Here is a 576,716-nt window from a genome sequence, read left to right as displayed (position 1 = left end):
CCAATCCAAGCTACTGCAATTCCTGCAGAAACACTCGAGAAAGTAAAAGAAGCAGCTGAAAAAGAATTCTTTTCCCTACAACCTGAGGGGCCTTTTGAGCCCTATAGTAAAATTAAACAGCTACCATCAGAGCCTTTTGTGAAATTTGTAGAAAGGTTAACTAGAGCTATTGAAATACAAGTTAAAAAAGAGTATGCTAGAGAAGCGATTTTACAGGAAATGGCATTCACAAATGCAAATGAACAGTGTCAAGCGGCAATCCTGAGCCTTCCTATAGAACCGCCACCCTACGCTAAAATATATGCTTCTAGTCTGTAACAGGAAAGTGCCTCTGATGAGTGTGGCTGAAGACACCAGACCAAGGCTGCTGCCAAGACCACCCCAGCGTGTCGCCTGCGCCTTTCCCCTCAGCACAGCAGTACCCTGGGCAGCAGCGGAGACCAGCAATGGTTGAGCCCACAAAACCATGCCTGCTTTGTAACAACCTAGGACACTGGAGTAACCAGTGCCCCCTGAAAAGGGAATTTGATGAATTTAGACATGGCAGGGGAGGAGAATTACAAGCCCTCCCTGGGGGTCAACAACAACAAAAAAACTGAAAAGGGAGCGCCGGCCTGCTAGGCGTGCAGATACAAAAGAGCAGGCCATGGGAATAAGGGTAGCAAAACAAACCAAGCGTGCAATAATACTAATATTTGTGTAAGTGAAGCAGGTGCTTCAAAGACCAGGTCTGCTGGTACACTGTTGAAAGTGAAACAAAATAACCTTTGCTATGATTTAGGTGATCCTGTGTTAACCACGTCTTCTGTCAATGAGCCTTACAGGTTGCAGCTGACAGAGTCACTCCGCCTGGAGGACACTGACTGGCATTTTGTCTCTGTCAATCCTGAACAGAAGGGTACTTGGAACCGAATTAGTTGTAAGTACATCATCATTGGGGACACCAAACACACACCACAAGAGATCGAAATGGCTCCAGGAATGACAACATCAGATCCTGAGCAATTCGTTCTCAGCCTGCATTGTTTCCACCCACCCCTGTTTCTTCCCAAGGGACAAATTGTTGCACAAGCTATCCCTGTGCCATCTTTACCTGAAAATATGGAAAAACAAGGGCCCACAGTCGCCCGAGTACAAGTTATTGGGAAAGACAAACCCAAATTATGGTGTAATGTCAGTGGGGGTGGGGAGTCTAAACGCATTGAGATGCTTGTAGACACAGGTGCAGACTGCACAGTGATTCCAGTACAAGACTGGCCAGCACATTGGCCTTTGCAAAATGTTGCAGGTCATCTTCGAGGTGTAGGAGGTCTGCAATTGGCAAGACAATCCAAAAGCATTATTCAATTTGAGGGACCAAACAGACAATTGGCTAATATCCGTCCATTTGTGTTGGATTATTCGGAACCTTTGTTAGGGAGAGATGTAATGGCCCAGTGAGGTGTCGCAATTGATATTCCAGACTCTCCTCAGCATTTTTGTGCAGCAGTCATTGAACAACAGCGCCCCACCCAAAAACTGAAGTGGAAAACAGACAAACAAGTTGACGTAAAACAGTGGCCGCTCAGTAAACAAAAAATAAACGTGCTTGAGGAACTAGTGGAAGAGCAACTAAAAAAGGGCCACATTGTGGAGACCATGTCCCCATGGAACTCTCCAGTGTTTGTCATCCAAAAAGCTGACAAAAAGAGATGGCGACTTCTTCACGACTTCCGACAAATTAATAATGTAATTGAAGATATGGGTTCTCCCCAACCTGGTATGCCATCCCCAAGAATGCTTCCCCAAGATTGGAAATTAGCTGTTATTGATATTAAAGATTGTTTTTTCCAAATCCCCTTGCACCCTGACGATGCACCGTGTTTTGCATTCTCCGTCCCTTCCATTAATATAGAATCACCTATGAAAAGGTACCATTGGACCGTTCTTCCTCAGGGATTAAAGGTATCTCCAGCTATCTGCCAGTGGTATGTCTCTTCCCTGCTTTCCCCAGTATGTGCAGCTGCAGAGAAGGCCATCATCTATCATTATATGGATGATATCCTTGTGTGTGCCCCCAGTGATGATTTACTCACACATGCGCTTGACCTAATGATCGATGCATTGATTGTTGCAGGGTTTGAGCTCCAGGAAAAGAAAATTCAAAAGATGCCACCTTGGAAGTATTTGGGCTTAGAAATTGGAAATAGGACCATTGTTCCTCAAAAACTAGAAATCAATCCAAGGATCAAGACCATTGCGGATGTCCACAAGTTATGTGGGTCTTTGAATTGGGAAAGACCATGGCTCGGTCTGACTAATGAAGACCTTGTCCCTCTTTTCAATTTATTGAAAGGGGGAGAGGACCCAGGTGCTCCTAGGTCTGTTACCCCAGAGGCACGGAAAGCACTAGAAAAGGTTCAGCTTGCAATGTGAACAAGACAGGCCAACTGATGCCGGCCTGACCTGCCATTCACATTTATCATTCTAGGTAAGTTGCCACACCTCCATGGAATTATTTTCCAGTGGGAGGAAAAACAAACACCTAAGGCAAAGAACACACCAAAAAAGGACCGGGACCAGAGGGACCCTCTCTTGATCATAGAATGGGTTTTCCTCAGTCACAAAAGGTCCAAGAGACTGACAAAGCCTCAGGAGCTGATAGCGGAACTGACCCTGAAAGCAAGGACCCGGATCAGGGAGTTAGCAGGATGTGATTTTAAGTGCATTCACATTCCAGTTGAGTTAAAATCAGGTCAAAATACTATGAAAATACTGGAACAATTGTTTCAAGAAAATGAAGTGTTGCAGTTTGCTCTGGATTCCTACTCAGGACAAATTTCGGCAGCGCGGCCTGCTCACAAATTGTTCGAACAAGATGTTCAATTTACTTTAAAATTGAGAAGTGCTCTAAGTAGGAGACCTTTAAAAAAGGCTCTGACTGTCTTTACAGATGCATCTGGGAGGTCCCACAAGTCCGTTATGACTTGGAAGGATCCTCAAACCCAGCAGTGGGAGACAGACATTGCTGAGGTGGAAGGTTCACCTCAAGTTGCTGAATGGGCTGCGGTTGTTAGGGCTTTTGAAAGGTTCTCAGAACCATTTAATCTGATTACAGACTCTGCATATGTGGCAGAAGTAGTATCCAGGGCAGATCAAGCAATACTGCAAGATGTGTCTAACATCGCACTTTTCGAATTGCTCTCAAAACTGGTAAAGTTAGTCACTCACCGAGAGCAACCATTTTATGTGATGCATGTCAGGTCACACACTGACTTGCCAGGGTTTATCGCTGAAGGCAACAGAAGGGCAGATGCTCTTGCTGCACCTGCAGTGATGGCCACTCTCCCAAATGTTTTTGAACAGGCAAAAATCAGCCACCAGCTTTTCCACCAAAATGCACCTGGCCTGGTCCATCAGTTTAACATCACTCGAGAACAGGCCAAAGCGATTGTGGCCACATGCCCAAATTGCCAACAACATGCACTTCCTACAGTGACTATGGGAGCAAACCCAAGGGGGCTGAACAGTTGTGAACTGTGGCAAACAGATGTTACACACATATAGTCTTTTGGACGGCAGAAATATGTTCATGTTAGTGTAGATACCTTTTCTGGAGTGGTCTATGCTTCTGCCCACACAGGAGAATCATCTATCGATGCTATTAAGCACCTCTTACAGGCTTTTTCTTTCATGGGCATCCCCAAGGAGCTGAAAACTGATAATGGGCCTGCTTATAAATCCAAGGAATTCGGGAGCTTCCTGCAGCAATGGGGAGTAGAGTACAAAACTGGCATCCCCTACTCCCCTACAGGTCAAGCCATTGTAGAAAGAACTCACCATGATATTAAAAGGGTCCTGGACCAGCAACAACAGGTTCTGAAGGTGGAACCTCCCCACATCCGGTTATCCAGGGCGCTATTCACAATCAATTTTCTGAATTGTTCTTTTGACAGCCTGAACCCACCCATCCTACGCCACTTTGGGGGGAGCAATCATAGGTTAATGAAAGAAAAACCTCCGGTTTTAGTAAAGGACCCTGAGACTTGGAAAATGGTGGGACCTTACAAATTGGTTACTTGGGGACGTGGATATGTCCCTGTGTGTCCACCCCCTCTGGTTTAAGGTGGGTTCCTTCCAAATGGGTAAAGCCCTATGTTCCCAAAGTCTCAGAGAAATCTACAGAAGCACCCCAGGTTGCTCATGCTGCCTGAAGAACAAAACACTGCATGTGTTCTCTGGAGGAAATTCCATTTAAGCCTCCTATCTGGAATAGTTTGTAATATATGTTTGTTTCAAGTTTTTGTACCAGTTTAAATCCCACTGTTCGTGTGTAGCCTTGAGATGCCATGAGATCGAGCCTGCTTCTCGTCCTACTCGTGATCATCCCACCTGTGACCTCCTGCATAGTGCCTCAGCCCAAACCACATATGGACTACCTTGACAAAGGCTTTCGGACATCAACAGAGAAACTGACAACGGGCTGAATGGACTGTTCAAAGGCTGGGGACTCTCGGGCTGGTTGGGATCTATTCTGAAAACTGTGTTTTTAGTGCTGTTTATTTTTTCTATAGTTTTGTAGTTGTTAGTATTGTTTTTGGACTAATCAAACGCATGGTTCTCAAGTTAGTTTCAAGCTCATCTCCCCCTCCTGAGGTCTACCATTTGGAAGCCCTCAGTGCTCCAATGGATGACCTAGAAGCCTCAGTGGAAGACACTGACCCTCCTGTAGAGGAAGAACTGATTTACCAACCATGGTTTGGCAATCATTTTGCACCACAAACACAGTCCTCTTCTTTTTAAACAAAACTAGGGGGAGATGTTGCAGTGTGTTGTAAACTTCCTTCCCCAGGTGTGCCTATACCTCTCTCCCTTCCCCCTTGCCCCCATGCTGAGTGAGTCCTGTCAATCAGGCTTAACATTCCAGCAAGGCGTCGTGTGGTTGGTCAAGTTCAAGGGATGCCCCTCAGGCCCAGGGGTCATTGGCCTGTCTGGGTGTCATCTTCCCCTGAGACCCTGCCGCTCTCACCTGGTTGGTGGCTCACCTGTACCTCCCCTCCCCCTGTCCCTGAGCTTAAAAGGTGAATCAGACCATGCGGCCGGGGATTCTGTTGGAGCAGTTGCTCACTGCTCCAACAGAACAACCATTCAGACCTCTGTAACCATGGAATAAACCTCAGGATATAAACCCTCCAGCAGAATCCATCTCCTTTTTCTCTTCACCATCGCCTGAAGCTATCCTCCTGAGGTAAACGGAGTTCCTAACAAGCCTGGACTTGTTCAGTGCCCAGCTGCAATCTCCAGCAAGCCAAGGTATCTCTGGGGTGATTACGCCACAGTTGCTGCCTTTGGTCCAGCAGCAAGGGTCAGACTGGCCCAGGCACTATCTCACTGGTAATATTGGAATTCATATTCCAATAAAGGAGACCATTGCTGACAGTGTGGAAGCTCCTGGAGCCATGGGGTCATTGTGACAGTGTGGGGCTGCGTGGGATCAATGGTCCATTGGGACAGTGCAGAACCTTCTGGAATCAAGGGGATCATGTTATGCTATGGAACCTCATGGAACAAAGGATCCCTGGTGACTCTGCCATGCTCAGACCATTGTTGACAGTGCGAAAGCTCCTGGAACCAGAAGTCCATTGTGACACAGCAGGGCCTCATGGAACAAAGGGTCCATTGTGGCTCTGTGGGGCTTCCCAGAGCCAAGGAGACCATTTGGACACTGTGGGGCCTCATGGAACCACCTGGAACTGTGACACAGCGGGGCCACCTGGAGCCAAAGGGCCACAGAGACACTGAGGAACCTCATGGAACCAAAGGTCCATTGTTACACTGCGGGGCCCTGTGGAACCAATGGAACTGTGGTGAGACAGTGGTGCTCTATGGAACCAAGGGGCCATTCTGATTCTGCTTTCCCTCATGGAGCCAAGGGGACACCATGACTGCAGGGCCTCGTGGAACTAAGGCAGCCTTGTGACACTGCAGGGCCCTTGGAACCAAGGGTCCATTCCCATATTGCAGGGCCTCATGGAAGCAAGGGTCCAATATGACACCACCATTTTGAGCCTGTGGGGCCCTGTGGTTCCAAGGGAACAGGGAATAGGTCTGGTTGGCTTGGCCTGATGGGCTCAACTGACCTCAGCATGTGTGGGGTCTCTTCTCATGTGTCCCTGAAACCCTGGGGCTCAGTGCTTTCCATTCTATGGAAAAGAACCATCCCTCCTTCCCAGGCACCCACTGTAGGAAAACAGGACTCCCATACAACTAACCAATATGATTATGCAGAAGCCCTTTATTGTTTACATTATGCACCTATTTACACATTCTAACCCTACTGCACACGCTGATCACACTCTTCTTCATTGGATCCTCTCTCTTGTCCTTGTGTTCTGCACACACTTCTCAGAGTATGTGTCTGGTTACATAGTGGTGGTTCTCAGCCCTCTGTTATCGAGTTCTTGTGGTCTGTGGTCTTGGTATTCTGTTTCTCAGCCTCTTCTTTCTTCATTTAGCATAGTTTATGTCTTAGTAACCTTGGTGAATTCCAGAGGGCTCTGACAAGAACGACTACAAGCTACATGGCTGGTGCAGAGTGTGGCCTAAGTTGTTCAGATACATTGCTACAACTCCCCCTTCTTCTTCTTCTTCTTGCACCAGCCAAATCCTTTTCACTGTATTTTCTACCAAGTGGGTCACCAATTTCATTATGCGTGGAATAGCAAAAAGCAATATAATAATGACTACTAATAATAACAAAGCTCCCTTTAAGATATCTTTCAATCATCCAATTATTCCCCATCCCTCAAACTATTAATTATTAATCCAAGCCCCAATCATTCAGAGTCAATTTCTTCATGTTTTCTTGTAGTTGTTTCAGTTTCCTCTGAATGGATGCAGAATGGTCAGAGAGGTTCATACAATACATTCCTTCAAAATCCTCACACCTCTGCTCATGTGCTAACAGTAAAATATCTGTGGCACCTCTGTTTTGCAGTGTGCCATGTCTAATACTATCTACATCAGTGAGCATTTGATTTAAAATAGCTGAAGTTGTGTTCAGCTATCCAGCACCCCAACTCAGCAAAAGCTTGAGTAGCAGCAACACCTGGAGTAAGGAATGATGTTGTTATTCGTGCTGGAGCACCCCAAAACTCGACATGATTGTCACAATCAGGTCCTAAGCTTCTCATTTCCTAAGGCCAGGCCTCCTGTCAATACAGAGTGACTCCATATATGGAATGAAAGATTTAGCTGGGGGTGTGTATTCTATTTACCATTTGTTAGAGGTGGGGCAGTTATCTTCTGTTAATTGGGCACTTTTCTTTATCTCATCCAAAAACCAATCCTCCCTCTGGGAAATATCTTCTGTTAATGGGCCATTGAGTCTCACTGCATGACTGATAAAATTTCGTCATCCCATTGTGTGGTGCTTTGCTCAGGGGGAGGAGCCAAGCATTCCTACTTGGATATAAACCAAGATTTAGATCACCACAGTCAGCCTTCTCCCACTGGATTCCCAGAGGAACAGCCCTTTCCCACTGGATTCCAAGAGGAAGACCAGGCCCATCTACACCACCACCAGACCTTCAGAGGAAAACTCCACCCTTCTACAGGATCACTGCTCCAGCAGAACCACACCTGTCACTGCAGGAGGGCTACAGCAACCGTTTATTCAGACTGCTACCAACATCCTGAGCAACAGGATGTCAGATCATATTCCGACTCTGTCAGTGTTGTTTTGTATTACTGCATTCTTGGTTTTATCTTTTTTTTTAAGATTTTTTTTTAAGATTGGTTTTATCTTTTTTATTCCTAGTAAAGAACTGCTATTCCTACTCCCATATCTTTGCCTGAGAGCTCCCTTAATTTCAAAATTATAACAATTCAGGAGGGAGGGGGTTTCCATTTTCATTTCAAGGGAGGCTTCTGCCTGTCTTTTCAAACCGAGAAAGATTTTGGTGCCCATCATGAGGCTTGAGGGCATCAAGAAAAAAAGGAATAACAGTTCTTAAATAACCTAATTTTTTGTGTGCTGGACATAGAAACCTCATTCAGTGTCACCATGTGGTCCAGCTTACCCTGGTTTGGGTGGCACATAGTCATGGCTGTAATTCTGCCATTTGCAGGCCCTTATCTAAACATGGGTCCTATAACTAAGGCTAATGTGGCTGTTATCCAGTTTGCTTTATGACTTAATAAAGTGAGGAATTTAGGGATTTTTAACTTCCTCTGGAAGACAAGTACATGGATTCAGAGCTATCGCACACTAACTGTGTGGTTTTGGGCTTACTTTAATAATGGTACTTGCTGTGAGGAAATGACACTGGGGAACTTTTCTCCCAACCCTTCAGCCAGCTCTTTGGGTCTGCCCCACCAGTTTTCAAAGGGTTCAGATCCACTCTAAATGCCAATGATATCATACAATGGTTGGTGTTGCTGATAGGCCTGTTCTATTTAGCATTCAGAGATAAGGGAAGATTGACCTGGATAACCATGCTGACACCAGCCCCAGAGACCAGGGATGCTGCTGCCCCAGAGCCTGACCCTGCCCCACAGCCCACCTCAGAAATGAACCACCCAGACGGGGTGGGGGTTCTGGTGAAGGAGATGGGCCAGATGCTGAAGGAGCACATTTCCCCAGCTGGTGAGAAACCCTCCCCCTGCCCCAAAGAGGGAGAGTCTGATGGTGCAGCAGTGGAACCCACAGATGTTACAACCGTCCAGGTTCCAGCTGAACTGCAAAGGCAGTCACAGCCAGCAGCAGTCACCCCTGTGGAAACAAGGATGTCTAAGATGAAACCAGAGCACCCAGATAAGGATAAGAAAGGACGGCCCCATAACCCACAGGGGAGCCAATGGTTGAGATCATCACCGAGTCCCTGATGTACAAAAGTCTCTGTAATCTGCACAAAGACATTGTACGATGGGGACGTGAAGCTTATACAACCTGGTTACTCTGGGTCTGGGACCTCATGGGTACAGGCGTGCAACTGGATGGTGGTGAGGCAAGGAATTTGGGACCCTTGACCCAGGAGTCAGGTGGGAATCAGATTTTTGTAAGGGAGTCAGGGTCCCTTTCCCTCTGGGAGCAGCTTTTAATGAGTGTCAGAAAGAGGTTTGTCCACAGGGAGAGAATGCAGGAGCACCACCATAGAATGTGCTGGAAGGCCCTCGAGGAAGGGATCCAAGAGCTGAGAGAAGTGGCAGTATTGGAGGTACCCTTTGGGAGGGATGGACAGCATGATAATGACCCAGACAAGGTCAGGTGCACAGGGCAAATGCTGTGGAGTCTGGCAAATCGGGGGCACCCCAATACACCACCTTCATTGCAACGATTAATGCTGATAACAACCGAGAGACAGTGGGTTCTGTCACCAACAAGCTTAGAAATTGTGAGAGTGTGATCAATGGCCCCATGCAGGCTCGTGTCTCTGGTATGATCAAGGACCTCAAAGAGGAGATGAGGGAGATGGAGGAGGTGAAGAGAAACAGTTCCCATATGGCACCAGTGTGAGTCACAGGCCCCAAAGTCAAAGCCCAACATCCCCCAGCCAGAGAGAGAGGGTACGTACACCTCATGGGCTGACCTGTGGCTCTTCCTGTGTGACCATGGGGAAGACATGGGAAGGTGGGATGAGAAACCCACTTCTGTCCTAGCAGCCCGAGTGCATCAACTCAAGGAGGGAAACCAAAGAGTTCCACCAAAATGAAGATAGCCTCAGCCTCCCATGACCGAGCTACCAGGTGTGATCTGTCAGATTCCCTTGAAAGTACCTCTAGTATGTATGCCCAGGAAAGAAATGATAACTAGGGTTAGAGGGGCCCTGCCTCTAGCCAGGAAGGAAGAGGCATGGGGAAAACTGGATCTTCCTGATGGTGTGGATCCGATGACCTGGCACATCAGAGCCACAAAAACACAACACCTTTGTTGATACAGGTGTGCAGTGAACCCTGATACCATCAGGACATGTGGGGGCAGAACCTGTTTCCATTGCTGGGGTGATGGGGGATCACAGCAATTGACCCTGTTGGGAGCTGAGAGGAGCCTGACTGGGAAGGAGTGGCAGAAACATCCTATTGTGACTGGCCCAGAGGCCCCGTGGATTCTGGGCATAGACTTCCTCTGGAACAACTTTACAACGACCCAAACGGACTCAGGTGGGCATTTGGAATAGCTGCTGTAGAGGCAGAGAACATAAAGCAGTTGAACACCTTGCCTGGACTGTCAGAAAGCCCATCTGCAGTAGGACTTCTGAGGGTGGAAGAGCAATGAGTGCCAACTGCCACCCTGACCGTGCACCGCCAGCAGTATTGAACAAATTGAGATGCCATGATCCCCATCCACAGAATGATCCATGAGCTGGAGAGCCAAGGGATGGTCAGCAAAACCCACTCAACCTTCAACAGCCCCATCTGGCCTGTGCACAAATCTGACAGAGAATGGAGATTGACTGTGGGCTATCGTGCATTGAATGAAGTGACTCCACTGCTGAGCACTGCTGTGCTGGACATACTGGAACTCCAGTACGAGCTGCAGTCCAAGGCAGCAAAGTGATTTGCCACTGTTGACATTGTCAACGTGTTTTTTTCCATTCCTTTGGCAGCAGAATGCAGGCCTCAGTTTGCCTTCACCTGGAGGGGCGGGCAGTCCACCTGGAACCAACTGCCCCAGGGGGGGAATCACAGCCCCACCATCTGCCATGGGCTGACCCAGGCTGCACTGGAAAAGGGTGAGGCTCCAGAACACCTGCAGTGCATTGAGGACATCATTGTGTGAGGGAACACACACAGTAATGGAAGTGTTTGAGAAAGGAGAGAAGATCATCCAGATTCTGCTGGAAACCAGCTGCACCATCAAGAAGAGCAAAGTCAAAGGACCTGCCCGAGAGATCCAATTCCTGGGTGTAAAGTGGTAAGATGGACGGTGTCAGATTCCCATGGAGGTCATCAGTAAGATCACAACAACGTCTCCATCAACCAGCAAGAAGGAAACACAAGCTTTTTTGGGTGTCATAGGTTTTTGGAGGATGCACATTCCTGAACACAGTCAGATCATGAGCCCTCTTTACCTGGTCACCTGTAAGAAGAACACTTTCCATTGGGGCCCACGCAGCAACAAGCCTTTGTCCAGATTAAGCAGGAGATCGCTCATGCAGTAGCCCTTGGTCCAGTCAGAGGACCAAGAGGTGAAGAATGTGCTCTACTCTGCAGCTGGGAGCCATGGTCTGTCCTGGAGCCTTTGGCAGAAGGTGGCTGGGGATGCTCAAGGCCAACTACTGGGATTCTACAGAGGATCTGAAGCCAACTACACTCCCACAGAGAAGGAAGTCTTGGCTGCCTATGAAGGAGTCCAAGGGGCCTCAGAAGTGATGTTCACAGAAGCACAACTCCTCCTGGCACCGCGACTACTGGTGCTGGGGCAGATGTTTAAAGAAAAGGTTCCCACCACCCACCACGCCACTGACCCCACATGGAGCAAATGGATTGCTCTGATCACACAGCGCACCCGTATTGGAAAGCTGAATCACCCTGGAATTTTGGAGATAATTACAAACTGGCTGGAAGGTGAAAACTTTGCTCTCACTGATGAAGAGAACCAGGAGTAAGTGACAAGGCTAAAGAAGCTCCACCATACAATTAGCTATCAGCAGAGGAAGCACACTATGCTCTTTTCACTGATGGTTCCTGTCGCATCATAGGGATGAACTGGAGGTGGAAAGCAGCCATATGGGGCCCCAAATGACAGGTTGCACAAGCTACTGAAGGAGAAGGTGGATCAAGTCAACTTGAGGAACTCAAGGCTGTTCAGCTGTCCCTGGACATTGCTGAAAGAGAGAAGTGGCCAAAGCTCTACCTTTACACTGATTTCCGGATGGTTGTCAATGCTCTGTCAGGTTGGCTGGAAAGGTGGAAAGAGGCCAACTGGCAGCGCAGAGAAAAATCAATCTGGGCTGCTGGTGAGTGGAAAGACATTGCCTCTTGGGTAGAAAATCTATCTGTGAATGTCCGCTATGTAGATGCCCATGTCCCCAAGAGTCAGGTGTAGTAGATAGGGTCAGGCGCTCGGAAAATATCGCGATGTCACGGAAAGCAGCAGGATTCCTCTCCCCGTAACGCCTAGTGATAAAGGATCACCCAAAAATGTAGTCCCCCCTAACATTAGTAACTTTCGACTCCTTACTAACCAATTACAGTAAGGTAAGACCCCCCCCACGTAGAGAGAAACTTTCCCAGTATAAAACCCGACGAGACGGGACAATAAAGGTCTTGAACCATCCACCATACTGGTGTCTGTGTGTGTTCTTGGCCCGAGTGACCCTGGAGAGTTTGGGTCGCCGTGCCGTTTCCTCAGAACCAGGTCGCCTCGCCTTGCATCAGAAGGCAACAAGTGGTGCCAGAACCCAGGATTGAACCAGTGCCCAGGGAACGGGGATCGCCTGGACAGAGCACGGCAGCTGTAGCGGCAGGTCCGACTACAGCGGACGGGACGCCCTCGAATCATGGAAATTTTGGCAAAGGTCATAAGTCAGGCTCATGAGCAATGGGGAATTAAAGGTGAGCTCAGGAATTCTGATCTTGCTATTGCAAGGCTCCTAGAGCTCGGGACGATCGGACGTCCGGTAAATATATTATATTGGGAAGCACGGGAGAAGTGCACTGCCGCCTCAGCGGAGGACTCTAAGTCCTTAGGCAGTGGTAAAAACCTCAAAGCGTGGGGGAAAGTAGAAGAGGCCCTACGCAAGACGTTAGAAGAACAGGAGACGAGGAAAGCCGCATGTACACGTTTATTAGCTACACCAAAGCTGGGGGTGGGGGCCGCGACACAAACCGCCTCTGAGAGCGATCGGATTGAAGACGGGAACATGCGGGGGCCGGGCGCGTTCCACCCCTTCCTGAGCCCGAGCCCAGACGCCCAGGAGCCCCCAGGGGACCCCCCGGATCACCCAGGGGACCCCCCGACCCTCCCACGGAGCCCGCCTTGTCCCGGCCCCCCCGCGGAGCCGTCCAAAAAATCCGCGGTTTCTCTATCCATCCCTTCCCCGCCGGTCGCCGATCCAGCGCAGGAGGCAGAGCAGCATGTGCGATGCTTTTGGCAGGGACTCACGGAGAAGGCGCGGAACGCAACCGGATTGTTGGACCCCGCTGGGATCAGTAAAAATTCGCCCCGCCATGTGCGCTTAATGGCGCCTAACCGCATGCCGAGGGCGGAAGAGAAGAGGGGGAAAAGGGCGGAAATGAAGTCAGCCTGCTTATCATCACATGCGCGGGCGAGCGGGGAGGGGGGGCGGCACTTGCGGTGGAGCGTAAGACAAATCAGAGCACTCTATTCAAATTAGGTCCTTATAGGGCAAGCATCTCCCCCAGCAGGAGGCGGGGGGACCCCAGGGGGAGGGAGCCGCACCACCCCCGAAGGGAGGAGCGGGGTCGAAGCCGAACAAAACGGCACGGAGCGCCAGAAGTGTACCGGCAGTCAGCTTCCGCCTCAGAGCCAAGTAACAGCTGCTCAGACAGCTCGGAAGAGCCGACCGAGTCCGGCTGGGACTCGGAAACCGAGAGAGCAGAATTAATGCGGTTTCGAGCGAAACCGAATAAAGCTTTAAACAATATCAGGAAACAATCGCAAAAAAAACTCACCAATTAGGGAAAAATAAAAGCAGCTTGTGGGGACCGGGCACCGGCAGCCTCCATGCATGCTTTCCCGGTGGGGGTTGCCAGAGCGCGGGGGAACCAACAAAGGGCATATACCCCAGTTAACCCAAAAGAAGCCAAAGCGATTTCAGAAATAGGGATCAACTCAGCTGTAGTACCCACTCTTGAGGACGACCTTTCTAGCAATAACGATCTGCTCACTTTTGATATTACGCAAATAAGCCACATGCTTTTTGATGGGGCGGGGCGGATTGTATCTAAGCAGGAGTGGCAGGACGACCGTGTTAGCCTGGGCTTCTGGGGAAGGGCAGCAACTCAGCGAGCTGTCCCCAGCTGGCACAGCTTTCCCTGGCCGCACCCTCACTCCAAGCACGCCCGAGAGGGATCTGTAGGAGCTGCGGGAAGACACCTCGCTAGGGACTGTAGATCTCGGTCCCGGGGAAACGGGAGAGGGAGGGGGGCGCAGGCCACACTCAGCCTCTTCCCGCAGTGAATGCGAGATGGCCCATCTACGCCAACCCCCAGTTGGGCAGGGGACCCTCATACCCCATGCCCCCACAGGGAGCAGTCAATTTCGCATCCCCGCCAACAGCACAATGGCAGAGTTATGCAGCACCATCGGTACCCTCGCACCCCCCACCGCCACAAGCCACGCCGGTGTCAGAGGGCCAGCAGGAGGTGCCCCAGAGCAGGATCCCTGGGTGGCCTTGGCCATGAGAATAGGGAAGGAGCCCCTGATGGTGTGGGGGACATGCTGCCTTTAGGGCAGTCAGGATCCCCACGTCATAGGGCTCCAGTTTTGGGTGGACACGGGATCAGACTGCACGATTTTTCCCCAAGCACATTGGCCCGGACATTGGCAATTTAAAGAAGTCCCTCCAGTGAACGGAGTGGGAGGGCAGTCCCGGGCATGGAAAAGCACCCAGCTGGTGGCTTTAACGCTTCACACAAAAAAGGGACCAGGAGTGTCAACATCAGTAGCAGCCCTAATGGTGCAAGAAGCACTCTCCTCGCGACAGGGCACCATGTCAGTCAATCACATCAACAGCCACGACCCAGTCAAAGGCCACTACCAGATCGGCAACAACAAAGCGGACGCCGCAGCGAAAGGCGTCTGGACGTTGCAGGAAGCCCTGAAAAAGGCCCAGATTGAGGAGCAGAGAAAGGCAGAGCTGGAGGACGAGAGGGACCACGGGAGAGACGTGGATGAGGAGCTGCAGAAGGGGAAGCAGAAGCTGCTGCAGCGAGCGACAAGGATGAAGCTGGACAAGGAGGAAGATGTGGGGGAACTGAACGCGCTGTTCCTCAGTGCCAAGTGCAACATGATCTGGGACAAGCAAGTCCTGGAGAAGCAGATGATCCTTGAGGAACTGGCGGAGGAAGAGAAGCACCTGAACAAGATGATGGAAATGGAGCAGGAGAAGGGCATGGAGGTCCAGGAGGAGCTGGAGCGCCAGAGGAAGCAGGAGCTGATGAGAGCCCGGCAGGGCATTGTGAAACAGATGGAGCAGAATGCAGAGGAGCGGGCATTGAGGGCTGAGGAGCTGTACCAGGAGGGCCAGAGGCAGCTGGAGTGACCGGAGCAGATGAAAAAGGGAGGATCAGAAGGCCTGGGAGCAGAAACAGGAGCGGAGGGCCCACAGGTGGTAATTAGAAACAAGCTAGGCGAATGGGAACGGGGCTGGAGGTTGATGCTCACGGGGCGAGGGTACACAGCTGTCAAAAAGGACGGCAAATTAGGTGGTGTCCACTTAAGTCAATTAAGCCGGACCTCCATAGCAAGCAGAATGAGACTGATGAGAGTTGTGAGTTTCTGTTTACAGGACATGCTCGTGGGGCGTCCTCGTGATGCGTACATCCCCATCCAGAGGTAAACGACAGACCACCAAGCCTTCAGGCAGCGCCCGAGAGACCCGCACGGGTGGAACCCAAGCGTCAACGGTGTTTCTGTGTGATTTTGCTGTTGGGGCTTGTTGCCAGAGGGCAAGCCAGCCCAGATCACTACCCCCATCGGCCATTCAGGTGGGTCATGCAACAACTTAGTAGGTACAAGGTGCTCAAAGAAATCACCACACCGAACGCCCCATCTTTCATGCTCCGCATCACCGACCTGTTTCCAGGATGACCAAAGGTAGACCCCCATTCCCCACACCCCACACATGTACCTATCCTACTGGTGCCCAGCTTCAAACCCTGGGAAAATCTACTGCAATCACCCAGGGTGGGGACATTGTGGGCACTGGGGCTGCGAAACCATTCTCACAGATGCCAGACTGTCGGGGTCTGGGTGGGATCCACAAGAGCCTGACAAATTCTTACAGTTCACCTGGCACCCACCGGTTGCAAAACACCCCTCTTCCTCCACGGAAACTTTTATCAAAACCACCATAAAATCCCCAAATTTCGAAAATGTACAGGCTACAACATGACAGTTTTGCAGCCAGATCACCCTAGCTGGGCAATAGGCAGAGCGTGGACAGTAGTCCTTCAAGGGTCAAAAGAGAGAGTAAATATGCGAATTATTAGGCTCCAACCATCAGCACCCCGAGTGGTCAGACCCAACAAAGTGATTAAAAGCATGCCGAAAGGGAGAAACGCGACCCACCCCAAAGTCTTGCCCACAAGGGTCGCTGATATCCCGATCGGCCATGTAGAAGCCTTTCAGATAGACCGTTCAGCCAGGTCAGATTTAGATCCAATCCTTCGTATGTTAGAAGCTACCTTCCTATCCCTGAACAAAACTAACCCTAACCTAACCAAATCCTGTTGGCTTTGTTACGATGTCGAACCTCTCTTTTACGAAGGAGTCGCTTTAAACACTCCCTTCAGTTACTCCACAGCAGATGCACCCAACCAATGTAGATGGGACACCCCCCGCAAAGGAATCACCCTGAGTCAAGTCACAGGCCAGGGCAGATGCTTTGGCAATGCAACCCTAGCTAGGCAGAAAGGCAACGTCTGCACCAAAGTTGTCAAGCCCGACAGGAAAAACAATAAGCGGGTAGTCCCATCCACGTCTGGGATGTGGGTTTTCCAGCGATCTGGAGTGAGTCCCTGTGTGTTCCTTGCCAAATTTGATGACTCTAACGACTGTTGTGTCCAAGTTCTGATTGTTCCTAGGGTCCTGTACCACGCAGATGAAGAAGTGTATCGCCATTTCGAGGAACCCTGTCGGCTCCACAAAAGAGAAATAGTAACAGGTATAACTATCGCGATGCTGCTGGGCCTAGGAGCAGCCGGAATGGCTACAGGAGTCTCAGCCTTGGTGACCCAGCACCAAGGACTGTCACAGCTGCAGGCAACGATTGACGAGGAACTGCGGAAGATCGAGAAATCCATCTCCTTTCTAGAGAAGTCAGTGTCCTCACTCTCCGAAGTAGTCTTGCAGAACAGGCGAGGACTGGACCTCCTGTTCATGCAGCAAGGAGGCCTGTGTGCCGCCTTGAAAGAGGAGTGCTGCTTCTACGCAGACCACATGGGAGTCGTTAGAGACTCCATGGCAGAACTCCAAAACAGACTGGCTCAGAAAGACAGGGAAGCCCAACAGGGTTGGTTCGAGTCCTGGTTCAATCGACCACCATGGCTGACCACCCTAATTTCTACCCTAATAGGTCCATTGGCAATGCTTCTTTTAGCTGTCACCTTTGGACCATGCCTGCTGAACAAGCTAGTCTCATTCATTCAGACCCACCTAGAATGGGACAACATCCCGTTCATAGGCCGGCAATTTACTGCTGTGAATTTGACCAGGGAACACTGCCTGTCACAAGATTTTCTACCCAGGTTCACCAAACCCCTTTCTTTGTCAACAACCCCATGCCTCATCTCAGTGCCTATGTATATAACTACTTCGTTCATTTGTAAAAAAGGGGGGGGATGTGTAGTAGATAGGGTTAGGCGCTCGGAAAATCTCGCGATGTCATGGAAAGCAGCAGGATTCCTCTCCCCCTAACGCCTAGTGATAAAGGATCACCCAAGAATGTAGTCCCCCCTAACATTAGTAACTTTCGACTCCTTACTAACCAATTACAGTAAGGTAAGACCCCCCCACGTAGAGAAAAACTTTCCCAGTATAAAACCCGAAGAGACGGGACAATAAAGGTCTTGAACCGTCCACCATACTGGTGTCTGTGTGTGTTCTTGGCCCGAGTGACCCTGGAGAGTTTGGGTCGCCGTGCCGTTTCCTCAGAACCAGGTCGCCTCGCCTTGCATCAGAAGGCAACAGTCAGGCTAATGCAGAACACTGAAACAATGAGCAGGTAGGTCAGGCTGCAAAGACAGAGGTGCCAAAGATAAACCTAGACTGGGAACATAAAGGAGAGTTATTCCTAGCTCGATGGGCCCATGATGCCTCAGGCCACCAGGGCAGAGATGCCACCTATAAATGGGCAGGAGACCGAGGGGCGAGTCTAACCATGGACAGTATTTCTCAGGTTATCCATGACTGTGAGACGTGTGCTGCAATCAAGCAGGCCAAGCGAGTGAAGCCCCTCTGGTATGGTGGGCGGTGGTCCAAGTACCAGTATGGGGAGGCCTGGCAGATTGACTCCATCACACTGCCCCAGACACGCCAGAGCAAGCGCTATGTGCTGACCCTGGTGGAAGCCACCACTGGATGTTTGGAAACCTACCCTGTGTCTCATGCTACGGCCCGAAACACCATCCTGGGCCTTGAAAAGCAAGTCCTGTGGAGACATGGTGTGGGAGGATCTTTGTCCATTTGTCCAGGTGTCCATGGGGTTGGGTTTCTTACCTACGTACAGGCAGTCATTTGGTGACAGGGGGACTCCCACCTAGAATGTTAAGAGCGTATCGTCTATGCTTTCCATAGCCATGCAAAGATTGTCTGGTTTTAATGACTTTGCCAAAGTGACCCAGATGTTTTGTTTTGGCTGAGGGATGATCCAGCTGGTGGTCACTTGGATACAGATGAGGGTGCTGATAAAGATGATGGCAATGGTGGCACTGGTACTGCTGCGGGGTGCCCTGGAGGGTATCACAGGAAGAATCATACTTCTTCTTTCCCACTGGGTAGTTTTCACTTGTGGATGGTAAAACCACACATTAGTTGACTTATTTTAAGACATTCTTAAATATTCTTAAGTTCTCCCTATAGCTCTTACCAGCTCCTCCCAATCACTCCCTTCTCTTTTTAAAGGGAAGTTTGAGGCAGGAAAAAAGGAGTAGTTTCAAGAGGGGAAAGAGGGAGGGGTAGGGATAAAGGGTCACTGGTAGAGGGATGGAAAAGGGAGGGGTGTGTCTGCATTTGAGGTTGACATGGACATTATCAGTGGGATATATCTACGTTTGATGAGTGTCCTTGCCACAATGTTTGGATATGTGAATTTCTTTTTTCTTCATCTCCAAGAGAAAGCAGCTTGTGTGGCATGGTGGGAGAGGGAGCTGACTTTGTGTTCATTCAAGCGGTCGTCTTCAGATCTGTGGTCTACATAGGGACTGATAAATCTTCTGGGAATCCACCGGGGTCCTGTATCTGTAGAAACACAAGCATATTCTGTCACCCACATAATGAGAGGCTATGGCCCTTCAACAATTTCAGATTCATGATTCTGGTCAAGTACTGGAGGTCTTTCTTTGAGGTGTGTGTACATGTTGTTATGAAAGTGCCTTAAGACAGGGGGGTTTGGTTCTTTTTGAGAGCAATTCGTGAAAGTTATATCACATTAGAATTAAGGAAATTCAAATAACGTAAAGTACTTTGCACAGTCTCTCCTGTATAGAGAGAGCCAGGGGCTATGTACAAATCACAAACGGGAAAGGCACTGCTGTGGAACATGCCTTGAGCTGTTTCATTTTTCAGCATCAGTCTCATTACATGGTTGTGACAATGCGAAGATGCCAGCAGCTCACATCCCAAGCAGCTGACCAAGAACTTAATAGTACAACTTAATTTATAATTTTTTTAACCAATCCCACAAAGCAAAAGCATATTGACAGCAGTTCTATCCAACCACTATAAGCACATGTACCTTTGGTAAAACCAACGCTTGCTTATTTTGAATACAATACCTGCTTGTAAGCTTTAAAACACAATGCACAGAGCTCCATTATTAAGCTTCAAACTTCCTAATATCTTGCCAGAAAAACTTTTCTGTATCTTAGGGAGTTATTCTAGACAAGCGTTAAGACACAGACCATTGTTCTATTTCTCCTTGCTTTTCTACTTTTTAAATAATTTTTCTGCTGACCTATCTCATGGCTACTGCTTAGCTCTAATCACAGTTCTGCTGTCTCTGACGCCCGCCTTTTGCAGCTTCCCCAAAACCCTCTGATTTTGTGGATTCCCACACTGAACACAAGGTCAGCTATTTTAAATCAAATGCTCACTGATTTAGATAATATTAGACATGGCGCACTGCAAAATAGAGCTGCTATAGATTTTTTGCTGTTAGCACATGGGCACAGGTGTGAAAATTTTGAAGGAATGTGTTTTATGAACCTACTCTCTTCGATTCACAGGAAACTCAAACAACTGGAAGACAACATGAAGAAATTGACTGTGAATGAATTGGGCTTGGATGAATGGTCTGAAGGATGGGGAATAACTGGATGATAGAAAGATACCTTAAAGTGAGCTTTGTTATTACTAGTAGTTATTATTATATTGCTTTGTATTATTCCACACAAAGTGAAATTGGTGACCCAGTTGGTAGAAAATACTGTAAAAAGGGTTTGGCTGGTGCAAGAAGAAGAACAAGGGGGAATTGTAGCAATGTATCTGAACAACTTGGGCCACACTGTGCACCAGCCATACCGCTTGTAGTCATTCTTATCAGAGCCCTCTGGAATTCATCAAGGTTACTAAGACATAAACTGTGCTAAATGAAGAAAGAAAAGGCTGAGAAACAGAATACCAAGACGACAAGAACTCGATAAGAGAGGGCCGTGAACCACCTGAACTGAAACCAGTCACATACTCCGAGAAGTGCGTGAAGAACACAAGGACAAGAGAGAGGCTCCAATGAAGAAGAGAGTGATCAGTGTATGCAGTAGGGTTAGAATGTATAAATAGGTGCATAATGTAAAAAATAAATGGCTTCTGCCTGATCACACTGGTTAGTAGTATGGGAGCCTTGTTTGCCTGGGAAGGAGGGAGGATTCTTTTCCATAAAAAGGAAAGCACTGAGGCAGGAGCAGGAGACAAGTGACCCTTGCAGGCCTGGGGCCTCATTGCCTCCTTGTCCCTGCTCAGCAGCCTGGCAGGCACCACCCCATGCTCCTGCCCTTGCCATTGCACATCCCCACATGCCAGTGCCCATCCCGGCAAGAGCCCTGAGCAAGGAGGGAGGGACAGCATCTGCCTTGCCAGGGGCTGGGGCTCAGGCCTTGGCCCTTGGCATTCCTCAAACACATCCAGCTTTGCTCAGCACCAGAGACACCTTGGCCTTGTTTGTCCCCAGCTGTCATCACTGCCTCCAGTGTTCTGCTCTAACTGGAAACTGGGGACACATTCTCAGGGAGACTTATTAAACTTTTAGAAACTTTGGAGTTTCAATTTAACTTGGAGTTCTTGAGAAGTTTTTTGAACACTCTCTCAGGGACTGAGTCTGATGTAAACAACACCAAATCCCCAAGAGGCTCATTAAAGTCCTTGTGCTGGCTCTGTGCTGCTGAGCTTTAAAGGAACAGCTCTTGCCAGGACCAGCTCCTCTCCCAGCCCAGCAGGGCTGAGGGCTCTGCCTACAGGCACTGAGGGGACAGGAGCCAGGCAGAGACAGGCTGAAGGCAATCAGGATTGGGAAGACATTGAGCTGAGACTTCACTTGGGGGAAGATCTTCATAGCCCTGTGCATGGTGAGTGTGTGGGTGCAGGGCAATGTCCCCTGTGCTCCTGGAGGGATCTCCTGAAGCCAGCACACCCCACAGCCTGGGGGATGTGTCAGGAGGACTCTCCCAGTTTCTCTGGGGCACAGGAGCAGGAAGAGGAGGATGTGCTGCAGAGCAGGGCTGCCCTGGGCACCGTCAGATGGACAGGGCAGGACGGCTCCTGCTGCCAAGGACGGCTGCAGGGGCTGAAGCTGGGGCTGCAGCCAGGGCTGCCCAGGACTGTCCTGCAGAGCAGCTCCTGCAGCCCTCAGGGCTCTTGGCCAGCCCAGGGCATGGGCCACCTGCCAGGGGCAGCTCTCAGCCTGCCTGGCAGCTCCCATGGACGCTGCAAGGGAGAAGGTGGAGGTGGAAGGAGCCACCCCCATCAGGGCAGATTCCTCCTGCTCTGGAGATGGTGCTGCATGGCCAGGGCTGCTCTCAGCTTTCTCCTCAAGGGAAGGGAAAGGGGCTGTCAGCTGTGTCTGTGTCACTGAGACTCCTGCACTGTCACCCTGGGCATCAGCAGATGGGCCTCAGATCTCCCTCAGGCAGTGCCTCCTCAGCCTCCTCTCCCTACAGACAGCAGCAGCAGCACCTTGGCTTGCAGGATCTCTGTTTGTCTGGCCTGCCCTTAAGGCCCTGCTGCCAGGGAGATGCCCCTGGGCAGTGCCTTGTGCTGGGAGGGGTCTGCAGGGCTGAGCTGAGTCCCCAGGGCTGGGCTGGGCTCTGGCAGCAATGGCAGGGACAAGGCTTGGGTAAAGAAAAACAGCTCCCAATAGGCACAACTCCAGGCAGCAGAGAGCCAGACCAATCCTTTGCATCCCTCCATGTCCCGCTGCATAGGGAGAGAGAGTAGAGTTGGAGAGATTGATTTTGAAACTGGAGTCTTCAAAAAAACCATGTTATTTTTAAGTGCAGTTTTAAATTGGTACATCCTGTACTAGAGCGAGGGGAAATGAACAAAGGGCACCTGTGTTGGCCCAGCAGGTCTGAGTGCACTGGGGCACAGGGAGCCCTGTTTTCCATCTGGCCTCCCCAGTGTTCAGCCTGACAGCAATGCTAAGAACAGGACTTTTGTCCCTTCTAAAAAGCACACAGTTACTTTGTAGCCCAAAGCTACACTGAAAAGAAAAAGGTAAATGAAATTTCTCCAGAGAAAGAGAAGCAATTTTGAGTGCCTGTGCAAGAAAATAGCATAGGATGTACTCAAGGTACTTTGTCCAAATTGTCAATGTTGTCTTTGAACAGCTCAAAATGTCCAGAATGAAGGAATGTCCAACAGCAGCTCCATCAGGCACTTCCTCCTGCTGGCACTGGCAGACACGCGGCAGCTGCAGCTCCTGCACTTCTGCCTCTTGCTGGGCATCTCCCTGGCTGCCCTCCTGGGCAACGGCCTCATCATCAGCGCCGTAGCCTGCGGCCACCACCTGCACAAGCCCATGTTCTTCTTCCTGCTCAACCTGGCCCTCAGCGACCTGGGCTCCATCTGCACCACTGTCCCCAAAGCCATGCACAATTCCCTCTGGGACACCAGGGACATCTCCTACTCAGGATGTGCTGCTCAGGTGTTTTTCTTTGCCTTTTTCATGTCAGCAGAATTTTCCCTCCTGACCATCATGTGCTACGACCGCTACGTGTCCATCTGCAAACCCCTGCACTACGGGACCCTCCTGGGCAGCAGAGCTTGTGCCCACATGGCAGCAGCTGCCTGGGCCAGTGCCTTTCTCTATTCACTGCTGCACACAGCCAATACATTTTCCCTGCCCCTGTGCCATGGCAATGCCCTGGGCCAGTTCTTCTGTGAGGTGCCCCAAATCCTCAAGCTCTCCTGCTCCAAATCCTACCTCAGGGAACTTGGGCTCATTGTGCTAAGTGCTCTTCTATTTTTTGCTTGCTTTGTGTTCATGGTTTTCTCCTATGTGCAGATCTTCAGGGCTGTGCTGAGGATCCCCTCTGAGCAGGGACGGCACAAAGCCTTTTCCACCTGCCTCCCTCACCTGGCTGTGGTCTCCCTGTTTATCAGCACTGGCACATTTGCCTACCTGAAGCCGCCCTCCATCTCCTCCCCATCCCTGGATCTGGCCCTTTCAGTTCTGTACTCCGTGGTGCCTCCAGCCCTGAACCCCCTCATCTACAGCCTGAGGAACCAGGAGCTCAAGGATGCCTTGGGAAAACTGGTGACTGCAACTTCAGAAGCAATAAATTCTCTTTTCTGCTACAGAGCCTTCAGAATATAACTCTTTATCATATCAGCCTTTTTCCCCCTGTTTGTCTATTCTTTGCTATGTTATCTTTTTCTATTGTTGTAGTGTTTCTATCAAAATACTGTAGTATTACTCTTAGGTTTTTACATGAATATCTACATTTCTTTTGAAATAAAAATACTTGCAAGTGGTTTGTTCCCTTCGTGTTTAAATAAAAACAAGTGCCTGCCTGACTTGTCTGTCTAAGGCATTTCCTCAGCCCTTCTCTGTCTCTGCAGGGGCAGTGCCTGTGAGCAGAGGTGGCAGGAAGAGACTCCCAGCACAGCAGCACAGCCAGGGACAATGGCCCTGCCTCTTCCCCGATCTGCTCTGCCCAACTCCACCCTGTCCTTGCCAGCCCTGCTGTGGCTGTAAGGCCGGAGCGCTCTGGCAGCTTGGTCACTGTCCTGCTGCGTGTCCCTGCTGTGGCCAAAGGCAGGGCCAGGCCATGGGCACTGCTGGGACACAGCTGGGATCCCGCACAGCAGCTCCAGCAGCAAAGGGCATCTCCTGAGGACAGGGCAGGGAGGCTTCGCTCCCCTCCAGAGCTGCTGTCAGCAATGTGCTCCAGGAATGCCCTGGCACAGCAAAGCCCAGGGCCTGGGGCAGGGGGAGTGTGCAGGGGGGGCTCACAGCAGTGTCCTGGCACAGCCAGAGCTCCTGGCAAAACCTAAAAACCCCAAACCTAATCAAAAAACCCAAAGCAAGATCCACCCACAACAACACAAAAACCCCAGAAACAAACCAACCACAAAAAGAAAAAGGCAACAAAGAGAAAAAAAGCAAATTCACAGGAAATCTCCTATCAGCAGAAAATATTTAACCACCTTGTGGCAGGAGAGGATTCTGCATGTCTAGGTGCTGTTTTGAAAGAAATATGTCTGAAAAAAGAAATTTATCCCCTACCCCCCTTGGCCCCCCACTTCTCTCATTTGATTGCTGATCATGGTGTGACATGGAGTGGAACATCCCTTGGGTCAGTCCAGCCCAGCTGTCCCAGCCCTGTTCCCCAGGAACACTTGCCCACCCCAGGCCCATAGGCTGGGGGGTCGCAGACGCCTCATGCGGGGCGAGCACTGAGAAAGGGACAGGAGAACAGAACAACACAGCCTTGGAGAAACTGATTGAGGATGTACCTATCGCAAACAGAAGTCACACTAAATGCAAGCAGGATGCCAGCTCAGCTCTGCAAGGCTGACAAAGCAGAAGTTATGCAGAACAATAATATTGCCCTTTCTCAAAAGGAGGGTTCAAGGAACAGCCACCTAAAAAGGGCACTGGATGTTGAAGACAAAACCAAAGAACCATAAAAGGATTTGTGATAAGGTGTGCAACTGTGTCAAATAAACTCAAAGGAAGTGGGGATAGCTAATGGATACATAATCTGTGTGTGTGATAAAAACTCTGTTCATTCATAGCTTAATGCACTCCAATGGAGGGAGGATGGCCCAAGTGACCACCATGCTGTAATGAAGAATGCCTGCTTTCAAATACTCCAAACTCTTTTCAAAAGTTTCTATCCAGTGGGTTTCACTATCAGTGGTTTCCTTGACTCCCTTATGCCCCACAATTTCACAATGGCCCCTTGGCTCCATGAGGCCCTGCTGTAGAAAAATGGACCCTTGGTTCCATTGGGTTCCGTACTGCCAAAATGGCCTCCTTGGTTCTGCACTGCCACAATGCTCTCCTTGGTTCCACGAGGCCTTGGTGTGTCACAACAGCCCCTTGGTTCCATCAACTGCCAGTGTCACCCTGGTCTCTTGCATCTGCAGCGTCACAATGGACAATTGGTGACAAGCAGCCCCGCTGTGTCACCATGAATATTAGGCTCCATTGCCCCCCCACAGTGTCACAATGGCCCCTTGGCTCCACGAGGTTCCACAGCATCACCATGGTCTCCTTGGATCTGCAATATCTCCATGGACCATTGGTTCCATGTGGCCCTGCTGTGTCACAGTGGTTCCTTGGTTCCATGAAGCCCCACTGCATAAAAATGGAATCTTGGTCCTTTGAGGTTCTGTACTGTCACAATGGTCTCTGTGGTTCTGGACTCTAACAATGGACCCTTAGTTCCATGAGGTTCCATGATGTCACAATTGTCTCTTGCTTCTGGACCGTAACAATGGACCCATGTTTCCTTTAGCTTCCATGCTGTAACTATGGTCTCCTCAGATCCACATTGTCAAAATGGACAACTGGCTCCATGGCCCCTGCTGTGCCACAATAAACCCTCAGTGCGATGAGGTTCTGTGGTGTCACAGTGGTCTGCCTGGTTCAACAAGGCCTTGGAGTGTCACAATGGCTGCTTGGTTCCATGAGCTTCCACAGCATCAACAATGGTCTCCTTGTTTCTGCAGTGTCACAATGGACCCTGGTTCCATGAGGTCCTTAAATGTCACTGGTCTTCGGGGTTCCATGTGGCCCTGCTGTGTCACCACAGCCCCTTGGTTCCATGAGTTTCTGTACTCTCAGCAATGGTTCCTTTGTTCCAATGAGGCCCTGCTGTGTCACAATGGACCCTGGGTTCCATGAAGTTCTTCAGTGTCACAATGGTCCCTTCGACCCATGAGGTCCCACAGTGTCACCATGATGTCCTTGGATCCACGCTGCCATAATGAGCCATTGTTGCAGCTGCAATAGCTGCTAATAAAGCCCAGGATAGTGAAGGAAAAAGGGCCTTTGCATGGTACCCACAGATGTTTAATTCAGCCGTGCAGTGAGATGTTCAGGATCACAAAGCAGGACTCCTGGGGGGAGTCCAGGTTTCTGTATCTCCAGAGGAAGGGGCTGATGTGCAATGGGGGCAGTACAAAGATGGGGCCAATGGGGGAATAGGGAGGGAGTGGCTAAGTGACACAGAACATAGGGAAGGAGCTGATGGGGTTGAACAGCTTTTGAGGGAAGCTTCTTGTGTCTCCCTAACCCAGGTAATGCCTCTCAGGGTCTCCACAGCTGCAGAATGTCAAAACGGCCCCTTGGTTCTTTTGGGCTCCTCAGGATCCCAGTGGCCCCTTGGCTGCATGAGGCCCAGCTGTGTCACACTGGCCCCTTGCTTCCATTGGGCCCCAGAGCGTCACAATTGTCCCCCCTTAGTTCCAAGAGGCCCTGCAATGTTACAATGGACCTTTGGTTCAACAAGTCACACATTGTTCCAATAATCCTTAGTTCCATGGGGCCCTGTAGTGTCACAGTGGTCCCTTGGTTCCGTGGTGCCACGCAGTGCCACCATTGTCCTTTGGCCCAACAGGGCCTCATTGTGTCACAATGGATTTCTTGGTTCCATGGGGACACAAAGTGCCACAATGGACCTTTGGTTTCTCAAGGCCTCAAAGTGTGGAAATGGCCTCCATGGTTCCATGAGGCCCTTCTGTGTCAAAATTGACTTTTGGTTCCATGATGCCCCAGAGTGTCATAGTGGTCCTCATTGGTTCTGCGCTTTAAGTATCCCCCCCTTGTCCCTTGGAGCCCCACAGTGTCACTACTGTGCCCTTGGTTCCATGAGGCTTTGCTGTGTCACAATGGCCCCTTGGTTCCAACGGGTTACAAAGGGCCATAATGTTCTCCATGGTTCCATGAGGCCCTGCAATCTCCCAATGGACCCGCAGTGTCACAAGGCTGCCTTACTTCCACGAGGCCCTGAAGTGTTATGGTGGCCCCTTGGTTCCATGAGGCAAAGCAGAACTAGAATGGCCCCTTGGTTCCATAGAGCACCACGGCGTCACCAGGGTTTCATTGGTTCTCCAGGGCCCTGCAGTGTAACAATGGACCCTTGGTTCCATGGGATTCCTCAGTGTCTCAGTGGCCCCTTGGCTCCAGGTGGCCCTGCTGTGTCACTGTGCCAGATGGTTCCATGAGGCCCCACAGTGTCCAAATGGTCTCCTTGGCTCTGGGAAGCCCCACAGAGCCACAATGGACCCTTGGTTCCAGGAAGCCTTGCAGTGTCACAATGGACTTCTGGTTCCAGGAGCTTTCGCACTGTCAACAATGGTCTGAGCACCGCAGTGTCACCAGGGATCCTTTGTTCCATGAGGTTCCATAGCATAACATGATCCCCTTGATTCCAGAAGGTTCTGCAGTGTCACAATGGACCATTGGTAACATGCGGCCCCACACTGTCACAATGACCCCATGCCTCCAGGAGCTTCCACATTGTCAGCAATGCTCTCCTTGGTTCCATGAGGCCTTGCTCTGATACAATGGACTTTTGGTTCCATGGTGTTCCACTGCATCAAAATGGACCCTTTGTTCTATGGGGTTCCACAGTGTCACAGTTGAGTCCTTGGTTCTGTCAGACACTGTTGTCACCAAATGTCCAAAATATCAGAAAAAGGCTCCTTAACACTCATTTGGTGTTTATGAGAGCATCATTTCTTCAGGCCTGAGGTCCAACATGGGAAAGTTCAAAATGTTATGTGGACATGTAATTCTACGAGTGTCTTGCTTATCCACAGTCACTAAATGTGAATTACAATTTACCCATTTTCATAAAATCCACCCCAAATTCCCAGATTCAGTCCTTGTTTTCTCTATCCCTGCACCCTTGTGCCAGATGTCTTCTTCTTCTCTTCCAAGCATCCTTGCTGGGAAAGCAGCCCCTGCATGCCTTGTTCCTGTGCTGAAAGTCACAGGCAGGGTAAAAATCGAATGAACCCTTTTGGTATCAGCCCCAGGCTCTGTGTGGGCAGGCAGAGGCAGGCAGGAGGCAGAGCTGTCAGCAAAGGAAGGGGCCAGCCAGGTGGGGCAGCCGGGGGATACCGACAGCCTGCAGGGACAGAGGCGCAGGGCAGGGACACTGTGGGACAGCCTGGGCTGCACAGGGCACAGGCATGTGCAGCAGCTGCAAGACAGCCCTGCCAGAGCCAACTTGGGCAGCACTTTGGCCATGGCTGCTGGGCCTGGGCCTGAGGCAGGAGCAGGAGACAAGTGACCCTTGCAGGCCTGGGGCCTCATTGCCTCCTTGTCCCTGCTCAGCAGCCTGACAGGGGCCGCCCCATGCTCCTGCCCTTGCCATCGCACATCCCCACATGCCAGTGCCCATCCCGGCAAGAGCCCTGAGCAAGGAGGGAGGGACAGCATCTGCCTGGCCAGGGGCTGGGGCTCAAAGTCTTTGGTTAACTCAGGGCTCTTTTATAAGCTACAGCCGGAAGGGGAGCAGGATGGCAAATCGAGGGCACAGTAGAAAAAAAATCCATTGAGAGCAGGTACAGACAGTCCAGTTCTGAACATAGTTCTGCTGTGCTACGGTGTCCCTGCCCTGCGCCTCTGTCCCTGCAGGCTGTCGGCATCCCCCGGCTGCCCCACCTGGGTGGCCCCTTCTGTTGCTGACAGCTCTGCCTCCTTCCTGCCTCTGCCTGCCCATACAAAGCCTGGGGCTGATACCAAAAGGGTTAATTCCATTTTTATCCTGCCTGTTAACTTTGAGCACAGGAACAGGGCATGCAGGAGCTGCTTTCCCAGGAAGGATGGTTGGAAGAGAAGAAGAAGACATCTTGCTCAGGGGTGCAGGGAATAGGGAAAACAAGGACTGAATCTTTGAATTTCAGGTGGGTTTTATGGAAATGGGTAAAATGTAATTCCCATTTAGGGAGTGTATATAAGCAACACACTAGTAGAATTCCATGCCCACATTTTTAGGATTTATCCCATGTTGGACCTTAGGCCTGAATAAATGATACCCTCTGAAATAGCAAATGAGTCTTGAGGAGCCTTATCCTGATATTTCAGAGATTTAGTGACAGCAGGGCCTCACAGGGAGTCAGCTGTGACACTGTGCAAACTCATGGAACAACGGGTCCATTGTGACACAGCAGAACCCCATGGAACCAAAATCCGTTTTGGCACATTAGGGCCACAATGAACCAATGGTCCATTGTGATGGTGGGGATCCAAGGAGAGCATTGCGACCCTTAGAAACCTCTTGGAACCAAGGGGCCATTGTGACACAGCAAGGCCTGGTGGAATCATGGGTCCATTGTGACACTGCAGAACCTCACGGAACCAAGGTGACCGTGTTCTCCTGCGGAACCTCATGGAACAAAGGGTCGATGGTGACACTGCAGAACCAAGGAGACTGCTGCTGGCAGTGTGAGAGCTCATGGAACCAGAAGCACATTGTGACACAGGAAGGCCTGATGGAACCAAGGGTCCCTTGTTAAACTCTGTGGCCTCATGGAACCGTGAGCCATTGTGACACAGCGTGGCCACACGGAGCCAAGGGGCCACTGTGACACTGTGGATGGAGAAAGATTTCAAGGACCTTGTAAGAAATGCACATTCCTATTTTAAAGGATATATTTTATTTTATTTCTCTTTAGAGCAGAGTTGGTTGCATAGTTCTGTGATTGATATTGACCCAGGGTCTCTCCTCAGCAGCTCTATCCTGCTCACAGAAGCTGTGCCTGGAGCTCTGACCCAGTGTGGACAACTTTGCTCCACATTGCCCAGCCCCATCCTGTCTGTCCTCACTCCCCTGGGCACTGCTGTGCTTGCAGAGCTTGCTGCACTCAGCCTAAGAGGGGTTTTCACTTTTGGGGGCTTTTTGAAGCAATCTGAACCTCCTGAGTTTCCCCACTGCAAACAGACACACTGCTCAGGTGTGTGCCTGCCCCAGGTGCCACCAAAGCCACTGCAGAGCTGCCCTGGGCCAGCTCTGAGGGTGGATCATCAGCCCAAGCTGCACGGGGCCACTGCAAGGGGCTGTGGCCATGGGCACTGCACTGACCCCACTGCTGGGTTTGGCTGCCATGGCCACCGAGAGAAATTAAACTGTCCTTGGAAACACTGGGGAGGACTGGGACATGCTGGGGAACACTGGGAACAGTGTGGGAGACACTGGGACATACTGGGAGTGACACTGGGGGATACTGGGAGAAACTGGGGACACTGGGAATATTGCAGGGAAGACTGGGGGACACTGGGGCAACCTGTGGATGACATTGGGAGGAACTGGGAACAACTGGGAATGAACTCGGGTGTGTTGGGATAGATTGGGCTGCACTGGGAGGAACTGGAGGAGCACTGGGGTTGTACTGGGTTCTACTTGGGATGAAATGGACTTTACTGGGGTTATACTTGTCTTAACTGGGAAGGAACTGGGCTGTAGTGGAAAGGACTGGAGAAGGGTGATTTGGCTGTTCCCACCTACAACGCATCCCATTTGCCGAGGCTCCCGCCCATCAGCAGTTCCAGCTAATCAGCACCTGGGATCCGGGTCTTGGGGCGGTGCCTAGATGGGAACCATATTTCTTTTTGCCTGCATCTCCCATCCCACCCTGCGGCCGAAAGGAGCCCCATAGAAGCAGGGACTACAACTCCCGTTTTGGAGCCCTGCGCTCCAAAAAACACCGGGATCCGCCCCCATATGTCCCATAAGTGTCCCCCAGACCCTCCAGGATCCTTCAGTGCCCCCTCAGCGCCCATTCGGGACGCCCACAAAAGCGTCTCCAGATCCCCTGAGTGCTCCCAACCCCACAGATGCCCGGTACAGCCACTTCTGGGAATTCATCTCCTCTCATCCCCCGCGGCCCCAGAGCCCCTTCGAACACAGTCTCGCCCCTAAAACTTGTGCTGTGACCCGTGCCCTAAAGAGCCCGGTTAGAGATCCCAGACCTCCTCCCAAGGGCTCCGAAGACGTTTACGTTCCCCTCGAGGGCCTCAAGTCGCGGCTCGGACACAAAAGTTTCCCCCAAGAGCCTTCTCTGATCTCCAAATATTGTGTTCGAGCCACTTTCGGAACTACAGCGCCCATCATGCTCCGCGGCGAACGTCCGGTGCTATTCCAGCCGGGACTTTATCTCCCGTCATTCCCCGCGCCCCACCGAGAGCCATTGCAGCTGCGCCCAGAACTCCCGTGATGCTCCGCGGCCCCGTTAGACCGTATGATACCCGGGCCTACAACTCCCATCACCCCCCGCGCCCCAGACAGCCCCGTTCGAGTCACCCAAGGGCCCGCCCGGACCCCGAAGGGCCCCAAATTCCCCTCCCTGACCTCCAAGGGCCCCCCTGGACCCCCAAGTGCTGCCCCAGACCCCGAATTGTCCCTCAGAATCCCTGAGTGCCCCTCCGAGTGCCCACCTGGCTCCCCCAAGTGTCCTCCAGACCCTCAAGTTCTCTCTGAATTCCCTCCCCAGACCCAAAACTGCCCCAAATGTGCCCCAGAAATGTCTCCATGGACTCCACGGTGCCCTCACCCGCCCTCCCCCCTGGCACTGTATTGTAAAAAGAATTTTTAAAAGATGACAAAAGGAGTACTAATGTATCTAATTACCAGAAAGAGGAATAAAGAAATTACTGCTAGAAATTAATTAAATAATGAAGGTGTGAAAAACCCCAATCACTTGTTTTTAAAATTTTAAAAGTTTAATGCCCATAGAATGGTTATAAAAATAGTAATGCAATTTGAGGAATAATAATTTGGAGAATTTGAATTAGGATAATATGAGAGAATAAAGAGAAAGAGTTATGGACATCCAGGTACCTTTTTCTGGGCAGCACAAGCCCAGTAAAGGACACCCGTTATCAAAGGATTAGCCCTTAAACCAATAGCCTGTTGCATAGTCATAGACTTCATACATGATGCATAAATTCCAGTCAAAAACAGGATTCTGTCTGGTCATCATCAAATTCTTCCTTATAATCTGAACAGCGCCTTTGAGGCGGGAAGTAGTTTATTTCTTCTGATAAGAGGGCAATAAATTATTTTTCTCTTAAAGATTTAGGCGTCCTGGGGCTGCTATCTGCGGTGAGTGCCTCATTCCGTTCTTAAAAATCCCATTAACATAGTTCCTATTTTAACAACAAAAGCTACCTTTTAATTACAGGACTACATTTAGTATTAAAATGTTAATACAGAACTACTAATCAAGAAATCAAAATACATGTGGTAAATATCTGCAAAGAGCCATTAATATGCACTTTTAATAAAGGGAATTTTCTTACTTAGAAACATTGAGCATTAATTTTCTCGGCTACTAAAAATGCCTTGATTTTTTTCTATATAAATATGAAGACTAGGAAATAAAAAAGCAATAGTGTAGTTATAGATATTAATAAATATAATAAATATATAGATAATAAAATATTGACAATAAATAATGCATTACAGAATAAAAATTAATTAATTGCATTTTTGGATGTTTTGGGATCTCAGTGAGGTTGGGGGTGCAGGTCAGGTTGTCCAAACAGGCTCAGCCTGCAAGGGGCTTATTCTTCTCCATGCCCAGACCTCCTAAGGAGACATTCAGTATCAAGATCACTTGGGGAACGCTTCTGTCACCTCTTCAATGAACTGAAAAATAATAAAATGCACCCTTGATTAAAAACCAATCAGGAGGTGCATTTTGGAATCACCCTCCCAAAGACAACTCCAAACTGACTCCAATCCCTGCACAAGCCCTGGAGACTCAAAGACAATGGAAGGGAGACAAAGAGCTCCTGAGGGCTTTCTGTATTTTAATCAGCCCCACGCTGGATTTGGGGCTGGCTCCAGGAGCCTCAGGCACGCAGAGAAGGATGGAGAAGCTGCTCAAGGAGTCAGCAGCAAAACTCCAAGTGCCTTGGAGCATGGCTGGGCCCCAGGGAGGGCAGGGAGTGCCCAAGGCTGCCCAGGGCCTGGTGAGAGCAGATCCTTGAGGGCAGGATTGCAGGGAGCCCAAGGCTCTGAGCAGGGAACTGCAATGCTGAGCAAGGCCTGCCTTGGCTGCAGGAAGCAGAAAGGCCAAGCCCTGAGCCCAGCCTGGGCCAGCAGGGCCTGTCCCTCACAGCTGCCTCGGGGCTCTTGGTGGGCCAGGAGGATGTGAGGGGCAGCAAGGACAAACGGCATCAACCTGCAGCCCCTGCCAGCTGTGATAAATGGGGCCCGGAGACCAGCTCCTTTAAAATGCCTTTATTAAAGTCAGCTCTGGGTGGGGAACCCGAGGGGTTGCGCACACCACCACTGCTCCCACTGGACGACGCTGAGGAGGAGGAGTGCAGCTTTTTCTTTCGGCACAGCTGGGGCTTCTCTCCTCACGAGAGTCCTTGGGAAGGTGATGTTGGCTCCTACTCCAGGGGTATCTTTCAAGCTGGGTACTATCAAAGTTATGGTGACAGGACAGAATCCAGCTCTGGTCTAGAGTGGGTGACTTAGTGTGGTTCTGGTGGGTTAAAGTCAAAGTTTATGCGCTGGTTTGTTGTTTTGAGAGGGTTCATATAGTTCCCACAGCCTCTCATTTGAATTCAGTCCGGGTGCAAGTCCTCCGGGGAGCAGGGGAGCAGGGGAAGTGGTTCCCGATGGGAATGGATACAAATCCCGGGTGAGAGGGAAAGGGGTACAAATACAGAGTATGACGGGGAGAAATACAAATACAGGGTAAAATAGTAACATCTAACAGCGGCAACTAAAGGCAAGTCTTAGAATTCTAACATTCAATGTTTAGCAGCAGACTAACATGGGGTACAAATAGATTGTATGACGAGGAGAGATATAAATAGATGGTAATATATCAACATTTATAAAACAGCAACTAAAGGCAAGTCCTAGAACTGTAACATTCAATGTTTAACAACAGACCAACACTTCAAATTAAGACCTTATCAACTTCATAAACATCAACTACCAATTACTACTCTGAAAAAGAGCTGTCATCTCCAGGATTTTCATTCCTCACAGTATCCCCCCTCTTTCTTTTTGATCGAGTTTAAGCCCGCATCAATTTGTAATTTCTGTTTCGTGGACATAAAACTTCCGTAATTTCTGATACTGGTCATAAACTCTTTTAGCTGTTTTATGTTCTCCTTCTTGACTTTCAATCATCAATATTTTGATTTTGGCTTGAGCAGTTGTTTCTGAAACCTCTGTACTAGCTTGAATTGTAGATGATATAATCTTATTTAAACATGGGAGTAGGCAAGGTAAGACTATTAAACTTATTAATGCCGCCACTACTATAAAGATTACTTTCTTCCACCATTTCCCTTTAAAAGACCAAAAATCATCCCACCAACTGGTGCCTGTTAGGGGAGTCCACTCCTGATTTCCCACATATGCTATTTTTCGTATTTCTGTTGAGTTGTTTCTTATTACCTCACTTCTATCATCAATTTTCAGGCAGCACTCTGATGAATTAAATTTTACACATATCCCCCTTTCATCGGCTACTAAGTAATCAACTGCAAGTCGAATTTGGAAGATGACAGTTCTAGTTTGGGCCAATTGGTAATTAATATGGTCAAGGACAAGTGATGTTCTGTTGGGCACTACTTCTAGTACTGCCTGGAGGCGAATGATCCTACTGAGCATGTAAATTGGAGTACGATATCCCCAGGATCCATCCTGGGCCCAAGTTGCAGGTCCATATGTGTTAATTGTCTCTTCTGCTGTCCAGATTGTTCCCTTCCAGGTTTGTTTTCCCCCCAGGTCAATTATATTCCTCTTTTTCTGGTTAGTCTTTCTCAATTTGTCATACAATGGAACCCCTAAACTTGACCCTGATTCCTTTGGCAATAGAAAGAAAGCAGGCTTGATGACATCTATAGTGCAGCTTCCCATCCAGTCTCCTGGAAGAGTAGTATAGGCTGTGTTGCCACAAATCCAAAATAGATGATCAGGGGCTTTCCAAAAAATGTCTCGAACTTCCCAAGGGTATTCTCAATATTTACATATTTGTCTTATTTTCCAAAAGGGGTTTACCCCTTTTTCTGCACATTTGTGCAGCCTATAGCCTTCAGGATAAATGCACCCCTTTTCCTTTTTCCCAGTGGACCATTATTGATTTGGCTCTTGGGGAATCCATCTAGCATTTAAGTCTTCAATCTTGTAGTAGATAGGGTCAGGCGCTCGAAAAATCTCACGATGTCACAGAAAGTAGCAAAACTCCTCTCCCCCTAACTCCTAGTGATAAAAGATCACCCAAAAATATAGTACCCCCAACATTAGTAACTTTCTACTCCTTCTAACCAATTACAGTAAAGCAAAACCCCCTAACATAAAAAAAAAAACTTTCCCAATATAAAACCCAACGAGACGAGACAATAAAAGTCTTAAACAGTCCACCATACTAGTGTCTGCGTATATTCTTAACCCGAGTAACCCTGAGCAGTAAGTCACCGTGTCATTTCCTCAAAACAAAGTCACCTCGCCTTACATCAAAAAGCAACGCAATCTTTAGATACCTCTTGCATGCCGTCTTTCCCACTGGGGTATTATATCCCTGCCCTTCCCTGCCCTTATTATGCATTCTTCCCCAAATACTTTAGATTTTAAGTCCCATTGTTCTTTCCTTCTTTGTCCTAAAATGTGAGGTTTCTGTCCTGATTGTTCCCACCTTAGAATTTCTAATGGTCCTAAACTAATCCCCTCCCATGGCCAAATTTCTGTCATTTTAGTACTCCCACAGACCCAGCAGTTGGTTAGATTTAGTTCCTTACTAATTCTTTCAACTAGGTCTAGGAATAGGTTCTTCCCTAAGGGCATTTCTATTTCATCCTTTTTGGTGGTTACTGTTAATTGTCTTTCCTGTCTTAGATCTTTCAGTCCTTCCTGGTTACTTTCATGCTCAAAACAAAACCAAGTTTTTCCTACAGGGCATTCTCCAAGTAAGCGTTGCCTAAATGAGGCAGTGCTTCTGGCAATCCAATAGACTTTCCCGACCTCTTGACAGGTAAATAACTGGGAGTAGTTAAAAAATAAGGATTTACATTGGTGGGAAGCCTTATCAGTGACCTAAGGTTCTCCCCATCATGTAGGGGGTGATAGTACATGGATTTTCCTTACTCCCTATGCTTTCCATAAACAGGAATAACACCAGCCCTCCCAAGAGTCCAGTATGAACCATTGCAATGATCTCACCCGGCCTTGCCTCTTAGGATTGGGGAACTTTCTCCCTTCTCTTTCCTCCCACTTTCTATCATTTTAATAGCTCCTGAGGAATGTTCTGTAGGAGAGTAGGTTTGAAACCCCCAGGGTTTTACTTGGAGAAAAACAGATTATTAGAACTCTATTGAACCTTTTGAACTTACCTATCATACTAACATTTAATTCTTATAACTCTTCAGCTTGTAACCTTGAATAGTTTAAAAGAGATGGAGAAACCCTTTCTCTATATTGAAGATAATATATGAAATCTTTACACCAAACAGTTAACAAAATGTTCACTCTAATCTCTAATCCAATAATATCATAATATACTCCAAAACAAATGAAGGCTCCAACACAAACTAAAAATTCTAAATTCATAAGTCAACAACAAAAACAATAAATAATAATGACTTGAATAAAAAGTATAACAATTTTAATATATTAGTCTCTTTTGCTTTTATTGGTCTTTCTAAGCAACCTTTGGTCTCTTTCTAAAGGTAACTTTGAGTATGTCCGAGTTCGGGATTGCAACCCACGTGGAAGCGTCTGTCGCTGGTGCTGTTGGATCCAGTCTGCTGTTTGTTGGGGGTGGTACCGGTCCTTTCACTGGAGTGATGTGAGTCCAGCCTCTTTCTCGTGTCCTTCCTGCAGTGTGCGTCATGAGTAATACCTGGAAGGATCCTTCAAATTTTGGAGTTAATGGGGTATTGCTCCATGACTTCATTAGTACCCAATCTCCCAGACTTATTTGGTGCACATCTGTATCAAGGGGGGAAGTTTGGGGAAGATATCCTCTTTTTCTCAGACTCTCTAGGGTCTTTCCAGTGGTTTCTATTTACTTTCGGGTAGCTGTTTCCCCTTCTAAATGGTCCCCACTAGTGTATGGAGTCATTAAAAATGGGAGTGCAAACATCATTTCATAGGGCGGAACCCCTATATCTGATCAGGGTCCTGTCCTGATCCTTAAAAGGGCAAGGGGTAGACATTTGAGCCAGCTCATCTACATTTCTGCAATTAATTTTGTTAATATATTTGTGAGGGTTTTATTCACTCTTTCTACCCTCCCAGAGCTCTGGGGATGCCATGGGGTATGTAATCTCCGTTTTATTCCTAAAGCCTCAATTATTTTATGTAATACTTGTGCGATAAAGTGTGGTCCCCTATCTGAATCAATATTGTTCACCAACCCATATCGGGGATTGATGTTAGAATTCTAAGATAATCTTGGCTACTATTACCGCTTTCCCGGTCTCTTTTCTAGTTGGAAAGGCTTCTACCCAATGAGTGAGGTGGTCAACTATTACCAATAAGTGTTTGCAACTCTGTACAGGGGGCATTTCAGTAAAGTCTATTTGAATGTTTTGGAATGGTCTTTGGGCTAATTCTCTTCCCCCTCGCATGGTCTGCCTCATCACTTTTTGATTTAGTTTTTGGCAAATTAAGCACCACTGAGTTACTGCTTTTGCTAACTGATGTATTCCGATACATGAGTTTTCTCCTAAATAGTGATCACATAACCCTTGGACTCCCGCAATGGGTTAATTCCTGTATCTCTGTTAACATTTTCTGGGCTAGTGCTTTATTTAAAAATTTACGCCCATCTGGTGTCAACCACTCCCCTTGGTTCCCCCGATGCATTTTTAATTCTTTTATTGCTTTTAGTTCTTTCTCACTGAATACTAGTTTTCCTTTCCTTTCTGCGCCCAACACTTTGTTTAACCTGAGTAATTTCACTGGCTCCCCTGGGTTTAACGCTGCCTCCTTAGCCACTTGGTCAGCTAACTGATTCCCTTTTTCCTTGATGGTATCCCCTTTCTGATGTCCCTTAACATGCGATCTCTGAAGGTTTAGGTAGAGATTCTAATATTGATCTTATCAGTTCTGTGTGCACTAAGTTTTTTCCTTTGGAGTTCAGATACCCACGTTCCCTCCCAAATCTTTCCAAGTGTATGAACCATTCCAAAGGCGTTCCGTGAGTCAGTGTAAATTGTCCCTTGGTCCTCTTCCAATAAGTCAAGTCCCCTCTTTAAGGCATAGATTTCACAACACTGAGCTGACCAATTAGAAGGCAGTTTGCCCTTCTAGTAAATCTCATGTCTTCCGTTTCTGTAGTTTCAATTATTGCATATCCAGACATCCTTTTTCCCTCCACTACTCTCGAAGACCCATCAGTAAATAATTTTATTCCATAAGATAGAGGTATCTTTTCTAGATCTTCCCTAACTTTTGTCTGAAAGTCCACTGGTTCCAAGCAGTTATGCTCTAGTTCTAATAATGGCTCTCCAGAGAGAAACTGCACTGGATTTAGAGTTTTAGAGATTTCCAGCTCTAGGTTATCAGCATCTATTAAGATTATTTCATACTTTAATACTCTGGAGTCAGTAAGCCACTTCTGGGCTCTTTGGCCTTCAAATTGTTTTTAGCTCATGTGGTGTATGCATTCTTATTTTACATCGCAGGGTCAGTTTTTGAGTCTCTTCAATTAAGGTGGTTGCTGCAGCAACTGCTTGAATACAGGTGGGCCACCTCCTAGCTACCGGGTCTAGCAGTTTGGAGATGTAAGCTATTGGTTTCTTGCACCCTCCCCACTCTTGGGCTACCACCCCATATGCAATTCATTTTTCAGTATTTACAAATAGGTCAAATTCTTTTTCCAGATTGGGCAAACTTAGGACAGGTGCTGAGGTTTGTTTATCTTTCAAATTATTTAGTTTTTTGTCATCCTCATTTCTACATTCTATTGGGTCAGCGTTTACTAATTTGTCATATAAAAATTTTACACTTTGGGTATATTGGTCTAACCCTACCTTAGAGTACCCAAATAAATCTAATAGTTTTCTGACATCTCTCTTAGTTTTTGGTGCTGGTATGGATAGTATGCCTGAAATTCTTTCAGGACGTAATTTCTTATATCCTTTCCCAATTATGTGTCCCAGATAAGTAACTTCCGCTTCCACAAATTGCAATTTATTCTGAGATACTTTTAAACCCTTTGCTCTTAGGAAATTTCAAAGGCGTATACTTGTTGCCCTGACATTATTCCGTTCCTCTCCAGATATTAATAAGTCATCTGCATATTGTAGAATTTGTACTTCACTTTCAGGGTTGAATTGTTCTAAAAGCCCTTCTAAGGCCTGCCCGAAGAGATCTGAGGACTCGGTAAATCCTTGGGGTAGGCACATCCACCTTAATTGTTGTTTCCTCCTCTTCTCTGGATGTTCCCATTCAAACACTAAACAATCCCTACATTCCTCAGCAAGAGGACATGCCCAAAATGCATCTTTTAAATCTATAATAGTAAACGAGGCATGCTCCCTTGGTATCTGACTCAAGATGGTGTAGGGATTTGGGACCACTGGATGCCTGGTTATAGTTCTCTTATTTTTCTTCCTTAAGTCTTGGACCAATTGGTATTTTCCATCTGCCTTCTTGATTGCTAAAATAGGGGAGACATACACGGCTCCAGGATACCTTCCTCTAATAGCTGCTCAATCACAGAGGTCAGTCCCTTTTTTCCCTCAGTAGACATTGGGTATTGCTTTACTTGAACGGGAGGAATTCCTTTTTGCATTTCAATTCTTATTGGTGGGATGTCTAGATAGCCCCTCTTTCCTTCTCCTGCCCAAACCTCTGGGTTTGTCTGCTCTGTATCTCCTGATGTCAATTTCATGATCTGGACTATCATTCTCCCATTCTTTGGGATAATCCCCACTTTGAATTAGCCTTGTAGGTCCCTTCCTAGTAAATTACTTTCTAGATTAGGTAAATAGGTCAAGTCAGCCACACGCTGCCTTCCGTTTCCTTTAATTTCTATGTTTTCAGCTATGGAGGCTCTAAATGGTTTTCCCTCTGCTCCCATCACCTCACAGACCTTTCTCCCAGTCGTCACTCCTGTGGGGAATTCCTTTATACTTGATCTATCTGCTCTGGTATCAACTAAAAATTCAAATTCCTCACTTTGGGGACCAACTTCAAAGTTTACCAGAGGCTCTTCTTGATGGTACACTGGGTCCTGTAGCATGTAAAGCCCCTGACACCCCTTGTTGTCATCCCTCAGGAGTCTCTCAAGAGCCTCTTGTTCTTTTACCATTGCCTCATCCAAAGAGAGTTTATTGCAATCCCTTCTTATGTGTCCTATCTCTCCACAGTAATAACATTTCCTGTTGCTCAGTGGTGTCCCTGGTCTCTTTTTTGTATCCACCCATGGAGGTAGTATAGGTTTATCTTTGGGTGTTTCAAAGGAGGACTTTCGTCCATTTTCACTGATTCTCGATGGTTGTCCCTGCTGATCTCTTTACCCCTAGACTTTCCCTCTTTACAGCTACCATGATTCTAGCTTTAGCTTTAGTTTTCTCTTCTTCTCTCCCTAAATATATCTATAAAGCTTCCTTTACAGTTCATTTATTCCCTTCTCCTGCCAATCATCCATTTTCTCTAACTTTCTCCATATGTCCAGCCACGATTTTGTAACAAATTGCACTTTTAGCAGTACTTAGCCTTAAGAGCAATCACGATCTATATTGGAATATAATTGGAAGTTCCTCTTTAATCTGTTAAGCCAAGTAGCTGGAGTTTCATCCTTTTCTTGCATTCTTTAATCTGTTAAGCCAAGTAGCTGGAGTTTCATCCTTTTCTTGCATGTTCTCAAAAGCTAGTTTTTTGTTATTACTTCAGGGAACTGATTCCTTTATTCCTCTAACCATCAGGGACCTATACTCTTCCATGTTCCTTCTATCTTTCTCTTCATTAGGGTCCCACTCAGGGTCCTGTAAGGGTAATTTCTGGTCACTGGGATCTCCTGAACAATTTTCTCACTCCCAGATCCACATTCCTGCGGCTCCAATCATCCTTACTACTTCAGCACTGAACAAAATTTTAAAAATAGAGTTCAGCTCTCCCCAGGTGTAAATGCTGGGGCCTAGAAATTGGTCTACTTGGTTCGATATACCTACCACATCCTCCACTAAGTTCCCTAACTCTTTTCAAAGCCTTGAATTTCAGTGGCTGTTAATGGGGCATTCACAAACCCAAGTCCCCCACGTATCCCACCCATGGGGACTTCTCTAAGAGGAAAAAGCTTCTCCACTTTTGATGTTTTAGATCTTGTATTACAGTAAGGTCCCTCCGTGAGGTTACCCTTCTGGGAAGAAACAGGAGGAGTGGGGCTAGTTGACTTATACTAACTGGGTTAGAGATGGAGGTGCTCACCTCCCAGTTAGGAGGGAGCAATGGTACAGCAGTAGGTAAGGGGAAAGAGACTGAACCCGTAGGAAGGGACACTGGAGGTGGGGCTGGAGAGACAGTTGAAGAGGCTGAGGGGGAGACTGGAGAAATAACTGGATTAGAGGGAGGTGGGACAGTAGTGTTTGGAGCAGGTAAGGGAGTTGAGGTTAGAGTAGGAGTAATAACCATAGGAGTGTTAATCGGAGGTGGTAATGGGATCAGAGCAGCTGCTGATTCTGGGGATGGAGAGGCCAGAGGTAAAATCGGGGGATCTGGGAGAGGAGCGTGGGGCCTTGCTAGGTAAATAGGAGGGAATGGAGGAGGAGGTAAGTAATCAAGGGGGTCCCACTTTACACTAACCTCTTCTCTCCCCTCATTATTTTCCTTCCGTTTTTGTAGTTTACAGATTTTTATAACATTGCCTGTGGTATCCCACTGCAAACATGCAGCATATGTTAACTGCTCAAGATTGGGACTTTCTCGGGTTTTCAGGTGTTGGTTTAATTGGGAACACATCCATGGATCTCTTGTCCCATACCATGGCCACTCCCCCTGAAGGTTTAACTTAGGCCAGACTTCGATACAATAGTGAATCATTTTCATTTTGTCTAAGCCTTTTGTGGCCTCTTGAATTTTGGGAATTCTGTCCATCCCTGCCCCAAAGACCAAAAGAGATGTTAGAAAATTATTAGGTTTGTTTGAGTATTGCAGGTTATGGCTTGATCAGTATTAAATCACTAGAAGCGTTAAATTTCCATATGACAAATCGATAGACTCAGAGCCTGTAACCTGGACCTGAAATGACAAGGAACAGCTTTGGAATCTGAAAACTAAATTGTCCTCTGCCCCTGTACTGAGCCTACCAGACCTTTAAAAGGTCTTTGACCTATTTGTAAACGTGGAAGAGGGGATAGCTTGCAGAGTCCTTACACAGGATTGGGGAGGATGCAGGAAGCCGGTCACATCTCTCTCCAAGTTACCAGATCCAGTAGCCAGAGGGTGTCCAGCCTGTGTGCAAGTGATAGCAGCAACAGCCACCCCAATAGAAGACACACAGAAAGTAACCTGAAAGGGGAAGATCCAGGTTCTTACCCCACACAATGTGAAAGATGTTTTACGTCACAAGGCTCCTCAGTGGCTAACCGACTCCTAAATACAAAAGTATGAAGTCATCCTAATAAGTACCAACGGCCTCCAATTATTCACTTCAAATTGTTTAAATCCAGCCCAATTTCTCACAGGAGAGCCATCAACAGACCTGGAGCATGATTGTTTAGAAATTATTGACATGCAGACTAAAGTGAGAGAAGATTTAGAAGATGGGCCCCTCCCATGTGGGAGAATTTTATTTACAGTTGGATCATCATGAATGGTAGCCAGTAAACAGGTCTCAGGGTATGCAACCATAGATGGGCAGAATCTGCAAATTGAGGAAAGCTACCCTCAAATTGGTCTGCCCAGTGTTGTGAAATCTGTGCCCTGAAAAGAAGTCTAGATTTACTAGACAAAGATAAAGGAACAATCAATATCGACTCCTGGTGCGCATTTGGGATTGCCCATACATTCGAAAAAAATGGGAAGAACAGAGGTACCTTAACTCTTAAGGCAAATATATAATACATGAAGAGCTAAGAAAATTAGTACTAGAGTCACTAAGGAATCCAATAGAGATAGCCAAAGTTCACATAAAAGGACATCAAAAAGGGGACACCCTTGAAATAAAGGGAAACCAATTATCTGATCAAGTAGTGAAAGAAGTAGCTTTGCAACAGGAAAGTCCAGTTAAAATTCTTAAGACAGAGAGAACACCTAGTAGAGAAAGAAGAAAGACCCATCTTTGACGAGAAAGAATTAAGGGAGTTAGAAAAGATGAGAGGACAGCAAAAAGAAAATGGAGAATGGTGGACCCCTGATGGACAGCAAATTTTAAATAAAGCTCTCGTCCGAATGGTGATGGTGAAGTTACACGCGTTGACCCCTTGGGAAATACAAGGCTTATGTGACCCCTTTCCAAGGGATCATATGTGCATGGGAGTACATAACATAGCAAAGGCAGTTACCAAGGGATGTTTAACTTGCCAACCAATTAATCAGAAAGTAATGAGAAGAGTACTGTCTGATCTGGGGGAAGAGAGTTGGCCTTGCGGCCATTCCAAAGTGTGCAGGTAGACTTCACAGAAATGCCCCCTGTCCAGGGATACAGACATTTATTAGTGACCATGGATGACCTCATCCATTGGGTAGAGGCGTTCCCAACAAAAACAGAGACAGCCCAAGCAGCCACAAAAGCAATCCTAGAAAACATCATTCCCCAATATGGGTTAATAAATAATATAGATTCTGACCAAGGTCCACATTTTACAGCCCAAGTCTTACGACAAGTTGTTGAAGCCCTGGGAATGAAATGGAGGTTGCACAGCCCATTGGCATCCCCAGAGCTCCAGAAGAGTAGAATGAATAAAACCATCAAAAACACATTAACTACATTAGTTACACAAACTCAGATGAATTGGCTTAAATGTCTATCCTTAGCACTGTTACAAATTAGAACAAGGCCTCAATCAGGCATAAGAGTCTCACCTTATGAAATGATGTTTGGACTCTCCTTCTTGACAAGCCCGTATATCACGGGAATTTATCCAGAAGGAGAGACAGCCACCCAAAAATATCTAAAGGCCATAGGAAGGAGATTCAAAGATCTTAGGCAAAAGGGCTATCTCCCTCAAACCTCTCCCTTAGACACTAAGGAACATAACATCAATCCAGGAGACTGGGTGTTAGTTAAATCATGGAGTTCTGCACCTTTATCCTCTAAGTCTGAAGGCCCTTTTCAGGTCCTACTCACCACCAATACAGCCATACAGACCCAAGAGAGGGGGTGGACACATATAACCCAGATTAAAGGACCTGCACCACGTCCCACTGAAGAGTCAAAACCAACCACATCCCCTACTAAGTCTTCTAATAAATGGATTGTGACTAATCACTCAGATGATCTAAAGCTAACTCTCCAGAGGAGACCTAAAGATTACTAGAGTGTGTTTATAGTCAAAAACTTGTTAAGAACTGTTTAAATAATCAAAACTCGTTAAGAACTTTTAAAAATTGCAGTTAATGTTATTCATCTTTTACTTTTGAGTTTGAAAAGTAGATACTTTCCTGTTGCGTTCATTATTAGTTAGTGTTTATTAATGAATGAAGAATTTTTAGTTTGTGTTGGAGCCTTTGTCTGTGTTGGTGTATGGCTTTGTAGGATTAGGCATAAGGTGTACTATGATTTTGTAGGATTAGCATAAAATCATATTATGATTTTGTAGGATTAGGCATAAGAGTAAATACCTTGTTATTTCTTTGGTGTGAGTATTTTATCTATCATTTTGGATACTGAAAATTCTTAAAGCCATCTGACCATTGAGTTCAAGATTTTTAGGTAATGTTTTTGTGTTAAAAAGTAAAGCACCCCAGTTAACTCCAATCTTAGTGTGCAAAGCAATCTCCTATAAAACACCCCTCAGAGCAAAAATAAATTAGTAAAGAAAAGTCAAATGTGTTGACACTGAGAGAATAAAAATCTCTGTACTAAAACCAATGAGCTCTTCTGTAGGAGAAAAGCATAAGCAGGAGGCAAGGCTGGGTGAGTCTACAGTCTGCCTAAAAACAGCCCCTCCAATCACTGGGTGCAGCTCAGTAGTTGTAGAGTTTAGGGGAATGCCTCATACCAGACTCCTGGGAATGCTCTTACTGATCTTACGTGTTAACAACACGCTGGGAAGTCAGAAGAGCCCATGTGCTAAATGTTACTACCCCCTTTACAAAGGGGAAGAAACCAGATCTTTAATACGAGTACGTACAAATTTAAGCTTGAACTGTGTCAACCTCTCTCTGTTAGCAACCTGCCAAGGGCACAGAAGACTTACTGGATTTCATAAAATATAGAATGACTGCAATGACTGCTTGGGGAGAGTCCTATAGGAGATGTTTGGCTTTGCTTTGAACAAAAGTCCAATCAAAAAGGCACAGCAGACTTAATAAAAGAGAAAGAAGTAATGACATCAATAAATTCAGAAAGAAGACTTAGAAACATGTGGGAAAAACTTGTTGATAGATTTAGTGGAAAAGATCAGTAAAGAGTTAAATGTAACTAATTGCTGGATCTGATGAAGTACACAAATGGCCAAAGTTTGGCCTTGGAAAGGGATCAGCTTAAAACCATTGGAAATATTAAAATGGACATAAACAAGACCAAAAGTACCAATGATTGGACAAAGAGGAAAAGAATGGTGGGAATTAATGTCTAAAATAATTGGAGAAATGGAGTGACTATCTAGGAAAGGGAAAATTTATAAAATGTATAAATTTATAAAACCTCAGTAGGAGAAATGTCCTGTGAGAAATATTTAAAAATACAACATCCAGTAACTGGGTAGTTCCCTAGAGAACCCAAAAAATACTGGAAGTATTATTTATTATTTATTATTTATTATTTATTATTTATTATTTATTATTTATTATTTATTATTTATTATTTATTATTTATTATTTATTATTTATTATTTATTATTTATATACTGGAGGTAGTATTTATTAAATAAGAAATAATAATATTAATTTATTAAGATGTTATTTTTAGATAATAGATAATATTACTAATTTATTAGCATATTATTTATTAAATAATAATAAGCAATAATAATTTATTAAAATAGTATTAAAATAGTCGAAATAATGAATACATATTAATACTATATATTAATATTATATATTAATATATAGTATTGATTAATAAATAATATAATACATATAATATATTATATTATATATATTAATAACATAATACTATAACATATTTTATTATTATAATGTTATATTAATAATTAATATTTTATAATAATATAGAATTTCATTAATTAAAGTAATATATGATATATGATATATAATATTATATAATATTATATATAACGTATATATCATATACAATCTATAATCTATAATCTATAATCTATAATCTATAATCTAATCTATAATATAATATTACATATTATGTATTAGATAGTAGTAGTAGTAGTAGTATCATTATTATTATTATTACTAGTACTAGTACTAGTAATAGTACTACTAGTACTATTACTATTAATATTATTATATTGAAATAATAAATTAAACACTCAAAATCGATTGGGAAGAAAGAAATGGGTTGTACCTACCAAGGAGAATCTAAATTTCGTGAGTGTACTGGAAAAGGAATAAATCAAGGAATAAATCAAGGAATAAATCAAGGAATAAATCAAGGAATAAGTCAAGGAATAAATAAAGGAATAAACAAAGGAATAAAAGGAATAAACCCATTCTCTGGAGTGAGAGAAATATCCAAGTACTGAGAATTTCCAATGACTATTAATGATGCTTCTTGGAAAGCTCCAGAAAACCTGGTTTGGATATGTGGGAATGTGGCTTACACTGAATTACCCAGGGAGTGGAGCAGCAGTTGCACTATCGGAATTATTAAACCATCATTTTTCTTACTCCCAAAAGAGTCTGGATCGAACCTAGGGGTCCGAGTATATGATGATTTGAACAAATCAAGCTGATCAAAAAGAAACTTAATTGAAATTGGAGGAACCCAGACACGGAAAAACACAGTATGGACCCCCCAGGAAATAATTTGCACTTATGGACTGGCAACCTGGGCTCAAGATGGGTCCTGGAGACACCAGAGCCCAATTTATACGGGGTTAAATCAGATTCTGAGATTAAAGGCAGTACTCGAGATGGTATCGAACCGAACCTCTCTGGCTTTAGACCACATAAATGACCAACTATCCCAGACTAGAGCTGTGGTGTATCAAATCAGACTAGAGGTAGATTATTTATTAGCCCATGAAGGAAGCACATGTGGAAAATTTAACTCCTTGAGTGCTGCTTAGAAATGGGAGACCGCAGTGAAGACATTAGAAATATCTCAAAGGAAATCCGGAAGTTAGTTTATGTTGGAACACAAGAGTGGAGCCCTACATTCGATACCAGCTGGTGGGACAATTTCTGGTCATTAAAAGGAAACTGGTGGTAGAAAAGTCAGCCTTTTTCATCTTATGTGAAATTGCTACTTTAATCCTCCTACCTTGCATGCTCCCCTGTAAAATCCAAGTTGTAACATCTGCTGTACAAGCAAGTTTAATGATACCAAAAGAGCTTAATAAGAAAGAAGTAAAAGTAATCATGATAATGAACGATCAAGAATGTCCAGATGCCAAGCAAATTTACAACCAATATCAAAAATGTACTTTCAAGAAGAAGTAATTGCTAATTGATGCAGGCGTAATCCTAATGAAGAATTAGAGAGGGAAATTGTAGAGAATTGATTGTTAAAGGAGTTGATATAAAGTTCATTGTTAAAGGAGTTACTATAAAGTTCCAATGTTAGTCATAGATTCTTTGTTGAATGTTTAATAGTTATGTCCAGTTCCAATGCTGGTTAAAGGATTTATAATTATGTAAATCCCCTCACTGTCAGATGTTCCCCCCACTGCTCCTGTCAACGTTCAGAAGCACATAATCACGAGAATGATTCTATGCTGGTGCTGTTATTGAACAGCTCTGGGTGTCAGGGGTACAAACCCAAATCTGTCTCCAACCATACATTCGGAATGAACATGTTTTTATATTCTATTGTTATATAACTTTCATGTTAATTATTAAACTTTTATTGTTCTATTGTATACATAGATTTCATCCAAGCATGGGCTCCTCGTGGTCTCTCTCAAACTTCTAACATAGTTTCTCATTATTCTTCTCATTATTATACAATAATTATATTTAATTAATAAACACTCATCAAATCTAACAATTATATCATTTATCATATACTCCTTATGCAGGTGCAATTTCACATGATCTGGCAAAACACAAAGCCTAACATTTTCAGAGTCTATTTTTAACATTTTTCCAGGGCCCCACTAAGTCTAGCTTCTTTCTAATTCCCCGAATTTTATGATTTTAAAAACTTTTACTATCACTCCCACTCTCATCTAAGATAGTGAACCACCCGACACCATAAAGAAGAGGATTGTGTCACCCAGTAACCAGATATGAAAATCCCATAAGATAAGGAAGAAAAGAATGACCTAACAAAAATCCCTAGAACAACAAGCCACCATGTAAATGGAGAATTGAAATAACACTTCCAACCAGAGAAAACATCAGACAACATCAGGACCATGGTCAGAGATTTTGCCTTCCTCACCCTAACCAGAACAGGCCAAGAGCAGCACAGGGACCATGGACCTGAAACCAACAGTGTCTACCCAGAGACTCTTGACAGGAGAGAAAACCCAGCTCTGCCAGGCCTTGCTCAGCATTGTAGTTCCCTGCTCAGAGCCTTGGGCTCCCTGCAATCCTGCCCTCAAGGATCTGCTCTCACCAGGCCCTGGGCAGCCTTGGGCACTCCCTGCCCTCCCTGGGGCCCAGCCATGCTCCAAGGCACTTGGAGTTTTGCTGCTGACTCCTTGAGCAGCTTCTCCATCCTTCTCTGTGTGCCTGAGGCTCCTGGAGCCAGCCCCAAATCCAGCGTGGGGCTGATTAAAATACAGAAAGGCCTCAGGAGCTCTTTGTCTCCCTTCCATTGTCTTTGGGTCTCAAGGGCTTGTGCAGTGATTGGAGTCAGTTTGGAGTTGTCTTCAGGAGGGAGACTCCAAAATGCACCTCCTGATTGGTTTTTAATCAAGGGTGCATTTTATTATTTTTCAGTTCATTGAAGAGGTGACGGAAGCGTTCCCCAAGTGATCTTGATGCTGAATGTCTCCTTAGGAGGTCTGGGCATGGAGAAGAATGAGCCCCTTCATGCTGAGCCTGTTTGGACAACCTGCTCCGCACCCCCATCCTCACCATCGCCCCCTTGGACTGAGATCCCAAAACATCCAAAAAATGTTCATGAAATGTATTATTTTATTTTTACTCTGTAACATATTATTTAGTGTTACCATTTTATTATTTATATATTTATTATATGTATTTATATTTATAACAAGAGTATTGAATTTTATTACCTAGTTTTTATATTTATATAGAAAAAATCACTACATTTTTAGTAGAAAAGAAAAATAATGCTCGATGTTTCTAAGTAAGACAATTCCCTTTGTGAAAAGTGCATATTATATGGCTCCACGCAGATATTTACCATATGTATTTTAATGTATTGATTACTAGTGCTGTATTAACATTTTAATACTAAATGTAGTCCTGTAATTAAAAGATACCTTTTGTAGTTAAAATAGGAACTATGTTAGTAGGATTTTTTAAGAAAGGAATGAGGCACTCACAGCAGATAGCAGCCCAAGGACACCTAAATCTGTCAGAGAAAAATAATTTATTTCCCTCTTATCAGAAGAAACTAACATCTTCCTGTCTCACAGGCGCTCTAAGGATTAGAAGAAAGAAGTTGCTTATGACCAGACAGAATCCTGTATTTGAATGGAATTTCTGCATCATGTAGGAAGTGTATGACTATGGAACGGGCTATTGCTTTTAAGGGTTAATCCTTTGATAATGGGTGTCCTTTTTTGGGCTGGATGTCCGTAACTCTTTCTCTTTATTCTCTCATATAATCCCAATTCAAATTGTCCAAATTATTATTACTCAAATTCCATTATTATTTTTATACCCATTACATTAGTATTAAAAGTTTAACATTTTAAAAACAAGTGATTGGTTTTTTTTCAAACCTTCATTGATTAATTAAGCTCTAGCAGTTATTTATTTATTCCTCTTTCTAGTAATTAGATACATTTGTATTCGTTTTGTGGTATTTTTAATATTCTTTTTACAACACAAGAGTGGGGGGTGACGTCACTTTGGAGTCCATGGAGACATTTCTGGGGCACCTTTGGGGCAGTTTCGGGTCTGGGGAGGGAATTCAGAGAGAACTTGAGGGTCTGGAGGACACTTGGGGGAGCCAGGTGGGCACTCGGAGGGGCACTCAGGGATTCTGAGGGACAATTCGGGGTCCAGGGCAGCACTTGGGGGTCCAGGGGGGCCCTTGGAGGTCAGGGAGGGGAATTTGGGGCCCTTCGGGGTCCGGGCGGGCCCTTGGGTGACTCGAACGGGGCTGTCTGGGGCGCGGGGGGTGATGGGAGTTGTAGACGCGGGTATCATACGGTCTAACGGGGCCGCAGAGCATCACGGGAGTTCTGGGCGCAGCTGCAATGGCTCTCGGTGGGGCGCGGGACATGACGGGAGATGAAGTCCCGGCTGGAATAGCACTGTACAGGCGCCGCGGAGCATGCTGGGAGCTGTAGTCCCGGAAGTGTTTTGGAACACGATGTTTGAGGGTCCGGGAAGGCACTTGGGGGACACGTTTGTGTCCGAGCCGCTACTTGAGGCCCTCGGGGGAACTTAAACGGTTCGGGAGGCCATGTGGAGAGCTCGGGGAGCTCCAACCGGGCTCTTTAGGGCGCGGGGCATGGCAGGAATTCTAGGCGCGGGACTGTGTTCTGAGGGGCTCTGGGGCCGCGGGGGATGAGAGGAGATGAATTCCCAGAAGTGGCTGTACCGGGCATCTGTGGGGTTGGGAGCACTCAGGGGGTCCGGGGACACTTTGGGGGGTCCAGAATGGGGGCTGAGGGAGCACTGAGGAGTCATGGAGGATGTGGGGAACTCTTATGGGACAGATGTGGGCGGATGCCGGGGTTCTGTGGAGCGCAGGGCATGACGAGCGTTTTAGTCGCGGCTGCAATGGGGCTGTATCCGGCCGCAGGGCATAATGAGGGATGTAAGCAAAAAAAATATGGTGCCAATCTAGGCACCGCCCTCAGACCTGGATCCCTGGCGCTGATTGGTTGCAACTGGTGATGTGCGGGAGTCTCGGCAAATGGGATGCGGTAGAGGCGGGAACAGCAAAATCGGCCTCCTCCAGTCCCTTCCACTACAGCCCAGTTCATTCCCAATACAGACCAGTAAACCCTCACTAAAGCCCATTTCATCCCAAGTAGAATCCAGTACAACCCCAGTCCCCCTCCAGTTCCTCCCAGTACAGCCCAGTCCGTCCCAATACACCTGAATTCATTCCCAGTCGTTCCCGGTTCCTCCCAGTATCATCCAAAGGTACCCCAGTGCCCCCAATCTTCTCTGGGGACAATTGTCTCCAGTTTTTCCCAGTCCTCCCCAGTGTCACTCCCAGTATGTCCCAGTGTCTCCCACAGCGTTCCCAGTGTTCCCCAGTATGTCCCAGTCCTCCCCAGTGTTTCCAAGGACAGTTTAATTTCTCTCGGTTGCCGTGGCAGCCAAACCCAGCAGTGGGGTCAGTGCAGTGCCCTTGGCCACAGCCCCTTGCAGTGGCCCCGTGCAGCCTTGGCTGATGATCCACCCTCACAGCTGGCCCAGGGCAGCTCTGCAGTGCCTTTGGTGGCACCTGGGGCTGGCACACCCCTGAGCAGTGAGTCTGTTTGGAGTGGGGAAACTCAGGAGTTCCAGATTGCTTAAAAAAATCCCCAAAAAGGGAAAACCCCTCTTAGTCTGAGTGCAGCCAGCTCTGCTAGCATAGCAGGGTCCAGGGGAGTGAGGACAGACAGGATGGGGTTGGGCAATGTGGAGCAAGGTTGTCCACGCTGGGTCAGAGCTGCAGGCACACCTTCTGTGAGCAGGCCAGAGCAGCTGAGGAGAGACCCTGGGTCAATATCAATCACAGAATGCTGTAAACACCTCTGATGTAAAGAGAAATAAAATAAAATACATCCTTTAAAATTGGAAATTGTATTTCTTACAGGGTCTTTGAAATCTTTCTCCATAACTGCACTAGGAAAACTTTAATGACCTTCTCAGGGCTTTTGTGTTGTTTACATCAGACTCAGTCCCTGTGACTTTCTTCAAAACACTTCTCAACAACTCAAAATTAAATTTAGACTCCAAATTTTCTAAAAGTGTTAATGGGTCCCACTGAGGAACACGACTGAGGAAGTGTCCCCAGGTTGCAGTTAGAGCAGAACACTGGAGGCAGTGATGACAGCTGGGGACAAACAAGGCCAAGGTGTCTCTGGTGCTGAGCAAAGCTGGATGTGTTTGAGGAATGCAAAGGGCAAGGGCCTGAGCCCCAGCCCCTGGCCAGGCAGATGCTGTCCCTCCCTCCTTGCTCAGGGCTCTTGCCGGGATGGGCACTGGCATGTGGGGATGTGCAATGGCAAGGGCAGGAGCATGGGGCGGCCCCTGCCAGGCTGCTGAGCAGGGACAAGGAGGCAATGAGGCCCCAGGCCTGCAAGGGTCACTTGTCTCCTGCTCCTGCCTCAGGCCCAGGCCCAGCAGCCATGGCCAAAGTGCTGCCCAAGTTGGCTCTGACAGGGCTGTCTTGCAGCTGCTGCCCATGCCTGTGCCCTGTGCAGCCCAGGCTGTCCCACGGTGTCCCTGCCCTGCGCCTCTGTCCCTGCAGGCTGTCGGCATCCCCCAGATGCCCCACCGGGCTGGGCCCTTCCTTTGCTGACAGCTCTGCCTCCTGCCTGCCTCTGCCTGCCCACACAAAGCCTGGGGCTGATTCCAAAAGGGTTCATTCGATGTTCACCCTGCCTGTGAACTTTCAGCACAGGAACAAGGCATGCAGGGGCTGCTTTCCCAGCAAGGATGGTTGGAAGAGAAAACGAAGACCCCTGGCCTATGGGTGCAGGTATACAGAAAACAAGGAGTGAATCTGGGAACTTGGGGTGGGTTTTATGGAAATGGGTAAATTGTAATTCACATTCAGGGACTGTATATAAGCAACATCCTGGGAGAATCTCATGTCCATGTAAGTTTAGAAGTTATCCCATGTTGCACTTAAGACCTGAATAAATGATGCCCTAATAAAGACCAACTTAGTTTTAATGAGCCTTATTCTGATATTTTGGACGTTTGGTGACAGCAGAGGCTGACAGACCCAAGGAGCCTGCTGTGACACTGTGGAACCCCATGGAACAAAGGGTCCATTGTGATAGAGCAGAACCCCATGGAATCAAAATCCATTTTACCACACTGGGGCCACATTGAACCAATGGTCCATTTTGATACTGAGGATCCAAGGAGACCATTGTGACCCTGAGAAACCTCTTGGAACCAAGGGGCCATTGTGACACAGCAAGGCCTCGTGGAACCATGGGTCCATTTTGACACTGCAGAGCCTCACGGAACCAAGGTGATTGTGTTCTACTGTGGAACCTCATGGAACGAAGGGTCCATGGTGACACTGCAGCACCAAGGAGACTGCTGCTAGCAGTGTGAGAGCTCAAGTCCATTGTGACACAGCAAGGCCTGATGGAACAAAGGGTCCCTTGTTAAACTGTGTGGGCTCATGGAACCAAAGGTCCATTGTGACATAGCAAGGCCTCATGGAACCATGGAGGCCATTTTTACACTTGGAGGCCTTTTGGAACCAAAGGGCCATTGTGGCACTTGAGAGCCTTGTGGAGCCAAGGGGACCATAGTGACACTGTGGGGCTCCATGAAACCAATGGTCTGTTGTGACACTGCAAGGCCTTATGGGATCATGGAGACCATTGTGACACTACAAGGTCTCTTGCAAGCAAGGAACCATTGTGACACTATGGAGTCTTGGCAGGCCAAGGGGCTGTTGTCACGCCATGTGGCACCATGGAACCAAGGAGGCCATTGTGACACTCCACGGCCCCACGGAACTAAGGATTCATGGAACAGTGCAGGACCCCATGGAACCAATGTCCATTGGGACATTGTGGGGCCTCATGGAATCCTGGAGGCCATGATGACACTTGGAGGCCTCATTGAAACAAGGGGCTCTGCAGGGCCTCATGGAACCAAGGAGACCCCTCTGACATTGTGTGTCCCCATGGAACCAAGTGTCCATTGTGACACTGCAGCACCAAGGAGACCCCTGTGACACTGCAAAGCCTCATGGAAGCCAGGGACCATTGTGACACTGGAGCCTCATGGAAACAAGAGGCCAGTGTGACACATCTGTGCCTCATGGAAGCAAGGATCCAATATGAAACCACCACTGTGACACTGCAGGGCCCCATGGAAACAAGGGAACAGGGAACAGGTCTGGTTGGCTTGGTCTGACTGGTCCAACTGCCCTTGGCATGTTGAGACTCTACTCATGTACACCTGAAGCCCTGGGGCTCTGGGCTTTTCTTCAAATGGAAAAGAACTGCCCTTTTCCTTCAAGCTTCCATGACCAAAACATGATTCCTCCTCCAAGAGTCCAGTGTGACACAGGAATGCCTCATGGAACCATGGAGACCATGATGACGCATGGGGCCTCATGGAACCAAAGGAGCATTGTGAAACAGCAAAGCCTCATTGAACCAAGGGCACAATAGTGACACTGTGGGGCTCCATTGGACCAAGGGAGATTCTTAAAGTGCAGAATCAAGGAGACCATTGTGACACGCTGGGGCATCATGGAACCACTGGTCCATTGTGACACAGCATGGCTGCAGGAAACCATGGGGGCCATTTCTACACTTGAGGCCTTCTGAAACCAAAAGGCCATTTGGGCACTTTGTGTTTCCATGGAACCAAGGAGTCCATTGTAACAATAGGAGGCCCCGTTGGGCAATTGTGGCTCTGTGTGGCACCATGGAACCAAGGGCCCATTGTGACACTACAGGAACTAAGGATGGGACATCCCCATGGAACTAAGGATTCATGGAGCAATGTGAGACTCATGGAACCAGAGGTCCATTGTGTCTTTGCGAGGCCTCATGGAACTAAGGGGAGGGGGAATTGTGACACTGTGGGGCCCAATAGAAGCAAGGGGCCAGTGTGACACAGCTGGGCCTCATGCAGCCATGGTGTCACTGGGATTCTGAGGACCCCAAAAGAACCAAGGGGCCGTTTTGACATTCTGCAGCTGTGGAGACCCTGAGAGGCATTCCCTAGGTTAGGGAGACACAAGAAGCTTCCCTCAAAAGCTGTGCGACCCCATTGGCTCCTTCCCCTTGTTCTGTGTCCCTCAGTTACTCCCTCCCTATTCCCCCATTGGCCCCATCTTTGTACTGCCCCCATGGCACTGATCAACCCCTTCCTCTGGAGATACAGAAACCTGGACTCCTCTCAGGAATCCTGTCTTGTGACCCTGAACATCTCACCGCACGGCTGAATTAAACATCTGTGGGTACCATGCAAATGCCCTTTTTGCTTCCCTACCCTGGGCTTTATTAGCAGCTATTCCAGCTGCAACAATGGCCCATTTTGGCAGTATGGATCCAATGACATCATGGTGACACTCTGGGACCTCATGGATCCAAGGGACCATTGTGATACTGAAGAACTTCATGGAACCCAGGGTCCATTGTGACACAGCAGGGCCTCATTGGAACAAAGGAACCATTGCTGACAGTACAGAAACTCATGGAACCAAGGGGCTGTGTTGATACAGCAGGGCCACATGGAACCCAGGAGACCAGTGACATTTAGGGACCTCATGGAACCAGGATCCATTGTGACACTGTAGAAACAAGGAGACCATTGTTGATGCTGTGGAACTCATGGAACCAAGCAGCCATTGCGACAATCCAGGGCCACGCTGAACCAGGCAGACCATTGTGACACCACAGAACCTCATGGCACTGAGGGTTTTTTGTGACACAGGAGGGCCCATGGAGCCAATTGTCCATTGTGACAATCTGGATCTGAGGAGACCATGGTGACACCATGGAAGCTCATGGAACCATGAGTCCATTGTGACAAAGAAAGGCCTCGTGGAACCATGAGGAGACCATTGAGACATCATGGAACTTTGTGGAACCAAGGAGACCATTGTGATATCATGGAACCTCATGGAACCAAGGGTCAATTGTTACAGTCCAGAACCAAGGAGACCATGGTGACAGTACAGAACCTCACGGGAACAAGATTCAAATGTTATGCTGTGGGGCTTCATGGAACCAAGGAACCACTGTGACACAGCAGGGCCACATGGAAGCAATGGTCCATGGAGATACTGCAGATCCAAGGAGACCGTGGTGATGCTATGGAACCTCGTGGAACCAAGGGGCCATTTTGACACTGTGGGACCCCATGGAACTAAATATTCATGGTGACACAGCGGGGCTGCTTGTCACCAATTGTCCATTGTGACACTACAGATGCAAGAGACCAGGGTGACACTGTGGGAGTTGATGGAACCAAGGGGCTGTTGTGACACACCAAGGCCTCGTGGAACCAAGGAGAGCATTGTGGCAGTGCAGAACCAAGGAGGCCATTTTGGCAGTACAGAACCCAATGGAACCAAGGGTCCATTGTTCTACAGCAGGGCCTCATGGAGCCAAGGGGCCAGTCTGAAACTGTGGGGCATAATGGACTCAAGGACACCACTGATACTGAAATCCACTGGATAGAAACTTTTGAACAGAGTTTGCAGTATTTGAAAGCAGGTATTCTTTATTACCGCATGGTGGTGACTTGGGCCATCCTTCCTCTATTGGAGTGCCTTAAGCATTGAATGAACAGAGTTTTTATCACACACATTCATTGTGTATTGTTGAGCTATCCCCACTTCCTTTGAGTTTATTTGACATAGTTGCACCCCGTACCAGAAATCCTTTCATGGTTCTTTGGATTTTGTCTTCAACATCCAGTGTCCTTTTTAGGTGGCTGTTCCATGACCCCTCCTATTGAGAAAGGGCAATATTATTGTTCTTCATAACTTCTGTTTTGTCAGCCTTGCAGAGGTGGGCTGGCATCCGGCTTGCATTTTGTGTGACTTCTGTTTGCCATAGGTACATCCTCAATCAGTTTCTCCAAGGCTGAGCTGTTCTGTTCTACTGTCCTTGACAAGACTAAATCATGTTCTGATCTCCTGTCCTTGTCTCAGTGCTCGCCCCGCATGAGGCTTCTGCGACGCCCCCCAACCTGTGGGCATGGTGTGGGCAAGTGTTCCTGGGGAACAGGGATGGGACAGCTGGGCTGGACTGACCCAAGGGATGTTCCATTCTGTGTCACACCATGATCAGCAATCATCTGAGAGAAGCGGGGGGAGAAGGAGGGTAGGAGATTAATTTCTTTTTAAGACATTATTCTTTCAAAACAGCACCTACACATACAGAATTCTCTCCTGCCACAAGGTGGTCAAACATTTTCTTCTGGTAGGAGATTTCCTGAGGATTTGCTTTTCTTCTGTGGCTTTTTCTTTTTGTGGTTGATTTGTTTGAGGAGTTTTTTCTGTTGTTGTGGGTGGATCTTGCTTTGGTTTTTTTGATTTGGTTTGGGATTTTTTTGGTTGGATTTGGGTTTTTGCCTATTGAACTGCCTTTCTTCTGATGCATTAGTTTTTTCTGCCCTTTCTTGTGCCTTGCTTGGCGCCTGATGGCAAGATAAATTTACACAACTCAGTCATCTTGCCCAGATACATTTTGCAGTCACCATTAACTAGATGAGTTCAGTCACAGACTCCCTGCAATCTGGCAGCATCCATAAAGGAATTGAAAGTACATCTCATGCCATTTTAGAGACGATAGAAATGTTCCACAGTGGTGGCCAAGGGCTGGTCACTGAGGGGTGTCACCAGGGCGTGGCTGCCAAGAGGACTCTGTACCATGGATGACATTTGAGCCTCATTGTTCAGCCAAATTCCCACCCAGCCCATGTTCCACTCCTTCAGCCCAGCTCTCTCCAGTCTGGCTCTGAGGAGGCCACAGCAGACCCTGTCCCAGGCCTGGCTGAAGTCTGGGCACACAACATCCCCTTCTTTTCCCTCCCACGTGGGTTCTGCAGTCCCTGCCCTGTCCTGCCAGTGCCTGGAATGGCTGAAGGAGGATTTGCCACATCCCCTTCCCTGCTGAGCCTGAGCAGGCTGTGACTCTCCCACTGCCCCTCCCTGCCCTGTGTGCAGACTGGTTCCATGTCTGCCCTTCCCAAGTGCCCAGGACCCTCTGGGATGGCTCTGGCCTTTCCAAGGAGTTTGAGACAGGTCCCACAGTGACACTGCCCAGCCTTCTCAACAGCCCTGACACCAAAGGCCTTTTCGACATCCCTCAGTTCCAGGTCAGTGCCCAGAACACAGCACAGCCCTGTCCAGGTCCTCGGGCTGGTTCAGAAGGGAGGCAGCTCTGATTTCTCCCCACAGACCCTCACTCTATCCAATGTCTCTCTGTGCAGTCCATGGCTGCCCTCAGCATTTTTTCCTGGAGCCTCCCTGCCTGGGATATTTCTCTCTATGCTGTCATAACCACAACCCAGCAAAGAATTCAGGTGTTTTCCCAGAGGATGTTACTCTCAGAGTGAAGTGGCCTCAAGGCCCTGTTTGTGCCACTGGAATTGTGCCATCCCCGGGTGCTGCTGATGGTGTTTGTGCTCACTGGGGTTCATCTCCCCACACACACACATGATGCACCGCTGAGATCTCCTCAACACAGAGCAAACATGGCCTGCTGGCCTGGTCACTTGGTGTCCCTCCATGCAGGGACAAACAACCTCCTGCAGGTGGGGAGAGGCCAGTGCTGGCAATGGTGGTTGCAGGGGCTGGTGTGGGACAATTGCCCTGGGGCACCTTCCCAGGCTGTCCCAGAACAGAGACACAGCCCAGGCCCTGCTCTGCTGCTGCCTCAGGTCCATGCCAGGAGCTCTCTCTGTGCCAGGACACTGCTGTGAGCCCCCCCTGCACACTCCCCCCTGCCCCAGGCCCTGGGCTTTGCTGTGCCAGGGCATTCCTGGAGCACATTGCTGACAGCAGCTCTGGAGGGGAGCGAAGCCTCCCTGCCCTGCCCTCAGGAGATGCCCTTTGCTGCTGGAGCTGCTGTGCTGGAGCCCAGCTGTGTCCCAGCAGTGCCCATGGCCTGGCCCTGCCTGTGGCCACAGCAGGGACACGCAGCAGGACAGTGACCAAGATGCCAGAGCACTCCGGCCTTACAGCCACAGCAGGGCTGGCAAGGACAGGCTGGAGTTGGGCAGAGCAGATGGGGGAAGAGGTGGGGGCATTGTCCCTGGCTGTGCTGCTGTGCTGGGAGTCTCTTCCTGCCACCTTTGCTCACAGGCACTGCCCCTGCAGAGACAGAGAAGGGCTCAGGAAGAATCCTGGATAAACAGGTTGGGGTAGGCACTTGTTTTTATTTAAATGCCAAGGGAACAAGCCTCTTGCAAGTCTCCATGTTTTAAAAAGAAAATAGATATTATTGTAGGAATGCAAAAAGTAATACTACATTTTGTGAGAAATATTCTTTGTACATTATTTGTAATATGTACAAAATTTGTATTTTGTGAGAAATATTGCAACACTAGAAAAGGTATATTAGCAAATAAAAAGACAGCAGAAAAAAGACTGATATGGTAAAGAGTTATATTCTAAAGGCTCTGTAGCAGAAAAGAGAACTTATTGCTTCTGAAGTTGCAGTCACCAGTTTTCCCAAGGCATCCTTGAGCTCCTGGTTCCTCAGGCTGTAGATGAGGGGGTTCAGGGCTGGAGGCACCACTGAGTACAGAACTGACAAGGCCAGATCCAGGGATGGGGAGGAGATGGAAGGGGGCTTCAGGTAGGCAAAAAATGAGGTGCTGACAAACAGGGAGACCACAGCCAGGTGAGGGAGGCAGGTGGAAAAGGCTTTGTGCCTTCCCTGCTCAGAGGGGATCCTCAGCACAGCCCTGAAGATCTGCACATAGGAGAAAACAATGAACACAAAACAACCAAAACCTAAAGATGCACCAACCACAGTGAGCCAAAGTTCCCTGATTTTGGAGTGTGAGCAGGAGAGCTTCAGGAGCTGTGGGATTTCACAGAAGAACTGGCCCAGGGCATTGCCGTGGCACAGGGGCAGGGAAAATGTATTGGCTGTTTGCAGTAGAGCATTGAGAAAGGCAATGGCCCAGGCAGCTGCTGCCATGTGGGCACAAGCTCTGCTGCCCAGGAGGGTCCCGTAGTGCAGGGGTTTGCAGATGGACACGTAGCGGTCATAGCACATGACAGTCAGGAGGGAAAACTCTGCTGACATAAAAAAAAGAAAGAAGAAAACCTGTGCAGCACATCCAGCATAGGAGATGTCCCTGGTGTCCCAGAGGGAATTGTGCATGGCTTTGGGGACAGTGGCGCAGATCATGCCCAGGTCGCTGAGGGCCAGGTTGAGCAGGAAGAAGAACATGGGCGTGAGCAGGTGGTGGCCACAGGCTACGGTGCTGATGATGAGGCCGTTGCCCAGGAGGGCAGCCAGGGAGATGCCCAGCAAGAGGCAGAAGTGCAGGAGCTGCAGCTGCCGCGTGTCTGCCAATGCCAGCAGGAGGAAGTGCCTGGTGGAGCTGCTGTTGGACATTTGCTGTGGCTACACATTTCAACGTACAGAAGGAGGAAAGACAGGGCAATGGAGGGGAAATTTCTCACAGAAAAATCACAACTCTTTGTTGTAGCCTCTTTCTTTCCACTAAGCACCTCCCCCTTGTGTATGTCTAGGACATCTTCCTTCACCATTGTTGCTGGAGCCCTGATTGCTGCTGGCCAATGCTGTGTGAGGAGCTGGACCTTGGCCTGCAGGATACCTGGGAGTCAGCCCTGACCCCCAGTCAATGCAGGGGAACAGTGAGAGCAGGGCCCAGTCCTGGTGTTCAGGCTTGGATAAAGAATTTTCCTGTAAGGCTGCAGAACTGCCTGGGTGAAGTGATGGGGATAACAGAAGGCAAAACGAGGGATTCTGCTTGCACCTGGGGAGAACAGAGAGTCTGGTGAGACAGGAGGATTGTCTGAGGCTTAGTGCAGACTGAGGAGAGCTGCTCTGTCCCTCTCTCCTGTTCCAGCTGCCCTGCATTGCACCTTTCTAAAATCCACTCGTGTTACCCTGGACAGCCAGGAGACACAGCTGAGAGCAGAGGGATCCCTGACACACAAAGTGGCTCCTGCCTTTCCCAGAGTCAGGACAGTGGGCTCAATGCCAGCCTCCCAGGCTGCCCTGCCCAGAGCTGCCCGGGCACAGGGAGCTGGGACACCCCATTGCTGTGCTCAGCCTGCACAGGAGGAGCCCAAGGGGTGGGCCTGGCCCTGCAGCTGGAACTGCCATTGCAGAGAGACCCTCAGCAATGGCAGCAGCACCTGGGCAAGGCAAGGAGAGAGAGAGAGCCGGGCCTGAGGAAAAGCCTTTCCCTGGCCAGCCCTGACCAGCCCCTGCCGGGCAGCAGCAGGGCAGGACAGTGGCCCTAAGGCCCTGGTCAGCAGGGAATGGGCACATGGCCGAAGAAATGCCCTTCATCTCTGGGGCTGCTCTGCCAGCCCTGGAGGGACTGAGCCCCTGAGCCCCCCGGGCTGAGGGCTGTGCTGGCTGCGAGGGGACACAAGAGCTGTGCTGCTCAGGGCAGTGTGTGCCCTGCAGGGCAGGCCCAGCAGGTGCCACATCTGCCCTGCAGCAGGGCTTCCCTCAGCACTGCCTCCCTCCCTGCCTGCCCACGGCTCTGCTGCTGGAGCTGTCCCAGCCCCAGCTGCTCCTGTGGCCCCAGGCTCCTTCCCTGCCAGAGCTGCCAGAGCCCAGCCTAGCCCCTGGGCCAGCCCTGCCCTGCAGCTGCTGGGCCCTGCAGGCATTAAAGACCAGCTCCCCCAGCCTGGGCACCATGGAAAGGTGATGCTGCATGGATCTGGAGGCTTGGCAGGTGCAGGCACTTGCTGAGGTGCCCAGGAATCCTCAGTGTGATGGTTTAAGTGCCTCAGCCCCTGATCTACCCTGCACAGTTAATTTTCTATTGCCACCAAGTTGAGCCAGGGAAAAGTGGGACCACAGATTCAGGAAAGCAGAGACCCAAGCAGGAAACTCCTGTCCTGAATGAGCTCATGAAAAGTCACCCTGGGCATGAGCTGGATCTCTGAGCAGCCCTGGCTGCAGCCCCAGCTTCACCCCCTGCAGCTGTCCTTGGCAGCAGGAGCCGTCCTGCCCTGTCACTCTGACGGTGCCCAGGGCAGCCCTACTCTGCAGCACATCCTCCCCCAAAGCAGAAACAGCAACAGAGTCATCCTTACAGTCACATCAGACCCGTCCTGGGTCAGCTTCAGGAGATCCCTCCAGGAGCACTGGAGACATTGCTCTGCACCCACACACTCACCATGCCCAGGGCTGTGAAGATCTTTCCCCAAGTGAAGTCTCAGCTCAATGTCTTCCCAATCCTGATTGCCTTCAGCCTGTCTCTGCCTGGCTCCTGTCCCCTCAGTGCCTGCAGACAGAGCCCTCAGCCCGGCTGGGCTGGGAGAGGAGCTGGTCTTGGGAAGAGCTGTTCCTTTAAAGCTCAGCAGCACAGAAACAGCACAAGGAATTTAATGAGCCTCTAGGGGATTTGGTGTTGTTTACATCAGACTCAGTCCCTGAGAGAGTGCTCAAAAAACTTCTCAAGAACTCAAATTTAAAACGAAACTCTGAAGTTTCTTGAAGTTTTAATGAGTCCCACCGATGGACACAACTGAGAAAGTGTCTCCAGGTTCCAGTTAGAGCAGAACACTGGAGGCAGTGATGACAGCTGGGGACAAACAAGGCCAAGGTGTCTCTGGTGCTGAGCAAAGCTGGATGTGTTTGAGGAATGCCAAGGGCCAAGGCCTGAGCCCCAGCCCCTGGCCAGGCAGATGCTGTCCCTCCCTCCTTGCTCAGGGCTCTTGCCGGGATGGGCACTGGCATGTGGGGATGTGCAATGGCAAGGGCAGGAGCATGGGGCGGCCCCTGCCAGGCTGCTGAGCAGGGACAAGGAGGCAATGAGGCCCCAGGCCTGCAAGGGTCACTTGTCTCCTGCTCCTGCCTCAGGCCCAGGCCCAGAAGCCATGGCCAAAGTGCTGCCCAAGTTGGCTCTGGCAGGGCTGTCTTGCAGCTGCTGCCCATACCTGTGCCCTGTGCTGCCCAGGCTGTCCCACGGTGTCCCTGCCCTGCGCCCCTGTCCCTGCAGGCTGTCGGCATCCCCCGGCTGCCCCACCTGGCTGAGCCCTTCCTTTGCTGACAGCTCTGCCTCCTGCCTGCCTCTGCCTGCCCACACAAAGCCTGGGGCTGGCCCAGGCTCCTTCTGGGCGATGTGCTGCTCCACAGCCATGCCCTGGGAGAGAAACTCCATTGTCTTTGTTCTGAATCTGGGCCTCCCCAGGTGCCCTTGGCATTAATTTGGGCTTTTTCTGGCTTTTCTCTACTATGTCAAAAGGCTTCACTCTCTCTGACACCACCCTTCAGTCCCTCCCAGGATTCTCCTCTGCTGTCCTCAGTCCCCACCTGTTGGGAATTTCGCTGACTAGAGACTGGAAAAGCACAAGGCCGTGGCTAATTCCGAGTCCTGCACCTGCAAGACAGCGTGTCCTTGGGCCTAGCTGGGTATGATAACGAGTGGACAGAGAGACGTGGGAAATAGAGAACGTAGGCCCAGAGGAATGAGGGAGAATTGATGTTTAGTTTAACCAATAGATTGCTTCGCTCACAGAATATTCATGAGCTCATTACTTGCTGTATAAGTGTCTGATGCTCTCTTCAATAAACGGAACTGTTGCCTTCTGGATCAAGGCAGGCGACCTGGTTCTGAGTTACAGCTCGACAGCCCTCTCTCTAGGGCCGTTCGGGCCAATGACATACGCAGACACCAATGTGGTGGACGGTCAAAAGGCGTTTATTACTTCTTCTCATGGGGTCTTATAGTCTTAGGGATCTCTACGTCAAAAAGGGGTTTGTCCTTCTTACCTATGGTTAGTAGGGGATGGAAAAGTACTGGGTAAGGGATGGAAAGTTACTGGCTTCAGTGGGGCAACATTCCTATTGTTAGTGGGACCACATTCCTATGTTAATTTCTTATCTATGAGTACCTTAGGGTCTTATCTATGGGGAACCGAGGGTCCTGGCTTTCCGTGACATCGCGAAATCTTCCGCAGCGCCTCTTCCCTAGCTACCACATCTCCCCCTCCCTTTTCACAAATGAATGAGGTAGTCGTGTACATAGATACTGAATTGAGGTATAAGGTTGCAACTTGACAAGGGAAAGGGATTTTGGGAAACCTGAGTAAGCTTTTGCCAGACAAGTTTTGAAAATCTTGTGACTGGCAGTGTTTTTCGGTTGAATTCCCTGGTTGAATTCACAGCAGTTGTTGTCGCCCTATGAACAGGATGTTGGTCCGTTCCAGGCGGCTCTGAATGAATGAGTCCAGCTTGTTCAGCAGGCATGGTCCGAAGGTGACTGTTAGAAACAGCATCGCCAATGGACCTATCAGGACAGAAATCAGAGTGGTTAGCCAAGGTGATTGATTGAACCAGGACTCGTACCAGCTCTGTTGGGCCTCCCTGTCTTTCTGCCTCTCAGCCAGTCGGTTCCGGAGTTCTGCCATGGAGTCTCTCACGACTCCCGTGTGGTCTGCATAGAAACAGCACTCTTCTTTCAAGGCGGCACACAGGCCCCCTTGCTGCATGAACAGGAGGTCCAGGCCTCGCCTGTTCTGCAAGACCACTTCTGAGAGTGAGGAGACTGACTTCTCTAGATAGGAGATGGATTTCTCAGTCCTCTGCAGGTCCTCGTCAATCGTTGCCTGCAGTTGGGACAGTCCTTGGTGCTGTGTCGCTAGGGCTGAGACACCCATGGCCGTTCCTGCTGCTCCCAGGCCGAGCAGCATTGCAATAGTTATACCTGTCATTATTTCTCTTTTGTGGATCCGGCTGGGTCCCTCAAGAAGATGGTACATCTCTTTGTCTGAGTGGTACAAGACCCTAGGAACAATCAGAACTTGGACACAGAAGTCGTTAGAGTCATTGAATTTGGGAAGGAACACACAAGGACTCACTCCGGATCGCTGGCAAACCCACATCCCCGATGCGGATGGGACTGTCCACTTATTGTTTTTCCTGTTCAGCCTGCCAATTTTGGTGCAGATGTTACCTCCCCGCTTAGCTAGGGTTGAATTGCCAAAGCATCTGCCTCGGCCTGTGACTTGACTCAGGGTGATTCCTTTGCGAGGGGTATCCCATCTGCACTGGTGAGGGGCGTCGGCTGAGGAATAACTGAAGGGAGTGTCTAAAGCGACTCCTTCGTAAAAGGGGGGTTTGACATCGTAACAAAGCCAGCAGGATTCAGTTAGGTTAGGGTTGGATTCGTTCAGGGATACAAAGGTAGCCTCTAACATCCGAAGGATTGGGTCTGAGTCTGACTCGGTTAAGCGACTCATCTGAAAGGTTTCCGCATGACCGGTCGGGACATTGCTGACCCCTGTGGGTAAGGTCTTGGGGTAGGTTATGTTTGTCCCTTTTGGCACGCTTTTAATCACTTTGTTGGGTCCGACTGCTCGGGGTGCTGACGGCTGGAGCCTGATAATTTGCACGTTCACCCTCTCTTTTGACCCTTGAAGGACCACTGTCCACGTTCTGCCTGTGGCCCAGCTAGGGTGGTCTGGCTGCAAGACCGTCACGTTGTAATCAGTGCATGCCCGAAAGTTAGGGATTTTAATTTGGTTTCGATGGGGGTTTTCGCGAAAGAAGAAGGGTATTTTGCAGCCGATGGGTGCCCAGGTGAACTGTAAGAATTTGTCTGGCTCTTGTGGATCCCACCCAGGCCCCGACGGTCTGGCATCTGTGACTATGGTTTCGCAGCCCCAGTGCCCACAATATCCCCACCCTGGGTGATTGCAGTAGCTTTTCCCAGGGTTTGAAGCTGGGCACCAGTAGGATAGGTACGAGTGTTTGGCGTGCAGGGAATAGGGGTTTGCCCTTGGCTGTCCTGGAAACAGGTCGGTGATGCGGAGCACGAAGGATGGAGTGTTCAGTGTGGTGATTTCTCTGAGTGCTTTGCCACTACCAAGGTGTCGCATGACCCACCTGAATGGCCGATGGGGGTAGTGGTCTGGGCTGGCTTGCCCTCTAGCGACAAGCCCCAACAGCAAAATCACACAGAAACACCCTTGGTGCTTGGGTCTCACCCGTGCGGGTCTCTCGGGTGCTGCCTGACGGCTTGGTGGTTGGTCACTTTCGTCTGGAACCGGGATGTACGCGTCACGAGGGCGTCCCACGAGCAGGTCCTGTAAACAAAGACTCACAATTCTCGTCAGTCTCATTCTGCTCGCTATGAAGGTCCGGTTTAATCGACTTAAGTGGACACCACCTGATTTTGCCGTCCTTTTTGACAGCTGCGTACCCTCTCCCCGTGAGCATCAGCCTCCAACCCCGTTCCCACTTGCCTAGCTTGTTTCTGATTACCACCTGTGGGCCCTCTTCTAGCGCTTGAGTGGCCCAGTGTTTTTGGACGGGACTGTTTGTTTCGTCTCCCCTAGGGAATTGATTCAGTGCCAGCAAAGCAGTTGCCAGCATACGTGCCTGATCTCCTGGGGGAATGGCATTGGCAAAGCCCTCTGCTTTTGCCAATATTTCTATCTTGGTTTTCAGGGTCTGGTTTGCTCTCTCAACTATGGCCTGCCCGGTACTGTTGTGTGGGATGCCTTGCACTAACGTGATGCCCCATTTCGCAGCGAATTCCTGTACTTGTTTAGAGATGAAATTGGAGCCATTGTCCGTTTTGATCTGCTTGGGGATACCAAGCCAAGCCATGGCTGTCAGCCAGTGCTGAATTGTGTTTTTGGAGTTGGTTTTGGGGTGCTGTGTGGCTATGATCGTCCCGCTATAAGTGTCTACTGTCACTGCAAGCCATGCTCGGGGCTTCATCAGTTCGCACCAGGTGAAGTCCGACTGCCAGATTTCTGAGGGCTTGAGACCTCTCGGGTTGACTCCGTAGGTCCAAAGGGGTGACTTCTGGCAGTAAGGGCAAGTGGCTACCACATGTTTCGCGTCCGCCGTCGGGATTCCGCATCTCTTCGCCAGTGCTTTGGATCCGATGTGGAGCGACTCGTGCAGTTGACGAGCTCTTTGCAGGGTCCAAACGCCTTTCGCTGCGGAGTCCGCTTTATCGTTGCCGGTCTGGAAGTAGCCTTTGACTGGGTCATGGCTGTTGATGTGGATGACTGACACGGTGCCCTGTCGCGAGGAAAGTGCTTCTTCCAGCATTAGGGCTGCTGCTGATGTCGACAGTCCTAGTCCTGCCATGGACAGGCAGAGCCTTGCCACGAATATAGAGTCCGTTACGATGTTGAGGTGTTCGTCTTGGAAGAGTCCGCACGCCAAAACCACTGCTGCTGCCTCCAGCTGTTGCACCGACAGTGTGGGGTCACTCGCTTTGACGCAGTGCCATTGCTCTCCTGCCTGCCACACTGCTGCTGCGGTTGAAGTCGTGGAGGTAGCATCTGTGAAGACCGTTGGTCCTGGCTGCGGTCTGTCCTTCACCTTCGGTGGCACGTCCATGTCGACTACGGTCAGCAGCTTTGTCCAGGGTGGCTTGGAGGAGTAGGAGATTTCTCCTCCGAAACCGGAGAGAGCAAGGGCCAGGTACTCTGATATTGTGGCTGACTCCGAGGTCGGCTGCTTGCGAAACGGAAGGTGGATGCTTGTCGGCTCTGTCCCTAGGTGTTTCAAGGCGAGTCTCCTGCCTTTCATGATGAGACTGGCGATGCATTCGATTCCTGGGGAAAATGCACGAGCGGGTCTTCTGAGGACCACCCATTGGATCGGTCAGGCCTTTTCAGCAAGTCTTTGAGCCAGTGCTCCCACTCCCCCCTTCGGTGTAAAGTGGACGTACAAGTCCAGTGGCATGGCTGGGTTCCACCTGGCAAGCGTGCCAGTGGACATCTGGTTTTCGATGAAGTCGAGGGAGCTCATTGCTTGCGGCATCAGCTCCTTGGGATCCCAGGGGTTCTTCCCTTTCAGGAGTTCGTACAGAGGGTCCATGACCTCGGGAGGAATCAGGACGATGTTGCAAAGCCACTGCAGCGATCCCACCAGGCGTTGCACGTCGTGGAGCATCTTGACTTCTCGGTTGATCTTCATCTTGGGGGGTGTCACGTAGGAGCTTGTGATTCCTACTCCCAGGAAGGTCACGCAGGGTCCTCTCTTGATCTTTGCGCTCGCGATCTCGAAGCCGTTGGCCTGAAGGGTCTCTGTGATTGTGGTGACCAGGTCATCTACTTGGCTTGTTGATGGTGCTGCGACCAGGATGTCATCCATGTACTGGATGATGGTTGCGGTGGGATTGGAGTGTCTGACTGGCGTCAGTGCTTTGTCCACGGTGATCTGGCATATGGTCGGGCTGTCGACCAGGCCTTGTGGAAGCACTCTCCATTGGAAGCGAAGGTTGGGCCGCTCGCCGTTCCGAAACGCCACGGAAAAGGCGAATCGTTCTCTGTCCTCAGGGTGCAGGGGTATTGAAAAGAAACAGTCCTTGATGTCCAGTACTGCGCACGGCTGCCCTTCGGGGATGGCTGAATTCGCGGGTAGCAGTGTCTGGACTGGACCCAGGGGTCGGATCGTCTTGTTCACCTCTCTCAGGTCGTGGACGAGACGATAGCCTTGTCCGGACCTCTTGGGGATCACGAATACAGGGGTGTTCCATGGGCTGGTGGAGGGTTCTCTGTGACCCTTTTGCAGTTCGCGGTCGACCAGTTCCAGCAAGGCTGCCATTCGAGGCTCTGTCAGGGGCCACTGCTCAACCCACACAGGGTCTGATGATTTCCAAGTCAATTTGATTGGCAGCGGGGGGTGCACGGCAGTGGCTCTCAGGATAAATTTGTAATCCGAAATCCTAGCAAGGAAAGAACATCCCTTCCCAAAAGGGGTGGAGAATTTTTCAAAATGTAGGGGTAAATTGCTACTGTCTGTTCTGGTCCCTTTTTCGTGTGAAGTGTTATAGCCACCAGCTGGGTGCTTTTCCATGCCCGGGACTGCCCCCCCACTCCATTCACTGGAGGGACTTCTTTGATTTGCCAATGTCCGGGCCAGTGTGCTTGGGGAAAAATCGTGCAGTCTGATCCCGTGTCCGCCCAGAACTGGAACCCTGTAACGTGTGGATCTTGACTACCATAAAGGCGGCATGTCCCCCACACCATCAGGGATTCCTTCCCTATTTTCATGACCAAGGCCACCCAGGGATCCCGCTCTGGGACGTCCCCTGCTGTTCCTGTGACTCCGGCGCGGCTTGTGGCGGTGGGCGGTGCGAGGGTATTGAGGGCGGTGCTGCGCAACTCTGCCATTGTATTGCTGGAGGGGATGCAAAGTTGACTGCTCCCTGTGGGGCCATAGGGTATGAGGGTCCCCTGCCCCACTGGGGGTTGCTGTAGCTGGGCCGCTGCATATTCCAGGTGGGAGGGGTCTGGATACGGCCTGGCTGCCCCCTCCCTCTCCCGTTTCCCTGAAACCTGGATCTGCATTCCTTAGCTAAATGCCCCTTCCTTCTGCACACCCAGCACGGCCCCCTACCTCCCCCTTGGCGTGGTGGAGCATCTGCTGATAGGCGCCTTGGCTGGGGGCAGTTTACTGCCAAGTGGCCTGCCTGGCCGCACTTAAGGCACGCCATCACACTGGTTATTGCGGTGTGAACTGCTGCTTGAATGGGAACTAGATGTTCCTCCTTTGCAACGTGTCTGATCATGGCAGCTACATTGGACCCCTGCGGCAGTGACCTTAAAATGTCTTTGGTGGCTGAGTTACATTGCTGGCGTAGGCAGTCTGCCAGCACGGGACCCTTCGCCTCTGGGGGTAACGCAGAGGAATCTAATGCAGCCTGAAGTTTGTCCACAAACTGAGTGAAGCTTTCACTCTCACCCTGTTTTATGAGAGACCACGGGGATGGTTTAGCTACCACTTTCAAAGTGTCACGGATGGCTTCTCGGGCAGCACGGGTGGTTGTCATGACCTCATGGGCCTGCAAGCCCTCAGGCTGCGCCTGGGGGGTGATCATAGTGGGGTCTGTGCCCATGAGCCTCTGTATGCTGTAGCCGTGCAGTGGGTGGTCTGCCCCCGTTACCAAGGCTAGCTGTTTGAGGCAATTATCCTCCCATTCTTGTTTAAAAACGATCATTCCCGCACCATCAAATATCATTCTACACGTCTGCCTAATATCAAAGGGAAGCATATCGTCCCCACCAAAAAGGCCGTCAATGAGAGTGCGAACCATGGCAGAATTAATTCCCTTATCCGCAATCGCTTTAACAATTGCCTGCACATCTTTTGGATTAACCGGTGAATAAATCCTTTGGTTTCCGCCTGCCCCCCCCACACGAACCGGGAACACCAGAGTGGCAGACGGAGCCCATTCCGCGCAAGCCATTTTTATTTTCCGCCAGTTTGTAAGCGGGGTTCGGTTTTTCTCTGGTAACCCCTTCACCCATGCAGGAGCGCTGTGGCTAGTGACCTTACATGCCGCTGCTCTCTCTCTGTTAGAGCTAGAATCTGAGTCGGAATCTTCCGACCCTGTCTCGGGCTCCGAGCTCGAGTCCGAGTCCGAGCCGGAAGTCGAGTAAAGAAATGCTTCCGGGCTGCTCTGCCTTTTGCTCAGGCTCCGGTCCCGCCCCTTCCTGCGGGGGTCGGGCCGTTCCCTCCCCCTGGGGTCCCCCCGCCTCCTGCTGGGGGAGGTCCTTGCCCTACAAGGACTTAATTTGAATAAAGCGCTCTGATTGGTCTTACGCGCCTCCGCGAGGGCCGTCCCGTCTCCCCGCTCGCCCGCGCATGCGTTGTTCAGCGTGCTGACTGCGTTTCCGCCCCCCGCCTCCTCCTTTCTGCCCTGACCACGCGGTCCGGCGATGTTTTCAAACGCATATGGTGGGGGGGCGTTTCTATCGGTCCCTATGGGGTCCGACATTCTGGCCGCGTTCCGCGCCTCCTCCGCGAACCCCTGCCAGAACGCCCGCGTGTGTTCCCCCCCTCCGTTGGTGAGTCCGCTCCCTGAGGGGGATCCGGCGTTCGCGCCTCCGCGCGCCCGCCCGGGTCAGGCACCTCCGTGGTTTGTGTCGCCGCGCCCACCCCCAACTGCGGCACGGCTAATAAACAAGCTCGCGCGGCTTTCCAAATTTCTTGCTCTTGTCGAGCTTTTTTCAGAGCCTGGACAACTCTGCCCCACGATTTTAGGGCTTTCCCTGAGCCCAAGGACATAGCGTCCTCCGCCAGGGCTTTTGTACAGTTATCCCACACGTCCGAATGTAGGACGTCCACGGGGCTTTCAATAGCCCCAAAATTAATCAATCTCGTCAATGCGAGAGTTAAATCCTTACGTTTACATTCTATACCCCATTGCGCATGCATCTCTGTTACGACCTTCGCTATGGCTTCCATCGTCCAAGCTGGTCCGGGAGTGTCCTCCCCGCTGCGATCAGTCCCGCTGTCGCAGCCGCCGTCCTCGTTCCAGGAGTGTCCCCGTTGGTCGGGCGCAAGCCGCTGTCCCGGGTTTCCGGCACCAAATGTTGCCTTCTGGATCAAGGCAGGCGACCTGGTTCTGAGGTACAGCTCGACAGCCCTCTCTCTAGGGCCGTTCGGGCCAATGACATACGCAGACACCAATGTGGTGGACGGTCAAAAGGCGTTTATTACTTCTTCTCATGGGGTCTTATAGTCTTAGGGATCTCTACATCAAAAAGGGGTTTGTCCTTCTTACCTATGGTTAGTAGGGGATGGAAAAGTACTGGGTAAGGGATGGAAAGTTACTGGCTTCAGTGGGGCAACATTCCTATTGTTAGTGGGACCACATTCCTATGTTAATTTCTTATCTATGAGTACCTGAGGGTCTTATCTATGGGGAACCGAGGGTCCTAGCTTTCCGTGACATCGCGAAATCTTCCGCAGCGCCTCTTCCCTAGCTACCACACGGAACTTGCTGCTGACTCATATTGAGTGTCCGAGTTTTCCCTGCACCCGACAAATGGTTCAACCCCGACAAAGGCCTCATTCTGTGACAATTCTTCATTTATCAGCCCAATTTCCCCTTTTTTGCGTCCAAATTCCCTTTCTCCCACAAAAAATTTCCATTTTTTTTGGACCCAAATTTTCCTTCTTTTCAGCACAAATTCCATTTTTTTTTTTACGCTATTTACCTTTTTTGTTGCTCAAATTCCCCTTTTTGAGCCCAAACTTTCCAATTTTGGCCCCAAATTCCCCTTTTTTCTCCCCAAGTTTCCTTTTTTTGGTCCAAATTATTTTTGCCTGGACCCAAATTTCCCATTTGTGGGGCACAAATATCCCTTTTTGAGTCCCAAATTCTCATTTTTTGGACCGAAATTTTCCCTTTTTTCAGCCCAAATTCCCCTTTTTGTTGCTCAAATTCCCTTTTTTGGGCACAAATTTCAATTTTTTAGTCCCAAATTTCCATTTTTGGGTCCAAACTTCCCATCTGAGCACCCAAATTCCCATTTTTGGCCACAATTTTTCCTCTTTTCACCCAAATTCCCTTTTGAGGTCTAAATTTCTCCTTTTTGTTGCTCAAATTCCCTTTTTTGAATCAAATTCTCCTTTTTTCAACCAAAATTCTCCTTTTAGGACAAAAATTCCCATTTTTGGACCCAAATTTTCCCTTTTTGGGCACAATATTCCATTTTCTTCGTCCAAATTCCACTTTTTTGGTCGAAATTCTCCATTTTGGACACAAATTCTTCTTCTTGACCCAAACTTTCCCTTTCTGGACCCAAATTCCCTTTTTCAGTCCCAAATTCTCCTTTTGGACCCAAATTTTCCCTTTTTTCAGCACAAATTCCCATTTTTTGGCCGAATTTCCCCTTGTTATTGCACAAATTCCCCTTTTTGTACACAAATTTCCATTTTTTAGTCCAAAATTCTCCTCTTTGGACCCAAATGTCCTCTTTTTTTGTCCAAATTCTTTTTTCCTCGACCCAAATTCCCATTTTTGGGTCCAAACCTCTCCTGAGTGCCCAAATTTCCATTTTTGGGCACAAATTCCCATTTTAGACAAAAATTCTCCTTTTTTGACCCAAACTTTCCCTTTCTGGTCCCAAATTTATCTTTTTTTCCGCCCGGTAGTTCCACTGCCGTCCGGGACTGTATTTCCCATCATCCCCTTCGCTCACTTCCACTGAAAACCCCACCCACTTCCCTTCTGCACTCCCGCTCCTTTTCGGGACTACATTTCCCATCACCCCCTTCGCCAACTTTCGCTTTCAACCCCGCCCACTTCCTTTCTCTACTCCCGTGCCCTTTTGGGACTACATTTCCCATCACCCCCTCCTCTAACTTCTGCTACAAACCCCGCCCACATCTCCTTCAATCCTGAGGCGACTTCCGGTTCTGTTTCCCGCCACCGCCGCCATGTTCCTGCAGTGCTACGAGAACGAGCGCGGGGAGCGCGTTTAATACCCTCAAGGTACCGAGGGGATTTTGGGGCGATTTTTGCAAATTTTGGGCAATTTTGGGCGATTTGGGGGATTTTGGGGAGGGTTCTGGGGGGATCCGCGGGGTTTGGGTGCCTTGGGAGCGGTTTGGGAGCGATGAGGAAGAGGTTGGGTGGGCTGAGGGGGGAATTGGGACGGGAGTTGTGAGGCGAAAAGGGGAAATTTGTTAGAAAAAAGGGGAATTTGGGAATAAGAAATGGGAATTTGGGACTGGAAATGGGGAAATAGGGACTAAAAAGGGAGAATTTGGGACTAAAAAAGGGAAATTTGGGAATAAAATAAGGAAATTTGGGACAAAAAAAGCGGAATTTGGGACTAAACAGGGGGGATTTGGGTCCATAAAGAGGGAATTTGGGGCTAAAAATGGAGAATTTGAGTTTAAAATGGAGAATTTTGGGCAAAAATGAGAAATTTGTACCAGAAAAGGAATATTTGGAACTAAAAAAAGGGAAATTTGCAACTAAAAAAGGGGGAGTTTAGGACTAACAAAGGAGAATTTGGGTCCAAAAAAGGGAAATTTGTACCAGAAAAGGAGAATTTGGGTCCAAAAAGGGAGAATTTGGGTATAAAAAAAGGGAAATTTGGGTCCAAAAATGGCGAATTTGGGCTGAAAATGGGAGAATTTGGGTCCAAAAAAGGGAAAATTTTACCAAAAACGGGAGTTTGGGTGCTCAGATGAGAAGTATAGATCTAAAAAAGGGGAATTTTGGTCTACAAAAGGGGAAAATTGGACTAAAAAAGGGAAATCTGGGTCTAAAGGGGGATTTTGGGACCAAAAAGGGAGAATTTGGGTCCAAAAATGGGAATTTGAGTGCCCAGATGGGGAGATTGGACCCAAAAAATGAATTTTGGTTCTAAAAAGGGAAATTTGTGCCCCCAAAAAGGAGAATTTGGGTTCAAAAATTGGAATTTGGGACTGAAAATGGGAATTTGGGTACAGGAAGGGAAAGTTTGGGGTGAAAAAAGGGAAAATTTGGGACTAGAAATGGGGAATTTTGGTCTAAAAGGGAGAAATTTGGGCCAAAAATGAAAATTCTGGGGGCACAAATTTCCCTTTTTTAGTCCAAAATTCCTTTTTTGGCTCCAATCTCCCCATCGGGGCACCCAAATTCCCATTTTTGGACCCAAATTCTCCATTTTAGGACCCAAATTTCTCTTTTTTCGTCCCAAATTCCCCCCTTTTTTTTTATTTTGGGGTTGAAAAAAGGGAAATTTGGGACTAAAAAAGGGGAAATTTGGTCCAAAAAGGGAGAAATTGGAACTAAAAATGGGAATTTGGGCACTCAGGTGGGAAGATTGGAGCCAAAAATGGGAAATTTGTACCAAAAAAGGGAATTTGGGTGCTCATGTGGGAAGATAAAACTCCAAAAGGGGAATTTGGGCTGAAACAAGGGAAAATTTGGGCTCCAAAAGAGAAAATTGGGGACTAAAAAAGGAGAATTTGTATCAAGGAATGGAAAGTTTGGGTCCAAGAAAAGGAATTTTGGGGTGAAAAAGGGGAGAATTTGGGACTAAAATGGAGAATTTTGATCCCAGAAAGGAAAATTCGGGACTAAAAATGGGAATTTGGGGGATTTTGGTGTCCAAAGGGGGGAATTTGGGAGAGTTTTGGAGGAATTTGGGGGATTTTGAGGGAATTTGAGGATTTTAGGTGTCCTTAGAGGGAATTTTGTGGGAATTTGGGGGATTTTGTGCAGATTTTTGTGGATTTTGGGTATCCTGAGGGGGAATTTTTGGAGGAATTAGGGGAGAATCTGTGGAATTTTGGAGGATTTTTGATGTCCTGAGGGGGAATTTGAGGGAATTTGGAGGAAAGTTGGAAGGAATTTGGGGATTTTGAGGGATTTGGGGGGAATTTGGGGGATTTTGGGCGTCCTGAGGGGGAATTTGGGGGTAATTTGGGGGACCCTGAAGGGGGAATTTGGGAGATTTTGGGGAAATTGGGGCATTTGGGGGAAATTTGGGGATTTTGAGGGATTTTGGGTGTCCTGAGGGGGAATTTGGGGGATTTTGAAAGAATTTGAGGATTTTAGGTGACCTTAGAGGGGATTTTGGGGAATTTTTGTGGATTTTTGTGGATTTTGGGTGTCCTGAGGGGTAATTTGGGGAATTTCAGAGGAATTTGGGGGATTTTTGTTGTCTTGAGGAGGAATTTGGGGGATTTTGGAGAATTTTGGGGGATTTTGAGGGAATTTGAGGGATTTTAGGTGTCCTGAGAGGGAATTTTGGGGAAATTTCTTTTTTTTTTTTGAGAATTTTGGGAGAATTTGGGTGTCCTGAGGGGCAGTTTGTGGATTTTGGGGTAATTTGGGGGATCCTGAAGGGGGGAATTTGGGAGATTTTGGGGAAATTGGGGCATTTGGGGGGAATTGGGGATTTTGAGGGATTTGGGGTGTCCTGAGGGGGAAATTTGAGGGCATTTTGGGGCAATTTGGATGTTCTGACAGGGAATTTTTGGGGATTTTGGTGGAATTTGGGTGTCCTGAGGGGGGAATTTGGGGAATTTGAGACGAATTTGGGAGATTTTTGTTGTCTTGAGGGGGAATTTGGGGGATTTTGGAGAATTCTGGCATAATTTGGGCGTCCTGAGGGGGAATTTGAGGGAATTTGGGGGAATTTAAAGGATTTCAGGTGTCCTTAGAGGGGATTTTGGGGGAATTTGGAGGATTTTGGGTGTCCTGAGGGGGGGATTTGAGGGGATTTTGGAGAATTTGGGTGTCCTGAGAGGGGAAATTTGGGAGGAATTTGGGAGATTTTGAGGTGTCCTGAGGGGGAAATTTGGGAGATTTTGGGGTAATTTGTGGGATTTTAGGTCTCCTGAGGGGGCACTTTGGGCATTTTTGGTGAATTTGAGGTGTCCTGAGGAGGAATTTTGGGGGATCTGGATGGAAATTCAGAGGATTTTGGGAGGAAATTGGGGCATTTTGGGGGGATATTGAGGGATTTTAGGTGTCCTGAGGGGGGAATTTGAGGGGATTTGGGAGAATTTGAGGGTTCTGAGAGGGGAATTTGGGGACTTTGGGTGTCCTTGGGGGGAATTTGGAGGATTTTGTGGCAAATTTGAGAGGTTTGGGGGCCATTTGGGAGGAATTTGTGGGATTTTGAGTGTCTGGGGAATTTGGGGGGAAATTTTGAGGAATTTGGGGGAAATTTGAGGGGATTTTGGGGAGCTTGGGGGTCCTGATGGTGGATTTTGGGGAAATTTGGGGCATTTTGGGGGATTTGGGGTGTCCTGAGGGAGGAATTTGAGGGGATTTGGGGTGTCCTGAAGGGATAATTTAGGGGATTCCGGGGAATTTGAGGGAATTTGGGAGGGTTTTGGAGGATTTGGGGGGAATTTGGGGAATCTTGTGGGGATTTTTGTGGATTTTGGGTGTCCTCGGGGGGAATTTGGGGGATTTTTGGAGGAATTTGGGGAGAATCTGGGGAATTTTGGAGGATTTTTGATGTCCTGAGGGGCAATTTGAGGGAATTGAGAGAATTTTGGGACGAATTTGGGGATTTTGGGTGAATTTGGGGGATTTGGGGGATTTTGGGTGTCCTGAGGGGCAGTTTGTGGATTTTGGGGCAATTTGGGGGATCCTGAGAGGGAATTTGGAAGATTTTGGGGAATTTGGGGGGGATTTTGGAGGATCTTGGGGGATTTTGGTTGTCCTGAGGGGAAAATTTGGGGATTTTCGGGGAAACTGGGGGTTTGGGGTGTCCTGAGGGGGGAATTTGGGGCATTTGGGGGCAATTTGAGGCATTTTGGGTGTCCTGAGCAGGGATTTTTGAGGGAATTTGGGGGAATTCTGGGGAATTTTTGGTTTCCTGAGGGGGATTTTGGGGGAGTTTGAGTGTGGGCATTTTGGGGGAATTTTGGGTGTCCTAAGGTGGAATTTGGGGGACTTTGGAGGAATTTTGAGGATTTTCAATGTCCTGAGGGGGGAATTTGGGGGATTTTAGAGAAATTTGGGGGATTTTTGGTGTCCTGAGGGGGAGTTTATGGGAATTTGGGTGTCCTCAAGGGGGATTTGAGGGAATTTGGAGGATTTTGGGTGTCCTGAGGGGGAACTTTGGGGTATTTGGGGGGAATTTGGGTGTCCTGAGGGGGAATTTCAGAGATTTTGGGGAAATTGGAACATTTTTTGGGGAATTTGGGGAACTTGGAGTGTCCTGAGGGGAAATTTGGGGGGAATTTTGAGATTTTGGGGAAATTTGAGGGATTTGGGGTGTTCTGAGGGGGGGATTTGAGGGGATTTTGGAGAATTTGGGTGTCCTGAGAGGGGAAATTTGGGGATTTTGGGTGTCCTGAGAGGGGAAATTTGGGAGGAATTTGGGAGATTTTGAGGGATTTTGAGGTGTCCTGAGGGGGAAATTTGGGAGATTTTGGGGTAATTTGTGGGATTTTAGGTCTCCTGAGGGGGCACTTTGGGTGGGCATTTTTGGTGAATTTGAGGTGTCCTGAGGGGGAATTTTGGGGGATCTGGATGGAAATTCAGAGGATTTTGGGAGGAAATTGGGGCATTTTGGGGGGATATTGAGGGATTTTAGGTGTCCTGAGGGGGAATTTGGGGGGGTTTTTGGAGGAATTTGGGGCTTTTTTGGGGAATTTGGAGGATTTTGGGCATCCTGAGGGGGAAATTTGGGGCATTTTGGGGGATTTTGGGTGTTCTGAGTGGGAATTTGGGGGAATTTAAAGAATTTGAGGGGAATTTGGGCATTTTGGGGAAATTTGAGGGATTTTGGGTGTCCTGAGGGGGAATTTGGCGGGCATTTTGGGAGGAATTTGTGGGATTTTGGGGATCCTGAGGTGGCAGTTTTGGGATTTTGGAGGAATTTTGGGGTGTCCTGAGGGGGAAATTTGGCGGGAAATTTCGGGTGTCCTGAGGAGAGGAATCTGGGGGGAATTTTTGAGGATTTTAGGGGGATTTTGGGGGAGTTTGCTTGTCCTGATGGGGGATTTGGGGTGGATTTCGGGTAATTTGTAGGATTTTGCTGTATTTTACAGCATTTCGTGTAATTTTCCCCTCAGAAAGTGTCCCCGGCCGGGCTCCCCACACGCTCGGCCCACCCCGCCCGCTTCTCCCCCGATGACAAATTCTCGCGGCACCGCCTGGCCCTGAAATGGAGATTCGGGGTCCTGCTCACCCAGCGGGGCCGGGCCCTGCTCTGAGGGACCCCAAAAACCCAAAATCCCCCCAAAAACACCCATTGAGCAGATGGAGCTCAGTCAAACCCGCTGAGCTGAACGGTTTGGGAGGAAAGGGTAAACAGGAGGAAATTGTGAATATTAAAGGATTTGGGAGCTCGGAGGTGTCTGAGTGTTGGTGGTCAAATAAATTTGGGTTTTTTTCCTGGTTTTGGGGGGGTTTTGGGGTGTGGGAGGGAATTAATGGCGATCTGTGGGGCGCGGGGGATGATGGGAGTTGTATGCGCGGGTATAATGGGATCAATGGGCCGCAGGGGTGGATGGGAGTTGTATGCGCGGGTATAATAAGGATCTATGGGGTGCCGATGTAACGGGAGTCTATGGAGCGCAGGGGATGATGGGAGATATATGCGCTGGTATAACGGGGTTCTATGGAGAGCGGGGGAGGATGGGAGTTGGAGGTGCAAATATAATAGGGATCTATGGTGCGTGGGGGATACTGGGAGTCGTATGCACGGATATAATAGGGATCTATGGGGCGCGGATATAACGGGACTCAATGTGGCGCGGAGGATGATGGGCGATGTAGGCACCGATATAATAGGGACCTATAGGGCGTGAGAGATGATGGGAATTGGATGCGCGGGTATAACGGGGCTCTATGGGGCGCAGGGCATGATGGGAGGTGTAGGCGCGGATATAATGGGGCTCAACGGGGCGCGGGGGATGGTGGGAGTTGTATGCGCGCGTATAACAAGGGTCTATGGAGTGCCCGGGGTAGATGGGTGTTGCTTGCTGATGTAAGGCAAAGCGACCTGGTTTCGAGGAGCAGCACGGCGACCCAAACTCACCAGGGTCGCTCGAGCCAAAGAGCATGCAGATACCAATGTGGTAGATGGTCAAAGGCCTTTATTGTCCCATCTCACGGGGTTTTATAGTCTAAGGGGTCTCTCTACGTCAGAGGGGGTCTGCAGTACTATCTATGGTTAGTAAGGAGTGGAAAGTTACCAGCATTACTATCGTTAGGGGGAATACATTCCTAGTTACATTCCTAGGGTGATCTCTTATCTCAGGGGATTAGGGGAAATGGAATCCTGCCACTTTCCATCACATCGTGTGATCTTCCGATCGCCTGTCCCTATCTACCACATCTCCCCCCTCCTTTTTCACAAATGAATGAGGAAGTCATATACATAGGAAATGAAATGAGGTATAGGGTTGAATTTCGCCAAGGAAAAGGGGTTTGGTAAACCTGAGTAAGTTTTTGCCAGGAAGTTTAGAAAATCTTGCGACTGGCAGTGTTCCCTGGTTGAACTCACAGCATTTGTTGCCGGCCTATGAACAGGATGTTGGTTTGTTCTAGGCGGGTCTGAACGAATGAGACTAGCTTGTTCAGCAGGCATGGTCCGAAGGTGACAGCTAAAAGTAGCATTGCCAATGGACCTATTAGGGTAGAAATCAGGGTAGTTAGCCATGGTGATTGATTGAACCAGGACTCGAACCAACCCTGTTGGGCTTCCCTGTCTTTCTGTCTCTGAGCCAGTCTGTTTCGGAGTTCCGCCATGGAGTCTCTTACGACTCCCATGTGGTCCGCATAGAAGCAGCACTCCTCTTTCAAGGCGGCACACAGGCCTCCTTGCTGCATGAATAGGAGGTCCAGTCCTCGCCTGTTCTGCAAGACCACTTCTGAGAGTGAGGAGACTGACTTCTCTAGAAAGGAAATGGATTTCTCGATCCTTTGCAGGTCCTCATCGATGGTCATTTGCAGCTGGGACAGTCCTTGGTGTTGGGTCGCTAGGGCTGAGACACCCGTTGCCATTCCGGCTGCTCCTAGGCCGAACAGTATTGCGATAGTTATACCTGTCATTATTTCTCTTTTGTGGAGATGGATGGGTTCCTCAAAAAGGTGGTACACTTCTTCGTCTGAGTGGTACAGGACCCTAGGAACAATCAGAACTTGGACACAGAAGTCGTTAGAGTCATTGAATTTGGCAAGGAACACACAGGGACTCACTCCGGATCGCTGGCAAACCCACATCCCAGATGCGGATGGGACTACCCACTTATTGTTTTTCCTGTCGGGCTTGACAACTTTGGTGCAGATGTTGCCTTTCCGCCTAGCTAGGGTTGCATTGCCAAACCATCTGCCCTGGCCTGTGACTTGACTCAGGGTGATTCCTTTGCGGGGGGTATCCCATCTGCACTGGTGACGGGCATCGGCTGTATAGTAACTGAAGGGAGTGTTTAAAGCGACTCCTTCGTAAAAGGGGGGTTTAACATCGTAACTAAGCCAACAGGATTTGGTTAGGTTAGGGTTGGATTCGTTCAGGGATAGAAAGGTAGCTTCTAGCATGCGAAGGATTGGGTCTGAGTCCAACCCGGCTGAGCGGTCTATCTGAAAGATTTCCGCACGGCTGGTCGGGATATTGGTGACCCTTGTGGGCAAGGCTTTGGTGTAGGTCGTGTTTTTCCCTTTCTGCACACTTTTAATCACTTTGTTGGGTCTGACCACTCGGGGTGCCAACGGTTGGAGCCTGATAATTCGCACATTCACTCTCTCTTTCGACCCTTGAAGGACTACTGTCCACATTCTGCCTATGGCCCAACTAGGGTGATCTGGCTGCAAAACCATCATGTTGTAGTCAGTGCATTTCTGAAATTTAGGGATTTTATGACGGTTTCGATAAAAACTTCCCTGGAGGAAGATGGGTGTTTTGCAGCCGGTAGGTGCCCAGGTGAAATGTAAGAATTTTTCGGGCTCTTGTGGATCCCACACAGGCCCCGACGGTCTGGCATCTGTAACTCTGCTTTTGCAGCCCTAGTGCCCACAATATCCCCACCCTGGGTGATTGCAGTAGCTTTTCCCAGGGTTTGAAGCTGGGCACCAGTAGGATAGGTACATGTGTGTGGCGTGTGGGGAATAGGGGTCTTCCTTTGGTTTTCCTGGAAACAGGTCAGTAATGTGGAGAACGAAGGATGGGGCGTTCGGTGTGGTGATTTCTTTGAGCACCTTGTCACTACTAAGTTGTCGCATGACCCACCTGAATGGCCGATGGGGGTAGTGATCTGGGCTGGCTTGCCCTCTGACAACAAGCCCCAACAGCAAAATCACACAGAAACACCCTTGATGCTTGGGTCTCACCCGTGCGGGTCTCTCGGGCGCTGCCTGGTGGCTTGGTGGTCTGTCACTTTCCTCTGGAACGGGGATGTTCACGTCACGAGGACGCCCCATGAGCATATCCTGTAAACAGAAACTCGCAACTCTCATCAGTCTCATTCTGCTTGTTGTGAAGGTTGGGCTTGATTGACTTAAGTGGACACCACCTGATTTTGCCGTCCTTTTTGACAGCTGCGTACCCTCGCCCCGTGAGCATCAGCCTCCAGCCCCGTTCCCATTCGCCTAGCTCATTGCTAATTACAACCTGCGGGCCCTCCTCTAACACTCAGGTGGCCCAGTGTTTTTGAACAGGACTGTTTGTTTCATCTCCCCTAAGGAATTGGTTCAGTGCTAGGAAAGCGGTTGCCAGTATACGTGCCTGATCTCCTGGGGAATGGAACTGGCAAAGCCCTCTGCTTTTGCCAACACTTCTATCTTGGTTTTCAGGGTCTGATTTGCTCGCTCAACTATGGCCTGCCCGGTGCTGTTATACGGGATACCTCGCACTAATGTGATGCCCCATTTTGAGGTGAATTCTTGCACTGGTTTGGAGGTGAAATTGGAGCTGTTGTCAGTTTTGATCTGCTTGGGGATACCAAGCCAAGCAATGGCTGTCAGCCAGTGCTGATTGTGGCCTTGGAGTTAGTTTTGTGGTGCTGTGTGGCTTTGATCGTTCCGCTATAAGTGTCCACTGTTGCTGCAAGCCATGCTCGGGGCTTCAGCAGTTGACACAAAGTGAAGTCCGACTGCCAGATCTCTGAAGGCTTGAGACCTCTCGGGTTGACCCAACAGGTCCATTGGGGTGACTTCTGGCAATGAGGGCAGGTGGCTACCACATGTTTTACATCCGCTGTCGAGATTCTGCATCTCTTCGCCAGTGCTTTGGCTCCGATGTGGAGTGACTCGTGCAGTTGACGAGCTTCCTGCAACGTCCATACACCTTTTGCTGCAGTGTCCGCTTTGTCGTTGCTGATCTGGAAGTAACCTTTGACTGAGTCGTGGCGGTTGATGTGGATGACTGACACGGTGCGTTGTCGTGACGAGAGCGCTTCTTCCGGCATTAGGGCTGCTGCAGATGTTGACACTCCTGGTCCTGCCATGGCTAGGCAGAGCCTTGCCATGAATATAGAGTCCGTTATAATGTTGAGGTGTTCATCTTGGAAGAGTCCGCATGCCAAGACCACTGCTGCTGCCTCCAGTTGTTGCACTGACAGTGTGGGGTCACACGCTTTGACGCAATGCCATTGTTCTCCTGCCTGCCACACTGCTGTTGCGCTTGAAGTCGTGGAGGAAGCGTCTGTGAAGACCGTTGGTCCTGGCTTAGGTCGGTCCATGACCTTTGGCAGCATGTCCATGTCGACAATGGTCAGCAGCTGAGTCCAGGGACGTCTGGCAGAGTAGGAGATTTCTCCTCTTAAGCCGGTGAGAGCGAGGGGTAGGTGCTCTGATATTGTGGTTGACTCCGAGGTCGGCTGCTTGCGGAAAGGAATGTGGATGCTTGTCGGCTCGGTTCCTAGGTGTTTCAAGGCGATTTTCATGATGAGGTTAGCAATGCATTCGATTCCCAGGGAAAATGCATGAGCGGGTCTTCCGAGGACCACCCATTTGATTGGTCGGGACTTTTCGGAAGGTTCTTGGGCCAGTGCTCCCACTCCCCCCTTTGGTGTAAAGTGGACGTACAGGTCCAGTGACATGGCTGGGTTCCACTTGGCAAGTGTGCCAGTGGACATCTGGCTTTTGATGAAGTTGAGGGGGCTCGTTGCTTGCGGTGTCAGCTCCTTGGGATCCCAGGGGTGCTCTCCTTTCAGGAGGTCATGTAAAGGGTCCATGACCTCGGGGGGAATTAGGACGATGTTGCGAAGCCACTGCAGCGATCCCACCAGGCGTTGTATGTCGTGGAGCGTCTTGATGTCTCGACAGACCTTCACCTTGGGGGGGGTCACGTAGGAGCTTGTGATCCCCACTCCCAGGAAGGTCACGCAGGGTCCTCTCTTGATCTTTGCGCTCGCGATCTCAAAGCCGTTGGCCTGAAGGGTTTCCGTGATTGTGGACACCAGGTGATCTACTTGGCTTGCCGATGGCGCAGCGACTAGGATGTCGTCCATTAATTGAATGATGGTCGCGGTGGGGTAGGAGTGTCGGACTGGCGTCAGTGCTCTGTCCACGGTGATTTGGCATATGGTTGGGCTGTCTACCAAACTTTGTGGTAATACTCTCCATTGGAAGCAGAGGTTGGGCTGCTCGCTGTTTCAAAACGCGATGGAAAAGGCAAATCGTTCTCTGTCCTCAGGGTGCAGAGGTATTGAAAAAAAACAGCTCTTGATGTCCAGCACTGCGTACGGCTGCCCTGCGGGGATGGCTGAGTTGGTGGGTAGCAGTGTCTGGACTGGACCCATGGGTCGGATCTTCTTGTTCACTTCTCTCAGGTCGTGGATGAGACGATAACCTTCTCCAAACCTTTTGGGGATCACAAATAAAGGAGTGTTCCATGGGCTGATGGAGGGTTCTATGTGGCGCTTTTGCAGTTCGCGGTCGACCAGTTCCAGCAAGGCTGCCGCTCGAGGCTCTGACAGGGGCCACTGCTCGACCCATACGGGGTCTGATGATTTCCAAGTCACTTTGATTGGCAGCGGAGGGTGTACGGCAGTGGCCCTCAGGATAAATTTGTAATCCTGACTCCTAACATAGCAAGGACATCTTTTCCTATCAGGGGGGGAGAATTTTACAAAATGTAGGGGTAGATTGCCCCTGTCTGTTCTGGTCCCTTTTTCATGTGAAGTGTTGTAGCCACCAGCTGGGTGCTTTTCCACGCCCGGGACTGCCCTCCCACTCCGTTCACTGGAGGGACTTCTTTGAATTGCCAATGTCCGGGCCAATGCACTTGGGGAAAAATCGTGCAGTCTGATCCCGTGTCCGCCGAAAACTGAAACCCTATGACGTGGGGATCCTGACTGCCATAAAGGCGGCATGTCCCCCACACCATCAGGGGCTCCTTCCCTATTCTCATGGCCAGGGCCACCCAGGGATCCTGCTCTGGGGCGTCCCCTGCTGGCCCTGTGGCACCGGCGTGGCTTGTGGCGGTGGAGGATGCGAAAGTACTGCTGGCGGTGCTGCGCAACTCTGCCATTGTGCTGCTGGCAGGGGTGCGAAATTGACTGCTCCCTGTGGGGGCATGGGGTATGAGGGTCCCCTGCCCCACTGGGGGTTGCTGTAGCTGGGCCGCTGCATGTTCCAGGTGGGAGGAGGCTGGATACGGCCCGGGTGCCCCCTCCCTCTCTCATTTCCCTGAGGTCTGGATCTGCATTCCTTATTTAAATGCCCCTTCTTTTCACATGCCCAGAATGGTCCCCTTAGTCTCCCCTGGCGTGGTGGAGCGGCTGCTGGTGGGCGTCTTGGCTGGAGGCAGTTCACTGCCAAGTGGCCTGCCTGGCCGCACTTAAGGCATGCCATCACACTGGTTATTGCAGTGTGAACTGCTGCTTGGATGGGGGCTAGGTGTTCTTCCTTTGCAACATGTCTGATCATGGCAGCAACATTGGACCCAGATGGCAGTGATCTTAAAATGTCCTTGGTGGCTGAGTTGCATTGCTGGCATTGGCAGTCTGCCAGCACGGGACCCTTCGCCTCTGAGGGTAATGAGGAGGAATCTAATGCTGCCTGAAGGCGGTCCACAAACTGAGTGAAGCTCTCACTCTCACTCTGTTTTATAGTAGACCATGGGGAGGGTTTGGCTATTACTTTGGAAGCAACACAGATGGCTTCTCGGGCAGCACAGGTTGTTGTCATAACCTCATGGGCCTGCAAGCCCTCAGGCTGCGCCTGGGGGGTGATCATAGTGGGGTCTGTGCCCATTAGCCTCTGTATGCTGTAGCCGTGCAGTGGATGGTCAGCTCCCGTTACCAAAGCTAGCTGCTTTATACTGTTGTCCTCCCTGTTTAAAAACTATCATCCCTGCCCATCGAAAATCATCCTGCAAGTCTGCTTAATATCAAAAGGTAGGGTCACCCCTCCAGAAACACTGTCAGTGAGTGTGGAAACCATGGCAGAATTAATTCACTGTCTGCAATCGCTTTAATAATTGCCTTCACGTCTTTCGGGTTTACTGGGGAGTAGGTTCTTTGATTTCCGCCTGCTCCCCCCACCCGGACCGGAAACACCAGTGTTGCCGACGGAGCCCATTCTGCACACACTATTTTTATTTTCCACCAGTCTGTAAGCGGGGTTCAATCTTTCTCTGATAACCCCTTCACCCATGCGGGAGCGCTGTGACGAGTGACCTTACATGCCGCTGCTCTCTTTCTGTTAAAACTAGAATCAGAGTTGGAATCCCCCGGTCCCCTCTAGAGCTCAGAGCTCGAGTATGAGTCCGAGCCGGAAGTCGACTGGCCGGACGTTTCCGGGCTGCTCTGCTGTTTTTTCGGGCTCTGACCCCGCCCCTTCTTGTGGGGGTCGGGCCGTTCCCTCCCCCTGGGCTCCCCCCGCCTCCTGCTGGAGGAGGTCCTTGCCCTATAAGGACCTAATGTGAACTGAGTGCTCTGATTGGTTTTACGGTCCTCCGCGGGGGCCGCCCCTCCTCCCTGCTCGCCCACGCAGGCGTTGTTAAGCAGGCTGACTGCATTTCCGCCCCCCGTGTCTTCCTTTCCGCCCTGAGCACGCGGTTCGATGCCATTTTGAAATGCATAGGGTGGGGGGGAGTTTTTATCGATCCCTACAGGGTCCGACAATCCAGCCGCTTCCTGCGCCTCCTCTGCGAGCCCCTGCCAAAACGCCCACGCATGTTCCCCCCTCTCTGATGCTAAGTTGGTCTGCTCGGGGGAATCCAGCATTCGCGGTTCCGCGCCGCCGATCTGATCAAAATCCTCTGCGGTCTGCGTTGCCGCGCCCACCCCCAGCTGCGGCATGGCTAATAAACAAGTTCGCGCGGCTTTCCAGGTTTCTTGCTCTTGTCGAGCTTTTTGCAGAGCCTGGATAACTCTGCCCCATGATTTCAGGGCTTTCCCTGAGCCTGAGCACATGGTTTCCTCGGCCACAGCCTTTGTACAATATCCCAAACCCCTGAATGGAGGATTTCTATTGGGCTTTCTATGGCCCCAAGCTTAATCAGTCTCGGTAATGCAAGACATAGATCTTTAAGCTTACACTCAATGCCCCATTGCGCATGCATCTGAGTTACAATCTTCGCTATGGCTTCCATGGTCTACGTGGGTCCAGGGGCGTTCCCCCCCCTGCTGCACTAGGCCAGCTGTGCAGCTGCCGGTCCTCTGTCCAGGCAAATCCCATTACCGAGCTCCCTCACGGGTGTCGGCACCAGTTGTTGCCTTCTGATATAAGGCAAAGCGACCTGGTTTCGAGGAGCAGCACGGCGACCAAAACTCACCAGGGTCGCTTGGGCCAAAGAGCACACAGATACCAATGTGGTAGACGGTCAAAGGCCTTTATTGTCTCATCTCGTGGGGTTTTATAGTTTAAGGGGCTTCTCTACGTCAGAGGGGGTCTACAGTACTTTCTATGGTTAGTAAGGAGTGGAAAGTTACCAGCATTACTATCGTTAGGGGAGCTCCATTCCTAGTTACATTCCTAGGGTGATCTCTTATCTCAGGGGATTAGGGGAAAAGGAATCCTGCCCCTTTCCGTCACATCGCGTGATCTTCCGATCGCCTGTCCCTATCTACCACAGGAGGTACTCTTTGGGAGGGATGGACAGCATGATAATGACCCAGACAAGGACAGGTGCACAGGGCAAATGCTGCGGAGTCTGACAAATCTGGGGCCATCCCAATACACCACCTTCATTGCAATGATTACTGCTGATACCAACCAAGAGACAGTGGGTTCTGTCACCAACAGGCTTAGAAATTGTGAGAGTGTGATCAATGGCCCAATGCAGGCTCATGTCTCTGCTGTGATTAAGAGCCTACAAGAAGAGATGAGGGTGGAGGGAGGAAGAACAGTTCCCATATGGCACCAGTGCAAGTCACAGGCCCCAAAGTCAGAGCCCAATGTCCCCCAGCAAGAGAGAGAGAGGGTACGTACACCCCACGAGCTGACCTGTAGTTCTTCTTGCATGACCATGGGGAAGACATGGGAAGGTGGGGTGGGAAACCAACTTCTGTCCTGGCAGCATGGGTGCATCAACTCAAGGAGGCAAACACTAACTGAGGGAATTCCTCTAAAGTGAAAGTAGCCTCAACCTCCCGTGACCGAGCTGCCAGGTGTGATCTGTCAGATCCCCTTGAAGGAACCTCTACCATGTATGCCCAGGAAAGAAATAATAACAAGGGCTGGGGATGTCCTGCCTCTAGCTGTAGAATAGCCGGCCTGTTAGCTAAAGGAGCGAGAAAAAGCTGAGAAGCAAGAAGAAGCTGATAAGGAGCTCTCTCCAAGGCTGTAACCAAGGAGACTGAGAGAAGTGAGGAACTGAAGAAAGATAAGAGAACTTTGCAGCTGGACAAAGTATTTTTAGAAGGTTAGTTGAAATCACTGTAACTTTTCACCAATAGTGTTATGTTGACTTATTGTGGCCAATAGTTAGGATAGAAGAAGCATAAACATTTGGAAAATGTATAAAAGGTCAGCCCTGTTCAATAATGAAGAGTTGCCACCTGAGACTGCTTGTGGTCTCTGCTTTGTGTCATGACTGCCTCGGCAGCGACATCTAGTCAGGAAGAGGCACAGGAAAACCGGATTTTCTGGATGGTGTGGATCCAATGGCCTGGCACATCAGAGCCACAAAAACACAATGCCTTTGTTGATACAGGTGTGCAGTGTACCCTGATACCATCGGGACATGTGGGGGCAGAACCTGTTTCCGTTGCTGGGGTGATGGGGGATCACAGCAATTGACCCTGTTGGGAGCTGAGGGGAGCCTGACTGGGAAGGAGTGGCAGAAACATCCTATTGTGACTGGCCCAGAGGCCCCGTGGATTCTGGGCATAGACTTCCTCTGGAACAGCTTTACAAAGACCCAAAGGGACTCAGGTGGGCGTTTGGAATAGCTGTTGTAGAGGCAGAGAACATAAAGTGGTTGAACACCTTGCCTGGACTGTCAGAAAGCCCATCTGCAGTACGACTCTTGAGGGTGGAAGAGCAATGAGTGCCAATTGCCACCTTGACTGTGCACCACCAGTAGTATTGAACAAATTGAGATGCCATGATCCCCATCCACAGAATGATCCATGAGCTGGAGAGCCAAGGGATGGTCAGCAAAACCCACTCAACCTTCAACAGCCCCATCTGGCCTGTGCACAAATCTGACAGAGAATGGAGATTGACTGTGGGCTATCGTGCATTGAATGAAGTGACTCCACAGCTGAGTACTGCTGTGCTGGACATACTGGAACTCCAGTACAAGCTGGAGTCCAAGGCAGCAACATGATTTGCCACTGTTGACATAGCCAACGTGTTTTTCTCCATTCCTCTGGCAGCAGAATGCAGGCCTCAGTTTGCCTTCACCTGGAGGGCTGTGCAGTCCACCTGGAACCGACTGCCCCAGGGGTGGAAGCACAGCCCCACCATCTGCCATGGACTGACCCAGGCTGCACTGGAAAAGGGTGAGGCTCCAGAACACCTGCAGTGCATTGAGGACATCATTGTGTGAGGGAACACAGCAATGGAAGTGTTTGAGAAAGGAGAGAAAATCATCCAGATTCTACTGGAAACCAGCTTCACCATCAAGAAGAGCAAAATCAAACGACCTTCCTGAAAATCCAGTTCCTGGGTGTAAAGTGGCAAGACAGAGAGCATCATATTCCCACTGAGGTCATCAACATGAACACCGCAAAGTCTCCACCAACAAACAAGAAGGAAACACAAGTTTTCCTGCGTGCCATAGGTTTTTGGAGAATGCACATTCCTAAGCACAGCCAGATTGTGAGCCCTCTCCACCTGCAAGAAGAACAGTTTCCACTGTTGTTGGCGCCCTGAGCAGCAACAAGCCTTGGCCCAGATCAAGCAGGAGATCACTTATGCAGTAGCCCTTGGTCCAGTCAGAGGACCAAGAGGTGAAGAATGTGCTCTACTCTGCAGCCAGGAGCCATGGTCTGTCCTGGAGCCTTTGGCAGAAGGTGGCTGGGGATGCTCAAGGCCAACTACTGGGATTCTACAGAGGATCCAAAGCCAACTACACTCCCACAGAGAAGGAAGTCTTGGCTGCCTATGAAGGAGTCCAAGGGGCCTCAGAAGTGATGTGCACAGAAGCACAACTCCTCCTGGCACTGCAACTGCTGGTGCTGGGGCAGATGTTTGAAGGAAAGGTTCCCACCACCTACCACGCCACTGACCCCACATGGAGCAAATGGATTGCTCTGATCACACAGCGCACCCGTATTGGAAAGCTGAATCACCCTGGAATTTTGGAGATAATTACAAACTGGCTGGAAGGTGAAAACTTTGCTCTCACTGATGAAGAGAACCAGGACTAAGTGACAAGGCTAAAGAAGCTCCACCATACAATTAGCTATCAGCAGAGGAAGCACACCATGCTCTTTTCACTGATGGTTCCTGTCGCATCGTAGGGATGAACTGAAGGTGGAAAGCAGCCATATGGAGCCCCAAATGACAGGTTGCACAAGCTACTGAAGGAGAAGGTGGATCAAGTCAACTTGAGGAACTCAAGGCTGTTCAGCTGTCCCTGGACATTGCTGAAAGAGAGAAGTGGCCAAAGCTTTACCTTTACACTGATTTCCGGATGGTTGTCAATGCTCTGTCAGGTTGGCTGGAAAGGTGGAAAGAGGCCAACTGGCAGCGCAGAGAAAAATCAATCTGGGCTGCTGGTGAGTGGAAAGACATTGCCTCTTGGGTAGAAAATCTATCTGTGAATGTCTGCCATGTAGATGCCCATGTCCCCAAGAGTCAGGTGTAGTAGATAGGGTCAGGCGCTCGGAAAATCTCGCGATGTCACGGAAAGCAGCAGGATTCCTCTCCCCGTAACGCCTAGTGATAAAGGATCACCCAAAAATGTAGTCCCCCCTAACATTAGTAACTTTCGACTCCTTACGAACCAATTACAGTAAGGTAAGACCCCCTGACGTAGAGAAAAACTTTCCCAGTAAAAAACCCGACGAGATGGGACAATAAAGGTCTTGAACCGTCCACCATACTGGTGTCTGTGTGTGTTCTTGGCCCGAGTGACCCTGGAGAGTTTGGGTCGCCGTGCCGTTTCCTCAGAACCAGGTTTCCTCGCCTTGCATCAGAAGGCAACAAGTGGTGTCAGAACCCGGGATCGAACCAGTGCCCAGGGAACGGGGATCGCCTGGACAGAGGACGGCGGCTGTAGCGGCGGGTCCGACTACAGCGAACGGGACGCCCTCGAATCATGGAAATTATAGCAAAGGTCCTAAGTCAGGCTCATGAGCAATGGGGAATTAAAGGTGAGCTCAGGAATTCTGATCTTGCTATTGCAAGGCTCCTAGAGCTGGGGACGATCGAACGTCCGGTAAATATATTATATTGGGAAGCGCGGGAGAATAGCACTGCCGCCTCAGTGGAGGACTCTAAGTCCTCAGGCAGTGGTAAAAACCTCAAAGCGTGGGGGAAAGTAGAAGAGGCCCTACGCAAGACGTTAGAAGAACAGGAGACGCAGAAAGCCGCATGTACATGTTTATTAGCTACACCAAAGCTGGGGGTGGAGGCCACGACACAAACTGCCTCTGAGAGCGATCGGATTGAAGGCGGGAACATGCGGGGGCCGGGCGCATTCCACCCATCCCCGAGCCCGAGCCCAGACCCCCCAGAGCCCCCAGGGGACCCCCCGGATCACCCAGGGGAGCCCCCAACCCTCCCATGGAGCCCGCTGGGTCCTGGCCCCCCCGCGGAGCCATCCGAAAAAACCGCGGTTTCTCTATCCGTCCCTTCCCCGGCGGGCGCTGATCCGGCGCAGGAGGCAGAGCAGCGTGCGCGATGCTTCTGGCAGGGACTCACGGAGAAGGCGCGGAACGCGACCAGATTGTTGGACCCCGCCGGGATTGGTAAAAACTCGCCTCCGCCATGTGCGCTTAATGGCGCCTAACCGCATGGCGAGGGCGGAAGAGAAGAGGGGGAAAAGGGCGGAAATGCAGTCAGCCTGCTTATCATCACATGCGCGGGCGAGGGGGGAGGAGGGGTGGCACTTGCGGTGGAGCGTAAGACAAATCAGAGCACTCTATTCAAATTAGGTCCTTATAGGGCAAGGACCTCCCCCAGCAGGAGGTGGGGGGAGCCCAGGGGGAGGGAGCAGCACCACCCCTGAAGGGAGGAGTGGGGTTGAAGCCGAACAAAACGGCAGGGAGCTCCGGAAGTGTACCAGCAGTCAGCTTCCGCCTCAGAGCCAAGTAACAGCTGCTCAGACAGATCGGAAGAGCTGACCGAGTCCAGCTGGGACTCGGAAACCGAGAGAGCAGAATTAATGCGGTTTCGAGCGAAACTGAAGAAAGCTTTAAACAATATCGGGAAACAATCGCAACACAAACTCACCGATTAGGGAAAAATAAAAGCAGCTTGTGGGGACCGGGCACCGGCAGCCTCCATGCACGCTTTCCCGGTGGGGGTTGCGGGAGCGCGGGGGAACCAACAAAGGGCATATACCCCAGTTAACCCAAAAGAAGCCAAAGCAATTTCAGAAATAGGGATCAGCTGTAGTACCCACTCTTGAGGACGACCTTTCTAGCAATAACGATCTGCTCACTTTTGATATTACGCAAATAAGCCGCATGCTTTTTGATGGGGCGGGGCGGATTGTATCTAAGCAGGAGTGGCAGGATGACCGCGTTAGCTCGGGCTTCTGGGGAAGGGCAGCAACTCAGCGAGCTGTCCCCAGCCAGCACAGCTTTCCCTGGCAGCACCCTCACTCCAAGCACGCCCGAGAGGGATCTGTAGGAGCTGCGGGAAGACACCTCGCTAGGGACTGTAGATCCCGGTCCTGGGGAAACGGGAGAGGGAGGGGGCACCCGGGCCACACTCAGCCTCCTCCCGCTGTGAATGCGAGACGGCCCATCTACGCCAACCCCCAGTGGGGCAGGGGACCCTCATACCCCATGCCCCCACAGGGAGCAGTCAATTTTGCATCCCCGCCAGCAGCACAATGGCAGAGTTATGCAGCACCATCGGTACCCTCGCACCCCCCACCGCCACAAGCCACGCCCGTGTCACAGGGCCAGCAGGAGGCGCCCCAGAGCAGGATCCCTGGGTGGCCTTGGCCATGAGAATAGGGAAGGAGCCCCTGATGGTGTGGGGGACATGCCGCCTTTATGGCAGTCAGGATCCCCACGTCATAGGGCTCCAGTTTTGGGTGGACACGGGATCAGACTGCACGATTTTTCCCCAAGCACATTGGCCTGGACATTGGCAATTTAAAGAAGTCCCTCCAGTGAACGGAGTGGGAGGGCAGTCCCGGGCGTGGAAAAGCACCCAGCTGGTGGCTTTAACACTTCACACAAAAAAGGGACCAGGAGTGTCAACATCAGTAGCAGCCCTAATGCTGCAAGAAGCACTCTCCTCACGACAGGGCACCATGTCAGTCAATCACATCAACAGCCACGACCCAGTCAAAGGCCACTTCCAGATCGGCAACAACAAAGCGGACGCCGCAGCGAAAGGCGTCTGGACATTGCAGGAAGTCCTGAAAAAGGCCCAGATCGAGGAGCAGAGAAAGGCAGAGCTGGAGGATGAGAGGGACCACGGGAGAGACGTGGATGAGGAGCTGCAGAAGGGGAAGCAGAAGCTGCTGCAGCGAGCGACAAGGATGAAGCTGGACGAGGAGGAAGATGTGGGGGAACTGAACGCGCTGTTCCTCAGTGCCAAATGCAACATGATCTGGGACAAGCAAGTCCAGGAGAAGCAGATGATTCTCGAGGAACTGGCGGAGGAAGAGGAGCACTTGAACAAGATGATGGAAATGCAGCAGGAGAAGGGCATGGAGGTCCAGGAGGAGCTGGAGCGCCAGAGGAAGCAGGAGCTGATGAGAGCCCGACAGGGCATTGTGAAACAGATGGAGCAGAATGTAGAGGAGCGGGCATTGAGGGCTGAGGAGCTGTACCAGGAGGGCCAGAGGCAGCTGGAGCGACTGGAGCAGATGAAAAAGGGAGGATCAGAAGGCCTGGGAGCAGAAACAGGAGCGGAGGGCCCACAGGTGGTAATTAGAAACAAGCTAGGCGAATGGGAACGGGGCTGGAGGTTGATGCTCACGGGGCGAGGGTACACAGCTGTCAAAAAGGACGGCAAATTAGGTGGTGTCCACTTAAGTCAATTAAGTCGGACCTCCATAGCAAGCAGAATGAGACTGATGAGAGTTGTGAGTTTCTGTTTACAGGACATGCTCGTGGGGCGTCCTCGTGATGCGTACATCCCCATCCAGAGGTAAACGACAGACCACCAAGCCGTCAGGCAGCGCCCGAGAGACCCGCACGGGTGGAACCCAAGCGTCAACGGTGTTTCTGTGTGATTTTGCTGTTGGGGCTTGTTGCCAGAGGGCAAGCCAGCCCAGATCACTACCCCCATCGGCCATTCAGGTGGGTCATGCAACAACTTAGTAGTGACAAGGTGCTCAAAGAAATCACCACACCGAACGCCCCATCCTTCGTGCTCTGCATCACCGACCTGTTTCCAGGATGACCAAAGGTAGACCCCCATTCCCCACACGCCACACACATGTACCTATCCTACTGGTGCCCAGCTTCAAACCCTGGGAAAAGCTACTGCAATCACCCGGGGTGGGGACATTGTGGGCACTGGGGCTGCGAAACCATTCTCACAGATGTCAGACTGTCGGGGTCTGGGTGGGATCCACAAGAGCCCGACAAATTCTTAAAGTTCACTTGGGCACCCACCGGTTGCAAAACAGCCCTCTTCCTCCACGGAAACTTTTATCAAAACCACCATAAAATCCCCAAATTTCGAAAATGTACAGGCTACAACATGACAGTTTTGCAGCCAGATCACCCTAGCTGGGCAATAGGCAGAACGTGGACAGTAGTCCTTCAAGGGTCAAAAGAGAGAGTGAATGTGCGAATTATTAGGCTCCAACCATCAGCACCCCGAGTGGTCAGACCCAACAAAGTGATTAAAAGCGTGCCGAAAGGGAGAAACGCGACCCACCCCAAAGCCTTGCCCACAAGGTTCGCTGATATCCCGATCGGCCATGTAGAAGCCTTTCAGATAGACCGCTCAGCCAGGTCAGATTTAGATCCAATCCTTCGTATGTTAGAAGCTACCTTCCTATCCCTGAACGAAACTAACCCTAACCTAACCGAATCCTGTTGGCTTTGTTACGATGTCGAACCTCTCTTTTACAAAGGAGTCGCTTTAAACACTCCCTTCAGTTACTCCACAGCAGATGCACCCAACCAATGTAGATGGGACACCCCCCGCAAAGGAATCACCCTGAGTCAAGTCACAGGCCAGGGCAGATGCTTTGGCAATGCAACCCTAGCTAGGCGGAAAGGCAACGTCTGCACCAAAGTTGTCAAACCCGACGGGAAAAACAATAAGCGGGTAATCCCATCCACATCTGGGATGTGGGTTTTCCACCGATCTGGAGTGAGTCCGTGTGTGTTCCTTGCCAAATTCGATGACTCTAACGACTTTTGTGTCCAAGTTCTGATTGTTCCTAGGGTCCTGTACCACGCAGATGAAGAAGTGTATCGCCATTTTGAGGAACCCTGTCGGCTCCACAAAAGAGAAATATTAACAGGTATAACTATCGCGATGCTGCTGGGCCTAGGAGCAGCCGGAATGGCTACAGGAGTCTCAGCCTTGGCGACCCAGAACAAAGGACTGTCACAGCTGCAGGCAACGATTGACGAGGAACTGTGGAAGATCGAGAAATCCATCTCCTTTCTAGAGAAGTCAGTCTCCTCACTCTCCGAAGTAGTCTTGCAGAACAGGCGAGGACTGGACCTCCTGTTCATGCAGCAAGGAGGCCTGTGTGCCGCCTTGAAAGAGGAGTGCTGCTTCTACGCAGACCACATGGGAGTTGTTAGAGACTCCATGGCAGAACTCCAAAACAGACTGGCTCAGAAAGACAGGGAAGCCCAACAGGGTTGGTTCGAGTCCTGGTTCAATCGATCACCATGGCTAATCACCCTAATTTCTACCCTAATAGGTCCATTGGCATTGCTGCTTTTAGCTGTCACCTTTGGACCATGCCTGCTGAACAAGCTAGTCTCATTCGTTCAGACCCGCCTAGAACGGGCCAACATCCTGTTCATAGGCCGGCAATTTACTGCTGTGAATTCGACCAGGGAACACTGCCAGTCACAAGATTTTCTACCCAGGTTCACCAAACCCCTTTCTTTGTCAACAACCCCATGCCTCATCTCAGTACCTATGTATATGACTACTTCGTTCATTTGTAAAAACGGGGGGGGATGTGTAGTAGGGTTAGGCACTCGGAAAATCTCGCGATGTCACAGAAAGCAGCAGGATTCCATTCCCCCTAAAGCCTAGTGATAAAGGATCACCCAAAAATGTAGTCCCCCCTAACATTAGTAACTTTCAACTCCTTACTAACTAATTACAGTAAGGTAAGACCCCCTGACGTAGAGAAAAAACTTTCCCAGTATAAAACCCGAAGAGACGGGACAACAAAGGTCTTGAACCGTCCACCATACTGGTGTCTGTGTGTGTTCTTGGCCCAAGTGACCCTGGAGAGTTTGGGTCGCTGTGCCGTTTCCTCAGAACCAGGTCGCCTCGCCTTGCATCAGAAGGCAACAGTCAGGCTAATGCAGAACACTGAAACAATGAGCAGGTAGGTCAGGCTGCAAAGATAGAGGTGCCAAAGATAAACCTAGACTGGGAACATAAAGGAGTTATTCCTAGCTCGATGGGCCTGTGATGCCTCAGGCAACCAGGGCAGAGATGCCACCTATAAATGGGCACGAGACCGAGGGGTGAGTCTAACCATGGACAGTATTTCTCAGGTTATCCATGACTGTGAGACGTGTGCTGCAATCAAGCAGGCCAAGCGAGTAAAGCCCCTCTGGTATGGTGGGTGGTGGTCCAAGTACAAGTACACACTGGGGCAGTGTGATGGAGCCCTGGCAGATTGACTCCATCACACTGCCCCAGACACGCCAGAGCAAGCGCTATGTGCTGACCCTGGTGAAAGCCACCACTGGATGGTTGGAAACCTACCCTGTGTCTCATGCTACGGCCCGAAACACCATCCTGGGCCTTGAAAAGCAAGTCCTGTGGAGACATGGTGTGGGAGGATCTTTGTTCATTTGTCCAGGTGTCCATGGGGTTGGGTTTCTTACCTACGTACAGGCAGTCATTTGGTGACAGGGGGACTCCCACCTAGAATGTAAGAGCGTATCGTCTATGCTTTCCATAGCCATGCAAAGATTGTCTGGCTTTAATGACTTTGCCAAAGTGACCCAGATGTTTTGTTTTGGCTGAGGGATGATCCAGCTGGTGGTCACTTGGATACAGATGAGGGTGCTGATAAAGACGATGCCAATGATGGCACTGGTACTGCTGCGGGGTGCCCTGGAGAGTATCACAGGAAGAATCATACTTCTTCTTTCCAACTGTGTAGTTTTCACTTGTGGATGGTAAAACCACACATTAGTTGACTTATTTTAAGACATTCTTAAATATTCTTAAGTTCTCCCTATAGCTCTTACCAGCTCCTCCCAATCACTCCCTTCACTTTTTTAAGGGAAGTTTGAGGCAGGAAAAAAGGAGTAGTTTCAAGAGGGGAAAGAGGGAGGGGTAGGGATAAAGGGTCACTGGTAGAGGGATGGAAAAGGGATAGGTGTGTCTGCATTTGAGGTTGACATGGACATTATCAGTGGGATATATCTGTGTGTGATGAGTGTCCTTGCCACAATGTTTGGATATGTGAATTTCTTTTTTCTTCATCTCCAAGAGAAAGCTGCTTCTGTGGCATGGTGGGAGAGGGAGCTGACTTTGTGTTCATTCAAGGGGTCGTCTTCAGATCTGTGGTCTACATAGGGACTGATAAATCTTCTGGGAATCCACCGGGGTCCTGTATCTGTAGAAACACAAGCATATTCTGTCACCCACATAATGAGAGGCTATGGCTCTTCAATAATTTTAGATTCATGATTCTGGTCAAGTACTGGAGGTCTTTCTTTGAGGTGTGTGTACATGTTGTTATGAGAGTGCTTTAAGACAGGGGGGTTTGGTTCTTTTTGAGAGCAATTCATGAAAGGTATATGACATTAGAACTAATGAAATTCAAATAACGTAAAGTACTTTGCACAGTCTATCCTGTATAGAGAGAGCCAGGGGCTATGTACAAATCACAAACGGGAAAGGCACTGCTGTGGAACGTGCCTTGAGCTGTTTTATTTTTCAGCATCAGTCTCATTACACGGTTGTGACAATGCAAAGATGCCAGCAGCTCACATCCCAAGCAGCTGACCAAGAACTTAATAGTACAACTTAATTTATAAGTTTTTTTAACCAATCCCACAAAGCAAAAGCATATTGACAGCAGTTCTATCCAACCACTATAAGCACATGTACCTTTGGTAAAACCAACGCTTGCTTATTTTGAATACAATACCTGCTTGTAACCTTTAAAACACAATGCACATAGCTCCATTATTAAGCTTCAAACTTCCTAATATGTTGTCAGAAAAACTTTTCTGTATCTTAGGGAGTTATTCTAGAGAAGCGTTAAGACATAGACCGTTGTTCTATTTCTCCTTGCTTTTCTACTTTTTAAATAATTTTTCTGCTGACCTATCTCATGGCTACTGCTTAGCTCTAATCACAGTTCTGCTGCCTCTGAGGCCTGCCTTTTGCAGCTTCCCCAAAACCCTCTGATTTTGTGGATTCCCACACTGAACACAAGGTCAGCTATTTTAAATCAAATGCTCACTGATGTAGATAGCATTAGACATGGCACACTGCAAAATAGAGCTGCTATAGATTTTTTGCTGTTAGCACATGGGCACAGGTGTGAAAATTTTGAAGGAATGTGTTTTATGAACCTACTCTCTTCGATTCACAGGAAACTCAAACAACTGGAAGACAACATGGAGAAATTGACTGTGAATGATTGGGGCTTGGATGAATGCTTTGAGGGATGGGGAATAACTGGATGATTGAAAGATACCTTAAAGGGAGCTATGTTATTACTAGTAGTTATTATTATATTGCTTTGTATTATTCCACACATAGTGAAATTGGTGAGCTGCTTGGTAGAAAAAAAAGTGAAAAGGATTTGGCTGGTGCAAGAAGAATAAGAAGGGGGAATTGTAGCAATGTATCTGAACGACTTGGGCCACACTGTGCACCAGCCATACCACTTGTAGTCATTCTTATCAGAGCCCTCTGGAATTCATCAAGGTTACTAAGACATAAACTGTGCTAAATGAAGAAAGAAAAGGCTGAGAAACAGAATACCAAGACCACAAGAACTCGATAACAAAGGGCTGTGAACCACCTGAACTGAAACCAGTCACATACTCCGAGAAGTGCGTGCAGAACACAAGGACAAGAGAGAGGCTCCAATGAAGAAGAGTGTGATCAGTGTATGAAGTAGGGTTAGAATGTATAAATAGGTGCATAATGTAAACAATAAATGGCTTCTGCTTAATCATACTGGTTAGTAGCATGGGAGCCCTGTTTGCCTGGGTAGGAGGGAGGATTCTTTTCCATAAAAAGGAAAGCACTGAGGCAGGAGCAGGAGACAAGTGACCCTTGCAGGCCTGGGGCCTCATTGCCTCCTTGTCCCTGCTCAGCAGCCTGGCAGGGGCTGCCCCATGCTCCTGCCCTTGCCATTGCACATCCCCACATGCCAGTGCCCATACCGGCAAGAGCCCTGAGCAAGGAGGGAGGGACAGCATCTGCCTGGCCAGGGGCTGGGGCTCAGGCCTTGGCCCTTGGCATTCCTCAAACACACCCAGCTTTGCTCAGCACCAGAGACACCTTGGCCTTGTTTGTCCCCAGCTGTCATCACTGCCTCCAGTGTTCTGCTCTAACTGGAAACTGGGAACACATTCTCAGAGAGACTTATTAAACTTTTAGAAACTTTGGAGTTTCAATTTAACTTGGAGTTCTTGAGAAGTTTTTTGAACACTCTCTCAGAGACTGAGTCTGATGTAAACAACACCAATTCACTGAGGGGCTCATTAAAGTCCTTGTGCTGTGTCTGTGCTGCTGAGCTTTAAAGGAACAGCTCTTGCCAGCACCAGCTCCTCTCCCAGCCCAGCAGGGCTGAGGGCTCTGCCTGCAGGCACTGAGGGGACAGGAGCCAGGCAGAGACAGGCTGAAGGCAATCAGGATTGGGAAGACATTGAGCTGAGACTTCACTTGGGGAAAGATCTTCACAGCCCTGTGCATGGTGAGTGTGTGGATGCAGGGCAATGTCCCCTGTGCTCCTGGAGGGATCTCCTGAAGCCAGCACACCCCACAGCCTGGGGGATGTGTCAGGAGGACTCTCCCAGTTTCTCTGGGGCACAGGAGGAGGGGGAGGAGGATGTGCTGCAGAGCAGGGCTGCCCTGGGCACCGTCAGAGGGACAGGGCAGGACGGCTCCTGCTGCCAGGGACAGCTGCAGGGGCTGAAGCTGGGGCTGCAGCCAGGGCTGCCCAGGGCTGTCCTGCAGAGCAGCTCCTGCAGCCCTCAGGGCTCTTGGCCAGCCCAGGGCATGTGCCACCTGCCAGGGGCAGCTCTCAGCCTTCCTGGCAGCTTCCCATGGATGCTGCAGGGGAGAAGTTGGGGGTGGAAGGAGCCACCCCCATCAGGGCAGATTCCTCCTGCTCTGGAGATGGTGCTGCATGGCCAGGGCTGCTCTCAGCTTTCTCCTAAAGGGAAGGGAAAGGGGCTGTCAGCTTTGGCTGTGTCACTGAGACTCCTGCACTGTCAGCCTGGGCGTCAGCAGATGGGCCTCAGATCTCCCTCAGAAACGGCCTCCTCAGCCTCCTCTCCCTACAGACAGCAACAGCAGCACCTTAGCTTGCAGCATTTCTGTTTGTCTGGCCTGCCCTTAAGGCCCTGCTGCCAGGGAGATGCCTCTGGGAGATGCCCTGTGCTGGGTGGGGTCTGCAGGGCAGAGCTGAGTCCCCAGGGCTGGGCTGGGCTCTGGCAGCAATGGCAGGGACAAGGCTTGTGTAAAGAAAAACAGCTCTCAATAGGCACAACTCCAGGCAGCAGAGAGCCAGACCAATCCTTTACATCCCTCCATGTCCCGCTGCATAGGGAGAGAGAGAAGAGTTGGAGAGATTGATTTTGCAACTGGAGTCTTCAAAAAAAGCCAAATTATTGTTAAGTGCAGTTTTAAATTGGTACATCCTGTACTAGAGCGAGGGGAAATGAGCAAAGGGCCCAGCAGGTCTGAGTGCACTGGGGCACAGGGAGCCCTGTTTTCCATCTGGCCTCCCCAGTGTTCAGCCTGAGAGCAATGCTAAGAACAAGACTTCTGTCCCTTCTAAAAAGCACACAGTTACTTTGTAGCCCAAAGCAACACTGAAAAAAAAAAAGGTAAATGAAATTTCCCCAGAGAAAGAGAAGAAATTTTGAGTGCCTGTGAAAGAAAATAGCATAGGATGTACTCAAGGTACTTTGTCCAAATTGTCAATGTTGTCTTTGAACAGTTCAAAATGTCCAGAATGAAGGAATGTCCAACAGCAGCTCCATCAGGCACTTCCTCCTGCTGGCATTGGCAGACACGCGGCAGCTGCAGCTCCTGCACTTCTGCCTCTTGCTGGGCATCTCCCTGGCTGCCCTTCTGGGCAACGGCCTCATCATCAGCGCCGTAGCCTGCGGCCACCACCTGCACACGCCCATGTTCTTCTTCCTGCTCAACCTGGCCCTCAGCGACCTGGGCTCCATCTGCACCACTGTCCCCAAAGCCATGCACAATTCCCTCTGGGACACCAGAGACATCTCCTACTCAGGATGTGCTGCTCAGGTGTTTTTCTTTGCCTTCTTCATGTCAGCAGAGTTTTCTCTCCTGACCGTAATGTGCTACGACCGCTACATGTCCATCTGCAAACCCCTGCACTACAGGACCCTCCTGGGCAGCAGAGCTTGTGCCCACATGGCAGCAGCTGCCTGGGCCAGTGCCTTTCTCTATTCACTGCTGCACACAGCCAATACATTTTCCCTACCCCTGTGCCATGGCAATGCCCTGGACCAGTTCTTCTGTGAAATCCCACAGATCCTCAAACTCTCCTGCTCCAAATCCTATCTCAGGGAACTTGGGCTTCTTGTGCTAAGTGCTCTTCTATTTTTTGCTTGTTTTGTGTTCATTGTTTTCTCCTATGTGCAGATCTTCAGGGCTGTGCTGAGGATCCCCTCTGAGCAGGGACGGCACAAAGCCTTTTCCACCTGCCTCCCTCACCTGGCTGTACTCTCCCTCTTTGTCAGCACTAGCTTTTTTGCCTACCTGAAGCCCCCCTCCATCTCCTCCCCATCCCTGGATCTGGCCCTGTCAGTTCTGTACTCGGTGGTGCCTCCAGCCCTGAACCCCCTCATCTACAGCCTGAGGAACCAGGAGCTCAAGGATGCCTTGGGAAAACAGGTAACTGCAACTTTAGAAGCAATAAATTCTCTTTTCTGCTACAGAGCCTTCAGAATATAACTCTTTGCAATCTCAGCCTTTTTTTCCCCTGTTTGTCCATTCTTTGCTATGGTAACTTTTTCTTTTGTTGTAGTGTTTCTATCAAAATACTGTAGTATTACTCTTAGCTTTCTACATGAACATCTACATTTCTTTTGAAATAAAAATACTTGCAAGTAGTTTGTTCCCTTGGTGTTTAAACAAAAGCAAGTGCCTGCCTGACTTGTCTGTCCAAGGCATTTCCTCAGCCCTTCCCTGTCTCTGCAGGGGCAGTGCCTGTGAGCAAAGGTGGCAGGAAGAGACTCCCAGCACAGCAGCACAGCCAGGGACAATGGCCCTGCCTCTTCCCCGATCTGCTCTGCCCAACTCCACCCTGTCCTTGCCAGCCCTGCTGTGGCTGTAAGGCCGGAGTGCTCTGGCAGCTTGGTCACTGTCCTGCTGCGTGTCCCTGCTGTGGCCACAGGCAGGGCCAGGCCATGGGCACTGCTGGGACACAGCTGGGCTCCAGCACAGCAGCTCCAGCAGCAAAGGGCATCTCCTGAGGGCAGGGCAGGGAGGCTTTGCTCCCCTCCAGAGCTGCTGTCAGCAATGTGCTCCAGGAATGCCCTGGCACAGCAAAGCCCAGTACCTGGGGCAGGGGGGGAGTGTGCAGGGGGGGCTCACAGCAGTGTCCTGGCACAGCCAGAGCTCCTGGCATGGACCTGAGGCAGCAGCAGAGCAGGGCCTGGGCTGTGTCTCTGTTCTGGGAGAGTCTGGGAAGGTGCCCCAGGGCAATTGTCCCACACCAGCCCCTGCAACCACCATTGCCAGCACTGGCCTCTCCCCACCTGCAGGAGGTTGTTTGTCCCTGCACGGAGGGACACCAAGTGACCAGGGCCAGCAGGCCATGTTTGCTCTGTGCTGAGGAGATCTCAGCAGTGCATAGTGTGTGTGTGGGGAGATGAACCCCAGCGACAAAAAACACCATCAGCAGCACCCGGGGATGGCACAATTCCAGTGGCACAAACAGGGCCTTGAGGCCACTTCACTCTGAGAGTAATGTCCTCTGGGAAAACACCTGAATTCTTTGCTGGGTTGTGGTTAGGACTGCATAGAGAGAAATATCCCAGGCAGGGAGGCTCCAGGGAAAAATGCTCAGGGCAGCCATGGACTGCACAGAGAGACATTGGATAGAGTGAGGGTCTGTGGGGAGAAATCAGAGCTGCCTCCCTTCTGAACCAGCCCGAGGACCTGGACAGGGCTGTGCTGTGTTCTGGGCACTGACCTGGAACTGAGGGATGTGGAAAAGGCCTTTGGTGTCAGGGCTGTTGAGAAGGCTGGGCAGCGTCACTGTGGGACCTGTCTCAAACCCTTGGAAAGGCCAGAGCCATCCCAGAGGGTCCTGGGCACTTGGGAAGGGCAGACATGGAACCACTCTGCACACAGGGCAGGGAGGGGCACTGGGAGAGTCACAGCCTGCTCAGGCTCAGCAGGGAAGGGGATGTGGCAAATCTTCCTGCAGCCATTCCAGGCACTGGCAGGACAGGACAGGGACTGCAGAACCCACATGGGAGGGAACAGAAGAGAATGTTGTGTGCCAGACTTCAGCCAGACCTGGGACAGGGTCTGCTGTCGTCTCCTCAGAGCCAGACTGGAGAGAGCTGGGCTGAAGGAGTGGAACATGGGCTGGGTGGGAATTTGGCTGAACAATGAGGGTCAAATGTCATCCATGGTACAGAGTCCTCTTGGCAGCCATGCCCTGGTACCATCCCTCAGTGACCAGCCCTTGGCCGCCACTGTGGAATATTTCTATTGTCTCTACAATGCCAGTTAAATATACTTTCAATTCCTTTGTGGATGCTGCCAAATTGCAGCAGGGACTGAACTGATGTGTGACTGACACTCAACTCATCTAGTTAATGGTGACTGCAAAATGTATCTGGGCAAGTTGACTGAGTTGGGTAAATTTATCTTGCCATCAGGCGCCAAGCAAGCCACAAGAAAGGGCAGAAAAAACTCATGCATCAGAGCAAAGTCAGTTCAATAGGGAAAAACCCAAACACAACCAAAACCTAAAAACCCCAAACCTAATCAAAAAACCCAAAGCAAGATCCACCCACAACAACACAAAAACCCCAGAAATAAACCAGCCACAAAAAGAAAAAGGCCACAAAGAGAAGAAAAACAAATTCACAGGAAATCTCCTATCAGCAGAAAATATTTAACCGCCTTGTGGCAGGAGAGGATTCTGCATGTCTAGGTGCTGTTTTGAAAGAAATATGTCTGAAAAAAGAAATTTATCCCCTACCCCCCTTGGCCCCCCACTTTTCTCAGTTGATTGCTGATCATGGTGTGATATGGAGTGGAACATCCCTTGGGTCAGTCCAGCCCAGCTGTCCCATCCCTGTCCCCCAGGAACACTTGCCAACCCCAGGCCCATAGGTTGGGGGGTCGCAGACGCCTCATGCGAGGCAAGCACTGAGACAAGGACAGGAGTACAGAACAGCACAGCCTTGGAGAAACTGATTGAGGATGTACCTCTGGCAAACAGAAGTCACAAAAAATCAGGCAGGATGCCAGCTCAGCTCTGCAAGGCTGACAAAACAGAAGTTATGCAGAACAATAATATTGCCCTTACTCAAAAAGAGGGTTCAAGGAACAGCCACCTAAAAAGGGCACTGGATGTTGAAGACAAAACCCAAAGAACCATAAAAGGATTTGTGATAAGGTGTGCAACTATGTCAAATAAACTCAAAGGAAGTGGGGATAGCTAATGGATACATAATCAGTGTGTGTGATAAAAACTCTGTTCATTCAATGCTTAATGCACTCCAATGGAGGGAGGATGGCCCAAGTGACCACCATGCTGTAATGAAGAATGCCAGCTTTCAAATACTCCAAACTCTGTTCAGAAGTTTCTATCCAGTGGGTTTCAGTATCAGTGGTTTCCTTGACTCCCTTATGCCCCACAGTTTCACAATGGTCCCTTGGTTCCATGAGGGCCTGCTGTAGAAAAATGGATCCTTGGTTCCATTGGGTTCTGTATTCTCAAAATGCTCTCCTTGGTTCCATGAGGCCTTGGTGTGTCACAACAGCCCCTCTGTTCCATCAACTGCCAGAGTGTCACCCTGGTCTCTTGGATCTGCAGGGTTACAATGGACAATTGGTCACAAGCAGCCCTGCTGTGTCACCATGAATATTTGGTTCCATGGAGTCCCACAGTGTCACAATGGCCCCTTGGCTACATGAGGTTCCACAGCATCACCATGATCTCCTTGGATCTGCAGTATCTCCATGGATCATTGGTTCCATGTGGCCCTGCTGTGTCACAGTGGTTCCTTGGTTCCATGAAGTCCCACTGCATAACAATGGAATCTTGTTCCCGTCAGGTTCTGTACTGTCACCATGGTTTCCTTGGTTCTGAACTGTAACAATGGACCCTTGGTCCCATGAGGTTCCATGATGTCACAATGGTCTCCTTGGTTCCACAAGGACTTGCTTTGTCACAATGGACCCACCTTTCCAGGAGCTTCCATGGTGTCTCCGTGGTCTCCTCAGATCCAGATTGTCACAATGGACAACTGGCTCCATGGGCCCTCCTGTGTCACAATAAACCCTCAGTGCCATGAGGTTCTGTGGTGTCACAATGGTCTGCCTGGTTCAACAAGGCCCTGGAGTGTCACAATGGCTGCTTGGTTCTGTGAGCTTTCATAGCATCAACAATGGCCTCCTTGTTTCTGCAGTGTCACAATGGATCCTGGTTCCACGAGGTCCCTAAATGTCAGTGGTCTCCTGGGTTCCATGTGGCCCAGCTGTATCAACACAGCCCCTTGGTTCCATGAGTTTCTGTACTGTCAGAATTGGTTCCTTTGTTCCACTGAGGCCCTGCTGTGTCACAATGGACCCTGGGTTCCATGAAGTTCTTCAGTGTCACAATGGCCCCCTGGATCCTTGAGGTCCCACAGTGTCACAATGGTGTCCTTGGATCCACAGTGCCATAATGGGCCATTGCTGCAGCCGGAATAGCTACTAATAAAGCCCAGGGTAGGGAAGCAAAAAGGGCCTTTGCATGGTACCCACAGATGTTTAATTCAGCCGTGCAGTGAGATGTTCAGGGTCACAAGACAGGACTCCCGGGGGGAGTCCAGGTTTCTGTATCTCGAGAGGAAGGGGTTGATCAGTGCCATGGGGGCAGTACAAAGATGGGGCCAATGGGGGAATGGGGAGAGAGGGGCTGAGGGACAGAGAACAAGAGGAAGGAGCCAATGGGGTCGCACAGCTTTTGAGGGAAGTTTCTTGTGTCTCCCTAACCCAGGGAATGCCTCTCAGGGTCTCCACAGCAGCAGAATGTCAAAAAGGCCCCTTGGTTCTTGTGGGCTCCTCAGGATCCCAGTGGCCCCTTGGCTGCATGAGGCCCAGCTGTGTCACACTTGCCCCTTGCTTCCACTGGGTCCCACAGCATCACAATTGCCCCCCCTTAGATCCATGAGGCCCCGCAATGTCACAATGGACCTTTGGTTCCATGAGTCCCACACTGTTCCAAGAATTCTTAGTTCCATGGGGCCCTGTAGTGTCGCAATGGTCCCTTGGTTCCGTGGTGCCACACAGTGCCAAATTTTCCCTTTGGCCCAACACGGGCTCATAGTGTCACAATGGACTCCTTAGTTCTATAGGGACACAAAGTGCCACAATGACTCTTTGGTTTCACGAGGCTTCAAAGTGTAAAAATGGCCTCCATGGTTTCATGCAGCCATACTGGGTTAAAATGGACTTTTGTTTCCATGATGCACCACAGTGTCACAGTGGTCAGCTTGGTTGTGCACTGTAAGAATACCCCATTGGTCACTCAGAGCCCCACAGGGTCACTATTGTGCCCTTGGTTCCATGAGGGCTTGCTGTGTCACAATGCCCTTTGGTTCCATGAGGTCCCATGTGTCATAATGATCTCCATGGTTCCATGAGGCTTCGCTGTGGCTCAATGGCCCCCTTGGTTCCATGATGTCCCATAGCAGAGCAATGGTCACCTTGGTTCCATGGGGTCAAAATGGCCCCTTTGTCCCATGGAGCCCCACAGTGTCACTGTGATCCCCTTGATTCCATGAGGCCCTGCAGTGTCATGGTGGCTCCTTGGCTCCATGAGGCAAAGCAGAATCAGAATGGCCCCTTTGTCCCATGGAGCCCCACAGTGTCACTGTGATCCCCTTGATTCCATGAGGCACTGTAGTGTCGTGGAGGCCTCTTGGTTCCATGAGGCAAAGCAGAACTAGAATGGCCCCTTGGTTCCATGGAGCACCACAGTCCTGTTGGTTCCACAGGGCCCTGCAGTGTAACAAGGGACCTTTGGCTCCATGAGGTTCCTCAGTGTCTCAGTGGCCCCTTGCCTCCAGGTGGCCCTGCTGTGTCACAGTGCCAGGTGGTTCCATGAGGTCCCACAGTATCCAAGTGGTCTCCTTGGCTCTGGGAAGCCCCACAGAGCCACAATGGACCCTTGGTTCCAGGAGGTCTTGCTGTGTCACAATGGACTTTTGGTTCCATGGGGTTCCACTGCATAACATGATCCCCTTGATTCCAGAAGGTTCTGCAGTGTCACAATGGACCATTGGTAACATGCAGCCCCACACTGTCACAATGACCCCATGGCTCCATGAGCTTCCACACTGTCATCAATGGTCTCCTTGGTTCCACAAGACCTTGCTCTTATACAATGGACATTTGGTTCCATGGGGCTCCACTGCATCACAATGGACCCTTTGTTCCATGGGGTTCCACAGTGTCACAGCGAGGCCATTGGATCTGTCAGCCTCTGCTGTCACCAAGTGTCCAAAATATCAGAATAGGGCTCCTTAACACTAATTTGCTATTTCAGAGGGTATCATTTATTCAGGCCTGAGGTCCAGCACGGGATAACTCCTAACCTTACATGGATATGGAATTCTACCAGTGTGTTACCTATATAAAGTCCCTAAATGTGAATTACAATTTACCCACTTCCATAAAACCCACCCCAAGTTCCCCGATTCACTCCTTGATTTCTCCATTCCTGCCCTCTTGAGGCAGATGTCTTCTTGTTCTCTTCCACCATCCTTGCTGGGAAAGCAGCCCCTGCATGCCTTGTTCCTGTGCTGAAAGTTCACAGGCAGGGTGAGCATGGAATGAACCCTTTTGGTATCAGCCCCAGGCTTTGTGTGGGCAGGCAGAGGCAGGCAGGAGGCAGAGCCAAAGGAAGGGGCCAGCCAGGTGGAGCAGCCGGGGGATGACGACAGCCTGCAGGGACAGAGGCGCAGGGCAGGGACATCATGGGACAGCCTGGGCTGCACAGGGCACAGGCATGGGCAGCAGCTGTCAGACAGCCCTGCCAGAGCCAACTTGGGCAGCACTTTGGCCATGGCTGCTGGGCCTGGGCCTGAGGCAGGAGCAGGAGACAAGTGACCCTTGCAGGCCTGGGGCCTCATTTCCTCCTTGTCCCTGCTCAGCAGCCTGGCAGGGGCCGCCCCATGCTCCTGCCCTTGCCTTTGCACATCCCCACATGCCAGTGCCCATCCCAGGAAGAGCCCTGAGCAAGGAGGGAGAGACAGCATCTGCCTGGCCAGGGGCTGGGGCTCAGGCCTTGGCCCTTGGCATTCCTCAAACACATCCAGCTTTGCTCAGCACCAGAGACACCTTGGCCTTGTTTGTCCCCAGCTGTCATCACTGCCTCCAGTGTTCTGCTCTAACTGGAACCTGGGGACACTTTCTCAGTCCTGTCCCTCAGCGGGACCCATTAAAACTTTAAGAAAATTTGGAGTCTAAATTTTAATTTGAGTTGTTGAGACGTTTTTTGGAGACACTCTCAGGGACTGAGTCTGATATAAACAACACAAAAGCCCTGAGAGGGTTATTAAAGTTTTCCTAGTCCACTTATGGAGAAAGATTTCAAAGAACTTGTAAGAAATACACATTCCTATTTTAAAGGATGTATTTTATTTTATTTCTCTTTACATCAGAGGTGATTGCAGCATTCTGTGATTGATATTGGCCCAGGGTCTCTCCTCAGCAGCTCTGGCCTGCTCACAGAAGCTGTGCCTGGAGCTCTGACCCAGTGTGGACAACCTTACTCCACATTGCCCAGCCCCATCCTGTCTGTCCTCACTCCCCTGGGACCTGCTGTGCTTGCAGAGCTGGCTGCACTCAGCCTAAGAGGGGTTTTCACTTTTGGGGGCTTTTTGAAGCAATCTGAACCTCCTGAGTTTCCCCACTGCAAACAGACACACTGCTCAGGTGCGTGCCAGCCCCAGCTGCCACCAAAGCCACTGCAGAGCTGCCCTGGGCCAGCTGTGAGGGTGGATCATCAGCCCAAGCTGCACGGGGCCACTGCAAGGGGCTGTGGCCATGGGCACTGCACTGACCCCACTGCTGGGTTTGGCTGCGACGGCCACCGAGAGAAATTAAACTGTCCTTGGAAACACTGGGGAGGACTGGGACATACTGGGGAACACTGGGAACGCTGTGGGAGACACTGGAACATACTGGGAGTGACACTGGGGGATACTGGGAGAACCTGGGGACACTGGGGCAATTGCAGAGATGACTGGGGACACTGGGGTACCTGTGGATGTTACTGTGAGGAACTGTGAACGACTGGGAATGAACTCGGGTGTATTGGGACGAACTGGGCTGTACTGGGAGGGATTGGAGGGGTACTGGAATGTAATGGGTTCTACTGGGGACTAATTGGGCTTTACTGATGTTATACTGGTCTGTACTGGGGATGAACTGGGTTTTACTGGGAGGGACTGCAGGAGGGTGAATTGGCTGTTCCCACTTCCACTGCATCCCATTTGCCGAAGCTCCCGCCCATCTCCAGCCACAGCCAATCAGCACCAGGGATCTGGGCCTGGGGGCGGTGCTTACACAGGCAGCAAATTTTCTTTTTGCCTACAACTCCCATCATGCCCCACGGCCTGACTGAGCCTCATTGCAGCCGGGAGAATAACTGCCGTCATGCCCCGCGCTCCACAGAACTCCGGGATCCGTCCCCATCTGTCCCATAATTGTCCCCCAAACACTCCAGGGTCCCTCATTGTCCCCTCAGCGCACATTCGGGACTCCCGTAAACACCCCCGGACCCCTGAGTGCTCGCACCCCCACAGATGGCCGGTACAGCCACTTCTGGGAATTCATCTGCTCTCGTCCCCCGTGGCCCCAGAGCCCCTCAGAACACAGTCCTGCGCCTAAAACTCCGGCCGCGACCCGTGCCCTGAAGAGCCCGGCTGGAGATCTCCGAGCTCCTCCCAAGGGCTCCCGTGGCATTTACGTTTCACCAGAGGATCTCAAGTCGGGGCTCGGACGCAAAGGTGTCCCCCAAGAGCCATCCCGGACTCCCAAACATTTCATTCCAACCACTTTCGGGACTACAGCTCCCGTCATGCCCCGTGCCCCATCGAGAGCCATTGCAGCTGCGCCCAGAACTCCCGTGATGCTCCGCGGCCCCGTTAAACCGTATGATACCTGCGCCTACAACTCCCATCACCCCCCGCGCCCCAGAGAGCCTCGTTCGAGTCCCTCCAAGTGCCCGCCCGGACCCCGAAGGGCCCCAGATTCCTCTCGATCACCTCCAAGGGCCCTCTTGGATCCCCAAGTGCTGCCCCGAACCCTGAACTGTCCCTCAAAATCCCTGAGTGCCCCTCCAAGTGCCCACCCGGCTTCCCCAAGTGTCCTCCAGACCCTCAAGTTCCCTCTGAATTCCCTCCCCAGACTCAAAACTGCCCCAAATGTGCCCCAGAAATGTCTCCAGGGACCCCGAAGTGCACTCCCCCCCAACCCTGTCTGAGAAAAAGATGATAAAAAAGATGGCAAAAAGACTACAAATATAACTAATTAACATAAAGAGAAAGAAATAAATAGCCAATAGAAATTATTTAATTAATTCATGAAAGAATTTTGTTACTTAGAACCAATTATGAATAAATTTCTTGGTTGCTAGAAATGTATCCAATTTTAATATAAATATACAAATTAGGTAATAAAAATATTGTCTAAGACTATCCTAAATTAAAATAATACAATTATAATTTTGTTATTAATAAATTTTATTTATAAGGAAAAATGCTAAAATTTTTCTTCTTTTTTGGAATGTCAGTCCCAGGTGGGCATTGTCAGACATGGTGAGGCTGGGGGTGAGGAGCCGCTTGTCCAAACAGGCTCAGCCTGCAAAGGGCTGATTCTTATCCATGCCAAGACCTCCTAAGGAGACATTCAGCATCCAGATCACTTGGGGAATGCTTCTATCCCCTCTTCTCATAACTAAAAACTAGAAAGATACTGATGTAATTAAAAAAACAAAAATCATGAGGAGCATTTTGACATCTTCCTCCTGAAGACAACTCCAAACTGACTCCAATCACTGCACAAGCCCTGGAGACTCAAAGACAATGGAAGGGAGACAAAGAGCTCCTGAGGGCTTTCTGTATTTTAATCAGCCCCACGCTGGATTTGGGGCTGGGTCCAGGAGCCTCAGGCACGCAGAGAAGGATGAAGAAACTGCTCAAGGAGTCAGCAGCAAAACTCCAAGTGCCTTGGAGCATGGCTGGGCCCCAGTGAGGGCAGGGAGTGCCCAAGGCTGCCCAGGGCCTGGTGAGAGCAGATCCTTGAGGGCAGGATTGCAGGGAGCCCAAGGCTCTGAGCAGGGAACTGCAATGCTGAGCAAGGCCTGGCTTGGCTGCAGGAAGCAGAAAGGCCAAGCCCTGAGCCCAGCCTGGGCCAGCAGGGCCTGTCCCTCACGGCTGCCTCGGGGCTCTTGTTGGGCCAGGGCGATGTGAGGGGCAGCAAGGACAAATGGCATCAACCTGCAGCCTCTGCCAGCCTCGCCAGGGAGGCTGAGGGAGAAGCAAAGTGCAGCCCCTGCCAGGAAAGTTCCTCCTGTGGGGCCTCCAGAGACGTTGCCCGATCCCAGGGCACAAAGGCCTGAGTGCCTGTGGCCCTGCCAGCCCTGCCCAGCCCTTGGCCCTCTGTCCTGCAGGCTGTGCCCCCTGGGCGTGCTGCTCCTCTGCCCTGGCCGGCTGCACTCGCCCATCTCGCTGTGCCCCAGCATTTCTCACCCAGCGTTGCTGTGCCCTCCCTGGGCTCCCTGCACCCAGCGCTGCCGGCTCCTGGCACACAGAGCCTGGCCATGGCCCAGTCTCACGCTGCCACACCTCCAGCACCAACATTCTGCCCTGCGAGGGACATTGCCTTCTCTTCAGCTCCAGCCTGAACCTTCCAAGGTGCACCTGGGGGAGGTTTCCTGCAATTCCCACTGCCAAAGAAAGCTCTGTCTCCTGCTGGTCACAAACAGAGAAGGGCTGGTGGCAGATCAGAGGTGGTCAGAGGCTGTTTGGGGCACAGCGACCATTGTAGCCATGATATTTTCTGAAAAATCCCTTTGCTAGGATTTAGCTCCTGAGAAGCTGAGGCCTCAGTTACAAAGTATAAACAATAATTATCTGCTGCTGTGGAATGCAACAGGTGGATCTGTGATTGGCTTCATGTCGTTGTTTCTAATTAATGGCCAATCACAGTCCAGCTGTGTGTCTCTCTGGTCAGACACAGGATTTTGTTATCATTCCATTCTTTCACCTTTGCTTGCAAGCCTTCTGATGAAATCCCTTCTTCTATTCTTTTTGTATAATTTTATTATAATATCTATCATAAAATAATAAATTAGTCTTCTGAAACATGGAGTCAGATCCTTTTCTCTTCCCTCTTCTGGGACCTCTGTGAACACCACTACTGACCATGAAATTATTAAGTTTTTTAGTATTCTCTGAAAGAACAAGGGGCATCAACTAAACACCAACAACTGTCTGGAGGCCCAGTTGAGTGGCGGTGAATGTTACACCAGAGAGTGGTGGTGAATGCTGCTACATCCAGCTGGCAAGCAGCCACCTGTGGTGTCCCTCAGGGGTCTCTGCTGGAGCCAGTTCTGTTCAATATTGTTACTGACAACATGGACGACAGTGTTGAGACTTTCAGTAGTAAATCTGCAGACAAAACTAAGCTGGGAGCGTGTGTCCCTCTGCTGGAAGGTAGGAGGCCTCTGCAGAGAGACCGGGAACAGTTGGATGGATGGGCAGAGTCCAATAAGATGAAGTTTAATAAGTCGAAGTCCTGCACTTTGGCCACAACAACCCCTGCAGTGCTACAGGCTGGGGACAGAGTGGCTGGACAGCGGCCAGGCAGAAAGGGACCTGGGGAACTGATGGACAACAGGCTGGACATGAGCCAGCAGTGTGCCCAGGTGGGCAAGAAGGCCAATGGCTGCTGGCCTGGATCAGGAATGGTGTGGCCAGCAGGAGCAGGGCAGTGATTCTTCCCCTGCACTCGGCACTGGTGAGGCCACACCTCGAGTGCTGTGTCCACTTCTGGGCCCCCAATTTCGGAAGGCCATGGAGGGGCTGGAGTGTGTCCAGAGAAGGACAACAAGGCTGGTGAGGGGTCTGGAGCACAAGTTCTATCAGAGTGGCTGAGGGAGCTGGGGTGGTTCATCTTGGAGAAGAGGAGGCTCAGGGAGACAAGGCAGTGTCAGGGAAGAGGTTGGAATTGATGGTCTCCAAGGCCTTTTGCAACCTGGATGATTCTGTGACTCTCTGGAACCACCCTTGGAGCAGTTGCAGGAGGAGCCCTGGGCCTCCTCTTCAGCAGCTCCAGCAGCCCAGGTCCCTCAGCTTCTCCTGCCAGCCCCAAAGCCCATCCTGTCAGTCCTGCAGAGCCTCTGCAGCCCCTACTCAGTGCCCAGAATAGGGAGCCCCAGAGCCAGACACAGCAGCCCAGATGTGCCCCCCTGGCCTGGGGTGCCTCTGGCAAGGGAGCAGCACCAGGCACTGCAGGAGCCTGCAGAAAATTCCTGCAGCACTTGTAGGATGATCCTGCTGCCCAAGGGATGTTCCCATGGGTGCCAAGTAAGGAACTGCAATGGGGAGTGGGGCCAGAGTGGACACGGCAAACAGGGATGGGCTGTTTGAAGGGAGGGGACAGGGGTGGAAAAAGAAGTGATCTAGATCAGGAAAGGGGAAAGAAAGCACAGGTGAAGCCAAGGAAATGTTCAGGGCAGTTTGGGGGTGGCTGCCAGGCAGCCCTGGTTCATAGAAACAGCATCTGCAGTGAGACAGGAAACTCCCAGCTGATGGGAACAAACTTTCTGGCTGACTGCAGAGGCCACGACAAAGCTGAGTGGTTTCCCTGGTGTCCCCCAGCCCTTGCTGGCCCCAGGGGATGATGGCATTTGTGCTCCCTCAGGTTCATGTCCCCACACCAAGAGCATGGGGGTGCTCCCCCTGCTCTGTGCAATGCAAACAGCGGCTGCTGAGCCAGTGCTGCCGTGTCTGTGCCTGCAAGGATGGGGCACATGTGTGAGCTGGGGGAGAGGCCAGGGCTGCAGAGGAGGGATGTTGTTGGCAGCTCCATGAGGATGCTCTGGGACGCTGCCCTGGGCTGTGCAGCGCACTGGGGATGGATCAGCCCCTGCTCTGCTGCTCCTTCCCGTCTGCCCCAGGGCCCTTGCAGAGCCCCAGCCATGCTGTTTGCCCCCAGCCTGCCCACGGCCAGCCTGGGGCTGCTCACGGGGCTTTTCTGTGCTGGGCATTGGCCTGGGCGTGTTCTTGAGAGAGCCTGGGCAAGAAGCCTGGAGCCCCCAGGCCCTGGGCTGAGGCGTCAGCACTGCCCCAGCAGTGCCCATGGCCTGTCCCTGCTGCAGCCCCGGCACTGCCACCCCCAGGGCTGTGCCTGACCCCGAGAGCACTCACGCCCTGCAGCAACACCAGGGCCACCAGGGCAGCGGGGCAGGGCCACGGCAGCAGCACTGGCAACACCAAGTGCTGCTGCTGCTGCTGGGCACAGCTGCTGTGCCAGCCCTGATCTGCCCCAGCTCTGCACACAGACATTGCTGCTGCTGCTACAGAGAAGGCAACATAAGGGGAATCTCCTGTGAAAACTCTGCTGGGAGATCCTTTAATTCCGTTAAGACTACTACGAAACCTCCTCTTCACTGACACAGTGTGAGGCCACAGTGAAGTTTGGAGAAACAAAATAAGAAATTGCAGAAAAAATGGCCTTGTTTTATGGAGATTATTAAAAAAAAGAAAACAGAATAAAAAACATAACCAATCCAACAAGAAGTATCAAAGATTACTTTAATTTCAAGAGATATGCAGAAATTGGCAACCAGTTTAATGTTTCCTAAATGGTCCACTCATTAGTGTCCACACTGCAGCCTTGAGCTCCTGGTTCCTGAGGCTGTAGATGATGGGGTTCAGGGCTGGAGGCACCACCGAATACAGAACTGACAGGGCCAGATCTAGGGATGGGGAGGAGATGAAGGGGGGCTTCAGGTAGGCAACAAAGCCAGTGCTCACAAACAGAGAGAGCACGGCCAGGTGAGGGAGGCAGGTGGAAAAGGCTTTGTGCCGTCCCAGCTCAGAGGGGATCCTCAGCACAGCCCTGAAGATCTGCACATAGGAGAAAACAATGAACACAAAACAGCCAAAAGCTAAAGAGGCAACAAACAATGAAATCCAAATTTTTCTGAAGGTGGAGTGTGAGCAGGAGAGCTTGAGGATCTGGGGCACCTCACAGAAGAACTGGCCCAGGACATTGCCATGGCACAGGGGCAGGGAAAATGTATTGGCTGTTTGCAGCAGAGCATCGAGAAAGGCACTGGCCCAGGCAGCTGCTGCCATGTGGGCACAAGCTCTGCTGCCCAGGAGGGTCCCGTAGTGCAGGGGTTTGCAGATGGACACGTAGCGGTCGTAGCACATGACAGTCAGGAGGGAAAATTCTGCAGAAATGAAAAATACAAACAGAAATAGCTGAGCAGCACATCCTGAGTAGGAGATGTCTCTGGTGTCCCAGAGGGAATTGTGCATGGCTTTGGGGACAGTGGTGCAGATGGAGCCCAGGTCGCTGAGGGCCAGGTTGAGCAGGAAGAAGAACATGGGTGTGTGCAGGTGGTGGCCGCAGGCTACAGCGCTGATGACAAGGCCGTTGCCCAGGAGGGCAGCCAGGGAGATGCCCAGCAAGAGGCAGAAGTGCAGGAGCTGCAGCTGCCGCGTGTCTGCCAGTGCCAGCAGGAGGAAGTGCCTGATGGAGCTGCTGTTGGACATTGCTTGACTCTGGGCATAGTGGACTGTTGAAAGAAGACATTGACAAAGTGTGACTAATTCATTTGAGTCAATTCTATGTATTTTATTTGGAATCTCTCCAAAATCACCTCTCTTCCATTGAGGTAATTTTGCTAAATATTTTTTGATTTTGAGTTTGTGCTGCTGAGTACCTGCCTCATCTTTAGCACTGCTCTCAGCCTGAACACCTGGGAGACCCAAGGAAAACAGGAATCACTGTGCCCCACTGCAGTCAGTGCTAGTCCCCACACAGGAGTCCTTTGAATGTTACAATTTCTCTATTTCAGGGTGCCTGCACTTAAAAATGTTTTGAAAAAAAAACTGGACTTTGTGAACACTCCAATTTAAATATAATTTTCTCCAAACCCTTCTCTCTTTCCCAATGCAGCTGGACCGGATGGGATACGAAAGGCTGGCGTGGCTCACTGCTGCCTCAAGATGTGCCTACTGAGAGCTGTTTCTCTCTATCCAAGCCTTGTCCCTGCCTTTGCTGGAAAAGCCCAGCCCAGCCCTGGGGGCTCAGCTCTGCCTTGCAGACCCCCTCCAAACTCAGGGTACTGCCCAAGTGCATCTCCCTGGCACCACGGCCTTAAGAGCAGGCCAGAGAAACAGAGATGCTGCAAGCCAAGGTGCTGCTGTCTGAGGGGAGAGGAGGCTGAGGAGGCACTTTCGGAGGGAGATCTGAGGCCCATATGCTGATGTCCAGAGTGAAAGTGCAGGAGTGTCAGTGACACAGCCAAAGCGGAAAGCCCCTTTCCCTTCCCTTGAGGAGAAAGCTGAGAGCAGCCCTGGCCATGCTGCACCATCTCCACAGCAAGAGGAATCTGCCCTGATGGGGGTGACTCGTTCCACCTCCAACTTCTCCCCTGCAGCGTCCATGGGGGTCTGCCAGGCAGGTTGAGAGCTGCCCCTGGCAGGTGGCACATGCCCTGGGCTGGCCAAGAGCCCTGAGGGCTGCAGGAGCTGCTCTGCAGGACAGCCCTGGGCAGCCCTGGCTGCAGCCCCAGCTTCACCCCCTGCAGCTGTCTCTGGAAGCAGGAGCCGTCCTGCTCTGTCCCTTTGATGGTGCCCAGGGCAGCCCCGCTCTGCAGCACATCCTCCTCCCCCTCCTCCTGTGTCCCAGAGAAACTGGGAGAGTCCTCCTGACACATCCCCCAGACTGTGGGGTGTGCTGGCTTCAGGAGATCCCTCCAGGAGCACAGGGGACATTGCCCTGCACCCACACACTCACCATGCACAGGGCTGTGAAGATCTTTCCCCAAGTGAAGTCTCAGCTCAATGTCTTCCCAATCCTGATTGCCTTCAGCCTGTCTCTGCCTGGCTCCTGCCCCCTCAGTGCCTGCAGAAAGAGCCCTCAGCCCTGCTGGGCTGGGAGATGAGCTGGTCCTGGGAAGAGCTGTTCCTTTAAAGCTCAGCAGCACAGACACAGCACAAGGAATTTAATGAGCCTCTTGGGGATTTGGGGTTGTTTACATCAGACTCAGTCCCTGAGAGTGTCTTCAAAAAACTTCTCAAGAACTCAAACATAAATTCGAACTCTGAAGTTTCTTGAAGTTCTAATGGGTCCCACTGAGAAAGTGACCCCAGGTTCCAGTTAGAGCAGAACACTGGAGGCAGTGATGACAGCTGGCGACAAACAAGGCAAAGGTGTCTCTGGTGCTGAGCAAAGCTGGATGTGTTTGAGGAATGCCAAGGGCCAAGGCCTGAGCCCCAGCCCCTGGTCAGGCAGATCCTGTCCCTCCCTCCTTGCTCAGGGTTCTTCCCCAGATGGGCACTGGCATGTGGGGATGTGCAATGGCAAGGGCAGGAGCATGGGGCGGCCCCTGCCAGGCTGCTGAGCAGGGACAAGGAGGCAATGAGGCCCCAGGCCTGCAAGGGTCACTTGTCTCCTGCTCCTGCCTCAGGCCCAGGCCCAGCAGCCATGGCCAAAGTGCTGCCCAAGTTGGCTCTTGCAGGGCTGTCTTGCAGCTGCTGCACATGCCTGTGCCCTGCGCAGCCCAGGCTGTGCTACGCTGTCCCTGCCCTGCGCCTCTGTCTCTGCAGGCTGTCGGCATCCCCCGGCTGCCCCACCTGGCTGGCCCCTTCCTTTGCTGACAGATCTGCCTCCTGCCTGCCTCTGCCAGCCCACACAAAGCCTAGGGCTGATACCAGAAGGGTTCGTTTCATTTTTCCCTTGCCTGTGGACTTTCAGCACAGGAACAAGGCATGCGAGTGCTGCTTTCCCAGCAAGGATGGGTGGAAGAGAAGAAGAAGACATCTGGCTCAAGGCTACAGGGATAGAGAAAACAAGGAGTGAATCTGGGAACTTGTGGTGGGTTTTATGGAAATGGGTAAATTGTGATTCACATTTAATGACTGTGTATAAGTAACACACTGGTAGAACCACATGTCCATGTAGGTTTGGCAGTTATCCCATGTTGGACATTGGACATTAGGCCTCAGTAAATGATACCCTCTTAAATAGCAAATGAGAGTTAAAGAATCTGATTCTCATATTTCAGATATTTGGTGACAGCAGGGCCTCACAGAACCAAGGAGTCAGCTGTGACACTGCACAAACTCATGGAACAAAGGGTCCATTGTGACCCTGCAGAACCCCATGGAACCAAAATCCATTTTGGCACATTGGGGTCACATTGAACCAATGGTCCATTGGGATATTGCAGATCCAATGAGACCATTGTGACCCTGAGAATCCTTTTGGAACCAAGGGGCCATTGTGACACTGCAGAACCTCACGGAACCAAGGTGACTGTGTTCTACTGCAGAACCTCATGGAACAAAGGGTCCGTGGTGACACTGCAAAACCAAGGAGACTGCTCCTGGCAGTGTGAAAGCTCATGGAACCACAAGTCCATTGTGACACAGCAAGGCCTGATGGAACCAAGGGTCCCTTGTTAAACTGTGTGGCCTCATGGAACCATGAGCCATTGTGACACAGCGTGGCCACACGGAGCCAAAGCGCCACTGTGACACTGCAGGTCCAAGGAGACCATTGGGACTGAGGAACCTCATGGAATCAAGAGTCCATTTAGTTCCCCCCACTGGGGGGCCCTGTGGAAGCAAGTGGAGCACAGTGATACTGTGGGGTCTCATGGAACAATGGAGACTGTTCTGACACTTTGGGACCCACTGCAACCAAGGGCCCATTAGAGCATGGCAGGGCCTGGTGGCATCAAGAGGACTGCAGTGAACACTGTGGGTGTCCATGGGATGAAGGATCCATTCTGAAACTTTGGAACCAAGGATACCATTGTGACACTCTGGGACATCATGGAACCAAAGGTCCATTATGACAAAGCAGGGCCTCATGAACCATGGAGGCCATTTTTACACTTGGAGGCCTTGTGGAACCAAAGGGCCATTGTGGCACTTGAGAGCCTTGTGGAGCCAAGGGGACCATAGTGACACTGTGGGGCTCCATGAAACCAATGGTCTGTTGTGACACTGCAAGGCCCTTTGGGATCATGGAGACCATTGTGACACTGCAAGACCTTATGGAAACAAGGAACCATTGTGACACTGTGGCGTGTTAGCAGGCCAAGGGGCAGTTGTCACACTGTGTGGCACCATGGAACCAAGAAGGCCATTGTAACACTCCAGGGCCCCATGGAACTAAGGGTTCCTGGAAGAGTGCGGGACCCCATGGAACCAAAGGTCCATTGAGACATTGTAGGGTCTCATGGAATCCTGGAGGCCATGATGACACTTGGAGGCCTCATCGGATCAAGGGGCTCTGCAGGGCCTTGGAACCAAGGAGATCCTTCATACATTGTGAGTCCCCATGGAACCAAACGTCGATTGTGACACTGCAGCCCCAAGGAGACCCCTGTGACACTGCCAGGCCTCATGGAAGCAAGGGACCATTGTGACATTGTGGAGCCCCATGGAAACAAGAGGCCATTGTGACACATCTGGGCCTCATGGAACCAAGGATCCAATATGACACCACCACTGTGACACTGCAGGGCCCCATGGATCCAAGGGAACAGGGAACAGCTCTGGTTGGCTTGCCCTGACTGGTCCAACTGCTCTTGGCACGTCGAGGGTCTCTTATCATGTACCTCTGAAACCCTGGGGCTCTAGGCTTTCCTTCAAATGGAAAAGAACTGCCCCTCTCATTCAAGCATCCATGGCCAAAAGGGGATTATCCCCTCCAACCTACCCAATATGCAGGGATTGCTCCCAGGCAAAAGCTGCCATTACCAACAAATCTGGCTGCCTTTGGCTTCCTGAGAGCTGGGTCTCAATTGTCTTCAAACACTGGGGCTCAGTGTTTTCCTTTGTATGGAAAAGAAACATCCTTTTCAAGGCTTCTCAAGCCCATGGCTGAAATTGGGATTCCACCTCCAAAAGTCCTATATCCAATGATTGCTCCTACACAAAATCTGCCATTACAGACAAGTCTTGCTGGCCTTGGCCTCCTGAGGGCCTGCTCTCACCTGCCTTCCAAACACAAGGGCTCCATGCTTTCCTTTCTGTGGAGAACAACTGGCCTTCTCCTGCAGGGAGAAGTGGCTGAAATTGGGATTCCACATTCATAATTTCAAATAACCAAGGGTTGCTCCCAGACAAAGCTGCCAGGAGATACAGAGCTGTGTGTCCTTGGCCTCTGATCACTGCAGCTCATCAGCCCCTGAAACACTGGGGCTCCATGGTTTCCTTCCTGTGGGGACCACTGTGACACTGTGGGGCCCCGCGGAACCAAAGGGCCACTGTGACCCTGCAGGGCCTCATGGAAGCACGGGGCCATTGTGACACTGCAGAAGCAAGGAGAACATTGTGACACTGCAGGGCCTCCTGGAACCAAGGGAACATGGAAAAAGTCTGGCTGGTTTGGCCTCCCAGGGGCCACTGGACGGGTCCAGCTGATCTTGGCATGCTGAGGGCTGCCTCTCATCAGCCTCTGGAGAACTGGGGCTCGGTGCTTTGCTTCCTGTGGAAAAGAACCATCCCTCTGTCCAGGTGTCCACAGTCAGAATTAATACTCCCCCAAAAAATTCCGTATATGCACAGGGTGTCCCAGGCAAAAGCTGCCAGGACCGAGAGCTCTGGCTGTCCTTGGCCTCTGGTAGTCAGCTCTCATCTCAAGGAAGCCCTGAGGAAAGAATTTGAACAGGTTTGCCTACTGGAACATCAATGAGTCTCTCCTCCTCTGAAAAACTCAGATGCTCTTCTGATCATATATATGTCTTTTGTTTCTCATTGTATATTATGCATGAAATATTATTTTAAGTCAGGAAACATTATTATTCTTACTCTACCGGACTTATCTGACAGAAATCACCTCCTCTGCATATGGATCCTGGTCACCTGTACAAGCAAACACAAGAAAGAATCCAGTCAGAATGATTTCTCCCTGCTCCCATCTGTCCCATCTTCTCTGGAGCTGGAGGTGCAGCCCCAGCACTTGGCAGGGCTCAAGGGCTCCCAAGCTCAGCTCCCACCCAGAGAACTTGCAGACCCTGGGCTACTCTTCTTGGCCCCTGCACGCTCAGCCAGGCTGGGATGGACACTGATGGTTTCTGGGGCTCTCTGAGCCCAGCCCAGCTCCCTGCAAGCTCTGCCAGCTGCCCTGAGCTCTGGGCAGCACCAAGGGCCTCTCCCCAGCCCAGCCCAGCCGGCTCTGACCCCACAGCTCTGCTCAGGATAGGCTGCTCTGGGCACTGCCCCACGGCCTCAGCCCCTGGCAAGGGCACAGCAGCAGCTGCAGCTGCCACAGGACTCAGCCGCAGCATGGGGGAATGTTGCAGTGTGTTGTAAACTTCCTTCCCCAAGTGTGCCTATACCTCTCTCCCTTCCCCCTTGCCCCATGCTGAGTGAGTCCTGTCAATCAGGCTTAACATTCCAGCAAGGCGTGGTGTGGGTGGTCAAGTTCAAAGGATGCCACTCAGGCCCAGAGGTCATTGGCCTGTCTGGGTGTCATCTTCCCCTGAGACCCTGCCCCTCTCACCTGGTTGGTGCCTCACCTGTACCTCCCCTCCCCCTGTCCCTGAGCTTAATAAGGTGATCAGACCATGCGGCCGCAATTCTGTTGGAGCAGTTGCTCACGTTCAGACCTCTGTAACCATGCAATAAACCTCTGGACATTAAACCCTCCAGCAGAATCCTCTCCTTTTTCTCTTCACCATCGCCTGAAGCTACTCCTCCTGAGGTAAACGGGGTCCCTTACAAGCCTGGACTTGTTCAGTGCCCAGCTGCAACCACCAGCAAGCCAAGGTATCTCTGGGGTGATACACCGCAGTTGCTGCCTTTGGCCCAGCAGCGAGGGTCAGACTGGCCCAGGCACAATCTAACTGGTAATACTGGGAGCCGTATTCCAATATTTGGCGTCCCTGAGGAGGGCAAGCGACTCTGCAGCCCGAGACGGACCTGCAGTACCTCGGAGAAGCTTCTGGCAGCCGTGCACCCACCTGAAAGGGGCTTTGGTTGCAACGCCCTCAGCTAGACACTTTGGGAATATTCCCAGAAGAAGTTTCGTGGACTGTTCGGCACCTGTGGAAATCCCAGCTCCTTTCTGGTGAGCAGATTTTCCAGAGGGAGGATATTACTGTACCTGAGTGGGCGCGGCTGGTGAGAGAGAGATGGTGAATCTTGTATCTTGATCAGAAGGCTTAGTTTATTAAGATATTATATATAATACATTATGACTATACTAAATAGAATATAGATAGAGAGAGGTTTGCAGAGCTGCTAGCTAAGCTAAAAATAGATAGAAAAGAATCCACAACAAAGTTGTGTTCAAGGACTCAGTCCCCTAGCTTGCACTGGTGATTGGCCCTTAATTATAAACATAGGAAATGAGCCAATCAAGGTGTTCCTGTTGCATTCCCCAGCAGCTGATAATAATTGTTTACCTTCTCTTCGGGGGCCTCTGGCCTCCCGAAGACGCAGAAATCCGAAAGAAAGGATTTCTGTGGAGAAATGTCTGCGACATCTCACCTTTCTTAATTGTATAAAATAAAAGAAAAATGCTGATGTGGAATGAACAGGAAATTCCTTCACCTATAAAATATAGAATACTAACAATTCACTAAAACAATCCTACAATATAAGAAAATTGCAAGAAACAATGCAAAGAGAATTCAAGTCCATGCAGCTGAGTTTCAGGAACAGTCCAAGAGCCGAAGTTGTTTCCCTTGGAATATCTGAGAGTCCTTTTGGTCCTGAAACAGACTTCTGCAAAAGAGTTCCATCAATAGTTATCAAAAACCATTGACAGTCTTAATACAATTTAAAACAATTTAAAACAATTTGTACAATTTTCAAATTTCCTTTCTGGCCTTTCAGTGCTTCAGCGCTTCAGAGCTGCTGCCCGGTATTTTCAATCTTTTTTTTTTTTTTTTTTTTTTTTATCGAAAAGCAAAAGAGCAGCAGCCGAGCAGAGCAGTGCCAGAGAAGGAAAGGCCCTGGCCCATGCTGGACCAGGAACCCCAAAACTGGCTCACACAGGTGGACCAGGACTGGTAGGACAAACCAGAATCCCCAAAAACATAAGGAGGCCAAGTGATGGCCCTGGCCCAGGAACCTCCTGAGCCAACCGGCCCAGGCCAAACCCATGAGGAAGGCTCTGCATATCCACAGGCCTGAACCCTGCTGCCAGCACAATGGCAGCACGGGTAGTGAGACGCTTCCTTTCCCCTAAACCACTGAGGCATGCCAGCAGCAGGGAAATAGAAGCCTTCCCCAGCAATCCCATCTGGGGTCTGGAGATGTTTGTTTCCCACAGCAAACCAGCTATGGTCTCCTCCAGCTGTGCCCTCTCCCTCTGCAATGCATCGGGTTTGTCTCTCATCCGCCCCGTGGCATCATTCCCACCCCCTCCGGGCTGGGGATCAGAGGCAGAACTCTCTGGATGCACCTGCCCCCCCATGCCAATAGGGCACAAGAGAGGCGGCGGCCTCCATGGGACAATCCCCGAAAAACCACCCCCCAAACCGCCGAGAATGCTGATCTTAAAAACAGGCAGCTGGACTGCCGCAACAGTGAGCTGGCGGGCAGCCCCCGCTCCACGGAATGAGAGACCCCCCGCCGGGGCGACTGCTGGGACGTCCGGTGGAAGCAGCGGGGAGGGAGCCGGAACTGGGGAGGGAACCGCGCTGAGAGTGGGATCCGCCGCGGGCTGCTCCGAGGGTCCCGCGGGCTCAACTCCGTTTTCTGCCGCTGACTCCAGGGTCCGCTGCAGAGGCGCAGTCGCAGTCGCCGTCGCAGCGCAAACAGGCAGCAGCGGAGCTGGGAGAAGTGGCGAAGCGTCGCTGTTGCTTAGCAACAGGTCAATTGCCGAAGGTGCTGTCTCTTCTGCCTTCTCTGACACAGGCTCTTGCAGGGCCGGGGAGGCCGGTGAAACCGCGGGCGGGACCTCCTGGAGAGGCGGAGACAGGATCTCCTGGAGTGACGGCTCTAGCAGGGGCGTGGAGGAAACCTCAGAGACCGGTGCCGCCCCCATGTCTGAAGGCGGAGTCTGAGAGGCCGGCGCTGGCTTGAGCGGCCCCTCCCATCCCCCCGGAGAGAGAGAAGGGGGGAAGGAGAAGACTCCATCTGAGCATGCTCCGGAGCAAGAGTAAAAAAAACTTCTTTGCGCCACGAAGTTTCAGCCCCCCCCGCAGCGAAGCGGGGGGGGGAAAAAAGCCCAGAGTCATCACCCACGGGGTCTTCTGCCAAGGGTGGTGGAAACGGAGCCTGGCCATAACAGTTAGAGATCCATTGAAAACAAGCTGCTTTGCGCTTCAGGACTGGGAAAAGCTTTATAAATGCTGGGTAGATAGAAGGCAACATGCGTCCCTCAGTGTAGACGCACTGGATAATCGAGTCCATGCACTCCCAGACAAAAACATCTAAAGCATATAGAACATCAGCAAAGAACCCAAAAAGCTTTGCCCATCGAAAGAATTCATAGATATCTGCTTTTGACAAAAGGAAACTGTCTTCCCTGCACCAATGTTTCCAGAGGGCCATACCTTTCTACTCTGAAGGGGAGAATTGAATCTCTTCTGGCAAGGCATGGGTCTGCCATACGAACAGCCACAAGCTACAAAGGGCTGGTTCATCAGGGATAGAAAAGTGAACAGTACCTTTTGAAAGAGTCCAGCTTTCTCTGGCCAGCTCCACAGGTCTGCTGCTCTTTTCCATCATCTTTCCTGATGGTTTTCCAGAAGAATGTTCTGTTGTGGTCAGCCTTGGCTGTGAACTCTGTCCATATCAGGATCTTCAGTTCTTCAGCTCCTGGCTTGAATCCACTTTTGTGGTCACTTCAAAGCAACCATCAAATGCCACACATACAGGATTTTTACCCAGTGCAGCAATTTGCTCCTCTGGTCTTATCAGATTAATTTTTGCTCTGACACGAGGGGTCACCAGATATTACAGCGACCTGTGTGGGTCGCAGCTGGTGATAGAGAGATGGTGAATCTTGTATCTTGATCAGAAGGCTTGGTTTATTAAGATATTATATATAATACATTATGACTATACTAAATAGAATATAGAGAGAGATTTGCAGAGCTGCTAGCTAAGCTAAGAATAGATAGAAAGAATCCCAAACAAAGTTGTGTCCAGGGACTCAGTCCCCTAGCTTGCCCTGGTGATTGGCCCTTAATTATAAACATAGGAAATGAGCCAATCAAGGTGTCCCTGTTGCATTCCACAGCAGCTGATAACAATTCCTTACTCTCTCTTCGGATGCCTCTGGCCTCCCGAAGATACAGAAATCCGAAAAAAGGATTTCTGTGGAGAAATGTCTGCGACAGAGGTCCATCAAGGTTATGGAGTTATGGAGTTCCATCAAGGTCATAAAGTTAGGGATTCCATCATGGTCATGTGGTCATGGGGGTCCATCAGGGTCATGGGGGTCTGTCAAGGTCGTGGGGGTCCATCAAGGTCATGGTGGGTCAGCAGGATCATGGGGTTATGGAGGTCCATCAGGGTCATGGGTCCATAGGGTTCCATCAGGGTTATGGGGTCATGTGGTTATGGGGGTCCATCAAGATCATGGGGTGTCGACAGAAGGGAACCAGGACATCCATTTGATCATCACAGACTCAATTTTATTGATCAGTACGGTGGGTTAAATACAGTTAATAATGAGCTTCATACATATTGCAAAAGTTGAGCTCAGGATTGGTCAGCTTACATATCAGCACCTACGCCTACTTCTACATTCCTATGGTTCTACTTTTGATACTTTCTACATATTCTTAGGATATTTCAGGACTAATCTCTACTCCCTATCCTCATGTTGCAGCAAGGTCACTGCTGACTTTTCCTTTCAGCTTGCTGACTGCTGACTCTTCTCCTTCAGCTTAACCAGCGGCATTATATCAGTGTGGCCTTTCTCAGCTAACCAATTATTAATAATACTCTCCACATTTCCCCCGTTTTCTTCTTGTGCAAGGAGAATAGTTTGCCATGTTTTTGCTATTGTACAGCTGACCATGTTTTGAATACAGTTAAAGATACAAGGCAAAATGAGCAAAAACAGTAAAATTACACCCAGCAGTCCTATAGCATAGATCACAAGGTTCCTCAGCCACGGCCGAGTCCTAAGCCTTTAAGCCATTCATCAATTCCTAAACCATCTTCTTCCTTAAGTTTGTGAAGTCCCTGTTGTAATTCTTTTATCTTAGTGTGAATGGACACCGAATGATCAGACAGATTCATGCAACACATTCCCTCAAACTCTTCACATCCATGCCCTTGTGCTAAGAGCAAAAAATCTACAGCAGCTCTATTTTGCAAAACAGCATGGTTAACACTTTGCACATCTGCAGTTAACATGTCTAGAATTTGTGATGTCTTGTTCAGCTCATCCCTTGCCCAGCATCCTAATTGTTTTGCTAAATTCATGGCTTTATTGGCAGATCCTCCTGGTAAGATAGTTGAAACCACCACCTGTTTGAATGTGCCCCAAAACCGTGGATCTCCTATCTTGCTGCAGTCTAAGTCATGTATGCTACGTTTTCTCCTGTTTGAATTTTGACTCAGCTGCATTAGCAAGGACACATTAGGATGAAACAGTGACAATTTTCCCAAAAAACAGGGTTCACCCTGTGGTTTAGCTGGTATACCATTCCATGCCCTGTCTCCACAAATCAAAAATATTCCTGTGGGTAATTTCATTGGTGCTGTGATATTTGTGCCGTTACATTGACTGTAATACTGTGGAGAGAATTCACTCACATTCAGGGATGAATCTAGGGTGGCCCATCTTTCTTTAGGTTGGTTTAAATTCTGAGCACCCAAAAGTTTGAAGCTAAACCATCCATCAGCTGTAGTGTTAGATATGCTGGCATTTGTACTTCCAAAAAGATCCAACTCTTCAGGAGGAGAATGCAAAGAGGTGTTAAGTGATTGGATTAGTAAGCATTGACGATAGCCATCACTCTGACCTGCAGTATACCCTTGTTGCACCGGCAATGTGATGTTTGACATGTTAGACATGCATAAGGTTTGATTGTTTATCAAACTGCAAAATTCTCCAGGAGACCACACCGGAAGTCCCACCAGGCATGTTCGAAATGGGTTAGTGACTCCTCCAAGACTAAGACAAAGTGATGATTGGTTAGTTTGATTAGCAAGTGTCACCCATAAATTTTCCCTTGGTTGACTAAAGTGTGTTACTCCTGCTGCTTCACTTGCTACAGCATTGAGCAGTATAACAAAAACAAACCTCATTTTTCTTTCTGCCTGCTTTGCTTCTCCTTTTCTTCCTTCTGCTTACGTTGTTTTTCTTTTCTTCGCTGTCTTTTCCCTGGTTTGCTAGATTGTCTATTGCAAGGCTGAGTCAATTTTTGAATATACTGATCTAATTCTAAATCAGCATCCTTGCTCACAGGTATAGCATGAGGTAAGTTTGAAGGCAAATCAGCTTTGCAGTGAGCTGCTATGATCCGTGAGGCTTTAGTAATTTCAAATATTCTAAGGTTTTCCTGCAACTTCCACCTAAGATATGCTATAATCACTTGTTCTGCACTCTCAAAGAGCTGTAATCCTGTCCGTCCTGGCAGGCCAGTACTTTGTTCAAGAGCTCTAACCCAGATATGATTTCGAATCCACTTTCCAAAACAAGATGTACACCATAAATATCCCAATGACCTCTGTGGATACCAATAAACCTGACTACAATCTGCACAATGCAAAGCTACCCATGCATAGCATTTATCTTTATCCTTTTTGCAAACATAACAAGGAAGCAAATGTAAGTAAGGACCAGTAAAAAATTCTGGTTCTTCAATCCAAAGCAACCAATTCAATGGTGGTGATCGCAAAGCCTCTTCAGCCTTTTTACTATATGAGGCTAACAGCTCAAGGTCTTTCTTTAACACAAGGTGTATCTTATTTCGTAATCGTAGTTCTAGTTCATTATCCTCCTCAACAACTATATCCTCCTGAGGGTCCCACAACTGTAAAAGTGTTCTAATCATAGAAAATTAATTAGCAATCACTGATACCCCTATTCAAATGAGACCGTTCCCTTTTTTGCCTTCTTTTTCTTATCTGTCTTCAATCTTGCTGCTCCTAATTTCACTGGTCCTGCCACTTTCAAACTTAATTTTTGCAACTTATCAATGCAGCAATCTAATGCTCTATCAGGATCCCCTTGGAAGGGTCCTACAACTGAATGCTGTGTTAAAGGCACTAATTTCCTACACCTTATAGAAACTATACGTGATTTACTTTGAACCTTAACTCTATTTAGAATACATTGTATTTCCCATCGATAATAAGCAAGAACCTTTTGTTCAGGAGACTCATAAAGATTTAAAGCTATATATGCGTTTTGCCCTGTTTGTCTCCACAATTCATCTTGCCAGCTTTTTCCCCACGTATGCTCGTGTTCACAAGTATGACACCACAAATCCCGTAATAATGATTGTTCTATCCAAAAAGTTCTTTTACAACCCCCACAACGTAGAGCTATCCAGGCAGCACAATGTGGATTGTGACAGTCAAGGCAATGTAGTTTCGCTGGATCTGTTAAGTGAAAAGTTGATAATGAGTCAATGAAACGAATCAACTCCTGGGCCGTCCAGTAGTGACGTGTCAGTGCTCTGTCCACCGCTTCCGAGTACCCCTTCAATTGTAACAGTAGTGGTCGTAGGAGTAGAAGCAGTTTCTTCCCCAGTCACTCCCTGTCCTCCTCCGTAAGGCGACTCACCAGAGGCTGCATCAAAAACAGGTTTAGTCCACTTAGCAGGCACCCACAAAGGCCCTGTAGGTGAGGAAACACAAAGATACCCCCGACCCCAATATAATACTTTTGCAGGTTTTTCCCATAATCCTGTACTTGGGTTCTTATACTTAACCCAGACCTCTGTTTCCTTAGTATTTTCCTGACCTGACCTCAGATGATGTTTCATTGCAGGAGGGGTATCATCTTCCCCAAAAATGCATAAATGATTAATCACATACAAAACCTTAGCCAAACATGCTTGTGGATCTGTCAAATCTTGATGTTTTTCAATATACTGCTTAAGGGTACCGTTTGCTCTTTCCACTATTGCCTGTCCAGTAGAAGAGTGTGGAATACCTGTCACATGCTTAACAGACCACTGATTCAAAAATTTCCGGACCCTAGCACTTATATAACCTCGACCATTATCCGTTTTGATACTCTTTGGAACTCCCATAACAGCGAAACAACTTAACAGATGTCTGATAACCTGTATAGCTTTCTGTCCTGCCTGAGCCGTAGCCCATATGTAATGACTATATGTATCTATGGTGACGTGCACATGCTTGACTTTACCGAATCTAGCTATGTGTGTAACATCCATTTGCCATATCTCATTTATTTTTAAACATCGAGGATTAACCCCGATGCCTAGACCTATCCCACCATTATGATAACTACATGTTGGACATGCTCTGACAATGGCCTTGGCTTCTGACAAACTCAGCTCAAAGTGTTTTGCTAAACCTCTTGCATTTTGATGATATCTACTATGTGCTTCTCTGGCCAATGTGTGCTTGTCAATAGGACAAGAATTATCAATGGGTAGGGTAACCAATTTATCTGCACGTTCATTCTCTTCTCCTAAACCTTCAGACCATTTATGGCTCCTAATATGAATCACAGAATATGCTGCATTTCTCCCTCGTAAAGCCTTCCTTAACTGTATCAGTAACTCATACAATCGTTTATTATTCACTTCCTTAATTGCTGCTTCCTCTATTCGTTTGACTACTCCTGCAACATACATAGAGTCTGTGACCACATTTAAAGGCTCCTGTAAGTTGGACACCACCCATACTACTGCTAACAATTCCAAAGTTTATAGGTTATCTGCAGGGTCTGCTGTGAGGAGTTGATGCCTCCATTGTCCTTTTTCTTGCCAGGTAACAGCAGCACGCCTTGATTTCTTTCCTGCATCTGTAAAAACTGTAATAGCTCCTTCTATGGGGTTTTCTTCTCTCAAAGGTCGAGTAATCCAGTTCCATTCTGTCATCCATTGCAAAACTCTAGGCACTAATTTACTAGTCTCTACTTTAGCAGGTGACATCAATAATGCTTCTTGTAAATTCTTTGAATTTATCAAGTACCAGTCCAAGGTTTCTTTTTCCATAGGCAATCTAATAGTAGCAGGTTCTCTACCATCCACTTCAAGAATTCTGAGACGCCCCTTTTTGATTAATGCAGCCAATTGTTCAATTTTTGAAGATATTGTTTTCTTATGCTGTAGTGGTGGTGATAACCATTCCAACACCCGTATCTCCCCCGTTTTCTTTTGCAACTGAGAGAGAGCACCAAGCAAGTGGCAAGGGCTATTCCAAATAGTAAGGTCAATGGGGTGGTCAAGTTGTCGACGAGACACATACCCTTGCTGTACACAGTTACTAATTTGCTGCAAGGCAAGACGATGCTCCTTTGTCAGGTGTACAGGAGTAGTAAGGTCCACGCCTTTTAACAAAGGCCGTAGGGTTTCTAATAAATGATTTGGTATTCCCACAATAGGCTTCAGCCACTGCAAGTCTCCCAGCAACTTCTGTGCATCATGTAGAGTTTTAATGTCCAATTGTAATTCCAATTTTTGTGGTATCACTATTTGATCCGTTAAAGTCCATCCCAAATATTTCCAGGGCTTTGTAGTCTGAATTTTCTCTGCAGCAATAACAAGTGAATATGCAGCAAGAGTATTTTTAATGGTGTTAATCTGTAAAGAGGAGAATGGCTGTTGCTGTGCAAACAAAATATCGTCCATGTAATGATATATTATAGTTGCTGGCCATTTATGACATAGTGGCTGTAATGCAGCATCAACATAAAGCTGACATAAAGTGGGGGAATTGCGCATGCCCTGCGGAAGAGATGTCCATTCAAATCTTTTATCTGGTTCCCCACGATTTATTGCTGGTAAAGTAAAAGCAAATCTCTTCATGTCATCAGGATGCAGGCCAATAGTGAAAAAACAATCCTTTAGGTCAATAATTAAAAGTGGCCAGTGTTCTGGAATCATAGCTGGATTTGGAAGACCAGGCTGTAAGGCCCCCATTGGTTCCACTTGATCATTTACAGCCCTCAAATCATGTATCAAACCATATTTCCCTGATTTCTTTTTGATTACAAAAATAGGTGTATTCCAAGGGCTTGTGGACAGTCGTAGGTGCCCTTTTGTATATTGTTCCTGTACCAATTCATGGGCATGCATAAGACTCTCCCCTTTTAATGGCCATTGCTTAACCATCACCGGTGTATCCGTTTTCCAGGTGAGTGGAATGGGGAAAGTCCAAGCAATGGCAATTACCCCAAAGGGTGCTGATTAGTTAACACAACTCCCAATTGTGTTAAAATGTCCCTTCCAATTAAGCAGGAAACTGTAAGAGGCAGTTGAACAATTGAAAACACAGCAGATATTTGTTGATTCTCAATGCACACAGACAAAGACGGCGACCTGCTTGCCAATGTAAATCCTCCCACTCCTGTGAGCATGTTTGATGAGGGAAATAGAGGCCAATGTTGTGGCCATGCTTCTGGAGAAATGATGCTAGTATCTGCTCCTGTATCCAATAATCCATAAAGGGTTATGCTTTGATGCCCATAAGTAATTTCAACCTTTTGCTTTGGTCTATTTTGTAAATCCACAGTTAAAAGTGTAACACCAGTAGAGCCAAAACCTTTTTCATCCCGTGTTTGTCCAGTAAATGATTGTATTCCTGATGTCATTTGTGACAGTTGTACCAATAGTGCAATGCGTTGTCCTTTTGTAATTTTAATCGGAGGATAAAGGGTGTAAGCCATAATTTGTATTTCCCCTGTAAAGTCCGCATCGATAACACCAGGCAAAACAAATAATCCCAACATAGTTATAGAGGAATGTCCCAGCAATAATGCGCCACATGTTTGTCTATTTAATATAAGAGGACCCTTTACTCCAGTGGGTATCCTCTCAGGCCGGTTTGTCATTAGTGTGACGTCTACTGCTGCTGATAAGTCCAAGCTGAAGCTCCGTGTTGTTGCGGGTTGCAGGCAGGAGGTAGCAACGATGTCACGGCAGCAGCTGGTGTCTCTGATATCACGGCGGCAACTTGTGTCTGTCCCTCATTGCCGCATCGGTAACACTTGATGAATGGTCTCGAGCCTCTTTACGTGACTGCCAGTGAGCCGCTTTGGAGAGGAGCAAGAGCAACTAACACCTGATTTTGAGTGGACTCTGCTTGCTTTTGTAACCCTAATCCTAATTCCTTTAAGGCTTCTGCTATAAATGCCTGTGAAGCTGTTGGCATTAATGCCATTCACTCTAATGCTTCCTCAACACTCTAATTTGCCCCTAAAGTAGCTAACACTCTTTGGGTTGCTGGATTGCTATTTTGCAAGGCACACTGCTTCAATAGCGTCCTGCAACACCAGCCCGATCTATAGCAGTAGCTGTTCTATCGATAAAATTTCCAAATGATTCTTCTCTACCTTGTTTAATGCCCATATAAGCCAGTAACCCTCCTGGCTCTTTAACCATGTCTATTGCAGCACGCACTAACCACATAGACTCTCTAAGTTTATCTGCTCCCGATATCATCTGTGCCTCTGTACGTAAAAATGCCTCTAAGCCCATCAGCTCCTTTACTGTCACCCCATGTAATGGGTCTCCCTGGGCTCGTTGTACAGCAACCGATTCATTTACCACCGCGTGCCAATGGGCGTTAAATAATAACTGCTGATGCTGAGTGAATATCAACCGAACTATTCCTCTTAAATCATTAGGACATAAAACCTGAGTATTAAAAAGATAATCTAACATTTGCTTAACAGGTTCACTTTTTACTCCAAACTGACTAACCGTAGAACGTAGCTGAGTTAACAGCTTCCAATCTAAGGGAGTATATTCTGCTATATTATGCGTAAGGTTCCCCTGTGCATCATACTGTGGTGTGTATGTAACTGAACATGCAAGACTAGAAGCTATTTCCACTGCCTCACCATCCCCCATTTGCATTACTTCTTTCGCCAAAGCAGCCCAAGCTTCCCTCCTCTGTTTAGCCATCTCCCCCCATGGATCACGGTGTGCCCCTGGGATGGGATCTGGCCCTTTAAGGGTGCTATGCTGCTGGCGCTTCGGTGCAGACACCGAGGTTTCGCGCGGGGGGGGCAGTGAAGCAGAGGCTGGCTCGCGCGGGGGAAGCAGGGGCCCCCCCGCTGGAGCTGACAGTGAAACCGGAGCCGACTCAAGCTGAGCTGGCCTGCGGGGGGCAATCAGCCCCCCCGCTGGAGCCGGCTCGGGCGGAGGAATGGGCCCTTCCCCCACAGAAGCTGTAACCGGAGCCGGCTCACTGAGGGGAAGCGGCGGAGGCAAAGCTGTCGGCGGAGGGGAAGCTGGCTTGCTCCCACCCCCACCATCCGACCCGCCTGAAGCTGGTGGCGGAGGCAAAGCTGGTTTGCTCTTACCTCCACCATCCGACTCGCCCTCCCCCTCTGACAGGAAAGGTGCAGACGGTTCCACTGCGCCTATAGAAAAATCCTCCACACCACTTTGCTGGGGACTCTTAGGCATAAGTACCTTAGTTACAGAAGGTGCCAGGGGATCATCTTCACGACCATACCCTATATTCCTCTTATGAGCTTCTGTTGCCCTTTCTGCTGCCTTTCTCTCAGAGACCTGCTGAAGTAACGTGTTATACACCACCCGCCATAACTTCCCGAATTTCTTTGCTGACTTATCATCGTCTAACACTGTATCCCACAATATATCCCCAAACTTCTTCCACTCTGCTAGCTCATGAACTGTATGAGGATTAGAAAAGATACCCTTAGCATGGCCATAAGCTAATAACCCTGGTAACTCCTTTTCTCCTTTTTTAAATCTATCCCTTTTATCCCACGCTGCTCTAAATAGGCGGTAAATAAATCATATGCCGCTTGCCTATCCATACCTATTAATCAGCGCGCGCTGTTGCAGCTCTCCAGGCTCCTGCGACACGTAGTGGCTTAAGTCACCGTTGTGAACCTTAAGGGTGCTTCAAATTCCGGCACCGTCCCGGCTGCAAGGACCCAAACCCAACTTCCTCGACCATGGCGTAATCCCTTTTTCTTTTAATCCGAGAAAAAGGGCAGAGATTCGTTTATGCCCGCATTCTCCACCATTTGTCGACAGAAGGGAACCAGGACATCAATTTGATCATCACAGGCTCAATTTTATTGATCAGTACGGCGGGTTAAATACAGTTAATAATGAGCTTCATACATATTGCAAAAGTTGAGCTCAGGATTGGTCAGCTTACATATCAGCATCTACACCTACTTCTACATTCCTATGGTTCTACTTTTGATACTTTCTACATATTCTTAGGATATATTCAGGACTAATCTCTACTCCCTATCCTCATGTTGCAGCAAGGTCACTGCTGACTCTTCCTTTCAGCTTGCTGACTGCTGACTTTTCTCCTTCAGCTTAACCAGCGGCATTATGTCAGCGTGGCCTTTCTCAGCTAACCAATTATTAATAATACTCTCCACAGGGGGGTGTCAGTATTTACTGGTATTAATAGATATATTTTCAGGGTGGCCAGAAACATTCCCCACCAGAACTGTCAAAGCTCAAGAGGTGACCAGATTATTTTTACAAGAAATAATACCACGCTTCAGAGTTCCAGCCACGATATCCTCAGATAAAGAATCACATTTCATTTCCAAAATAGTGCAACAGATTAGTAGCCATCTGGGCATAGATTAGGAACTTCACACCCCATACCACCCCCAATCAAGCGGCCAGGTGGAGAGAATGTATCATTTGATTAAGCAGCAAATCATAAGACTGGGGCAAGAAGGTAATCTACCCTAGCCCAAGCTCTTCCACTAGCACTATTGCAAATTCAAACTAAACCTTGAGCTAAAGGAATGCTGAGTCCTTTTGGAATGCCTTATAGAAGACCATATAGAATACAAAGGGAATGTCCAGAATGTCCACCTACATGGTGGCATTAAGCAAACAGCTCAGAGTACATGTGGCTGGAACTCGGAGCAGGGAGTTAGATAGCATGGGGATGATGTATATGTTAAGTCTCTTGCAGAAAAGACCTTGGAACCACAGTGGGAGGGACCGTTCCAAGTGCTTCTCACCACCTTCACTGCAATCAGAATCAAGGAGCAGAATGCCTGGATTCATCACTCTCGGGTGAAGAAGGCCCAGAAACCCCTTGAGGAGTGACACCAGGAGACAATGAACTGAGATTAAAACTTACTCAGGCAAAATGAGTACCTTGCGGTCGGGAATAGCTCATATTTTAGTTTGTAGAATTGTTTTGTGTGTAATCATAACTAAAGTTTTAGAACTTGAGAGTACCTTTATTCAGAGCAATGCTGAATGGCCTTGGTCCCAGGCGTTTAATCAGTATACTGGATCCATGGGAAAACCTTCTCAGATAAAGGATTTAAATCTATCCACTGTGGTAATTCATGGAGATCAGGTATATGAGGAGCAGGAATGGAAGGAACAGAAGCTGTGGACACTTCAAGGGATTAGAGGGGAAGAACTCAAGGTAGGGTGCCAGATGATAAATGGGACGGCTTATGAGAGACCAAATGAAATTAGTGTCTCAACCTCTCCTGGTGCATATGAACACCAGGAAAGCTGTGAATGTGGGTGAGCAACAACTATTATTCAACCCAGAATGGTCTCTCAAACGTGTGGAGTTGATAATGCAAATTAACATCTCAAAAATCCAACCAGCCTGCTCCTCCTTCCTAAAAACTTCCTTTGAGGGCTGGACAACATGGTTGCAAAAACAGGCATACCTCAGGAGCAGAACAAGAAAGGACCTAACTGGCATATTAGGGACAGGATTCGGAGTTTTAAATGGAATTGATTCGGAAATATTGATGAATAAACTGGCCACCACAGCAGGTAGCCTAACAAAATTGAAGCAACCCTTACAGTGATCTCTATTGGCATTAGGAACTAGCCAGTGGCAGATTTCAAAGGTTCTGTCAAAGTGGGAAATGGCCGGGGACCAAGAGCACAAGCTGATAGTAGAAGCACTTAGTACAGTTCAAGATAATGTGTCTTTAGCTTTCAGTTGTATACAAGCACAGTTATGGGTGCAGGCAACAGCAGCTCTGATCATACGGGAAGGGAGTGAAGGTAATTTTGAAATTTGGAAGATTGTGTGGGATAATGCAATTGATTTTGGAAGGAAATTTCAATCCTGATGGACTAAGGTGAATTTCACCTATGATCCTGTTTCTAATGTAGCAACTGCCTTTGTGCTTACCATACGTAATGCCACTGTTTATGTTATCCATCCCATCATTGCCCTAGGATTAAACCATGAAAAAACAATACTCTATCCTTCAGAACATAGAGTGTGGGCACGAAAGATGAATGGAAATTGGCAGACAGTAAACTTAGTATCCTGCATTACTAGAGAACAGATGGGATTCATTTGTGAAGGCAATACTATTAATGCTCAGGATGTGTGTTTGGACACTGAACAGAGTATTTGTCACTTTGAAGTTCATCCAGTCACTGACCAGAAAACTGTGCTCGTATATACTGGAAAAGGGTGTGTGTGTCTGAGCGACTGCCTGTGCTGCAGTAAAAATTGATAGCAATGATGTTATTCTGTCTAGTAGAAATCATTCTAACTTCTGTATTTGTCATTTTGTTAAGATTATCGGGTGTGATTTTTCGTACTTGGCCCCAGTGACATCCCACCAGCTGATTAAAGCTAATTACATGATGTATCACAGACTACCACCTACCCCTATTGGGATGAACCTTACATTAGTGAAACAATTAATTGAGCACCAAGACCTATTGGAAATCCCGAAGGAAATCCAAGAAAGTGGAAAGAAAACCTTAATTACTGTCCAACACGATACAAAGGAGATAACCAGGGTTCTACAAAGAATAAAACAAAATATGGATCATCACTGGTGAGATGTGATCTTTGGGTGGTCACCAACTGCAAATGGAATCTTTAATAAGTTGTGCCACCCCATTGTAGTTTTACTAATATTAGTTGGGATAAGTTTAGGATTATCTATTACATTGTTAATTTGGAACTGTAGAATGCTACAACAAATAGCTGTACTAACCTCTTTGTCAAATGTACACGGTGAAGCGTTAAAAGACACTTATTGTCGTAGAGGTTTTTCCTAAGTAAAAGAATTTACTTATTTCCTAGGAAAGGGGGGAATGAGACAGAGTAAAGATCCATTCTGAATTAGGTGAAGTGTCTAAGAAAGGTGAAAAGTCTGTGAGGCCAAAGCTGAAGGAAAACTCGCATGCCGAGACAGCAAGGAGACAGAGAAAGAAAAACAGAAAAGACCACAAGGTCGATTTGCCCCCGACTTAGAAATTCCTTTGATAAAGAAGAACTGGTGCTAAATGTCATGCAGAATGAATATGTATGAACTTATTGTGAAACTGTATGCATATGCATTTGGAAGGGGGATAAAAGAAGACCCGAGGTCTTCAGAGGTACGCTTGTCTTTTTGGGGAGGCTTGCGTGCGGTGTGCGTCGTAATATAAAAGCATACCGGGCTTTACAACTTTTACAAAGTTGTGAGGTTTCTTCTTTTCTCCGCAAAACAGCTGAAAGAAAAGTGGAGTGGACCCCATCAGGTATTACTGACCACCTTTACAGCAGTCAAAAGTAGCCGGCGTGGACCCCTGGATTCACTCTACCCGAGTGAAGAAAGTTCATCCTGGATCACAGACTGTATAAACTCTGGAATGAACAAAGGCGACTCATAAGACGTGTTTAATTGCTTTCAGAATGCTATCAGTAATTGTGCTGACGTTATGGTTATTAATATCTTTGGGATGTGGAATGCATTCTTCTAGAATGAAGAGAGAGGTACAAATGGAAACACAGGTGATAAAGGTTTCTAATGCAGTTCGGGTTGAGAATGTAATGATTGGATTAGTCAAAGATTTTGCCAAAATGCAAAACACCAGTCGAATAACTGCCTGTCTGCCAATACCAAAGGGAGCAGGAGACCCAGTAAATTGGGGAATTATAACATCAAAACTACCTGAAATACAGAAGAACAAAACAATTACATGTAAACAGGTACCCGAATCGAGGCAAGTTACAGAAACCACTGTGGTATGGAAATGTGAGGCCACGGATAAGAAAGATCAGATAGAAGCTTGGGACAGTGCGTGGTCTGTGAGTATTCTTCAGATTCCAATATATGGCAAACACCCCTTGGTGTATTAAGTGGGAAGGCCCTGAGAATGAAACAGATCCAGCAATAACGAACACTGACACTAGCAGCAGAATGAGGGCAGACAAAGTAAGTTGGTGGGCATGTAATAAAACTTATGACTGCACTTCAGATGATGAAGAGATAAAAGAGATGCCACCCCTGGGCAATATCCCTACAAATTGGTTGTGCTTGCAGAGGGATTAAACATAAACAAGGCAGAGTGAATTATACAGTAATTATAGGGTGTACCAGGATTACAATCCGAGGTCCACGACAATTTGTATGGGCAGAAAGTGATGGTACCTTATTACCAGGTAGATTGTGCCTGGGCTAGTCTAACCCTTGCTGCTGGGCCAAAGGCAACAACTGTGGTGTATCACCCCAGTGACATCTTTAGCTTGCTGGAGGTTGCAGCTGGGCATCTGAACAAGTCCAGGCTTGAAGGAACTCCGTTTACCTCAGGAGAGAAGGCTTCAGGCTGTGATGAGGAGGAAGGAGACGGATTCTGCCGGAGGGTTAATATCCAGAGCTTTATTCCATGGTCACAGAGGTCTGAATCTTGGTTACAGCTCCAACAGAATCCCAGACCGCATGGCTTGATTACCTTTTAAGCTCCTGGGGGAGGGGGAGGGAAGGGGCAAGTGAGCCACCAACCAGGTGGGAGGGGCAGGGTCTCAGGGGACGAGGGACACCTAAACAGGCCAATGACCCCCAGGCCTGAAGGGCATCCTTTGAAAGTGAGGAACCACACGATGCCTTGCTGGAATGTTAAGCCCGATTGACAGAATTCACTCAGCAAGGGGGCGAGGGGGAAGGGAGAGGGGTATTGCCACACCTGGGGAAAAGACCCGGAAGTTAAAAACAGGATATTACAACACACCGCAACAGTACCTGGACAACACATCTGCCTGTAGACGGGAAAGTAAAGGAGATTACCTTAGGCCTCCCAACCTTATGTCCAAATTGGAAAAAGTCCCCATTTAATGGAAAACATGAACTTCTGCAGATAAGAGCAAGACGAGAAGTTCTAGACAATGAAAATCCAGATGACACTTGGCAAGAACCCACTAGTGGAGTGAAATTTGGATGGGCCCTAGAGTCATTGCTTGGTCCTATAGCAAACTATAAGAGTAGACAGATGGTATACAAACTTATAGGTCAGGTAGGTAGACTGGCAAGAGTCACCCGGGAAGGATTTAAAGAATTAAATATGCAGTTACAAGCCACCACAAAAACGACTTTACAAAATCGATTAGCCCTAGATATGTTACTCCTGAAAGAGCATGGAGTATGTGGATTTTTAAAGGGACAAGTTGATCATTGCTGCATTCATATCCAAAATGTTACTGCAGATGTAGAATATGACATCAATCAGTAGAAACAAATAGATCATGAAGCACAAGAAGAGCAAAAGGATTTGGCTACAAGCTGATTAGGGAAAATCTTTAAAGGATTAGGGTGGAATGTGAGTTCATGGATTAAATCTATCATTGAGAGTGTGATAATCTTACTAATTGTATTGTTAGCAATTTGGTTAGTTTACAGCATCTTAAAGGGAGAGATACAGAAGAAAATATCCTGGAACCAGAGGATAATAAAGGCACTAACACGAGATCCACGCCCACCATCTTCTGGTTCTCCAGTTCGTAACAGCATCCACGACAATGGTTACATCAACCCTGGATTTGAAGAACCAAGTACGAACTGAGGAATAAAGGACTGTATCAAGTGAAAACATTTACACCTATAGTGAAGTGAAAATGCTTACAAAGGAGGGAGACTGATAGTGGAGCCCTAGAAAAAGTTAAAGATAGAATCTAAAATCTTAGGCTTTGTGCTTTCCCGGATCAACTGCACCTGCGTAAGCAGTATGACAAATTATAGAATTGTTAGATATGATGATTGTTTAGTAATTAAATGTAATAATTATATAACCATAAGAAGAATAGTGAGAAACTATGCTGGAAATTCAGAGAGGGGCTAAATTTATGTATACAATAGAACAATATAAGTTTAATTATTAACGTGAAAGTTATGTAGCGATAGAGTATAAAACATGATCATTTCGGATGTATGGTCGGAGTCAGATTTGGGTTAAATGTACCCCAATTCCCAGAGCTCTTAATAAAAAGCACCGCATATAATCCCCCGTGATTATGTGTTTTTGAACGCTAAAACTGTCAATATGCTTCTGCTTTTTGGGATTGGTCAAACAACTTACAAAGTAAGTTGTACTATTCAGTTCTTGGTCTGCTGCTTGGGATGTGGGCTGCTGTCATCTTCGCAATGTCACAACCACGTAATGAAACTGATGCTGAAAAATAAAACAGCTCAAGGCACGTTCCACAGCAGTGCCTTTCCTGTTTGTGATTTGTACATAGCCCCTGGCTCTCTCTATACAAGAGAGACTGTGCAAAGTATTTTTACATTATTCGAATTTCATTAATTCTAATGCCATATATATTTCACTAATTGCTCTCAAAAAGAACCAAACTCCCCTGTCTTAAGGCACTCTCATAACAACATGTACACACACCTCAAATAAAGACCTCCAGTACTTGACCAGAATCATGAATCTAAAATTACTGAAGGGCCATACCCTCTCATTCTGTGGGTGACAGAATATGCTTGTGTTTCTACAGATACAGGACCCTGGTGGATTCCCAGAAGATTTATCAGTCCCTACGTAGAACACAGATCTGAAGACGACCCCTTGAATGAACACAAAGTCAGCTCCCTCTCCCACCATGCCACAGAAGCAGCTTTCTCTTGGAGATGAAGAAAAAAGCAATTCACATATTCAAACATTGTGGCAAGGACACTCATCACACGTAGATATATCCTACTGATAATGTCCATGTCAATCTCAAATGCAGACACACCCCTCCCTTTTCCATCCCTCTACCAGTGACCCTTTCTCCCTACCCTTCCCTCTTTCCCCTCTTGAAACTACTCCTTTTTCCCTGCCTCAAACTTCCCTTAAAAAAGTGAAGGGAGTGATTGGCAGGAGTTGGTAAGAACTATAGGGGGAACAAGAATATTTAAGGATGTCTTAAAATAAGTCAACTAATGTGTGCTTTTACCATCCACAAGTGAAAACTACCCAGTGGGAAAGAAGAAGTATGATTCTTTCTGCCATACCCTCCAGGGCACCCACAGCAGTACCAGTGCCACCATTGCCATCGTCTTTATCAGCGTCCTCATCCGTATCCAAATGACCACTGGGTGGATCATCCCTCAGCCAAAACAAAACATCTGGGTCACTCTGGCAAAGTCATTAAAGCAAGACAATCTTTGCATGGCCATGGGAAGCATGGATGGTCTGGTCTCAACATGCCTGGTGGAAGTGCCCCTATTACCAAATGAGTACCCATACCTAGGTAAGAAACCCAACCCCGTGGACACGTGGGACAAATGGATGATGATCCTTCCACACCACGTCTCCAGATGATTTGCTTTTCCAGGCCCTCGATGGTGTTAGGGGCAGTGGTGTGAGGCACAGGGTAGGTCTCCAGCCATCCAGTGGTGGCTTCCACCATGGTCAGCACATAGCGCTTGACTTGGAGTGTCTGGGGCAGTGTGATGGAGTCAATCTGCCAGGCCTCCCCATACTTGTACTTGGACCACCGCCCACCATACCAGAGGGGCTTCACTCGCTTGGCCTGCTTGATGGCAGCACACGTCTCACAGTCATGGATAACCTGAGAAATACTGTCCATGGTTAAATCCACCCCTCGGTCTTGTGCCCATTTATGGGTGGCATCTCTGCCCTGATGGCCTGAGGCATCATGGGCCCATCGAGCTAGGAACAACTCTCCTTTATGTTGCCAATCTAAGTCTGTCTTTGACATCTCTATCTTTGCAGCCTGACCTACCTGCTCATTGTTTCAGTGTTCTGCATTAGCCTGACTCTTGGGGACATGGGCATCCACATGGTGGACATTCACAGATTTTCTGCCCAAGAGGCAATGTCTTTCCACTCACCAGCAGCCCAGATTAATTTTTCTCTACACTGCCAGTTGGCTTCTTTCCACCTTTCCAGCCAACCTGACAGAGCATTTGCAACCATCCACAAATCAGTATAAAGGTAAAGCTTTGGCCACTTCTCTCTTTCAGCAATGTCCAGGGACAGCTGAACAGCCTTGAGTTCCTCAAGTTGACTTGATCCACCTTCTCCTTCAGTAGCTTGTGCAACCTGTCATTTGGGGCTCCATATGGCTGCTTTCCACCTCCAGTTCATCCCTACGATGCGACAGGAACCATCAGTGAAAAGAGCATGGTGTGCTTCCTCTGCTGATAGCTAATTGTATGGTGGAGCTTCTTTAGCCTTGTCACTTACTCCTGGTTCTCTTCATCAGTGAGACCAAAGTTTTCACCTTCCAGCCAGTTTGTAATTATCTCCAAAATTCCAGGGTGATTCAGCTTTCCAATACGGGTGCGCTGTGTGATCAGAGCAATCCATTTGCTCCATGTGGGGTCAGTGGCATGGTGGGTGGTGGGAACCTTTCCTTCAAACATCTGCCCCAGCACCAGCAGTTGCAGTGCCAGGAGGAGTTGTGCTTCTGTGCACATCACCTCTGAGGCCCCTTGGACTCTTTCATAGGCAGCCAAGACTTCCTTCTCTGTGGGAGTGTAGTTGGCTTCGGATCCTCTGTAGAATCCCAGTAGTTGGCCTTGAGCATCCCCAGCCACCTTCTGCCAAAGGCTTCAGGACAGACCATGGCTCCCGGCTGCAGAGTAGAGCACGTTCTTCACCTCTGGTCCTGTCCTGACTGGGCCAAGGGCTACTGCATGAGCGATCTCCTGCTTGATCTGGGCCAAGGCTTGTTGCTGCTCAGGGCCCCAGTAGAAACTGTTCTTCTTGCAGGTGACCAGGTGGAGAGGGCTCACAATCTGGCTGTGCTTGGGAATGTGCATTCTCCAAAAACCTATGGCACGCAGGAAAACTTGTGTTTCCTTCTTGTTTGTTGGTGGAGACTTTGCGGTGTTCCTGTTGATGACCTCTGTGGGAATCTGATGCTATCTGTCTTGCCACTTTACACCCAGGAACTGGATCTTTCAGGAAGGTCCTTTGATTTTGCTCTTCTTGATGGTGAAGCTGGTTTCCAGTAGAATCTGGATGATTTTCTCTCCTTTCTCAAAGACTTCCATTGCTGTGTTCCCTCACACAATGATGTCCTCAATGCACTGCAGGTGTTCTGGAGCCTCACCCTTTTCCAGTGCAGCCTGGATCAGTCCATGGCAGATGGTGGGGCTGTGCTTCCACCCCTGGGGCAGTCGGTTCCAGGTGGACTGCACACCCCTCCAGGTGAAAGCAAACTGAGGCCTGCATTCTGCTGCCAAAGGAATGGAGAAAAACACGTTGGCAATGTCAACAGTGGAAAATCACTTTGCTGCCTTGGACTCCAGCTCGCACTGGAGTTCCAGTATGTCCAGCGCAGCAGTGCTCAGCAGTGGAGTCACTTCATTTAATGCACGATAGTCCACTGTCAATCTCCATTCTCTGTCAGACTTGAGCACAGGCCAGATGGGGCTGTTGAAGGGTGAGTGGGTTTTGCTGACCATCCCTTGGCTCTCTAGCTCATGGATCATTCTGTGGATGGGGATCATGGCATCTCAATTTGTTCAATACTGCTGGCGGTGCACGGTCAGGGTGGCAATTGGCTCATTGCTCTTCCACCCTCAGGAGTCGTACTGCAGATGGGCTTTCTGATAGTCCAGGCAAGGTGTTCAACTGCTTGTTGTTCTCTGCCTCTACAGCAGCTATTCCAAACGCCCACCTGAGTCCCTTTGGGTCTTTGTAAAGCTGTTCCAGAGGAAGTCTATGCCCGGAATCCATGGGGCCTCTGGGCCAGTCACAATAGGATGTTTCTGCCACTCCTTCCCAGTCAGGCTCCCCTCAGGTCCCAACAGGGTCAATTGCTGTGATCCCCCATCACCCCAGCAACAGAAACAGGTTCTGCCCCCACATGTCCCAATGGTATCAGGTTTCACTGCACACCAGTATCAACAAAGGCGTTGTGTTTTTGTGGTTCTGACGTGCCAGGTCATCGGATCCACACCATCCAGAAAATCCAGTTTTCCCCATGCCTCTTCCTTCCTGGCTAGAGGCAGGGCCCCTCTAACCCTAGTTATCATTTCTTTCCTGGGTATACATACTAGAGGTACTTTCAAGGGAATCTGACAGATCACACCTGGTAGCTCGGTCATGGGAGGCTGAGGCTATCTTCATTTTGGTGGAACTCTTTGGTTTCCCTCCTTGAGTTGACGCACCCGTGCTGCCAGGACAGAAGTGGGTTTCTCATCCCACCTTCCCATGTTTTCTCCATGGTCATACAGGAAGAGCCACAGGTCAGCCCATGGGGTGTACCCTCTCTCTCTGGCTGGGGGATGTTGGGCTCTGACTTTGGGGCCTGTGACTCACACTGGTGCCATATGGGAACTGTTTCTCTTCACCTCCTCCTTCATCTCCCTCTTTTCCTCTTTGAGGTCCTTGATCATACCAGAGACATGAGCCTGCATTGGGACATTGATCACACTCTCACAATATCTAAGCTTGTTGGTGACAGAACCCACTGTCTCTCGGTTGTTATCAGCATTAATCGTTGCAATGAAGGTGGTGTATTGGGATGGCCCCAGATTTGGCAGACTCCGCAGCATTTGCCCTGTGCACCTGATCTTGTCTGGGTAATTATCATGCTGTCCATCCCTCCCAAAGAGTGCCTCCAATATTGCCACTTCTCTCAGCTCTTGGATCCCTTCCTTGAGGGTCTTCCAGCACATTCTATGGTGGTGCTCCTGCATTCTCTCCCTGTGGACAAACCTCTCTCTGACACTCATTAAAAGCCGCTCCCAGAGGGAAAGGTACCCTGATTCTGTTACAAAAATCTGATTCCCACCTGACTCCTGGGTCAAGGACCCCAAATTCCTTGCCTCACCATCATCCAGTTGCACACCTGTACCCATAAGATCCCAGACCCAGAGTAACCAGGTTGTATAAGCCTCACGTCCCTGTCATACAGTGTCTTTGTGCAGATTACAGAGACTTTTGTACATCAGGGACTCGGTGATGATCTCAACCATTGGCTCCCCTGTGGGTTATGGGGCCCTCCTTTCTTATCCGTACCTGGGTGCTCTGGTTTCATCTTAGACCTCCTTATTTCCACAGGGGTGACTGCTGCTGGCTGTGACTGCCCTTGCAGTTCAGCTGGAACCTGGACAGTTGTTACATCTGTGGGTTCCACTGCTGCACCATCAGACTCTCCCTCTTTGGGGCAGGGGGAGGGTTTCTCACCAGCTGGGGAAATGTGCTCCTTCAGCATCTGGCCCATCTCCTTCACCAGAACCCCCACCCAGTCTGGGTGGTTCATTTCTGAGGTGGGCTGTGGGGCAGGGTCAGGCTCTGGGGCAGCAGCATCCCTTGTCTCTGGGGTTGGTGTCAGCATGGTTATCCAGGTCAATCTTCCCTTATCTCTGAATGCTAAATAGAACAGGCCTATCAGCAACACCAACCATTGTATGATATCATTGGCATTTAGAGTGGATCTGAACCCTTTGAAAACTGGTGGGGCAGACCCAAAGAGCTGGGTGAAGGGTTGGGAGAAAAGTGCCCCAGTGTCATTTCCTCACAGCAAGTACCATTAGCAAAGTAAGCCCAAAACCACACAGGTAGTGTGTGATAGCTCTGAATCCATGTGCCTGCCTTCCAGCAGAAGTTAAAGATCCATTAATTCCTCACCTTATTGTGATATATGTTATGGAATAATTCATGCCTGTGTAAAATATATGTGAAATAAATTGTGCTCGTACAAAAAAAATCTTAAAGATTTAAAACCACAAGCTGCAGCCGGGGACAAGATTGCTTCACAAATTGAGAAATCACAGATGGCAGTGGAGAGAAAAACCTAATTAGCAAACAAAAAGACGTGGCTCTGTGCAGAGATGGGCCCTTTCCCAGGACAGTCCAGAGACACCCAAGCGATGAATACTCAGTAAGTGTCTATGATCAAGATAGTCAGAGTCTTCAAGGGTATGTATCCCAATGCTCGGTTCCCGTATCTCGACGATCAGCATTCATCACTTCCCAGAAACATTTCTGTCCAGCCCAGCACACAGAAAAGGAAACTGCATAAATATGGGAAGCGACAAGAAGAACAGGAGAAACTCTGCCCCAGGTGGAAAAAGCTGTATAAAACCAACCCAAATGAGACAACATTTGTGAGCAGAGGGGATCCAAAGTGATAGAGTTTAGATCAGTGTTCACCCAGCCCTTTGATTGTGGCTATCGGAGACTGAATCTTCGTGGCGAAATTAAAAAAAAAATAAAATTATTGATTATTGATTGGCTTTATCATTTATTACTTATAACATTATTAAGCCATAAAACAAACTGGATTGCTGGGGAAGATGAAACAGGAAAGCCTTATAAATATGATTGCCTGGCAGAAGATTTTGAGGATATAGAAACTATAAGCAAGATTGAAATGAAAGCAAGCTTTGAGATACCTCAGTTACTGAACAACTGGAAAACAATGGTATGGCCAACTGAAGGTAATCCCCTTTTGATAAAACAATTCCCCTTGCTTGCAGACAGCTCCAAGGGTCAGAGCAGACCCCACTAGCTTGGCAGAAGGGGTCCAAAGAGGAGATTTTAGGGTTTAAAATGTAACACTGTATGGTGATGTAATGATTCTTATAGGCTGTATGTAAATGCTATAGGATTTGTATCTTGTATTAGATTGGTTAGTGAGAATTAGAATATTCAATACAGAAGATGATTTATTATATTGTAATGAGAACCTCGCTCTCTCATCCTCTGTCTCTCTCTCATCTTTTTACCACTCTCTTGCCTTCTCTCTCTTTACCACTCTTGTTACTTCTCTCAGGCCTGCTCCAGCTGTGTCTGGCAGCTCCGAGCAGGGCCCGGCACCCACAGCCTTTGCAATAAACTGCAAGTTCCACAGCCTGGCTTCAGAGATCTCTCCAGATCTCTTGGAAGATGAGACCACCTGGAGACCAGAGGACACCAGCTGAAGCTCCAGGCACAGCTGATGATTGGCACAGCTGAATCTGTGGGAAGCTCCCATAGCTCCTGCCTTCTCCCTCCTGTTGACAGCTCCCTCCCTCCAGCCCTCAGACCCTACCTGTGGTAGTTGGTGTTCTACAGGTATTTTAACATAAAAGTTAGATTTCCTATGTTAGTCAGTGATAATGGTTTCTCCCATGTACCCCAATGGTTTCTCCCATGTACCCCATTTTGTTCCACCTAATGGTTCAGTCCTAAGTTGTTTACCACAGTTTTCCCACCACTTGTCTGCCCATCAGTGTGTCTGTCTCCCTGCTCCTCCCCTCATTCCCTTATAAGCCTTGTCAATCTCAATTGTACTACCCCTTACTCTTGTCAGTCTCTGTAGTCACTCCCCTTGTATTCTCGAATGTTCTGTGTCAGTTAGATATATCTCGATGGTGGATTGGTTTGTGAGGCTTCTTCCCTCCCCTGAATGATCCTTATTGGAGTTGCTAAGTGATGTGTTCATCCCCTAAGATCCCCTCAAGATACTTGCAAGAGCATCCTGTGAGGACTGGGCTCTGGGCTCTGGCTGGGAACAGCCTGGTTTTGCTGCTGTGAGCGCAGGCAGGAGTTGAGGCAGGTGAAGAGGCAGCAGGCAGCTTGTGTTTGTAGAGGGCCTGGGGCTGCACCTCTGAACCTCCACCTGGAAACACACTTGGGGGAATATGAGCTGGAGCTGGAGTGCCTGTCCTGAAAGGAACTGGAGTCATTCATCCTTGCCAGGTTTTCTTAAGAGTGTGTTGGTGTTTCCCAGGAAAGCTGCACATTTGGGGAAATGCCTTTGTAGGAAAGGGGATTGCTTCTCAAGGGAAGTGCTTTCCAGGGAACTCCAGTGAGGTAGGTGCAAGTGTCCCCCTTTGGCTCTCTGTGTTCGTTTCAGTCCTTGAGGCCCGTTGCACTTGGCAGAGGGGCAGGGCAAGGGAGAAGGCTGTGAAGAGGAGGTTTGGCATGCGCCTGGACCTGCAGAGACCAACCCAAGCACCTGCAGTAGGGTCTGTTCCCCCCTTTGGACAGAGGTGTGAGCAGGAGCATCTCTGTCCAGCCACGAGCCCCAAAGCTCTCTTTGAGAGCTGTGAATTAAAAGGCCTTTACACGCACACTTTTCTCATCTTCCCTGCCTGCTGTGCTTCAACTCTTGGCAATATGCATTTGCCTCCTGCCTGGTGGAAGCTGCTGTGGCCCAGGGCCAGCACAGAGCTGGGCTGTGTGGGCCAGGCAGCGTGGAGAGCCTTGGCTGATCTTGGTGTGTCCCTAGCCTCAGAAAAGGCTTGGAAGGTTTGCCTCTCAAGGCGTCCTGCTCATTGATTCTCCCTGTGCATCTTGGAGACAACAAGGTGGGCATTTCTGGCAGCTGGGCATCAGCAGGCCTTAAAATGGGGGCGTGTTGTGGAGCAAGCCCAGCTGAGATATCCTGACAGGAACCCAGTGCTCCTTGCTCCCCTCTGCTGACACGTGAGTGTTTGTCTGGTTTTGGGATGGCCCTGGCTGTGTCAGGGGTGCTACGTGGACACGAGATAGCCGGTCCTGTCCCGCTGGGTCCCAGCAGTGCCTCGCAGCAGCCCTGCACCCATGTCAGGATGCTGGCCAAGAGAGGTCCTGGAAGCTGAGGCAGCTGATTTTGAGCTTGTGCAGGTGCCTACAGGTCAAGGCCAAGGGTGTTCCCTCAGGATACAGCAGTCCTGAGGGGTGTCCCTCATTCAAAGAAATCAGCAGACAAATGCATTGTCTGCCAGAAGCCCTTTTATTGACCTGGCAGGATGGCAGGAGTCTGTACCCCACTAAAATGTTTTTCCACCATGTATAAATTTCAGTGGGTTGATGCAGGAATTGTATCAAAAATACCATCCATCTTTACACTGCTGAGGTGATTCGATAGGCAGGGGGTTAGAAATACATTGTGTCAGATTCCTAGACTTGAAGCTGAAATCCAGGTGCTGGCCAGGAGTGGTCTCGATGCCCTAAAGCAGCACAAAGTCTTCCTCAGGGTTTCCCTGCACTGAGATCATTTCCTGCTTGCCCTTAGTTCTTCTGGCAGACTATATCTAAAGCTTTTTGTCAAGTCACTCTCATGTCAAGTTAGGCCACCCAGGTTTTTCTTATGCTAACTGGTGCTAAGCACTTATGTCTGTCTGCACTAAGCACTTGTTTACTATTGTGAATTGCTTGTGCTTACTTATGTCAAACAAAGGCCTTGTTCCATTGCCAAAGGTGCCTGAGGCCCCCTGCTCCTTGTGGCACCAGTTGCTTTCCTGTGGGATGTTCTACCTGCCTGGAGAGTAAAGAGGGAGCTGGAGAAAGAGCTGGCCAGGCTGCTCTGGATCCTTTTCCAGCAGCCCTGGCTGAGTGGAGCAGTCCGAGCTGAGCGCAGAGGTGCACATGGAGCAGCCGTGCCCAGGAAGGCTCGGTGGGAAGGGTGATCCAGGAACCACAGGCCTGGCAGCCTGAGCTGCCCCCGGGGAAGGCCTTGGAGCAGATCCTCCTGAGTGCCATCCCACGGCACGTGCAGGGAACCAGGGCGTCTGCTGGAGGGGGGGAAAGCTCTGCGGAGGGACAGGGACAGCTGGGGGTCCTGGTGGGGTGTTGAGGGCTTCTGTGGGGGAGTTTGGGGAGGTTGGTGTTGGTGGGCTGTTGGAGGAGGAGTTATCTGGAAGGTGAGAGGTCTCAGCTGGAATTTGAGTCAGTTTGAAGGCAGCATCTGTGGTTTGGCACAGCTTTGATTACGGAGGGCAGAAAGAATATCTGTGATTTTTCCTGTTCATGGTCCTGATTCTCCTAAAGGGAACAAGAGAGGAGAGCTGTACTTTACTGGCCACTTGGATATCTGTACCAGGGGGAGGATTAGCCCCTTTGCCATCTACTCATTTGTTTGGGCTACTTTTGTAACACTGAGTGGACTTTAATTTCTTGAGAGCTTTTATTCCTTAAGAGAATTAGGATATTATCATCCCTTCACAGAAAACCATTTGCAAACCAAAGAATAGCCTTTTCTTGCCTCTGTGCAGTGTTATGTTCTGTAAAGTGACTCTCAGTGGATGACACTAAGGCAAATGAGTTGCTGCTTTGAGAAGGGAAGCAAAATTCCAACTCTTCACCTTCACCATGCCAATGAATTTGGTAAGTTTGCAACTTTTTGGAACTATGTGAGTTGACCAATGGGAAGTAAAACTTTCCTGAATTGAGGAGTGTTAAATGACAGGTCCTTCTGTGCCTTTGCAACTAAGGTGTTTTTGTGCTGAAGGAAATTACTTCAACGAGAAAATAATTTCAGCATGGAGTAAGAGCTTCTGACAGAAACCAAGTGTTGCCAGCAGTTGCTCCAGGTGCTGCTGCCAACAGCCCCTGCAGGAAGGAGCACAGCCCCCAATGCACGTGGGCTTTGGCTCCCTGTGGCACAGAAGCCCCCCGGGGGCACAGGTCTCTGGGGCAGGAGATGGGCACCAGCGCTGCCAGGGCTCGGGGGTGGCAGCTCTGCTTGGGCAGGGACTCTGCCACACCTGCTGATGTCAGCGCTCCCCAGGCCCCAAAGGGTCAGAGCAGCATTCGTGCCCTGGCCCACACGTTCCTTGTCTGTGTCACACCCATGGGTTTAGGATGTTCACCAGCTGGGATGTGTCCCAAGGAGGCCGTGCCAGCTTCTGTGGAAGGTCCTGTGCCCTTCCCAGCGCGGCTGCGTCGGCAGCCCTGGGTCTCCTCTGCTGCACTGAGCCCACAGAGCAGGGCAGCATTTGCTGATGGACTGAGCCATTCCTAAAGACTCTGTCAGGCTGTCTTAGACACTTGGGGTGAGAGACTCCTTCCAAGCTGGGCCAATTTGGGTTGGCTGGGGGCAGCCCCAGGGCAAGGGGGGATGTGTGCAAGGGCCCTTTGTGACATGGTGCAGCATGGTCACTGTGGCATGGAACGGGTGTCCAAGGGCCCTTTGTGACAGGTGGGGACATAGGAGCTGGTGGTGACAAGACCACGCCACAGCGCTTGGATCACGCAACGGGGCAGAACGGGACAGAGCGGTGCCGTGAGGAGCCCCTGCACAGCGCACTTGTTCCTGTCTGACCCGGAGCATTTCCGAGGCCTTATTCCTGCAGCTGAGCTCGAGGCCAGACCACAGGACATGGTGCCCCAGAGGCATCTCCCATCCCTGCCACCGGTGCCCTCGAGGCCAGACCACAATCCTTGACAGGAGTTTCCTGTCCTTGTGGCAGCAGCCCTCGAGACCACAGTGCAGGACTTTCAGTGTAGCCTTTCCAAGGCTTCTGTCTTGAAGGTGCCTTCCAGGCAGGACTGCAGGACTTGCTAACTCAGAGCTTTTCTGAAGCATCTCTCCTGCAAGTAGCCACAAATCCAGTCACTGACATGGAGCAAAGACCCCCAAGAGTGCCCAAGCTGGCCTGGCTGGAAGAGGAGGAGGAAGGCCCTGGAGTTGCCCCAGCACATCAAACCATAGAGGTTGTGCCACTTGAGCTGCCGCAGGAGGGTGAGTGTCAGAGCTGGGCCACAGGGTTGGTGCCTGCACCAGCTTGGTGCCTTTGCATCGCATCCCATCGCATCCCATCGCATCCCATCGCATCCCATCGCATCCCATTGCATCCCATCCCATCCCATCCCATCCCATCCCATCCCATCCCATCCCATCCCATCCCATCCCATCCCATCCCATCCCATCCCATCCCATCCCATCCCATCCCATCCCATTCCCTGGGGACATGCCCATGGACAGGACAGAAGAGGGGCTGGGCAGACACCTTGCAGGGGCCGTGCTCCATCCTCTGAGCCATCCCGGGACTGTCCCTGCCTGGGGAGCGCAGGGCTGGGCTGTGTTCTCCGGCCTCTCCGGCAGCCCCTCAGCTCTGGCTGCGCTCGCTCTTTGCCAGGTGCAGCACTGCAGCGCACACTGGAGCAGGACCCCGCCCGCGGCCTCTTCCGCAGAACAGCCCAGGTACCCGCAGCCATCCCCACCTGGGCTGGGCCTGATGGCACCATGCTTGGAGCATTCCCTGCAACATCCCTGGCTTCTTGCCCTTCTCCTATAGCTGGTTTGCCAATTCATGAGGAGAATTCGGGAGGAAGAGGCCAGCCCCATGGGCACTGGGCTCAGAGCATATTCGCACATCTTCAAAACCAAGACCAGTGCTGCCCTGCTGGATATGCTCGTAGAGGAGGGCTTTACCAATCCAAAGCAAGTAAGCAGCCTGTGGCCAGGGTTTGATCCTCCCAGGAATTGCTTGACCACACCTGCTGGTTACTGGAAGCCTTTGAGGCCATGGCAGTGTGGTAGGAAGGGAAGCATTTCACTGGGGACATTCCTCCCTCTGGCAGCTTTCCAAGTCTCCCCGTGCCTTCTCCAGGTTCCTGCCCTGATCAGGTACATCCACCAGTGGCTCCTGGCCAATCAGTTTGCTGAGCATAGGCTGAACAGGACCCTGCTGGATCTCACCGAAGCACAGCCCGCTGATGTGGTCATGACGCTCCTGCGTGTGGCCCCGTCCTGTGACAGGTATGGGCCCCACCAGCCCAGAGGGCTCAGGGCTCCCCAGCCCATCAGCCTGTACAGCCTGGCCCAGGTATCTGACCAACAGAGAGTTCCAGGGCCTTGTGGCTGCTCCCTTAGCCAGCCCTAGCACGTCAGCCCCTGAGCATGCTGACGTGCTCCCTTGCTGCCCCTCAGGGGCCTGTCCCCACAGGGCTGGGCTGCCTGGGTGCTGCTGGCGAGTGGCAATGGGCAAAGGCAGAGCTGGCAGCCAGCTCAGGTCCCCATTGCTGTCCAGGCCACAGTGCTGTGTCTGAGACCCCTCTGAGACACAGCTCTAACCCCACAGAGCTGCTTTGACCATGTGGAAGAGCATCATGTGCTCGCCCAGGACTGCAGAGCCGGCGCTGCTGACACTCCTGGATGTGCTGGGAAGCTGGCCAGAGCACAGCACGTGCACCTCCGATGGGGACAAAACGGGTGTCTTTGTCCTGGCTGTGAGTTTCTGTAACTGGCCTTTGCTGGCCCCAAGGCTGCCTCTCCAGCAGCTCTCCATCCTCCTTCCCCCACTGCATCTCCCTGCCTCAGGCACTGGGTTGAAATCTGGCACAGGGGCAGCTTCAGGCCCACCAGGCCCCGTGCTCCTGCTGCGTGTCTCTGAGCCTCTCCCTCCCCTGCTCAGGCCCTGCCACACGGACACCTCAGCCCTGAGCCCTGTCTCGGGGTCTTTGTCCTTTGCAGGCAACTGTGGTGATGTGGAAGATCCTCCAGGTGCCCTGTGTCCCACATATGGTGACGGTGTATTTCCCTCGCTTCTTTGTACATCTGCTCTCCCAAGTGTTCTTGAGCACTCTGGATATGCCAGAGGAGGTCGATGCATTCTGGAAGGAATGCCAGGAGGAATACGGCCTTCCCACCAGCCCCAACAGGTGCTCCATCCCACTCCTCCTGTCTCTGCCATGTCCCTGGCCAGGAGCCAGTGTTCCCAGCGTTACCTTGGCTTTGCTGTTCACGCAGATTTGCAGTCAGGACCCTGAAGTCCCTGCTCTGCAGAATGCAGCACGAGGATGTGGTGGTGGCAATGGAACGCAATTGTGGCTGGGACACGCTGCTGTGTGCTGACACCCACCACTATGCTGTGGGTCTGCTGGCCAGGTGAGACCCCGTTCTCCCCACTGCCTCTGACATTTGTGCTCCGTGCCCAGGGAGCTCCACACAGTCCCCGAGGTTGTGGGCCAGAGGGCCTTATCACCGAGGGATGGCCAAGCAGACTGGAAAAGGCTGGGAGAGGAGGGTGCCCACCAGGAGCTGCCTCCCAAATAGCCCAAGGCCCCTTGCAGGATGCTGGGGAAAGACCAGACCTCTGGGAGTCACTCCTGGCAGAGGTTTGTCCCTCTGGTCCACAGCCTTGGTTCCTTTTCCTCCTGCCAGGGAGATGTGCTGTGTCTCCATCCCCTTGTGTTCCCGGATCGCTCACTACCTGCTCCGGCTGCTCAGCACACAGGAGCCACGCTGGGAGCTGCCCGCCCTGGCGTTCCTTGTGGAGGTGAGCCTGATGGCCAGCGCTGCCTGGCTGAGCTGTCTCCCAGCTCTCTGCCCTCTCGGAGCCGCAGCTGCCTGGCACGGTGCCCGCGCCCTGTGCTGCTGCCTGGGCCCGGCCCCGTGTGGCTCCTGGCTCCTGCCGGCCGGGTCCGTATCACTGCCATGTGCCTTTCAGGTCCTCGAGTTCCTGGACTTGAGTGAACATGGTGCTAACAAAGTCCTGCAAATTTTGTCAAGGCAGCTGCAGAGCGAGTGCAGGGAGAGGCGTCGCCTGGCGGTCAGGGCCCTTCTCGAGCTCATTGAGGAGCCCTCAATGGTGAGAAGGGGGCAGCGGCTGAGGCTGAGCTGGGGAATGCAGTTGTTTGGGCTTGGCAGGGCTTTGAGTGCTGGGGCACCTGGTCCCAGCTCTCCTGGCTTCCAGTTCAGCTGCCCGAGTGCTTTGGGACAGGCCTTTGGCCTCTGGGCCCTGCGGCAGCAGGATGGCGTTTCTCAAACTTGTGTTCTACACAGATCGAAAAAATGTGGAGCCTGACTGAAAGTCTTGTGGAGTTCCTGTGGGATGCAGATGGAGAGATAGTTTTCATGACACTCATGCTACTCAGCTTTATCATCTTGGACAATGACATGCTGATGCCCAGCCCCATCACACTGCAGCTGCTTGAGGCCCTCCTGCCACTCTTTGACCATGTAAGGCTCACTGCTCCCAGGCATGGCCCCTGGGTGCCGTCCGGACACTTGGTGCCCTGTGGATTTGCAGGCCTGCCCCGTGCAGCCTCAATGCTGAGGTCTTTTTTTCTTCCTTCCATACAGAACAATAGCCAGGTACAGCTGCTCTCCATACTGCTCTTCCGAACACTGGTGACTCTTCCGGAAAGGGAAAAGGGAAAAAAGGCCCTGATGACGCTCCTGCATGAGAGCCTGCTGCCCCTCTTCTTCCACTGCCATGATGAGAATCGGCTTGTGGCACAGGTGAGGACTCGTGGGCTGCTGCTGTCCCCATGGCAGGAGGCTCGGCTGCCTCCTGCCCTGGCACCTGCCGGGCTGCAGCCTCCTCCAGGCCTTGGCACAGGGACGCGGGTCCTGCGCCCTGGGCTGTGGGGCCATCTCTGCCTTTCTGCTCTTCTCCAGGCTTCTCAGGAAACGCTGCTAAGTGTGGCGGAGTTCCTGAAGAGGAGGGATCTTGAAAGACTGGTGAAGAACCAGAATCTGTGGAAGTTCAGCGAGTGCCTGGTAAGGACGGCCTGCAAGCCCCAGCCTCAGCCCGGAGAACACCCCTCAGCACGGTGCTCAGTATGCGGGCCGGGCAGCTGTGCCTCTGCACCCAGAGGCCACGCGGGCTCTTCTCCAGGCTCCCGATGGAGCCCTGGCCCGGCGGGGCTGCGGGGCGGGCCGGCACCGCGGCTCCCTGGGCAGCAGCCGGCCCTCTGCCCCTCCCCTCGGGAGCCCGGCGCCGGCGGCTGCTGGCCGCGCCTCAGGGCTCTGCGGGCAAAGGAGGCCGGGGCTGGGCGCAGGCAGCGCCCGGCCCAGGGGCTGAGCCCGCGCCAACCCTTCCCTCCTGCCGCTCTCTGCAGCTGGCAGAGGACAGGAGCAGAGCGGCCGAGCACCTGCGCCGGGCCCTGCCCTACCTGCAGAGCCCACAGGAGTCCCTGCGAGCGGCGGCCATCAGGTTCATGGGTGAGCCACGAGCCCGGGCTCCCTCCCCGGCCCTCCGCAGCTCGGCCCCAGCCCCGCCTGCTGCCCCAGCAGCGCCAGCCGGGCCCGGCCTGGACCGGGCAGTACTGCTACCGCCCTCTGGCAGCCGTGCCCTGGGGCGGCAGCGTGCGGCAAGGGCCGGGCTGAGCCCTACCGGGCCAGCAGCCCGTGTGGCCACAGCGCCGGCAGCGCCGCTGGCAGGGAGCTGTGCCGCTGGCGCCGTGACAGGCTCTGTGTTCACAGGGATGGCCGCGCAGCACCTGAGGGGGAAGAAGGAAGAGCTCTGGCTCATCTGCAACGGTGAGTGAGGGCAGCGGGCTGGCAGCGGGGGCTGCCGGGGGAGCTGCGAGCTCTGCCCCGGCTGCGGAGGGCTCTGCTCCCTGTGCGGAGCAGGGGCGGCGTGGGCAGAGCACACAGAGATTTCAGGGCCACCTGGGCGATTCGTGGCCAGCAGCTTCGGGCTGCTCCCATTGGTCCCTGCTCCCTACTGGCCATGGCTAGAGCCGGCTGGGATGGCCCTGGCAGGGGGCTCTCCTCGGCTCCCTGCAGATCCGGGATCTGACCATGGCTCTGCTCCTTTCTCTTTCAGCCCTTGAACACCTGACAGAGGACACCAGCTGTGCCATGTCAGATCTGGCACTTGAAACGTTGTATGTCCTCCAGGCACTGCAGTATGAGCGATATTCCGTCTTCCAGAGGGTGCAAGATCAGCTCTGCTGGGCATGGAGGACACGGCCTCGTGTGTCTGGGCTCAGCTGGCTGCGCTGCTGGAGCTCTGCAGAGGGCTGATGCCAGAGGCTCTGTCTGCTGAGGCCACCTGAGCCAGCGGGAATTTTCCTATTCTTAAAGATTTTTCTTTTTGTTTTTTTCTATTTGTTTTTTCTTTAGTATATAAATATAGAGTGTGTTATAATACACAGACTCCCAAGAGCTTTCTTTTGCTGCCCAGAGTCTGCAGGGCATAGGGGAAGAGAGGGAAAAGGGTGCTTGTGCTCAGCAAGCTGCCCAGGCGTGCAGTGTTGCAGGGAAAATGGCCAGAAGCCCCTTGGCCTGTGGTGGTTCTGCTGAAGCCTTTGTGCTGGTGACAGAGCGGCTGGGCAGGGGCCGGGGCTGCGGGGATCCCTGTCAGAGCGGTGCCTGGAGATGGCCACAAGCCCTGTGCCAGGCAGGAAGCACCATCCGTGTCCTCCTGCCCATGTGCTGCTGGCTGGATTGCTGAGGGCTCCCAGGTGCCTCTGGATGGGGCTGCTCTGGAGCTGATGTGGGGCTGCGGCGCTGCTGCCAGGCACCTTGGCCAGGCTGGGGCAGAGCCTGAGGGGACGGGGCCAGGAAGGGACAAGGGGCTGGGAAGCCCTGACAGGACACGGCAGTGGGAAGGCACGAGGGGGATGTGTGAGGGAGTGGCTGTAACGTTGGCTGGGGGGGAGTGGGTTGGAGACAGAGAGAGCACTCACCCCGATGTTCATGTGGCAAACAGAGAGCTTTTATTCTCAAGCCCATCCTTCTAAAGGGCTTTTGAAAAACCCAGTCTGGATAATTTCATTGCTCTGATCTCTATGCCTTGTCAGATTCTGGCCAGTAAAATGCTGCAGCCCTGGGAGAGATGTGACTGGGCGAGGCCCCTGGCAGTCAAAACAGGGCTGGTACATTCACACAGCCTGAGCCAGCCTGCACTGTGACACACGGCCACAGAGTGCAAGGCACAGCTCCGGGTGCTGCCCAGGAACCTCAGCTCTGGAAGCGTTGTCTGCCCCAAGCTCCAGGGGCTGCAGTGGGAGCCCCTGAGGCCATCCTGCAGGGACAGCTGGGAACAGGGAGCATTGCCTTGCCACAAACAGCCAAGCCAGGGCTGCAGAGCAGCTGCTCCAGCCCTGGCTGCACTGTTGTGTGCTGTGCTCTGGGGCTGGGGCTCCCTGCACAGGGCACTGGACTGGTGTGCCACAGGAGACAGAGAAGCTTCAGCTTCACCCTAACGGAGGGGGATGCATGGGCTGGGAAGGGTGGGGAGGCTCAAGGGAATTAACAAAGCTCATCCTGCTGCAAGGATGAGGAAAAGGGAGTGGGAGCTCAGCAGCGAGGAGAGCTGAGGGCTGGAGAGTGGCTCTGAATGACACTAAAATCCCACTGGACCTCTGAGACATTGCTGCTCCTCAGCCAGTGATAGGATGAGTCCCTAAGCCTGGGGCTCAACCTTCCTTGTGGAGAGGGGCACCGAGGAAGGCAACAGTGTGATGGAGACTGCAATGGGCTGGGAACTCACTGCGGGAAAAGAGGGAGCAGTTAGGAAATAAAAGGCAGGTGGCGGGGGAGAGGACTGTTCAGAGAAGGGCTGAGCTACAGCTTGAGCAAACTGAGAAATGTCATTTGGGGTCATGCCAGATTGATTTCATTTCAGAAGTTATTGAACAAGTTTATTTTTTGAGGGGTGTCATGTTTTCCCTTGGAGGTGTACACTCTGCAAACTTGAGCTCTGCTGCCAAAATGCTCAAGCAAGTCTGTGCTGCAGGTCACACCATTTCTTCTTTGGCTGATTCCGGCCCGGTGCTGAGCTCCAGCAGTGCCCTGGCAGAGCCCAGAGCAGCCTCAGCACCCGCAGAGCCCGGCTGCAAGGAGAGAAAGCAGAAACCACCCATCAGCTGAGGGCCCCTGTGCCCTTGTCCCAGCTGCCCACGGTGCCCAGGCCATGCTGTCCGTGCTCAGAGCGGTGCCCAGAGCTGCCCATCCCTGCTGCCTTTGGCACAAAGCAGGAGGGCAGGACATGTGCCCAGCCTGCAGCCAGCCAGGGCACATGTGACGGTGGTCAAAGGGGTCTTTGCATGCGGGAAGAGATGAGGATTTGACTCCATATTTCAGAAGGCTTGATTTATTATTTTATTATATTTATATGTCATGGTTTGACGTTGGCACAAAGCCAGTGCCCCCATGAAAATACACCCTCCCTGGTTTCTGCTGTGAGATGTGACCAGGAATAAGCAAAGCAGGCCCCCACTTAGAAATAAAGAAAAGAAAACTTTATTAACGACACTACAAGTAAAAAGAAACAAACAGGGAAAATGAAAACCTTCCAAAAGCATTTCCTCCTTCCCGCACCAAATTTCCAATACATCCATCCCTCAGATCACCAACTCTCGGTCCATCACCACCCTTTAGATAATCAATTTTCTGTTCAGCAAGAGGAGAGGAGTCCTTCTTCTGCCATAGGCTTTCCCAGGAAACACCGTCAAAACCTCATGTTTTGTACGCTGGCAGTTTATATACAGACGCGAACAGGATGGGGCTGCTTTGATCAGCATCTAGAGCTTTTTATGTTTTCAGCATCAGTCTCATTTCATGGTTATGACAATGGAAAGATGCGTACAGCTTGCTGACCAGGCAGCTGGCCAAAGAAACTTAATGTTACAACATACCATAAATGCATCTCAGCCAATTACATAGAGCAAAAGCATACCGACAGTAGTTCTATCCAATCATCTTAAACACACGTAGCTTTGCTTAAAACAATAGCGGCCGATTCTCCAACACAATGGCTCCTTTGTAAGAGACAACGAATAAAGCTGTATTCATAAGCATAACCTTCTAGATATATACTAAATAAACTTATTGCAACTTAACAGGCCCATTACACAGCTCTGTTGTCTTTGCTACAGCTTATATATCTTTTTCTGCTGCTTTAGCACTTCACAATTCTTGCTGTTTCTGCAGCCTGTCCTTTTTACAACCTTCCTAAAACTCTTTGATTTTTATAGATTCCCACATATGTGTTTCCATGTCACTCGTGGCACCGCCTGGAGAACATCTGCCATCGTGACCTCTTCCTTACATGTCAAGAGCTCTCACCACTGCACATGGATCAGAGCTGCTTCTAGGATTTTCCTTTTAAGGATGCTTTGTCCCATTCCAAAAAGAGCACAGTCTCTCACTTTCGGGACACCTGTCTGCCCCAAATTTCACCCCCTGGGACCGAGGTGTCTCAACACTTAACCCTCTTGGCTTTGAGCCATTGCCTCCCCCTGGATGCAGTCTCTGTGCCACAGGAAACATGTTTCTGTCCAGGGCTATACAAGAAAAATCCAGCTAAGGCCACTCCATCATCTCTTCTCACCTAAGATTCTTCCCCACTCTTCTGACATCTTTCACTTGCAGGAACTTTCATCACACTTGCCCATTTCTTCCTCTGTTTCATCTCTATCTCTCTTCTAGGAAGGATAATTTGCTGCAAAGTTTTCATTGTCCAAAATAAGGGTTAAAATCTCAGGCTCTGCCTGCCCAGAAGTCCCACGGCGGCCGGACACCTTCTTGCTGCACCCCCCGCTCCCTCCCTTCTCCATCTCATCCCTGCTGCGGGCACACGTTATCAAGTTTAAAGGTAGCACAGTCACAGACAGAGGCTGGCTCTCTCTCTCTCTCTCTCTCCTGGGGGTGGGGGCCTGTCCGATTCCTCTCGGTGCTCTTCCACTCTTCCACCCTTCCATCCGCGGGGCCAGACCTTCATCACCTGGCTGCATGGCTTCCCCTCCCCCGCCCAGCTGGCAGCTGGGCATGGGAGCTCTGACCTGCTTCCCTCGCCAGAACCCAAGAGAGCTTCCCCTGGGAGTTCTCTGCTTTTAACTCCTGTGTTCTCAGAGGCATATCCATGTCCCCAGTGGCCACACCAGGTTCCAATATTCAAATGTGAGCACCCATTGGTTTGACCACAGCATCCCAAAAACCTCACTTCCTCTCAAACCACGACCACAATGTATGACTAAAAGTTTGTAAAAATCATATTTTAGCATTGATCTATGATCCTTCTAATAAGCTGTGTTCACACCCTTGGCATACAGAAGAGAAGGTTTAGTGGGACCAGAACTTACGTTTCACCTTCTACTCTCCTTATCTGTTTACTTTTAGGCCACCCAAGCCTCCAGATACTCTACATGAGCTAAAGTCAGAGGATGCTACCGTTAGTTGGCACTGCAGCAGGAATCTGGATGATTCTCCCTGAGCGGCATGCCTTCAGCTGGGTGTTTCCACAGTCAAGCCCTAATTTCATGCCCATGGCCATGGATGACAGGCATTTGAAGGCATGTGTTTTTTCAACCTGCTGTCACAGAGGGAGTCAATACACCAGAGCATCCAGCTGCTAAACGATCAAGGAAACAAGATCCAGATGGAAAGCAACAATGACTGATTCAGTGGACTTTTCAAACACTGGGGGATCAAAAGCTGGCTCTCATCTCTAGTTAAGACGATTTTGTGGGCTTTGTTTATTGTATTCATTGTGCTGGTTATTGTACCCATTTTTGCTAAATGCCTGAAAAACTATTTGGCAGAAGCCTCCTTTATAGAAAACAAAAAGGAGGGAGAGGTGAGGGCCCAGGGGCCTACCATTGGAACTGTAATACCTCAGGACAAAGTGACCGGGGTAAAAGAGAGACACTGCTCTAAATGCAATGGTGACACCCATGGGCGTTTGCAGGCTCATGCTGATGCCGCACGTTTTGCTGGCATCACCCAGTTCCACTGCTGTATTTTCCTTATATGTACTCCCTCTGGAATGTTCCCCACTCCCTTATACCCTATTGGTCCTGGCTTACTGTAATGCTCCGCTGCCGTTCCCCCCCCATATAAAACACTTTGTCCCCAGCCCCATTTTGTCTCCCTCCCTGGACCCTCTTCATCGCAATACACAATGTTTGGAGTTCCACACAAAGATCCCTTTAGAGCCTCATTCACCAGCAGTTTAGGGAAGCGTGCTCCCAGCTCTGGGAGTGCAGGTCACTCACAGGGGCTGGCTGTGGACAGGCCACCACACAGGAACTGAGTGCACCAGGGAACCTGGCCTCCAATAAAAGGCATGAATCCCACAGCCCACCCAAAACAATGCCTTGCATGTCTCTACTTTTTCCTCCTACTCTCATCTCTCATGTCACTTTCCCCATTTCCTCTGAGTGGGAGATTGGCTTCTCTCTCTCGTCTGCAGGTTCAGCTACACGTGTGACCCTGCAGGAACAGCCTGACCCACAGGGAAGTGCAAGAGGACTCTTTGTCAGGAACTGTAGTTACAGGACACGGGGGAATGGGATCAAAGTGCAAGAGTTGGAAGAGATTTGATGATGGGAAGAAGTTCTTTACTCTCAGGGTGCTTGTCCCTTACACAGGGAATAGTGCAGAGAAGCTGTGGATGCCCCATCCCCAGCAACATCCAAGGCAAGGTGGGACAGTGGCCACAGCAACCTGGTGTGCTGGGAGGTTGCTCAGCTTGGAACCCAATGATCTTTAGGGTCCCTTCCAAGCCAAACCATTCAAGGATTTGATCATTCTGCCATCCCCATCTCCCACCGCGCAGCAGCCTTGAAACTTCAGTGACATCACAGCTCCGAGAGGGTTCCAGGTGGAACGTCCAGGACCTGGAAACGAGCAGAGCAGGCACTTCACTGGCTGCCCAGGGTCAGTTGTCACTCGCTGTGTGCTCTGCCTCTCACTGCTGAGCTGCTGCTGCTGCTGCCTGGGCTTTTCCTGCTGCTGCTCTGGAACACCGATCCCAGCAGGATGTGCACTGCTGTGCCAGTGGAGGTACAGTGCCATCCCGAGCAGGGGGGCACCTGGCTTGGGCAGGCTGCAGCCATGTGGGAATGGATGGTGCGGGACAGGAAGCCCACTGGGAGTTTGGCTGCCCCTTGCAGTGTGCCAGAGACACTGAGGAGGAGATGGAAGTAGACATGGTGCTGGAGATGGAGGAGAAGATGGAGGTGGACGAGGAAGACCCTGTTGAGGACATGGAAGTAGAGGAGGAGGACAATATCGAAGACATGGAGGTTGATGAGGAGGATAACACCGAGGACATGGAGGTCGATGAGTATGATGAGGAGGAGCCCATGGTCCTTGGATGAAGATGGAGCCCCACAGGTAAGACAGGCAGCTGCTTCCCACGCCCTGCCCACAGACACACTGGGTCCCCTGATGCCAGGCTGGGGCTGGGCTGGATGGCCCCACTCAGGGACACGGTGCCCACAGGGGGCCTGGATTGTGGTGGCACAAGCACAGCCCTGCCCTGCGCTTGCCTGGGGCCACGCCAGCCCTGCCAGCCCTGGCCCAGCCCCTGGGGCCCAGCTCCCAGCCCTGCTGGGCCCAGTGCTGCCAGCTGAGTCCAGCCCTGCTGCTTCCTTTCTTCCAGGACGGATGCAGAAGATGGCACAGATGCCACACCTTTGTAAATACGTTTCAGAGTTTGGAAGTTTCTTGTAAATATGTTCACTGCGTTAGAAGATTTCTGTAAATATGTTTTGAAGATTGTTAGTCCATCGGATCCCATGTAAATATCTTCTGTACATTGTTGTTTTTATAAGGATTTTTAAAATGAAACATGTTCTGTAAATCTGAGCTTTTGCCAATCTTCAGCAAATAAATACTGTTTCTTTTTAAAACCTCACTTCTCTTTGCCATTCCTTTGGGCACAGGCAGTGTTTGCACACTTGTGGGTTCCTCTTCATCTGAGTTTGCAGGGCTGGAGGTCCCTGAGGGTGGTGGCACAGCCACCCTGGGGCTGGGAGTCCTTGGCACAGGGGCTCCCGCTGACACCACTCCTGGCACTGGGCTCTGCTGCTCTTCCAGGCCTGGGGCACAGCGCTGTCCCCAAAGCTCAGCTGTCACCAGCTCTCACCCAGGGGGCTCTCACAGCACTGGCCCCTGCAGCCATGCCACCAAAGCAGGCAGCAAACCTTCAGCCACCCTCCCTGCTGGAGCCACAGGGACTCCTGGGCCCAGAGCAGGCAGGAGGCCACAGGCATGCAAAATCCACCTGCACGCTCTCAAGGCCACCACAGCCTTGGCAACTGGGGCACCTGCATCTGGGCTTCTGCAGGGGCTGATCTTTAAGGCTTGCAGCCTCCAAAGGCTCCGGCCTATGCTTCTCAGCCCGCTCTGCACTGCCCTGAGCCTGCATTGTTCCAGAGACATAAGCCAAGCCAGGGCATCTTCACCCTGCCCGCATTCCTGCTGCTGGCAGCGGCCACTGGCCCTGGGCCCCACTCGGGTGACAGCTGCAGGGACAGGGCAGGCTGTGCTGGGCAGGGGGCACGGGGCTTTGGGCCCTGTGGCTGCTGCTGCTGCTGCTGGGGGCCATGGGCCCAACAGGGCCCCGAGCTCAGCCCCTGCCTGCGCAGCTGCCCCCAAAGCCCCACACTCCCTGAGCATCCCCATCACAGCTGCCAGGGGGAAATCCCACGGGCTTCAGGAAAGAAATTCCCCATAGTGACAAAACCAAGGGGTCCAAGGGGAAAGTCAGCACCAGCTGATGTTTACAGCACCTTTAAAAAGGTTGGCTGCAAAGCAGGTGAGATCTCCAGGATCACTGGCAGTGCCTGCTCTGCAGGTGAGGCTGTGGGGCTGCTCCCAGTGGGACACAGCACCGTGCTCAGGCCAGCCCTCCGCCCCTCACAGCTGATCCCAAGGGGCAGGCTCAGAAAGCAGTTTCAGACCACTTGCTGCAGATATTTCAAAGCACTAAATATCATTCAAAGAAGCCACCTTGCACATTTAGTTTGGGCACTTCCACTGCCATCCCAAATGGAACACAAAGGACAGGCCTCTGCTTTCAGCACTACTGAGCTCCTCACCCAGCAATGGAGTCTCAGGAAGAGGCAGGAATTGAGTGCACCAGGGAACCTGGCCTCTAATAAAGGGCATAAATCCCACAGGCCATTAAACCCAAAGCCTTGCATGTCAATATGTTTTTGTCCTTCTCTCATCCCTCATGCCACTTTCCCCAAAACCTACCATTGCACAAATGGTCGAGGCATGCACCCTGTGGGCATCCTAACACCTTTATGCCAGCCTAGATAAGGCTACCAGTCAGGGTGTATTCATGGTGCTAGTAGTCTCCCAAGTTATTTCCTGACATATACATGAAAAATGACCTTGCATTAAATGTGTGGAATTGAGGCATTTTCAACAGAATTGTAAAAATACAGGCTATTACCAGGGACCTTCTAGGTGTCACAACCACTGTCCTCACTGCCCCCCTCATCCACATGCTTTCCAAAACCAGCAAAACCGGTGGTCTGCAGGAAACCCCACACAGACGCGGGAAGGCCCCACACGATGATACCAAATGCGAGGCCGTCCCGCCCGACTCACCCGTACATCCTTGAGAACCAGCACAGAGACCTTCTCAGATCCATCGGGACAGCTCGGTGGCTGCAGAAACTCGACAGAAGACAGCTCTGCCCTGGAACCCTAAGGCAGCTGGTAAGAGCCTTTTCAATTCCAATCCACGATATTTATGTTCACCATATTCCAACAGGCAAATACGGGCCTGAAGAACGGCACAGAGACATTTTCATTTTAACCAACACCAGGGAAGAGATGGAGACACTCACTATACTATCTGATGTAGTTGCCTTGACATCTTTGCAGGAGATAACTGTCCAGGCTCTATGCTCAGATCCTCCCCTTTTCATTCAAAAAGGAACAGTTATAGCCAGAGCCTACCTCCTACGGGACATGATCACCACACCAGCTGATCCAATGGTGATGTGGGCACAGATTACGGGCCGAAATAGATCCGTTCTAAACTGTGCTTTGTCATGGAAAGGGAGAAAGAGATGTCTTTCAGGATTATTAGATACAGGACCTGACATCACGATAATTTCCTGCTCTGTTTGGCTAAAGGATGGCCCCTGGTTCCAAATGCTGGGGAAATTTTAGCCATCAGGAGAGCCACTACCCACTTCTGGAGTCAAGACACCATCTGCATGGAAGGTCCTGAGGGCACAGTTGCTACAGTAAGATCATTCATCACCTGGGCACCAATAACACTTTGGGGAAGAGACCTCTTGTCCCAGTGGGGGACAAGGCTAGAGATCCTATCAACACCTCAAGGTTTCTAGACGGGGCCACAGAGCAGCGCGCCACCCTACAGGTAACCAGGAAGACCAACGACCCCACATGGGTGGATCAGTGGCCCCTCCCAGGCAGAAAGTTAAAGGCCCTGCAGTCCCTCATGCAGGAGCAGCTTTCTGTGGGCCACATTGTACCATCTACTAGCCCCTGGAATGCGCCTGTCCTTGTCATACAAAAGCCTGGCACAGACAAGAAGCGGCTCCTGCAGGACCTTAGGAAAATCAATGAGGTTATTGAGGACATGGGTCCCCTCCTGCCCAGCCTGCCCTCAGCCTCCATGATACCCCAAGATTGTTAGACAGTTGTTATAGAACTAAATGACTGATTTTTTGACTCCCCCTTGCACCCTAATGACAAATCTGGTTTGCCTTTTCCATCCCTAAACCGACAAGCACCTTTACAGAGGTACCAGTGGACCGGGTTTCCTCAAGGAATGAAGCAGAGCCCTGCTATTTGTCAATGGCTTGGAGCCCAAATTCCCTTACTCATCCGGAAAAGACATCCTCACACTATCATTTTTCATTATATGGACAATACACTCATTTGAGCAGAAGCTCAAATCATTTTGGACGTTGCAGTAGAAGACGTCATCACTGCAGTACAGGAGAAAGGTTTTGAGATTGCAGCAGATAAAGTCCAAAAGAGAGAACCATCACACCCCAAACACTGCAATCAAAGACTCTGCGAGGACTCCACAGGCTCTGTGGAAGCATCAGTTGGGTACGTTCACTGCTGGGAATCACCACAGAAGATCTCGCGCCACTGTTCCTGCTGCTCCCTAAACACAGTGAAGAACTCAATTCCCCGTGATCACTGACACCGGCAGAGGAAGCAGCTGTACAAAAGGTACCCCAGGCGATTCAAACTAAACAGGCACACAGATACCACCCTGATTTTCCTTTCTCCCTGGCAATCCTTGGTGCAAGTCCAAAATTCCATGCATTTATGTTTCAGTGGGACTCAACTACCTCAGATCCCCTGACAGAAATTGAATGTGTTTTCAGAGCACACCAACCTACTAAAACTATTACAACCCCACAGAAAGTTACTGCAGAACTGATCAGAAAAGCTAGAGAGCGTCAGTGCTCCCTTGCAGGAACAGACCTTGTGAATATGTACATACTTCTCACTCAAAACCACCTCAATTGTCTACTTCAAACATCTGAACCACTGCAACACGCCTTAGATAGCTTTTGAAGAGGCTAGGATCAGCCATCACTTCCATCATCAAAATATTCCTGTGCTGCTTAGGATCTTTAAAAATACCTGAGACCAGGCAAGATCCACTGTAGCCACCTGCCCAAATTGTCAGGAATATGGCCTTGCTTCTGTCAGAGCTGGAGTCAATCCAAGTGGACGAGAGAGTCTCCACATCTGGCCATCAGACATCACACACTAAGCCGCTTTGGCAGACTAAAATACATCCACGTCTCAATGGATGCCTTTTCCAGTGTGGTTTTTGCCTCTGCCCATGTTGGTGAAAAAATCAAAAGATGCTATAAAACATTACTTTTTAATTTTTTGCACCTTAGCAGTTCCACAGGAAATTAAAACTGATAATGCTCCTGCTTATACCTTGTACTGATTCCAACACGTTTCTGACCACTGGGGTATAAAATATGTGACAGGCATACCACACTCCGCCACAGGACAGTCCCGAGTGAAGAGGGCTCACTGATCCATCAAAAGGATCCTTGATCACCTGGGTGGGGAGTCCAGATATTATCTCCCTTTGAGAGACTGGCCAAGGCTCTTTAGGTATTCAACATTTGGAACAATTCATTTATGGAGAAAACTCCCCCAATCATCAGGCATTTTACTAATTCAACTGAAGCCCAATTAAAAGAAAAGCCACCTGCATTGATCAAAGAACCTAAAGAATCTAAAGAAATTATGGGCCCGTTCCCATTAATTACATGGGGAAGAAAATACACTTGTGTCTCTCCAGCAGCAAACCCAAGACGGACCCCAGAAAAATCATAAAACCATTTCTGGAAACGGCGAGGCAAACACCAGAGCCACCATCAGAAGAACCGAATGAAAGCCAAAGAGTGAGAGCAACAGCCTGGGAAAGAGAAAGGATAAAAGGACAGATGAAGATCTCCTAAGCAGCGTTGACCACCCACACCAAGACCAAGATAGCACACACACCACTAACCAGGATATATGACTTAACATTTGTACAAACTATATTTTAGCATTGACATATGATCCTTCTAATAAGCTGTGTTCACACCCTTGGCATACAGAAGAGAATGTTTAGTGGGACCAGAACTTACGTTTCACCTTCTACTCTCTTTATCTGTTCACTTTTAGGCCACCCAAGCCTCCAGATACTACATGAGCTAAAGTCAGAGGTTGCTGCCGTTTGTTGCCACTGCAGCAGGAATCTGGATGCTTCTCCCTGAGCCGCGTGCCTTCAGCTGGGTGCTTCCACAGTCAAGCCCTAATTTCATGCCCATGGCCATGGCTGACAGGCATTTGAAGGCATGTGCTTTTTCAACCTGTGTCACAGAGGGAGTCAATACACCAGAGCATCCAGCTGCTAAAAGATCAAGGAAACAAGATCCAGATGGAAAGCAACAACGACTGGTTCAGTGGACTTTTCAGACACTTTGGGATCAAAAGCTGGCTCTCATCTCTAGTTAAGACGATTTTGTGGGCTTTGTTTATTGTATTCATTGTGCTGGTTATTGTATCCATTTTTGCTAAATGCCTTCAAAACTATGTGGCAGAAGCCTTCTTTATAGAAAACAAAAAGGAGGGAGAGGTGAGGGCCCAGGGGCCTACCATTGGAACTGTAATACCTGAGGGCAAAGTGACCAAGGTAAAAGAGAGACACCGCTCTGAATGCAATGGTGACACCCATGGGCATTTGCAGGCTCATGCTGATGCCGCACGTTTTGCTGGTGTCACCCAGTTCAACTGCTGCATTTTCCTTATATGTACTCCCTCTAGAATGTTCCCCACTCTCTTGTACCCATTGGTCCTGGCTTACTGTAATGCTCTGCTGCCGTTCCCCCCCATATAAAACGCAGTGTCCCCAGCCCCATTTTGTCTCCCTCCCTGGACCCTCTTCAGGGAAAACCACAGTGTTTGCAGTTCCACACAAAGATCCCTTTAGAGCCTCATTCACCAGCAGTTTAAGCAAGCGTGCTCCCAGCTCTGGGAGTGCAGGTCACTCACAGGGGCTGACTGTGGACAGGCCACCACACAGGAACCGAGTGCACCAGGGAACCTGGACTCCAATAAAAGGCATGAATCCCACAGCCCACCCAAACCAATGCCTTGCATGTCTCTACCTTTTCCTCCTACTCTCATCTCTCTTGTCACTTTCCCCATTTTCTCTAAGTGGGTACATGGCTTCTCTCTCCTGTCTGCAGGTTCAGCCACACCAGTGACCCTGCAGGAACAGCCTGACCCACAGGGAAGTGCGAGAGGACTCTTTGTCAGGAACTGTAGTGACAGGACACGGGGGAATGGGATCAAACTGCAAGAGCTGGAAGAGATTTGATGATGGGAAGAAGTTCTTTATTGTCAGGGTGCTTGTCCCTGACACAGGGACCAGTGCAGAGAGGCTGTGGATGCCCCAACCCCAGCAACAATCAAGGCCAGGTGGGACAGGGGCCACAGCAACCTGGTGTGCTGGGAGGTTGCTCAGCTTGGAACCCAATGATCTTTAGGGTCCCTTCCAAGCCAAACCATTCAAGGATTTGATCATTCTGCCATCCCCATCTCCCACTGCGCAGCAGCCCTGAAATTTCAGTGACATCACAGCTCCCAGAGGGTTCCAGGTGGAACGTCCAGGACCTGGAAACAAGCAGAGCAGGCACTTCACTGGCTGCCCAGGGTCAGTTGCTGCTCGATCTGCACTCTGCCCCTCACTGCTGAGCTATCGCTCCTGCCTGGGCTTTTCCTGCTGCTGCTCTGGACCACAAATCCCAGCAGGATGTGCACTGCTGTGCCCGTGGAGGTACAGTGCCATTCCAGGCAGGGGGGCACCCGGCTTGGGCGGGCTGCAGCCATGTGGGAATGGATGGTGTGGGACAGGAAGCCCACTGGGAGATTGTGCTGCCCCTTGCAGAGTGCCAGAGACACTGAGGAGGAGATGGAAGTGGACATGGTGCTGGAGAGGGAGGAGAAGATGGAGGTGGATGAGGAAGATCCTGTTGAGGACATGGAAGTAGAGGAGGAGGACAACATCGAAGACATGGAGGTTGATGAGGAGGATAACACCGAGGACATGGAGGTCGATGAGGATGATGAGGAGGAGCCCATGGTCCTTGGATGAAGATGGAGCCCCACAGGTAAGACAGGCAGCTGCTTCCCACGCCCTGCCCACAGACACACTGGGTCCCCTGACGCCAGGCTGGGGCTGGGCTGGATGGCCCTGCTCAGGGACACGGTGCCCGCAGGGGGCCTGGATTGTGGTGGCACAAGCACAGCCCTGCCCTGCGCTTGCCTGGGGCCACGCCAGCCCTGCCAGCCCCGGCCCAGCCCCTGGGGCCCAGCTCCCAGCCCTGGTGGGCCCAGTGCTGGCAGCTGAGTCCAGCCCTGCTGCTTCCTATCTTCCAGGACTGATGCAGATGATGGCACAGATGCCACGCCTTTGTAAATATGATTGAAAGCTTCAAGTTTCTTGTAAATATGTTCACTGCGTTAGAAGATTTCTGTAAATATGTTTAGAAGATTGTTAGTCCATCGGATGTATGTAAATGGATGTCCATGTAAATATCTTCTGTACATTGTTGTTTTTATAAGGATTTTTAAAATGAAACATGTTCTGAAAAATCCGAGCTTTTGCCAATCATCGGCAAATAAATACTGTTTCTTTTTAAAACCTCACTTCTCTTTGCCATTCCTTTGGGCACAGGCAGTGTTTGCACACTTGTGGGTTCCTCTTGATCCGAGTTCGCAGGACTGGAGGTCCCTGGGGGTGCTGGCTCAGCCACCCTGGGTCTGGGGGTCCTTTGCACAGGGGCTCCCACTGACACCACTCCTGGCACTGGGCACTGCTGCTTTTCCTGCCCTGGGGCACAGCGCTGTCCCCAAAGCTCAGCTGTCACCAGCTCTCACCCAGGGGGCTCTCACAGCACTGGCCCCTGCAGCCATGCCACCAAAGCAGGCAGCAAACCTTCAGCCACCCTTCCTGCTGCAGCCACAGGGAATCCTCAGCCCAGAGCAGGCAGCAGGCCACAGGCATGCAAAATCCACCTGCACGCTCTCAAGGCCACCACAGCCTTGGCAACAGGGGCACCTGCATCTGGGCTGCTGCAGGGGCCGATCTTTAAGGCTTGCAGCCTCCAAAGGCTCTGGCCTCTGCTTCCCAGTGTTATGTTTGCTCAATTATCTCATTATTAAAAAAACTCATACAATATTTAAGGTAGCAGCAATTTTAATTAAATAGTTTAGAAAATATATAAATAAGGGATAATTTGGTTCAAATAATAGCGCATAAGCACAAACAACTCCAGGGTATGGAGGGCAGGGTTCTTGACTCTTGCCACTTCATTTACAAGCTTGCCAAGTGAAAGTCACTTCTTATATGCCATGTGTCAATACTATCTCTTCCTATTTTCGGTTTGTGACTTTTTTGTCTCTGCTCTCATTACCACCCTTATCTCGCATGTGCCACTACTCGGTTTGGTGGTCACACAAAATCTTTGGGGGTCGTCACTGATGAAGGCTCTGTAGTCTTCTTCGTTGTGTTTTAATTCACTTTTGGGTTACACATGCGCACCAAGCCAGTGCAATGTAAGCCAAGACTAACGTATCACTGCATCTGCATATCAAGGCAATAAATCTCTTATAATTAGCATTTTCTGGGACCTAAGCAGGTTCTTTAGTCATTTTTAGTAACTGTATCTTCAGCCTCTTTCCTGTGGTCCTTGAAAACATCTGCTGGGAAGGGGGGGTGGGTGGAGCCCCTCCTTTCCCTCTCTTCTTTGGCATTACAACTTTTAGCTATTAACTATTTTATTATTCTCAAATATTAATTACTGTATCAATATTTATTACTGTTTCAATTTTTATCAGCACGAATCATACCTATTTATCAGAAATCCCCCATTTCTCTTTTTGATCATTATGATTCGTGCTGTATTTAAAAAGCTGTACCTTGATATCTTTTATATTTTTCAGAATTTTGGTTTTCTTGTTGTCTCTTTTCAGCTTCAAACTTTTCTAGCATTTCTATTACTACTTCTAGTCTTTCACACTCTCTTTCAAGTTTAGTTAGCATTTCTTGGTTTATTTCAATCTTTTTAGGTCTTTGTTCTTTAACAGGGGTCGATTTAGCTTTTAATACTATTAAAGATCTTGGTTTTCTTTTTTCTGCTGATTCTGAATCTAGAGACGTTATAATCTGCATCTTTTGAATCACTGAGTGAATTAACTTAATAAAACACAGAAGTCTCAGAATTGAGCATAACAACATGAACTTTAACTTTTTCCTCAAAACACTTTCAAAGAGGTTACCCCACTAATCTGCTTTCAAAATTGAATTCTACTTTTGTACTGGTACATGAGCCACTCTTTTTATTTCTTCCGCAAGTTCTGTGATAGCTTCTCCATAATCATCAATTTCTACCCAGCACTCACATTCATTAAGTTCCTCTTCTTTCTTTTGCTAACAGATAGTTTAGGGCGATCTTGTTTTGATACACAAACGCCCACATTTGTGTATATAGCTTGGCCAATATTTTTAAGGCACCAGAGGTGTGATTTTACACTACCTCCACTACTGCTTGGAGCTTTATTAATCGATTCAACAGGTAAATTGGGGTCTTATATCTCCATGACCCATCCTAAGCCCATGTTGCTGGGTCATAATTTGCTATAATTTGTTCTGTAGGCCATTCGTCTTTTTCTTATTTTTGATTTTCTCTTGCTGTTGGAAAATTTAAATTCAATTCTCTTTTATTCTACTGTGGGGTTTCATACAGTGGAGTTCTTAGCACATTGCTCTTAGACCTCAGTAAAACAAAGAAGGAGGGTTGTATTATTCTTAAAGTACAGGTTCTTCTCCATTTTTGAGGCTCACAAATCTAATCTGTTTTATCTGGGGCTTTCTATTTCTTATCAGTGTTTTCTGGTTGCTCCCAATAAGACCTCAGGTCGTTGATGGATTGGTAGGAGTTAGCTCTAGGACTTCTGTACCAGCATAAATTAATCTGTTCGTCTCATTCACAATTTATTTCTTTTATTGGTCCCTAATATTTAACGGGGTTTTCAGGTCACTGAATTTTTGAATGATCATTTATATTAACCACCAATGTGTGTTTACAAGAAGTATGCCCTACTATTTTATTAAATTTCTTTTCTTCTTGAGTTATACAAATGATTCTAATTACTTGATGGCTTAAAATCTATCTTTCAGGTCTCTTTAATGTTCTAGAAATTTGGGTGTGGTTCTACTTTAAAAATTGCTCTGCAGCTAAGCTCTCACCTTTCTACGGCTATCTTTTAGCTATTTTTAGACTTCTACAAATGTCACATTTGGATAATTCTAATTCTGTAGCAATCTTTTGCATCAATCTCACAAACAGATTCTTATTGGAGGCTGGCAAATCTCAATCTTTGTAATACTGTTTTAGCTGTTCATACAATTCAGCTAATTCTGTTCACTCTTTCCTCTTGTTCTTTCTTCTATTTTCTTTTGTTTCTTTTTCTTCTTTTATTTTCTCTTTCTATTTTTCTTTTAGTGCTCGATTTCTCATGCTAATACTTGGATCTTTTCTATTATCATCTCTTTCAAAACAAAGAAATCTTTCATATTGAGGGCAAATTTGATCACCATGGGGATAAGGAGCTCGCCCATTATATCTCACATTTTTTCTTACTTAATATATCTTTCCTTCTTTAATACAAACATCTATACACTGCTGCGATTGTAGCAGACAGAACTAACATACAGGTGTGTTGCAAACACAGATTCTATCTTGTCTTTAATCTACACAGGGTGATTGTAATAATCACAAAGGTTGAAGTTGCTGGGACTTGGGTTTTGCTTTGTTTGCTTTTTCATTGCCGAAACTCTGTCCAGTGTGGCCTTCTGGCTTTGGCCAACTGCCCAGGGTACCATAATGATCACAGTGAAAATAATCTTCAGGAAATCTCCCTTTCTACCTTTTTCAAGGCCCCTTGGGTTGCAACCAAGGGCCGAGATGCCAGTCTTCTTGGAAGCAAAGGTAATATCTCGGGATCTAGTCACTGGTGCTTTTAGTTTCTTTGGTACTCATAGCCCCACAGAGTTTGCTTGTCCCTTTTTAAATGCCATTTCTCAGTTCTAGCTGGTTAAGAAGCAATAATTAAAACAAAAAGAACAGGAAAAAGATTAGGCTGGAATACCATAAACCTGTATTTTCCAAAATTTTAGGGATGTGCCAACAACAATAAGATTTTTCTAATTATTTTCTGCTTCAAGGGCAGGGAGTTTATTAAATCACCGCCTCCAATAGGCAAACTTGCAGCACCAATATGCCCCTGCAACGTGCCTATTATGTGGTATATAAACTTCTTCTCCACAACAACTATCAATTTTGAGACACTGGTCTATAATATTATGAGTTGCTATTTCTCTTATTTATGCTATAGCAAATATAGCAAGAACTAATTGATTTAAGTTTCTTATTAATCTAATTGCTGCTGGAAGGGTCCCATCTCCCAGTCTCAAAGGTATCTAAAAAAAATCACTAGCAATGCATTCTATAATTAACTGGCTAAATACATAACCATAGCAAAACAAGCAAATAAATTGTCTCTCCTTCTCTTCGCTCTTAGTTACTTTCTACTATAAGTTAAAGCAAAGTATGCAAACAATACATATCCATGGATGACACTTTAAACCATGTTTACCGCACTCCTAACGTTTTTGTCTCTGAGCTCTTTTAACAACAGGTGTTATCAATCTCAGTTTCTGGAATTGAAGTTCTGTAATCAATTCTAATAATGTTGCTAGTGGGTGATCCTGGAGGAGATCTTCAATCTTTTTAGGCCATTCCCACTGATTCAGAAAGTCTTTTATTCTTTTTCCACCGGCGTTCTTCTGCCTCTGAGCTCAAGGGAATTGCAGTCGGCAGGCATCCAGGATGCTTCGTTCCTTCTTAATAAATCAGGGTTAATATAAATCAACTTAAATCTCACTATATTATCACATTCTTGGAATTACATGTTCTAACAATATTTTAGCTACTGTTTGAACTGTAGCCCGAGCTGCTGGAAATGCTTTAACTCACTGAGTTATTTGATCTATTATAACTAACAAATATTTCTACTGACTTACTTTAAGCAATTCTATAAAATCAACTTGGATCTTTTGAAACAGCCTGTACGCTGTTTTGCATCTTTTAGAGGGAGGGCTCTTTAATACTTTCTTAATTACTTTTTGACAGGTAAGACACTTCTGGGAAATTTGTTTTCTAATTTCAGATATCTTCATACACTCATAAAATTTTAAAAAGTGATCACAAAAGGCTCTTGTTCTCCAGTGTGTCCGTCTATACAAGTTATCTAAGATTTAATGTGCCACTGGTTTTGGCATCATAATCTTGCCATCAGGAAAAACTCATTTTCTCGCTTTAAATGTTGCTCTTAATTTTCTTATAGCTGCCAATTTTGCTAGCGGAAGGGAAAGTGTCTCCTGCTGAATTTCTATTTCTTTATAAGGTCATGATTTCAGTATGTCTCTTTCTTAAGGTCACTCTTTTTGCTTCTCTATCAGCCAAATTATTTCTCTGACTCTAATATCCCTCCCTCTCTGGTGTTCTTTTACATAAACTACTGCTGTTTTCTTTGAGCCTTTTAAAACTTCAAGTATCTGAATTATCAATCTCCCGTGTATTAACCTTTTCCCTTGAGTGTTTATAAGTCTCCTTTCTTTCCAAATTTTTCTAAAAGTATTTACTACACTAAAAGTATATTTGGAGTCTGTATAAATAGCCCCTTCTTGCCTTTTTAGTAATAATAATGTACCGAATACTGCATAAAATTCACAGGCTTGTGCTGACCAGGAGGGACGAAGGGGACCAAACTCCTTCATCCTAAACTTTTCCCACTTCACCTGAATGCCAACCCGTGTCATTAATTTCCAGATTATCTTCTTCAGTTAAAGAATAAATTTTAAGTTTTCTTTGACAGGGTTTTATCTGTAAATTTAAGGCTATTTTTAGATCTCTGCCTAACAAATTATTCTCGGCCTCTGGTATCAAAAATAAATCATTTACTCCAAATTTGTCATCTGTTTCAATTGGCACTCCTTTTATTACAGGAACAGGGAAAGCCTCTCCCATAATTCCGATTACTGAAACTCGCTCACGATTTATCTCACATCCCTGGGGTAATTTTGTCACTGTCAACCAAGAAACTCTTGTATTTGCTAAAAATACAACTTCTTCACTCTGAGGACCTACTCTTAGCTTTATTATCAAGGCCTCTTCTGGATGTAATTCAGTCCTCTTCGTTAAACAAAACTCTTGCCCGCCCTGATTCTCCTGAGAAGTTTTCTCATCTTGCTCTTTCTTTCTGCAATTTTTTTGCAGGTGCCCCTTTTTATGGCAATAAAAACAGGTGGGTCCCGCACCCTTCAAAATGGGGCAAGAATTTTTTAAATGTTTTTTCTTGGGGCGGGAAAAATGCACAGGTCTTGTGTTCCTAAAAATAGATCCTGACATCCGCTGCTTGTTTTTCCTTGCAGATTTTTCTGTATTCAAAGCTGCCTGCATTTCTTGAACTGCTGCCACTAAAATTCTGGCATCTGCTTTCTGCTTTTTCTCATTTCTCTTTAAAAACACTCTTTGTGTTTCTCTCAGCAACTCTTGAAGTCCCCTGTCCTGCCAATCTTCTAATTTTTCCAGCTTTTTCTTGATGTCACTGCAAGACTCAGTCACAAACTGAATTTTTAACAGAACCTGCCCTACTGCAGTATCAATATCTATACTTGAATATAATTGCAAGTCTCTTTTTAATCTTTTTAACCATTCTGCCGGTGACTCATATTTTTTCTGGTGCTCACTCAAAGCTTTTCCTATCCTATATTATGTCTTTTAGGCACTGCCCTCTGAGTTTCTTGATTTTCTTTCCTTCAGGATTCCCATTCATCCCAAAAACCGTATTAACATCCCCAATGGGCTGTCCTGAGGAATGCTCCACCCCTGAGAACCCCCCTCACAGTTCCCAGATACCTCAAACCACTGCGAATTTCTCCTACAATCCGTAGCCCCTGGGTCAAGGAACTTATTCTTTCCCTGACCCATTTCTGGCGGCAACAAACTAAGAAATCCCCGGTACCAGGAGAGTCTTTGTTTCCCCCACTCACCTTGTGGCTCAACTCTCTCACTTATTACTCTGTCACACTGCTTTTTCAATCTACCTGTTCCACTCTTATCTCTCCTGTTGTGGTATGCTGTAATGTCCCATTTTGGCCTTCCAGGTCATTCCCCCAGGTGTGTCTATGCTTCTCTCCCTTCCCCCTTGCCCCCATGCTGAGTGAGTCCTGTCAATCAGACTTAACATTCCAGCAAGGCGCCGTGTGATTGGTCAAGTTCAAAGGATGCCCCTATGCCCAGAGGTCATTGGCCTTTCTGGGTGTCATCTTCCCCTGAGACCCTGCCCCTCTCACCTGGTTGGTGCTCACCTGTACCTCCCCTCCCCCTGTCCCTGAGCTTAAAAAGGTGATCAGACCATGCGGCCGTGTTCTGTTGGAGCAGTTGCTCACGTTCAGACCTCTGTAACCATGGAATAAACCTCTGGACATTAAACCCTCCAGCAGAATCCTCTCCTTTTTCTCTTCACCATCGCCTGAAGCTATTCCTCCTGAGGTAAATGGGGTTCCTAACAAGCCTGGACTTGTTCAGTGCCCAGCTGCAACCACCAGCAAGCCAAGGTATCTCTGGGGTGATACACCGCAGTTGCTGCCTTTGGCCCAGCAGCGAGGGTCAGACTGGCCCAGGCACAATCTAACTGGTAATATTGGGAGCCTTTTTCCAATACTCTCCCTCTGCAATCTACTTGTTCTACTCCTATCTCTCCCTCTTTCTCAATCTATTAGCCCCATCCTCTCACCATCTAATCACATACTAAATTGCCTGATACCAACCCCTCCAAGGAAATTGAACCTATTCATTCACTCTCTCAGTCTCCCTACTGAGTCAATCCCTCCTGCCCAAGGACCTTCCCACAGGTGCCTGGACCAGGGATCCCCTCCTTCCCCCTGGGTCAAACCCTCCCGGGATCCCCACTCATTCACTTTTCTTTTGCTTCCCTCCTTTCCCGGCCAGTCTCCTCGTGGAGAACTCGAAAACACAGTACTGGGAGGTCCCACACACTTCGGGGATCCGGGACTGCCCAGCCCCCGTCTCAGACACTCCACACACACTCACACATGCATACAGCCGCCCCCCGACCCAAAACCCCGTGATACTCACAGCCTCCTTTTCTCGCGAGGGTCTTTGTGCACAAAGCAGTTTTCTATGGGTACTCTCTCTCCTACAAGCTGGCACTCTGATGGGAGCCTCTCCTCCGCGCTTCCAATAACTAATTTGCTTATGCGTTATTGTAAAAAGAACTCTCTTTTCCCAAGGGAGAGGGGTCTAGCCTTGGGACCACTTAAAAGTCTGGTGGGGAGCTCCTTCCCAGAAGCTATCCACCTCCCCGGAGTTAAGAGAGTCTCCCAGGTATCGGCACCAAAATTGTTATGTTTGCCCAATTATCCCATCAAAAAAACCCCAAACAATATTTAAGGTAGCAGCACTTTTAATTAAATAGTTTAGAAAATATATAAATAAGTGATAATTTGGTTCAAATAATAGCGCATAAGCACAAACAACCGCGGGGTACGGAGGGCAGAGTTCAATGACCCTTGCAACTTCACTGATGCCGAATTTTGCCCCAAAAGGTGAGAATAACTGCTTAAGAGACTCAGCCTAAGTCAGATAAGCAGGAGGTATTTCATTTCGACGCGTCGGAGAAATCACAAAATGGATTTCTAAATTATGTACAGCAAAAGCGGGTTTTTATACAATTTTAAACAGGGATTACATCATTTATTACATGCATATTCATAGGCAGGCGGAGTCTTCCGGGAATTCTTGGTCTTCCTTAGTTAAATTTTAAGCTTTTCCTAATTTGGACTTCTTCCTGTTATCTTTGGCATGTTTTTCCATGGCTTGGCTGAAGTTACTGTTGTACTTGGCTTGATTCTAATGGCTTGGCAGGTCACTTTTACTTATTGGCTTGATTCTAACAGCTTGGCAGGTCACTTTAACTTATTGGCTTCCACTTCTGCTTCTTCAAATATTCTAATTCCAAAGTTTCTTCTGTGAGTGTATTTTAGATTATTTATTAACGTATCTAGATATCTGATCAAAGTTCTTCCTAATAGTGTATTTTAGGTTTTTTATTAACTTCTGCGATTCCCTTGATATACTTTTGAGTGTCTTTTAATTCTTTTATTTCTCAGAAACTATTGTTCATTATAATAAATGGCTTCATTCCCCCCCTTTTCTTATAATTTACGAATTCTTTCATCAAATTCTAACCCTGTAGGGCGCTGATACACTCGTACCATAGCCCAAGTTTTAAACTCTTTAGCCATTCATCGATTCTTAGCTCTTCGTCCTTTAACTTGTGGACTCCTTCTCGAATATCCCTAATCTTGCTGTGAACCAAAACAAAATGATCAGAGACATTCATGCAACACATTCCCATGCAACACATTTTTCAAACTCCAACTGCAGCAATGAAATGCATCTCGTGTAGCTTTCACTTCTTTTCTCCCTTCCTTTTTGAGTTTTGCTGTTCCCCACTTTCCTACCCTCAATCTCTGAAGGTTCTCAATGCACTGATCTAATGCTTGGTCAGGATCCCCCTCAAAGGGCCCTACCACAGATGTTTGGGTCAGTGGGACTTGTTGTCTACACCGGGCAGCTACAATGTGAGAATTTCTCTTTATTTCTAGTCCCTTTAGTTCGTGATTCAAACGCCACCTCACAAAAGCAGTAATTATCTGTTCTGCACTTTCATACAACTTAAGTCCCTCCCTTCCTGGCAAACCTGTAAATTTACTTAACGCTCTAATCCAATTACGTTCTCTTACCCATTGGCCACGACACCTCCAACACCAAATTTGCCACACAAGTGCTTGACCATACCAGTAAGTATACCCGCACCCAGCACACTTTAGAGCAACCCAAGCACAGCAAAACATATTACTACAAGCACAACAGGTTGTACTACTCAGTGGTATGGATTCATCAAATTGCGTGGTAAGAACCCAGTTTATCCAATCCTGTGGTGGGTTCGTTAGGGCTCTGGCAGCTGGTTCACTATATTGTGCGAGACGCTGGAGGTCCTGCTGTACATTAAAGAAAAGCTTTCTCAGCAGTCGTCGTTCTTCATCTCCTGCTGTTATTCTACCCCACCACCCGACATCCCAGATACGTAAGGCTTCACCCATTTAGCAGGTACCCAGAGAGTCCCTCAAGAACTCAATGATCAGAGTTATAAAGGTTTGAGGTGGAGTCAGAATTATAATGTCTGCTCCTCTTGTTTGTTCTCCGGAGCTTTCTTGACTCATGAGAGTGGGTCCACGTGGGTCGCTCCTTGATCCGAACCGCAGTGAAGATAGTCAGCAGCACTTGGAAAGGTCTCACTTTTCTTATAGGGGTTTTCCTAGAAGATTCTTAACATACACCCAATCACCGGGATTAAACGGATGCAATTTGCAATCAGGTTGTTTAGGTTGGTGCTCTATCACCACAATAGCATTCTTATCGAACTGTTTCCCCACCGTCATTACATAATCATAAATGTACTGATTACCGATTTGGTCTATAGCGTCCCCATTTACAACTTGCACAGCATAAGGTCTACCATACAAAATTTCAAATGGACTTAACTTTTCTTTTGATCTTGGTTTGACTCTCAGCCTAAGCAGAGCAATAGGCAAAGCTTGATACCACTGCAAATTAGTCTCCTGGCATATTTTGGCAATTTGTTGTTTGATGAGATGATTCATCTTTTCCACTTGCCCACTGGCCTGTGGACGGTAAGGCGTGTGTAATTGCCATTTGATTTGTAATGCTTTGCTTATTGCTCTCACCACTTTTGCACAGAAATGTGTACCCCTATCCGAAGAAATGCTCTTCGGTACCCCAAACCGTGGAATAATTTCATTCAACAGTACTTCAGTCACTTCTCTTTCCTTATTTGTCCTACAAGGGAATGCTTCAGGCCACCCAGAAAATGTATCAGTTAACACCAACAAATACCGAAACCCCCCTTTTCTTGGGAGTTCAGAAAATCAATTTGCCATACTTCACCTGGGAATTTACCTCAATTTATGGCTCCTTGGCGTACCTTGGTTCTCGTATTCGGGTTGTTTTTCAGACACCGCTCGCACTGGGACGTAACGTGTTTTACAGCAGTAAATAATTTCGGTCCTGCGGATCTAGACCCCAATGGGCCTTCTCATGTTCTGCTTTTACAAACTGCCACATCACGTTCCTGGTACTACTAACTGTCCTGTTTCCAATGGACCCCAACCATTCTCCAATATTTTGCCCTTATTTCTTTGAATCCTTATTTCTTTGAATTCTATGATCTGATTCTTGGTAATCTGGCTGGATATTGGTATCCAACTCTCCTGGTATTAGGGCCACTATTTCCACTTCCCTAGTTCTTGTGGCAGCCAATTTAGCTTCTGTATCTGCCTTCCTGTTCTCTATTTCCGGAATAGTGTTATCTTTCAGATGTCCTTTACAATGCATTATGGTCATTTGTGCTGGGAGTTGGACCGCCTCTAGCAATCGCAGAACCTCCTCTGCATGTTTGACTGTTTTCCTTGTGTAGTCAACAGTCCTCTTTCTTTCCAGATGGTCCCATGAGCATGTACAACGGAAAAGGCATATTTAGAGTCTGTCCATATATTTATTTGCATGTTTTCCGCCAATTCCAGGGCTCGAGTCAGAGCTATCAGCTCTGCCTTTTGGGCTGAAATCCCTGCAGGCAAGGGGTTCGACTCAATTACCCTTTCTGTAATAGTGACTGCATAGCCGGCCATCCTCGCTTCACGAAGCTGCTGCCATCTGAGAACCAGTTGTCCGCATCTTCGAGCGGCTCTTCTTTGAAATCTGGGCGACTGGAGTAGACGGCTTCAATTGTTTCCAGGCAGTTCGTGTTCGATGGGTTCTGCCGGGGCTCTCCCTTCTAGAAATGAAGCTGGGTTCACAATGTTAGTTACCTGAATGGTTACGTCATCTGATTCAGCCAGGATGGCCTGGTATTTTAGGAATCTGGAAGGCGACAACCAATGGTTGCCTTTCTGTTCCAGCACCGCCGACACAGTGTGAGATACTAACACAGTCACCTTTTGGCCCAACGTGAGCTTCCTGGCCTCCTCTATGTTGATTATCACTGCGGCCACTGCCCTCAGGCAGCCTGGTCATCCTTTACTTACTTCATCCAATCGCTTGGAGAAGTAGGCCACAGCTCTCTTGTGTGGTCCCAACTGCTGTGCTAGGACTCCTAGGGCCATCCCTTGTCATTCATGGGAGAACAGCCAGAATGGTTTTGATACATGTGGGAGACGTAAGGCCGGTGCTCTCATTAGTTCTAGCTTTAACTTCCTGAAGGCCTCTTCTGCCTCGGGAGTCCAAACTAGAACTTCCTTAGTTTCCTTCAACAAATCATACAATGGTTTAGCGAGTATCCCGTACTGGTAGATCCATAGCCAACACCAATCTGTCATCCCCAGAAAGGCACGCAAATCTCTCACTGTCTCTGGTTTAGGCATCTGACAGATGGCCTCTTTTCTAGCTGCTCCCAGGGATTGCTGTCCTTTGGAGACTTCGTATCCCAGGTACACCACTTTTTGCACCAGCTGTGCTTTCTGTTGAGAGACTCGATATCCACTTAAACCCAGGAAATTTAACAAGGAAATAGTCCATTCAATGCATTCTTCTTCTGTCACTGTTGCTATTAGGAGGTCGTCTACGTACTGCAGAAGGGTGCCATCTCTCAGCGGCCTTTCTCACTGTTCTAAAGTAAAAATCTTTTGACTCTCGGGAGCTAAAGGAAAGCAGAAGAATGCGTCTTTTAAATTTAATACGGTGAACCAGGCCAAGTTGTCCTTCAGTCTGGTTAAAAGCGTGTATGGATTAGCAACTACCGATGCCTGAACTAGTCTATAAGCTCTATTAGGTTTCTTTACCAGCAGGATTGGTGCATTAAAATCCGATTCTCATTCTATCAATAACCCCAGTTCCAAAAACCTTTTGGTTATGGACTCAATCTTCTTTCTTCCTTCTTTCCTCAGTGGGTATTGCTTTCTTACCACCGGTCTTGCCTCAATCGGTGCTACTTGTTTTGATTTCAGGGGGAATTGTGGAAGGGGCTAGCAGCGGGCCTGTTAGCTAAAGGAGCGAGAAGTAAGAAGAAGCTGATAAGGAGCTTTCTCCAAGGCCTTGGCAGCTCTCCCAGAAGCCTTGGCAGCTTTTCTGGAGGTTTTGGCAGCTTTCCTAGAAGTTCTGGTAGCAGGCCAGGTAACTCCCATGGCATCTGAACTTTCTTCACTAAGTTCCCCATCAGAGCCCCCTTCTACCTCAGCCCCGACTCTTCGTTTGCATCTTGCCTCGTTTCTCTCTCTATTCTCCATTCTTTAAAGAGCGAGTTCCAGGTTACTGCTAAATAACAGCTATTTTATCTCCCACTCGAGCAGTTGCCCAGGCTCATGGGTGAGTCTCGTTCAGGATTCACTCGAAATTGTGATTCTCAGGTTAAGGTTCCACACAACTGATTGTTAGGCTTAGACCTGTAATCAGTTGTTCTTCATTTAAGTTCTCCAATAGGTCTCTTCTCAATAAGGGCTTTGATGAATTTGGTAAATATAAGAACTGATGAATTCCCATCTGTTTCCTAATACTGTATTTAATGGGTTTCAGAAAGTAAGGCTTTTCTGGTTGGCCTGTTGCTCCCACAAATTGTATAAATTCATCACTTTTAGGTACCAATTCCTGATTTAAAACTGAAAAAGTTGCTCCCGTATTAATCAAAAGTACTGTTTGAACTGTGCTTTAACCCACTGAGTTAATTGATCTACTATAATTAACAAATATTTCCACCGACCTACTTTAAAAAAATCTACAAAATCAACCTGGATCTTTTGAAATAGCTGCTAGGCTGTTTTGTATTCTCCAGAGGGAGGGCTTTTAAGCACTTTCTTATTTACCTTTTAACAGGTGAGACACCCCTGGGTAATTTGCTTTTTTTTTTTTTTTTTTTAATTTCAAATATCTTCATACATCCAAAAAAAAATTTTAAAAAGTGGTCACAAAAGGCTCTTGCTTCCCAGTATGTCCGTCTATACAAGTTATCTAAGATCTAATGTGCCACTGGTTTTGGCATCATAATTCTATCATCAGGAAAAACTCACTTCTCCTCCTTAAATGTTGCTCCTAATATCCTTATAGCTGCCAATTCTACTAGCGGAAGGGAAAGAGTCTCTTGCTGAATTTCTATTTTTTTGTGAGGTCATGATTTCAGTATCTCTCTTTCTTAAGGTTGCTCTTTTGCTTCTTTATCAGCCAAATTATTTCTCTGACTTTAATATCCCTCCCCCCTCTGGTGTTCCTTTATATGAACTATCCCCCCCATATATTAACCCCTTCTTTTGAGTGTTTATAAGTCCCCTTTCCTTCCAAATTTCTCTAAAAGTATGTACGACACTAAAAACATACTTGGAGTCTGTATAAATAGTCCCTTCTTGCCCTTTTAAAATCCACAAGCTTGCGCTGACCAGGAGGGACTAAAGGGACTAGACTCCTTCACTCTAAACTTTTCCACTTCACCTGAATGCCAACCCATGTCATTAATTTCTAGATCATCTTCTTTAGGTAAAGAATAAATTTCAAGTTTTCCTTCACAGGGTTTTATCTGTAAATTTAGAGCTATTATTAGATCTCTGCCTAACATATTCTCCTCGGCCTCTGGTATCAACAATAAATTATTTACTCCAAATTTGTCATTTGTTTCAATTTTCACCCCTTTTATTATAGGAACAGGGAAAGCTTCTCCTGTAATTCCGATTACTGAAACTTGCTCACAACTTACTTCACATCCCTGGGGTAATTTTGTCACTGTTGACCGAGAAACTCCTGTATTTACTAAAAATACAAATTCTTCACTCTGAGGACCTACACTTAGTTTACACTTAGCTTTATTATCAAGGGCTCTTCTAGGTGTAATTCGATCCTCTTTGTTAGACAAAACTCTTGCCCTCTCTGACTCTCCTGAGAAATTTTCTCATCTTGCTGTTTCTTTTTGCAATTTTTTTGCAGGTGCCCCTTTTTATGACAATAAAAACAGGTAGGTCCCACACCCTTCTTTTTCTTATTTCTACTACATGCATCACAGCAATGTTCCTTAGGCTTTGGACCCTTCTTATCTTTTTCCAGGGCTAGTACTAGGGGATCCTGAGGGACTACATTAATTTCGCATTCTTTTTGCCACTCAGGTTTATTCCTTAGGGTGAAAAACATGTCTGCGTACATTATCTCATCCCATTTATTGAGCCGGTGGAGGAAGAGCATTAGTTGTAAAATGCTGTTATAATTAGTTGTTCCCTCCGGCGGCCATCTCTCATTGTCATCTAACTTGTACAGTGGCCACCACTGTGTACAATATTTAAGGAGTGTCTTTTTACTTATGTTTCCCCCTGGAATCCTTCCCAAGTCCTTCCAGTGCTTTAAGATACATCCTAAGGGGGTTTTCATATTTACGTCCTTACTCTGTTGACCTCCCATGGCTATTCCCTGTGCCTGTTTAACTAGATCAGTCTCCCTCTCGCTTCGCAGCGATACTACCTGCGTCTCATTCACTCTCAGCCATACCCACACACCTTTATGAAATAATTCCTACCTTATGGTCTATATCAGAACAGACTGTTTTACCAGGCTTGGTCACAGAAGGTCGCTTACAGACCGTGAGATACCGGTTTGCCAGATTCATGCAATCGCAACCGTAGACAGTATAACAATTGCAGGGGGTGACAATTTTCTTCCAGATGTTTATCAACTTATTCTCTTCTAAAAAAGTACAGAGAGAGCGGCAAGGTGTTTCCTGTAAAATTTTGCAACAGACACATAGAACAGACACAAAAGGATCACCGGCTGACAGACCACTCAGAAAGCAATCTTAGTTTTTAACCCTTAATCCACAGTATTATAACATTAAATACAATATTGAAAACAGTTGCCCACACAGTAAAAACAGACCAAAGATACCAAGATAAACAAATACTCCTTCCAGCAGGACTTTAACCTGCGTTTTCTCTTTTCCTTCCTTTTTTTTTTTTTCTTTTTTTTTTTTTTTTTCTCTACGTTCACAAAACCAAATGCTGGGACTCTAACCCAGTAGCTGGGACTCTAACCCAGTAGCAGGACTTTAACCTGCATTTCTATTTCTGGGACTCTAACCCAGTAGCAGGACTTTAACCTGCATCTCTATTTCTGGGACTCTAACCCAGTAGGGATTCTTTACCGGGGCGTCCCCCAGCTTTCCCTTCGGGCAGTCACGTCTGACCCCCGTTTCCCAACAAAGCGCTTTATTCCAAAACCAATAAACAATTGAAATACCTCTTAATTGGAGCAGGAGATGCAGGGTACTCTTCGTCCACCAGGAGCACTGGTCCGGGGGGGAGTCTCTTCTGACAAAAATTCGTCAGGGCGCCCAGAGAGTCCCGACCCCGGACTCGGCCCGGGAGGACTTCTCAAGGCCCGGATCTCCTGTCTGGCCCCATCTGGGTCGCCAGAAATGATGCCGAATTTTGCCCCAAAAGGCGAGAATAACTGCTTATGAGACTCAGCTTAAGTCAGATAAGCAGGAGGTATTTTATTGCGACGCGTCGGAGAAATCACAAAGTGGATTTCTGATTTCCCGTAACAAAACAAGCCTTTTATACATTTTTGAATATAGGATTACATCAGATCATATACATCATCATTTCTTTGCATGCATATTCATAGGGGCTGTGGCGTAGGCAGAGTGTGGGCGGGGACACTTCTTTTGAGGATCATCTTGGCGGTCGTTCCGGTTGCCTTCATCATGGGCTGGGGTCTCCTGATAAGTCTTCCTCCTTAAACTTTTGAACTCTTCTCCTAATTTGGTCAATTCCCGGTGTACTTGGCTTGGTCTCTATAGCTTGGCAAAGTTCTTAGGGTCAGTTTGACATTGTTGGCTCTGAACATGCTTAGCCCATCGCTTCTCCTCTCGCTATCTCTTTCCTGTCATTGTGTTCCATGCTTTAGCTGATTAATTGCTCTATGTGTTTCCTAATACTATACCTTCTTCAAATGCCTCATATTCTATGTTTTAACTCATTATTTCTTGAAGGCTATCTGTTTTGGGGCTTCATGACCCTCATGCCATTCTTCCAACAGTACCTGCCAGGTTCCCTGAGACAATCTACCAGGGCTTGGTATGCTGAGGGTTTCTTGTTCCCTTTACAGCTGGGACAACCTGAGTGCAATTTCCACACTCATCTGTGGAGCTCTCGTTTCTGCCTCTCATCGGGACCTCAGTGTGCAGACTCTGCGTCCTGCACATGGCTAGGCTCAGGACAATCAGAATTCCCACCAGGCGTACTCCTCTGCCTTTGCCTCCGCCCCCTGAGGTACCACCAGCGGCAAGGAAGACCATCTTCGTGGCAGCAGGAGTTTTCTTCAGGGAATACATTCTCTGACCTAGCCACTTACCTCCTTTTAAAGGTTCCCCACCTTGAAATTCTGATAGCATCTGAGCTGCACGGTACCTTGATTGACTTTCGGCACTCCACATCCAATATTTCTGCCTTAGATTTGAGTTTTCCACGCACCCTGTTCTGGAAAATGTGGAACCACTCTTGTGAATCTAATTCGATAATTCCTAAATCTGTGGCTAGGGTTAGAATGCAGTCAGTCAGCTCAAGCTCCTCTTCCAGACACTGGGTGCACAATCCCTTTGGCCTCTGCCCCCTTCTGCAGCGTACAATAAAAGCTCCCTGACAATATTCACACTTAAAAAGTACAAACGGATAGCATACAGAGTCAGTATACAACCTATCTACTCACTGTCGGTCATTTACAAGGACATTGGAGTTTGAGTTTCAAGTCACATGGGGAAGAAGTGACTCTCCACTTGGGCGCTTCCTCCCGATGTTCGACTTTCTTCACCCTAGACTTGTGTGTCCAGCCTCCGCCATCCAAATGGCCGTGTCTGTTGTCAGGAGTACAAGAAAAGTACCTCCCCAGTGAGGAGAGAGGTGTACAGCTTTCCACACTTTCACAAGCACTCTGTCATCCAGTTGAATTTTGTGGATAGCAAATCCCAGAGGAGCACTCTGAGATACTATCCCTTGTTTTCTTAGTTCCTGTAAGTTTCTTTTATCCCAACCAAATACAGTTGAATCTGGCTGTCCTCAAGTCTGGGGTGTCCCATTGGCATCCCATGCTTATATGACATTTCATGTAACATCTCGAAGGGTGAGAGCCCCATCTCTGAATGAGGCATTTTGTGATATTAAGCAAGGCTAAAGGTAGGCATTTTGGCCAGGACATCTGAGTTTTTAAAGCTTATTTAGACAACTGCGCTTTCAAGATCTGATTCATCCTTTTCATCTGTCCTGAGCTCTGGGGATGCCACGGAGTGTGGTATTCCCACCGAATGCCTAGCGCCTCTGCCATCTGCTTAATAATTTTTGATGTAAAATGAGTTCCTTGGTCCTAATCAATGTAGTTCACCACCTCATATCAGGGCACAATTTCCTCCAGCAATTTCCTGGATACTGTCTGAACCATTGCCCGTGGACTTGGGAAAGCTTCCACCCAATGGGTCAATTTGTCCACGATCACAAGCAGAAATTTGAGCCTCCTCACTTTGGGCAATTCATGGAAATCGACTTGAATCCTTTCAAATTGTCGATACGCGATGGGGCGACTCCCCAGGATGGCCTTAGTCTTGTTAATTTCTGGTAAATCAGGCATCCTTGTACCTCTTGTTTGGCCAATTCGTAAATTCCCCTGCACCGGAAAAATTTCAAAAATTGTTCTGCCAGGGTCTCTGCCCCCCCGTGTGTTCACTGGTGCAGTTTCCTCAAAATCTTCCTGGTAAAACCTTTAGAGACTAGTTCTCTCCCATCTGGCAATTTCCACTTACCTTCCTCCAATTTTCCCCCAACCTTCTCATAGCTTTCAATCTCCTTTTGGGAGGGTTCAGGAGGGTCATCTGGGACCTCGATCGCTTCAATTTCCAGGGTACTTACCATCATCAGTGCTGCGGTTTTGGCTTCCTGGTCTGCCAAATTGTTGCCCCATGTTTGGAACTGAATTCCTGCCTGGTGTTCCTTCACATGGACCACTGAAATTTCCTCAGTCCCCATTAGTGCTTCCAAGATTTGCCAGATCAATTCTCCGTGCATCAGTTCCTTTCCCCGGGTGTTGATCAATCCCCTTACTTCCCAGATTTTCCCAAAGGTGTAAACCACCCCAAAGGCATACCTAGAGTGTGTAAAAATTGTTCCCTTCTTCCCCTTCAGTCCTTTCAAGGCTCTCAGAACTGCGTACAGTTCGCAAGTCTGGGCTGACCAACTTGCACTCAGGGGACCCGCTTCAATCACTTTCCCCATTCGTTCATCCACGACTGCACACCCTGACTGTCTTTTCCCATCAATCACCCTGCTTGACCCATCTACAAACCATTTTCCCCTTCATCTAATTCCTCCTCCTCCAAATCCTCTCTGATTCTTGTCTGCAACTCTACCACTTCCACACAATCGTGAACAATTTCCTCCAAAGCTTCCCCAAAAAAGAACTGCGCAGGGTTTTATGCAGTTGTTGTCTGCAATTCCAAATACTGTGAATGAATCAAAATGGCCTCATACTTAAGCAATCTAGCATCAGTGAGCCATTTATCTGCTTTCTGTTGTAGTATTCCCCACACGTTGTGCGGTGCAAATACTACCAATGGTGCACCGAAGGTTACCTTCTTGGCCTCCTCCACCAGCAATGCCACAGCCACAATTGCCTGCGAGCAGGTGGGCCAGCCCCTGCTGACTGGGTCCAAAAGCCAGGACAAGTAAGCCACAGGTTTTCTGACTCCCGCCCAGTCCCATGTCAGCACCGTGTGTGCCGTGTGATTACTCACATCCACAAACAACTGAAAGGGTCTCTTCACATCAGGGAGGCTCAGCACCGGTGCCACTGTGAGTGCTTCCTTGACTCCCCTGAGATCTTCTTCATCCTTTTCCATCCATTTGACTCGGTCTGTGGTGAGTTTCCTGAATAGAAACTTCACCTTTTCACTGTACCCTTTAATCCACTGCTGGCAATATCCCAACAGCCCCAAAAGCTGTCTGACCTCCCTTATCGTTTGCAGGGGTGGTAAGGCAACAATCCCTGCCACCCACTCTGGATGCAGGTGCCATCACTCTGGATGCAAGGGAAAAATTTCTTTTTTCCCTTGGTTAACCAATGTTCCAAGTACCTGACCTCGGGCTCTGTGAATTGCAACTTAGACTTTGACACCTTCAACCCCTTTTCCCCTAAAAACTTCAATGCTTCAATGGTGCTCACTCTTACAGCCTCCTCCCTTGGACCTGCAACCAGCAAATCGTCTACATATTGTAACAATTTTGTTCCCTCCGTTGGTACAAAATGGCTCAATACCTGCTCAAGTGCTTGCCCGAATAAATTTGGGGAATCCATGAAGTCTTGAGGCAACAACGTCCATCTGAGCTGCCGCTCTCTCTTCGCCTTTAGATCTTCCCACTGAAACGCAAAACAATCTCTGCTGCCCTCTGCTAAAGGACAGGTCAAGAAAGCATCTTTCAAATCAATCACGCTGTACCATGTGTCCTCAGGAGAAATGTTATTCAACAAGGTGTAAGGATTTGAGACCATGGGGAACAAGGTCTTAGTTCTCTGAATCACAGCCCTTAAATCTTGCACTAGCCTAAAGCTGCCGTCCATCTTTTCACAGCCAAAATTGGGGTGTTGTGCCGAGACATGCACGGCTCCAACATTCCTTTATTTATTAATTCATCAATCACCAGTTCCAATCCCTTCCTTCCCTCCATGGAGATGGGATATTTCTTAACCCAAATAGGGTCCTCTGGTCTCTCAATTTTGACACGAATCAGCTATGTCCAGACTCCCAGCTTCCCCTTTGACATACCACACCTTCGGATCTATTTTCTCCTTGTCCTGGATGTTGAGTTTATACATTCTCACCCTGAGCCTTGAATTTTCTACTGCCAAGGTGATTTCCAGGGCTACCATCATGTCCCGCCCCAGTAAATTTAAATACGCATCCTGTATCAGTAAGATATTTCCTGTACGTCTTTTGTTTTTTGTTTCTATTTCTACATCTTTTATGATCAGAACCTCAAAGGGTTCCCCTTTTGCCCCGATTACCATCATGGAATCAGTGCTTAGAGAGCACCCTTGCGGCAGCTGCTGCACCGCTGTCCATTCCGCCCCTGAGTCTACCATAAACCACATCTCCTGCCTGTGGGGTCCTACTTTAAATTTTATCAAGGGCTCCCTCAATGTTCTGGACTCCAAACTGAAAAGTCCCTGACACCTCTCATCTTCTTGCAACATTGCTTGGTGCTTGGCTTTGTTGGGACAATTCCTTCAGATGTGTCCCTTTTGTTTGCAGTAATAGCACTCAAAATCTCTCTTCTGATTGTTTGATCCTTTTCCTTGGGAAGAGTTCTGCCGAGACCTGAGCCAGCGGGATCGCAACCTCGGGAGGCAACACGGGCACCGGTGGTGCCTGAGCTGGTCTGGGCTGGGGCGGAGGAACAAGGTAGGGAGGTGGAAGATTGTCCAAGGGTTCCCATTCCTTTCCCATGTTTGCTGCATGTCGGAGGGGTCATAGTGGGTATAAACTCATCCAAGCACACCTCCACATCTCGGCATACTCGATTTCCTCAAAATCCTACAGGCAGCAATCAAATACGTAATCGTACAAAGAGTTGCAAGTCCATGCTTTAAACATGCCGAACACCAGCCAAACCACGTATTTTCCGATCTCCTTCCCTCCCCATTTTTCCATACAAAAATGTATCATTTTCTCCTTGGACCTGCCAGCTCTCCTTGGGCTCTCATACCAGTGTGCTAGCATCCACCCCAATGGACTATCTCTTGGGATTTCTGGCAGAACTTTCCCGGGACCCTGGGGAGATTTTTCCTTGGGTTTTCTCCAGAACCTGCTTTTTCCCAACCTCATTTTTCCAAAAATCCCTCCTGCGAATTTTCTCACCTTGTCTCCTCCAGCTGGGATGCTCATGGCAAGTCCTGACTCTGTCTGATGTTGATCTCCTGAGTCTGCAAAATGTCACCAGTCTTACTCAGTCAAACGGAGAACCGTTCCACTGACTTTTTGACTGATCTCCGGTTTTCTTTCCTGTTTTCTCTGGATCAGAAGGACTCCTGAAATTTTCCAGGACTGTCGTTTCCCCTTTCTGACCGAACCATGACCAATTTCCCCCCTCGAACTTTCTACGAGTCCCAGGTCCCACGTGTGTTAAGGAAAAGCGTCTGCTTCCCCCTTGACGACCATGTGCCTCACGGTATGGTGGAACTGCGACTGTGGGGTCCACACTTGCTTTGTGACAGAGTCACATCTCACAATAACTCAGTCACACCCCACTCAACCACGCGATACTCACGGTTCCTTTTCCCACGTGGATTCTTCATGCACGTTGATTTCCGAGGGGAAAAAAAAGCACCTCGGTCTTGGAGATCCCCTGGATCTTGCCGAGTTCCTGAGAGCGGGGCCCATTTTATCCCTCTTTAGCTGTGGCTCCAGTTTTGGTTCGGTGATTTTTAATTGGTCTTGTGGACTCCAATCCCACTCAGACTGCAGAAATCACCAAGATGCCTTCAGGGCAGGAAGGGGTCCCGAACCCCAAATTCAAATCACTTCGGGTTTCACCAGATTGTTATAAATGATCAAATCGTGACCCAAAATTTATCAAAAATTTAGTAAAGATTTCTTAATTTGTCTGCGTGAACAAATTTCGGTCTTCAAAACCACCACAGCCAAAGAGACAGCGTTGAGCCTGTGTTCGGCGCTGGGTGAACCTGGATCTGACCTCTCGAGTGTCAGAGTCTCCCCCATTCATGCATGCTGCTTCCTGCAGTGAGGTTTTATACAGTTTATTCTGCCCGAGGTAAAGATGACCAAATTTTCTTTGTATCTCTTCACATGCATTGCTGTTTCTTTCCATGTGCAGAGGTGGACAAAAGCTGGGTCCAGGTGTGCCACTGGTGTCAATCAGCTCCCGCAAGCCGTGTATTCAGATGTATCAGTTTGGCGCCCCTGACTATCTTGATAGATGCAATTGGCAAGGCAATAATCGCTCTTGGGTGGCTCCCGATGACTCGGGATACCAGTTATCATCGCCCTGGAAGCTTCTATTCCTACGTTAAAGCATCAGTCGTTATCTTAACTTGTGTCAGGGAACTTGTTGAACCTAAATAGACAGATGCTCCCGGCCGGGGTGGTCAGACACATACATTTGGAGCATGAATTATCCCTACCATATATTACAACTGCATTTACCTCTCCAGCATTGCTTTCCAAAAGAAAAGAAAAAGCTGGGGAAGGCAAACTGTATAGCTCATGGTATTTTACAGTGTCTAAAACATGCCAAGTCATGTAGAAGTGAGATCCTTAGAAGTGAGATCCTTAGAAGTGAGATCCTTTTGGAATTAATGGGACAGAGAAGTAGTGCAAAGGGGAGCATAAAAATAAATAGAGTAATACATCTTGGTATGGTTTTTCCTGTTTTCATTTCATTTCCTAAAAACTGCTTCAATTCTTCCAGAATCTTCTCCACAGTCCTGTTTGCTCTTTCCAAGAACCTTTCCTGGAGAACAAGGTGCAGCTTCTGTCACAAGATGTGCCACCAGCTGCAGCTTCTCTTGGCTTTCCACACCGTGCCTGCAGCACAACTCTTGCAGCAAAGCAGGACAAATATTTGAAGAAATTTACAGCCTGTTCTTTTCCTTGTGGTCTGGGCACTTGTGCCATTGGTGAGGTTTTCATTGTTACTGTTCTACACTAAGAAAACATGATGGGCTACCAGGAATTGTTAGGGAATGCAAGCCTGACTGAATGCAGAGAAAGAATCTCCAGAGCCTGCAGCCAGAAATGGAGAGCTGTGTGATAATCATTCCATCAACCACATGGACATCTTGAAAGCAATATAGAAGATGAAAATGGGCTGACAGAGGGAATTTGTTTCATTGTTCAGTTCAGATGCTGCTACATCTCATGCATTGATATAAATCAAGAGTTACTGTCAGTTCATGAAGGGCACCAAAACAAGCTGGATTTCTCAGGAGATGACTGAAAGAATCTGAAAAGGAGAAATGCAGGGAATGACTTAGTGAGCTTTGCCTGTACAAAGGATCATTTTTCCTATTAATTTCCAGTCCATTCCCTCCGCTTTTGTCCTTACTAGCAAGGCCATTTTCATCCCAGATTCCCAATGAAATGGCAACCCTGAGCTTGGAAGTGCCTGAAAGATGCCCTGTTCCTCTGCAGGAACACTGAGGCTGAAGCAGGAGCCTGAGCCCTCTCTGGGGCAACCTCCTCCGAGCTGGAATTTGTGCCGTGCTGGGAGAGGAGGAGGAGGGGGAGAGCGCTGGTGCTGTGTGGCAGGAGCAGGAGGTTTGGGCCGCAGGACATTCCGTCTGCGCCGCTGCCCCGCAATGGGCGGTCCTGCCTGGGGCTCTGGGCCTGGCCCTGCGTGCGCTGAGTTCCAGACATTGCGGGAGCTCCCCAGGCTGGGCTCAGCTTCCCACTGGGACTGGGCAGCAGGCTGAGCTCCAGCTGGTATCAGCAGCAGCTGGAAATACCTCTGCGCATCTCCATTTGCTGCTGCTGCTGCTTGGGAGAACAGAGAATTAAGTAAGTCAAGACACTCTGGTTTCTCTTCCTCCTGGTGGATGTTTTCATTTGATTTGATATTCCAGAGGCAATTTCTGTGATGGCCTCTGTCAGTTGATTCTATTTCAGCAGAAGCAGCAACAGGGCTATGTTTGAGCACTGCAAATGTGGCCGGTATGGCTGCTTTAATTCTCCTTGACTTAGTGCTCAGGGACTTGAGAGCATTTCAAGATCTGCTGATCATGATGCCTGTGACCAAAAGCCTGAGTTCACCTATTGCCAGCTGGGGGCTATGTACAAATTACCAACAGGACGGGACTGCTGAGGAACGTGTGTCGAGCTGTTTATTTTCTAGCGTCAGTCTCATTACATGGTTATGAGAATGGGAAGATGCCAGCAGCTTGTGTCCTCAGCAGCAGACAACTCAATGTTACAACTTACTTTAAAAGTTTTTTACTAATCACACAAAGCAAAAGCATATTGATGGTAGTTCTATCCAACCACTATAAGCACAGGTACCTTTGGTTAAAACAATGCTTGCTTGTTTTGAATAGAATACCTTTATACACAATGAACAGAGCTCCATTATTAAGCTTAGAACTTCCCAATATCTCTGCGGCTTAGGGATTTGTTCTAGACAAGCGTTAATACACCAACCATTTTTCTATTTGTCCTTACTTTCTACTTCTTATTGAACTTTTCTGCTGACAAATCTCATGGCTACTGCTTAGCTCTAATCGTAGTTCTGCTGTCTTTGAGGCCTGCATTTTGCAGCTTTCCCAAAACCCTCTGATTTTAAGGATTCCCACATTCACCATCACAAAAGCACTATGGGTAGCACTGATCAAAAAAGGCAGTTGCAGATAAATTTCAAGTGGCAAGCAGAAGAGGGCCAAGAGTAGCCATGATCTCCAATTCCCAAGGCAAAGGCAGCAGCAGCCTCCTGCTGTCACCTCAGGGTGAATAAAACAGCGATGAAAGCAGCGCTGGAACCCGATCCTTTCTTTCTCTGAGGGCTGGCTCAGGGCAGCACAGGCAGGCCCTGAGGAGTCAGGGCTGTGTGTGGGTGATTGCTGCTCTAGTCCAGAATTGAGCTGGAAAAAGCCCTTGGGAGCCGAGGCAGGAGCAGGCGGGAAGGGGCCGGCGCTGCTGCTGCTGCTCCTGGCCGGGAGCCCCAATAGAACCAAAGGGCCATTGTCAGACACTGCAAGGCCTCATGGAAGCAAGGGGCCATTGTGCCACTGCAGAGCCAAGAAGACCATTGTGGTATTGCTGGGCCTTGTGAAAAAAAAAAAGATCTGTTGTGATACTACAAGGCCTCATGGAACTAAGGCGCAGTTGCAATGCTGCAAGGCCCCAAGGATCCAAGAACATGGAAAAGTTCTGTTTGGCTTGGCTTGACTGGTCTAGCTTACTTTGGCATATTGAGGGTTGCTTCTCCACTGCCCGTGAAGCCCTGGAGTTCTGTGCTTTCCTTCCTGTGGGAAAGAACTCTCCTCCTTTAGGGGTTCATGGCTGAAATTGGGATTCTACGTCCAAATTCACTTATATCAAAGGATGATTCCTGTATGAAATCTGCCAGAACAGACAGCTCTGGGTGGCCTTGACATCTTGGGGGCCACCTCTCATCTGCCTTCAAATACTGTGGGGGTGTGCTTTACTTTCCATGGAAAAATCATCTTTCAAGTGCAAGTGTCCATAGCCAAAATTGGGAATCTGCCTCCAAAATTCCTTATATCCAAGGATAGCTCCCAGGACTGTCCAAGTTCCCTTGGCTTCCTGAGGGCCAGCTCTCATCTGCCTGTGAAACACCTGGGCTCTGTACTTTCCTTCCTATGCAAAAGAACTGTCCTTGTCCAGATGCCCATGGACAAAACTGGGATTTGGCATCCAAAATTTCATTTATAAAAGGATTCCTCCCAGACAAAAGATGCCAAGACAAACTGGTCTGGCTGGCCTTGGCCTCCTTGGAGCTGCCTCTAATCAGCCTTTAAAACACTGGGGCTCTGCCCTTTCCTTCCTGTGGAGAAGAACTGTCATTCTGGTCCAGGTACCCATGGCTGAAATGGAATTCCACTTTAAAAACTCCACAAATATCCAAAAGTTGCTTTCAGACAAAAGCCGCAAGGACAGACAGGTCTGGCTGGCCTTGGCGTCTGGTGACTGCCTCTGATCTGCCTTCAAACCCCTGGGGCTCTGTGATTTCCTTCCTGTAGAAAAGAACCATCCTTCTTGTCCAGGCACCCATGGCCTCAGGCACATGAGCACTGTACAGGGACAGAGGAGCTCTGTGCTCAGTGGGGTGGGGACTGAGGAGAGCAGAGGAGAGCCCTGGGAGGGATTGAAGGGTGGTTTAAGTGATAGTAGATCCTTTTGACATAAAAGGCAGAAAAAAGAAAAAATTAATAAAAATGGCAGCGGGGCAGGTCCAGACTGGACAGCAGGAGAAAGAAATTTCCCTCCAGGGCAGAGCTCTGGTCCAACACCAGAAGGAGCCTGGGTCATCACCAGGCTTTGTGTGTGCAGTCAGAGGCAGGCAGGAGGCAGAGCTGTCAGCAAAGGAAGGGGTCAGCCAGGTGGGGCAGCCAGGGGATGAGTTTTACAACATGGCTTATGTGGTCCAAGACCTGTTCCACATTGACAAATGATGGCTGCAGCCTTGGGCGATATTTGGCCAACATCCATGTCAATCATCGTAACAAGGTGACCAGGAGAGATTCACATAAGAGTCTGTCAGTAGTTGGGTTCCACTGAAGGACAGAATTATATTCAGTATTATCTTCATTTTGAAAGTAAGAGCAGTGATACTGGAGTCTTCTGTAGCAGGAAACATGGTATACCATATAGAACATGTGGACCATAGTAAAAGATGTTAAATAAATAAATAAAATACATTAATTAAAATATACATTTATAAATAAATAAATAAAAACATTCTCAGCCGTTCCAGGAGAGCCTCAGCCTCATGATCTGGCAAGAAAACTTATCACCATGAGTCAGCAGAGTGGCTCTCCAGATGGCTTTGCAGAATGGCTGGTATTACTGCCTAGTGTTACAGGGTTAATATTGGGGTGCAAGGAAGCAGCATTTTTGAATTTCACTAGACTTAATATGGAATGTTAGGGGAAGAACAAAAGAAGGAAAAGGGAGGAATCAAGGTGGTTTGGAGAGAAATAGACATAGGAAAATAGAGGAATAGTACAATAAGTGGGGTCAGTCATGCTGACAGATGCTGACAAATGCTGATCAGTGTGCTTGTAAGACCCTGCCTTGCACCTGGTGCCTGCACTGGTCCACAGTACCCTGTTTCCTCATTAGACTCAATGTGTATTTTCTGACTGCGCTGCAGAGCCAGTGGGATCTGGTGGAGTCAGATGAGAAAGCTTTTTGCACACTTGTCTGTGTGTATGAACATGTCTGTATGAGGCAGTTGAAAAGTTGAGTGTCCAAAGGCAAGCTAGAGGGTGGTCCTTATGGTGTTGATAAAGGTACCCTTTATCATGGTATACCATGATAACTTATCCTTTGGGGCTCAGTAATCTAAAGATCTAGAGAATGTCTTATGGATAGGCCTTAGTTACCCTTAATCATCCCTTTTTTCCTCTAAAAATACAAATGACATCAGGTTAGTTACAATTTCACACATGATTTTCTTAAAAATAGAGAACCATAAGGCTGCAGGACAAAGTCACTTCGCAGTTGTCCTCTTCAGTGATGTTTCAAGCTTCCAGAACAATAGTTGTATTGAAAAACACATGGATTCTAAATTGGCCCCTTCCTGGAGTGCTATGGTCATGAATGCCAATGCCTGAAATGGTTCCTAATTACTTTTACCTTTGTATTAGATATTACACACAAAGGACACTCTTCTATTCAGAAAGGTAAGTTTTATTATAATAAAAACCACCAAAGGATAGTATAGGGACTTATGATCCTATATTTTCAGAAAAAAAGAGATGAGAATTTATGTTTTTGGTGCTCTGTAGCCGTCCATATGGACAACATTCCAATATGCCAAGGTATCTGTCCAAAAGGTACGGGGGGACCTTTTCCCAGAGCAGCAGGGACAGAGGCGCAGGGCAGGGACACCGTGGGACAGCCTGGGCTGCACAGGGCACAGGGATGGGCAGCAGCTGCAGGACAGCCCTGCCAGAGCCAACTTGGGCAGCACTTTGGCCATGGCTGCTGGGCCTGGGCCTGAGGCAGGAGAAGAGACAAGTGACCCTTGCAGGCCTGGGGCCTCATTGCCTCCTTGTCCCTGCTCAGCAGCCTGGCAGGGGCCGCCCCATGCTCCTGCCCTTGCCATTGCACATCCCCGCATGCCAGTGCCCATCCCGGCAAGAGCCCTGAGCAAGGAGGGAGGGACAGCATCTGCCTGGCCAGGGGCTGGGGCTCAGGCCTTGGCCCTTGGCATTCCTCAAACACATCCAGCTTTGCTCAGCCCCAGAGACACCTTGGCCTTGTTTGTCCCCAGCTGTCATCACTGCCTCAAGTGTTCTGCTCTAACTGGAACCTGGGGACACTTTCTCAGTCGTGTTCCTCAGTGAAACCCATTAAAACTTCAAGAAAATTCAGAGTTTCAATTTAATTTTGAGTTCTTGTGAAGTTTATTGAAGACACTCTCAGGGACTGAGTCTGATGTAAACAACACAAAAGCCATGAGAGGGTCATTAAAGTTTTCCTAGTCCACTTATGGAGAAAGATTTCAAAGAACTTGTAAAAAATACACATTTCTATTTTAAAGGATGTATTTTATTTTATTTCTCTTTACATGAGAGGTGATTGCAGCATTCTGTGATTGATATTGACCCAGGGTCTCTCCTCAGCAGCTCCGGCCTGCTCACAGAAGCTGTGCCTAGAATTCTGACCCAGTGTGGACAACCTTGCTCCACATTGCCCAGCCCCATCCTGTCTGTCCTCACTCCCCTGGGCCCTGCTGTGCTTGCAGAGCTGGCTGCACTCAGCCTAAGAGGGGTTTTCACTTTTTGGGGATTTTTTGAAGCAATCTGAAACTCCTGAATTTCCCCACTGCAAACAGACACACTGCTCAGGTGTGTGCCAGCCGCAGGTGCCACCAAAGCCACTGCAGAGCTGCCCTGGGCCAGCTGTGAGGGTGGATCATCAGCCCAAGCTGCACTGGGCCCCTGCAAGGGGCTGTGGCCATGGGCACTGCACTGACCCCCCTGCTGGGTTTGGCTGCCACGGCCACTGAGAGAAATTAAACTGTCCTTGGAAACACTGTGGAGGACTGGGACATACTGGGGAAGACTGGGAAGGCTGTGGGAGACACTGGGACATACTGGGAGCGACACTGGGGGATACTGGGAGAAACTGGGGACACTGGGGCAATTGCAGAGAAGACTGGGGACACTGGGGTACCTGTGGATGACACTGGGAGGAACTGTGAACGACTGGGAATGAACTCGGGTGTATTGGGACAGACTGGGCATTACTGGGAGGGATTGGAGGGTTACTGGATTGTACTGGGTTCTACTGGGGAAGATTTGGGCTTCACTGATGTTACACTCGTCTGTACTGCGAATGAACTGGGCTTTACTGGGAGGGACTGGAGGAGGGTGCATGGGCTGTTCGACCTCCACTGCATCCCATTTGCTAAAGCCCCAGCCAATCACCAGCAGCAGCCAATCAGCGGCAGGAATACGGGCCTGGGGGCCGTGCTTACACGGGCAGCAAATTTTCTTTTTGCCTACAACTCCCGTCATGCCCCGCGGCCAAACTGAGCCCCATTGCAGCCGGGAGAACAACTCCCTTCATGCCCCGCGCTCCACTGAATTCCGAGATCCGACCCTGTCCCATAACTGTCCCACAAACACTCCAGGATCCCTCAGTGTCCCCTCAGCGCCCATTCGGGACTCACATAAGCACCCCCAAAACCCTGAGTGCTCCCACCCCCACAGATGCCCGGTACAGCCACTTCTGGGAATTCATCTCCTCTCGTCCCCCGTGGCCCCAGAGCCCCTCAGAACACAGTCCCGCGCCTAAAACTCAGGCCGCGACCCGTGCCCTAAAGAGCCCGGTTGGAGCTCTCCGAGCTCCTCCCAAGGGCTCCCGTGCCGTTTACGTTCCCCCAGAGGATCTCAAGTCGGGGCTCGGACGCAAAGGTGTCCCCCAAGAGCCGTCCCGGACTCCGAAACACTTCGTTCCAACCACTTTTGGGACTACAGCTCCCGTCATGCTCCGCGGCGCACGACCAGCGCCATTTCAAGCGGGACTTTATCTCCCGTCATGCCCGGCGCCCCACCGAGAGCCATTGCAGCTGCGCCCAGAACTCCCGTGTTGCTCCGCGGCCCCGTTAAACCGTATGATACCCGCTCCTACAACTCCCATCACCCCCCGCGCTCCAGAGAGTCCCTTTCGAGTCCCTCCAAGGGCCCGCCCGGACCCCGAACGGCCCAAATTCCCCTCCCTTACCTCCAAGGGCCCCCCTGGACCCCCAAGTGCTGCCCTGGACCCTGAACTGTCCCTCAGAATCCCTGCGTGCCCCTCCAAGTGCCCACCCGGCTCCCCAAAGTGTGCCCCAGACCCTCAAGTTCCCTCTGAATTCCCTCCCCAGACCCAAACCTGCCCCAAATGTGCCCCAGAAATGTCTCCAGGGTCCCCAAAGTGCACGCCCCCCCAACTCTGTCTGAGAAAAAGATGATAAAAAAGATGACAAAAAGACTACTAATATAACTAATTAACATAAAGAGAAAGAAATAAATAGCCAATAGAAATTATTTAATTAATTCATGAAGGAATTGTGTTACTTAAAACCAATGATGAATAATTTTCTTGGTTGCTAGAAATGTATCCAATTTTAATATAAATATACAAATTAGGTAATAAAAATATTTTTTAAGACTATCCTGAATTAAAAAATTACAATTATCATTTTGTTATTAATAATTTTATTTATAAGGAAAAATGCTAAAATTTTGCTTTTTTTGCGGGATATTAGTTCCAGGTGGGTGTTGTCAGACATGGTTAGGCTGGGGGTGAGGAGCCGATTGTCCAAACAGGCTCAGCCTGCAAGGGGCTCATTCTTATCCATGCCACGACTTCCTAAGGAGACATTCAGCATCCAGATCACTTGGGGAATGCTTCTATCCCCTCTTCTCATAACAAAAAAAGAAAAAAATACTGATGTGATTAAAGATCCAAAAATCATGAGGTGCATTTTGACATCTTCCTCCTGAAGACAACTCCAAACTGACTCCAATTGCTGCACAAGCCCTGGAGACTCAAAGACAATGGAAGGGAGACAAAGAGCTCCTGAGGCCTTTCTGTATTTTAATCAGCCCCACGCTGGATTTGGGGCTGGCTCCAGGAGCCTCAGGCACACAGAGAAGGATGAAGAAGCTGCTCAAGGAGTCAGCAGCAAAACTCCAAGTGCCTTGGAGCATGGCTGGGCCCCAGTGAGGGCAGGGAGTGCCCAAGGCTGCCCAGGGCCTGGTGAGAGCAGATCCTTGAGGGCAGGATTGCAGGGAGCCCAAGGCTCTGAGCAGGGAACTGCAATGCTGAGCAAGGCCTGGCTTGGCTGCAGGAAGCAGAAAGGCCAAGCCCTGAGCCCAGCCTGGGCCAGCAGGGCCTGTCCCTCACGGCTGCCTCGGGGCTCTTGGTGGGCCAGGGGGATGTGAGGGGCAGCAAGGACAAATGGCATCAACCTGCAGCCCCTGCCAGCCTCCCCAGGGAGGCCGAGGGAGAAGCAAAGTGCAGCCCCTGCCAGGAAAGTTCCTCCTGTGGGGCCTCCAGAGGCGCTGCCCGAGCCCAGGGCACAAAGGCCTGGGTGCCTGTGGCCCTGCCAGCCCTGCCCAGCCCTTGGCCATCTGTCCTGCAGGCTGTGCCCCCTGGGCGTGCTGCTCCTCTGCCCTGGCCGGCTGCACTCGCCCATCTCGCTGTGCCCCAGCATTTCTCACCCAGCATTGCTATGCCCTCCCTGGGCTCCCTGCACCCAGCGCTGCCGGCTCCTGGCACACAGAGCCCGGCCATGGCCCAGCCTCACGCTGCCACACCTCCAGCACCAACATTCTGCCCTGCGAGGGACTTTGCCTTCTCCTCAGCTCCAGCCTGAACCTTCCAAGGTGCACTTGGGGGAGGTTTCCTGCAATTCCCACTGCCAAAGAAAGCTCTGTCTCCTGCTGGTCACAAACAGAGAAGGGCTGGTGGCAGATCAGAGGTGGTCAGAGGCTGTTTGGGGCACAGCGACCATTGTAGCCATGATATTTTCTGAAAAATCCCTTTGCCAGGATTTAGCTCCTGAGAAGCTGAGGCCTCAGGTACAAAATATAAACAATCATTATCTGCTGCTGTGGAATGCAACAGGTGGATCTGTGATTAGCTTCATGTCATTGCTTCTAATTAATGGCCAATCACAGTCCAGCTGTGGCTCTCTCTGGTCAGACACAGGATTTTGTTATCATTCCATTCTTTCTCCTTTGCTTGCAAGCCTTCTGATGATATCCTTTCTTCTCTTCTTTTTGTATAGTTTTAATATAATATCTATCATAAAATAATAAATTAGTCTTCTGAAACATGGAGTCAGATCCTTTTCTCTTCCCTCTTCTGGGACCTCTGTGAACACCACTACTGACCATGAAATTATTAAGTTTTTTAATATTCTCTGAAAGAACAAGGGGCATCAACTAAACACCTACAACTGTCTGGAGGGCCAGTTGAGTGGCGGTGAATGTTACACCAGAGAGTGGTGGTGAATGCTGCTGCATCCAGCTGGCAGCCAGTCACCTGAGGTGTCCCTCAGGAGTCTCTGCTGGAGCCAGTTCTGTTCAATATTGTTACTGACAATATGAATGATAGTGTTGAGACTTTCAGCAGTAAATCTGCAGACAAAACTAAGCTGGGAGCGTGTGTCCATCTGCTGGAAGGTAGGAGGCCTCTGCAGAGAGACGGGGAACAGTTGGATGGATGGGCAGAGTCCAATAAGATGAAGTTTAATAAGTCCAAGTGCCGGGTCCTGCACTTTGGCCACAACAACCCCGGCAGTGCTACAGGCTGGGGACAGAGTGGCTGGACAGCGGCCAGGCAGAAAGGGACCTGGGGCACTGATGGATAGCAGGCTGGACATGAGGCAGCAGTGTGCCCAGGTGGGCAAGAAGGCCAATGGCTGCTGGCCTGGATCAGGAATGGTGTGGCCAGCAGGAGCAGGGCAGTGATTCTTCCCCTGCACTCGGCACTGGTGAGGCCACACCTCGAGTGCTGTGTCCAGTTCTGAGCCCCCAATTTCAGAAGGCCTGGAGGGCCTGGAGGGGCTGGAGCGTGTCCAGAGAAGGGCAACAAGGCTGGGGAGGGGTCCGGAACACAAGTCCTATTCAGAGTGGCTGAGGGAGCTGGGGTGGTTTATCCTGGAGAAGAGGAGGCTCAGGGAGACAAGGCAGTGTCAGGGCAGAGGTTAGACTTGATGATCTCAAAGGTCTTTTCCAACCTTGCTGATTCTGTGACTCTCTGGAACCACCCTTGGAGCAGTTGCAGGAGGAGCCCTGGGCCTCCTCTTCAGCAGCTCCACCAGCCCAGGTCCCTCAGCTTCTCCTGCCCGCCCTAAAGCCCATCCTGTCAGTCCTGCAGAGCCTCTGCAGCTCCTCCTCACTGCCCAGAACAGGGAGCCCCAGAGCCAGACACAGCAGCCCAGATGTCCCCCCTGGCCTGGGGTGCCTCTGGCAAGGGAGCAGCGCCAGGAACTGCAGGAGCCTGCAGAAAATTCCTGCAGCACTTGTAGGATGATCCTGCTGCCCATGGGACATTCCCATCGTGCCAAGTCAGGAACTACAATGGGGAGTGGGGCCAGAGTGGACAGGGCAAACAGGGATGGGCTGTTTGAAGGGAGGGGACAGGGGTGGAAGAAGAAGTAATCTAGATCAGGAAAGGGGAAAGAAAGCACAGGTGAAGCCAAGGAAATGCTCAGGGCAGTTTGGGGGTGGCTGCCAGGCAGCCCTGGCTCTGAGCAACAGCGTCTGCAGTGGCACAGGAAACTCCCAGCTGATGGGAACAAACTTTCTGGCTGACTGCAGAGGCCACGACAAACCTGAGTGGTTTCCCTGGTGTCCCCCAGATCTTGCTGGCCCCAGGGGCTGATGGCATTTGTGCTCCCTCAGGTTCATGTCCCCACACCAACAGCATGGGGGTGCTCCCCCTGCTCTGTGCAATGCAAACAGGGGCTGCTGAGCCAGTGCTGCCGTGCCTGTGCCTGCAAGGATGGGGCACCTGTGTGAGCTGGGGGAGAGGCCAGGGCTGCAGAGGGGGGATGTTGTTGGCAGCTCCATGAGGACGCTCTGGGACGCTGCCCTGGTCTGTGCAGCGCACTGGGGATGGATCAGCCCCTGCTCTGCTGCTCCTTCCCGTCTGCCCCAGGGCCCTTGCAGAGCCCCAGCCATGCTGTTTGCCCCCAGCCTGCCCATGGCTAGCCTGGGGCTGCTCACGGGGCTTTTCTGTGCTCAGCATTGGCCTGGGCGTGTTCTTGAGAGAGCCTGGGCAAGGAGCCTGGAGCCCCCAGGCCCTGGGCTGAGGCGTCAGCGCTGCCCCAGCAGTGCCCATGGCCTGTCCCTGCTGCAGCCCCGGCACTGCCACCCCCAGGGCTGTGCCCGGCCCTGAGAGCACTCAGGCCCTGCAGCAACACCAGGGCCACCAGGGCAGCGGGGCAGGGCCATGGCAGCAGCACAGGCAACACCAAGTGCTGCTGCTGCTGGGCACAGCTGCTGTGCCAGCCCTGATCTGCCCCAGCTCTGCACACAGACATTGCTGCTGCAGCTCCAGAGAAGGGAACAGAAGGGGGAACTCTGGTGAAAACTCTGCTCGGAGAGCATTTATTCTGTCTGAAGCCACTTAGAGTGCAGCACCTCATTGACACAGTCTGAGGCCACCGTGAACGTTGAGAGAAACAAAATGAGAAATGGCACAAACACTGACCTTCCTTTGTTGTAAATAATAAAACGCTAAACCGAAAGACAGGAACATATCAACAAACAAACCCCAGTGGTATCAAAGATGACTTTTATTTCATGAGATTTGCAGAAACTGGTCAGAAGCTTAACGTTTCTGTAACCGTCTATTCATCAGTGTCCACACCGCAGCCTTGAGCTCCTGGTTCCTCAGGCTGTAGATGAGGGGGTTCAGGGCTGGAGGCACCACCGAGTACAGAACTGACAGGGCCAGATCCAGGGATGGGGAGGAGAAGGAGGGGGGCTTCAGGTAGGCAAATGTGGCAGTGCTGAGGAACAGGGAGACCACGGCCAGGTGAGGGAGGCAGGTGGAAAAGGCTTTGTGCCGTCCCTGCTCAGAGGGGATCCTCAGCACAGCCCTGAAGATCTGCACATAGGAGAAAACCATGAACACAAAACAGCCAAAAGCTAAACAGGCACCAACCAATGAAATCCAAATTTTTCTGAAGGTGGAGTGGGAGCAGGAGAGTTTGAGAATCTGGGGAACCTTACAGAAGAATTGGCCCAGGGCATTGCCATGGCACAGGGGCAGGGAAAATGTATTGGCTGTTTGCAGTAGAGCAGTGAGAAAGGCACTGGCCCAGGCAGCTGCTGCCATGTGGGCACAAGCTCTGCTGCCCAGGAGGGTCCCGTAGTGCAGGGGTTTGCAGATGGACACATAGCGGTCGTAGCACATGACGGTCAGGAGGGAAAATTCTGCAGAAATGAAAAATACAAACAGAAATAGCTGAGCAGCACATCCTGAGTAGGAGATGTCCCTGGTGTCCCAGAGGGAATTGTGCATGGCTTTGGGGACAGTGGTGCAGATGGAGCCCAGGTCGCTGAGGGCCAGGTTGAGCAGGAAGAAGAACATGGGCGTGTGCAGGTGGTGGCCGCAGGCTACGGCGCTGATGATGAGGCCGTTGCCCAGGAGGGCAGCCAGGGAGATGCCCAGCAAGAGGCAGAAGTGCAGGAGTTGCAGCTGCCGCGTGTCTGCCAATGCCAGCAGGAGGAAGTGCCTGATGGAGCTGCAGTTGGGCATTTGCTGTGTCTGCATATTTCAACGTACAGCAGGAAGAAAGACAGGGCAATGGAGGGGAAATTGTTCACAGAAAAATCACAACTCTTTTTTGTAGTCTCTTTCTTTCCACTAAGCACCTCCCCCTTGTGTATGTCTAGGAGATCTTTCTTCACTATTGTTGCTGGAGCCCTGATTTCTGCTGGCCAATGCTGTGTGAGGAGCTGGACCTTGGCCTGCAGGACACCTGGGAGTCAGCCCTGACCGCCAGTCAGTGCAGGGGAACTCTGAGAGCAGGGCCCAGTCCTGGTGTTCAGGCTTGGATAAAGAATCTTCCTGTAAGGCTGCAGAACTGCCTGGGTGAAGGGATGGGGATAACAGAAGGCAGAGCGAGGGATTCTGCTGCACCTGGGGAGAACAGAGAGTCCAGTGAGGCAGGAGCGTTGTCTGAGGCTTAGTGCAGACTGAGGGGAGCTGCTCTGCCCTCTCTCCTGTTCCAGCTGCCCTGCACTTGCACCTTTCTGAAATCCACTCCCGTGTTACCCTGGACAGCCACGAGACACTGCTGAGAGCAGAGGAATCCCTGGCACACAGAGTGGCTCCTGCCTTTCCCACAGTCAGGACAGTGGGCTCAGTGCCAGCCCCCCAGGCTGCCCTGCCCAGAGCTGCCTGGGCACAGGGAGCTGGGACACCCCATTGCTGTGCTCAGCCTGCACAGGAGGTGCCTAAGGGCTGGGCCTGGCCCTGCAGCTGGAACTGCCATTGTAGAGAGCCCCTCAGCAATGCCAGCAGCACCTGGGCAAGGCAAGGAGAGAGAGAGAGAGACGGGCCTGAGGAAAAGCCTTTCCCTGCCCAGCCCCTGCCAGGCAGCAGCAGGGCAGGACAGTGGCCCTCAGGCCCTGGTCAGCAGGGAATGGGCACATGGCTGCAGAGATGCCCTTCATCTCTGGGGCTGCTCTGCCAGCCCAGGAGGGACTGAGGGCCCCGAGCCCCCGGGCTGAGGGCTGTGCTGGCTGCGAGGGGACACAAGAGCTGTGCTGCTCAGGGCAGTGTGTGCCCTGCAGGACAGGCCCGGCAGGTGCCACATCTGCCCTGCAGCAGGGCTTCCCTCAGCACTGCCTCCCTCCCTGCCTGCCCACGGCTCTGCTGCTGGAGCTGTCCCAGCCCCAGCTGCTCCTGTGGCCCCAGGCTCCTTCCCTGCCAGAGCTGCCAGAGCCCAGCCCAGCCCCTGGGCCAGCCCTGCCCTGCAGCTGCTGGGCCCTGAAGAGATTAAAGAACAGCTCCCCCAGCCTGGGCACCATGGAAAGGTGATGCTGCATGGATCTGGAGGCTGGGCAGGTGCAGACACTTGCTGAGGTGCCCAGGAATCCTCAGGGTGATGGTTTAAGTGTCTCAGGCCCTGATCTACCCTGCACAGGTAATTTTCTATTGCCACCAAGCTGAGCCAGGGAAAAGTGGTAGCACAGATTCAGGAAAGCAGAGACCCAAGCAGGAAACTCCTGTCCTGAACGAGCTCATGAAAAGTCACCCTGGGCATGAGCTGGAGCTCTGAGCAGCCCTGGCTGCAGCCCCAGCTTCACCAGCTGCAGCCGTCCCTGGCAGCAGGAGCCATCCTGCCCTGTCCCTCTGACAATGCCCAGGGAAGCCCTACTCTGCAGCACAGCCTCCCCCAAAGCAGAAAGAGCAGCAGAGCATCCTTACAGTCACATCAGTCCTGTCCTGGGTCAGCTTCGGGAGATCCCTCCAGGAGCACAGGGGACGTTGCCCTGCACCCACACACTCACCATGCACAGGGCTGTGAAGATCTTTCCCCAAGTGAAGTCTCAGCTCAATGTCTTCCCAATCCTGATTGCCTTCAGCCTGTCTCTGCCTGGCTCCTGTCCCCTCAGTGTCTGCAGGCAGAGCCCTCAGCCCTGCTGGGCTGGGAGAGGAGCTGGGCCTGGGAAGAGCTGTTCCTTTAAGCTCAGCAGCACAGAGACAGCACAACGAGTTTAATGAGCCTCTTGGGGCTTTGCTGTTGTTTACATCAGACTCAGTCCCTGAGAGGGTCTTCAAAAAACTTCTCAAGAACTCAAAATTAAATATAAACTCTGAAGTTTCTTGAAGTTTAAATGGGTCCCACTGAGAAAGTGTTCCCAGGTTCCAGTTAGAGCAGAACACTGGAGGCAATGATGACAGCTGGGGACAAACAAGGCAAAGGTGTCTCTGGTGCTGAGCAAAACTGGATGTGTTTGAGGAATGCAAAGGGCCAAGGCCTGAGCCCCAGCCCCTGGCCAGGCAGATGCTGTCCCTCCCTCCTTGCTCAGGGCTCTTGCTGGGATGGGCACTGGCATGTGGGGATGTGCAATGGCAAGGGCAGGAGAATGGGGCGGCCCCTGCCAGGCTGCTGAGCAGGGACAAGGAGGCAATGAAGCCCGAGGCTTGCAAGGGTCACTTGTCTCCTGCTCCTGCCTCAGGCCCAGGCCCAGCAGCCATGGCCAAAGTGCTGCCCAAGTTGGCTCTGGCAGGGCTGTCTTGCAGCTGCTGCCCATGCCTGTGCCCAGGCTGTTCTGCATTGTCCCTGCCCTGTTCCTGTTATGCATGAGAAGCTTGACTAGGCCAATATTCAAGCAGCAATCAATTCATTTTTTAATATGGTAAATATGAGCAATGCAGTACTGGGTACAATGGGGGAAGTTTTCCCTCTAACTGCACACAAATAGTTGAGGCTTACAGGTATTTATAGGGGTACTCATCAGCTTTCTCAGCAGTTTCTATTCCAATTTTTACTCAGCAGCGGTTTTTATTCTCAAATTTTTTGTCGCAATTCTATACACTATTGTGATTTTGTTTTTCTCGGGATATATGCCACAAAGGAGTATCCCCATATGGTGGTGGTCCAATTTCCAAAAGAAGAAAGACAGATCCCATCTAGTGGAGTCCAGCTACCCAGATGTGGGTCCACCTTTTGATTGCAGAGAGTATAAATCTCATAACAATGATGTCCAGCTTCCCTTGGTCAAAAATGTAAATCCTTGAGTTTATGTTCGCCTTCCTTTCTTAAGCTGCTTTTCTCTATTTTGTTAAGGTGTGAGATAAGCATGTTTCCTTTATATATATTCCAAAACTATGGTTTCAAGTATACAAGCAACATTCTAAAATTACACTTCAAAAGGTTATTATTGCAGAACTCTTTAAGGATTAACTACAAGCAAAGAGCAACATCCTTAACACTTTAATTCAAATGCTCCTCAATCAACCAAGGTTAATTGCAAACAAAAGATAGGTTCAAAGGCCTTCTTCCATGCTTTACTTTCCTCAGTTATTATTAGAATTCGCAACTGTCCCATTGTTGGTCTCCATATTGCAATCACAAATACACACATTGCCTGTATGTACCTGACACGATACAAAGCATTGTATTTCACAGTCCCCTCTCGCTTGTATAAATTTTCATTTATCTTACTCATTCGTGTCTGGGCTTCAAGTCTGGCCAAACTTTGGAAGCTTTTCCCTTTTTGTCTTCTGTCTTTAATCTCATTATTTTGGATATCTTAGCTGTTTTCTCAAATTGTCCAGCCTCTCCTGTAGCCAATTCCAGGTCTACTACAGCAATCGGCATGCTTTGAATGACTGAGTGGATTAGTCGGATAAAATATTGAATAAGGCAAGGTAGAAACAATAACCCAGCTAATGAACACAATATCATGAACCCTATTTTCTTCCACCAAGCTCCTCCTCCAAGCATCTGGTCCCACCATGAGGCTTGCAGGATGGAATTCCATTTTTGGACTGGGACATGAGCCAGCCTTTTGATCTCTGCTGCTAAACCTCTGATGATTTCTCCATAATCATTAATCTCAATGCAGCACTCGGACTCATTGAATTTTCCACACACTCCTCCTTCTTCAGCCAGCAAATAGTCCAATGCTATTCTGTTCTGATACACAAAAGCCTGCACCTGAGTGTGCTGCCAGCTTAACAAGTCCAGGGCCTCCGAGGAGTTATTTGAGACTATTTCTACCACTGTCTGTAGTCTAATCAATTGGTTCAATAGGTAAATCAAGGTCATATATTGCCAGCTTCCATCTTGAGCCCAAGTGGCTGGCCCATAATAATCTATTATTCTTTCTGCTAGCCACTCTTCTTCTCCCCGCTTTTGGTCCCCTCCTGCCCTTGGAAACTCAAGTTTCAATTCTCATTTTTCCCTGTTAAGGTTTTCATATAAGGGTGCTCCTAACAGATTACTCTTGGACATTGGTAGTACAAAGAAGGAGGGTTGTATAAGCTTTTTGCCCACAAATCCAATATATACCATTTGGGGCTTTCTATGGTCATTTACAGCCTCAGGTTTTTCCCAGTAAATTCTTAGGGTCTCCAGGGATTGGTAAGGGTTAGCTCCAGGACTTTTATGCCAGCACAACTTTATCTGGTTGTTCCATTTGCAATTTTTCTCCTTAATTAGGCTCCACTATGCAGCAGGAGGTGTTGGCTGCCAAGTTCTAGTGTTATTGGTTGAATTTACTGCTAAAGTAGATGTGCAGGGAGTATACCCTACCACTTCAGTATATTTTCTCCCCTCTCTGCTGATGCAAACTGTTCCAATTATTTGATGATTTAAAATGCATCCTTCAGGATGTTTCAATCTTTTGGAAATTTGAGTATGGTTCTATTTTAGAAATTGCTCTGGAGCTAGACTCTCACCTCTCCATGGCCATTTTTCAGCTGATTTCTATCCCCCACAAATCCAACAATTGGCTAACTCTAATTATGTGGCAATTTCTTGCATTAGATCTACAAAAAGGTTCCTATTTGAAGTCAGAAAACCCCAATCACTATACTGCTGTTCTAACTGTTTGTATTGTTCACTAAATTTTTTTAGCTTTTCTTGTTCTACTCTTTACATTTTTGCTTCTGATTCTTGCTTTTGTAGTTTTTGAGTAATTTGTTTCATTCTACTCTCTGGGTCTCTTCCTTCTCTGTCCTTTGCTAAACAAAAGAATTTGGCGTATCGCAGACAAATTTGTTCATCATCATCTTTAAGAAGGTTGATAAACACAGGCCAATCCTTGGGAGAAACCTTCAGTCCGTGTTTTAAATTTTCTCCAACCCAGTATATTTTGCCACCCATAGTGCACATCATTAATTAGTTATGGTCATAGCACACTTCATTAACATGGGAATGTGCCATGAACATTGATTCCATTTTTCCCCTGATCCAGACAGTATGATTGCATTTGTCACAGACAGCCGGAGCAATAGGCTCTGATCCTGCAGCTCATGGATTATGTGGAGTTCAGGAGTGAGGCTCTTAAGGCCCATTGCCTGGGATGCAATGATCAATGCAGTGAAAATAATCCTCAGAGGGTCTAACTCTCTACCTCTCTCAAGGCCCCTTGGGTTGCATCCAAGGGCCGAGATGTAGATCTTCTCTGTAGCAGAGTTTATACCTTGGGATTTAGTCACTGATATCTTTTGTTTCATTTTTGCCTTTTGCCTCATGAGCCTTCAGATCTCTATTTATTGTGGTTGTGGTCTGATTCTTTTTAATTTAGGCCAATTGCCCCCTAAGTTCGGGGGATGTGTGACTACAATAGGGTTGGTGTATGTGCCTCCCTTTCTTCCAGCAATACTTGGCTTTCTGTCACTCTTTTGCTTTAATTTGATATTCATCATGTATCCAATTGCCCTTGTCACACTCTGTTTATTCTTATTTGGCCTTTGGTACTTCCTGCAAATCAATTCCTTCTCTTGTTCCATGTACCCAAGTTCTCCACCAATCTTTATCACCTGTTTTAATATATCCTTTCCTTACTACAGCCCACAACGTTCTATCAGTTTCTTTTTCTATTTCTTTCGTACAATTAAAGCAGAGAGCATTAGGGATCTGTCCCCTTGGTAGGTTTGTATACCAATATTCTTCACACCCTATACACTTAAAACAACCTCATGGATAACACAGTCTGGAGTAATACATTCTACCTCTCGTGAGTACAACTGGTTTTGCAGCTTAAGGTAGGAGCATTTTCCTGACATACATCAGTCCCTTTTTAACTTCATTTTCAGTTCTCCGGGGGTAGATGCAATTCTCCACTGGGATTCCGTCTCTGTCAGTGGTTCTGCTGGTCATTTGACCCACGACGTGTGGGTCCAGCCTTTTTCTGCAGTTCGGACAGCTGTATCAGTGGTCGGCAGAGTTAAATAGGGACCTTCCCACCTAGGAGACAAACTTTCTTCTTTCCAGCTTTTAATCAGCACCCAGTCACCCAATTTTATTTGATGCATGCTAAATCTGAGAGGGGCTGATTGAGCAATTACCCCTTTCTCCCTTAGTTCTGGACATGTTGTCCCATCTTCTGGATGTATTTTTGAATAGTCATATTGGCTATGACTACTGATGTTTGGGGTACTTCCTGGGAATAGGGCATTCCATAAAGCATCTCATATGCAGAAAGTCCCATATATGCATTTGGAAGCGTCCTTATATTAAGTAATCCTAAAGGTAAACATTTTGCCCATGACATTTGGGTCTCAATCATCAATTTTTTTAATTGCTGTTTTATAGTTTGGTTCATTCTTTCCACCCTCCCAGAGCTATGGGGGTGCCAAGGGGTGTGATATTCCCAGGAAATACCCATGGCTTGTGTTACTCCTTTTATGATGCTGGAAGTAAAGTGGGAGCCCTGATCAGAATCAATGGCCCTGATAACCCCAAATCGGGGAATAATTTGTTCCAACAAATTTTAACTATAAACTTCGCCGTGGGTCGGGCAGCTGAGTAGGCCTCCACCCAATGAGTTAGTTGATCTACTAATACTAAAAAGCATTTCCATCTGCCCACCCTTGGTAATTCAGTATAATCCACCTGAACCCTTTCCAATGGTCGGTAGGCTATTTTTCTACCGCCAGTTGAAGCTTGTCTCAGTACCCTTTTGTTAACTTTTTGACAAGTCAAACACCCCTGTGTTGTTTTGCTATCTCAAAAATTCCAATACATCCATAATATTTTAAAAAATGATCACATAAGGGTCTTGTTCCCCAATGAGTACATTGGTGTAACTGGCTTAGAATCCTTCTAGCGTAAGCTTTAGGTAAAATCTCTCTCCCATCTGGTAGTACTCATTTTCCCAGCTCTTTCTTAGCTTTTAATCTTTTTAGAGATTCCTCCTCTTGAGTACTATAGCCTTTTGGCAGCTCCTCTTGAATTTCCACTATAGTGTTCAGCTGGATAGTTTATTTTAATTTACAAGCTGCCTCCTTTGCAGCTTGGTCAGCTGTGTTGTTTCCTCTCACTAAGCAGCTTGACCCTCGTTGATGACCTCTTACATGTACTACAGCTCTTCTGTTAGGTCTTTTCAGGGCTTCAAGCACTCTGATTATTAACTCCTGATGAATCAGTTTCTTCCCTTGAGTGTTTATCAAACCTCTTTCCATTCAGATTTTTCCAAATGTGTGTACAATTCCAAAAGCATATGTTCAGTCTGTGTAAATAGTCCCCACCTCATCTTTTAGAAGTTCTAAAGCTCAGTATAAAGCAAACAATTCACAAGCTTGAGCTGACCAGCTAGAACTTATTTTTCCTCTTTCTTTGCAGACATATTTTCTCCTTCTACAATAGTGTATCCTGAATTTCTTTTCCCTTCTATCACACATGACGAGCTATCAATAAAATACTTTTCCTCACTAGATAGCTCCATCTCACTTAAATCTGGTCTCACTTTTGTTTGTAATTCCACACAAGCTCTTCAGCTGGCTCCCCATAGAGAAACTGAGCAGGGTTCTGAGCAGGAGTGACTTTAAGTTCCAGTTCAGGGGAATGTATCGAGATAGCTTCATACTTTAAAACCCGGCTATCAGTGAGCCACTTCTCTGCTTTTTGATGCAATATGCTTCTAACATTGTGGGGGTATATATATTACTAAAGGAGCTCCAAATGTAACTTTCTTTGCTTCTTCTACCAGAAGAGCTGTTGCTACTATAGCTTGTAAACATATTGGCCATCCTCAACTAACAGGGTCCAGTAACTTGAATAATACCCCACCGGCTTTTTGTCCCCTCCCCAGTCCTGGGTGAGCACTCCATAGGCAGTTTGCTCAGCAGTATTTACAAATAATTGAAAAGGTTTCTCAAAGTTCGGTCGGCTGAGTACTGGGGCTTGAATTAGAGCATCTTTCAAACTCTTACATTGTTTTTCATCCTCCTGGTTCCATTTCACTGTATTGACTTGTTAGTTTTTCATACAAAAATTTCACCTTTTGACTTTATCTATCTATCCATTGTCTGCAATATTCCAATAACCCTAAGAGGTGTGGTACTTCCCTTTTGGTATTAGGGGAAGGCAGACTCAGGATTCCTGATATTCTCTCAGGATCTAATTTCTTTGTTCTTTTACTCAGCCAGTGACCTAGATATTTCACTTCCTCTTCAGCAAATTGTAACTTTGCCCTTGAAACCTTTAGGCCTTTCTTTCCCAAGAAATTCAACAGACTGATTGTTGCTTCTCTCACTTGCTCCTGATTCTCTCCTGCAATTAACAGATCATCTACATATTCTACTAGTTTAGTTCCTTCTGGTCTTTCAAAATCTTGTAAAATTCTTTCTAAAGCCTGGCCGAAAAGATTGTGGGATTCTGTAAAACCCTGTGGAAGTACCGCCCACTTCAATTGTTATTTTCTCCCTGTATCTGGATCTTGCCGCTCAAAGGCAAAATAGTCCCTGCATCCCTCCTCTAAAGGACAGGACCAAAAGGCATCTTTCAAATCCACTACACTATACCAAGTATAGTCAGAGGAAATCTTACTTAGTAATGTATACAGGTTAGCTACTACAGGAAACCTTGTGGCTGTTCGTTGACTGACAGCCCTTCGGTCTTGGACTAGACAGTAGCTGCCGTCACTTTTCTTCACAGGGATTATGGGGGTATTGTGGGGTGACATACATCCTTCTGACTTGCCCTGCCCTAAGAGTTCTTCAATTACTGGCTTCAGCCCTCGCCTGCCATCTAGTGGAATAGGGTATTGTGTCACCCTTACAGGAAACTCAGGATTTACAATGGTGATTTTAAAGGGTTCTATATTCAATTTACCGATCTCCCCAGGAGTGGACCAGACATCAGGACATATTTTACTCTCGTCCTGGTCCGTCAGTTTGTACAGCTGTACCATTAGTTCATCATTTTGGGGTTGAATACAAATTTTTAATGAAAGGATCAGGTCTCTTCGCAAAAGATTGCGTTCTGCTTCTGAGACTAGTAATAGATCACTAATATCCACTTTCCCCTTTGATTCAATTAGTACTTCTTCAATAATGGGAACCTTAAAGGCCTCCCCTTTTGCTCCAATTACTTGATCTGTTTTCCCGCTGATTTTGCATCCTTTTTGTAATCTTTGCACTGTTGATCTTTCAGCACCCGTATCTACTAAAAAGGTGTATTCTTCACCTTGGGGACCTACTTTTAATTTTATTAAGGGCTCTTGTGATGGCCTGGTCCCTAATAAATAGAGCCCCTGATACCACTAATCTTCTACAAACAGTTTTTGATCTGCCTCCCGCTTCTTGCAAACCCTTTTAACACCTCCTTTCATACCACAGTAAAAGCAGGTAGATCTTTTAGAACCCTCACCTGTTATTTTTCTTGTGGTTTTAGCATTCCCTGAAGATGCACCACTGTTCTGAACCTCTTTTACTGCAGCCACAAAAACATTAGCTTTAGCTTTTGCCTTTTCTTCATCTCTGTGGACATAAACTCTCTGTGCTTCCCTTAACAATTCTTGCAAACCTCTCTCCTGCCAGCTGTCTGACTTTTCAAGTTTCCTTCTAATATCCTCCCATGATTTTGCCACAAACTGAGTTTTGATTAATGCTTCCCCCACTGCTGTATCAGGATCTAATCCCAAATACATTTGTATACTCTTCCTTATTCTTTCTAACCAATCTATGCGTGACTGATCTTTCCCCTGACATTCATCCAGGGCCTTGCTAATATTTTGCCCTCTGGGGACTGCTTCTCGAATCTCCTGAATATTCCTGAGATCCACCATATTCTGCCTATCCTGATCATTGTTATGGTCCCATTTAGGGGCTGCCAGGGGCCATTTCATTTCTCCTAAAGGTCCCTGCTGGTGGTCCCTATCCCAAATTCTCATGCCAGCCTGTCTTATCAGCTGTCTCTCCTCTGCTGTAAATAAAATACTTAAAATTGACTGAATCTCTGTCCAGGTGTAAATACTGGGTCCTAGAAACTGATCTAACCTTTCAGACACCCCCAGAGGATCTTCAAGTAACCTTCCCATTTCTTTTATAAAAGCCCTTACATCCCTGGTGTTCAGGGGTGCTGACACATACCCAATGACTGGTCTCCCTTGAGTTCCTACTAATGGTACTTCCTTCAATGGGTACAGCTGCCCCTCCCTTCCCTTCTTTATTGCTATCCCCACTGTTTTCTGCTCGTGCCCTTTCCTGGCTTCACTTTCTGTGTGCTGGTGGTGAATCATGTACCAGGAGCGGAGCCACCGGGGCTTGTGGTGCAAGGGGTCCTGGTTTAGGTGCGGGGGTGCTGGATTGGGTGAGAGGGGTGCTGGACTGGGTTCAAAGGGTGCTGGAATGGGTGCAAAGGGTGCCCGGTTAGGTGCTGGATGAGGCACCTCTGGTAGATAAGGGGTGGAGGAAGGTTGTTTAAGGGGTCCCACTGATTCTTTTCCTTTTTGGTTTTTAATTCATACAGAGGAGCAGGTCAGGACCCATGCCATAAAGCAGCATAATCGCTTTCTTCTTGGTTAATAGGGTCCTTTTTATTTACATAGGCATTCAAGGCCTTACAGATCCACCCTTCAGATAACCCACGCATTGGCCAGCACAAATTATCAGGTCGTATCATTTCCTTAGTACATTCTACCATACAATATTGTATCATTTTCTCTTTACTTTTTCCTCTCCTGGATTCACATTTGTCCCACAATTTTAACATTACCCCAAGGGGGCTGTCCTGGGGTATATCTGGCAAAATGCTCCCTCTTTTTCCAGTACCTTCAGTACCTCTATTTTCCTGCTCGTTTATACCAGCTCCTGGGTATTTGCTCTGGCATTGACCCATTTTTCCACTGAAGGGGTGTACCCTCACTCACTCTGATCTCACTGGTTCAGACCTTAGTCCTTTCTTGTCAGGAATTTCCTTAATAACAAGTCCCTTCTAACGCCTCTCGCCTCTGTTTCTCTACCCGGAAAAGAAAACAAATTCCTCTCCGTAATTATTATCTTATCTCACCACCCCCGACCTTTTACATACAGAGAATCCTTTTCCCCATGCTTCATTCCTTAACCTGCCGCCCCCCTTGTGGGGTAGCGAAACCGAGGTTAGAAGAACTCCTCACTCGTGTCGTGACTAGGTCACGTCTCATACACACACCATTCACACTCTTACACACCTACACCCATTCTTACCCCACCTACCCAAGTGACACTTACAGCCTCCTTTTCTAGCCTGGGTCTTCGTGCATGAGTTTTTACAGGTGAATTTACTGCAGTCAACTCCGGGAGCTCAAAATTCTTTGCTCATAATTTACCTTATGGATTTCCTCTTCCCTGAGAGATTCCCCCGTCACTCAGGGCCACTGGAGGCAGAAGCCTCCAAGGTGGGGCGCCTCCCTGAGATCAGGAGTCTCCCTCAATGGATTTGGAAATTCCCGGCCAATGCACCAAATCTGTTATGAATAAGAAGCTTGACTAGGCCAATATTCAAGCAGCAATCAATTTATTTTTTAATATGGTTAAGTATGAGCAATACAGTGCTGGGTACAGTGGGGGAAGTTTTCCCTCCAACTGCACACTGATAATTGAGTGTTACAGGTATATATAGGGGTACCTATCAGGGTTTTTCCAACAGTTTCTATTTCCAATCTTATACTCATCAGCAATTTTTATTCCAAATTTTTACGTCACAATTCTATACACTATTGTGATTTTAATTTCTCAGGATGTATTTTCAAAGGAGTGTCCCCAGATGGTGACGGTCCAGTTTCCAAATGACAAAAGACGACTCCCATCTGGTGGGGTCGAGCTCCCCAGATGTGTGTCCACCTTTTAGTTGCAGAGACTATAAATCTCATAACAGTGATGTCCAGCTTCCCTTTGTTAGAAACCATAAATCCTTGAGTTGATGTTCATCTTCCTTTCTCAAGCTGTTTTTCTCTGCTTCAATAAGGCCTGACATAAGCATATTTCCTTTATATATATTCCAAAGCTACAGTTTCAAGGTTAGCAGTAATATTCTAAAATAAGACTTCAAAAGGTTATTATTGCAGAGCTTTTTATGGATCAAATGCAAGCAAGAAGCAACATCTTTAACACCTTAATTCCAATGCTCCTAAATCAACCAGGGTAATAGAAAACAAAAGATAGGTTAAAAGGCCTTTTTCTATGCTTATTTTCCTTAGTTATTATTAGAATTCACAACTCTCTCATTGTCGGGGTCCACATGTTTCACATTCACAAATATACACATTGTCTGTTTGTACCTGACACGAAATACAACTTTGCATCTCACAAAGGTTGTCCACACTGGGTCAGAGCTTAAGACACAGCTTCTGTGAGCAGGCCAGAGCTGCTGAGGAGAGACCGTGGGTCAATATCAACCACAGAGTGCTGCAGTCATCTCTGATCTAAAGAGAAATAAAATAAAATACATCCTTTAAAATAGGAATGTGTATTACTGACAAGTTCTTTGAAATCTTTCTCCATAACTGGACTAGGAAAATTTCATTGACCCTCTCATGGCTTTGATGTTGTTTACATCAGACTCAGTCCCTGAGAGGGTCTTCAAAAAACTTCTCAAGAACTCAAAATTAAATTAAAAATGCAAAGTTTCTTGAAGTTTTAATGGGTCCCACTGAGGAATACAACTGAGAAAGTGTCCCTAGGTTCCAGCTAGAGCAGAAAACTGGAGGCAGTGATGACAGCGGGGGACAAACAAGGCCAAGGTGACTCTGGTGGTGAGCAAAGCTGGATGTGTTTGAGGAATGCCAAGGGCCAAGGCCTGAGCCCCAGCCCCTGGCCAGGCAGATGCTGTCCCTCCCTCCTTGCTCAGGGCTCTTGCCGGGATGGGCACTGGCATGTGGGGATGTGCAATGGCAAGGGCAGGAGCATGGGGCGGCCCCTGCCAGGCTGCTGAGCAGGGACAAGGAGGCAATGAGGCCCCAGGCCTGCAAGGCTCACTTGTCTCCTGCTCCTGCCTCAGGCCCAGGCCCAGCAGCCATGGCCAAAGTGCTGCCCAAGTTGGCTCTGGCAGGGCTGTCTTGCACTGCTGCCTTTGCCTGTGCCCTGTGCAGCCCAGGCTGTGCTACGGTGTCCCTGCCCTGCGCCCCTGTCCCTGCAGGCTGTCGGCATCCCCCGGCTGCCCCCCCTGGCTGGCCCCTTCCTTTGCTGACAGCTCTGCCTCCTGCCTGCCTCTGCCTGCCCACACAGAGCCTTGGGCTGACCCAGGCTCCTTCTAAGAGATGTTCTGCATCATAGCTCAGCCCTGGGAGGGAAATTCCTTTCTCTTTGTGTCCTGTCAGGGCCTCCCCAGCTGCATTTGTGGTATAATTTCTCTATCTGGCTGTTTCCCACTATGGAGAAAAAGCTTCACCATTTCTGAATCCACCTTTAAACCCTGCCTGTCCACTCCTTTTCTGTCTGCAGTCTCCTCACAACTCAGACCAAGCACATCAGCCTCCATATATTGGTTATGTTCTTTAGGCCTGCAAACACCAGTCTGGGAGATCTTTGAGCCCTCTCCATGGTGTTTTCAGATGAAAACATTCTGCTCATAGTCTAACAATATATCACAAGTGCCCAAGGCCAGGCTGAGGTGTCTGTCAATGGCAGCTTTTGTCTGGGAGCAATCCTGGGATAGATGGAATTTTGTCAGCCAAATTCCAGTTTGTGCCATGGTCCCTGGAGAAGGCCAGGTTTTTTCCGTAGGAAGGAAGGAACAGAGCCCTGGTGCTTCTGAGGTAAATGAGATGTGATCACTAGAGGCCAAGGCCAGGCAGAGCTGGCAGGTTTTTTTCTGGGTATCTTTTCCTTGCATACAGGAAATCTTTCAGGGGGGAGTACCAATGTTGTCCATGGGTGTCTGAAAAGAGAGACAGTTCATTCCACAGGAAGGAAAGCATGGAGCCTCAGTGATCCAGGAGCTGATAAGAGGCAGCCCTCAACATTCCCAGATCAGCTGGACCTTTCAGGTGGCCCCTGGGAGGCCAAACCAGCCAGATCTGTTCCATATCCCCTTGGTTCCATGAGGCCCTGCAGTGTCACCATGCTCTCCTTGCTTCTGCAATGTCACAATGGCCCTGTGCTTCATGAGGCCCTGCAGGGTCACAGTGGCCCTTTGGTTCCCTGAGGCCCCACAGTTTCACAGTGGTCTCCATGATTCCATGGGGCCTTGCAATTCCACAATGCTCTCCATGGATCCACAGTGCCCCACAGGATCACAACGGCCCTTTGGTTCCGTGAATTCCCACAGTGGCACAATGGTCTCCACAGGAAGGAAGCAACTGAGTCCAAGAGTTGCAGGGGCAGATGAGAGGCAGTCACCAAAGGCCAGCCAGACTTGATTGTGTTGGCACATTTTTTTTCTGGGAGCAATCCCCGGATATACAGAATTTTAGAAGTAGGATCTCATCTTTGGACATGGACAACTGGACAAGAAGGATGATTCTTTTCCATAGCAAGGAAATAATGGAACGCCATTGTTTCAGGGGCAGAAGCAGAGGCTGTCTGAGCCACAGGCCAGACACACCTGTTTGTCCTGGCAGCTTTTGTCACAGAGGAATCCTTGTATATACAGAATTTTGTGGGGCTGAATCTCAATTTGGACCATGGACACCATGACAAGAATGACAGTTCCTTTCCATTGGAAGGAAAACACCAAGCCCCAGTGTTTCAAAAGCATGTGAGAGGCCACTCCCAAGAGGCCAAGGGCATCCAGACCTGTCTGTCCTGGCAGCTTTCACCTGGGAGCAATCCTTGGATGGACAGAGTTTTGGAGGTGGAGTCCCAGTTTTGGCTGTGGGCACCTGGTTGAAATGGACGTTTTTTCCATAGGAAAAAAAAGCACAAACTCCAAGTATTTTGGAAGAAGATGAAAGGTGGCCACCATAGGCCAAGCCAGCCAGACCTTTCTCTCCTGGCACCTTTCATTTCTGGGAAAGCCTTGGATGTAGGGAATTTTGGAGGTGGAATCTCAGTTTTGGCTGTGGGCACCTGGACAGGAAGAAGAGTTCTTTTCATTAGGATGGAAAGCACAGAGCCCCAGTGCTTCAAAGGCAGGTGAGAACCAGCTCTTCAGAAACCAAGGCCAGCCAGACCTGTCTCTCCTGGAAGCTTTTGTCTGGGAGAAATCCTTGGATATAGGGAATTCTGGAGGTAGATTCCCAACTTTGGCCATGGGTTCCTGGATGTGAAAGGTGCTTTTTTCCAATAAGAAAGAAAAGCACATGGTCCCAGTGTTTCAAAGGCAGATGAGAGGTGGCCCCTGGGTGGCCAAGCCAGCCAGATCTGTCAGTCCCGGCAGATTTCATCTGGGAACAATCCTTGCATATATGGAAATCTGGAGGAGGAATCCTGATTTTGGCCACGGACACCTGAAGGAGAAAGACAGTTCTTTCCACAGGAAGGAGCGCCCAGAGCCCCAGTGCTCCAGGGGCTGATGAGCAGCAGCCCTCGGCATGCCAGAGTCAGCTGGAGCTGTCAGGTGGCCCTCAGGTGTCCCAGCCAGCCAGGCCTTGATGCCTTGAGGCTGCCTAGAACAGAAGCTGGACAGAGTTACAGGAATAAAGTAGGGATTTATTAAAAGGCCTTCAAAGACACACCTGGGGCAGTACAAGAGCCCAGCTGAGGGTACACCCAAGATGGACAATGGGTCACACATTTTCACACTTTTATAAGTTTTGGTCCATTTCTATATTGGGGTTAATTGTCTAATTACAGCTTCAGGTTATGAAGTCCCATCCTCCCAGTCTGCTCTCCTCAATTCACTGTTTGCACTTTTTGGGCCTGAAGCAGCAACAGTGTCCTTGCCTCTCCTAGGTTTCTAGGTCTCCTCCTCCAGTTATGGAGAAATATTTCAAAGAGCTTCTAAACAATATGCACTCCTATTTTAATGGATGTATTTTATTAATGCTGTCTTTGGAGCAGAGACAATTGCAGCATTCTGGGATTGAGATTGACCCAGGGTCTCTCGCTAGCAGCTCTGGCCTGCTCACAGAAGCTGTGCCTGGAGCTCTGACCCAGTGTGAACAACCTTGCTCCACATTGCCCAGCCCCATCCTGTCTGTCCTCACTCCCCTGGGACCTGCTGTGCTTGGAGAGCTGGCTGCACTCAGCCTAAGAGGGGTTTTCACTTTTTCTAGTTTTTGAAGCAATCTGAAACTCCTGAATTTCCCCAATGAAAAGAGACACACTACTCAGGTGTGTGCCAAGACCAAGCTGCCACCAACAACGTTCCCCTCACCCAAGGCAGAACTGTGCAGGAAATGTTTTAGACCTTTGCACTCCATGGTTCCATGAGGCCTTGCTCTGTGGCAATGGACTTTTGGTTCCACGAGGTTCTGTACTCAACAGTGGTATCCTTAGTTCCAAGTGTCACCATGGCCCCTTGGTTCCACGGGGCCCCACTGTGTCACAATGGGCTCCATGATTCCATAATTAATGCAAAAGCTTTGCATAAACAATGAGCAACACCATGGTCTCCTTGGATCTGCATTGTCATAACCAACAATGGGTTCCATGAGATCCCAAACTGTCACAATGGATATTTGTCTCCATGTGGCCCCTCTGTGTCACAAAGGACCCTTGGTTCCATCAGGCCCCAAAATGTCACATGGTTTTCCCTTTTCCTGCAGCAACCAGCAGCAAACCCCAGTGCCAGGGTCAAACGTCTGGCAAGAAGGAGCAACGGGGGACATTTGGAGTGATGGATTTTTCCTTTCCAGGTCTCAGTGACGTGGGATGGGTCCCTGCTGTCCTGTAGATGGATGAATACCAGCCTGCCCATGGCAGGGGGTAAGAGACAACAGCCTCTGTCCATGGAACTGCAACAGCAGAGATGTCAGGAGACCTGGGTTTAAAAGACTCTTACCAGCACAGGAAACATCAACCTAAGACATTTTCTTGAAAGCTGACATTTTAGAGCATTTTTTTATACAGACTTGGACTACCAAATACCAAGTTAAACAGTTTTGGCTTTCTCTGGGCCCTGAGACCAGTTGGAATCTTTTCAGCAGTCTGTGCTGTTACATCCTGTTTTAAATGATCAAATTGAGAGCCAAACTTATAAGAAAATTTAGCAAAGATTTATTAATTTGTCTGTGAGACCGAAGTTTGGTCGTCAAAACCACCTCAGCCAAGGGTCAGCGTTGAGCCCAGGATCGGTGCTGGGTGAACCCAGATCTGACCTCCGAATGTCAGAGTCTCTCCCTGTTCATGAATGATGCATCGCGCAGCAAGTTCTTATACAATTTATTCTTCCCGAGGCAGAAAGGACCGAATGTTCTTTGTGTCTCTTCACATGCAGAACCATGGCTTTACATGTGCAGAGGTAGACAAAGACTCAGTCCAGGTGTCTCGATGTTGTCAGTCAACTCCGGGGAAGTCAGCATTCACATGCATCAGGGTGGCACCGTTGATCATCGTGGTAGATGTAATCATCAAGATGATAATCACTCTTAGGTGGACCCGGTGACCCAGGGAAGCCAGCGATTATTGGCCTGGAAACTTCTATTCTTACATTAAAACCCCAATGTTTATCTCAACGAACGTCCAGGAACTAGATATGAATAAGACACTGCTCCTGGCCAGGATGGTCAAAAGACATAGTGTGGATTTTAGAATATTTTATACATTAATAGCATGAATTATCTCTATCATATACTACAATCCCTCCCCATTTATATCACCAATTCAATTCATGTTCTCAAATTGCTAAATTTTTCATTTTCTACTTCTACCCACCACCACTGAGGGTCTTTCACAAACAGAGTGCTCCCTTACACTATTCTGTACTCCCCTTGTGGAACACCCTGTTATCCCATATTATTCACATTCGCTTTTGCTTGTTTGTCGAACTTTGCCAATACTTCAGCACCATTGCTGGCACACTTCCTTTCTTCCAATCACATGATTTTAGATGTGTTGCCTCTGGAAGCTCCTTCCGGATCCACGGGAATTATCGCTATCTGCATTCCCTGGACCACGGAGTGGATCAGTCTAAAAAAGCATGGAATTAGACAAGGCAGGAATAGGATGCCAGCTACTGAACAGAGCACAAAAAACATCACTTTGTTCCACCAGGCCCCATCAAACAATTTGTCCCACCATGAAGATTTTAAAGTCCAGTTCCATTTTTGAACAGGGACATGGGCCACCTTTTTGATCTCGGCCCCCAAAGCTCTTATGGTTTCCCCATAATCATCGATTTCAATACAACATTCTGATTCGTTGAACTTTCCACACATTCCCCCTTCTTTGGCCAGCAAATAGTCTAAAGCTATTCAATTTTGGTACACAAATGCCTGTACCTGGGTGTGCTGCCGACTAGAGTAAATCCAGGGCCTCAGAGGTGTGATTCGAAACAATTTCCACCACTGCCTGCAGCCGAATCAGCTGGTTCAGTAGGTAAATTGGAGTCCTATATTTGTAGCTTTTCTGCATTTTGTTTTTGTATCTGGTGCTTGTGCTTATCTGACTGCCCGTTCCTTAGCCCTGCCTCATGATTAATACACCAAATCCCTGTTACCAATTCACACAATTTGACCCTCATGCCATTCTTCCAACAGTACCTGCCAGGTTCCCTGAGACAATCTACCAGGGCTTGGTATGCTGAGGGTTTCTTGTTCCCTTTACAGCTGGGACCACCTGAGTGCAATTTCCACACTCATCTGTGGAGCTCTCGTTTCCGCCTCTCATTGGGACCTCAGTGTGCAGACTCTGCGTCCCGCACATGACTAGGCCCAGGACAATCAGGATTCCCACCAGGCGTACTCCTCTGCCTTTGCCTCCACTCCCTGGGGTGCCACCAGCAGCGAGGAAGACCATCTTCGCAGCAGCAGGATTATTCTTCAGGGAACATGATCTCGGACCTAGCCGCATACCTCCTCTTAAAGGTGCCCCACCGTGACACTATGATTGCATCGGAACTGCACGGTACTCTGATGGATTTCCGGCACTCCACATCCAAAATTTCTGCTTGTGATCTAAGCTTCCCATGCACCCCGTTTTGAAAAATGTGGAACCACTCCTGTGAGTCCAGTTCAATGATTCCCAAATTTGTGGCTAAGGTTAGGATATGGTCAGTCAGCTCAAGCTCTTCCTCCAAATGTTGAGTACACAGTCCTTTTGGCCTCTGTCCCCTTCTACAACGAATAACAAAAACCCCTTGACAATATTCACACTTAAAGTGTACAAACGGATAGCATACACAATCTGGCAGTATACAACTTATCTGCTTGCCGTTGGTCATTTACAAGGATGTTGGAGTCTGATCTTCAAGTCGCCTGGGGGAGAAGTGACCCTCCACTCGGGTGCTTCCTCCTGATGTTCGACTTTCTTCACCCTAGACGCGTTTGTCCAGCCTTTCTCCGCTGTCCAAATGGCCGTATCTGTGGTCAGGAGCACAAGAAAGGGACCTTCCAAGTGAGGAGAGAGCAGCATCTCCTCCCACACTTTCACAAGCACTCTGTCACCCAGCTGGATTTTGTGGATAGCGAATCCCAGAGGAGCACTCTGGGCCACTATTCCTTGTTTTCTGAGTTCCTGCAAATTTTGTTGATCGCAACCAGATATGGTTGAATCTGACCATCCTCAAACCTGGGGTGTCCCACTGGCATCCCATGTCTATATGGCATCCCATAGGGAATTTCAAACGGTGAGAGCCCCATCTCTGAGTGAGGCATGCTTCGGATATTAAGCAGTGCCAAAGGCAGGCATTTCAGCCAGGACATCTGTGTTTCTAAAATTAATTTAGATAACTGTGCTTTCAAGGTCTGATTCATTCTTTCCACTTGTCCTGAGCTCTAGGGTTGCCACGGAGTGTGGTATTCCCATCGAATGCCTAGTGCATCTGCCATCTGCTTAATAATCTTTGATGTAAAATGTGCTCCTTGGTCCGAATCAATGCAATTCATCACCCCATATTGGGGTACAGTTTCCTCCAGTAATTTTCTGGACACCGTATGAGTCGTTGTCCATGGGCTAGGAAAAGCCTCCACCCAATGGGTCAATTTGTCCATGATCACAAGCACAAATTTCAATCTCTCCACTTTGGGCAACTCCGTGAAATCAACTTGAATTCTTTCAAATGGTCAGTATGCAATGGGGTGACTCCCAGGATGGTCTGTCTTGCCCTTGTTTTGTTAAATTTCTGACAAATCAGGCATCCTTGTACCTCTTGTTTCGCCAATTCGTAAGTCCCCTTGCATCCGAAAGATTTCAAAAATTGTTCTGCCAGGGCCTGTGCCCTCCAATGTGTTCGCTGGTGCAAAATCCTCCTGGTAAAACCTTTAGAAACTAGTTCTCTCCCATCAGGTAATTTCCACTTACCTTCCTCCAATTTCCCCCCAGTCTTCTAACAGCATTCAATCTCCTTTTGAGAGGGCTGAGGAAGGTTATCTGGGACCTTGATCCCTTCAATCTCCGGGGTACTTACCGTCATCACTGCCGCGGTCTTGGCTTCCTGGTCTGCCAAATTGTTGCCCCTGGTTCGGAACTGAATCCCTGCCTGGCATCCCTTCATGTGGACCACCGCAGTTTCCTCCGGCCCCCTTAGGGCTTCTAAGATTTGCCGAATCAGTTCTCCATGAATCAGTCGCTTGCCCTGTGTGTTGATCAACCCCCTTTCTTCCCAGATTTTCCCAAAGGTGTGAACCACTCCCAAGGCATACCTAGAATCTGTAAAAATTGTTCCCTTTCTCCCTTTCAGTCCTTTCAAGGCTCTCAGAACTGTGTACAGTTTGCAAGCCTGCACCGACCAACTCGCGACCAACTCTGCTTCAATCACTTTTCCCGTTTGTCCATCCACAACTGAGTATCCTGATTTCCTCTTCCCATCAATCACCCTGCTTGACACATCTACAAACCATTTTTCTCCTTCATATACCTCTTCTTCTTCTAAATACTCTCTGATCTTTGTTTGTAATTCAACCACCTCCATGCAGTCGAGAACAAGCTCCTCTGAAGCTTCCCCAAACAAAAACTGTGCAGGGTTCTGTGCGGTCATTGTCCACAATTCCAAATCCTGTGAGTGAATCAAAATGGCCTCATACTTTACCAACCTTGCATCAGTGAGCCATTGTCTGCCTTCTGCTGTAGTATGCCCCGTACATTGTGCGCTGCAAATACCACCAACGGTGCACCGAAGGTTACCTTCTTGGCCTCCTCTACCAGCAATGCTATGGCGACAATCGCCTGCAAGCAGGTGGGCCAGCCCCTGCTGACTGGGTCCAAAAGCCTCGACAAGTAACCTACCGGTTTCCTGACCCCAACCCAGTGTCAGCACCCTGTGTGCCGTGTGATTGTTCACGTCCACGAACAACTGAAAGGGTCTCTTCACATCAGGGAGGCTCAGCACTGGTGCCACTGTGAGTGCTTCCTTGACTCCCCTGAATTCTTCTTCATCCTTTTCCATCCATTTGACTCGGTCTGTGGTGAGTTTCTTGAATAGAAACTTCCCCTTTTCACTGTACCCTTCAATCCACTGCTGGCAATATCCCAACAGCCCCAAAAGCTGTCTTGTGGAGAGTATTATTAATAATTGGTTAGCTGAGAAAGGCCATACTGACAAAATGCCGCTGGTTAAGCTGAAGGAGAAAAGTCAGCAGTCAGCAAGCTGAAAGGAAAAGTCAGCAGTGACCTTGCTGCAACATGAGGATAGGGAGTAGAGATTAGTCCTGAATATATCCTAAGAATATGTAGAAAGTATCAAAAGTAGAACCATAGGAATGCAGAAGTAGGCGTAGGTGCTGATATGTAAGCTGACCAATCTTGAGCTCAACTTTTGCAATATGTATGAAGCTCATTATTAACTGTATTTGACCCGCCGTACTGATCAATAAAATTGGGCCTGTGATGATCAAATTGATGTCCTGGTTCCCTTCCGTCGACAAATGGTGGAGAATGCGGGCATAACCGAATCTCTGCCCCTTTTTCTCGGATTAAAAGAAAAAGGGATTACGCCACGATAGAGGAAGTTGGGTTTGGGTCCTTGCAGCCGGGACGGTGCTGGAATTTGAAGCACCCTTGATGGTCAAAACTGTGAATCAAGCCAATACGTGTCGCAGGAGCCTGGAGAGCTGCAACAGCGCGCGCTGATTAATAGGTATGGATAGGCAAGCGGCATATGATTTATTTACCGCCTATTTAGAGCGGCGTGGGATAAAAGGGATAGATTTAAAAAAGGAGTTACCAGGGTTATTAGCTTATGGCCATGCTAAGGGTATCTTTTCTAATCCTCATACAGTTCATGAGCTAGCAGAGTGGAAGAACTTTGGGGAAATATTGTGGGATACAGTGCTAGACGATGATAAGTCAGCAAAGAAATTCGGGAAGTTATGGCGGGTGGTGTAGAACACGTTACTTCAGCAGGTCTCTGAGAGAAAGGCAGCAGAAAGGGCAACAGAAGCTCATAAGAGGAATATAGGGTATGGTCGTGAAGATGATCCCCTGGCACCTTCTGTAACTAAGGTACTTATGCCTAAGAGTCCCCAGCAAAGTGGTGTGGAGGATTTCTCTATAGGCGCAGTGGAACCGTCTGCACCTTTCCTGTCAGAGGGGAGGGCGAGTCGGATGGTGGGGGTAAGAGCAAGCCAGCTTTGCCTCCGCCACCAGCTTCAGGCGGGTCGAATGGTGGGGGTGGGAGCAAGCCAGCTTCGCCTCCGCCGCCAGCCTTGCCTCCGCCGCTACCCCTCAGTGAGCCGGCTCCGGTTACAGCTTCAGCGGGGGGGTCGCTTCCCCCGCACGAGCCGGCTCCGGCGGGGGGGTTGCTTCCCCCGCGTGAGCTGGCTCCGCTCGAGTCGGCTCCGGTTTCACTGTCAGCTCCAGCGGGGGGGGCAGCTTCCCCTGCTTCCCCCGCGCGAGCCAGCCTCTGCTTCACTGCCCCCCCCGCGCGAAAACTCGATGTCTGCACTGAAGCGCCAGCAGCATAGCACCCTTAAAGAGCCAGATCCCATCCCAGGGGCGCACCGTGATCCATGGGGGGAGATGGCTAAACAGAGGAGGGAAGCTTGGGCTGCTTTGGCGAAAGAAGTAATGCAAATGGGGGATGGTGAGGCGGTGGAAATAGCTTCTAGTCTTGCATGTCAAGTTACATACACACCACAGTATGATGCACAGGGGAACCTTACGCATAATATAGCAGAATATACTCCCTTAGATTGGAAGCTGTTAACTCAGCTACGTTCTACGGTGAGTCAGTTTGGAGTAAAAAGTGAACCTGTTAGGCAAATGCTAGATTATCTTTTTAATACTCAGGTTTTATGCCCTAATGATTTAAGAGGTATAGTTCGGTTGATATTTACTCAGCATCAGCAGTTATTGTTTAATGCACATGACCCATTACATGGAGTAATAGTAGAGGAGCTGATGGGCTTAGGGGCATATTTGCGTACAGAGGCACAGATGATCTCGGGAGCAGATAAACTTAGAGAGTCTATGTGGTTAGTGCGTGCTGCAATAGATATGGTTAAAGAGCCAGGAGGTTTACCGGCTTATATGGGTATTAAGCAAGGAAGGGAAGAATCATTTGGAAATTTTATCGATAGAACAGCTACTGCTATAGATCGGGCTGGTGTTGCAGGGCACTATTGAAGCAGGTGTGCCTTGCAAAATAGCAATCCAGCAACCCAAAGAGTGTTAGCTACTTTAGAGGCAAATTAGACTATTGAGGAAGCATTAGAGCGAATGGCATTAATGCCAACAGCTTCACAGGCATTTATAGCAGAAGCCTTAGAGGAATTAGGATTAGGATTACAAAAACAAGCAGAGTCTACTCAGAATCAGGTGTTAGCTGCTCTTGCTCCTCTCCGAAGTGGCTCACTGGCATTCACGCAAGGAGGTTCGAAGCCATTCATCAAGTGTTACCGATGCGGCAATGAGGGAAAGACACAAGTTGCCGCCATGACATCGGAGACACCAGCTGCTACCGTAACATCGCTGCCACCTCCTGTCTGCAACCCGCAACAACAGGGAGCCTCGGTTTGGACTTATCAGCAGCAGTAGACGTCACGCTAATGACGAACCGGCCTGAGAGGATACCCACTGGAATAAAGGGCCCTCTTATATTAAATGGACAAACATGTGGAGCATTATTGCTGGGACGTTCCTCTATAACTATGTTGGGATTATTTGTTTTGCCTGGTGTTATCGATGCGGACTTTACAGGGGAAATACAAATTATGGCTTACACCCTTTATCCTCCGATTAAAATTACAAAAGGACAACGCATTGCACAATTGGTACCACTGTCACAAATGACATCAGGAATACAATCATTTACTGGGCAAGCACGGGATGAAAAACGTTTTGGCTCTACTGGTGTTACACTTTTAACTGTGGATTTACAAAATAGACCAAAACAAAAGGTTGAAATTACCTATGGGCATCAAAGCATAACCCTTTATGGATTATTGGATACAGGAGCAGATACCAGCATCATTTCTCCAGAAGCATGGCCACAACATTGGCCTCTATTTCCTTCATCAAACATGCTCACAGGAGTGGGAGGATTTACATTGGCAAGCAGGTCGCCGTCTTTGTCTGTGTGCATTGAGAATCAACAAATATCTGCTGTGTTTTCAATTGTTCAACTGCCTCCTACAGTTTCCTGCTTAATTGGAAGGGACATTTTAACACAATTGGGAGTGGTGTTAACTAATCAGCACCCTTTGGGGTAATTGCCATTGCTTGGACTTTCCCCATTCCACTCACCTGGAAAACGGATACACCGGTGATGGTTAAGCAATGGCCATTAAAAGGGGAGAGTCTTATGCATGCCCATGAATTGGTACAGGAACAATATACAAAAGGGCACCTACGACTGTCCACAAGCCCTTGGAATACACCTATTTTTGTAATCAAAAAGAAATCAGGGAAATATCGTTCGATACATGATTTGAGGGCTGTAAATGACCAAATGGAGCCAATGGGGGCCTTACAGCCTGGTCTTCCAAATCCAGCTATGATTCCAGAACACTGGCCACTTTTAATTATTGACCTAAAGGATTGTTTTTTCACTATTGGCCTGCATCCTGATGACATGAAGAGATTTGCTTTTACTTTACCAGCAATAAATCGTGGGGAACCAGATAAAAGATTTGAATGGACATCTCTTCCGCAGGGCATGCGCAACTCCCCCACTTTATGTCAGCTTTATGTTGATGCTGCATTACAGCCACTACGTCGTAAATGGCCAGCAACTATAATATATCATTACATGGACGATATTTTGTTTGCACAGCAACAGCCATTCTCCTCTTTACAGATTAACACCATTAAAAATACTCTTGCTGCATATTCACTTGTTATTGCTGCAGAGAAAATTCAGACTACAAAGCCCTGGAAATATTTGGGATGGACTCTGACGGATCAAATAGTGATACCACAAAAATTGGAATTACAATTGGACATTAAAACTCTACATGATGCACAGAAGTTGCTGGGAGACTTACAGTGGCTAAAGCCTATTGTGGTAATACCAAATCATTTATTAGAAGCCCTACGGCCTTTGTTAAAAGGCGTGGACCCTACTACTCCTGTACACCTGACAAAGGAGCATCGTCTTGCTTTGCAGCAAATTAGTAATTGTGTACAGCAAGGGTATGTGTCTCGTCGACAACTCGACCACCCCATTGACCTTACTATCTGGAATAGCCATTGCCACTTGCTTGGTGCTCTCTCTCAGTTGCAAAAGAAAACGGGGGAGATACGGGTGTCTGAATGGTTGTCACCACCACTACAGCATAAGAAAACAATATCTTCAAAAATTGAACAATTGGCTGCATTAATCAAAAAGGGGTGTCTCAGAATTCTTGAAGTGGATGGTAGAGAACCTGCTACTATTAGATTGCCTATGGAAAAAGAAACCTTGGACTGGTACTTGATAAATTCAAAGAATTTACAAGAAGCATTATTGATGTCACCTGCTAAAGTAGAGACTAGTAAATTAGTGCCTAGAGTTTTGCAATGGATGACAGAATGGAACTGGATTACTCGACCTTTGAGAGAAGAAAACCCCATAGAAGGAGCTATTACAGTTTTTACAGATGCAGGAAAGAAATCAAGGCGTGCTGCTGTTACCTGGCAAGAAAAAGGACAATTGAAGCATCAACTCCTCACAGCAGACCCTGCAGATAGCTTACAAACTTTGGAATTGTTAGCAGTAGTATGGGCGGTGTCCAACTTACAGAAGCCTTTAAATGTGGTCACAGACTCTATGTATGTTGCAGGAGTAGTCAAACGAATAGAGGAAGCAGCAATTAAGGAAGTGAACAATAAACGATTGTATGAGTTACTGATACAGTTAAAGAAAGCTTTACGGGAAAGAGCAAACGGTACCCTTAAGCAGTAGACTGAAAAACATCAAGATTTGACAGATCCACAAGCATGTTTGGCTAAGGTTTTGTATGTGATTAATCATTTATGCATTTTTGGGGAAGATGATACCCCCCTGCAATGAAACATCATCCGAGGTCAGGTCAGGAAAATACTAAGGAAACAGAGGTCTGGGTTGAGTATAAGAACCCACGTACAGGATTATGGGAAAAAACTGCAAAAGTATTATATTGGGGTCAGGGGTATCTTTGTGTTTCCTCACCTACAGGGCCTTTGTGGGTGCCTGCTAAGTGGACTAAACCTGTTTTTGATGCAGCCTCTGGTGGATCGCCTTACGGAGGAGGACAAGGAGCGACTGGGGAAGAAACTGCTTCTAGTCCTACAACCACTACTGTTTCAATTGAAGGGGTACTCGGAAGCGGTGGACAGAGCACTGACACGTCACTACCGGACGGCCCAGGAGTTGATTCGTTTCATTGACTCATTATCAACTTTTCACTTAACAGATCCAGCGAAACTACATTGCCTTGACTGTCACAATCCACATTGTGCTGCCTGGATAGCTCTACGTTGTGGGGGTTGTAAAAGAACTTTTTGGATAGAACAATCATTATTACGGGATTTGTGGTGTCATACTTGTGAACACGAGCATACGTGGGGAAAAAGCTGACAAGATGAATTGTGGAGACAAACGGGCAAAACTCATATATAGCTTTAAATCTTTATGAGTCTCCTGAACAGAAGGTTCTTGCTTATTATTGATGGGAAATACAATGTATTGTGAATAGAATTAAGGTTCAAAGTAAATCACGTATAGTTTCTATAAGGTGTAGGAAATTAGTGCCTTTAACACAGCATTCAGTTGTAGGACCCTTCCAAGGGGATCCTGATAGAGCATTAGATTGCTGCACTGATAAGTTGCAAAAATTAAGTTTGCAAGTGGCAGGACCAATGAAATTAGGAGCAGCAAGATTGAAGACAGATAAGAAAAAGAAGGCAAAAAAGGGAACGGTCTCATTTGAATAGGGGTATCAGTGATTGCTAATTAATTTTCTATGATTAGAACACTTTTACAGTTGTGGGACCCTCAGGAGGATATAGTTGTTGAGGAGGATAACGAACAAGAACTACGATTACGAAATAAGATACGTCTTGTGTTAAAGAAAGACCTTGAGCTGTTAGCCTCATATAGTAAAAAAGCTGAAGATGCTTTGCGATCACCACCATTGAATTGGTTGCTTTGGATTGAAGAACCAGAATTTTATACTGGTCCTTACTTACATTCGCTTCCTTGTTATGTTTGCAAAAAGGATAAAGATAAGTGCTATGCATGGGTAGCTTTGCATTGTGCAGATTGTAATCAGGTTTATTGGTATTCACAGAGGTCATTGGGATATTTATGGTGTACATCTTGTTTTGGAAAGTGCATTCAAAATCATATCTGGGTTAGAGCTCTTGAGCAAAGTACTGGCCTGCCAGGACGGACAGGATTACAGCTTTTTGAGAGTGCAGATAAAGTAGTTATAGCATATCTTAGGTGGAAGTTGCAGGAAAATCTTAGAATATTTGAAATTAATAGAGCCTCATGCATCATAGCAGCTCGCTGTAAAGCTGATTTGCCTTCAAACTTATCTCATGCTATACCTGTGAGCAAAGATGCTGATTTAGAATTAGATCAGTATATTCAAGAATTGACTCAGCCTTACAATAGACAATCTAGCAAACCAGGGAAAAGACAGCGAAGAAAGGAAAAACAACGTAAGCAGAAGGAAGAAAAGGAGAAGCAAAGTAAGCAGAAAGAAAAATGAGGTTTGTTTTTGTTATACTGCTCAATGCTGTAGCAAGTGAAGCAGTAGGAGTAACACACTTTAGTCAACCAAGGGAAAATTTATGGGTAACACTTGCTAATCAAACTAACCAATCATCACTTTGTCTTAGTCTTGGAGGAGTCACTAACCCATTTCGAACATGCCTGGTGGGACTTCCGGTGTGGTCTCCTGGAGAATTTTGCAGTTTGATAAACAATCAAACCTTATGTATGTCTAACATGTCAAACATCACATTGCCGGTGCAACAAGGGTATACTGCAGATCAGAGTGATGGCTATCGTCAATGCTTACTAATCCAATCACTTAACACCTCTTTGCATTCTCCTCCTGAAGAATTGGATCTTTTTGGAAGTACAAACGCCAGCATATCTAAAACTACAGCTGGTGGATGGTTTAGCTTCAAATTTTCGGGTGCTCAGAATATAAACCAACCTAAAGAAACATGGGCCACCCTAGATTCATCCCTGAATGTGAGTGAATTCTCTCCACAGCATTACAGTCAATGTAACGGCACAAATATCACAGCACCAATGAAATTACCCACAGGAATATTTTTGATTTGTGGAGACAGGGCATGGAATGGTATACCAGCTAAACCACAGGGTGGACCCTGTTTTTTGGGAAAATTGTCACTGTTTCATCCTAATGTGTCCTTGCTAATGCAGCTGAGTCAAAATTCAAACAGGAGAAAACGTAGCATACATGACTTAGACTGCAGCAAGATAGGAGATCCACGGTTTTGGGGCACATTCAAACAGGTGGTGGTTTCAACTATCTTACCAGGAGGATCTGCCAATAAAGCCATGAATTTAGCAAAACAATTAGGATGGTGGGCAAGGGATGAGCTGAACAAGACATCACAAATTCTAGACATGCTAACTGCAGATGTGCAAAGTGTTAACCATGCTGTTTTGCAAAATAGATGCTGTAGATTTTTTGCTCTTAGCACAAGGGCATGGATGTGAAGAGTTTGAGGGAATGTGTTGCATGAATCTGTCTGATCATTCGGTGTCCATTCACACTAAGATAAAAGAACTGCAACAGGGACTTCACAAACTTAAAGAAGAAGACGGTTTAGGAATTGACGAATGGCTTAAAGGCTTAGGACTTGGACCGTGGCTGAGGAACCTTATGATCTATGCTATAGGCCTGCTGGGTGTAATTTTACTGTTTTTGCTTATTTTGCCTTGTATCTTTAACTGTATTCAAAACATGGTCAGCCGTACAATAGCAAAAACATGGCAAACTAATCTCCTTGCACAAGAAGAAAACGGGGGAAATGTGGAGAGTATTATTAATAATTGGTTAGCTGAGAAATGCCATACTGACATAATGCCGCTGGTTAAGCTGAAGGAGAAAAGTCAGCAGTCAGCAAGCTGAAAGGAAAAGTCAGCAGTGACCTTGCTGCAACATGAGGATAGGGAGTAGAGATTAGTCCTGAATATATCCTAAGAATATGTAGAAAGTATCAAAAGTAGAACCATAGGAATGCAGAAGTAGGCGTAGGTGCTGATATGTAAGCTGGCCAATCCTGAGCTCAACTTTTACAATATGTATGAAGCTTATTATTAACTGTATTTAACCCGCTGTACTGATCAATAAAATTGGGCCTGTGATGATCAAATTGATGTCCTGGTTCCCTTCCATCGACACTGTCTGACCTCCCTTTTCGTTTGCAGGGGTGGTAAGGCAACAATCCCTGCCACTCACTCTGTGTCGGTTTCTGTTTCTCCTCCCGGCTGATTTATGACCGGAGAAAGCTCAGGGACGCCACTTGTCGATTTCTCGGCTGTTTAGGTGGCCTGGAAAGGCCCAGGGTGGCCTTGGACAGCCCAGCGCTTCAAAGGACGAGGAGAGACTTCTGATCTTTTCCCGGTCTCGGTGTTTATTAATTGTTTATCTAAAAGATTTTCTTTCAGCCCAACAGAGGTCTGCACAGCAAGCCAGCCATGAGCACACTGAGAGCCCCCGGGGCGGTCACTTATCTTTATACCCAAAGTTACGTATACAATATTTATAATTTTTCCCCAATACCTTCTACCCTTATTAACCGGTGGACTTCTAGTAATGACCAATCCCAAAGTGCCACCATCACCACAGAAGATGGAGGCCAAGAAGAAGAAGAAGAAGAAGGACAGGACACGCCCCAATTCCTCCATCTTACTTCTTTAGACCCCCCTGTACAGAAATCCTAAATCCTGTGTTTTACACTCTAATTAACTTATCCCTTCACCATTCACCCCAGTGAAATCCTCCCAGTCCTCATACAGGTGTCATCTCCTGTGTAGGATCAAAGTCCTGCCACCAGACACTTCTGGCAACATTCCAGGACTCCCGAGCCCCCCAAGGGTGTTCTCGGCCACTCTGCACCTCCATCCTGAGGTGCTGAGATCCCACAGCTCTGGATCCAATTTCTTTTTTCCCTTGGTTAACCAATGTTCCAAGTACCTGCCCTCGGGCTCTGTGAATTGCAACTTAGACTTCGACACCTTCAACCCCTTTTCCCCTAAAAAGTTCAATACTTCAATGGTGCTCACTCTTACAACCTCCTCCCTTGGACCTGCAACCAGCAAATCGTCTACATATTGTAACAATTTTGTTCCCTCCATTGGTACAAAATGGCTCAATACCTGCTCAAGTGCTTGCCCGAATAAATTTGGGGAATCCATGAAGTCTTGAGGCAACGACGTCCATCTGAGCTGCCGCTTTCTCTTCGCCTTTAGATCTTCCCACTGAAACGCAAAACAATCTCTGCTGCCCTCTGCTAAAGGACAGGTCAAGAAAGCATCTTTCAAATCAGTCACGCTGTACCATGTGTCCTCAGGAGAAATGTTATTCAACAAGGTGTAAGGATTTGAGACCATGGGGAACAAGGTCTTAGTTCTCTGAATCACAGCCCTTAAATCTTGCACTAGCCTAAAGCTGCCGTCCATCTTTTTCACAGCCAGAACTGGGGTGTTGTGCCGAGACAGGCACGGCTCCACCATTCCTTTCTTTATTACTTCATCAATCACCGGTTTCAATCCCTTCCTCCCCTCCATGGAGATGGGATATTTCTTAACCCAAATAGGGTCCTCTGGTCTCTCAATTTCAACACGAATCAGCTCTATGTCCAGCCTCCCAGCTTCCCCTTTGACATACCATACCTTCGGATCCATTTTCTCCTTGTCCTGGACGGTGAGTTTATACATTCTCACCCTGAGCCTTGAATTTTCCACTGCCAAGGTGATTTTCAGGGCTACCATCATGTCCCGCCCCAGTAAATTTAAATACGCATCCTGTATCAGTAAGATATTTCCTGTACGTCTTTTGTTTTTTGTTTCTATTTCTACATCTTTTATGATCAGAACCTCAAAGGGTTCCCCTTTTTCCCCGATTACCATCATGGAATCATTGCTCAGAGAGCACCCTTGCGGCAGCTGCTGCACCGCTGTCCGTTCCGCCCCTGAGTCTACCATAAACCACATCTCCTGCCTGTGGGGTCCTACTTTTAATTTTATCAAGGGCTCCCTCAATGTTCTGGACTCCAAACTGAAAAGTCCCTGACACCCCTCATCTTCTTGCAACATTGCCTGGTCCTTGGCTTTGTTGGGACAATTCCTTCAGATGTGTCCCTTTTGTTTGCAGTAATAGCACTCAAAATCTCTCTTCTGATTGTTTGATCCTTTTCCTTGGGAAGAGTTCTGCTTCTTTGCCGGCTCCTTCTTTGCTCTGTCTCTGCCCTGCTCCTGTTTGTGTGCTTCCCTTACTGCAGCTACCAATACCTTAGCTTGGATCTTCTGTTTCTCTTTGTCTCATCTCATGTAGACTTTCTGAGCTTCCCGAAGCAGCTCTTGCAACCCTTTTTCCTGCCACCCATCTATCTTTTCTAACTTTTTCCAACTGTCTTCCCAGGATTTTGCCACAGACTGAGTTTTTAGCAAAACCATCCCCAAATGCATTCTCAAACCCTTGCAGAGCCTCTGCAACCATTCCATGTGAGTTTCATCTTTCCCCTGGCACTCCCTGAGTACCTTGCTCATGTTCTGTCCCTTGGGTACTGCTTCCCTGCTACCCTGAATTATCATATTTCCTAAATTTATCCTTTTCTGCCTCCCCTCCTCCATCTGGGCATTCCAGGACGGTTTCTGGTTTGGCCAACTCTGGGCCCCGCTTTCCCCATTGGGGTTTCTCTTTTCCCAATCTTTGATCGCAGCTTGTCTGATCATGTCCCTCTCCTCATTGTTGAACAGCGATCTCAGGATCGCGTTGAGATCCTCATAGGTGTAGGTGTTGGTCCCTAGAAATTCATCTACCTTTTCTGCCACCCCTCAAAGGATCATCTATCAATTTTCCCATCTCTTTCTTGAACGCTCTCATGTCACTGGTGTCGATTGGCGCGTGTACAAATGCAATAACTCCAGGAGCCGTCAGCACCTCCACCAGTAAAGGGAAGAAGCCGAGCTTCTCTTCCTCGTCCCCACTGTCTCCCATAGTCTCCCTCCTCATTTGCCGCTCCTTCAATGGGCCAGGGGAGAGCTGGTTTTGGGGATGGTTACCTGTTTTTCTTTGGTTTTGGGAAGGGTCAGTGGCAGCGGCTGCTCACATGGGAGCGGAGTCGCCGCCGCCGCTTGGTCACGTGGAGGGGGAGGTACCGCAGCTGGCTCCGGTGGGAGCGGCAGTGCCGAGACCTGACCCAGTGGGATCGCCACCTCAGGAGGCAACGTGGGCACCGGTGGTGCCTGAGCTGGTCCGGGCTGGGGCGGAGGAACAAGGTAGGGAAGTGGAAGATTGTCCAAGGGCTCCCATTCCTTTCCCATGTTTGCTGAGTTTCAGAGGGGTCATACTGGGTATAAACTCATACAAGCGTACCTCCACATCTCGGCATACTCAATTTCCTCAAAATCCTACAGGCAGCAATCAAATACGTAATCGTACAAAGACTTGCAAGTCCATGCTTTAAATGTGCCGAACACCAGCCAAACCATGTATTTTCTGATCTCCTTCCCTCCCCATTTTTCCATACAAAAATGTATCATTTTCTCCTTGGACTTGCCCGCTCTCCTTGGGCTCTCATCCCAGTGTTCTAGCATGCACCCCAACAGATTATCTCTTGGGATTTCTGGCAGAACTTTCCCAGGACCCTAGGGAGATTTTTCCTCGGGTTTTCTCCAGAACCTGCTTTTTCCCAACTTCATTTTTCCAAAAATCCCTCCTGCGAATTTTCTCACCTTGTCTCCTCCAGCTGGGATGCTCGTCACGAGTCCTGACTCTTTGTCTGATGTTGATTTCCTGATTCTGCAAAATGTCACCAGTCTTACTCAGTCAAACGGAGAACCGTTCCGCTGACTTTTTGACTGATCTCCGGTTTTCTTTCCTGTTTTCTCTGGATCAGAAGGTAGATGGACTCCTGAAATTTTCCAGGACTGTCGTTTCCCCTTTCTGACCAAACCATGACCAATTTCCCCCCTTGAATTTTCTACGAGTCCCAGGTCCCACGTGTGTTAAGGAAAAGCGTCTGCTTCCCCCTTGACGACCATGTGCCTCACAGTATGGTGGAACTGCGGCTGTGGGGTCCACACTTGCTTTGTGACAGAGTCACATCTCACAATAACTCGGTCACACCCCACTCAACCACGCGATACTCACGGTTCCTTTTCCCACGTGGATTCTTCATGCACGTTGATTTCCAAGGGGAAAAAAAAGCACCTCGGGCTTGGAGATCCCCTGGATCTTGCCGAGTTCCTGAGAGCGGGGCCCATTTTATCCCTCTTTAGCTGTGGCTCCAGTTTTGGTTCGGTGATTTTTAATTGGTCTCGTGGACTCCAATCCCACTCAGACTGCTGAAATCACTAAGATGCCTTCAGGGCAGGAAGGGGTCCCGAACCCCAAATTCAAATCGCTTTGGGTTTCACCAGATTGTTATAAATGATCAAATCGTAACCCAAAATTTATCAAAAATTTAGTAAAGATTTCTTAATTTGTCTGTGCGACCAAATTTAAGTCTTCAAAACCACCACAGCCAAAGAGACAGCGTTGAGCCTGTGTTCGGCGCTGGGTGAACCTGGATCTGACCTCTCGAGTGTCAGAGTCTCCCCCGTTCATGCACGCTGCTTCTTGCAGTGAGGTTTTATACAGTTTATTCTGCCCGAGGCAAAGATGACCAAATTTTCTTTGTATCTCTTCACATGCATTGCTGTTTCCTTCCATGTGCAGAGGTGGACAAAAGCTGGGTCCTGGTGTGCCACTGGTGTCAATCGGCTCCGGCAAGCCGTGTATTCAGATGTATCAGTTTGGCGCCCCTGACTATCTTGATAGATGCAATTGGCAAGGCAATAATCGCTCTTGGGTGGCTCCCGATGACTTGGGATACCAGTTATCATCGCCCTGGAAGCTTCTATTCCTACGTTAAAGCATCAGTCGTTATCTTAACTTGTGTCAGGGAACTTGTTGAACCTAAATAGACAGCTGCTCCCGGCCGGGTGGTCAGACACATACATTTGGAGCATGAATTATCCCTTCCATATATTACATCTGCATTTACCTCTCCAGCATTGCTTTCCAAAAGAAAAGAAAAAGCTGGGGAAGGCAAACTTGGTATAGCTCACGGTATTTTACAGTGTCTAAAACATGCCAAGTCATGTATCTTAGAAGTAAGATCCTTTTGGAATTAATGGGACAGAGAAGTAGTGCAAAGGGGAGCATAAAAATAAATAGAGTAATACATCTTAGTATGGTTTTTTCTGTTTTCATTTCATTTCCTAAAAACTGCTTGAGTTCTTCCAGAATCTTCTCCACAGTCGTGTTCGCTCTTTCCAAGAACCTTTCCTGGAGAACAAGGTGCAGCTTCTGTCACAAGATGTGCCACCAGCTGCAGCTTCTCTTGGCTTTCCACACCGTGCGCGCAGCACGACTCTTGCAGCAAAGCAGGACAAATGTTTGAAGAAATTTACAGCCTGTTCTTTTCCTTGTGGTCTGGGCACTTGTGCCATTGGTGAGGTTTTCATTGTTACTGTTCTACACTAAGGAAACATGACGGGCTATCAGGAATTGTTAGGGAATGCAAGCCTGACTGAATGCAGAGAAAGAATCTCCAGAGCCTGCAGCCAGAAGTGGAGAGCTCTGGGATAATCATTCCATCATCCACATGGACATCTTGAAAGCAATGTAGAAGATGAAAATGGGCTGACAGAGGGAATTTGTTTCATTGTTCAGTTCAGATGCTGCTACATCTCATGCATTGATATAAATCAAGAGTTACTGTCAGTTCATGAAGGGCACCAAAACAAGCCGGATTTCTCAGATGACTGAAAGAATCTGAAAAGGAGAAATGCAGGGAATGACTTAGTGAGCTTTGCCTGTACAAAGGATCATTTTTCCTATTAATTTCTAGTCCATTCCCTCTGCTTTTGTCCTTACTAACAATGCCATTTTCATCCCAGATTCCCAATGAAATGGCAACCCTGAGCTTGGAAGTGCCTGAAAGATGCCCTGTTCCTCTGCAGGGACCCTGAGGCTGAAGTGGGAGCCTGAGCCCTCTCTGGGGCAGCCTCCACCGAGCTGGAATTTGTGCCATGCTGGGAGAGGAGGAGGAGGGGGAGAGCGTTGGCACTGTGTGGCAGGAGCAGGAGATTTGGGCCTGACCCCACATGCGCTGAGCTCTCAACACTGCGGGAGCTCCCCGGGCTGGGCTCAGGTTCCTGTTGGGCCTGGGCAGCAGGCTGGGCTCCAGCTGGGAACAGCAGCAGCTGGAAATACCTCTGCGCATCTCCATTTGCTGCTGCTGCTGCTCAGAAGAAACAATGCAGGGAGTCAAGAAGTTCTGGTTTCTCTTTCTCCTGGTAGATTTTTTCATTTGATTTGACTCTCAAGAGGCAATTTCTGTGATGGCCTCTGTCAGTTGATTCTATTTCAGCAGCAGCAGCAGCAACAGGACTGTGTTTGAGCACTGCAAATGTGGCCTGTGCGGCTGCTTTAATTCTCCTTGACTTACTGCTCAGGTACTTTAGAGCATTTCAAGATCTGCTGATCATGATGCCTGGGATCAAACGCCTGAGTTCACCTATTGCCAGCTGGGGGCTATGTACAAATCACCAACAGGACGGGACTGCTGAGGAACGTGTGTCGAGCTGTTTATTTTCCAGCATCAGTATCATTACATAGTTATGAGAATGAAAAGATGCCAGCAGCTTGTGTCCTCAGCAGCAGACAACTCAATGTTACAATTTACTTTAAAAATTTTTTACCAATCACACAAAGCAAAAGCATATTGATGGTAGTTCTATCCAACCACTATAAGCACAGGTACCTTTGGTTAAAACAATGATTGCTTGTTTTGAATAGAATACCTGCTTGTGAGCCTTTATACACAATGAACAGAGCTCAATTATTAAGCTTAGAACTTCCTAATATCTCTGCGGCTTAGGGATTTGTTCTAGACAAGCGTTAATACACCAACCATTTTTCTATTTGTCCTTACTTTCTACTTCTTATAGAACTTTTATGCTGACAAATCTCATGGCCTCTGCTTAGCTCAAATTTTAGTTCTGCTGTCTTTGAGGCCTGCATTTTGCAGCTTTCCCAAAACCCTCTGATTTTAAGGATTCCCACATTCACCATCACGAAAGCACTATGGGTAGCACTGATCAAAAAAGGCAGTTGCAGATAAATTTCAAGTGGCAAGCAGAAGAGGGCCAAGAGTAGCCATGATCTCCAATTCCCAAGGCAAAGGCAGCAGCAGCCTTCTGTCACCTCAGGGCGAGTAAAACAGCGATGAAAGCAGCGCTGGAACCTGATCCTTTCTTTCTCTGAGGGCTGGCTCAGGGCAGCACAGGCAGGCCCTGAGGAGTCAGGGCTGTGTGTGGGTGATTGCTGCTCTAGTCCAGAATTGAGCTGGAAAAAGCCCTTGGGAGCCGAGGCAGGAGCAGGCGGGAAGGGGCCGGCGCTGCTGCTGCTCCTGGCCGGGAGCCCCAATAGAACCAAAGGGCCATTGTCAGACACTGCAAGGCCTCATGGAAGAAAGGGGCCATTGTGCCACTGCAGAGCCAAGAAGACCATTGTGGTATTGCTGGGCCTTGTGAAAAAAAAAGATCTCTTGTGATACTACAAGGCCTCATGGAACCAAGGCACAGTTGTAATGCTGCGAGGCCCCAAGGATCCAAGAACATGGAAAAGTTCTGTTTCGCTCGGCTTGACTGGTCCAGCTTACCTTGGCATATTGAGGGTTGCTTCTCCGCTGCCCGTGAAGCCGTGGAGTTCTGTGCTTTCCTTCCTGTGGGAAAGAACTCTCCTCCTTTAGGGGTTCATGGCTGAAATTGGGATTCTACGTCCAAATTCACTTATATCAAAGGATGATTCCTGTATGAAACCTGCCAGAACAGACAGCTCTGGGTGGCCTTGACATCTTGGGGGCCACCTCTCATCTGTCTTCAAACACTGTGGGGATGTGCTTTTCTTTCCATGGAAAAATCATCTTTCAAGTGCAGATGTCCATAGCGAAAATTGGGAATCTGCCTCCAAAATTCCTTATATCCAAGGATAGCTCCCAGGACTGTCCAAGTTCCCTTGGCTTCGTGAGGGCCAGCTCTCATCTGCCCGTGAAACACCTGGGCTCTGTACTTTCCTTCCTATGGAAAAGAACTGTCCTTGTCCAGATGCCCATGGACAAAACTGGGATTTGGCATCCAAAATTTCATTTATAAAAGGATTCCTCCTAGACAAAAGCTGCCAAGACAAACTGGTCTGGCTGGCCTTGGCCTCCTTGGAGCTGCCTCTAATCAGCCTTTAAAACACTGGGGCTCTGCCGTTTCCATCCTGTGGAGAAGAACTGTCATTCTGGTCCAGGTACCCATGGCTGAAACGGAATTCCACTTTCAAAACTCCACAAATATCCAAGGGTTGCTTTCAGACAAAAGCAGCAAGAACGGTCAGGTTTAGCTGGCCTTGGTGTCCGGTGAGTGCCTCTGATCTGCCTTCAAACCCCTCGGGCTCTGTGATTTCCTTCCTGTAGAAAAGAACCCTCTTTCTTGTCCAGGCACCCATGGCCTCAGGCACATGAGCACTGTACAGGGACAGAGGAGCTCTGTGCTCCGTGGAGTGGAGACTGAGGACAGCAGAGGAGAGCCCTGGGAGGGACTGAAGGGTGGTTTAAGTGATAGTGGATCCTTTTGACATAAAAGAAAAAGGCAGAAAAAAGAAAAATTAATAAAAATGGCAGCTGGGGAGGTCCAGACTGGCATGCAGGAGAAAGAAATTTCCCTCCAGGGCAGAGCTCTGGTCCAACACCAGAATGAGTCTGGGTCATCACCAGGCTTTGTGTGTGCAGTCAGAGGCAGGCAGGAGGCAGAGCTGTCAGCAAAGGAAGGGGCCAGCCAGGTGGGGCAGCCGGGGGATGAGTTTTACAACATGGCTTATGTGGTCCAAGACCTGTTCCACATTGACAAATGATGGCTGCAGCCTTGGGAGATATTTAGATGGCCAACACCCCTGTCAATCACTGTAACAAGGTGACCAGGAGAGATTCACATAAGACTCTGTCAGTAGTTGGGTTCCACTGAAGGATAGAAGTTTTTTCAGTATTGTTTTCATTTTGAAAGTAAGAGCTGCGATACTGGAGTCTTTTGTAGCAGGGGACATGGTATGCCATATGGAACATGTGGACCATGATAAAAGATGTTAAATAAATAAATAAAATACATTAATTTTAAAAATACATTTACAAATAAATAAATAAAAACATTCTCAGCTGTTCCAGGAGAGCCTCAGCCTCATGATCAGGGAAGAAAACTTATCACCACGAGTCAGCAGAGTGGCTCTCCAGATGGCTTTGCAGAATGGCTGGTATTACTGCCTAGTGTTACAGGGTTAATACTGAGGTGCAAGGAAGCAGCATTTTTGAATTTCACTAGACTTAATATGGAATGTTAGGGGAAGAACCAAAGAAGGAAAAGGGAGGGATTAAGGTGGTTTGGAGAGAAATAGACATAGGAAAATAGAGGAATAATAAAATAAGTGGTGTCAGTCATGCTGACAGATGCTGACAAATGCTGATCAGTGTGCTTGTAACGCCCTGCCTTGCACCTGGTCCCTGCACTGTTCCACAGTACCCTGTATCTTAATTAGACTCAATGTGTATTTTCTGACTGCGCTGCAGAGCCAGTGGGATCTGGTGGAGTCAGATGAGAAAGCTTTTTGCACACTTGTCTGTGTGTATGAACATGTCTGTATGAGGTAGCTGAAAAGTTGAGTGTCCAAAGGCCCTCTACAGGGTGGTCCATATGGTGTTGATAAAGGTACCCTTTATCATGGTATACCATGATAACTTATCCTTTGGGGCTGAATAATCTAAAGATCTAGAGAATGTCTTATGGATAGGCCTTAGTTACTCTTAATGACCCCTTCTTTCCTCTAAAAATACAAATGACATCAGGTTAGTTATAATTTTACACATGAATTTCTTAAAAAAGGAGAGCCATCAGGCTGCAGGACAAAGTCACTTCCCAGTTGTCCTCTTCAGTTATGTTACTAGCTTCCAGAACAATAGTTGTATTGAAAAACACATGGATTCTAACTTGGCCCCTTCCTGGAGTGCTATGGTCATGAATGCCAATGCCTGAAATGGTTCCTAATTATTTTTTACCTTTCTGTTAGATATTACACACAAAGAAGGACACCCTTGTATTCAGAAAGGTAAGTTTTATTATAATGAAAACCACCAAAGGAGAGTATAAGGACTTATGATCCTATATTTTCAGAAAAAAGAGATGAGAATTTATATTTTGGTGCTCTGTAGCCATCCATATGGACAACATTCCAAAACGCCACGGCATGTGTCCAAAAGGTACAGGGGGACCTTTTCCCAGAGCCTGCAGGGACAGAGGCGCAGGGCAGGGACACCGTGGGACAGCCTGGGCTGCACAGGGCACAGGGATGGGCAGCAGCTGCAAGACAGCCCTGCCAGAGCCAACTTGGGCAGCACTTTGGCCATGGCTTCTGGGCCTGGGCCTGAGGCAGGAGCAGGAGACAAGTGACCCTTGCAGGCCTGGGGCCTCATTGCCTCCTTGTCCCTGCTCAGCAGCCTGGCAGGGGCCGCCCCATGCTCCTGCCCTTGCCATTGCACATCCCCACATGCCAGTGCCCATCCCGGCAAGAGCCCTGAGCAAGGAGGGAGGGACAGCATCTGCCTGGCCAGGGGCTGGGGCTCAGGCCTTGGCCCTTGGCATTCCTCAAACACACCCAGCTTTGCTCAGCCCCAGAGACACCTTGGCCTTGTTCGTCCCCAGCTGTCATCACTGCCTCCAGTGTTCTGCTCTAACTGGAACCTGGGGACACATTCTCAGTCGTGTTCCTCAGTGGGACCCATTAAAACTTCAAGAAAGTTCAGAGTTTTAATTTAATTTTGAGTTCTTGAGAAGTTTATTGAAGACACTCTCAGGGACTGAGTCTGATGTAAACAACACAAAAGCCCTGAGAGGGTCATTGAAATTTTCCTAGTCCACTTATGGAGAAAGATTTCAAAGAACTTGTAAAAAATACAAATTCCTATTTTAAAGGATGTATATTATTTTATTTCTCTTTACATCAGATTTTGTTGCAGCATTCTGTGATTGATATTGACCCAGGGTCTCTCCTCAGCAGCTCTGGCCTGCTCACAGAAGCTGTGCCTTGAGCTCTGACCCAGTGTGGACAACCTTGCTCCACATTGCCCAGCCCCATCCTGTCTGTCCTCACTCCCCTGGGACCTGCTGTGCTTGCAGAGCTGGCTGCACTCAGCCTAACAGGGGTTTTCACTTTTGGGGGTTTTTTCCAGCAGTCTCAAACTTCTGAGTTTCCCCACTGCAAACAGACACACTGCTCAGGTGTGTGCCAGCCCCAGGTGCCACCAAAGCCACTGCAGAGCTGCCCTGGGCCAGCTCTGAGGGTGGATCATCAGCCCAAGCTGCACGGGGCCCCTGCAAGGGGCTGTGGCCATGGGCACTGCACTGACCCCACTGCTGGGTTTGGCTGCCACGGCCACCGAGAGAAATTAAACTGTCCTTGGAAACACTGGGGAGGACTGGGACATACTGGGGAACACTGGGAACACTGTGGGAGACACTGGGACATACTGGGAGTGACACTGGGGGATACTGGGAGAAACTGGGGACACTGGGGCAATTGCAGAGATGACTGGGGACACTGGGACATCCTGTGGATGACACTGGGAGGAACTGGGAATGACTGGGAATAAACTCGGGTGTATTGGGACGGACTGGGCTGTACTGGGAGGGATTGGAGGGGTACTGGATTGTACTGGGTTACTGGGGATTAATTGGGCTTTACAGGGGTTATACTGGTCTGTACTAGGGATGAACTGGGCTTTACTGGGAAAGACTGGAGGAGGGTGAATGGGCTGTTCCCACCTCCACTGCATCGCATTTGCCGAATCTCCCGCCCATCTCCAGCGGCAGCCAATCAGCGCCAGGGATCCGGGCCTGGGGGCGGTGCTTACACAGGCAGCAAATTTTCTTTTTGCCTACAACTCCCGTCATGCCCTGCGGCAAAACTGAGCCCATTGCAGCGGGGATAACAACTCCCGTCATGCCCCGCGCTCCACAGGACTCCAGGATCCGCCCCCATCTGTCCCATAAGTGTCCCCCAAACACTCCAGGGTCCCTCAGTGCCCCCTGAGCGCTCATTCGGGACCCCCATAAGCACCACTGAACCCCTGAGTGCTCCCACCCCCACAGCTGCCCGGTATAGCCACTTCTGAGAATTCATCTCCTCTCGTCCCCCGTGGCCCCAGAGCCCCCCAGAACACAGTCCCGCCCTTAAAACTCCGGCCGCGACCCGCGCCCTAAAGAGCCCGGTTGGAGCTCTCCGAGCTCCTCCCAAGGACTCCTGTGCCGTTTATGTTCCCTCAGAGGATCTCTAGTCGGGGCTCGGACGCAAAGGTGTCCCCCAAGAGCCGTCCCGGACTCCGAAACATTTCGTTCCAACCACTTTTGGGACTACAGCTCCCAGCATGCTCCGCAGCGCACGACCAGCGCCATTTCAGGCGGGACTTTATCTCCCGTCATGCCCCGCGCCCCACCGAGAGCCATTGCAGCTGCGCCCAGAACTCCCGTGATGCTCCGCGGCCCTGTTAAACCGTATGATACCCACGCCTACAACTCCCATCACCCCCCGCGCCCCAGAGAGCCCCGTTCGAGTCCCTCCAAGTGCCCGCCCGGACCCCGAAGGGCCCCAAATTCCCCTCCCTGACCTCCAAGGGCCCCCCCTGGACCCCCAAGTTCTGCCCCGGACCCTGAACTGTCCCTCAGAATCCCTGAGTGCCCCTCCAAGTGCCCACCTGGCTCCCCAAAGTGTGCTCCAGACCCTCAAGTTCCCTCTGAATTCCCTCCCCAGACCCGTAACTGCCCCAAATGTGCCCCAGAAATGTCTCCAGGGACCCCGAAGTGCACGCCCCCCCAATCCTGTCTGAGAAACAGATGATAAAAAAGATGACAAAAAGAGTACAAATATAACTAATTAACATAAAGAGAAAGAAATAAATAGCCAATAGAAATTATTTAATTAATTCATGAAGGAATTGTGTTACTTAGAACCAATGATGAATAATTTTCTTGGTTGCTAGAAATGTATCCAATTTTAATATAAATATACAAATTAAGTAATAAAAATATTGTATGAGACTACCCTAAATTAAAATAATACAATTATAATTTTGTTATTAATCAATTTTCTTTAACAGGAAAAATGCTAAAATTTTTCTTTTTTTTGGGGATGTCAGTCCCAGGTGGGTGTTGCCAGACATGGTGAGGCTGGGGGTGAGGAGCAGCTTGTCCAAACAGGCTCAGCCTGCAAGGGGCTCATTCTTATCCATGCCCAGACCTCCTAAGGAGACATTCATCATCCAGATCACTTGGGGAATGCTTCTATCCCCTCTTCTCATAACTAACAACTAGAAAGATACTGATGTGATTAAAAAAACAAAAATCATGAGGAGCATTTTGACATCATCCTCCTGAAGACAACTCCAAACTGACTCCAGTCACTGCACAAGCCCTAGAGACCCAAAGGCAATGGAAGGGAGACAAAGAGCTCCTGAGGCCTTTCTGTATTTTAATCAGCCCCACGCTGGATTTGGGGCTGGCTCCAGGAGCCTCAGGAACGCAGAGAAGGATGGAGACGCTGCTCAAAGAGTCAGCAGCAAAACTCCATGTTCCTTGGAGCATGGCTGGGCCCCAGGGAGGGCAGGGAGTGCCCAAGGCTGCCCAGGGCCGGGTGAGAGCAGATCCTTGAGGGAAGGATTGCAGGGAGCCCAAGGCTCTGAGCAGGGAACTGCAATGCTGAGCAAGACCTGGCTTGGCTGCAGGAAGCAGAAAGGCCAAGCCCTGAGCCCAGCCTGGGCCAGCAGGGCCTGTCCCTCACGGCTGCCTCGGGGCTCTTGGTGGGCCAGGGGGATGTGAGGGGCAGCAAGGACAAATGGCATCACCCTGCAGCCCCTGCCAGCCTCCCCAGGGAGGCCGAGGGAGAAGCATGGTGCAGCCCCTGCCAGGAAAGTTCCTCCCGTGGGGCCTCCAGAGGCGCTGCCTGAGCCCAGGGCACAAAGGCCTGGGTGCCTGTGGCCCTGCCAGCCCTGCCCGGCCCTTGGCCATCTGTCCTGCAGGCTGTGCCCCCTGGGCGTGCTGCTCCTCTGCCCTGGCCGGCTGCACTCGCCCATCTCGCTGTGCCCCAGCATTTCTCACCCAGCGTTGCTGTGCCCTCCCTGGGCTCCCTGCACCCAGCGCTGCCAGCTCCTGGCACACAGAGCCCGGCCATGGCCCAGCCTCACGCTGCCACACCTCCAGCACCAACATTCTGCCCTGCAAGGGACTTTGCCTTCTCCTCAGCTCCAGCCTGAACCTTCCAAGGTGCACTTGGGGGAGGTTTCCTGCAATTCCCACTGCCAAAGAAAGCTCTGTCTCCTGCTGGTCACAAACAGAGAAGGGCTGGTGGCAGATCAGAGGTGGTCAGAGGCTGTTTGGGGCACAGCGACCATTGTAGCCATGATATTTTCTGAAAAATCCCTTTGCTAGGATTTAGCTCCTGAGAAGCTGAGGCCTCAGGTACAAAATATAAACAATCATGATCTGCTGCTGTGGAATGCAACAGGTGGATCTGTGATTGGCTTCATGTCATTGTTTCTAATTAATGGCCAATCACAGTCCAGCTGTGTCTCTCTCTGGTCAGACACAGGATTTTGTTATCATTCCATTCTTTCTCCTTTGCTTGCAAGCCTTCTGATGAAATCCTTTCTTCTATTCTTTTTGTATAGTTTTAATAGAATATCTATCATAAAATAATAAATTAGTCTTCTGAAACATGGAGTCAGATCCTTTTCTCTTCCCTCTTCTAGGACCTCTGTGAACACCACCACTGACCATGAAATTATTAAGTTTTCTAATATTCTCTGAAAGAACAAGGGGCATCAACTAAACACCTACAACTGGCTGGAGAGCCAATTGAGTGGCGGTGAATGTTACACCAGAGAGTGGTGGTGAATGCTGCTGCATCCAGCTGGCAGCCAGTCACCTGTGGTGTCCCTCAGGGGTCTCTGCTGGAGCCAGTTCTGTTCAATATTGTTACTGACAACATGGATGAGAGTGTTGAGACTTTCAGTAGCAAATCTGCAGACAAAACTAAGCTGGGAGCGTGTGTCCATCTGCTGGAAGGTAGGAGGCTTCTGCAGAGAGAGCGGGAACAGTTGGATGGATGGGCAGAGTCCAATAAGATGAAGTTTAATAAGTCCAAGTGCCGGGTCCTGCACTTTGGCCACAACAACCCCTGCAGTGCTACAGGCTGGGGACAGAGTGGCTGGACAGCGGCCAGGCAGATAGGGACCTGGGGGCACTGATGGACAGCAGGCTGGACATGAGGCAGCAGTGTGCCCAGGTGGGCAAGAAGGCTAATGGCTGCTGGCCTGGATCAGGAATGGTGTGGCCAGCAGGAGCAGGGCAGCGATTCTTCCCCTGCACTCGGCACTGGTGAGGCCACACCTCGAGTGCTGTGTCCACTTCTGGGCCCCCAATTTCGGAAGGCCATGGAGGGGCTGGAGCGTGTCCAGAGAAGGGCAACAAGGCTGGGGAGGGGTCTGGAACACAAGTCCTGTGAGGAGAGGCTGAGGGAGCTGGGGTGGTTTATCTTGGAGAAGAGGAGGCCCAGGGAGACAAGGCAGTGTCAGGGCAGAGGTTGGACTTGATGATCTCCAAAGTCTTTTCCACCCTTGCTGTATCTGTGACTCTCTGGAACCACCCTTGGAGCAGTTGCAGGAGGAGCCCTGGGCCTCCTCTTCAGAAGCTCCAGCAGCCCAGGTCCCTCAGCTTCTCCTGCCAGCCCCAAAGCCCATCCTGTCAGTCCTGCAGAGCCTCTGCAGCCCCTCCTCAGTGCTCAGAACAGGGAGCCCCAGAGCCAGACACAGCAGCCCAGATGTGCTCCCTTGGCCTGGGTTGCGTCTGGCAAGGGAGCAGCACCAGGCACTGCAGGAGCCTGCAGACAAGTCCTGCAGCACTTGTAGGATGATCCTGCTGCCCAAGGGACATTCCCATGGTGCCAAGTCAGGAACTGCATTGGGGAGTGGGACCAGAGTGGACAGGGCAAACAGGGATGGGCTGGTTGAAGGGAGGGTACAGGGGTGGAAGAAGAAGTAATCTAGATCAGGAAAGGGGAAAGAAAGCACAGGTGAAGCCAAGGAAATGCTCAGGGCAGTATGGGGGTGGCTGCCAGGCAGCCCTGGCTCTGAGCAACAGCGTCTGCAGTGGGACAGGAAACTCCCAGCCGATGGGAACAAACTTTCTGGGTGACTGCAGAGGCCAGGGCAAAGCTGAGTGGTTTCCCTGGTGTCCCCCAGCCCTCGCGGGCCCCTGGGACTGATGGCATTTGTGCTCCCTCAGGTTCATGTCCCCACACAAACAGCATGGAGGTGCTCCCCCTGCTCTGTGCAATGCAAACAGGGGCTGCTGAGCCAGTGCTGCCGTGTCTGTGCCTGCAAGGATGGGGCACCTGTGTGAGCTGGGGGAGAGGCCAGGGCTGCAGAGGGGGGATGTTGTTGGCAGCTCCATCAGGATGCTCTGGGACGCTGCCCTGGGCTGTGCAGCGCACTGGGGATGGATCAGCCCCTGCTCTGCTGCTCCTTCCCGTCTGCCCCAGGGCCCTTGCAGAGCCCCAGCCATGCTGTTTGCCCCCAGCCTGCCCACGGCCAGCCTGGGGCTGCTCACGGGGCTTTTCTGTGCTGAGCATTGGCCTGGGCGTGTTCTTGAGAGAGCCTGGGCAAGGAGCCTGGAGCCCCCAGGCCCTGGCCTGAGGCGTCAGCGCTGCCCCAGCAGTGCCCATGGCCTGTCCCTGCTGCAGCCCCGGCACTGCCACCCCCAGGGCTGTGCCCGGCCCTGAGAGCACTCGGGCCCTGCAGCAACACCAGGGCCACCAGGGCAGCGGGGCAGGGCCACGGCAGCAGCACTGACAACACCAAGTGCTGCTGCTGCTGGGCACAGCTGCTGGGCCAGCCCTGATCTGCCCCCTGCACTGCACACAGACATTGCTGCTGCAGAGAGAAGGGAACAGAAGGGGGAACTCTGGTGAAAACTCTGCTCGGAGAGCCTTTATTCTGTCTGAAGCCATTGAGAGTGCAGCACCTCATTGACACAGTCTGAGGCCACCGTGAACGTTGAGAGAAACAAAATGAGAAATGGCACAAACACCGACATTCCTTTGTTGTAAATAATAAAATGCTAAACCGAAAGACAAGGACATATCAACAAACAAACCCAAGTGGTATCAAAGATGACTTTTATTACATGAGATTTGCAGAAACTGGTCAGAAGCTTAACGTTTCTGCAACCGTCTGTTCATCAGTGTCCACACCGCAGCCTTGAGCTCCTGGTTCCTCAGGCTGTAGATGAGGGGGTTCAGGGCTGGAGGCACCACCGAGTACAGAACTGACAGGGCCAGATCCAGGGATGGGGAGGACATGGAGGGGGGCTTCAGGTAGGCAAATGTGGCAGTGCTGACAAAGAGGGAGAGCACGGCCAGGTGAGGGAGGCAGGTGGAAAAGGCTTTGTGCCGTCCCTGCTCAGAGGGGATCCTCAGCACAGCCCTGAAGATCTGCACATAGGAGAAAACCATGAACACAAAACAGCCAAAAGCTAAAGAGGCAGCAACCAATGAAATCCAGATTTTTCTGAAGGTGGAGTGTGAGCAGGAGAGTTTGAGGATCTGGGGCACCTCACAGAAGAACTGGCCCAGGGCACTGCCATGGCACAGGGGCAGGGAAAATGTATTGGCTGTGTGCAGCAGAGCAGTGAGAAAGGCACTGGCCCAGGCAGCTGCTGCCATGTGGGCACAAGCTCTGCTGCCCAGGAGGGTCCTGTAGTGCAGGGGTTTGCAGATGGACACGTAGCGGTCGTAGCACATGACGGTCAGGAGGGAAAACTCTGCTGAGATGAAAAATACAAACAGAAATAGCTGAGCAGCACATCCTGAGTAGGAGATGTCCCTGGTGTCCCAGAGGGAATTGTGCATGGCTTTGGGGACAGTGGTGCAGATCATGCCCAGGTCACTGAGGGCCAGGTTGAGCAGGAAGAAGAACATGGGCGTGTGCAGGTGGTGGCCGCAGGCTATGGCGCTGATGATGAGGCCGTTGCCCAGGAGGGCAGCCAGGGAGATGGCCAGCAAGAGGCAGAAGTGCAGGAGCTGCAGCTGCCGCGTGTCTTCCAGTGCCAGCAGGAGGAAGTTCCTGATGGAGCTGCTGTTGGACATTTGCTGTGTCTGCACATTTCAACGTACAGAAGGAGGAAAGACAGGGCAATGGAGGGGAAATTTCTCACAGAAAAATCACAACTCTTTGTCGTAGCCTCTTTCTTTCCACTAAGCACCTCCCCCTTGTGTATGTCTAGGAATCTTCCTTCACTATTGTTGCTGGAGCCCTGATTGCTGCTGGCCAATGCTGTGTGAGGAGCTGGACCTTGGCCTACAGGACACCTGGGCGTCAGCCCTGACCCCCAGTCAATGCAGGGGAACAGTGAGGGCAGGGCCCAGTCCTGGTGTTCAGGCTTGGATAAAGAATCTTCCTGTAAGGCTGCAGAACTGCCTGGGTGAAGGGATGGGGATAACAGAAGGCAGAGCGAGGGATTCTGCTGCACCTGGGGAGAACAAAGAGTCGAGGGAGGCAGGAGGGTTGTCTGAAGCTTAGTGCAGACTGAGGGGAGCTGCTCTGCCCTCTCTCCTGTTCCAGCTGCCCTGCACTTGCACCTTTCTGAAATCCACTCCTGTGTTACCCTGGGCAGCCAGGAGAGACTGCTGAGAGCAGAGGGATCACGAGCAGGAAAATCCAGCCATGAATGAGCTCATGAAAATCACCCTGGGCATGAGCTGGAGCTCTGAGCAGCCCTGGCTGCAGCCCCAGCTTCACCCCCTGCAGCCGTCCCTGGCAGCAGGAGCCGTCCTGTCCTGTCCCTCTGACGTTGCCCAGGACAGCCCTGCTCTGCAGCACAGCCTCCCCCAAAGCAGAAAGAGCAGCAGAGCATCCTTACAGTCACATCAGTCCTGTCCTGGGTCATCTGCAGGAGATCCCTCCAGGAGCACAGGGGACGTTGCCCTGCAGCCACACACTTACCATGCACAGGGCTGTGAAGATCTTCCCCCAAGTGAAGTCTCAGCTCAATGTCTTCCCAATCCTGATTGCCTTCAGCCTGTCTCGGCCTGGCTCCTGTCCCCTCAGTGCCTGCAGGCAGAGCCCTCAGCCCTGCTGGGCTGGGAGAGGAGCTGGCCCTGGGAAGAGCTGTTCCTTTAAAGCTCAGCAGCACAGAAACAGCACAAGGAATTTAATGAGCCTCTAGGGGATCTGGTGTTGTTTACATCAGACTCAGTCCCTGAGAGAGTGCTCAAAAAACTTCTCAAGAACTCAAATTTAAAATGAAGCTCTGAAGTTTCTTGAAGTTTAAATGAGTCCCACCGATGGACACAACTGAGAAAGTGTCCCCAGGTTCCAGTTAGAGCAGAACACTGGAGGCAGTGATGACAGCTGGGGACAAACAAGGCCAAGGTGTCTCTGGGGCTGAGCAAAGCTGGATGTGTTTGAGGAATGCCAAGGGCCAAGGCCTGAGCCCCAGCCCCTGGCCAGGCAGATGCTGTCCCTCCCTCCTTGCTCAGGGCTCTTGCCGGGATGGGCACTGGCATGTGGGGATGTGCAATGGCAAGGGCAGGAGCATGGGACGGCCCCTGCAGGGCTGCTGAGCAGGGACAAGGAGGCAATGAGGCCCCAGGCCTGCAAGGGTCACTTGTCTCCTGCTCCTGCCTCAGGCCCAGGCCCAGCAGCCATGGCCAAAGTGCTGCCCAAGTTGGCTCTGGCAGGGCTGTCTTGCAGCTGCTGCCCATGCCTGTGCCCTGTGCAGCCCAGGCTGTCCCACGGTGTCCCTGCCCTGCGCCTCTGTCCCTGCAGGCTGTCGGCATCCCCCGTCTGCCCCACCTGGCTGGCCCCTTCCTTTGCTGACAGCTCTGCCTCCTGCCTGCCTCTGCCTGCCCACACAAAGCCTGGGGCTGGCCCAGGCTCCTTCTGGGTGATGTGCTGCACCACAGCCCTGCCCTGGGAGAGAAACTCCATTGTCTTTGTGAGACAGAGTAAAGATTTATTCTTAATTAGGTGAAGTGTCTGGAAGAGGTGAGGGGTCTGTGGAGCCAAAGCTGAAGGAAAAGCCGCCTTTTAGAGACAACAAGGAGGCAGAGAAAGAAAGACAGAAATGACCACAAGGTCAATCTGCCCCAGACATAGAAATTCTTTTGATAAAGAAGAACTGGTGCTAAATGTCACAAGGAATGAATATGTATGAACTTATTGTGAAACTGTATGCATATGCATTTGGAAGGGGGATAAAAGAAGACCCGAGGTCTTCAGAGGCACGCTTGCCTTTTTGGGAGCTTGCGTCTGGCGCGCGTCGTAATAAAAGCATACCGGGCTTTACAACTTTTACAAAGTTGTGAGGTTTCTACTTTTCTCCGCAAAACATTTGTTCTGAATCTGGGCCTCCCCAGGTGCCCTTGGCATTAATTTGGGCTTTTTCTTGCTTTTCTCTACTATGTCAAAAGGCTTCACCCTCTCTTACACCACCCTTCAGTCCCTCCCAGGGTTCTCCTCTGCTGTCCTCCGTCCCCACCTGTTGGGAATTTCGCTGACTAGAGACTGGAAAAGCACAAGGCTGTTGCTAATTCCGAGTCCTGAACCTGCAAGACAGCGCGTCCTTGGGCCTAGCTGGGTATGATAACGAGGGGACAGAGAGACGTGGGAAATAGAGAACGTAGGCCCAAAGGAATGAGGGAGAATTGATGTTTAGTTTAACCAATAGATCGCTTGGCTCACAGAATATTCATGAGCTCATTACTTGCTGGATAAGTGTCTGATGCTCTCTTCAATAAACGGAACTTGCTGCTGACTCATATTGAGTGTCCAAGTTTTCCCTGCACCCGACAAATGGCTCATCCCCGACAAAGGCCTCATTCTGCGACAATTCTTCATTTATCAGCCCAATTTCCCCTTTTTTGCGTCGAAATTCCCTTTTTTTCCCACAAAAAATTTACAATTTTTGGACCCAAATTTTCCTTTTTTTCAGCACAAATTCCCTTTTTTTTTACCCACTTTACGGTTTTTGTTGCTCAAATTCCCCTTTTTGAGCCCAAACGTTCCCTTTTTGGCCCCAAATTCCCCTTTTTTCTCCCCAAATTTCCTTTTTTTGTCCAAATTCTTTTTTCCTGGACCCAAATTTCCCATTTGTGGGGCACAAATATCCCTTTTTGAGTCCCAAATTCTCATTTTTTGGACCCAAATTTTCCCTTTTTTCAGCCCAAATTCCCCTTTTTGTTGCTCAAATTCCCTTTTTTGGGCACAAATTTCAATTTTTTAGTCCCAAATTTCCATTTTTTGGGTCCAAACTTCCCATCTGAGCACCCAAATTCCCATTTTTGGCCACAATTTTTCCTCTTTTCACCCAAATTCCCTTTTTTAGGTCCAAATTTCTCCTTTTTGTTGCCCAAATTCCTTTTTTTGACACAAATTCTCCTTTTTTCAACCAAAATTCTCCTTTTAGGACCCAAATTTCTCTTTTAGGACAAAATTTCCCATTTTTGGACCCAAATTTTCCCTTTTTGGGCACAAATTTCCATTTTCTTCATCCAAATTCCACTTTTTTGGTCGAAATTCTCCATTTTTGGACACAAATTCTTCTTCTTGACCCAAACTTTCCCTTCCTGGACCCAAATTCCCTTTTTTAGTCCCAAATTCTCCATTTTTGACCCAAATGTTCCCTTTTTTCAGCCCAAATTCCCATTTTTTTGACCCAATTTCCCCTTGTTGTTGCGTAAGTTCCCTTTTTTGTGCACAAATTTCCATTTTTTAGTCCCAAATTCTCCTCTTTGGACCTAAATTTCCTCTTTTTTGGTCCAAATTCTTTTTTCCTCAACCCTAATTCCCATTTTTGGCTCCAAACCTCCCCTGAGTGCCCAAATTCCCATTTTTGGGCACAAATTCCCATTTTGGACCAAAATTCTCCTTTTTTGACCCAAACTTTCCCTTTCTGGTCCCAAATTCGTCTTTTTTTCCGCCCGGTTCTTCCGATCCCGTCTGGGACTATATTTCCCATCATCCCTTTCGCTCACTTCCGCTGCAAACCCCGCCCACTTCCTTTCTGTTTTCCCGCTCCCTTTCAGGACTACATTTCCCATCATCCCCTTCGCTCACTTCTGCTACAAACCCCGCCCACTTCCCTTCTGTAGTTTTGCTCCATTTAAAGACTACATTTCCCATTACCCCCTTCGCAACTTCCGCTTTAAACCCCGCCCACTTCCCCTCTTTACTCCAGCTCCCTTTTGGGACTACATTTCCCATCACCCCCTCCTCTAACTTCTCCTACAAACCCCGCCCACATCTCCTTCAATCCTGAGGTGACTTCCGGTTCTGTTTCCCGCCACCACCGCCATGTTCCTGCAGTGCTACGAGAACGAGCGCGGGGAGCGCGTTTATACCCTCAAGGTACCGAGGGGATTTTGGGGCGATTTTTGCAAATTTTGGGCAATTTTGGGCGGTTTTGGGGATTTTGGGGAGGGTTCTGGGGGGATCCGCGGGGTTTGGGTGCCTTGGGAGCGGTTTGGGAGCGATGAGGGAGAGGTTGGGTGGGCTGAGGGGGGAATTGGGACGGGAGTTGTGAGGCGAAAAGGGGAAATTTGTTAGAAAAAAGGGGAATTTGGGAATAAGAAATGGGAATTTGGGACTGGAAATGGGGAAATAGGGACTAAAAAGGGAGAATTTGGGACTAAAAAAGGGAAATTTGGGAATAAAATAAGGAAATTTGGGACAAAAAAAGCGGAATTTGGGACTAAACAGGGGGGATTTGGGTCCATAAAGAGGGAATTTGGGGCTAAAAATGGAGAATTTGAGTTTAAAATGGAGAATTTTGGGCAAAAATGAGAAATTTGTACCAGAAAAGGAATATTTGGAACTAAAAAAAGGGAAATTTGCAACTAAAAAAGGGGGAGTTTAGGACTAACAAAGGAGAATTTGGGTCCAAAAAAGGGAAATTTGTACCAGAAAAGGAGAATTTGGGTCCAAAAAGGGAGAATTTGGGTATAAAAAAAGGGAAATTTGGGTCCAAAAATGGCGAATTTGGGCTGAAAATGGGAGAATTTGGGTCCAAAAAAGGGAAAATTTTACCAAAAACGGGAGTTTGGGTGCTCAGATGAGAAGTATAGATCTAAAAAAGGGGAATTTTGGTCTACAAAAGGGGAAAATTGGACTAAAAAAGGGAAATCTGGGTCTAAAGGGGGATTTTGGGACCAAAAAGGGAGAATTTGGGTCCAAAAATGGGAATTTGAGTGCCCAGATGGGGAGATTGGACCCAAAAAATGAATTTTGGTTCTAAAAAGGGAAATTTGTGCCCCCAAAAAGGAGAATTTGGGTTCAAAAATTGGAATTTGGGACTGAAAATGGGAATTTGGGTACAGGAAGGGAAAGTTTGGGGTGAAAAAAGGGAAAATTTGGGACTAGAAATGGGGAATTTTGGTCTAAAAGGGAGAAATTTGGGCCAAAAATGAAAATTCTGGGGGCACAAATTTCCCTTTTTTAGTCCAAAATTCCTTTTTTGGCTCCAATCTCCCCATCGGGGCACCCAAATTCCCATTTTTGGACCCAAATTCTCCATTTTAGGACCCAAATTTCTCTTTTTTCGTCCCAAATTCCCCCCTTTTTTTTTATTTTGGGGTTGAAAAAAGGGAAATTTGGGACTAAAAAAGGGGAAATTTGGTCCAAAAAGGGAGAAATTGGAACTAAAAATGGGAATTTGGGCACTCAGGTGGGAAGATTGGAGCCAAAAATGGGAAATTTGTACCAAAAAAGGGAATTTGGGTGCTCATGTGGGAAGATAAAACTCCAAAAGGGGAATTTGGGCTGAAACAAGGGAAAATTTGGGCTCCAAAAGAGAAAATTGGGGACTAAAAAAGGAGAATTTGTATCAAGGAATGGAAAGTTTGGGTCCAAGAAAAGGAATTTTGGGGTGAAAAAGGGGAGAATTTGGGACTAAAATGGAGAATTTTGATCCCAGAAAGGAAAATTCGGGACTAAAAATGGGAATTTGGGGGATTTTGGTGTCCAAAGGGGGGAATTTGGGAGAGTTTTGGAGGAATTTGGGGGATTTTGAGGGAATTTGAGGATTTTAGGTGTCCTTAGAGGGAATTTTGTGGGAATTTGGGGGATTTTGTGCAGATTTTTGTGGATTTTGGGTATCCTGAGGGGGAATTTTTGGAGGAATTAGGGGAGAATCTGTGGAATTTTGGAGGATTTTTGATGTCCTGAGGGGGAATTTGAGGGAATTTGGAGGAAAGTTGGAAGGAATTTGGGGATTTTGAGGGATTTGGGGGGAATTTGGGGGATTTTGGGCGTCCTGAGGGGGAATTTGGGGGTAATTTGGGGGACCCTGAAGGGGGAATTTGGGAGATTTTGGGGAAATTGGGGCATTTGGGGGAAATTTGGGGATTTTGAGGGATTTTGGGTGTCCTGAGGGGGAATTTGGGGGATTTTGAAAGAATTTGAGGATTTTAGGTGACCTTAGAGGGGATTTTGGGGAATTTTTGTGGATTTTTGTGGATTTTGGGTGTCCTGAGGGGTAATTTGGGGAATTTCAGAGGAATTTGGGGGATTTTTGTTGTCTTGAGGAGGAATTTGGGGGATTTTGGAGAATTTTGGGGGATTTTGAGGGAATTTGAGGGATTTTAGGTGTCCTGAGAGGGAATTTTGGGGAAATTTCTTTTTTTTTTTTGAGAATTTTGGGAGAATTTGGGTGTCCTGAGGGGCAGTTTGTGGATTTTGGGGTAATTTGGGGGATCCTGAAGGGGGGAATTTGGGAGATTTTGGGGAAATTGGGGCATTTGGGGGGAATTGGGGATTTTGAGGGATTTGGGGTGTCCTGAGGGGGAAATTTGAGGGCATTTTGGGGCAATTTGGATGTTCTGACAGGGAATTTTTGGGGATTTTGGTGGAATTTGGGTGTCCTGAGGGGGGAATTTGGGGAATTTGAGACGAATTTGGGAGATTTTTGTTGTCTTGAGGGGGAATTTGGGGGATTTTGGAGAATTCTGGCATAATTTGGGCGTCCTGAGGGGGAATTTGAGGGAATTTGGGGGAATTTAAAGGATTTCAGGTGTCCTTAGAGGGGATTTTGGGGGAATTTGGAGGATTTTGGGTGTCCTGAGGGGGGGATTTGAGGGGATTTTGGAGAATTTGGGTGTCCTGAGAGGGGAAATTTGGGAGGAATTTGGGAGATTTTGAGGTGTCCTGAGGGGGAAATTTGGGAGATTTTGGGGTAATTTGTGGGATTTTAGGTCTCCTGAGGGGGCACTTTGGGCATTTTTGGTGAATTTGAGGTGTCCTGAGGGGGAATTTTGGGGGATCTGGATGGAAATTCAGAGGATTTTGGGAGGAAATTGGGGCATTTTGGGGGGATATTGAGGGATTTTAGGTGTCCTGAGGGGGGAATTTGAGGGGATTTGGGAGAATTTGAGGGTTCTGAGAGGGGAATTTGGGGACTTTGGGTGTCCTTGGGGGGAATTTGGAGGATTTTGTGGCAAATTTGAGAGGTTTGGGGGCCATTTGGGAGGAATTTGTGGGATTTTGAGTGTCTGGGGAATTTGGGGGGAAATTTTGAGGAATTTGGGGGAAATTTGAGGGGATTTTGGGGAGCTTGGGGGTCCTGATGGTGGATTTTGGGGAAATTTGGGGCATTTGGGGGGATTTGGGGTGTCCTGAGGGAGGAATTTGAGGGGATTTGGGGTGTCCTGAAGGGATAATTTAGGGGATTCCGGGGAATTTGAGGGAATTTGGGAGGGTTTTGGAGGATTTTGGGGGAATTTGGGGAATCTTGTGGGGATTTTTGTGGATTTTGGGTGTCCTCGGGGGGAATTTGGGGGATTTTTGGAGGAATTTGGGGAGAATCTGGGGAATTTTGGAGGATTTTTGATGTCCTGAGGGGCAATTTGAGGGAATTGAGAGAATTTTGGGACGAATTTGGGGATTTTGGGTGAATTTGGGGGATTTGGGGGATTTTGGGTGTCCTGAGGGGCAGTTTGTGGATTTTGGGGCAATTTGGGGGATCCTGAGAGGGAATTTGGAAGATTTTGGGGAATTTGGGGGGGATTTTGGAGGATCTTGGGGGATTTTGGTTGTCCTGAGGGGAAAATTTGGGGATTTTCGGGGAAACTGGGGGGTTTGGGGTGTCCTGAGGGGGGAATTTGGGGCATTTGGGGGCAATTTGAGGCATTTTGGGTGTCCTGAGCAGGGATTTTTGAGGGAATTTGGGGGAATTCTGGGGAATTTTTGGTTTCCTGAGGGGGATTTTGGGGGAGTTTGAGTGTGGGCATTTTGGGGGAATTTTGGGTGTCCTAAGGTGGAATTTGGGGGACTTTGGAGGAATTTTGAGGATTTTCAATGTCCTGAGGGGGGAATTTGGGGGATTTTAGAGAAATTTGGGGGATTTTTGGTGTCCTGAGGGGGAGTTTATGGGAATTTGGGTGTCCTCAAGGGGGATTTGAGGGAATTTGGAGGATTTTGGGTGTCCTGAGGGGGAACTTTGGGGTATTTGGGGGGAATTTGGGTGTCCTGAGGGGGAATTTCAGAGATTTTGGGGAAATTGGAACATTTTTTGGGGAATTTGGGGAACTTGGGGTGTCCTGAGGGGAAATTTGGGGGGAATTTTGAGATTTTGGGGAAATTTGAGGGATTTGGGGTGTTCTGAGGGGGGGATTTGAGGGGATTTTGGAGAATTTGGGTGTCCTGAGAGGGGAAATTTGGGGATTTTGGGTGTCCTGAGAGGGGAAATTTGGGAGGAATTTGGGAGATTTTGAGGGATTTTGAGGTGTCCTGAGGGGGAAATTTGGGAGATTTTGGGGTAATTTGTGGGATTTTTTTTTTTTTTTTTTTTTTTTTTTTTTTTTTTTTTTTTTTTTTTTTTAATGGCGGACAAGACAGTGTCCCTGCGCTGAGTTGTGCCGCGGAACTGTGCCGCGGAGCTGTGTCGCCGAGCCGGGCCTTGTAGCTGGGCCTCGGAGCTGGGCCGCGGAGTTGTGCTGCGGAGCTGAGCTGCGAAGCCGAGCCGCGGAGCCGGGTCTCGGAGCTAGGCCGCGGAGTTGTGCTGCGGAGCCGAGCCGCGGAGCCGGGTCTCGGAGCTAGGCCGCGGAGTTGTGCTGCGGAGCCGAGCCGCGGAGCCGGGCCTCGGAGCTAGGCCGCGGAGTTGTGCTGCGGAGCTGAGCCGCGAAGCCGAGCCGCGGAGCCGGGCCTCGGAGCTAAGCCGCGGAGCCGCGGAGCCGGGCCTCGGAGCTGGGCCGCGGAGTTGTGCTGCGGAGCTGAGCCGCGGAGCCGGGCCTCGGAGCTAAGCCGCGGAGTTGTGCTGCGGAGCTGAGCCGCGGAGCCGGGCCTCGGAGCTGGGCCGCGGAGTTGTGCTGCGGAACTGTGCCGCGGAGCCGGGCCTCGGAGCTGGGCCGCGGAGCTGTGCCGCAGAACTAGGCCGCGGAGCTAGGCCGTGTAGCTGTGCCGTGGGGGTGTGCCGCGGAGTTGTGCTGCGGAGGTGAGCTTCGGAGCTGTACCGCGGAGTTGTGTCGTGGAGCTGTTCTGTGGAGCTGTGCCTTGCTCCCTTCCCTGCATTCTGCATCCCTTGAAGAGTCTCTGTTACTACCTTAGCAGCTTTGTGGTGCCAACTTGCTGCTGGAGAATTCCTGGAACTCTGGAACATCGGATTTTTAAATCCTTAATTTCCAAATCTCTGTATTTTTAAACCCCTAGACTCCTGTAACCTCGGATTTTAGAATCCTTGGATTCCTAAACTCTCGGATATCCTGAATCCCCGGATTCCTGAACCTCCGGATTTTGAATCCCCTGCCGTCTGGTTGTTTCTGGGGTGTTTGTTAATAATGGTTTCTACAAGATCAAAAGCTGTGGCTGGTGTAAGTGATCAAGTTGGGCCCTCCAAAAAGGACGTGAGTGTACAGACGCACCCCTGCTCAGAATGTTTGAGTTTATTGGTGGCATCAGGGAGTGCTGTGGAGGAGAACTGTTTACGCTGCGAACAAGTGAATGACCTCCTTTTAATGGTGGCTGAGCTTAGGGAGGAAGTAGAAAGATTAAGGAGTATTAGGGAAAGTGAAAAGGAAATAGATTGGTGGAGTTCAGCCCTATCATCTTTAAGGGAGGTTACTAACCAAGAGACTGAGGATTTATATACCTCCCACACTCAGACGCTAGAAGGGCACTTGGTGGATGAAGAGGAATGGGAATGGGTCCCTGTGAGGGGTAAAAATGGAAAAATCTGTCCCCCTCCATCATCCAGCCAAGTACCACTACAGAACAGGTATGAGATATTGGATCCAGAGATACAACTAGATGGTTTAGGAGAGAATTGTCTGCCTAGTGAACCTCCTAATTATGTTTCACCTGCAACACGAGTTATTACCTCTAGTACCAAGAAGAAAAGAAGGGTAATCGTCGTAGGTGATTCCCTCCTGAAAGGAACTGAAGGTCCTATATGCCGACCAGACCCATCCCACAGGGAAGTCTGTTGCCTCCCTGGGGCCCGGGTACAAAATATTACTGAGAGACTTCCTGGACTGATTCAGCCCTCTGATTATTATCCACTGCTGATAATTCAGGCTGGCAGTGATGAGATCGAGAAGAGGAGCATTAAGGTAATCAGGAAGGACTTCAGGGTACTAGGTCAGGTAATTGACAAGGCAGGAGCACAGGTAGTGATGTGCTCAGTCCCTTTGGTGGCGGAGGATAAAGATGGAAGAAATAGGAAAATTCGTATCATTAACAAGTGGCTTAAGGGTTGGTGTCATCGACATAATTTTGGATTTTATGACCATGGCGAAACTTTTACAGCATCTTCTTTGCTGGAATCAGATGGGGTACACCTCTCCGTTAAGGGCAAAAGGATTTTAGCTCATGAACTGGCAGACCTCATTGAGCGAGCTTTAAACTAAGCTCGAAGGGGGAATGGGAACCAGCTGAGCTAATTGGAAGCAGGCCCAAGAATTGCAAACGTAAGATAGGGGTGAACTCAGTTGCCCAGATGAAGTGCATGTATACAAATGCACGAAGTTTGGGCAACAAACAAGAAGAGCTGGAGGCCATGGTACAACTGCAAAGCTATGATGTAGTTGCCATCACGGAAACGTGGTGGGATGACTCATATAACTGGAGTACTACATTGGCTGGATACAGACTCTTCAGGAGAGATAGAAAAGGAAGAAGAGGAGGTGGCGTAGCTCTTTATATTAAGCAAACCTTCGATGCCATTGAAATTGAAACAAAGGAAGAAGGTGTCGAATGTTTATGGATAAGAATTAAGGGGAAGGCTAACTACGCCGACATCACATTGGGAGTCTGTTATCGTCGACCTGATCAAGAAGAAGAAGTCGACGATCTATTCTATAAGCAGTTGTGCAACGTTTCAAGAGCATCAACCCTTGTTCTTGTTGGTGACTTTAATCTACCAGATATCTGCTGGGAATTTAACACAGCAGTCAAGAGGCAATCAAGAAAATTCTTAGAAACTATGGAAGATAACTTTTTGTTACAACTGGTAGATGAACCCACCAGGGAAGGGACTACATTAGATTTGTTATTTACAAACAGGGATGGGCTGGTGGGGGACGTGATGGTTGGAGGTCGTTTAGGGCAGAGCGATCATGAAATAATAGAGTTTTCAATACTTGGCGATGTTAGGAGGAGCACGAGTAAAACTCGTACATTGGATTTCCGGAGGGCGGACTTTGGCCTGTTTAAGAGATTAATTCAGAGTGTCCCTTGGGAAGCCGCCCTTAAAAATAAAGGAGTTCAGGAAGGGTGGGCTTACTTCAAGGCAGAGATCTTGAAGGCGCAGGAACAAACCATTCCTGTATCCCGAAAGATCAGTCAACGGGCCAAACGTCCAGCCTGGCTGGGTAAGGAGATCTTGGAAGAGCTTAGGAATAAAAAGAGGACGTATCAGAGTTGGAAAAAGGGTCAGGTCTCCAAGGATGTATTCAAGAGGGCTGCTAGAGTATGCAGGAAAAAAATTAGGGAGGCCAAAGCCCAGTTTGAACTCAGGATAGCGACCGCTGTTAAGGATAACAAAAAATGTTTTTATAAATATATTAATAGTAGGAAAAAAGGTAGGACCAGCCTTTGTTCCTTAATGGACACAGGTGGGAATTTAGTATTTACAGATGAGGAGAAGGCAGAAGTGTTCAATGCCTATTTTACCTCGGTTTTTAAAGTGAAGATGACTTGCCCTCAAGACTCCCGTCCGTCTGGACTGGTAGATGGTTTTAGGGAACAGAATGGTCCCCACATTATCCAAGAAGAGGCAGTTATAGAACTATTGAAATGTTTGGACATTCACAAATCTATGGGACCAGACGGGATCCACCCCAGGGTGATGAGAGAGTTGGCAAATGAGATTGCAAAGCCACTCTCTATCATTTACCAACAGTCGTGGATTACTGGTGAGGTTCCGGATGACTGGAAGCTGGCCAATGTGATACCCATTCACAAAAAGGGCGCAAAGGATGATCCTGGCAATTATAGACCAGTCAGTCTAACATCTATACCTGGCAAAATAATGGAACAGTTCATATTACGTGCCATCATGCAAAATTTGCAGGATGGCCAGGGTATCAGACCCAGCCAGCACGGATTTAGGAGGGGTAAATCATGTCTAACTAACCTGATCACTTTTTATGATCAGGTAACCCGGCTAGTGGATGCAGGGAAGGCTGTAGATGTTGTTTTTCTGGATTTCAGCAAGGCCTTCGACACTGTATCCCATAGCATACTCCTACACAAGCTAGCTGGCCGTGGTCTGGATAGGAATACCCTTTGCTGGGTTCAGAACTGGCTGGATGGCCGGGCCCAGAGAGTGCTGGTGAATGGTGTCACATCTAGCTGGCGACCAGTCACCAGTGGTGTCCCTCAGGGGTCTGTGTTGGGACCAGTTTTGTTCAATATTTTTATTGATGATATGGATGAGGGCTTAGAGTCTTTTATTAGTAGTTTTGCTGACGATACCAAATTGGGAATGAGTGTAGATCAATTAGAGGGGTGTAGCATTCTTCAGAGAGACTTGGAAAGGCTGGACATATGGACAGAATCAAACGGGATGAGCTTCAATAAGTCCAAGTGCCGAGTATTGCACTTCGGCCATAATAATCCCCTGTACCGATACAAGCTGGGGATGGAGTGGCTGGATAGTGCCCAGGTGGAAAGGGACCTGGGGGTGCTGGTTGACAGTCGATTGAATATGAGCCAGCAGTGTGCCCAGGTAGCCAAGAGGGCCAATGCCATCCTGGCCAGTATCAGAAATGGTGTGGCCAGTAGGAGCAGGGAGGTCATTCTTCCCCTGTACTCGGCACTGGTGAGGCCTCACTTAGAGTATTGCATCCAGTTCTGGGCCCCTCACTTCAGGAGGGACGTCGAGTTCCTTGAGCGTGTCCAGAGGAGAGCAACGAAACTAATAAAGGGCTTGGAACACAAGCCTTATGAAGAGCGACTGAGGGAGCTGGGGTTGTTCAGCCTGGAGAAAAGGAGACTAAGGGGTGACCTCATCACTCTCTACAACTTCCTGAAGGGTGGCTGTAGTGAGCTGGGGGTCGGCCTCTTTCTCCGGGTGACAACGGATAGAACAAGAGGACACAGTCTCAAGTTGCGTCAAGGTAGATGTAAGTTAGAAGTAAGAAGAAAATACTTCACAGAAAGAGTGGTCAGAAACTGGAATCATTTACCCAGTGAGGTGGTGGAGGCATCATCCCTTGAAGAATTTAAAAAAAGACTAGATGTGGCACTTGCTGCCATGATCTAGTTGAACAGTTAGAACATCGGCTGGACTAGATGATCTTATAGGTCTCTTCCAGTCTTGAAATTCTGTGATTCTGTGATTCTGTGATTTTAGGTCTCCTGAGGGGGCACTTTGGGTGGGCATTTTTGGTGAATTTGAGGTGTCCTGAGGGGGAATTTTGGGGGATCTGGATGGAAATTCAGAGGATTTTGGGAGGAAATTGGGGCATTTTGGGGGGATATTGAGGGATTTTAGGTGTCCTGAGGGGGAATTTGGGGGGATTTTTGGAGGAATTTGGGGCTTTTTTGGGGAATTTGGAGGATTTTGGGCATCCTGAGGGGGAAATTTGGGGCATTTTGGGGGATTTTGGGTGTTCTGAGTGGGAATTTGGGGGAATTTAAAGAATTTGAGGGGAATTTGGGCATTTTGGGGAAATTTGAGGGATTTTGGGTGTCCTGAGGGGGAATTTGGCGGGCATTTTGGGAGGAATTTGTGGGATTTTGGGGATCCTGAGGTGGCAGTTTTGGGATTTTGGAGGAATTTTGGGGTGTCCTGAGGGGGAAATTTGGCGGGAAATTTCGGGTGTCCTGAGGAGAGGAATCTGGGGGGAATTTTTGAGGATTTTAGGGGGATTTTGGGGGAGTTTGCTTGTCCTGATGGGGGATTTGGGGTGGATTTCGGGTAATTTGTAGGATTTTGCTGTATTTTACAGCATTTCGTGTAATTTTCCCCTCAGAAAGTGTCCCCGGCCGGGCTCCCCACACGCTCGGCCCACCCCGCCCGCTTCTCCCCCGATGACAAATTCTCGCGGCACCGCCTGGCCCTGAAACGGAGATTCGGGGTCCTGCTCACCCAGCGGGGCCGGGCCCTGCTCTGAGGGACCCCAAAAACCCAAAATCCCCCCAAAAACACCCATTGAGCAGATGGAGCTCAGTCAAACCCGCTGAGCTGAACGGTGTGGGAGGAAAGGGTAAACAGGAGGAAATTGTGAATATTAAAGGATTTGGGAGCTCGGAGGTGTCTGAGTGTTGGTGGTCAAATAAATTTGGGTTTTTTTCCTGGTTTTGGGGGGGTTTTGGGGTGTGGGAGGGAATTAATGGCGATCTGTGGGGCGCGGGGGATGATGGGAGTTGTATGCGCGGGTATAATGGGATCAATGGGCCGCAGGGGTGGATGGGAGTTGTATGCACGGGTATAATAAGGATCTATGGGGTGCCGATGTAACGGGAGTCTATGGAGCACAGGGGATGATGGGAGATATATGCGCTGGTATAACGGGGTTCTATGGAGAGCGGGGGAGGATGGGAGTTGGAGGTGCAAATATAATAGGGATCTATGGTGCGTGGGGGATACTGGGAGTCGTATGCACGGATATAATAGGGATCTATGGGGCGCGGATATAACGGGACTCAATGTGGCGCGGAGGATGATGGGCGATGTAGGCACCGATATAATAGGGACCTATAGGGCGTGAGAGATGATGGGAATTGGATGCGCGGGTATAACGGGGCTCTATGGGGCGCAGGGCATGATGGGAGGTGTAGGCGCGGATATAATGGGGCTCAACGGGGCGCGGGGGATGGTGGGAGTTGTATGCGCGCGTATAACAAGGGTCTATGGAGTGCCCGGGGTAGATGGGTGTTGCCTGCTGATGTAAGGCAAAGCGACCTGGTTTCGAGGAGCAGCACGGCGACCCAAACTCACCAGGGTCGCTCGAGCCAAAGAGCATGCAGATACCAATGTGGTAGATGGTCAAAGGCCTTTATTGTCCCATCTCACGGGGTTTTATAGTCTAAGGGGTCTCTCTACGTCAGAGGGGGTCTGCAGTACTATCTATGATTAGTAAGAAGTGGAAAGTTACCAGCATTACTATCGTTAGGGGGAATACATTCCTAGTTACATTCCTAGGGTGATCTCTTATCTCAGGGGATTAGGGGAAATGGAATCCTGCAACTTTCCATCACATCGTGTGATCTTCCGATCGCCTGTCCCTATCTACCACATCTCCCCCCTCCTTTTTCACAAATGAATGAGGAAGTCATATACATAGGAAATGAAATGAGGTATAGGGTTGAATTTCGCCAAGGAAAAGGGGTTTGGTAAACCTGAGTAAGTTTTTGCCAGGAAGTTTAGAAAATCTTGCGACTGGCAGTGTTCCCTGGTTGAACTCACAGCATTTGTTGCCGGCCTATGAACAGGATGTTGGTTTGTTCTAGGCGGGTCTGAACGAATGAGACTAGCTTGTTCAGCAGGCATGGTCCGAAGGTGACAGCTAAAAGTAGCATTGCCAATGGACCTATTAGGGTAGAAATCAGGGTAGTTAGCCATGGTGATTGATTGAACCAGGACTCGAACCAACCCTGTTGGGCTTCCCTGTCTTTCTGTCTCTGAGCCAGTCTGTTTCGGAGTTCCGCCATGGAGTCTCTTACGACTCCCATGTGGTCCGCATAGAAGCAGCACTCCTCTTTCAAGGCGGCACACAGGCCTCCTTGCTGCATGAATAGGAGGTCCAGTCCTCGCCTGTTCTGCAAGACCACTTCTGAGAGTGAGGAGACTGACTTCTCTAGAAAGGAAATGGATTTCTCGATCCTTTGCAGGTCCTCATCGATGGTCATTTGCAGCTGGGACAGTCCTTGGTGTTGGGTCGCTAGGGCTGAGACACCCGTTGCCATTCCGGCTGCTCCTAGGCCGAACAGTATTGCGATAGTTATACCTGTCATTATTTCTCTTTTGTGGAGATGGCTGGGTTCCTCAAAAAGGTGGTACACTTCTTCGTCTGAGTGGTACAGGACCCTAGGAACAATCAGAACTTGGACACAAAAGTCGTTAGAGTCATTGAATTTGGCAAGGAACACACAGGGACTCACTCCGGATCGCTGGCAAACCCACATCCCAGATGCGGATGGGACTACCCACTTATTGTTTTTCCTGTCGGGCTTGACAACTTTGGTGCAGATGTTGCCTTTCCGCCTAGCTAGGGTTGCATTGCCAAACCATCTGCCCTGGCCTGTGACTTGACTCAGGGTGATTCCTTTGCGGGGGGTATCCCATCTGCACTGGTGACGGGCATCGGCTGTATAGTAACTGAAGGGAGTGTTTAAAGCGACTCCTTCGTAAAAGGGGGGTTTAACATCGTAACTAAGCCAACAGGATTTGGTTAGGTTAGGGTTGGATTCGTTCAGGGATAGAAAGGTAGCTTCTAGCATGCGAAGGATTGGGTCTGAGTCCAACCCGGCTGAGCGGTCTATCTGAAAGATTTCCGCACGGCTGGTCGGGATATTGGTGACCCTTGTGGGCAAGGCTTTGGTGTAGGTCGTGTTTTTCCCTTTCTGCACACATTTAATCACTTTGTTGGGTCTGACCACTCGGGGTGCCAACGGTTGGAGCCTGATAATTCGCACATTCACTCTCTCTTTCGACCCTTGAAGGACTACTGTCCACATTCTGCCTATGGCCCAACTAGGGTGATCTGGCTGCAAAACTGCCATGTTGTAGTCAGTGCATTTCTGAAATTTAGGGATTTTATGACGGTTTCGATAAAAACTTCCCTGGAGGAAGATGGGTGTTTTGCAGCCGGTAGGTGCCCAGGTGAAATGTAAGAATTTTTCGGGCTCTTGTGGATCCCACACAGGCCCCGACGGTCTGGCTTCTGTAACTCTGCTTTTGCAGCCCTAGTGCCCACAATATCCCCACCCTGGGTGATTGCAGTAGCTTTTCCCAGGGTTTGAAGCTGGGCACCAGTAGGATAGGTACATGTGTGTGGCGTGTGGGGAATAGGGGTCTTCCTTTGGTTTTCCTGGAAACAAGTCAGTAATGTGGAGAACGAAGGATGGGGCGTTCGGTGTGGTGATTTCTTTGAGCACCTTTTCACTACTAAGTTGTCGCATGACCCACCTGAATGGCCGATGGGGGTAGTGATCTGGGCTGGCTTGCCCTCTGACAACAAGCCCCAACAGCAAAATCACACAGAAACACCCTTGATGCTTGGGTCTCACCCGTGCGGGTCTCTCGGGCGCTGCCTGGTGGCTTGGTGGTCTGTCACTTTCCTCTGGAACGGGGATGTTCACGTCACGAGGACGCCCCATGAGCATATCCTGTAAACAGAAACTCGCAACTCTCATCAGTCTCATTCTGCTTGTTGTGAAGGTTGGGCTTGATTGACTTAAGTGGACACCACCTGATTTTGCCGTCCTTTTTGACAGCTGCGTACCCTCGCCCCGTGAGCATCAGCCTCCAGCCCCGTTCCCATTCGCCTAGCTCATTGCTAATTACAACCTGCGGGCCCTCCTCTAACACTCAGGTGGCCCAGTGTTTTTGAACAGGACTGTTTGTTTCATCTCCCCTAAGGAATTGGTTCAGTGCTAGGAAAGCGGTTGCCAGTATACGTGCCTGATCTCCTGGGGAATGGAACTGGCAAAGCCCTCTGCTTTTGCCAACACTTCTATCTTGGTTTTCAGGGTCTGATTTGCTCGCTCAACTATGGCCTGCCCGGTGCTGTTATACGGGATACCTCGCACTAATGTGATGCCCCATTTTGAGGTGAATTCTTGCACTGGTTTGGAGGTGAAATTGGAGCTGTTGTCAGTTTTGATCTGCTTGGGGATACCAAGCCAAGCAATGGCTGTCAGCCAGTGCTGATTGTGGCCTTGGAGTTAGTTTTGTGGTGCTGTGTGGCTTTGATCGTTCCGCTATAAGTGTCCACTGTTGCTGCAAGCCATGCTCGGGGCTTCAGCAGTTGACACAAAGTAAAGTCCGACTGCCAGATCTCTGAAGGCTTGAGACCTCTCGGGTTGACCCAACAGGTCCATTGGGGTGACTTCTGGCAATGAGGGCAGGTGGCTACCACATGTTTTACATCCGCTGTCGAGATTCCGCATCTCTTCGCCAGTGCTTTGGCTCCGATGTGGAGTGACTCGTGCAGTTGACGAGCTTCCTGCAACGTCCATACACCTTTTGCTGCAGTGTCCGCTTTGTCGTTGCTGATCTGGAAGTAACCTTTGACTGAGTCGTGGCGGTTGATGTGGATGACTGACACGGTGCGTTGTCGTGACGAGAGCGCTTCTTCCGGCATTAGGGCTGCTGCAGATGTTGACACTCCTGGTCCTGTCATGGCTAGGCAGAGCCTTGCCATGAATATAGAGTCCGTTATAATGTTGAGGTGTTCATCTTGGAAGAGTCCGCATGCCAAGACCACTGCTGCTGCCTCCAGTTGTTGCACTGACAGTGTGGGGTCACACGCTTTGACGCAATGCCATTGTTCTCCTGCCTGCCACACTGCTGTTGCGCTTGAAGTCGTGGAGGAAGCGTCTGTGAAGACCGTTGGTCCTGGCTTAGGTCGGTCCATGACCTTTGGCAGCATGTCCATGTCGACAATGGTCAGCAGCTGAGTCCAGGGACGTCTGGCAGAGTAGGAGATTTCTCCTCTTAAGCCGGTGAGAGCGAGGGGTAGGTGCTCTGATATTGTGGTTGACTCCGAGGTCGGCTGCTTGCGGAAAGGAATGTGGATGCTTGTCGGCTCGGTTCCTAGGTGTTTCAAGGCGATTTTCATGATGAGGTTAGCAATGCATTCGATTCCCAGGGAAAATGCATGAGCGGGTCTTCCGAGGACCACCCATTTGATTGGTCGGGACTTTTCGGAAGGTCCTTGGGCCAGTGCTCCCACTCCCCCCTTTGGTGTAAAGTGGACGTACAGGTCCAGTGACATGGCTGGGTTCCACTTGGCAAGTGTGCCAGTGGACATCTGGCTTTTGATGAAGTTGAGGGGGCTCGTTGCTTGCGGTGTCAGCTCCTTGGGATCCCAGGGGTGCTCTCCTTTCAGGAGGTCATGTAAAGGGTCCATGACCTCGGGGGGAATTAGGACGATGTTGCGAAGCCACTGCAGCGATCCCACCAGGCGTTGTATGTCGTGGAGCGTCTTGATGTCTCGACAGACCTTCACCTTGGGGGGGGTCACGTAGGAGCTTGTGATCCCCACTCCCAGGAAGGTCACGCAGGGTCCTCTCTTGATCTTTGCGCTCGCGATCTCAAAGCCGTTGGCCTGAAGGGTTTCCGTGATTGTGGACACCAGGTGATCTACTTGGCTTGCCGATGGCGCAGCGACTAGGATGTCGTCCATTAATTGAATGATGGTCGCGGTGGGGTAGGAGTGTCGGACTGGCGTCAGTGCTCTGTCCACGGTGATTTGGCATATGGTTGGGCTGTCTACCAAACCTTGTGGTAATACTCTCCATTGGAAGCAGAGGTTGGGCTGCTCGCTGTTTCAAAACGCGATGGAAAAGGCAAATCGTTCTCTGTCCTCAGGGTGCAGAGGTATTGAAAAAAAACAGCTCTTGATGTCCAGCACTGCGTACGGCTGCCCTGCGGGGATGGCTGAGTTGGTGGGTAGCAGTGTCTGGACTGGACCCATGGGTCGGATCTTCTTGTTCACTTCTCTCAGGTCGTGGATGAGACGATAACCTTCTCCAAACCTTTTGGGGATCACAAATAAAGGAGTGTTCCATGGGCTGATGGAGGGTTCTATGTGGCGCTTTTGCAGTTCGCGGTCGACCAGTTCCAGCAAGGCTGCCGCTCGAGGCTCTGACAGGGGCCACTGCTCGACCCATACGGGGTCTGATGATTTCCAAGTCACTTTGATTGGCAGCGGAGGGTGTACGGCAGTGGCCCTCAGGATAAATTTGTAATCCTGACTCCTAACATAGCAAGGACATCTTTTCCTATCAGGGGGGGAGAATTTTACAAAATGTAGGGGTAGATTGCCCCTGTCTGTTCTGGTCCCTTTTTCATGTGAAGTGTTGTAGCCACCAGCTGGGTGCTTTTCCACGCCCGGGACTGCCCTCCCACTCCGTTCACTGGAGGGACTTCTTTGAATTGCCAATGTCCGGGCCAATGCACTTGGGGAAAAATCGTGCAGTCTGATCCCGTGTCCGCCGAAAACTGAAACCCTATGACGTGGGGATCCTGACTGCCATAAAGGCGGCATGTCCCCCACACCATCAGGGGCTCCTTCCCTATTCTCATGGCCAGGGCCACCCAGGGATCCTGCTCTGGGGCGTCCCCTGCTGGCCCTGTGGCACCGGCGTGGCTTGTGGCGGTGGAGGATGCGAAAGTACTGCTGGCGGTGCTGCGCAACTCTGCCATTGTGCTGCTGGCAGGGGTGCGAAATTGACTGCTCCCTGTGGGGGCATGGGGTATGAGGGTCCCCTGCCCCACTGGGGGTTGCTGTAGCTGGGCCGCTGCATGTTCCAGGTGGGAGGAGGCTGGATACGGCCCGGGTGCCCCCTCCCTCTCTCATTTCCCTGAGGTCTGGATCTGCATTCCTTATTTAAATGCCCCTTCTTTTCACATGCCCAGAATGGTCCCCTTAGTCTCCCCTGGCGTGGTGGAGCAGCTGCTGGTGGGCGTCTTGGCTGGAGGCAGTTCACTGCCAAGTGGCCTGCCTGGCCGCACTTAAGGCATGCCATCACACTGGTTATTGCAGTGTGAACTGCTGCTTGGATGGGGGCTAGGTGTTCTTCCTTTGCAACATGTCTGATCATGGCAGCAACATTGGACCCAGATGGCAGTGATCTTAAAATGTCCTTGGTGGCTGAGTTGCATTGCTGGCGTAGGCAGTCTGCCAGCACGGGACCCTTCGCCTCTGAGGGTAATGAGGAGGAATCTAATGCTGCCTGAAGGCGGTCCACAAACTGAGTGAAGCTCTCACTCTCACTCTGTTTTATAGTAGACCATGGGGAGGGTTTGGCTATTACTTTGGAAGCAACACAGATGGCTTCTCGGGCAGCACAGGTTGTTGTCATAACCTCATGGGCCTGCAAGCCCTCAGGCTGCGCCTGGGGGGTGATCATAGTGGGGTCTGTGCCCATTAGCCTCTGTATGCTGGAGCCGTGCAGTGGATGGTCAGCTCCCGTTACCAAAGCTAGCTGCTTTATACTGTTGTCCTCCCTGTTTAAAAACTATCATCCCTGCCCATCGAAAATCATCCTGCAAGTCTGCTTAATATCAAAAGGTAGGGTCACCCCTCCAGAAACACTGTCAGTGAGTGTGGAAACCATGGCAGAATTAATTCACTGTCTGCAATCGCTTTAATAATTGCCTTCACGTCTTTCGGGTTTACTGGGGAGTAGGTTCTTTGATTTCCGCCTGCTCCCCCCACCCGGACCGGAAACCCCAGTGTTGCCGACGGAGCCCATTCTGCACACACTATTTTTATTTTCCACCAGTCTGTAAGCGGGGTTCAATCTTTCTCTGATAACCCCTTCACCCATGCGGGAGCGCTGTGACGAGTGACCTTACATGCCGCTGCTCTCTTTCTGTTAAAACTAGAATCAGAGTTGGAATCCCCCGGTCCCCTCTAGAGCTCAGAGCTCGAGTATGAGTCCGAGCCGGAAGTCGACTGGCCGGACGTTTCCGGGCTGCTCTGCTGTTTTTTCGGGCTCTGACCCCGCCCCTTCTTGTGGGGGTCGGGCCGTTCCCTCCCCCTGGGCTCCCCCCGCCTCCTGCTGGAGGAGGTCCTTGCCCTATAAGGACCTAATGTGAACTGAGTGCTCTGATTGGTTTTACGGTCCTCCGCGGGGGCCGCCCCTCCTCCCTGCTCGCCCGCGCAGGCGTTGTTAAGCAGGCTGACTGCATTTCCGCCCCCCGTGTCTTCCTTTCCGCCCTGAGCACGCGGTTCGATGCCATTTTGAAATGCATAGGGTGGGGGGGAGTTTTTATCGATCCCTACAGGGTCCGACAATCCAGCCGCTTCCTGCGCCTCCTCTGCGAGCCCCTGCCAAAACGCCCACGCATGTTCCCCCCTCTCTGATGCTAAGTTGGTCTGCTCGGGGGAATCCAGCATTCGCGGTTCCGCGCCGCCGATCTGATCAAAATCCTCTGCGGTCTGCGTTGCCGCGCCCACCCCCAGCTGCGGCATGGCTAATAAACAAGTTCGCGCGGCTTTCCAGGTTTCTTGCTCTTGTCGAGCTTTTTGCAGAGCCTGGATAACTCTGCCCCATGATTTCAGGGCATTCCCTGAGCCTGAGCACATGGTTTCCTCGGCCACAGCCTTTGTACAATATCCCAAACCCCTGAATGGAGGATTTCTATTGGGCTTTCTATGGCCCCAAGCTTAATCAGTCTCGGTAATGCAAGACATAGATCTTTAAGCTTACACTCAATGCCCCATTGCGCATGCATCTGAGTTACAATCTTCGCTATGGCTTCCATGGTCTACGTGGGTCCAGGGGCGTTCCCCCCCCTGCTGCACTGGGCCAGCTGTGCAGCTGCCGGTCCTCTGTCCAGGCAAATCCCATTACCGAGCTCCCTCACGGGTGTCGGCACCAGTTGTTGCCTTCTGATATAAGGCAAAGCGACCTGGTTTCGAGGAGCAGCACGGCGACCAAAACTCACCAGGGTCGCTTGGGCCAAAGAGCACACAGATACCAATGTGGTAGACGGTCAAAGGCCTTTATTGTCTCATCTCGTGGGGTTTTATAGTTTAAGGGGCTTCTCTACGTCAGAGGGGGTCTACAGTACTTTCTATGGTTAGTAAGGAGTGGAAAGTTACCAGCATTACTATCGTTAGGGGAGCTCCATTCCTAGTTACATTCCTAGGGTGATCTCTTATCTCAGGGGATTAGGGGAAAAGGAATCCTGCCCCTTTCCGTCACATCGCGTGATCTTCCGATCGCCTGTCCCTATCTACCACAGGAGGTACTCTTTGGGAGGGATGGACAGCATGATAATGACCCAGACAAGGACAGGTGCACAGGGCAAATGCTGCGGAGTCTGACAAATCTGGGGCCATCCCAATACACCACCTTCATTGCAATGATTACTGCTGATACCAACCAAGAGACAGTGGGTTCTGTCACCAACAGGCTTAGAAATTGTGAGAGTGTGATCAATGGCCCAATGCAGGCTCATGTCTCTGCTGTGATTAAGAGCCTACAAGAAGAGATGAGGGTGGAGGGAGGAAGAACAGTTCCCATATGGCACCAGTGCAAGTCACAGGCCCCAAAGTCAGAGCCCAATGTCCCCCAGCAAGAGAGAGAGAGGGTACGTACACCCCACGAGCTGACCTGTAGTTCTTCTTGCATGACCATGGGGAAGACATGGGAAGGTGGGGTGGGAAACCAACTTCTGTCCTGGCAGCATGGGTGCATCAACTCAAGGAGGCAAACACTAACTGAGGGAATTCCTCTAAAGTGAAAGTAGCCTCAACCTCCCGTGACCGAGCTGCCAGGTGTGATCTGTCAGATCCCCTTGAAGGAACCTCTACCATGTATGCCCAGGAAAGAAATAATAACAAGGGCTGGGGATGTCCTGCCTCTAGCTGTAGAATAGCCGGCCTGTTAGCTAAAGGAGCGAGAAAAAGCTGAGAAGCAAGAAGAAGCTGATAAGGAGCTCTCTCCAAGGCTGTAACCAAGGAGACTGAGAGAAGTGAGGAACTGAAGAAAGATAAGAGAACTTTGCAGCTGGACAAAGTATTTTTAGAAGGTTAGTTGAAATCACTGTAACTTTTCACCAATAGTGTTATGTTGACTTATTGTGGCCAATAGTTAGGATAGAAGAAGCATAAACATTTGGAAAATGTATAAAAGGTCAGCCCTGTTCAATAATGAAGAGTTGCCACCTGAGACTGCTTGTGGTCTCTGCTTTGTGTCATGACTGCCTCGGCAGCGACATCTAGTCAGGAAGAGGCACAGGAAAACCGGATTTTCTGGATGGTGTGGATCCAATGGCCTGGCACATCAGAGCCACAAAAACACAATGCCTTTGTTGATACAGGTGTGCAGTGTACCCTGATACCATCGGGACATGTGGGGGCAGAACCTGTTTCCGTTGCTGGGGTGATGGGGGATCACAGCAATTGACCCTGTTGGGAGCTGAGGGGAGCCTGACTGGGAAGGAGTGGCAGAAACATCCTATTGTGACTGGCCCAGAGGCCCCGTGGATTCTGGGCATAGACTTCCTCTGGAACAGCTTTACAAAGACCCAAAGGGACTCAGGTGGGCGTTTGGAATAGCTGTTGTAGAGGCAGAGAACATAAAGTGGTTGAACACCTTGCCTGGACTGTCAGAAAGCCCATCTGCAGTACGACTCTTGAGGGTGGAAGAGCAATGAGTGCCAATTGCCACCTTGACTGTGCACCACCAGTAGTATTGAACAAATTGAGATGCCATGATCCCCATCCACAGAATGATCCATGAGCTGGAGAGCCAAGGGATGGTCAGCAAAACCCACTCAACCTTCAACAGCCCCATCTGGCCTGTGCACAAATCTGACAGAGAATGGAGATTGACTGTGGGCTATCGTGCATTGAATGAAGTGACTCCACAGCTGAGTACTGCTGTGCTGGACATACTGGAACTCCAGTACAAGCTGGAGTCCAAGGCAGCAACATGATTTGCCACTGTTGACATAGCCAACGTGTTTTTCTCCATTCCTCTGGCAGCAGAATGCAGGCCTCAGTTTGCCTTCACCTGGAGGGCTGTGCAGTCCACCTGGAACCGACTGCCCCAGGGGTGGAAGCACAGCCCCACCATCTGCCATGGACTGACCCAGGCTGCACTGGAAAAGGGTGAGGCTCCAGAACACCTGCAGTGCATTGAGGACATCATTGTGTGAGGGAACACAGCAATGGAAGTGTTTGAGAAAGGAGAGAAAATCATCCAGATTCTACTGGAAACCAGCTTCACCATCAAGAAGAGCAAAATCAAACGACCTTCCTGAAAATCCAGTTCCTGGGTGTAAAGTGGCAAGACAGATAGCATCAGATTCCCACTGAGGTCATCAACATGAACACCGCAAAGTCTCCACCAACAAACAAGAAGGAAACACAAGTTTTCCTGCGTGCCATAGGTTTTTGGAGAATGCACATTCCCAAGCACAGCCAGATTGTGAGCCCTCTCCACCTGCAAGAAGAACAGTTTCCACTGTTGTTGGCGCCCTGAGCAGCAACAAGCCTTGGCCCAGATCAAGCAGGAGATCACTTATGCAGTAGCCCTTGGTCCAGTCAGAGGACCAAGAGGTGAAGAATGTGCTCTACTCTGCAGCCAGGAGCCATGGTCTGTCCTGGAGCCTTTGGCAGAAGGTGGCTGGGGATGCTCAAGGCCAACTACTGGGATTCTACAGAGGATCCAAAGCCAACTACACTCCCACAGAGAAGGAAGTCTTGGCTGCCTATGAAGGAGTCCAAGGGGCCTCAGAAGTGATGTGCACAGAAGCACAACTCCTCCTGGCACTGCAACTGCTGGTGCTGGGGCAGATGTTTGAAGGAAAGGTTCCCACCACCTACCACGCCACTGACCCCACATGGAGCAAATGGATTGCTCTGATCACACAGCGCACCCGTATTGGAAAGCTGAATCACCCTGGAATTTTGGAGATAATTACAAACTGGCTGGAAGGTGAAAACTTTGCTCTCACTGATGAAGAGAACCAGGACTAAGTGACAAGGCTAAAGAAGCTCCACCATACAATTAGCTATCAGCAGAGGAAGCACACCATGCTCTTTTCACTGATGGTTCCTGTCGCATCGTAGGGATGAACTGAAGGTGGAAAGCAGCCATATGGAGCCCCAAATGACAGGTTGCACAAGCTACTGAAGGAGAAGGTGGATCAAGTCAACTTGAGGAACTCAAGGCTGTTCAGCTGTCCCTGGACATTGCTGAAAGAGAGAAGTGGCCAAAGCTCTACCTTTACACTGATTTCCGGATGGTTGTCAATGCTCTGTCAGGTTGGCTGGAAAGGTGGAAAGAGGCCAACTGGCAGCGCAGAGAAAAATCAATCTGGGCTGCTGGTGAGTGGAAAGACATTGCCTCTTGGGTAGAAAATCTATCTGTGAATGTCTGCCATGTAGATGCCCATGTCCCCAAGAGTCAGGTGTAGTAGATAGGGTCAGGCGCTCGGAAAATCTCGCGATGTCACGGAAAGCAGCAGGATTCCTCTCCCCGTAACGCCTAGTGATAAAGGATCACCCAAAAATGTAGTCCCCCCTAACATTAGTAACTTTCGACTCCTTACGAACCAATTACAGTAAGGTAAGACCCCCTGACGTAGAGAAAAACTTTCCCAGTAAAAAACCCGACGAGATGGGACAATAAAGGTCTTGAACCGTCCACCATACTGGTGTCTGTGTGTGTTCTTGGCCCGAGTGACCCTGGAGAGTTTGGGTCGCTGTGCCGTTTCCTCAGAACCAGGTTTCCTCGCCTTGCATCAGAAGGCAACAAGTGGTGTCAGAACCCGGGATCGAACCAGTGCCCGGGGAACGGGGATCGCCTGGACAGAGGACGGCGGCTGTAGTGGCGGGTCCGACTACAGCGGAGGGGACGCCCTCGAATCATGGAAATTATAGCAAAGGTCCTAAGTCAGGCTCATGAGCAATGGGGAATTAAAGGTGAGCTCAGGAATTCTGATCTTGCTATTGCAAGGCTCCTAGAGCTGGGGACGATCGAACGTCCGGTAAATATATTATATTGGGAAGCGCGGGAGAATAGCACTGCCGCCTCAGTGGAGGACTCTAAGTCCTCAGGCAGTGGTAAAAACCTCAAAGCGTGGGGGAAAGTAGAAGAGGCCCTACGCAAGACGTTAGAAGAACAGGAGACGCAGAAAGCCGCATGTACATGTTTATTAGCTACACCAAAGCTGGGGGTGGAGGCCACGACACAAACTGCCTCTGAGAGCGATCGGATTGAAGGCGGGAACATGCGGGGGCCGGGCGCATTCCACCCATCCCCGAGCCCGAGCCCAGACCCCCCAGAGCCCCCAGGGGACCCCCCGGATCACCCAGGGGAGCCCCCAACCCTCCCATGGAGCCCGCTGGGTCCTGGCCCCCCCGCGGAGCCATCCGAAAAAACCGCGGTTTCTCTATCCGTCCCTTCCCCGGCGGGCGCTGATCCGGCGCAGGAGGCAGAGCAGCGTGCGCAATGCTTCTGGCAGGGACTCACGGAGAAGGCGCGGAACGCGACCAGATTGTTGGACCCCGCCGGGATCGGTAAAAACTCGCCTCCGCCATGTGCGCTTAATGGCGCCTAACCGCATGGCGAGGGCGGAAGAGAAGAGGGGGAAAAGGGCGGAAATGCAGTCAGCCTGATAACATCGCATGCGTGGGTGAGCGGGGAGGGGGGGCGGCCCTCGCGGTGGAGCGTAAGACAAATCAGAGCACTCTATTCAAATTAGGTCCTTATAGGGCAAGGACCTCCCCCAGCAGGAGGTGGGGGGAGCCCAGGGGGAGGGAGCAGCACCACCCCTGAAGGGAGGAGTGGGGTTGAAGCCGAACAAAACGGCAGGGAGCTCCGGAAGTGTACCAGCAGTCAGCTTCCGCCTCAGAGCCAAGTAACAGCTGCTCAGACAGATCGGAAGAGCTGACCGAGTCCGGCTGGGACTCGGAAACCGAGAGAGCAGAATTAATGCGGTTTCGAGCGAAACTGAAGAAAGCTTTAAACAATATCGGGAAACAATCGCAACACAAACTCACCGATTAGGGAAAAATAAAAGCAGCTTGTGGGGACCGGGCACCGGCAGCCTCCATGCACGCTTTCCCGGTGGGGGTTGCGGGAGCGCGGGGGAACCAACAAAGGGCATATACCCCAGTTAACCCAAAAGAATCCAAAGCAATTTCAGAAATAGGGATCAGCTGTAGTACCCACTCTTGAGGACGACCTTTCTAGCAATAACGATCTGCTCACTTTTGATATTACGCAAATAAGCCGCATGCTTTTTGATGGGGCGGGGCGGATTGTATCTAAGCAGGAGTGGCAGGATGACCGCGTTAGCTCGGGCTTCTGGGGAAGGGCAGCAACTCAGCGAGCTGTCCCCAGCCAGCACAGCTTTCCCTGGCAGCACCCTCACTCCAAGCACGCCCGAGAGGGATCTGTAGGAGCTGCGGGAAGACACCTCGCTAGGGACTGTAGATCCCGGTCCTGGGGAAACGGGAGAGGGAGGGGGCACCCGGGCCACACTCAGCCTCCTCCCGCTGTGAATGCGAGACGGCCCATCTACGCCAACCCCCAGTGGGGCAGGGGACCCTCATACCCCATGCCCCCACAGGGAGCAGTCAATTTCGCATCCCCGCCAGCAGCACAATGGCAGAGTTATGCAGCACCATCGGTACCCTCGCACCCCCCACCGCCACAAGCCACGCCCGTGTCACAGGGCCAGCAGGAGGCGCCCCAGAGCAGGATCCCTGGGTGGCCTTGGCCATGAGAATAGGGAAGGAGCCCCTGATGGTGTGGGGGACATGCCGCCTTTATGGCATTCAGGATCCCCACGTCATAGGGCTCCAGTTTTGGGTGGACACGGGATCAGACTGCACGATTTTTCCCCAAGCACATTGGCCTGGACATTGGCAATTTAAAGAAGTCCCTCCAGTGAACGGAGTGGGAGGGCAGTCCCGGGCGTGGAAAAGCACCCAGCTGGTGGCTTTAACACTTCACACAAAAAAGGGACCAGGAGTGTCAACATCAGTAGCAGCCCTAATGCTGCAAGAAGCACTCTCCTCACGACAGGGCACCATGTCAGTCAATCACATCAACAGCCACGACCCAGTCAAAGGCCACTTCCAGATCGGCAACAACAAAGCGGACGCCGCAGCGAAAGGCGTCTGGACATTGCAGGAAGTCCTGAAAAAGGCCCAGATCGAGGAGCAGAGAAAGGCAGAGCTGGAGGATGAGAGGGACCACGGGAGAGACGTGGATGAGGAGCTGCAGAAGGGGAAGCAGAAGCTGCTGCAGCGAGCGACAAGGATGAAGCTGGACGAGGAGGAAGATGTGGGGGAACTGAACGCGCTGTTCCTCAGTGCCAAATGCAACATGATCTGGGACAAGCAAGTCCAGGAGAAGCAGATGATTCTCGAAGAACTGGCGGAGGAAGAAGAGCACTTGAACAAGATGATGGAAATGCAGCGGGAGAAGGGCATGGAGGTCCAGGAGGAGCTGGAGCGCCAGAGGAAGCAGGAGCTGATGAGAGCCCGACAGGGCATTGTGAAACAGATGGAGCAGAATGTAGAGGAGCGGGCATTGAGGGCTGAGGAGCTGTACCAGGAGGGCCAGAGGCAGCTGGAGCGACTGGAGCAGATGAAAAAGGGAGGATCAGAAGGCCTGGGAGCAGAAACAGGAGCGGAGGGCCCACAGGTGGTAATTAGAAACAAGCTAGGCGAATGGGAACGGGGCTGGAGGTTGATGCTTACGGGGCGAGGGTACGCAGCTGTCAAAAAGGACGGCAAATTAGGTGGTGTCCACTTAAGTCAATTAAGTCGGACCTCCATAGCAAGCAGAATGAGACTGATGAGAGTTGTGAGTTTCTGTTTACAGGACATGCTCGTGGGGCGTCCTCGTGATGCGTACATCCCCATCCAGAGGTAAACGACAGACCACCAAGCCGTCAGGCAGCGCCCGAGAGACCCGCACGGGTGGAACCCAAGCGTCAACGGTGTTTCTGTGTGATTTTGCTGTTGGGGCTTGTTGCCAGAGGGCAAGCCAGCCCAGGTCACTACCCCCATCGGCCATTCAGGTGGGTCATGCAACAACTTAGTAGTGACAAGGTGCTCAAAGAAATCACCACACCGAACGCCCCATCCTTCGTGCTCTGCATCACCGACCTGTTTCCAGGATGACCAAAGGTAGACCCCCATTCCCCACACCCCACACACATGTACCTATCCTACTGGTGCCCAGCTTCAAACCCTGGGAAAAGCTACTGCAATCACCCGGGGTGGGGACATTGTGGGCACTGGGGCTGCGAAACCATTCTCACAGATGCCAGACTGTCGGGGTCTGGGTGGGATCCACAAGAGCCCGATAAATTCTTAAAGTTCACTTGGGCACCCACCGGTTGCAAAACAGCCCTCTTCCTCCACGGAAACTTTTATCAAAACCACCATAAAATCCCCAAATTTCGAAAATGTACAGGCTACAACATGACAGTTTTGCAGCCAGATCACCCTAGCTGGGCAATAGGCAGAACGTGGACAGTAGTCCTTCAAGGGTCAAAAGAGAGAGTGAATGTGCGAATTATTAGGCTCCAACCATCAGCACCCCGAGTGGTCAGACCCAACAAAGTGATTAAAAGCGTGCCGAAAGGGAGAAACGCGACCCACCCCAAAGCCTTGCCCACAAGGTTCGCTGATATCCCGATCGGCCATGTAGAAGCCTTTCAGATAGACCGTTCAGCCAGGTCACATTTAGATCCAATCCTTCGTATGTTAGAAGCTACCTTCCTATCCCTGAACGAAACTAACCCTAACCTAACCGAATCCTGTTGGCTTTGTTACGATGTCGAACCTCTCTTTTACAAAGGAGTCGCTTTAAACACTCCCTTCAGTTACTCCACAGCAGATGCACCCAACCAATGTAGATGGGACACCCCCCGCAAAGGAATCACCCTGAGTCAAGTCACAGGCCAGGGCAGATGCTTTGGCAATGCAACCCTAGCTAGGCGGAAAGGCAACGTCTGCACCAAAGTTGTCAAACCCGACGGGAAAAACAATAAGCGGGTAATCCCATCCACATCTGGGATGTGGGTTTTCCACCGATCTGGAGTGAGTCCGTGTGTGTTCCTTGCCAAATTCGATGAGTCTAACGACTTTTGTGTCCAAGTTCTGATTGTTCCTAGGGTCCTGTACCACGCAGATGAAGAAGTGTATCGCCATTTTGAGGAACCCTGTTGGCTCCACAAAAGAGAAATATTAACAGGTATAACTATCGCGATGCTGCTGGGCCTAGGAGCAGCCGGAATGGCTACAGGAGTCTCAGCCTTGGCGACCCAGAACAAAGGACTGTCACAGCTGCAGGCAACGATTGACGAGGAACTGTGGAAGATCGAGAAATCCATCTCCTTTCTAGAGAAGTCAGTCTCCTCACTCTCCGAAGTAGTCTTGCAGAACAGGCGAGGACTGGACCTCCTGTTCATGCAGCAAGGAGGCCTGTGTGCCGCCTTGAAAGAGGAGTGCTGCTTCTACGCAGACCACATGGGAGTCGTTAGAGACTCCATGGCAGAACTCCAAAACAGACTGGCTCAGAAAGACAGGGAAGCCCAACAGGGTTGGTTCGAGTCCTGGTTCAATCGATCACCATGGCTAATCACCCTAATTTCTACCCTAATAGGTCCATTGGCATTGCTGCTTTTAGCTGTCACCTCTGGACCATGCCTGCTGAACAAGCTAGTCTCATTCGTTCAGACCCGCCTAGAACGGGCCAACATCCTGTTCATAGGCCGGCAATTTACTGCTGTGAATTCGACCAGGGAACACTGCCAGTCACAAGATTTTCTACCCAGGTTCACCAAACCCCTTTCTTTGTCAACAACCCCATGCCTCATCTCAGTACCTATGTATATGACTACTTCGTTCATTTGTAAAAACGGGGGGGGATGTGTAGTAGGGTTAGGCACTCGGAAAATCTCGCGATGTCACAGAAAGCAGCAGGATTCCATTCCCCCTAAAGCCTAGTGATAAAGGATCACCCAAAAATGTAGTCCCCCCTAACATTAGTAACTTTCAACTCCTTACTAACCAATTACAGTAAGGTAAGACCCCCTGACGTAGAGAAAAAACTTTCCCAGTATAAAACCCGAAGAGACGGGACAACAAAGGTCTTGAACCGTCCACCATACTGGTGTCTGTGTGTGTTCTTGGCCCAAGTGACCCTGGAGAGTTTGGGTCGCTGTGCCGTTTCCTCAGAACCAGGTCGCCTCGCCTTGCATCAGAAGGCAACAGTCAGGCTAATGCAGAACACTGAAACAATGAGCAGGTAGGTCAGGCTGCAAAGATAGAGGTGCCAAAGATAAACCTAGACTGGGAACATAAAGGAGTTATTCCTAGCTCGATGGGCCTGTGATGCCTCAGGCAACCAGGGCAGAGATGCCACCTATAAATGGGCACGAGACCGAGGGGTGAGTCTAACCATGGACAGTATTTCTCAGGTTATCCATGACTGTGAGACGTGTGCTGCAATCAAGCAGGCCAAGCGAGTAAAGCCCCTCTGGTATGGTGGGTGGTGGTCCAAGTACAAGTACACACTGGGGCAGTGTGATGGAGCCCTGGCAGATTGACTCCATCACACTGCCCCAGACACGCCAGGGCAAGCGCTATGTGCTGACCCTGGTGAAAGCCACCACTGGATGGTTGGAAACCTACCCTGTGTCTCATGCTACGGCCCGAAACACCATCCTGGGCCTTGAAAAGCAAGTCCTGTGGAGACATGGTGTGGGAGGATCTTTGTTCATTTGTCCAGGTGTCCATGGGGTTGGGTTTCTTACCTACGTACAGGCAGTCATTTGGTGACAGGGGGACTCCCACCTAGAATGTAAGAGCGTATCGTCTATGCTTTCCATAGCCATGCAAAGATTGTCTGGCTTTAATGACTTTGCCAAAGTGACCCAGATGTTTTGTTTTGGCTGAGGGATGATCCAGCTGGTGGTCACTTGGATACAGATGAGGGTGCTGATAAAGACGATGCCAATGATGGCACTGGTACTGCTGCGGGGTGCCCTGGAGAGTATCACAGGAAGAATCATACTTCTTCTTTCCAACTGTGTAGTTTTCACTTGTGGATGGTAAAAGCACACATTAGTTGACTTATTTTAAGACATTCTTAAATATTCTTAAGTTCTCCCTATAGCTCTTACCAACTCCTCCCAATCACTCCCTTTTTTTTTTTAAGGGAAATTTGAGGCAGGGAAAAAGGAGTAGTTTCAAGAGGGGAAAGAGGGAGGGGTAGGGATAAAGGGTCACTGGTAGAGGGATGGAAAAGGGATAGGTGTGTCTGCATTTGAGGTTGACATGGACATTATCAGTGGGATATATCTGTGTGTGATGAGTGTCCTTGCCACAATGTTTGGATATGTGAATTTCTTTTTTCTTCATCTCCAAGAGAAAGCTGCTTCTGTGGCATGGTGGGAGAGGGAGCTGACTTTGTGTTCATTCAAGGGGTCGTCTTCAGATCTGTGGTCTACATAGGGACTGATAAATCTTCTGGGAATCCACCGGGGTCCTGTATCTGTAGAAACACAAGCATATTCTGTCACCCACATAATGAGAGGCTATGGCTCTTCAATAATTTTAGATTCATGATTCTGGTCAAGTACTGGAGGTCTTTCTTTGAGGTGTGTGTACATGTTGTTATGAGAGTGCTTTAAGACAGGGGGGTTTGGTTCTTTTTGAGAGCAATTCATGAAAGGTATATGACATTAGAACTAATGAAATTCAAATAACGTAAAGTACTTTGCACAGTCTATCCTGTATAGAGAGAGCCAGGGGCTATGTACAAATCACAAACGGGAAAGGCACTGCTGTGGAACGTGCCTTGAGCTGTTTTATTTTTCAGCATCAGTCTCATTACACGGTTGTGACAATGCAAAGATGCCAGCAGCTCACATCCCAAGCAGCTGACCAAGAACTTAATAGTACAACTTAATTTATAAGTTTTTTTAACCAATCCCACAAAGCAAAAGCATATTGACAGCAGTTCTATCCAACCACTATAAGCACATGTACCTTTGGTAAAACCAACGCTTGCTTATTTTGAATACAATACCTGCTTGTAAGCTTTAAAACACAATGCACATAGCTCCATTATTAAGCTTCAAACTTCCTAATATGTTGTCAGAAAAACTTTTCTGTATCTTAGGGAGTTATTCTAGAGAAGCGTTAAGACATAGACCGTTGTTCTATTTCTCCTTGCTTTTCTACTTTTTAAATAATTTTTCTGCTGACCTATCTCATGGCTACTGCTTAGCTCTAATCACAGTTCTGCTGCCTCTGAGGCCTGCCTTTTGCAGCTTCCCCGAAACCCTCTGATTTTGTGGATTCCCACACTGAACACAAGTTCAGCTATTTTAAATCAAATGCTCACTGATGTAGATAGCATTAGACATGGCACACTGCAAAATAGAGCTGCTATAGATTTTTTGCTGTTAGCACATGGGCACAGGTGTGAAAATTTTGAAGGAATGTGTTTTATGAACCTACTCTCTTCGATTCACAGGAAACTCAAACAACTGGAAGACAACATGGAGAAATTGACTGTGAATGATTGGGGCTTGGATGAATGCTTTGAGGGATGGGGAATAACTGGATGATTGAAAGATACCTTAAAGGGAGCTATGTTATTACTAGTAGTTATTATTATATTGCTTAGTATTATTCCACACATAGTGAAATTGGTGAGCTGCTTGGTAGAAAAAACAGTGAAAAGGATTTGGCTGGTGCAAGAAGAATAAGAAGGGGGAATTGTAGCAATGTATCTGAACGACTTGGGCCACACTGTGCACCAGCCATACCACTTGTAGTCATTCTTATCAGAGCCCTCTGGAATTCATCAAGGTTACTAAGACATAAACTGTGCTAAATGAAGAAAGAAAAGGCTGAGAAACAGAATACCAAGACCACAAGAACTCGATAACAAAGGGCTGTGAACCACCTGAACTGAAACCAGTCACATACTCCGAGAAGTGCGTGCAGAACACAAGGACAAGAGAGAGGCTCCAATGAAGAAGAGTGTGATCAGTGTATGCAGTAGGGTTAGAATGTATAAATAGGTGCATAATGTAAACAATAAATGGCTTCTGCTTAATCATACTGGTTAGTAGCATGGGAGCCCTGTTTGCCTGGGTAGGAGGGAGGATTCTTTTCCATAAAAAGGAAAGCACTGAGGCAGGAGCAGGAGACAAGTGACCCTTGCAGGCCTGGGGCCTCATTGCCTCCTTGTCCCTGCTCAGCAGCCTGGCAGGGGCTGCCCCATGCTCCTGCCCTTGCCATTGCACATCCCCACATGCCAGTGCCCATCCCGGCAAGAGCCCTGAGCAAGGAGGGAGGGACAGCATCTGCCTGGCCAGGGGCTGGGGCTCAGGCCTTGGCCCTTGGCATTCCTCAAACACACCCAGCTTTGCTCAGCACCAGAGACACCTTGGCCTTGTTTGTCCCCAGCTGTCATCACTGCCTCCAGTGTTCTGCTCTAACTGGAAACTGGGAACACATTCTCAGAGAGACTTATTAAACTTTTAGAAACTTTGGAGTTTCAATTTAACTTGGAGTTCTTGAGAAGTTTTTTGAACACTCTCTCAGAGACTGAGTCTGATGTAAACAACACCAATTCACTGAGGGGCTCATTAAAGTCCTTGTGCTGTGTCTGTGCTGCTGAGCTTTAAAGGAACAGCTCTTGCCAGCACCAGCTCCTCTCCCAGCCCAGCAGGGCTGAGGGCTCTGCCTGCAGGCACTGAGGGGACAGGAGCCAGGCAGAGACAGGCTGAAGGCAATCAGGATTGGGAAGACATTGAGCTGAGACTTCACTTGGGGAAAGATCTTCACAGCCCTGTGCATGGTGAGTGTGTGGATGCAGGGCAATGTCCCCTGTGCTCCTGGAGGGATCTCCTGAAGCCAGCACACCCCACAGCCTGGGGGATGTGTCAGGAGGACTCTCCCAGTTTCTCTGGGGCACAGGAGGAGGGGGAGGAGGATGTGCTGCAGAGCAGGGCTGCCCTGGGCACCGTCAGAGGGACAGGGCAGGACGGCTCCTGCTGCCAGGGACAGCTGCAGGGGCTGAAGCTGGGGCTGCAGCCAGGGCTGCCCAGGGCTGTCCTGCAGAGCAGCTCCTGCAGCCCTCAGGGCTCTTGGCCAGCCCAGGGCATGTGCCACCTGCCAGGGGCAGCTCTCAGCCTTCCTGGCAGCTTCCCATGGATGCTGCAGGGGAGAAGTTGGGGGTGGAAGGAGCCACCCCCATCAGGGCAGATTCCTCCTGCTCTGGAGATGGTGCTGCATGGCCAGGGCTGCTCTCAGCTTTCTCCTAAAGGGAAGGGAAAGGGGCTGTCAGCTTTGGCTGTGTCACTGAGACTCCTGCACTGTCAGCCTGGGCATCAGCAGATGGGCCTCAGATCTCCCTCAGAAACGGCCTCCTCAGCCTCCTCTCCCTACAGACAGCAACAGCAGCACCTTGGCTTGCAGCATTTCTGTTTGTCTGGCCTGCCCTTAAGGCCCTGCTGCCAGGGAGATGCCTCTGAGAGATGCCCTGTGCTGGGTGGGGTCTGCAGGGCAGAGCTGAGTCCCCAGGGCTGGGCTGGGCTCTGGCAGCAATGGCAGGGACAAGGCTTGTGTAAAGAAAAACAGCTCTCAATAGGCACAACTCCAGGCAGCAGAGAGCCAGACCAATCCTTTACATCCCTCCATGTCCTGCTGCATAGGGAGAGAGAGAAGAGTTGGAGAGATTGATTTTGAAACTGGAGTCTTCAAAAAAAGCCAAATTATTGTTTAGTGCAGTTTTAAATTGGTACATCCTGTACTAGAGCGAGGGGAAATGAGCAAATGGCCCAGCAGGTCTGAGTGCACTGGGGCACAGGGAGCCCTGTTTTCCATCTGGCCTCCCCAGGGTTCAGCCTGAGAGCAATGCTAAGAACAAGACTTCTGTCCCTTCTAAAAAGCACACAGTTACTTTGTAGCCCAAAGCAACACTGAAAAAAAAAAAGGTAAATGAAATTTCCCCAGAGAAAGAGAAGAAATTTTGAGTGCCTGTGAAAGAAAATAGCATAGGATGTACTCAAGGTACTTTGTCCAAATTGTCAATGTTGTCTTTGAACAGTTCAAAATGTCCAGAATGAAGGAATGTCCAACAGCAGCTCCATCAGGCACTTCCTCCTGCTGGCATTGGCAGACAGGCGGCAGCTGCAGCTCCTGCACTTCTGCCTCTTGCTGGGCATCTCCCTGGCTGCCCTCCTGGGCAACGGCCTCATCATCAGCGCCGTAGCCTGCGGCCACCACCTGCACACGCCCATGTTCTTCTTCCTGCTCAACCTGGCCCTCAGCGACCTGGGCTCCATCTGCACCACTGTCCCCAAAGCCATGCACAATTCCCTCTGGGACACCAGAGACATCTCCTACTCAGGATGTGCTGCTCAGGTGTTTTTCTTTGCCTTCTTCATGTCAGCAGAGTTTTCTCTCCTGACCGTAATGTGCTACGACCGCTACGTGTCCATCTGCAAACCCCTGCACTACAGGACCCTCCTGGGCAGCAGAGCTTGTGCCCACATGGCAGCAGCTGCCTGGGCCAGTGCCTTTCTCTATTCACTGCTGCACACAGCCAATACATTTTCCCTACCCCTGTGCCATGGCAATGCCCTGGACCAGTTCTTCTGTGAAATCCCACAGATCCTCAAACTCTCCTGCTCCAAATCCTATCTCAGGGAACTTGGGCTTCTTGTGCTAAGTGCTCTTCTATTTTTTGCTTGTTTTGTGTTCATTGTTTTCTCCTATGTGCAGATCTTCAGGGCTGTGCTGAGGATCCCCTCTGAGCAGGGACGGCACAAAGCCTTTTCCACCTGCCTCCCTCACCTGGCTGTACTCTCCCTCTTTGTCAGCACTAGCTTTTTTGCCTACCTGAAGCCACCCTCCATCTCCTCCCCATCCCTGGATCTGTCCCTGTCAGTTCTGTACTCGGTGGTGCCTCCAGCCCTGAACCCCCTCATCTACAGCCTGAGGAACCAGGAGCTCAAGGATGCCTTGGGAAAACTGGTAACTGCAACTTTAGAAGCAATAAATTCTCTTTTCTGCTACAGAGCCTTCAGAATATAACTCTTTGCAATCTCAGCCTTTTTTTCCCCTGTTTGTCCATTCTTTGCTATGGTAACTTTTTCTTTTGTTGTAGTGTTTCTATCAAAATACTGTAGTATTACTCTTAGCTTTCTACATGAACATCTACATTTCTTTTGAAATAAAAATACTTGCAAGTAGTTTGTTCCCTTGGTGTTTAAACAAAAGCAAGTGCCTGCCTGACTTGTCTGTCCAAGGCATTTCCTCAGCCCTTCCCTGTCTCTGCAGGGGCAGTGCCTGTGAGCAAAGGTGGCAGGAAGAGACTCCCAGCACAGCAGCACAGCCAGGGACAATGGCCCTGCCTCTTCCCCGATCTGCTCTGCCCAACTCCAGCCTGTCCTTGCCAGCCCTGCTGTGGCTGTAAGGCCGGAGTGCTCTGGCAGCTTGGTCACTGTCCTGCTGCGTGTCCCTGCTGTGGCCACAGGCAGGGCCAGGCCATGGGCACTGCTGGGACACAGCTGGGCTCCAGCACAGCAGCTCCAGCAGCAAAGGGCATCTCCTGAGGGCAGGGCAGGGAGGCTTTGCTCCCCTCCAGAGCTGCTGTCAGCAATGTGCTCCAGGAATGCCCTGGCACAGCAAAGCCCAGTACCTGGGGCAGGGGGGGAGTGTGCAGGGGGGGCTCACAGCAGTGTCCTGGCACAGCCAGAGCTCCTGGCATGGACCTGAGGCAGCAGCAGAGCAGGGCCTGGGCTGTGTCTCTGTTCTGGGAGAGTCTGGGAAGGTGCCCCAGGGCAATTGCCCCACACCAGCCCCTGCAACCACCATTGCCAGCACTGGCCTCTCCCCACCTGCAGGAGGTTGTTTGTCCCTGCACGGAGGGACACCAAGTGACCAGGGCCAGCAGGCCATGTTTGCTCTGTGCTGAGGAGATCTCAGCAGTGCATAGTGTGTGTGTGGGGAGATGAACCCCAGCGAAAAAAAACACCATCAGCAGCACCCGGGGATGGCACAATTCCAGTGGCACAAACAGGGCCTTGAGGCCACTTCACTCTGAGAGTAATGTCCTCTGGGAAAACACCTGAATTCTTTGCTGGGTTGTGGTTAGGACTGCATAGAGAGAAATATCCCAGGCAGGGAGGCTCCAGGGAAAAATGCTCAGGGCAGCCATGGACTGCACAGAGAGACATTGGATAGAGTGAGGGTCTGTGGGGAGAAATCAGAGCTGCCTCCCTTCTGAACCAGCCCGAGGACCTGGACAGGGCTGTGCTGTGTTCTGGGCACTGACCTGGAACTGAGGGATGTGGAAAAGGCCTTTGGTGTCAGGGCTGTTGAGAAGGCTGGGCAGCGTCACTGTGGGACCTGTCTCAAACCCTTGGAAAGGCCAGAGCCATCCCAGAGGGTCCTGGGCACTTGGGAAGGGCAGACATGGAACCACTCTGCAAACAGGGCAGGGAGGGGCACTGGGAGAGTCACAGCCTGCTCAGGCTCAGCAGGGAAGGGGATGTGGCAAATCTTCCTGCAGCCATTCCAGGCACTGGCAGGACAGGACAGGGACTGCAGAACCCACATGGGAGGGAACAGAAGAGAATGTTGTGTGCCAGACTTCAGCCAGACCTGGGACAGGGTCTGCTGTCGTCTCCTCAGAGCCAGACTGGAGAGAGCTGGGCTGAAGGAGTGGAACATGGGCTGGGTGGGAATTTGGCTGAACAATGAGGGTCAAATGTCATCCATGGTACAGAGTCCTCTTGGCAGCCATGCCCTGGTACCATCCCTCAGTGACCAGCCCTTGGCCGCCACTGTGGAATATTTCTATTGTCTCTACAATGCCAGTTAAATATACTTTCAATTCCTTTGTGGATGCTGCCAAATTGCAGCAGGGACTGAACTGATGTGTGACTGACACTCAACTCATCTAGTTAATGGTGACTGCAAAATGTATCTGGGCAAGATGACTGAGTTGGGTAAATTTATCTTGCCATCAGGCGCCAAGCAAGCCACAAGAAAGGGCAGAAAAAACTCATGCATCAGAGCAAAGTCAGTTCAATAGGGAAAAACCCAAACCCAACCAAAACCTAAAAACCCCAAACCTAATCAAAAAACCCAAAGCAAGATCCACCCACAACAACACAAAAACCCCAGAAATAAACCAGCCACAAAAAGAAAAAGGCCACAAAGAGAAGAAAAACAAATTCACAGGAAATCTCCTATCAGCAGAAAATATTTAACCGCCTTGTGGCAGGAGAGGATTCTGCATGTCTAGGTGCTGTTTTGAAAGAAATATGTCTGAAAAAAGAAATTTATCCCCTACCCCCCTTGGCCCCCCACTTTTCTCAGTTGATTGCTGATCATGGTGTGATATGGAGTGGAACATCCCTTGGGTCAGTCCAGCCCAGCTGTCCCATCCCTGTCCCCCAGGAACACTTGCCAACCCCAGGCCCATAGGTTGGGGGGTCGCAGACGCCTCATGCGAGGCAAGCACTGAGACAAGGACAGGAGTACAGAACAGCACAGCCTTGGAGAAACTGATTGAGGATGTACCTCTGGCAAACAGAAGTCACAAAAAATCAGGCAGGATGCCAGCTCAGCTCTGCAAGGCTGACAAAACAGAAGTTATGCAGAACAATAATATTGCCCTTACTCAAAAAGAGGGTTCAAGGAACAGCCACCTAAAAAGGGCACTGGATGTTGAAGACAAAACCCAAAGAACCATAAAAGGATTTGTGATAAGGTGTGCAACTATGTCAAATAAACTCAAAGGAAGTGGGGATAGCTAATGGATACATAATCAGTGTGTGTGATAAAAACTCTGTTCATTCAATGCTTAATGCACTCCAATGGAGGGAGGATGGCCCAAGTGACCACCATGCTGTAATGAAGAATGCCAGCTTTCAAATACTCCAAACTCTGTTCAGAAGTTTCTATCCAGTGGGTTTCAGTATCAGTGGTTTCCTTGACTCCCTTATGCCCCACAGTTTCACAATGGTCCCTTGGTTCCATGAGGGCCTGCTGTAGAAAAATGGATCCTTGGTTCCATTGGGTTCTGTATTCTCAAAATGCTCTCCTTGGTTCCATGAGGCCTTGGTGTGTCACAACAGCCCCTCTGTTCCATCAACTGCCAGAGTGTCACCCTGGTCTCTTGGATCTGCAGGGTTACAATGGACAATTGGTCACAAGCAGCCCTGCTGTGTCACCATGAATATTTGGTTCCATGGAGTCCCACAGTGTCACAATGGCCCCTTGGCTACATGAGGTTCCACAGCATCACCATGATCTCCTTGGATCTGCAGTATCTCCATGGATCATTGGTTCCATGTGGCCCTGCTGTGTCACAGTGGTTCCTTGGTTCCATGAAGTCCCACTGCATAACAATGGAATCTTGTTCCCGTCAGGTTCTGTACTGTCACCATGGTTTCCTTGGTTCTGAACTGTAACAATGGACCCTTGGTCCCATGAGGTTCCATGATGTCACAATGGTCTCCTTGGTTCCACAAGGACTTGCTTTGTCACAATGGACCCACCTTTCCAGGAGCTTCCATGGTGTCTCCGTGGTCTCCTCAGATCCAGATTGTCACAATGGACAACTGGCTCCATGGGCCCTCCTGTGTCACAATAAACCCTCAGTGCCATGAGGTTCTGTGGTGTCACAATGGTCTGCCTGGTTCAACAAGGCCCTGGAGTGTCACAATGGCTGCTTGGTTCTGTGAGCTTTCATAGCATCAACAATGGCCTCCTTGTTTCTGCAGTGTCACAATGGATCCTGGTTCCACGAGGTCCCTAAATGTCAGTGGTCTCCTGGGTTCCATGTGGCCCAGCTGTATCAACACAGCCCCTTGGTTCCATGAGTTTCTGTACTGTCAGAATTGGTTCCTTTGTTCCACTGAGGCCCTGCTGTGTCACAATGGACCCTGGGTTCCATGAAGTTCTTCAGTGTCACAATGGCCCCCTGGATCCTTGAGGTCCCACAGTGTCACCATGGTGTCCTTGGATCCACAGTGCCATAATGGGCCATTGCTGCAGCCGGAATAGCTACTAATAAAGCCCAGGGTAGGGAAGCAAAAAGGGCCTTTGCATGGTACCCACAGATGTTTAATTCAGCCGTGCAGTGAGATGTTCAGGGTCACAAGACAGGACTCCCGGGGGGAGTCCAGGTTTCTGTATCTCGAGAGGAAGGGGTTGATCAGTGCCATGGGGGCAGTACAAAGATGGGGCCAATGGGGGAATGGGGAGGGAGGGGCTGAGGGACAGAGAACAAGAGGAAGGAGCCAATGGGGTCGCACAGCTTTTGAGGGAAGTTTCTTGTGTCTCCCTAACCCAGGGAATGCCTCTCAGGGTCTCCACAGCAGCAGAATGTCAAAAAGGCCCCTTGGTTCTTGTGGGCTCCTCAGGATCCCAGTGGCCCCTTGGCTGCATGAGGCCCAGCTGTGTCACACTTGCCCCTTGCTTCCACTGGGTCCCACAGCATCACAATTGCCCCCCCTTAGATCCATGAGGCCCCGCAATGTCACAATGGACCTTTGGTTCCATGAGTCCCACACTGTTCCAAGAATTCTTAGTTCCATGGGGCCCTGTAGTGTCGCAATGGTCCCTTGGTTCCGTGGTGCCACACAGTGCCAAATTTTCCCTTTGGCCCAACACGGGCTCATAGTGTCACAATGGACTCCTTGGTTCTATAGGGACACAAAGTGCCACAATGACTCTTTGGTTTCACAAGGCTTCAAAGTGTAAAAATGGCCTCCATGGTTTCATGCAGCCATACTGGGTTAAAATGGACTTTTGTTTCCATGATGCACCACAGTGTCACAGTGGTCAGCTTGGTTGTGCACTGTAAGAATGCCCCATTGGTCACTCAGAGCCCCACAGGGTCACTATTGTGCCCTTGGTTCCATGAGGGCTTGCTGTGTCACAATGCCCTTTGGTTCCATGAGGTCCCATGTGTCATAATGATCTCCATGGTTCCATGAGGCTTCGCTGTGGCTCAATGGCCCCCTTGGTTCCATGATGTCCCATAGCAGAGCAATGGTCACCTTGGTTCCATGGGGTCAAAATGGCCCCTTTGTCCCATGGAGCCCCACAGTGTCACTGTGATCCCCTTGATTCCATGAGGCCCTGCAGTGTCATGGTGGCTCCTTGGCTCCATGAGGCAAAGGAGAATCAGAATGGCCCCTTTGTCCCATGGAGCCCCACAGTGTCACTGTGATCCCCTTGATTCCATGAGGCACTGTAGTGTCGTGGAGGCCTCTTGGCTCCATGAGGCAAAGCAGAATCAGAATGGCCCCTTGGTTCCATGGAGCACCACAGTCCTGTTGGTTCCACAGGGCCCTGCAGTGTAACAAGGGACCTTTGGTTCCATGAGGTTCCTCAGTGTCTCAGTGGCCCCTTGGCTCCAGGTGGCCCTGCTGTGTCACAGTGCCAGGTGGTTCCATGAAGTCCCACAGTGTCCAAGTGGTCTCCTTGGCTCTGGGAAGCCCCACAGAGCCACAATGGACCCTTGGTTCCAGGAGGCCTTGCTGTGTCCCAATGGACTTTTGGTTCCATGGGGTTCCACTGCATAACATGATCCCCTTGATTCCAGAAGGTTCTGCAGTGTCACAATGGACCATTGGTAACATGCAGCCCCACACTGTCACAATGACCCCATGGCTCCATGAACTTCCACACTGTCATCAATGGTCTCCTTGGTTCCACAAGACCTTGCTCTTATACAATGGACATTTGGTTCCATGGGGCTCCACTGCATCACAATGGACCCTTTGTTCCATGGGGTTCCACAGTGTCACAGCGAGGCCCTTGGATCTGTCAGCCTCTGCTGTCACCAAGTGTCCAAAATATCAGAATAGGGCTCCTTAACACTAATTTGCTATTTCAGAGGGTATCATTTATTCAGGCCTGAGGTCCAGCACGGGATAACTCCTAACCTTACATGGATATGGAATTCTACCAGTGTGTTACCTATATAAAGTCCCTAAATGTGAATTACAATTTACCCACTTCCATAAAACCCACCCCAAGTTCCCCGATTCACTCCTTGATTTCTCCATTCCTGCCCTCTTGAGGCAGATGTCTTCTTGTTCTCTTCCACCATCCTTGCTGGGAAAGCAGCCCCTGCATGCCTTGTTCCTGTGCTGAAAGTTCACAGGAAGGGTGAGCATGGAATGAACCCTTTTGGTATCAGCCCCAGGCTTTGTGTGGGCAGGCAGAGGCAGGCAGGAGGCAGAGCCAAAGGAAGGGGCCAGCCAGGTGGAGCAGCCGGGGGATGCCGACAGCCTGCAGGGACAGAGGCGCAGGGCAGGGACATCATGGGACAGCCTGGGCTGCACAGGGCACAGGCATGGGCAGCAGCTGTCAGACAGCCCTGCCAGAGCCAACTTGGGCAGCACTTTGGCCATGGCTGCTGGGCCTGGGCCTGAGGCAGGAGCAGGAGACAAGTGACCCTTGCAGGCCTGGGGCCTCATTGCCTCCTTGTCCCTGCTCAGCAGCCTGGCAGGGGCCGCCCCATGCTCCTGCCCTTGCCATTGCACATCCCCACATGCCAGTGCCCATCCCGGCAAGAGCCCTGAGCAAGGAGGGAGGGACAGCATCTGCCTGGCCAGGGCCTGGGGCTCAGGCCTTGGCCCTTGGCATTCCTCAAACACATCCAGCTTTGCTCAGCACCAGAGACACCTTGGCCTTGTTTGTCCCCAGCTGTCATCACTGCCTCCAGTGTTCTGCTCTAACTGGAACCTGGGGACACTTTCTCAGTCCTGTCCCTCAGCGGGACCCATTAAAACTTTAAGAAAATTTGGAGTATAAATTTTAATTTGAGTTGTTGAGACGTTTTTTGGAGACACTCTCAGGGACTGAGTCTGATATAAACAACACAAAAGCCCTGAGAGGGTCATTGAAATTTTCCTAGTCCACTTATGGAGAAAGATTTCAAAGAACTTGTAAGAAATACACATTCCTATTTTAAAGGATGTATTTTATTTTATTTCTCTTTACATCAGAGGTGATTGCAGCATTCTGTGATTGATATTGGCCCAGGGTCTCTCCTCAGCAGCTCTGGCCTGCTCACAGAAGCTGTGCCTGGAGCTCTGACCCAGTGTGGACAACCTTACTCCACATTGCCCAGCCCCATCCTGTCTGTCCTCACTCCCCTGGGACCTGCTGTGCTTGCAGAGCTGGCTGCACTCAGCCTAAGAGGGGTTTTCACTTTTGGGGGCTTTTTGAAGCAATCTGAACCTCCTGAGTTTCCCCACTGCAAACAGACACACTGCTCAGGTGCGTGCCAGCCCCAGCTGCCACCAAAGCCACTGCAGAGCTGCCCTGGGCCAGCTGTGAGGGTGGATCATCAGCCCAAGCTGCACGGGGCCACTGCAAGGGGCTGTGGCCATGGGCACTGCACTGACCCCACTGCTGGGTTTGGCTGCGACGGCCACCGAGAGAAATTAAACTGTCCTTGGAAACACTGGAGAGGACTGGGACATACTGGGGAACACTGGGAACGCTGTGGGAGACACTGGAACATACTGGGAGTGACACTGGGGGATACTGGGAGAACCTGGGGACACTGGGGCAATTGCAGAGATGACTGGGGACACTGGGGTACCTGTGGATGTTACTGTGAGGAACTGTGAACGACTGGGAATGAACTCGGGTGTATTGGGACGAACTGGGCTGTACTGGGAGGGATTGGAGGGGTACTGGAATGTAATGGGTTCTACTGGGGACTAATTGGGCTTTACTGATGTTATACTGGTCTGTACTGGGGATGAACTGGGTTTTACTGGGAGGGACTGCAGGAGGGTGAATTGGCTGTTCCCACTTCCACTGCATCCCATTTGCCGAAGCTCCCGCCCATCTCCAGCCACAGCCAATCAGCACCAGGGATCTGGGCCTGGGGGCGGTGCTTACACAGGCAGCAAATTTTCTTTTTGCCTACAACTCCCATCATGCCCCACGGCCTGACTGAGCCTCATTGCAGCCGGGAGAATAACTGCCGTCATGCCCCGCGCTCCACAGAACTCCGGGATCCGTCCCCATCTGTCCCATAATTGTCCCCCAAACACTCCAGGGTCCCTCATTGTCCCCTCAGCGCACATTCGGGACTCCCGTAAACACCCCCGGACCCCTGAGTGCTCGCACCCCCACAGATGGCCGGTACAGCCACTTCTGGGAATTCATCTGCTCTCGTCCCCTGTGGCCCCAGAGCCCCTCAGAACACAGTCCTGCGCCTAAAACTCCGGCCGCGACCCGTGCCCTGAAGAGCCCGGCTGGAGATCTCCGAGCTCCTCCCAAGGGCTCCCGTGGCATTTACGTTTCACCAGAGGATCTCAAGTCGGGGCTCGGACGCAAAGGTGTCCCCCAAGAGCCATCCCGGACTCCCAAACATTTCATTCCAACCACTTTCGGGACTACAGCTCCCGTCATGCCCCGTGCCCCATCGAGAGCCATTGCAGCTGCGCCCAGAACTCCCGTGATGCTCCGCGGCCCCGTTAAACCGTATGATACCTGCGCCTACAACTCCCATCACCCCCCGCGCCCCAGAGAGCCTCGTTCGAGTCCCTCCAAGTGCCCGCCCGGACCCCGAAGGGCCCCAGATTCCTCTCGATCACCTCCAAGGGCCCTCTTGGATCCCCAAGTGCTGCCCCGAACCCTGAACTGTCCCTCAAAATCCCTGAGTGCCCCTCCAAGTGCCCACCCGGCTTCCCCAAGTGTCCTCCAGACCCTCAAGTTCCCTCTGAATTCCCTCCCCAGACTCAAAACTGCCCCAAATGTGCCCCAGAAATGTCTCCAGGGACCCCGAAGTGCACTCCCCCCCAACCCTGTCTGAGAAAAAGATGATAAAAAAGATGGCAAAAAGACTACAAATATAACTAATTAACATAAAGAGAAAGAAATAAATAGCCAATAGAAATTATTTAATTAATTCATGAAAGAATTTTGTTACTTAGAACCAATTATGAATAAATTTCTTGGTTGCTAGAAATGTATCCAATTTTAATATAAATATACAAATTAGGTAATAAAAATATTGTCTAAGACTATCCTAAATTAAAATAATACAATTATAATTTTGTTATTAATAAATTTTATTTATAAGGAAAAATGCTAAAATTTTTCTTCTTTTTTGGAATGTCAGTCCCAGGTGGGCATTGTCAGACATGGTGAGGCTGGGGGTGAGGAGCCGCTTGTCCAAACAGGCTCAGCCTGCAAGGGGCTGATTCTTATCCATGCCAAGACCTCCTAAGGAGACATTCAGCATCCAGATCACTTGGGGAATGCTTCTATCCCCTCTTCTCATAACTAAAAACTAGAAAGATACTGATGTAATTAAAAAAACAAAAATCATGAGGAGCATTTTGACATCTTCCTCCTGAAGACAACTCCAAACTGACTCCAATCACTGCACAAGCCCTGGAGACTCAAAGACAATGGAAGGGAGACAAAGAGCTCCTGAGGGCTTTCTGTATTTTAATCAGCCCCACGCTGGATTTGGGGCTGGGTCCAGGAGCCTCAGGCACGCAGAGAAGGATGAAGAAACTGCTCAAGGAGTCAGCAGCAAAACTCCAAGTGCCTTGGAGCATGGCTGGGCCCCAGGGAGGGCAGGGAGTGCCCAAGGCTGCCCAGGGCCTGGTGAGAGCAGATCCTTGAGGGCAGGATTGCAGGGAGCCAAGGCTCTGAGCAGGGAACTGCAATGCTGAGCAAGGCCTGGCTTGGCTGCAGGAAGCAGAAAGGCCAAGCCCTGAGCCCAGCCTGGGCCAGCAGGGCCTGTCCCTCATGGCTGCCTCGGGGCTCTTGTTGGGCCAGGGCGATGTGAGGGGCAGCAAGGACAAATGGCATCAACCTGCAGCCTCTGCCAGCCTCGCCAGGGAGGCTGAGGGAGAAGCAAAGTGCAGCCCCTGCCAGGAAAGTTCCTCCTGTGGGGCCTCCAGAGACGTTGCCCGAGCCCAGGGCACAAAGGCCTGAGTGCCTGTGGCCCTGCCAGCCCTGCCCAGCCCTTGGCCATCTGTCCTGCAGGCTGTGCCCCCTGGGCGTGCTGCTCCTCTGCCCTGGCCGGCTGCACTCGCCCATCTCGCTGTGCCCCAGCATTTCTCACCCAGCGTTGCTGTGCCCTCCCTGGGCTCCCTGCACCCAGCGCTGCCGGCTCCTGGCACACAGAGCCTGGCCATGGCCCAGTCTCACGCTGCCACACCTCCAGCACCAACATTCTGCCCTGCGAGGGACATTGCCTTCTCTTCAGCTCCAGCCTGAACCTTCCAAGGTGCACCTGGGGGAGGTTTCCTGCAATTCCCACTGCCAAAGAAAGCTCTGTCTCCTGCTGGTCACAAACAGAGAAGGGCTGGTGGCAGATCAGAGGTGGTCAGAGGCTGTTTGGGGCACAGCGACCATTGTAGCCATGATATTTTCTGAAAAATCCCTTTGCTAGGATTTAGCTCCTGAGAAGCTGAGGCCTCAGTTACAAAGTATAAACAATAATTATCTGCTGCTGTGGAATGCAACAGGTGGATCTGTGATTGGCTTCATGTCATTGTTTCTAATTAATGGCCAATCACAGTCCAGCTGTGTCTCTCTCTGGTCAGACACAGGATTTTGTTATCATTCCATTCTTTCTCCTTTGCTTGCAAGCCTTCTGATGAAATCCCTTCTTCTATTCTTTTTGTATAATTTTATTATAATATCTATCATAAAATAATAAATTAGTCTTCTGAAACATGGAGTCAGATCCTTTTCTCTTCCCTCTTCTGGGACCTCTGTGAACACCACTACTGACCATGAAATTATTAAGTTTTTTAGTATTCTCTGAAAGAACAAGGGGCATCAACTAAACACCAACAACTGTCTGGAGGCCCAGTTGAGTGGCGGTGAATGTTACACCGGAGAGTGGTGGTGAATGCTGCTGCATCCAGCTGGCAAGCAGTCACCTGTGGTGTCCCTCAGGGGTCTCTGCTGGAGCCAGTTCTGTTCAATATTGTTACTGACAACATGGACGACAGTGTTGAGACTTTCAGTAGTAAATCTGCAGACAAAACTAAGCTGGGAGCGTGTGTCCCTCTGCTGGAAGGTAGGAGGCCTCTGCAGAGAGACCGGGAACAGTTGGATGGATGGGCAGAGTCCAATAAGATGAAGTTTAATAAGTCGAAGTCCTGCACTTTGGCCACAACAACCCCTGCAGTGCTACAGGCTGGGGACAGAGTGGCTGGACAGCGGCCAGGCAGAAAGGGACCTGGGGCACTGATGGACAACAGGCTGGACATGAGGCAGCAGTGTGCCCAGGTGGGCAAGAAGGCCAATGGCTGCTGGCCTGGATCAGGAATGGTGTGGCCAGCAGGAGCAGGGCAGTGATTCTTCCCCTGCACTCGGCACTGGTGAGGCCACACCTCGAGTGCTGTGTCCACTTCTGGGCCCCCAATTTCGGAAGGCCATGGAGGGGCTGGAGTGTGTCCAGAGAAGGACAACAAGGCTGGTGAGGGGTCTGGAGCACAAGTTCTATCAGAGTGGCTGAGGGAGCTGGGGTGGTTCATCTTGGAGAAGAGGAGGCTCAGGGAGACAAGGCAGTGTCAGGGAAGAGGTTGGAATTGATGGTCTCCAAGGCCTTTTGCAACCTGGATGATTCTGTGACTCTCTGGAACCACCCTTGCAGCAGTTGCAGGAGGAGCCCTGGGCCTCCTCTTCAGCAGCTCCAGCAGCCCAGGTCCCTCAGCTTCTCCTGCCAGCCCCAAAGCCCATCCTGTCAGTCCTGCAGAGCCTCTGCAGCCCCTACTCAGTGCCCAGAATAGGGAGCCCCAGAGCCAGACACAGCAGCCCAGATGTGCCCCCCTGGCCTGGGGTGCCTCTGGCAAGGGAGCAGCACCAGGCACTGCAGGAGCCTGCAGACAATTCCTGCACCACTTGTAGGATGATCCTGCTGCCCAAGGGATGTTCCCATGGGTGCCAAGTAAGGAACTGCAATGGGGAGTGGGGCCAGAGTGGACACGGCAAACAGGGATGGGCTGTTTGAAGGGAGGGGACAGGGGTGGAAAAAGAAGTGATCTAGATCAGGAAAGGGGAAAGAAAGCACAGGTGAAGCCAAGGAAATGCTCAGGGCAGTTTGGGGGTGGCTGCCAGGCAGCCCTGGTTCAGAGAAACAGCATCTGCAGTGAGACAGGAAACTCCCAGCTGATGGGAACAAACTTTCTGGCTGACTGCAGAGGCCACGACAAAGCTGAGTGGTTTCCCTGGTGTCCCCCAGCCCTTGCTGGCCCCAGGGGATGATGGCATTTGTGCTCCCTCAGGTTCATGTCCCCACACCAACAGCATGGGGGTGCTCCCCCTGCTCTGTGCAATGCAAACAGGGGCTGCTGAGCCAGTGCTGCCGTGTCTGTGCCTGCAAGGATGGGGCACATGTGTGAGCTGGGGCAGAGGCCAGGGCTGCAGAGGAGGGATGTTGTTGGCAGCTCCATCAGGACGCTCTGGGACGCTGCCCTGGGCTGTGCAGCGCACTGGGGATGGATCAGCCCCTGCTCTGCTGCTCCTTCCCGTCTGCCCCAGGGCCCTTGCAGAGCCCCAGCCATGCTGTTTGCCCCCAGCCTGCCCACGGCCAGCCTGGGGCTGCTCACAGGGCTTTTCTGTGCTGAGCATTGGCTTGGTCGTGTTCTTGAGAGAGCCTGGGCAAGGAGCCTGGAGCCCCCAGGCCCTGGGCTGAGGCGTCAGCGCTGCCCCAGCAGTGCCCATGGCCTGTCCCTGCTGCAGCCCCGGCACTGCCACCCCCAGGGCTGTGCCCGGCCCCGAGAGCACTCAGGCCCTGCAGCAACACCAGGGCCACCAGGGCAGCGGGGCAGGGCCACGGCAGCAGCACTGGCAACACCAAGTGCTGCTGCTGCTGCTGGGCACAGCTGCTGTGCCAGCCCTGATCTGCCCCAGCTCTGCACACAGACATTGCTGCTGCAGTTCCAGAGAAGGCAACGAAAGGGGCATCTCTGGTGAAAATTCTGCTGAGAGATCCTTTATTTCATTTAAAGCCACTGAGAGCACAGCTCAAGTTGACACAGTCTGGGGGCACAGGGAAGGTGGAGAGAAAGAAAATTAGAAATGGTAGAAACAATGGCCTTGGTTTAGCAAGAATATTAAAAAATTTAAAAAGAAGGGGAAAATAACCAATCCAACAAAAAGTACCAAATCTCACTTTTATTACAAGAGATATGCAGAAATTGGCAATCAGTTTAATGTTTTCTAAATTTTCCAGTCATCAGTCTCCAAACCGCAGCCTTGAGCTCCTGGCTCCTCCGGCTGTAGATGAGGGGGTTCAGAGCTGGTGGCACCACCGAGTACAGAACTGACAAGGCCAGATCCAGGGATGGGGAGGAGATGGAGGGTGGCTTCAGTAGGCAAATGTGCCAGTGCTGAGGAACAGGGAGACCACGGCCAGGTGAGGCAGGCAGGTGGAAAAGGCTTTGTGCCGTCCCTGCTCAGAGGGGATCCTGAGCACAGCCCTGAAGATCTGCACATAGGAGAAAACCATGAACACAAAACAGCCAAAAGCTAAAGAGGCAGCAACCAATGAAATTCAAATTTTTCTGAAGGTGGAGTGTGAGCAGGAGAGCTTGAGGATCTGGGGAACCTCACAGAAGAACTGGCCCAGGGCATTGCCATGGCACAGGGGCAGGGAAAATGTATTGGCTGTATACAGCAGAGCATCGAGAAAGCCACTGGCCCAGGCAGCTGCTGCCATGTGGGCACAAGCTCTGCTGCCCAGGAGGGTCCCGTAGTGCAGGGGCTTGCAGATGGACACGTAGCGGTCGTAGCACATGACGGTCAGGAGGGAAAGCTCTGCTGAGATGAAGAACAGAAAGAAAAAGAGCTGTGCAGCACATCCTTTGTAGGAGATGCCCCTGGTGTCCCAGAGGGAATTGTGCATGGCTTTGGGGACAGTGGTGCAGATGGAGCCCATGTCGCTGAGGGCCAGGTTGAGCAGGAAGAAGAACATGGGCGTGTGCAGGTGGTGGCCGCAGACTATGGCGCTGATGATGAGGCCGTTGCCCAGGAGGGCAGCCAGGGAGATGCCCAGCAAGAGGCAGAAGTGCAGGAGCTGCCGCATGTCTGCCAGTGCCAGCAGGAGGAAGTGCCTGATGGAGCTGCAGTTGGACATTTGCTGTGTCTGCACATTTCAACGTACAGAAGGAGGAAAGACAGGGCAATGGAGGGGAAAGTTCTCACAGAGTAATCAAAACTCTTTGTCGTAGCCTCTTTCTTTCCACTAAGCACCTCCCCCCTGTGTATGTCTAGGAGATCTTCCTTCACCATTGTTGCTGGAGCCCTGATTGCTGCTGGCCAATGCTGTGTGAGGAGCTGGACCTTGGCCTGCAGGACACCTGGATGTCAGCCCTGACCCCCAGTCAGTTCAGGGGAACAGAGAGAGTAGGGCCCAGTCCTGGTGTTCAGGCTTGGATAAAGGATCTTCCTGTAAGGCTGCAGAACTGCCTGGGTGAAGGGATGGGGATAACAGAAGGCAGAGCAAGGGATTCTGCTGCACCTGGGGAGAACAGAGAGTCCAGGGAGGCAGGAGGGTTGTCTGAGGCTTAGTGCAGACTGAAGGGAGCTGCTCTGTCCCTCTCTCCTGTCCCAGCTGCCCTGCACTTGCACCTTTCTGAAAACCACTCCCGTGTTACCCTGGACAGCCAGGAGACACAGCTGAGAGCAGAGGATCCCTGGCACACAAAGTGGCTCCTGCCTTTCCCAGAGTCAGCAGCGTGGGCTCAATGCCAGCCTCCCAGGCTGCCCTTCCCAGAGCTGCCCGGGCACAGGGAGCTGGGACACCCCATTGCTGTGCTCAGCCTGCACAGGAGGAGCCCAAGGGCTGGGCCTGGCCCTGCAGCTGGAACTGCCAATGCAGAGAGCCCCTCAGCAATGCCAGCAGCACCTGGGCAAGGCAAGGAGAGAGAGAGAGAGCCGGGCCTGAGGAAAAGCCTTTCCCTGGCCAGCCCTGCCCAGCCCCTGCCAGGCAGCAGCAGGGCAGGACAGTGGCCCTCAGGCCCTGGTCAGCAGGGAATGGGCACATGGCCGCAGAGATGCCCTTCATCTCTGGGGCTGCTCTGCCAGCCCTGGAGGGACTGAGGGCCCCGAGCCCCCGGGCTGAGGGCTGTGCTTGCTATGAGGGCACACAAGAGCTGTGCTGCTCAGGGCAGTGTGTGCCCTGCAGGGCAGGCCCGGCAGGTGCCACATCTGCCCTGCAGCAGGGCTTCCCTCAGCACTGCCGCCCTCCCTGCCTGCCCACGGCTCTGCTGCTGGAGCTGTCCCAGCCACAGCTGCTCCTGTGGCCCCAGGATCCTTCCCTGCCAGAGCTGCCCGAGCCCAGCCCAGCCCCTGGGCCAGCCCTGCCCTGCAGCTGCTGGGCCCTGCAGGGATTAAAGAACAGCTCCCCCAGCCTGGGCTCCATGGAAAGTTGATGCTGCATGGATCTGGGGGCTGGGCAGGTGCAGGCACTTGCTGAGGTTCCCAGGAATCCTCAGGGTGATGGTTTACAAGACTCAGCCCCTGCTCTGCCCTGCGCAGTTAATTTTCTATTGCCACCAAGCTGAGACAGCCTCAGATTCAGGAAAGCAGAGACCCGAGCAAGAAACTCCTGCCCTGAATGAGCTCATGAAAAGTTACCTTGGGTATGAGCTGGAGCTCTGGGCAGCCCTGGCTGCAGCCCCAGCTTCACCCCCTGCAGCCATCCCTGGCAGCCGGAGCCATCCTGCCCTGTCCCTCTGACCGTGCCCAGGGCAGCCCCGCTCTGCAGCACATCCTCCCCCAAAGCAGAAAGAGCAGCAGAGCATCCTTACAGTCACATCAGACCTGTCCTGGGTCAGCTTCTGGAGATCCCTCCAGGAGCACAGGGAACATTGCCCTGCACCCACACACTCACCATGCACAGGGCTGTGAAGATCTTTCCCCAAGTGAAGTCTCGGCTCAATGTCTTCGCAATCCTGATTGCCTTCAGCCTGTCTCTGCCTGGCTCCTGTCCGCTCAGTGCCTGCAGGCAGAGCCCTCAGCCCTGCTGGGCTGGGACAGGAGCTGGGCCTGGGAAGAGCTGTTCCTTTAAAGCTCAGCAGCACAGAAACAGCACAAGGAATTTAATGAGCCTCTAGGGGATTTGGTGTTGTTTACATCAGACTCAGTCCCTGAGAGAGTGTTCAAAAAACTTCTCAAGAACTCAAATTTAAAACGAAACTCTGAACTTTCTTGAAGTTTAAATGAGTCCCACAGATGGACACAACTAAGAAAGTGTCCCCAGGTTCCAGTTAGAGCAGAACACTGGAGGCAGTGATGACAGCTGGGGACAAACAAGGCCAAGGTGTCTCTGGGGCTGAGCAAAGCTGGATGTGTTTGAGGAATGCCAAGGGCCAAGGCCTGAGCTCCAGCCCCTGGCCAGGCAGATGCTGTCCCTCCCTCCTTGCTCAGGGCTCTTGCCGGGATGGGCACTGGCATGTGGGGATGTGCAATGCCCAGGGCAGGAGCATGGGGCGGCCCCTGCCAGGCTGCTGAGCAGGGACAAGGAGGCAATGAGGCCCCAGGCCTGCAAGGGTCACTTGTCTCCTGCTCCTGCCTCAGGCCCAGGCCCAGCAGCCATGGCCAAAGTGCTGCCCAAGTTGGCTCTGGCAGGGCTGTCTTGCAGCTGCTGCCCATCCCTGTGCCCTGTGCAGCCCAGGCTGTCCCACGGTGTCCCTGCCCTGTGCCTCTGTCCCTGCAGGCTGTCGGCATCCCCGGCTGCCCCACCTGGCTGGGCCCTTCCTTTGCTGACAGCTCTGCCTCCTGCCTGCCTCTGCCTGCCCACACAAATCCTGGGGCTGGCCCAGGCTCCTTCTGGGGGATGCGTTGCACCACAGCCCTTCCCTGGGAGAGAAACTCCATTGTCTTTGTGAGACAGAGTAAAGATTTATTCTGAATTAGGTGAAGTGTCTGGAAGAGGTGAGGTGTCTGTGGAGCCAAAGCTGAAGGAAATGCCGCATTTTAGAGACAACAAGGACACAGAGAAAGAAAAACAGAAATGACCACAAGATCAATCTGCCCCAGACATAGAAATTCTTTTGATAAAGAAGAACTGGTGCTAAATATCACACGGAATGAATATGTATGAACTTATTGTGAAACTGTATGCATATGCATTTGGAAGGGGGATAAAAGAAGACCCGAGGTCTTCAGAGGCACGCTTGCCTTTTTGGGGGCTTGCGTCCGGCGCGCGTCGTAACAAAAGCATACCGGGCTTTACAACTTTTACCAAGTTTTGAGGTTTCTTCTTTTCTCCACAAAACATTTGTTCTGAATCTGGGCCTCCCCAGGTGCCCTTGGCAATAATTTGGGCTTTTTCTGGCTTTTCTCTACTATGTCAAAAGGCCTCTCTGACACCACACTTCAGTCCCTCCCAGGATTCTCCTCTGCTGTCTTCAGTCCCCACCTGTTGGGAATTTCGCTGACTAGAGACTGGAAAAGCACAAGGCCGTGGCTAATTCCGAGTCCTGCACCTGCAAGGCAGCGTGTCCTTGGGCCTAGCTGGGTATGATAACGAGTGGACAGAGAGATGTGGGAAATAGAGAACGTAGGCCCAAAGGAATGAGGGAGAGTTGATGTTTAGTTTAACCAATAGATCACTTGGCTCTGTGGTTGATGGGGAAAAGGCGCTGCGGAAGATCACGTGATGTCACGGAAAGCCAGGACCCTTTGTTCCTCTAAGATAAGAGATTACCCTAGGAATGTGGCCCCACTAACAGTAGGAATGTTGCCCCACTAACAGTAATGCCAGTAACTTTCCATCCTTTACTCAGTACTTTTCCATTCCCTACTAACCATAGATAAGAAAGACAAACCCCTTTTGACGTAGAGACCCCTAAGACTATAAGACTCCATGAGAAGAAGTAATAAAGGCCATTTGACTGTCCACCACATTGGTGTCTGCGTATGTCATTGGCCCGAACGGCCCTGGAGAGTGGGCTGTTGAGCTGTACCTCAGAACCAGGTCGCCTGCCTTGATCTAGAATGCAACATTTTGGTGCCGGAAACCCGGGAAAGCGGCTTGCGCCCGGCGAAGGGGGATGCTCCTGGAAAGAGGACGGCGACTACGGCAGCAGGTCTGACCGCAGTGGGAGGGACACCTCCGGACCAGCTTGGACCATGGAAGCCATAGCGAAGGTCATAACAGAGATGCATGCACAATGGGGTATAGAATGTAAACTTAGGGATTTAACTCTTGCATTGTTGAGATTGCTTAAGCTTGGGGCTATTGAAAGCCCTGTGGACGTCCTACATTCGGACGTGTGGTATTATTGTACAAAAGCCCTGGCGGAGGACACTATGTCCTTGGGCTCAGGGAAAGCCCTAAAATCATGGGGCAGAGTTGTCCAGGCTCTGCAAAAAGCTCGACAAGAGCAAGAAACCTGGAAAGCCGCTCGAACTTGTTTATTAGCCGTGCCGCAGTTGGGGGTGGGCGCGGCGACACAAACCGCGGAGGTGCCTGACCCGGGCGGGGCGCGCAGAGGCGCGAACGCCGGATCCCCCTCAGAGACCGGACTCACCATCCGAGGGGGGGGAGCACATGCGGGCGTTCTGGCAGGGGCTTGCAGAGGAGGCGCGGAACGCAGCCAGAATGTCGGACCTCATAGGGACCGATAGGAACGCCCCCCCACCATATGCGTTTGAAAATGGCGCCGGACCACATGGTCAGGGCGGAAAGGAGGAGGCGGGGGGTGGAAACGCAGTCAGCACGCTGAACAACGCATGCGTAGGCGAGCGGGGAGACGGGGCTGCCCCCGTGGAGGCGCATAAGACCAATCAGAGCGCTTTATTCAAATTAAGTCCTTGTAGGGCAAGGACCTCCCCCAGCAGGAGGCGGGGGGACCCCAGGGGGAGGGAACGGCCCGACCCCCGCAAGAAGGGGCGTGGTCAGAGCCCAAGCAAAAGGCAGAGCAGCCCGGAAGCGTTTCTTTACTCGACTTCCGGCTCGGACTCAGATTCGAGCTTGGAGCCCGAGACAGGGTCGGAGGATTCCGACTCAGATTTTAGCTCTAACAGAGAGAGAGCAGCGGCAAGTAAGGTCACTAGCCACAGCGCTCCTGCATGGGTGAAGGGGTTACCAGAGAAAAACCGAACCCCGCTTACAAACTGGCGGAAAATAAAAATGGCTTGCGCGGAATGGGCTCCGTCTGCCACTCTGGTGTTCCCGGTTCGTGTGGGGGGGGCAGGCGGAAACCAAAGGATTTATTCACCGGTTAATCCAAAAGATGTGCAGGCAATTGTTAAAGCGATTGCGGATAAGGGAATTAATTCTGCCATAGTTTGCACACTCATTGACAGCCTTTTTGGTGGGGACGATATGCTTCCCCTTGATATTAAGCAGACATGTAGAATGATATTTGATGGTGCGGGAATGATCGTTTTTAAACAAGAATGGGAGGATAATTGCCTCAAACAGCTAGCCTTGGTAACGGGGGCAGACCACCCACTGCACGGCTCCAGCATACAGAGGCTAATGGGCACAGACCCCACTATGATCACCCCCCAGCAACAGGCTGAGGGTTTGCGTGCCCATGAGGTCATGACAACAACCTGTGCTGCCCGAGAAGCCATCCGTGACGCTTTGAAAGTGGTAGCTAAACCATCCCCGTGGTCTCTCATAAAACAGGGTGAGAGGGAGAGTTTCACTCAGTTTGTGGACAAACTTCAGGCCGCATTAGATTCCTCTGCGTTACCCTCAGAGGCGAAGGGTCCCGTGCTGGCAGACTGCCTACGCCAGCAATGTAACTCAGCCACCAAAGACATTTTAAGTTTACTGCCGCAGGGGTCCAATATAGCTGCCATGATCAGACACGATGCAAAGGAGGAACATCTAGTTCCCATCCAAGCAGCAGTTCACACCGCAATAACCAGTGCGATGACATGCCTTAAGTGCGGCCAGGCAGGCCACTTGGCAGTAAACTGCCCCCAGCCAAGGCGCCTATCAGCAGATGCTCCACCACGCCAAAGGGGAGGTAGGGGGCCGTGCTGGGTGTGCGGAAGGAAGGGGCATTTAGCTAAGGAATGCAGATCCAGGCCTCAGGGAAACGGGAGAGGGAGGGGGCAGCCGGGCCGTATCCAGCCCCCTCCCACCTGGAACATGCAGTGGCCCAGCTACAGCAACCCCCAGTGGGGCAGGGGATCCTCATACCCTATGGCCCCACAGGGAACAGTCAACTTTGCATCCCCTCCAGCAATACAATGGCAGAGTTGCGCAGCACCGCCCTCAATACCCTCGCACCCCCCACCGCCACAAGCAACGCCGGAGTCACAGGAACAGCAGGGGACACCCCAGAGCAGGATCCCTGGGGAGCCTTGGTCATGAAAATAGGGAAGGAACCCCTGATGGTGTGGGGGCCATGCCGCCTTTACGGCAGTCAGGATCCCCACGTCATAGGGCTCCAGTTTTGGGTGGACACGGGATCAGACTGCACGATTTTTCCCGAAGCACATTGGCCTGGACATTGGCAATTTAAAGAAGTCCCTCCAGTGAATGGAGTGGGGGGGCAGTCCCGGGCATGGAAAAGCACCCAGCTGGTGGCTATAACACTTTACACGAAAAAGGGACCAGAACAGACAGTAGCAATCTACCCCTACATTTTGAAAAATTCTCCACCCCTGTTGGGAAGGGATGTTCTCTCCTTGCTAGGATTTCGGATTACAAATTTATCCTGAGGGCCACTGCTGTGCACCCCCTGCTGCCAGTCAAACTGACTTGGAAATCATCAGACCCTGTATGGGTTGAGCAGTGGCCCCTGACAGAGCCTCGAATGGCAGCCTTGCTGGAACTGGTCGACCGCGAACTGCAAAAGGGTCATATAGAACCCTCCACCAGCCCATGGAACACCCCTGTATTTGTGATCCCCAAGAGGTCCGGACAAGGCTGTTGTCTCGTCCACGACCTGAGAGAGGTGAACAAGACGATCTGACCCCTGGGTCCGGTCCAGACGCTGCTACCCGCGAATTCAGCCATCCCCGAAGGGCAGCCGTGCGCACTACTGGACATCAAGGACTGTTTCTTTTCAATACCCCTGCACCCTGAGGACAGAGAACGATTCGCCTTTTCCGTGGCGTTTCGGAACGGCGAGCGGCCCAACCTTCGCTTCCAATGGAGAGTGCTTCCACAAGGCCTGGTCGACAGCCCGACCATATGCCAGATCAACGTGGACAAAGCACTGACGCCAGTCAGACACTCCAATCCCACCGCAACCATCATCCAGTACATGGACGACATCCTGGTCGCAGCACCATCGACAAGCCAAGTAGATCACCTGGTGACCACAATCACAGAGTCCCTTCAGGCCAACGGCTTCGAGATCGCGAGCGCAAAGATCAAGAGAGGACCCTGCGTGACCTTCCTGGGAGTAGGAATCACAAGCTCCTACGTGACACCCCCCAAGATGAAGATCAACCGAGAAGTCAAGACGCTCCACGACGTGCAACGCCTGGTGGTATCGCTGCAGTGGCTTCGCAACATTGTCCTGATTCCTCCCGAGGTCATGGACCCTCTGTACGACCTCCAGAAAGGAGAGCACCCCTGGGATCCCACGGAGCTGACGCCGCAGGCAATGACCTCCCTCGACTTCATCGAAAACCAAATGTCCACTGGCACGCTTGCCAGGTGGAACCCAGCCATGCCACTGGACCTGTACGTCCACTTTACACCGAAGGGGGGAGTGGGAGCACTGGCTCAAGGACTTGCTGAAAAGGCCCGACCGATCCAATGGGTGGTCCTTGGAAGACCCGCTCGTGCATTTTCCCCAGGAATCGAATGCATCGCCAGCCTCATCATGAAAGGCAGGAGACTCGCCTTGAAACACCTAGGGACAGAGCCGACAAGCATCCACCTTTCGTTTCGCAAGCAGCCGACCTCGGAGTCAGCCACAATATCAGAGTACCTGGCCCTTGCTCTCTCCGGCTTCGGAGGAGAAATTTCCTACTCCTCCAAGCAACCCTGGACAAAGCTGCTGACCGTAGTCGACATGGACGTGCCACCGAAGGTGAAGGACAGACCGCAGCCAGGACCAACGGTCTTCACAGATGCTTCCTCCACGACTTCAACCACAGCAGCAGTGTGGCAGGCAGGAGAACAATGGCATTGCGTCAAAGCGTGTAACCCCACACTGTCAGTGCAACAACTGGAGGCAGCAGCAGTGGTCTTGGCGTGCGGACTCTTCCAAGACGAACACCTCAACATCGTAACGGACTCTATATTCGTGGCAAGGCTCTGCCTAGCCATGGCTGGACCAGGTGTGTCAACATCAGCAGCAGCCCTAATGCTGGAAGAAGCCTCTCCTCGCGACAAGGCACAGTGTCAGTCATCCACATCAACAGCCATGACCCAGTCAAAGGCTACTTCCAGAGCAGCAACGACAAAGCGGACGCCGCAGTGAAAGGCATTTGGACCTTGCAAAGAGCTCGTCAACTGCACGAGTCGCTCCACATCGGAGTCAAAGCACTGGCAAAGAGATGCGGAATCCCGACGGCGGACGCGAAACATGTGGTAGCCACTTGCCCTTACTGCCAGAAGTCACCCCTTTGGACCTGCGGGGTCAACCCGAGAGGTCCCAAGCCCTCAGAAATCTGGCAGTCGGACTTCACCTGGTGCGAACTGATGAAGCCCCGAGCATGGCTTGCAGTGACAGTAGACACTTATAGCGGGACGATCATAGCCACACAGCACCCCAAAGCTAACTCCAAAAACACAATTCAGCACTGGCTGACAGCCATGGCTTGGCTTGGTATCCCCAAGCAGATCAAAACGGACAATGGCTCCAATTTCATCTCTAAACAAGTACAGGAATTCGCTGTGAAATGGGGCATCACGTTAGTGCAAGGCATCCCATACAACAGTACCGGGCAGGCCATAGTTGAGAGAGCAAACCAAACCCTGAAAACCAAGCTAGAAGTGTTGGCAAAAGCAGAGGGCTTTGCCAATGCCATTCCCCCAGGAGATCAGGCATGTATGCTGGCAACTGCTTTGCTTGCATTGAACCAATTCCCTAGGGGAGATGAAACAAACAGTCCCGTCCGAAAATACTGGGCCACTTGAGCGCTAGAAGAGGGCCCACAGGTGGTAATTAGAAACGAGCTAGGCGAGTGGGAACGGGGTTGGAGGCTGATGCTCACGGGACGAGGGTACGCGGCTGTCAAAAAGGACGGCAAAATCAGGTGGTGTCCACTTAAGTCGATTAAACCGGACCTTCATAGCGAGCAGAATGAGACTGACGAGAATTGCGAGTCTCTGTTTACAGGACCTGCTCGTGGGACGTCCTTGTGATGCGTACATCCCGGTTCCAGATGAAAGTGACAGACCACCAAGCCGTCAGGCAGCACCCGAGAGACCCGCACGAGTGAGACCCAAGCACCAAGGGTGTTTCTGTGTGATTTTGCTGTTGGGGCTTGTCGCCAGAGGGCAAGCCAGCCCAGACCACTACCCCCATTGGCCATTCAGGTGGGTCATGCGACACCTTAGTAGTGGCAAAGCACTCAGAAAAATCACCACACCAAACACCCCATCCTTCGTGCTCCGCATCACCAACCTGTTTCCAGGACAGCCAAGGGCAAACCCCTATTCCCTACACGTCAAACACTCGTACCTATCCTACTGGTGCCCAGCTTCAAACCCTGGGAAAAGCTACTGCAGTCACCCAGGGTGGGGCTGCGAAACCATAATTACAGATGCCAGACTGTTGGGGCCTGGGTGGGACCCACAAGAGCCAGACAAATTCTTACAGTTCACCTGGGCACCCATCCGCTGCAGAGTACCCTTCTTCTTTCGCGAAAACCCCCATTGAAACCAAATTAAAATCCCTAACTTTCGGGCATGCACTGATTACAACATGACGGTCTTGCAGCCAGATCACCCTAGCTGGGCCACAGGCAGAACGTGGACAGTGGTCCTTCAAGGGTCAAAAGAGAGGGTGAACGTGCAAATTATCAGGCTCCAGCCGTCAGCACCCCGAGCAGTCGGACCCAACAAAGTGATTAAAAGCGTGCCGAAAGGGAGAAACATAACCTACCCCAAAACCTTACCCACAGGGGTCAGCAATGTCCCGACCGGTCAAGCGGAAACCTTTCAGATGAGCCGCTTAACCGAGTCAGACTCAGACCCAATCCTTCGTATGTTAGAGGCTACCTTTGTATCCCTGAACGAATCCAACCCTAACCTAACCGAATCCTGCTGGCTTTGTTACGATGTCAAACTCCCCTTTTATGAAGGAGTCGCTTTAAACACTCCCTTCAGTTATTCCTCAGCCGACGCCCCTCACCAGTGCAGATGGGACATCCCTCGCAAAGGAATCACCCTGAGTCAAGTCAAAGGCCGAGGCAGATGCTTTGGCAATGCAACCCTAGCTAAGCGGAAAGGCAACGTCTGCACCAAAATTGTCCAGCCTAACAGGAAAAACAATAAGTGGGCAGTCCCATCCGCATCTGGGATGTGGGTTTGCCAGCGATCCGGAGTGAGTCCTTGTTTGTTCCTTCCCAAATTCAATGACTCTAACGACTTCTGTGTCCAAGTTCTGATTGTTCCTAGGGTCTTGTACCACTCAGACGAGGAAATGTACCATCTTCTTGAGGGACCCAGCCGGATCCACAAAAGAGAAATAATAACAGGTATAACTATCGCATGCTGCTCGGCCTGGGAGCCGCAGGAACGGCCACGGGTGTCTCACCCCGAGCGACACAGCACCAAGGACTGTCCCAACTGCAGGCAACGATTGACGAGGACCTGCAGAGGATCGAGAAATCCATCTCCTATCTAGAGAAGTCGGTCTCCTCACTCTCAGAAGTGGTCTTGCAGAAGAGGCAAGGCCTGGACCTCCTGTTCATGCAGCAAGGGGGCCTGTGTGCTGCCTTGAAAGAAGAGTGCTGTTTCTATGCAGACCACACGGGAGTCGTGAGAGACTCCATGACGGAACTCCGGAACAGACTGGCTCAGAGGCAGCAAGACAGGGAGGCCCAACAGAGCTGGTACGAGTCCTGGTTCAATCAGTCACCTTGGCTAACCACTCTGATTTCTGCCCCAATAGGTCCATTGGCGATGCTGTTTCTAACAGTCACCTTCGGACCATGCCTGCTGAACAAGCTGATCTCGTTCGTCCAGAGCCGTCTGGAACAGACCAACATCCTGTTCATAGGGCGACGACAGTTGCTGTGAATTCAACCAGGGAATTCAACCAAAGAACACTGCCAGTCACGAGATTTTCTAAACTTGTCTGGCAAAAGCTTACTCAGGTTTCCCAAAACCCCTTTCCCTTGTCAAGCTGCAACCTTATACCTCAATTCAGTACCTATGTACACGACTACCTCATTCATTTGTGAAAAGGCGGGGGGAGATGTGGTAGCTAGGGAAGAGGCGCTGCGGAAGATTTCGCGATGTCACGGAAAGCCAGGACCCTCTGTTTCCCGTAGATAAGACCCTCAGTTACTCATAGATAAGAAACTAACAATAGGAACGTGGCCCCACTAACAATAGGAGTGCTGCCCCACTAACTGTAAAGTCAGCAACTCTCTACTCCTTACTCAGTACTTTTCCATTCCCTACTAACCATAGATAAGGAAGACAAACCCCTTTTGACGTAGAGACCCCTAAGACTATAAGACCCCATGAGAAGAAGTAATAAACGCCTTTCGACCGTCCAACACATTGGTGTCTGCGTATGTCATTGGCCCGAACGGCCCTAGAGAGGGGGCTGTCGAGCTGTACCTCCGAACCAGGTCGCCTGCCTTGGCATAGAAGGCAACAAGAGTTTAGGAGGAATTTGGGAGATTTTTGGTGTCCTGAGGGAGAATTTGGGAGACTTTGAGGGGATCTGGGTGTCTGAGGTGGGGGAAATATGGGGCATTTTAGGGGAAATTGGGGGGTTTGGGGAGGGTTTTGGAGGATTTTGAGGGGATTTGGGGTGTCTTGAGGGGAGAATTTTGGGGATTTGGGGATTTTTGGAGGAATTTAGGGAATTTTGGGGGGGTTTGGGGTGTCCTGAGGGGGATTTTAAGACACTTTGAGGGGATTTTGGTGAATTTGGGTGTCTGGGGTGGGGGAAATTTGCAGCATTTTAGGGGAATCTGGGGGAGTTTGGGAGGAATTTTGGGGAGTTTGTGTGTTCTGAGGGGGAATTTGAGGGGATTTGGGAGAATTTGGGTGTCCTGAGAGGGATTTTGGGGATTTGAGAGGAATATGGGGGATTTTGGGTGTCCTGAGGGGAATTTTGTTCATTTTGGGGCAATCTGGGGGACCCTGAGGGGGGAATTTGGGAGATTTTGGAGAATTTTGGGGGGAATTTGGGGGATTTTGAGTGTCCTGAGGGAGAATTTGAGGAATTTTGGGGGCAATTAGGGGATTTTGTTTTCCTAAGGGGAAATTTGGGGAATTTGAGAGGACTTTGGGGGATTTTTGTTGTCCTGAGAGGGAATTTGGGTTATTTTGCAGAATTTTGGGGCAATTTCAGTGTCCTGAGGGGGGAATCGGGGAAATTTTGAGGAATTTTGGGGGAATTTGGAAGATTTTGGGTGTCCTGAGGGGGAATTTGGGGGATTTTGAGGGAATTTGAGTGATTTTAGGTGTTCTAAAAGGGGATTTTGGGGGAATTTGGGGAATTTTGTGGAGATTTTTGTGGATTTTGGGTGTCCTGAGGGGGAATTTGGGGGATTTTTTGTGAATTTGGGGAGAATCTGGTGAATTTTGGAGGATTTTTAATGTCCTGAGGGGGAATTTGGAGGAAATTTGGGGCATTTTTAGGGATTTTGGGGGAATTTGGATGATTTTGGGCATCCTGAGGGGTAAATTTGGGGCATTTTTGGGGATTTTGGGTGTTCTGAGTGGGAATTTGGAGAATTTGGGGAAATTTGGAGGATTTAGGGGAAATCTGGGGCATTTTGGGAGGAATTTGTGGGATTTTGGGGATCCTGAGGTGGCAGTTTTGGGATTTTGGAGGAATTTTGGGGTGTCCTGAGGGGGAAATTTGGCGGGAAATTTCGGTGTCCCGAGGAGAGGAATCTGGGGGGAATTCTAATGATATTGGGGGGATTTTGGGGGAGTTTGCTTGTCCTGATGGGGGATTTGGGGTGGATTTCGGGTAATTTGTAGGATTTTGCTGTATTTTAGAGCATTTTGTGTAATTTTCCCCTCAGAAAGTGTCCCCGGCCGGGCTCCCCACACGCTCGGCCCTCCCCGCCCATTTCTCCCCCGATGACAAATTCTCGCGGCACCGCCTGGCCCTGAAACGGAGATTCGGGGTCCTGCTCACCCAGCGGGGCCAGGCCCTGCTCTGAGGGACCCCAAAAACCCAAAATGCCCCCAAAAACCCCCATGGAGCAGATTGATCTCAGTCAAACCTGCTGAGCTGTACGGCGTGGGAGGAAGGGGTTAAACAGGAGGAAATTGTGAATATTAAAGAATTTGGGAGCTCGGAGGTGTCTGAGTGTTGATGGTCAAATAAATTTGGGGTTTTTTCCTGCTTTTGGGGGGTTTTTGGGGTGTGGGAGGGAATTAATGGCGATCTGTGGGGCGCGGGGGGTGATGGGAGTTGCAGGCGTGGGTATAACAGGAGTCTATGGAGAGCGGGGGATGATGGGAGTTGTATGCGCGGGTATAATAGGGATCTATGGAGTGCCGATGTAACGGGAGTCTATGGAGCGCAGGGGATGATGGGAGATATATGCCCTGGTATAACGGGGTTCTATGGAGAGCGGGGGAGGATGGGAGTTGGAGGCGCAAATATAATAGGGATCTATGGTGCGTGGGGGATGATGGGAGTCGTATGCACGGATGTAATAGGGATCTATGGGGCCCGGATATAACGGGACTCAATGTGGCACGAGGTATGATGGGAGTTGTATGCATGGATATAACGGGACTCAATGTGGCGCGGAGGATGATGGGCGATGTAGGCGTGGATATAATAGGGATCTATAGGGCGTGAGAGATGATGGGAGTTGGATGCGCGGGTATATTGGGGCTCTGTGGGGCGCAGGGCATGATGGGAGGTGTAGGCGCGGATATAATGGGGCTCAACGGGGCACGGGGGATGGTGGGAGTTGTATGCGTGCGTATAACAAGGGTCTATGGAGTGCCCGGGGTAGATGGGTGTTGCCTTCTGATATAAGGCAAAGCGACCTGGTTTCGAGGAGCAGCACGGCGACCCAAACTCACCAGGGCCGCTCGGGCTAAAGAGCACGCAGATACCAATGTGGTAGATGCTCAAAGGCATTTATTGTCTCATCTCGTGGGGTTTTATAGTCTAAGGGGTCTCTCTTCGTCAGAGGGGGTCTGCAGTACCATCTATGGTTAGTAAGGAGTGGAAAGTTACCAGCATTACTATCGTTAGGGGGAATACATTCCTAGTCACATTCCTAGGGTGATCTCTTATCTCAGGGGATTAGGGGAAATGGAATCCTGCCGCTTTGCATCACATCGTGTTATCTTCCAATCGCCTGTCCCTATCCACCACATCTCCCCCCACCTTTTCCACAAATGAATGAGGAAGTCATATACATAAGAAAAGGAAATGAGGTATAGGGTTGTAATTCGACAAGGGAAAGGGGTTTGGTAAACCTGAGTAAGTTTTTGCCAGGCAAGTTTAGGAAATCTTGTGACTGACAGTGTTCCCTGGTTGAACACACAGCATTTGTTGCTGGCCTATGAACAGGATGTTGTTCCGTTCTAGACGGGTTTGAATGAATGAGACTAGCTTGTTCAGCAGGCATGGTCTGAAGGTAACAGCTAAAAGTAGCATTGCCAATGGACCTATTAGGGTAGAAATCAGGGTGGTCAGCCATGGTGATTGATTGAACCAGGACTCGAACCAACCCTGTTGGGCCTCCCTGTCTTTCTGTCTCTGAGCCTGTCTGTTTCGGAGTTCCGCCATGGAGTCTCTAATGACTCCCGTGTGGTCCGCATAGAAGCAGCACTCCTCTTTCAAGGCGGCACACAGGCCCCCTTGCTGCATGAACAGGAGGTCTAGACCTCGTCTGTTCTGCAAGACCACTTCTGAGAGTGAGGAGACTGACTTCTCTAGAAAGGAAATTGATTTCTCGATCCTTTGCAGGTCCTCATCAATGGTCATTTGCACCTGGGACACTCCTTGGTGTTGGGTCGCTAGGGCTGAGACACCCGTTGCAGTTCCTGCTGCTCCTAGGCCCAGCAGCATTGCGATAGTTATACCTGTTACTATTTCTCTTTTGGGGAGCCGGCTGGGTTCCTCAAAAAAGTGGTACACTTCTTCGTCTGAGTGGTACAGGACCCTAGGAACAATCAGAACTTGGACACAAAAGTCGTTAGACTCATCGAATTTGGCAAGGAACACACAGGGACTCACTCCAGATCACTGGCAAACCCACATCCCAGACGTGGATGGGACTACCCACTAATTGTTTTTCCTGTCGGGCTTGACAACTTTGGTGCAGACTTTGCCTTTCCGCCTAGCTAGGGTTGCATTGCCAAAGCATCTGCCCTGGCCTGTGACTTGACTCAGGGTGATTCCTTTGTGGGGGGTATCCCATCTGCACTGGTGAGGGGCATCGGCTGTGGAGTAACTGAAGGGAGTGTTTAAAGCGACTCCTTCGTAAAAGGGGGGTTTGACATCGTAACAAAGCCAACAGGATTTGGTTAGGTTAGGGTTGGATTCGTTCAGGGATAGGAAGGTAGCTTCTAGCATGCGAAGGATTGGGTCTGAGTCCAACCCGGCTGAATGGCCTGTCTGAAAGGCTTCCGCATGGCCGGTCGGGATACTGGTGACCTTTGTGGGCAAGGCTTTGGGGTGGGTCGTGTTTCTCCCTTTCTGCGCGCTTTTAATCACTTTGTTGGGTCCGACCACTCGGGGTGCCGACGGTTGGAGCCTGATAATTCGCACATTCACTCTCTCTTTCGACCCTTGAAGAACTACTGTCCACGTTCTGCCTATGGCCCAACTAGGGTGATCTGGCTGCAAAACCATCATGTTGTAGACAGTGCATTTCTGAAATTTTAGGGACTTTATGGCGGTTTCAATAGCAACTTCCCTGGAGGAAGACGGGCGTTTTGCAGCCTGTGGGTGCCCAGGTGAACTGTAAGAATTTGTCGGGCTCTTGTGGATCCCACCCAGGCCCCAACAGTCTGGCATCTGTAACTATGGTTTTGCAGCCCCAGTGCCCACAATATCCCCACCCTGGGTGATTGCAGTAACTTTTTCCTGGGTTTGAAGCTGGGCACCAGTAGGATAGGTACATGTGTGTGGCATGTGGGGAATAGGGGTCCACCTTTGATTGTCCTGGAAACAGGTCGGTAATGTGGAGCACGAAGGATTGGGTGTTCGGTGTGGTGATTTCTTTGAGCACCTTGTCACTACTAAGGTGTCGCATGACCCACCTGAATGGCCGATGGGGGCAGTGATCTGGGCTGGCTTGCCCTCTGGCAACAAGCCCCAACAGCAAAATCACACAGAAACACCCTTGGTGCTTGGGTCTCACACGTGCGGGTCACTCAGGCGCTGCCTGGCGGCTTGGTGGTCTGTCACTTTCCTCTGGAATGGGGATGTACGCGTCACGAGGCCATCCCACGAGCATGTCCTGTAAACAGAAACTCGCAATTCTCGTCAGACTCATTCTGCTCATTGTGAAGGTCGGGCTTGATTGACTTAAGTGGACACCACCTGATTTTGCCGTCCTTTTTGACAGCTGCGTACCCTCGCCCCATGAGCATCAGCCTCCAGCCCTGTTCCCATTCGCCTAGCTCATTTCTGATTACCACCTGCGGGCCCTCCTCTAGCACTCAGGTGGCCCAGTGTTTTTGAACGGGACTGTTTGTTTCATCTCCCCTAGGGAATTGGTTCAGTGTTAGCAAAGCGGTTGCCAGTATACGCGCCTGATCTCCTGGGGGAATGGAATTGGCAAAGCCCTCTGCTTTCGCCAATACTTCTGTCTTGGATTTCAGGATCTGATTTGCTCTCTCAACTATGGCCTGCCCGGTACTGTTGTATGGGATGCCTTGCACTAATGTGATGCCCCATTTTGAGGCGAATTCTTGCACTGGTTTGGAGGTGAAATTGGAACTGTTGTACGTTTTAATCTGCTTGGGGATACCAAGCCAAGCAATGGCTGTCAGCCAGTGCTGAATTGTGGCCTTGGAGTTAGTTTTGTGGTGCTGTGTGGCTATGATCGTTCTGCTATAAGTGTCTACTGACACTGCAAGCCATGCTCGGGGCTTCAGCAGTTGACACAAGGTGAAGTCCAACTGCCAGATTTCTGAAGGCTTGAGACCTCTCGGGCTGACCCTACAGGCCCATTGGGGTGACTTCTGGCAGTGTGGGCAGGTGGCTACCACGTGTTTTGTGTCCGCTGTCGGGATTTCGCATCTCTTCGCCAGTGCTTTGGCTCCGATGTGGAGTGACTCGTGCAGTTGATGAGCTTCCTGCAATGTCCATACGCCTTTTGCTGCGGCGTCCGCTTTGTCGTTGCCGATCTGGAAGTAACCTTTGACTGGGTTGTGGCTGTTGATGTGGATGACTGACACGGTGCCTTGTTGCGAGGAGAGTGTTTCTTCCAGCATTAGGGCTGCTGCAGATGTTGACACACTGGGTCCTGCCATGTCTAGGCAGAGCCTTGCCACGAATATATAGTCTGTTACAATGTTGAGGTGTTCATCTTGGAAGAGTCCAGACGCCAAGACCACTGCTGCTGCCTCCAGTTGTTGCACTGACAGTGTGGGGTTACACGCTTTGACGCAATGCCATTGTTCTCCTGCCTGCCACGCTGCTGCTGCGGTTGAAGTCGTGGAGGAAGCATCTGTGAAGACCGTTGGTCCTGGCTGCGGTCAGTCCTTGACCTTTGGCGGCATGTCCATGTCGACTACGGTCAGCAGCTGAGTCCAAGGTGGTCTGGAGGAGTAGGAGATTTCTCCTCCGAAGCCGGTGAGAGCAAGGGCTAGGTGCTCTGATATTGGGGCTGGCTCCGTGGTCAGCTGCTTGCGAAACGGAAGGTGGATGCTTGTCGGCTCGGTTCCTAGGTGTTTCAAGGCGAGTTTCCTGCCTTTCATGATGAGGTTCGTGATGCATTCGATTCCCGGGGAAAATGCACTAGCCGGTCTTCCAAGGACCACCCATTGGATTGGTCGGGACTTTTCGGAAGGTCCTTGGGCCAGTGCTCCCACTCCCCCCTTCGGTGTAAAGTGGACCTATAGGTCCAGTGGCACGGCTGGGTTCCACTTGGCAAATGTGCCTGTGGACATCTGGCTTTCGATGAAGTCGAGGGGGCTCATTGCTTACGGAGTCAGCTCCTTGGGTGCCCACGGGTATTTTCCTTTCAGGAGGTCATATAGAGGGTCCATGACCTCGGGAGGAATTAGGACGATGTTGCAAAGCCACTGCAGCGATCCCACCAGGCGTTGCACGTCGTGGAGTGTTTTGATGTCTCAATGGACCTTCACCTTGGGGGGGGTCATGTAGGAGCTTGTGATTCCTACTCCCAGGAAGGTCACGCAGGGTCCTTTCTTGATCTTTGCGCTCGCGATCTCAAAGCCGTTGGCCTGAAGGGTTTCCGTGATTGTGGACACCAGGTGATCTACTTGGCTTGCCGATGGCGCAGCGACTAGGATGTCGTCCATGTACTGAATGATGGTCGCGGTGGGGTTGGAGTGTCAGACTGGCATCAGTGCTTTGTCCACGGTGATTTGGCATATGACAGGGCTGTCCACTAGGCTCTGTGGCAATACTCACCATTGGAAGCAGAGGTTGGGCTGCTCGCCGTTTAAGAATGCCACCGAAAAGGCGAATCGTTCTCTGTCCTCAGGGTGCAGGGGTATTGAAAAGAAACAGTCCTTGATGTCCAGCACTGCGCATGGCTGCCCTGCGGAGATGGCTGAGTTCATGGGTAGCAGTGTCTGGACTGGACCCATGGGTCGGATTGTTTTGTTCACTTCTCTCAGGTTGTGGACGAGGAGATAAACTTCTCCAGACCTTTTGGGGATCACGAATACAGGGGTGTTATATAGGCTGATGGAGGGTTCTATGTGACCGTTTCGCAGTTCGCGGTCGACCAGTTCCAGCAAGGCTGCCATTCGAGGCTCTGTCAGGGGCCGCTGCTCGACCCATACGGGGTCTGATGATTTCCAAGTCAATTTTATTGGCAGCAGAGGGTGTACGGCAGTGGCCCTCAGGATAAATTTGTAATCCTGAATCCTAGCATGGAAAGAACGTCCCTTCCTAACAGGGGTGGAGAATTTTGCAGAATGTAGGGATAAATCGCGACTGTCTGTTCTTTTTCGTGTGAAGTGTTATAGCCACCAGCTGGGTGCTTTTCCATGCCCGGGACTGCCCTCCCTCTCCGTTTACTGGAGGGACTTCTTTGAATTGCCAATGTCCGGGCCAATGCGCTTCGGGAAAAATCGTGCAGTCTGATCCCGTGTCCGCCCAGAACTGAAACCCTATGACGTGGGGATCCTGACTGCCGTAAAGGCAGCATGTCCCCCACACCATCAGGGATTCCTTCCCTATTTTCATGGCCAAGGCCACCCAGTGGTCCCGCTCTGGGGCATCCCCTGCTGGTCCTGTGGCACCAGCGCAACTTGTGGCGGTGGGGGTTGAGAAAGTATTACTGGCGGTGTTGCACAGCTCTACCATTGTGCTGTTGGCGGGAATGCAAAACTGACTGATCCCTTTGGGGGCATGGGGTATGAGGGTCCTCTGCCCCACTGGGGGTTGCTGTAGCTGGGCCTCTGCATGTTCCAGGTGGGAGGAGGCTGGACACAGCCCGGCTGCCCCCTCCCTCTCCCGTTTACCTGAGGCCTGGATCTGCATTCCTTAGCTAAATGCCCCTTCCTTCCACATGCCCAGCACGGTCCCCTAAGTCCACCTTGGCGTGGTGGAGCAGCTGCTGGTGAGCGTCTTGGCTGGGGGCAGTTTACTGACAAGTGGCCTGCCTGGCCACACTTAAGGCATGCCATCACACTGGTTATTTAGTGTGAACTGCTACTTGAATGGGAGCTAGATGCTCCTCCTTTGCAATGTGTCTGATCATGGCAGCTGCATTAGACCCCTGTGGCAGTGATCTTAAGATGTCCTTGGTGGCTGAGTTGCATTGCTGGCGTAGGCACTCTGCCAGCACAGGACCCTCCGCCTCTGAGGGTAATGAAGAGGAATCTAATCCTGGGGGCTCCGGGGGGTCTGGGCTCAGGCTTGGGGAGGGGTGGAATGCGCCTGGCCCCCGCCTTCCATCAGATCGCTCTCAGAGGCGGTTTGCGTCGCAGCTCCTCCCCCCAGCTTTGGTGTAGCTAATAAACATGTACGCGAGGCTTTCCACGTCTCCTGTTCTTCTAACGCCTTGCGTAGGGCCTCTTCTACTTTCCCCCACGCTTTGAGGCTTTCACCACTTCCTGAAGACATAGTGTCCTCCGGTAAGGCGGCAGTGCACTTCTTGCACACTTCCGAATATAATATATTTACCGGACGTTCAATCGTCCCCAGCTCTAGGAGCCTTGCAATAGCAAGATTAAAATTCCTGAGCTCACATTTAATTCCCCATTGCTCATGAGTCTGAATTACGACCATCGCTTTGGATTCCATGGTCCACGCTGGTCTGGGGGCGTCCCCCCCGCTGCACTAGGCCAGCTGGGCAGCCGCCATCCTCTGTCCAGGCGAATCCCTATTCCCTGGGTGCTGATCGGCTCCCGGGGGTCGGCACCAGTTGTTGCCTTCTGATATAAGGCAAGGCGACCTGGTTCTGAGAAACAGCATGGCGACTCACTCTCCAGGGTCGCTCGGGCCAATGAGCACGCAAATACCAATGTGGTGGACGGTCCAAAGGCGTTTATTAACTCTTCTCGTGGGGTTTTATAGTCTAAGGGATTCTCTACGTCACTGGGGGGTCTGCCTCTACTAACTATGGTTAGTAAGGAGTGGAAAGTTACCAGGGGTGGAAAGTTACTGGGTGTGGAATGGAAAGTTACTGACCTACTGTTAGGAGGCTACTTTCTAGGGTTATCTCTTATCTTAGGGGAACAGGGGGTCCTGCCTTTCCGTTACATCGCGTAATCTTCCAAACGCCTGTCCCTATCTACCACAGTGGAGAAGCTTTTTCTTCTTAGAGAAGTCCCCATGGGTGGGATACGTGGGGGACTTGGGTTTGTGAATGCCCCATTAACAGCCACTGAAATTTGAGGCTTTGAAAAGGAGTTAGGGAACTTAGTGGAGGATGCGGTAGGTATATCGAACCAAGTAGACCAATTTCTAGGCCCCAACATTTACACCTGGGGAGAGCTGAACTCTATTTTTAAAATTTTGTTCAGCACTCACTGAAGAAGTAAGGATGATCAGGGCCGCAGGAATGCGGATCTGGGAGTGAGAAAATCGTTCAGGAGATCCCAGTGACCAGAAATTACCCTTACAGGACCCTGAGTGGGACCCTAATGAAGAGAAAGATAGAAGGAACATGGAAGAGTATAGGTCCCTGATGGTTAGAGGAATAAAGGAATCAGTTCCCTGAAGTTATAACACAAAACTAGCTTTTGATAACATGCAAGAAATGGATGAAACCCCAGCTACCTGGCTTAATAGATTAAAGACGAACTTCTAATTATATTCCAATAGAGATCCTGATAGCTCTTAAGGCCAAGTACTTCTAAAAGTGCAATTTCTTACAAAATTGTGGCTGGACATACGGGGAAAGTTAGAGAAAATGGATGACTGGCAGGAGAAGGGAATAAATGAACTGTTAAAGGAAGCTTTAAAGATATATTTAAGGAGAGAAGAAGAGAAAACTAAACCTAAAGCTAGAATCATGGTAGCTGTAGCCAGGGAAAGTCTAGGGGTAAAGAGATCAGCAGGGACAACCATCGAGAATCAGTGAAAATGGACGAAAGTCCTCCTTTGAAACACCCAAAGATAAACCTATACTACCTCCATGGGTGGATACAAACAAGAGACCAGGGGCACCACTGAGCGACAGGAAATGTTATTGTTGTGGAGAGATAGGACACATAAGAAGGGATTGCAATAAACTCTCTTTGGATGAAGCAATGGTAAAAGAACAAGAGGCTCTTGAGAGACTCCTGAGGGATGACAACAAGGGGTGTCAGGGGCTGTACATGCTAGGGGACCCAATGTACCATCAAGAAGAGCCTCTGGTAAACTTTGAAGTCGGTCCCCAAAGTGAGGAATTTGAATTTTTAGTTGTTACCGGAGCAGATAGATCAAGTATAAAGGAATTACCCGCAGGAGTGACGACTGGGAGAAAGGTCTGTGAGGTGATGGGAGCAGAGGGAAAACCATTTAGAGCCTCCATAGCTGAAAACATAGAAATTAAAGGAAACGGAAGGCAGTGTGTGGCTGACTTGATCTATTTACCTGATCTAGAAAGTAATTTACTAGGAAGGGACCTACAAGTCTCATTAGGAGTGGAGATTATCCCAACGGATGGGAGAATGATAGTCCAGATCATGAAACTGACATCAGGAGATACAGAGCAGATAAACCCAGAGGTCTGGGCAGGAGAAGGAAAGAGGGGCTATCTAGACATCCCACCAATAAGAATTGAAATGCAAAAAGGAATTCCTCCCGTTCAAGTAAAGCAATACCCAATGTCTATTGAGGGAAAAAAGGGACTGACCCCTGTGATTGAGCAGCTATTAGAGGAAGGTATCCTGGAGCCGTGTATGTCTCCCAACAACACCCCTATTTTAGCAATCAAGAAGGCAGATGGAAAATACCAATTGGTCCAAGACTTAAGGAAGAAAAATAAGGGAACTATAACCAGGCATCCAGTAGTCCCAAATCCCTACACCATCTTGAGTCAGATCCCAAGGGAGCATGCCTCGTTTACTATTATCGATTTAAAAGATGCGTTTTGGGCATGTCCTCTCGCTCAGGAATGTAGGGATTGTTTCGTGTTTGAGTGGGAACATCCAGAGAAGAGGAGGAAACAACAATTAAGGTGGACGCGCCTACCCCAAGAATTTACCGAGTCCCCAGAACTCTTTGGGCAAGCCTTAGAAGGGCTTTTAGAACATTTCAACCCTGAGAGCCAAGTACAAATTCTACAATATGTAGATGACTTATTAATATCTGGAGAGGAACAGATTAATGTCAGGGTAACAAGTATACGCCCTTTAAATTTCATAAGAGCAAAGGGTTTAAAAGTATCTCAGAATAAATTGCAATTTGTGGAAGTGGAAGTTACTTATCTGGGACACATAATTGGGAAAGGATATAAGAAATTAAGTCCTGAAAGAATTTCAGGCATACTATCCATACCAGCACCAAAAACTAAGAGAGATGTCAGAAAACTATTAGGCTTATTTGGGTACTGTAAGGTAGGGTTAGACCAATATACCCAAAGTGTAAAATTTTTAAATGACAAATTAGTAAACGCTGACCCAATAGAATGGAGAAATGAGGATGACAAAAAATGAAATAATTTGAAAGATAAACAAACCTCAGCACCTGTCCTAAGTTTGCCCAATCTGGAAAAAGAATATGACCTATTTGTAAATACTGAAAAAGGAATTGCATATGGGGTGGTAGCCCAAGAGTGGGGAGGGTGTAAGAAACCAATAGCTGACATCTCCAAACTGCTAGACCCTGTAGCTAGGAGGTGGCCCACCTGTATTCAAGCAGTTGCTGCAGCAACCACCTTAATTGAAGAGACTCAAAAACTGACCCTGCAATGTAAAATAGGAATCCATACACCACATGACCTAAAAACAATATTAAGGCCAAAGAGCCCAGAAGTGGCTTACTGACTCCAGAGTATTAAAGTATGAAATAATAATAATAGATGCTGATAACCTAGAGCTGATAACCTCTAAAACTCTAAATCCAGTACAGTTTCTCTCTGGAGAGCCATTATTACAACTAGAGCATAACTGCTTGGAACAAGTGGACTTTCAGACAAAAGTTAGGGAAGATCTAGAAAAGATAACTCTACCTTATGGAATAAAATTATTTACTGATGGATCTTGGAGAGTAGTTGAGGGAAAAAGGATGTGTGGATATGCAATAATTGAAACTACAGAAACGGAAGACATGAGATTTACTGAGAAGGGCAAATGGCCTTCTAATTGGTCAGCTCAGTGTTGTGAAATCTATGCCTTAAAGAAGGGACTTGACTTATTGGAAGAGGACCAAGGGACAATTTACATTGACTCACGGTATGCCTTTGGAATCGTTCATACACTTGGAAAGATTTGGGAGGAACGTGGGTATCTGAACTCCAAAGGAAAAAACTTAGTGCACACAGAACTGATAAGATCAATATTAGAATCTCTACCTAAACCTGCAGAGATCACAGTGGTACATGTTAAGGGACATCAGAAAGGGGATACCATCGAGGACAAAAGGGAATCAGTTAGCTGACCAAGTGGCTAAGGAGGCAGCATTAAACCCACGGGAGCCAGTGAAATTACTCAGGTTAAACAAAGTGTTAGGCAAAGAAAGGAAAGGAAAACTAGTATTCAGTGAGAAAGAACTAAAAGCAATAAAAGAATTAAAAATGCATCGGGGGAACCAAGGGGAGTGGTTGACACCAGATGGGCGTAAATTTTTAAATAAAGCCTTAGCCCAGAAAATGTTAACAGAGATACAGGAATTAACCCTTTGGGGGAGTCCAAGGGTTATGTGATCACTATTTAAGAGAAAACTTATGTATCGGAATACATCAGTTAGCAAAAGCAGTAACTGAGGGGTGCATAATTTGCCAAAAACTAAATCAAAAAGTGATGAGGCAGACCATACGAGGGGGAAGAGAATTAGCCCAAAGACCATTCCAAAACATTCAAATAGACTTTACTGAAATTACCCCCGTACAGAGTTGCAACAACTTATTGGTAATAGTTGACTACCTTACTCATTGGGTAGAAGCCTTTCCAACTAGAAAAGAGACTGGAGAAGCAGTAATAGTAGCCAAGATTATCTTAGAATTCTAACATCAATCCCCAATACGGGTTGGTGAACAATATTGATTCAGATAGGGGACCACACTTCATCGCACAAGCATTACATAAAATAATTGAGGCTTTAGGAATAAAACGGAGATTACATACCCCATGGCATCCCCAGAGCTCTGGGAGGGTAGAAAGAATGAATAAAACCCTCACAAATATATTAACAAAATTAATTGCAGAAATGTAGATGAACTGGCTCAAATGTCTACCCCTTGCCCTTTTAAGGATCAGGACAGAACCCTGATCAGATATAGGGGTTCCGCCCTATGAAATGATGTTTGCACTCCCATTTTTAATGACTCCATATAGTAGTGGGGACTATTTAGAAGGGGAAACAGCTAACCGAAAGTAAATAGAAACCATTGCAAAGACCCTAGAGAGTCTGAGAAAAAGAGGATATCTTCCCCTAACTTCCCCCCTTGATACAGATGTGCACCAAATAAGTCCGGGAGACTGGGTACTAATGAAGTCATGGAGCAATACCCCAATAACTCCAAAATTTGAAGGATCCTTCCAGGTATTACTCATGACACACACTGCAGGAAGGACACGAGAAAGAGGCTGGACTCACATCACTCCAGTCAAAGGACCGGTACCACCCCCCCAAACAGCAGACTGGATCCAACAACACCAGCTACAGACGCTTCCACGTGGGTTTCAAACCCAAACTCGGACAATCTCAAAGTTACCTTTAGAAAGAGACCAAAGGTTGCTTAGAAAGACTGATAAAAGTACAAGAGATTAATATATAAAATTGTTACACTTTTTACTCAAGTCATTATTATTTATTGTTATTGTTGTTGACTTATGAATGTAGAATTTTTAGTTTGTGTTGGAGCCTTCATTTGTTTTGGAGTATATTATGCTAATATTGGGTTAGAGATTAGAGTGAACATTTTGTTAACTGTTTGGTGTAAAGATTTCATATATTGTCTTGAATATAGAGAATGGGTTCCTCCATCTCTTTTAAACTGTTCAAGGTTACAAGTTGAAGAGTTATAAGAATTAAATGTTAGTATGATAGTTAAGTTCAAAAGGTTCAATAGAGTTCTAATAATCTGTTTTTCTCCAAGGAAAACCCTGGGGGTTTCAAACCTACTCTCCTACAGAACATTCCTCAGGAGCTATTAAATTGATAGAAAGTGGGAGGAAAGAGAAGGGAGAAAGTTCCCCAATCCTAAGAGGCACGGCCAGTTGAGATCATGGCAATGGTTCATACTGGACTCTTGGGAGGACTGGTGTTATTCCTGTTTATGGAAAGTATAGGGAGTAAGGAAAATCCATGTACTACCACCCCCTACACGATGGGGAGAACCTTGGGTCACTGATAAGGGTTCACACCAATGTAAATCCTTATTTTTTAACTACTCCCAGTTATTTACCTGTCAAGAGGACGGGAAAGTCTATTGGATTGCGAGAAGCACTGCCTCATTTAGGCAACGCTTACTTGGAGAATGCCCTGTAGGAAAAACTTGGTTTTGTTTTGAGCATGAAAGTAATCAGGAAGGACTGAAAGATCTAATACAGGAAAGACAATTAACAGTAACCACCAAAAAGGATGAAATAGAAATGCCCTTAGGGAAGAACCTATTCCTAGACCTAGTTGAAAGAATTAGTAAGGAACTAAATCTAACCAACTGCTGGGTCTGTGGGAGTACTAAAATGACAGAAATTTGGCCATGGGAGGGAATTAGTTTAGGACCATTAGAAATTCTAAGGTGGGAACAATCAGGACAGAAACCTCACATTTTAGGACAAAGAAGGAAAGAATAATGGGACTTAAAATCTAAAGTAATTGGGGAAGAATGCATAATAAGGACAGGGAAGAGATATAATACCCCAGTGGGAAAGATGGCATGCAAGAGGTATCTAAAGATTGAAGACTTAAATGCTAGATGGATTCCCCAAGAGCCAAATCAATAATGGTCCACTGGGAAAAAGGAAAAGGGGTGCATTTATCCTGAAGGCTATAGGCTGCACAAATGTGCAGAAAAAGGGGTAAACCCCTTTTGGGGAATAAGACAAATATGTAAATATTGAGAATACCCTTGGGAAGTCCGAGACATCTTTTGGAAAGCCCCCGATCATCTATTTTGGATTTGTGGCAACACAGCCTATACTACTCCTCCAGGAGACTGGATGGGAAGCTGCACTATAGGTGTCATCAAACCTGCTTTCTTTCTATTGCCAAAGGAATCAGGGTCAAGTTTAGGGGTTCCATTGTATAACAATTTGAGAAAGACTAACCAGAAAAAGAAGAATATAATTGACCTGGGGAGAAAACAAACCTGGAAGGGAACAATCTGGACAGCAGAAGAGATAATTAACACATATGGACTGGCAACTTGGGCCCAGGATAGATTCTGGGGATATCGTACTCCAATTTACATGCTCAGTAGGATCATTCGACTCCAGGCAGTACTAGAAGTAGTGTCCAACAGAACATCACTTGTCCTTAACCATATTAATTACCAACTGGCCCAAACTAGAACTGTCATCTACCAAATTCGACTTGCAGTTGATTACTTAGGAGCCGATGAAAGAGAGATATGTGTAAAATTTAATTCATCAGAGTGCTGCCTGAAAATCGATGATAGAAGTGAGGTTATAAGAAACATCTCAACAGAAATACAAAAAATAGCATATGTGGGAAATCAGGAGTGGACTCCCCTAATAGGCACCAGTTGGTGGGATGATTTTTGGTCTTTTAAAGGGAAACGGTGGAAGAAAGTAATCTTTATAGTAGTGGAAGTATTAATAAGTTTAATAATCTTACCTTGCCTACTCCCATGTTTAAATAAGATTATATCATGTACAATTCAGGCTAGTACACAGTTTTCAGAAACAACTGCTCAAGCCAAAACCAAAATAATGATGATTGAAAGTCAAGAAGGAGAACATAAAACAGCTAAAAGTGTTTATGACCAGTATCAGAAATTAAGGAAGTTTTATGTCCACAAAACAGAAATTACATATTGATGTGCGCTTAAACTCAATTAAAAAGAAAGAGGGGGGATACTGTGAGGAATGAAAATCCTGGAGATGACAGCTCTTTTTCAGAGTAGTAATTGGTAGTTCATGTTTATGAAGTTGATAAGGTCTTAATTTGAAGTGTTGGTCTGTTGTTAAACATTGAATGTTAGAGTTCTAGGACTTGCCTTTAGTTGCCGTTGTTAAATGTTGCTATATTACCCTCTATTTGTATCTCTCCTCGTCATGCTCTCTATTTGTACCCCATGTTAGTGTGCTGCTAAACACTGAATGTTAGAATTCTAAGACTTGCCTTTAGTTGTTGCTGTTAGATGTTAATATTTTACCCTGTATTTGTATCTCTCCCCATCATACTCTGTATTTGTACCCCTTTCCCTCTCACCCGGGATTTGTATCCATTCCTGTGGGGAACCACTTCCCCTGCTCCCCTGCTCCCAGGAGGACGTGCACCCGGACTGAATTCAAATGAGAGGCTGTGGGAACTATATGAACCCTCTCAAAACAACAAACCAGCGCATAAACTTTGACTTTAACCCACCAGAACCACACTAAGTCACCCACATTAGACCAGAGCTGGATTCCGTCCTGTCACCATAATTTTGATAGTACCCAGCTTGAAATATACCCCTGGAGTAGGAGCCAACATCAACTTCCTAAGGACTCTCGTGAGGACGGAAGCCCCAGCTGTGCCGAAAGACAAAGCTGCACTCCTCCTCCTCAGCGTCGTCCAGTGGGAGCAATGGCGGTGTGCGCAACCCCTCGGGTTCCCCAAACAGAGCTGACTTTAATAAAGGCCTTTCAAAGGAGCTGGTCTCCTGGCCCCATTTATCACAGCTGGCAGGGGCTGCAGGTTGATGCCATTTGTCCTTGCTGCCCCTCACATCCCCCTGGCCCACCAAGAGCCCCGAGGCAGCCGTGAGGGACAGGCCCTGCTGGCCCAGGCTGGGCTCAGGGCTTGGCCTTTCTGCTTCCTGCAGCCAAGCCAGGCCTTGCTCAGCATTGCAGTTCCCTGCTCAGAGCCTTGGGCTCCCTGCAATCCTGCCCTCAAGGATCTGCTCTCACCAGGCCCTGGGCAGCCTTGGGCACTCCCTGCCCTCCCTGGGGCCCAGCCATGCTCCAAGGCACTTGGAGTTTTGCTGCTGACTCCTTGAGCAGCTTCTCCATCCTTCTCTGCGTGCCTGAGGCTCCTGGAGCCAGCCCCAAATCCAGCGTGGGGCTGATTAAAATACAGAAAGGCCTCAGGAGCTCTTTGACTCCCTTCCATTGTCTTTGAGTCTCCAGGGCTTGTGCAGGGATTGGAGTCAGTTTGGAGTTGTCTTCAGGAGGGAGATTCCAAAATGCACCTCCTGATTGGTTTTTAATCAAGTGTGCATTTTATTATTTTTCAGTTCATTGAAGAGGTGACAGAAGCGTTCCCCAAGTGATCTTGATGCGGAATGTCTCCTTAGGAGGTCTGGGTATGGATAAGAATGAGCCCCTTGCAGGCTGAGCCTGTTTGGACAACCTGACCCGCACCCCCAACCTCACTGAGATCCCAAAACATCCAAAAATGTTCATGCAATTTTTTAATTTTTATTCTGTAATGCATTATTTAGTGTTAATATTTTATCATTTATATATTTATTATATGTATTTATAACTACACTATTGGTTTTTATTGCCTAGTCTTTATATTTATATAGAAAAAATCAAGGCATTTTTAGTAGCCGAGAAAATTAATGCTCAATGTTTCTAAGTAAGACAACTCCCTTTATTAAAAGTGCATATTAAATGGCTCTATGCAGATTTTTAGCACATGTATTTTGATTTCTTGATTAGTAGTTCTGTATTAACATTTTAATTCTAAATATCGTCTTGTAATTAAAAGGTAGCTTTTGTAGTTAAAATAGGAACTATGTTAGTGGGATTTTTAAGAACGGAATGAGGCACTCACAGCAGATAGCAGCCCCAGGACACCTAAATCTTTAATAGAAAAATAATTTATTGCCCTCTTATCAGAAGAAACAAACTTCTTCCCTTCTCAAAGGCGCTGTTCAGATTAGAAGCAAGAATTTGATGATGACCAGACAGAATCCTGTATTTGACAGGAATTTATGCATCATGTATGAAGTCTATGACTATGCAACGGGCTATTGGTTTAAGGGTTAATCCTTTGATAACGGGTGTCCTTTACTGGGCTGGTGCCGCCCAGAAAAAGGTACCTGGATGTCCATAACTCTTTCTCTTTATTGTCTCATATTATCCCAATTCAAATTGTCCAAATTATTATTACTCAAATTGTATTAGTATTTTGATAACCATTATATTAGTATTAAACTTTTAAAATTTTAAAAACAAGTAATTGTGGTTTTTCCCACCTTCATTAATTAATTAGGTTCTAGCAGTAATTTTTTTATTCCTCTTTCTGATAATTAGATACATTTGTGCTCTTTTTGCCATCTGCTTAAAATTCTTTTTACAACACGGGGCCGGGGGGGAGGGAGGGTGAGTGCACCTTGGAGTCCATGGAGACGTTTCGGGAACACATTTGGGCCAGTTTTGGGTCTGGGGAGTGAATTCAGAGAGAACTTGAGAGTCTGGAGCACACTAGGGGGAGCCGGGTGGGCACTTGGAGGGGCACTCAGGGATTCTGAGGGACAGTTCAGGGTCCGGGGCAGCACTTGGGGGTCCAGGGGGGCCCTTGGAGGTCAGAGAGGGGAATTTGGGGCCTTTCGGGGTCTGGGCGGGCACTTGGAGGGACTCGAACGGGGCTCTCTGGGGCGCGGGGGGTGATGGGAGTTGAAGGCGCGGGTATCACACGGTCGAACGGGGCCGCAGAGCATCACGGGAGTTCGAAGCGCAGCTGCAATGGCTCTGGGTGAGGCGCGGGGCACGACGGGAGAAGAAGTCCCTGCTGGAATAGCGCCGGACGTTCGCCGCAGAGCATGATGGGAGCTGTAGTCCCGAAAGTGGCTCGAACACGATATTTGGAGGTCAGAGAAGGCTCTTGCGGGACACTTTTGCGTCCGAGACGCGACTTGAGGCCCTCGAGGGGAACGTAACGCCCTTGGGAGGAGGTCTGGGATCTCTAAGCGGGCTCTTTAGGGCATGGGTCACAGCAGGAATTTTAGGAGTGGGACTGTGTTCTGAGGGGCTCTGGGGCCGCGGGGAATGAGAGGAGATGAATTCCCAGAAGTGGCTGTACCGGGCATCTGTGGGGTTGGGAGCACTCAGGGGATCCGCGGACACTTTTGGGGGAGTCCAGAATGGGCGCTGAGGGGGCACTGAAGGATCCTGGAGGGTCAGGGGGACACTTATGGGGCAGATAAGGGCGGATCCCGATGTTTATTTGGAGCGCAGTGCATTACGGGAGTTGTAGTCCCTGCTTCTATGGGGCTCCTTTCAGCCGCGGGGCATGATGGGAGATGTAGGCAAAAAGAAATATGGTGCACATCTAGGCACCGCCCCAAGACCCGGATCCCAGGTGCTGATTAGCTGGAACTGCTGATGGGCGGGAGCCTCGGCAAATGGGATGCATTGTACGTGGGAACAGCCAAATCACCCTCCTCCAGTCCCTTCCACTACAGCCTAGTTCATTCCCAGTACAGACCAGTATAACCCCAGTAAAGTCCATTTCATCCCAAGTAGAACCAAGTTCATCCCCAGTGCCCCTCCAGTTCATCCCAGTGCAGCCCAATCTATCCCAACACACCCAAGTTCATTCCCAGTCGTTCCCAGTTCCTCCCAATGTCATCCACAGGATGCCCCAGTGTCCCCCAGTCTTCCCTGCCATATCCCCAGTGTCCCCAGTTTCTCCCAGTGTCATTCCCAGTATGTACCAGTGTCTCCCACAGCGTTCCCAGTGTTCCCCAGTATGTCCCAGTCCTCCCCAGTGTTTCCAAGGACAGTTTCATTTCTCTCGGTGGCTGTGGCAGCCAAACCCAGCAGTGGGGTCAGTGCAGTGCCCATGGCCACAGCCCCTTGCAGTGGCCCCGTGCAGCTTGGGCTGATGATCCACCCTCACAGCTGGCCCAGGGCAGCTCTGCAGTGGCTTTGGTGGCACCTGGGGCTGGCACACACCTGAGCAGTGTGTCTGTTTGCAGTGGGGAAACTCAGGAGGTTCAGATTGCTTCAAAAAGCCCCCAAAAGTGAAAACCCCTCTTAGGCTGAGTGCAGCCAGCTTTCCAAGCACAGCAGGGCCCAGGGGAGTGAGGACAGACAGGATGGGGCTGGGCAATGTGGAGCAAGGTTGTCCACACTGGGTCAGAGCTCAAGGCACAGCTTCTGTGAGCAGGCCAGAGCTGCTGAGGAGAGACCCTGGGTCAATATCAATCACAGAATTATGCAAACAACGCTGTTTTAAAGAGAAATAAAATAAAATATATCCTTTAAAATAGGAATGTGTATTTCTTACAAGGTCCTTGAAATCTTTCTCCATAATTGGACTAGGAAAATTTAAATGACCCTCTCAGGGCTTTGATGTTGTTTACATCAGACTCAGTCCCTGAGAGTGTCTTCAAAAAACTTCTAAAGAACTCAAACTTAAATTTAGACTCCAAAGTACCTTGGAGTTTTAATGGGTTCCACTGAGGGACATGACTGAGAAAGTGTCCCCAGGTTCCAGTTAGAGCAGAAGACTGGAGGCAGTGATAACAGCTGGGGATAAACAAGGCCAAGGTGTCTCTGGTGCTGAGCAAAGCTGGATGTGTTTGAGGAATGCAAAGGGCCAAGGCCTGAGCCCCAGCCCCTGGCCAGGCAGATGCTGTCCCTCCCTCCTTGCTCAGGGCTCTTGCCGGGATGGGCACTGGCATGTGGGGATGTGCAATGGCAAGGGGAGAAGCATGGGGTGGCCCCTGCCAGGCTGCTGAGCAGGGACAAGGAGGCAATGAGGCCCCAGGCCTGCAAGGGTCACTTGTCTCCTGCTCCTGCCTCAGGCCCAGGCCCAGCAGCCATGGCCAAAGTGCTGCCCAAGTTGGCTCTGGCAGGGCTGTCTTGCAGCTGCTGCCCATCCCTGTGCCCTGTGCAGCCCAGGCTGTGCTACGGTGTCCCTGCCCTGCGCCTCTGTCCCTGCAGGCTGTCGGCATCCCCCGTCTGCCCCACCTGACTGGCCCCTTCCTTTGCTGACAGCTCTGCCTCCTGCCTGCCTCTGACTGCCCACACAAAGCCTGGGGCTGATACCAAAAGGGTTCATTCGATTTTTACCCTGCCTGTGAACTTTCAGCACAGGAACAAGGCATGCAGGGGCTGCTTTCCCAGCAAGGATTGTTAGAAGAGAAGAAGAAGACATCTGGCTCAAGGGTGCAGGGATAGAGAAAACAAGGAGTGAATCTGGGAACTTGGGGTGGGTTTTATGGATGTGGGGAAGTTGTAATTCCCATTTTGCATCTGTGTATATGCAACAAACTAGTAGAATTACATGTCCACATAAGGTTAGGAGTTATCCCATGTTGGACCTTAGGCCTGGATAAATGACACCCTCTGAAATACCAAATTAGATTTCAGGAGCCTTATTCTGATATTGCAGTGATTTGGTGACAGTGGTTCCTACCAGAACCAAGGAGTCAGCTGTGACACTGTGCAAACTTATGGAACCAAGGGTCCCTGGTGACACTGCAGAACCAAGGAGACTGCTGCTGGCAGTGTGAGAACTCATGGAATCACAAGTCCATTGTGACACAGCAAGGCCTGATGGAACCAAGGGTCCCTTTTTAAACTTTTTGGCCTCATGGAACCATGAGCGATTGTGATACAGCAGAGTCTCATGGAACCATGGAGGCCATTTTTACACTTGGTGGCCTTGAGAAACCAAAGGGCCGTTGTGGCACTTGAGAGCCTTGTGGAACCAAGGGGACCAAAGTGACACTGTGGGGCTCCATGAAACCAATGGTCTGTTGTGACACTGCAAGGCCTTGTGGGATCATGGAGACCATTGTGACACTACAAGGCCTCATGCAAGCAAGGAACCATTGTGACACTCTGCAGTCCTGGCAGGCCAAGGGGTAGTTGTAACACTGTGTGGCACCATGGAACCAAGGGGTCCATTGTGACACTCCAGGGCCCCATGGAACTAAGGATCCATGGAACATTTCAAGACCCCATGGAACCAAAGGTCCATTGTGACATTGTGGGGCCTCATGGAATCCTGGAGGCCATGATGACACTTGGAGGCCTCGTTGAGTCAAGGGGCTCTGCAGGGCCTGATGGAACCAAGGAGACCCTTTTGACATTGTGAGTCCCCATGGAACCAAGGTTCCATTGTGACACTGCAGCACCAAGGAGACCCCTGTGACACTGCAAGGCTTCATGGAAGCCAGGGACCATTGTGACACTGGAGCCCCATGGAAATAAGAAGCCAGTGTGACACATCTGCGCCTCATGGAACCAAGGATCCAATGTGACACCACCACTGTAACCCTGCAAGGTCCCATGAATCCAAGGGAACAGGGAAGAGGTTTTGCTTGGCCTGACTGGTCCAAGTGCCCTTGGCATGTCGAGGGTCTCTTCTCATGTACCCCTGTAACACTGGGGCTCTAGGCTTTCCTTCAAATGGAAAAGAACTACTCTTCTCATTCAAGCATCCATGGCCAAAATGGGATTCCCCCTCCAAAATTCCCAATATCCAGGGATTTCTCCCACGTAAAGGCTGCCATTACAACACGTCTGGCTGACCTTCTCTTCTTGAGAGCTGGGTCTCACCTGCCTTCAGACACTGTGGCTCTGTGCTTTCCTTCCTGTGGAAGAAAAGAAACATCCCTCCTGCACAAGAAGCCATGACCCAAACTGGTACTTGTCCTCCAAAATTCCTGCATTCAAGGGTTTTTTCTCCCAGACAAGGTCTCCCAGTACAGACAGGTCTGGCTGGCCTTGGCTTCTGGTGGTTGCCTGAATTCTGCCCTGAAACACTGGGGCCCTGCTCTTTCCATCCTAAGGGAAAAGAACCATCCTTCACCAGGTGTCCATGGTTGAAATTGGGTTTCTACCACCAAAAGTCCTATATCCAATTATTGCCCCTACACAAAAGCTGCCATTACAGACAGGTCTGGCTGGCCTTGGTCTCTGCTGCCTGCAGTTCATCAGCCCCTGAAGCACTGGGGTTCTGTGCTTTCCTTCCTTTGGAAAAGAATATTCTTATTCCTCCATGGCCAAAATTGCTACTCCTCCTAAAATATTCACTATATGAAGGGTTTCTCCCAGACAAAACCTGCCAGCTCTTGCTGGCGCTGTAGGCTCTGATGGCCACCTGTCATCTACCCCTGAAACACTGGGGCTGTCTGCCTTCCTTCCCATGGAAATAGAACAGTCTCCTCGTCCAGGGGCCGTGGCCAAATTTGAGATCTGACCCCTAAATTTCATATGTCCAAGGATAGGTCCCAATCAAAAGCTGCCAGGAGAGACAAGTTTGGCTGGCTTGGCCTCCCTGGGGCTGCTTCTCATCTACCATCAAACCCTCGGGCTCTCTGCTTTCCTTCCGGTGGAAAAGAAACGGCCTTTTCATCAAGGGACCAGTGGCCAAAACTTGTATTCTACCTCCCAAATTATGTGTATCCAAGGATTTCTCTCAGGCACAAGCTGCAATTGCAGAAAGGTCTGGCTTGCCTTGGTCCTTGGTGGCTGCTGCTCATCTGCCCCTGAAACACCAGGCCTCTGCTTTCCTTCCAATGGAAGAGAATCATTGTTCACATCAAAGTGCCCATGGGCAAAACTGAAATTCGGCCTAAAATATTCCATCTGTCCAAGGATTGCTCCAAGGCAAAAGTAGCCAGGAGACACAGGTCTGACTGGTCTTGTCCTGAAGTGATTTTCTTAGACTCTGAGCAGAATGTTTTCATTAGCCAATACCTTGGAGAGGGCTGAGAGATCTCCCAAGATGGGGTTTGGAGGCCTCAAGCACATGAGCACAATATAGGGACAGTGGAGCTCTGCGCTCAGTGGGGTGGAGACTGAGGATAGCAGAGAAGAATCCTTGGAGGGACTGAACGGTGGTTTCAGAGATGGTGGCTCCTTTTGACATAGTAGAGAGCACACAGAGAAAGAATTAATGCAAAGGGCAGGTATGTAGGGCCAGACAGGACCCAAAGAGAAAGGAATTTCCCTCCCAGGGCAGGGCTGGGGTGCAACATGGCCCCCAGAAGGAGCCTGGGTCAGCCCAATGCTTTGTGTGGGCAGGCAGAGGCAGGCAGGAGGCAGAGCTGTCAGCAAAGGAAGGGGCCAGCCAGGGGGGGCAGCCGGGGGATGCCGACAGCCTGCAGAGACAGAGACGCAGGGCAGGGACACCGTAGCACAGCCTGGGCTGCACAGGGCACAGGCATGGGCAGCAGCTGCAAGACAGCCCTGCCAGAGACAACTTGGGCAGCACTTTGGCCATGGCTGCTGGGCCTGGGCCTGAGGCAGGAGCAGGAGACAAGTGACCCTTGCAGGCCTGGGGCCTCATTGCCTCCTTGTCTCTGCTCAGCAGCCTGGCAGGGGCTGCCCCATGCTCCTGCCCTTGCCATTGCACATCCCCACATGCCAGTGCCCATCCCGGCAAGAGCCCTGAGCAAGGAGGGAGGGACAGCATCTGCCTGGCCAGGGGCTGGGGCTCAGGCCTTGGCCCTTGGCATTCCTCAAACACATCCAGCTTTGCTCAGCACCAGAGACACCTTTGCCTTTTTTGTCGCCAGCTGTCATCACTGCCTCCAGTGTTCAGCTCTAACTGGCACCTGGGAACACTTTCTGAGTTGAGTTCCTCAGTGGGACCCATAAAAAATTCAAGAAACTTCAGAGTTTCCATTTAATTTTAAGTTCTTGAGAAGTTTTTTGAAGACACTCTCAGGGACTGGTTCTGATGTAAACAACACCAAAGCCCCGAGAGGGTCATTAAAGTCCTTGTGCTGTGTCTGTGCTGCTGAGTTGGGTGGGCTCCTGGCCCAGAGGCAGCTCCTGGCAAACCAAGAAGAGCTTCATAAAGACATTTCTCCTGAGGAGCAATTGCTCTAGCAGCCCAGCCGGGCTGGGGCACTGCCTGCAGCCACCCTGGGCACAGCACAGATGCACAGAGAGGTTCAATTAGTCAGGGCTGGGAAGGTGCTGAGAAGTGCCTGGGGCACAATCACTGCCAGCCCCTGGCACAGGAACCTCTGGCTGCAGGACAAGGCAGCTGCAGCTCCTGGAGCCATCTCCTAAAGCTGGAACATCCCAATGCCTCCAGACTCTGTGAGTAAATCTCTGAATATTTTTGGTGCTGGGGAGGTGAAATGCTCATGAAGCTTTGACATGCTGAGGAATGCTGTTCAGTCATAAAATATTTCCAATATAAGGATTTCCTTTAAATGTAGGACATTTCCAAAGACTTTGTATTCAGTTTCCTAATATTGGAGAATGGCAGGCAGCGCGGGGGATTAACATTAAAGATTGATTATGAATTATTAATTATGAAATTTTAAAAGTTCCTGAGACATTGGAACTGTTATTTCAGTGTTCTGTCGATTCACAGGAGTTCCCTAATGTACTTTCAGGCACTCTGCCCATGGACAGCACCAGCATTCCCTTTGCTGGACCCATCAGGCTCAGTCTGAGCTGTCCTTTGTCCCACCTGCAAGCAGAACCTGCCCCAGCCAGTGCCCTGCAAACAGCCAGGGTTCTGTAGGGCCAAGGAGACGGCACAGAGATTTGTGGTCTGTGAGTGCTGGCACAGAGAGATCAGGCACAGGGAAACACCTGCAGGAGGGAAATCTCCAGGAAGCAGAGAGAAGACCGGGCAATGAGAGAAAACAAAACCCAGCAATGCTGTGGCAGGGAGAGTTTAGAGATGCCCACAGGATCCCCTCCAGTGCAGCCCCTCCTTCTGAACAAGCCCCCTCCCTCCTGTGCCCCAGCCCAGCCTCTGCCCTCAGGGCCGGGGCTCCAAGGCGTGCAGCCCCTCCTGTGCAGGCAGAGCTGCAGGAGAGCCGTGGGGCAGCTCTGCAGCCCCGGGCCCAGTTCCCTCTGCAGAGCACAGGGCGGAGAGCAGCTGCCCGGCCCTGGGGGCTCTGGAGGGGGCACAGCTGGCTCAGGGTGACGCTGTCCCCAGTGCCTGGCTCTGGGCAATGCTGTCAGGGCAGCCAGGGAAGGAGCTGCATCTCCCGCAATCCAATGCCATCATAAGGACACTTGGAAGTCTCTGAGATTTCAGTCCAAGCTGGAAGCTCCAATCCAGGATGCAAACCTGTCCTAAAGCATCTCTGAGTTATAAGATTGATGGGGAGAGGCAGAGATGTTGTGACGCTGAAAATGCTGCTGAGTTGGTGAAATGAGCAATGTGAGTCCTTGGCTACAAATGTGGAGCTGGGCTGTGGTGGATCCATCTCTTCTCAGCAGTACCTGGTGACATTTTAGGGAAAAAATGGGAAGATGATCACTGTCCACCTGAGAAAGGTTAAAGCCCAGAGAAACTGAATAGGTCAGAATGAGAGACAATCTGCCCTCCATCTCCTCTCATTATTTTGTCTCACAGAACTTTCTCTGGTCTCCCTGAGTGCAGAAACAATGTAGAGGGCTTCTGATATCCAAGAATACCAGGACACAAATGGGAAGAGCTCAATCAGAAAACCTCAGAACTCTTAAACACAAAATAAATTGACAATTAAAATAATCCATGTGTGTTACAGAAGAGGGTGTACTGGAAATGGCTTTGATTTTGGTTACAAATATCTCCGCTAACACTTCACTGTCCTTTTTTCCATGAACAGGTCCTCATGGCCAGCCACAGCAAATGTCCAACAGCAGCTCCACCAGGCACTTCCTCCTGCTGGCATTGGCAGACACGCGGCAGCTGCAGCTCCTGCACTTCTGCCTCTTGCTGGGCATATCCCTGGCTGCCCTCCTGGGCAACGGCCTCATCATCAGCGCTGTAGCCTGCGGCCACCACCTGCACACGCCCATGTTCTTCTTCCTGCTCAACCTGGCCCTCAGCAACCTGGGCTCCATCTGCACCACGGTCCCCAAAGCCATGCACAATTCCCTCTGGGACACCAGCACCATCTCCTACTCAGGATGTGCTGCTCAGGTTTTCGTCTTTCTTTTCTTTATCACAGCAGAAGCTTCTCTCCTGACTGTCATGTTCTATGACCGCTACGTGTCCATCTGCAAGCCCCTGCACTACGGGACCTCCTGGGAAGCAGAGCTTGTACCCACATGGCAGCAGCTGCCTGGGCCAGTGCCTTTCTCACTGCTCTGCTGAACACAGCCAATACATTTTCCCTGCCCCTGTGCCACGGCAATGCCCTGGGCCAGTTCTTCTGTGAAATCCCACAGATCCTCAAGCTCTCCTGCTCCAAATCCTACCTCAGGGAAATTGGCTTCATTGTGGTTGGTGCATCTTTAGGTTTTGGTTGTTTTTTGTTCATGGTTTTCTCCTATGTGCAGATCTTCAGGGCTGTGCTGAGGATCCCCTCTGAGCAGGGGCGGCACAAAGCCTTTTCCACCTGCCTCCCTCACCTGGCCGTGATATCCCTCTTTGTCACCACTGGCACATTTTCCTACCGGAAGCCCCCCTCCATCTCCTCCCCATCCCTTGATCTGGCCCTGTCAGTTCTGTACTCAGTGGTGCCTCCAGCCCTGAACCCCCTATTCTACAGCCTGAGGAACCAGGAGCTCAAGGCTGCAGTGGTGAGACTAATGACTGGAAAATTTAGAAAACATTAAACTGGTTGCCAATTTCTGCATATCTCTTGTAATAAAAGTGAGATTTGGTAGTTTTTGTTGGATTGGTTATTTTCCCCCTCTGTTTTCTTTTCTAATATTCTCGCTAAACCAAGGCCATCGTTTCTACCATTTCTAATTTTCTTTCTCTCCACCTTTCCTGTGCCCCCTGGCTGTGTCAACATGAGCTGTGTTCTCAGTGGCTTTAAATGAAATAAAGCATCTCTCGGCAGAATTTTCACCAGAGATGCCCCTTTTGTTGCCTTCTCTGGAGCTGCAGCAGCAATGTCTGTGTGCAGAGCTGGGGCAGATCAGGGCTGGCACAGCAGCTGTGCCCAGCAGCAGCAGCAGCACTTGGTGTTGCCAGTGCTGCTGCCGTGGCCCTGCCCCGCTGCCCTGGTGGCCCTGGTGTTGCTGCAGGGCCCGAGTGCTCTCGGGGCCGGGCACAGCCCTGGGGGTGGCAGTGCCGGGGCTGCAGCAGGGACAGGCCATGGGCACTGCCGGGTCAGCGCTGACGCCTCAGCCCAGGGCCTGGGGGCTCCAGGCTCCTTGCCCAGGCTCTCTCAAGAACACGCCCAGGCCAATGCTCAGCACAGAAAAGCCCCGTGAGCAGCCCCAGGCTGGCCGTGGGCAGGCTGGGGGCAAACAGCATGGCTGGGGCTCTGCAAGGGCCGTGCGGCAGACAGGAAGGAGCAGCAGAGCAGGGGCTGATCCATCCCCAGTGCGCTGCACAGCCCAGGGCAGCATCCCAGAGCGTCCTCATGGAGCTGCCAACAACATTCCCCCTCTGCAGCCCTGGCCTCTCCCACAGCTCACACAGGTGCCCCATCCTTGCAGGCACCGACACGGCAGCACTGGCTCAGCAGCCGCTGTTTGCATTGCACAGAGCAGGGGGAGCACCTCCATGCTGTTGGTGTGGGGACATGAACCTGAGGGAGCACAAATGCCATCAGCCCCTGGGGCCAGCAAGGGCTGGGGGACACCAGGGAAACCACTCAGCTTTGTCGTGGCCTCTGCAGTCAGCCAGAAAGTTTGTTCCCATCAGCTGGGAGTTTCCTGTTCTTCTGCAGACGCTGTTGCTCAGAGCCAGGGCTGGTATTTGGCAGCCATCCCCAAACAGCCCCAAGCATTTCCTTGGCTTCAACTTGCTTTCTGTCCTCTTTCCTTATCTAGACTTCTTCCTATCTCCCATCCCTGTTCCCTCCCCTGCAAACAGCCCATCCCTGTTTGCCCTGTCCACTCTGGCCCCATTCCCCATTGCAGTTTCAGACCTGGCACCATGGGAACGTCCCTTGGGCAGCAGGATCATCCTACAAATGCTGCAGGAATTGTCTGTAGGTGTGGAGAGATTTATTCATAATTGGTTAGCTGAGAAAGGCCATGCTGACATAATGCCGCTGGTTAAGCTGAAGGAGAAAAGTCAGCAGTCAGCAAGCTGAAAGGAAAGGTCAGCAGTGACCTTGCTGCAACATGAGGATAGGGAGTAGAGATTATTCCTGAATATATCCTGAGAATATGTAGAAAGTATCAAAAGTAGAACCATAGGAATGTAGAAGTAGGCGTAGGTGCTGATATGTAACTGACCAATCCTGAGCTCAACTTTTGCAATATGTATGAAGCTCATTATTAACTGTATTTAACCTGCCGTACTGATCAATAAAATTGAGCCTGTGATGATCAAATTGATGTCCTGGCTCCCTTCCGTTGACAAATGGTGGAGAATGCGGGCATAACCGAATCTCTGCCCTTTTATCTCGGATTAAAAGAAAAAGGGATTACACCACGGTCTAGGAAGTTGGGTTTGGGTCCTTGCAGCCGGGACGGTGCCGGAATTTGAAGCACCCTTAAGGTTCACAACGGTGACTCAAGCCAATACGTGTCCGCCGGAGCCTGGAGAGCTGCAACAGCGCGCGCTGATTAATAGGTATGGATAGGCAAGCGGCATATGATTTATTCGCCACGTATTTAGAATGGCGAGAAATAAAAGGGATAGATTTAAAAAAGGAGTTACCAGGGTTATTAGCTTATGGCCATGCTAAGGGTATCTTTTCTAATCCTCATACAGTTCATGAGTTATCAGAGTGGAGGAAGTTTGGGGAAATATTGTGGGATACAGTGCTAGATGATGATAAGTCAGCAAAGATATTCGGGAAGTTATGGCGGGTGGTGTATAACACGTTACTTCAGCAGGTCTCTGAGAGAAAGGCAGCCGAAAGGGCGACAGAAGCTCATAAGAGGAATATAGGGTATGGTCATGAGGATGATCCCCTGGCACCTTCTGTAACTAAGAAACTAATGCCTAAGGGTCCCCAGCAAAGTGGTGTGGAGGATTTTTCTATAAGCGCAGTGGAACCGTCTGCACCTTTGCTATCAGAGGGGGAGGGCGAGTCGGATGGTGGGGGTGGGAGCAAACCAGCTTTGCCTCCGCCACCAGCTTCAGGCGGGTCGGATGGTGGGGGTGGGAGCAAGCCAGCTTCGCCTCCGCCGCCAGCTATGCCTCCGCCGCTGCCCCTCAATGAGCCGGCTCCGGTTACAGCTTTGGTGGGGGGGCCACTTCCCCCGGTTCCCCCCCGCAGGCCGGCTCTGCTTGAATCGGCTCCGGTTTCACTGTGAGCCCCAGCGCGGGAGGGGGGGCTGCTTCCCCTGCTTCCCCCGCGCGAGCCAGCCCCTGCTCCACTGCCCCCCCTGCGCGAAAACTCGGTATCTGCACCGAAGCGCCAGCAGCATAGCACCCTTAAAGGGCCAGATCCCATCCCAGGGGCACACCGTGATCCATGGGGGGAGATGGCTAAACAGAGGAGGGAAGATTGGGCTGCTTTGGCGAGGGAAGTAATGCAAATGGGGAATGGTGAGGCGGTGGAAATAGCTTCTAGTCTTGCATGTCCAGTTACATACACACCACAATATGATGCACAAGGGAACCTTACGCATAATATAGCAGAATATACTCCCTTAGATTGGAAGCTGTTAACTCAGCTACGTTCTACGGTTAGTCAGTTTGGAGTAAAAAGTGAACCTGTTAAGCAAATGTTAGATTATCTTTTTAATACTCAGGTTTTATGTCCTAATGATTTAAGAGGAATAGTTCGGTTGATATTCACTCAGCATCAGCAGTTATTGTTTAACGCCCATTGGCAAGCGTTGGTAAATGAATCGGTTGCTGTACAACGAGCCCAGGGAGACCCATTACATGGGGTGACAGTAGAGGAGCTGATGGGCTTAGGGGCATATTTGCGTACAGAGGCACAAATGATATCGGGAGCAGATAAACTTAGAGAGGCTATGAGGTTAGTGCGTGCTGCAATAGACATGGTTAAAGAGCCAGGAGGGTTACCGGCTTATATGGATATTAAGCAAGGAAGGGAAGAATCATTTGGAAATTTTATTGATAGAGCAGCTACTGCTATAGATCGGGCTGGCGTGGCAGACTACCTGAAGGGGGCGCTATTGAAGCAGTGTGCCTTGCAAAATAGCAATCCAGCAACCCAAAGAGTGTTAGCTACTTTAGGGGCAAATTGGACTATTGAGGAAGCATTAGAGCGAATGGCATTAATGCCAACAGCTTCACAGGCATTTATAGTAGAAGCCTTAAAGGAATTAGGATTGGGGTTGCAAAAGCAAGCAGAGTCCACTCAAAATCAGGTGCTAGCTGCTCTTGCTCCTCTCCGAAGCGGCTCACTGGCATTCACGCAAGGAGGTTCGAAGCCATTCCTCAAGTGTTACCGATGCGGCAACGAAGGACACACACGCCGAACGTGCCGAGCAACTGGCGTATGGTGTCAACACTGCCGATCCAGCTCCCACAACACTACGGCTTGTAGGCACCGGTCGGGAAACCATTTGCGGAGTGCGAATCTCGGGGGCCGCGCCCAGACACAAGTTGCCGCCGTGACATCGGAGACACCAGCAACTGCCGTGACATCGCTGCCACCTCCTGTCTGCAACCCGCAACAACCGGGAGCCTCGGCTTGGACTTATCAGCAGCAGTAGACGTCACACTAATGACGAACCGGCCTGAGAAGATACCCACTGGAGTAAAGGGTCCTCTTATATTAAATGGACAAACATGTGGAGCATTATTGCTGGGACGTTCCTCTATAACTATGTTGGGATTATTTGTTTTGCCTGGTGTTATCGATGCGGTCTTTACAGGGGAAATACAAATTATGGCTTACACCCTTTATCCTCCGATTAAAATTACAAAAGGACAACGCATTGCACAATTGGTACCACTGTCACAAATGACATCAGGAATACAATCATTTACTGGACAAACACGGGATGAAAAAGGTTTTGGCTCTACTGGTGTTACACTTTTAACTGTGGATTTACAAAATAGACCAAAGCAAAAGGTTGAAATTACCTATGGGCATCAAAGCATAACCCTTTATGGATTATTGGATACAGGAGCAGATACTAGCATCATTTCTCCAGAAGCATGGCCACAACATTGGCCTCTATATCCATCATCAAACATGCTCACAGGAGTGGGAGGATTTACATTGGCAAGCAGGTCGCCGTCTTTGTCTGTGTGCATTGAGAATCAACAAATATCTGCTGTGTTTTCAATTGTTCAATTGCCTCCTACAGTTTCCTGCTTAATTGGAAGGGACATTTTAACACAATTGGGAGTTGTGTTAACTAATCAGCTCCCTTTGGGGTAATTGCCATTGCTTGGACTTTCCCCCACTCACCTGGAAAACGGATACACCGGTGATGGTTAAGCAATGGCCATTAAAAGGGGAGAGTCTTATGCATGCCCATGAATTGGTACAGGAACAATATACAAAGGGGCACCTACGACTCTCCACAAGCCCTTGGAATACACCTATTTTTGTAATCAAAAAGAAATCAGGGAAATATCGTTTGATACATGATTTGAGGGCTGTAAATGATCAAATGGAACCAATGGGGGCCTTACAGCCTGGTCTTCCAAATCCAGCTATGATTCCAGAACACTGGCCACTTTTAATTATTGACCTAAAGGATTGTTTTTTCACTATTGGCCTGCATCCTAATGACATGAAGAGATTTGCTTTTACTTTACCAGCAATACATCGTGGGGAACCAGATAAAGGATTTGAATGGACGTCTCTTCTGCAGGGCATGCGCAACTTCCCCACTTTATGTCAGCTTTATGTTGATTCTGCATTACAGCCACTACGTCGCAAATGGCCAGTAACTATAATATATCATTACATGGACGATATTTTGTTTGCACAGCAACAGCCATTCTCCTCTTTGCAGATTAACACCATTATAAATACTCTTGCTGCATATTCACTTGTTATTGCTGCAGAGAAAATTCAGACTACAAAGCCCTGGAAATATTTGGGATGGACTTTAACGGATCAAATAGTGATACCACAAAAATTGGAATTACAATTGGACATTAAAACTCTACATGATGCACAGAAGTTGCTGGGAGACTTACAGTGGCTGAAGCCTATTGTGGGAATACCAAATCATTTATTAGAAACCCTACGGCCTTTGTTAAAAGGCGTGGACCCTACTACTCCTGTACACCTGACAAAGGAGCATCGTCTTGCCTTGCAGCAAATTAGTAACTGTGTACAGCAAGGGTATGTGTCTCGTCGACAACTCGAGCACCCCATTGATCTTACTATTTGGAATAGCCCTTGCCACTTGCTTGGTGCTCTCTCTCAGTTGCAAAAGAAAACAGGGGAGATACGGGTGTTGGAATGGTTTTCACCACCACTACAGCACAAGAAAATAATATCTTCAAAAATTGAACAATTGGCTGCATTAATCAAAAAGGGGCGTCTCAGAATTCTTGAAGTGGATGGTAGAGAACCTGCTACTATTAGATTGCCTATGGAAAAAGAAACCTTGGACTGGTACTTGATAAATTCAAAGAATTTACAAGAAGCATTATTGATGTCACCTGCTAAAGTAGAGACTAGTAAATTAGTGCCTAGAGTTTTGCAATGGATGACAGAATGGAACTGGATAACTCGACCTTTGAGAGAAGAAAACCCCATAGAAGGAGCTATTACAGTTTTTACAGATGCAGGAAAGAAATCAAGGCGTGCTGCTGTTACCTGGCAAGAAAAATGACAATGGAAGCATCAACTCCTCACAGCAGACCCTGCAGATAGCTTACAAACTTTGGAATTGTTAGCAGTAGTATGGGCGGTGTCCAACTTACAGGAGCCTTTAAATGCGGTCACAGACTCTATGTATGTTGCAGGAGTAGTCAAATGAATAGAGGAAGCAGCAATTAAGGAAGTGAATAATAAACGATTGTATGAGTTACTGATACAGTTGAGGAAAGCTTTACGAGAAAGAAATGCAGCATATTCTGTGATTCATATTAGGAGCCGTAAGTGGTCTGAAGGTTTAGGAGAAGGGAATGAACGTGCAGATAAATTGGTTACCCTACCCATTGATAATTCTTGTCCTATTGACAAGCACACATTGGCCAGAGAAGCACATAGTAGATATCATCAAAATGCAAGAGGTTTAGCAAAACACTTTGAGCTGAGTTTGTCACAAGCCAAGGCCATTGTCAGAGCATGTCCAACATGTAGTTATCATAATGGTGGGATAGGTCTAGGCATCGGGGTTAATCCTCGAGGTTTAAAAATAAATGAGATATGGCAAATGGATGTTACACACATAGCTAGATTTGGTAAAGTCAAGCATGTGCACGTCACCATAGATACATATAGTCATTACATATGGGCTACGGCTCAGGCAGGACAGAAAGCTATACAGGTTATCAGACATCTGTTAAGTTATTTCGCTGTTATGGGAGTTCCAAAGAGTATCAAAACGGATAATGGTCGAGGTTATATAAGTGCTAGGGTCCGGAAATTTTTGAATCAGTGGTCTGTTAAGCATGTGACAGGTATTTCACACTCTTCTACTGGACAGGCAATAGTGGAAAGAGCAAACGGTACCCTTAAGCAGTATATTGAAAAACATCAAGATTTGACAGATCCACAAGCATGTTTGGCTAAGGTTTTGTATGTGATTAATCATTTATGCATTTTTGGGGAAGATGATACCCCTCCTGCAATGAAACATCATCTGAGGTCAGGTCAGGAAAATACTAAGGAAACAGAGGTCTGGGTTAAGTATAAGAACCCAAGTACAGGATTATGGGAAAAACCTGCAAAAGTATTATATTGGGGTCGGGGGTATCTTTGTGTTTCCTCACCTACAGGGCCTTTGTGGGTGCCTGCTATGTGGACTAAACCTGTTTTTGATGCAGCCTCTGGTGAGTCGCCTTACGGAGGAGGACAGGGAGTGACTGGGGAAGAAACTGCTTCTAGTCCTACAACCACTACTGTTACAATTGAAGGGGTACTCGGAAGCGGTGGACAGAGCACTGACACGTCACTACCGGACAGCCCAGGAGTTGATTGGTTTTATTGACTCATTATCAACTTTTCACTTAACAGATCCAGCGAAACTACATTGCCTTGACTGTCACAATCCACATTGTGCTGCCTGGATAGCTCTACGTTGTGGGGGTTGTAAAAGAACTTTTTGGATAGAACAATCATTATTACGGGATTTGTGGTGTCATACTTGTGAACACGAGCATACGCGGGGAAAAAGCTGGCAAGATGAATTAAGGAGACAAACGGGGAAAAACGCATATATAGCTTTAAATCTTTATGAGTCTCCTGAACAAAAGGTTCTTGCTTATTATTGATGGGAAATACAATGTATTGTAAATAGAGTTAAGGTTCAAAGTAAATCACATATAGTTTCTATAAGGTGTAGGAAATTAGTGCCTTTAACACAGCATTCAGTTGTAGGACCCTTCCAAGGGGATCCTGATAGAGCATTAGATTGCTGCATTGATAAGTTGCAAAAATTAAGTTTGAAAGTGGCAGGACCAGTGAAAATCAGGAGCAGCAAGATTGAAGACAGATAAGAAAAAGAAGCCAAAAAAGGGAACGGTCTCATTTGAATAGGGGTATCAGTGATTGCTAATTAATTTTCTATGGTTAGAACACTTTTACAGTTGTGGGACCCTCAGGAGGGTATAGTTGTTGAGGAGGATAATGAACAAGAACTACGATTACGGAATAAGATACACCTTGTGTTAAAGAAAGACCTTGAGCCGTTAGCCTCATATAGTAAAAAGGCTGAAGAGGCTTTGCGATCACCACCATTGAATTGGTTGCTTTGGATTGAAGAACCAGAATTTTATACTGGTCCTTACTTACATTCGCTTCCTTGTTATGTTTGCAAAAAGGATAAAGATAAATGCTATGCATGGGTAGCTTTGCATTGTGCAGATTGTAATCAGGTTTATTGGTATTCACAGAAGTCATTGGGATATTTATGGTGTACATCTTGTTTTGGAAAGTGGATTCGAAATCATATCTGGGTTAGAGCTCTTGAACAAAGTACTGGCCTGCCAGGACGGACAGGATTACAGCTCTTTGAGAGTGCAGAACAAGTGGTTATAGCATATCTTAGGTGGAAGTTACAGGAAAACTTTAGAATATTTGAAATTACTAAAGCCTCACGCATCATAGCAGCTCGCTGCAAAGCTGATTTGCCTTCAAACTTACCTCATGCTATACCTGTGAGCAAGGATGCTGATTTAGAATTAGATCAGTATATTCAAAAATTGACTCAGCCTTACAATAGACAATCTAGCAAACCAGGGAAAAGACAGTGAAGAAAGGAAAAACAACGTAAGCAGAAGGAAGAAAAGGAGAAGCAAAGCAAGCAGAAAGAAAAATGAGGTTTGTTTTTGTTATACTGCTCAATGCTGTAGCAAGTGAAGCAGTAGGAGTAACACACTTTAGTCAACCAAGGGAAAATTTATGGGTGACACTTGCTAATCAAACTAACCAATCATCACTTTGTCTTAGTCTTGGAGGAGTCACTAACCCATTTCGAACATGCCTGGTTGGACTTCTGGTGTGGTCTCCTGGAGAATTTTGCAGTTTGATAAACAATCAAACCTTATGTATGTCTAACATGTCAAACATCACATTGCCGGTGCAACAAGGGTATACTGCAGGTCAGAGTGATGGCTATCATCAATGCTTACTAATCCAATCACTTAACACCTCTTTGCATTCTCCTCCTGAAGAATTGGATCTTTTTGGAAGTACAAATGCCAGCATATCTAACACTACAGCTGGTGGATGGTTTAGCTTCAAACTTTTGGGTGCTCAGAATTTAAACCAACCTAAAGAAACATGGGCCACCCTAGATTAATCCCTGAATGTGAGTGAATTCTCTCCACAGCATTACAGTCAATGTAACGGCACAAATATCACAGCACCAATGAAATTACCCACAGGAATATTTTTGATTTGTGGAGACAGGGCATGGAATGGTATACCAGCTAAACCACAGGGTGGACCCTGTTTTTTGGGAAAATTGTCACTGTTTCATCCTAATGTGTCCTTGCTAATGCAGCTGAGTCAAAATTCAAACGGGAGAAAATGTAGCATACATGACTTAGACTGCAGCAAGATAGGAGATCCACGGTTTTGGGGCACATTCAAACAGGTGGTGGTTCCAACTATCTTACCAGGAGGATCTGCCAATAAAGCCATGAATTTAGCAAAACAATTAGGATGCTGGGCAAGGGATGAGCTGAACAAGACATCGCAAATTCTAGACATGTTAACTGCAGATGTGCAAAGTGTTAACCATGCTGTTTTGCAGAATAGAGCTGCTGTAGATTTTTTGCTCTTAGCACAAGGGCATGGATGTGAAGAGTTTGAGGGAATGTGTTGCATGAATCTGTCTGATCATTCGGTGTCCATTCACACTAAGATAAAAGAATTACAACAGGGACTTCACAAACTCAAGGAAGAAGACGGTTTAGGAATTGACGAATGGCTTAAAGGCCTGGGACTCGGACCGTGGCTGAGGAACCTTGTGACCTATGCTATAGGACTGCTGGGTGTAATTTTACTGTTTTTGCTCATTTTGACTTGTATCTTTAACTGTATTCAAAACATGGTCAGCCGTACAATAGCAAAAATATGGCAAACTAATCTCCTTGCACAAGAAGAAAACGGGGGAAATGTGGAGAGTATTATTAATAATTGGTTAGCTGAGAAAGGCCACACTGATATAATGCCACTGGTTAAGCTGAAGGAGAAAAGTCAGCAGTCAGCAAGCTGAAAGGAAGAGTCAGCAGCGACCTTGCTGCAACATGAGGATAGGGAGTAGAGATTAGTCCTGAATATATCCTAAGAATATGTAGAAAGTATCAAAAGTAGAACCATAGGAATGTAGAAGTAGGTGTAGGTGCTGATATGTAAGCTGACCAATCCTGAGCTCAACTTTTGCAATATGTATGAAGCTCATTATTAACTGTATTTAACCCGCCGTACTGATCAATAAAATTGGGCCTGTGATGATCAAAATGATGTCCTGGTTCCCTTCTGTCGACAGGTCCCACAGTGTCACAATGGCCCCTTGGTTCCACGAGGTTCCACAGAATCACTGTGGTCTACTTGGATCCGCAGTATCTCTATGGACCATTGGTTCCATGTGGCCCTGCTGTGTCTCACTGGTTCCTTGGTTCCATGAAGCCCCACAGCATAACATTTGAATCTTGTTCCCGTGAGGTTCTGTACTGTCACCATGGTCTCCTTGGTTCTGGACTGTAACAATGGACCCTTGGTTCCATGAGGTTCCATGATATCACAATGGCCTCCTTGGTTCCACAAGGTTCCATGATATCACAATGGTCTCCTTGGTTCCACAAGGTTCCATGATGTCTCAATGGTCTCCTCATGGTTCCACGAGGCCTTTCTTTGTCACAATGGACCCATGGTTCCATGAGCTTCCATGCTGTCACCATGGTCTCCTCAGATCCAGATTGTCACAATGGACAATTGGCTCCATGGGCCCTCCTGTGTCACAATAAACCCTCAGTGCCATGAGGTTCTATGGTGTCACAATGGTCTGCCTGGTTCAATGAGGCCCTGGAGTGTCACAATGGCTGCTTGGTTTCATGAGTTCCACAGCATAAACAATGGTCTCCTTGTTTCTACAGTGTCACAATGGATCCTGGTTCCATGAGGTCCCTAAACGTCACTGGTCTCCGGGGTTCCATGTGGCTCTGCTGTATCAACACAGCCCCTTGGTTCCATGAGCTTCTGTACTGTCAGCAATGGTTCCTTGGTTCCAATGAGGCCCTGCTGTGTCACAATGGACCCTGGGTTCCATGAAGTTCTTCAGTATCACAATGGTCCCTTGGATCCATGAGGTCCCAGAGTGTCACCATGATGTCATTGGATCACACTGCCATAATGGGCCATTATTGTAGCCGGAATAGCTGCTAATAAAGCCCAGGGTAGGGAAGCAAAAAGGGCCTTTGCATGGTACCCACAGATGTTTAATTCAACCGTGCAGTGAGATGTTCAGGGTCACAAGGCAGGATTCCTGAGAGGAGTCCAGGTTTCTGTATCTCCAGAGGAAGGGGTTGATCAGTGCCATGGGGGCAGTACAAAGATGGGGCCAATGGGGGAATAGGGAGGGAGTGGCTGAGGGACACAGAACAAGGGGAAGGAGCCAATGGGGTCGCACAGCTTTTGAGGGAAGCTTCTTGTGTCTCCCTAACCCAGGGAATGCCTCTCAGGGCCTCCACAGCTGCAGAGTGTCAAAATGGCCCCTTGGTTCTTTTGGGGTCCTCAGGATCCCAGTGACACCATGGCTGCATGAGGCCCAGCTGTGTCACACTGGCCCCTTGCTTCCACTGGGTTCCACAGCATCACAATTGTTCTCCTTTAGTTCCATGAGGCCCCTCAATGTCACAATGGACGTCTGGTTCCATGAGTCCCACATTGTTCCATGAATCCTTAGTTCCATGGGGATGTCACATCCTTATTTCCTGTTGTGTCACAATGGTCCCTTGGTTCCATGGTGCCACACAGTGCCACAATTGCCCAACGGGGCCTCACAGTGTTACAATGGACTCCTTGGTTCCATGGAGACACAAAGTGCCCAAATGGCCCTTTGGTTTCAGAAGGCCTCAAGGTGTAGAAATGGCCCCCATGGTATCCTGCAGCCATGCTGTGTCACAACGGAGCAGTAGTTCCATGATGCCCCAGAGTGTCACAATGGTCTCCTTGATTCTGCACTTTAAGAATCTCCCCTTGGTCCCATGGAGCCCCAGTGTCACTATTGTGCCCTTAATTCAATGAGGCTTTGCTGTTTCACAATGCTCCTTTGGATCCATGAGGCCCCATTCGTCATAATGGTCTCCATGGTTCCATGAGGCATTCCTGTGTCACACTGGACTCTTGGAGGAGGAATCATGTTTTGGTCATGGATGCTTGAATAAGAAGGGCAGTTCTTTTCCATTTGAAGAAAAGCCCAGAGCCCCAGGGTTTCAGGTGTACATGAGCAGAGTCTCAACATGCCAAGGGCAGTTAGACCAGTCAGACCAAGCCAACCAGACCTGTTCCCTTTTACCTTGTTTCCATGGAGCCCTGCAGTGTCACAGTGGTGGTGTCATATTAGATCCTTGCTTCCATGAGGCCCAGATGTGTCACACTGGCCTCTTGTTTCCATGAGGCTCCAGTGTCACAATGGTCCCTGGATTCCATGAGGTCTTGCAGTGTCACAGGGGTCTCCTTGGTGCTGCAGTATCACAATGGACCCTTGGTTCCATGGGGACTCACAATGTCAGAGGGGTCTCTTTGGTTCCATGAGGCCCTGCAGGGCCCCTTGATTCAACGAGGCCTCCAAGTGTCATCATGGCCTCCAGGATTCCATGAGGCCCCACAATGTCAGAATGGAATTTGGTTCCATGGGGTCCTGCACTGTTCCATGGATCCTTAGTTCCATGGGGCCGTGGAGTGTCACAATGGACCCCTTGGTTCCATGGTGCCACATGGCATGACAACGGCCCCTTCGCCTACCAGGACTGCAGAGTGTCACAATGGTCCCATGGTTTCATGAGGCCTTGTAGCGTCACAATGGTCTCCATGATCTCATAATGCCTTGCAGTGTCACAACAGACCATTGGTTTCATGGAGCCCCACAGTGTCACTATGGTCCCCTTGGCTCCACAAGGCTCTTAAGTGCCACACTGGCCCTTTGGTTCCACAAGGCCTCCAAGTGATAAAATGGCCTCCATGGTTCCATGAGGCCTTGCTATGTCACAATGGACCTTTGGTTCCATGAGCCCACACAGTTTAACAAGGGACCCTTTGTTCGATCAGGCCTTGCTGTGTCACAAAGGACTTGAGCTCTCATACTGCTAGCAGCAGTCTCCTTGTGTCGGTTTCATGTGTTTTTCTTTCCTGATTTATGCTGATTTATGTTTGATTTATGCTTGTCGGTTTTCTGGTTCTCTCGGCTGTTTTATGTCCGGTGATAGCTCAGGGATGCCACTTGCTTGGTTGTTTAGGTGTTCTGGAAAGGCCCAGAGTGGCCTTGGGCAGCCCGACGCTTCAAAGGATGAGGAGAGACTTCTGATCTTGTCTCGGTCTCAGTGTTTATTAATTGTTTATCTAAAAGATTTTCTTTCAGCCCGACAGAGGTCTGCACAGCAAGTCAGCCATGGGCACACTCCACAGCCCCTGGGGCGGTCACTTATCTTTATACCCGAAGTTACATGTACAATATTCATAATTTTTCCCCAATACCTACTACTCTTATTAACCGGTGCACTTCTAGTAAAGACCAATCCCGAAGTGCCACCATCACCACAGAAGATGGAGGCTAAGAAGAAGAAGAAGAAGGACAGGACATGCCCCAATTCCTCCATCTTACTTCTTTAGACCCCCTTGTCCAGAAATCCTAAACCCTGTGTTTTATACTCTAATTAACTTATCCCTTCACCATTCACCCAGTAAAATCCTCCCAGTCCTCATACAGGTGTCATCTCCTGTGTAGGATAAGAGTCCAGCCACCAGACACTTCTGGCAACATTCCAGGACTCCCGAGCTCCCCAAGGGTGGTCTCGGTCACTCTGCACCCTCATCCTGAGGTGCTGAGATCCCACATCCTTGATGATGCAGTGCCACCACGGACCCTTTGTTCCATGAGGTTCCAGAGTAGAACACGCTCACCTTGGTTCCGTGAGGTTCTGCAGTGTCACAATGGACCCATGGTTCCACCAGGCCTTGCTGTGTCACAATGTCCCCTTGGTTCCAAGAGGTTTCTCAGGGTCACAATGGTCTCCTTGGATCCTCAGTATCACAATGGACCATTGGTTCAATGTGGCCCCAGTGTGCCAAAATGGATTTTGATTCCATGGGGTTCTGCAGGGTCACAATGGACCCTTTGTTCCATGGGGTTCCACAGTGTCACAGCAGACTCCTTGGGTCTGTCAGCCTTGCTGTCACCAAATGTCCAAAATATCAGAATAAGGCTCCTTAACACTAAGTTGGTCTTTATTAGGGCATCATTTATTCAGGTCTTAGGTGCAACATGGGATAACTTCTAAAGTTACATGGACATGAGATTCTCCCAAGATGTTGCTTATATACAGTCCCTGAATGTGAATTACAATTTACCCATTTCCATAAAACCCACCGCAAGTTCCCAGATTCACTCCTTGTTTTCTCTATCCCTGCACCCATAGGCCAGGGGTCTTCGTTTTCTCTTCCAACCATCCTTGCTGGGAAAGCAGGCCCTGCATGCCTTGTTCCTGTGCTGAAATTCACAGGCAGGGTAAAAATGAAATGAAATGAACCCTTTTGGAATCAGCCCCAGGCTTTGTGTGGGCAGGCAGAGGCAGGCAGGAGGCAGAGCTGTCAGCAAAGGAAGGGCCCATACAGGCGGGGCAGCCGGGGGATGCCGACAGCCTGCAAGAACAGAGGCGCAGGGCAGGGACACCGTGGGACAGCCTGGGCTGCACAGGGCACAGGCATGGGCAGCAGCTGCAAGACAGCCCTGCCAGAGACAACTTGGGCAGCACTTTGGCCATGGCTGCTGGGCCTGAGCCTGAGGCAGGAGCAGGAGACAAGTGACCCTTGCAGGCCTGGGGCTTCATTGCCTCCTTGTCCCTGCTCAGCAGCCTGGCAGGGGCCGCCCCATGCTCCTGCCCTTGCCATTGCACATCCCCACATGCCAGTGCCCATCCTGGCAAGAGCCCTGAGCAAGGAGGGAGGGACAGCATCTGCCTGACAAGGGGCTGGGGCTCAGGCCTTGGCCCTTGGCATTCCTCAAAATCACCCAGCTTTGCTCAGCACCAGAGACAACTTGGCCTTGTTGGTCCCCAGCTGTCATCCCTGCCTCCAGTGCTCTGCTCTAACTGCAACCTGGGGACACTTCCTCAGTCGTGTTCCTCAGTGGTACCCATTAAAATTTTAAGAAAATTTGGAGTCTAAATTTAACTTTGAGTTGTTGAGAAGTTATTTGAAGACCCTCTCAGGGACTGAGTCTGATGTAAACAACACAAAAGCCCTTAGAGGGTCATTAAAGTTTTCCTAGTCCAGTTATGGAGAAAGATTTCAAGGACCTTGTAAGAAATACACATTCCTATTTTAAATGATGTATTTTATTTATTTCTCTTTACATCAAAGGGCATTGCAGCATTCTGTTATTGATATTGACCCAGGGTCTCTCCTCAGCAGCTCTGGCCTGCTCACAGAAGCTGTGCCTGGAGCTCTGACCCAGTTTGGACAACCTTGCTCCACATTGCCCAGCCCCATCCTCTCTGTCTTCACTCCCCTGGGCCCCGCTGTGCTTGCAGAGCTGGCTGCACTCAGCCTAAGAGGGGTTTTCCCTTTTGGGGGTTTTTTGAAGCAATCTCAAACTCTTGAGTTTCCCCACTGCAAACAGACACACTGCTCAGGTATGTGCCAGCCCCAGGTGCCACCAAAGGCACTGCAGAGCTGCCCTGGGCCAGCTGTGAGGGTGGATCATCAGCCCAAGCTGCACTGGGCCACTGCAAGGGGCTGTGGCCATGGGCACTGCACTGACCCCACTGCTGGGTTTGGCTGCCACGGCCACCGAGAGAAATTAAACTGTCCTTGGAAACACTCGGGAGGACTGGGACATACTGGGGAACACTGGGAACGCTGTGGGAGACACTGGGACATACTGGGAGTGACACTGGGGCATACTAGGAGAAACTGGGGACACTGGGGATATTGCAGGGAAGACTGGGGGACACTGGGCCATCCTGTGGATGACATTGGGAGGAACTGGGAACAACTGGGAATGAACTCGGGTGTGTTGGGATAGATTGGGCTGCACTGGGATGAACTGGAGGGGCACTGGGGTTGAACTGGGTTCTAGTTGGGATGAAATGGACTTTGCAGGGGTTATACTGGTCTGTATTGGGAATGAAGTAGGCTGTAGTGGAAAGGACTGGAGGAGGGTAATTTGGCTGTTCCCACCTACAACTCATCCCATTTGCCGAGGCTACCGCACATCACCAGTTGCAGCCAATCAGCACCTGGGATCTGGGTCTGGGGGCGGTGCCTCAATGGGCAACATATTTCTTTTTGCCTACATCTCCCATCATGCCCCGCGCTCCAAAGAACCCAGGGAACGCCCCCATCTGTCCCATAAGTGTCCTGCAGACCCTCCAAGAACCCTCAGTGCCCCCATCAGCGCCCATTTGGGACCCGCCAAAAGTGTCCCCAAGCTCCTGAGTGTTCCCAGCCCCACAGATGCCCGGTGCAGCCACTTCTGAAAATTCATCTGCTCTCATCCCCCGTGGCCCCAGAGCCCCTCAGAACACAGTCCTGCGGCTAAAACTCCTGCCATGCCCCGCATCACAAGGGGCCCTGTTAGAGCTCCCTGAGCTCCCACCAAGGGCTCCCCAGCTGTTTAAGTTCCCCCGAGGACGTCAAGTCACGGCTCAGACGCAAAAGTGTCCCCCAAGAGCTTCCCTGAAATCGCGTTCGAACCACTTCCGGGACTACAGCTCCCATGATGCTCCACAGCGCACCTCAAATGCTATTCTAGCCGGGACTTTTTCTACCGTCATGCCCCACGCCCCACTGAGAGCCATTGCAGCTGTGCCCAGAATTCCCGTGATGCACCGCGGCCTTGTTGAACTGTATGATACCCGCGCCTTCAACTCCCGTCACCCCCCGCGACCCAGGGACCGTTGGTCCCCAAGGACCCGCCTGGACCCCGAACTGTTCCTCAGAATCCCTGAGTGCCCCTCCAAGTGCCCACGTGGCTCCCCCAAGTGTCCTCCAGACCCTCAAGTTCTCTCTGAATTCCCTCCCCAGACCCAAAACTGCCCCAAATTTGCCCCAGAAATGTCTCCAGGCACCCCAAAGTGGCCCCTTTTACCATGTCTGTGAAAATTATTAAAAAGATAACAAAAAGATTTTAAATAGGACTAATTATCATAAAGAAGGAGTAATCAATAGCCAACACTGGTCAATGCATTAATGAAGGCAACTGTGTTACTTAGAACAAATGACCAATAAATTTTTTGCTTGCCAAATGTATATGGATTTTTAAATATATATATTAAAATTTAATAATGCATATATATAATAGCACTATTATAAATAAATTAGAAAAAATAATTATCATTTATTAATTCTTTTTTTTTTTTTCAGGAAAACGCATAAATTTTTTATGCTTTGGGACATCATTCTTAAAGAGATGGTCCAAAGATCCCTCATCTGCCTCACAATAAGGATGGGGATTGAACCCCTCCCCAAGGACTGAGATGAGACCCTTCAAATTCTAACCCAGGGGTGCTGGCCTGACTGGAGGGGGATGTCTGCCATAGGAAGAGGGAGGTTTCCCAAAGGAACCAGTCCTGAAACAACGGGCCCTGCTCACTGCTGGCACCGGTTTGTGATGTTCAGAACTGGACTGTCTGTACCTGTTCCCAATGGATTTATTCTCCACCGTGCCCTTCATGTGCCGTCCTGCTCCCCTCCCGGTGGTAGATTATAAAAGACCTCTGAGTTAACCAAAGACTTTGACATTCTCCCCGACGTGACCAGACAGATCTATCGGCCTGACCATGAGGATTTCATATCTCTGTTGGTAGCTATTCCCTCCGTCCTGTCTCTCTCTCTCTGTCCTTTATCTCCTTTCTAATCCTTCTGTTACATCTGCTGTGTGCACTCAATAGCGGGTGCATTTGTTTTGATTAATACTGAAAGGAGTAATACCCCTGCTGTGTGTCTTTTAGGTATTGGAAAATCATGATAAATAAAGTACACATATTTCCTAGTATAAAACATAGACACCGGCCAAGGAGCAGGGACTGTGCCTCTGTCTGATTTCTGGCAGGCCAGAGAAAAAATGTTATAGATAAGAAACAATAAACAACCTTGGAAACCACAGCCGAAGAATTCAGACTCCTTCTTTGAAACACCAGGCTGGGAATAAAGGATTCTCGGGGTCATCCCTGATCACAGGGAACCCGAGATTGGCCTTCTGGGCTGTCTGGGCCAACATCAGAGTAAATCTGGGAGTTTTGCTTTAGCCTATTAAGCCATGTTGCTGTAGTCTTGTCTTTTTCCTGGGTGCCGTCAAACACTAACCTGGTATTACTCCCTCTAGGGACTGATTCTTTTATCCCTCTGATCATCAGGGACCTGTAATCTATCATATTCCTTCTGCCCTCTTCTTGATTAGAGTCCCAGTCAGGCTCCACTAAAGGCATTTTTTGGTCACCTGGGGGCCCGAATTGGTTTTCTCACTCCCAAATTTTCATTCCTGCAGTTCTTATTAATTGAGTCTCTTCTGGGGAAAATAGGATGTTAAAGATGGAGTTCAATTCTCACCATGTATAAATATTAGCGCCTAAAAATGGATCAATTTGATTTGCTATTCCTACTGGGTCTTCCACTAAATTTCAAAATTCTTTCTTAAAGTTTCTAACTTGGGACGCAGTCAAAGGAGCGTTTACAAATCCAATCTCACTGGCCACCCTGCACATGGGAACTGCTCTGAGAGGGAACAATTTTCCCGCTTCAGCCACTTTGAACCGGGTGTTGCAACATCAGCTGTGGAGGCTGACTGGGTAACTTCACTCTTGGACATGAGATTCTGAGATGTTGTTTGGCTTCTCATTTGTGGTGGGGGAGGCAGAGCAGGAACTTGTTGGTGAATAAGGGGTGCATGAGATGGTAGAGGTAAGGGGACGGTAGTGAAGGGTAAAGAGAGTAAGGAGAGGGTGGAGGGGAAGGTGGTGGAGTTATAACTAGGTTAGGAGGTGGTAAAAGAATGACACCTGGGAGAGGAGGAGGAATTGGGTCCACAGCAAGAGGAATTGGAGGAAGGATTTGAGGTACTGCAAGGGTAGGAAGAGGTAAGTGGTCAAGAATGTCCCAGTTTTTGTTAGCCTTCCCAGCCTATTCTTCTTTTACTTTACTAGCTTGCTTTCCCTCTTTTAATTTATGGACACTTGTATTTTCTTCCTCTGAGGTGTACTTTAGCCAACAGGTAATGTTCTGAATGTGATGGGCCTTTTGCAGGAACTTGAGGCCAAAAAGAAAGTGCATCACCTTTGGACAGAGAGGCAGGCAAATCAGGAAATGTTTAAGGATGTTGTTAGGTCATGCAGAAAGAAAATTAGAGAGGTGAAAGCTTAAGACTTAAACAGGCCACTTCTGTGAAGGATATTAAAAATGTTTCTATAAGTACATTAATGTCAAAAGGAGGTACAAGGACAATCTCCATTCATTATTAGGGGAGATGTGGTTACCAATTATGAGGGAAAGGCTGAGGTACCTAACAACTTCTTTGCCTCAGTTTTCAAGAATAAGTCAAGTTGTCCTCAGGACAAGTGTTCTCCTGAGCTGGTGGGTGGGTAGAGGGAGCAGAACAGCCCCCTGTAAGCCAGGAGGAAGCAGCTGGGGACCAGATGAACCACTCAGATGCTCACAGGTGTCTCTGGGAGCAGATGGAATCCATCCCAGGGGGATGAGGGAGCTTTGGAAGAGCTCCCCAAGCTGCTCTCCATCATTTACCATCAGTGCTGGCTCAGCAGGGAGGTCCCCGAGGACTGGAGGTGCCAATGTGAGCCCATCCCCAAGAAGGGCTGGAAGGAGGAGCTGGGGAACTCCAGGTCTGTCAGCCTGACCTGGGTGCCCGGCAAGGTTATGGAACAGATCACCTTGAGTGCCATCACAGGTCACCCACAGGATGGCCGAGGGCTGGACAGCGGCCAGGCAGAAAGGCACCTGGGGCACTGATGGACAGCAGGCTGGACATGAGCCAGCAGTGTGCCCAGGTGGCCAAGAAGGCCAATGGCTGCCGGCCTGGATCAGGAATGGTGTGGCCAGCAGGAGCAGGAAAGTGATTCTTGCTCTGCACTCGGCACTGGTGAGGCCACACCTCGAGTGCTGTGTCCAGTTCTGGGCCCCCAATTTAGGAAGGCCATGGAGGGGCTGGAGCATGTCCAGAGAAGGGCAGCAAGGCTGGGGAGGGGTCTGGAACACAAGTGCTGTGAGGAGCAGCTGAGGGAACTGGGGTTGTTTATCCTGGAGAAGAGGAGGCTCAGGGAGATGGAGAGGTGTCAGGGCACAGGTTGGATTTCATGATCTCCAAGGTCTTTCCCAACCTTGCTGATTCTGGCACACTGCGAAACCACCCATGGAGAAGCTGCAACAGCGTCTGCAGCCGGACAGGATACTCCCAGCCCATGGGTACAAACTTTCTGGCTGACTGCAGAGGCCACGACAAACCTAAGTGGTTTCCCTGGTGTCCCCCAGCCCTTGCTGGCCCCAGGGGATGATGGCATTTGGGCTCCCTCAAGTTCATGTCCCCACAACAACAGCATGGGGGTGCTCCCCCTGCTCTGTGCAATGCAAACAGGGGCTCCTGAGCCAGTGCTGCCGTGTCTGTGCCTGCAAGGATGGGGCACCTGTGTGAGCTGGGGGAGAGGCCAGGGCTGCAGAGGGGGGATGTTGTTGGCAGCTCCATCAGGACGCTCTGGGACGCTGCCCTGGGCTGTGCAGTGCACTGGGGATGGATCAGCCCCTGCTCTGCTGCTCCTTCCCGTCTGCCCCAGGGCCCTTGCAGAGCCCCAGCCATGCTGTTTGCCCCCAGCCTGCCCACGGCCAGCCTGGGGCTGCTCACGGGGCTTTTCTGTGCTGGGCATTGGCCTGGGCGTGTTCTTGAGAGAGCCTGGGCAAGAAGCCTGGAGCCCCCAGGCCCTGGGCTGAGGCGTCAGCACTGCCCCAGCAGTGCCCATGGCCTGTCCCTGCTGCAGCCCCGGCACTGCCACCCCCAGGGCTGTGCCTGACCCCGAGAGCACTCACGCCCTGCAGCAACACCAGGGCCACCAGGGCAGCGGGGCAGGGCCACGGCAGCAGCACTGGCAACACCAAGTGCTGCTGCTGCTGCTGGGCACAGCTGCTGTGCCAGCCCTGATCTGCCCCAGCTCTGCACACAGACATTGCTGCTGCTGCTACAGAGAAGGCAACATAAGGGGAATCTCCTGTGAAAACTCTGCTGGGAGATCCTTTAATTCCGTTAAGACCACTACGAAACCTCCTCTTCACTGACACAGTGTGAGGCCACAGTGAAGTTTGGAGAAACAAAATAAGAAATTGCAGAAAAAATGGCCTTGTTTTATGGAGATTATTAAAAAAAGAAAACAGAATAAAAAACATAACCAATCCAACAAGAAGTATCAAAGATTACTTTAATTTCAAGAGATATGCAGAAATTGGCAACCAGTTTAATGTTTCCTAAATGGTCCACTCATTAGTGTCCACACTGCAGCCTTGAGCTCCTGGTTCCTGAGGCTGTAGATGATGGGGTTCAGGGCTGGAGGCACCACCGAATACAGAACTTACAGGGCCAGATCTAGGGATGGGGAGGAGATGAAGGGGGGCTTCAGGTAGGCAACAAAGCCAGTGCTCACAAACAGGGAGAGCACGGCCAGGTGAGGGAGGCAGGTGGAAAAGGCTTTGTGCCGTCCCAGCTCAGAGGGGATCCTCAGCACAGCCCTGAAGATCTGCACATAGGAGAAAACAATGAACACAAAACAGCCAAAAGCTAAAGAGGCAACAAACAATGAAATCCAAATTTTTCTGAAGGTGGAGTGTGAGCAGGAGAGCTTGAGGATCTGGGGCACCTCACAGAAGAACTGGCCCAGGACATTGCCATGGCACAGGGGCAGGGAAAATGTATTGGCTGTTTGCAGCAGAGCATCGAGAAAGGCACTGGCCCAGGCAGCTGCTGCCATGTGGGCACAAGCTCTGCTGCCCAGGAGGGTCCCGTAGTGCAGGGGTTTGCAGATGGACACGTAGCGGTCGTAGCACATGACAGTCAGGAGGGAAAATTCTGCAGAAATGAAAAATACAAACAGAAATAGCTGAGCAGCACATCCTGAGTAGGAGATGTCCCAGGTGTCCCAGAGGGAATTGTGCATGGCTTTGGGGACAGTGGTGCAGATGGAGCCCAGGTCGCTGAGGGCCAGGTTGAGCAGGAAGAAGAACATGGGTGTGTGCAGGTGGTGGCCGCAGGCTTCAGCGCTGATGACAAGGCCGTTGCCCAGGAGGGCAGCCAGGGAGATGCCCAGCAAGAGGCAGAAGTGCAGGAGCTGCAGCTGCCGCGTGTCTGCCAGTGCCAGCAGGAGGAAGTGCCTGATGGAGCTGCTGTTGGACATTGCTTGACTCTGGGCATAGTGGACTGTTGAAAGAAGACATTGACAAAGTGTGACTAATTCATTTGAGTCAATTCTATGTATTTTATTTGGAATCTCTCCAAAATCACCTCTCTTCCATTGAGGTAATTTTGCTAAATATTTTTTGATTTTGAGTTTGTGCTGCTGAGTACCTGCCTCATCTTTAGCACTGCTCTCAGCCTGAACACCTGGGAGACCCAAGGAAAACAGGAATCACTGTGCCCCACTGCAGTCAGTGCTAGTCCCCACACAGGAGTCCTTTGAATGTTACAATTTCTCTATTTCAGGGTGCCTGCACTTAAAAATGTTTTGAAAAATAAACTGGACTTTGTGAACACTCCAATTTAAATATAATTTTCTCCAAACCCTTCTCTCTTTCCCAATGCAGCTGGACCGGATGGGATACGAAAGGCTGGCGTGGCTCACTGCTGCCTCAAGATGTGCCTACTGAGAGCTGTTTCTCTCTATCCAAGCCTTGTCCCTGCCTTTGCTGGAAAAGCCCAGCCCAGCCCTGGGGACTCAGCTCTGCCTTGCAGACCCCCTCCAAACTCAGGGTACTGCCCAAGTGCATCTCCCTGGCACCAGGGCCTTAAGAGCAGGCCAGAGAAACAGAGATGCTGCAAGCCAAGGTGCTGCTGTCTGAGGGGAGAGGAGGCTGAGGAGGCACTTTCGGAGGGAGATCTGAGGCCCATATGCTGATGTCCAGAGTGAAAGTGCAGGAGTGTCAGTGACACAGCCAAAGCGGAAAGCCCCTTTCCCTTCCCTTGAGGAGAAAGCTGAGAGCAGCCCTGGCCATGCTGCACCATCTCCACAGCAGGAGGAATCTGCCCTGATGGGGGTGACTCCTTCCACCTCCAACTTCTCCCCTGCAGCGTCCATGGGGGTCTGCCAGGCAGGTTGAGAGCTGCCCCTGGCAGGTGGCACATGCCCTGGGCTGGCCAAGAGCCCTGAGGGCTGCAGGAGCTGCTCTGCAGGACAGCCCTGGGCAGCCCTGGCTGCAGCCCCAGCTTCACCCCCTGCAGCTGTCTCTGGAAGCAGGAGCCGTCCTGCTCTGTCCCTTTGATGGTGCCCAGGGCAGCCCCGCTCTGCAGCACATCCTCCTCCTGCTCCTGTGTCCCAGAGAAACTGGGAGAGTCCTCCTGACACATCCCCCAGACTGTGGGGTGTGCTGGCTTCAGGAGATCCCTCCAGGAGCACAGGGGACATTGCCCTGCACCCACACACTCACCATGCACAGGGCTGTGAAGATCTTTCCCCAAGTGAAGTCTCAGCTCAATGTCTTCCCAATCCTGATTGCCTTCAGCCTGTCTCTGCCTGGCTCCTGCCCCCTCAGTGCCTGCAGAAAGAGCCCTCAGCCCTGCTGGGCTGGGAGATGAGCTGGTCCTGGGAAGAGCTGTTCCTTTAAAGCTCAGCAGCACAGACACAGCACAAGGAATTTAATGAGCCTCTTGGGGATTTGGGGTTGTTTACATCAGACTCAGTCCCTGAGAGTGTCTTCAAAAAACTTCTCAAGAACTCAAACATAAATTCGAACTCTGAAGTTTCTTGAAGTTCTAATGGGTCCCACTGAGAAAGTGACCCCAGGTTCCAGTTAGAGCAGAACACTGGAGGCAGTGATGACAGCTGGCGACAAACAAGGCAAAGGTGTCTCTGGTGCTGAGCAAAGCTGGATGTGTTTGAGGAATGCCAAGGGCCAAGGCCTGAGCCCCAGCCCCTGGTCAGGCAGATCCTGTCCCTCCCTCCTTGCTCAGGGTTCTTCCCCAGATGGGCACTGGCATGTGGGGATGTGCAATGGCAAGGGCAGGAGCATGGGGCGGCCCCTGCCAGGCTGCTGAGCAGGGACAAGGAGGCAATGAGGCCCCAGGCCTGCAAGGGTCACTTGTCTCCTGCTCCTGCCTCAGGCCCAGGCCCAGCAGCCATGGCCAAAGTGCTGCCCAAGTTGGCTCTTGCAGGGCTGTCTTGCAGCTGCTGCACATGCCTGTGCCCTGCGCAGCCCAGGCTGTGCTACGCTGTCCCTGCCCTGCGCCTCTGTCTCTGCAGGCTGTCGGCATCCCCCGGCTGCCCCACCTGGCTGGCCCCTTCCTTTGCTGACAGATCTGCCTCCTGCCTGCCTCTGCCAGCCCACACAAAGCCTAGGGCTGATACCAGAAGGGTTCGTTTCATTTTTCCCTTGCCTGTGGACTTTCAGCACAGGAACAAGGCATGCGAGTGCTGCTTTCCCAGCAAGGATGGGTGGAAGAGAAGAAGAAGACATCTGGCTCAAGGCTACAGGGATAGAGAAAACAAGGAGTGAATCTGGGAACTTGTGGTGGGTTTTATGGAAATGGGTAAATTGTGATTCACATTTAATGACTGTGTATAAGTAACACACTGGTAGAACCACATGTCCATGTAGGTTTGGCAGTTATCCCATGTTGGACATTGGACATTAGGCCTCAGTAAATGATACCCTCTTAAATAGCAAATGAGAGTTAAAGAATCTGATTCTCATATTTCAGATATTTGGTGACAGCAGGGCCTCACAGAACCAAGGAGTCAGCTGTGACACTGCACAAACTCATGGAAAAAAGGGTCCATTGTGACCCTGCAGAACCCCATGGAACCAAAATCCATTTTGGCACATTGGGGTCACATTGAACCAATGGTCCATTGGGATATTGCAGATCCAATGAGACCATTGTGACCCTGAGAATCCTTTTGGAACCAAGGGGCCATTGTGACACTGCAGAACCTCACGGAACCAAGGTGACTGTGTTCTACTGCAGAACCTCATGGAACAAAGGGTCCGTGGTGACACTGCAAAACCAAGGAGACTGCTCCTGGCAGTGTGAAAGCTCATGGAACCACAAGTCCATTGTGACACAGCAAGGCCTGATGGAACCAAGGGTCCCTTGTTAAACTGTGTGGCCTCATGGAACGATGAGCCATTGTGACACAGCGTGGCCACACGGAGCCAAAGCGCCACTGTGACACTGCAGGTCCAAGGAGACCATTGGGACTGAGGAACCTCATGGAATCAAGAGTCCATTTAGTTCCCCCCACTGGGGGGCCCTGTGGAAGCAAGTGGAGCACAGTGATACTGTGGGGTCTCATGGAACAATGGAGACTGTTCTGACACTTTGGGACCCACTGCAACCAAGGGGCCATTAGAGCATGGCAGGGCCTGGTGGCATCAAGAGGACTGCAGTGAACACTGTGGGTGTCCATGGGATGAAGGATCCATTCTGAAACTTTGGAACCAAGGATACCATTGTGACACTCTGGGACATCATGGAACCAAAGGTCCATTATGACAAAGCAGGGCCTCATGAACCATGGAGGCCATTTTTACACTTGGAGGCCTTGTGGAACCAAAGGGCCATTGTGGCACTTGAGAGCCTTGTGGAGCCAAGGGGACCATAGTGACACTGTGGGGCTCCATGAAACCAATGGTCTGTTGTGACACTGCAAGGCCCTTTGGGATCATGGAGACCATTGTGACACTGCAAGACCTTATGGAAACAAGGAACCATTGTGACACTGTGGCGTGTTAGCAGGCCAAGGGGCAGTTGTCACACTGTGTGGCACCATGGAACCAAGAAGGCCATTGTAACACTCCAGGGCCCCATGGAACTAAGGGTTCCTGGAAGAGTGCGGGACCCCATGGAACCAAAGGTCCATTGAGACATTGTAGGGTCTCATGGAATCCTGGAGGCCATGATGACACTTGGAGGCCTCATCGGATCAAGGGGCTCTGCAGGGCCTTGGAACCAAGGAGATCCTTCATACATTGTGAGTTCCCATGGAACCAAACGTCGATTGTGACACTGCAGCCCCAAGGAGACCCCTGTGACACTGCCAGGCCTCATGGAAGCAAGGGACCATTGTGACATTGTGGAGCCCCATGGAAACAAGAGGCCATTGTGACACATCTGGGCCTCATGGAACCAAGGATCCAATATGACACCACCACTGTGACACTGCAGGGCCCCATGGATCCAAGGGAACAGGGAACAGCTCTGGTTGGCTTGGCCTGACTGGTCCAACTGCTCTTGGCACGTCGAGGGTCTCTTATCATGTACCTCTGAAACCCTGGGGCTCTAGGCTTTCCTTCAAATGGAAAAGAACTGCCCCTCTCATTCAAGCATCCATGGCCAAAAGGGGATTATCCCCTCCAACCTACCCAATATGCAGGGATTGCTCCTAGGCAAAAGCTGCCATTACCAACAAATCTGGCTGCCTTTGGCTTCCTGAGAGCTGGGTCTCAATTGTCTTCAAACACTGGGGCTCAGTGTTTTCCTTTGTATGGAAAAGAAACATCCTTTTCAAGGCTTCTCAAGCCCATGGCTGAAATTGGGATTCCACCTCCAAAAGTCCTATATCCAATGATTGCTCCTACACAAAATCTGCCATTACAGACAAGTCTTGCTGGCCTTGGCCTCCTGAGGGCCTGCTCTCACCTGCCTTCCAAACACAAGGGCTCCATGCTTTCCTTTCTGTGGAGAACAACTGGCCTTCTCCTGCAGGGAGAAGTGGCTGAAATTGGGATTCCACATTCATAATTTCAAATAACCAAGGGTTGCTCCCAGACAAAGCTGCCAGGAGATACAGAGCTGTGTGTCCTTGGCCTCTGATCACTGCAGCTCATCAGCCCCTGAAACACTGGGGCTCCATGGTTTCCTTCCTGTGGGGACCACTGTGACACTGTGGGGCCCCGCGGAACCAAAGGGCCACTGTGACCCTGCAGGGCCTCATGGAAGCACGGGGCCATTGTGACACTGCAGAAGCAAGGAGAACATTGTGACACTGCAGGGCCTCCTGGAACCAAGGGAACATGGAAAAAGTCTGGCTGGTTTGGCCTCCCAGGGGCCACTGGACGGGTCCAGCTGATCTTGGCATGCTGAGGGCTGCCTCTCATCAGCCTCTGGAGAACTGGGGCTCGGTGCTTTCCTTCCTGTGGAAAAGAACCATCCCTCTGTCCAGGTGTCCACAGTCAGAATTAATACTCCCCCAAAAAATTCCGCATATGCACAGGGTGTCCCAGGCAAAAGCTGCCAGGACCGAGAGCTCTGGCTGTCCTTGGCCTCTGGTAGTCAGCTCTCATCTCAAGGAAGCCCTGAGGAAAGAATTTGAACAGGTTTGCCTACTGGAACATCAATGAGTCTCTCCTCCTCTGAAAAACTCAGATGCTCTTCTGATCATATATATGTCTTTTGTTTCTCATTGTATATTATGCATGAAATATTATTTTAAGTCAGGAAACATTATTATTCTTACTCTACCGGACTTATCTGACAGAAATCACCTCCTCTGCATATGGATCCTGGTCACCTGTACAAGCAAACACAAGAAAGAATCCAGTCAGAATGATTTCTCCCTGCTCCCATCTGTCCCATCTTCTCTGGAGCTGGAGGTGCAGCCCCAGCACTTGGCAGGGCTCAAGGGCTCCCAAGCTCAGCTCCCACCCAGAGAACTTGCAGACCCTGGGCTACTCTTCTTGGCCCCTGCACGCTCAGCCAGGCTGGGATGGACACTGATGGTTTCTGGGGCTCTCTGAGCCCAGCCCAGCTCCCTGCAAGCTCTGCCAGCTGCCCTGAGCTGTGGGCAGCACCAAGGGCCTCTCCCCAGCCCAGCCCAGCCGGCTCTGACCCCACAGCTCTGCTCAGGATAGGCTGCTCTGGGCACTGCCCCACGGCCTCAGCCCCTGGCAAGGGCACAGCAGCAGCTGCAGCTGCCACAGGACTCAGCCGCAGCATGGGGGAATGTTGCAGTGTGTTGTAAACTTCCTTCCCCAAGTGTGCCTATACCTCTCTCCCTTCCCCCTTGCCCCATGCTGAGTGAGTCCTGTCAATCAGGCTTAACATTCCAGCAAGGCGTGGTGTGGGTGGTCAAGTTCAAAGGATGCCACTCAGGCCCAGAGGTCATTGGCCTGTCTGGGTGTCATCTTCCCCTGAGACCCTGCCCCTCTCACCTGGTTGGTGCCTCACCTGTACCTCCCCTCCCCCTGTCCCTGAGCTTAAAAAGGTGATCAGACCATGCGGCCGCAATTCTGTTGGAGCAGTTGCTCACGTTCAGACCTCTGTAACCATGCAATAAACCTCTGGACATTAAACCCTCCAGCAGAATCCTCTCCTTTTTCTCTTCACCATCGCCTGAAGCTACTCCTCCTGAGGTAAACGGGGTCCCTTACAAGCCTGGACTTGTTCAGTGCCCAGCTGCAACCACCAGCAAGCCAAGGTATCTCTGGGGTGATACACCGCAGTTGCTGCCTTTGGCCCAGCAGCGAGGGTCAGACTGGCCCAGGCACAATCTAACTGGTAATACTGGGAGCCGTATTCCAATATTTGGCGTCCCTGAGGAGGGCAAGCGACTCTGCAGCCCGAGACGGACCTGCAGTACCTCGGAGAAGCTTCTGGCAGCCGTGCACCCACCTGAAAGGGGCTTTGGTTGCAACGCCCTCAGCTAGACACTTTGGGAATATTCCCAGAAGAAGTTTCGTGGACTGTTCGGCACCTGTGGAAATCCCAGCTCCTTTCTGGTGAGCAGATTTTCCAGAGGGAGGATATTACTGTACCTGAGTGGGCGCGGCTGGTGAGAGAGAGATGGTGAATCTTGTATCTTGATCAGAAGGCTTAGTTTATTAAGATATTATATATAATACATTATGACTATACTAAATAGAATATAGATAGAGAGAGGTTTGCAGAGCTGCTAGCTAAGCTAAAAATAGATAGAAAAGAATCCACAACAAAGTTGTGTTCAAGGACTCAGTCCCCTAGCTTGCACTGGTGATTGGCCCTTAATTATAAACATAGGAAATGAGCCAATCAAGGTGTTCCTGTTGCATTCCCCAGCAGCTGATAATAATTGTTTACCTTCTCTTCGGGGGCCTCTGGCCTCCCGAAGACGCAGAAATCCGAAAGAAAGGATTTCTGTGGAGAAATGTCTGCGACATCTCACCTTTCTTAATTGTATAAAATAAAAGAAAAATGCTGATGTGGAATGAACAGGAAATTCCTTCACCTATAAAATATAGAATACTAACAATTCACTAAAACAATCCTACAATATAAGAAAATTGCAAGAAACAATGCAAAGAGAATTCAAGTCCATGCAGCTGAGTTTCAGGAACAGTCCAAGAGCCGAAGTTGTTTCCCTTGGAATATCTGAGAGTCCTTTTGGTCCTGAAACAGACTTCTGCAAAAGAGTTCCATCAATAGTTATCAAAAACCATTGACAGTCTTAATACAATTTAAAACAATTTAAAACAATTTGTACAATTTTCAAATTTCCTTTCTGGCCTTTCAGTGCTTCAGCGCTTCAGAGCTGCTGCCCGGTATTTTCAATCTTTTTTTTTTTTTTTTTTTTTTTTTTATCGAAAAGCAAAAGAGCAGCAGCCGAGCAGAGCAGTGCCAGAGAAGGAAAGGCCCTGGCCCATGCTGGACCAGGAACCCCAAAACTGGCTCACACAGGTGGACCAGGACTGGTAGGACAAACCAGAATCCCCAAAAACATAAGGAGGCCAAGTGATGGCCCTGGCCCAGGAACCTCCTGAGCCAACCGGCCCAGGCCAAACCCATGAGGAAGGCTCTGCATATCCACAGGCCTGAACCCTGCTGCCAGCACAATGGCAGCACGGGTAGTGAGACGCTTCCTTTCCCCTAAACCACTGAGGCATGCCAGCAGCAGGGAAATAGAAGCCTTCCCCAGCAATCCCATCTGGGGTCTGGAGATGTTTGTTTCCCACAGCAAACCAGCTATGGTCTCCTCCAGCTGTGCCCTCTCCCTCTGCAATGCATCGGGTTTGTCTCTCATCCGCCCCGTGGCATCATCCCCACCCCCTCCGGGCTGGGGATCAGAGGCAGAACTCTCTGGATGCACCTGCCCCCCCATGCCAATAGGGCACAAGAGAGGCGGCGGCCTCCATGGGACAATCCCCGAAAAACCACCCCCCAAACCGCCGAGAATGCTGATCTTAAAAACAGGCAGCTGGACTGCCGCAACAGTGAGCTGGCGGGCAGCCCCCGCTCCACGGAATGAGAGACCCCCCGCCGGGGCGACTGCTGGGACGTCCGGTGGAAGCAGCGGGGAGGGAGCCGGAACTGGGGAGGGAACCGCGCTGAGAGTGGGATCCGCCGCGGGCTGCTCCGAGGGTCCCGCGGGCTCAACTCCGTTTTCTGCCGCTGACTCCAGGGTCCGCTGCAGAGGCGCAGTCGCAGTCGCCGTCGCAGCGCAAACAGGCAGCAGCGGACCTGGGAGAAGTGGCGAAGCGTCGCTGTTGCTTAGCAACAGGTCAATTGCCGAAGGTGCTGTCTCTTCTGCCTTCTCTGACACAGGCTCTTGCAGGGCCGGGGAGGCCGGTGAAACCGCGGGCGGGACCTCCTGGAGAGGCGGAGACAGGATCTCCTGGAGTGACGGCTCTAGCAGGGGCGTGGAGGAAACCTCAGAGACCGGTGCCGCCCCCATGTCTGAAGGCGGAGTCTGAGAGGCCGGCGCTGGCTTGAGCGGCCCCTCCCATCCCCCCGGAGAGAGAGAAGGGGGGAAGGAGAAGACTCCATCTGAGCATGCTCCGGAGCAAGAGTAAAAAAAACTTCTTTGCGCCACGAAGTTTCAGCCCCCCCCGCAGCGAAGCGGGGGGGGGAAAAAAGCCCAGAGTCATCACCCACGGGGTCTTCTGCCAAGGGTGGTGGAAACGGAGCCTGGCCATAACAGTTAGAGATCCATTGAAAACAAGCTGCTTTGCACTTCAGGACTGGGAAAAGCTTTATAAATGCTGGGTAGATAGAAGGCAACATGCGTCCCTCAGTGTAGACGCACTGGATAATCGAGTCCATGCACTCCCAGACAAAAACATCTAAAGCATATAGAACATCAGCAAAGAACCCAAAAAGCTTTGCCCATCGAAAGAATTCATAGATATCTGCTTTTGACAAAAGGAAACTGTCTTCCCTGCACCAATGTTTCCAGAGGGCCATACCTTTCTACTCTGAAGGGGAGAATTGAATCTCTTCTGGCAAGGCATGGGTCTGCCATACGAACAGCCACAAGCTACAAAGGGCTGGTTCATCAGGGATAGAAAAGTGAACAGTACCTTTTGAAAGAGTCCAGCTTTCTCTGGCCAGCTCCACAGGTCTGCTGCTCTTTTCCATCATCTTTCCTGATGGTTTTCCAGAAGAATGTTCTGTTGTGGTCAGCCTTGGCTGTGAACTCTGTCCATATCAGGATCTTCAGTTCTTCAGCTCCTGGCTTGAATCCACTTTTGTGGTCACTTCAAAGCAACCATCAAATGCCACACATACAGGATTTTTACCCAGTGCAGCAATTTGCTCCTCTGGTCTTATCAGATTAATTTTTGCTCTGACACGAGGGGTCACCAGATATTACAGCGACCTGTGTGGGTCGCAGCTGGTGATAGAGAGATGGTGAATCTTGTATCTTGATCAGAAGGCTTGGTTTATTAAGATATTATATATAATACATTATGACTATACTAAATAGAATATAGAGAGAGATTTGCAGAGCTGCTAGCTAAGCTAAGAATAGATAGAAAGAATCCCAAACAAAGTTGTGTCCAGGGACTCAGTCCCCTAGCTTGCCCTGGTGATTGGCCCTTAATTATAAACATAGGAAATGAGCCAATCAAGGTGTCCCTGTTGCATTCCACAGCAGCTGATAACAATTCCTTACTCTCTCTTCGGATGCCTCTGGCCTCCCGAAGATACAGAAATCCGAAAAAAGGATTTCTGTGGAGAAATGTCTGCGACAGAGGTCCATCAAGGTTATGGAGTTATGGAGTTCCATCAAGGTCATAAAGTTAGGGATTCCATCATGGTCATGTGGTCATGGGGGTCCATCAGGGTCATGGGGGTCTGTCAAGGTCATGGGGGTCCATCAAGGTCATGGTGGGTCAGCAGGATCATGGGGTTATGGAGGTCCATCAGGGTCATGGGTCCATAGGGTTCCATCAGGGTTATGGGGTCATGTGGTTATGGGGGTCCATCAAGATCATGGGGTGTCGACAGAAGGGAACCAGGACATCCATTTGATCATCACAGACTCAATTTTATTGATCAGTACGGTGGGTTAAATACAGTTAATAATGAGCTTCATACATATTGCAAAAGTTGAGCTCAGGATTGGTCAGCTTACATATCAGCACCTACGCCTACTTCTACATTCCTATGGTTCTACTTTTGATACTTTCTACATATTCTTAGGATATTTCAGGACTAATCTCTACTCCCTATCCTCATGTTGCAGCAAGGTCACTGCTGACTTTTCCTTTCAGCTTGCTGACTGCTGACTCTTCTCCTTCAGCTTAACCAGCGGCATTATATCAGTGTGGCCTTTCTCAGCTAACCAATTATTAATAATACTCTCCACATTTCCCCCGTTTTCTTCTTGTGCAAGGAGAATAGTTTGCCATGTTTTTGCTATTGTACGGCTGACCATGTTTTGAATACAGTTAAAGATACAAGGCAAAATGAGCAAAAACAGTAAAATTACACCCAGCAGTCCTATAGCATAGATCACAAGGTTCCTCAGCCACGGTCCGAGTCCTAAGCCTTTAAGCCATTCATCAATTCCTAAACCATCTTCTTCCTTAAGTTTGTGAAGTCCCTGTTGTAATTCTTTTATCTTAGTGTGAATGGACACCGAATGATCAGACAGATTCATGCAACACATTCCCTCAAACTCTTCACATCCATGCCCTTGTGCTAAGAGCAAAAAATCTACAGCAGCTCTATTTTGCAAAACAGCATGGTTAACACTTTGCACATCTGCAGTTAACATGTCTAGAATTTGTGATGTCTTGTTCAGCTCATCCCTTGCCCAGCATCCTAATTGTTTTGCTAAATTCATGGCTTTATTGGCAGATCCTCCTGGTAAGATAGTTGAAACCACCACCTGTTTGAATGTGCCCCAAAACCGTGGATCTCCTATCTTGCTGCAGTCTAAGTCATGTATGCTACGTTTTCTCCTGTTTGAATTTTGACTCAGCTGCATTAGCAAGGACACATTAGGATGAAACAGTGACAATTTTCCCAAAAAACAGGGTTCACCCTGTGGTTTAGCTGGTATACCATTCCATGCCCTGTCTCCACAAATCAAAAATATTCCTGTGGGTAATTTCATTGGTGCTGTGATATTTGTGCCGTTACATTGACTGTAATACTGTGGAGAGAATTCACTCACATTCAGGGATGAATCTAGGGTGGGCCATATTTCTTTAGGTTGGTTTAAATTCTGAGCACCCAAAAGTTTGAAGCTAAACCATCCATCAGCTGTAGTGTTAGATATGCTGGCATTTGTACTTCCAAAAAGATCCAACTCTTCCGGAGGAGAATGCAAAGAGGTGTTAAGTGATTGGATTAGTAAGCATTGACGATAGCCATCACTCTGACCTGCAGTATACCCTTGTTGCACCGGCAATGTGATGTTTGACATGTTAGACATGCATAAGGTTTGATTGTTTATCAAACTGCAAAATTCTCCAGGAGACCACACCGGAAGTCCCACCAGGCATGTTCGAAATGGGTTAGTGACTCCTCCAAGACTAAGACAAAGTGATGATTGGTTAGTTTGATTAGCAAGTGTCACCCATAAATTTTCCCTTGGTTGACTAAAGTGTGTTACTCCTGCTGCTTCACTTGCTACAGCATTGAGCAGTATAACAAAAACAAACCTCATTTTTCTTTCTGCCTGCTTTGCTTCTCCTTTTCTTCCTTCTGCTTACGTTGTTTTTCTTTTCTTCGCTGTCTTTTCCCTGGTTTGCTAGATTGTCTATTGCAAGGCTGAGTCAATTTTTGAATATACTGATCTAATTCTAAATCAGCATCCTTGCTCACAGGTATAGCATGAGGTAAGTTTGAAGGCAAATCAGCTTTGCAGTGAGCTGCTATGATCCGTGAGGCTTTAGTAATTTCAAATATTCTAAGGTTTTCCTGCAACTTCCACCTAAGATATGCTATAATCACTTGTTCTGCACTCTCAAAGAGCTGTAATCCTGTCCGTCCTGGCAGGCCAGTACTTTGTTCAAGAGCTCTAACCCAGATATGATTTCGAATCCACTTTCCAAAACAAGATGTACACCATAAATATCCCAATGACCTCTGTGGATACCAATAAACCTGACTACAATCTGCACAATGCAAAGCTACCCATGCATAGCATTTATCTTTATCCTTTTTGCAAACATAACAAGGAAGCAAATGTAAGTAAGGACCAGTAAAAAATTCTGGTTCTTCAACCCAAAGCAACCAATTCAATGGTGGTGATCGCAAAGCCTCTTCAGCCTTTTTACTATATGAGGCTAACAGCTCAAGGTCTTTCTTTAACACAAGGCGTATCTTATTTCGTAATCGTAGTTCTAGTTCATTATCCTCCTCAACAACTATATCCTCCTGAGGGTCCCACAACTGTAAAAGTGTTCTAATCATAGAAAATTAATTAGCAATCACTGATACCCCTATTCAAATGAGACCGTTCCCTTTTTTGCCTTCTTTTTCTTATCTGTCTTCAATCTTGCTGCTCCTAATTTCACTGGTCCTGCCACTTTCAAACTTAATTTTTGCAACTTATCAATGCAGCAATCTAATGCTCTATCAGGATCCCCTTGGAAGGGTCCTACAACTGAATGCTGTGTTAAAGGCACTAATTTCCTACACCTTATAGAAACTATACGTGATTTACTTTGAACCTTAACTCTATTTAGAATACATTGTATTTCCCATCGATAATAAGCAAGAACCTTTTGTTCAGGAGACTCATAAAGATTTAAAGCTATATATGCGTTTTGCCCTGTTTGTCTCCACAATTCATCTTGCCAGCTTTTTCCCCACGTATGCTCGTGTTCACAAGTATGACACCACAAATCCCGTAATAATGATTGTTCTATCCAAAAATTTCTTTTACAACCCCCACAACGTAGAGCTATCCAGGCAGCACAATGTGGACTGTGACAGTCAAGGCAATGTAGTTTCGCTGGATCTGTTAAGTGAAAAGTTGATAATGAGTCAATGAAACGAATCAACTCCTGGGCCGTCCAGTAGTGACGTGTCAGTGCTCTGTCCACCGCTTCCGAGTACCCCTTCAATTGTAACAGTAGTGGTCGTAGGAGTAGAAGCAGTTTCTTCCCCAGTCACTCCCTGTCCTCCTCCGTAAGGCGACTCACCAGAGGCTGCATCAAAAACAGGTTTAGTCCACTTAGCAGGCACCCACAAAGGCCCTGTAGGTGAGGAAACACAAAGATACCCCCGACCCCAATATAATACTTTTGCAGGTTTTTCCCATAATCCTGTACTTGGGTTCTTATACTTAACCCAGACCTCTGTTTCCTTAGTATTTTCCTGACCTGACCTCAGATGATGTTTCATTGCAGGAGGGGTATCATCTTCCCCAAAAATGCATAAATGATTAATCACATACAAAACCTTAGCCAAACATGCTTGTGGATCTGTCAAATCTTGATGTTTTTCAATATACTGCTTAAGGGTACCGTTTGCTCTTTCCACTATTGCCTGTCCAGTAGAAGAGTGTGGAATACCTGTCACATGCTTAACAGACCACTGATTCAAAAATTTCCGGACCCTAGCACTTATATAACCTCGACCATTATCCGTTTTGATACTCTTTGGAACTCCCATAACAGCGAAACAACTTAACAGATGTCTGATAACCTGTATAGCTTTCTGTCCTGCCTGAGCCGTAGCCCATATGTAATGACTATATGTATCTATGGTGACGTGCACATGCTTGACTTTACCGAATCTAGCTATGTGTGTAACATCCATTTGCCATATCTCATTTATTTTTAAACATCAAGGATTAACCCCGATGCCTAGACCTATCCCACCATTATGATAACTACATGTTGGACATGCTCTGACAATGGCCTTGGCTTCTGACAAACTCAGCTCAAAGTGTTTTGCTAAACCTCTTGCATTTTGATGATATCTACTATGTGCTTCTCTGGCCAATGTGTGCTTGTCAATAGGACAAGAATTATCAATGGGTAGGGTAACCAATTTATCTGCACGTTCATTCCCTTCTCCCAAACCTTCAGACCATTTATGGCTCCTAATATGAATCACAGAATATGCTGCATTTCTCCCTCGTAAAGCCTTCCTTAACTGTATCAGTAACTCATACAATCGTTTATTATTCACTTCCTTAATTGCTGCTTCCTCTATTCGTTTGACTACTCCTGCAACATACATAGAGTCTGTGACCACATTTAAAGGCTCCTGTAAGTTGGACACCACCCATACTACTGCTAACAATTCCAAAGTTTATAGGTTATCTGCAGGGTCTGCTGTGAGGAGTTGATGCCTCCATTGTCCTTTTTCTTGCCAGGTAACAGCAGCACGCCTTGATTTCTTTCCTGCATCTGTAAAAACTGTAATAGCTCCTTCTATGGGGTTTTCTTCTCTCAAAGGTCGAGTAATCCAGTTCCATTCTGTCATCCATTGCAAAACTCTAGGCACTAATTTACTAGTGTCTACTTTAGCAGGTGACATCAATAATGCTTCTTGTAAATTCTTTGAATTTATCAAGTACCAGTCCAAGGTTTCTTTTTCCATAGGCAATCTAATAGTAGCAGGTTCTCTACCATCCACTTCAAGAATTCTGAGACGCCCCTTTTTGATTAATGCAGCCAATTGTTCAATTTTTGAAGATATTATTTTCTTGTGCTGTAGTGGTGGTGATAACCATTCCAACACCCGTATCTCCCCCGTTTTCTTTTGCAACTGAGAGAGAGCACCAAGCAAGTGGCAAGGGCTATTCCAGATAGTAAGGTCAATGGGGTGGTCGAGTTGTCGACGAGACACATACCCTTGCTGTACACAGTTACTAATTTGCTGCAAGGCAAGACGATGCTCCTTTGTCAGGTGTACAGGAGTAGTAAGGTCCACGCCTTTTAACAAAGGCCGTAGGGTTTCTAATAAATGATTTGGTATTCCCACAATAGGCTTCAGCCACTGCAAGTCTCCCAGCAACTTCTGTGCATCATGTAGAGTTTTAATGTCCAATTGTAATTCCAATTTTTGTGGTATCACTATTTGATCCGTTAAAGTCCATCCCAAATATTTCCAGGGCTTTGTAGTCTGAATTTTCTTTGCAGCAATAACAAGTGAATATGCAGCAAGAGTATTTTTAATGGTGTTAATCTGTAAAGAGGAGAATGGCTGTTGCTGTGCAAACAAAATATCGTCCATGTAATGATATATTATAGTTGCTGGCCATTTATGACATAGTGGCTGTAATGCAGCATCAACATAAAGCTGACATAAAGTGGGGGAATTGCGCATGCCCTGCGGAAGAGATGTCCATTCAAATCTTTTATCTGGTTCCCCACGATTTATTGCTGGTAAAGTAAAAGCAAATCTCTTCATGTCATCAGGATGCAGGCCAATAGTGAAAAAACAATCCTTTAGGTCAATAATTAAAAGTGGCCAGTGTTCTGGAATCATAGCTGGATTTGGAAGACCAGGCTGTAAGGCCCCCATTGGTTCCATTTGATCATTTACAGCCCTCAAATCATGTATCAAACGATATTTCCCTGATTTCTTTTTGATTACAAAAATAGGTGTATTCCAAGGGCTTGTGGACAGTCGTAGGTGCCCTTTTGTATATTGTTCCTGTACCAATTCATGGGCATGCATAAGACTCTCCCCTTTTAATGGCCATTGCTTAACCATCACTGGTGTATCCGTTTTCCAGGTGAGTGGAATGGGGAAAGTCCAAGCAATAGCAATTACCCCAAAGGGTGCTGATTAGTTAACACAACTCCCAATTGTGTTAAAATGTCCCTTCCAATTAAGCAGGAAACTGTAGGAGGCAGTTGAACAATTGAAAACACAGCAGATATTTGTTGATTCTCAATGCACACAGACAAAGACGGCGACCTGCTTGCCAATGTAAATCCTCCCACTCCTGTGAGCATGTTTGATGAGGGAAATAGAGGCCAATGTTGTGGCCATGCTTCTGGAGAAATGATGCTAGTATCTGCTCCTGTATCCAATAATCCATAAAGGGTTATGCTTTGATGCCCATAAGTAATTTCAACCTTTTGCTTTGGTCTATTTTGTAAATCCACAGTTAAAAGTGTAACACCAGTAGAGCCAAAACCTTTTTCATCCCGTGTTTGTCCAGTAAATGATTGTATTCCTGATGTCATTTGTGACAGTTGTACCAATAGTGCAATGCGTTGTCCTTTTGTAATTTTAATCGGAGGATAAAGGGTGTAAGCCATAATTTGTATTTCCCCTGTAAAGTCCGCATCGATAACACCAGGCAAAACAAATAATCCCAACATAGTTATAGAGGAATGTCCCAGCAATAATGCGCCACATGTTTGTCTATTTAATATAAGAGGACCCTTTACTCCAGTGGGTATCCTCTCAGGCCGGTTTGTCATTAGTGTGACGTCTACTGCTGCTGATAAGTCCAAGCTGAAGCTCCGTGTTGTTGCGGGTTGCAGGCAGGAGGTAGCAACGATGTCACGGCAGCAGCTGGTGTCTCTGATGTCACGGCGGCAACTTGTGTCTGTCCCTCATTGCCGCATCGGTAACACTTGATGAATGGTCTCGAGCCTCTTTACGTGACTGCCAGTGAGCTGCTTTGGAGAGGAGCAAGAGCAACTAACACCTGATTTTGAGTGGACTCTGCTTGCTTTTGTAACCCTAATCCTAATTCCTTTAAGGCTTCTGCTATAAATGCCTGTGAAGCTGTTGGCATTAATGCCATTCACTCTAATGCTTCCTCAACACTCTAATTTGCCCCTAAAGTAGCTAACACTCTTTGGGTTGCTGGATTGCTATTTTGCAAGGCACACTGCTTCAATAGCGTCCTGCAACACCAGCCCGATCTATAGCAGTAGCTGTTCTATCGATAAAATTTCCAAATGATTCTTCTCTACCTTGTTTAATGCCCATATAAGCCAGTAACCCTCCTGGCTCTTTAACCATGTCTATTGCAGCACGCACTAACCACATAGACTCTCTAAGTTTATCTGCTCCCGATATCATCTGTGCCTCTGTACGTAAAAATGCCTCTAAGCCCATCAGCTCCTTTACTGTCACCCCATGTAATGGGTCTCCCTGGGCTCGTTGTACAGCAACCGATTCATTTACCACCGCGTGCCAATGGGCGTTAAATAATAACTGCTGATGCTGAGTGAATATCAACCGAACTATTCCTCTTAAATCATTAGGACATAAAACCTGAGTATTAAAAAGATAATCTAACATTTGCTTAACAGGTTCACTTTTTACTCCAAACTGACTAACCGTAGAACGTAGCTGAGTTAACAGCTTCCAATCTAAGGGAGTATATTCTGCTAGATTATGCGTAAGGTTCCCCTGTGCATCATACTGTGGTGTGTATGTAACTGGACATGCAAGACTAGAAGCTATTTCCACTGCCTCACCATCCCCCATTTGCATTACTTCTTTCGCCAAAGCAGCCCAAGCTTCCCTCCTCTGTTTAGCCATCTCCCCCCATGGATCACGGTGTGCCCCTGGGATGGGATCTGGCCCTTTAAGGGTGCTATGCTGCTGGCGCTTCGGTGCAGACACTGAGTTTTCGCGCGGGGGGGGCAGTGAAGCAGAGGCTGGCTCGCGCGGGGAAAGCCCCGCTGGAGCTGACAGTGAAACCGGAGCCGACTCAAGCTGAGCTGGCCTGCGGGGGGCAATCAGCCCCCCCGCTGGAGCCGGCTCGGGCGGAGGAATGGGCCCTTCCCCCACAGAAGCTGTAACCGGAGCCGGCTCACTGAGGGGAAGCGGCGGAGGCAAAGCTGTCGGCGGAGGGGAAGCTGGCTTGCTCCCACCCCCACCATCCGACCCTCCTGAAGCTGGTGGCGGAGGCAAAGCTGGTTTGCTCTTACCCCCACCATCCGACTCGCCCTCCCCCTCTGACAGGAAAGGTGCAGACGGTTCCACTGCGCCTATAGAAAAATCCTCCACACCACTTTGCTGGGGACTCTTAGGCATAAGTACCTTAGTTACAGAAGGTGCCAGGGGATCATCTTCACGACCATACCCTATATTCCTCTTATGAGCTTCTGTTGCCCTTTCTGCTGCCTTTCTCTCAGAGACCTGCTGAAGTAACGTGTTATACACCACCCGCCATAACTTCCCGAATTTCTTTGCTGACTTATCATCGTCTAACACTGTATCCCACAATATATCCCCAAACTTCTTCCACTCTGCTAGCTCATGAACTGTATGAGGATTAGAAAAGATACCCTTAGCATGGCCATAAGCTAATAACCCTGGTAACTCCTTTTCTCCTTTTTTAAATCTATCCCTTTTATCCCACGCTGCTCTAAATAGGCGGTAAATAAATCATATGCCGCTTGCCTATCCATACCTATTAATCAGCGCGCGCTGTTGCAGCTCTCCAGGCTCCTGCGACACGTAGTGGCTTAAGTCACCGTTGTGAACCTTAAGGGTGCTTCAAATTCCGGCACCATCCTGGCTGCAAGGACCCAAACCCAACTTCCTCGACCATGGCGTAATCCCTTTTTCTTTTAATCCGAGAAAAAGGGCAGAGATTCGTTTATGCCCGCATTCTCCACCATTTGTCGACAGAAGGGAACCAGGACATCAATTTGATCATCACAGGCTCTATTTTATTGATCAGTACGGCGGGTTAAATACAGTTAATAATGAGCTTCATACATATTGCAAAAGTTGAGCTCAGGATTGGTCAGCTTACATATCAGCATCTACACCTACTTCTACATTCCTATGGTTCTACTTTTGATACTTTCTACATATTCTTAGGATATATTCAGGGCTAATCTCTACTCCCTATCCTCATGTTGCAGCAAGGTCACTGCTGACTCTTCCTTTCAGCTTGCTGACTGCTGACTTTTCTCCTTCAGCTTAACCAGCGGCATTATGTCAGCGTGGCCTTTCTCAGCTAACCAATTATTAATAATACTCTCCACAGGGGGGTGTCAGTATTTACTGGTATTAATAGATATATTTTCAGGGTGGCCAGAAACATTCCCCACCAGAACTGTCAAAGCTCAAGAGGTGACCAGATAATTTTTACAAGAAATAATACCACGCTTCAGAGTTCCAGCCACGATATCCTCAGATAAAGAATCACATTTCATTTCCAAAATAGTGCAACAGATTAGCAGCCATCTGGGCATAGATTAGGAACTTCACACCCCATACCACCCCCAATCAAGCGGCCAGGTGGAGAGAATGTATCATTTGATTAAGCAGCAAATCATAAGACTGGGGCAAGAAGGTAATCTACCCTAGCCCAAGCTCTTCCACTAGCACTATTGCAAATTCAAACTAAACCTTGAGCTAAAGGAATGCTGAGTCCTTTTGGAATGCCTTATAGAAGACCATATAGAATACAAAGGGAATGTCCAGAATGTCCACCTACATGGTGGCATTAAGCAAACAGCTCAGAGTACATGTGGCTGGAACTCGGAGCAGGGAGTTAGATAGCATGGGGATGATGTATATGTTAAGTCTCTTGCAGAAAAGACCTTGGAACCACAGTGGGAGGGACCGTTCCAAGTGCTTCTCACCACCTTCACTGCAATCAGAATCAAGGAGCAGAATGCCTGGATTCATCACTCTCGGGTGAAGAAGGCCCAGAAACCCCTTGAGGAGTGACACCAGGAGACAATGAACTGAGATTAAAACTTACTCAGGCAAAATGAGTACCTTGCGGTCGGGAATAGCTCATATTTTAGTTTGTAGAATTGTTTTGTGTGTAATCATAACTAAAGTTTTAGAACTTGAGAGTACCTTTATTCAGAGCAATGCTGAATGGCCTTGGTCCCAGGCGTTTAATCAGTATACTGGATCCATGGGAAAACCTTCTGAGATAAAGGATTTAAATCTATCCACTGTGGTAATTCATGGAGATCAGGTATATGAGGAGCAGGAATGGAAGGAACAGAAGCTGTGGACACTTCAAGGGATTAGAGGGGAAGAACTCAAGGTAGGGTGCCAGATGATAAATGGGACGGCTTATGAGAGACCAAATGAAATTAGTGTCTCAACCTCTCCTGGTGCATATGAACACCAGGAAAGCTGTGAATGTGGGTGAGCAACAACTATTATTCAACCCAGAATGGTCTCTCAAACGTGTGGAGTTGATAATGCAAATTAACATCTCAAAAATCCAACCAGCCTGCTCCTCCTTCCTAAAAACTTCCTTTGAGGGCTGGACAACATGGTTGCAAAAACAGGCATACCTCAGGAGCAGAACAAGAAAGGACCTAACTGGCATATTAGGGACAGGATTCGGAGTTTTAAATGGAATTGATTCGGAAATATTGATGAATAAACTGGCCACCACAGCAGGTAGCCTAACAAAATTGAAGCAACCCTTACAGTGATCTCTATTGGCATTAGGAACTAGCCAGTGGCAGATTTCAAAGGTTCTGTCAAAGTGGGAAATGGCCGGGGACCAAGAGCACAAGCTGATAGTAGAAGCACTTAGTACAGTTCAAGATAATGTGTCTTTAGCTTTCAGTTGTATACAAGCACAGTTATGGGTGCAGGCAACAGCAGCTCTGATCATACGGGAAGGGAGTGAAGGTAATTTTGAAATTTGGAAGATTGTGTGGGATAATGCAATTGATTTTGGAAGGAAATTTCAATCCTGATGGACTAAGGTGAATTTCACCTATGATCCTGTTTCTAATGTAGCAACTGCCTTTGTGCTTACCATACGTAATGCCACTGTTTATGTTATCCATCCCATCATTGCCCTAGGATTAAACCATGAAAAAACAATACTCTATCCTTCAGAACATAGAGTGTGGGCACGAAAGATGAATGGAAATTGGCAGACAGTAAACTTAGTATCCTGCATTACTAGAGAACAGATGGGATTCATTTGTGAAGGCAATACTATTAATGCTCAGGATGTGTGTTTGGACACTGAACAGAGTATTTGTCACTTTGAAGTTCATCCAGTCACTGACCAGAAAACTGTGCTCGTATATACTGGAAAAGGGTGTGTGTGTCTGAGCGACTGCCTGTGCTGCAGTAAAAATTGATAGCAATGATGTTATTCTGTCTAGTAGAAATCATTCTAACTTCTGTATTTGTCATTTTGTTAAGATTATCGGGTGTGATTTTTCGTACTTGGCCCCAGTGACATCCCACCAGCTGATTAAAGCTAATTACATGATGTATCACAGACTACCACCTACCCCTATTGGGATGAACCTTACATTAGTGAAACAATTAATTGAGCACCAAGACCTATTGGAAATCCCGAAGGAAATCCAAGAAAGTGGAAAGAAAACCTTAATTACTGTCCAACACGATACAAAGGAGATAACCAGGGTTCTACAAAGAATAAAACAAAATATGGATCATCACTGGTGAGATGTGATCTTTGGGTGGTCACCAACTGCAAATGGAATCTTTAATAAGTTGTGCCACCCCATTGTAGTTTTACTAATATTAGTTGGGATAAGTTTAGGATTATCTATTACATTGTTAATTTGGAACTGTAGAATGCTACAACAAATAGCTGTACTAACCTCTTTGTCAAATGTACACGGTGAAGCGTTAAAAGACACTTATTGTCGTAGAGGTTTTCCCTAAGTAAAAGAATTTACTTATTTCCTAGGAAAGGGGGGAATGAGACAGAGTAAAGATCCATTCTGAATTAGGTGAAGTGTCTAAGAAAGGTGAAAAGTCTGTGAGGCCAAAGCTGAAGGAAAACTCGCATGCCGAGACAGCAAGGAGACAGAGAAAGAAAAACAGAAAAGACCACAAGGTCGATTTGCCCCCGACTTAGAAATTCCTTTGATAAAGAAGAACTGGTGCTAAATGTCATGCAGAATGAATATGTATGAACTTATTGTGAAACTGTATGCATATGCATTTGGAAGGGGGATAAAAGAAGACCCGAGGTCTTCAGAGGTACGCTTGTCTTTTTGGGGAGGCTTGCGTGCGGTGTGCGTCGTAATATAAAAGCATACCGGGCTTTACAACTTTTACAAAGTTGTGAGGTTTCTTCTTTTCTCCGCAAAACAGCTGAAAGAAAAGTGGAGTGGACCCCATCAGGTATTACTGACCACCTTTACAGCAGTCAAAAGTAGCCGGCGTGGACCCCTGGATTCACTCTACCCGAGTGAAGAAAGTTCATCCTGGATCACAGACTGTATAAACTCTGGAATGAACAAAGGCGACTCATAAGACGTGTTTAATTGCTTTCAGAATGCTATCAGTAATTGTGCTGACGTTATGGTTATTAATATCTTTGGGATGTGGAATGCATTCTTCTAGAATGAAGAGAGAGGTACAAATGGAAACACAGGTGATAAAGGTTTCTAATGCAGTTCGGGTTGAGAATGTAATGATTGGATTAGTCAAAGATTTTGCCAAAATGCAAAACACCAGTCGAATAACTGCCTGTCTGCCAATACCAAAGGGAGCAGGAGACCCAGTAAATTGGGGAATTATAACATCAAAACTACCTGAAATACAGAAGAACAAAACAATTACATGTAAACAGGTACCCGAATCGAGGCAAGTTACAGAAACCACTGTGGTATGGAAATGTGAGGCCACGGATAAGAAAGATCAGATAGAAGCTTGGGACAGTGCGTGGTCTGTGAGTATTCTTCAGATTCCAATATATGGCAAACACCCCTTGGTGTATTAAGTGGGAAGGCCCTGAGAATGAAACAGATCCAGCAATAACGAACACTGACACTAGCAGCAGAATGAGGGCAGACAAAGTAAGTTGGTGGGCATGTAATAAAACTTATGACTGCACTTCAGATGATGAAGAGATAAAACAGATGCCACCCCTGGGCAATATCCCTACAAATTGGTTGTGCTTGCAGAGGGATTAAACATAAACAAGGCAGAGTGAATTGTACAGTAATTATAGGGTGTACCAGGATTACAATCCGAGGTCCACGACAATTTGTATGGGCAGAAAGTGATGGTACCTTATTACCAGGTAGATTGTGCCTGGGCTAGTCTAACCCTTGCTGCTGGGCCAAAGGCAACAACTGTGGTGTATCACCCCAGTGACATCTTTAGCTTGCTGGAGGTTGCAGCTGGGCATCTGAACAAGTCCAGGCTTGAAGGAACTCCGTTTACCTCAGGAGAGAAGGCTTCAGGCTGTGATGAGGAGGAAGGAGACGGATTCTGCCGGAGGGTTAATATCCAGAGCTTTATTCCATGGTCACAGAGGTCTGAATCTTGGTTACAGCTCCAACAGAATCCCAGACCGCATGGCTTGATTACCTTTTAAGCTCCTGGGGGAGGGGGAGGGAAGGGGCAAGTGAGCCACCAACCAGGTGGGAGGGGCAGGGTCTCAGGGGACGAGGGACACCTAAACAGGCCAATGACCCCCAGGCCTGAAGGGCATCCTTTGAAAGTGAGGAACCACACGATGCCTTGCTGGAATGTTAAGCCCGATTGACAGAATTCACTCAGCAAGGGGGCGAGGGGGAAGGGAGAGGGGTATTGCCACACCTGGGGAAAAGACCCGGAAGTTAAAAACAGGATATTACAACACACCGCAACAGTACCTGGACAACACATCTGCCTGTAGACAGGAAAGTAAAGGAGATTACCTTAGGCCTCCCAACCTTATGTCCAAATTGGAAAAAGTCCCCATTTAATGGAAAACATGAACTTCTGCAGATAAGAGCAAGACGAGAAGTTCTAGACAATGAAAATCCAGATGACACTTGGCAAGAACCCTCTAGTGGAGTGAAATTTGGATGGGCCCTAGAGTCATTGCTTGGTCCTATAGCAAACTATAAGAGTAGACAGATGGTATACAAACTTATAGGTCAGGTAGGTAGACTGGCAAGAGTCACCCGGGAAGGATTTAAAGAATTAAATATGCAGTTACAAGCCACCACAAAAACGACTTTACAAAATCGATTAGCCCTAGATATGTTACTCCTGAAAGAGCATGGAGTATGTGGATTTTTAAAGGGACAAGTTGATCATTGCTGCATTCATATCCAAAATGTAACTGCAGATGTAGAATATGACATCAATCAGTAGAAACAAATAGATCATGAAGCACAAGAAGAGCAAAAGGATTTGGCTACAAGCTGATTAGGGAAAATCTTTAAAGGATTAGGGTGGAATGTGAGTTCATGGATTAAATCTATCATTGAGAGTGTGATAATCTTACTAATTGTATTGTTAGCAATTTGGTTAGTTTACAGCATCTTAAAGGGAGAGATACAGAAGAAAATATCCTGGAACCAGAGGATAATAAAGGCACTAACACGAGATCCACGCCCACCATCTTCTGGTTCTCCAGTTCGTAACAGCATCCACGACAATGGTTACATCAACCCTGGATTTGAAGAACCAAGTACGAACTGAGGAATAAAGGACTGTATCAAGTGAAAACATTTACACCTATAGTGAAGTGAAAATGCTTACAAAGGAGGGAGACTGATAGTGGAGCCCTAGAAAAAGTTAAAGATAGAATCTAAAATGTTAGGCTTTGTGCTTTCCCGGATCAACTGCACCTGCGTAAGCAGTATGACAAATTATAGAATTGTTAGATATGATGATTGTTTAGTAATTAAATGTAATAATTATATAACCATAAGAAGAATAGTGAGAAACTATGCTGGAAATTCAGAGAGGGGCTAAATTTATGTATACAATAGAACAATATAAGTTTAATTATTAACGTGAAAGTTATGTAGCGATAGAGTATAAAACATGATCATTTCGGATGTATGGTCGGAGTCAGATTTGGGTTAAATGTACCCCAATTCCCAGAGCTCTTAATAAAAAGCACCGCATATAATCCCCCGTGATTATGTGTTTTTGAACGCTAAAACTGTCAATATGCTTCTGCTTTTTGGGATTGGTCAAACAACTTACAAAGTAAGTTGTACTATTCAGTTCTTGGTCTGCTGCTTGGGATGTGGGCTGCTGTCATCTTCGCAATGTCACAACCACGTAATGAAACTGATGCTGAAAAATAAAACAGCTCAAGGCACGTTCCACAGCAGTGCCTTTCCTGTTTGTGATTTGTACATAGCCCCTGGCTCTCTCTATACAAGAGAGACTGTGCAAAGTATTTTTACATTATTCGAATTTCATTAATTCTAATGCCATATATATTTCACTAATTGCTCTCAAAAGGAACCAAACTCCCCTGTCTTAAGGCACTCTCATAACAACATGTACACACACCTCAAATAAAGACCTCCAGTACTTGACCAGAATCATGAATCTAAAATTACTGAAGGGCCATACCCTCTCATTATGTGGGTGACAGAATATGCTTGTGTTTCTACAGATACAGGACCCTGGTGGATTCCCAGAAGATTTATCAGTCCCTACGTAGAACACAGATCTGAAGACGACCCCTTGAATGAACACAAAGTCAGCTCCCTCTCCCACCATGCCACAGAAGCAGCTTTCTCTTGGAGATGAAGAAAAAAGCAATTCACATATTCAAACATTGTGGCAAGGACACTCATCACACGTAGATATATCCTACTGATAATGTCCATGTCAATCTCAAATGCAGACACACCCCTCCCTTTTCCATCCCTCTACCAGTGACCCTTTCTCCCTACCCTTCCCTCTTTCCCCTCTTGAAACTACTCCTTTTTCCCTGCCTCAAACTTCCCTTAAAAAAGTGAAGGGAGTGATTGGCAGGAGTTGGTAAGAACTATAGGGGGAACAAGAATATTTAAGGATGTCTTAAAATAAGTCAACTAATGTGTGCTTTTACCATCCACAAGTGAAAACTACCCAGTGGGAAAGAAGAAGTATGATTCTTTCTGCCATACCCTCCAGGGCACCCACAGCAGTACCAGTGCCACCATTGCCATCGTCTTTATCAGCGCCCTCATCCGTATCCAAATGACCACTGGGTGGATCATCCCTCAGCCAAAACAAAACATCTGGGTCACTCTGGCAAAGTCATTAAAGCAAGACAATCTTTGCATGGCCATGGGAAGCATGGATGGTCTGGTCTCAACATGCCTGGTGGAAGTGCCCCTATTACCAAATGAGTACCCATACCTAGGTAAGAAACCCAACCCCGTGGACACGTGGGACAAATGGATGATGATCCTTCCACACCACGTCTCCAGATGATTTGCTTTTCCAGGCCCTCGATGGTGTTAGGGGCAGTGGTGTGAGGCACAGGGTAGGTCTCCAGCCATCCAGTGGTGGCTTCCACCATGGTCAGCACATAGCGCTTGACTTGGAGTGTCTGGGGCAGTGTGATGGAGTCAATCTGCCAGGCCTCCCCATACTTGTACTTGGACCACCGCCCACCATACCAGAGGGGCTTCACTCGCTTGGCCTGCTTGATGGCAGCACACGTCTCACAGTCATGGATAACCTGAGAAATACTGTCCATGGTTAAATCCACCCCTCGGTCTTGTGCCCATTTATGGGTGGCATCTCTGCCCTGATGGCCTGAGGCATCATGGGCCCATCGAGCTAGGAACAACTCTCCTTTATGTTGCCAATCTAAGTCTGTCTTTGACATCTCTATCTTTGCAGCCTGACCTACCTGCTCATTGTTTCAGTGTTCTGCATTAGCCTGACTCTTGGGGACATGGGCATCCACATGGTGGACATTCACAGATTTTCTGCCCAAGAGGCAATGTCTTTCCACTCACCAGCAGCCCAGATTAATTTTTCTCTACACTGCCAGTTGGCTTCTTTCCACCTTTCCAGCCAACCTGACAGAGCATTTGCAACCATCCACAAATCAGTATAAAGGTAAAGCTTTGGCCACTTCTCTCTTTCAGCAATGCCCAGGGACAGCTGAACAGCCTTGAGTTCCTCAAGTTGACTTGATCCACCTTCTCCTTCAGTAGCTTGTGCAACCTGTCATTTGGGGCTCCATATGGCTGCTTTCCACCTCCAGTTCATCCCTACGATGCGACAGGAACCATCAGTGAAAAGAGCATGGTGTGCTTCCTCTGCTGATAGCTAATTGTATGGTGGAGCTTCTTTAGCCTTGTCACTTACTCCTGGTTCTCTTCATCAGTGAGACCAAAGTTTTCACCTTCCAGCCAGTTTGTAATTATCTCCAAAATTCCAGGGTGATTCTGCTTTCCAATACGGGTGCGCTGTGTGATCAGAGCAATCCATTTGCTCCATGTGGGGTCAGTGGCGTGGTGGGTGGTGGGAACCTTTCCTTTAAACATCTGCCCCAGCACCAGCAGTTGTGGTGCCAGGAGGAGTTGTGCTTCTGTGCACATCACCTCTGAGGCCCCTTGGACTCTTTCATAGGCAGCCAAGACTTCCTTCTCTGTGGGAGTGTAGTTGGCTTCGGATCCTCTGTAGAATCCCAGTAGTTGGCCTTGAGCATCCCCAGCCACCTTCTGCCAAAGGCTTCAGGACAGACCATGGCTCCCGGCTGCAGAGTAGAGCACGTTCTTCACCTCTGGTCCTGTCCTGACTGGGCCAAGGGCTACTGCATGAGCGATCTCCTGCTTGATCTGGGCCAAGGCTTGTTGCTGCTCAGGGCCCCAGTAGAAACTGTTCTTCTTGCAGGTGACCAGGTGGAGAGGGCTCACAATCTGGCTGTGCTTGGGAATGTGCATTCTCCAAAAACCTATGGCACGCAGGAAAACTTGTGTTTCCTTCTTGTTTGTTGGTGGAGACTTTGCGGTGTTCCTGTTGATGACCTCAGTGGGAATCTGATGCTATCTGTCTTGCCACTTTACACCCAGGAACTGGATCTTTCAGGAAGGTCCTTTGATTTTGCTCTTCTTGATGGTGAAGCTGGTTTCCAGTAGAATCTGGATGATTTTCTCTCCTTTCTCAAAGACTTCCATTGCTGTGTTCCCTCACACAATGATGTCCTCAATGCACTGCAGGTGTTCTGGAGCCTCACCCTTTTCCAGTGCAGCCTGGATCAGTCCATGGCAGATGGTGGGGCTGTGCTTCCACCCCTGGGGCAGTCGGTTCCAGGTGGACTGCACACCCCTCCAGGTGAAAGCAAACTGAGGCCTGCATTCTGCTGCCAAAGGAATGGAGAAAAACACGTTGGCAATGTCAACAGTGGAAAATCACTTTGCTGCCTTGGACTCCAGCTCGCACTGGAGTTCCAGTATGTCCAGCGCAGCAGTGCTCAGCAGTGGAGTCACTTCATTTAATGCACGATAGTCCACTGTCAATCTCCATTCTCTGTCAGACTTGAGCACAGGCCAGATGGGGCTGTTGAAGGGTGAGTGGGTTTTGCTGACCATCCCTTGGCTCTCTAGCTCATGGATCATTCTGTGGATGGGGATCATGGCATCTCAATTTGTTCAATACTGCTGGCGGTGCACGGTCAGGGTGGCAATTGGCACTCATTGCTCTTCCACCCTCAGGAGTCGTACTGCAGATGGGCTTTCTGATAGTCCAGGCAAGGTGTTCAACTGCTTTATGTTCTCTGCCTCTACAGCAGCTATTCCAAACGCCCACCTGAGTCCCTTTGGGTCTTTGTAAAGCTGTTCCAGAGGAAGTCTATGCCCGGAATCCACGGGGCCTCTGGGCCAGTCACAATAGGATGTTTCTGCCACTCCTTCCCAGTCAGGCTCCCCTCAGGTCCCAACAGGGTCAATTGCTGTGATCCCCCATCACCCCAGCAACAGAAACAGGTTCTGCCCCCACATGTCCCAATGGTATCAGGTTTCACTGCACACCAGTATCAACAAAGGCGTTGTGTTTTTGTGGTTCTGATGTGCCAGGTCATCGGATCCACACCATCCAGAAAATCCAGTTTTCCCCATGCCTCTTCCTTCCTGGCTAGAGGCAGGGCCCCTCTAACCCTAGTTATCATTTCTTTCCTGGGTATACATACTAGAGGTACTTTCAAGGGAATCTGACAGATCACACCTGGTAGCTCGGTCATGGGAGGCTGAGGCTATCTTCATTTTGGTGGAACTCTTTGGTTTCCCTCCTTGAGTTGACGCACCCGTGCTGCCAGGACAGAAGTGGGTTTCTCATCCCACCTTCCCATGTTTTCTCCATGGTCATACAGGAAGAGCCACAGGTCAGCCCATGGGGTGTACCCTCTCTCTCTGGCTGGGGGATGTTGGGCTCTGACTTTGGGGCCTGTGACTCACACTGGTGCCATATGGGAACTGTTTCTCTTCACCTCCTCCTTCATCTCCCTCTTTTCCTCTTTGAGGTCCTTGATCATACCAGAGACATGAGCCTGCATTGAGACATTGATCACACTCTCACAATATCTAAGCTTGTTGGTGACAGAACCCACTGTCTCTCGGTTGTTATCAGCATTAATCGTTGCAATGAAGGTGGTGTATTGGGATGGCCCCAGATTTGGCAGACTCCGCAGCATTTGCCCTGTGCACCTGATCTTGTCTGGGTAATTATCATGCTGTCCATCCCTCCCAAAGAGTGCCTCCAATATTGCCACTTCTCTCAGCTCTTGGATCCCTTCCTTGAGGGTCTTCCAGCACATTCTATGGTGGTGCTCCTGCATTCTCTCCCTGTGGACAAACCTCTCTCTGACACTCATTAAAAGCCGCTCCCAGAGGGAAAGGTACCCTGATTCTGTTACAAAAATCTGATTCCCACCTGACTCCTGGGTCAAGGACCCCAAATTCCTTGCCTCACCATCATCCAGTTGCACACCTGTACCCATAAGATCCCAGACCCAGAGTAACCAGGTTGTATAAGCCTCACGTCCCTGTCATACAGTGTCTTTGTGCAGATTACAGAGACTTTTGTACATCAGGGACTCGGTGATGATCTCAGCCATTGGCTCCCCTGTGGGTTATGGGGCCCTCCTTTCTTATCCGTACCTGGGTGCTCTGGTTTCATCTTAGACCTCCTTATTTCCACAGGGGTGACTGCTGCTGGCTGTGACTGCCCTTGCAGTTCAGCTGGAACCTGGACAGTTGTTACATCTGTGGGTTCCACTGCTGCACCATCAGACTCTCCCTCTTTGGGGCAGGGGGAGGGTTTCTCACCAGCTGGGGAAATGTGCTCCTTCAGCATCTGGCCCATCTCCTTCACCAGAACCCCCACCCAGTCTGGGTGGTTCATTTCTGAGGTGGGCTGTGGGGCAGGGTCAGGCTCTGGGGCAGCAGCATCCCTTGTCTCTGGGGTTGGTGTCAGCATGGTTATCCAGGTCAATCTTCCCTTATCTCTGAATGCTAAATAGAACAGGCCTATCAGCAACACCAACCATTGTATGATATCATTGGCATTTAGAGTGGATCTGAACCCTTTGAAAACTGGTGGGGCAGACCCAAAGAGCTGGGTGAAGGGTTGGGAGAAAAGTGCCCCAGTGTCATTTCCTCACAGCAAGTACCATTAGCAAAGTAAGCCCAAAACCACACAGGTAGTGTGTGATAGCTCTGAATCCATGTGCCTGCCTTCCAGCAGAAGTTAAAGATCCATTAATTCCTCACCTTATTGTGATATATGTTATGGAATAATTCATGCCTGTGTAAAATATATGTGAAATAAATTGTGCTCGTACAAAAAAAATCTTAAAGATTTAAAACCACAAGCTGCAGCCGGGGACAAGATTGCTTCACAAATTGAGAAATCACAGATGGCAGTGGAGAGAAAAACCTAATTAGCAAACAAAAAGACGTGGCTCTGTGCAGAGATGGGCCCTTTCCCAGGACAGTCCAGAGACACCCAAGCGATGAATACTCAGTAAGTGTCTATGATCAAGATAGTCAGAGTCTTCAAGGGTGTGTATCCCAATGCTCGGTTCCCGTATCTCGACGATCAGCATTCATCACTTCCCAGAAACAGTTCTGTCCAGCCCAGCACACAGAAAAGGAAACTGCATAAATATGGGAAGCGACAAGAAGAACAGGAGAAACTCTGCCCCAGGTGGAAAAAGCTGTATAAAACCAACCCAAAGGAGACAACATTTGTGAGCAGAGGGGATCCAAAGCGATAGAGTTTAGATCAGTGTTCACCCAGCCCTTTGATTGTGGCTATCGGAGACTGAATCTTCGTGGCGAAATTAAAAAAAAAATAAAATTATTGATTATTGATTGGCTTTATCATTTATTACTTATAACATTATTAAGCCATAAAACAAACTGGATTGCTGGGGAAGATGAAACAGGAAAGCCTTATAAATATGATTGCCTGGCAGAAGATTTTGAGGATATAGAAACTATAAGCAAGATTGAAATGAAAGCAAGCTTTGAGATACCTCAGTTACTGAACAACTGGAAAACAATGGTATGGCCAACTGAAGGTAATCCCCTTTTGATAAAACAATTCCCCTTGCTTGCAGACAGCTCCAAGGGTCAGAGCAGACCCCACTAGCTTGGCAGAAGGGGTCCAAAGAGGAGATTTTAGGGTTTAAAATGTAACACTGTATGGTGATGTAATGATTCTTATAGGCTGTATGTAAATGCTATAGGATTTGTATCTTGTATTAGATTGGTTAGTGAGAATTAGAATATTCAATACAGAAGATGATTTATTATATTGTAATGAGAACCTCGCTCTCTCATCCTCTGTCTCTCTCTCATCTTTTTACCACTCTCTTGCCTTCTCTCTCTTTACCACTCTTGTTACTTCTCTCAGGCCTGCTCCAGCTGTGTCTGGCAGCTCCGAGCAGGGCCCGGCACCCACAGCCTTTGCAATAAACTGCAAGTTCCACAGCCTGGCTTCAGAGATCTCTCCAGATCTCTTGGAAGATGAGACCACCTGGAGACCAGAGGACACCAGCTGAAGCTCCAGGCACAGCTGATGATTGGCACAGCTGAGTCTGTGGGAAGCTCCCATAGCTCCTGCCTTCTCCCTCCTGTTGACAGCTCCCTCCCTCCAGCCCTCAGACCCTACCTGTGGTAGTTGGTGTTCTACAGGTATTTTAACATAAAAGTTAGATTTCCTATGTTAGTCAGTGATAATGGTTTCTCCCATGTACCCCAATGGTTTCTCCCATGTACCCCATTTTGTTCCACCTAATGGTTCAGTCCTAAGTTGTTTACCACAGTTTTCCCACCACTTGTCTGCCCATCAGTGTGTCTGTCTCCCTGCTCCTCCCCTCATTCCCTTATAAGCCTTGTCAATCTCAATTGTACTACCCCTTACTCTTGTCAGTCTCTGTAGTCACTCCCCTTGTATTCTCGAATGTTCTGTGTCAGTTAGATATATCTCGATGGTGGATTGGTTTGTGAGGCTTCTTCCCTCCCCTGAATGATCCTTATTGGAGTTGCTAAGTGATGTGTTCATCCCCTAAGATCCCCTCAAGATACTTGCAAGAGCATCCTGTGAGGACTGGGCTCTGGGCTCTGGCTGGGAACAGCCTGGTTTTGCTGCTGTGAGCGCAGGCAGGAGTTGAGGCAGGTGAAGAGGCAGCAGGCAGCTTGTGTTTGTAGAGGGCCTGGGGCTGCACCTCTGAACCTCCACCTGGAAACACACTTGGGGGAATATGAGCTGGAGCTGGAGTGCCTGTCCTGAAAGGAACTGGAGTCATTCATCCTTGCCAGGTTTTCTTAAGAGTGTGTTGGTGTTTCCCAGGAAAGCTGCACATTTGGGGAAATGCCTTTGTAGGAAAGGGGATTGCTTCTCAAGGGAAGTGCTTTCCAGGGAACTCCAGTGAGGTAGGTGCAAGTGTCCCCCTTTGGCTCTCTGTGTTCGTTTCAGTCCTTGAGGCCCGTTGCACTTGGCAGAGGGGCAGGGCAAGGGAGAAGGCTGTGAAGAGGAGGTTTGGCATGCGCCTGGACCTGCAGAGACCAACCCAAGCACCTGCAGTAGGGTCTGTTCCCCCCTTTGGACAGAGGTGTGAGCAGGAGCATCTCTGTCCAGCCACGAGCCCCAAAGCTCTCTTTGAGAGCTGTGAATTAAAAGGCCTTTACACGCACACTTTTCTCATCTTCCCTGCCTGCTGTGCTTCAACTCTTGGCAATATGCATTTGCCTCCTGCCTGGTGGAAGCTGCTGTGGCCCAGGGCCAGCACAGAGCTGGGCTGTGTGGGCCAGGCAGCGTGGAGAGCCTTGGCTGATCTTGGTGTGTCCCTAGCCTCAGAAAAGGCTTGGAAGGTTTGCCTCTCAAGGCGTCCTGCTCATTGATTCTCCCTGTGCATCTTGGAGACAACAAGGTGGGCATTTCTGGCAGCTGGGCATCAGCAGGCCTTAAAATGGGGGCGTGTTGTGGAGCAAGCCCAGCTGAGATATCCTGACAGGAACCCAGTGCTCCTTGCTCCCCTCTGCTGACACGTGAGTGTTTGTCTGGTTTTGGGATGGCCCTGGCTGTGTCAGGGGTGCTACGTGGACACGAGATAGCCGGTCCTGTCCCGCTGGGTCCCAGCAGTGCCTCGCAGCAGCCCTGCACCCATGTCAGGATGCTGGCCAAGAGAGGTCCTGGAAGCTGAGGCAGCTGATTTTGAGCTTGTGCAGGTGCCTACAGGTCAAGGCCAAGGGTGTTCCCTCAGGATACAGCAGTCCTGAGGGGTGTCCCTCATTCAAAGAAATCAGCAGACAAATGCATTGTCTGCCAGAAGCCCTTTTATTGACCTGGCAGGATGGCAGGAGTCTGTACCCCACTAAAATGTTTTTCCACCATGTATAAATTTCAGTGGGTTGATGCAGGAATTGTATCAAAAATACCATCCATCTTTACACTGCTGAGGTGATTCGATAGGCAGGGGGTTAGAAATACATTGTGTCAGATTCCTAGACTTGAAGCTGAAATCCAGGTGCTGGCCAGGAGTGGTCTCGATGCCCTAAAGCAGCACAAAGTCTTCCTCAGGGTTTCCCTGCACTGAGATCATTTCCTGCTTGCCCTTAGTTCTTCTGGCAGACTATATCTAAAGCTTTTTGTCAAGTCACTCTCATGTCAAGTTAGGCCAGCCAGGTTTTTCTTATGCTAACTGGTGCTAAGCACTTATGTCTGTCTGCACTAAGCACTTGTTTACTATTGTGAATTGCTTGTGCTTACTTATGTCAAACAAAGGCCTTGTTCCATTGCCAAAGGTGCCTGAGGCCCCCTGCTCCTTGTGGCACCAGTTGCTTTCCTGTGGGATGTTCTACCTGCCCGGAGAGTAAAGAGGGAGCTGGAGAAAGAGCTGGCCAGGCTGCTCTGGATCCTTTTCCAGCAGCCCTGGCTGAGTGGAGCAGTCCGAGCTGAGCGCAGAGGTGCACATGGAGCAGCCGTGCCCAGGAAGGCTCGGTGGGAAGGGTGATCCAGGAACCACAGGCCTGGCAGCCTGAGCTGCCCCCGGGGAAGGCCTTGGAGCAGATCCTCCTGAGTGCCATCCCACGGCACGTGCAGGGAACCAGGGCGTCTGCTGGAGGGGGGGAAAGCTCTGCGGAGGGACAGGGACAGCTGGGGGTCCTGGTGGGGTGTTGAGGGCTTCTGTGGGGGAGTTTGGGGAGGTTGGTGTTGGTGGGCTGTTGGAGGAGGAGTTATCTGGAAGGTGAGAGGTCTCAGCTGGAATTTGAGTCAGTTTGAAGGCAGCATCTGTGGTTTGGCACAGCTTTGATTACGGAGGGCAGAAAGAATATCTGTGATTTTTCCTGTTCATGGTCCTGATTCTCCTAAAGGGAACAAGAGAGGAGAGCTGTACTTTACTGGCCACTTGGATATCTGTACCAGGGGGAGGATTAGCCCCTTTGCCATCTACTCATTTGTTTGGGCTACTTTTGTAACACTGAGTGGACTTTAATTTCTTGAGAGCTTTTATTCCTTAAGAGAATTAGGATATTATCATCCCTTCACAGAAAACCATTTGCAAACCAAAGAATAGCCTTTTCTTGCCTCTGTGCAGTGTTATGTTCTGTAAAGTGACTCTCAGTGGATGACACTAAGGCAAATGAGTTGCTGCTTTGAGAAGGGAAGCAAAATTCCAACTCTTCACCTTCACCATGCCAATGAATTTGGTAAGTTTGCAACTTTTTGGAACTATGTGAGTTGACCAATGGGAAGTAAAACTTTCCTGAATTGAGGAGTGTTAAATGACAGGTCCTTCTGTGCCTTTGCAACTAAGGTGTTTTTGTGCTGAAGGAAATTACTTCAACGAGAAAATAATTTCAGCATGGAGTAAGAGCTTCTGACAGAAACCAAGTGTTGCCAGCAGTTGCTCCAGGTGCTGCTGCCAACAGCCCCTGCAGGAAGGAGCACAGCCCCCAATGCACGTGGGCTTTGGCTCCCTGTGGCACAGAAGCCCCCCGGGGGCACAGGTCTCTGGGGCAGGAGATGGGCACCAGCGCTGCCAGGGCTCGGGGGTGGCAGCTCTGCTTGGGCAGGGACTCTGCCACACCTGCTGATGTCAGCGCTCCCCAGGCCCCAAAGGGTCAGAGCAGCATTCGTGCCCTGGCCCACACGTTCCTTGTCTGTGTCACACCCATGGGTTTAGGATGTTCACCAGCTGGGATGTGTCCCAAGGAGGCCGTGCCAGCTTCTGTGGAAGGTCCTGTGCCCTTCCCAGCGCGGCTGCGTCGGCAGCCCTGGGTCTCCTCTGCTGCACTGAGCCCACAGAGCAGGGCAGCATTTGCTGATGGACTGAGCCATTCCTAAAGACTCTGTCAGGCTGTCTTAGACACTTGGGGTGAGAGACTCCTTCCAAGCTGGGCCAATTTGGGTTGGCTGGGGGCAGCCCCAGGGCAAGGGGGGATGTGTGCAAGGGCCCTTTGTGACATGGTGCAGCATGGTCACTGTGGCATGGAACGGGTGTCCAAGGGCCCTTTGTGACAGGTGGGGACATAGGAGCTGGTGGTGACAAGACCACGCCACAGCGCTTGGATCACGCAACGGGGCAGAACGGGACAGAGCGGTGCCGTGAGGAGCCCCTGCACAGTGCACTTGTTCCTGTCTGACCCGGAGCATTTCCGAGGCCTTATTCCTGCAGCTGAGCTCGAGGCCAGACCACAGGACATGGTGCCCCAGAGGCATCTCCCATCCCTGCCACCGGTGCCCTCGAGGCCAGACCACAATCCTTGACAGGAGTTTCCTGTCCTTGTGGCAGCAGCCCTCGAGACCACAGTGCAGGACTTTCAGTGTAGCCTTTCCAAGGCTTCTGTCTTGAAGGTGCCTTCCAGGCAGGACTGCAGGACTTGCTAACTCAGAGCTTTTCTGAAGCATCTCTCCTGCAAGTAGCCACAAATCCAGTCACTGACATGGAGCAAAGACCCCCAAGAGTGCCCAAGCTGGCCTGGCTGGAAGAGGAGGAGGAAGGCCCTGGAGTTGCCCCAGCACATCAAACCATAGAGGTTGTGCCACTTGAGCTGCCGCAGGAGGGTGAGTGTCAGAGCTGGGCCACAGGGTTGGTGCCTGCACCAGCTTGGTGCCTTTGCATCCCATCCCATCGCATCCCATCGCATCCCATCGCATCCCATTGCATCCCATCCCATCCCATCCCATCCCATCCCATCCCATCCCATCCCATCCCATCCCATCCCATCCCATCCCATCCCATTCCCTGGGGACATGCCCATGGACAGGACAGAAGAGGGGCTGGGCAGACACCTTGCAGGGGCCGTGCTCCATCCTCTGAGCCATCCCGGGACTGTCCCTGCCTGGGGAGCGCAGGGCTGGGCTGTGTTCTCCGGCCTCTCCGGCAGCCCCTCAGCTCTGGCTGCGCTCGCTCTTTGCCAGGTGCAGCACTGCAGCGCACACTGGAGCAGGACCCCGCCCGCGGCCTCTTCCGCAGAACAGCCCAGGTACCCGCAGCCATCCCCACCTGGGCTGGGCCTGATGGCACCATGCTTGGAGCATTCCCTGCAACATCCCTGGCTTCTTGCCCTTCTCCTATAGCTGGTTTGCCAATTCATGAGGAGAATTCGGGAGGAAGAGGCCAGCCCCATGGGCACTGGGCTCAGAGCATATTCGCACATCTTCAAAACCAAGACCAGTGCTGCCCTGCTGGATATGCTCGTAGAGGAGGGCTTTACCAATCCAAAGCAAGTAAGCAGCCTGTGGCCAGGGTTTGATCCTCCCAGGAATTGCTTGACCACACCTGCTGGTTACTGGAAGCCTTTGAGGCCATGGCAGTGTGGTAGGAAGGGAAGCATTTCACTGGGGACATTCCTCCCTCTGGCAGCTTTCCAAGTCTCCCCGTGCCTTCTCCAGGTTCCTGCCCTGATCAGGTACATCCACCAGTGGCTCCTGGCCAATCAGTTTGCTGAGCATAGGCTGAACAGGACCCTGCTGGATCTCACCGAAGCACAGCCCGCTGATGTGGTCATGACGCTCCTGCGTGTGGCCCCGTCCTGTGACAGGTATGGGCCCCACCAGCCCAGAGGGCTCAGGGCTCCCCAGCCCATCAGCCTGTACAGCCTGGCCCAGGTATCTGACCAACAGAGAGTTCCAGGGCCTTGTGGCTGCTCCCTTAGCCAGCCCTAGCACGTCAGCCCCTGAGCATGCTGACGTGCTCCCTTGCTGCCCCTCAGGGGCCTGTCCCCACAGGGCTGGGCTGCCTGGGTGCTGCTGGCGAGTGGCAATGGGCAAAGGCAGAGCTGGCAGCCAGCTCAGGTCCCCATTGCTGTCCAGGCCACAGTGCTGTGTCTGAGACCCCTCTGAGACACAGCTCTAACCCCACAGAGCTGCTTTGACCATGTGGAAGAGCATCATGTGCTCGCCCAGGACTGCAGAGCCGGCGCTGCTGACACTCCTGGATGTGCTGGGGAGCTGGCCAGAGCACAGCATGTGCACCTCGGATGGGGACAAAACGGGTGTCTTTGTCCTGGCTGTGAGTTTCTGTAACTGGCCTTTGCTGGCCCCAAGGCTGCCTCTCCAGCAGCTCTCCATCCTCCTTCCCCCACTGCATCTCCCTGCCTCAGGCACTGGGTTGAAATCTGGCACAGGGGCAGCTTCAGGCCCACCAGGCCCCGTGCTCCTGCTGCGTGTCTCTGAGCCTCTCCCTCCCCTGCTCAGGCCCTGCCACACGGACACCTCAGCCCTGAGCCCTGTCTCGGGGTCTTTGTCCTTTGCAGGCAACTGTGGTGATGTGGAAGATCCTCCAGGTGCCCTGTGTCCCACATATGGTGACGGTGTATTTCCCTCGCTTCTTTGTACATCTGCTCTCCCAAGTGTTCTTGAGCACTCTGGATATGCCAGAGGAGGTCGATGCATTCTGGAAGGAATGCCAGGAGGAATACGGCCTTCCCACCAGCCCCAACAGGTGCTCCATCCCACTCCTCCTGTCTCTGCCATGTCCCTGGCCAGGAGCCAGTGTTCCCAGCGTTACCTTGGCTTTGCTGTTCACGCAGATTTGCAGTCAGGACCCTGAAGTCCCTGCTCTGCAGAATGCAGCACGAGGATGTGGTGGTGGCAATGGAACGCAATTGTGGCTGGGACACGCTGCTGTGTGCTGACACCCACCACTATGCTGTGGGTCTGCTGGCCAGGTGAGACCCCGTTCTCCCCACTGCCTCTGACATTTGTGCTCCGTGCCCAGGGAGCTCCACACAGTCCCCGAGGTTGTGGGCCAGAGGGCCTTATCACCGAGGGATGGCCAAGCAGACTGGAAAAGGCTGGGAGAGGAGGGTGCCCACCAGGAGCTGCCTCCCAAATAGCCCAAGGCCCCTTGCAGGATGCTGGGGAAAGACCAGACCTCTGGGAGTCACTCCTGGCAGAGGTTTGTCCCTCTGGTCCACAGCCTTGGTTCCTTTTCCTCCTGCCAGGGAGATGTGCTGTGTCTCCATCCCCTTGTGTTCCCGGATCGCTCACTACCTGCTCCGGCTGCTCAGCACACAGGAGCCACGCTGGGAGCTGCCCGCCCTGGCGTTCCTTGTGGAGGTGAGCCTGATGGCCAGCGCTGCCTGGCTGAGCTGTCTCCCAGCTCTCTGCCCTCTCGGAGCCGCAGCTGCCTGGCACGGTGCCCGCGCCCTGTGCTGCTGCCTGGGCCCGGCCCTGTGTGGCTCCTGGCTCCTGCCGGCCGGGTCCGTATCACTGCCATGTGCCTTTCAGGTCCTCGAGTTCCTGGACTTGAGTGAACATGGTGCTAACAAAGTCCTGCAAATTTTGTCAAGGCAGCTGCAGAGCGAGTGCAGGGAGAGGCGTCGCCTGGCGGTCAGGGCCCTTCTCGAGCTCATTGAGGAGCCCTCAATGGTGAGAAGGGGGCAGCGGCTGAGGCTGAGCTGGGGAATGCAGTTGTTTGGGCTTGGCAGGGCTTTGAGTGCTGGGGCACCTGGTCCCAGCTCTCCTGGCTTCCAGTTCAGCTGCCCGAGTGCTTTGGGACAGGCCTTTGGCCTCTGGGCCCTGCGGCAGCAGGATGGCGTTTCTCAAACTTGTGTTCTACACAGATCGAAAAAATGTGGAGCCTGACTGAAAGTCTTGTGGAGTTCCTGTGGGATGCAGATGGAGAGATAGTTTTCATGACACTCATGCTACTCAGCTTTATCATCTTGGACAATGACATGCTGATGCCCAGCCCCATCACACTGCAGCTGCTTGAGGCCCTCCTGCCACTCTTTGACCATGTAAGGCTCACTGCTCCCAGGCATGGCCCCTGGGTGCCGTCCGGACACTTGGTGCCCTGTGGATTTGCAGGCCTGCCCCGTGCAGCCTCAATGCTGAGGTCTTTTTTTCTTCCTTCCATACAGAACAATAGCCAGGTACAGCTGCTCTCCATACTGCTCTTCCGAACACTGGTGACTCTTCCGGAAAGGGAAAAGGGAAAAAAGGCCCTGATGACGCTCCTGCATGAGAGCCTGCTGCCCCTCTTCTTCCACTGCCATGATGAGAATCGGCTTGTGGCACAGGTGAGGACTCGTGGGCTGCTGCTGTCCCCATGGCAGGAGGCTCGGCTGCCTCCTGCCCTGGCACCTGCCGGGCTGCAGCCTCCTCCAGGCCTTGGCACAGGGATGCGGGTCCTGCGCCCTGGGCTGTGGGGCCATCTCTGCCTTTCTGCTCTTCTCCAGGCTTCTCAGGAAACGCTGCTAAGTGTGGCGGAGTTCCTGAAGAGGAGGGATCTTGAAAGACTGGTGAAGAACCAGAATCTGTGGAAGTTCAGCGAGTGCCTGGTAAGGACGGCCTGCAAGCCCCAGCCTCAGCCCGGAGAAGACCCCTCAGCACGGTGCTCAGTATGCGGGCCGGGCAGCTGTGCCTCTGCACCCAGAGGCCACGCGGGCTCTTCTCCAGGCTCCCGATGGAGCCCTGGCCCGGCGGGGCTGCGGGGCGGGCCGGCACCGCGGCTCCCTGGGCAGCAGCCGGCCCTCTGCCCCTCCCCTCGGGAGCCCGGCGCCGGCGGCTGCTGGCCGCGCCTCAGGGCTCTGCGGGCAAAGGAGGCCGGGGCTGGGCGCAGGCAGCGCCCGGCCCAGGGGCTGAGCCCGCGCCAACCCTTCCCTCCTGCCGCTCTCTCCAGCTGGCAGAGGACAGGAGCAGAGCGGCCGAGCACCTGCGCCGGGCCCTGCCCTACCTGCAGAGCCCACAGGAGTCCCTGCGAGCGGCGGCCATCAGGTTCATGGGTGAGCCACGAGCCCGGGCTCCCTCCCTAGCCCTCCGCAGCTCGGCCCCAGCCCCGCCTGCTGCCCCAGCAGCGCCAGCCGGGCCCGGCCTGGACCGGGCAGTACTGCTACCGCCCTCTGGCAGCCGTGCCCTGGGGCGGCAGCGTGCGGCAAGGGCCGGGCTGAGCCCTACCGGGCCAGCAGCCCGTGTGGCCAGAGCGCCGGCAGCGCCGCTGGCAGGGAGCTGTGCCGCTGGCGCCGTGACAGGCTCTGTGTTCACAGGGATGGCCGCGCAGCACCTGAGGGGGAAGAAGGAAGAGCTCTGGCTCATCTGCAACGGTGAGTGAGGGCAGCGGGCTGGCAGCGGGGGCTGCCGGGGGAGCTGCGAGCTCTGCCCCGGCTGCGGAGGGCTCTGCTCCCTGTGCGGAGCAGGGGCGGCGTGGGCAGAGCACACAGAGATTTCAGGGCCACCTGGGCGATTCGTGGCCAGCAGCTTCGGGCTGCTCCCATTGGTCCCTGCTCCCTACTGGCCATGGCTAGAGCCGGCTGGGATGGCCCTGGCAGGGGGCTCTCCTCGGCTCCCTGCAGATCCGGGATCTGACCATGGCTCTGCTCCTTTCTCTTTCAGCCCTTGAACACCTGACAGAGGACACCAGCTGTGCCGTGTCAGATCTGGCACTTGACACGTTGTATGTCCTCCAGGCACTGCAGTATGAGTGATATTCCGTCTTCCAGAGGGTGCAAGATCAGCTCTGCTGGGCATGGAGGACACGGCCTCGTGTGTCTGGGCTCAGCTGGCTGCGCTGCTGGAGCTCTGCAGAGGGCTGATGCCAGAGGCTCTGTCTGCTGAGGCCACCTGAGCCAGCGGGAATTTTCCTATTCTTAAAGATTTTTCTTTTTGTTTTTTTCTATTTGTTTTTTCTTTAGTATATAAATATAGAGTGTGTTATAATACACAGACTCCCAAGAGCTTTCTTTTGCTGCCCAGAGTCTGCAGGGCATAGGGGAAGAGAGGGAAAAGGGTGCTTGTGCTCAGCAAGCTGCCCAGGCGTGCAGTGTTGCAGGGAAAATGGCCAGAAGCCCCTTGGCCTGTGGTGGTTCTGCTGAAGCCTTTGTGCTGGTGACAGAGCGGCTGGGCAGGGGCCAGGGCTGCGGGGATCCCTGTCAGAGCGGTGCCTGGAGATGGCCACAAGCCCTGTGCCAGGCAGGAAGCACCATCCGTGTCCTCCTGCCCATGTGCTGCTGGCTGGATTGCTGAGGGCTCCCAGGTGCCTCTGGATGGGGCTGGTCTGGAGCTGATGTGGGGCTGCGGCGCTGCTGCCAGGCACCTTGGCCAGGCTGGGGCAGAGCCTGAGGGGACGGGGCCAGGAAGGGACAAGGGGCTGGGAAGCCCTGACAGGACACGGCAGTGGGAAGGCACGAGGGGGATGTGTGAGGGAGTGGCTGTAACGTTGGCTGGGGGGGAGTGGGTTGGAGACAGAGAGAGCACTCACCCCGATGTTCATGTGGCAAACAGAGAGCTTTTATTCTCAAGCCCATCCTTCTAAAGGGCTTTTGAAAAACCCAGTCTGGATAATTTCATTGCTCTGATCTCTATGCCTTGTCAGATTCTGGCCAGTAAAATGCTGCAGCCCTGGGAGAGATGTGACTGGGCGAGGCCCCTGGCAGTCAAAACAGGGCTGGTACATTCACACAGCCTGAGCCAGCCTGCACTGTGACACACGGCCACAGAGTGCAAGGCACAGCTCCGGGTGCTGCCCAGGAACCTCAGCTCTGGAAGCGTTGTCTGCCCCAAGCTCCAGGGGCTGCAGTGGGAGCCCCTGAGGCCATCCTGCAGGGACAGCTGGGAACAGGGAGCATTGCCTTGCCACAAACAGCCAAGCCAGGGCTGCAGAGCAGCTGCTCCAGCCCTGGCTGCACTGTTGTGTGCTGTGCTCTGGGGCTGGGGCTCCCTGCACAGGGCACTGGACTGGTGTGCCACAGGAGACAGAGAAGCTTCAGCTTCACCCTAACGGAGGGGGATGCATGGGCTGGGAAGGGTGGGGAGGCTCAAGGGAATTAACAAAGCTCATCCTGCTGCAAGGATGAGGAAAAGGGAGTGGGAGCTCAGCAGCGAGGAGAGCTGAGGGCTGGAGAGTGGCTCTGAATGACACTAAAATCCCACTGGACCTCTGAGACATTGCTGCTCCTCAGCCAGTGATAGGATGAGTCCCTAAGCCTGGGGCTCAGCCTTCCTTGTGGAGAGGGGCACCGAGGAAGGCAACAGTGTGATGGAGACTGCAATGGGCTGGGAACTCACTGCGGGAAAAGAGGGAGCAGTTAGGAAATAAAAGGCAGGTGGCGGGGGAGAGGACTGTTCAGAGAAGGGCTGAGCTACAGCTTGAGCAAACTGAGAAATGTCATTTGGGGTCATGCCAGATTGATTTCATTTCAGAAGTTATTGAACAAGTTTATTTTTTGAGGGGTGTCATGTTTTCCCTTGGAGGTGTACACTCTGCAAACTTGAGCTCTGCTGCCAAAATGCTCAAGCAAGTCTGTGCTGCAGGTCACACCATTTCTTCTTTGGCTGATTCCGGCCCGGTGCTGAGCTCCAGCAGTGCCCTGGCAGAGCCCAGAGCAGCCTCAGCACCCGCAGAGCCTGGCTGCAAGGAGAGAAAGCAGAAACCACCCATCAGCTGAGGGCCCCTGTGCCCTTGTCCCAGCCGCCCACGGTGCCCAGGCCATGCTGTCCGTGCTCAGAGCGGTGCCCAGAGCTGCCCATCCCTGCTGCCTTTGGCACAAAGCAGGAGGGCAGGACATGTGCCCAGCCTGCAGCCAGCCAGGGCACATGTGACGGTGGTCAAAGGGGTCTTTGCATGCGGGAAGAGATGAGGATTTGACTCCATATTTCAGAAGGCTTGATTTATTATTTTATTATATTTATATGTCATGGTTTGACGTTGGCACAAAGCCAGTGCCCCCATGAAAATACACCCTCCCTGGTTTCTGCTGTGAGATGTGACCAGGAATAAGCAAAGCAGGCCCCCACTTAGAAATAAAGAAAAGAAAACTTTATTAACGACACTACAAGTAAAAAGAAACAAACAGGGAAAATGAAAACCTTCCAAAAGCATTTCCTCCTTCCCGCACCAAATTTCCAATACATCCATCCCTCAGATCACCAACTCTCGGTCCATCACCACCCTTTAGATAATCAATTTTCTGTTCAGCAAGAGGAGAGGAGTCCTTCTTCTGCCATAGGCTTTCCCAGGAAACACCGTCAAAACCTCATGTTTTGTACGCTGGCAGTTTATATACAGACGCAAACAGGATGGGGCTGCTTTGATCAGCATCTAGAGCTTTTTATGTTTTCAGCATCAGTCTCATTTCATGGTTATGACAATGGAAAGATGCGTACAGCTTGCTGACCAGGCAGCTGGCCAAAGAAACTTAATGTTACAACATACCATAAATGCATCTCAGCCAATTACATAGAGCAAAAGCATACCGACAGTAGTTCTATCCAATCATCTTAAACACACGTAGCTTTGCTTAAAACAATAGCGGCCGATTCTCCAACACAATGGCTCCTTTGTAAGAGACAACGAATAAAGCTGTATTCATAAGCATAACCTTCTAGATATATACTAAATAAACTTATTGCAACTTAACAGGCCCATTACACAGCTCTGTTGTCTTTGCTACAGCTTATATATCTTTTTCTGCTGCTTTAGCACTTCACAATTCTTGCTGTTTCTGCAGCCTGTCCTTTTTACAACCTTCCTAAAACTCTTTGATTTTTATAGATTCCCACATATGTGTTTCCATGTCACTCGTGGCACCGCCTGGAGAACATCTGCCATCGTGACCTCTTCCTTACATGTCCAGAGCTCTCACCACTGCACATGGACCAGAGCTGCTTCTAGGATTTTCCTTTTAAGGATGCTTTGTCCCATTCCAAAAAGAGCACAGTCTCTCACTTTCGGGACACCTGTCTGCCCCAAATTTCACCCCCTGGGACCGAGGTGTCTCAACACTTAACCCTCTTGGCTTTGAGCCATTGCCTCCCCCTGGATGCAGTCTCTGTGCCACAGGAAACATGTTTCTGTCCAGGGCTATACAAGAAAAATCCAGCTAAGGCCACTCCATCATCTCTTCTCACCTAAGATTCTTCCCCACTCTTCTGACATCTTTCACTTGCAGGAACTTTCATCACACTTGCCCATTTCTTCCTCTGTTTCATCTCTATCTGTCTTCTAGGAAGGATAATTTGCTGCAAAGTTTTCATTGTCCAAAATAAGGGTTAAAATCTCAGGCTCTGCCTGCCCAGAAGTCCCACAGCGGCCGGACACCTTCTTGCTGCACCCCCCGCTCCCTCCCTTCTCCATCTCATCCCTGCTGCGGGCACACGTTATCAAGTTTAAAGGTAGCACAGTCACAGACAGAGGCTGGCTCTCTCTCTCTCTCTCTCTCCTGGGGGTGGGGGGCTGTCCGATTCCTCTCGGTGCTCTTCCACTCTTCCACCCTTCCATCCGCGGGGCCAGACCTTCATCACCTGGCTGCATGGCTTCCCCTCCCCCGCCCAGCTGGCAGCTGGGCATGGGAGCTCTGACCTGCTTCCCTCGCCAGAACCCAAGAGAGCTTCCCCTGGGAGTTCTCTGCTTTTAACTCCTGTGTTCTCAGAGGCATATCCATGTCCCCAGTGGCCACACCAGGTTCCAATATTCAAATGTGAGCACCCATTGGTTTGACCACAGCATCCCAAAAACCTCACTTCCTCTCAAACCACGACCACAATGTATGACTAAAAGTTTGTAAAAATCATATTTTAGCATTGATCTATGATCCTTCTAATAAGCTGTGTTCACACCCTTGGCATACAGAAGAGAAGGTTTAGTGGGACCAGAACTTACGTTTCACCTTCTACTCTCTTTATCTGTTCACTTTTAGGCCACCCAAGCCTCCAGATACTCTACATGAGCTAAAGTCAGAGGATGCTACCGTTAGTTGGCACTGCAGCAGGAATCTGGATGATTCTCCCTGAGCGGCATGCCTTCAGCTGGGTGTTTCCACAGTCAAGCCCTAATTTCATGCCCATGGCCATGGATGACAGGCATTTGAAGGCATGTGTTTTTTCAACCTGCTGTCACAGAGGGAGTCAATACACCAGAGCATCCAGCTGCTAAAAGATCAAGGAAACAAGATCCAGATGGAAAGCAACAATGACTGATTCAGTGGACTTTTCAAACACTGGGGGATCAAAAGCTGGCTCTCATCTCTAGTTAAGACGATTTTGTGGGCTTTGTTTATTGTATTCATTGTGCTGGTTATTGTACCCATTTTTGCTAAATGCCTGAAAAACTATTTGGCAGAAGCCTTCTTTATAGAAAACAAAAAGGAGGGAGAGGTGAGGGCCCAGGGGCCTACCATTGGAACTGTAATACCTCAGGACAAAGTGACCGGGGTAAAAGAGAGACACTGCTCTAAATGCAATGGTGACACCCATGGGCGTTTGCAGGCTCATGCTGATGCCGCACCTTTTGCTGGCATCACCCAGTTCCACTGCTGTATTTTCCTTATATGTACTCCCTCTGGAATGTTCCCCACTCCCTTATACCCTATTGGTCCTGGCTTACTGTAATGCTCCGCTGCCGTTCCCCCCCCATATAAAACACTTTGTCCCCAGCCCCATTTTGTCTCCCTCCCTGGACCCTCTTCATCGCAATACACAATGTTTGGAGTTCCACACAAAGATCCCTTTAGAGCCTCATTCACCAGCAGTTTAGGGAAGCGTGCTCCCAGCTCTGGGAGTGCAGGTCACTCACAGGGGCTGGCTGTGGACAGGCCACCACACAGGAACTGAGTGCACCAGGGAACCTGGCCTCCAATAAAAGGCATGAATCCCACAGCCCACCCAAAACAATGCCTTGCATGTCTCTACTTTTTCCTCCTACTCTCATCTCTCATGTCACTTTCCCCATTTCCTCTGAGTGGGAGATTGGCTTCTCTCTCTCGTCTGCAGGTTCAGCTACACGTGTGACCCTGCAGGAACAGCCTGACCCACAGGGAAGTGCAAGAGGACTCTTTGTCAGGAACTGTAGTTACAGGACACGGGGGAATGGGATCAAAGTGCAAGAGTTGGAAGAGATTTGATGATGGGAAGAAGTTCTTTACTCTCAGGGTGCTTGTCCCTTACACAGGGAATAGTGCAGAGAAGCTGTGGATGCCCCATCCCCAGCAACATCCAAGGCAAGGTGGGACAGTGGCCACAGCAACCTGGTGTGCTGGGAGGTTGCTCAGCTTGGAACCCAATGATCTTTAGGGTCCCTTCCAAGCCAAACCATTCAAGGATTTGATCATTCTGCCATCCCCATCTCCCACCGCGCAGCAGCCTTGAAACTTCAGTGACATCACAGCTCCGAGAGGGTTCCAGGTGGAACGTCCAGGACCTGGAAACGAGCAGAGCAGGCACTTCACTGGCTGCCCAGGGTCAGTTGTCACTCGCTGTGTGCTCTGCCTCTCACTGCTGAGCTGCTGCTGCTGCTGCCTGGGCTTTTCCTGCTGCTGCTCTGGAACACCGATCCCAGCAGGATGTGCACTGCTGTGCCAGTGGAGGTACAGTGCCATCCCGAGCAGGGGGGCACCTGGCTTGGGCAGGCTGCAGCCATGTGGGAATGGATGGTGCGGGACAGGAAGCCCACTGGGAGTTTGGCTGCCCCTTGCAGTGTGCCAGAGACACTGAGGAGGAGATGGAAGTAGACATGGTGCTGGAGAGGGAGGAGAAGATGGAGGTGGACGAGGAAGACCCTGTTGAGGACATGGAAGTAGAGGAGGAGGACAATATCGAAGACATGGAGGTTGATGAGGAGGATAACACCGAGGACATGGAGGTCGATGAGTATGATGAGGAGGAGCCCATGGTCCTTGGATGAAGATGGAGCCCCACAGGTAAGACAGGCAGCTGCTTCCCACGCCCTGCCCACAGACACACTGGGTCCCCTGATGCCAGGCTGGGGCTGGGCTGGATGGCCCCGCTCAGGGACACGGTGCCCACAGGGGGCCTGGATTGTGGTGGCACAAGCACAGCCCTGCCCTGCGCTTGCCTGGGGCCACGCCAGCCCTGCCAGCCCTAGCCCAGCCCCTGGGGCCCAGCTCCCAGCCCTGCTGGGCCCAGTGCTGCCAGCTGAGTCCAGCCCTGCTGCTTCCTTTCTTCCAGGACGGATGCAGAAGATGGCACAGATGCCACACCTTTGTAAATACGTTTCAGAGTTTGGAAGTTTCTTGTAAATATGTTCACTGCGTTAGAAGATTTCTGTAAATATGTTTTGAAGATTGTTAGTCCATCGGATCCCATGTAAATATCTTCTGTACATTGTTGTTTTTATAAGGATTTTTAAAATGAAACATGTTCTGTAAATCTGAGCTTTTGCCAATCTTCAGCAAATAAATACTGTTTCTTTTTAAAACCTCACTTCTCTTTGCCATTCCTTTGGGCACAGGCAGTGTTTGCACACTTGTGGGTTCCTCTTCATCTGAGTTTGCAGGGCTGGAGGTCCCTGAGGGTGGTGGCACAGCCACCCTGGGGCTGGGAGTCCTTGGCACAGGGGCTCCCGCTGACACCACTCCTGGCACTGGGCTCTGCTGCTCTTCCAGGCCTGGGGCACAGCGCTGTCCCCAAAGCTCAGCTGTCACCAGCTCTCACCCAGGGGGCTCTCACAGCACTGGCCCCTGCAGCCATGCCACCAAAGCAGGCAGCAAACCTTCAGCCACCCTCCCTGCTGGAGCCACAGGGACTCCTGGGCCCAGAGCAGGCAGGAGGCCACAGGCATGCAAAATCCACCTGCACGCTCTCAAGGCCACCACAGCCTTGGCAACTGGGGCACCTGCATCTGGGCTTCTGCAGGGGCTGATCTTTAAGGCTTGCAGCCTCCAAAGGCTCCGGCCTATGCTTCTCAGCCCGCTCTGCACTGCCCTGAGCCTGCATTGTTCCAGAGACATAAGCCAAGCCAGGGCATCTTCACCCTGCCCGCATTCCTGCTGCTGGCAGCGGCCACTGGCCCTGGGCCCCACTCGGGTGACAGCTGCAGGGACAGGGCAGGCTGTGCTGGGCAGGGGGCACGGGGCTTTGGGCCCTGTGGCTGCTGCTGCTGCTGCTGGGGGCCATGGGCCCAACAGGGCCCCGAGCTCAGCCCCTGCCTGCGCAGCTGCCCCCAAAGCCCCACACTCCCTGAGCATCCCCATCACAGCTGCCAGGGGGAAATCCCACGGGCTTCAGGAAAGAAATTCCCCATAGTGACAAAACCAAGGGGTCCAAGGGGAAAGTCAGCACCAGCTGATGTTTACAGCACCTTTAAAAAGGTTGGCTGCAAAGCAGGTGAGATCTCCAGGATCACTGGCAGTGCCTGCTCTGCAGGTGAGGCTGTGGGGCTGCTCCCAGTGGGACACAGCACCGTGCTCAGGCCAGCCCTCCGCCCCTCACAGCTGATCCCAAGGGGCAGGCTCAGAAAGCAGTTTCAGACCACTTGCTGCAGATATTTCAAAGCACTAAATATCATTCAAAGAAGCCACCTTGCACATTTAGTTTGGGCACTTCCACTGCCATCCCAAATGGAACACAAAGGACAGGCCTCTGCTTTCAGCACTACTGAGCTCCTCACCCAGCAATGGAGTCTCAGGAAGAGGCAGGAATTGAGTGCACCAGGGAACCTGGCCTCTAATAAAGGGCATAAATCCCACAGGCCATTAAACCCAAAGCCTTGCATGTCAATCTGTTTTTGTCCTTCTCTCATCCCTCATGCCACTTTCCCCAAAACCTACCATTGCACAAATGGTCGAGGCATGCACCCTGTGGGCATCCTAACACCTTTATGCCAGCCTAGATAAGGCTACCAGTCAGGGTGTATTCATGGTGCTAGTAGTCTCCCAAGTTATTTCCTGACATATACATGAAAAATGACCTTGCATTAAATGTGTGGAATTGAGGCATTTTCAACAGAATTGTAAAACTACAGGCTATTACCAGGGACCTTCTAGGTGTCACAACCACTGTCCTCACTGCCCCCCTCATCCACATGCTTTCCAAAACCAGCAAAACCGGTGGTCTGCAGGAAACCCCACACAGACGCGGGAAGGCCCCACACGATGATACCAAATGCGAGGCCGTCCCGCCCGACTCACCCGTACATCCTTGAGAACCAGCACAGAGACCTTCTCAGATCCATCGGGACAGCTCGGTGGCTGCAGAAACTCGACAGAAGACAGCTCTGCCCTGGAACCCTAAGGCAGCTGGTAAGAGCCTTTTCAATTCCAATCCACGATATTTATGTTCACCATATTCCAACAGGCAAATACGGGCCTGAAGAACGGCGCAGAGACATTTTCATTTTAACCAACACCAGGGAAGAGATGGAGACACTCACTATACTATCTGATGTAGTCGCCTTGACATCTTTGCAGGAGATAACTGTCCAGGCTCTATGCTCAGATCCTCCCCTTTTCATTCAAAAAGGAACAGTTATAGCCAGAGCCTACCTCCTACGGGACATGATCACCACACCAGCTGATCCAATGGTGATGTGGGCACAGATTACGGGCCGAAATAGATCCGTTCTAAACTGTGCTTTGTCATGGAAAGGGAGAAAGAGATGTCTTTCAGGATTATTAGATACAGGACCTGACATCACGATAATTTCCTGCTCTGTTTGGCTAAAGGATGGCCCCTGGTTCCAACTGCTGGGGAAATTTTAGCCATCAGGAGAGCCACTACCCACTTCTGGAGTCAAGACACCATCTGCATGGAAGGTCCTGAGGGCACAGTTGCTACAGTAAGATCATTCATCACCTGGGCACCAATAACACTTTGGGGAAGAGACCTCTTGTCCCAGTGGGGGACAAGGCTAGAGATCCTATCAACACCTCAAGGTTTCTAGACGGGGCCACAGAGCAGCGCGCCACCCTACAGGTAACCAGGAAGACCAACGACCCCACATGGGTGGATCAGTGGCCCCTCCCAGGCAGAAAGTTAAAGGCCCTGCAGTCCCTCATGCAGGAGCAGCTTTCTGTGGGCCACATTGTACCATCTACTAGCCCCTGGAATGCGCCTGTCCTTGTCATACAAAAGCCTGGCACAGAGAAGAAGCGGCTCCTGCAGGACCTTAGGAAAATCAATGAGGTTATTGAGGACATGGGTCCCCTCCTGCCCAGCCTGCCCTCAGCCTCCATGATACCCCAAGATTGTTAGACAGTTGTTATAGAACTAAATGACTGATTTGTTGACTCCCTCTTGCACCCTAATGACAAATCTGGTTTGCCTTTTCCATCCCTAAACCGACAAGCACCTTTACAGAGGTACCAGTGGACCGGGTTTCCTCAAGGAATGAAGCAGAGCCCTGCTATTTGTCAATGGCTTGGAGCCCAAATTCCCTTACTCATCCGGAAAAGACATCCTCACACTATCATTTTTCATTATATGGACAATACACTCATTTGAGCAGAAGCTCAAATCATTTTGGACGTTGCAGTAGAAGACGTCATCACTGCAGTACAGGAGAAAGGTTTTGAGATTGCAGCAGATAAAGTCCAAAAGAGAGAACCATCACACCCCAAACACTGCAATCAAAGACTCTGCGAGGACTCCACAGGCTCTGTGGAAGCATCAGTTGGGTACGTTCACTGCTGGGAATCACCACAGAAGATCTCGCGCCACTGTTCCTGCTGCTCCCTAAACACAGTGAAGAACTCAATTCCCCGTGATCACTGACACCGGCAGAGGAAGCAGCTGTACAAAAGGTACCCCAGGCGATTCAAACTAAACAGGCACACAGATACCACCCTGATTTTCCTTTCTCCCTGGCAATCCTTGGTGCAAGTGCAAAATTCCATGCATTTATGTTTCAGTGGGACTCAACTACCTCAGATCCCCTGACAGAAATTGAATGTGTTTTCAGAGCACACCAACCTACTAAAACTATTACAACCCCACAGAAAGTTACTGCAGAACTGATCAGAAAAGCTAGAGAGCGTCAGTGCTCCCTTGCAGGAACAGACCTTGTGAATATGTACATACTTCTCACTCAAAACCACCTCAATTGTCTACTTCAAACATCTGAACCACTGCAACACGCCTTAGATAGCTTTTGAAGAGGCTAGGATCAGCCATCACTTCCATCATCAAAATATTCCTGTGCTGCTTAGGATCTTTAAAAATACCTTAGACCAGGCAAGATCCACTGTAGCCACCTGCCCAAATTGTCAGGAATATGGCCTTGCTTCTGTCAGAGCTGGAGTCAATCCAAGTGGACGAGAGAGTCTCCACATCTGGCCATCAGATATCACACACTAAGCCGCTTTGGCAGACTAAAATACATCCACGTCTCAATGGATGCCTTTTCCAGTGTGGTTTTTGCCTCTGCCCATGTTGGTGAAAAAATCAAAAGATGCTATAAAACATTACTTTTTAATTTTTTGCACCTTAGCAGTGCCATAAGAAATTAAAACTGATAATGCTCCTGCTTATACCTTGAACTGATTCCAACACGTTTCTGACAACTGGGGTATAAAATATGTGACAGGCATACCACACTCCACCACAGGACAGTCCCGAGTGAAGAGGGCTCACTGATCCATCAAAAGGATCCTTGATCACCTGGGTGGGGAGTCCAGATATTATCTCCCTTTGAGAGACTGGCCAAGGCTCTTTAGGTATTCAACATTTGGAACAACTCATTTATGGAGAAAACTCCCCCAATCATCAGGCATTTTACTAATTCAACTGAAGCCCAATTAAAAGAAAAGCCACCTGCGTTGATCAAAGAACCTAAAGAATCTAAAGAAATTATGGGCCCGTTCCCATTAATTACATGGGGAAGAAAATACACTTGTGTCTCTCCAGCAGCAAACCCAAGACGGACCCCAGAAAAATCATAAAACCATTTCTGGGAACGGCGAGGCAAACACCAGAGCCACCATCAGAAGAACAGAATGAAAGCCAAAGAGTGAGAGCAGCAGCCTGGGAAAGAGAAAGGATAAAAGGACAGACGAAGATCTCCTAAGCAGCGTTGACCTCCACACCAAGACCAAGATAGCACACACACCACTAACCAGGATGTATGACTTAACATTTGTACAAACTATATTTTAGCATTGACATATGATCCTTCTAATAAGCTGTGTTCACACCCTTGGCATACAGAAGAGAATGTTTAGTGGGACCAGAACTTACGTTTCACCTTCTACTCTCTTTATCTGTTCACTTTTAGGCCACCCAAGCCTCCAGATACTACATGAGCTAAAGTCAGTGGATGCTGCCGTTTGTTGCCGCTGCAGCAGGAATCTGGATGCTTCTCCCTGAGCCGCGTGCCTTCAGCTGGGTGCTTCCACAGTCAAGCCCTAATTTCATGCCCATGGCCATGGATGACAGGGATTTGAAGGCATGTGCTTTTTCAACCTGTGTCACAGAGGGAGTCAATATACCAGAGCATCCAGCTGCTAAAAGATCAAGGAAACAAGATCCAGATGGAAAGCAACAACGACTGGTTCAGTGGACTTTTCAGACACTGGGGGATCAAAAGCTGGCTCTCATCTCTAGTTAAGACTGTTTTGTGGGCTTTGTTTATTGTATTCATTGTGCTGGTTATTGTACCCATTTTTGCTAAATGCCTGAAAAACTATTTGGCAGAAGCCTTCTTTATAGAAAACAAAAAGGAGGGAGAGGTGAGGGCCCAGGGGCCTACCATTGGAACTGTAATACCTCAGGGCAAAGTGACCAAGGTAAAAGAGAGACACCGCTCTGCAATGGTGACACCCATGGGCGTTTGCAGGCTCATGCTGATGCCACACGTTTTGCTGGTGTCACCCAGTTCAACTGCTGTATTTTCCTTATATGTACTCCCTCTAGAATGTTCCCCACTCTCTTGCCCCCTATTGGTCCTGGCTTACGGTAATGCTCTGCTGCCGTTCCCCCCCATATAAAACGCAGTGTCCCCAGCCCCATTTTGTCTCCGTCCCTGGACCCTCTTCAGGGAAAACCACAGTGTTTGGAGTTCCACACAAAGATCCCTTTAGAGCCTCATTCACCAGCAGTTTAAGCAAGCGTGCTCTCAGCTCTGGGAGTGCAGGTCACTCAGAGAGGCTGGCTGTGGGCAGTCCACCACACAGGAACCGAGTGCACCAGGGAACCTGGCCTCCAATAAAAGACATGAATCCCACAGCCCACCCAAAACAATGCCTTGCATGTCTCTACTTTTTCCTCCTACTCTCATCTCTCTTGTCAGTTTCCCCATTTTCTCTGAGTGGGTACATGGCTTCTCTCTCCTGTCTGCAGGTTCAGCCACACGTGTGACCCTGCAGGAACAGCCTGACCCACAGGGAAGTGCGAGAGAACTCTTTGTCAGGAACTGTAGTGACAGGACATGGGGGAATGGGATCAAACTGCAAGAGGTGGAAGAGATTTGATGATGGGAAGAAGTTCTTTATTGTCAGGGTGCTTGTCCCTGACACAGGGACCAGTGCAGAGAGGCTGTGGATGCCCCATCCCCAGCAACATCCAAGGCCAGGTGGGACAGGGGCCACAGCAACCTGGTGTGCTGGGAGGTTGCTCAGCTTGGAACCCAATGATCTTTAGGGTCCCTTCCAAGCCAAACCATTCAAGGATTTGATCATTCTGCCATCCCCATCTCCCACTGCGCAGCAGCCCTGAAATTTCAGTGACATCACAGCTCCCAGAGGGTTCCAGGTGGAACGTCCAGGGCCTGGAAACGAGCAGAGCAGGCACTTCACTGGCTGCCCAGGGTCAGTTGCTGCTCGATCTGCACTCTGCCCCTCACTGCCGAGCTATTGCTGCTGCCTGGGCTTTTCCTGCTGCTGCTCTGGAGCACCGATCCCAGCAGGATTTGCACTGCTGTGCCAGCAGAGGTACAGTGCCATCCCAGGCAGGGGGGCTCCCGGCTTGGGCAGGCTGCAGCCATGTGGGAATGGATGGTGTGGGACAGGAAGTCCACTGGGAGATTGTGCTGCCCCTTGTAGAGTGCAAGGCACACAGAGGAGGAGATGGAAGTGGACATGGTGCTGGAGAGGGAGGGGAAGATGGAGGTGGACGAGGAAGATCCTGTTGAGGACATGGAAGTAGAGGAGGAGGACAACATCGAAGACATGGAGGTTGATGAGGAGGATAACACCGAGGACATGGAGGTCGATGAGGATGATGAGGAGGAGCCCATGGTCCTTGGATGAAGATGAAGCCCCACAGGTAAGCCCGGCAGCTGCTTCCCACGCCCTGCCCACACACACACTGGGTCCCCTGATGCCAGGCTGGGGCTGGGCTGGATGGCCCCGCTCAGGGACACGGTGCCCCCAGGGGGCCTGGATTGTGGTGGCACAAGCACAGCCCTGCCCTGCGCTTGCCTGGGGCCACACCAGCCCTGCCAGCCCTAACCCAGCCCCTGGGGCCCAGCTCCCAGCCCTGGTGGGCCCAGTGCTGGCAGCTGAGTCCAGCCCTGCTGCTTCCTATCTTCCAGGACTCATGCAGATGATGGCACAGATGCCACGCCTTTGTAAATATGTTTGAAAGCTTCAAGTTTCTTGTAAATATGTTCACTGCGTTAGAAGATTTCTGTAAATATGTTTTGAAGATCGTTAGTCCATTGGATCCCATGTAAATATCTTCTGTACATTGTTGTTGTTATAAGGATTTTTAAAATGACACGTTCTGTAAATCAGAGCTTTTGCCAATCTTCGGCAAATAAATACTGTTTCTTTTTAAAACCTCACTTCTCTTTGCCATTCCTTTGGGCACAGGCAGCGTTTGCACACTTGTGGGTTCCTCTTGATCCGAGTTCGCAGGGCTGGAGGTCCCTGGGGGTGCTGGCACAGCCACCCTGGGTCTGGGGGTCCTTTGCACAGGGGCTCCCACTGACACCACTCCTGCCACTGGGCCCTGCTGCTCTTCCTGCCTTGGAGTACAGCGCTGTCCCCAAGAGCTCAGCTGTCACCAGCTCTCACCCAGGGGGCTCTCACAGCACTGGCCCCTGCAGCCATGCCACCAAAGTGGGCAGCAAACCTTCAGCCCCCCTTCCTGCTGGAGCCACAGGGAATCCTGGGCTCAGAGCAGGCAGCAGGCCACAGGCATGCAAAATCCACCTGCATGCTCTGAAGGCCCCCACAGCCTTGGCAACAGGGGCACCTGCATCTGGGCTGCTGCAGGGGCTAATCTTTAAGGCTTGCAGCCTCCAAAGACTCCGGCCTCTGCTTCCCAGCCTGATCTGCACTGCCCTGAACCCGCATTTTTCAAGAGACATAAGCCAAGCCAGGGCATCCTCACCCTGCCCGCATTCCTGCTGCTGGCAGCTGCCACTGGCCCTGGGCCCCACTCGGGTGACAGCTGCAGGGACAGGGCAGGCTGTGCTGGGCAGGGGGCACGGGGCTTTGGGCCCTGTGGCTGCTGCTGCTGCTGCTGCTGCTGGGGGCCATGGGCCCAACAGGGCCCCGAACTCAGCCCCTGCCTGGGCAGCTGCCCCCAAATCCCCACACTCCCCGAGCATCCCCATCACAGCTGCCAGGGGGAAATCCCACGGGCTTCAGGAAAGAAATTCCCCATAGTGACTAAACCAAGGGGTCCAAGGGGAAAGTCAGCAATAGCTGATGTTTACAGCACCTTTAAAAAGGTAGGTGCAGAGCAGGTGAGATCTCCAGGATCACTGGCAGTGCCTGCTCTGCAGGTGAGGCTGTGGGGCTGCTCCCAGTGGGACACAGCACCATGCTCAGGCCAGCCCTCAGCCCCTCACAGCTAATCCCATGGAGCAGGCTTAGAAAGCAGTTTCAGACCACTTGCTGCAGATATTTCAAAGGACTAAATGTCATTCAAAGAAGCCACCTTGCACATTTAGTTTGGGTGTTTTGGCATGAGAAGCCATGAAGGTGCCTCTGAATGTGCACTCTGGGCACTTCCACTGCCATCCCAAAGGGAACACAAAGGACAGGCCTCTGCTTTCAGCACTACTGAGCTCCTCCCCCAGCAATGGAGTCTCAGGAAGAGGCAGGAATTGAGTGCACCAGGGAACCTGGCCTCTAATAAAGGGCATAAATCCAACAGGCCACTAAAGCCAAAGCCTTGCATGTCAATACATTTTTGTCCTTCTCTCATCCCTCATGTCACTTTCCCCAAAACCTATCATTGCACAAATGGTTGAGGCATGCACCCTTAGGGCATCCTAACACCTTTATGCCAGCCTAGATAAGGCTACCAGTCAGGGTGTATTCGTGGTGCTAGTAGTCTCCCAAGTTATTCCCTGACATATACATGAAAAATGACCTTGCATTAAATGTGGGGAAATGAGGCATTTTCAACAGAATTGTAAAACTACAGGCTATTACCAGGGACCTTCTAGGTGTCACAACCACTGTCCTCACTGCCCCCCTCATCCACATGCTTTCCAAAACCAGCAAAACCGGTGGTCTGCAGGAAACCCCACACAGACGCGGGAAGGCCCCACACGATGACACCAAATGCGAGGCCGTCCCGCCCTACTCACCCGTATATCCTTGAGAACCAGCACAGCGACCTTCTCAGATCCATTGGGACAGCTCGATTGCTGCAGAAACTCGACAAAAGACAGCTCTGCCCTGTAATCCAAAGGCAGCAGGTAAGAGCCTTTTCAATTCCAATCCACGATATTTATGTTCACCATATTCCAACAGGCAAATACGGGCCTGAAGAACGGCGCAGAGACATTTTCATTTTAACCAACACCAGGGAAGAGATGGAGACACTCACTATACCATCTGATGTAGCCGCCTTGACATCTTTGCAGGAGATAACTGTCCAGGCTCTATGCTCAGATCCTCCCCTTTTCATTCGAAAAGGAACAGTTATAGCCAGAACCTAACTCCTACTGGACATGATCATCACACCAGCTGATCCAATGGTGATGTGGGCACAGATTACGGGCCGAAATAGATCCGTTCTAAACTGTGCTTTGTCATGGAAAGGGAGAAAGAGATGTCTTTCAGGATTATTAGATACAGGACCTGACATCACGATAATTTCCTGCTCTGATTGGCTGAAGGATGGCCCCTGGTTCCAACTGCTGGGGAAATTTTAGCCATCAGGAGAGCCACTACCCACTTCTGGAGTCAAGACACCATCAGCAGGGAAGGTCCTGAGGGCACAGTTGCTACAGTAAGATCATTCATCACCTGGGCACCAATAACACTTTGGGGAAGAGACCTCTTGTCCCAGTGGGGGACAAGGCTAGAGATCCTATCAACACCTCAGGGTTTCTAGACGGGGCCACTGAGCAGCGCGCCACCCTACAGTTAACCTGGAAGACCAACGATCCCACATGGGTGGATCAGTGGCCCCTCCCAGGCAGAAAGTTAAAGGCCCTGCAGTCCCTCGTGTAGGAGCAGCTTTCTGTGGGCCACACTGTACCATCTACTAGCCCCTGGAATGCGCCTGTCCTTGTCATACAAAAGCCTGGCAAAGACAAGAAGCGGCTCCTGCAGGACCTTAGGAAAACCAACGAGGTCATTGAGGACATGGGTCCCCTCCTGCCCAGCCTGCCCTCAGCCTCCATGATACCCCAAGATTGATAGACGGTTGTTATAGAACTAAATGACTGATTTGTTGACTCCCCCTTGCACCCTAATGACAAATCTGGTTTGCCTTTTCCATCCCTAAACCGACAAGCACCTTTACAGAGGTACCCATGGACTGGGTTTCCTCAAGGAATGAAGCAGAGCCCTGCTATTTGTCAATGGCTTGGAGCCCAAATTCCCTTACTCATCTGGAAAAGACATCCTCACACTATCATTTTTCATTTTATGGACAATACACTCATTTGAGCAGAAGCTCAAATCATTTTGGACGTTGCAGTAGAAGACGTCATCACTGCAGTACAGGAGAAAGGTTTTGAGATTGCAGCAGATAAAGTCCAAAAGACAGCCCCCTGGAAGTACCTCGGCCTAAAAAGCACAGAGAGAACCATCACACCCCAAACACTGCAAATCAAGACAACCCAAAGACTCTGTGAGGACTCCACAGGCTCTGTGGAAGCATCAGTTGGGTACGTTCACTGCTGGGAATCACTACAGAAGATCTCGCGCCACTGTTCCTGCTTCTCCCTAAACACAGTGAAGAACTCAATTCCCCGTGATCACTGACACCGGCAGAGGAAGCAGCTGTACAAAAGGTACCCCAGGCGATTCAAACTAAACAGGCACACAGATACCACCCTGATTTTCCTTTCTCCCTGGCAATCCTTGGTGTAAGTCCAAAATTCCATGCATTTATGTTTCAGTGGGACTCAACTACCTCAGATCCCCTGACAGAAATTGAATGTGTTTTCAGAGCACACCAACCTACTAAAACTATTACAACCCCACAGAAAGTTACTGCAGAACTGATCAGGAAAGCTAGAGAGCGTCAGTGCTCCCTTGCAGCAACAGACCTTGTGAATATGTACATACTTCTCACTCAAAAACACCTCAGTTGTCTACTTCAAACATCTGAACCACTGCAACACGCCTTAGATAGCTTTTGAAGAGGCTAGGATCAGCCATCACTTCCATCATCAAAATATTCCTGTGCTGCTTAGGATCTTTAAAAATACCTGAGACCAGGCAAGATCCACTGTAGCCACCTGCCCAAATTGTCAGGAATATGGCCTTGCTTCTGTCAGAGCTGGAGTCAATCCAAGTGGACGAGAGAGTCTCCATATCTGGCCATCAGACATCACACATTAAGCCGCTTTGGCAGACTAAAATACATCCACGTCTCAATGGATGCCTTTTCCAGTGTGGTTTTTGCCTCTGCCCATGTTGGTGAAAAAATCAAAAGATGCTATAAAACATCACTTTTTAATTTTTTGCACCTTAGCAGTTCCACAGGAAATTAAAACTGATAATGCTCCTGCTTATACCTTGTACTGATTCCAACACGTTTCTGACAACTGGGGTATAAAATATGTGTGACAGGCATACCACACTCCGCCACAGGACAGTCCCGAGTGAAGAGGGCTCACTGATCCATCAAAAGGATCCTTGATCACCTGGGTGGGGAGTCCAGATATTATCTCCCTTTGAGAGACTGGCCAAGGCTCTTTAGGTATTCAACATTTGGAACAACTCATTTATGGAGAAAACTCCCCCAATCATCAGGCATTTTACTAATTCAACTGAAGCCCAATTAAAAGAAAAGCCACCTACATTGATCAAAGAACCTAAAGAATCTAAAGAAATTATGGGCCCGTTCCCATTAATTACTTGGGGAAGAAAATACACTTGTGTCTCTCCAGCAGCAAACCCAAGACGGACCCCAGAAAAATCATAAAACCATTTCTGGAAACGGCGAGGCAAACACCAGAGCCACCATCAGAAGAACTGAATGAAAGCCAAAGAGTGAGAGCAGCAGCCTGGGAAAGAGAAAGGATAAAAGGACAGACGAAGATCTCCTAAGCAGCGTTGACCTCCACACCAAGACCAAGATAGCACACACACCACTAACCAGGATGTATGACTTAACATTTGTACAAACTATATTTTAGCATTGACATATGATCCTTCTAATAAGCTGTGTTCACACCCTTGGCATACAGAAGAGAATGTTTAGTGGGACCAGAACTTACGTTTCACCTTCTACTCTCTTTATCTGTTCACTTTTAGGCCACCCAAGCCTCCAGATACTACATGAGCTAAAGTCAGTGGATGCTGCCATTTGTTGCCGCTGCAGCAGGAACCTGGATGCTTCTCCCTGAGCCGCGTGCCTTCAGCTGGTTGCTTCCACAGTCAAGCCCTAATTTCATGCCCATGGCCATGGATGACAGGCATTTGAAGGCATGTGCTTTTTCAACCTGTGTCACAGAGGGAGTCAATATACCAGGGCATCCAGCTGCTAAAAGATCAAGGAAACAAGATCCAGATGGAAAGCAACAACGACTGGTTCAGTGGACTTTTCAGACACTGGGGGATCAAAAGCTGGCTCTCATCTCTAGTTAAGACGATTTTGTGGGCTTTGTTTATTGTATTCATTGTGCTGGTTATTGTATCCATTTTTGCTAAATGCCTTCAAAACTATTTGGCAGAAGCCTTCTTTATAGAAAACAAAAAGGAGGGAGAGGTGAGGGCCCAGGGGCCTACCATTGGAACTGTAATACCTGAGGGCAAAGTGACCAAGGTAAAAGAGAGACACCGCTCTGCAATGGAGACACCCATGGGCGTTTGCAGGCTCATGCTGATGCCACACGTTTTGCTGGTGTCACCCAGTTCAACTGCTGTATTTTCCTTATATGTACTCCCTCTAGAATGTTCCCCACTCTCTTGCCCCCTATTGGTCCTGGCTTACGGTAATGCTCTGCTGCCGTTCCCCCCCATATAAAACGCAGTGTCCCCAGCCCCATTTTGTCTCCCTCACTGGACCCTCTTCAGGGAAAACCACAATGTTTGGAGTTCCACACAAAGATCCCTTTAGAGCCTCATTCACCAGCAGTTTAGGGAAGCGTGCTCCCAGCTCTGGGAGTGCAGGTCACTCACAGGGGCTGGCTGTGGACAGGCCACCACACAGGAACTGAGTGCACCAGGGAACCTGGCCTCCAATAAAAGACATGAATCCCACAGCCCACCCAAAACAATGCCTTGCATGTCTCTACTTTTTCCTCCTACTCTCATCTCTCTTGTCAGTTTCCCCATTTTCTCTGAGTGGGTACATGGCTTCTCTCTCCTGTCTGCAGGTTCAGCCACACGTGTGACCCTGCAGGAACAGCCTGACCCACAGGGAAGTGCGAGAGAACTCTTTGTCAGGAACTGTAGTGACAGGACACGGGGGAATGGGATCAAACTGCAAGAGGTGGAAGAGATTTGATGATGGGAAGAAGTTCTTTATTGTCAGGGTGCTTGTCCCTGACACAGGGACCAGTGCAGAGAGGCTGTGGATGCCCCATCCCCAGCAACATCCAAGGCCAGGTGGGACAGGGGCCACAGCAACCTGGTGTGCTGGGAGGTTGCTCAGCTTGGAACCCAATGATCTTTAGGGTCCCTTCCAAGCCAAACCATTCAAGGATTTGATCATTCTGCCATCCCCATCTCCCACTGCGCAGCAGCCCTGAAATTTCAGTGACATCACAGCTCCGAGAGGGTTCCAGGTGGAATGTCCAGGACCTGGAAACAAGCAGAGCAGGCACTTCACTGGCTGCCCAGGGTCAGTTGCCACTCGCTGTGTGCTCTGCCCCTCACTGCTGAGCTATTGCTGCTGCCTGGGCTTTTCCTGCTGCTGCTCTGGAGCACCAATCCCAGCAGGATCTGCACTGCTGTGCCCATGGAGGTACAGTGCCATTCCAGGCAGGGGGGCACCCGGCTTGGGCAGGCTGCAGCCATGTGGCAAAGGATGGTGTGGGACAGGAAGCCCACTGGGAGATTGTGCTGCCCCTTGCAGAGTGCCAGAGACACTGAGGAGGAGATGGAAGTGACATGGTGCTGGAGAGGGAGGAGAAGATGGAGGTGGACGAGGAAGATCCTGTTGAGGACATGGAAGTAGAGGAGGAGGCCAACATCGAAGACATGGAGGTTGATGAGGAGGATAACACTGAGGACATGGAGGTTGATGAGGATGATGAGGAGGAGCCCATGGTCCTTGAATGAAGATGGAGCCCCACAGGTAAGCCAGGCAGCTGCTTCCCACGCCCTGCCCACAGACGCACTGGGTCCCCTGACGGCAGGCTGGGGCTGGGCTGGATGGCCCCACTCAGGGACACGGTGCCCGCAGGGGGCCTGGATTGTGGTGGCACAAGCACAGCCCTGCCCTGCGCTTGCCTGGGGCCACGCCAGCCCTGCCAGCCCCCGCCCAGCCCCGGGGGCCCAGCTCCCAGCCCTGGTGGGCCCAGTGCTGGCAGCTGAGTCCAGCCCTGCTGCTTCCTATCTTCCAGGACTCATGCAGATGATGGCACAGATGCCACGCCTTTGTAAATATGTTTGAAAGCTTCAAGTTTCTTGTAAATATGTTCACTGCGTTAGAAGATTTCTGTAAATATGTTTAGAAGATTGTTAGTCCATTGGATCCCATGTAAATATCTTCTGTACATTGTTGTTGTTATAAGGATTTTTAAAATGAAACGTTCTGTAAATCAGAGCTTTTGCCAATCTTCGGCAAATAAATACTGGTTCTTTTTAAAACCTCACTTCTCTTTGCCATTCCTTTGGCACAGGCAGCATTTACACACTTGTGGGTTCCTCTTGATCCGAGTTCGCAGGGCTGGAGGTCCCTGGGGGTGCTGGCTCAGCCACCCTGGGGCTGGGGGTCCTTTTCACAGGGGCTCCCACTGACACCACTCCTGGCACTGGGCACTGCTGCTTTTGCTGCCCTGGGGCACAGCGCTGTCCCCAAGAGCTCAGCTGTCACCAGCTTTCACCCAGGGGGCTCTCACAGCACTGGCCCCTGCAGCCATGCCACCAAAGCAGGCAGCAAAACTTCAGCCACCCTTCCTGCTGGAGCCACAGGGAATCGTGGGCCCAGAGCAGGCAGCAGGCCACAGGCATGCAAAATCCACCTGCATGCTCTGAAGGGCCCCACAGCCTTGGCAACAGGGGCACCTGCATCTGGGCTGCTGCAGGGGCTAATCTTTAAGGCTTGCAGCCTCCAAAGACTCCGGCCTCTGCTTCCCAGCCTGCTCTGCACTGCCCTGAACCCGCATTTTTCAAGAGACATAAGCCAAGCCAGGGCATCCTCACCCTGCCCGCATTCCTGCTGCTGGCAGCGGCCACTGGCCCTGGGCCCCACTCGGGTGACAGCTGCAGGGACAGGGCAGGCTGTGCTAGGCAGGGGGCACGGGGCTTTGGGCCCTGTGGCTGCTGCTGCTGCTGCTGCTGCTGGGGGCCATGGGCCCAACAGGGCCCCGAACTCAGCCCCTGCCTGGGCAGCTGCCCCCAAATCCCCACACTCCCCGAGCATCCCCATCACAGCTGCCAGGGGAAATCCCACGGGCTTCAGGAAAAAATTCCCCAGAGTGACTAAACCAAGGGGTCCAAGGGGAAAGTCAGCAATAGCTGATGTTTACAGCACGTTTAAAAAGGTAGGTGCAGAGCAGGTGAGATCTCCAGGATCACTGGCAGTGCCTGCTCTGCAGGTGAGGCTGTGGGGCTGCTCCCAGTGGGACACAGCACCATGCTCAGGCCAGCCCTCAGCCCCTCACAGCTAATCCCATGGAGCAGGCTTAGAAAGCAGTTTCAGACCACTTGCTGCAGATATTTCAAAGGACTAAATGTCATTCAAAGAAGCCACCTTGCACATTTAGTTTGGGTGTTTTGGCATGAGAAGCCATGAAGGTGCCTCTGAATGTGCACTCTGGGCACTTCCACTGCCATCCCAAAGGGAACACAAAGGACAGGCCTCTGCTTTCAGCACTACTGAGCTCCTCCCCCAGCAATGGAGTCTCAGGAAGAGGCAGGAATTGAGTGCACCAGGGAACCTGGCCTCTAATAAAGGGCATAAATCCAACAGGCCACTAAACCCAAAGCCTTGCATGTCAATACGTTTTTGTCCTTCTCTCATCCCTCATGCCACTTTCCCCAAAACCTACCATTGCACAAATGGTTGAGGCATGCACCCTTAGGGCATCCTAACACCTTTATGCCAGCCTAGATAAGGCTACCAGTCAGGGTGTATTCGTGGTGCTAGTAGTCTCCCAAGTTATTCCCTGACATATACATGAAAAAATGACCTTGCATTAAATGTGGGGAAATGAGGCATTTTCAACAGAATTGTAAAACTACAGGCTATTACCAGGGACCTTCTAGGTGTCACAACCACTGTCCTCACTGCCCCCCTCATCCACATGCTTTCCAAAACCAGCAAAACCGGTGGTCTGCAGGAAACCCCACACAGACGCGGGAAGGCCCCACACGATGACACCAAATGCGAGGCCGTCCCGCCCTACTCACCCGTACATCCTTGAGAACCAGCACAGCGACCTTCTCAGATCCATTGGGACAGCTCGATTGCTGCAGAAACTCGACAGAAGACAGCTCTGCCCTGGAATCCAAAGGCAGCAGGTAAGAGCCTTTTCAATTCCAATCCACGATATTTATGTTCACCATATTCCAACAGGCAAATACGGGCCTGAAGAACGGCGCAGAGACATTTTCATTTTAACCAACACCAGGGAAGAGATGGAGACACTCACTATACTATCTGATGTAGTCGCCTTGACATCTTTGCAGGAGATAACTGTCCAGGCTCTATGCTCAGATCCTCCCCTTTTCATTCAAAAAGGAACAGTTATAGCCAGAGCCTACCTCCTACGGGACATGATCACCACACCAGCTGATCCAATGGTGATGTGGGCACAGATTACGGGCCGAAATAGACCCGTTCTAAACTGTGCTTTGTCATGGAAAGGGAGAAAGAGATGTCTTTCAGGATTATTAGATACAGGACCTGACATCACGATAATTTCCTGCTCTGATTGGCTGAATGATGGCCCCTGGTTCCAACTGCTGGGGAAATTTTAGCCATCAGGAGAGCCACTACCCACTTCTGGAGTCAAGACACCATCTGCATGGAAGGTCCTGAGGCTACAGTTGCTACAGTAAGATCATTCATCACCTGGGCACCAATAACACTTTGGGGAAGAGACCTCTTGTCCCAGTGGGGGACAAGGCTAGAGATCCTATCAACACCTCAGGGTTTCTAGATGGGGCCACTGAGCAGCGCGCCACCCTACAGTTAACCTGGAAGACCAACGACCCCACATGGGTGGATCAGTGGCCCCTCCCAGGCAGAAAGTTTAAGGCCCTGCAGTCCCTCATGTAGGAGCAGCTTTCTGTGGGCCACACTGTACCATCTACTAGCCCCTGGAATGCGCCTGTCCTTGTCATACAAAAGCCTGGCAAAGACAAGAAGCGGCTCCTGCAGGACCTTAGGAAAATCAATGAGGTCATTGAGGACATAGGTCCCCTCCTGCCCAGCCTGCCCTCAGCCTCCATGATACCCCAAGATTGATAGACGGTTGTTATAGAACTAAATGACTGATTTGTTGACTCCCCCTTGCACCCTAATGACAAATCTGGTTTGCCTTTTCCATCCCTAAACCGACAAGCACCTTTACAGAGGTACCAGTGGACCGGGTTTCCTCAAGGAATGAAGCAGAGCCCTGCTATTTGTCAATGGCTTGGAGCCCAAATTCCCTTACTCATCCGGAAAAGACATCCTCACACTATCATTTTTCATTATATGGACAATACACTCATTTGAGCAGAAGCTCAAATCATTTTGGACGTTGCAGTAGAAGACGTCATCACTGCAGTACAGGAGAAAGGTTTTGAGATTGCAGCAGATAAAGTCCAAAAGACAGCCCCCTGGAAGTACCTCGGCCTAAAAAGCACAGAGAGAACCATCACACCCCAAACACTGCAATCAAAGACTCTGCGAGGACTCCACAGGCTCTGTGGAAGCATCAGTTGGGTACGTTCACTGCTGGGAATCACCACAGAAGATCTCGCGCCACTGTTCCTGCTGCTCCCTAAACACAGTGAAGAACTCAATTCCCTGTGATCACTGACACCGGCAGAGGAAGCAGCTGTACAAAAGGTACCCCAGGTGATTCAAACTAAACAGGCACACAGATACCACCCTGATTTTCCTTTCTCCCTGGCAATCCTTGGTGTAAGTCCAAAATTCCATGCATTTATGTTTCAGTGGGACTCAACTACCTCAGATCCCCTGACAGAAATTGAATGTGTTTTCAGAGCACACCAACCTACTAAAACTATTACAACCCCACAGAAAGTTACTGCAGAACTGATCAGAAAAGCTAGAGAGCGTCAGTGCTCCCTTGCAGCAACAGACCTTGTGAATATGTACATACTTCTCACTCAAAAACACCTCAATTGTCTACTTCAAACATCTGAACCACTGCAACACGCCTTAGATAGCTTTTGAAGAGGCTAGGATCAGCCATCACTTCCATCATCAAAATATTCCTGTGCTGCTTAGGATCTTTAAAAATACCTGAGACCAGGCAAGATCCACTGTAGCCACCTGCCCAAATTGTCAGGAATATGGCCTTGCTTCTGTCAGAGCTGGAGTCAATCCAAGTGGACGAGAGAGTCTCCACATCTGGCCATCAGACATCACACACTAAGCTGCTTTGGCAGACTAAAATACATCCACGTCTCAATGGATGCCTTTTCCAGTGTGGTTTTTGCCTCTGCCCATGTTGGTGAAAAAATCAAAAGATGCTATAAAACATTACTTTTTAATTTTTTGCACCTTAGCAATTCCACAGGAAATTAAAACTGATAATGCTCCTGCTTATACCTTGTACTGATTCCAACACGTTTCTGACCACTGGGGTATAAAATATGTGTGACAGGCATACCACACTCCGCCACAGGACAGTCCCGAGTGAAGAGGGCTCACTGATCCATCAAAAGGATCCTTGATCACCTGGGTGGGGAGTCCAGATATTATCTCCCTTTGAGAGACTGGCCAAGGCTCTTTAGGTATTCAACATTTGGAACAACTCATTTATGGAGAAAACTCCCCCAATCATCAGGCATTTTACTAATTCAACTGAAGCCCAATTAAAAGAAAAGCCACCTGCATTGATCAAAGAACCTAAAGAATCTAAAGAAATTATGGGCCCGTTCCCATTAATTACATGGGGAAGAAAATACACTTGTGTCTCTCCAGCAGCAAACCCAAGACAGACCCCAGAAAAATCATAAAACCATTTCTGGGAACGGCGAGGCAAACACCAGAGCCACCATCAGAAGAACAGAATGAAAGCCAAAGAGTGAGAGCAGCAGCCTGGGAAAGAGAAAGGATAAAAGGACAGACGAAGATCTCCTAAGCAGCGTTGACCTCCACACCAAGACCAAGATAGCACACACACCACTAACCAGGATGTATGACTTAACATTTGTACAAACTATATTTTAGCATTGACATATGATCCTTCTAATAAGCTGTGTTCACACCCTTGGCATACAGAAGAGAATGTTTAGTGGGACCAGAACTTACGTTTCACCTTCTACTCTCTTTATCTGTTCACTTTTAGGCCACCCAAGCCTCCAGATACTACATGAGCTAAAGTCAGTGGATGCTGCCGTTTGTTGCCACTGCAGCAGGAATCTGGATGCTTCTCCCTGAGCCGCGTGCCTTCAGCTGGGTGCTTCCACAGTCAAGCCCTAATTTCATGCCCATGGCCATGGATGACAGGCATTTGAAGGCATGTGCTTTTTCAACCTGTGTCACAGAGGGAGTCAATATACCAGAGCATCCAGCTGCTAAAAGATCAAGGAAACAAGATCCAGATGGAAAGCAACAACGACTGGTTCAGTGGACTTTTCAGACACTGGGGGATCAAAAGCTGGCTCTCATCTCTAGTTAAGACTGTTTTGTGGGCTTTGTTTATTGTATTCATTGTGCTGGTTATTGTATCCATTTTTGCTAAATGCCTTCAAAACTATTTGGCAGAAGCCTTCTTTATAGAAAACAAAAAGGAGGGAGAGGTGAGGGCCCAGGGGCCTCTCGGATCCCATTTTTCTCTTTCTCTTCTGTTTTATGGTTGATTTATGTTTGCTGGTTGTTGGTTTCTCTTGCTGGCTGATTTATGTCCGGAGATTCTCAGGGATGCCACTTGCTCGGTTTCTCGGCTGTTTCAAAGACCTGGGATTCTCAGAGTGGCCTTGGACAGCCCGCGCTTCAAAGGACGAGGAGAGACTTCTGATCTTGTTTCGGTCTCAGTGTTTATTAATTGTTTATCTAAAAGATTTTCTTTCAGCCCAACAGAGGTCTGCACAGCAAGTCAGCCATGGGCACACTCCCGAGCCTCCGGGGCGGTCACTTATCTTTATACCTAAAGTTACGTGTACAATATTTATGATTTTTCTCCAATACCTTCTACTCTTATTAACCGGTGCACTTTTAGTAAAGACCAATCCCAAAGTGCCACCATCACCACAGAAGATGGAGGCCAAGAAGAAGAAGAAGAAGGACAGGACACGCCCCAATTCCTCCATCTTACTTCTCTAGACCCCCCTGTACAGAAATCCTAAACCCTGTGTTCTACACCTTAATTAACTTATCCCTTCACCATTCACCCAGTGAAATCCTTCCAGTCCTCATACAGATGTCATCTCCTGTGTAGGATCAAAGTCCTGCCACCAGACACTTCTGGCAACATTCCAGGACTCCCGAGCCCCCCAAGGGTGGTCTCGGTCTCTGCACCTCAGTTCCTGAGGTGCTGAGATCCCACAGGGCCTACCATTGGAACTGTAATACCTCAGGGCAAAGTGACCAAGGTAAAAGAGAGACACCGCTCAAATTGCCAGGTGACACCCATGGGCATTTGCAGGCTAATGCTGATGCCACACGTTTTGCTGGTGTCACCCAGTTCAACTGCTGTATTTTCCTTATATGTACTCCCTCTAGAATGTTCCCCAGTCTCTTGTACCCTATTGGTCCTGGCTTACTGTAATGCTCCGCTGCCGTTCCCCCCCGTATAAAACGCAGTGTCCCCAGCCCCATTTTGTCTCCCTCACTGGACCCTCTTCAGGGAAAACCACAGTGTTTAGAGTTCCACAAAAAGATCCCTTTAGAGCCTCATTCACCAGCAGTTTAAGCAAGCGTGCTCCCAGCTCTGGGAGTGCAGATCACTCACAGGGGCTGGCTGTGGACAGGCCACCACACAGGAACTGAGTGCACCAGGGAACCTGGCCTCCAATAAAAGGCATGAATCCCACAGCCCACCCAAACCAATGCCTTGCATGTCTCTACTTTTTCCTCCTACTCTCATCTCTCCTGTCACTTTCCCCATTTTCTCTAAGTGGGTACATGGCTTCTCTCTCCTGTCTGCAGGTTCAGCCACACGTGTGACCCTGCAGGAACAGCCTGACCCACAGGGAAGTGCGAGAGGACTCTTTGTCAGGAACTGTAGTGACAGGACACGGGGGAATGGGATCAAACTGCAAGAGTGGAAAGAGATTTGATGATGGGAAGAAGTTCTTTACTCTCAGGGTGCTTGTCCCTGACACAGGGACCAGTGCAGAGAGGCTGTGGATGCCCAGCGACATCCAAGGAAAGGTAGGAGAGGGGCCACAGCAACCTGGTGTGCTGGGAGGTTGCTCAGCTTGGAACCCAATGATCTTTAGGGTCCCTTCCAAGCCAAACCATTCAAGGATTTGATCATTCTGCCATCCCCATCTCCCACTGCGCAGCAGCCCTGAAATTTCAGTGACATCACAGCTCCCAGAGGGTTCCAGGTGGAATGTCCAGGACCTGGAAACGAGCAGAGCAGGCACTTCACTGGCTGCCCAGGGTCAGTTGCTGCTCGATCTGCGGTCTGCCCCTCACTGCTGAGCTATTGCTGCTGCCTGGGCTTTTCCTGCTGCTGCTCTGGACCACAAATCCCAGCAGGATGTGCACTGCTGTGCCCGTGGAGGTACAGTGCCATTCCAGGCAGGGGGGCACCCAGCTTGGGCAGGCTGCAGCCATGTGGGAATGGATGGTGTGGGACAGGAAGCCCACTGGGAGATTGTGCTGCCCTTTGCAGAGTGCAAGGCACACTGAGGAGGAGATGGAAGTGACATGGTGCTGGAGAGGGAGGAGAAGATGGAGGTGGACGAGGAAGACCCTGTTGAGGACATGGAAGTAGAGGAGGAGGACAACATCGAAGACATGGAGATTGATGAGGAGGATAACACCGAGGACATGGAGGTCGATGAGGATGATGAGGAGGAGCCCATGGTCCTTGGATGAAGATGCAGCCCCACAGGTAAGACAGGCAGCTGCTTCCCATGCCCTGCCCACAGATGCACTGGGTCCCCTGACGGCAGGCTGGGGCTGGGCTGGATGGCCCCACTCAGGGACAGGGTGCCCCCAGGGGGCCTGGATTGTGGTGGCACAAGCACAGCCCTGCCCTGCGCTTGCCTGCGGCCACGCCAGCCCTGCCAGCCCCCGCTCAGCCCCTGGGGCCCAGCTCCCAGCCCTGGTGGGCCCAGTGCTGGCAGCTGAGTCCAATTTTGCTGCTTCCTTTCTTCCAGGACTGATGCAGATGATGGCACAGATGCCACGCCTTTGTAAATATGTTTGAAAGCTTCAAGTTTCTTGTAAATATGTTCACTCGTTCGCAGATTTCTGTAAATATGTTTTGAAGATTGTTAGTCCATCGGAACCCATGTAACTATATTCTGTACATTGTTGTTGTTATAAGGATTTTTAAAATGAAACATGTTCTGTAAATCTGAGCTTTTGCCAATCTTCAGCAAATAAATACTGTTTCTTTTTAAAATCTCACTTCTCTTTGCCATTCCTTTGGGCACAGGCAGTGTTTGCACACTTGTGGGTTCCTCTTGATCCGAGTTCGCAGGACTGGAGGTCCCTGGGGGTGCTGGCACAGCCACCCTGGGTCTGGGAGTCCTTTGCGCAGGGGCTCCCACTGACACCACTCCTGGCACTGGGCACTGCTGCTTTTCCTGCCCTGGGGCACAGCACTGTCCCCAAAGCTCAGCTGTCACCAGCTCTCACCCAGGGGGCTCTCACAGCACTGGCCCCTGCAGCCATGCCACCAAAGCAGGCAGCAAACCTTCAGCCACTCTTCCTGCTGGAGCCACAGGGAATCCTGGGCTCATAGCAGGCAGCAGGCCACAGGCATGCAAAATCCACTTGCACGCTCTCAAGGCCACCACAGCCTTGGCAACTGGGGCACCTGCATCTGGGCTGCTGCAGGGGCCGATCTTTAAGGCTTGCAGCCTCCAAAGGCTCCGGCCTCTGCTTCCCAGTGTTATGTTTGCTCAATTATCTCATTATTAAGAAGAACTCAAACAATATTTAAGGTAGCAGCAATTTTAATTGAATAGTTTAGAAAATATATAAACAAGGGATAATTTGGTTCAAATAATAGCGCATAAGTAAAAACAACCGCGGGGTATGGAGGGCAGGGTTCAATGACCCTTGCCACTTCACGTACAAGCTTTCCAAGTGAAAGTCACCCCTTATATGCCATGTGTCAATACCATCTCCTCCTATTTTCGGTTCGTCACTTTTCTGTCTCCGCCCTCCTCACCACCTTAACCACGCATGCGCCACCACTTGGTTTGGCGGTCGCACAAGTCTTTGGGGGTCGTCACTGATGAAGGCTCTGTAGTCTTCTCCGTTGTCCTTTAATTCACCTTCAGGTTACATATACGCACCAAGCCAGTACAATGTAAGCCAAGACTAACGTATCCCTGCATCTACATATCAAAGCAGTAAGTCCCTTATAATTAGCATTTTCTTGAACCCAACCAGGTTTTTGGTCATTTTTAGCAACTGTATCTTCAGCTTCTTTCCCGTGGTCCTTGAAAACATCTGCTGGGAAGGGAGGGTGGGTGGAGCCCCTCCTTTCTCTCTCTTCTTTGGCATTACAACTTTTAGCTATTAACTATTTTATTATTCTCAAATATTAATTACTGTATCAATATTGATTACTGTTTAAATTTTTATCAGCACAAATCATACCTATTTATAACCACGATAATATTATACAAAAGAAAAATATAACTATAATTTTAGTAATTATTACATTTTAATTTTCAAGTGAAATGCATAATTTTTTTAATGTTTTGGGATTTCAGTCCCAGGTGGGCGATGTCAGACATGGTGAGGCTCGGGGTGAGGAGCAGCTTGTCCAAACAGGCTCAGCCTGCAAGAGGCTCATTCTTCTCCTTGCCCAGACCTCCTAAGGAGACAAGCAGCATCAAGATCTTTTGGGAGAATGCTTCTATCCCCTCTTCTCTGAAATGAAAGGTAAAACAATATTCCCTTGACTAAAACCAAAAATTCTGATGTGCACTTTGGAATCTCCCTCCTGAAGATAACTCCAAACTGACTCCAATCCCTGCACAAGCCCTGGAGACTCAAAGACAATGGAAGGGAGACAAAGAGCTCCTGAGGCATTTCTGTATTTTAATCAGCCCCACGCTGGATTTGGGGCTGGGTCCAGGAGCCTCAGGCACGCAGAGAAGGATGGAGAAGCTGCTCAGAGAAGGATGAGTCAGCAGCAAAACTCCAAGTGCCTTGGAGCATGGCTGGGCCCAAGGGAGGGCAGGGAGTGCCAAAGGCTGCCCAGGGCCTGGTGAGAGCAGATCCTTGAGGGCAGGATTGCAGGGAGCCCAAGGCTCTGAGCAGGGAACTGCAATGCTGAGCAAGGCCTGGCAGGGCTGGGTTTTCTCTCCTTTCAAGAGTCTCTGGGTAGGCACTGTTGGTTTCAGGTCCATGGTCCCTGTGCTGCTCTTGGCCTATTCTGATTAGGGTGACGAAGGCAAAAAGCTCTGACCATGGTCCTGATGTTGTCTTTTGTTTTCTCTGGTTAGTGGTGTTATTTTAATACTTTATTTGCATGGTGGCTTGTTGTTCTAGGGGTTTTTGTTAGGTCATTCTTTTCTTCATGGTCTTATGGGAGTTTCATATTTGGTTATTATGACATAATCCTCTTCTTTATGGTGGCGGGTGGTTCGCCATCTTAGATGAGAGTGAGAGTGATAGTAAAAGGTTTTAGAATCATAAAATTTGGGGAATTAGAAAGAAGCTAGACTCAGTGGGGCCCTGGAAAAATGTTTAAAATGGACTCTGAAAATGTTAGGCTTTGTGTTTGCCAGATCATGTGAAATTGCATTTACTTAAGCAGTATATGAAAAATTATATAATTGTGATGATTGTTTAGTAATTAAATATAATTATTTTATAATCATAAGAAGAATCATGAGAAACTTTGTTTGAAAATTAAGGGGTACCACGAGGAGCCCATGCTTGGCTGAAATGAATGTATACAATAGAACAATGTAAGTTTAATAATTAACATGAAAGTTATATAACAATAGAATATAAAAACATGTTCATCCCGAATGCATGTCGGAGACTGATTTGGGTTTGTACCCCTGACACCCAGAGCTCTTCAATAAAAGCACCTGCATAGAATCATTCTCGTGATTATGTGCTTCTGAACGCTGACAGGAGCAGTGAGGGGAACATCTGACAGTGAGGGGATTTACATAATTATAAATCCTTTAACCAGCACTGGAACTTGACATAACTGTTAAACATTCAACAAACAATCTATTGACTGACATTGTTACTTTATAGTAACTCCTTTAACAATGAACTTTATATCAACTCCTTTAACAATCTATTCTGTACAATTTCATCCTCTAATTGTTCAATTGGGCTCAAGCCTGCATCAATTAGCAATTACTTCTTGAAAGTAAAATTTTTAATATTGGTTGTAAATTTGCTTGACATCTTCATGTTCTTGATCACTCATTATCATGATTACTTTTACTTCTTTCTTATTAAGCTCTTTTGGTACCATTAAACTTTCTTGTACAGCAGATGTTGCCACTCAGATTATACAGGGGAGCATGCAAGGTAAGAGGATCAAACTAGCAATTTCACTTATGATGAAAAAGGTTATTTTTTTTCCCACCAGTTTCCTTTTAATGACCAGAAATTTTCCCACCAGCTGGTATCGAATGTAGGGGTCCACTCTTGTTTTCCAACATAAACTGACTTCCGGATTTCCTTTGAGATATTTCTAATGACTTTATTGCAGTCATCTATTTCTAAGCAGCACTCAGAGGAGGTAAATTTTCCACAAATAATAAATAATCTACTGCTAGTCTGATTTGATACACCACAGCTCTAGTCTGGGATAGTTGGTCATTTATGTGGTCTAAAGCCAGAGAGGTTCGGTTCGATACCATCTCGAGTGCTGCTTGTAATCTCAGAATCTGATTTAACCCCACATAAATTGGGCTCTGGTGTCTCCACGACCCATCTTGAGCCCAGGTCACCGGTCCATAAGTGCAAATTATTTCCTGGGGATCCATACTGTGTGTTTCCGTGTCTGTGTTCCTGCAATTTCAATTAAGTTTCTTTTTGGTCAGCTAGATTTGTTCAAATCATCATATACTGGGACCCCTAGGTTCGATCCAGACTCTTTTGAGAGTAAGGAAAATGACGGTTTAATAATTCCGATAGTGCAAGTGCTGCTCCACTCCCTGGGTAATTCAGTGTAAGCCACATTCCCACATATCCAAACCAGGTTTTCTGGAGCTTTCCAAGAAGCATCACTGATAGTCATTGGAAATTCCCAGTACTTGGATATTTCTCTCACTCCCCAGAATGGGTTTATTCCTTTTCCAGTACACTCATGGAATTAATCTCCTTCTTGATAGATACACCCCATTTCTTTCTTCCCAATGGACGAGTATTTATTGGGCTTTCTAGAGATCTGTCTAGCTAATGGATGTTTTACTTTTAAATATCTTTTACAGGACATTTCTCCTACTGGGGTTTTATACATTTTCCTTTCCTAGATATACATTACTCTTCTCCAATTATTTTAGATGTTAATTCCCACCATTCTGTTCCTCTTTGGCCAATAGTTGGTACTTTTTGTCTTGTTTGTGTCCATTTTAAGATATCTATTGGTCTTAAGCTGATCCCTTCCCAAGGCCAGACTTTGGCCATTTGTGTATTTCCACAGATCCAGCAATTAGTTAAATGTAACTCTTTACTCATCTTTTCCACTAAATCTATCAACAAGTTTTTCCCACGAGATGTTTCTACGTCTTCTTTCTCAATTTATTGATGTTGCTACTTCTTTCTCTTTTATTCAGTCCGCTGTGCCTTTTTGATTGGACTTATGTTCAAAGCAAAGCCAAGCATCTCCTATAGGACACTCCCCAGGCAGTTCTTGCTGGTAAGTTGCTATATTTTGTGAAATCCAGTAAGTCTTCCTGTGCCCTTGACAGGTTGCTAACAGAGAGAGACTGGCACAGTTTAAATTTGTATGTACTCGTATTAAAGATCAGGTTTCTTTCCCTCTGTAAAGGGGGTAGTAACATTGAGCACATGGGCTCTTCTGAATTCCCAGCGTGTTGTTAACAAGTTAGATCAGTAAGAGCATTCCCAGGAGTCTGGTATGAGGCATTCCCCTAAACTCTACAACTACTGAGCTGCACCCAGGGATTGGAGTGGCTGTTTTTAGGTGGACTGTAGACTCACCCAGCCTTGCCTCCTGCTTATGCTTTTCTCCTACAGAAGAGCTCATTGGTTTTAGTACAGAGTTTTTTATTCTCTCAGTGTGAACACATTTGACTTTTCTTTACTGATTTATTTTTGCCCTGATGGAGGTTTTATAGGAGATTGCTTTGTACACTAAGATTGGAGTTAACTGGGGTATTTTAACTTTTTACCACAAAAACATGACCTAAAAACCTTGAACTCAATGGTCAGATGACTTTAAGAATTTTTGGTATCCAAAATGATAGCAAAAATACTCCAAACAAATAACAACGTATTTACTCTTATGCCTAATCCTACAAAATCACAATATATGCCGAAACAAACAAAGGCTCCAACACAAACTAAAAACTGTACATTCATTAAAAAACACTAACTAATAATAAATGCAACAGGAAAGTATCTATTTTTCAAACTCAAAACTAAAAGATAAATAAAATTAACTACAAATTTTAACAGTTCTTAACAAGTTTTGATTATTTAAACAGTTCTTAAAAAGTTTTTGACTAAACACTCTCTAATAGTCTTTAGGTCTCCTCTGCAGGGTTACCTTTAGATCGTCTGAGTGATTAATCACAATCCATTCATTAGAAGACTCAGTAGGGGATGTGGTTGGTTTTGACTCTTCAGTGGGAGGTGGTACAGGTCCTTTAATCTGGGTTTCATGTGTCCACCCCTTCTCTTGGGTCTGTATGGCTGTATTGGTGGTGAGTAGGACCTGAAAAGGGCCTTCAAATTTTGAGGTTAAAGGTGCAGAGTTCCATGATTTAACTAACACCCAGTCCCCTGGATTGATGTTATGTCCCTTAGTGTCTAAGGGAGAAGTTTGAGGGAGATAACCCTTTTTCCTAAGATCTTTGAATCTCCTTCCTATGACCTTTAGATATTTTTGGGTGGCTGTCTCTCCTTCTGGATAAATTCCCGTGCTATACGGGGTTGTCAAGAAGGGGAGTCTAAACATCATTTCATAAGGTGAGACTCTTATACCTGATTGAGGCCTTGTTCTAATTTGTAACAGTCCTAAGCATAGACATTTAAGCCAATTCATCTAGGTTTGTGTAACTAATGTAGTTAACATGTTTTTGGTGGTTTTATTCATCCTTTCTACTCTTCTGGAGCTCTGGGGATGCCAATGTGCTGTGCAACCTCCATTTCATTGCCAGGGCTTCAACAACTTGTTGTAAGACTTGGGCTGTAAAATGTGGACCTCAGTCAGAATGGACATTATTTATCAACCCATACTGGGGAATGATGTTTTCTAGGATTGCTTTTGTGGCTGCTTGGGCTGTCTCTGTTTTGGTCAGGAACGCCTCTACCCAATGGGTGAGGCGATCCATGGTAACTAATAAGTGTCTCTGTCCTTAAACACGGGACATTTCTGTGATGTCTACCTGCACCTTTTGGAACGGCCGCAAGGCCAACTCTCTTCCCCCAGATCAGACAGTACTCTTCTCATTACTTTCTGATTAATTTGTTGGCAAGTTAAACATCACTTAGTAACTGCCTTTGCTATGTTACGTACTCTCATGCACATATGATCCCTTGGAAAGTGGTCACATAAGCCTTGTATTCCCCAATGGGTCAACTCATAGAACTCTGTCATCACCTTTCGGGCTGGAGCTTTATTTAAAATTTGCTTTCCATCAGGGGTACACCATTCTCCATTTTCTTTTTGCTGTCCTCTCATCTTTTCTAACTCTCTAAATTCTTTCTTGACAAAGATCGATTTTTCCTCTTTTCTTTCACTACTAGGTGCTCCCTCTATCTTAAAAATTTTAATTGGACTACCTTGTTCCAAGGCTACTTCTTTTGCTACTTGATCAGCTAATCGATTTCCTTTTATTTTAAGGGTGTCCCCTTCTTGATGTCCTTCTATGTAAACTATGGCTATCTCTATTGGTTTCCTTAGGGACTCTAGTACTAATTTTCTTAACTCTTCATGTATTAAATTTTTGCCTTTAGAATTTAAGTACCCTTGTTATTCCCATGTTTTTCCAAATGTATGGGCAATCCCAAATGCATACTGGGAGTCAGTATAGATTGTTCTTTTGTCTTTTTCTTGTAAATCTAGCCCTCTCTTCAGGGCACAGATTTCACAGCACTGGGCACACCAATTTGAGGGTAGTTTTCCTTTTTCCTCAGCTTGCAGATTCTGCCCATCTATGATTGTATACCCTGAGACCTGTTTACTGCCTACCATTTGTGATGATCCATCTGAAAATAAAATTCTCCCTTATGAGAGGGGCCCTTTTTCTAAATCTTCTCTCACTTTAGTCTGCATTTCAATAATTTCTAAACAACCATTCTGCAGGTCTGTTAATGGCTCTCCTGTGAGAAAGTGGGCTGGATTTAAACATTTTGAAGTGACTAATTCGAGGCCCTTGGTACTTATTAAGATGATTTCATAGTTTTGTATTTGGGAGTCAGCCACTGAGGGGCCTTGTGACTTAAAACACCTTTCCCATTGTGTGAGGTATGAACCTGGATCTTCCCCTTTCAGGTTACTTTCTGTGTGTCTTCTATTGGGGTGGCTGTTGCTGCTATCACTTGCACACAGGCTGGCCACCCTCTGGCTACTGGATCTGGTAACTTGGAGAGAGATGCGACCGGCTTCCTGCATCCTCCCCAGTCTGTGTGAGGACTCCACAAGCTATCCCCTCTTCCACGTTTACAAATAGGTCAAGGATATTTTAAAGGTCTGGTAGGCACAGTACAGGGGCAGAGGACAATTTAGTTTTCAGATTCCAAAGCTGTTCCTCATCATCTGAGGTCCAGGTTACAGGCTCTGAGTCTATCAATTTCTCATATGGAAATTTAACGCTTTTAGTGATTTAATACTGATCAAGCCATAATCTTCAATACTCAAACAAACCTAATAATTTTCTAACATCTCTTTTGGTCTTTGGGGCAGGGATGGACAGAATTCCCAAAATTCAGGAGGCCACAAAAGGCTTAGACAAAATGAAAATGATTCACTATTGTATGGAAGTCTGGACTAAGTTAAACCTGCAGGGGGAGTGGCCATGGTATGGGACAAGAGATCCATGGATGTGTTCCCAATTAAACCAACACCTGAAAACCCGAGAAAGTCCCAGTCTTGAGCAGTTAACATATGCTGCATGTTGGCAGAGGGATACCACTAGCAATGTTATAAAAATCTGTAAACTACAAAAATGGAAGGAAAATAATGAGGGGAGAGAAGAGGTTAGTGTTAAGTAGGACCCCCTTGATTACTTACCTCCTCCTCCATTCCCTCCTATTTACCTGGCAAGGCCCCACGCTCCTCTCCCAGATCCCCCAATTTTACCTCTGGCCTCTCCATCCCCAGAATCAGCAGCTGCTATGATCCCATTACCATCTCCGATTAACACTCCTATGGTTATTACTCCTACCCTAACCTCAACTCCCTTACCTGCTCCAAACAGTACTGTCCCACCTCCCTCTAATCCAGTTATTTCTCCAGTCTCCCCCTCAGCCTCTTCAACTGTCTCTCCAGCCCCACCTCCAGTGTCCCTTCCTACGGGTTCAGTCTCTTTCCCCTTACCTACTGCTGTACCATTGCTCCCTCCTAACTGGGAGGTGAGCATCTCCATCTCTAACCCAGTTAGTATAAGTCAACTAGCCCCACTCCTCCTGTAGGTGGGGATGGAGTGGCTGGATAGTGCCCAGGTGGAAAGGGACCTGGGGGTGCTGGTTGACAGTCGATTGAATATGAGCCAGCAGTGTGCCCAGGTAGCCAAGAGGGCCAATGCCATCCTGGCCAGTATCAGAAATGGAGTGGCCAGCAGGAACAGAGAGGTCATTCTTCCCCTGTACTCGGCACTGGTGAGGCCTCACTTGGAGTATTGCATCCAGTTCTGGGCCCCTCACTTTAGGGGGGACGTCGAGTTACTTGAGCGTGTCCAGAGGAGAGCAACTAATAAAGGGCTTGGAACACAAGCCATATGAAGAGCGACTGAGGGAGCTGGGGTTGTTCAGCCTGGAGAAAAGGAGACTAAGGGGTGACCTCATCACTCTCTACAACTTCCTGAAGGGTGGCTGTAGTGAGCTGGGGGTCGGCCTCTTTCTCCGGGCGACAACGGATAGAACAAGAGGACACAGTCTCAAGTTGCATCAAGCTAGATGTAAGTTAGAAGTAAGAAGGAAATACTTCACAGAAAGAGTGGTCAGAAACTGGAATCATTTACCCAGTGAGGTGGTGGAGGCATCATCCCTTGAAGAATTCAAAAAAAGACTGGATGTGGCACTTGCTGCCATGATCTAGTTGAACAGTTAGAACATCGGCTGGACTAGATGATCTTATAGGTCTCTTCCAGTCTTGAAAATTCTGTGAATCTGTGATTCTGTTTCTTCCCAGAAGGGTAACCTCACGGAGGGACCTTAGTGTAATACAAGATCTAAAACATCTAAAGTGGAGAAGCTTTTTCCTCTTAGAGAAGTCCCCATGGGTGGGATACGTGGGGGACTTGGGTTTGTGAATGCCCCATTAACAGCCACTGAAATTCGAGGCTTTGAAAAGGAGTTAGGGAACTTAGTGGAGGATGAGGTAGGTATATCGAACCAAGTAGACCAATTTCTAGGCCCAACATTTACACCTGTGGAGAGCTGAACTCTATTTTAAAAATTTTGTTCAGCTCTGAAGAAGTAAGGATGATTACAGCCGCAGGAATGCGGATCTGGGAGTGAGAAAATTGTTCAGGAGATCCCAGTGACCAGAAATTACCCTCACAGGACCCTGAGTGGGACCCTAATGAAGAGAAAGATAGAAGGAACATGGAAGAGTATAGGTCCCTGATGGTTAGCGGAATAAAGGAATCAGTTCCCTGAAGTAATAACACAAAACTAGCTTTCGATAGAATGCAAGAAAAGGATGAAACCCAAGCTACTTGGTTTAACAGATTAAAGAGGAACTTCCAATTATATTCCACTAGAGATCCTGATAGCTCTGAAGGCCAAGTACTTCTAAAAGTGCAATTTGTTACAAAATCGTGGCTGGACATATGGAGAAAGTTAGAGAAAATGGATGACTGGCAGGAGAAGGGAATAAATGAACTGTTAAAGGAAGCTTTAAAGATATATTTAGGAGAGAAGAAGAGAAAACTAAAGCTAAAGCTAGAATCATGGTAGCTGTAGCCGGGGAAATTCTAGGAGTACAGAGATCAGCAGGGACAACCATTGAGAATCAGTGAAAATGGACACAAGTCCTCCTTTGAAACACCCAAAGATAAACCTATACTACCTCCATGGGTGGATACAAACAAGAGACCAGGGGCACCACTGAGCGACAGGAAATGTTATTATTGTGGAGAGATAGGACACATAAGAAGGGATTGCAATAAACTCTCTTTGGATGAGGCAATGGTAAAAGAACAAGAGGCTCTTGAGAGACTCCTGAGGGATGACAACAAGGGGTGTCAGGGGCTTTACATGCTACAGGACCCAATGTACCATCAAGAAGAGCCTCTGGTAAACTTTGAAGTCGGTCCCCAAAGTGAGGAATTTGAATTTTTAGTTGATACCGGAGCAGATAGATCAAGTATAAAGGAATTATCCGCAGTAGTGACGACTGGGAGAAAGGTCTGTGAGGTGATGGGAGCAGAGGGAAAACCATTTAGAGCCTCCATAGCTGAAAACGTAGAAATTAAAGGAAATGGAAGGCAGTGTGTGGCTGACTTTATCTATTTACCTAATCTAGAAAGTAATTTACTACGAAGGGACCTACAAGTCTCATTAAAAGTGGGGATTATCCCAAAGGATGGGAGAATGATAGTCCAGATCATGAAACTGACATCAGGAGATACAGAGCAGATAAACCCAGAGGTTTGGGCAGGAGAAGGAAAGAGGGGCTATCTAGACATCCCACCAATAAGAATTGAAATGCAAAAAGGAATTCCTCCCGTTCAAGTAAAGCAATACCCAATGTCTATTGAGGGAAAAATGGGACTGACCCCTGTGATTGAGCAGCTATTAGAGGAAGGTATCCTGGAGCCGTGTATGTCTCCCCACAACACCCCTATTTTAGCAATCAAGAAGGCAGATGGAAAATACCAATTGGTCCAAGACTTAAGGAAACAAAATAAGAGAACTATAACCAGGCATCCAGTGGTCCCAAATCCCTACACCATCTTGAGTCAGATCCCAAGGGAGCATGCCTCGTTTACTATTATAGATTTAAAAGATGCATTTTGGGCATGTCCTCTTGCTGAGGAATGTAGGGATTGTTTCGTGTTTGAGTGGGAACATCCAGAGAAGAGGAGGAAACAACAATTAAGGGGGCCATGCCTACCCCAAGGATTTACCGAGTCCCCAGATCTCTCCGGGCAGGCCTTAGAAGGGCTTTTAGAACAATTCAACCCTGAGAGCGAAGTACAAATTCTACAATATGTAGATGACTTATTAATATCTGGAGAGGAACAGAATAATGTCAGGGTAACAAGTATACGCCTCTAAAATTTCCAAAGAGCAAAGGGTTTAAAAGTATCTCAGAATAAATTGCAATTTTTGGAAGCGGAAGTTACTTATCTGGGACACAAAATTGGGAAAGGTTATAAGAAATTACGTCCTGAAATAATTTCAGGCATACTATCCATACCAGCACCAAAAACTAAGAGAGATGTCAGAAAACTATTAGGCTTATTTGGGTACTGTAAGGTAGGGTTAGATCAATATACCCAAAGTGTAAAATTTTTATATGACAAATTAGTAAACGCTGACCCAATAGAATGGAGAAATGAGGATAATTTGAAAGATAAACAAACCTCAGCACCTGTCCTAAGTTTGCCCAATCTGGAAAAAGAATTTGACCTATTTGTAAATACTGAAAAAGGAATTGCATATGGGGTGGTCGCCCAAGAGTGGGGAGGGTGTAAGAAACCAATAGCTTACATCTCCAAACTGCTAGACCCGGTAGCTAGGAGGTGGCCTACCTGTATTCAAGCAGTTGCTGCAGCAACCACCTTAATTGAAGAGACTCAAAAACTGACCATGCGATGTAAAATAAGAATCCATACACCACATGATCTAAAAACAATTTTAAGGCCAAAGAGCCCAGAAGTGGCTTACTGACTCCAGAGTATTAAAGTATGAAATAATCTTAATAGATGCTGATAACCTACAGCTGGTAACCTCTAAAACTCTAAATCCAGTGCAGTTTCTCTCTGGAGAGCCATTATTAGAACTAGAGCATAACTGCTTGGAACTAGTGGACTTTCAGACAAAAGTTAGGGAAGATCTAGAAAAGATACCTCTACCTTATGGAATAAAATTATTTACTGATGGGTCTTGGAGAGTAGTCGAGGGAAAAAGGATGTCCGGATATGCAATAATTGAAACTACAGAAACGGAAGACATGAGATTTACTGAGAAGGGCAAACTGCTTCTAATTGGTCAGCTAGGTGTTGTGAAATCTATGCCTTAAAGAAGGGACTTGACTTATTGGAAGGGGGCCAAGGGACAATTTACACTGACTCATGGTATGCCTTTGGGATCGTTCATACATTTGGAAAGATTTGGGAGGAATGAGGGTATCTGAACTCCAAAGGAAAAAACTTAGTGCACACAGAACTGATAAGATCAATATTAGAATCTCTACCTAAACCTGCAGAGATCGCAGTGGTACATGTTAAGGGACATCAGAAAGGGGATACCATTGAGGAAAAAGGGAATCAGTTAGCTGACCAAGTGGCTAGGGAGACAGCATTAAACCCACGGGAGCCAGTGAAATTACTCAGGTTAAACAAAGTGTTGGGTGCAGAAAGGAAAGGAAAACTAGTATTCAGTGAGAAAGAACTAAAAGCAATAAAAGAATTAAAAATGCATTGGGGGAACCAAGGGGAGTGGTTGACACCAGATGGGCGTAAATTTTTAAATAAAGCCCTAGCCCAGAAAATGTTAGCAGAGATACAGGAATTAACCCATTGGGGGGGTCCAAGGGTTATGTGATCACTATTTAAGAGAAAACTTATGTATCGGAATACATGAGGTAGCAAAAGCAGTAACTCAGGGGTGCATAATTTGCCAAAAACTAAATCAAAAAGTGATGAGGCAGACCATGCAAGGGGGAAAGAATTAGCCCAAAGACCATTCCAAAACATTGAAATAGACTTTACTGAAATGACCCCTGTACAGAGTTGCAACAACTTATTGGTAATAGTTGACCACCTTCCTCATTGGGTAGAAGCCTTTCCAACTAGAAAAGAGACTGGAAAAGCTGTAATAGTAGCCAAGATTATCTTGGAATTCTAACATCAATCCCCGATATGGGTTGGTGAACAATATTGATTCAGATAGGGGACCACACTTTATCGCACAAGCATTACATAAAATAATTGAGGCTTTAGGAATAAAACGGAGATTACATACCCCATGGCATCCCCAGAGCTCTGGGAGGGTAGAAAGAATGAATAAAACCCTCACAAATATATTAACAAAATCAATTGCAGAAATGTAGATGAGCTGGCTCAAATGTCTACCCCTTGCCCTTTTAAGGATCAGGACAGGACCCTGATCAGATATAGGGGTTCCGCCCTATGAAATGATGTTTGCACTCCCATTTTTAATGACTCCATATAGTAGTGGGGACTATTTAGAAGGGGAAACAGCTAACCAAAAGTAAATAGAAACCATTGGAAAGACCCTAGAGAGTCTGAGAAAAAGAGGATATCTTCCCCAAACTTCCCCCCTTGATACAGATGTGCACCAAATAAGTCCGGGAGATTGGGTACTAATGAAGTCATGGAGCAATACGCCATTTACTCCAAAATTTGAAGGATCCTTCCAGGTATTACTCATGACGCACAGTGCAGGAAGGACACGAGAAAGAGGCTGGACTCACATCACTCCAGTCAAAGCACCGGCACCACCCCCAACAAACAGCAGACTGGATCCAACAGCACCAGCTACAGACGCTTCCACGTGGGTTGCAATCCTGAACTCGGACAATCTCAAAGTTACCTTTAGAAAGAGACCAAAGGTTGCTTAGAAAGACTGATAAAAGCAAAAGAGACTAATATATTCAAATTGTTATACTTTTTCTTCAAGTCATTATTATTTATTGTTATTGTTGTTGACTTATGAATGTAGAATTTTTAGTTTGTGTTGGAGCCTTTGTTTGTTTTGGAGTATATTATGCTATTATTGGATTAGAGATTAGAGTGAACATTTTGTTAACTGTTTGGTGTAAAGATTTCATATATTATCTTGAATATAGAGAATGGGTTCCTCCATCTCTTTTAAACTGTTCAAGGTTACAAGCTGAAGAGTTATAAGAATTAAATGTTAGTATGATAGGTAAGTTCAAAAGGTTATATCACCAACAGAGTTCTAATAATCTGTTTTTCTCCAAGGAAAACCCTGGGGGTTTCAAACCTACTCTCCTACAGAACATTCCTCAGGAGCTATTAAAAAGATAGAAAGTGGGAGGAAAGAGAAGGGAGAAAGTTCCCCAGTCCTAAGAGGCACGGCCAGTTGAGACCATGGCAATGGTTCATACTGGACTCTTGGAAGGACTGGTGTTATTCGTGTTTATGGAAAGTATAGGGAGTAAGGAAAATCCATGTACTATCACCCCCTACACGATGGGGAGAACCTTGGGTCACTGATAAGGGTTCACACCAATGTAAATCCTTATTTTTTAACTACTCCCAGTTATTTACCTGTCAAGAGGTCGGGAAAGTCTATTGGATTGCGAGAAGCACTGCCTCATTTAGGCAACGCTTACTTGGAGAATGCCCTGTAGGAAAAACTTGGTTTTGTTTTGAGCATGAAAGTAATCAGGAAGGACTGAAAGATCTAATAAAGGAAAGAAAATTAACAGTAACGACCAAAACGGATGAAATAGAAATGCCCTTAGGGAAGAACCTATTCCTAGACCTAGTTGAAAGAATTAGTAAGGAACTAAATCTAACCAACTGCTGGGTCTGTGGGAGTACTAAAATGAGAGAAATTTGGCCATGGGAGGGAATTAGTTTAGGACCATTAGAAATTCTAAGGTGGGAACAATCAGGACAGAAACCTCACATTTTAGGACAAAGAAGGAAGGAACAATGGGATTTAAAGTCTAAAGTAATTGGGGAAGAATGCATATTAAGGGCAGGGAAGAGATATAACAGCCCAGTGGGAAAGATGGCATGCAAGAGGTATCTAAAGATTGAAGACTTAAATGCTAGATGGATTCCCCAAGAGCCAAATCAATAATGGTCCACTGGGAAAAAGGAAAAGGGGGCATTTATCCTGAAGGCTATAGGCTGCACAAATGTGGAGAAAAAGGAGTAAACCCCTTTTGGGGAATAAGACAAATATGTAAATATTGAGAATACCCTTGGGAAGTCCGAGACATCTTTTGGAAAGCCCCCGATCATCTACTTTGGATTTGTGGCAACACAGCCTATACTACTCTTCCAGGAGACTGGATGGGAAGCTGCACTATAGGTGTCATCAAACCTGCTTTCTTTCTATTGCCAAAGGAATCTGGGTAAAGTTTAGGGGTTCCATTGTTTGACAATTTGAGAAAGACTAACCAGAAAAAGAGGAATATAATTGACCTTGGGAGAAAACAAACCTGGAAGGGAACAATCTGGACAGCAGAAGAGATAATTAACACATATGGACCTGCAACTTGGGCCCAGGATGTATCCTGGGGATATCATACTCCAATTTACATGCTCAGTAGGATCATTCGCCTCCAGGCAGTACTAGAAGTAGTGCCCAACAGAACATCACTTGTCCTTGACCATATTAATTACCAACTGGCCCAAACTAGAACTGTCATCTACCAAATTTTACTTGCAGTTGATGACTAAGTAGCTGATGAAAGAGGGATATGTGTAAAATTTAATTCATCAGAGTGCTGCCTGAAAATCGATGATAGAAGTGAGGTAATAAGAAACATCTCAACAGAAATACGAAAAATAGCATATGTGGGAAATCAGGAGTGGACTCCCCTACTAGGCACCAATTGGTGGGATGATTTTTGGTCTTTTAAAGGGAAATGGTGGAAGAAAGTAATCTTTATAGTAGTGGCAGCATTAATAAGTTTAGTATTCTTACCATGCCTGCTCCCATGTTTAAATAAGATTATATCATCTACAATTCAGGCTAGTACACAGTTTTCAGAAACAACTGCTCAAGCCAAAACCAAAATAATGATGATTGAAAGTCAAGAAGGAGAACATAAAACAGCTAAAAGAGTTTATGACCAGTTTTAGAAATTACGGAAGTTTTATGGCGATGAAACAGAAATTACAAATTGATGTGGGCTTAAACTCAATTAAAAAGAAAGATGGGGGATACTGTGAGGAATGAAAATCCTGGAGATGACAGCTCTTTTTCAGAGTAGTAATTGGTAGTTGATGTTAAGGAAGTTGATAAGGTCTTAATTTGAAGTGTTGGTCTGTTGTTAAACATTAAATGTTAGAGTTCTAGGACTTGCCTTTAGTTGCCGTTGTTAAATGTTGCTATATTACCCTCTATTTGTATATCTCCTTGTCATACTCTCTATTTGTACCCCATGTTAGTGTGCTGCTAAACATTGAATGTTAGAATTCTAAGACTTGCCTTTAGTTGCCGCTGTTAGATGTTACTATTTTACCCGGTATTTGTATCTCTCCCCGTCATACTCTGTATTTGTACCCCTTTCCCTCTCACCCGGGATTTGTATCCATTCCTGTGGGGAACCACTTCCCCTGCTCCCCTGCTCCCAGGAGGATGTGCACCCAGACTGAATTCAAATGAGAGGCTGTGGGAACTATATGAACCCTGTCAAAACAACAAACCAGCACATAAACTTTGACTTTAACCCACCAGAACCACACTAAGTCACCACTCTAGACCAGAGCTGGATTCCATCCTGTCACCATAATTTTGATAGTACCTAGCTTGAAAGATACCCCTGGAGTAGGAGCCAACATCACCTTCCAAAAGACTCTCGTGAGGACGGAAGCCCCAGCTGTGCCAAAAGACAAAGCTGCACTCCTCCTCCTCAGCGTCGTCCAGTGGGAGCAGTGGCGGTGTGCGCAATCCCTCGGGTTCCCCACCCAGAGCTGACTTTAATAAAGGCCTTTTAAAGGAGCTGGTCTCCGGGCCCCATTTATCACAGCTGGCAGGGGCTGCAGGTTCATGCCATTTGTCCTTGGTGCCCCTCACATCCTCCTGGCCCACCAAGAGCCCCGAGGCAGCCGTGAGGGACAGGCCCTGCTGGCCCAGGCTGGGCTCAGGGCTTGGCCTTTCTGCTTCCTGCAGCCAAGCCAGGCCTTGCTCAGCATTGCAGTTCCCTGCTCAGAGCCTTGGGCTCCCTGCAATCCTGCCCTCAAGGATCTGCTCTCACCAGGCCCTGGGCAGCCTTGGGCACTCCCTGCCCTCCCTGCGGCCCAGCCATGCTCCAAGGCACTTGGAGTTTTGCTGCTGACTCCTTGAGCAGCTTCTCCATCCTTCTCTGCGTGCCTGAGGCTCCTGGAGCCAGCCCCAAATCCAGCGTGGGGCTGATTAAAATACAGAAATGCCTCAGGAGCTCTTTGTCTCCCTTCCATTGTCTTTGAGTCTCCAGGGCTTGTGCAGGGATTGGAGTCAGTTTGGAGTTATCTTCAGAAGGGAGATTCCAAAATGCACCTCCTGATTGGTTTTTAATCAAGGCTGCATTTTATTATTTTTCAGTTCATTGAAGAGGTGACAGAAGCGTTCCCCAAGTGATCTTGATGCTGAATGTCTCCTTAGGAGGTCCAGGCATGGATAAGAATGAGCCCCTTGCAGGCTGAGCCTGTTTGGAAAACCTGACCCGCACCCCCAACCTCACTGAGATCCCGAAACATCCAAAAATGTTCATGCAATTTATTAATTTTTATTCTGTAATGCATTATTTAATGTTAATATTTTATTATTTATATATTTATTATATTTATTAATATCTATAACTACACTATTGCTTTTTTATTACCTAGTCTTTATATTTATATAGAAAAATCAAGGCATTTTTAGTAGCCGAGAAAATTAATGCTCCATGTTTCTAAGTAGGACAATTCCCTTTATTAAAAGTGCATATTATATGGCTCTATGCAGATATTTACCACATGTATTTTGATTTCTTGATTAGTAGTGCTGTATTAATATTTTAATACTAAATGTAGTCCTGTAATTAAAAGGTAGCTTTTGTAGTTAAAATAGGAACTATGTTAGTGGGATTTTTAAGAACGGAATGAGGCACTCACCGCAGATAGCAGCCCCAGGTCGCCTAAATGTTTAAGAGAAAAATAATTTATTGCCCTCTTATCAGAAGAAATAAACTTCTTCCCGCCTCAAAGGCGCTGTTCAGATTAGAAGGAAGAATTTGATGATGACCAGACAGAATCCTGTATTTGACTGGAATTTATGCATCATGTATGAAGTCTATGACTATGCAACGGGCTATTGGTTTAAGGGCTAATCCTCTGATTAACGGGTGTCCTTTACTGGGCTGGTGCTGCCCAGAAAAAGGTACCTGGATGTCCGTAACTCTTTCTCTTTATTGTCTCATATTATCCCAATTCAAATTGTCCAAATTATTATTACTCAAATTGCATTACTATTTTTATAACCATTCTATGGGCATTAAACTTTTAAAATTTTAAAAACAAGTGATTGCGGTTTTTCACACCTTCATTATTTAATTAATTTCTAGCAGTAATTTCTTTATTCCTCTTTCTGGTAATTAGAGACATTAGTACTCCTTTTGTCATCTTTTAAAAATTCTTTTTACAATACAGTGCCAGGGGGGAGGGAGGGTGAGGGCACCATGGAGTCCATTGAGATGTTTTGGGAACACATTTGGGGTAGTTTTGGGTCTGGGGAGGGAATTCAGAGAGAACTTGAGGGTCTGGAGGACACTTGGGGGAGCCGGGTGGGCACTCGGAGGGGCACTCAGGGATTCTGAGGGACAGTTCAGGGTCCGGGACAGCACTTGGGGGTCCAGGGGGGCCCTTGGAGGTCAGGGAAGGGAATTTGGAGCCTCTTGGTGTCCAGGCGGGCCCTTGGGTGACTCGAACGGGGCTGTCTTGGGCGCGGGGGGTTGTGAGAGTTGTAAGCGCGGGTATCATACGGTCTAACGTGGCCGCGGAGCATCACGGGAGTTTGAGGCGCAACTGCAATGGCTCTCGGTGGGGCGCGGGGAACAACGGGAGATAAAGTCCTGTCTGGAATAGCGCCGGACGTTCGCCGCTGAGCATGATGGGCGCTGAAGTTCCGAAAGTGGCTCGAACACGATATTTGGAGGTCAGAGAAGGCTCTTGGGGGAAACTTTTGTGTCCGAGCCGCGACTTGAGGCCCTCGAAGGGAACGTAAATATCTTTGGAGTCCTATGGAGGAGGTCTGGGATCTCTAACCGGGCTCTTTAGGGCACGGGTCACATCAGGAGTTTTAGGCGCGGGACTGTGTTCTGAGGGGCTCTGGGGCCGCGGAGGATGAGAGGAGATGAATTCCCAGAAGTGGCTGTACCGGGCATCTGTGGGGTTGGGAGCACTCAGGGGATCCACGGACGCTTTTGGGGGAGTTCGGAATGGGCGCTGAGGGGGCACGGAAGGATCATGGAGGGTCAGGGGGACACTTATGGGACAGAAAAGGGCAGATCCCGGTGTTTTTTGGAGCGCAGGGCATTACGGGAGTTGTAGTCCCTGCTTCTATGGGGCTCCTTTTGGCCGCGGGGCATGATGGGAGATGTAGGTAAAAAGAAATAGGGTGCCCATTTAGGCACCGCCCCAAGACCCGGATCCCAGGTGCTGATTAGCTGGAACGGCTGATGGGTGGGAGCCTCGGCAAATGGGATGCGTTGTAGGTGGGAACAGCCAAATCACCCTCCTCCAGTCCCTTCCACTACAGCCCGGTTCATTCCCAATACAGACCAGTATAACCCCAGTAAAGTCCATTTCATCCCAAGTAGAACCCAGTTCAAACCCAGTGCCCTTCCAGTTCCTCCCAGTGCAGCCCAATCTATCCCAACACACTCAAGTTCATTCCCAGTTGTTCCTAGTTCCTCCCAATGTCATCCACAGGATGCCCCAGTGTCCCCCAGTCTTCCCTGCAATATTCCCAGTGTCCCCAGGTTCTCCCAGTATCCCACAGTATCACTCCCAATATGTCCCAGTGTCTCCCACAGTGTTCCCAGTCTTCCCCAGTATGTCCCAGTCCTCCCCAGTGTTTCCAAGGACAGTTTAATTTCTCTCGGTGGCCGTGGCAGCCAAACCCAGCAGTGGGGTCAGTGCAGTGCCCATGGCCACAGCCCCTTGCAGGGGCCCAGTGCAGCTTGGGCTGATGATCCACCCTCACAGCTGGCCCAGGGCAGCTCTGCAGTGGCTTTGGTGGCACCTGGGGCTGGCACACACCTGAGCAGTGTGTCTATTTGCAGTGGGGAAACTCAAGAGGTTCCGATTGCTTCAAAAAAACCCCAAAAAGGTAAAACCCCTCTTAGGCTGAGTGCAGCCAGCTCTGCAAGCACAGCAGGGCCCAGGGGAGTGAGGACAGCCAGGGTGGGGCTGGGCAATGTGGAGCAAGGTTGTCCACACTGGCTAAGAGCTCCAGGCACAGCTCCTGTGAGCAGGCCGGAGCTGCTGAGGAGAGACCCTGGGTCAATATCAATCACAGAATTATGCAACCAATTCTGCTCTAAAGAGAAATAAAATAAAATATATCCTTTAAAATAGGAATATGTATTTCTTACAAGGTCCTTGAAATCTCTCTCCATAATTGGACTAGGAAAATTTAAATGACCCTCTCAGGGCTTTGATGTTGTTTACATCAGATTCAGTCCCTGAGAGTCTCTTCAAAAAACTTCTCAAGAACTCAAACTTAAATTTAGACTCCAAAGTTCCTTGAAGTTTTTATGTGTTCCACTGAGGGACACGACTGGGAAAGATGTCCCCAGGTTCCAGTTAGAGCAGAGCACTGGAGGCAGGGATGACAGCTGGGGAAAAACAAGGCCAAGGTGTCTCTGGTGCTGAGCAAAGCTGGATGTGCTTGAGGAATGCCAAGGGCCAAGGCCTGAGCCCCAGCCCCTGGCCAGGCAGATGCTGTCCCTCCCTCCTTGCTCAGGGCTCTTGCTGGGATGGGCACTGGCATGTGGGGATGTGCAATGGCAAGGGCAGGAGCATGGGGCGGCCCCTGCCAGGCTGCTGAGCAGGGACAAGGAGGCAATGAGGCCCCAGGCCTGCAAGGGTCACTTGTCTCCTGCTCCTGCCTCAGGCCCAGGCCCAGCAGCCATGGCCAAAGTGCTGCCCAAGTTGGCTCTGGCAGGGCTGTCTTGCAGCTGCTGCCCATCCCTGTGCCCTGTGCAGCCCAGGCTGTGCTACGGTGTCCCTGCCCTGCGCCTCTGTCCCTGCAGGCTGTCGGCATCCCCCGGCTGCCCCACCTGGCTGGGCCCTTCCTTTGCTGACAGCTCTGCCTCCTGCCTGCCTCTTTCTGCCCACACAAAGCCTGGGGCTGATACCAAAAGGGTTCATTCGATTTTCACCCTGCCTGTGAACTTTCAGCACAGGAACAAGGCATGCAGTGGCTGCTTTCTCAGCAAGGATGGTTGGAAGAGAAGAAGAAGACATCTGGCTCAACGGTGCAGGGATAGAGAAAACAAAGAGTGGATCTGGGAACTTGGGGTGGGTTTTATGGAAGTGGGTAAATTGTAATTCCCATTTAGCATCTGTGTATATGCAACACACTGGTAGAATTACATGTCCACATAAGGTTAGGAGTTATCCCATGTTGGACCTTAGGCCTGGATAAATGACACCCTCTGAAATACCAAATTAGGTTTCAGGAGCCTTATTCTGATATTTCAGAGATTTGGTGACAATGGTTCCTCACAGAACCAAGGAGTCAGCTGTGACACTGTGCAAACTTATGGAACAAATTGTCCATGGTGACACTGCAGAACCAAGGAGACTGCTTCTGGCAGTGTGAGAACTCATGGAACCACAAGTCCATTGTGACACAGCAAGGCCTGATGGAACCAAGGGTCCCTTTTTAAACTCTGTGGCCTCATGGAACCATGAGCCATTGTGATACAGCAGAGTGTCATGGAACCATGGAGGCCATTTTTTCACTTGGTGGCCTTGAGAAACCAAAGGGCCATTGTGGCACTTGAGAGCCTTGTGGAGCCAAGGGGACCATAGTGACACTGTGGGGCTCCATGAAACCAATGGTCTGTTGTGAAACTGCAAGGCATTATGGGATCATGGAATTCATTGTGACCCTACAAGGCCTCATGGAAACAAGGAACCATTGTGACACACTGCAGTCCTGGCAGGCCAAGGGGTAGTTGTCACACTGTGTGGCACCATGGAACCAAGGAGTCCATTGTGACACTCCAGGGCCCCGTGGAATTAAGGATCCTTGGAACAGTGCAGGACCCCATGGAACCAAAGGTCCATTGTGACATTGTGGGGCCTCATGGAATCCTGGAGGCCATGATGACACTTGGAGGCCTCGTTGAATCAAGGGGCTTGGCAGGGCCTCATGGAACCAAGGAGACCCTTCTGACATTGTGAGTCCCCATAGAACCAAGTGTCCATTGTGACACTGCAGCCCCAAGGAGACCCCTGTGACACCGCAAGGCTTCATGGAAGCCAGGGATCATTGTGACACTGTGGAGCCCCATGGAAACAAGAGGCCAGTGTGACACATCTGAGCCTTATGGAACCAAGGATCCAATATGACACCACCACTGTAACCCTGCAGGGTCCCATGAATCCAAGGGAACAGGGAACAGGTTTTGATTGGCCTGACTGGTCCAAGTGCCCTTGGCATGTCGAGGGTCTCTCCTCATGTAACCCTGTAAAACTGGGGCTCTGGGCTTTCCTTCAAATGGAAAAGAACTGCTCTTCTCATTCAAGAATCCATGGCCAAAATGGGATTCTCCCTCCAAAATTCCCAATATCCAGGGATTTCTCCCACATAAAGGCTGCCATTACAACACGTCTGGCTGACCTTGTCTTCTTGAGAGCTGGGTCTCACCTGCCTTCAGACACTGCGGCTCTGTGCTTTCCTTCCTGTGGAAGAAAAGAAACATCCCTCCTGCACAAGAACCCATGACCAGAACTGGTACTTGTCCTCCAAAATTCCTGCATTCAAGGGTTTTTTCTCCCAGACAAGATGTCCCAGTACAGAAAGGTCTGGCTGGCCTTGGCTTCTGGTGGTTGCCTGAATTATGCCCTGAAACACTGGGGCTCTGCCCTTTCCATCCTAAGGGAAAAGAACCATCCTTCACCAGGTGCCCATTGTTGAAATTGGTTTTCTACCACCAGAAGTCTGATATCCAATTATTGCCCCTACACAAAAGCTGCCATTACAGACAGGTCTGGCTGGCCTTGGTCTCTGCTGCCTGCAGTTCATCAGCCCCTGAAGCACTGGGGTTCTGTGCTTTCCTTCCTTTGGAAAAGAATCTTCTTATTCCTCCATGGCCAAAATTGCTACTCCTCCTAAAATATTCACTATATGAAGGGTTTCTCCCAGACAAAACCTGCCAGCTCTCGCTGGCATTGTGGGCTCTGATGGCCACCTGTCATCTACCCCTGAAACATTGGGGCTTTCTGCCTTTCTTGTGATGGAAATAGAAGTCTCCTCGTCCAGGGGCCGTGGCCAAATTTGAGATCTGGCCCCTAAATTTCATATATCCAAGGATAGGTCCCAATCAAAAGCTGCCAGGAGAGACGAGTTTGGCTGGCTTGGCCTCCCAGGGGCTGTTTCTCATCTACCATCACCTGGGGCTCTCTGCTTTCCTTCAGGTGGAAAAGAAATGGCCTTTTCAACAAGGGACCAGTGGCCAAAACTTGTATTCTACCTCCTAAATTATGTGTATCCAAGGATTTCTCTCAGGCACAAGCTGCAATTCCAGAAAGGTCTGGCTCGCCTTGGTCCTTGGTGGCTGCTGCTCATCTGCCCCTGAAACACCGGGGCTCTGTTTTCCTTCCAATGGAAGAGAATCATTGTTCACATCAAAGTGCCCATGGGCAAAACTGAAATTCGGCCTAAAATATCCCATCTATCCAAGGATTGCTGCAAGGCAGAAGTAGCCAGGGGACACAGGTCTGACTGGTCTTGTCCTGAGGTGATTTTCTTAGACTATGAGCAGAATGTTTTCATCAGCCAATACCTTGGAGAGGGCTGAGAGATCTACCAAGATGGGGTTTGGAGGCCTCAAGCACATGACCACAATATAGGGACAGTGGAGCTCTGTGCTCAGTGGGGTGGAGACTGAGGACAGCAGAGAAGAATCCTCGGAGGGACTGAACGGTGGTTTCAGAGATGGTGGCTCCTTTTGACATAGTAGAGAAGACACAGAGAAAGATTAATGCAAAGGGCAGGTAGGGAGGGCCAGACAGGACCCAAAGAGAAAGGAATTTCCCTCCCAGGGCAGGGCTGGGGTGCAACATGGCCTCCAGAAGGAGTCTGGGTAAGCCCCAGGCTTTGTGTGGGCAGGCAGAGGCAGGCAGGAGGCAGAGCTGTCAGCAAAGGAAGGGGCCAGCCAGGTGGGGCAGCCGGGGGATGACGACAGCCTGCAGGGACAGAGGCGCAGGGCAGGGACACCGTGGGACAGCCTGGGCTGCACAGGGTGCAGGCATGTGCAGCAGCTGCAAGACAGCCCTGCCAGAGCCAACTTGGGCAGCACTTTGGCCATGGCTGCTGGGCCTGGGCCTGAGGCAGGAGCAGGAGACAAGTGACCCTTGCAGGCCTGGGGCCTCATTGCCTCCTTGTCCCTGCTCAGCAGCCTGGCAGGGGCCGCCCCATGCTCCTGCCCTTGCCATTGCACATCCCCACATGCCAGTGCCCATCCCAGCAAGAGCCCTGAGCAAGGAGGGAGGGACAGCATCTGCCTGGCCAGGGGCTGGGGCTCAGGCCTTGGCCCTTGGCATTCCTCAAACACATCCAGCTTTGCTCAGAATCAGAGACACCTTGGCCTTGTTTGTCCCCAGCTGTCATCACTGCCTCCAATGTTCTGCTCTAACTGGAACCTGGGGACACTTGCTCAGTTGTGTCCCTCAGTGGGACCCATAAAAACTTCAAGAAACTTCACACTTTCAATTTAAGTTTGAGTTCTTGAGAAGTTTTTTGAAGACTCTCTCAGGGACTGAGTCTGATGTAAACAACACCAAAGCCCCAGAGGCTCATTAATGTCCTTGTACTGTGTCTGTGCTGCTGAGTTGGGCTGAGCTCCTGGCACAGAGGCAGCTCCTGGCAAACCAAGAAGAGCTTCAAAAAGACATTTCTCCTGAGGAGCATCTCCTCTCCCAGCCTAGCAGGGCTGGGGCACTGCCTGCAGCCATCCTGGGCACAGCACAGAGGCACAGAGAGCTTCAATCAGTCAGGGCTGGGAAGGTGCTGAGAAGTGCCTGGGGCACAATGACTGCCAGCCCTTGGCACAGGAACCTCTGGCTGCAGGACAATGCAGCTGCAGCTCCTGGAGCCATCTCCTAAAGCTGGAACATCCCAATGCCTCCAGACTCTGTGAGTAAATCTCTGAATATTTCTGGGGCTGGGGAGGTGATATGCTCATGAAGCTTTGACATGCTGAGGAATGCTGGTCAGTCATAAAATATTTCCAATACAAGGATTTCATTGAAAATTAGGACATTTCCAAAGACTTTGTATTCAATTTTCTAATATTGGAGAATGGCAGGCAGTGGGAGTGGATTAACATTAAAGATTGATAATGAATTATTATTTATGAAATTTTAAAAGTTCCTGAGACATTGGAACTGTTATTTTAGTGTTCCATAGATTCACAGGAGTTCCCTAATGTACTTTCAGGCACTCTGCCCATGGACAGCACCAGCATCCCCTTTGCTGGACCCATCAGGCTCAGTCTGAGCTGTTCTTTCTCCCACCTACAAACAGAACCTGCCCCAGCCAGTGCCCTGCAAACAGGCAGGGTTCTGTAGGGCCAAGGAGAGGGCACAGAGATTTGGGTGTGTGAGTGGTGACACAGAGAGATCAGGCACACAGAGAGAAGATCAGGCAATGAGAGAAAACAAAACCCAGCAATGCTGTGGCAGGGAGAGTTTGGAGATGCCCACAGGATCCCCTCCAGTGCAGCCCCTCCCTCTGAACAAGCCCCCTCCCTCCTGTGCCCCAGCCCAGCCTCTGCCCTCAGGGCCGGGGCTCCAAGGCGTGCAGCCCCTCCTGTGCAGGCAGAGCTGCAGCAGAGCCGTGGGGCAGCTCTGCAGCCCCGGGCCCAGTTCCCCCTGCAGAGCACAGGGCTGGGAGCAGCTGCCCGGCCCTGGGGGCTCTGGAGGGGGCACAGCTGGCTCAGGGTGACGTTGTCCCCAGTGCCTGGCTCTGGGCAATGCTGTCAGGGCAGCCAGGGAAGGAGCTGCATCTCCCTCAATCCAATGCCATCATAAGGACACTTGGAAGTCTCTGAGATTTCAGTCCAAGCTGGAAGTTCCAATCCAGGATGCAAACCTGTCCTAGAGCATCTCTGAGTTATAAGATTGATGGGGAGAGGCAGAGGTGTTGTGACACTGAAAATGCTGCTGGGTTGGTGAAATGAGCAATGTGAGTCCTTGGCTACAAATGTGGAGCTGGGGTGTGGTGGATCCATCTCTTCTCAGCAGGACCTGGTGACATTTTAGGGAAAACATGGGAAGATGATCTCTCTCCACCTGAGAAAGGTTAAAGCCCAGAGAAACTGAATAGGTCAGAATGAGAGACAATCTGCCCTCCATCTCCTCTCCTTATTTTGTCTCACAGAACTTGCTCTGTTCTCCCTGAGTGCAGAAGCAATGTAGAGGGTTTCTGATATCCAAGAATACCAGGACACAAATGGGAAGAGCTCAATCAGAAAACCTCAGAACTCTTAAACACAGAATTAATTGACAATTAAAATAATCCATGTGTGTTACAGAGGAGGGTGTACGGGAAATGGCTTTCATTTTGGTTACAAATATCTCCTCTAACACTTCACTGTCCTTTTTTCCATGAACAGGTCCTCATGGCCAGCCACAGCAAATGTCCAACAGCAGCTCCATCAGGCACTTCCTCCTGCTGGCATTGGCAGACACGCGGCAGCTGCAGCTCCTGCACTTCTGCCTCTTGCTGGGCATCTCCCTGGCTGCCCTCCTGGGCAACGGCCTCATCATCAGCACCGTAGCCTGCGGCCACAACCTGCACACGCCCATGTTCTTCTTCCTGCTCAACCTGGCCCTCAGCGACCTGGGCACGATCTGCACCACTGTCCCCAAAGCCATGCACAATTCCCTCTGGGACACCAGGGACATCTCCTACAAAGGATGTGCTGCACAGGTTTTCTTCTTTCTCTTCTTTATCACAGCAGAAGCTTCTCTCCTTACCATCATGTGCTATGACCGCTACGTGTCCATCTGCAAACCCCTGCACTACGGGACCCTCCTGGGCAGCAGAGCTTGTGCCCACATGGCAGCAGCTGCCTGGGCCAGTGCCTTTCTCACTGCTCTTCTGCACACAGCCAATACATTTTCCCTGCCCCTGTGCCATGGCAATGTCCTGGGCCAGTTCTTCTGTGAAATCCCACAGATCCTCAAGCTCTCCTGCTCACACTCCAACTTGAGAAAAATTTGGATTTCATTGCTTGGTGTCTGTTTAGGTTTTGGTTGTTTTGTGTTCATTGTTTTCTCCTATGTGCAGATCTTCAGGGCTGTGCTGAGGATCCCCTCTGAGCAGGGACGGCACAAAGCCTTTTCCACCTGCCTCCCTCACCTGGCCGTGGTATCCCTCTTTGTCACCACTGGCATATTTTCCTACCTGAAGCCCCCCTCTATTTCTTCCCTATCCCTGGATCTGGCCCTGTCAGTTCTGTACTCAGTGGTGCCTCCAGCTCTGAACCCCCTCATCTACAGCCTCAGGAACCAGGAGCTCAAGGCTGCAGTGGGGAGACTGATGACTGGAAAATTTAGAAAACATTAAACTGGTTGCCAATTTCTGCATATCTATTGTAATAAAAGTGAGATTTGGTAGTTTTTGTTGGATTGGTTATTTTCCCTCTCTGTTTTCATATTTAATATTCTCCCTAAACCAAGGCCATTGTTTCTACCATTTCTAATTTTCTTTCTCTCCACCTTCCCTGTGCCCCCAGACTGTGTCAACATGAGCTATGTTCTCAGTGGCTTTAAATGAAATAAAGGATCTCTCAGCAGAATTTTCACCAGAGTTCCCCCTTCTGTTCCCTTCTCTGGAGCTGCAGCAGCAATGTCTGTGTGCAGAGCTGGGGCAGATCAGGGCTGGCCCAGCAGCTGTGCCCAGCAGCAGCAGCACTTGGTGTTGCCAGTGCTGCTGCCGTGGCCCTGCCCCACTGCCCTGGTGGCCCTGGTGTTGCTGCAGGGCCTGAGTGCTCTCGGGGCCGGGCACAGCCCTGGGGGTGGCAGTGCCGGGGCTGCAGCAGGGACAGGCCATGGGCACTGCTGGGGCAGCGCTGACGCCTCAGCCCAGGGCCTGGGGGCTCCAGGCTCCTTGCCCAGGCTTTCTCAAGAACATGCACAGGCCAATGCTCAGCACAGAAAAGCCCCGTGAGCAGCCCCAGGCTGGCCGTGGGCAGGCTGGGGGCAAACAGCATGGCTGGGGCTCTGCAAGGGCCCTGGGGCAGACGGGAAGGAGCAGCAGAGCAGGGGCTGATCCATCCCCAGTGCGCTGCACAGGCCAGGGCAGCGTCCCAGAGCATCCTGATGGAGCTGCCAACAACATCCCCCCTCTGCAGCCCTGGCCTCTCCCCCAGCTCACACAGGTGCCCCATCCTTGCAGGCACAGACACGGCAGCACTAGCTCAGGAGCCCCTGTTTGCATTGCACAGAGCAGAGGGAGCACCCCCATGCTGTTGGTGGGGGGACATGAACCTGAGGGAGCACAAATGCCATCAGCCCCTGGGGCCAGCAAGGGCTGGGGGACACCTGGGAAACCACTCAGCTTTGCCCTGGCCTCTGCAGTCAGCCAGAAGGTTTGTACCCATGAGCTGGGAGTTTCTTGTCCCTCTGCAGACGCTGTTGCTCAGAGCCAGGGCTGGTGTTTGGCAGCCATCCCCAAACAGCCCCAAGCATTTCCTTGGCTTCACCTTTGCTTTCTCTCCTCTTTCCTGATCCAGACTTCTTCCTATTGCCCACCCCTGTCCCCTCCCCTGAAAACAGCCCATCCCTGTTTGCCCTGTACACTCTGGCCCCACTCCCCATGTCAGTTCCTGACCTGGCACCATGGGAATGTCCCTTGGGCAGCAAGATCATCCTACAGGTGCTGCAGGAATTGTCTGCAGGCTCCTGCAGTGCCTGGTGCTGCTCCCTTGCCAGAGGCACCCCAGGCCAGGGAGGCACATCTGGGCTGCTGTGTCTGGCTCTGGGGCTCCCTGTTCTGGGCAGTGAGGAGGAGCTGCAGAGGCTCTGCAGCACTGACAGGATGGGCTTTGGGGCTGGCAGGAGAAGCTGAGGGACCTGGGCTGCTGGAGCTGCTGAAGAGGAGGCCCAGGGCTCCTCCTGCAACTGCTCCAAGGGTGGTTCCAGAGAATCACAGAATCAGCCAGGCTGGAAAAGACCTTGGAGATCATCAAGTCCAACCTGTCCATGATATTGCCTTGTCTCCCTGAGACTCCTCTTCTCCAGGACAAACAACCCCAGCTCCCTCAGCTGCTCCTCATTGGACTTGTGTTCCAGACCCCTCCCCAGCCCTGTTGCCCTTCTTTGGACACGCTCCAGCCCCTCCATGGCCTTCCTAAATTGGGGGCCCAGAACTGGACACAGCACTCGTGGTGTGGCCTCACCAGTGCCGAGTGCAGGGGAAGAATCACTGCCCTGCTCCTGCTGGCCACACCATTCCTGATCCAGGCCAGCAGCCATTGGCCTTCTTGCCCACCTGGGCACACTGCTGGCTCATGTCCAGCCTGCTGTCCATCAGTGCCCCCAGGTCCCTTTCTGCCTGGCCGCTGTCCAGCCACTCTGTCCCCAGCCTGTAGCACTGCAGGGGGTGTTGTGGCCAAAGTGCAGGACCCGGCACTTGGACTTGTTCAACCTCACCTTGCTGGATTTGGGCCCTGGGTCCAGCCTGTCCAGGTCCCTCTACAGAGCCCTCCTACCCTCCAACAGATCCACACTCACACCCACCTTGGTGTCATCTGCAGATTTGCTGATGCTGGACTCTGTCCCCTCATGCAGATCATCAGTGCAGGTATTGAAATCCACGCTGGCTGGATCTGATCCCTCGGCCATCCTGTGGGTGCCCTGTGATGGCACTCAAGGTGATCTGTTCCATAGCCTTGCCAGGCACCCAGGTCAGGCTGACAGGCCTGGAGTTGCCCAGCTCCTCCTTCCAGCCCTTCTTGGGGATGGGCTCACATTGGCACCTCCAGTCCTCGGGGACCTCCCTGCTGAGCCAGCACTGATGGTAAATGATGGAGAGCAGCTTGGTGAGCTCATCCACAGCTCCCTCATCCCCCTGGGATGGATCCCATCTGCTCCCTGAGACACCTGTGAGCATCGGAGTGGCTCAGCAGGTCCCCAGCTGCTTCCTCCTGGATTCCAGGGGGTCTGTTCTGCTCCCTGTGACCTTCCACCAGCTCAGGAGAACACTTGTCCTGAGGACAACCTGTGTTATTCTTGAAAATTCGAGCAAAGAAGGTGTTAAGCAGCTCAGCTTTTTCTTATCTTACTTATCGTATTCCCCACTGCCTCCAATAAAGAGTAGATGTTCTACTTATCCCTCCTTTTGCTATTAGGTTCGTTTTAAAACTTTTTTTAGTATTTTTCACAGAAGTGGCTGGGTTAAGTTTTAATTGACCTTTTACCACTCTACTTTTCTTTCTGCATGACCTAACAACATCCTTAAACACTTCCTGAGATGACTGATCTTTTGTCCGAAGGAGATGCACCCTGTTTTTTCCCTCAGTTCCCACAAAAGCTCCATGCCCAGCCAGGACAATAATTAGCTGGCTCAACTTTAGCACAGAGGCACAGGCTGCTCCTTCTCCCTCAAGCTTTCTTTGCTGAGGTGCGTCCATCATTCCTGGACATCCCTTTGTTTTTAAAGACTGTTTCCCTTAAATGTCAGTATCTTATCTGGTACTCTCCAAATCTGCACCCCGAATAAGCGAACATCTGCCCTCCATAATTCCAGTGATGAAGTTTTGTTGCAGCCCCTCTTTCTTTCATAGAATATTGGAAACTCTGTTATTTCATGGTGACTTTGCCCAAGGCAGCCTCCAATCACCACATCTCCCCCCAGCCCTTCTCTGTATGTGACCAGCAAGAGACCGAGTTTTCCTTGGGATTGGGACTGTTACCAAAAATTTGGCAAAATAATAAAACTCCATTACCCCAATGTAGCGTTACGAAGCAGCATTCTTTATTTGGCCAGATGCACAGGGGGAGAGCTCCTCCCAAAGCCGTGCATCCTGAGTACAGGAAAATTTCTGTTTATATTCTGTATTTTCCATACATATTCATTGATTGTGCTGGACTAAACACACATATGATAATCATTTCCCCAAAATCATGAACATATTTCCCCTCCCCTTTACCCATGCATTCGCCTGTCCAAGGGGTCTCTCTGGTGGTTCCTGGTGCTCGCGGACCCCAATGTTCCAGTGGGCCTGGCTGAGCTGGCAGGACACTGAGGCTGGTGAATTTCCGTTCCCCTGCTCACACAATGGGCATTTTATGGTTTCCACATGCCTGGGGTTTTGGAGAACTAGCATTGTGTGTGCTCACCTGGTGTAGACAATTTATCATCTGGTGACATGAGGTCACAGAGGGGGCTATGACATAACAGAGTGGGTTATGTGAGGTCAGTGAGTAACTACAGCATCATAGGCTGTCTCTGTGACATCACAGAGCCAGGTGTGATATCACATTGAAGAGGACTGACATCCCAGAGCAGACTATGACATCACACAGCAGACTATGACATTGCAGATTTGGCTGTGACATCACAGGAGGGCTGTGTGAGGTCACTGGGTTGGTCACTTTGCCCCAGCCAGCCCTCACAGTTTCCCCCCGGAAGTCCAGAGCAGCTCATGCCCAGCAGGGTCCCCTATCCCCTGGTATCCCCCTGGCCCACCTGGAGCCATAGCCTCCACCAAGGATGTTGCACAAGATCAACCCCAAAACCTGACACAGGGACAAGGGGCTGGGCTGTGTGACCAGCACATCAAGGACGTGGATTATGCAGGTCACTGGGACCTGGTTTGGGTCCCCAGGGCAGGAAAGATGTCTGGCAGCTGGAGCAGGGCCTGGGAACGGCCTCCAAGGTGGGGCTGGAGCCCTTGGGCTGTGAGCAGGGGCTGAGGGAGCTGGGCTGGTCCAGCCCAGAGCAGGGAAGGCTGAGGGGCTCCTCATGCCAGCCTGGCAGTGCCAGCCAGGAGGGGATGGAGAACACAGAGCCAGGCTCTTCACCGGGGGGCCTGGGGGGAGACAAAAGCCAATGGGTGGAAGGGGAAAGAGGGGAGATCAGCCAGGACAGGAGGAGATGAAATGATTCAGGCTGGTTTCAGCATTTTCTCAAAACCAAAAGCGGCCTGAGCCCCTTCTCCAACCACCACTGACAGCTTAAAAAACTGGGAATTATTCAGGCTGTTTTATCCTACTTCACCCAGAGAATCCTGATGCAGCAACTTAACTGTATTCATAACTGTGGCAGAATCATCTTTGTCTAAAATTGTTTTTGTACAAAAATCCCTTGCGAATGGTGGACATGTCAGATGTTGCTGGGATGTCTCACATTGCTGAGAAAGTGGTCAAATGTGTCTTAAATTGTTTCAAGTTTACATTTTTTATGTTGGCCATGAAGAGAAATTTCCTGTGCCTCTGAGTCCCACCAGTTCCTGACCCCCAAAGGACACAAACCTGGTGAGTTCTGGTTCCCACTCCAGTGGTGGCACCTGCACCTCCCTCTATCCCCAGAGCAGAGCTCCCTTGTCCCAGAGAGTCCCTGGCAATGCAGGGATGAAGGAAACAGGACAGGCTGTGGGGATCAGGGGCAGGGCACTGCCAGGGATTTGGGGTGCTTGTGAGCCCAGGGCAGGACATGGCCCTTGGCCTTGGTGAACCTCATCCCATTGTCCTGGGCCCATGGCTCCAGCCTGGCCAGATCCCTCTGCAGAGCTTCCTGCCCTCCAGCACAGCCACACTGCCACCCAGCTTGGGCTCACCTGGGAACTGACTGAGGGTGCCCTTGATGGCCTCGTCCAGATCAGCAATAAAGAGATTTCACTGACCTGGCCCCAATCCTGACCCCTGGGGACACCCCTGGATGTGACCCCATTCCTGAGCTGCTCTGAGTGCCAGGGGTTGGATGGGGGAAATGGTGGGGAGGGGGTAGGGACAAAGTGTGATTGATTGTCAGCCATGAAGGGTCTTGATTTTCATATCTCTTCAGACTGCATGAGGAGGGGCTGGGTGTGACAGTGGTCACAAGGGTTTTTAGGTGAAGAGAGACAAGAATGTTGACCTCATGTTCAGAAGGCTTGATTTAATATTTTATGATATATATATTACATTATGACTATACTAAAAAGAAATAGAAGGAAAAGTTCTCAGAAAACTAGGTAAGCTAAGAATAGAGAATAATGAAATAACAAAGGTCTGTATCCCAGACAGAGAGTCAGAGCCAGCTCTGCCATGAGTGGTCAGTAAATCCAAACATCCACATGAGTCCAATCACGGATCCACCTGTTGCATTCCACAGAAGCAGATAATCATTGTTTACATTTGGTTGCTGAAACTGAAGCTTCTCAGAGGGGAAAAAAATCCCAAGAAAGGATTTTTCACAAAAGATGTCTGCGACAGCTGGAGATCAATATATACTCAAGACTGCTGATACCAAGCTATGAAAAAGGAAACTATAGAGGACAAAACAATTCTCTTCTCATTGTTTTCAATATAGTATATTCACTTTGAATGCACTTCTGAAATTTGTATAATTACCACAGAAAAACAGAAGATTTGAATTATTGCCATGGGCTTGTCTTGTTAGGGTGTTTTGAATATATGTTTATGAGCCTTTTACACTGAATGTCTCAAATGAGAAGCTCAAGAAAGAAGAGGCCTCTGGAAAAGTAAAATTCATCACATACCTACAAGGTGCTGAGGAACCATCCTTCTCAGATTAGGAATGAGCAGAAATGGGCACAGCTTTTTGGCTGCCCCAGCTTTGGGATGGGCCCTGGGCCTGGAGCAGGAGCAGCTCTTGGGGGCCCCAAGGCCAGGGCTCTTGTGCTGCCCTGGGCAGATGGGATGGCAGCAGGGGCTGCAGAGCTCTCAGCACCTCCTACAGAGGGGAGCAGGGCACCCAGGGAGCCTCCTTTCCCTTGGCCAGGCACCTTCCCCCATGCTGGGGCTGAGTCCTGTGGCAGCTGCAGCTGCTGCTGTGCCCTTGCCAGGGCCTGAGGCCGTGGGGCAGTGCCCAGAGCAGCCTGGCCTGAGCAGAGCTGTGGGAACAGAGCTGGCTGGGCTGGGCTGGGCTGGGGAGAGGCCCTTGGTGCTGCCCAGAGCTCAGGGCAGCTGGCAGAGCTTGCAGGGAGCTGGGCTGGACTCAGAGAGCCTGGCCCAGAAACCATCAGTGTCCATCTCAGCCTGGCTGAGCGTGCAGGGGCCAAGAAGAGCAGCCCAGGGTCTGCAAGTTCTCTGGGTGGGAGCTGAGCTTGGGAGCCCTTGATCCCTGCCAAGTGCTGGGGCTGCTCCTCCAGCTCCAGAGGAGATGGGACAGATGGGAGCACAGAGAAATCATTCCTGCTGCATTCTTTCTTGTGTCTGCTTATACAGGTGACCTGAATCCATACACAGAGGAGGTGTTTTGTGTCAGATAACACTGGCAGAGTGTTCGGTAGAGTGAGAAGAATAATATTATTAAGTGAAAATAATGTTTCATGCAAAATACACAATGAGAAAAAAAAAGACACATATGAGCAGAAGATCATCTCAGTTTTTCAGAGGAGGAGAGACATTCATTGATGTTCCAGTAGTCAAACATGTTGAAATTTTTTCCTCAGGGCTTCCTTGAGATTAGAGGTGACCACCAGAGGCCAAGGCCAACCAGAGCTCTCTTTCCTGGCAGCTTCTGCCTGGGAGAACCCTTGCAGATAGGGAATGTTTTAGGGGGAGTATCAGTTTTGGCCTTGGGCACCTGGAAAGAGAGATGGTTCTTTTCCATATGAAGGAAAGCACAGAGCCCCAGTTCTTCAAGGACTGATGAGAATCAGCCCCCAGTATTTCAAGATCAGCTGGATATGTCCGGTGGCCCCTGGGAGGCCAAACCAGCCAGACCTGTTCCATCTCCCCTTGGTTCCATGAGTGTCACAATGTTCTCCTTGCTTCTGCAGTGTCACAATCGCCCCGTGCTTCCATGAGGCCCTGCAGGCTCACAGTGGCCCTTTGGTTCCGTGGGGCCCCACAGTGTCACAATGCTCTCCATGATTCCATGGGGCCTTGCAATTCCACAATGCTCTCCATGGATCCACGGTGCTCTGCAGGATCACAATGGCCCTTTGGTTCCACGAGGCCCTGCTGCTTCACACTGGGCACTTGGGACCATGCAGCCCAGCAGAGCCTCAATGATGGCCTTTGTTCCATAGGGTCCTCACAGTGCCACAAAGATCTCTTCGTTTCAGTAGGCCTCACAATTTCACAATTGTCCTCATGGGCCCCACAGTGTCACCAGGGTCTCAACAGGAAGGAAACCACGGAGCCCCAGTGGTTCAGGGCCTGATGAACTACAAGTACCAGAGGCCAAGGTCAGGCCTGTCTGTCTGTCCTGGCAAGTTTGTCTGGGAGCAACTCTTAGATATATGAAATTTTGAATGTGTAATCCTATTTTTGGCCTATTCTTATCCACAGAAAGAAAAGCACAGAGCACCTGCTTTTGGAAGGCAGATGAGAGCCGGCCCTCAGGAGGGCAAGGCCAGCCAGACCTGTCTGTAATGGCAGCTTTTGTGTAGGAGCAATCATTGGATATAGGACTTTTGGAGGTGGAATCCCAATTTCAGCCATGGGCGCCTGAAGAAGAAGGATGTTTCTTTTCCATAAGAAGTAAAGGGTGGAACCCCAGTGTTTCAGGGCAGAATAAAAGCAACCACCAGAGGCCAAGGTCAGCCAGAGCTATCTGTCCTGGAAGCTTCTTTCTGGGAGAAACCTGGGCATATAGGGAATTTTGGAGGAGAAATACTACTTTTGGAATCGGTGCCTGTGCAGGAGGGACGGTTCTTTTCTATAAGAAGGAAAGCACCCCAGTGTGTGAAGGCAGGTCAGACCCAGCTCTAAGGAAGAAAAGGTCAGTCAGACTCGTTGGCAATGGCAGCTTTTATGTGGGAGAAATCCCTGGATATTGGCAATTTTGGAGAGGGAATCCCATTTTGGCTATGGATGCTTGAATGAGAAGGGCAGTTCTTTTCTTTTCCATTTGAAGGAAAGCCCAGAGCCCCAGGGCTACAGGGGTACATGAGAAGAGACCCTCGAGATGCCAAGAGCAGTTGGACCAGTCAGGCCAAGCCAACCAGACCTGTTCCCTGTTCCCTTGGATCCATGGGGCCCTGCAGGGTTACAGTGGTGGTGTCATATTGGATCCTTGGTTCTATCAGGCCCAGATGTGTCACTCTGGCCTCTTGTTTCCATGGGGCTCCACAGTGTCACAATGGTCCCTAGCTTCCATGAGGCCTTGCAGTGTCACAGGGGTCTCCTTGGTGCTGCAGTGTCACAATGGACCCTTGGTTCCATGGGGACTCACAATGTCAGAAGGGTCTCCTTGGTTCCATTAGGCCCTGCAGAGCCCCTTGATTCAACGCGGCCTCCAAGTGTCATCATGGCCTCCAGGATTCCATGAGGCCCCGCAGTGTCACAATTGACCTTTGGTTCCTTGGGGTCTTGCACTGTTCCATGGGGCCCTGTAGTGTCACAATGGCCTCCTTGGTTCCATGGTGCCACACAGTGTGACAACTGCCCCTTGGCCTGCCAGGACTGCAGAGTGTCACAATGTTTCCTTGTTTCCATAAGGTCTTGTAGTGTCACAATGGTCTCCATGATCCCAGAAGGCCTTGCAGTGTCACAACAGACCATTGGTTTCATGGAGCCCCACAGTGTCACTATGGTCCCCTTGGCTCCACAAGTGTCTGAAGTGCCACAATGGCTCTTTGGTTTCACAAGGCCTGAGAGTCTATAAATGGCGTCTATGGTTCCATGAGGCCCTGCTGTGTCACAATGGACATTTGGTTCCATTATGCCCAGAGTGTCACAATGGTATCCTTGGTCCTAGGGTGTCAGAAGGGATTCTTCATCCATGGACACCCAGAGTGTTCCCTGTAGTCCCCTTGATTCCACCAGCCCCTGCCATGCTCCAATGGCCCCTTTCGTCCAGTGGGTCCCAAAGTGTCTGAACAGTCTCCGTTGTTCCATGAGGCCCCGCAATGTCAGTGTGCTCCCCTTGGTTCCACAGGGCCCCCAGTGGAACAATGGACTCTTGGTTCCATGAGGTTCCTCAGTCCCAAAGGTCTCCTTGGATCCGCAGTGTCACAGTGGCCCCTTGGCTCCATGTGGCCACACTGTGTCACAAGGCTCATGGTTCCATGAGGCCACACAGTTTAACAAGGGACCCTTGGTCCCACGAGGCCTTGCTATGTCACAATGGGCTTCTGGTTCCATGAGCTCTCACACTGCCAGCAGCAGTCTCCTTGGTTCTGCAGTGTCACCATGGAGCCTTTGTTCCATGGGGTTCCACAGTAGAACAAGGTCACCTTGGTTCTGTGAGGTTCTGCAGTGTCACAATGGCCCCTTGGTTCCAAGAGGTTTCTCAGGGTCACAATGGTCTCCTTGGATCCGCAGTATCACAATGGACATTTGGTTCATTGTGGCCCCAATGTGCCCAAATGGATTTTGGTTCCATGGGGTTCTGCTGTGTTACAATGGACCCTTTGTTCCATGAGTTTGCACAGTGTCACAGCTGACTCCTTGGGTCTGTGCGGCTCTGCTGTCACCAAATCTCTGAAATATCAGAATAAGGCTCCTCAAGACTCATTTGCTATTTCAGAGGGTATCATTTATTCAGGCCTAAGGTCCAAAATGGGATAACTCCTAAAAATGTGGACATGGAGTTCTACCAGTGTGTTGCTTATATACAGTCCTTAAATATGAATTACATTTTACCCACTTCCATAAAACCCACCCCAAGTTCCCAGATTCACTCCTTGTTTTTACTATTCCCTGCACCCCTGACCCAGATGTCTTCTTCTTCTCTTCCAACCATCCTTGCTGGGAAAGCAGCCCCTGCATGCCTTGTTCCTGTGCTGAAAGTTCACAGGCAGGGTGAAAATCGAATGAACCCTTTTGGTATCAGCCCCAGGCTTTGTGTGGGCAGAAAGAGGCAGGCAGGAGGCAGAGCTGTCAGCAAAGGAAGGGGCCAGCCAGGTGGGGCAGCCGGGGGATGCCGACAGCCTGCAGGGACAGAGGCGCAGGGCAGCGACACCGTAGCACAGCCTGGGCTGCACAGGGCACAGGCATGGGCAGCAGCTGCAAGACAGCCCTGCCAGAGCCAACTTGGGCAGCACTTTGGCCATGGCTGCTGGGCCTGGGCCTGAGGCAGGAGCAGGAGACAAGTGACCCTTGCAGGCCTGGGGCCTCATTGCCTCCTTGTCCCTGCTCAGCAGCCTGGCAGGGGCCGCCCCATGCTCCTGCCCTTGCCATTGCACATCCCCACATGCCAGTGCCCATCCCGGCAAGAGCCCTGAGCAAGGAGGGAGGGACAGCATCTGCCTGGCCAGGGCCTGGGGCTCAGGCCTTGGCCCTTGGCATTCCTCAAACACATCCAGCTTTGCTCAGCACCAGAGACACCTTGGCCTTGTTTGTCCCCAGCTGTCATCACTGCCTCCAGTGTTCTGCTCTAACTGGAAACTGGGGACACATTCTCAGAGAGACTTATTAAACTTTTAGAAATTTTGGAGTTTCAATTTAACTTGGAGTTCTTGAGAAGTTTTTTGAGCACTCTCTCAGGGACTGAGTCTGATGTAAACAACACCAAATCCCCAAGAGGCTCATTAAAGTCCTTGTGCTGTGTCTGTGCTGCTGAGCTTTAAAGGAACAGCTCTTGCCAGGGCCAGCTCCTCTCCCAGCCCAGCAGGGCTGAGGGCTCTGCCTGCAGGCTCTGAGGGGACAGGAGCCAGGCAGAGACAGGCTGAAGGCAATCAGGATTGGGAAGTCATTGAGCTGAGACTTCACTTGGGGAAAGATCTTCACAGCCCTGTGCATGGTGAGTGTGTGGGTGCAGGGCAATATCCCCTGTGCTTCTGGAGGGATCTCCTGAAGCCAGAACACCCCACAGCCTGGGGGATGTGTCAGGAGGACTCTCCCAGCTTCTCTGTGGCACAGGAGCAGGAGGAGGAGGATGTGCTGCAGAGCGGGGCTGCCCTGGGCACCGTCAGAGGGACAGGGCAGGACGGCTCCTGCTGCCAGGGACGGCTGCAGGGGGTGAAGCTGGGGCTGCAGCCAGGGCTGCCCAGGGCTGTCCTGCAGAGCAGCTCCTGCACCCCTCAGGGCTCTTGGCCAGCCCAGGGCATGGGCCACCTGCCAGGGGCAGCTCTCAGCCTGCCTGGCAGCTCCCATGGACGCTGCAAGGGAGAAGTTGGAGGTGGAAGGAGCCACCCCCATCAGGGCAGATTCCTCCTGCTGTGGAGATGGTGCTGCATGGCCAGGGCTGCTCTCAGCTTTCTCCGCAAGGGAAGGGAAAGGGGCTGTCAGCTGTGTCTGTGTCACTGAGACTATGACACTGTCACCCTGTGCATCAGCAGATGGGCCTCAGATCTCCCTCAGAAACGGCCTCCTCAGCCTCCTCTCCCTACAGACAGCAGCAGCAGCACCTTGACTTGCAGCATCTCTGTTTGTCTGGCCTGCCCTTAAGGCCCTGCTGCCAGGGAGATGCCCCTGGGCAGTGCCTTGTGCTGGGAGGGGTCTGCAGAGCAGAGCTGAGTCCCCAGGGCTGGGCTGGGCTCTGGCAGCAATGGCAGGGACAAGGCTTGGGTAAAGAAAAACAGCTCCCAATAGGCACAACTCCAGGCAGCAGAGAGCCAGACCAATCCTTTGCATCCCTCCATGTCCCGCTGCATAGGGAGAGAGAGTAGAGTTGGAGGGATTGATTTTTAAACTGGAGTCTTCAAAAAAACCATGTTATTTTTAAGTGCAGTTTTAAATTGGTACATCCTGTACTAGAGCGAGGGGAAATGAGCAAAGGGCACCTGTGTTGGCCCAGCAGGTCTGAGTGCACTGGGGCACAGGGAGCCCTGTTTTCCATCTGGCCTCCCCAGTGTTCAGCCTGAGAGCAATGCTAAGAACAAGACTTCTGTCCCTTCTAAAAAGCACACAGTTACTTTGTAGCCCAAAGCTACACTGAAAAGAAAAAGGTAAATGAAATTTCTCCAGAGAAAGAGAAGCAATTTTGAGTGCCTGTGCAAGAAAATAGCATAGGATGTACTCAAGGTACTTTGTCCAAATTGTCAATGTTGTCTTTGAACAGCCCAAAATGTCCAGAATGAAGGAATGTCCAACAGCAGCTCCATCCAGCACTTCCTCCTGCTGGCATTGGCAGACACGCGGCAGCTGCAGCTCCTGCACTTCTGCCTCTTGCTGGGCATCTCCCTGGCTGCCCTCCTGGGCAACGGCCTCATCATCAGCACCGTAGCCTGCGGCCACCACCTGCACACACCCATGTTCTTCTTCCTGCTCAACCTGGCCCTCAGCGACCTGGGCTCCATCTCCACCACTGTCCCCAAAGCCATGCACAATTCCCTCTGGGACACCAGGCACATCTCCTACTCAGGATGTGCTGCTCAGGTGTTTTTATTTGCCTTTTTCATCTCAGCAGAATTTTCCCTCCTGACCATCATGTGCTACGACCGCTAGGTGTCCATCTGCAAACCCCTGCACTACGGGACCCTCCTGGGCAGCAGAGCTTGTGCCCACATGGCAGCAGCTGCCTGGGCCAGTGCCTTTCTCTATTCACTGCTGCACACAGCCAATACATTTTCCCTGCCCCTGTGCCATGGCAATGCCCTGGGCCAGATCTTTTGTGAGGTGCCCCAGATCCTCAAGCTCTCCTGCTCCAAATCCTACCTCAGGGAACTTGGGCTCATTGTGCTAAGTGCTCTTCTATTTTTTGCTTGCTTTTTGTTCATCGTTTTCTCTTATGTGCAGATCTTCAGGGCTGTGCTGAGGATCCCCGCTGAGCAGGGACGGCACAAAGCCTTTTCCACCTGCCTCCCTCACCTGGCTGTGCTCTCCCTGTTTCTCAGCACTGCCACATTTGCCTACCTGAAGCCGCCCTCCATCTCCTCCCCATCCCTGGATCTGGCCTTGTCAGTTCTGTACTCGGTGGTGCCTCCAGCCCTGAACCCCCTCATCTACAGCCTGAGGAACCAGGAGCTCAAGGATGCCTTGGGAAAACTGGTGACTGCAACTTCAGAAGCAATAAATTCTCTTTTCTGCTACAGAGCCTTTAGAATATAACTCTTTACCATATCAGCTTTTTTTCCCGTGTTTGTCTATTCTTTGCTATGTTATCTTTTTCTATTGTTGTAGTGTTTCTATCAAAATACTGTAGTATTACTCTTAGGTTTTTACATGAATATCTACATTTCTTTTGAAATAAAAATACTTGCAAGTGGTTTGTTCCCTTCGTGTTTAAATAAAAACAAGTGCCTGCCTGACTTGTCTGTCCAAGGCATTTCCTCAGCCCTTCCCTGTCTCTGCAGGGGCAGTGCCTGTGAGCAGAGGTGGCAGGAAGAGACTCCCAGCACAGCAGCACAGGCAGGGACAATGCCCCCACCTCTTCCCACATCTGCTCGGCCCAACTCCACCCTGTCCTTGCCAGCCCTGCTGTGGCTGTAAGGCCGTAGCGCTCTGGCAGCTTGGTCACTGTCCTGCTGCGTGTCCCTGCTGTGGCCACAGGCAGGGCCAGGCCATGGGCACTGCTGGGACACAGCTGGGCTCCAGCACAGCAGCTCCAGCAGCAAAGGGCATCTCCTGAGGGCAGGGCAGGGAGGCTTTGCTCCCCTCCAGAGCTGCTGTCAGCAATGTGCTCCAGGAATGCCCTGGCACAGCAAAGCCCAGGGCCTGGGGCAGGGGGGGGAGTGTGCAGGGGGGGCTCACAGCAGTGTCCTGGCACAGCCAGAGCTCCTGGCATGGACCTGAGGCTGCAGCAGAGCAGGGCCTGGGCTGTGTCTCTGTTCTGGGACAGCCTGGGAAGGTGCCCCAGGGCAATTGTCCCACACCAGCCCCTGCAACCACCATTGCCAGCACTGGCCTCTCCCCACCTGCAGGAGGTTGTTTGTCCCTGCACAGAGGGACACCAAGTGACCGGGCCAGCAGGCCATGTTTGCTCTGTGCTGAGGAGATCTCAGCAGTGCATCGTGTGTGTGGGTGGGGAGATGAACCCCAGTGAGCACAAACACCATCAGCAGCAACTGGGGATGGCACAATTCCAGTGGAACAAACAGGGCCTTGAGGCCACTTCACTCTGAGAGTAACGTTGTCTGGGAAAACACCTGAATTCTTTGCTGGGTTGTGGTTAGGACTGCATGGAGAGAAATATCCCAGGCAGGGAGGCTCCAGGGAAAAATGCTCAGGGCAGCCATGGACTGCACAGAGAGACACTGGATAGAGTGAGGGTCTTTGGGGAGAAATGAGAGCTGCCTCCCTTCTGAACCACCCCGAGGACCTGGATAGGGCTGTGCTGTGTTCTGGGCACTGACCTGGCACTGAGGGAGGTGGAAAAGGCCTTTGGTGTCAGGGCTGTTGAGAAGGCTGGGCAGTTTCACTGTGGGACCTCTCTCAAACCACTTGGAAAGGCCAGAGCCATCCCAGAGGGTCCTGGGCACCTGGAAAGGGCAGACATGGAACCAGTATGCACACAGGGCAGGGAGGGGCAGTGGGAGAGTCACAGCCTGCTCAGGCTCAGCAGGGAAGGGGATGTGGCAAATCCTCCTGCAGCCATTCCAGGCACTGGCAGGAGAGGGCAGGAACAGCAGAACCCACGTGGGAGGGAAAAGAAGGGGATGTTGTGTGCCCAGAGTTCAGCCAGGCCTGGGACAGGGTCTGCTGTGGTCTCCTCAACACCAGACTGGAGAGAGCTGGGCTGAAGGAGTGGAACATGGGCTGGGTGGGAATTTGGCTGAACAATGAGGGTCAAATGTCATCCATGGTACAGAGTCCTCTTGGCAGCCATGCCCTGGTAGCATCCCTCAGTGACCAGCCCTTGGCCACCACTGTGGAATATTTCTATTGTCTCTACAATGCCAATTGAAATATACTTTCAATTCCTTTGTGGATGCTGCCAAATTGCAGGGACTGAACTGATTTGTGACTGACGCTCAACTCATCTAGTTAATGGTGACTGCAAAACGTAATTGGGCAAGATGACTGAGTTGGGTAAATTTATCTTGCCATCAGGCGCCAAGCAAGCCACAAGAAAAGGCAGAAAAAACTCATGCATCAGAGCAAAGTCAGTTCAATAGGGAAAAACCCAAACCCAACCCAAACCTAAAAACCCCAAACCTAATCAAAAAACCCAAAGCAAGATCCACCCACAACAACACAAAAACCCCAGAAACAAACCAGCCACAAAAAGAAAAAGGCCGCAAAGAGAAGAAAAGCAAATTCACAGGAAATCTCCTATCAGCAGAAAATATTTAACCACCTTGTGGCAGGAGAGGATTCTGCATGTCTAGGTGCTGTTTTGAAAGAAATATGTCTGAAAAAAGAAATTGATCCCCTACCCCCCTTGGCCCCCCACTTCTCTCATTTGTTTGCTGATCATGATGTGACATGGAGTGGAACATCCCTTGGGTCAGTCCAGCCCAGCTGTCCCAGCCCTGTTCCCCAGGAACACTTGCCCACCCCAGGCCCATAGGCTGGGGGTCGCAGACACCTCATGCGGGGCGAGCACTGAGAAAGGGACAGGAGAACAGAACAACACAGCCTTGGAGAAACTGATTGAGGATGTACCTATCGCAAACAGAAGTCACACAAAATGCAAGCAGGATGCCAGCTCAGCTCTGCAAGGCTGACAAAGCAGAAGTTATGCAGAACAATAATATTGCCCTTACTCAAAAGGAGGGTTCAAGGAACAGCCACCTAAAAAGGGCACTGGATGTTGAAGACAAAACCAAAGAACCATAAAAGGATTTGTGATAAGGTGTGCAACTGTGTCAAATAAACTCAAAGGAAGTGGGGATAGCTAATGGATACATAATCAGTGTGTGTGATAAAAACTCTGTTCATTCAATGCCTAATGCACTCCAATGGAGGGAGGATGGCCCAAGTGACCACCATGCTGTAATAAAGAATGCCTGCTTTCACATACTCCAAACTCTTTTCAGAAGTTTCTATCCAGTGGGTTTCACTATCAGTTGTTTCCTTGACTCCCTTATGCCCCACAGTTTCACAATGGCCCCTTGGTTCCATGAGGCCCTGCTGTAGAATATTGGACCCTTGGTTCCATTGGGTTCCGTACTGTCAAAATGGCCTCCTTGGTTCTGCACTGCCACAATGCTCTCCTTGGTTCCACAAGACCTTGGTGTGTCACAACAGCTCCTTGGTTCCATCAACTGCCAGAGTGTCACCCTGGTCTCTTGCATCTGTAGTGTCACAATGGACAATTGGTGACAAGCAGCCCTGCTGTGACACCATGAATATTTGGTTCCATGGAGTCTCACAGTGTCACAATGGCCCCTTGGCTCCACGAGGTTCCACAGCATCACCATGATTTCCTTGGATCCGCAGTATCTCCATGGATCATTGGTTCCATGTGGCCCTGCTGTGTCACAGTGGTTCCTTGGTTCCATGAAGCCCCACTGCATAACAATGGAATCTTGTTCCCGTCAGGTTCTGTACTGTCACCATGGTCTCCTTGGTTCTGGACTGTAACAATTGACCCTTGGTTCCATGAGGTTCCATGATGTCACAATGGTCTCCTTGGTTCCACAAGGACTTGCTTTGTCACAATGGACCCATCTTTCCAGGAGCTTCCATGGTGTCACCATAGTCTCCTCAGATCCACATTGTCACAATGGACAACTGGCTCCATGGGCCCTCCTGTGTCACAAAAAACCCTCAGTGCCATGAGGTTCTGTGGTGTCACAATGGTCTGCCTGGTTCAGCGAGGCCCTGGAGTGTCACAATGGCTGCTTGGTTCCATGAGCTTCCATAGCATCAACAATGGTCTCCTTGTTTCTGTAGTGTCACAATGGATCCTGGTTCCATGAGGTCCCTAAATGTCACTGGTCTCCTGGGTTGATGTGACCCTGCTGTGTCACCACGGCCCCTTGGTTCCATGAGTTTCTGTACTCTCAGCAATGGTTCCTTGGTTCAAATGAGGCCCTGCTGTGTCACAATGGACCCTGGGTTCCATGAAGTTCTTCAGTGTCACAATGGCCCCCTGGATCCATGACGTCCCACAGTGTCACCATGGTGTCCTTGGATCCATGCCGCCTTAATGGACCATTGCTGCAGCCGGAATAGCTGCTAATAAAGTCCAGGGTAGGGAAGCAAAAAGGGCCTTTGCTTGGTATCCACAGATGTTTAATTCAGCCATGTGGTGAGATGTTCAGGGTCACAAGGCAGGACTCCTGAGGGAAGTCCAGGTTTATGTATCTCCAAAGGAAGGGGCTGATCAGTGCCATGGGGGCAGTACAAAGATGGGGCCAATGGGGGAATGGGGAGGGAGGGGCTGAGGGACACAGAACAAAGGGAAGGAGCCAATGGGGTTGAACAGCTTTTGAGGGAAGCTTCTTGTGTCTCCCTAACCCAGGGAATGCCTCTCAGGGTCTCCACAGCTGCAGAATGTCAAAACGGCCCCTTGGCTCTTTTGGGCTCCTCAGGATCCCCGTGGGCCCTTGGCTGCATGAGGCCCAGCTGTGTCACACTGGCCTCCTGCTTCCACTGGGTCCCACAGCATCACAATTGTCCCCCCTTAGATCCATGAGGCCCCGCAATGTCACAATGGACCTTTGGTTCCATGAGTCCCACACTGTTCCAAGAATCCTTAGTTCCATGGGGCCCTGTAGTGTCGCAATGGTCCCTTGGTTTCGTGGTGCCACTCAGTGCCACATCTGCCCTTTGGCCCAACAGGGCCTCATGGTGTCACAATGGACTCCTTGGTTCTATAGGGACACAAAGTGCCACAATGGCTCTTTGGTTTCCCAAGGCTTCAAAGTGTTAAAATGGCCTCCATGGTTTCATGCAGCCAAACTGTGTCAAAATGGACTTTTGTTTCCATGAAGCACCACAGTGTCACAGTAGTCAGCTTGCTTGTGCACTGTAAGAATGCCCCATTGGTCACTCAGAGCCCCACAGTGTCACTATTGTGCCCTTGGTCCCATGAGGGCTTGCTGTGTCACAATGCCCTTTGGTTCCATGAGGTCCCATGTGTCATAATGATCTCCATGGTTCCATGAGGCTTCGCTGTGGCTCAATGGCCCCCTTGGTTCCATGATGTCCCATAGCACAGCAATGGTCGCCTTGGTTCCATGGTGTCAGAATGGCCCCTTTGTCCCATGGAGCCCCACAGTGTCACTGTGGTCCCCTTGATTCCATGAGGCCCTGCAGTGTCGTGGAGGCCTCTTGGCTCCATGAGGCAAAGCAGAATCAGAATGGCCCCTTGGTTCCATGGAGCACCACAGTCCTGTTGGTTCCACAGGGCCCTGCAGTGTAACAATGGACCTTTGGTTCCATGAGGTTCCTCAGTGTCTCAGTGGCCCCTTGGCTCCAGGTGGCCCTGCTGTGTCACAGTGCCAGGTGGTTCCATGAGGTCCCACAGTGTCCAAATGGTCTCCTTGGCTCTGGGAAGCCCCACAGAGCCACGATGGACCCTTGGTTCTAGGAGGCCCTGCTGTGTCCCAATGGACTTTTGGTTCCATGGGGTTCCACTGCATAACATGATCCCCTTGATTCCAGAAGGTTCTGCAGTGTCACAATGGACCATTGGTAACATGCAGCCCCACACTGTCACAATGACCCCATGGCTCCATGAGCTCCCACACTGTCAGCAATGGTCTCCTTGTTTCCACAAGACCTTGCTCTTATACAATGGACATTTGGTTCCATGGGGCTCCACTGCATCACAATGGACCCTTTGTTCTATGGGGTTCCACAGTGTCACAGCGAGGCCCTTGGATCTGTCAGCCTCTGCTGTCACCAAACGTCCAAAATATCAGAATAAGGCTCCTTAACACTAATTTGCTATTTCAGAGGGTATCATTTATTCACACCTGAGGTCCAGCATGGGATAACTCCTAACCTTACATGGATATGGAATTCTACCAGTGTGTTCCCTATATAAAGTCCCTAAATGTGAATTACAATTTACCCACTTCCATAAAACCCACCCCAAGTTCCCAGATTCACTCCTTGATTTCTCCAATCCTTCCAGATGTCTTCTTGAGCCAGATGTCTTCTTGAGCCAGATGTCTTCTTCTTCTCTTCCAACCATCCTTGCTGGGAAAGCAGCCCCTGCATGCCTTGTTCCTGTGCTGAAAGTTCACAGGCAGGGTAAAAATCGAATGAACCCTTTTGGTATCAGCTCCAGGCTTTGTGTGGGCAGGCAGAGGCAGGCAGGAAGCAGAGCTGTCAGCAAAGGAAGGGGCCAGCCAGGTGGGGCAGCCGGGGGATGCCGACAGCCTGCAGGGACAGAGGCGCAGGGCAGGGACACCGTGGGACAGCCTGGGCTGCACAGGGCACAGGCATGGGCAGCAGCTGCAAGACAGCCCTGCCAGAGCCAACTTGGGCAGCACTTTGGCCATGGCTGCTGGGCCTGGGCCTGAGGCAGGAGCAGGAGACAAGTGACCCTTGCAGGCCTGGGGCCTCATTGCCTCTTTGTCCCTGCTCAGCAGCCTGGCAGGGGCCGCCCCATGCTCCTGCCCTTGCCATTGCACATCCCCACATGCCAGTGCCCATCCCGGCAAGAGCCCTGAGCAAGGAGGGAGGGACAGCATCTGCCTGGCCAGGGGCTGGGGCTCAGGCCTGGGCCCTTTGCATTCCTCAAACACATCCAGCTTTGCTCAGCACCAGAGACACCTTGGCCTTGTTTGTCCCCAGCTGTCATCACTGCCTCCAGTGTTCTGCTCTAACTGGAACCTGGGGACACTTTCTCAGTCGTATTCCTCAGTGGGACCCATTAAAACTTTAAGAAAATTTGGAGTCTAAATTTAAATTTGAGTTGCTCAGAAGTTTTTTGGAGACACTCTCAGGGACTGAGTCTGATGTAAACAATACTAAAGCCCTGAGAGGGTCATTAAAGTTTTCCTAGTCCACTTATGGAGAAAGATTTGAAAGAACTTGTAAAAAATACGCATTCCTATTTTAAAGGATGTATTTTATTTTATTTCTCTTTACATCAGAGGTGATTGCAGCATTCTGTGATTGATATTGACCCAGGGTCTCTCCTCAGCAGCTCTGGCCTTCTCACAGAAGCTGTCCCTGGAGCTCTGACCCAGTGTGGATCACCTTGCTCCACATTGCCCAGCCCCATCCTGTCTGTCCTCACTCCCCTGGGCCCAGCTGTGCTTGCAGAGCTGGCTGCACTCAGACTAAGAGGGGTTTTCCCTTTTTGGGGTTTTTTCCAGCAGTCTCAAACTCCTGAGTTTCCCCACTGCAAGCAGACACACTGCTCAGGTGTGTGCCAGCCCCAGGTGCCACCAAAGCCACTGCAGAGCTGCCCTGGGCCAGCTGTGAGGGTGGATCATCAGCCAAAGCTGCACGGGGCAGCTCTGCAAGGGGCTGTGGCCATGGGCACTGCACTGACCCCACTGCTGGGTTTGGCTGCCACGGCCACCGAGAGAAATTAAACTGTCCTTGGAAACACTGGGGAGGACTGGGACATACTGGGGAACACTGGGAACGCTGTGGGAGACACTTGGACATAGTGGGAGTGACACTGGGAGATACTGGGAGAACCTGGGGACACTGGGGCAATTGCAGAGATGACTGGGGACACTGGGGTACCTGTGGATGACACTGTGAGGAACTGGGAACGACTGGGAATGAACTCGGGTGTATTGGGACGAACTGGGCTGTACTGGGAGGGATTGGAGGGGTACTGGAATGTACTGGGTTCTACTGGGGACTAATTGGGCTTTACTGATGTTATACTGGTCTGTACTGGGGATGAACTAGGTTTTACTGAGAGGGACTGCAGGAGGGTGAATTGGCTGTTCCCACTTCCACTGCATCCCATTTGCTGAAGCTCCCGCCCATTTCCAGCCACAGCCAATCAGCACCAGGGATCTGGGCCTGGGGGCGGTGCTTACACAGGCAGCAAATTTTCTTTTTGCCTACAACTCCCATCATGCCCCACGGCCTGACTGAGCCCTATTGCAGCGGGGAGAACAACTCCCGTCATGCCCCGTGCTCCACAGAACTCCGGGATCCGTCCCCATCTGTCCCATAAGTGTCCCCCAAACACTCCAGGGTCCCTCATTGTCCCCTCAGCGCACATTCAGGACTCCCGTAAACACCCCCGGACCCCTGAGTGCTCGCACCCCCACAGATGGCCGGTACAGCCACTTCTGGGAATTCATCTGCTCTCGTCCCCCGTGGCCCCAGAGCCCCTCAGAACACAGTCCTGCGCCTAAAACTCTGGCCGCGACCCGTGCCCTGAAGAGCCCGGTTGGAGATCTCCGAGCTCCTCCCAAGGGCTCCCGTGCCATTTACGTTTCACCAGAGGATCTCAAGTCGGGGCACGGACGCAAAGGTGTCCCCCAAGAGCCATCCCGGACTCCCAAACATTTCATTCCAACCACTTTCGGGACTACAGCTCCCGTCAAGCCCCGCGCCCCACCGAGAGCCATTGCAGCTGCGCCCAGAACTCCCGTGATGCTCCGCGGCCCCGTTAAACCGTATGATACCCGCGCCTACAACTCCCATCACCCCCCGCGCCCCAGAGAGCCTCGTTCGAGTCCCTCCAAGTGCCCGCCCGGACCCCGAAGGGCCCCAGATTCCCCTCGATCACCTCCAAGGGCCCTCTTGGATCCCCAAGTGCTGCCCCGAACCCTGAACTGTCCCTCAAAATCCCTGAGTGCCCCTCCAAGTGCCCTCCCGGCTTCCCCAAGTGTCCTCCAGACCCTCAAGTTCTCTCTGAATTCCCTCCCCAGACTCAAAACTGCCCCAAATGTGCACCAGAAATGTCTCCAGGGACCCCTAAGTGCACTCCCCCCCAACCCTGTCTGAGAAAAAGATGATAAAAAAGATGACAAAAAGACTACAAATATAACTAATTAACATAAAGAGAAAGAAATAAATAGCCAATAGAAATTATTTAATTAATTCATGAAAGAATTTTGTTACTTAGAACCAATGATGAATAATTTTCTTGGTTGCTAGAAATGCATCCAATTTTAATATAAATATACAAATTAGGTAATAAAAATATTGTCTAAGACTATCCTAAATTAAAGTAATACAATTATAATTTTGTTATTAATAAATTTTATTTATAAGGAAAAATGCAAAAATTTTTCTTCTTTTTTGGAATGTCAGTCCCAGGTGGGCGTTGTCAGACATGGTGAGGCTGGGGGTGAGGAGCCGCTTGTCCAAACAGGCTCAGCCTGCAAGGGGCTGATTCTTATCCATGCCAAGACCTCCTAAGGAGACATTCAGCATCCAGATCACTTGGGGAATGCTTCTATCCCCTCTTCTCATAACTAAAAACTAGAAAGATACTGATGTGATTAAAAAAACAAAAATCATGAGGAGCATTTTGACATCTTCCTCCTGAAGACAACTCCAAACTGACTCCAATCACTGCACAAGCCCTGGAGACTCAAAGACAATGGAAGGGAGACAAAGAGCTCCTGAGCGCTTTCTGTATTTTAATCAGCCCCACGCTGGATTTGGGGCTGGCTCCAGGAGCCTCAGGCACGCAGAGAAGGATGAAGAAACTGCTCAAGGAGTCAGCAGCAAAACTCCAAGTGCCTTGGAGCATGGCTGGGCCCCAGGGAGGGCAGGGAGTGCCCAAGGCTGCCCAGGGCCTGGTGAGAGCAGATCCTTGAGGGAAGGATTGCAGGGAGCCCAAGGCTTTGAGCAGGGAACTGCAATGCTGAGCAAGGCCTGGCTTGGCTGCAGGAAGCAGAAACGCCAAGCCCTGAGCCCAGCCTGGGCCAGCAGGGCCTGTCCCTCACGGCTGCCTCGGGGCTCTTGGTGGGCCAGGGAGATGTGAGGGGCAGCAAGGACAAATGGCATCAACCTGCAGCCCCTGCCAGCCTCGCCAGGGAGGCTGAGGGAGAAGCAAAGTGCAGCCCCTGACAGGAAAGTTCCTCCTGTGGGGCCTCCAGAGACGCTGCCCGAGCCCAGGGCACAAAGGCCTGGGTGCCTGTGGCCCTGCCAGCCCTGCCCAGCCCTTGGCCATCTGTCCTGTAGGCTGTGCCCCCTGGGCGTGCTGCTCCTCTGCCCTGGCCGGCTGCACTCGCCCATCTCGCTGTGCCCCAGCATTTCTCACCCAGCGTTGCTGTGCCCTCCCTGGGCTCCCTGCACCCAGCGCTGCCGGCTCCTGGCACACAGAGCCCGGCCATGGCCCAGTCTCACGCTGCCACACCTCCAGCACCAACATTCTGCCCTGCGAGGGACATTGCCTTCTCCTCAGCTCCAGCCTGAACCTTCCAAGGTGTACTTTATGGAGGTTTCCTGCAATTCCCACTGCCAAAGAAAGCTCTGTCTCCTGCTGGTCACAAACAGAGAAGGGCTGGTGGCAGATCAGAGGTGGTCAGACGCTGTTTGGGGCAGAGCAACCATTGTAGCCATGATATTTTCTGAAAAATCCCTTTGCTAGGATTTGGCTCCTGAGAAGCTGAGGCCTCAGGTACAAAATATAAACAATCATTATCTGCTGCTGTGGAATGCAACAGGTGGATCTGTGATTGGCTTCATGTCATTGTTTCTAATTAATGGCCAATCACAGTCCAGCTGTGTCTCTCTCTGGTCAGACACAGGATTTTGTTATCATTCCATTCTTTCTCCTTTGCTTGCAAGCCTTCTGATGAAATCCCTTCTTCTATTCTTTTTGTATAGTTTTAATATAATATCTATCATAAAATAATAAATTACTCTTCTGAAACATGGAGTCAGATCCTTTTCTCTTCCCTCTTCTGGGACCTCTGTGAACACCACTACTGACCATGAAATTATTAAGTTTTTTAATATTCTCTGAAAGAACAAGGGGCATCAACTAAACACCTACAACTGTCTGGAGGCCCAGTTGAGTGGCGGTGAATGTTACACCAGAGAGTGGTGGTGAATGCTGCTACATCCAGCTGGCAAGCATTCACCTGTGGTGTCCCTCAGGGGTCTCTGCTGGAGCCAGTTCTGTTCAATATTGTTACTGACAACATGGACGAGAGTGTTGAGACTTTCAGTAGTAAATCTGCAGACAAAACTAAGCTGGGAGCGTGTGTCCATCTGCTGGAAGGTAGGAGGCCTCTGCAGAGAGAGCGGGAACAGTTGGATGGATGGGCAGAGTCCAATAAGATGAAGTTTAATAAGTCCAAGTGCCGGGTCCTGCACTTTGGCCACAACACCCCCTGCAGTGCTACAGGCTGGGGACAGAGTGGCTGGACAGCGGCCAGGCAGAAAGGGACCTGGGGCACTGATGGACAGCAGGCTGGACATGGGGCAGCAGTGTGCCAGGTGGGCAAGAAGGCGAATGGCTGCTGGCCTGGATCAGGAATGGTGTGGCCAGCAGGAGCAGGGCAGTGATTCTTCAGCTGCAATCGGCACTGGTGAGGCCACACCTCGAGTGCTGTGTCCAGTTCTGGGCCCCAAATTTAGGAAGGCCATGGAGGGGCTGGAATGTGTCCAGAGAAGGGCAACAAGGCTGGGGAGGGGTCCGGAACCAAGTCCTCTTCAGATTGGCTGAGGGAGCTGGGGTGGTTTATCTTGGAGAAGAGGAGGCTCACAGAGACAAGGAGGTGTCAGGGCAGAGGTTGGACTTGATGATCTCCAAGGTCTTTTGGTCTTTTCCACCCTTGCTGCTTCTGTGACTCTCTGGAACCACCCTTGGAGCAGTTGCAGGAGGAGCCCTGGGCCTCCTCTTAAGGAGCCCCAGCAGCCCAGGTCCCTGAGCTTCTCCTGCCAGCCCCAAAGCCCATCCTGTCAGTCCTGCAGAGCCTCTGCAGCCCCTACTCAGTGCCCAGAACAGGGAGCCCCAGAGCCAGACACAGCAGCCCAGATGTGCCCCCTGGCCTGGGGTGCCTCTGGCAAGGGAGCAGCACCAGGCACTGCAGGAGCCTGCAGACAATTCCTGCAGCACTTGTAGGATGATCCTGCTGCCCAAGGGATGTTCCCATGGTGCGAAGTCAGGAACTGCCATGGGGAGTGGGGCCAGAGAGGAAAGGGCAAACAGGGATGGGCTGTTTGAAGGGAGGGGACAGGGGTGGAAGAAGAAGTAATGTAGATCAGGAAAGGGGAAAGAAAGCACAGGTGAAGCCAAGGAAATGTTTAGGGCAGTTTGGGGGTGGCTGCCAGGCAGCCCTGGCTCTCAGCAACAGCGTCTGCAGTGGGACAGGAAACTCCCAGCTGATGGGAACAAACTTTCTGGCTGACTGCAGAGCCCAGGACAAAGCTGAGTGGTTTCCCTGCGTTCCCCCAGCCCTTGCTGGCCCCAGCGGCTGATGGCATTTGTGCTCCCTCAGGTTCATGTCCCCACACCAACAGCATGGGGGTGCTCCCCCTGCTCTTCGGAGTGCAAACAGGGGCTGCTGAGCCAGTGCTGCCGTGTCTGTGCCTGCAAGGATGGGGCACCTGTGTGAGCTGGGGGAGAGGCCAGGGCTGCAGAGGGGGGATGTTGTTGGCAGCTCCATCAGGACGCTCTGGGACGCTGCCCTGGGCTGTGCAGCGCACTGGGGATGGATCAGCCCCCGCTCTGCTGCTCCTTCCCGTCTGCCCCAGGGCCCTTGCAGAGCCCCAGCCATGCTGTTTGCCCCCAGCCTGCCCACGGCCAGCCTGGGGCTGCTCACAGGGCTTTTCTGTGCTGAGCATTGGCCTGGGCATCTTCTTGAGAGAGCCTGGGCAAGGAGCCTGGAGCCCCCAGGCCCTGGGCTGAGGCGTCAGCGCTGCCCCAGCAGTGCCCATGGCCTGACCCTGCTGCAGCCCCGGCACTGCCACCCCCAGGGCTGTGCCCGGCCCCGAGAGCACTCAGGCCCTGCAGCACCACCAGGGCCACCAGGGCAGTGGGGCAGGGCCACGGCAGCAGCACTGGCAACACCAAGTGCTGCTGCTGCTGGGAACAGCTGCTGGGCCAGCACTAATCTGTCCCAGCTCTGCACACAGACATTGCTGCTGCAGCTCCAGAGAAGGGAACAGAAGGGGGAAGTCTGGAGAAAACTCTGCTCGGAGAGCTTTCATTCTGTCTGAAGCCACTGAGAATGCAGCACCTCATTGACACAGTCTGAGGTCACCGCCAGCGTTGAGAGAAACAAAATGAGAAATGGCACAAACACTGACATTCCTTTGTTGTAAATTATAAAACGCTAAACCGAACGATAAGAAAATATCAACAAACAAACCCAAGTGGTATCAAAGATGACTTTTATTACATGAGATTTGCAGAAACTGGTCAGAAGCTTAATGTTTCGGTAACCGTCTATTCAGTGTCCACACCTCAGCCTTGAGCTCCTGGTTCCTCAGGCTGTAGATGAGGGGATTCAGGGCTGGAGGCACCACTGAGTACAGAACTGACAGGGCCAGATCCAGGGATGGGGAGGAGATGGAAGGCGGCTTCAGGTAGGCAAATGTGCCAGTGCTGAGGAACAGGGAGACCACGGCCAGGTGGGGGAGGCAGGTGGAAAAGGCTTTGTGCCGTCCCTGCTCAGAGGGGATCCTCAGCACAGCCCTGAAGATCTGCACATAGGAGAAAACCATGAACACAAAACAGCCAAAAGCTAAAGAGGCACCAACCAATGAAATCCAGATTTTTCTGAAGGTGGAGTGTGAGCAGGAGAGCTTGAGGATCTGGGGCACCTCACAGAAGAACTGGTCCAAGGCATTGCCATGGCACAGGGGCAGGGAAAATGTATTGGCTGTGTGCAGCAGAGCATAGAGAAAGGCACTGGCCCAGGCAGCTGCTGCCATGTGGGCACAAGCTCTGCTGCCCAGGAGGGTCCTGTAGTGCAGGGGTTTGCAGATGGAGACATAGCGGTCGTAGCACATGATGGTCAGGAGGGAAAATTCTGTTGCAAGGAAGAAGATAAAGAAAAACACCTGAGCAGCACATCCTTTGTAGGAGTTGTCCCTGGTGTCCCAGAGGGAATTGTGCATGGCTTTGGGGACAGTGGTGCAGATAGAGCCCAGGTCACTGAGGGCCAGGTTGAGCAGGAAGAAGAACATGGGTGTGTGCAGGTGGTGGCTGCAGGCTACGGCGCTGATGATGAGGCCGTTGCCCAGGAGGGCAGCCAGGGAGATGCCCAGCAAGAGGCAGAAGTGCAGGAGCTTCAGCTGCCGCGTGTTTGCCAATGCCAGCAGGAGGAAGTGCCTGATGGAGCTGCTGTTGGACATTTCCTGTGTCTGCACATTTCAACGTACAGAAGGAGGAAAGACAGGGCAATGGAGGGGAAATTTCTCACAGAAAAATCAAAACTCCTTGTCATAGCCTCTTTCTTTCCACTAAGCACCTCCCCCTTGTGTATGTCTAGGAGATCTTCCTTCACCATTGTTGCTGGAGCTCTGATTGCTGCTGGCCAATGCTGTGTGAGGAGCTGGACCTTGGCCTGCAGGACACCTGGGAGTCAGCCCGGACCCCCAGTCAGTGCAGGGGAACAGTGAGAGCAGGGCCCAGTCCTGGTGTTCAGGCTTGGATAAAGAATCTTCCTGTAAGGCTGCAGAACTGCCTGGGTGAAGGGATGGGGATAACAGAAGGCAGAGCGAGGGATTCTGCTGCACCTGGGGAGAACAGAGAGTCCAGGGAGGCAGGAGGGTTGTCTGAGGCTTAGTGCAGACTGAGGGGAGCTGCTCTGTCCCTCTCTCCTGTTCCAGCTGCCCTGCACTTGCACCTTTCCGAAATCCACTCCCGTGTTACCCTGGGCAGCCAGAAGACAATGCTGAGAGCAGAGGGATCCCTGGCACACAGAGTGGCTCCTGCCTTCCCCAGAGTCAGGAGAGTGGGCTCATTGCCAGCCTCCCAGGCTGCCCTGCCCAGAGCTGCCCGGGCACAGGGAGCTGGGACACCCCATTGCTGTGCTCAGCCTGCACAGGAGGAGCCCAAGGGCTGGGCCTGGCCCTGCAGCTGGAACTGCCATTGCAGAGAGCCCCTCAGCAATGCCTGCAGCACCTGGGCAAGGCAAGGAGAGAGAGAGAGCCGGGGCTGAGGAAAAGCCTTTCCCTGGCTAGCCCTGCCCAGCCTCTGCCAGGCAGCAGCCGGGCAGGACAGTGGCCCTCAGGCCCTGGTCAGCAGAGAATGGGCACATGGCCGGAGAGATGCCCTTCATCTCTGGGGCTGCTCTGCTGGCCCAGGAGGGACTGAGGGCCCCGAGCCCCCAGGCTGAGGGCTGTGCTGCCTGTGAGGGGACACAAGAGCTATGCTGCTCAGGGCAGTGTCTGCCCTGCAGGGCAGGCCTGGCAGGTGCCACATCTGCCCTGCAGCAGGGCTTCCCTCAGCACTGCCTCCCTCTCTGCCTACCCACGTCTCTGCTGCTGGGGCTGTCGCAGCCCCAGCTGCTCCTGTGGCCCCGGGCTCCTTCCCTTCCAGAGCTGCCAGAGCCCAGCCCAGCCCCTGGGCCAGCCCTGCCCTGCAGCTGCTGGGCCCTGCAGGGATTAAAGAACAGCTCCCCCAGCCTGGGCACCATGGAAAGGTGATGCTGCATGGATCTGGGGGCTGGGCAGGTGCAGGCACTTGCTGAGGTGCCCAGGAATCCCGAGGGTGATGGTTTAAGAGTCTCAGCCCCTGCTCTGCCCTGCACAGTTAATTTTCTATTGCCACCAAGCTGAGCCAGCCGCAGATTCAGGAAAGCAGAGACCCAAGCAGGAAATTCCTGTCCTGAATGAGCTCATGAAATATCACCCTGGGCATGAGCTGGAGCTCTGGGCAGCCCTGGCTACAGCTCCAGCTTCACCCCCTGCAGCCGTCCCTGGCAGCAGGAGCCGTCCTGCCCTGTCCCTCTGACGTTCCCAGGGCAGCCCCGCTCTGCAGCACATCCTCCCCCAAAGCAGAAAGAGCAGCAGAGCCATCCTTACAGTCACATCAGTCCTGTCCTGGGTCAGCTTCAGGAGATCCCTCCAGGAGCACAGGGGACATTGCCCTGCACCCACACACTCACCATGCACAGGGCTGTGAAGATCTTTCCCCAAGTGAAGTCTCGGCTCAATGTCTTCCAGTCCTGATTGCCTTCAGCCTGTCTCTGCCTGGCTCCTGTCCCCTCAGTGCTTGCAGGCAGAGCCCTCAGCCCTGCTGGGCTGGGAGAGGAGCTGGCCCTGGGAAGAGCTGTTCCTTTAAAGCTCAGCAGCACAGAAACAGCACAAGGAATTTAATGAGCCTCTAGGGGATTTGGTGTTGTTTACATCAGGCTCAGTCCCTGAGAGAGTGCTCAAAAAACTTCTCAAGAACTCAAATTTAAAATGAAACTCTGAAGTTTCTTGAAGTTTAAATGAGTCCCACCGATGGACACAACTGAGAAAGTGTGCCCAGGTTCCAGTTAGAGCAGAACACTGGAGGCAGTGATGACAGCTGGGGACAAACAAGGCCAAGGTGTCTCTGGTGCTGAGCAAAGCTGGATGTGTTTGAGGAATGCCAAGGGCCAAGGCCTGAGCCCCAGCCCCTGGCCAGGCAGATGCTGTCCCTCCCTCCTTGCTCAGGGCTCTTGCCGGGATGGGCACTGGCATGTGGGGATGTGCAATGGCAAGGGCAGGAGCATGGGGCGGCCCCTGCCAGGCTGATGAGCAGGGACAAGGAGGCAATGAGGCCCCAGGCCTGCAAGGGTCACTTGTCTCCTGCTCCTGCCTCAGGCCCAGGCCCAGCAGCCATGGCCAAAGTGCTGCCCAAGTTGGCTCTGGCAGGGCTGTCTTGCAGCTGCTGCCCATGCCTGTGCCCTGTGCAGCCCAGGCTGTGCTACGGTGTCCCTGCCCTGCGCCTCTGTCCCTGCAGGCTGTCGGCATCCCCCGGCTGCCCCACCTGGCTGGGCCCTTCCTTTGCTGACAGCTCTGCCTCCTGCCTGCCTCTGCCTGCCCACACAAAGCCTGGGGCTTACCCAGGCTCCTTCTGGGGGCCATTTTGCACCCCAGTCCTGCCCTGGGTGGGAAATTCCTTTCTCTTTGGGTCCTGTCTGGCCCTTCCTACCTGCCCTTTGCATTAATTCTTTCTCTGTATGTTCTCTACAATTTCTAAAGGAGCCACCATCTCTGAAACCACCATTCAGTCCCTCCGAGGATTCTTCTCTGCTGTCCTCAGTCTCCACCCCACTGAGCACAGAGCTCCACTGTCCCTACATTGTGCTCATGTGCTTGAGGCCTCCAAACCCCTTCTTGGGAGATCTCTCAGCCCTCTCCAAGGTATTGGCTAATGAAAACATTCTGCTCATAGTCTAAGAAAATCACCTCAGGACAAGACCAGTTAGACCTGTGTCTCCTGGCTGCTTTTGCCTTGGAGCAATCCTTGGATAGATGGAATATTTTAGGCCGAATTTCAGTTTTGCCCATGGGCACTTTGATGTGAACAATGATTCTCTTCCATTGGAAGGAAAACAGAGGCCCGGTGTTTCAGGGGCAGATGAGCAGCAGCCACCAAGGACCAAGGCGAGCCAGACCTTTCTGCAATTGCAGCTTGTGCCTGAGAGAAATCCTTGGATACACATAATTTGGGAGGTAGAATACAAGTTTTGGCCACTGGTCCCTTGATGAAAAGGCCATTTCTTTTCCACCTGAAGGAAAGCAGAGAGCCCCAGGGTTTGATGGTAGATGAGAAGCAGCCCCTGGGAGGCCAAGCCAGCCAAACTTGTCTCTCCTGGCAGCTTTTGATTGGGACCTATCCTTGGATATATGAAATTTAGGGGCCAAATCTAAAATTTGGCCACGGCCCCTGGATGAGGAGACTGTTCTATTTCCATGGTAAGGAAGGCAAAGTGCCCCAGTACTTCAGGGGAAGATGACAGGTGGCCATCAGAGCCCACAGTGCCAGCCAGAGCTGGCAGGTTTTGTCTGGGTGAAACCCTTCATATAGTGAATATTTTAGGAGGAGTAGCAATTTTGGCCATGGAGGAATAAGAAGATTCGTTTCCAAAGGAAGGAAAGCACAGAACCCCAGTGCTTCAGGGGCTGATGAACTGCAGGCAGCAGAGACCAAGGCCATCCAGCCCTGTCTGTAATGGCAGCTTTTGTGTAGGAGCAATAATTGGATATCAGACTTCTGGTGGTAGAAACACAATTTCAGCCATGGGCACCTGGTGAAGGATGGTTCTTTTCCCTTAGGATGGAAAGGGCAGAGCCCCAGTGTTTCACGGCAGAATTCAGGCAACCACCAGAAGCCAAGGCCAGCCAGACCTGTCTGTACTGGGAGATCTTGTCTGGGAGAAAAACCCTTGAATGCAGGAATTTTGGAGGACAAGTGTCAGTTTTGGTCATGGGTTCTTGTACAGGAGGGATATTTCTTGTCTTCCACAGGAAGGAAGGCACAGAGCCGAAGTGCCTGAAGGCAAGTGAGATCCAGCTCTCAAGAAGACAAGGTCAGCCAGATGTGTTGTAATGGCAGCTTTTATGTGGGAGAAATCCCTGGATATTGGGAATTTTGGAGGGGGAATCCCATTTTGGCCATGGATGCTTGAATGAGAAGAGCAGTTCTTTTCCATTTGAAGGAAAGCCCAGTGCCGGTTTCACGGCTGTTTAGGTGGCCTGGAAAGGCCCAGGGTGGCCTTGGACAGCCTGGCGCTTCAAAGGACGAGGAGAGACTTCTGATCTTTTCCCGGTCTCGGTGTTTATTAATTGTTTATCTAAAAGATTTTCTTTCAGCCCGACAGAGGTCTGCACAGCAAGTCAGCCACGGGCACACTGAGAGCCCCCGGGGCGGTCACTTATCTTTATACCCGAAGTTACGTATACAATATTTATAATTTTTCCCCAATACCTTCTACCCTTATTAACCGGTGCACTTCTAGTAAAGACCAATCCCAAAGTGCCACCATCACCACAGAAGATGGAGGCCAAGAAGAAGAAGAAGAAGGACAGGACACGCCCCAATTCCTCCATCTTACGTCTCTAGACCCCCCTGTACAGAAATCCTAAACCCTGTGTTTTATACTCTAACTAACTTATCCCTTCACCATTCACCCAGTAAAATCCTCCCAGTCCTCATACAGGTGTCATCTCCTGTTTGGGATCAAAGTCCAGCCACCAGACACTTCTGGCAACATTCCAGGACTCCCAAGCCCCCCAAGGGTGGTCTCGGTCACTCTGCACCTTCATCCTGAGGTGCTGAGATCCCACAGCCCAGAGCCCCAGTGTTAGAGGGGTACATGAGAAGAGACCCTCGAAATGCCAAGTGCACTTGGACCAGTCAGTTCAAGCAAAACCTGTTCCCTGTTCCCTTGGATTCATGGGACCCTGCAGGGTCACAGTGGTGGTGTCACATTGGATCCTTGGTTCCATGAGGCCCAGATGTGTCACACTGGCCTCTTATTTCCATGGGCCTCCAGTGTCACAATGGTCCCTGGCTTCCATGAAGCCTTGCAGTGTCACAGGGGTCTCCTTGGGGCTGCAGTGTCAAAATGGACCCTTGGTTCTATGGGGACTCACAATGTCAGAAGCGTCTCCTTGGTTCCATCAGGCCCTGCAGAGCCCCTTGATTCAACGAGGCCTCCAAGCGTCATCATGGCCTCCAGGATTCCATGAGGCCCCACAATGTCACAATGGACCTTTGGTTCCATGGGGTCTTGCACTGTTCCATGGATCCTTAGTTCTATGGGGCCCTGGAGTGTCACAATGGTCTCCTTGGTTCCATGGTGCCACATGGCGTGACAACTGCCCCTTGGCCTGCCAAGACTGCAGAGTGTCACAATGGTTCCTTGCTTGCATGAGGCCATGTAGTGTCACAATGGTCTCCATGATCCCAGAATGCTTTGCAGTGTCACAACAGACCATTGTTTTTATAGAGCCCCACATTGTCACTATGGTCCCCTTGGCTCCACAAGGCTCTCAAGTGCCACAATGGCCCTTTGGTTTCTCAAGGCCACTTGTGGAGAGCATTATTAATAATTGGTTAGCTGAGAAAGGCCACACTGACTTAATGCCACTGGTTAAGCTGAAGGAGAAAAGTCAGCAGTCAGCAAGCTGAAAGGAAGAGTCAGCAGTGACCTTGCTGCAACATGAGGATAGGGAGTTGAGATTAGTCCTGAATATATCCTAAGAATATGTAGAAAGTATCAAAAGTAGAACCATAGGAATGTAGAAGTAGGCGTAGGTGCTGATATGTAAGCTGACCAATCCTGAGCTCAACTTTTGCAATATGTATGAAGCTCATTATTAACTGTATTTAACCCGCCGTACTGATCAATAAAATTGAGCCTGTGATGATCAAATTGATGTCCGGGTTCCCTTCCGCCGACAGCCACCAAGTGTAAAAATGGCCTCCATGGTTCCATGACACTCTGCTGTATCACAATGGCTCATGGTTCCATGAGGCCACAGAGTTTAAAAAGGGACCCTTGGTTCCATCAGGCCTTGTTGTGTCACAATGGACTTGTGATTCCATGAGTTCTCACACTGCCAGCAGCAGTCTCCTTGGTTCTGCAGTGTAACCATGGACTCTTTGTTCCATAAGTTTGCACAGTGTCACAGCTGACTCCTTGGTTCAGTGAGGAACCACTGTCACCAAATCTCTGAAATATCAGAATAAGGCTCCTGAAATCTAATTTGGTATTTCAGAGGGTGTCATTTATCCAGGCCTAAGGTCCAACATGGGATAACTCCTAACCTTATGTAGACATGTAATTCTACCAGTGTGTTGCATATACACAGATGCAAAATGGGAATTACAACTTACCCACTTCCATAAAACCCACCCCAAGTTGCCAGATTCATTCCTTGTTTTCTCTATCCCTGCACCCTTGAGCCAGATGTCTTCTTCTTCTCTTCCAACCATCCTTGCTGGGAAAGCAGCCCCTGCATGCCTTGTTCCTGTGCTCAAAGTACACAGGCCGGGTAAAAATGGAATGAACCCTTTTGGTATCAGCCCCAGGCTCTGTGTGGGCAGGCAGAGGCAGGCAGGAGGCAGAGCTGTCTGCAAAGGAAGGGGCCCAGCCAGGTGGGGCAGCCGGGGGATGCCAACAGCCTGCAGGGACAGAGGCGCAGGGCAGGGACACCGTAGCACAGCCTGGGCTGCACAGGGCACAGGGATGGGCAGCAGCTGCAAGACAGCCCTGCCAGAGCCAACTTGGGCAGCACTTTGGCCATGGCTGCTGGGCCTGGGCCTGAGGCAGGAGCAGGAGACAAGTGACCCTTGCAGGCCTGGGGCCTCATTGCCTCCTTGTCCCTGCTCAGCAGCCTGGCAGGGGCCGCCCCATGCTCCTGCCCTTGCCATTGCACATCCCCACATGCCAGTGCCCATCCCAGCAAGAGCCCTGAGCAAGGAGGGAGGGACAGCATCTGCCTGGCCAGGGGCTGGGGCTCAGGCCTTGGCCCTTGGCATTCCTCAAACACATCCAGCTTTGCTCAGCACCAGAGACACCTTGGCCTTGTTTGTCCCCAGCTGTCATCACTGCCTCCAGTGCTCTGCTCTAACTGGAACCTGGGGACACTTTCCCAGTCGTGTCCCTCAGTGGGACCCATTAAAACTTCAAGAAAGTTCAGAGTTTCAATTTAATTTTGAGTTCTTGAGAAGTTTATTGAAGACACTCTCAGGGACTGAGTCTGATGTAAACAATAACAAAGCCCTGAGAGGGTCATTAAAGTTTTCCTAGTCCACTTATGGAGAAAGATTTCAAAGAACTTGTAAAAAATATGCATTCCTATTTTAAAGGAGGTATTTTATTTTATTTCTCTTTACATCAGAGTTGATTGCAGCATTCTGTGATTGATATTGACCCAGGGTCTCTCCTCAGCAGCTCTGGCCTGCTTATAGAAGCTGTGCCTGGAGCTCTGACCCAGTGTGGACAACCTTGCTCCACACTGCCCAGCCCCATCCTGTCTGTCCTCACTGCCCTGGGCCCTGCTGTGCTTGCAGAGCTGGCTGCACTCAGCCTAAGAGGAGTTTTCCCTTTTTGGGTTTTTTTACAGCAATCTGAAACTCCTGAGTTTCCCCGCTGCAAACAGACACACTGCTCAGGTGTGTGCCAGCCCCAGGTGCCACCAAAGCCACTGCAGAGCTGCCCTGGGCCAGCTGTGAGGGTGGATCATCAGCCCGAGCTGCACTGGGCCACTGCAAGGGGCTGTGGCCGTGGGCACTGCACTGACCCCACCGCTGGGTTTGGCTGCCACGGCCACCGAGAGAAATTAAACTGTCCTTGGAAACGCTGGGGAGGACTGGGACACTGGAAATGGTGTGGGTGACACTGGGACCTACTGGGAGTGACACTGGGGAAGAGTGGGACAACCTGGGAACACGAGGATTGCTGAGGTGGAACGTGGGTGGACTGGGATGAACTCTGGGAGTACACTGGGACATACTGGGAGTGATACTGGGGCAAACTGGGGATACTGGGGACATTGCGGAGAAGACTGGGGACACTGGGGCATCCTCTGGATGAAATTGGGGTGAACTCGGAGGGATTGGGCTGTACTGTGAGTGGTTGGAGGGGCACTGCAGTAGTACCGGGCTGTACTGAGTATGACCTGGTCTGTACTGAGTCTGGAGGAGGGTGAATGGGCTGTTCCCGCCTCCACTTCATCCCATTTGCTGAGGCTCCGGCCCATCACTGCCTGCACCCACTCAGTGCCAGGGATCCAGACCTAGGGGCGGTGCCTAAGGTTGGAGCCATCTTTCCTTTTTGCCTACAACTCCCGTCATGCCCCGCGGCTCGGCTGAGCCGTATTAGAGCCGGAATTACAACTCCTGTCATACCCCGCGCTCTACAGAACCCCAGGATCCGCCCCCATCTGTCCCATAAGCGTCCTTCAGACCATCCAGGATCCCTCAGTGCCCCCTCAGTGCCCATTCGTGACCCCCAAAAACGTCCCCGGACCCCCTGAGTGCTCCCAACCCCACAGATGCCTGGTGCAGCCACTTCTGGGAATTCATCTCCTCTCATCCCCCGCGGCCCCAGAGCCCGTCAGAACACACCAAAACAGTTTTAGCCCCCCCGCCTAAAATTCCTCCCGTGCCCGGCGCTCTAAAGAGCCCGGTTAGAGCTCCCCGAGCTCCCCTCAAGGGCTCCCGAACCGTTTAAATTCCCCTGTGGACCTTAAGGTGCGGCTCGGACGCAATAGTGGCCCCCAAGAGCCGTCCCGGACACCCAAACCTCGCGTTCCAACCACTTCCGGGACTACAGCTCCCATCATGCTCCGCATCGCATTTCCAGTGCTATTTCAGCCGGGACTACAGCTCCCGTCATGCCCCGCGCCACATCGAGAGCCTTTGCAACTGCGCCCAGAGCTCCCGTGATGCTCCGCGGCCCCATTAAACCGTATGATACCCGCGCCTTCAACTCCCATCACCCCCCGCGCCCTAGAGAGTCCCGTTCGAGCCCCCCAAGGGCCCGCCCGGACCCCGAAGGGCCCCAAATTCCCCTCCCTGACCTCCAAGGGCCCCCCTGGACCCCCAAATGCTGCCCCGGACCCTGAACTGCCCCTCAGAATCCCTGAGTGCCCCTCCAAGTGCCCTCCCAGCTCCCCCAAGAGACCTGTAGACCCTCAAGTTCTCTCTGAATTCCCTCCCCAGACCCAAAACTGCCCTAAATGTTCCCCTCCTTGACCCTGTGTGAGAAAATACGAAAAAAGATTACAAAAGTGCTGAATTATTAGCATGACAAGGAGAAATTGATACGTGATAGTTGCCAATTAAGTAAGGGAATTTTGTTACTTAGAACCAATGATAAATAATTTTTTTGGTTGCTAAAAATGTATTTCTTTTTCATATCAATTTAGAAATTGGTAATAAAAATATTGATCAATATTTTAAATTATAATGATACAACTATAATTTTAGGAATAATTATCTTTTCATTTTCAAGTAAAATGCAGAATTTTTTCTGTTTTGGGATGTCAGTCCCGGGTGGGCGATGTCAGACATGGTGTGGTTGGGGGTGAGGAGCAGGTTGGCCAAACAGGCTCAGCCTGCAAGACGCTCATTCTTCTCCTTGCCCCGACCTTCTAAGGAGACATTCAGAATCAAGATCTTTTGGGAGAATGCTTCTATCCCCTCTTCTCTAAAATGAAAGGTAAAAAAATATTTCCTTGACTTCAACCAAAAATCATGATGTGCATTTTGGAATTTTCCTCCTGAAGATAACTCCAAACTGACTCCAATCACTGCACAAGCCCTGGAGACTCAAAGACAATGGAAGGGAGACAAAGAGCTCCTGAGGGCTTTCTGTATTTTAATCAGGCCCACGCTGGATTTGGGGCTGGGTCCAGGAGCCTCAGGCACGCAGAGAAGGATGGAGAAGCTGCTCAAGGAGTCAGCAGCAAAACTCCAAGTGCCTTGGAGCATGGCTGGGCCCCAGGGAGGGCAGGGAGTGCCCAAAGGCTGCCCAGGGCCTGGTGAGAGCAGATCCTTGAGGGCAGGATTGCAGGGAGCCCAAGGCTCTGAGCAGGGAACTGCAATGCTGAGCAAGGCCTGGCTTGGCTGGGTTTTCTCTCCTTTCAAGAGTCTCTGGGTAGGCACTGTTGGTTTCAGGTCCATGGTCCCTGTGCTGCTCTTGGCCTGTTCTGGTTAGGGTGACGAAGGCAAAAAGATCTGACCATGGTTCTGATGTTGTCTTTTGTTTTCTCTGGTTAGTGGTGTTATTTTAATTCTTTATTTGCATGGTGGCTTGTTGTTCTAGGGGGTTTTTTTAGGTCATTTTTTTCTTCCTGGTCTTATAGGATTTTCATATTTGGTTATTATGACATAATCCTCTTCTTTATGGTGTTGGGTGGTTCACCATCTTAGAAGAGAGTGGGAGTGATAGTAAAAGGTTTTAAAATCTTGAAATTTGGGGAATTAGAAAGAAGCTAGACTTAGTTATATAACAATAGAATATAAAACCATATTTGTCCCGAATGCATGTTGGAGACAGATTTGGGTTTGTACCCCTTGCACCCAGAGGTCTTCAATAACAGCACTTGCATAGAATCATTCTTATGATTAAGTGCTTCTGAACACTAACAGGAGCAGTGGGGGGAACACCTGACAGTGAGGGGATTTATGTAATTATAAATCCTTTAACCAGCATTGGAACTTGACATAACTGTTAAACATTCAACAAACAATCTATAACTAACACTGGAACTTTATATTAAGTCATTTAACTATGAACTTTATATCAACTCCTTTAACAATGTATTCTCTACAATTTCCCCCTCTAATTGTTCCATTGGGCTCAAGCCTGCTTCAATTAGCAATTACTTCTTCTTGAAAGTACAATTTTCTTAAAATTTTTAATATTGGTTGTAAATTTGCTTGGTATCTTGATGTTCTTGATTGTTCATTGTCATGATTTCTTTTACTTCTTTTTTATTAAGCTCTTTTGGTATCATTACACTTGCTTGTACAGCAGATGTTACAACTTGGATTATACAGGGGAGCATGCAAGGTAGGAGGATCAAACTAGCAATTTCACATATGATGAAAAAGTTTTTTTTTTTTTTTCCCACCAGTTTCCTTTTAATGACCAGAAATTGTCCCACCAGCTGGTATCGAATGTAGGGGTTCACTCTTGTGTTCCAACATAGACTAACTTCCGGATTTCCTTTGAGATATTTCTAATGACTTCATTGCAGTCATCTATTTCTACGCAGCACTCAGAGGCGTTAAATTTTCCACATGTGCTTCCTTCATGGGCCAAGAAATAATCTACTGCTAGTCTGATTTGATACACCACAGCTCTAGTCTGGGATAGTTGGTCATTTATGTGGTCTAAAGCCAGAGAGGTTTGGTTCAATACCATCTCGAGTGCTGCTTGTAATCTCAGAATCCGATTTAACCCCGTATAAATTGGGGTCCGGTGTCTCCAGGACCCATCTTGAGCCCAGGTCGCCGGTCCACCAGTGCAAATTATTTACTGTGTTTTTCCGTGTCTGAGTTCCTCCAATTTCAATTAAGTTTCTTTTTGGTCAGCTAGATCTGTTCAAATCATCATATACTGGGACCCCTTGGTTCGATCCAGACTCTTTTGGGAGTAAGAAAAATGACGGTTTAATAATTCAGATAGTGCAAGTGCTGCTCCACTCCCTGGGTAATTCAGTGTAAGCCACATTCCCACATATCCAAACCAGGTTTTCTGGAGCTTTCCAAGAAGCATCACTGATAGCCATTGGAAATTCCCAGTACTTGGATACTTCTCTCACTCCCCAGAATGGGTTTATTCCTTTTCCAGTACACTCATGGAATTGAGATCCTTCTCGGTACATACCCCCAATTTCTTTCTTCCCAATGGATTTTCAGGATTTAATTTTTTATTTTAATATAATAATAATAGTAATAGTAATAGTAATAATAATAGTAATAATAGTAGTAGTAGTAATAATAATAATAATAATAATAATAATAATAATAATAATAATAATAATAATAATAAAATATATACTATAATATATAAGATTTTAAAATTTATATTATATTATATTATATTATATTATATTATATTATATTATATTATATTATATTATATTATATTATATTATATTATATTATATTTATTATATTATATTATATTATATTATATTATATTATATTATATTATATTATATTATATTATATTATATTAATTATTGGTTAATTTTTTATTCATTAATATTATAATATAATATTAATTAGTTCATATATATAATTTATAATTTATAATTTATAATATATCATATATCATTTATCTTATATCATATATAATATATCAATTATTTGTTAAAACTATATATCAATATATAATAATATATTATTATAATAAAATAGTATTTTAATAAATTAATGATAATTTTTATTATTTAATACATAAAAATATAATAGATTGAAATGTTATTATTTATTTTTTAATAGTTAATAATATTTATTTATCCAATACATAAATAATAAATAATACTTCCAGTATTTATTGGGTTCTCTAGGGACCTACCCAGCTACTGGATGTTTTATTGTTAAATATCTCTTACAGGATATTTCTCCTACTGGGGTTTTATAAATTTATACATTTTATATATTGTATACATTTAAAATATATACATTGTATATATTTTATATATTTTCCTTTTCCTAGATATACACTACTCTTCTCCAATTATTTTAGGCTTTAATTCCCACCTGTTGGGCAGGATGAAACAAGAAAGCCTTTTAAATATGACTGCCGAGCAAAAGAGTTTGAGAATATAGAAACTATATGCGAGATTGAAATGAAAGCAATCTTTGAGATACCTTAGTTGTGACCAGTTGAATGTAATCCCCCCTGGAGGGAACAATTCCCTCTGCAAGCAGGCAGACCTAAGATTCAGAGCAGGCCTTGCAGCTTGGCAGATAAGGCCCAAAGAATAAGATTTAGGGTTTAACATGTAAACATAGTATGGTAATGTAGTGATTCCTATAGATTGTGTAGAAATGTTATAAGATATGCATGCTGTATTAGATTGGTTAATGAGAATCTGCATATTCAACACTGAAGACGATTTATTGTGTTGTAAGGGGAGCTTCACTCTTTTTTTGCTCTCTTTTTGCTCTCTTTTTGCTCTCTCTTTTTGCCCTCCTTTTGCTCACTTTTCACGCTCTCTTATCTCTCTTCTTCCTTATCTCTTTGCCCGCTCTCCTGCTCCTCTTCGCCCCCTTTTCTTTCTTTGTTTCTTTGTCTTCCCTCTTCACTCCTTCACCCCCTCTATTTACATGCTCTCTGCTCTTAAACTTTTGTATTTAACTGTCTTACACTTTAAGCCTCTTTTCTCTCGGCCCTGCTCCGAGCTGCGGCTGGCAGCTCGCAACAGGGCCCTTCACCCACGCCCTTTGTAATAAACCAATAGTTTCATGACATGAGTTGGCTTCAAAAAGATCTCGTCTCCATCCATCCCTACCATGCGTGACCCTCGTCGCCTACACCCACCATTCTTTTCCTCTTTGTCCAATAGCTGGTACCTTTTGTCTTGTGTCCATTTTAAGATTTCTATTGGTCTTAAGCTGATCCCTTCCCATGGCCAGACTTTGGCCATTTGTGTATTTCCACAGATTCAGCAATTAGTTACATTTAACTCTTTACTGATCTTTTCCACTAAATCTATGAACAAGTTTTTCCCACGAGATGTTTCTAGGTCTTCTTTCTCATTTACTTATGTTGTTACTTCTTTCTCTTTTATTAAGTCTGCTGTGCCTTTTTGATTGGACTTATGTTCAAAGCAAAGCCAAGCATCTACTATAGGACACTCCCCAGGCAGTCCTTGCTGGTAAGTAGCTATATTTTGTGAAATCCATTATGTCTTCCCGTGCCCTTGACAGGTTGCTAACAGAGAGACGTTGCACAGTTTAAGTTTAAATTTGTACGTACTCGTATTAAAGATCTGGTTTCTTCCCCTCTGTAAAGGGGGTAGTAACATTGAGCACATGGACTCTTCTGACTTCCCAGCATGTTGTTAACAAGTTAGATCAGTAAGAGCATTCCCAGGAGTCTGGTATGAAGCATTCCCCTAAACTCTACAACTACTGAGCTGCACCCAGTGATTGGAGTGGCTGTTTTTAGGCGGACTGTAGACTCACCCAGCCTTGCCTCCTGGTTTTGCTTTTCTCCTACAGAAGAGCTCATGGGTTTTAGTACACAGTTTTTATTCTCTCAGTGTCAACACATTTGACTTTTCTTTACTAATTTATTTTTGCCCTGATGGATGTTTTATAGGAGATTGCTTTGTACACTAAGATTGGAGTTAACTGGGGCATTTAAACTTTTTCACATGAAAACATGACCTAAAAACCTTGAACTCAATGGTCAGATGTCTTTAATAATTTTCGGCATCCAAAATGATACAAAAAATACTCCAAACAAATAACGCGGTATTTACTCTCATGCCTAATCCTACAAAAGCACAATATACGCTGAAACAAACAAAGGCTCCAACACAAACTAAAAACTGTACATCCATTGATAAACACTAACTAATAACAAATGCAACAGAAAAGTATCTACTTTTCAAACTCAAAAGTAACATATAAATAACATTAACTGCAATTTTTAAAAGTTCTTAACAAGTTTTGATTATTTAAACAGTTCTTAAAAAGTTTTTGACTATAAACACTCTCTAACAGTCTTTAGGTCTCCTCTGGAGAGTTACCTTTAGATCGTCTGAGTGATTAGTCACAGTCCATTCATTAGCAGACTCAGTAGGAGATGTGGTTGGTTTTGACTCTTCAGTGGGAGGTGGTGCAGGTCCTTTAATCTGGGTTATATGTGTCCACCCCCTCTCTTGGGTCATATGGCTGTATTGGTGGTGAGTAGGACCTGAAAAGGGCCTTCAAACTTAGAGGTTAAAAGTGCAGAGTTCCATGATTTAACTAACACCCAGTCCCCTGGATTGATGTTGTGTCCCTTAGTGTCTAAGGGAGAGGTTTGAGGGAGATAACCCTTTTTCTTAAGATCTTTGAATCTCCTTCCTATGGCCTTTACCTATTTTTGGGTGGCTGTCTCTCCTTCTGGATAAATTCCTGTGCTATACGGGCTTGTCAAAAAGGGGAGTCTAAACATCATTTCATAAGGTGAGACTCTTATGCCTGATTGAGGCCTTGTTCTAATTTGTAACAGTCCTAAGCATAGACATTTAAGCCAATTCATCTGGGTTTGTGTAACTAATGTAGTTAATGTGTTTTTGATGGTTTTATTCATCCTTTCTACTCTCCGGGGATGCCAATGGGCTGTACAACCTCTATTTCATTCCCAGGGTTTCAACAACTTGTCGTAAGACTTGGGCTGTAAAATGTGGACCTTGGTCAGAATCTATATTTTTTATTAACCCATATTGGGGAATGAGGTTTTCTAGAATTGCTTTTGTGACTGCTTGGGCTGTCTCTGTTTTTTTTTGGGAACGCCTCTACCCAATGGATGAGGTCATCCATGGTCACTAATAAATGTCTGTGTCCCTGGACAGGGGACATTTCTGTGAAGTCTACCTGCACACTTTGGAATGGCCGCAAGGCCAACTCTCTTCCCCCAGATCAGATAATACTGTTCTCATTACTTTCTGATTAATTTGTTGGCAAGTTAAACATCCCCTGCTAACTGCCTTTGCTATGTTATGTACTCCCATGCACATATGATCCCTTGGAAAGTGGTCACATAAGCCTTGTATTTCCCAAGGGGTGAACTCATGTAACTCCATCATCACCATTCGGGCGAGAGCTTTATTTAAAACTTGCTGTCCATCAGGGGTCCACCATTCTCCATTTTCTTTTTGATGTCCTCTCATCTTTTCTAACTCACTTAATTCTTTCACATCAAAGATGAGTCTTTCCTCTTTTCTTTCTATACTAGGTGTTCTCTCTATCTTAAGAATTTTAACTAGACTTTCCTGTTCCAAAGCTACTTCTTTCACTACTTGATCAGATAATTGGTTTCCCTTTATTTCAAGGGTGTCCCCTTTTTGATGTCCTTTTATGTGAACTTTGGCTATCTCTATTGGTTTCCTTAGGGACTCTAGTACTAATTTTCTTAGCTCTTCATGTATTATATTTTTGCCTTAAGAGTTAAGGTACCCCTGTTCTTCACATAGTTTTCGAATGTATGGGCAATCCCAAATGCGCACCAGGAGTCGATATTGAGTGTTCCTTTATCTTTGTCTAGTAAATCTAGACTTCTTTTCAGGGCACAGATTTCACAACACTGGGCAGACCAATTTGAGGGTAGCTTTCCCCAACTTGCATGTTCTGCCCATCTATGGTTGCATACCCTGAGACCTGTTTACTGGCTACCATTTGTGATGATCCATCTGTAAATAAAATTCTCCCATGTGGGCGGGGCTTATCTTCTAAATCTTCTCGCACTTTAGTCTGCATTTCAATAATTTCTAAACAATCATGTTCCAGGTCTTTTAATGGCTCTCCCGTGAGGAACAGGGCTGGATTTAAACATTTTGAAGTGAATAATTGGAGGCCTTGGTACTTATTAGGATGACTTCATACTTTAGTATTTGGGAGTCAGTTAGCCACTGAGGGGCCTTGTGACTTAAAATATCTTTCACATTGTGTGGGGTATGAACCCGGATCTTCCCCTTTCAGGTTAGTTTCTGTGTGTCTTCTATTGGGGTGGCTGTTGCCTCTGTCACTTGCACACAGGCTGGCCACCCTCTGGCTACTGGATCTGGTAACTTGGAGAGAGATGCGACCGGCTTCCTGCATCCTCCCCAGTCCTGTGTAAGGACTCCACAAGCTATCCCCTCTTCCATGTTTAAAAATAGGTCAAAGATATTGTAAAGGTCTGGTAGGCTCAGTACAGGGGCAGAAGACAATTTAGTTTTCAGATTCCGAAGCTGTTCCTTGCCATTTGAGGTCCAGGTTACAGGCTCTGAGTCTATCAATTTGTCATATGGAAATTTAACGCTTTTAGTGATTTAATACTGATCAAGCCATAATCTTCAATACTCAAACAAACCTAATAATTTTCTAACATCTCTTTTGGTCTTTAGGGGCAGGGATGGACAGAATTCCCAAAATTCAGGAGGCCACGAAAGGCTTAGACAAAATGAAAATGATTCACTATTGTATGGAAGTCTGGCCTAAGTTAAACCTGCAGGGGGAGTGGCCATGGTATGGGACAAGAGATCCATGGATGTGTTCCCAATTAAACCAACATCTGAAAACCTGAGAAAGTCCCAATCTTGAGTAGTTAACATATGCTGCATGTTGGTAGAGGGGTACCACCAGCAATGTAATAAAAATCTGTAAACTACAAAAATGGAAGGAAAATAATGAGGGGAGAGAAGAGGTTAGTGTTAAGTAGGACCCCCTTGATTACTTACCTCCTCCTCCATTCCCCCTCTATTTACCTGGCAAGGCCCCACGCTCCTCTCCCAGATCCCCCAATTTTACCTCTGGCCTCTCCATCCCAAGAATCAGCAGCTGCTCTGATCCTATTACCACTTCCAATTAACACTCCTATGGTTATTACTCCTACCCTAACCTCAACTCCCTTACCTGCTCCAAACAGTACTGTCCCACCTCCCTCTAATCCAGTTATTTCTCCAGTCTCCCCCTCAGCCTCTTCAACTGTCTCTCCAGCCCCACCTCCAGTGTCCCTTCCTACGGGTTCAGTCTCTTTCCCCTTACCTACTGCTGTACCATTGCTCCCTCCTAACTGGGAGGTGAGCACCTCCATCTCTAACCCAGTTAGTATAAGTCAACTAGCCCCACTCCTCCTGTTTCTTCCCACAAGGGTAACCCCACGGAGGGACCTTACTGTAATATAAGATCTAAAACATCAAAAGTGGAGAAGCTGTTTCGTCTTAGAGAAGTCCCCATGGGTGGGATACGTGGGGAACTTGGGTTTGTGAATGACCCATTAACAGCCACTGAAATTCGAGGCTTTCAAAAGGAATTAGGGAACTTAGTGGAGGATCCAGTAGGTATATTGAACCAAGTAGACCAATTTCTAGGCCCCAACATTTACATCTGGGAAGAGCTGAACTCTATTTTAAAAATTTTGTTCAGCGCTGAAGAAGTAAGGATGATTAGAGCCGCAGGAATGTGGATCTGGGAGTGAGAAAATTGTTCAGGAGATCCCAGTGACCAGAAATTACCCTTACAGGACCCTGAGTGGGACCCTAATGAAGAGAAAGATAAAAGGAACATGGAAGAGTATAGGTCCCTGATGGTTAGAGGAATAAAGGAATCAGTTCCCTGAAGTAATAACACAAATCTAGCTTTTGATAGCAGGCAAGAAAAGGATGAAACCCCAGCTACTTGACTTAACAGATTAAAGAGGAACTTCCAATTATATTCCAATAGAGATCCTGATAGCTCTGAAGGCCAAGTACTTTTAAAAGTGCAATTTGTTACAACATCTTGGCTGGACATATGGAGAAAGTTAGAGAAAATGGATGACTGGTAGGAGAAGGGAATAAATGAACTGTTAAAGGAAGCTTTAAAGATATATTTAAGGAGAGAAGAAGAGTAAACTAAAGCTAAAGCTAGAACCATGGTAGCTGTAGCCGGGGAAAGTCTAGGGGTAAAAAGATCAGCAGGGACAACCATCGAGAATCAGTGAAAATGGACGAAAGTCCTCTTTTGAAACACCCAAAAATAAACCTAAGCTACCTCCATGGGTGGATACAAACAAGAGACCAGGGGCACCACTGCGTGAAAGGAAATATTATTGTGGAGAGATAAGACACATAAGAAGGGATTGCAATAAACTCTCTTTGGATGAGGCAATGGTAAAAGAACAAGAGGCCCTTGAGAGACTCCTGAGGGATGACAACAAGGGGTGTCAGGGGCTTTCATGCTAGGGGACCCAATGTACTATCAAGAAGAGCCTCTGGTAAACTTTGAAGTCGGTCCCCAAAGTGAGGAATTTGAATTTTTAGTTGTTACCGGAGCAGACAGATCAAGTATAAAGGAATTACCCGCAGGAGTGACGACTGGGAGAAAGGTCTGTGAGGTGATGGGAGCAGAGGGAAAACCATTTAGAGCCTCCATAGCTGAAAACGTAGAAATTAAAGGAAACGGAAGGCAGTGTGTGGCTGACTTTATCTATTTACCTAATCTAGAAAGTAATTTACTAGGAAGGGACCTACAAGTCTCATTAGGAGTGGAGATTATCCCAAAGCATGGGAGAATGATAGTCCAGATCATGAAACTGACATCAGAAGATACAGAGCAGATAAACCCAGAGGTTTGAGCAGGAGAAGGAAAGAGGGGCTATCTAGACATCCCACCAATAAGAATTGAAATGCAAAAAGGAATTCCTCCCGTTCAAGTAAAGCAATACCCAATGTCTATTGAGGGAAAAAAGGGACTGACCCCTGTGATTGAGCAGCTATTAGAGGAAGGTATCCTGGAGCCGTGTATGTTTCCCCACAACACTCCTATTTTAGCAATTAAGAAGGCAGATGGAAAATAGCAATTGGTCCAAGACTTAAGGAAACAAAAAAAGAGAACTATAACCAGGCATCCAGTGGTCCCAAATCCCTACACCATCTTGAGTCAGATCCCAAGGGAGCATGCCTCGTTTACTATTATAGATTTAAAAGATGCATTTTGGGCATGTCCTCTCGCTGAGGAATGTAGGGATTGTTTAGTGTTTGAGTGGGAACATCCAGAGAAGAGGAGGAAACAACAATTAAGGTGGACGTGCCTACCCCAAGGATTTACCGAGTCCCCAGATCTCTTCGGGCAAGCCTTAGAAGGGCTTTTAGAACTATTCAACCCTGAGAGCGAAGTACAAATTCTACAATATGTAGATGACTTATTAATATCTAGAGAGGAACAGATTAATGTCAGGGTAACAAGTATACGCCTTTGAAATTTCCTAAGAGCAAAGGGTTTAAAAGTATCTCAGAATAAATTGCAATTTCTGGAAGCGGTGGTTACTTATCAGGGATACATAATTGGGAAAGGATATAAGAAATTAAGTCGTGAATGAATTTCAGGCATACTATCCATACCAGCACCAAAAACTAAGAGAGATGTCAGAAAACTATTAGGCTTATTTGGGTACTGTAAGGTAGGGTTAGACCAATATACCCAAAGTATAAAATTTTTAAATGACAAATTAGTAAACGCTGACCCAATAGAATGGAGAAATGAGATGACAAAAAACTAAATAATTTGAAAAATAAACAAACCTCAGCACCTGTCCTAATTTTGCCCAATCTGGAAAAATAATTTGACCTATTTTTAAATACTGAAAAAGGAATTGCATATGGGGTGGTAGCCCAAGAGTGGGGAGGGTGCAAGAAACCAATAGCTGACATCTCCAAACTGCTAGACCCTGTAGCTAGGAGGTGGCCCGCCTGTATTCAAGCAGTTGCTGCAACAGCCACCATAATTGAAGAGACTCAAAAACTGACCCTGTGATGCAAAGTAAGAATCCATACACCACATGATCTAAAAACAATGTTAAGGCCAAAGAGCCCAGAAGTGGCTTACTGACTCCCGAGTATTAAAGTATGAAATAATCTTAATAGATGCTGATAACCTAGAGCTGGTAACCTCTAAAACTCTAAATCCAGTGCAGTTTCTCTCTGGAGAGCCATTATTAGAACTAGAGCATAACTGCTTGGAACTAGTGGACTTTCAGACAAAAGTTAGGGAAGATCTAGAATAGATACCTCTACCTTATGGAATAAAATTATTTACTGATGGGTCTTCGAGAGTAGTTGAGGGAAAAAGGATATCTGGATATGCAATAATTGAAACTACAGAAACAGAAGACATGAGATTTACCGAGAAGGGCAAACTGCCTTCTAATTGGTGAGCTCAGTTTTGTGAAATCTATGCCTTAAAGAAGGGACTTGACTTATTGGAAGAGGACCAAGGGACAATTTACACTGACTCACGGTATGCCTTTGGGATCGTTCATACACTTGGAAAGATTTGGGAGGAACGTGGGTATCTGAACTCCAAAGGAAAAAACTTAGTGTACACAGAACTGATAAGATCAATACTAGAATCTCTACCTAAACCTGCAGAGATCGCAGTGGTACATGTTAAGGGACATCAGAAAGGGGATACCATCGAGGAAAAAGGGAATCAGTTAGCTGACCAAGTGGCTAAGGAGGCAGCGTTAAACCCAGGGGAGCCAGTGAAATTACTCAGGTTAAACAAAGTGTTAGGTGAAGAAAGGAAAGGAAAACTAGTAATCAGTGAGAAAGAACTAAAAGCAATAAAAGAATTAAAAATGCATCGGGGGAACCAAGGGGAGTGGTTGACACCAGATGGGCGTAAATTTTTAAATAAAGCACTAGCCCAGAAAATGTTAACAGAGATACAGGAATTAACCCTTTGGGGGAGTCCAAGGGTTATGTGATCACTATTTAAGAGAAAACTTATATATTGGAATACATGAGGTAGCAAAAGCAGTAACTCAGGGGTGCATAATTTGCCAAAAACTAAATCAAAAAGTGATGAGGCAGACCATATGGGGGGAAAAGAATTAGCCCAAAGACCATTCCAAAACATTCAAATAGACTTTACTGAAATGCCCCCTGTACAGAGTTGCAAACATTTATTGGTAATAGTTGACCACCTTACTCATTGGGTAGAAGCCTTTCCAAATGGAAAAGAGACTGGAGAAGCGGTAATAGTAGCCAAGATTATCTTAGAATTCTAACATCAATCCCTGATACGGGTTGGTGAACAATATTGATTCAGATAGGGGACCACAATTTATCGCACAAGTATTACATAAAATAATTGAGGCTTTAGGAATAAAACGGAGATTACATACCCCATGGCATCCCCAGAGCTCTGGGAGGGTAGAAAGAATGAATAAAACCCTCACAAATATATTAACAAAATTAATTGCAGAAATGTAGATGAACTGGCTCAAATGTCTACCCCTTGCCCTTTTAAGGATCAGGACAGGACCCTGATCAGATATAGGGGTTCCACCCTATGAAATGATGTTTGCACTCCCATTTTTAATGACTCCATATAGTAGTGGGGACTATTTATAAGGGGAAACAGCTAACCAAAAGTAAATAGAAACCATTGGAAAGACCCTAAAGAGTCTGAGAAAAAGAGGATATCTTCCCCAAACTTCCCCCCTTGATACAGATGTGCACCAAATAAGTCCGGGAGATTGGGTACTAATGAAGTCATGGAGCAATACCCCACTAACTCCAAAATTTGAAGGATCCTTCCAGGTATTACTCATGACACACACTGCAGAAAGGACACGAGAAAGAGGCTGGACTCACATCACTCCAGTCAAAGGACCGGTACCACCCCCTCAAACAGCAGACTGGATCCAACAGCACCAGCGACAGACGCTTCCACGTGGGTTGCAAACCCAAACTCGGACAATCTCAAAGTCACCTTTAGAAAGAGACCAAAGGTTGCTTAGAAAGACTGATAAAAGCAAAAGAGACTAATATATTAAAATTGTTATACTTTTTATTCAAGTCATTATTATTTATTGTTTTTGTTGTTGACTTATGAATGTAGAATTTTTAGTTTGTGTTGGAGCCTTCATTTGTTTTGGAGTATATTATGCTATTATTGGATTAGAGATTAGAGTGAACATTTTGTTAACTGTTTGGTGTAAAGATTTCATATATTATCTTGAATATAGAGAATGGGTTCCTCCATCTCTTTTAAACTGTTCAAGGTTACAAGCTGAAGAGTTATAAGAATTAAATGTTAGTATGATAGTTAAGTTCAAAAGGTTCAATAGAGTTCTAATAATCTATTTTTCTCCAAGGCAAACCCTGGGGGTTTCAAACCTACTCTCCTACAGAACATTCCTCAGGAGCTATTAAATTGATAGAAAGTGGGAGGAAAGAGAAGGGAGAAAGTTCCCCAATCCTAAGAGGCACGGCCAGTTGAGATCATGGCAATGGTTCATACTGGACTCTTGGGAGGACTGGTGTTATTCCTGTTTATGGAAAGTATAGGGAGTAAGGAAAATCCATGTACTATCACCCCCTACACGATGGGGAGAACCTTGGGTCACTGATAAGCGTTCACACCAATGTAAATCCTTATTTTTTAACTACTCCCAGTTATTTACCTGTCAAGAGGTCGGGAAAGTCTATTGGATTGCCAGAAGCACTGCCTCATTTAGGCAACGCTTACTTGGAGAATGCCCTGTAGGAAAAACCTGGTTTTGTTTTGAGCATGAAAGTAGTCAGGAAGCACTGAAAGATCTAATAAAGGAAAGAAAATTAACAGTAACCACCAAAAAGGATGAAATAGAAATGCCCTTAGGGAAGAACCTATTCCTAGCCCTAGTTGAAAGAATTAGTAAGGAACTAAATCTAACCAACTGCTGGGTCTGTGGGAGTACTAAAATGACAGAAATTTGGCCATGGGAGGGAATTAGTTTGGGACCATTAGAAATTCTAAGGTGGGAACAATCAGGACAGAAACCTCACATTTTAGGACAAAGAAGGAAAGAATAATGGGACTTAAAATCCAAAGTAATTGGGGAAGAATGCATAATAAGGACAGGGACGAGATATAATACCTCAGTGGGAAAGATGGCATGCAAGAGGTATCTAAAGATTGAAGACTTAAATGCTAGATGGATTCCCCAAGAGCCAAATCAATAATGGTCCACTGGGAAAAAGGAAAAGGGGTGCATTTATCCTGAAGGCTATAGGCTGCACAAATGTGCAGAAAAAGGGGTAAACCCCTTTTGGAAAATAAGACAAATATGTAAATATTGAGAATACCCTTGGGAAGTCCAAGACATCTTTTGGAAAGCCCCCAATCATCTATTTTGGATTTGTGGCAACACAGCCTATACTACTCCTCCAGGAGACTGGATGGGAAGCTGCACTATAGGTGTCATCAAACCTGCTTTCTTTCTATTGCCAAAGGAATCAGGGTCAAGTTTAGGGGTTCCATTGTATGACAATTTGAGAAAGACTAACCAGAAAAAGAGGAATATTATTGACCTGGGGAGAAAACAAACCTGGAAGGGAACAATCTGGACAGCAGAAGAGATAATTAACACATATGGACTGGCAACTTGGGCCCAGGATGGATCCTGGGGATATCGTACTCCAATTTACATGCTCAGTAGGATCATTCGACTCCAGGCAGTACTAGAAGTAGTGTCCAACAGAACATCACTTGTCCTTGACCATATTAATTACCAACTGGCCCAAACTAGAACTGTCATCTACCAAATTCGACTTGCAGTTGATTACTTAGTAGCCGATGAAAGAGGGATATGTGTAAAATTTAATTCATCAGAGTGCTGCCTTAAAATCGATGATAGAAGTGAGGTAATAAGAAACATCTCAATAGAAATACAAAAAATAGCATATGTGGGAAATCAGGAGTGGACTCCCCTACTAGGCACCAGTTGGTGGGATGATTTTTGGTCTTTTAAAGGGAAACGGTGGAAGAAAGTAATCTTTATAGTAGTGGAAGTATTAATAAGTTTAATAATCTTACATGGCCTACTCCCATGTTTAAATAAGATTATATCATGTACAATTCAGGCTAGTACACAGTTTTCAGAAACAACTGCTCAAGCCAAAACCAAAATAATGATGATTGAAAGTCAAGAAGGAGAACATAAAACAGCTAAAAGTGTTTATGACCAGTATCAGAAATTAAGGAAGTTTTATGTCCACAAAACAGAAATTACATATTGATGTGCGCTTAAACTCAATTAAAAAGAAAGAGGGGGGATACTGTGAGGAATGAAAATCCTGGAGATGACAGCTCTTTTTCAGAGTAGTAATTGGTCGTTGATGTTTATGAAGTTGATAAGGTCTTAATTTGAAGTGTTGGTCTGTTGTTAAACATTGAATGTTAGAGTTCTAGGACTTGCCTTTAGTTGCCATTGTTAAATGTTGCTATATTACCCTCTATTTATATCTCTCCTCGTCATGCTCTCTATTTGTACCCCATGTTAGTGTGCTGCTAAACCCTGAATGTTAGAATTCTAAGACTTGCCTTTAGTTGTTGCTGTTAGATGTTAATATTTTACCCTGTATTTGTATCTCTCCCCATCATACTCTGTATTTGTACCCCTTTCCCTCTCACCCGGGATTTGTATCCATTCCCCTGGGGAACCACTTCCCCTGCTCCCCTGCTCCCAGGAGGACTTGCACCCAGACTGAATTCAAATGAGAGGCTGTGGGAACTATATGAACCCTCTCAAAACAACAAACCAGCGCATAAACTTTGACTTTAACCCACCAGAACCACACTAAGTCACCCACTCTAGACCAGAGCTGGATTCCGTCCTGTCACCATAATTTTGATAGTACCCAGCTTGAAAGATACCCCTGGAGTAGGAGCCAACATCACCTTCCCAAGAACTCTCGTGAGGACGGAAGCCCCAGCTGTGCCGAAAGACAAAGCCGCACTCCTCCTCCTCAGCGTCGTCCAGTGGGAGCAGTGGCGGTGTGCGCAACCCCTCGGGATCCCCAAACAGAGCTGATTTAATAAAGGCCTTTTAAAGGAGCTGGTCTCCTGGTCCCATTTATCACAGCTGGCAGGGGCTGCAGGTTGATGCCATTTGTCCTTGCTGCCCCTCACATCCCCCTGGCCCACCAAGAGCCCCAAGGCAGCCGTGAGGGACAGGCCCTGCTGGCCCAGGCTGGGCTCAGGGCTTGGCCTTTCTGCTTCCTGCAGCCAAGCCAGGCCTTGCTCAGCATTGCAGTTCCCTGCTCAGAGCCTTGGGCTCCCTGCAATCCTGCCCTCAAGGATCTGCTCTCACCAGGCCCTGGGCAGCCTTGGGCACTCCCTGCCCTCCCTGGGGCCCAGCCATGCTCCAAGGCACTTGGAGTTTTGCTGCTGACTCCTTGAGCAGCTTCTCCATCCTTCTCTGCATGCCTGAGGCTCCTGGAGCCAGCCCCAAATCCAGCGTGGGGCTGATTAAAATACAGAAAGCCCTCAGGAGCTCTTTGCCTCCCTTCCATTGTCTTTGAGTCTCCAGGGCTTGTGCAGGGATTGGAGTCAGTTTGGAGTTGTCTTCGGGAGGGAGATTCCAAAATGCACCTCCTGATTGGTTTTTAATCAAGTGTGCATTTTATTATTTTTCAGTTCATTGAAGAGGTGACAGAAGCCTTCCCCAAGTGATCTTGATGCGGAATGTCTCCTTAGGAGGTCTGGGCATGGAGAAGAATGAGCCCCTTCATGCTGAGCCTGTTTGGACAACCTGACCCGCACCCCCAACCTCACTGAGATCCCAAAACATCCAAAAATGTTAATGCAATTTATTAATTTTTATTCTGTAATGCATTATTTAGTGTTAATATTTTATTATTTATATATTTATTATATGTATTTATATTTATAACTACACTATTGGTTTTTATTGCCTAGTCTTTATATTTATATAGAAAAAATCAAGGCATTTTTAGTAGCCGAGAAAATTAATGCTCAATGTTTCTAAGTAAGACAACTCCCTTTATTAAAAGTGCATATTAAATGGCTCTATGCAGATTTTTAGCACATGTATTTTGATTTCTTGATTAGTAGTGCCGTATTAACATTTTAATTCTAAATATCGTCTTGTAATTAAAAGGTAGCTTTTGTAGTTAAAATAGGAACTATGTTAGTGGGATTTTTAAGAACGGAATGAGGCACTCACAGCAGATAGCAGCCCCAGGACACCTAAATCTTTAATAGAAAAATAATTTATTGCCCTCTTATCAGAAGAAACAAACTTCTTCCCTTCTCAAAGGCGCTGTTCAGATTAGAAGCAAGAATTTGATGATGACCAGACAGAATCCTGTATTTGACAGGAATTTATGCATCATAAATGAAGTCTGCGACTATGCAACGGGCTATTGGTTTAAGGGTTAATCCTTTGATAACGGGTGTCCTTTACTGGGCTCGTAATGCCCAGAAAAAGGTACCTGGATGTCCATAACTCTTTCTCTTTATTGTCTCATATTATCCCAATTCAAATTGTCCAAATTATTATTACTCAAATTGTATTAGTATTTTGATAACCATTCTATTAGTATTAAACTTTTAAAATTTTAAAAACAAGTAATTGTGGTTTTTCCCACCTTCATTAATTAATTAGGTTCTAGCAGTAATTTATTTATTCCTCTTTCTGGTAATTAGATACATTTGTGCTCTTTTTGCCATCTGCTTAAAATTCTTTTTACAATACGGGGCCGGGGGGGAGGGAGGGTGAGTGCACCTTGGAGTCCATGGAGACGTTTCGGGAACACATTTGGGCCAGTTTTGGGTTGGGGAGTGAATTCAGAGAGAACTTGAGAGTCTGGAGCACACTTGGGGGAGCCGGGTGGGCACTTGAAGGGGCACTCAGGGATTCTGAGGGACAGTTCAGGGTCCGGGGCAGCACTTGGGGGTCCAGGGGGGCCCTTGGAGGTCAGAGAGGGGAATTTGGGGCCTTTCGGGGTCTGGGCCGGCACTTGGAGGGACTCGAACGGGGCTCTCTGGGGCGCGGGGGGTGATGGGAGTTGAAGGCGCGGGTATCACACGGTCGAACGGGGCAGCAGAGCATCACGGGAGTTCGAAGCGCAGCTGCAATGGCTCTGGGTGAGGCGCGGGGCACGACGGGAGATAAAGTCCCGGCTGGAATAGCGCCGGACGTTCGCCGCAGAGCATGATGGGAGCTGTAGTCCCGAAAGTGGCTCGAACACGATATTTGGAGGTCAGAGAAGGCTCTTGCGGGACACTTTTGCGTCCGAGACGCGACTTGAGGCCCTCGAGGGGAACGTAAACGTTTTCGGAGCCCTTGGGAGGAGGTCTGGGATCTCTAAGCGGGCTCTTTAGGGCATGGGTCACAGCAGGAGTTTTAGGCGTGGGACTGTGTTCTGAGGGGCTCTGGGGCCGCGGGGGATGAGAGGAGATGAATTCCCTGAAGTGGCTGTACCGGGCATCTGTGGGGTTGGGAGCACTCAGGGGATCCGCGGACGCTTTTGTGGGGGTCCGGAATGGGCGCTGAGGGGGCACTGAAGGATCCTGGAGGGTCAGGGGGACACTTATGGGGCAGATAAGGGCGGATCCCGATGTTTTTTTGGAGCGCAGGGCATTACGGGAATTGTAGTCCCTGCTTCTATGGAGCTCCTATCGGCCGCGGGGCATGATGGGAGATGTAGGCAAAAAGAAATATGGTGCACATTTAGGCACCGCCCCAAGACCCGGATCCCAGGTGCTGATTAGCTGGAACTGCTGATGGGCGGGAGCCTCGGCAAATGGGATGCATTGTACGTGGGAACAGCCAAATCACCCTCCTCCAGTCCCTTCCACTACAGCCCAGTTCATTCCCAGTACAGACCAGTATAACCCCAGTAAAGTCCATTTCATCCCTAGTAGAACCAAGTTCATCCCCAGTGCCCCTCCAGTTCATCCCAGTGCAGCCCAATCTATCCCAACACACCCGAGTTCATTCCCAGTCGTTCCCAGTTCCTCCCAATGTCATCCACAGGATGCCCCAGTGTCCCCCAGTCTTCCCTGCAATATCCCCAGCGTCCCCAGGTTCTCCCAGTATCTCCCAGTGTCATTCCCAGTATGTACCAGTGTCTCCCACAGCGTTCCCAGTGTTCCACAGTATGTCCCAGTCCTCCCCAGTGTTTCCAAGGACAGTTTAATTTCTCTCGGTGGCCGTGGCAGCCAAACCCAGCAGTGGGGTCAGTGCAGTGCCCATGGCCACAGCCCCTTGCAGTGGCCCAGTGCAGCTTGGGCTGATGATCCACCCTCACAGCTGGCCCAGGGCAGCTCTGCAGTGGCTTTGGTGGCACCTGCGGCTGGCACACACCTGAGCAGTGTGTCTGTTTGCAGTGGGGAAACTCAGGAGGTTCAGATTGCTTCAAAAAGCCCCCAAAAGTGAAAACCCCTCTTAGGCTGAGTGCAGCCAGCTTTCCAAGCACAGCAGGTCCCAGGGGAGTGAGGACAGACAGGATGGGGCTGGGCAATGTGGAGCAAGGCTGTGTACACCGGGTCAGAGCTCCAGGCACAGCTTCTGTGAGCAGGCCAGAGATCCTGAGGAGAGACCCTGGGTCAATATCAATCACAGAATTATGCAACCAACTCTGCTCTAAAGAGAAATAAAATAAGATATATCCTTTAAAATAGGAATGTGTATTTCTTACAAGGTCCTTGAAATCTTTCTCCATAATTGGACTAGGAAAATTTAAATGACCCTCTCAGGGCTTTGATGTTGTTTACATCAGACTCAGTCCCTGAGAGTGTCTTCAAAAGACTTCTCAAGAACTCAAACTTAAATTTAGACTCCAAAGTACCTTGGAGTTTAATGGGTTCCACTGAGGGACACGACTGAGAAAGTGTCCCCAGGTTCCAGTTACAGCAGAAGATTGGAGGCAGTGATAACAGCTGGGGACAAACAAGGCCAAGGTTTCTCTGGTGCTGAGCAAAGCTGGATGTGTTTGAGGAATGCCAAGGGCCAAGGCCTGAGCCCCAGCCCCTGGCCAGGCAGATGCTGTCCCTCCCTCCTTGCTCAGGGCTCTTGCTGGATGGGCACTGGCACGTGGGGATGTGCAATGGCAAGGGCAGGAGCATGGGGCGGCCCCTGCCAGGCTCCTGAGCAGGGACAAGGAGGCAATGAGGCCCCAGGCCTGCAAGGGTCACTTGTCTCCTGCTCCTGCCTCAGGCCCAGGCCCAGCAGCCATGGCCAAAGTGCTGCCCAAGTTGGCTCTGGCAGGGCTGTCTTGCAGCTGCTGCACATGCCTGTGCCCTGTGCAGCCCAGGCTGTCCCACGGTGTCCCTGCCCTGCGCCTCTGTCCCTGCAGGCTGTCGGCATCCCCCGGCTGCCCCACCTGGCTGGGCCCTTCCTTTGCTGACAGCTCTGCCTCCTGCCTGCCTCTGCCTGCCCACACAAAGCCTGGGGCTGATACCAAAAGGGTTCATTCAATTTTTACCCTGCCTGTGTACTTTGAGCACAGGAACAAGGCATGCAGGGGCTGCTTTCCCAGCAAGGATGGTTGGAAGAGAAGAAGAAGACATCTGGCTCAAGGGTGTAGGGATAGAGAAAGCAAGGAGTGGATCTGGGAACTTGGGGTGGGTTTTATGGAAGTGGGTTAATTGTAATTCCCATTTAGCATCTGTGTATATGCAACACACTGGTAGAATTACATGTCCACATAAGGTTAGGAGTTATCCCATGTTGGACCTTAGGCCTGGATAAATGACACCCTCTGAAATACCAAATTAGATTTCAGGAGCCTTATTCTGATATTTCAGAGATTTGGTGACGGTGGTTCCTCACAGAACCAAGGAGTCAGCTGTGACACTGTGCAAACTTATGGAACAAAGGGTCCGTGGTGACACTGCAGAACCAAGGAGACTGCTGCTGGCAGTGTGAGAACTCATGGAACCACAAGTCCATTGTGACACAGCAAGGCCTGATGGAACCAAGGGTCCCTTTTCAAACTCTGTGGCCTCATGGAACCATGAGCCATTGTGATACAGCAGAGTGTCATGGAACCATGAAGGCCATTTTTACACTTGGTGGCCTTGAGAAACCAAAGGGCCATTGTGGCACTTGAGAGCCTTGTGGAGCCAAGGGGACCATTGTGACACTGTGGGGCTCCATGAAACCAGTGGTCTGTTGTGAAACTGCAAGGCCTTCTGGGATCATGGAGACCATTGTGACACTAGAAAGCCACATGCAAGCAAGGAACCATTGTGACACTCTGCAGTCTTGGCAGGCCAAGGGGTAGTTGTCACACTGTGTGGCACCATGGAACCAAGGAGGCCATTGTGTCACTCCAAGGCCCCATGGAACTAAGGATCCATAGAACACTGCAGGACCCCATGGAACCAAAGGTGCATTGTGACATTGTGGAGCCTCATGGAATCCTGGAGGCCATGATGACACTTGGAGGCCGCGTTGAATCAAGGTGCTCTGCAGGGCCTGATGGAACCAAGGAGACCCTTCTGTCATTGTGAGTCCCTATGGAACCAAGGGTCCATTGTGACACTGCAGCACCAAGGAGACCCCTGTGACACTGCAAGGCTTCATGGAAGCCAGGGACCATTGTGACACTCTGGAGCCCCACGGAAACAAGAGGCCAGTGTGACACATCTGGGCCTCACGGAACCAAGGATCCAATATGACACCACCACAGTGACCCTGCAGGTTCCCATGAATCCAAGTCAACAGGAAACAGGTTTTGCTTGGCCTGACTGGTCCAAGTGCCCTTGGCATGTCGAGGGTCTCTTCTCATGTACCCCTGTAACACTGGGGCTCTGGGCTTTCCTTCAAATGGAAAAGAACTGCTCTTCTCATTCAAGCATCCATGGCCAAAATGGGATTCCCCCTCCAAAATTCCCAATATCCAGGGATTTCTCCCACATAAAAGTTGCCATTACAACACGTCTGGCTGACCTTGTCTTCTTGAGAGCTGGGTCTCACCTGCCTTCAGACACTGCGGCTCTGTGCTTTCCTTCCTGTGGAAGAAAAGAAACATCCCTCCTGCACAAGCACCCATGACCAGAACTGGTACTTGTCCTCCAAAATTCCTGCATTCAAGGGTTTTTTCTCCCAGACAAGATCTCCCAGTACAGACAGGTCTGGCTGGCCTTGGCTTCTGGTGGTTGCCTGAATTCTGCCCTGAAACACTGGGGCTCTGCTCTTTCCATCCTAAGGGAAAAGAACCATCCTTCACCAGGTGCCCATGGTTGAAATTGGGTTTCTACCACCAGAAGTCTGATATCCAATTATTGCTCCTACACAAAAGCTGCCATTACAGACAGGTCTGGATGGCCTTGGTCCCTGGTGCCTGCAGTTCATCTGCCCCTGAAGCACTGGGGTTTTGTGCTTTCCTTCCTTTGGAAAAGAATCTTCTTACTCCTCCATGGCCAAAATTGCTACTCCTCCTAAAATATTCACTATATGAAGGGTTTCTCCCAGACCAAACCTGCCAGCTCTGGCCGGCGCTGTGGGCTCTGATGGCCACCTGTCATCTACCCCTGAAACACTGGGGCTCTCTGCCTTCCTTCCCATGGAAATAGAACAGTCTCCTCTTCCAGGGGCCATGGCCAAATTTGAGATCTGGCCCCTAAATTTCATATATCCAAGGATAGGTCCCAATCAAAAGCTGCCAGGAGAGACAAGTTTGGCTGACTTGGCCTCCCAGGGGCTGCATCTCATCTACCATCAAACCCTGGGGCTCTCTGCTTTCCTTCAGGTGGAAAAGAAACGGCCTTTTCAAGGGACCAGTGGCCAAAACTTGTATTCTACCTCCCAAATTATGTGTATCCAAGGATTTCTCTCAGGCACAAGCTGCAATTTCAGAAAGGTCTGGCTCGCCTTGGTCCTTGCTGGCTGCTGCTCATCTGCCCCTGAAACACTGCACGTCTGTTTTCCTTCCAATGGAAGAGAGTCATTGTTCACATCAAAGTGCCCATGGGCAAAACTGAAATTCGGCCTAAAAAATCCCATCTATCCAAGGATTGCTCCAAGACAAAAGTAGCCAGGAGACACAGGTCTGACTGGTCTTGTCCTGAGGTGATTTTCTTAGACTATGAGTAGAATGTTTTCATTAGCCAATACCTTGGAGAGGGCTGAGAGATCTCCCAAGAAGGGGTTTGGAGGCCTCAAGCACATGAGCACAATATAGGGACAGTGGAGCTCTGTGCTCAGTGGGGTGGAGACTGAGGACAGCAGAAAAGAATCCTCGGAGGGACTGAACGGTGGTTTCAGAGATGGTGGCTCCTTTTGACATAGTAGAGAACCCACAGAGAAAGAATTAATGCAAAGGGCAGGTAGGGAGGGCCAGACAGGACCCAAAGAGAAAGGAATTTCCCTCCAGGGCAGGACTGGGGTGCAACATGGCCCCCAGAAGGAGCCTGGGTCAGCCCCAGGCTTTGTGTGGGCAGGCAGAAGCAGGCAGGAGACAGAGCTGTCAGCAAAGGAAGGGGCCAGCCAGGTGGGGCAGCCGGGGGATGCCAACAGCCTGCAGGGACAGAGGCGCAGGGCAGGGACACCGTGGGACAGCCTGGGCTGCACAGGGCACAGGGATGGGCAGCAGGTGCAAGACAGCCCTGCCAGAGCCAACTTGGGCAGCACTTTGGCCATGGCTGCTGGGCCTGGGCCTGAGGCAGGAGCAGGAGACAAGTGACCCTTGCAGGCCTGGGGCCTCATTGCCTCCTTGTCCCTGCTCAGCAGCCTGGCAGGGGCCGCCCCATGCTCCTGCCCTTGCCATTGCACATCCCCACATGCCAGTGCCCATCCCGGCAAGAGCCCTGAGCAAGGAGGGAGGGACAGCATCTGCCTGGCCAGGGGCTGGGGCTCAGGCCTTGGCCCTTGGCATTCCTCAAACACACCCAGCTTTGCTTTAGCACAAGAGACACCTTGGCCTTGTTTGTCCCCAGCTGTCATCACTGCCTCCAGTGTTCTGCTCTAACTGGAACCTGGGGACACTTTCTGAGTTGAGTTCCTCAGTGGGACCCATTAAAAATTCAAGAAACTTCAGAGTTTTGATTTATTTTTGAGTTCTTGACAAGTTTTTTGACGACACTCTGAGGGACTGGTTCTGATGTAAACAACACCAAAGCCCCGAGAGGGTCATTAAAGTCCTTGTGCTGTGTCTGTGCTGCTGAGTTGGGCTGGGCTCCTGGCCCAGAGGCAGCTCCTGGCAAACCAAGAATACCTTCATAAAGACATTTCTCCTGAGGAGCAGCTCCTCTCCCAGTCCTGCCAGGCAGGGCAACTGCCTGCAGCCACCCTGGGCACAGCACAGAGGCACAGAGAGCTTCAATCAGTCAGGGCTGGGAAGGTGCTGAGAAGTGCCTGGGCACAATCACTGCCAGCCCTTGGCACAGGAACCTCTGGCTGCAGGACAATGCAGCTGCAGCTCCTGGAGCCATCTCCTAAAGCTGGAACATCCCAATGCCTCCAGACTCTGTGAGTAAATCTCTGAATATTTCTGGTGCAGGGGAGGTGAAATAGTCATGAAGCTTTGACATGCTGAGGAATGCTGGTCAGTCATAAAATATTTCCAATACAAGGATTTCATTGAAAATTAAGACATTTCCAAAGACATTGTATTCCGTTTCCTAATATTGGAGAATGGCAGAGAGCAGGGGGATTAATATTAAAGATTGGTTCTGAATTATTATTTATACAATTTTAAAAGTTCCTGAGACATTAGAACTTTTATTTTAGTGTTCCATAGATTCACAGGAGATCCCTAATGTGCTTGCAGCCTCTCTGCCCATGGACAGCACCAGCATTCCCTTTGCTGGACCCATCAGGCTCAGTCTGAGCTGTCCTTTGTCCCACCTGCAAACAGAACCTGCTCCCAGCCAGTGCCCTGCAAACAGGCAGGGTTCTGTAGGGCCAAGGAGAGGGCACAGAGATTTGGGGTCTGTGAGTTCTGTCAGGGAGAGATCAGGCACAGGGAAACACCTGCAGGAGGAAAATCTCCAGGAAGCAGAGAGAAGATTGGGCAATGAGAGAAAACAAAACCCAGCAATGCTGTGGCAGGGAGAGTTTAGAGATGCCCACGGGATCCCCTCCAGTGCAGCCCCTCCCTCTGAACAAGCCCCCTCCCTCCTGTGCCCCAGCCCAGCCTCTGCCCTCAGGGCCGGGGCTCCAAGGCGTGCAGCCCCTCCTGTGCAGGCAGAGCTGCAGCAGAGCCATGGGGCAGCTCTGCAGCCCCGGGACCAGTTCCCCCTGCAGAGCACAGGGCTGGGAGCAGCTGCCTGGCCCTGGGGGCTCTGGAGTGGCCACAGCTGGCTCAGGGTGACGCTGTCCCCAGTGCCTGGCTCTGGGCAATGCTGTCAGGGCAGCCAGGGAAGGAGCTGCATCTCCCTCAATCCAATGCCATCATAAGGACACCTGGAGTATCCCTGAAATTTCAGTCCAAGCTTTGAGCTTCCCTCCAGGATACAAACCTGTCCTGTAACATCTCTGTGTTATCTAAAAGCCCCACGGTGAGACACAGAAGGTCTGTGATGAGAAAATGCTGTTGGGTTGGTGAAATGAGCTCTGTCTGTCCCTGGGTAGAACGTGGGGCTGAGACCTTGAGAAGGGGATGGACATTTGGTGGACTGTGGGGATCCATCTGCTCTCAGCAATGTCAGGATGGCTTTTAAAGGAAACATGGGAGGGTGATCATCCTCTGTCTGGGAAAGGTGAAAGCCCAGAGAATCCTGGAACAGGACAGGGTGACAGACCTCCTTCCCTCCCTCTCCACTCACCACCTTGCCTCAGAGAACTCACTGTTCTCCCTGAGGGCAGCAGAAATGCAAAGAGTTTCTGACATGCAAAAATAAGCAGCAGAGGAGATGAAGAAAAGCTGTAAATAACACTAGTACATTTAAACAGACTTTACCATTGCTGTTCTGTGGCAGTGGGAGGGCAGATGCTGACAGGGCCTTCTGTGTTAACAGAGATTCAAAGAGGAACACGAGGACAGCTCCCTGTCCCTCTCCTATGTCTGCACAGCAAGGCTGAACTATAAAAACCTCTGGGTGTACCTGCCCTAAACCTGAAGTCCCAGTCAGGAAGCACCAGCCAGGGCTCCACACTTGGAGCTGAAGGAAAATCTGCTGGAAATTATAAAGGGTGTCAGAGTGTTACAGGAGAAGCGTCTGTGGGAAAAGGCTTTGATTTTGCTGGAAGAAATTTCTCCTAACCGGTCACTGACTTTTCTCCATTAACAGCTTCCAATGGCCAGAGACAGCAAATGTCCAACCGCAGTTCCATCAGGCACTTCCTCCTGCTGGCATTGGCAGACACGCGGCAGCTGCAGCTCCTGCACTTCTGCCTCTTGCTGGCCATCTCCCTGGCTGCCCTCCTGGGCAACGGCCTCATCATCAGCGCCGTAGCCTGCGGCCACCACCTGCACACACCCATGTTCTTCTTCCTGCTCAACCTGGCCCTCAGCGACCTGGGCATGATCTGCACCACTGTCCCCAAAGCCATGCACAATTCCCTCTGGGACACCAGGGACATCTCCTACAAAGGATGTGCTGCACAGCTCTTTTTTTTGGTGTTATTCATGTCATTAGAGGTTTCCCTCCTGACCGTCATGTGCTACGACCGCTACGTGTCCATCTGCAAACCCCTGCACTACGGGACCCTCCTGGGCAGCAGAGCTTGTGCCCACATGGCAGCAGCTGCCTGGGCCAGTGCCTTTCTCACTGCTCTGCTGCAAACAGCCAATACATTTTCCCTGCCCCTGTGCCATGGCAATGCCCTGGGCCAGTTCTTCTGTGAAATCCCCCAGATCCTCAAGCTCTCCTGCTCCAAATCCTACCTCAGGGAACTTGGGCTCGTTGTGGTTGGTTCATCTTTAGGTTTTGGTTGTTTTGTGTTCATTGTTTTCTCCTATGTGCAGATCTTCAGGGCTGTGCTGAGGATCCCCTCTGAGCAGGGACGGCACAAAGCCTTTTCCACCTGCCTCCCTCACCTGGCCGTGCTCTCCCTGTTTCTCAGCACTGCCATATTTGCCTACCTGAAGCCCTCCTCCATTTCCTCCCCATCCCTGGATCTGGCCCTGTCAGTTCTGTACTCAGTGGTGCCTCCAGCCCTGAACCCCCTCATCTACAGCCTGAGGAACCAGGAGCTCAAGACTGCAGTGTGGAGACTAGCAACTGGATGGTTTCAGAAACACTAAACTGCTGGCCAGTTTCTGCCAATCACTTGTAATAAAAGCAATCTTCAATACTTCGTGCAAGTTTCATTTTGGAAGTTCTTTATCTTTGCTTTAAATTTTAAATATTTTCTACAAAGTGATGTCATTTTTTGTGCCAACTTGGTGTTGCCAGTGCTGCTGCCGTGGCCCTGCCCTGCTGCCCTGGTGGCCCTGGTGTTGCTGCAGGGCCTGAGTGCTCTCGCGGCCGGGCACAGCCCTGGGGGTGGCAGTGCCGGGGCTGCAGCAGGGACAGGCCATGGGCACTGCTGGGGCAGCGCTGACACCTCAGCCCAGGCCTGGGGGCTCCAGGCTCCTTGCCCAGGCTCTCTCAAGAACACGCCCAGGCCAATGCCCAGCACAGAAAAGCCCCGTGAGCAGCCCCAGGCTGGCCGTGGGCAGGCTGGGGGCAAACAGCATGGCTGGGGCTCTGCAAGGGCCCTGGGGCAGACAGGAAGGAGCAGCAGAGCAGGGGCTGATCCATCCCCAGTGCGCTGCACAGCCCAGGGCAGCGTCCCAGACCGTCCTGATGGAGCTGCCAACAACATCCCCCCTCTGCAGCCCTGGCCTCTCCCCCAGCTCACACAGGTGCCCCATCCTTGCAGGCACAGACACAGCAGCACTTGCTCAGCAGCCCCTGTTTGCACTGCACAGAGCAGGGGGAGCACCCCCATGCTGTTGCTGTGGGGACATGAACCTGAGGGAGCACAAATGCCATCAGCCACTGGGGCCAGCAAGGGCTGGGGGACACCAGGGAAACCACTCAGCTTTGTCCTGGGCTCTGCAGTCAGCCAGAAAGTTTTTACCCATGAGCTGGGAGTATCCTGTCAGGCTGCAGATGGTGTTGCAGCTTCTCCATGGGTGGTTTCACAGTGTGCCAGAATCAGCAAGGTTGGGAAAGACCTTAGAGATCATCAAGTCCAACCTCTGCCCTGACACCTCCTTGTCTCCCTGAGCCTCCTCTTCTCCAGGATAAACAACCCCAGTTCCCTCAGCTGCTCCTCACAGGATTTGTTTTCCAGACCCCTCCCCAGCCTTGCTGCCCTTCTCTGGACACACTCCAGCCCCTCCATGGCTTTCCTAAACTGCGGCCCAGAACTGGACACAGCACTCGAGGTGTGGCCTCACCAGTGCAGAGTGCAGGGGAAGAATCACTTCCCTGCTCCTGCTGGCCACACCAAATTCCTGATCCAGGCCAGGAGCCATTGGCCTTCTTGCCCACCTGGGCACACTGCTGCCTCATGTCCAGCCTGCTGTCCATCAGTGCCCCCAGGTCCCTTTCTGCCTGGCCGCTGTCCAGCCCCCGGTCATCCTGTGGGTGCCCTGTGATGGCACTCAAGGTGATCTGTTCCATAACCTTGCCAGGCACCCAGGTCAGGCAGACAGACCTGGAGTTCCCCAGCTCCTCCTTCCAGCCCTTCTTGGGGATGGGCTCACATTGGCACCTCCAGTCCTCGGGGACCTCCCTGCTGACCCAGCACTGATGGTAAATGATGGAGAGCAGCTTGGGGAGCTCATCCACAGCTCCCTCATCCCTCTGGGATGGATCCCATCTGCTCCCAGAGACACCTGTGAGCATCTGAGTGGCTCAGCATGTCCCCATCTGCTTCCTCCTGGATTATAGGAGGGCTGTTCTGCTCCTTGTGCCTATCCACCAGCTCAGGAGAACACTTGTCCTGAGGAGAACTTGACTTATTCTTGAAAACTGCAGCAAAGAAGGGGTTAGGTGCCTCAGCCTTTCCCTCATATTTGGTGACCACATCTCCCCTAATAATGACTGGAGATTGTCCTTGTATCTCCTTCTGTCAGTAATCTATTTACAGAAATATTTTTATTGTCCTTCACAGAGGCGGCCTGGTTAAACCTTAATCTTTTCCTCTCTTCTTTCTGCATGACCTAACAACACTCTTAAACATTTCCTAAGTTACCTGCCTCTCTGTCCAAAGGTGATGCACTTTCTTTTTTCCCCAACTTCCTGCAAAAGGCCCATCGCATACAGAATGTCACCTGTTGGCTAAAGAACACCTCAGAGGAGGGAAATACAAGAGTCTATAAATGAAAAGAAAGAAAGCAAGCTAGGAAAGTAAAAGAAGAAGAGGCTGGGAAGGCTTACAAAAACTGGGACCTCCCCCTTGACCACTTGCTTCTTCCTGCCCTTACAGTACCTCAAATCCTTCCTCCAATTCCTCTTGCTGTGGACCCAACTCCTCCTCCTCTCCCAGGTGTCATTCCTTTACCACCTCCTAACCTAGTTATACCTCCACCACCTTCCCCTCAACCCTCTCCTTACTCTCTTTACCCTTCACTTCTGCCCCCTTACCTCAACCATCTCATGCACCCCTTATTCACCAGCAAGTTCCTGCTCTGCCTCCCCCACCACAAATGAGAAGCCAAACAACATCTCAGAATCTCATGTCCAAGAGTGAAGTTAACCAGTCAGCCTCCACAGCTGATGTTGCAACACCCGGTTCAAAGTGGCTGAAGCGGGAAAATTGTTCCCTCTCAGAGAAGTTCCCATGTGCAGGGTGGCCAGTGAGATTGGATTTGTAAACGCTCCTTTGACTGCGTCCCAAGTTAGAAACTTTAAGAAAGAATTGTGAAATTTAGTGGAAGACCTAGTAGGAATAGCAAATCAAATTGATCCATTTTTAGGCGTTAATATTCATACATGGGGAGAATTGAACTCCATCTTTAACATCCTATTTTCCCCAGAAGAGACTCGATTAATAAGAACTGCAGGAATGAAAATTTGGGAGTGAGAAAACCAATTCGGGCCCCCAGGTGACCAAAAAATGCCTTTAGTGGAGCCTGACTGGGACTCTAATCAAGAAGAGGGCAGAAGGAATATGATAGATTACAGGTCCCTGATGACCAGAGGGATAAAGAATCAGTCCCTAGAGGGAGTAATACCAGGTTAGCGTTTGATGGCACCCAGAAAAAAGACAAGACCCCAGCACCATGGCTTAATAGGCTAAAGCAAAACTCCCATATTTACTCTGATGTTGGCCCAGACAGCCCAGAAGGCCAATCTCGAGTTCCCTGCAGTCAGGGATGACCCCGAGAATCCTTTTTTCCCAGCCTGGTGTTTTGAAGAAGGAGTCTGAATTCTTCGGCTGTGGTTTCCAAGGTTGTTTATTGTTCCTTATCTATAACATTTTTTCTCTGGCCTGCCAGAAATCAGACAGAGGCACAGTCCCTGCTCCTTGGCCGGTGTCTATGTTTTATACTATGAAATATGTGTACTTCATTTATCATGATTTTCCTATACCTAAAAGACACACAGCAGGGGTATTACTCCTTTCATTATTGATCAAAACAAATGCACCTGCTATTGAGTGGACACAGCAGATGTAACAGAAGGATTAGAAAGGAGATAAAGGACAGAGAGAGAGAGAGACAGGACGGGGGGAATAGCTACCAACAGAGATATGAAATCCTCATGGTCAGGCCGATAGATCTGTCTGGTCACGTCGGGGAGAATGTCAAAGTCTTTGGTTAACTCAGAGGTCTTTTATAATCTACCGCCGGGAGGGGAGCAGGACGGCACATGAAGGGCACAGTGGAGAATAAATCCATTGGGAACAGGTACAGACAGTCCAGTTCTGAACATCACAAACTGGTGCCAGCAGTGAGCGGGGCCCGTTGTTTCAGGACTGGTTCCTTTGGGAAACCTCCCTCTTCCTATGGCAGACATCCCGCTCCAGTCAGGCCAGCACCCCTGGGTTAGAATTTGAAGGGTCTCATCTCAGTCCTTGGGGAGGGCTTCAATCCCCATCCTTATTGTGAGGCAGATGAGGGATCTTTGGACAATCTCTTTAAGAATGACGTCCCAAAGCATAAAAAATTTATGCGTTTTCCTGTAAAAAAAAGTAATGAATTAATAAATGACAATTAATTTTTCTAATTTATCTATAATAGTGTTATTATATATTTGCATTATTAAATTTTAATATGTATATTTAAAAATCCATATACATTTAGCAAGCAAAAAATTTATTGGTCATTTGTTCTAAGTAACACAGTTGCCTTCATTAATGCATTGACCAGTGTTGGCTATTGATTACTCCTTCTTTATGCTAATTAGTCCTATTTAAAATATTTTTGTTATCTTTTTAATAATTTTCACAGAGAGGGTAAAAGGGGCCACTTTGGGGTCCCTGGAGACATTATTGGGGCAAATTTGGGGCAGTTTTGGGTCTGGGGAGGGAATTCAGAGAGAACTTGAGGGTCTGGAGGACACCTAGGGGAGCAGGGTGGGGACTTGGAAGGGCACTCAGGGATTCTGAGGAACAGTTCGGGGTCCAGGCGGGCCCTTGGGGACCCACGGTCCCTGGGTCGCGGGGAGCGATAGGAATTGAAGGCGCGGGTATCATACAGTTCAACGAGGCCGCGGTGAATCACGGGAATTCTGGGCGCAGCCGCAATGGCTCTCGGTGGGGCGCGGGGCATGACGGTAGAAAAAGTCCCGGCTAGAATAGTGTTGGAGGTTCACCGCTGGGAGCTGTAGTCCCGGAAGTGGTTCGAACGCGATTTCAGGGAAGTTCTTGGGGGACACTTTGCGTCCGAGCCACGACTTGAGGTCCTCGGGGGAACTTAAACAGCTGGGGAGCCCTTGGGGGGAGCTCAGGGAGCTCTAACGGGGCCCTTTCTGATGCGGGGCACAGCAGGAGTTTTAGCCGCAGGACTGTGTTCTGAGGGGCTCTGGGGCCGCGGGGGATGAGAGGAGATGAATTCTCAGAAGTGGCTGCACCAGGCATCTGTGGGGTTGGGAACACTCAGGAGTTTGGGGACGCTTTTGGCGGGTCCCAAATGGGCGCTGAGGGGGCACTGAGGGTTCCTGGAGGGTCTGCAGGACAATTATGGGACAGATGGGGGCATTCCCGGGGTTCTTTTGAGCACAGGGTATGACAGGAGTTGTAGTCCCGGCTCCAATTTGTCGGTATCCAAATGCGGGGCATGATGGGAGATGTAGGCAAAAAGAAATATGTTGCCCATCGAGGCACCGCCCCCAGACCCAGATCCCAGGTGCTGATTGGCTGCAACTGGTGATGTGCGGGAGCCACGGATAATGGGATGCGTTGTAGGTGGGAACAGCCAAATCACCCTCCTCCAGTCCTTTCCACTACAGCCCAGTTCATTCTCAGTACAGACCAGTATAATCCCTGTAAAGTCCATTTCATCCCAAGTAGAACCCAGTTCAACCCCAGTGCCCCTCCAGTTCCTCCCAGTGCAGCCCAGTCTATCCCAACACACCCGAGTTCATTCCAAGTTGTTCCCAGTTCCTCCCAATGTCATCCACAGGATGCCCCAGTGTCCCCCAGTCTTCCCTGCAATATCCCCAGTGTCCCCAGTTTGTCCCAGTATCCCCCAGTGTCACTCCCAGTATGTCCCAGTGTCTCCCACAGCATTCCCAGTGTTCCCCAGTATGTCCCAGTCCTCCCCAGCGTTTCCAAGGACAGTTTAATTTCTCTCGGTGGCCGTGGCAGCCAAACCCAGCAGTGGGGTCAGTGCAGTGCCCATGGCCACAGCCCCTTGCAGTGGCCCAGTGCAGCTTGGGCTGATGATCCACCCTCACAGCTGGCCCAGGGCAGCTCTGCAGTGCCTTTGGTGGCACCTGGGGTTGGCACACACCTGAGCAGTGTGTCTGTTTGCAGTGGGGAAACTCAGGAGTTTCAGATGGCTTCAAAAAGCCCCCAAAAGTGAAAACCCCTCTTAGGCTGAGTGCAGCCATCTCTGCAAGCACAGCAGGGCCCAGGGGAGTGAGGACAGACAGGATGGGGCTGGGCAATGTGGAGCAAGGTTGTCCACACTGGGTCAGAGCTCCAGGCACAGCTTCTGTGAGCAGGCCAGAGCTGCTGAGGAGAGACCCTGGGTCAATATCAATCACAGAATTATGCAACCAATTGTGTTCGAAGGAGAAATAAAATAAAATATATCCTTTAAAATAGGAATGTGTATTTCTTACAAGGTCCTTGAAAACTTTCTCCATAACTGGACTAGCAAAATTTTAATGACCCTCTCAGGGCTTTGATGTTGTTTACATCAGACTCAGTCCCTGAGAGTGTCTTCAAAAAACTTCTCAAGAACTCAAAATTAAATTTAGACTTCAAAGTTCCTTGAGGTTTTAATGGGTTCCACTGAGGGAGATGACTGGGAAAGTGTCCCCAGGTTCCAGTTAGAGCAGAGCACTGGAGGCAGTGATAACAGCTGGGGACAAACAAGGCCAAGGTGTCTCTGGTGCTGAGCAAAGCTGGATGTGTTTGCGGAATGCCAAGGGCCAAGGCCTGAGCCCCAGCCCCTGGCCAGGCAGATGTTGTCCCTCCCTCCTTGCTCAGGGCTCTTGCCGGGATGGGCACTGGCATGTGGGGATGTGCAATGGCAAGGGCAGGAGCATGGTGCGGCCCCTGCCAGGCTGCTGAGCAGGGACAAGGAGGCAATGAGGCCCCAGGCCTGCAAGGGTCACTTGTCTCCTGCTCCTGCCTCAGGCCCAGGCCCAGCAGCCATGGCCAAAGTGCTGCCCAAGTTGGCTCTGGCAGGGCTGTCTTGCAGCTGCTGCCCATCCCTCTGCCCTGTGCAGCCCAGGCTGTGCTACGGTGTCCCTGCCCTGCGCCTCTGTCCCTGCAGGCTGTCGTCATCCCCCAGCTGCCCCACCTGGCTGGGCCCTTCCTTTGCTGACAGCTCTGCCTCCTGCCTGCCTCTGCCTGCCCACACAAAGCCTGGGGCTGATACCAAAAGGGTTCATTCGATTTTTACCCTGCCTGTGAACTTTCAGCACAGGAACAAGGCATGCAGGGGCTGCTTTCCCAGCAGGGATGATTGGAAGAGAAAACTAAGACCCCTGGCCTATGGGTGCAGGGATAGGGAAAACAAGGAGTGAATCTGGGAACTTGGGGTGGGTTTAATGGAAATGGGTAAATTGTAATTCACATTCAGGGACTGTATATAAGCAACATCCTGGCAGAATCTCATGTCCATGTAAGTTTAGAAGTTATCCCATGTTGCACCTAAGACCTGAATAAATGATGCCCAAATGAAGACCAACTTAGTGTTAAGGAGCCTTATTCTGATGTTTTGGTCATTTGGTGACAGCAGAGGCTGACAGACCCAAGGAGTCTGCTGTGGCACTGTGGAACCCCATGGAACAAAGGGTCCATTGTGACAGAGCAGAACCCCATGGAATCAAAATCCATTTTGGCACACTGGGGCCACATTGAACCAATAGTCCATTGTGATACTAAGGATCCAAGGAGACCATTGTGACCCTGAGATACCTCTTGGAACCAAGGGGACATTGTGACACAGCAAGGCCTGGTGGAACCATGGGTCCATTGTGACACTGCAGAACCTCACGGAACCAAGGTGAGCGTGTTCTACTGTGGAACCTCATGGAACAAAGGGTCGATGGTGACACTGCAGCACCAAGGAGACTGCTGCTAGCAGTGTGAGAGCTCAAGTCCATTGTGACACAGCAAGGCCTGATGGAACAAAGGGTCCCTTGTTAAACTGTGTGGGCTCATGGAACCAAAGGTCCATTGTGACATAGCAAGGCCTCATGGAACCATGGAGGCCATTTTATCACTTGGAGGCCTTGTGGAACCAAAGGGCCATTGTGGCACTTCAGAGCCTTGTGGAACCAAGGGGACCATAGTGACACTGTGGGGCTCCATGAAACCAATGGTCTGTTGTGACACTGCAAGGCCTTCTGGGATCATGGAGACCATTGTGACGCTACAAGGCCTCATGAAACCATGGAACCATTGTGACACTCTGCAGTCCTGGCAGGCCAAGGGGCCGTTGTCACGCCATGTGGCACCATGGAACCAAGGGGTCCATTGTGACACTCCACGGCCCCATGGAACTAAGGATCCATGGAACAGTGCAGGACTCCATGGAACCAATGTCCACTTGGATATTGTGGGGCCTCATGGAATCCTGGAGGCCATGATGACACTTGGAGGCCTCGTTGAATCAAGGGGCTCTGCAGGGCCTCATGGAACCAAAGAGACCCCTCTGACATTGTGAGTCCCCGTGGAACCAAGGGTCCATTGTGATACTGCAGCACCAAGGAGACCCCTGTGACACTGCAAGGCTTTATGGAAGCCAGGGACCATTGTGACACTGGAGCCTCATGGAAACAAGAGGCCAGTGTGACACATCTGGGCCTCATGGAAGCAAGGATCCAATATGACACCACCACTGTGACACTGCAGGGCCCCATGGAAACAAGGGAACAGGGAACAGGTCTGGTTGGCTTGGCCTGACTGGTCCAACTGCCCTTGGAATGTTGAGGGTCTCTTCTCATGTACCCCTAAAACCCTGAGGCTCTGGGCTTTTCTTCAAATGGAAAAGGACTGCCCTTCTCATTCAAGCATCCATGACCAAAACATGATTCCTCCTCCAAGAGTCCACTGTGACACAGGAATGCCTCATGGAACCATGGAGACCATTATGACGCATGGGGCCTCATGGAACCAAAGGAGCATTGTGAAACAGCAAAGCCTCATTGAACCAAGGGCACAATAGTGACACTGTGGGGCTCCATTGGACCAAGGGGAGATTCTTAAAGTGCAGAATCAAGGAGACCATTGTGACACTCTGGGGCATCATGGAACCACTGGTCCATTGTGACACAGCATGGTTGCAGGAAACCATGGGGGCCATTTCTACACCTTGAGGCCTTCTGAAACCAAAGGGCCATTTGGGCACTTTGTGTCTCCATGGAACCAAGGAGTCCATTGTAACACTATGAGGTCCCGTTGGGCAATTCTGGCACTGTGTGGCACCATGGAACCAAGGGCCCATTGTGACACTACAGGAACTAAGGATGTGACATCCCCATGGAACTAAGGATTCATGGAACAATGTGGGTCTCATGGAACCAGAGGTCCATTGTGACATTGAGGGGCCTCATGGAACTAAAGGAGGACAATTGTGACGCTGTGGGGCCCAATGGAAGCAAGGGGCCAGTGTGACACAGCTGGGCCTCATGCAGCCATGGTGTCACTAGGATTCTGAGGACCCCAAAAGAACCAAGGGGCCATTTTGACACTCTGCAGCTGTGGAGGCCCCAAGAGGCATTCCCTGGGTTAGGGAGACACAAGAAGTATCTCTCAAAAGCTGGTTCACCCCATTGGCTCCTTCCCCTTATTCTGTGTCACTCAGCCACTTCCTCCCTATTCCCCCATTGGCCCCATCTTTGTACTGCCCCCATGGCACTGATCAACCCCTTCCTCTGGAGATCCAGAAACCTGGACTCCTCTCAGGAATCCTGTCTTGTGACCCTGAACATCTCACTGCACGGCTGAATTAAACATCTGTGGGTACCATGCAAAGGCCCTTTTTGCTTCCCTACCCTGGGCTTTATTAGCAGCTATTCCGGCTGCAACAATGGCCCATTTTGGCAGTGTGTGTCCAAGGACATCATGGTGACACTCTGGGACCTCACGGATCCAAGGGACCATTGTGATACTGAAGAACTTCATGGAACCCAGGGTCCATTGTGACACAGCAGGGCCTCATTGGAACAAAGGAACCATTGCTGACTGTTGCCTTCTATGCTAAGGCAGGCGACCTGGTTCTGAGGTACAGCTCGACAGCCCTCTCTCTAGGGCCGTTCGGGCCAATGACATACGCAGACACCAATGTGGTGGACGGTCAAAAGGCGTTTATTACTTCTTCTCATGGGGTCTTATAGTCTTAGGGGTCTCTACGTCAAAAAAGGGGTTTGTCCTTCTTACCTAGGGTTAGTAGGGAATGGAAAAGTACTGGGTAAGGGATGGAAAGTTACTGGCTTCAGTGGGGCAACATTCCTATTGTTAGTGGGACCACATTCCTATGTTAATTTCTTATCTATGAGTAACTGAGGGTCTTATCTATGGGGAACCGAAGGTCCTAGCTTCCCGTGACATCGCGAAATCTTCCGCAGCGCCTCTTCCCTAGCTACCACATCTCCCCCTCCCTTTTCACAAATGAATGAGGTAGTCGTGTACATAGATACTGAACTGAGGTATAAAGTTGTGACTTGACAAGGGAAAGGGATTTTGGGAAACCTGAGTAAGCTTTTGCCAGACAAGTTTTGAAAACCTTGTGACTGGCAGTGTTCTTTGGTTGAATTCCCTGGTTGAATTCACAGCAGTTGTCGTCGCCCTATGAACAGGATGTTGGTCCGTTCCAGGCGACTCTGAACAAATGAGACCAGCTTGTTCAGCAGGCATGGTCCGAAGGTGACTGTTAGAAACAGTATCGCCAATGGACCTATCAGGGCAGAAATCAAAGTGGTTAGCCAAGGTGATTGATTGAACCAGGACTCATACCAGCTCTGTTGGGCCTCCCTGTCTTTCTGCCTCTGGGCCAGTCTGTTCCGGAGTTCTGCCATGGAGTCTCTCACGACTCCCGTGTGGTCTGCATAGAAACAGCACTCTTCTTTCAAGGCGGCACACAGGCCCCCTTGCTGCATGAACAGGAGGTCCAGGCCCCGCCTGTTCTGCAGGACCACTTCTGAGAGTGAGGAGACTGACTTCTCTAGATAGGAGATGGATTTCTCAATCCTCTGCAGGTCTTCGTCAATCGTTGCCTGCAGTTGTGACAGTCCTTGGTGCTGTGTCGCTAGGGCTGAGACACCCGTGGCCGTTCCTGCTGCTCCCAGGCCGAGCAGCATTGCAATAGTTATACCTGTCATTATTTCTCTTTTGTGGATCCGGCTGGGTCCCTCAAGAAGATGGTACATCTCTTCGTCTGAGTGGTACAAGACCCTAGGAACAATCAGAACTTGGACACAGAAGTCGTTAGAGTCATTGAATTTGGGAAGGAACACACAAGGACTCACTCCGGATCGCTGGCAAACCCACATCCCCGATGCGGATGGGACTGCCCACTTATTGTTTTTCCTGTTCAGCCTGCCAATTTTGGTGCAGATGTTACCTCCCCGCTTAGCTAGGGTTGAATTGCCAAAGCATCTGCCTCGGCCTGTGACTTGACTCAGGGTGATTCCTTTGCGAGGGGTATCCCATCTGCACTGGTGAGGGGCGTCGGCTGTGGAATAACTGAAGGGAGTGTCTAAAGCGACTCCTTCGTAAAAGGGGGGTTTGACATCGTAACAAAGCCAGCAGGATTCGGTTAGGTTAGGGTTGGATTCATTCAGGGATACAAAGGTAGCCTCTAACATACGAAGGATTGGGTCTGCATCTGACCCGGTTAAGCGACTCATCTGGAAGGTTTCCGCTTGACCGGTCGGGACATTGCTGACCCCTGTGGGTAAGGTTTTGGGGTAGGTTATGTTTCTTCCTTTCGGCACGCTTTTAATCACTTTGTTGGGTCCGACTGCTCGGGGTGCTGACGGCTGGAGCCTGATAATTTGCACGTTCACCCTCTCTTTTGACCCTTGAAGGACCACTGTCCATGTTCTGCCTGTGGCCCAGCTAGGGTGGTCTGGCTGCAGGACCGTCATGTTGTAATCAGTGCATGCCCGAAAGTTAGGGATTTTAATTTGGTTTCGATGGGGGTTTTCACGAAAGAAGAAGGGTATTTTGCAACCGATGGGTGCCCAGGTGAACTGTAAGAATTTGTCTGGCTCTTGTGGATCCCACCCAGGCCCCGACGGTCTGGCATCTGTAACTATGGTTTCACAGCCCCAGTGCCCACAATATCCCCACCCTGGGTGATTGCAGTAGCTTTTCCCAGGGTTTGAAGCTGGGCACCAGTAGGATAGGTATGAGTGTTTGGCGTGTAGGGAATAGGGGTTTGCCCTTGGCTGTCCTGGAAACAGGTCGGTGATGCGGAGCACGAAGGATGGAGTGTTCGGTGTGGTGATTTCTCTGAGTGCTTTGCCACTACCAAGGTGTCGCATGACCCACCTGAAGGGCTGATGGGAGTAGTGGACTGGGCTGGCTTGCCCTCTAGCGACAAGCCCCAACAGCAAAATCACACAGAAACACCCTTGGTGCTCGGGTCTCACCCGTGCGGGTCTCTCGGGTGCTGCCTGACGGCTTGGTGGTCTGTCACTTTCGTCTGGAACCGGGATGTACGCGTCACGGGGGCGTCCCACGAGCAGGTCCTGTAAACAAAGACTCGCAATTCTCGTCAGTCTCATTCTGCTCGCTATGAAGGTCCGGTTTAATCGACTTAAGTGGACACCACCTGATTTTGCCGTCCTTTTTGACAGCTGCATACCCTCTCCCCGTGAGCATCAGCCTCCAACCCCGTTCCCACTCGCCTAGTTCGTTTCTGATCACTACCTGTGGGCCCTCTTCTAGTGCTCGAGTGGCCCAGTGTTTTTGGACGGGACTGTTTGTTTCGTCTCCCCTAGGGAATTGATTCAGTGCCAGCAAAGCGGTTGCCAGCATGCATGCCTGATCTCCTGGGGGAATGGCATTGGCAAAGCCCTCTGCTTTTGCCAATACTTCTATCTTGGTTTTCAGGGTCTGGTTTGCTCTCTCAACTATGGCCTGCCCGGTACTGTTGTGTGGGATGCCTTGCACTAACGTGATGCCCCATTTTGCAGCGAATTCCTGTACTTGTTTAGAGATGAAATTGGAGCCATTGTCCGTTTTGATCTGCTTGGGGATACCAAGCCAAGCCATGGCTGTCAGCCAGTGCTGAATTGTGTTTTTGGAGTTGGTTTTGGGGTGCTGTGTGGCTATGATCGTCCCGCTATAAGTGTCTACTGTCACTGCAAGCCATGCTCGGGGCTTCATTAGTTCGCACCAGGTGAAGTCCGACTGCCAGATTTCTGAGGGCTTGAGACCTCTCGGGTTGACTCCGTAGGTCCAAAGGGGTGACTTCTGGCAGTAAGGGCAAGTGGCTACCACATGTTTCGCGTCCGCTGTCGGGATTCCGCATCTCTTTGCCAGTGCTTTGACTCCGATGTGGAGCGACTCGTGCAGCTGACGAGCTCTTTGCAGGGTCCAAACGCCTTTTGCTGCGGCGTCCGCTTTATCGTTGCCGGTCTGGAAGTAGCCTTTGACTGGGTCATGGCTGTTGATGTGGATGACTGACACGGTGCCCTGTCGCGAGGAAAGTGCTTCTTCCAGCATTAGGGCTGCTGCTGATGTCGACACTCCTGGTCCTGCCATGGACAGGCAGAGCCTTGCCACGAATATAGAGTCCGTTACGATGTTGAGGTGTTCGTCTTGGAAGAGTCCGCACGCCAAAACCACTGCTGCTGCCTCCAGCTGTTGCACCGACAGTGTGGGGTCACACGCTTTGAGGCAGTGCCATTGCTCTCCTGCCTGCCACACTGCTGCTGCGGTTGAAGTCGTGGAGGAAGCGTCTGTGAAGACCGTTGGTCCTGGCTGCGGTCTGTCCTTGACCTTCGGTGGCACGTCCACGTCGACTACGGTCAGCAGCTTCGTCCAGGGTGGCTTGGAGGAGTAGGAGATTTCTCCTCCAAAGCCGGAGAGAGCAAGGGCCAGGTACTCCGATATTGTGGCTGACTCCGAGGTCGGCTGCTTGCGAAACGGAAGGTGGATGCTTGTCGGCTCTGTCCCTAGGTGTTTCAAGGCGAGTCTCCTGCCTTTCATGATGAGACTGGCGATGCATTCGATTCCTGGGGAAAATGCACGAGCGGGTCTTCCGAGGACCACCCATTGGATCGGTCGGGCCTTTTCAGCGAGTCCTTGAGCCAGTGCTCCCACTCCCCCCTTCGGTGTAAAGTGGACGTACAAGTCCAGTGGCATGGCTGGGTTCCACCTGGCAAGCGTGCCAGTGGACATCTGGTTTTCGATGAAGTCGAGGGAGCTCGTTGCTTGCGGTGTCAGCTCCTTGGGATCCCAGGGGTTCTTCCCTTTCAGGAGTTCGTACAGAGGGTCCATGACTTCGGGAGGTATCAGGACAATGTTGCGAAGCCACTGCAGCGATCCCACCAGGCGTTGCACGTCGTGGAGCGTCTTGATGTCTCGGTTGACCTTCATCTCGGGGGGTGTCACGTAGGAGCTTGTGATTCCTACTCCCAGGAAGGTCACGCAGGGTCCTCTCTTGATCTTTGCGCTCGCAATCTCGAAGCCGTTGGCTTGAAGGGTCTCTGTGATTGTGGTCACCAGGTCATCTACTTGGCTTGTTGATGGTGCTGCAACCAGGATGTCGTCCATGTACTGGATGATGGTTGCGGTGGGATTGGAGTGTCGGACCGGCGTCAGTGCTTTGTCCACGGTGATCTGGCATATGGTCGGGCTGTCGACTAGGCCTTGTGGAAGCACTCTCCATTGGAAGCGAAGGTTGGGCCGCTCGCCGTTTCGAAACGCCACGGAAAAGGCAAATCGTTCTCTGTCCTCAGGGTGCAGGGGTATTGAAAAGAAACAGTCCTTGATGTCCAGCACTGCGCACGGCTGCCCTTCGGGGATGGCTGAATTCGCGGGTAGCAGTGTCTGGACTGGACCCAGGGGTCGGATCGTCTTGTTCACCTCTCTCAGGTCGTGGACGAGACGATAGCCTTGTCCGGACCTCTTGGGGATCACGAATACAGGGGTGTTCCATGGGCTGGTGGAGGGTTCTATGTGACCCTTTTGCAGTTCGCGGTCGACCAGTTCCAGCAAGGCTGCCATTCGAGGCTCTGTCAGGGGCCACTGCTCAACCCATACAGGGTCTGATGATTTCCAAGTCAATTTGATTGGCAGCGCGGGGTGCACGGCAGTGGCCCTCAGGATAAATTTGTAATCCGAAATCCTAGCAAGGAAAGAACATCCCTTCCCAACAGGGGTGGAGAATTTTGCAAAATGTAGGGGTAAATTGCTACTGTCTGTTCTGGTCCCTTTTTCGTGTGAAGTGTTATAGCCACCAGCTGGGTGCTTTTCCATGCCCGGGACTGCCCCCCCACTCCATTCACTGGAGGGACTTCTTTGATTTGCCAATGTCCGGGCCAGTGTGCTTGGGGAATAATCGTGCAGTCTGATCCCGTGTCCGCCCAGAACTGGAACCCTATGACGTGTGGATCTTGACTACCATAAAGGCGGCATGTCCCCCACACCATCAGGGGTTCCTTCCCTATTTTCATGACCAAGGCCACCCAGGGATCCCGCTCTGGGACGTCCCCTGCTGTTCCTGTGACTCCGGCGCGGCTTGTGGCGGTGGGGGGTGCGAGGGTATTGAGGGCGGTGCCGCGCAACTCTGCCATTGTATTGCTGGAGGGGATGCAAAGTTGACTGCTCCCTGTGGGGCCATAGGGTATGAGGGTCCCCTGCCCCACTGGGGGTTGCTGTAGCTGGGCCGCTGCATATTCCAGGTGGGAGGGGGCTGGATACGGCCTGGCTGCCCCCTCCCTCTCCCGTTTCCCTGAAACCTGGATCTGCATTCCTTAGCTAAATGCCCCTTCCTTCCGCACACCCAGCACGGCCCCCTACCTCCCCCTTGGCGTGGTGGAGCATCTGCTGATAGGCGCCTTGGCTGTGGGCAGTTTACTGCCAAGTGGCCTGCCTGGCCGCACTTAAGACACGCCATCACGCTGGTTATTGCGGTGTGAACTGCTGCTTGAATGGGAACTAGATGTTCCTCCTTTGCAACGTGTCTGATCATGGCAGCTACATTGGACCCCTGTGGCAGTGACCTTAAAATGTCTTTGGTGGCTGAGTTACATTGCTGGCGTAGGCAGTCTGCCAGCACGGGACCCTTCGCCTCTGGGGGTAACGCAGAGGAATCTAATGCAGCCTGAAGTTTGTCCACAAACTGAGTGAAACTTTCACTCTCACCCTGTTTTATGAGAGACCACGGGGATGGTTTAGCTACCACTTTTGAAGTGTCACGGATGGCTTCTCGGGCAGCACGGGTTGTTGTCATGACCTCATGGGCACGCAAACCCTCAGCCTGTTGCTGAGGGGTGATCATAGTGGGGTCTGTGCCCATTAGCCTCTGTATGCTGGAGCCGTGCAGTGGGTGGTCTGCCCCCGTTACCAAGGCTAGCTGTTTGAGGCAATTATCCTCCCATTCTTGTTTAAAAACGATCATTCCCGCACCATCAAATATCATTCTACACGTCTGCTTAATATCAAAGGGAAGCATATCGTCTCCACCAAAAAGGCCGTCAATGAGAGTGCGAACCATGGCAGAATTAATTCCCTTATCCGCAATCGCTTTAACAATTGCCTGCACATCTTTTGGATTAACCGGTGAATAAATCCTTTGGTTTCCGCCTGCCCCCCCACACGAACCGGGAACACCAAAGTGGCAGACGGAGCCCATTCCGCGCAAGCCATTTTTATTTTCCGCCAGTTTGTAAGCGGGGTTCGGTTTTTCTCTGGTAACCCCTTCACCCATGCAGGAGCGTTGTGGCTAGTGACCTTACATGCCGCTGCTCTCTCTCTGTTAGAGCTAGAATCTGAGTCGGAATCCTCCGACCCTGTCTCGGGCTCCGAGCTCGCGTCTGAGTCCGAGCCGGAAGTCGAGTAAAGAGACGCTTCCGGGCTGCTCTGCCTTTTCCTCGGGCTCCGACCCCGCCCCTTCTTGCGGGGGTCGGGCCGTTCCCTCCCCCTGGGGTCCCCCCGCCTCCTGCTGGGGGAGGTCCTTGCCCTACAAGGACTTAATTTGAATAAAGCGCTCTGATTGGTCTTACGCGCCTCCGCGGGGGCCGCCCCGTCCCCCCGCTCGCCCGCACATGCGTTGTTCAGCGGGCTGACTGCGTTTCCGCCCCCCGCCTCCTCCTTTCCGCCCTGACCATGCGGTCCGGCGCCATTTTCAAACGCATATGGTGAGGGGGCGTTTCTATCGGTCCCTATGGGGTCCGACATTCTGGCCACGTTCCGCGCCTCTTCCGCGAGCCCCCGCCAGAACACCCGCGTGTGCTCCCCCCCCTCCGATGGTGAGTCCGCTCCCTGAGGGGGATCCGGCGTTCGCGCCTCCGCGCGCCCGCCCGGGTCAAGCACCTCCGCGGTTTGTGTCGCCGCGCCCACCCCCAACTGCGGCACGGCTAATAAACAAGCTCGCGCGGCTTTCCAGGTTTCTTGCTCTTGTCGAGCTTTTTTCAGAGCCTGGACAACTCTGCCCCACGATTTTAGGGCTTTCCCTGAGCCCAAGGACATAGCGTCCTCCGCCAGGGCTTTTGTACAGTTATCCCACACGTCCGAATGTAGGACGTCCACGGGGCTTTCAATAGCCCCAAGATTAATCAATCTCGTCAATGCGAGAGTTAAATCCTTAAGTTTACATTCTATACCCCATTGCGCATGCATCTCTGTTACGACCTTCGCTATGGCTTCCATCGTCCAAGCTGGTCCGGGAGCGTCCCCCCCGCTGCGATCAGTCCGGCTGTCACAGCCGCCGTCCTCGTTCCAGGAGTGTTCCCGTTTCCCGGGCGCAAGCCGCTGTCCCGGGTTCCGGCACCAGATGTTGCCTTCTATGCTAAGGCAGGCGACCTGGTTCTGAGGTACAGCTCGACAGCCCTCTCTCTAGGGCCGTTCGGGCCAATGACATACGCAGACACCAATGTGGTGGACGGTCAAAAGGCGTTTATTACTTCTTCTCATGGGGTCTTATAGTCTTAGGGGTCTCTACGTCAAAAAAGGGGTTTGTCCTTCTTACCTAGGGTTAGTAGGGAATGGAAAAGTACTGGGTAAGGGATGGAAAGTTACTGGCTTCAGTGGGGCAACATTCCTATTGTTAGTGGGACCACATTCCTATGTTAATTTCTTATCTATGAGTAACTGAGGGTCTTATCTATGGGGAACCGAAGGTCCTAGCTTCCCGTGACATCGCGAAATCTTCCGCAGCGCCTCTTCCCTAGCTACCACAGCTGACAATACAGAAACTCAGGGAACCAAGGGGCTGTGTTGATACAGCAGGGCCACATGGAACCCAGGAGACCAGTGACATTTAGGGACCTCATGGAACCAGGGTCCATTATGACACTGCAGAAACAAGGAGACCATTGTTGATGCTGTGGAACTCATGGAACCAAGCAGCCATTACGACAATCCAGGGCCACGCTGAACCAGGCAGACCATTGTGACACCACAGAACCTCATGGCACTGAGGGTTTATTTTGGCACAGCAGGGGCCATGGAGCCAATTGTCCCTTGTGACAATCTGGATCTGAGGAGACCATGGTGACACCATGGAAGCTAAAGGAACCATGGGTCCATTGTGACAAAGAAAGGCCTCGTGGAACCATGAGGAGACCATTGTGACATCATGGAACCTTGTGGAACCAAGGAGACCATTGTGATATCATGGAACCTCATGGAACCAAGGGTCCATTGTTACAGTCCAGAACCAAGGAGACCATTGTTGACAGTACAGAACCTCACGGGAACAAGATTCCATTGCTATGCAGTGGGGCTTCATGAAACCAAGGAACCACTGTGACACAGCAGGGCCACATGGAACCAATGGTCCATGGAGATACTGCGGATCCAAGGAGACCACGGTGATGCTGTGGAACCTCGTGGAACCAAGGGGCCATTGTGACACTGTGGGACCCCATGGAACCAAATATTCATGGTGACACAGCGGGGCTGCTTGTCACCAATTGTCCATTGTGACACTACAGATGCAAGAGACCAGGGTGACACTGTGGGAGTTGATGGAACCAGGGGGCTGTTGTGACACACCAAGGCCTCGTGGAACCAAGGAAAGAATTGTGGCAGTGCAGAACCAAGGAGGCCATTTTGGCAGTACGGAACCCAATGGAACCAAGGGTTCATTGTTCTACAGCAGGGCCTCATGGAGCCAAGGGGCCATTATGAAACTGTGGGGCATAATGGACTCAAGGACACCACTGATACTGAAATCCACTGGATAGAAACTTTTGAACAGAGTTTGCAGTATTTGAAAGCACGTATTCTTTATTACAGCATGGTGGTGACTTGGGCCATCCTTCCTCCATTGGAATGCATTAAGCATTGAATGAACAGAGTTTTTATCACACACATTAATTCTGTATTGATGAGCTATCCCCACTTCCTTTGAGTTTATTTGACATAGTTGCACCCCGTACCAGAAATCCTTTCATGGTTCTTTGTATTTTGTCTTCAACATCCAGTGTCCATTTTAGGTGGCTGTTCCTTGACCCCTCCTTTTGAGAAAGGGCAATATTATTGTTCTGCATAACTTCTGTTTTGTCAGCCTTGCAGAGGTGGGCTGGCATCCTGCTTGCATTTTGTGTGACTTCTGTTTGCCATAGGTACATCCTCAATCAGTTTCTCCAAGGCTGAGCTGTTCTGTTCTACTGTTCTTGACAAGAGTAAATCATGTTCTGGTCTCCTGTCCTTGTCTCAGTGCTCGCCCCGCATGAGGCGTCTGCAACCCCCCCAACCTATGGGCCTGGGGTGGGCAAGTGTTCCTGGGGAACAGGGATGGGACAGCTGGGCTGGACTGACCCAAGGGATGTTCCATTCCGTGTCACACCATGATCAGCAATCATCTGAGAGAAGTGGGGGGAGAAGGAGGGTAGGAGATTAATTTCTTTTTCAAGATTTTTTCTTTCAAAACAGCACATACACATACAGACTCATCTCCTCCCACACGGTGGTCAAACATTTTCTGCTGATAGGTGATTTCCTGTGGATTTGCTTTTCTTCTGGTATGGTCTTTTTTTTGGTGGTTGGTTTGTTTGTGGGGGTTTTGTGTTGTTGTGGGTCAGTCTTGGTTGGTTTTTTTTATTGGGTTTGGGGGTTTTTTTGGTTGGGTTTGGGTTTTTCCCTATTGAACTGCTTTTCTTCCGATGCATAAGTTTTCTCTGCCCTTTCTTGTGGCTTGCTTGGCATATGAAGGCAAGACAAATTTACCAAACTCAGTCATCTTGCCCAATTCCATTTTGGAGTCACCATTAACGAGATCAGTTCAGTCACAGACTCCCTGCAATCTGGCAACATCCATAAAGGAATTGAAAGTACATCTCATGCCATTTTCGAGACGATAGAAATGTTCCACAGTGGTGGCCAAGGGCTGGTCACTGAGGGGTGTCACCAGGGCGTGGCTGCCAAGAGGACTCTGTACCATGGATGACATTTGAGCCTCATTGTTCAGCCAAATTCCCACCCAGCCCATGTTCCACTCCTTCAGCCCAGCTCTCTCCAGTCTGGCTCTGAGGAGACCACAGCAGACCCTGTCCCAGGCCTGGCTGAAGTCTGAGCACACAACATCCCCTTCTTTTCCCTCCCACGTGGGTTCTGCAGTCCCTGTCCTGTCCTGCCAGTGCCTGGAATGGCTGCAGGAGGATTTGCCACATCCCCTTCCCTGCTGAGCCTGAGCAGGCTGTGACTCTCCCAGTGCCCCTCCCTGCCCTGTGTGCAGACTGGTTCCATGTCTGCCCTTCCCAAGTGCCCAGGACCCTCTGGGATGGCTCTGGCCTTTCCAAGGGGTTTGAGACAGGTCCCACAGTGACACTGCCCAGCCTTCTCAACAGCCCTGACACCAAAGGCCTTTTCCACCTCCCGCAATTCCAGGTCAGTGCCCAGAAAACAGCACAGCCCTGTCCAGGTCCTCGGGCTGGTTCAGAAGGGAGGCAGCTCTGATTTCTCCCCACAGACCCTCACTCTATCCAATGTCTCTCTGTGCAGTCCATGGCTGCCCTCAGCATTTTTTCCTGGAGCCTCCCTGCCTGAGATATTTCTCTCCATGCAGTCCTAACCACAACCCAGCAAAGAATTCAGGTGTTTTCCCAGACAACGTTACTCTCAGAGTGAAGTGGCCTCAAGGCACTGTTTGTGCCACGGGAATTGTGCCATCCCCGGGTGCTGCTGATGGTGTTTGTGCTCACTGGGGTTCATCTCCCCTCACACACACAGGATGCACTGCTGAGATCTCCTCAGCACAGAGCAAACATGGCCTGCTGGCCTGGTCACTTGGTGTCCCTCTGTGCAGGGACAAACAACCTCCTGCAGGTGGGGAGAGGCCAGTGCTGGCAATGGTGGTTGCAGGGGCTGGTGTGGGACAATTGCCCTGGGGCACCTTCCCAGGCTGTCCCAGAACAGAGACACAGCCCAGGCCCTGCTCTGCTGCTGCCTCAGGTCCATGCCAGGAGCTCTGGCTGTGCCAGGACACTGCTGTGAGGCCCCCCTGCACACTCCCCCCCAGCCCCAGGCCCTGGGCTTTGCTGTGCCAGGGCATTCCTGGAGCACATTGCTGACAGCAGCTCTGGAGGGGAGCGAAGCCTCCCTGCCCTGCCCTCAGGAGATGCCCTTTGCTGCTGGAGCTGCTGTGCTGGAGCCCAGCTGTGTCCCAGCAGTGCCCATGGCCTGGCCCTGCCTGTGGCCACAGCAGGGACACGCAGCAGGACAGTGACCAAGCTGCCAGAGCACTCCGGCCTTACAGCCACAGCAGGGCTGGCAAGGACAGGCTGGAGTTGGGGAGAGCAGCTCTGAAAGGACCAATCCCTGCTGCTCCCTGGCCATTCTGCTCTGCTGGGAATTTTTATTCCCTTCTTCCCTTTAACTTCATGCAGGTCTCAGAGTTGAGATCTCTGATAAAACAGGAACTTCAAGGTACTTTATTTTCTTCAAATGCAGCTATCGTCCAAACACTGGTTTACAGAGCTTCTGGGACAAATTCAAGAGGCAGACAGTGAATTTGATGTGGGTGATTAAAAAAATTTATTGAGTATAATTTTATAACAGAAAACCCCATTACACACTACCAATGACCTGGGCAGGCCTGTTGGGCCTGTTGTGAGTTCCATTCCAAAAGATATGCAAAAGAAAACAGGCAATTTTTTGCTTCTCAAAAGCAGCTAGTCATCATTTTCTTCAGGGCATCCTTGAGCTCCTGGTTCCTCAGGCTGTAGATGAGGGGGTTCAGGGCTGGAGGCACCAACGAGTACAGAATTGACACTCCCAGATCCAGGGAGGGGGAGGAGATGGAGGGATGGGGCTTCAAGTAGGCAAAGGCTGCAGTGCTGAGGAACAGGGAGACCACGGCCTGAGGGAGGCAGGTGGAAAAGGCTTTGTGCCGTCCCTGCTCAGAGGGGATCCTCAGCACAGCCCTGAAGATCAGCACATAGGAGAAAACAATGAAGACAAGACAGGCAAATGATAAAAAGGCACTAACAGCAAGAAGCCCAAGTTCCCTGAGGTAGGAGTATGTGCAGGAGAGTTTGAGAATCTGGGGAACATCACAGAAGAACTGGCCCAGGGCATTGCCGTGGCATAGGGGCAGGGAAAATGTATTGGCTGTGTGCAGCAGAGCATAGAGAAAGGCACTGGCCCAGGCAGCTGCTGCCATGTGGGCACAAGCTCTGCTGCCCAGGAGGGTCCCGTAGTGCAGGGGTTTGCAGATGGACACGTAGCGGTCATAGCACATGACGGTCAGGAGGGAAAATTCTGCAGAAATGAAAAATACAAACAGAAATAGCTGAGCAGCACATCCTTTGTAGGAGATGTCCCTGGTGTCCCAGAGTGAATTGTGCATGGCTTTGGGGACAGTGGTGCAGATGGAGCCCAGGTCACTGAGGGCCAGGTTGAGCAGGAAGAAGAACATGGGCGTGTGCAGGTGGTGGCCACAGGCTACGGCGCTGATGATGAGGCCGTTGCCCAGGAGGGCAGCCAGGGAGATGCCCAGCAAGAGGCAGAAGTGCAGGAGCCACAGCTGCCGCGTGTCTTCCACTGCCAGCAGGAGGAAGTGCCTGATGGAGCTGCTGTTGGACATTTGCTGCGTCAGGAAATGGTTTTCTGCTGAGGAGGAAAAGGCAGGACAGAGCTGGGCCAGATGCAGAGCAAAATCTATTACATATCTCATAGCAATTCAACATTCAGAGTCTCTCTTTTTAGGAACATTTCTCTGCATTCCCCTTTCCTGGGCCCTGGGTTTTGCAGGCATTGAGAGCAGGGACTTACAAATGGGCTCCAAAGGATTCCTTAGTCCTGTCCAGTGAGAGGCAACTGAGAATGTTGGATGATCACCAATTAAATGGACTCGTCAAACACCAGAAAGCTTTTCAGTCCTGCTGTTTGCAATTTGCCCATCTGAAGAACTGAGCTGAGGAAATTCCTCGTATTTGTTCATCCAGCTTCACCTGCTACAGTTAGGAGTGGTTGTGGGTGTCTGAAACCCCTGACATTTCTAAAGCACTGCAGATGAAACCGTGTGGGTGTGAGAGGCACAGGGATGGACTCTCAGTGCAGGGACAAGAGAGCAGCTCTGCCCATCCGGGCTGTTCTCAGCTGCACCTTGCTGACAGCTTGGAGCTGAAGGAGAGGCACCCAGAGGAGTTCCCCTAAGAGAAACAGGGCAGTGCTGAGGGCAGAGGGCTCTGGGCAGAGAGCAGATGGACAGAGCCCTCGCCTTCTCCCAGAGTGCCTCATGAGGATCTCAGCTCTCTCCTGCCAGGCTGGTGCACAGAGGGATCATTGCAGTGCCCAGGTGCAGCTGCCCAGCAGCATTTCCCTGGCCCTGCCACTGAGCTGTCTCCTCCATGGGGATCCCAGGCAGCCCAGAGACAGCACAGGAGAGCTGTGCCCTTCTGGAGAGCACCCTGCAGCCCTGCAGGACACCCAGGGAATGAGCTGAACAGCCCTGAGGGCACCTGGGCACTCTGCTCCCACAGACACATCTCCACAGCAGGATCCAAAGGGTCCCGGCCTGGACGGGCACCTGCCAGCCCCAAACCCTTGCACTGCCTCAGAAACCCAATGGTGGCAACAAGGACAGCACAGGCACCTGGAGATGGCAGAGAAATGTCACAATGCTCCTGCCAGGGGACAGCAGGGACACAGAGACTGATGGAAATCAGAGGCTTGTCCTTCCTTCCCTGGGCTCTGGCTGCTGCAGGGGCTCTGCACAGCCGAGCCCCCGTGGGATGAGGGCAGGGGCTCTGCTTAGGATGGGAAAGGAGCCCAGGGAGGAGCTGCTGGGGGAAGGTGCCTGAGCCACAGGGACAGCAGGGAGGTGCCACATCCCCCTGGCCAGCATTTGTGGCAGCAGCTCCCTGTCCCTCCCTGCCCGTGTCTCTGCTGAGTGGGGCTGTTCCTGCCAGCAGCGTCTCCCTGCGCCCAGCTCCACTCCCTGCCAGGGCTCACAGAGCCCATCTCCACCCCACGGCCCCACGGCAGCTCTGTCTGTGCAGGGACCTCTCCTGTGCCTCTGAGGGGGCAGCAGGGAATCCCCGCTCTGGAGCTTGTTCTGCTCCACACCAGGACATCCAGGAGAGCCACCCTGACAGGTCCTTTCAGTGCTGGCATTGTCAGAGACACTTCCAGGAACTCACCTGCATTGCCTTGCAGCCAGAGACTCACCGTGTCCAGGGTCTGTGCAGATTCTCCCCTGAAGGGGTCTCTCCTGTCCTCCCACCCCACCCCTTTAACCTCTTTGTCACTTGTGCTGCCTGCCCTTGCTGCCTGCAGATACTGCCCTGTCTGCCCTATGGCCACCTCCTCTGCAGAGGAGGAACTGGGAGACCCATGCAAAAGATCATGGAAACTGTGGGATGTGCCAGCCTTAGGAGAAGCCCCCAGGAATGGAAGTTTAACTTTCCTAGAGGCAGAGAATTATTCATTCAAATCCTGTGAAGATTCTTCCCCTGGCAAGAGCTCAATCACCCTCCCAGCCCAGGCTGCTTCTGCTCTCTCTGTTCCTCTGTGCTGTGCCTGGGTGGCTGCAGGCAGAGCCCCAGCCCTGCTGGGCTGGGAGAGGAGCTGCTCCTGGCCAGAGCTGTCTCTCTGCAGCTCTGCTGCCCTTGCCAGGAGCTGCCTCTGTGCCAGGACCCCGGCCCAGCCCAGCAGCACAGACACGGTACAAGGACTTCCCTTGTGGGTTGGGTGCTGAGTCCCTGAAGATCAGTCCCTGAGAGGGAGATGAAGAAATCACTTAAGAATTCAAAGTCAATATCCCTCTTTAAAGTTTCTTGAAGTTTTAATGAGGACCACAGATGGACACAACTGGGAAAGTGTCCCCAGGTTGCAGTTAGTGCAGAGGACTGGAGGCAGTGATGACAGCTGGGGACAAACAAGGCCAAGGTGTCTCTGGTGCTGAGCAAAGCTGGATGTGTTTGAGGAATGCAAAGGGCCAAGGCCTGAGCCCCAGCCCCTGGCCAGGCAGATGCTGTCCCTCCCTCCTTGCTCAGGGCTCTTGCCGGGATGGGCACTGGCATGTGGGGATGTGCAATGGCAAGGGCAGGAGCATGGGGCAGCCCCTGCCAGGCTGCTGAGCAGGGACAAGGAGGCAATGAGGCCCCAGGCCTGCAAGGGTCACTTGTCTCCTGCTCCTGGCTCCTGGTTCCACCAGGCCTTGCTGTGTCACAATGGCCCCTTGGTCCAAGAGGTCTCTCAGGTCACAATGGTCTCCTTGGATCCGCAGGGTCACAATGGACCATTGGTTCAATGTGGCCCCAGTGTGCCAAAATGGATTTTGGTTCCATGGGCTAATGCTGTGTCACCATGGACCCTTTGTTCCATGAGTTTGCACAATGTCACAGCTGACTCCTTTGGTTTGTGAGGAATCACTGTCACCAAATCTCTGAAATATCAGAAAAAGTCTCCCTACCACTAATTTGCTATTCCAGAGGGAATCATTTATTCAGGCCTAAGGTCCAACATGGGATAACTCCTAACCTTATGTGTACATGTAATTGTACCAGGGTGTTCCTTATATACAGACCATAAATGTGAATTACAATTTACCCACTTCCATAAAACCCATCCCAAGTTCCCAGATTGACTTCTTGTTTTCTGTATCCCTGCACCCCTGAGCCAGATGTCTTCTTCTTCTCTTCCAATCATCCTTGCTGGGAAAGGAGCCCCTGCATGACTTGTTCCTGTGCTGAAAGTTCACAGGCAGGGTAAAAATGGAATGAACCCTTTTGGTATCAGCCCCAGGCTCTGTGTGGGCAGGCAGAAGCAGGCAGGAGGCAGAGCTGTCAGCAAAGGAAGGGCCCAGCCAGGTGGGGCAGCCGGGGGATGCCGACAGCCTGCAGGGACAGAGGCGCAGGGCAGGGACATCGTGGGACAGCCTGGGCTGCACAGGGCACAGGGATGGGCAGCAGCTGCCAGACAGCCCTGCCAGAGCCAACTTGGGCAGCACTTTGGCCATGGCTGCTGGGCCTGGGCCTGAGGCAGGAGCAGGAGACAAGTGACCCTTGCAGGCCTGGGGCCTCATTGCCTCCTTGTCCCTGCTCAGCAGCCTGGCAGGGGCCGCCCCATGCTCCTGCCCTTGCCATTGCCCATCCCCACATGCCAGTGCCCATCCCGGCAAGAGCCCTGAGCAAGGAGGGAGGGATAGCATCTGCCTGGCCAAGGGCTGGGGCTCAGGCCTTGGCCCTTTGCATTCCTCAAACACATCCAGCTTTGCTCAGCACCAGAGACACCTTGGCCTTGTTTGTCCCCAGCTGTCATCACTGCCTCCAGTGTTCTGCACTAACTGGAACCTGGGGACACTTTCTCAGTTGTGTTCCTCAGTGGGACCCATTAAAACTTCAAGAAAGTTCAGAGTTTCAATTTAATTTTGAGTTCTTGAGAAGTTTATTGAAGACACTCTCAGGGACTGAGTCTGATGTAAACAACACAAAAGCCCTGAGAGGGTCATTAAAGTTTTCCGCGTCCACACACGGAGAAAGATTTCAAAGAACTTGTAAAAAATACGCATTCCTATTTTAAAGGATGTACTTTATTTTATTTCTCTTTACATCAGAGATGATTGCAGCATTCTGTGATTGATATTGACCCAGTGTCTCTCCTCAGCAGCTCTGGCCTGCTCACAGAAGCTGTGCCTTGAGCTCTGACCCAGTGTGGACAACCTTGCTCCACACTGCCCAGCCCCATCCTGTCTGTCCTCACTCCCCTGGGCCCTGCTGTGCTTGCAGAGCTGGCTGCACTCAGCCTAAGAGGGGTTTTCTAGTTTTGGGGTTTTTTGAAGCAATCTGAAACTCCTGAGTTTCCCCACGGCAAACAGACACACTGCTGAGGTGTATGCCAGCCCCAGGTGCCACCAAAGGCACTGCAGAGCTGCCCTGGGCCAGCTGTGAGGGTGGATCATCAGCCCAAGCTGTGGCCATGGGCACTGCACTGACCCCACTGCTGGATTTCGCTGACACGGCCACCGAGAGAAATTAAACTGTCCTTGGAAACACTGGGGAGGACTGGGACATACTGGGGAACACTGGGAAGGCTGTGGGAGACACTGGGACATACTGGGAGTGACACTGGGGGATACTGGGAGAAACTGGGGACACTGGGAAAATTACAGAGATGACTGGGGTCACTGGGGTACCTGTGGATGACACTGGGAGGAACTGGGAATGAACTCGGGTGTATTGGGACGGACTGGGCTGTTCTGGGAGGGATTTGAGGGGTACTGGATTGAACTGGATTCTACTGGGGAAGAATTGGGCTTCACTAACGCTACACTCGTCTCTACTAGGGCTGAACTGGGCTTTACTGGGAGGGACTGGAGGAGGGTGAATTGGCTGTTCCCACCTCCACTGCATCCCATTTGCCGAAGCTCCCGCCAATCACGAGCCGCAGCCAATCAGCGCCAGGGATCTGGGCCCAGGGGCGGTGCTTAAACGGGCAGCAAATTTTTTTTTTGCCTACAACTCCCGTCATGCCCAGCGGCCTGAATGAGCCCATTGCAGCCGGGAGAACAACTCCCGTCATGCCCCGCGCTCCACAGAACTCCGGGATCCGTCCCCATCTGTCCCATAAGTGTCCCCCAAACACTCCAGGGTCCCTCATTGCCCCCTCAGCGCCCATTCGGGACTCCCATAACCACCCCCGAACCCCTGAGTGCTCGCACCCTCACAGATGCCCGGTACAGCCACTTCTGGGAATTCATCTGCTCTCGTCCCCCGTGGCCCCAGAGCCCCTCAGAACACAGTCCCACGCCTAAAACTGCGGCCGCGACCCGCGCCCTAAAGAGCCCGGTTGGAACTCTCTGAGCTCCTCCCAAGGGCTCCCGTGCCATTTACGCTTCCCCAGAGGATCTCAAGTCGGGGCTCGGACGCAAAGGTGTCCCCCAAGAGCCGTCCCGGGCTCCCAAACATTTCGTTCCAACCACTTTCGGGACTACAGCTCCCATCATGCTCCGCGGCGCACGACCAGCGCTTTTTCAGCCAGGACTTCATCTCCCGTCATGCCCCGCGCCCCACCGAGAGCCATTGCGGCTGCGCCCAGAACTCCCGTGATGCTCCGCCGCCCTGTTAAACCGTATGATACCCGCACCTACAACTCCCATCACCGCCTGCTCCCGTGAGAGCCCCGTTAGAGCCCCCTACAAGGGCCTGCCCAGACCCTGAAGGGCCCCAGATTCCCCTCTCTGACCTCCAAGGGCCCCTCTGGACCCCCAAGTGCTGCCCCGAACCCTGAACTCTCCCTCAGAATCCCTGAGTGCCCCTCCAAGTGCCCACCCGGCTCCCCCAAGTGTCCTGCAGACCCTCAAGTTCTCTCTGAATTCCCTCCCCAGACCCAAAACTGCCCGAAATATGCCCCAGAAATGTCTCCAGGGACCCCAAACTGCAGGCCCCCCCAACCCTGTCTGAGAAAAAGATGATAAAAAAGATGACAAAAAGACTACAAATATAACTAATTAAAAAAAAAAAGAAAGAAATAAATAGCCAATAGAAATTATTTAATTAATTCATGAAGGAATTGTGTTACTTAGAACCAATGATGAATAATTTTCTTGGTTGCTAAAAATGTATCCAGTTTTAATATAAATATACAAATTAGGTAATAAAAATATTGTATGAGACTATCCTAAATTAAAATAATATAATTATAATTTTGTTATTAATATAATTTATTTATAAGGAAAAATGCTAAAGTTTTTCTTTTTTGTTTGGGATGTCAGTCCCAGGTGGGCGTTGTGAGACATGGTGAGGCTGGGCTGAGGAGCAGCTTGTCCAAACAGGCTCAGCCTGCAAGGGGCTCATTCTTATCCATGCCCAGACCTCCTAAGGAGACATTCAGCATCCAGATCACTTGGGGAATGCTTCTATCCCCTCTTCTCATAAATAAAAAATTAAAAAATACTGATGTGATTAAAAAAACAAAAATCATGAGGAGCATTTTGACATCTTCCTCCTGAAGACAACTCCAAACTGACTCCCGTCACTGCACAAGCCCTGGAGACTCAAAGACAATGGAAGGGAGACAAAGACCTCCTGAGGCCTTTCTGTATTTTAATCAGCCCCACGCTGGATTTGGGGCTGGCTCCAGGAGCCTCAGGCATGCAGAGAAGGATGGAGAAGCTGCTCAAGGAGTCAGCAGCAAAACTCCAAGTGCCTTGGAGCATGGCTGGGCCCCAGGGAGGGCAGGGAGTGCCCAAGGCTGCCCAGGGCCTGGTGAGAGCAGATCCTTGAGGGCAGGATTGCAGGGAGCCCAAGGCTCTGAGCAGGGAACTGCAATGCTGAGCAAGGCCTGGCTTGGCTGCAGGAAGCAGAAAGGCCAAGCCCTGAGCCCAGCCTGGGCCAGCAGGGCCTGTCCCTCACGGCTGCCTCGGGGCTCTTGGTGGGCCAGGGGGATGTGAGGGGCAGCAAGGACAAATGGCATCAACCTGCAGCCCCTGCCAGCCTTGCCAGGGAGGCCGAGGGAGAAGCAAAGTGCAGCCCCTGCCAGGAAAGTTCCTCCTGTGGGGCCTCCAGAGGCGCTGCCCGAGCCCAGGGCACAAAGCCCTGGGTGCCTGTGGCCCTGCCAGCCCTGCCCAGCCCTTGGCCATCTGTCCTGCAGGCTGTGCCCCCTGGGCGTGCTGCTCCTCTGCCCTGGCCGGCTGCACTCGCCCATCTCGCTGTGCCCCAGCATTTCTCACCCAGCGTTGCTGTGCCCTCCCTGGGCTCCCTGCACCCATCGCTGCCGGCTCCTGGCACACAGAGCCCGGCCATGGCCCAGCCTCACGCTGCCACACCTCCAGCACCAACATTCTGCCCTGCGAGGGACTTTGCCTTCTCCTCAGCTCCAGCCTGAACCTTCCAAGGTGCACTTGGGGGAGGTTTCCTGCAATTCTCACTGCCAAAGAAAGCTCTGTCTCCTGCTGGTCACAAACAGAGAAGGGCTGGTGGCAGATCAGAGGTGGTCAGAGGCTGTTTGGGGCACAGCGACCATTGTAGCCATGATATTTTCTGAAAATTCCCTTTGCCAGGATTTAGCTCCTGAGAAGCTGAGGCCTCAGGTACAAAATATAAACAATCATTATCTGCTGCTGTGGAATGCAACAGGTGGATCTGTGATTGGCTTCATGTCATTGTTTCTAATTAATGGCCAATCACAGTCCAGCTGTGTCTCTCTCTGGTCAGACACAGGATTTTGTTATCATTCCATTCTTTCTCCTTTGCTTGCAAGCCTTCTGATGAAATCTTTTCTTCTATTCTTTTTATATAGTTTTAATAGAATATCTATCATAAAATAATAAATTAGTCTTCTGAAACATGGAGTCAGATCCTTTTCTCTTCCCTCTTCTAGGACCTCTGTGAACACCACTACTGACCATGAAATTATTAAGTTTTTTAATATTCTCTGAAAGAACAAGGGGCATGCACTAAACACCTACAACTGGCTGGATGGCCAGTTGAGTGGCCGTGAATGTTACACCAGAGAGTGGTGGTGAATGCTGTTGCATCCAGCTGGCAAGCAGTCACCTGTGGTGTCCCTCAGGGGTCTCTGCTGGAGCCAGTTCTGTTCAATATTGTTACTGACAACATGGATGAGAGTGTTGAGACTTTCAGTAGTAAATCTGCAGACAAAACTAAGCTGGGAGCGTGTGTCCATCTGCTGGAAGGTAGGAGGCCTCTGCAGAGAGAGCGGGAACAGTTGGATGGATGGGCAGAGTCCAATAAGATGAAGTTTAATAAGTCCAAGTGCCGGGTCCTGCACTTTGGTCACAACATCCCCTGCAGTGCTACAGGCTGGGGACAGAGTGGCTGGACAGCGGCCAGGCAGAAAGGGATCTGGGGCACTGATGGACAGCAGGCTGGACATGAGGCAGCAGTGTGCCCAGGTGGGCAAGAAGGCCAATGGCTGCTGGCCTGGATCAGGAATGGTGTGGCCAGCAGGAGCAGGGCAGTGATTCTTCCCCTGCACTCGGCACTGGTGAGGCCACACCTCGAGTGTTGTGTCCAGTTCTGTGCCCCAATTTAGGAAGGCCATGGAGGGGCTGGAGCGTGTCCAGAGAAGGGCAACAAGGCTGGGGAGGGGTCTGGAAAACAAGTCCTTTGAGGAGCGGCTGAGGGAGATGGGGTGGTTTATCTTGGAGAAGAGGAGGCCCAGGGAGACAAGGCAATATCAGGGCACAGGTTGGACTTGATGATCTCCAAGGTCTTTTCCAACCTTGCTGATTCTGTGACTCTCTGGAACCACCCTTGGAGCAGTTGCAGGAGGAGCCCTGGGCCTCCTCTTCAGCAGCTCCAGCAGCCCAGGTCCCTCAGCTTCTCCTGCCAGCCCCAAAGCCCATCCTGTCAGTCCTGCAGAGCCTCTGCAGCCCCTCCTCAGTGCCCAGAACAGGGAGCCCCAGAGCCAGACACAGCAGCCCAGATGTGCCCCCCTGGCCTGGGGTGCCTCTGGCAAGGGAGCAGCACCAGGCACTGCAGGAGCCTGCAGACAATTCCTGCAGCACTTGTAGGATGATCCTGCTGCCCAAGGGACGTTCCCATGGTGCCAAGTCAGGAACTGCAATGGTGAGTCTGGCCAGAGAGGAAAGGGCAAACAGGGATGGGTTGTTTTAAGGGAGGGTACAGGTGTGGAAGAAGAAGTAATCTAGATCAGGAAAGGGGAAAGAAAGCACAGGTGAAGCCAAGGAAATGCTCAGGGCAGTATGGGGGTGGCTGCCAGGCAGCCCTGGCTCTGAGCAACAGCGTCTGCAGTGGGACAGGAAACTCCCAGCCGATGGGAACAAACTTTCTGGCTTACTGCAGAGGCCAGGACCAAGCTGAGTAGTTTCCCTGGTGTCCCCCAGCCGTTGCTGGCCCCAGGGGCTGATGGCATTTGTGCTCCCTCAGGTTCATATCCCCACACCAACAGCATGCGGGTGCTCCCTCTGCTCTGTGCAATGCAAACAGGGGCTGCTGAGCCAGTGCTGCCGTGTCTGTGCCTGCAAGGATGGGGCACCTGTGTGAGCTGGGGCAGAGGCCAGGGCTGCAGAGGGGGATGTTGTTGGCAGCTGCATGAGGACGCTCTGGGACGCTGCCCTGGGCTGTGCAGCTCACTGGGGATGGATCAGCCCCTGCTCTGCTGCTCCTTCCTGTCTGCCCCAGGGCCCTTGCAGAGCCCCAGCCATGCTGTTTGCCCCCAGCCTGCCCACGGCCAGCCTGGGGCTGCTCATGGGGCTTTTCTGTGCTGGGCATTGGCCTGGGCATGTTCTTGAGAGAGCCTGGGCAAGGAGCCTGGAGCCCCCAGGCCCTGGGCTGAGGCGTCAGCGCTGCCCCAGCAGTGCCCATGGCCTGTCCCTGCTGCAGCCCCGGCACTGCCACCCCCAGGGCTGTGCCCGGCCCCGAGAGCACTCGGGCCCTGCAGCAACACCAGGGCCACCAGGGCAGCGGGGCAGGGCCACGGCAGCAGCACTGGCAACACCAAGTGCTGCTGCTGCTGGGCACAGCTGCTGGGCCAGCCCTGATCTGCCCCAGCTCTGCACACAGACATGGCTGCTGCAGCTCCAGGGAAGGAACAAAGGGAGATCTCTGGTGAAAATTCTGCTGAGAGATCCTTTATTTCATTTAAAGCCACTGAGAACATAGCTCATGTTGACAGGGAAGGTGGAGAGAAAGAAATTAGAAATGGTAGAAAGAATGGCCTTGGTTTAGGGAGAATATTAAAAATTGAAACGGAGCGGGAAAATAACCAATCCAACAAAAACTACCAAATCTCACTTTTATTACAAGAGATATGCAGAAATTGGCAACCAGTTTAATGTTTTCTAAATTTTCCAGTCATCAGTCTCCCCACTGCAGCCTTGAGCTCCTGGTTCCTGAGGCTGTAGATGAGGGGGTTCAGAGCTGGAGGCACCACCGAGTACAGAACTGACAGGGCCAGATCCAGGGATGGGGAGGACATGGAGGGGGGCTTCAGGTAGGCAAATGTGCCAGTGCTGAGGAACAGCGAGACCACGGCCAGGTGAGGGAGGCAGGTGGAAAAGGCTTTGTGCCGTCCCTGCTCAAAGGGGATCCTCAGCACAGCCCTGAAGATCTGCACATAGGAGAAAACAATGAACACAAAACAACCAAAACCTAAAGAGGCACCAGCCAATGAAATCCAAATTTTTCTGAAGGTGGAGTGGGAGCAGGAGAGCTTGAGGATCTGGGGAACCTCACAGAAGAACTGGCCCAGGGCATTGCCATGGCACAGGGGCAGGGAAAATGTATTGGCTGTTTGTAGTAGAGCAGTGAGAAAGGCACTGGCCCAGGCAGCTGCTGCCATGTGGGCACAAGCTCTGCTGCCCAGGAGGGTCCCGTAGTGCAGGGGTTTGCAGATGGACACGTAGCGGTCGTAGCACATGACGGTCAGGAGGGAAAGCTCTGCTGAGATGAAGAACAGAAAGAAAAAGAGCTGTGCAGCACATCCTTTGTAGGAGATGTCCCTGGTGTCCCAGAGGGAATTGTGCATGGCTTTGGGGACAGTGGTGCAGATCATGCCCAGGTCGCTGAGGGCCAGGTTGAGCAGGAAGAAGAACATGGGCGTGTGCAGGTGGTGGCCACAGGCTACAGCGCTGATGATGAGGCCGTTGCCCAGGAGGGCAGCCAGGGAGATGCCCAGCAAGAGGCAGAAGTGCAGGAGCTGCAGCTGCCGTGTGTCTGCCAATGCCAGCAGGAGGAAGTGCCTGATGGAGCTGCAGTTGGACATTTGCTGTGTCTGCACATTTCAACGTACAGAAGGAGGAAAGACAGGGCAATGGAGGGGAAATTTCTCACAAAAAAATCAAAACTCTTTGTCGTAGCCTCTTTCTTTCCACTAAGCACCTCCCCCTTGTGTATGTCTAGGAGATCTTCCTTCACCATTGTTGCTGGAGCCCTGATTGCTGCTGGCCAATGCTGTGTGAGGAGCTGGACCTTGGCCTGCAGGACACCTGGGAGTCAGCCCTGACCCCCAGTCAGTGCAGGGGAACAGTGAGAGCAGGGCCCTGTCCTGGTGTTCAGGCTTGGATAAAGAATCTTCCTGTAAGGCTGCAGAACTGCCTGGGTGAAGGGATGGGGATAACAGAAGGCAGAGCGAGGGATTCTGCTGCACCTGGGGAGAACAGAGAGTCCAGGGAGGCAGGAGGGTTGTCTGAGGCTTAGTGCAGACTGAGGGGAGCTGCTCTGTCCCTCTCTCCTGTTCCAGCTGCCCTGCACTTGCACCTTTCTGAAATCCACTCCTGTGTTACCCTGGACAGCCAGGAGACACTGCTAAGAGCAGAGGGATCCCGGGCACACAAAGTGGCTCCTGCCTTTCCCAGAGTCAGGAGAGTGGGCTCAGTGCCAGCCTCCCAGGCTGCCCTGCCCAGAGCTGCCCGGGCACAGGGAGCTGGGACACCCCATTGCTGTGCTCAGCCTGCACAGGAGGAGCCCAAGGGCTGGGCCTGGCCCTGCAGCTGGAACTGCCATTGCAGAGAGCCCCTCAGCAATGGCAGCAGCACCTGGGCAAGGCAAGGAGAGAGAGAGAGAGCCGGGCCTGAGGAAAAGCCTTTCCCTGGCCAGCTCTGCCCACCCCCTGCCAGGCAGCAGCAGGGCAGGACAGTGGCCCTCAGGCCCTGGTCAGCAGGGAATGGGCACGCGGCCGGAGAGATGCCCTTCATCTCTGGGGCTGCTCTGCCGGCCCAGGAGGGACTGAGGGCCCCGAGCCCCCAGGCTGAGGGCTGTGCTGGCTGCGAGGGGACACAAGAGCTGTGCTGCTCAGGGCAGTGTCTGCCCTGCAGGGCAGGCCCGGCAGGTGCCACATCTGCCCTGCAGCAGGGCTTCCCTCAGCACTGCCTCCCTCCCTGCCTGCCCACGGCTCTGCTGCTGGAGCTGTCCCAGCCCCAGCTGCTCCTGTGGCCCCGGGCTCCTTCCCTGCCAGAGCTGCCCGAGCCCAGCCCAGCCCTTGGGCCAGCCCTGCCCTGCAGCTGCTGGGCCCTGCAGGGATTAAAGAACAGCTCCCCCAGCCTGGGCACCATGGAAAGGTGATGCTGCATGGATCTGGAGGCTGGGCAGGTGCAGGCACTTGCTGAGGTGCCCAGGAATCCTCAGGGTGATGGTTTAAGAGTCTCAGGCCCTGATGTGCCCTGCACAGTTAATTTTCTATTGCCACCAAGCTGAGCCAGGGAAAGTGGGAGCACAGATTCAGGAAAGCAGAGACCCAAGCAGGAAACCCCTGCCCTGAATGAGCTCATGAAAAGTCACCCTGGGCATGAGCTGGATCTCTGAGCAGCCCTGGCTGCAGCTCCAGCTTCACCCCCTGCAGCCGGCCCTGGCAGCAGGAGCCGTCCTGCCCTGTCCCTCTGACCGTGCCCAAGGCAGCCCCGCTCTGCAGCACAGCCTCCCCCAAAGCAGAAACAGCAGCAGAGCATCCTTACAGTCACATCAGTCCTGTCCTGGTTCAGCTTCAGGAGATCCCTCCAGGAGCACAGGGGACATTGCCCTGCACCCACACACTCACCATGCACAGGGCTGTGAAGATCTTTCCCCAAGTGAAGTCTCAGCTCAATGTCTTCCCAATCCTGATGGCCTTCAGCGTGCCTCTGCCTGGCTCCTGTCCCCTCAGTGCCTGCAGGCAGAGCCCTCAGCCCTGCTGGGCTGGGAGAGGAGCTGGGCCTGGGAAGAGCTGTTCCTTTAAAGCTCAGCAGCACAGACACAGCACAAGGAATTTAATGAGCCTCTAGGGGATTTGGTGTTGTTTACATCAGACTCAGTCCCTGAGAGAGTCTTCAAAAAACTTCTCAAGAACTCAAATTTAAAATGAAATTCTGAAGTTTCTTGAAGTTTAAATGAGTCCCACCGATGGACACAACTGAGAAAGTGTCCCCAGGTTCCAGTTGGAGCAGAACACTGGAGGCAGGGAAGACAGCTGGGGACAAACAAGGCCAAGGTGTCTCTGGTGCTGAGCAAAGCTGGATGTGTTTGAGGAATGCCAAGGGCCAAGGCCTGAGCCCCAGCCCCTGGCCAGGCAGATGCTGTCCCTCCCTCCTTGCTCAGGGCTCTTGCCGGGATGGGCACTGGCATGTGGGGATGTGCAATGGCAAGGGCAGGAGCATGGGGCGGCCCCTGCCAGGCTGCTGAGCAGGGACAAGGAGGCAATGAGGCCCCAGGCCTGCAAGGGTCACTTGTCTCCTGCTCCTGCTTCAGGCCCAGGCCCAGCAGCCATGGCCAAAGTGCTGCCCAAGTTGGCTCTGGCAGGGCTGTCTTGCAGCTGCTGCACATGCCTGTGCCCTGTGCAGCCCAGGCTGTCCCACGGTGTCCCTGCCCTGCGCCTCTGTCCCTGCAGGCTGTCGGCATCCCCCGGCTGCCCCACCTGGCTGGGCCCTTCCTTTGCTGACAGCTCTGCCTCCTGCCTGCCTCTGCCTGCCCACACCAAGCCTTGGGCTGGCCCAGGCTCCTTCTGGGGGATGCGTTGCACCACAGCCCTGTCCTGGGAGAGAAACTCCATTGTCTTGGTGACACAGAGTAAAGATTTATTCTGAATTAGGTGAAGTGTCTGGAAGAGGTGAGGAGTCTGTGGAGCCAAAGCTGAAGGAAAAGCCACATTTTAGAGACAACAAGGAGACAGAGAAAGAAAAACAGAAATGACCACAAGGTCAATCTGCCCCAGACATAGTAATTCTTTTGATAAAGAAGAACTGGTGCTAAATGTCACACCGAATGAATATGTATGAACTTATTGTGAAACTGTATGCATATGCATTTGGAAGGGGGATAAAGGAAGACCCGAGGTCTTCAGAGGCACGCTTGCCTTTTTGGGGGCTTGCGTCCGGCGCGCATCGTAATAAAAGCATACCGGGCTTTACAACTTTTACAAAGTTGTGAGGTGTCTTCTTTTCTCCACAAAACATTTGTTCTGAATCTGGGCCTCCCCAGGTGCCCTTGGCATTAATTTGGGCTTTTTCTGGCTTTTCTCTACTATGTCAAAAGGCTTCACCCTCTCTGACACCACCCTTCAGTCCCTCCCAGGGTTCTCCTCTGCTGTCCTCCGTCCCCACCTGTTGGGAATTTCGCTGACTAGAGACTGGAAAAGAACAAGGCCGTGGCTAATTCCGAGTCCTGCACCTGCAAGACAGCGCGTCCTTGGGCCCAGCTGGGTATGCTAGGCCCAAGGAATTCTTTGGGTGGGCTGAGGGGGGAATTGGGATGGGAGTTGTGAGGCGAAAAGGGGAAATTTGATAGAAAAAAGGGGAACTTGGGAATAAAAAATGGGAATTTGGGAATAAAAATGGGAATTTGGGACTTGAAATGGGGAAATAGGGACTAAAAAGGGAGAATTTGGGACTAAAAAAGGGAAATTTGGGAATAAAAAAGGGAAATTTGTGACTAAAAAAGCGGAATTTGGGACTAAACAGGGGGGATTTGGGTCCATAAAGGGGGAATTTGGGGCTAAAAAGGGAAAATTTGGTTTAAAAATGGAGAATTTTGGGCAAAAATGAGAAATTTGTACCAGAAAAGGAATATTTGGAACTAAAAAAGGGAAATTTGGGACTAAAAAAGGGGGAATTTAGGACTAACAAAGGAGAATTTGGGTCCAAAAAAGGGAAATTTGTACCAGAAAAGGAGAATTTGGGTCCAAAAAGGGAGAATTTGGGTATAAAAAAGGGAAATTTGGGTCCAAAAATGGCGAATTTGGGCTGAAAATGGGAGAATTTGGGTCCAAAAAAGGCAAATTTTTACCAAAAAAGGGAATTTGGGTGCTCAGGTGAGAAGTATGGATCTAAAAAAGGTGACATTTGGTCTACAAAAGGGGAAAATTGGACTAAAAAGGGAAACTTGGGTCTAAAGGGGGATTTTGGCACCAAAAAGGGAGAATTTGGGTCCAAAAATGGGAATTTGAGTGCCCAGATGGGGAGATTGGACCCAAAAAATGAATTTTGGTTCTAAAACAGGGAAATTTGTGCCCCCAAAAAGGAGACGTTGGGTTCAAAAACTGGAATTTGGGACTAAAAATGGGAATTTGGGTGCAGGAAGGGAAAGTTTGGGGTGAAAAAAGGGAAAATTTGGGACTAAAAATGGGAAATTTTGGTCTAAAAGGGAGAAATTGGGGCCAAAAATGAAAATTCTGGGGGCACAAATTTCCCGTTTTTAGTCCAAAATTTCTTTTTTGGCTCCAATCTCCCCATCGGGACACCCAAATTCCCATTTTTGGACCCAAATTCTCCATTTTAGGACCCAAATTTCTCTTTTTTCATCCCAAATTCCCCCTTATTTTTTATTTGGGGCTGAAAAAAGGGAAATTTGGGACTAAAAAAGGGGAATTTTGGTCCAAAAAGGGAGAAATTGGAACTAAAAATGGGAATTTGGGCACTCAGGTGGGAAGATTGGAGCCAAAAATGGGAAATTTGTACCAAGAAAGGGAATTTGGGTGCTCATGTGGGAAAATAAAACTCCAAAAGTGGAATTTGAGCTGAAAAAAGGGAAAATTTGGGCTCCAAAAGAGAAAATTGGGGACTAAAAAAGGAGAATTTGTGTCAAGGAATGGAAAGTTTGGGTCCAAGAAAAGGAATTTTGGGGTGAAAAAGGGGAGAATTTGGGACTAAAAGTGGAGAATTTTGATCCCAGAAAGGAAAATTCGGGACTAAAAATGGGAATTTGGGGGATTTTGGTGTCCCAAGGGGGGAATTTGGGAGAGTTTTTGAGGAATTTGGGGGATTTTGAAGGAATTTGAGGATTTTAGGTGTCCTTAGAGGGAATTTTGTGGGATTTTGGGTGTCCTGAGGGGGAATTTTTGGAGGAATTTGGGGAGAATCTGGGGAATTTTGGAGGATTTTTGATGTCCTGAGGAGGAATTTGAGGGAATTTGGAGGCAATTTGGGATGAATTTGGGGATTTTGAGGGATTTTGGGGGGAATTTGGGGGATTTTGGGCATCATGAGGGGGGATTTGGGGGATTTTGGGGCAATTTAGGGGATCCTGAAGGGGGGAATTTGGGAGATTTTGCAGAAATTGGGGCATTTGGGGGGAATTGAGGATTTTGAGGGATTTTGGGTGTCCTGAGGGGGAAATTGGAGGGGACTTTGGGGCAATTTGGATGTTCTGGGAGGGAATTTTTGGGGATTTTGGTGGAATTTGGGTGTCCTGAGGGGGGAATTTGGGGAATTTGAGACGAATTTGGGAGATTTTTGTTGTCTTGAGGGGGAATTTGGGGGATTTTGGAGAATTCCGGCGTAATTTGGGCGTCCTGAGGGGGAATTTGAGGGAATTTGGGGGAATTTTAAGGATTTTAGGTGTCCTTAGAGGGGATTTTGGGGGAATTTGGAGGATTTTGGGGAAATTCAGGATATTTTGGGAGAATTTGGAGGATTTTGGGTGTCCTGAGGGGGAATTTGGGGTATTTTTGGGGGAAATTGGGTGTCCTGAAGGGGAATTTTTGGGGATTTGGGGAGGAATTTGGCAGATTTTGGGGAAATTTGAGGGATTTTGGGTGTCCTGAGGGGGGGATTTGAGGGGATTTTGGAGAATTTGGGTGTCCTGAGAGGGGAAATTTGGGGATTTTGGGTGTCCTGAGAGGGGAAATTTGGGAGGAATTTGGGAGATTTTGAGGGATTTTGAGGTGTCCTGAGGGGGAAATTTGGGAGATTTTGGGGTAATTTGTGGGATTTTAGGTCTCCTGAGGGGGCACTTTGGGCATTTTTGGTGAATTTGAGGTGTCCTGAGGGGGAATTTTGGGGGATCTGGATGGAAATTCAGAGGATTTTGGGAGGAAATTGGGGCATTTTGGGGGGATATTGAGGGATTTTAGGTGTCCTGAGGGGGGAATTTGAGGGGATTTGGGAGAATTTGAGGGTTCTGAGAGGGGAATTTGGGGACTTTGGGGTCCTTGGGGGGAATTTGGAGGATTTTGTGGCAAATTTGAGAGGTCTGGGGGCAATTTGGGAGGAATTTGTGGGATTTTGAGTGTCTGGGGAAATTGGGGGGAAATTTTGAGGAATTTGGGGGAAATTTGAGGGGATTTTGGGGAGCTAGGGGGTCCTGATGGTGGATTTTGGGGAAATTTGGGGCATTTTGGGGGATTTGGGGTGTCCTGAGGGAGGAATTTGAGGGGATTTGGGGTGTCCTGAAGGGATAATTTAGGGGATTCCGGGGAATTTGAGGGAATTTGGGAGGGTTTTGGAGGATTTTGGGGGAATTTGGGGAATCTTGTGGGGATTTTTGTGGATTTTGGGTGTCCTCGGGGAATTTGGGGGATTTTTGGAGGAATTTGGGGAGAATCTGGGGAATTTTGGAGGATTTTTGATGTCCTGAGGGGGAATTTGAGGGAATTGAGAGAATTTTGGGACGAATTTGGGGATTTTGGGTGAATTTGGGGGATTTTGGGTGTCCTGAGGGGCAGTTTGTGGATTTTGGGGCAATTTGGGGGATCCTGAGAGGGAATTTGGAAGATTTTGGGGGATTTGGGGGGGATTTTGGAGGATCTTGGGGGATTTTGGTTGTCCTGAGGGGAAAATTTGGGGATTTTGGGGGAATCTGGGGGGTTTGGGGTGTCCTGAGCAGGGATTTTTGAGGGAATTTGGGGGAAATCTGGGGAAATTTTCGTTTCCTGAGGGGGATTTTGGGGGAGTTTGAGTGTGGGCATTTTGGGGGAATTTTGGGTGTCCTAAGGTGGAATTTGGGGGACTTTGGAGGAATTTTGAGGATTTTCAATGTCCTGAGGGGGGAATTTGGGGGATTTTAGGAAATTTGGGGGATTTTTGGTGTCCTGAGGGGGAGTTTGGGGGAGTTTATGGGAATCTGGGTGTCCTCAAGGGGGATTTGAGGGAATTTGGAGGATTTTGGGTGTCCTGAGGGGGAACTTTGGGGTATTTTGGGGGAATTTGGGTGTCCTGAGGGGGAATTTCAGAGATTTTGGGGAAATTGGAACATTTTTTGGGGAATTTAGGGCATTTTTGGGGACTTTGGGGTGTCCTGAGGGGAAATTTGGGGGGAATTTTGAGATTTTGGGGAAATTTGAGGGATTTTGGCTATCCTGAGGGGGATATTTGAGGGGATTTTGGAGAATTTGGGTGTCCTGAGAGGAGAAATTTGGGGATTTTGGGTGTCCTGAAGGGTTTTTTGGGAAGAATTTGGGAGATTTTGAGGGATTTTGAGTGTCCTGAGGGGGAAATTTGGGGGATCTGGGTGGAAATTCAGAGGATTTTGGGGGAGCTTGGGAGGAAATTGGGGCATTTTGGGGGATATTGAGGGATTTTAGGTGTCCTGAGGGGGGAATTTGGGGCTTTTCGGGGGAATTTGGGTGTCCTGAGGAGGGAATTTGGGGGATTTAGTGGAGGCAATTTTTGGGGAGATTTTGTGACATTTTGGATGTCCTGCGGGGGAATTTGGGGAGAACCTGGGGAATTTTGGAGGATTTTTGATGTTCTGAGGGGGAATTTGGAGGAAATTTGGGAGGAATTTGGGGCATTTTGGGGAAATTTGAAGGATTTTGGGTGTCCTGAGGGGGAATTTGGGGCATTTTGGGGATCCTGAGGTGGCAGTTTTGGGATTTTGGAGGAATTTTGGGGTATCCTGAGGGGGGAATTTGGCGGGAAATTTTGAGTGTCCTGAGGAGAGGAATCTGGGGGGAATTTTGAGGATTTTAGGGGGATTTTGGGGGAGTTTGCTTGTCCTGATGGGGGATTTGGGGTGGATTTTGGGTATTTTGTAGGATTTTGCTGTATTTTACAGCATTTTGTGTAATTTTCCCCTCAGAAAGTGTCCCCGGCCGGGCTCCCCACACGCTCAGCCCACCCCGCCCGCTTCTCCCCCGATGACAAATTCTCGCGGCACCGCCTGGCCCTGAAACGGAGATTCGGGGTCCTGCTCACCCAGCGGGGCCGGGCCCTGCTCTGAGGGACCCCAAAAACCCAAAATCCCCCCAAAAACCCCCATGGAGCAGATGGAGCTCAGTCAAACCCGCTGAGCTGAACGGCGTGGGAGGAAAGGGTTAAACAGGAGGAAGTTGTGAATATTAAAGGATTTGGGAGCTCGGAGGTGTCTGAGTGTTGGTGGTCAAATAAATTTGGGTTTTTTTCCTGGTTTTGGGGGGGTTTTGGGGTGTGGGAGGGAATTAATGGCGATCTGTGGGGCGCGGGGTACGATGGGAGTTGGAGGCGTGGGTATAACGGGAGTCTGTGGAGCACGGGGGATGATGGGAGTTGTATGCGCGGGTATAATGGGATCAATGGGCCGCAGGGGTTGATGGGAGTTGTATGCATGGGTACAATAGGGATCTATGGTGATGCCGAATTTTGCCCCAAAAGGCGAGAATAACTGCCTAAGAGACTCAGCTTAAGTCAGATAAGCAGGAGGTATTTTATTGCGACACGTCGGAGAAATCACAAAATGGATTTCTAAGTTTCCCGTAACAAAGGCAAGCCTTTTATACAGTTTTGGATATAGGATTACATCAGATCATATACATAATCACATCTTTGCATGAATATTCATATGTGGTGTAGGCGGAGCATGGGCAGGGACACCTCTTTTGAGGATCATCTTGGTGGTCGTTCCGGTTGCATTCACCATGGGCTGGGGTCTCCTGATGAGTCTTCCTCCTTGAACCTTTGAACCCCTTTCCTAATTTGGCCAATTCCCGGTGTACTTGGCTTGGTCCCCATGGCTTGGCAAGGCTCTTAGGGTCAGTTTGACATTGTTGGCTCTGAACATGCTTAGCCCATCAGTTCCCCTGTCCCTCTCTTTCCTGTCATTGTGTTCCATGCTTTAGCCGATTTATTGCTCTATGTGTTTCCTAAATGCTATGCTTTCTTCAAATGCCTCACATTCTATGTTTTAACTCATTATTTCTTGAAGGCTATCTGTTTTGGGGCTTCAATGGAGTGCCGATGTAACGGGAGTCTATGGAGCGCAGGGGATGATGGGAGATATATGCGCTGGTATAACGGGGTTCTATGGAGAGTGGGGGAGGATGGGAGTTGGAGGTGCAAATATAATAGGGATCTATGGTGCGTGGGGGATGATGGGAGTCGTATGCACGGATATAATAGGGATCTATGGTGCGCGGGGGATGATGGGAGTTGTATGCACGGATATAATAGGGATCTATGGGGCGCAGATATAACGGGACTCTATGGGGCGCGAGGGATGATGGGAGTTGTATGCACGGATATAACGGGACTCAATGTGGCGTGGAGGACGATGGGCGATGTAGGTGTGGATATAATAGGGATCTATAAGGCGTGAGAGATGATGGGAGTTGGATGCGCGGGTATAACGGGGCTCTATGGGGCGCAGGGCATGATGGGAGGTGTAGGCGCGGATATAATGGGGCTCAACGGGGCGCGGGGGATGGTGGGAGTTGTATGCGCCCGTATAACGAGGGTCTATGGAGCGCACGGGGTAGATGGGTGTTGCCTTCTGATATAAGGTAAAGCGACCTGGTTTCGAGGAGCAGCACGGCAACCCAAACTCACCAGGGTCGCTCGGGCCAAAGAGCACGCAGATACCAATGTGGTAGACGGTCAAAGGCCTTTATTGTCTCATCTCGTGGGGTTTTATAGTCTAAGGGGTCTCTCTACGTCAGAGGGGGTCTGCAGTACTATCTACGGTTAGTAAGGAGTGGAAAGTTACCAGCATTACTATCGTTAGGGGGAATACATTCCTAGTTACATTCCTAGGGTGATCTCTTATCTTAAGGGATTAGGGGAAAAGGAGTCCTGCCTTTCCGTCACATCGCGTGATCTTCCGATCACCTGTCCCTATCTACCACATCTCCCCCCACCTTTTTCACAAATGAACGAGGAAGTCATATACATAGGAAATGAAATGAGGTATAGGGTTGTAACTTGACAAGGGAAAGGGGTTTGGTAAACCTGAGTAAGTTTTTGCCAGGCAAGTTTAGAAAATCTTGTGACTGGCAGTGTTCCCTGGTTGAACTCACAGCATTTGTTGCCGGACTATGAACAGGATGTTGGTTTGTTCCAGGCGGGT

At 49.7% G+C, this 576,716-nt stretch overlaps 5 protein-coding genes across 5 annotated transcripts; all 5 read left to right on the top strand.

Annotated features, from left to right (window-relative positions):
- Positions 1-22,931: 22,931 nt before the first annotated feature.
- LOC134434296 (olfactory receptor 14J1-like) lies at positions 22,932-23,734 on the top strand (the record flags this gene model as incomplete). The annotated part of the gene is made up of 1 exon (XM_063182973.1): positions 22,932-23,734. A coding segment is annotated over one exon (765 nt), but the record flags the coding sequence as incomplete, so codon positions are not given.
- A 78,185-nt stretch (positions 23,735-101,919) lies between these two features.
- Positions 101,920-286,004, top strand: LOC134434253 (olfactory receptor 14J1-like; the record flags this gene model as incomplete). Its single annotated transcript, XM_063182934.1, has 3 exons — positions 101,920-102,561; positions 260,298-260,339; positions 285,954-286,004. Coding segments are annotated over 3 exons (735 nt in total), but the record flags the coding sequence as incomplete, so codon positions are not given.
- A 7,430-nt stretch (positions 286,005-293,434) lies between these two features.
- LOC134434252 (olfactory receptor 14J1-like) lies at positions 293,435-350,269 on the top strand (the record flags this gene model as incomplete). The annotated part of the gene is made up of 2 exons (XM_063182933.1): positions 293,435-294,076; positions 350,255-350,269. Coding segments are annotated over 2 exons (657 nt in total), but the record flags the coding sequence as incomplete, so codon positions are not given.
- A 131,148-nt stretch (positions 350,270-481,417) lies between these two features.
- On the top strand, positions 481,418-531,659 carry LOC134434251 (olfactory receptor 14J1-like; the record flags this gene model as incomplete). Its single annotated transcript, XM_063182932.1, has 2 exons — positions 481,418-481,879; positions 531,564-531,659. Coding segments are annotated over 2 exons (558 nt in total), but the record flags the coding sequence as incomplete, so codon positions are not given.
- Positions 531,660-532,234: 575 nt separating this feature from the next.
- LOC134434304 (olfactory receptor 14J1-like) lies at positions 532,235-532,720 on the top strand (the record flags this gene model as incomplete). Its single annotated transcript, XM_063182981.1, has 1 exon — positions 532,235-532,720. A coding segment is annotated over one exon (486 nt), but the record flags the coding sequence as incomplete, so codon positions are not given.
- Between the last annotated feature and the right edge of the window lie 43,996 nt (positions 532,721-576,716).

This window comes from Melospiza melodia, unplaced genomic scaffold (genome assembly GCF_035770615.1).
Source record: "Melospiza melodia melodia isolate bMelMel2 unplaced genomic scaffold, bMelMel2.pri scaffold_34, whole genome shotgun sequence".
Lineage (NCBI taxonomy): Eukaryota > Metazoa > Chordata > Aves > Passeriformes > Passerellidae > Melospiza > Melospiza melodia.
The sequence above is the reverse complement of the archived record's forward strand: the minus strand, read 5'-3'. Positions and strand labels throughout refer to the sequence as shown.